Source organism: Ranitomeya imitator, chromosome 1 (genome assembly GCF_032444005.1).
Source record: "Ranitomeya imitator isolate aRanImi1 chromosome 1, aRanImi1.pri, whole genome shotgun sequence".
In the NCBI taxonomy this organism is placed as follows: Eukaryota; Metazoa; Chordata; class Amphibia; order Anura; family Dendrobatidae; genus Ranitomeya; species Ranitomeya imitator.
In genome coordinates, this window is record NC_091282.1 from 762,945,638 (window position 1) to 763,522,353 (window position 576,716).

Here is a 576,716-nt window from a genome sequence, read left to right on the forward strand (position 1 = left end):
AAAAAAACAACTTAACTGCTTGTGCAAAAGAATGAAATTTTACAGAGACAGGCTGACTGGAGCACAGTATATCCCTGCTAACTCTTCTAGAATATTTTCTAGGAAAAGGGAATATTTCCCAGACTCCAGAAAGTGTGGACAAATTTTTCAGCTGATTCCCCCTGATTGCGGGCAGGCTCTGATCACTACAAATGTATAATTAAACAGAACTGACATACAGTGGTTATGGCAGAATCCGAGGAAGCAGAGGATGACACTGAACCCAAAAAAACATCAAAAAGAGAATCATTGTGTCAGGCTCATCCATCTCCAGCCTTGGACCAGGTATACTCTAGTGTTGTTTCTAGATTCTCTGGAGATTTACCAAATCTTCCCAATGGGAAGGAGACCACATTTTATGAGTGTTTTGGAGAATTGCTAACTCTTCCTGAAGTCCGCGAATATATTCTAGGTATTCTGGAGATTTCCAAGCCCTTTCTGGAGTGTGAGAGTATATCGTTTTTGGATGCACTCTTGTAAATTTGCTAACTCTTCCCAGAATCTATAAGCATATCCGTGTTTCGATATGCCTTAGAGATTTGTCAAATCTTCCTAGAATCTGGTAGTGTACCCCTTTTTCTGGGTGCTTTGTAGATTTGCCAACTGTTCCCGTAATCTCAGAGGATGCTCCTTTTTCTTGGTGCCCTTGAGATTTGCTAACTCTTCCGGAGTTTGGTAGTAAATACCCATTTCTGGGTGTTTTGAAGATTTACCAACTCTTCCCAGAACCACAATAGTAACACCTTCTGGGATAATGAAGAATTTTTAATAAAAATAATATATAATGTTATATTAAAGACACCTGGTGTACTAAAAAGCAAATTAGTAAGTAACTACTCAAAGTGAGGAGAGCTAACACCATGGAAGACCATAAAGCTCCAGCCTCCAGGCAAGAATAATAATAATTAAAATGCCTTAAAGGGAACCTGTCACCTCGAAAATCCCGGGTGAGGTAAGCCCACCGGCATCAGGGGCTTATCTGCAGCATTCTGTAATGCTGTAGATAAGCCCCCGATGTTACCTGAAAAGGGAGAAAAAGACGTTATATTATACTCACCCAGGGGCGGTCCCGCTGCTGGTCAGGTCGGATGGGCGTCTCCGGTCCGCTGCGGCGCCTCCTATCTTCTTTCCATGACGTCCTCTTCTGATCTTCAGCCACGGCTCCGGCGCAGGCGTACTTTGCTCTGCCCTGTTGAGGGCAGACAAAGTACTGCAGTGCGCAGGCGCCGAGCCTCTGACCTTTCCGGCGCCTGCGCACTGCAGTACTATCCTCTGCCCTCAAGAGGGCAGAGCAAAGTACGCCTGCGCCGGAGCCGTGGCTGAAGATCAGAAGAGGACGTCATGGAAAGAAGATAGGAGGCGCCGCAGCGGACCGGAGACGCCCATCCGACCTGACCAGCAGCGGGACCGCCCCTGGGTGAGTATAATATAACGTCTTTTTCTCCCTTTTCAGGTTACATCGGGGGCTTATCTACAGCATTACAGAATGCTGTAGATAAGCCCCTGATGCCGGTGAGCTTACCTCACCCGGGATTTTCGGGGTGACAGGTTCCCTTTAAAAATCAAAAAGTATGCTAAGACCAAAGATGACTCACTAGACCCTAATATAATACCTCCTGCTAGGCCAAATTATATTTATAATTTTTAAATAAATAAAAAAACAAAATTGTGCCAAAGGTTCAAAAAGTGCAACATTAAAAGAGGAGTGCAACCATATAACTGATGATCTCCATATAGGAGTAAAGTGCAAAGTGGCAACAGTAAAAAGCAATAAATAATAAAAGGCCTATGCCTTTAAGACCCATATATGTTAATGATCTTCAAGGAGAAATAGAGCACAGAGTGCCAATGGTAAATATAAATATAACAGAAATAGTGAGGTAATAGGAGGGCTATACCTTTAAGGTCAGTCTGGTCACTGTAGTGTGCGCATCACAACGCGCGTTTCGGAAGTGTTTTCCTTCGTCAGGGGATCACTCTGTACTTGAGTCATCTTTCGCCTTATTATACTTTTTGATTTTTAAGTCTCGTATAACCATATTATGCTCACTTTGTTGTGTGCACACTTTTAATGTATTTCTATTTGCTATTTGTATTAATAAAGGCATTTTAATTATTATTATTCTTGCCTGGAGTTTTATGGTCTTCCATGGTGTTGGCTCTCCCAACTCTTCCCTTGGATGCCTTGTAGAGTCGTACTCTACTTAGTGTCAGAGAAGATTCCCTTGTCTCTGTGTGTCCTTTTAGAAGTTTGCTAAATGTTCACAGTCTGGTAGGCTACCCCTATTTCTGGGAACCTTTTGGAGAATTACAAAGAATGAGTTTAAAACTTCTAATATTGTATAATAAAACAATACTAGTATACAATACAATGCCAATGAAAGGCAGAATACCACTTTAAGACATAATTATACTCTAACAATATGCCACATAATTCCCTATATACAGTGGGGCAAAAAAGTATTTAGTCAGTCAGCAATAGTGCAAGTTCCACCACTTAAAAAGATGAGAGGCGTCTGTAATTTACATCATAGGTAGACCTCAACTATGGGAGACAAACTGAGAAAAAAAAATCCAGAAAATCACATTGTCTGTTTTTTTTAACATTTTATTTGCATATTATGGTGGAAAATAAGTATTTGGTCAGAAACAAAATTTCATCTCAATACTTTGTAATATATCCTTTGTTGGCAATGACAGAGGTCAAACGTTTTCTGTAAGTCTTCACAAGGTTGCCACACACTGTTGTTGGTATGTTGGCCCATTCCTCCATGCAGATCTCCTCTAGAGCAGTGATGTTTTTGGCTTTTCGCTTGGCAACACGGACTTTCAACTCCCTCCAAAGGTTTTCTATAGGGTTGAGATCTGGAGACTGGCTAGGCCACTCCAGGACCTTGAAATGCTTCTTACGAAGCCACTCCTTCGTTGCCCTGGCGGTGTGCTTTGGATCATTGTCATGTTGAAAGACCCAGCCACGTTTCATCTTCAATGCCCTTGCTGATGGATGGAGGTTTTCACTCAAAATCTCACGATACATGGCCCCATTCATTCTTTCATGTACCCGGATCAGTCGTCCTGGCCCCTTTGCAGAGAAACAGCCCCAAAGCATGATGTTTCCACCACCATGCTTTACAGTAGGTATGGTGTTTGATGGATGCAACTCAGTATTCTTTTTCCTCCAAACACGACAAGTTGTGTTTCTACCAAACAGTTCCAGTTTGGTTTCATCAGACCATAGGACATTCTCCCAAAACTCCTCTGGATCATCCAAATGCTCTCTAGCAAACTTCAGACGGGCCCGGACATGTACTGGCTTAAGCAGTGGGACACGTCTGGCACTGCAGGATCTGAGTCCATGGTGGCGTAGTGTGTTACTTATGGTAGGCCTTGTTACATTGGTCCCAGCTCTCTGCAGTATATTCACTAGGTCCCCCCGCGTGGTTCTGGGATTTTTGCTCACCGTTCTTGTGATCATTCTGACCCCACGGGGTGGGATTTTGTGTGGAGCCCCAGATCGAGGGAGATTATCAGTGGTCTTGTATGTCTTCTATTTTCTAATTATTGCTCCCACTGTTGATTTCTTCACTCCAAGCTGGTTGGCTATTGCAGATTCAGTCTTCCCAGCCTGGTGCAGGGCTACAATTTTGTTTCTGGTGTCCTTTGACAGCTCTTTGGTCTTCACCATAGTGGAGTTTGGAGTCAGACTGTTTGAGGGTGTGCACAGGTGTCTTTTTATACTGATAACAAGTTTAAACAGGTGCTATTACTACAGGTAATGAGTGGAGGAAAGAGGAGACTCTTAAAGAAGAAGTTACAGGTCTGTGAGAGCCAGAAATCTTGATTGTTTGTTTCTGACCAAATACTTATTTTCCACCATAATATGCAAATAAAATGTTAAAAAACAGACAATGTGATTTTCTGGATTTTTTTTTCTCAGTTTGGCTCCCATAGTTGAGGTCTACCTATGATGTAAATTACAGACGCCTCTCATCTTTTTAAGTGGTGGAACTTGCACTATTGCTGACTGACTAAATACTTTTTTGCCCCACTGTATCTAAAAGTAAACGTCTCATTGTAATGAAAGTCAAGTTCACTCCTAATTACTCATGCTACCGTTGCTATTTTTTCAGGACGCTGCCCCAAACCAGCAGACGCTTTTCAATGCCCCCAACATCTCATTGTACACTTGTCTGTTCTCGCTTACACAGATCTGTATCCACGACACCCTAAGGCAACTTTCACTGTCTCCATTAAAGCCATTTCTCCTGTCAATAAAGCCACCCCACCTTACACCTGTCAGTGCTCTTCACTCTAAGCCTTTTCTTCATTGTATTTGGTAATTATTAGAAGCATCTTCTTGTCAGTTCGAACAAAGCAAACATGGGAAATATCTGAATGTGTCTGGTTCCTGGCTGGACATTTAATTGTATATAGTGCAAAAGGCTTAAGTGCTTTATCCGGACTTGAAATCAACACTCCCTTCTTTGAGACCAGTTTAATAATATTTCACTATGTGAAAAACATAAAGGTTTCACTTTTGCAGGAGGACAATGGAGGTCTACAAGATTTTAGAACTCCCACAATGGTCAGAGCTATTTTCCAAAAAATCCAACCATTGGTAGTCAAAAATGGATCTGTTATGAAGCCAATAACTGTAAGGGTCTCAGATCTGTTTTATGTCATGTCTTCTCTTGGTGGAGTATCCATGTCTTTGCTTACCACTGATAATTGTGAAATATCAGTGTCCACTAGAGTTGAGCAAAATGATTCTCAGGACCCTGGTCCAGCCGGCATGTCTATATTCAGTGAAACCTGGACCAGACCACGGTAAACTTCCTTCTACCTGTTGGCATCATGGGTGCCTCTTCTGATTAGTAGGTCCCTCAAAGAACATCATGACATCACAGCAACCTACTAATCAAAAGAAATTAGAGACTCAGGAGACAAGTGGATATAGTGCTTATTTTCTCCATGTTTTTGCCATAATATGTATAGGTGATGTAGATCCTTAAAATCCAAAGTCTGATTGGCACCACATGTGACATGGTTGTTGGTGCAGCAGGCAGATGAAACACGCAGGAAACAGCTAGCAGAAGTACTGGAAAATACAGATACACAGGAGATGTCCTGGAGACCATAAACAGGTAGCAGATGTACTGAAAACCGCAAATGGGTAGTAGAGGTCCTGGAAGCCGCAGGCAGACCAGAGACATCCAGGATACCACAGACACGTAGCAGAAGTACTGAAAGAAGTACTGGAGGGAGACCGCAGACAGGTAGCAGAGGTACTTGAAGCAGCAGGCAGACCGGACACGTCTGGGTGATCCCAGACAGGTACCACAGATACTGGAAGCTGCAGGCAAACAGGAAACATTATGAAGACCGCAGACAGGTAGCAGAAGTAATGGAATCAGCAGGTAGACAGGAGACATTCTGGAGACCACAGACAGGGATCAGAGGTACTGGAAACTGTAGACATGTAGCAGAGGTTCTGGTAGCCACAAGTGGACAGGACACATCCTGAAAATTGCAAGTGGACATGTAGCAGAGGTCCTGGAAGCCACAAGAGGACAGGAGATGTCCTAGAAGCTACAGGTGTACATGTAGCAGAAACAAACTAAAAGTCTTATATATGCTCAGGTAGATAATCACATGCAAGCACACTAGGCTACTTGTAAAGTCTGACATGGAGCACAAGAAAGTTTAGGGGATCGGGTGAACGGAGCAGAGTCCAGTCCTGAGACAGGTGTGTAACAACAATATTTTAAGGTTTGTGGAGAAGGGATCATTACACAGGGTCTTACGAACCAATAAAATACTGGATTTGTTCAACCTGGAGAGACCTCTCTCCCCATGAAGCCACAACATGGCAACAAGGCATATTGGTAAGCTTGACCCTAAAGTACTTTACCTCATGATTTATCTGCCCCCTTTTTATGATCATGGGAGGTGGCTTGTGTAGGAGGCTGGCTGACTCCTTCTTTTAATTGCTAAACCTGCCCCCTTCTTGGTCTAGAAAATTGGCTGTGACATAAAAGGGGGCTAGCTTAGATATTGAAAAGACTAGCCAGATGTCCCCTCTAGTTTTATGGAAAATATTTTGTATTGAGCATATTACTGGAAGCCAAGTCCCCAGGAGCTGGGATGGAGGGCTACTGGAATATTTACAACTGATTAATGAATATTTTTCCCCAGGAAACTCTTTCAATAATTAAGTAGGTAAGATACCTTTGTCTACATAAAGGCACCGAGGAGATACAAATAAAGCATCATCTGACCACCCATCTTCTGGGGAAGATGCCGCTGATCATCCACTGTTTGCATTACAGCAGGAAGGTCGTTGTTTATAAAGATATTATATATAAAATGCCATATTTTGTCTGTAAATTGATGATGCTTCAGGCTATTTAGTCTGCAGTCGTTTTGATGACTGATTGGCTGCAGCGAGTTGTAACAGGCCATAAGTGATCAGGAATGTTGCGGTATACAGAGGTTACATCAGTGCTCCGCACATAACATCTCTATTAACAGCAGTGGGAAAACTCCTGTCCTCCATTTATTACAGCTTTATACTTGTGCAAAGGAAAAACTTCCCTTTTAGCAAATATTTGTACCATTCTATGCAATATGTAAAGATGTTTACTTCTTTTGTACAAGACTTGAAAAATATGACATTTTCTAGTCTTCATTTCCCGCACAGTAGTTCAATTTCTATGAGCTTTGGTTTTGTTTACAGTTGCCTTGTAAGATGAGAGACCCTACACTACTTAGCAACACTCTCCAAGATGATAATGATGATGGCCACTGTGACAACCAAGCAGCCAAAGAGAAGGAGAGATGAACACGTTGAGGATGGCTGCCATGGAGGTGTTCACTGTGAGAAGCTACCAGGCTGGTTCTCCGAGTCCTCCCCATGGTATACAGATGCTGCTGTGATCACCTTTCCACTTAGATGAAGATGAACAATATAAAAGAGGCACACACAGAACCATTAGTGAATTTGGGCAATTGCATCACTCTAAAGGGGAGTAAAGATGCCAGAGGTATCAGCCAATAAATGCTATGATATAATAGAGACCAGTAGATCTAGAAGAGACTGCAGTGACTGCCCAGAGTCAAGTGACAGCTAAAGAACCGTAGCATACTTGTCACTTGTCCAAGATCTGCCTCGACTGTCCTGAATTTTCAAACAAAAAAGTCCCTGAAAATTTGGGACATCCTGGGCTGTATGGGGCAAGATAATGTAAATCCCACCCATGGAGGTTGGGGACATTACTTGCAAGGCTTTGTGGTGGACTTAAATGTTCCTTTTCCTCAACATAAGTGCTGGTAAGTCTGGGCTCGTCGTGCTATGTGGCATCACCAAGATAGACACTGCTTTATCAGCTAAGAAGTTACACTATGTTTTTGCCATTGTGATGTATTTAAATAGTTAGAGAACTTGGAGTTATGTTCCTACCAGTTGCAACTTGGCTGAAGCCAGTCTGTGTGGCAAGACCGCCATACTGGTGACGGGAATGATTACAGGCCTATGCCTTTTCTGCTTGTCTTCTCAAAGAGTGCAGCATGTCCTTGATGAGATGAATGTGAAATAATCTCCATGATAGGAGTGCCAGAAAGGAAGTGAAGACCACCTGCAAGTTGCTCATCATAAGGCTAGTAGGTGGGAGAGTAAGTCTACCCATTTAATGCTAATGACGAGGCTTGGAGAACGTCAGAGAAATACTGAAATTGTTTCCAGTGAACTAGAGTCCTGCGAAAGGAAGTCGCCGCCACAGAGACCATTGTTACACCAGATATTAGAACTCGTCCTGTTCCTGATAAGAAACAGTTCAAGAGCAATGTTTGAAAAATCCCTCCTGTAGGCATCGTAGTGGCCTCCACATCACCACTAGCTAAGGCCATAGATTGATATATAGATGGATAGATAAAATAATATAATGATAAATATATAGATCTGTGATAAATAGATAAGAGATAGTGTTATGGGCTCACCTAGGTAAATGGTTTTTCTAGTTCACAGGTCAGAATAAATAACATGCACTGATGGCAATGGTATGGTAGGTAAGACTTGCTGGATGGCACATGAAACATGCAGACAAGCAGAGTAGGAAACGACAGAAGACACAGAGCTAGGTGCGACACACATAGAAAATGAAGAAGTGTGAGTTGCAGCAAGAGTTGCAGCAGCGTTTGCACTGTGAACAAGTCCAGAGAAGAGTTTGTAATTCTTATAGCTGACAAAGGGTTAATCAGCAAACAAATAGGTAGATGCTGGCAGCAGAGATGAACAGGACATCTTGTTTGTAGAGAAGAAGCATTGTGATACAGCAGCATTTGTAGCGTGAAAGCCCAAACTCCCCAAAGCCAGTGGGGAGTTTGTAATGCTTACAGCAGAAGAAGGGTAAATTGCAGATCTGAGCCAGAACGTAAATGCAGTTTGTTTTTTTTAAATATGAGTTTGCTGAGATGATTGCCCGATGACAAACTGTAAGGCAGAAGGTAACTGAACATAAAGTGAAGTTTGATGGAGCAATTTGTGAAATTTTCTTGGAAGATACATATAAGATAAATGGGTAGCAGAAAGATTGATTGATTGGCTGTGGGCCCCAATTCATCAAGCAGTTTTTGCCGTTTTCGCTACATTTTTGTGCAACTCTTAGTTGTACATAAAAATTTGCCGCTTGTTTTTTTTTTTTGCCTTTCTAGACCAGCTCTTCCTACTTTTTAAAAAGTGGCCTGAGCTTTGTCAGGAGGGGGACTGGCCAATAGAGTCTGACAAATGTAATGTAATTTAAGCAAAAAAATGGGCAAAAATGTACTACAGCCCTAACGGGGGTACTATTTTTGTGGTGGTGCACTGCAGCTGAAAGATGTGCCAAATTCATTCACGCATCTTAAGGGGCATTTACACTGCAAGATGATTGTGCACTAGCATTGGTTAAAATGTTTGTTCACGATTATCGATGAAAGAGCAAAATGCTCTCTCATAAGGTAATATGATCTTTTATGCAGCATAAGATCATCATTCTCTGATTTGCATCGTCCTGCATAAAAAGGAATTGCGCTGCCGACAACTATGGCAGCCTATATGTACTGATTGATATAGTTTAGATCGCTTAATGCACACATTTGCCATTGTCCACATCAGACATTCAAATGATCGCTGATCGGTAAAAGTTGGCCAGTCAGTAAAAGTTTACAAATCGGCTGTCGTATCGTGCCACCGTTTGGTCCGTCTACTCTAAATGGACCCTTAATAAATTTGGCACATCCTACTCTAGTTCTCCCTGTATCAAAACTGGCGTGTCAATCATCAGGCCATATTTTGGTTTCTCAAGGTTAATTGCTTGAGAAGACTGGAATTTAAGACAATGGTGTCTGGTCAGCTCTGAACAGGTTTATCCAGATTGGGTGGAGCGAGCGGGTAGCGCAAGGTGCTAGTGAGAATTAATAAACAAAGCTTTGTTGTTGTGAATGTTCCTTTCCAGTAGGTTGTTTAGACATGTCAAGTACAGTGTCCTTGTATGAAATGCCTGTAATAAATCACAACGTTCAGTCAACATCGTGTCACATCAGTTTTTGTTCATGAGGTTTTGAGAAAAATTACAAGCAATATATTTGTCCAGAGAAGAACTCACTTGAAAAAAATCTAGAAATGGTATGTCGGGAATATAACCCTAATGCAGTTCATATAAGTTCAGGCTTTTGAGATATTTGTAATATGCCATTGACAAGTATGATAGGAATCTTACATGGTGGCTGTCTAACTGTATCTCATAGTTTACCCATGTGATATAACTTGGCCCTTTTAAATCAGGCCATCTTGTTGAAACCACCAAATCACCCCTTCTTAACGTAGAGCTCTGGGTACGGCGTATCACACATGCTTATCAATAAAGTGGAGATGTAATACCTCAGGAAAAGAGGAGCCATGTCTTTTTAATACTAGACAATCCCAATAGTTGATCTGTTACTAATATTACTACTGACGTGTTAGTGTTACCAGGAAAACACTGAGCTCCTTAGGCTCTTCCTGGCTTTCTTGACAGACATCATGATAGACCCATTAATACTCCTTTAATACAGTTGTATAAAACATTTTTTATGTGTTTAAAAGAATTCACATGATTTTTCTATTTGGCCAAACCCCCGAGGAGCCAACTGATTACATAGTCTTTACCATAACATCTACTAAGTGCCAACCAAATGGTCACAATAGGTAAAAAAGGCGGGGGACATTTAGGGGAGCTCAAGAAGTGCTAACATTTTTAACAGTTAAGAATAGAGGCATATATACAGTATAATATATTGCACGTGTCTTTTATAATTAAGATTATAGTATCCCTTTTCTATGCTCCCAAGGAATCACATATATGAAAATCTTATACATTCTAATACATTTTTAAACACCTACTAGTGTTGAGAAAAAAACCTCACACTGTCTTATTCCAGCATCCAATCCAGTACAACCCAGGTGGACTCGGACAGTCTTCACTTCTTCAGCTGGAATACTTGGCCCAGCATCTTTAGAACCTTGAACATTTGCTATACTCTGTGATATTGCAACAAGTTGTGGTAGTCCAGGCTGAGTTCACCCACAAAACACAGTCCACAGACACCCCGGCCCCTTGCACATGCAATGCATGGCTGTCACAGCCTTCTCCCCAGGAGTTACCTTCTCTTCTCTGGTCACCGTAGTCCAGGCAAATAAGGGACCAGAAGGCAGCTGTACTCCAACAAGTTAAATAATGAACATGGATGAAAGGTGGACAAAAAGACAACTTTAACACTGGCTTCCTGCTCTCTCCATAACTCTGGCAGCGGCCATAACCACAACGGCCACAGCAGCTGAAGTTTGCAGTAGTCCAATTGCTGGAATCTGAGCAACGGAGACCCCTTCAGCGAAGGCCCTGTCCCAAGTCCTGGGGGCCTGTGTTGTAATCCTTAGTCCTGTTTAGTCTTGTGGACCCCTCGAGTCCAGGGAGTCCTTTCCAGCTTCTCTGATTCCTTGGAGTCCGGGGCAACAATCCTCTCCTGTCTGGGGGTCTGGCAGTGCCCCGTCTGTACAGAACATCTGCCCTGGCCATCGTATCCAGGCAGTTCTGAAGAAGCAACAGCTTCCTCTCTCCTCGTGGCTGCAAGTCCAGCTTCTCTACTGCTGCTGGACCAGCCCCTATTTTAGCTATTTCTGTCCCTGGCTCTATACAATATCATTAAAGGGGAACTTACACAATACAAAGTATAACAATTACAGCACATCCATTACATTACATTTCATATAAAACATAGGGGCATATTAAACATGTACATAAAGTGCTCGGGGGGTCACAAGAAAGGAGGAGAGGGCACTACTGAGGGGAACGGACCACCAGAGTTCGAACTTCTGGCCAACCTCCACCGGGCCTTTTAGCGTCTCCAATCCTGGCGGCAGCCACCACCACGGAAAGACATACTGTTCCTCTCCGTGTCAGCCAGCAATGGCATTTCCTTCACAGACACACTGTCGGGTTCCTTCGGGTGCCACCCATTTGTGGGTGGGGTCACCTTCTGCTGCTTCACTGTTTCTCCTGGTTAGATTGGGAGGTCGGCAGCTCCTTTTTCGTCCGTGCCCATTTTGGGGGGTCATTTATCACAACGGGGTGTGATCTTCTTCCTTCTGGCACCAAATCCCCTGCATGACGCCCACAAAAGACAACTCCATCTTCAATTTTTTGCGCCAACTGCCGCCATCCTTTCAGCCACGGTCAGAGCCATTTGCAAATCAACAACATCCGCCATCTTTACTTCTTTTACGGCGGACACTTCAAAATCACAAGTCCCAAATTCAAACTCACAGTTCTCAGGGTCACTGTCAGCCAACAGCTCCATCTCCTCTAATTCTGGCATCAAATCATACATCTCAGGCTCAGATTCATAAACTTCCATCATCACTTCCATAGTTACCGATGCACATGATCTCAAAAGTCCTTTATCCTGTGGTCTTGCAATTTCAAGGCTGCGGAAGTTCCTCCTGCCGACTACGCCAAGTGTAACAAGGGCAACCGGGGTGGTAGTCCTGGCTGAGTTCACCCACAAAACACAGTTCACAGACACCCCGGCCACTTGCACATGCAATACAGGGCTGTCACAGCCTTCTCCCCAGGAGTTACCTTCTATTCTCTGGTCACCAAAGTCCAGGCAAATAAGGGTCAAGAAGGCAGCTGTACTCCAACAGGGAAAATAACTTTTATTGAACATGAATGAAACGTGGACAAAAAGACAACTTTAACACTGGCTTCCTTCCAGGATAGAAACAGCATAATGATGCCAACAACACCCATTTATCATACATATTGCAAATAACTCTAAGTATTGAGATCATATTAACCCCTTTCTTCACCCTCTCAAAAGAATCCACCTTAGCACAATCCAGGTGACTCCCAAATATTTTAAGTGAGGTATAACAGCAAAAAGACACTTTACAGAGTCCAAGAGATACTAAAATTGGTAACAGTGTAAAGTAAGAGACATAAGCAGCATGGTTAAGACATCAACACCCCTTTGAAAAAGTTTGACAACATATATGTTTGCAATAATTGGACAAAACAGAATTCATCATCTTTCCCCCATCTCACGCGACCCCCCCAACGAACCTATCCATTACAGTAAATGGCTGCCCACTCTCCCCAGTCCCACAAGCTCGCTGCCTCGGGGTAATCCTTGACGCTGATCTCTCCTTCAAACCACATATCCAAGCCCTTTCCACTTCCTGCCAACTTCAACACAAAAATATTTCACGAATCCGTTCATTCCTCTACCATGAATCTGCAAAAACCCTAGTCCATGCCCTCATCATCTCTCGCCTTGACTACTGCAACCTCCTGCTCTGTGGCCTCCCCTCTAACACTCTCGCACCCCTCCAATCTATTCTAAACGCTGCTGCCCGACTAATCCACCTGTCCCCCCGCTATTCCCCGGCCTCTCCCCTCTGTCAATCCCTTCACTGGCTCCCCATTGCCCAGAGACTCCACTACAAAACCCTAACCATGACGTACAAAGCCATCCACAACCTGTCTCCTCCATACATCTGTGACCTCGTCTCCCGGTACTTACCTACACGCAACCTCCGATCCTCACAAGATCTCCTACTCTACTCCCCTCTTATCTCCTCTTCCCACAATCGTATACAAAATTTCTCTCGCGTATCACCCCTACTCTGGAACCCTCTACCACAACACATCAGACTCTCGCCTACCATCGAAACCTTCAAAAAGAACCTGAAGACTCACCTCTTCCGAAAAGACTACAACCTGCAGTAACCACCGACCGACCAAACCGCTGCATGACCAGCTCTATCCTCGCCTACTGTATCCTCACCCATCCCTTGTAGATTGTGAGCCTTCGCGGGCAGGGTCCCCACTCCTCCTGTACCAGTTATGACTTGTATTGTTTAAGATTATTGTACTTGTTTTTATTATGTATACTCCTCCTCACATGTAAAGCGCCATGGAATAAATGGCACTATAACAATAAATAATAATAATAATAATAAATAATAATAATAATAATAATTGAGAACATATCCCATTTCTATGTCGCTGAGCAGCCAATATATTGGAAAATCTCTTCTTTTGCCATTTAAGGTGCCTTACAAATGTTCCCAATAGGGTAAAAGAGGAGGAAGACACCTTAGGGGTAATTAGAGGTCCTAAAATGTCATGTATTTGTAATAATTGAGATCATATTATCTCCTTTCCATGTCCCTGAGGAGTCAACATAATACAAAATATACACCATATAACACAGTGCTGTGTAGGTGTAACAAGGTCGACCGGGGTGGTAGTCCAGGCCGAGTTCACCCACAAAACACAGTCCACAGACACCCCAGCCCCTTGCACATGCAACACAGGGATGTCACAGCCTTTTCCCCAGGAGTTACCTTCTCTTCTTCTGGTCACTGTAGTCCAGGCAAATAAGGATCCGAAAGGCAGCTGTACTCCAACAGAGAAGATAACTTTTATTGAACATGGATGAAAGGTGGTCAAAAAGACAACTTTAAGGGTACCGTCACACTATACGATTTACCTACGATCACGACCAGCGATATGACCTGGCCGTGATCGTAGGTAAATCGTAGTGTGGTCGCTGGGGAGCTGTCACACAGACAGCTCTCCAGCGACCAACGATGCCGAGGTCCCTGGGTAACCAGGGTAAACATCGGGTAACTAAGCGCAGGACCGCGCTTAGTAACCCGATGTTTACCCTGGTTACAAGCGTAAAACTAAAAAAACCAAACAGCACATACTTACATTCTGGTGTCCGTCAGGTCCCTTGCCGTCTGCTTCCCGCACTCACTGACTGCCGGCCGTAAAGTGAAAGTGAAAGCACAGCCGCTGTGCTCTGCTTTCACTTTACGGCCGGCAGTCACAGTGCGGGAAGCAGACGGCAAGGGACCTGACGGACACCAGAATGTAAGTATGTGCTGTTTGTTTTTTTTTTGTTTTACGCTTGTAACCAGGGTAAACATCATGTTTACCCTGGTTACAAGCGAACGCATCGCTGGATCGCATCGCTAGATCGATAGATCGGTGTCACACACACCGATCTAGCGATGACAGCGGGAGATCCAGCGATGAAAGAAAGTTCTAAACGATCTGCTACGACGTACGATTCTCAGCAGGATCCCTGATCGCTGCTGCGTGTCAGACACAGCGATATCGTAACAATATCGCTGGAACGTCACGAATCGTACCGTCGTAGCGATCGAAATGTTATAGTGTGACGGTACCCTAACACTGGCTTCCTGCTCTCTCTCTGATTCTGGCAGCTGCCGTACCCACAACGACGACAGCAGCCGAAGTTCGGAGTAGTCCAATCGCTGGATTCTGTGCATCGGAGACCTCTTCACCGAAGGCCCGTCCCAAGACCTGAGGGCTTGTGTTGTAAATCTTCAGTCCATGTGAATCTTTGATCCAGGGCAACAGAACCCTCCCATCCGGGAGTCTGGCAGTGCCCCTTCAGTAATAAACGTCTGCCCTGGCCAACTTACCCGGGCTCACTGACTGAACAGCAGCTTCCTCCTCCCTAGAAGCTGCTGACCCAGCCCACAAAATTAATTAGTTCCTTTCCGTAAGCTAGCATACATTTAGCAAACATTGTGAAACATTATCAACATTACAAACACAGCAGATGCACTCCATTACTGATACACACATTGCACAGTACAGAAACAACAAGATATTAATAAACAGGCACATAATATATGTACGCAGTGCCCCAGGGTCCTGGTCGTTGCAGTAATGTCATTCTTCCACCAGGGGGAGTGATGTTACGTCTGATAGCAATAAAGGAGATCACCTTACCAGGTATCACAAACCACACAACACACTTCACACTCCAGGCCGACAGGGGGAACCATGCTTCTATCTATTAGGGCACTCCTCACAATTAGGTAAAACTGGTAGTCTGGATAGGAAGTTAGACAGAGGCTGGCTGGAGTGAGAGGGAGCCAGATGCAGACTGACGTCAGCAGAGAACAAGGGTTCACGGAGCTGCGCCTGCCCCACGTGCGGCAGCATCCAAAGAAAGAGACATCAGAAGGGAATTGTCTTGTAGTGAGTGAGAAACAAAGTCATAGCAAAGGAGAGGAATATCAGAGGGAGACCAGCCAGGAGCAGGCTGCTTCCTTCTGAAGTGCAGAAGCCAGTAGCCAGAACACCGAGGGAGTAAGGATCTCTATGCTTTACTTCAGAGACTGGCAGGACAGTTAATTATACGTTGGCTGCCCGACCTTATACCCAGGAGGCACGGTGGGAACTTGTGGGGGCTGGGGCGTCATAGGGTCCCTGTAAAAACGGGTTTGTCCTATCCATCAGGTGGACAGAGAGAAAGAGACATTACATCTACGATAGTTGTGAGGATCTCACCGAGAAGCTCAGCAGGGAGGTACTACAACACTCAGGCGCTAGAGGAAGGCTACTGATTTCCACCTGGATAAGGGGACTCTGGAGTTGCCTTCAGACCGGCCGGACTCTGCCTGCCTTGTGATCCGGTGCTCTGGACTGTGGACACTGAAGCCTTCAGTAAAGGTAAAGAGACTGCAACCTTGTGTCCTCGTTCTTCACTGCGCCTCACACCATCCACCAACTATACTCTGGGAAGCCCTGGGGACATACTTCACCTGTATACCATCTAGCTGCCATATCATCACCCCAGTGGACCCCTAAGCAGCGTCGGTCACCCTGACCGAATACCACAGGTGGCGTCACGAACATTATCCCTTTAAAGACCTTTCCCCCATTTACAACGGACGTCCCTTAGGGCCACGGACCGGGTCAGCCACCGTGACATCCCCGACGAGAACCGAAGGGCCCGGCTCTGAGTACCCCATTGCCCTACATGGGGGGGGGGGCGATCCATTTACATAAGAGTGCACGGGGATATCACACCGAAAGAGGAGAGAGCGCAACTGATCGGAACTGCCACCCCCTTACAGACGCACAAATATTTTTGATGTAGTGCTGCAGTAAATATATATTTAGGGAGGAGAAGTGTGAAAAGTTTAGGGTTAAAGATAGCAGCACCATGGCCAAGTCATTAACATATCTTTAGTAGAATCCCACAAAATATATTGAATGGTTTATAAAAAAAAATGAGATACTATCCCTTTTCCACGCCCCCAAAGAGTCAACATGTTACAAAATATCAACATGTATAACAGTGTTGGGGCTTCATAAATATTTTCAATGATTAGGGTTAGGGAAAAAAGAAGCATGGCCATGTCATTAATAGACCTTTAATAGAATCCCTCAAAATATGAAGAACGGTTTATAAAAATTGAGATATTATCCTCTTTTCTTGCCCCTGAAGAGCCAAGCTATTATAAAACATCTTTTGTTACACCTGTCAGGTGCTAAAAGAAATGTTTACAATGTGATGCCAGAGGGGGGAGACATTTCAGAGCGATCAAGATAACTTAAAATCCATTCTTCGTCACATAATTTTTATTCCGCTATTTTCATTTTCTCCTCCAATAGCGTTCACGTCATATTCTGCTGCTTCCATTGGCTGCCTGTGACCTCTCACCCTGTAAGAGGCAACGCCTGTTGTCACTTACATAGTTATTGTGTGGACTGTTCACTACCTTCTATAAGATCAATACTCTACTCTTTGCTAAAATACTCTGCACAGTTGGTGGCCTCGTTACTTTGACTATTATTTTTTCCTTCATACCATAATCATTGTAATCTGAAGTGATAGTACTGGCATTTTTATATTAGAATATCATTTGTCTTGCTACCCTAAATGCTCTGCGTTGATGTAATCACTCCCTCAAACTCATTGGTTATAGAATAGATATTGATTGAACTCATAAGGTCATCAGGCGCTCATGAAATACACTTTATAGTATATAATAGAGACGTTTAATAACATGTTAATGAAAGAGTATGATATTATGGGGGAGACAGATTTGGCAGCAGAATCCCTTCTTATAATGGAACAGTTGAGTTTCTAACAGTACATTTAGGAAACAGTTGATCGATTCCAATATTCTTCTTTTGAAGTTTGCCAGACCAGGCCGACTTCCAACTCCATCTTGCTGAGGTCATTAGAAAATTAAGACTATAGTGAGTGAATAGGACAGAGTTGCAATACCAGGCAGAGCCGCTACTAAATGGTACCACTCATCCATCTTCAAACAGCTGAATTGCAGTGGGGACTAACGAGGGGTACCCCTATCAATCTTATGCTGATGGCCTACCCTAAAATTACTTTTTCTTGTGGGGCTGAAAGGAGCCATAATTTTATAATGTAACTTTTTGGTTGTCATACTGAGCAATATCTGGATTGCTAAAATCAGAAAGTTTTAAATACCACACCGAGGATCACCCTGGGAATGACATGTTCAGTCAGGAACACCTAGTTTTGGGAAAGGTTTTCATAACGCCCTGCCCCTCTTTGTGTGGGTCATGCCCATATTTGCTGAGATTGTTTCAGAAAATTTGGGATGTTCACTTCGAATTTGGGACTATTAGCCACTACGGACTATGTGAAGCAGTGGTTTATGAGCAGTAAAAAGAGATGGGGATAGAAGGTCCAAAAAAGCAGAGAGGTCATACAGTACATTATTGTTATTATTAAAGTCTGAAAATTGAGAAAGCACCAGCTGCTAACTGCTCAAGATAGTCCACTTACAGCATAAGTCTGAAGCTGTTGCGTACATCAACACATGCCAGAGCTCTTTAAATTTTTAAAATTTTTTCAACGCTTCTATTGAAGAGTGGGGGCCCCATTTTGAGGGAAGAACAAAAAAATTGGTAAGCAGTTTACCTTCCAGTGAGGACAATCCAGTGGGAAAATCATTGAAATTCACATAGGGACCCTGGTAGTCCTTTTTGGTCATGGTGTGGTGCCGGGCATGTAGGAACACACCAGGCTGGTATCCAGGTCTGAAAAGGGAAGAAGGGTCCATTAGGACTGGGCTACAACACCAATGAGAAAATGTTAAAGCGTAACTTTTACTGTACAATTAAGCAAATTGTCTCTTCAGAGAGGAAGAGGACTAGAACTCTAGTGCCACCTATTGGAAGTAGAAATCCTAACAGTCAATGTTGACCCTTTAACAAGCCTTGCCACATGACTTAGGACAAAAACCAAACCAGTATCTGTTAGGTGTCGAGTTCCCGCTTCTGCACAGGGGGAATCTCAGACCATCTCCGCTGTGGTCTCCCATTCTTCTCCAGCCGCAGTGGAGTCTGCTCAGCGGAAACATCGGTCCCAGCGTCTTGCTCAGGCTCACTGTTAATAGAGTTACTGCTGCATTTCCTGCTTCTGCCATTGTAGTCAGTGCTGGGCAGCGGCGAGCAGACGCTTTTGGGACTAAGTCCTGCTTTTCGCGTTCTGAGCATGCCCAGAGTGGAGATCGAGGGTCACATGATCAGATACTGCAGCTAGCTCATTGGTCCTTCTTGGAAGGTCCTTGTGGGTGCTAGGACTAAGTCCTGTTTTGCACTCTGAGCATGCCCAGGGCAAGATCTCTCAGCGGACATCTGGGGTCACATGCTCAGGTACTGCAGCAACTCCATTGGTCCTTCTCTGAAGGTCCTAAATGTGCTGCAACTATTTAAGGCTCGCATGGCCGGTCTTGATAATGTATGTGTGCTGATGGATGGATGTCAATGGATGAAAGTCGTTCTTTAAAATCCCCTCCCTATTGTATGACTGCTCGCGGAAGGTGGATGATTGCTACCTAGCGCCCGACTTAACCATCAGAACGTTACACACATTACAGCCTCTAATTGCTGTGACCACCAGTGCGGCGCCATGCGCTTTCACAGCGCTTTCCTGACCCAAACCTGGGTGGTTAGTGCCGTTCGCCAGTGCGGCACCGCATGCACTCTTGTGCTTCTTTATTATAATTATTTCAGTCACTCTGACACCTCAGTAGCGGTGTCGAGCGTGTGAGGTCTTTATGAACTCTATTCCTGTGTCTTGGGATTGAGTTCTGAGACTCCTTGCTTGCGCTTTTGGTGCGGTACCGCGGTCCTGTGACGCAACAGGGTTCGCTTCCTTCACTCAGGGTGATGTTAACCCGTGTGTGTATTCATATTGTACCGCCATATAGTCCGTCATTACTTGGCAGCAGGTTCCATCTCTGTACGGTGGACCCCGGGCTGCGAACGCACCTTACTCCATCTGTCTTATTATTTGGTGCGTTCCGCTAGCCCTAACAGTATCTCTATTTGCAGACACTGTGTTTCAGGGTACAGCCCCACGTCAGTGCAAAGCATCTCTCACTCTGCCAAACCAGGTCTCTACTTTGCACTGACGAGGGGCAGTACCCCGAAACACAGTGTCTGGAAATTGAGATTCTGGTTTGGTTTTTGTCCTAAGTCATGTGACAAGGCTCGTTGAAGGTCGACATTGACTGTTAGGATTGCTACCTTCCAATAGGTGGCACTAGAGTCCTAGTCCTCTTCCTCTCTGAAGAGAATTTGCATATTTCCCAGAGCAGCATTCCGGCTTTAAGTCTCCTCATCTCGACATGCTTAGCATGTCACTCTCCACGAGGAGAAACGATACTTCTTGGACTACGATACCATTAAAAAACATGATGAACACCCCCCCCCCAAAATAAATAAATAAATAAATAAATAAATAAATAATTAAGGATCCATAAGCTTATGCGTTTTGGTTTAGCAACCCTTATTCATAGTTGTTGCTAATCTGACATGCAGAAGCTTATGGATCCTTAATCTTCTCCATCTTTTTACCTTTTTTTCCAACATGTTTATAATTGTTCAGTAAAAGTTATGTTTTAACATTTTTTTCATTGAACTGGATACCAATCTAGTGTGTTCCTACACTCTCTGCACCACACCTTGACCAAACAAGGTCTACCAGTGTTCCACTGAATTGTCTTCACTGGAAGGTGAGCTGATTACCATTTTTTCTCCTTACCCAGAATAAAAGGGCCCTGACTTTTCAAAGGAAGCATGTATTCATCCAGTCACCATGGCTTGAGATCGAGCTGAAGGCCGTTAATAGCAATACATTTGGAGAATTTAAAGAACTGTGGCATGTGTTGGAGTACACAACAGCTACAGACTTATGCCGTAGAGGGACTGTCTTAAGCAGACAGCAGCTGACGCTGTCTTAATTGTTAAGGCTATGTGCCCACATTGCAGAAATGCTGCGGAAATGTCCGCAGAATTTCCGCAACTCCCTGCCTCGGGTAAAACGCATGTGGAATTCACATGCATTTTTCTGCAAAACACAAGCGTTTTTAGCTTGCAGAATGCTTGCGCTTTTACAAGCGATTTGAAGCATCGCTTGGAAAAGTGATTGACAGGTTGGTCACACTTGTCAAGCATAGTGCTTGACAAATGTGACCAACTTTTTACCATTGATGGTGCCTATGCAACATCAATAGTAAAAGATAGAATGTTAAAAGTAATTAAAAAAAATAAAAAAAATATGGTTATTCTCACCTTCTGACGACCCCCGATCTCCTCAGCGGCGCTCATGTTATGTGTGACTGCTATGTCATCTCAGGTGATTTGCGCAATGCATCCCTGGGAACGGAAGCCGCCGCGTGCACCTCTGAGAGGCGGGAGGACTCTGGTGCCGTCGGAAGGTAAGAATATCCCTATTTTTTATGTTAACTCTTTTTTTTTTTTTACAAGAATATGGTACCCAGGGCATGGAGGAGAGTCTCCTCTCCTCCAGACCCTGGGTACCATCTGCACATGAAGTGCTCACTTTACGCATGGCGGGCATAGCCACATGTGTAAAGTGAGCATTTCAATGCAATCCTATGGCGGCGGAATCACTGCGATTCCACAGAAATAATGAACATGCTGCGGATTTTGCCACTATGCGATTCCACAGCGGGAAAATCCACAGCATGGGCACAGCAACTGCGGAATCCCATAGGATTGCATGGGAATGCAGTTTTTAAGCATTTTTAATAGTTTCCGCTGCGGCAAAATGTGGTGGAAACGCATAATAAACACAACTTGGGAACACAGCCTGAGAGTGTACTGCATGACATCTGATTTTTTTTGTTTGTCTCTCCTGTAACTCTCTTTGTTGAAGATGATGCAGATATTGGTTGCTTTATGTTCCAAGTAAAACTATTATTTCTCGTACAATGATTGCTGAATCATTCTGCTGAAAGCTGAAATTTGCTACTGCATATATATCTTGTATGTAAAAAAAACACGTAGGAAAGATCATGTCCCTGAGGGTGTCCATAAATGGATGATAAGACATCCAGTACTAAGTAATCTGGAGTACAAGTTTTCTCAAAAAATCTCTCCCAATTTTACCACATTTTTAATTCTTCTGATCAATGGAAATAAATACAGCGCATGAAATAATTATTGAAAATGTCACCAGTTTACTAAGTAAATCTATTTCTAAAGATCCTACTGACATGAAATTCTTAATAGTTGTCGGATACAACCTGTCCAATCCACACAGGCAAAGAAGCCAAACAATAGATTTCAAAAAATTGTTATGTGTAATAATGAGTAATTACACAGGAAAAAAGTATTGAACACATGAAGAAAGAGAGGTCCAAAAAGCCATGGAAAGTCATGAGACCCGCTGAAATCTATCAGTAATTAGAAAGCAATCCTGCCCCTTAGTGACAAATAATGTCAGCTAGTTCAACTGGTGCACCATAAAAATGTGTCTCATCACCAAGATATCACACAAGAAACATCTCATGATGGCTAAAAGCAATGAGCTGTCTCAAGACCTTTGCAGCCTTATTGTTGCAAAACATACTGATAGCAGTCACACCGCGGTGTACGGGTGCCACGTGAAAAGACACCAGTATTTTCTACATGGACTTGCCAACTTTCTTGGAACACTGGGTCAGTTCTTGAAAAAAAGAGGAGACCTCCTAGATTCCTGAAAGAGGTAGCAAATGTTTCAGACATCCTCTTAACTTTCTTGAAACCTCCTGCATTCAAAGGGATAAGAAGGCGTGGAGAAAAGGTATGAGGCTACGCATAGGAAGAACCTTTTAAGGGTCTTGGTGCTCTAGTGATCCAAATTGGTATATTTTTTTTGCCCAATGCAAGGAGCCCCACCAATTATGGGCCAGTGATTCTTAATGGTGTCTTCTTATGTGGCAAAATGATCTTTTTGCCCCCTTAGGTACTTGGTCCCTTTAAAGGGGGATATTATTGTCCCATATTTAACAATCTTGCTGCATACAAGAGCTCTCTAAAATCCTTCACCAGACAGTGGAAGAATCCCGTTCAGATAGATGTGGTGCCTTCACTTTGCGTGCTCCCTCCCAGCTTCGGACCGTCTGCTGAACCTTCTCATCCATCCCGCCCTCTTTCCATTTATTAGAGTCATGCAAATGAAAATAATAAATGAAAATAAGAATTTCTATTGACTTAAGCGTCCTTCATTTATGTAAAAAATGATGGCGTGTAGTCAGTGCAACGTGCAGGCCACGCTCCCAGACGTTGGTGTGTGTTACATTGTGTTGCGAGACTTTCCTATTATTATTATTTTTAGCCCCGAGCACAGTTAATGAACCAAAATTGTTTCTTTTCAAGTGTTGCAGAAGTTCTGCTAACCACGATCATTAGATGTCATGTTGGTTTAAAGATGTCAGGGAAGAAAAATCTGTTCCGATTGAACTAGCGAATAATAAAACCATTTACATTTCTTTTCATTATGAATATGGTGAATTGAAATAGTGGGTGCATTTCATTCATTACTGGGAGTCTATTTGAGCTTAATGAACCAAGAAATGGATTCAGTTGCCTATTGAACACTGTAGATTTTTTTTTATGGGGGGCGTTTTAAAGACACAAATTGGGGTTCACCTTAAAATATAGGAATGTGCTTGATATCTATTAAATGCCACTGCTAATAACGCAGTCATTAGACGGAATCTGTCAGGGCAAAAATTACGTTGGTAACTGAGCACATCTCCAGTTATGAGCGGCATGCCATGAAAAGTTTCACAGCTGTGCTTCCAAAATCTGTAGGGTAATTTTTGACAAGAATCATCTTTTCAGTAATATGCAAATTAGGGGCTCAGGGCAATGTGGGTTGTTCCTGACCACAGATAGATCCGTCTACATGGCTAAAATTCCTTTATTAGTTGGGGATTTATTATGATGGAATATAGGCTGAACTGGATGGACAAATGTCTTTTTTCGGCCTTACTATGTTACTATGTTACTAGTTCATATTAAAAATTCCACAAAACATCCGTTACAGTCCAAAAATGAAACACTACCAACGTGTTTCTGGTGCATGTAGCACCCTTACTTATGGTTCCAAACACCTTCGCTCAGTCAATCTGGTGTCCCAGCCACCCCTGACTTCACTTGGGAATTGGCTGTGTCAGTGGGATGGTGGACAGTAGGATGGTGGACAGTGGAATGGTGGACAGTGGAATAGTAGACAACAACCATTCGTGCATGCATCAATATTGGCACAATCCACGCATGCCAATAATCTATTGTTTAATTTGGGCCACTGCTCTTCCAATTGGAATCTGACGCATGCGGAGACTGCCTTGATTAAAACTAATGCACAGAACAGACTTTCTCACTCTTCTGCACATTCACTGATTCTCTGGAAATCTGCGCATGTGTGAGATTTCTGGCTTAACTGGACCAGCCAACTTAAATCCCTTGCATGCACAGATTGCCCCAGTACTATGCATGCACAGTACAGCCAACTGCAGGACAAAGGCTGTGCATGCACTGATACTGGGGCAATCTGCAAGTCATTTCCTTTGCATGCCCAGATTGCCCCAGTACTATACATGCACAGTACAGCCAACTGCAGGACAAAGGCTGTGTATGCACTGATACTGGGGCAATCTGCAAAACATTTCCATTGCATGCAGATTGCCCCAGTAATTAAACAAGCACCATACAGCCAACTGCAGGACAAAGGCTGTGCATGCACTGATACTGGGGAAATCTCCAAGACATTTCCTTTGCATACACAAATTGCTCCAGTATTTACACATGCACAGTACAGTCACTTGCAAGACAAAGGCTGTGCATGCAGGGACACTGAGGCAATCTGCAAGACATTTCCATTGAATGCAGATTGCCCCAGTAATTACACATGCACAGTACAGCCAACTGCAAGACAAAGGCTGTGCATGCAGGGACACTGAGGCAATCTGCAAGACATTTCCATTGAATGCAGATTGCCCCAGTAATTACACATGCACAGTACAGCCAACTGCAAGACAAAGGCTGTGCATGCAGGGATACTGAGGCAATCTGCAAGACACTTCCATTGAATGCAGATTGCCCCAGTAATTACACATGCACAGTACAGCCAACTGCAAGACAAAGGCTGTGCATGCACTGATACTGGGGCATTCTACAAGAAATGTTCTTTGCATGCACAGATTGACCCAGTAATTATGTGAGCGGCAGCCAGGGCCGTAGTCATTGCTCACACAGATGACTGCTTTAGCGCGCCCTGGCCACCCGCACCACATACACACAGTCCCACTGTCTCACTTGCCTGGTTCTCAGGGTCCTCTCTGAGTCGCAGAGAAACTTCTTCCTTCACTTTAGTGTATAAAGATACAGAGTGCAGTTCAAACCTTAAATGAACAACTTTGATTCCATACGCAGCACATCCAGATCAGTTACAGCATTGACGTGGGATTCCACACAGTACACATCCTTCACTCTCGCTGTGCTCCTCCTCACATCTCCGGGGCTTTAAAGCCCATCCAGACTGTTTGGGCTCCCTGGCCCTACTACTTACAATTAGGAAATGTTCCTAGCTTACCCACAGTGGCCCCTCCTATCTTAAATATGTATCCTAAGGTACCCCATATAGTGTCCTAATTGAGGTACTGCATTTTCCCTAAGTAACAGTATACATTCAACAGCACATGAATAAAAACAGTATATATAAAGACAGAGTAACACATTCAGAACCAGGATGAGTAATAATAACGTCCCTGTAACCCCCTTACAATTACACATGCACAGTACAGCCAAATGCATGACAAAGGCTGTGCATTCACTGATACTGGGGCAATCTGCCAGATATTTCCTTTGCATGCACAGATTGCCATAGTACTACACAAGCACAGTGCAGCCAACTGCAGGACAAAGGCTGTGCATGCACTGATACTGGGGAAATCTGCAAGCAATTTCTTTTGCATGCAGATTGCCCCAGTACTACATATGCACAGTATAGCCAACTACAAGACAAAGGCTGTGCATGCACTGATACTGGTGCAATCGGCAAGGAATTTTCTTTGCATGTACAGATTGTCCCAGTAATAATACAAGCACAGCACAGACAACTGCAGGACAAAGGCTGTGCATGCACTGATACTGGGGCAATCTGGGCATGTGCAGGATACCAGCTGAGATTATGCTAGCCCAAGAGAAGCCAGTGCTGTCAATCAATTAAGCTGGGAAGGAGCTGGCTGGCAAGGTTGACTAAGCGGTTCTCCATGCTATGTGTCGTGCATCGACCATCTAATGTCTACAGAATGTTTTCTTGAGAAATAGAACACATATTTTACAGGTAGAGAGTTGCTTACTTATGTACTTTTATTTTGATAAGCTCCTTATTAAACTTAATGGCTAACTTTTTTTTCTTCTTCCAAAAAGCAACACCATTGTCATCAGGTTGTGTGTGGTATTGCAGCTGAATCCCATTCACTTTAATGGAGCTGAGCAGCAATACCAGATGCAACCTGTGGACAATGATAGAGCCATTTCTGATTTTCTAGGATAACTTTTTTGAGAAAAAAAACTGCTTACGATGTGTTTGACCAGAGTTTTGACCACTGTGTATTCTACATAAGTGAGTTTGGAAGAAAAAATGAAGTCGAAGTCAAGTATTTGGCACATGCCGAGCTGACCCCTGCCAATTTTTCGTATAGGCTGACTGACCGTACTCCGCCATGTGAAGCCTGCCGTCCATTTTACTGAACACTGTAGCAGCCTATGAATAATATCTTGGAGAACAGAAGGAAAAATACTGTGGTTTAGAACGGGATTAGAGCTGGCTGCTTTTCTCTGGAAATTCAGACCATGTCCTTGGTTGTGGAGACATCTTTGATCCGTAATACGATCTTATTCAGTCTGAGGAGGCTTGAAATTAAAAAAAAAAAAGCCAAAAATTGAAGTTTGGAAAACTTATCCTCATCTGTTTATTTGTTTATCATGGGCAGAGCAGACTTGACATTTTTCTTAAAATCAATTAATAATGTTTGAGAATTTAAATTTTTTTACACCTCAACTTTTTTGCATGTTTAGTCTCAGATCCCCAATAAACCAGAATTATCCTATAGTCTTCAAGCCACATATAAACATGCAAGGTCTGACATTTTTTTTTACGAGGATGGAATGAAGAAATAAAATTGGTCTGACCCTCACTACGTGATGTGGAGTGGATTCCTCGATTGCTGTTTTGGTTGGAATTTTTGAAGAATTCGATATCGTGAAACATTTTAATTGTAGCCGGGCCAAGTGTAAAACCCTGACAAATTCCTCAATCTGCGTCTGAATTCCAGGATATAATTCCTCTTTGGGGCTTCAAGTTTTTCTGGGTTGAAATTTGACATCGGGGCTAATTAATGTTTCCAAATGGGTATTGGTTTCATTCTTTCAAGAAAAATTGAAGAAAAAAAGGAAAAGGGATATTAAAGTAAATTTGAACCTTCTTGCTGGCTAGCTAAATACCCTTCTGGTACTGAGTAGGATACATATTTCCTCCAAAGAAAGGAGTGTATAGGCATGCTCTTAGAAAAAAATGGCTTTAGAAATTAGGAAAAGCAGAGGCGATCAGACCAATCACACATTAGGCCACTGGGTACATTTCAAGACAAAGTCCTTAGTCCCTTAGTCTAAGGACTTAGAAAACTTGAATGTTCTTCAAATTCAATATGTCAACCCAAACCCAAGTGTGTCATGGCTCCAGTGCCTGCTAAATGGCATGTGTCCATCATTCTACAGGTTCCCAGAACAATACTTGTCCACCACCGATGGGTTTGATCTCTCTGTAGAGCCCAGTGGTGGTCCAAGACCAAAGACTTGTATCTATCTATGACATAAGTGACGATCCTTACCCTTTAATGGGATTGTCCCATCACCAACATATATGACCTAGCCACTGGATAGGTGATGAATGTATGATCACTGGATTGTGGGGGAGTGGGATAATCTCTAAAACCCCCACTGATCACAAGAATAGGGATACCATATAGTCTTCTGTGTGACTCGGACGGTAATGGGCATGTGCAACCACTGCTCTATTTACATGGGGATTATGGGACCCCTGTTTGCGAGACCAGTTGGAGACTCAGCAAATCATATATCAGATAGGTGATGTATGTTTGCTTGGGGGCTACTTGCTAAGACCTCCACCAATCATGAGCACAGTGGTTCTCAAGTTCCAAGTGTGAATAGGACGGTTGTGAGCATGTGTGAGTGCAACCACTGCTCTGTTCATATAGGGGACTTTGGGAATCCTGTTTGCGAGATCATTCGTGGTCTTAGCATATAAAGAAAAGGTGATTAATCACAAAGTAGGTTACCAATAAATGGAAACAATGGTCACCCAAGGTACTTCTTAATAAAATGTACCGTCATTTTTTATTGATATAACAACATTAAAAGTCAGAAATAAGAAAAAGGTGCTTGGTCATAAGAAAGAGGGACAATCATGCCATTGGGTGCCCTAGTGCAACAAGCTATAAATATAGCCAAGCCCAATATAGTGAATGTACAATCCAAGTCCTGAAGCAATTACCAGACAATAAGGTGCATATGAACATGAGACAAAGCAAAGTCTATATATTGACTGCAAGTCGCATAGACGATACCACTATAAATCATATATCTAACAAAGCATAAGTGGCAAAAATAAAACGTAACTTTTATTATGACTAAAGTCACAAACAAAAAATAGTTGCATATAGACAGTGCCACTGATGGATATAAATAATGTAAAAAAGGAACAATCTCACCGGTTCCAAGGTGGGGGCCCAGGAGCGCCGGATAATTTCTGGTCAGAAGAAAATCCGGAAAAGTAATGGAGACGACAGTCCCTATGTCAGTCCCTATGGGGCTATCGTTAGACTATCCCCAAAGCTCCTGCCCTTACAAGGGCAGTCCACAGCTACCCCTGTATGCAACTATTGATGGGTTTTTATTGTTCGTTCATATAACTAGCCTGACGTTGTGTGCTGTTTGATGTTATTTTACTCCAGCCCTATATGTCAAATTCTAGTTTTGTTGATATCTCCAATATGTTGTGGAGGATATCATTCGGTCCTTTCTGGGGATAATCAGTCTCTGTGGTCACCATACCAATTGTCTGAGACTTTGCCCCAGTATTTTTATTCACTTGGGTGTTTGGTTTAAGTTTTTTTGTGTGTGACTTTAGTCATAATAAAAGTTACGTTTTATTTTTGCCACTTATGCTTTGTTAGGCATATGAACATGAAGCAGAAATACACAAGTTGATGGTGCCAGAAAGGAGCAAACTGGAAGGATGAAACAGTAATCCCAAAATACACTATAGCTGCATTAGTATAGACTGCAATGAAATGCATATCACATCTTAGTCCAGAGGAAGTTAAGTGTCATGGATATTAATAAACTCACTGTTGCTGCTATGTAATAGATATGAGCTGCACTAATGGCCATTCAGGTACATAGACAATGAAAAAGGCTAGGCATACTTTACCAGGTAGTGTGCACGTGGGAAATCCCCGGGCGTCCCTGTGCCCTAACGCACGTTTCGCACTGCTTCTTCGAAGAAGTATGGTTTAATTAAGAATATTAAAGGAGTCTGTGTCTTTATTTCAATTAAAGGATTTTTTACTGGGTGTCTGATTTCTTAACAATTTGACTATGGGATTAGTAATGGGGTGTCTTATTGATGCCTCTCTATTACTAACCTTGGGGCTTGATATCACAAAGGTGACATTAACCCCCACAGCTATTACCCCACTTGCCACCACTACAGGGCAAGTGGGAAGAGCGAGGCTAAGTGCCAAAATTGCGCCTTTTCTGGGGTGGCTTAGTGCTGATGTTTTTAGCCAGTGGGGCCAATATCCATGGCCCTTTCCTAGGCTATTAATATCAGCCTGCAGCTGTCTGCATAGCCTTTGCTGGTCATTAATTCTAGTGGGACCCCACGTAAATTTTTTTGGGGGCTCCCCCTATTTTAATAGCAAAGGCTAAGTATACAGCTGTGAGCTGATATTAATAGCCTGGGAAGCTCAATGGCATTACCCCCTTCCCAGGCTATAAACATCTGCCCCCAGTCACTGGCTTTCCCTCTGCTGGTTGCAAAAATTGCGAGGGAGCCCAAGCCATTTTTCCCCCCAAATAATCTTTTATTAATTAAATGCATGTTTAGTAATTTGCACACACACTGCACTAATTATATTTGTCACTGACATCTATATATCTACCTATTCTATATGTATTTACTGTATGTAATCCATCTCTTCTATCCTTTCGGCTCCTGCAGAGATTTTACAGAAGCAAGTAGATGTATTACCGGCTTTTCTTCTATCTCGCTTTTTGTGCAATATAAATACACATATACCGTATATACTAGAATTTATACCAAGAATTTCTGCCCATTTTTTTAGGCTGAAATTGCCCCTCTCGGCTTATACTCGAGTCATACCTAGGAGTCAGCAGGGGAGGGGGAGCGGAAGCTGTGTAATAATACTCACCTGCTCGCGTGACCGTGACATCTACGAAGGTCCTACGCTCAATGCATCCTTAGGAACGGAGGCCGCCGCTTGCACCACTGAGAGCCTCGGGCCGTTGGAGGGTAAGTATATCCAATATTTTTTATTTTTATTCTTTTTTTTATATGAATATGGATCCCAGGGCCTGCACACGCCGTACCAGGCGTATAAGACGACCCCCGACTTTTGAGATGATTTTCAGGGGTTAAAAAGTCGTCTTATACGCCAGAAAATACGGTATATATACAGTACAGACCAAAAGTTTGGACACACCTTCTCATTTAAAGATTTATCTGTATTTTCATGACTATGAAAATTGTACATTCACACTGAAGGCATCAAAACTATGAATTAACACATGTGGAATTATATACTTAACAAAAGAGTGTGAAACAACTGAAATTATGTCTTATATTCTAGGTTCTTCAAAGTAGCCACCTTTTGCTTTGATGACTGCTTTGCACATTCTTGGCATTCTCTTGATGACCTTCAAGAGGTAGTCACCGGGAATGGTTTTCAATTCACAAGTGTGCCCTGTCAGGTTTAATAAGTGCGATTTCTTGCCTTATAAATGGGGTTGGGACCATTAGTTGTGTTGTGCAGAACTCTGGTGGATACACAGCTGATAGTCCTACTGAATAGACAGTTAGAATTTGTATTATGGCAAGAAAAAAGCAGCTAAGTACAGAAAAAACGAGTGGCCATCATTACTTTAAGAAGTGAAGGTCAGTCAGTCCGAAAAATTGGGAAACCTTTGAAAGTGTCCCCAAGTGCAGTGGCAAAAACCATCAAGCGCTACAAAGAAACTGGCTCACATGAGGACCGCCCCAGGAAAGGAAGACCAAGAGTCACCTCTGCTTCTGAGGATAAGTTTATCCGAGTCACCAGCCTCAGAAATCGCAGGTTAACAGCAGCTCAGATTAGAGACCAGGTCAATGCCACACAGAGTTCTAGCAGCAGACACATCTCTACAGCAACTGTTAAGAGGAGACTTTGTGTAGCAGGCCTTCATGGTAAAATAACTGCTAGGAAACCACTGCTAAGAACTGGAAACAAGCAGAAGAGACTTGTTTGGGCTAAAGAACACAAGGAATGGACATAAGACCAGTGGAAATCTGTGCTTTGGTCTGATGAGTCCAAATTTGATATCTCTGCTTCCAACCACCGTGTCTTTGTGCGACGCAGAAAAGGTGATCGGATGGACTCTACATGCCTGGTTCCCACCGTGAAGCATGGAGGAGGAGGTGCGATAGTGTGGGGGTGCTTTGCTGGTTACACTGTTGGGGATTTATTCAAAATTGAAGGCATACTGAACCAGCATGGCTACCCCAGCATCTTGCAGCGGCATGCTATTCCATCCAGTTTGCATTTAGTTCGACCATCATTTATTTTTCAACAGGACAATGACCCCAAACACACCTCCAGGCTGTGTAAGGGCTATTTGACCAAGAAGGAGAGTGATGGGGTGCTACGCCAGATGACCTGGCCTCCACAGTCACCAGACCTGAACCCAATTGAGATGGTTTGGGGTGAGCTGGACCGCGGAGTGAAGGCAAAAGGGCCAACAAGTGATAGGCATCTCTGGGAACTCCTTCAAGATTGTTGGAAGACCATTCCCGGTAACTACCTCTTGAAGGTCATCAAGAGAATGCCAAGAGTGTACAAAGCAGTCATCAAAGCAAAAGGTGGCTACTTTGAAGAACCTAGTATAGTAGACATAATTACAGTTGTTTCACACTTTTTTGTTAAGCATATAATTCCACATGTGTTAACTCATAGTTTTGATGCCTTCAGTGTGAATGTACAATTTTCATAGTCATGATGAAAATACAGAAAAACTTTAAAGGAGAAGTTGTGTCCAAACTTTTGGTCTGTACTGTATATATATGTGTTACTGACATGTAACATAGTAACATAGTTATTAAGGTTGAAGGAAGACTTTAAGTCCATCTAGTTCAACCCATAGCCTCAGCTAACATGCCCTAACATGTTGATCCAGAGGAAGGCAAAAAAAACCCATGTGGCAAAGAGTAAGCTCCACATTGGGGAAAAAAATTCCTTCCCGACTCCACATCAATCAGACTGGTTCCCTGGATCAACGCCCTATCAAGGAATCTAGTATATATAACCTGTAACATTATACTTTTCAAGAAATGTATCCAGTCCCCACTTAAATTTTAGTAATGAATCACTAATTACAACATCACACTGCAGAGAGTTCCATAGTCTCACTGCAATGTAAATATATATGTATTCTATGTGTATATTTCTATTCTATCTATTCTATTCTAACCTGTCAGTGTGATTTTAATGTTTGCAGCACATGAATTACCGGCTATTCAAAGGACATCGGTGCGTAAAAAACGAACAGCACTCGCATGGTGGGAGTGCTGTACGTTTTTTTCTCGCACCCATAGTTGCATTGGCAAGACTCGGCCGATATACACGTAAAATCGTAGCATGCTGCGATTTCTCTCGTACGTAGAATGTGCCCGAGAAAAAAAATACGGTGATGTGAGTTCCCCATAGATTAACACTGGTCCGAGTGCTATATGATGTTTTCTCACATAGCACTCGTCCGTATTCTACGCTAGTGTGACTTCGGACAAAGGGAAGAGATGGGACTGTGCACTCTTTCAGCTCAACTTCTCAGTTCTCCCCTGGTTTAGAAATATTTAGCAGCACTCGTGTTGCAGTCTCCGTTTGTACTTGTATTCTTTGCCGAAACGATCATATGCTGAACAGTTTTCAAAAACTTTGCAAGATCATTTACACCTTCCCCACTGATGTTGTTTGGATGTCTTTTTCAGTGCAATACAAAAAAAGAGAAAAAAAGGACAAAAAGACACCACAAAGCCACTCACTTGTCACTTCATTGAAAATTTCAAAGGCTTCCTCTATATTCCTGACTAAGTAGATGCACATTTAGAAAAGGAATCTTCAGACGCATCGGGTGACAAGTAAATGCTATGGTTTGCAGTCTAGCTGTGCTCCATTGTCAATAACTGAATATTTTATACTGTTTTGTATAATAGCAAAATTACAGGTATTTTTCAGTCCTCTCATCAAAGCTAAAAAAAGTAAAAAAAAAAAAAAAGTAAAAAAAAGAACAAAAAAATAAATAAATCAGATTTTGATAATAAAAAAAAAGCAAAAGATCACACGGTAATGACGGGTGCCACCATTGTTATTTCAAAGGGGCTTTGCTCATACCCGGTGTTAACTGTTTTTGAATTAAATGTCTTCGAAAATCCAAACACATCAAAAAATAGAAAATTGTAACAAGATGGCTTAAAAATTCTTTATGAAGAAAGTTTCAGTCATATTGGGAGGGGGGCACTGACTATCGACCCTTCATAATGTTTTTCAAATGCCATCGTTGAGACGGTACGGGAAAGGGAAAATTGAAAACTGCACATTTATCACACTGGGAAGCCACGCGTTTCAGGCTCAGCCATGGAATGGGAACATCTGGTTTTGGGTCGGCATAGATGACTTGGCCTGAGAATACAGCACCGCAGTGGCCTGATGTATAATGAGGATTAAATTTAATAAACGGGCTTGGATATTCTATACAAGCATGGGGAGAGGGCGTAGGGGGAGTTTAGGATTCAGTGTCGTTTGCGGAGAACATAAGTCGAGAAATGAACACAAAGAGTAAAAGGCAGAGGACAAATGTGCTGCAAGCCGAGCGGGAGTAACGAGTGGGTACAAATAATAATCAATCCTTGTTGGCTAGAGAAAAAAATAAAAAAAATAATAAAAAATGGTCACATGACCTGCTGGGAGCCCTCGTTAAACGGATTTACTGACCAAACGCTAATGTACCGTCATCGTCGTCTCCAGGCAATTTCTTTGAGCGCATATGTCCTCTTGTCAGACCATTTCATGTGTCAATGCAATGTCATGGTCTTCAGAGCAAGGCATCCACATCGTTCCAATTGAAGACGTGCACAAATGAGACAAATAAAAATTAGGAAAAAAAAAAAAAAGAAGTTTGAAGATGAGCGACGACGTTGGCCTGTGTGATCTCTTCGGGAGATTTTAAGTTAATGGATATATATTTTCTACTTTTGTAGAAATCGGGGAAGTTATAAAGTTAGGACTTGGCTCATGGGCTGTCCTTAAACATTTTAGACACCGCAAAGGTTCCCGGTTCTGTAAATGTTTCGGTTTGAGAAGACATTGTTTTCTCACCAGGGTCCAAAAACTTTCAGACTTTTGTCTTTGGTACTATTATAATTTATATATATATATATATATATATATATATATATATATATATATATATATATATATATATATATATATAAAGTTATGACATCATAAGAGTTTCAAAGAGAAACTTTTATGTTATTTAAAGGGGTTGTCCTTTTAGCAATATTTACCACTGGTATTCATTTGATAGACTGCAAATGTATGATCATTGGGGGTCCAGCTGTAAAAAACTCACCGATCCTGAGAATGGGGGTCCCAAAGTCTCCTATGTGTATGGAACAGAAGTGAGCATGTGCGAACACTACTCCCAGTGACTGCACATGCTCACTATTGCTCCATTCACAGGATGGATTATCACATTACCACTTTTGATGTTTTTAACTTACAAAACTGGATCATTACAGCCAACTGTGACTCTGGAAAGGGCCATTAAATTAGCTCAAATTCACCTGCAGATGTCCTTAAAAAGACCCTATGTTTTAAAGGAATTTTTTCCTTAAATGCATGTATTTTCAGCTATCATTTTTGTAATTGCCTTTTACTAAAAATGTTTGCCCTCCATAGCTTCTATGTTCAACTGTCTATTAATGGTTGAAGGAGTCAACTGAGAATTCATGAGAGAGCTTGTTCTGACAGGGAAGTTTATAACTAGTGATCAGTGAACGTGCTCGCCATTACTCGTTACTCGCCCGAGAATCAGTGTACTCTGTGTACTCGGCGAGTACCGAGCATTTCCAGGATTATTCGGCAGTAACTGGTACCTCCACCCAGCATTTTTGGTGGACTTTAGAGACCCAAACACGCTGCAGGGATTGTCTGCCAGGCCATGAAACGCCGCAGCTATCTTTGTTGTGGTCGTGCAGTTCTACGCCCGAAACAACATCTTCAATTTCTCCTGCCATTACCTCTAGGGGGAGCCTATTGGGATTACACTCTGTCCCTAGGTTGGCGACCCCTATGGCAGGTATCTCAAAATCTCCGGGTTCTATGCCCGGCACAACCTTTACCGTGAGAGGGTTAACCCTGGTCCCCCACAGGGACCAGAATAGGGGCAAGTCTCTTCCCAACACAGTCCCATATGGGGGGTTTTAAATTCACCAAAAAGCCCCCAAAATTTTAATACAGTCTGTTATGTCAGGCTGAGGCCTGGTGTTTGTGTTTGAAGAATCGTAGATTTGCAGGCATACTGATCAGACATATTTCGCTCCTAATAAATATATTTGTGTTGAGCTTTTGAAACAGTGCAGTAGTCCTTTAAAATGGGCAAGGCAAGGGGTAAGGGACGGGGAAGTGGACGTGATGCTGATGGTGCATGCAGAGGACGAGGCCATGGCCAAGGTGAAAATGGGCCACAACAAGGACCCACATCTTCTCACTCGACCTTCCTGTCCCAGTTTCTAGGGGACCGCAGCACATCACTATTGAAGCCAGAGCAGTGTGAAATAGTTGTTGGTTGGATAGCGGATAATGCTTCCAGTCACTTAGCCACCACCACCATGTCTTCCACACGGTCAAGTCTGAGTGTGGCCCGGATATTCCTCACCCTGATCCTCCTTCCTCCCACTATGCCGAGTGCCCTGAGACAACTGATCCCACACTTGGACACTCTGAAGAGCAGTTCAGTTTTCCATTTCAAGATTCGGGACTCTCGGCCAGTCAACTTGAAGTTGGGACAGATGAGATCGCATGTAGAGCTACCCAAAGCTTTGACCAGCCCCGGTCACACAAAGGCGATGGTGGGAAAGTGTCAGAAGAGGTGGACGATGATGAGACACAATTGCCAGAAAGTCAGGAGGAGGAACAGGGTGCGGATGTGGAAGACGAGGTGGTGGATGACATAGTGACTGACCCAATCTGGCAGGAAGACATGCATATCAAGGACAGCAGCACACATTGGGAAGGAGGCATATCCCCCAACAGGCAGGAAGAAGCAGTGTGGTGGCCACAGACAGAAGTCGTATATCCGTTCCCCGTAACATCAACATAAGTGAAGTTGCCATTCCAACTGTTAAATCTTCCCAAGTCTGGTTCTTTTTTAAAGACTGCCGATAACCCCAAACAGGCTATCTGCAGCACCTGCCATGCCTGCATCAGCAGGGGTAGCAAAACAACCAGCCTGACCACCACCAGCATGATCAGGCATATGTCAGCAAAGCACCCAACTTTGTTGCCTGAACCCCAGGCTCCAGGAACACTGTCTGCAGGTGACACCACTGCTTCTTCCACTGTTTTGCATATAAGACAATCCCCAGTCCACCGTGCATGTCAAGATACCTCTAGCCCTGCACCTGTTGTTGCCCACAGTCAAGCAACACCATCATCAAGCCCGTCCACGTCCTTGTCCCAGCACAGCCTTCAGTTGTCTATACCCCAGTCTTTGGAACGCAAGCGAAAATACCCAGCCAGTGCCCCACATGCCACAGTCCTAAATTGCAACATTTCTCTTCTGCGTGCGCTCAAAATGTTGCCTTTTAGGCCTGTTAAGATGGAAACCTTTCGCATCCTGATGGCGGCGGCCATCCCAAGGTACTCGGTCCCCAGTCGCCACTATTTCTCCCAGTGTGCCGTACCAGCATTACACCAGCATGTGACCCACAACATTACCCGTGCCCTCAGCAATGCTGTTACAGGGAAAGTCCACCTAACCACAGACACATGGACAAGTGCTTGTGGGCAGGGACGGTACATCTCACTGACGGCACACTGGGTTAACATAGTGGAAGCCGGGACCCAGTCGGACCTTGGGATGGAATACATCCTCCCCACGCTGAGGATTGCTGGCCCTACGTCAATCAGAGTTGCCCCCACAGTTTACAGCTCCTGCACCTCCTCCTCCCCCTCTTCATCCTCCATCTCTAAAATCAACACATCAGTCAGAGGCTGGAAGCACTGCAGCACTGCCTCAGCCAAGCGGCAACAGGCTGTGCTGAAGCTAATCTGTATAGGTGACAAACCGCACAATGCAGAAGAGCTGTAGACAGCGCTGAAAGAGCAGTCAGATATTTGGATGACACAGCTGAACCTACAGCCAGGCATGGTCATGTGTGACAATGGCCGTAACCTGGTGGCGGCTCTGAGGCAAGGTGAGCTCACACACGTACCTTGCTTGGCCCATGTGCTTAACTTCCTGGTTCAACGTTTTCTGAAAAGCTACCCGGAGCTGCCGGATCTGCTAGTGAAAGTACGCCATCTGTCTGCCCGTTTTAGAAAGTCAGCTACAGCTTCAGCTGCCCTCGCCGTGCTTCAGCAGCATTTGCAGCTTCCAGCTCATCGACTGGTGTGTGATGTCCCAACGCGCTGGAACTCTACGCTGCATATGTTGGAAAGGATTTGTGAGCAGAAGAGGGCAGTTCTTGACTACCAACATCAACAAGGCCGTCGATATTCAGTTCAGACTCCACACATAAGACCTCAGGAGTGGACATGGATGTCAGACATATGTACCATCCTCCAAAACTTTGAGGACTGGACCAAGATGGTGAGCGGCAATGACGCCATAATTAGCATCACCATCCCGCTTTTCAGCATTCTGAAAACCTCTCTGCTCACAAATTCTTCTTCTTATTATTTATTTATATAGCACCATTGATTCCATGGTGCTGTACATGAGAATGGGTTACATACAAGTTACAGATATCACTTACAGTAAACAAACTAACAATTACAGACTGATACAGAGGGGCGAGGACCCTGCCCTTGCGGGCTTACATTCTACAGGGTAGCGAGGAAGGAGACAGAACGTTGAGGGTTGCAGGAGCTCTGGTGTTGGTGAGGCGGTAGCTTCGGTAGTGGTGAGGAGGCAGCGGGGTCAGTGCAGGCTGTAGGCTTTCCTGAAGAGATGGGTTTTCAGGTTCCGTCTGAAGGATCCAAATGTGGTTGATAGTCAGACGTGTTGGGGCAGAGAATTCCAGAGGATGGGGGATATTCGGGAGAAGTCTTGGAGGCGATTGGATGAGGAGCGAATAAGTGTGGAGGAGAGAAGGAGGTCTTGGGAGGACCGGAGATTACGTGTGGGAAGATATCGGGAGATTAGTTCAGAGATATATAGAGGAGACAGGTTATGGATGGCTTTGTAGGTCAGTATTAGTAATTTGAACTGAAGGAATGGGATGCATTGCAGGCAGAGCATGAGGACATGGGGTAAGGAACCATACAGGGTGATTATACTCAGCCCAGCCTCATGTCTTCTCAACGTGGACTGGTAGGCAATGAGGAGGAGGAAGAAGAACAGGAGCTACTTTCATGCACTATAGATGGTACTACAAGCACAGCTGTCATACCGTCTGTTCAGCGGGGATGGCCTGAGGACAGGGAGGAGGAGGATGAGGATGAGGAGAAGGAGGACAGCATGGTCAGCCATCCTGTTGGTGAGGACACAGAAGTCTTGCCTGTTAGCAGTCTGGCACGCATGGCTGACTTTATGTTGCGCTGTGTTTCACTTGACCCTCGCATTATACAAATTTTGGGTGACACTCATTACTGGTTGGTGACACTTCTAGACCCATGCTACAAGGAGAACTTTCAATCTCTTCTGCCAGAGGCAGAGAGGTGTACTAAAATGTTTCAGTACCATAGGGCCCAGAACTGTACACAGTATTCTAAGTGTGGTCGAACTAGTGACTTGTATAGAGGTAAAATTATGTTCTCCTCATGAGCATCTATGCCTCTTTTAATGCATCCCATTATTTTATTTGCCTTTGTAAGCAGCTGCCTGACACTGGCCACTAAATGTGAGTTTGTCATCCACCCATACACCCAGGTCTTTTTCATTGATGGTTTTGCCCAGAGTTTTAGAATTAAGCACATAATTATACATCTTATTATTTCTACCCAAGTGCATGACCTTACATTTATCCCCATGAAAGCTCATTTGCCATTTGTCAGCCCATGCTTCTAGTTTACATAAATCATCCTGTAATATAAAATTGTCCTCCTCTGTATTGATTACCCGGCAGAGTTTAGTGTCATCTGCAAATATTGAAATTCTGCTCTGTATGCCCCCTACAAGGTCATTAATAAATATGTTAAAAAGAAGAGGGCCCAATACTGAACCCTGTGGTACCCCACTGCTAACCGCGACCCAGTCCGAGTGTTCTCCATTAATAACCACCCTTTGTTTCCTATCCCTGAGCCAGCTCTTAACCCACTTACACATATTTTCCCCTTTTCCCAATTATTCTGATTTTATGTATCAACCTTTTGTGTGGCACCGTATCAAAAGCTTTTGAAAAGTCCATATACACTATGTCCACTGTGTTCCTTTGGTCCAGTCCGAAACTTACCTCTTCATAGAAATTGATCAGATTAGTCTGACAGGAACGGTCCCTAGTAAACCCGTGCTGATACTGGGTCATGAGGTTATTCCTCTTCAGATACTCCAGTGTTATGTTTGCTAATGACAGGTGTTATGAAGGCAATCCAGAAACACAGTGTGCTTAGCGATCAGAGCGCACACAGTGATCTGACAAATACCCAAAAATACAAGAACGAGCTCTGAGACGTGGAAACTCTGTAGACTGCACACCTGATCCTATCCTAAACACAACTAAAAGCGGCTGTGGATTGTGCCTAACAACTACCTAGGCAACTCGGCACAGCCTAAGAAACTAGCTAGCCTGAAGATAGAAAAATAGGCCTGACTTGCCCCAGAGAAATTCCCCAAAGGAAAAGGCAGCCCCCCACATATAATGACTGTGAGTAAGATGAAAAGACAAAACGTAGGGATGAAATAGATTCAGCAAAGTGGGGCCCGATATTCTAGGACAGAGCGAGGACAGTAAAGCGAACTTTGCAGTCTACAAAAAACCCTAAAGCAAAACCACGCAAAGGGGGCAAAAAAAACCCACCGTGCCGAACTAACGGCACGGCGGTACACCCTTTGGGTCTCAGAGCTTCCAGCAAAACAAAAGACAAGCTGGACAGAAAAAAAGCAACAAAAAAGCAAAAAGCACTTAGCTATACAGAGCAGCAGGTCACAGGAACAATCAGGAGAAGCTCAGATCCAACACTGAAACATTGACAAGGAGCAAGGATAACAGCATCAGGCGGAGTTAAGTAATGAAGCAGCCAACGAGCTCACCAGAACACCTGAGGGAGGAAGCTCAGAAGCTGCAGTACCACTTGTGACCACAGGAGTGAATTCAGCCACAGAATTCACAACAGTACCCCCCCTTGAGGAGGGGTCACCGAACCCTCACCAGAGCCCCCAGGCCGACCAGGATGAGCCGCATGAAAGGCACGAACAAGATCGGAAGCATGAACATCAGAGGCAAAAACCCAGGAATTATCTTCCTGAGCATAACCCTTCCATTTAACCAGATACTGGAGTTTCCGTCTAGAAACACGAGAATCCAAAATCTTCTCCACAATATACTCCAATTCCCCCTCCACCAAAACCGGGGCAGGAGGCTCAACAGATGGAACCATAGGTGCCACGTATCTCCGCAACAACGACCTATGGAATACATTATGTATGGAAAAGGAGTCTGGGAGGGTCAAACGAAAAGACACAGGATTGAGAACCTCAGAAATCCTATACGGACCAATAAAACGAGGTTTAAATTTAGGAGAGGAAACCTTCATAGGAATATGACGAGAAGATAACCAAACCAGATCCCCAACACGAAGTCGGGGACCCACACGGCGTCTGCGATTAGCGAAAAGTTGAGCTTTCTCCTGGGACAAGATCAAATTGTCCACTACCTGAGTCCAGATCTGCTGCAACCTATCCACCACAGAATCCACACCAGGACAGTCCGAAGACTCAACCTGTCCTGAAGAGAAACGAGGATGGAACCCAGAATTGCAAAAAAATGGAGAAACCAAGGTAGCCGAGCTGGCCCGATTATTAAGGGCGAACTCAGCCAACGGCAAAAAGGACACCCAATCATCCTGGTCTGCAGAAACAAAACATCTCAGATATGTTTCCAAGGTCTGATTGGTTCGTTCGGTCTGGCCATTAGTCTGAGGATGGAAAGCTGAGGAAAAGGATAGGTCAATGCCCATCCTACCACAAAAGGCTCGCCAAAACCTTGAAACAAACTGGGAACCTCTGTCAGAAACAATATTCTCAGGAATGCCATGCAACCGAACCACATGCTGAAAGAACAAAGGTACCAAATCAGAGGAGGAAGGCAATTTAGCCAAGGGCACCAGATGGACCATTTTAGAAAAGCGATCACAGACCACCCAAATGACTGACATCTTTTGAGAAACGGGAAGGTCAGAAATGAAATCCATCGAAATATGTGTCCAAGGCCTCTTTGGGACCGGCAAGGGCAAAAGCAACCCACTGGCACGAGAACAGCAGGGCTTAGCCCTAGCACAAATCCCACAGGACTGCACAAAAGTACGTACATCCCGTGACAGAGATGGCCACCAGAAGGATCTAGCCACTAACTCTCTGGTACCAAAGATTCCAGGATGACCAGCCAACACCGAACAATGAAGTTCAGAGATAAGTTTATTAGTCCACCTATCAGGGACGAACAGTTTCTCTGCTGGACAACGATCAGGTTTATTCGCCTGAAATTTTTGCAGCACCCGCCGCAAATCAGGGGAGATGGCAGACACAATGACTCCTTCCTTGAGGATACCCGCTGGCTCAGATAAACCCGGAGAGTCGGGCACAAAACTCCTAGACAGAGCATCCGCCTTCACATTTTTAGAGCCCGGGAGGTACGAAATCACAAAGTCGAAGCGGGCAAAAAATAACGACCAACGGGCCTGTCTAGGATTCAAGCGCTTGGCAGACTCGAGATAAGTCAAGTTCTTATGATCAGTCAATACCACCACGCGATGCTTAGCTCCTTCAAGCCAATGACGCCACTCCTCGAATGCCCACTTCATGGCCAGCAAATCTCGATTGCCCACATCATAATTACGCTCAGCGGGCGAAAACTTCCTGGAAAAGAAAGCACATGGTTTCATCACTGAGCAATCAGAACCTCTCTGTGACAAAACCGCCCCTGCTCCAATCTCAGAAGCATCAACCTCGACCTGGAACGGAAGAGAAACATCTGGCTGACACAACACAGGGGCAGAACAAAAACGACGCTTCAACTCCTGAAAAGCTTCCACAGCAGCAGAAGACCAATTAACCAAATCAGCACCCTTCTTGGTCAAATCGGTCAATGGTTTGGCAATGCTAGAAAAATTACAGATGAAGCGACGATAAAAATTAGCAAAGCCCAGGAACTTTTGCAGACTTTTCAGAGATGTCGGCTGAATCCAATCCTGGATGGCTTGGACCTTAACTGGATCCATCTCGATAGTAGAAGGGGTAAAGATGAACCCCAAAAATGAAACTTTCTGCACACCGGAGAGACACTTTGATCCCTTCACAAACAAAGAGTTAGCACGCAGGACCTGAAAAACCATTCTGACCTGCTTCACATGAGACTCCCAATCATCTGAGAAGATCAAAATGTCATCCAAGTAAACAATCAGGAATTTATCCAGATACTCACGGAAGATGTCATGCATAAAAGACTGAAACACAGATGGAGCATTGGCAAGTCCGAACGGCATCACTAGATACTCAAAATGACCCTCGGGCGTATTGAATGCAGTTTTCCATTCATCTCCTTGCCTGATTCTCACCAGATTATACGCACCACGAAGATCTATCTTAGTGAACCAACTAGCCCCCTTAATCCGAGCAAACAAGTCAGATAACAATGGCAAGGGATACTGAAATTTAACAGTGATCTTATTAAGAAGGCGGTAATCAATACACGGTCTCAGCGAACCATCCTTCTTGGCTACAAAGAAGAACCCTGCTCCCAGTGGTGATGACGATGGGCGAATATGTCCCTTCTCCAGGGATTCCTTCACATAACTGCGCATAGCGGCGTGTTCGGGCACGGATAAATTATATAATCGACCTTTAGGGAATTTACTACCAGGAATCAAATTGATAGCACAATCACAATCCCTATGCGGAGGTAGAGCATCGGACTTGGGCTCTTCAAATACATCCTGATAATCAGACAAGAACTCTGGGACCTCAGAAGGGGTGGATGACGAAATCGACAAAAATGGAACATCACCATGTACCCCCTGACAACCCCAGCTGGATACCGACATGGAATTCCAATCCAATACTGGATTATGGGTTTGTAGCCATGGCAACCCCAACACGACCACATCATGCAGATTATGCAACACCAGAAAGCGAATAACTTCCTGATGTGCAGGAGCCATGCACATGGTCAGCTGGGCCCAGTATTGAGGTTTATTCTTGGCCAAAGGTGTAGCATCAATTCCTCTCAATGGAATAGGACACCGCAAAGGCTCCAAGAAAAACCCACAACGTTTAGCATAATCCAAATCCATCAGATTCAGGGCAGCGCCCGAATCCACAAACGCCATGACAGAAAACGACGACAAAGAGCATATCAAGGTAATGGACAGAAGGAATTTGGACTGTACAGTACCAATGACGGCAGACCTAGCGGACCGATTAGTGCGCTTAGGACAATCAGAAATAGCATGAGTGGAATCACCACAGTAGAAACACAGACCATTCAGACGTCTGTATTCCTGCCGTTCAACTCTAGTCATAGTCCTATCGCACTGCATAGGCTCAGGTTTAAACTCAGGCAGTACCGCCAAATGGTGCACAGATTTACGCTCGCGCAAGCGACGACCGATCTGAATGGCCAAAGACAAAGACTCATTCAAACCAGCAGGCATAGGAAATCCCACCATGACATCCTTAAGAGCCTCAGAGAGACCCTTTCTGAACAAAGCTGCCAGCGCAGATTCATTCCACTGAGTGAGTACTGACCATTTCCTAAATTTCTGACAATATACTTCTGTATCATCCTGACCCTGGCACAAAGCCAGCAAATTTTTCTCAGCCTGATCCACTGAATTAGGCTCATCGTACAGCAATCCGAGCGCCAGGAAAAACGCATCGACACTACTCAATGCAGGGTCTCCTGGCGCAAGAGAAAATGCCCAGTCTTGAGGGTCGCCGCGCAAAAAAGAAATAATAATCAAAACCTGTTGAATAGGATTACCAGAAGAATGAGGTTTCAAGGCCAGAAATAGCTTACAATTATTTTTGAAACTTAGAAACTTAGTTCTATCTCCAAAAAACAAATCAGGAATAGGAATTCTTGGTTCTAACATAGATTTCTGATCAATAGTATCTTGAATTTTTTGTACATTTATAACGAGATTATCCATTGAAGAGCACAGACCCTGAATATCCATGTCCACACCTGTGTCCAGAATCACCCAAATGTCTAGGGGAAAAAAAAAAAAGTGAACACAGAGCAGAAAAAAAAAAAAAAATGATGTCAGAACTTTTTCTTTCCCTCTATTGAGAATCATTAGTTTGGCTCCTTGTACTGTTATGTTTGCTAATGACAAGTGTTATGAAGGCAATCCAGAAACACAGTGTGCTTAGCGATCAGAGCGCACACAGTGATCTGACAAATACCCAAAAATACAAGAACGAGCTCTGAGACGTGGAAACTCTGTAGACTGCACACCTGATCCTATCCTAAACACAACTAAAAGCGGCTGTGGATTGCGCCTAACAACTACCTAGGCAACTCGGCACAGCCTAAGAAACTAGCTAGCCTGAAGATAGAAAAATAGGCCTGACTTGCTCCAGAGAAATTCCCCAAAGGAAAAGGCAGCCCCCCACATATAATGACTGTGAGTAAGATGAAAAGACAAAACGTAGGGATGAAATAGATTCAGCAAAGTGGGGCCCGATATTCTAGGACAGAGCGAGGACAGTAAAGCGAACTTTGCAGTCTACAAAAAACCCTAAAGCAAAACCACGCAAAGGGGGCAAAAAAAACCCACCGTGCCGAACTAACGGCACGGCGGTACACCCTTTGCGTCTCAGAGCTTCCAGCAAAACAAAAGACAAGCTGGACAGAAAAAAAGCAACAAAAAAGCAAAAAGCACTTAGCTATACAGAGCAGCAGGTCACAGGAACAATCAGGAGAAGCTCAGATCCAACACTGAAACATTGACAAGGAGCAAGGATAGCAGCATCAGGCGGAGTTAAGTAATGAAGCAGCCAACGAGCTCACCAGAACACCTGAGGGAGGAAGCTCAGAAGCTGCAGTACCACTTGTGACCACAGGAGTGAATTCAGCCACAGAATTCACAACACTCCAGCATAGCATCCCTTAGAATGCCCTCCAGGATTTTACCCACAGTAGAGGTTAAGCTTACTGGCCTATAATTTTCAAGTTCAGTTTTTGTCCCCTTTTTGAATATTGGCACCACATTTGCTATACGCCAGTCCTGTGGTACAGACCCTGTTATTATGGAGTCTTTAAAGATTAAAAATAATTGTCTATCAATGACTGTACTTAATTCCTGCAGTACTCGGGGGTGGATCCCATCCGGGCCTGGAGATTTGTCAATTTTAGTGATTTTTAGACTCCGCTGTACTTCCTGCTGGGTTAAGCAGGTGACATTTAATGGGGAATTTTTGATATCACTGATCATATTGTCTGCCATGGGATTTTCTTGTGTAAATACTGATGAAAAAAAGTCATTTAGCATATTGGCTTTTTCCTTATCCTCATCCACCATTTCACCCAGACTATTTTTAAGGGGGCCAACACTATCATTTATCATTTTTTAGTTTCATACTATTTACGTAGTTAAATAATATTTTGGGATTATTTTTACTCTCTCTGGCAATAAGTCTGTCTGTCTCAATTTTTGCTGCCTTGATTTGCTTTTTACAGAATTTATTTAATTTTCTGTATATATTTAATGCCTCATCACTACCTACTTCCTTTAATTCTCTAAATGCTTTCTTTTTGTCCCTTATTGCGCCGCTTACAGCTCTATTTAGCCATATTGGTTTCCTCCTATTTCTGGTATGTTTATTCCCATATGGTATATACTGTGCACAGGTCCTATCCAGAATGCTAATAAACATATCCCATTTTCTTTGTGTATTTTTATGTCTCAGGATATCATCCAAGTTACTTGCCCCAAGATCATCTCTCATCCGTTAGAAATTTGCCCTCCTGAAGTTTAGTGTCCTTGTAACCCCTCTACTTCACATCTTATTGAAGGATACATGAAAACTTATTATTTTGTTATCACTATTCCCCAAGTGACCCCCAACCCTTATATTTGATATTCGGTCTGGCTTGTTGGTTAATATTAGGTCTAGCAGTGCCCCCCTTCTTGTTGGGTCCTGAACCAGTTGTGAAAGGTAATTGTCTCTCATAGTTGTCAAAAACCGATTACCTTTGCTGGAACTGCAGATTTCCGTTCCCCAATCTATTTCAGGGTAGTTGAAGTCCCCCATAATAATGACTTCTCCTTGAGTCGCAGCTTCATCTATTTGCTTTAAGAGGATATTCTCCATTGCTTCCATTACCTTGCAGATGGTACAAACGTCCTCTGTGATTCCTCTGTGCGTTTTAATTATTGGGTATCCAAGCTGGACTCGTGCAATAAACTGGCTCTCTACGCCTTGGAGGTCCTGGCCTGCCCTGCTGCTAGCGTTCTGTCAGAGCGGGTTTTTAGTGCTGCTGGTGGAATTATAACAGATAAGCGCATCTGCCTGTCAACTGAAAACGCTGACGGGCTGACTCTTATAAAAATGAACAGGGGCTGGATTGAGAAAGACTCCTGTACACCACCAAGTGAAAACAGCAAAACATAACCTCAAATACATTCTCTGTTTTGGGGAGGTTTATTCTCATGCACCTCTTCACAACCACACATGGGTATACGCTTCCAGATTTGGTCTGTTTGTTCTTATCCTCCTCCTTATCCTCATCCTCATCATCCAGAACCACTAGAGGACCAGGGTGAACGTGATCTGTACTGTTATAGGCCGGTGAATTTTGGGCAAGGGGCTGTGATGGCACTATTTTATTTATTAAAAAAAGGACCCCCCATTGGGGAATGGTTTGTCAGCTCATGCCCTCCATTACAAGTCTCAGAGACCCACAGCCCTACATTGGGCCTACTACTTAACTCTGTCTCCTGCAATGTCTCTTCTTTAACTGCCACTAGATGACCAGGGTGAACGTGCTCTGTACTGTTGTAGGCCGGTGAATTTTGGGCAAGAGGGCTGTGATGGCACTATTTTATTTATTTAAAAAGGTACCCCCATTGGGGAATTGTTTGTCAGCTCATGTACTCCATTACAAGTCTCGGAGACCCACACCCCTACATTGGGCCTACTTCTTCACTCGGTTTCCTGCAATGTCTCTTCCTGATCTCCGACTACATGACCTGGGTGAATGTGTTCTGTACTGATATAGGCCGGTGAATGTTGGGCAAGAGGGGCTGTGATGGCAATATTATATTTTTAAAAATGGTACCCCCATTGGGGAATTGTTTGTCAGCTTATGCACTCCATTACAAGTCTCAGAGACCCACACCTCTACTTTGGGCCTACTTCTTAACTCGGTTTCCTCCAATATCTCTTCCTTATCTCCGATGACATGACCTGGGTGAGCGTGTTCTGTACTGTTCTAGGCCACAGAATTTTTAGCAAGGGGGGGCTGTGATGGCAATAGCATATTTTTTAAAAAGGTACCCCCCATTGGTGAAACCAAATCCCTGTTGGCAAAGACTTCATAACATTTGTGTACCTTAAAGAGGTCACTTGAAAAGCTCCTTTTTGTGTTGCCTGGTTGCTCACATTGGACACAATACACTTCATATAAATTTGATAAAGCAATGCTGTTAGTTTGGCTAAGTAGTTCATTACAAATATTTCTTTGTCCACTAAATTAATTTCTCTCCTTGAGAGCCATAACTTTGGCTGCATCAAATGTCCAAATGGCGAATATACAAATGGCGATTTGGAATCCAGATTAAAATACTGTACACCGAATGCATTCAGACAATTACATAGCTGCATTTCTTGTAAAACATTTACAGATGTGACAGACAATGCTCATAGTGACACAATTTTGAGAAATGTGTGTTTATTCACTTCACAAACAGTTCTAAGCCTCTATATGTTTGCTGTTTTTCATTGTAAAACATTAAGGTTTACTGAAACTCTGCCTGTGGTGGTTTGATCTAAATCCTTTTGGCTTTTATTTTCTAGGGGTTTATGGCCCCTCGTCTGATGACTCCATGATATCTCAGTTTCATACAACTTTGAAAGCTGGCCACTTGAAGGGCTGGGTGAAACTAGAATTACTACATAGTGTAAATCTATATATATAATTGTCTAAGGGTTTTTCCGTCTGTCTGTCTGTCTTGGAAATCCCGGCTCTCTGATTGGTCGAGGCCGCCAGGCCTCGACCAATCAGCGACGAGCACAGCGACGATGATGTCATAATGGTTACCATGGCGACGATGATGTCATAAAGGTTGCCTCGATCAATCAGCGACGGGCACAGTCTGCCGCGAATTCTGGAATCATCATTGTCCATAGACTACGGGGACATGCATATTCTAGAATACCCGATGCGTTAGAATCGGGCCACAGCATCGACGTAGAAATCCCGCGTCTCTGATTGGTCGAGGCCGCAAGGCCTCGACCAATCAGCAACGGGCACAGCGACGATGATGTCATAAAGGACGTAGAAATCCCGCGTCTCTGATTGGTCGAGGCCACCAGGCCTCGACCAATCAGCAACGGGCACAGCGACGATGAGGTCATAATGGTTGCCATGGCGACGATGATGTCATAAAGGTTGCCTCAACCAATCAGCAACGGGCACAGCGACCATGATGTCATAATGGTTGCCATGGCGACGATGATGTCATAAAGGTTGCCTCGACCAATCAGCAACGGGCACAGCGACGATGTCATAGTGGTTGCCATGGCGATGATGATGTCATAAAGGTTGCCTCGACCAATCAGCGACGGGCACAGTCTGCCGCGAATTCTGGAATCATCATTGTCCATATACTACGGGGACATGCATATTCTAGAATACCCGATGCGTTCGAATCGGGCCACAATCTAGTCACTATATAAGACCAGAGAAACATGACTAAGAGCGATGCCAAAACTGGGGTACCTGTACATATACAGTATGCTCATACCTGCATAATTGGGGACGCCCATGCAGTGTAGGTAATCTCCCTGGGGTTCTCTGTCTTGGTGTTGCTTCTCTGGTATTCCAGACGGATTATGTTTATAAGGCTCTTGTTGATGATGTAAGTATACTGTATGTAGTTAATCTTTATATATACGTAATCATTATATGTATCTAATCCTTATATGTACTTATTAATCTTTGAATGTTAAGTACATATACAAAAGTACGCATTCATACTATTCAATCATACTATTCTTTGAATTTTGTACTTTGCAATAAAATTGTGTTATTTTGCAAGTATTAGCCTTCTTTAGAGCAATATCTGAACCTTAGTGTTAAAAACATGGCAAATAAAATTGCCAAATTCTCCTGTAAATAATTCTGCAAAGAGGGAACCATCATACCATTAAAAAATACAAGTGGATTTTCATGGGCTCATCCAGTATGTGGGTTCCAAGGCGTAATGGGGTGCATATGACTATGCAGCAGGGCTGGCTCTGCTGCCAATGTGTAAAACAAAGGAGTACGGAGTACAAAATGCATATTGTGAAGTGTGCATACGAATTGGTAGCAGGGCAGGCCTTGCATTCAATGCCACATTTTTTCAGGAGTCCCCCCTGGACATCTTATGACAGGGGTATTATGGTGTGTCGTAATTCTTGGCAGCGCATCCACTCACAGCATAGGAAATAACAGCTTAGGAGACCCACTGTTTAATAATGGCCCTTTAAGAAGATTAATGCCGCCTGATGCACCAGTAAAAATAGGCTCTGTGACTTTAAGAGTCCCTCCTTCATAAATGAAACAAGGTGTGTCTGCTTATGTGTCACACACCACATGGCCAGCTAGTGTTGTTAAATGTTACAATGACATTTCCCAGTGAATGCATTTGTAGTGGTTGAAAGCAATGTTAAAGTTGAAAAACACTTAACGCTGTGTCTGAACTAAGCCCAAGTGGGGGAGGAAATTTTCGGTCTGGTGTTAAATATTTGGCCTTACAGGCAAGTCATTAACCTGCAAAGTATGCACCTTGACATATTTTCCAGCAAAACCCATTTTGGTTTCGTTTTCATGTGTTTTTTGTGGCACCGGGAAAAATGGCATGAATCTTGGAAAAAATTGATTAAAGCTGTGAACTAGGAGTCAGGAATGCTTCCAGGGGCGATCCCCATGAGGTCCCTGTGTTATTTGAGCAGTGTTTCCATCATTTTCAGACGTTTTTAGACCTTAAAAAGACCCCCGGGGTGGGGGGGGGGTACGTGGTAAAAATACTTGGGTCTCTCATAGACTAACATTGGGCTCATTGTTCCGGCCGAGTACCTGAGTATTCCAATCTGCTCGACCCAAGCAAGGAGCACCCGAGCATTTTAGTGCTCGCTCATCACTATTTATAACCTTAAAGGGAACCTGTCACCTGAATTTGGCGGGACCGGTTTTCGGTTATATGGGCAGAGTTTTCGGGTGTTTGCTTCACCCTTTCCTTACCCGCTGGCTGCATGCTGGCCACAATATTGGATTGAAGTTCATTCTCTGTCCTCCGTAGTACACGCCTGTGCAATTGCCTCGCGCAGGCATGTACTACGGAGGACATAGAATGAACTTCAATCCAATATTGCGGCCAGCGGGTAAGGAAAGGATGAATCAAACACCCGAAAACTCTGCCCATATAACCGAAAACCGGTCCCGCCAAATTCAGGTGACAGGTTCCCTTTAATTTTCCTGATTCTAAGCTCCTATCAGCTGATTTATGATTTATGAAAGTTGAGCTGAATTTTGTGGTCATAAATAAGAAGAGAGGAGCTCAGAAGAAGGGAAGATAGGAGTCAGGCAAGAGTCAGAGGACAAGGATTGCAGTGCAATGCTTGGACTGGCTGTCGGCTCTCCCGACCTGAGTATGACAACTGCATAGAAACACATGCTCAGGTCGGGATAGTAGACGGTCAGTCCCAGCATTGCATTGCGACCCTCATCTGAGTTATACAGCCTTCTGACTCTTCCCTTATATGTACTGCCAAGCTCAGAATGAGCTCACTTATGCAACTTCAGTTAACTCATTTTACAGCCAGAAATAGACTGTAAAACAGAGGATATAGAAGGCAAGGAGTGCAACATTTTTAATGAAACTTTATTGAAAAATGTTTTTTAGTCCAAAATACATGCATTAAAGTAAAATAAAATGTCCCAAAGGTGTTCATATCCTTTAAAGGCTAATATCACATATGGTGGAATTTTGCATGTTCTACAAGTTTACACATATATAATCTTTACCTGTCTGAGCGGTTATTTATGACATCAGTTTTGCACCAAACTGTCCCCTATCCCAAGGTCATAAACGTGTCGGCAGGTTCCAATACCAACCATATGCAATTTCTTAACCGCATGATTAAAACTGCAGTGTGACTTTAAGAAACAAAACTTTGCAAACTTGCAAAAAGTGAAGTCTCTGTGTTCATTGCTGCAGGAGAGTTCACACCTTGTATAAAGCCACAAAGAGTTTCTTTTATGGCAGACAGTTAAGCTAATGGCTGAAGTATGCGCTATTATAAGGAGGTAAACACATAAGAACGGCGAAATGTGTGTCACACCTGGAGATCATAAACTCTGCTCCCTTATCTCTCCGCATGCAAGCGACTGCTGCCCTCACATTACTGTACAAACCCTATAAAGCGGCTGTAAGGCAGCAGATGCTTGGTGGTGGGAGACAAGCTCACACATGAAAGATGTATATATCCTGTATACAGCATTAACCTCTCACATCCTGGAGAGTGTGCACATTAGGATAATTACGGGTTATTACGCCACGTTTAGTCCCTACTGCTATAAAACCAGTTTCCTATGTCATGGCCTGTGTATGTGCAAAGAGGACGGGGCGTCGTAAAGTAACACATCGGTTGTCCGAGCAGCAAGCATGCCACTGTGCCGCCATGTCATAGTGACCAATAACAGTGACATACCATGCTCAAAAAACAGGGCATAAGGTGACCAGTAACAGTGCCATACCATGCTCAAATAAGTGTCATAGAGTGACCAATAACCGTGCCATACGGTGCTCAAATAACAGTGTCATACAGTGACCAATAGCAGTGCCATACTGTGCTCAAAAAACAGAGCATAAGGTGACCAATAACAGTGCCAGCCCATGCTCAAAAAAGTGTCATAGAGTGACCAATAACAGTGCCATACTGTGCTCAAATAACATTGTCATACAGTGACCAATAGCAGTGCCATACCATGCTCAAATAAGTGTCATACAGTTACCAATAACAGTGCCATACCTAGCTCATATAACAGTATCATATAAGGACCAATAACCGTGCCATACTGTGCTCAAATAACAGTGTCATATAGTGCCCAATAACAGTGCCATACAGTGCTCGAATATCATTGCATAATGTGACCAATAACAGTGCCATCCCGTGCTCAAATAACAGTGTCATACAGTGACCAATAACAGTGCCATACTGTGCTCGTATAACAGTGTCATGTAGTGACCAATAACAGTGCCATATAGTCCTCGAATATCATTGCATAATGTGACCAATAACAGTGCCATCCCGTGCTCAAATAAAAGTGTCATACAGTGACCAATAACAGTGCCATACTGCGCTCATATAACAGTGTCATATAGTGACCAATAACAGTGCCATATAGTCCTCGAATAACATTGCATAATTTGACCAATAACAGTGCCATATAGTGCTCGAATATCATTGCATAATTTGACCAATAACAGTGCCATCCCATGCTCAAATAAGTGTCATAGAGTGACCAATAACAGTGCCATACCGTGCTCGTGTAACAGTATCATACAGTGACCAATAACAGTGCCATACCGTGCTAGTATAAGTGTCATATAGTGACCAATAACCGTGCCATACCGTGCTCAAAAAACAGAGCATAAGGTGACCAATAACAGTGCCAGCCCATGCTCAAATTAGTGTCATAAAGTGACCAATAACATTGCCATACCGTACTCAAAAAACGGTACATAAGGTGACCAATAACCGTGCCATACCATGCTCAAGTAACAGTTTCGTAGAGTGACTGATAACAGTGCTATACCATGCTTGAATGACATTGTCATGCAATGCTAGTTTAACATCTGTTTAAGGCTTCTTTCACACTTCCGACTTCCAAATCTGCACAGGATACGTCAAGACGTTGAAATGAAGGATCCTGTGCAGATTGTAGAAAACGTGTGCACTGAGCCTGTCTTTCTGACGGACCCGTCAAGCCTATGTGCACCTGCAGTGCCCCAGGGTCCTGGTCGTTGCAGTAATAACATTCTCCTTTAGGGGGAGTGATGTTACGTTTGGAGGCAAAGAAGGACAACTGAATCCAGGTATCACAAACATACAAAACATTTCGCACTCCAGGCCACCAGGAGGAGCTCTGCTCCTATTTATTAGGGCACTCCTCACACTTAGGAAAAACTGGTTGCCTGGAGAGGAAGTCAGTTAGTTGCTGGCTGAGCTTCACTCAGTTAGTTGGTCCCTGACAGGGGTGAGATCCTGTCAGAGGCCGAGACAGAAGGACACGGAGCTGTGTCTGCCCTAAGTGCTGCAGCTTCTAGAAAGAGACACCGAAGGAGGACTGCATTGTAGAGAGGGTGAAGAAGTCGTAGCAAAGGAGTGGATATCAGAGGAGTTCTGCCCTACACAGGCTGCCTCCTTCTGAGGCACAGGATCCCGATAGCCGGAACACCGAGGGAGCAACGATCCTTTATGCCTTGCTCCAGAGACCGGCGGACAGCTAATTTCACGTTACCTGTCCGCCCCTACACCCAGGTGGCAAGGTGGCACCCCTTAGAGACTGGGGCATGATAAAGTCCCTGTAAAACGACTCAAGCCACCGGACATGGTTTGTCTTATCCATCTGGGGGACAGAGAGAGACGTAACATCTACAACAGTTGTGAGGAACTTATGAGATGCTTAGCAGTAAGGTACTACAACACCATGGCGTTAGAGGAAGGCTACTGATTTCTACCTAGACAAGGGGACTCTAGATTTGCCTCCAAACCGGCCGGACTCTGCCTGCCCTGTGGTCTGGTACCCTGGACTGTGGATGCTGAAGCCTTCAGTAAAAGGTAAAGAGACTGCAATCTTGTGTCCTCATTCTTCACTGCGCCGCTCACCATCCACCATCTACACACTGGGAAGCCCTGGGGACATACTTCACCTGTGGGAAGGTATACCATCTAGCTACCATAACATCACCCAACGGACCCCTTAAAGCAACGTCGGTCACCCTGACCGAATACCATAGGTGGCGTCACGAACATTTCCCCTTTAAAGACCTTTCCCTTTTACACGGACGTCCCAAGGGCCACGGACTGGGTCAGCCACCGTGACATCCCCCTGTGAACCGAAGGACCCGGTACCGAGTACCCCACTGCCCTTGGAGGCGCTCCACACCTGTTGTATATGCGTCTTTGCAGCGAAAACGCATACACAACACAAACCAGGTTAAAAAAAAAAATAAAAAATCGCAGTATTCTCACCTATCAGCATTCCTGCGCAGCGATGCTCCCGGCAGCTAGCGTTCCTAGTAATACATTGTGAAATCTCGCAAGAAGTCACGGTCTCCCGAGACCGCGACTTCTCGCGAGATTTCGTGATGTATTACTAGGATGTAACGCTAGCTGCCGGGAGTATTGGTAACGCTGCGCGGGACGCCGGTAGGTGAGAATATTGCGATTTTTTATTTTTTTTTAATTATTTTTAACATTATATCTTGTTATCATTGAAGCTGCATAGGCAGCATCAATAGTAAAAAGAGAAAGAAGAGCGAGTGAGAGAGAATTTACCTGACGGAAAATTCTTCCTCGCATGCTCTCTTTGAAAAGGCGGGACCCGTCGCTGGATTCCTGCTGTTTACAGGCAGCGACGCATCCTGCGCCCATAGGCTACTATTGTAGCCAGTGACGTGCAGAGCAGGATTTTCCGACGTGCAGAAAAAAACGTTCCTCTGAACGTTTCTCTGACCGACGGACCGTTTTTTTATGCAGGATCCAGTGAAAGACGGATGAAACGGATGGCCATCCATCACAATCCGTCGCTAATATAAGTCTATGAGAAAATGCAGGATCCTGCAAATTTTTTTGCAGGATCCTGCATTCTCAAAAAACGACGGATTGTGACGGGAGCTGAAAGATGGAAGTGTGGAAGAGGCTCCTGTCACAATCCATCGTTTTTGAGAATGCAGGATCCTGCAAAAAAATTAGTGTTTGCCTCCTTTGTTTCATTTTCTGTTGCTGTGCGGCACCGCACCATTGTTGCAGGTGGCATGGAGCAATAACTAGGTGTTTTTTTCCATCTCCTAGGACTTGTGGTGCCGTACAGGGAGCTTAAACCTCTAGTTTTGCCTCTGGTTTGTATTTACTCCTGTTAACCCAAGGCAGGGCTGTTGCTATTTAACTTCCTGTGTCCCTGTAACACACTGCCAGTTATTAAGCTCATCTTACCTGGTGTACATCTCTACTCTCCTCCTGTGGTGCTATAATATATAATATTATTATACAGAGGCCAAATTATGTCATGCATGGACTAAATGACAGTGCCATACAATGACTAAATAATAATGTCATACAATACCCACATAACGGTGTCTGCCAATGCCACATAACAGTGTTGAACAGTGACCTTTGGTTGAACAGCTGATTTTTTGAACCCCATGTTCTATTTCTCATAGAGCTACACTTAAAAATTAGGCAGTAGCCTTTCTTAAGGATCCAGATATTTCTAAAAATGCTACAAACCAATCAAGCTAATCACAGGTTTGCTGCTGGGATTCTTGAGACGTTTTCTAGCTTGGAGTAACACTAGTAAATAATCCTAAAAGACCATTATAAAAGCAGAAAATGTCCTATCCTGCAGTGTGCGCATCGTGTGCACCTGTGTCAGATAAACATAGCGGCGCTTCCTGCGGGGACTGTGCAGGTAAAAATAGTCCAATCTGAAGAGGTGCAATCTTTTTATGAGAGGCGATGAACAGAAACTGCTAGTATTGTTCTGGGGAAACTTTGAGATTGTCTGTGAACTCGAAAGGAAAAAGAACAAACACAGCTCTCAACATGGCCTTCTAATACTTTATTACCAGGGCATAGATGAGCTGCAGGAACAGAACCATGGACTCATCACATGCGTAATATGTAAATCCCAGCATCCCTGTACAAAGGTACAAGGCGACTGATATGTGTCCAGGTGCAGAAACACTTTCCCTTGTCACATAAGCTCCATTTCCTGGTAATGACCAGTCCTCGTAATCGCAGACCGCACAGCCGCCCAGATAATGTTATCTGTGCAGGAGTCATAAAACTATAAAGCCATAACCTATAAAGCTGAACAGTGATGGTGTATATTACTGCCGGGTCTGATCAATGCGAAAGGTGCCAAACAACAGTGACTTCTAATAATACAGTGTATCTGCAGATCTATCTACCTATGCCCTCATAGTTCTCCCACAAATTATGATGCCCCCACAGTCCCACCTCAAATAATGATGCCCCACACACTATAATACCCTCACCATTCTCCTAAAACCACAAAATGAAGCCCTCACAGCCCCATCCCCCCAAAAAAAATTATAATGCCTCCACAGCCCCCCAGTAGTATGATGCCCCACAATCCCTCAATCACTATAATATCTAACATTCCTCCCAACACAATATGAAGCCCTAACAGTCTCACTCCCCCAAATAGTATGATGCCCCCACAGCCCCCAATAGTATGATGTCTCTACAGTCCCCCAAACAATATAATGCTCTTGCATTCCTGCTGAAACAGTATGAAGCCCCCACAGTCCCACCTCCCCAAAACTGTATGATTCTCCTACAGTCACCCAAACGCTATAATACCCTCACATTCCTTCTGAGGCTGTTGAGCGGAGCAGCAGCTGCATTTTAAGTGCATGGCTACAGATAAGTGCATAGTATGATGCCCCCACAGCCCCCCAATAGTATGATGCACTAAAGTCCCCCAAACACAATACTGTTTTCCTGACAGAGCATGAAGCCCCACAGGCCTACCGCCCCCAAATAGTAAGATGTCCCCACACCCCCCAATAGTATGATACCCGTACAGTCCCCCAAACACTATAATGGCCTCACATTCCTCCTGAGGCTGCATTTAAAGTGAGTGAAGTGGGGCTGCATTTTAAGTGCGAGGCTGCAGGTAAGTGCAAAGTTAAACACAATATCATAGTTTAACACAAGAACATTTTTTGGTGTTTTCCTTACTAGTTTTCCACTGGTTTTCTGCTTTTCTCTGTACTGTTTATCCCCATTTAGTATGTGCTCCATGGACAATGCTACAAGGTGTGCATCTTGTAAGATGTATGCATGCCTTGAACAGCCATTTGAGGGTGAATATATCTGTGCTCGATTTCAGCGAGATGCATGTCTGGAAGCCCAAATAATGGATTTAAATGTGCAGCTTGCAGCAGTCAGGAGCATTGCAAACTTGGAGAGAAGTTTAGAGCTCACTGAGCTTGGGCTGGCTGGGGCCAGTGATATGGAGGAGGGTGGAGGTGGGGAAGATCAGGACAGAAAAGTACATAGCTGGGTAAGTGTTACAAGAAGTAGTAGGGGGGAAAAGTGCCAGGGAGCTCAGTCCTGATCTGGCACAACCTAGTAAATATGCCTGTTTGGGCGATATTAGGAATGCAGGCCGTTGCTCCTAGCCACCAGGAAAACGACTACTGTTGGAAGAAGGGACATAAGAGTGCAGCAAAAGCCAGACAGGTGTTGATGGTAGGGGACTCTATATTTAGGGGGATAGACAGGGTCATCTGCCGCCGAGACCATGAATACCGAACAGTGTGTTGTCAGCTGGGTGCTTGGGCTCGGCATATTGCGGTTCAGATAGACAGATTGCTGTGTGGGACTGGGAAAAACACAGCGGTCATGGTACACATCGGTACCAATGACAAAGTTAGAGTGAGGAGTAAGGTCCTTAAAAATAATAAAAGGGAACTAGGAAAGAAGGTGAAGGCCAGGACCTCCAAGGTGGTGTTTTCAGAAATGATGCCAGTGCCACGAGCGTCACTAGAAAGACAGCGGGAGCTTAGGGAGATAAATATAAGTGGCTTAGAAATTGGTGCAGGAAGGAAAGGTTGGGTTCATAGATAACTGGGCTGACCTCTATGTCGGCTACAGACTTTATAGAATGGACGGGCTGCACTTCAATGGGGAGGGTGTAGCTGTGCTGGGGAAAAAATGATCAGATGGAGTTGCATTAAATCTAGGATCTGGGGGAAGTGAGGGTATATGTGCTAAAAAGGGATAGATAAGGAGTAAACAAAGAGAGTGAGACAGTACAGGTCAATGGGGATTTAGGGGGCGGGGATATGCAAGGAAATTAAGGAGCTGAGTAGGAGTAACAAATGAGCTAATAGTATTAAATGTCTACTGGCAAATGCAAGAAGTCTTGGAAATAAAATGAATGAACTGGAGCCCTTATGTCAGCCACAGAATACGATGTGGCTGGCTGGACGAAAGCCATGACTGGGTGACAAATGTAGAGGGTTACACTACATTTAGAAAGGACAGGAAAGATAGAAAAGCTGGAGGGGTGTGTATTTTTACTGAATCCAATTTAAAACCAGTGCTGAATGGCGACATTGGGGGTAGATACGAGAATGTAGAGTCAATAAGGGTAAATGTACATGGGGAAGAGATCTACAGCAAGACTGCTAGCGCCGGACACCTTCGCGCTAAATTTTTCTCTAGGCTGCAGTGGGAAGAAGAAGGAATTTCTCAGTAGCAAGAAGTGTTAGCGGAAGTGCAGAGAAAGAAGGCTGATGGATTTAGTGGCATGGGCTCTAAAGACCAGATACTCCGGGAGCAATTCATTCTTGGACTGCACAGCACATTCTTGAGGCGAGCACTGTCAGAACAGGTCCGGGCAGATCCGGCTCTTACGTTTGTCAAATCCTGGTGGAAACGGTGGCCCGAAGTAAAGAAGAGAGCTACGTGTCTGGGGTGATGCTTGTCCAGGGTGCCAATACCAGAGGGGACCCAAACCATCAGGAAGTGCTGGTCCAGGTGGTGCAAGACTTGCAGCGGTCCCTTGTCAACGTTCAAGAGAAACTGGCCCAGATGGAATGAAGAGTGGGGGAACTACAACAGTCTGACTCACCGTACTCATGCAACCATTCTTCAGCCCGACTGATGAGGGATCAGTGGGAGCAAGCCCCCTCCTGTTAGGCATCGGAGGCATGAGGACAGGCTCGAGGTGCCCCTCGGTGAGGAGGAGACATCCAATGCTGGGAATGTGGAGGATGGGGGCACCTTGCTAGAGACTGTCGGAACTATTCTCAAGGCCAGTGGAAGCCACCGTTAAACTACCAACCCCCCGCAGTAGTGCGGCACTCTGCGGGGGAGACGAGGAGAGAGGCCACTCCATATCATAACAAACACTTGATTGCTGGGTGTCCCGTCCTACATGCTGAATTCGAGGGAGTTCTAGTGGATTGCCTGACAATGCCAGAAACGTAATTCAGGCAGCATTTCCAGAAAAAGAGACATTGATCCGGTTGTTTGCTGCCAACCAACACCCGGTCCCGGTCCCAGGGGTCATGTGGATGAATATTCGAATCTGTGGGCAAGAAGTGGGGAGAAAAGGGATCCTGCTAGTCCCTGAGCCTATCAAAGAGGATGTGCCTATCAGACCGTAGGGGTCATCAGGGCTCCTGGTAAAGAACCTGCAGTCCTGCCTCCCAAGCAAGAAACTATAGTTTACCTTACAGTGGGGACGCATCGCAACCTTGATGGGTTGGAAGTGATTGTTCAGCCTGTGGTAGGCGGAGGATTGAAAGTCATGATAGCTCGTACGATAGCTGTGGTCCAGCGAGGACACATCCCCATAAGAGCTTTGAATGTGGGCCCAAGGGAGGTCACCTTGCCACGAGGGACAGATTTGGCCCTGGTATACCTACATAAAGGTGAAGTGGTGAGTCAGAAGGAGATGTCTTTATTGCCGAAAGAAGGTGTGGGGTGGACCCTAGCAGATGCTGTGGGGGCCGAAGAGACGCCATCCCTGGAGTGGAGTGGACGGGTCATCCTTGATCAAATGGAAGTGGATGTGAAGGCTCTGGGCCTGAGCGTGTGCAAGCAGTAGAAGCTATGCTGTGGGAAAATCAGGCCGCATTCGCCCATCACGCCAAAGATTTCGGCTGTACTGAAGACATCACACATGAGATACCGACCGGAGAAGCTCGTCCAATTCGAGAATGATACCGGCAGATCCCGCCCAAGATGTATCAAGAGGTGAAAACATTACTGAGGCAGATGCTGGATTCAGGAGTGGTGCAGAGTAGTCAGAGCCCTTGGGCAACCCCGGTGGTGCTTGTCAAGAAAAAGGATGGGACCATCCGATTCTGTGTAGATTACAGGAAACTCAATGCCTGCACTGTTCGAGACTCGTATCCGTTGCCCCGCATCGAGGAATCCTTGACAGTGTTGGGAAAGCCAAGTACTTCTCCACCCTGGACCTAGCAAGCGGATACTGGCAAGTAGCCGTGGCAGAGAAAGACAACGAAAAAAACGCCTTCATCCTCCCTATATGGCTGTTCAAGTTTAACCGGGTGCCCTTCGGGCTCTTCAATGCTCCGGGCACATTTCAACGGCTGATGGAAAAGTGTTTGGGAGACTTACATTTTGAGGCTACCCTGATCTATCTGGATGACATCATTGTGTTTTCGGCCTCATTCGAAGAACACATTGCCCGCCAGGCTTGGACAGGTACTCAGAAGACTGCGGGCTCATAACCTGAAGGTGAAGCCAAAGAAGTGCCACCTTTTCAAGAGAGAGATCGAGTATCTGGGTCACATAGTGTCACAAGTTGGAGTTCTACCCTCACCAGTAAAAGTGGCTGCTATTCAGAAGTGGTCAGTCCCTCGAACAGTGAGAGAACTGCAGACCTTTCTGGGGCTCGCCGGGTACTACCGCCGGTTTGTTAAAGACTTCGCGAAGGTGGCAGGTCCTCTCAATGAGCTGCTGAGGGGGACCGCTGGAGTACCGAAGACCCAGTACATCACTTGGGCCCAGAGACAAGATGAGGCCTTCCAGGCTATAAAGAATGCCCTTACCTCAACCCCGATTTTGGCCTATGCAGACTTTGATCAACCGTTCCTGTTGTACACCCATGGTAGCCTTCATGCACTCGGTGCAGTAGTTTCTCAGATACAGGATGGACATGGGAGAGTCTTTAGATATGCCAGCAGGTCCCTGCGAGACAGCAAAAGAAACCCTCACAATTACAGCTCTTTCCGGTTAGAGCTCCTTTGCCCTGGTGTTGGCCATGACAGAGAAGTTTGCGGGCTTCCTGACAGGGACCAAGATTCAAGTTCAAACAGATAATAATCCCCTGGCCTACCTTGAGAATGCTAAACTGGGGGCCTTAGAACAATGATGGGTGGCTCACCTGGCCAAGTTTGACTTTACCATTCGTTATTGCTCTGCTACCAAAAATGCAAATGCTGATGGGCTGTGAAGAGTGACTGTGGAGACTCCAATGGGGGATCTCGATGAGCAACTCGAAGAGGAGGATACCCCAGGCTTTCATAAGTTTAAGCCCCCAGTGGTTGCGGCCCAGTCAAGAAGGGAGGCCTGCGCATTGCCCCGGTCTCTGGGGAGAACCAATGAGGAATGGGGACATGTTCAGGATGAAGACGAAGGGCTGAGACAGATGTAATGGTGGGTAACTCGGAAGCGGAAGCCTGGCAAACAAGAGAGAGATGATCTGGACTCTAAAATGAAGAGTGTGTTACACCAGTGGGATAGACTGGAAGTGCGAGAGTCAGTGCTATATCGTAAGAGACGACAGCCAAAAGAAAAGGAAGTAAGGTGGCAGGTGGTTATCCCAGGAAGAATGGCTCAAGAAGTAGCTAAAGAAGCACACGAATTTGGAGCTCACATCAGGCCCACAAAGACCTCCCAATGGTTACATTGTGTATTGTGTATTGCCCCCGGTTGGAGTCTGTGGTGGAAGAGATTTGCCGGCAATGTCGAGTATATGACCTCATTAAGAGTACCGAACAGAGGGCACCCACCCAGACCATACAAACTATATAAGTCTTAATTATCGACTATCTCCTCATGGGACACTCGGCTCGGGGGCTACAGTAGTGTTTGGTAATGACCGATCATTCCTCTAAGTTCACAGTAGTCACCCCAACTAGAGATCAGACTGCGGGATCAGCAGCACGAGCCATCTGTCAAGACTTCATCCGGGTGTATGGGTGCCCAAAGCACATCCACTCCGACCAAGGCGCATGTTTCCAAGGCAAGGTGATGGAAGAACTGTATTGTATGTATGGCATCGAGCGGTCCCGGACCACCCCTTACCATCCTCAGGGCAACGGAGCATGTGAACGCTTACACTGAACCTTACTTCAAATGCTGAGAATGTTGGAGGAGGATAAGAAGGCGTGTTGGTCAGACTACCTGCCAGAGTTGGTCTGGACCTACAACAATCGGGTCCACTCCACCACGGGTTATACCCCCTATCTACTGCTGTTTGGAAGAGCTGAACGAGAGATCATTGACCTGAATTTGGAACAGCCGGAGGAGCTGATGGAGTGAACTGTCACCTCATGGGTGAAAGAGCACCGGCAATGATTACAAACGATACAGCAGTTGGCGGGTCAGCAGCTGCAAGAAAAAGAACATACGGACCGTAAACCGACTCAAGAGTTAACGCTCCAACACGGAGACCGAGTATTAGTCAGAGAGAAATGCCCCAAAGGAAAACTATATGAGAGATGGGAAGTACAGCCTTACAGAGTAATCGAGCGAGTATATGCTAATGGCCCTGTCTACAAGGTGCAGATTGAGAGTGGGGCATCCGCCCCTAGAGTACTTCACAGAAATATGCTGTGGCCCTGCCGGTCTGAGATCTGTTCTACGCCATTGCCGCCTGAAGGCGTTACTCCGCTTCCTGAATCTGTCATGCCTGATGGTGAAATCGATGACGAGTGGTGGACCGTCCCTGACACAGTAGGGGGTCCTCAGCCGCACAGAGACGGTAATCCCATGGATGACTCCTGCAGCAAGTGTTCCTCTGGAAGATAGTCAAGCCTTGCCTGACAGCCAAGCGCTCCGGAGATCCCAGAGGTCTAATGCAGGGGTTCCACCAGTCCGATATGTAGAACAGTGTGCTCTGTCTGTTTTTCCAACTTTGTTGCCTCCTCTATAGGTGCTGTTTCCGCATTGGACGTTCCATCATTATACTTTGAACTTGATGCTGTGATGGCCAAGGATGACCATCATTAAGAAGGGAGGCATGTAAGAGGGTGGTGCTGTTATGGACAGTAAGGAACACGCTGTCACTTTAAGAGACTGCACCCCCTTGTCTGGTGTGATGGAATGTTCTGCTTCTACCCTGCAATAGACTGTGAATTAGCTGGACTGTGCAGAGGGTGGAGGTGGAACCTGAACAGCGGGTGTGTGAGCTGAATCTGCTGCAGAGAGAACTTTGTGCTGTTTTCTGCAAGAGAGGACCCACAGCCTGTAACAGAGTGGACTTGTGAGATTTGACAGACTTTTCTGGGTGCAGCAAGAGTGGCTGTCCCGTGTGAGTTTGAGAAGCCAAGAAGATACCGAGAAAGGGATTTACAGTTTCCTGGAGCACCTCCAGGACCTAGAAGCAAGGAGAAGACCACATTTCACGGAGCTGGCAGAAAGCCGTGCGCACCACCGTTCTAGACTTTTGGGGGCCCCTGGGACTGGATCTGAGTCCCCAACATCACCGTCAGTTTGTTCCTGTTTTGTGCACATGTTAGGGCCTAGTGTAGGCGTCAATAGTCCGTACACACTATTGGCGTGTGGCGTACTTAGTAAAGGCCAGGGAGGTTATACGTAGAGTAGCATCATTATTTGTTTATTGTTTGCATTTACTTGTATGACGTATGTTGATTCTGTAATAGTTGGAGCACCGTGCTATTTTACGGACAAGCTAAAGAATATAACTTGTAAATTATGTTTTGCCATTGCATACCCCTGTTTGCATCTTCCTAATCCACTTCATTTCTTGCCTTCCAATAAATCTACTCTATGTTGTTTGCACCTCATCTTGTGTACGGTAGTCTTCCTGCACCGTGGTGGTCCCCCAACCATCGCTTCACCTGCGTCTGACATTATTAAATATTGACAAATCCCCCAGCTCAGATGGCAGTCATCCATGGATACTGAGGGAACTGAGATCAGTAATTTAAAGACCACAGCATGTCATATTCTTAGACTCTTTTGTAACAGGGGTGGTGCCACCGATTGGAGAATGGCTCACATAGTACCGATATTTAAGAAAGGTAAGAAGGTGGATCCAGGTAACTACCGTCCGGTAAGCCTGACATCAGTAGTGTGTAAAATACTGTACATGAATGCATTATAAGAGATGATCTGCAGAAATATATTGCAGAGAATAATATAATAACTGACAACCAGCATAGATTCATAAAGGATAAGTCATGTCTAACTAACATGTTGCATTTCTATGAGGATGCAAGTGCAAATTTGGATGTTAGTAATGCAGCTGATTCTGTGATGTGATTTATCTGGACTTTGCAAAGGCATTTGATACTGTACCACATAACAGCCTTATACTGAAGCATAACTCAATCGTCCCAGATCCAGCCGGACAGTCCCGATTTTAAGACTCTGTCCCGGCCGGGATCCTCCTTTTCCCACATAGTAGCAGACCAAATGTACCACCGCTACTTTAAACTGCTAGCACAATCGCTAGCTGTGTCGGATCGGAGCAGATATTGCTCCTCGCTCTGACACTGAGTGGCACAGGAGACACGGAGAGGCGTCTTTATCAGTGGCATACCGGAGCTGCAGCGACATGAGCAGTCAGTGGCACGGCTGGATGACATCATTCAGCGTCGTGGGAGAGGAAGCTGCCGGCTGCTGCGAGGGAGCACGGTGCACGGTGAGAAGTGTGTGTGTGTGTGTGTGCCTGTAGATGTGTGTGTGTGTGTAGGTGTGTGTGTCTGTATGTGTGCTTCTGTAGATGTGCGTATGTGTTTAGGTGATGGAGAAGGCAATAATGGGGTGGGAGAGAAGGCAATGATGGGGGTGTGAGGGCAATGATGGGTGTGGGGTAACTATGTGTGGCCATTATACTATATGCAGCATCATGTGGGGCCATTATACTGTACCCAGCATCATGTGGGGCCATTATACTGTACGCAGCAACATATGGGGCCATTATACAGTACCCAGCATCATGTGGGGCCATTACACAGTACGCAGCATCATGTAGGGCCATTATACTGTACCCAGTATCATGTGGGGCCATTATACAGTATGCAGCATCATGCAGGGCCATTATAATGTGCCCAGCATCATGTGGGGCCATAATATTGTACGCAGCATCATGCAGGGCCATTATACTGTACCCAGCATCATGTGGGCCCATTATACTGTAAGCAGCATCATGTGGGGCCATTACACTGTACCCATCATCATGTGGGGCCATTATATAGTACGCAGCATGATGTGAGGCCATTACACTGTGTTCCAAATTATTATGCACAAAGAGTTTAGGAGTGATAAGGTTAGAATTTTTTTGTTTGCCATTTAAACTCATTGATGGTGATGTGTGTCAGGGCTCTTTATATCACTGAAAGCAATTGCAGATACCTGTGCAAATTAGTTTGGCAGGTATGTCCAAATAAAGGCAAAACTACTTAAGCAGCCTACATTTTTGGCCAAAATGGGAAAGAAAAAGATGTGTCGGCTGCTGAGAAGCAACAAATTGTGGAGTATTTAGCTCAAGGCATGACTACAATCAACATTGCCAAGACACTTCATCGTGATCATCGCACAATCAAGAAGTATGTAGCTGATTCCCAGCACACACGTGTGCGTGCTGATAAGGAAAAATTGAGGACTCTTTCCAACAGGCAATTGCGTAAGGTTAAAAGAGCAGCTGCAAAAATACCTTGTCATAGCAGCAGACAAGTTTTTGAAGCTGCTGGTGCCCCCATCGTCCCCAGAACAACAAGATGCAGGGTCCTTCAGAGGTTTGCAGCTGTGCGTAAGCCATCCTGTCGACCACCTCTATCCACTGCACACAAGCAGAAACGGCTCCAGTGGGCCAAACGATACATGAAGACTGACTTCCAAACTGTTTTGTTCACCGATGAGTGCCATGCAACGCTCGATGGTCCAGATGGATGGAGTGGAGGATGGCTGGTTGATGGACAACCCATGAAAACATGGCTAAGGCACCAACAAGGAGGAGGTGGAGTAATGTTTTGTGCTGGAATCATGGGGAGAGAGATTGTCAGCCCCTTTATGATCCCTGAAGGGGTAAAGATGAAACCCATAATCTATGTGGAGTTTCTAAAACAACACTTCCTGCCATGGTTCAAGAGGAAGAACCGTGCTTTCCGCAGCAAGATCATTTTCATGCATGATAATGCACCATCTCATGCTGCAAAAAACACATCTGCATCTCTGGCTCCTATGGGCATAAAAGAGGACAAAGTTATGGTGTGGCCACCATCTTCCCCTGACCTCAACCCCATTGAGAACCACTGGAGCATCATCAAAAGGAGTGTCTATGATGGCGGGAGGCAGTTCACATCTAAGTAACAGCTCTGGGAGGGTATTCTGTCCACATGCAAAACAATTGAAGCAGAAACCATAAAAAACTGACAAATTCAATGGACGAGAGAGTTCAGAAGCTTTCGAACAAGGGGTCCTATATGCAAATGTAACATCACCTAGAATAAAGTTTTCACTTGAAAACTGTTTGATTTCATTTTGTAATAAGCTGATAATGCTTAAAACTTCACAATTGACCATTTTTTTGTTCAAAATTAAATAAAAAAAGTTGAAAACTCTGCTGTGCATAATAATTTGGAACATTCATTTTGAGTGTTTATTTTTTTTAAAAGATACTGTTTTCATAGGCAGTTTGTTCCAAAACATTGCAATTATACTAGAATAGTAGATGACTGGAAAATAACAATGACGGCAATTCAGATAAGTAATTTAGAGAAAATATGAGGAAATATTATTTGCATAATAATTTGGAACACAGTGTATACTGTTCCCAGCATCATATGGGGTCATTATACAGTATGGAGCATCATGTGTGGCCATTATACTGTATGCAGCATGATGTGTGGCCATTATACAGTATTGAGCATCATGTGTGGCCATTATACAGTACTAGATGGTGGCCCGATTCTAACGCATCGGGTATTCTAGAATATGTATGTCCACCTAGTATATTGCCCAACCACGTAGTATATTGCCCAGCTACGTAGTATATTGCCCAGCCACATAGTATATTGCCCAGCCACATAGTATATTGCCCAGCCACGTAGTATATTGCCCAGCCACGTAGTTCACGTAGTATATTGCCCAGTCACATAGTATATTGCCCAGCTATGTAGTATATTGCCCAGCTTGCCCAGTCACATGATATATTGGCCAGCCACATAGTATATTGCCCAGCCACAGTGTATACAGCACAGAGCCACGTAGTATACAGCACAGAGCCACGTAGTATACAGCACAGAGCCATGTAGTATACAGCACAGGGCCATGTAGTATACAGCACAGAGCCATGTAGTATACTGCCGAGTCATGTAGTATACAGCACAGTCACGTAGTATATTGGCCAGCCACATAGTATATTGCCCAGCCACGTAGTATACAGCACAGAGTCACGTAGTATACAGCACAGAGCCACATAGTATACAGCACAGAGCCACGTAGTATACAACACAGAGCCACGTAGTATACAGCACAGAGCCACATAGTATACAGCAGAGTCACATAGTATACAGCACAGTCACGTAGTATATTGGCCAGTCACGTAGTATATTGCCCAGTGACATAGTATACAGCACAGAGCCACGTAGTATATTGCCCAGTCACGTAGTATATTGCCCAGCCACATAGTATGCACCATATCCCTGTTAAAAAAAAAATTAAAATAAAAAATAGTTACAAACTCACCTCCTGGAGCCTCCGGATCGAAGCGGCCGGTTCCCGATGCTTGTCGCGCACTCCGGTTTGAAGATTGCATTGCGGTCTCGCGACATGATGACGTAGCGGTCTCGTGAGACCGTATGTCATCATCTCGCGAGACCGCAATGCATGCAGCGGTCACCGGGGCATCGCGCGGAGCGGGAAAGGCCGGTTCCTGATCCGGGGGGGCCACCGGAGGGTGAGTATGTAACTATTTTTTATTTTTTTAATTATTTTTAACATCAGATATTTTTACTATTCATGCTGCATAGGCAGCATGAATAGTAAAAAGTTGGTCACACAGGGTTAATAGCAGCGTTAACCGAGTGCATTACACCGCGGTCAACGCTGCCATTAACCCTGTGTGAGCGCTGACCGGAGGGGAGTGTGCGGACGCCAGGCACTGACTGCGGGGAGGAAGGAGCGGCCATTTTCTTCCGGACTGTGGCCGTCGCTGATTGGTCGCGGCAGCCATGACAGGCAGCTGCCGAGACCAATCAGCGAATGAATAACCGTGACAGAAAGAAAGAAAGAAAGAAAGAAAGAAAGAAGGACAGATGGAAGTGACCCGTAGACAATTATATAGTAGATGGAGCACTGTGTGGCAATATTGTTTATAATTATTGTTTATGAAACAGTGTGATCACACTGATCAGCAGTGCTATATGGGTGTCGTTGGGGCGTGGATATGGGTGTGACTAGTTGTGAAATGGGTGTTGTCAGGGGCGTGGCCTAAAATTTGCCACGGCGCACTGCGCGCGACAACCTTTGTCCCTCTTTGCCTTCTTCAAAAGTTGGGAGGTATGCTGAAGCTCCATAAGCAAGAGGGACTGCAGGGATCTGTACTGGAAATAGTGGGGACCACAGGGATCTGTACTGGGAGCAGTGGGGATCACAAAGATCTGTACTGGGAGCTGTGGGGACCTCAGGGATCTGTAATGGGAGCAGTGATGACCGCAGGGATCTGTATTGGGAGCAGTGGGAAGTGCAGGAATCTGTACTGGGAGCAGTGAGGACCACAGGTATCTGTTCTAGGAGCAGTGGGGACCGCAGGGATCTGTACTGGGAGCAGTGGGGACCGCAGGGATCTGTGCTAGGACCAATTCTTTTTAACCTTTAAATTAATGACATTTTGGATGGGATTGAGAGTAAGGGTATGTGCACACGTTGCGGATTTTGCTGTGGATCCGCAGCGGTTTTGATGCTGCAGATCTGCAGCTGTTTTCCATGAGTTTACAGTACCATGTAAACCTATGGAAAACAAAATCCGCAGTGCACATGCTGCGGAAAAAAATGTGCGGAAACGCTGCATTGTTTATTCTGCAGCATTTCAATTCTTTGTGCGGATTCCGCTGCGGTTTACACCTGCTTCATAATAGGAATCCGCAGGTATAAAACCACAAGTGGAATCCGCACAAAAACCACGGTAATTCTGCAGTAAATCCAATCGCAGGTGCGGAAAAATCCGCACACACCCCACCTACATGTGCACATACCCTAACGTGTCAATCTTTGCTGACGACACCAAACTATGTAGGATATTAAAATCTGACCTTGACATTAAAATATTGCAAAATGATCTGAATAAGATGTCTGAATGGGCAAACACTTGTTAGCTGAGGTTTAATGTAGATAAATGTAGCGTAATGCACCTGGAACGGAGTAATCCTATTGCTGCATATACATTAGATGGGAGTATACTCGGCACTACAGAACAGAAGGATGGAGTATTCTTGTTACAAGTATGCTGAGCAGCAGTACTCAATGTCAGGCAGTAGCCACAAAAGAAAAACAGGATTTTAGGGTGTATAAAAAGAGAGAAAAAATCCTGCGATCCCAACGTATTATTACCACTTTAGAAATCACTGGTGAGGCCACATCTAGAATATGGGACCTAGTTTTGGGCTCCACAATCTAAAAAGGATATTCAGAGCTAAGAGTCAGTTTAAAGCCGGCAACTAAATTATTACAAGGGATGGAAGGCCTCTCATATGATGACAGGTTGGAAAGGTTGGGCTTGTTTGGCTTAGAAAGAAAGATACCTCAGATGAGATCTCATTTATATATGTAAATATATGTGTGGTCAGGACAAAGGGCGGCACATGACTTATTCCTTCCAAGGACCATACTAAACACCAGGGGCACCCATTACGGATGGAATAAAGGCAGCTAAATAGGAAAAGGTTCTTTACAGTTAGAGCAGTCAGGTTGTGAAATGCCAGCCATAAGAGGTAGTAATGGCAGACACTATAATAGCTTTTATACAAGGACTGGATGATTTCCTCAATACACAGAACATTGTGGGTTATAGTTAAATTAGTGACAACATGTATAATTAGTGGAGAAAGGTTAAACATGATGGACCTAGGTCTTTTTTCAAACTATGTAATTATGTAACTTTTGAAGAAAAGAAAAAATCGTTCCAGCTCCAAATATATTATTATTTGATAAAGATCCGTGTAGGATCGAAACGCGTCGCTCGTGTCCTGATATGCACATGTAGAGCATATTTCCACCGTTGTTTTGATATTGGCTTAATAAAGTTGGAATTTGGATTTTACTATTTGGAGCTGGAACGATTTTTTCTTTTCTTCATGAGATGACCGCGTGGATCAGCGTTGGGTTCCGTGCTCCTGCGGTGGCTACTTGGTGAGCTGGCTTTTTTTCTTCTTTGCAATTATGTAACTTTGTATGAAGCTCTCACAGTCTCACCCCCCAAAAAATATGATCACTCCACAGCCCCCAATAGTATGATGCCCCCACAGTCCCCCAAACACTATAGTACTCTCACAGTCCTCCTGGCACAGTATGAAACCCCCACAACCCTTATTTCCAGATAATATAATGCCTCTACAGCCCCCCAATGTGGTATAATGTCTGGTCATATCCCTGCTCCTCTGCAGCTCAGATGGTCCCAGCTGCTCACTCATGTCACCTGAGGATGCAGTATGACCTGAAGATTCTTGCAGGTCCTTCAGTCTCTACCCAGACACAATGGTGGAGCAGAGATCTAGTTTCCCTGATCCACCATTGCCTTCAACTATAACTGTCTCACTGCAATTCCCCCATTCCTGGATACAAACTTCGCCACTGCATTGTTAAGTTTTATCCTGGCCCTATTAATGCCTCAAGGATCGGGCCAACCTCCATTGCTTCCTAGGTACAATATCAGACCACACCGTCATAACAACCGGATAAGAGACCCACAATCTCAAAAAATCAAAACGGATGTCCCTAATCAATTCCCTAACCGGTTTTGTACCTAGATCATTTCTCCCCATGTGCACCAGTAAAATATCCGGAGCTCTATCCAAACGCGCGGCCCAGGAAAATTCTGGCAACACCCTGTTCCATAACATACCTCGAAAACCCAACCATCGAATCACTACAGTATCTCGGCTAAAACCCAACTGCCTGCCGTCCGGCCTGTTGTCCACCCGCAACGCACCCCAATACACGAACGAATGTCCGAAAATCCAGATCAAAAACGGGGGCCGACCTAAAAGAACAGAACATCAATTACATACCAGCATAACTCAATACACGCCGAAAAAACACCTAACGACGTACGTAAGTCAAGTATCGATTAGAATTCCATCTCCCAATCCGTTTAATCACTTTGGCTCTGAGACCCAAACCATCTGCCTCTGTAGCGGCCCCAATTCTAAAAGAGTGAGACCCGTATGACCCCGAATCAAGTCCCAACTTCGACAAAACCTTTTTCAAAACCGCCGAAAACTGAAAACGTGACAAAAAGGTCCCATCCTGGTGACTAAGCAGCGAGCCCGATCTACCAGTCCACAGACTCCAGTACTCCTCCAAACAACGCTGCGGGCACATCAAACATCCATCGACCCTCCCTAAGACCACCCGCTTACCTTTTCCATACCTGTCAGTTTTCGACTGCCAAATGAAAAAAGAAATGCCTCCTGCCCAAAAATCAACATCCTCTGCCAACAAACCTCCTGCCCTAAATCTGCTAGGGGACACCAGCTCCCCCAATCTCAATGCCCCAAAGAACGCCCAAGAATAAGCCAACCTGAACAGGGAAGCTTCAAAATGAGAACCACAAATTCTCCCAACTACTTCTCCCAACCTAGCTAACAAACTGAACGAAATGGGTCTGCGCTTATCAACACTAACGTTCCCGCTACGAAAACCCTTCAGAGCCTGAGTTATCAGAAAGTTTTTAGTAATATCGACCGATCCCTGCAGCTTAAAGCCGAAAGCCAATCCCGCCATAAATGTATTCACTTTTGATACGGACCAGCCCCTCTCCGTCGCTTTTCCCACTAAAAACAATACCGCCAGCATCCTGTCACTATCGGAGTCCACCCTTCCCCATTGCCCCGACCAGCTTTCCCACATTACCCAAGCCGATTTGTAAGCTAGCCACGTTGACCTTGAAACTGAGGACTGAAATCAACCGACCTCCTCGTCCACAACAATTTTCCACAAACGTGAAGGGCATACCACTCCTGAGGCGTCCGTGTCTGGAGCCAACTCCCGGGACCGTTCCAACTGTGAACGAGACAAAGCATCTGCTATAGAATTTTGCACACCCGGTACGTGTACTGCAGAAACGTATACATTGAAATCCAAACATCGCAACACCAGCTCCCTAACCAATCTAATCACTGGTGGAGAGGAAGAAGTTAGACTATTGATAATAGAGACCATGCTGAGATTATCACAATGAAACCTGACCTTCCGATTTTGAAAAATGTCACCCCAAATCACCACTGCCACCACAATTGGGAACAATTCTTCCAGTGCAAGATTCTTGTTTAAACCCTGTTTTCGCCAACCTTCCGGCCACGACCCGGCACTCCACGGCCTCCACAATACGCATCGTATTCAACCGAACCGGCTGCGTCCGTGTAAATCTCGCAATCAAAATCATTTACTTTTTCCAGCTGAATCAATGATCTACCATTGTAATTTGCTAAAAAACGCTGCCAAACAACCAAATCATCTCTAAGCTCCTTAGTCAAACGAACGAAATGATGAGCCACCCTGATTCCGGCCATCGCCAGAGACAACCTGCGGCAAAAAATCCTACCAATGGGCATAATCCGGCACGCAAAGTTCAAACGCCCCTAAAGGGACTGCAACTCCTTCAAAGTCACCTTACGCAATCGACCAATCCTGTGTACCTCCTGTAGTAGCAACAAAAGCTTGTCCTCGGGCAACCTACACTCCATTTTCTCTGAATCAATAAGGATGCCCAAAAAACTCAAACCTTGCCTGGTCCCTCCGTCTTCTCTTTGGCCAACGGCACTCCAAAAAGGCCAGCCATCCATTCCATGGTAGCCAACAAATTCCTGAGTACAGCAGAGTCCGGGGGACCAATCAACAAAAAGTCATCCAAATAATGAATGGTGGACGTAACTCCGGTAACGTCCCTAATCACCCATTCAAGAAAAGTGCTAAACGTCTCAAACAGTGAACAAGAAATTGAACAGCCCATAGGCAAACACCTATCTAAATAAAAACCACCATTCCAAAAACAACCCAGTAAAGGAATGCTATCCGGGTGAACCGGGAGCAGCCGAAAAGCCAACTCGATATCTGTCTTAGCCAGTAAAGCCCCTTTTCCATACCGCCATAACCATTGAACTGCAGCGTCAAATGAAGTGTACACCACTGAGCATAGCTCCTCATTTATGCCATCATTAACTGACCTACCCCGCGGATACAACAAATGCTGGATCAAACGAAACTTGTTCGGCTCCTTCTTGGGCACCACCCCCAATGGTGACACAATCACACCTTCCATCGGCAAAGAACTAAATGGCCCAGCCATCCTACCCAGGTCCACCTCCTTCGCCAACTTGCTGCTGACCACTGCAGCATGTAGGTCCACCGACCTAAAATTCTTGGTAGTAAAAGGAACCGCATGATTAGGAGCTGGAATTCGAAAACCCTCCGAAAAACCGTGTAAAAGAATTCCCGCCTTTTCTCGATCCGGGTACCTATTTAGATAAAGGGCCATCTTTTGAAGCCTCACTGGTGTCTCCCCTTGACTACCACCCACTCTTGGTTTACCCCTTGCTTTTTTGAAACACTTCGACGCTCCGTGAGAGCTTCCTTTGCAATGGGAACAAACATGTTTAAATTTGCAGGAGTTCCCATACTTACATTGGCTGTCATTAAACTGCCAACATGTTCCTGACTTCTCTTTCCCACCCTGGGCCCCCTGACTTCTGCTGCCATATCCGGACTGTTGGTTGCCGGCACCCCTGCTCCCATTAAAGGACTGCCCATACCGCCCCGGGCCATGACTTTCAACCAGAGCCCAAGGTCCTTTTGATCCCATTTGATTTCAGGCCTAACCGCCATTCTCTGACGGAACTGCTTGTCATAGCGCAGCCACGCCTGACCCCCATAGGTACAGTGTGCCTCCCCGATCGAGTCGAAATAACAAAAAAGACCCAAACAGTTGTCCGGAAATTTCTCGCCTATAACACTAGCCAGTATCGCAAAAGCCTGCTGCCAATTACCGAAAGTTTGCGGAATCAACCGCCACCTTCTCTTCTCCTCCTCCTCCTTTTTGCTATCCTCCTTCTTAACCTTATCCAGATTAAACTTCTCTAAAGGAAGGAAGGAGAAAATCTCCACGTACTCATCCGTCCAAATCTTCTCCTTCACCTCTTTCTTTAAATGTGCCCCAAGCGGACCCTCAAAACATACATACACCTCCCCTTTTGCTCTGTCGTCCAACTTTACCGTATCCCCTTTATCCTTCTCGGTCTGCACCGACACCGATACCCCTGTGGACGACTCCTGCGCCGACCCCCTGGCCTTGCAGTGTCGCTCGCTACCCGCGATCCAATACCCAGACCATGTAACCAGGCTCCGAAAGGCGACCCCCCAGCACCTTCCGCAACACCCCTTCTAGACTTTTCAAGAAATGTGACACGCCCGCCAGAATATCGCTAATCCCCGACACCCCGGTGCCCCCTATTCCTGCTAGCACACTACTTCCAGCTGCCACATTCTGACCTCCCCCAACCTCACCTAACCGAGCCCCCGACGGTGACAAACGAGACATGGACATATACTCACGAGGCTGCGCGGGTGCTGTGTCCCCGCCAGCCGGACATCCAGACTCCTTCTGCTCTCCATCCACCAGCTGTTCGCTCCCCGACTCGCTCCCATCTTCACCTCCCTGTTGCTCCAGGCCTGCACCCCTGGCCTCCACGTCACCAGGGGGGACCGGAGCGGGGGATACTTGACGCCCTCTCGACCACCTGCTAGACCTGGATCTGTAAGCGGTAGCCGTCTCCCGTAGCCTGCCACCCGTCGGTGCGCTGCCATCATTTCCGGATAAGGAGCCCGGCAAAACATCTGGGGTCTGCCTGGCCTGCTCCCTGCCACTCTGCCTGTCTGGTGCCCATCCTCCAGTTGCTCCCCGGGTACCCGCAGCCGCAGACACCGCTGGAATTCTTCTTGCAGCTGAAGCAGCTGCCTGCCTCTCCCTCACCGCCGCTGGCCAGGCCACGTCCGGTGTTGCGCTGCTGCTGCTGCGACCTCTCCTGGCCTGCACCGGCCCCCAGAGCGCAGGCGCCGACCGGGCTTCCGGTGCGACCTGCATTTCTAGCGAAGCCTAGCTGGCCGTATTCCTCATCGTCTCAGTGCTGCGCCGTTGGCCCGCGCCGCCAGGGCGGGTGCCTGGATTCCTGCTGGAGGTGGCGCCGGGTGGGTTGGCCGCACCGCTGCACCTGGCCTCCGCAGGGTCCCAGAAGGGGCTCCGCGGCCTCCACCTGCCACGCACTGCAATCTCCAGCGATAACCGCTTGGGAGGCCTGGTTCTCCGTGTCCTGCTGCCCCGCTGAACTGAGTCGCCAAGCAATGAAGCCAGCTGCTCCTGCAGCCAGCCGTCCCGTCGCAACCTCGCCACGTCCCGCAGCCTGTCCACCAAGCTCTCGATAGACTCCATGGTAAGTCTGTCAAACAGAGGAGGCGGGATGTTTAAGGCCTTGTACGCTCGTTGTCTCCTGGGATTCCTCTTCACCCTCCTTTTCCCGCTGTGTTCCTTCATGCGAGTGGCATTTTCCCGCACTTTTTCCACCCCTTATCGCCCATCCCCAACCCCCAAACTCCTCCCCCATTCCCTTACAGCCAATCCCCACTCAAAGCCTCTTTTAAAACAATATGGGGAAAATCCTCCCATGGCAACGCAGTCATGGGGGCCTCCATCAAGCTGCGCCCATTCCAGCCCCCATCTGGATTGCATAGGTGATGTATAAATAAAATAATATGAGACTTTTTTGACTCTGCGACAGGGTCACTGACACGATATATGAGAGGAGATATGTGTCACGAAGATTGCTTTCATCTGTGATCCAGAAACCCATACCTTTCTCTTCAGCATGTTAAGGTTCTGAAGGAGTTAATCAGCCATGGTATGGGTTTAGAGGCAGTAGGTAATAGATGGGCGGGATGCCTACTCACCATATCTCCATCTCAAGGGTGTGGCTGGAATGTTAAAGTACAGCCACTTTTTTTTCTCTGTATTGTGGTTTGGAGAGGAGAGACCCTAGACATCGCTCCAGCTGAAGCTGAAGACACATGGTGGCCTGGGCGAGCGGGCGAACTGCTCATGTAAATGGACTTTGCTATACGTTTTTTTTTTGTTTTGTCATTATGCCAGAAAGGCCACATTTACTTTGCTGAACTCTTCATGAACCAGCAGGTGATTTACCACAGGAAGCATTCCTGTGTCTACCTTTGGAAGCAGCTGAGTGAGTCAACCCCTCACACGTGGTATTTTGCATGTAGGCTGAGTTCCAGGAACATGCATAGAGGCTGTTGACATCTGCATGTCCTAGGGAAAATCCGCCATACAGAGCACCCCGCAGCATGGAGGAGCTTGCAAATCATCTGGTCCAGGTCCAAGAGCAGCACCAGATCACCAGTCAACAGCAGCAAATGGCGTAATAGGAGATGAATAAACTGTTGGTGCAGCAGCAGCGACAGCAGCAGGAGACTCTAAAGCGGCAAATGGAATTCCTCGCAGAGGTGGTTTGTGGGTGGCCGGAAGTCTCCTCCCCAACTCCAGCTGATGACTCGTATGTCCAGAAAACGGTAAAACAAACCATGCAAAAAATTATTCTGGGGGATGATGTGGAAGATTTTCTGACTGTTTTTGAGAGGATGGCTGAACGGGGGAAACTTCCACCAGAGCAAAGGGCGGAGGTGCTGATGCCATATTTGTTGAGAGAAGCACAAAAGGCTTATTATGACTTGGCCCTCAAGGATGCCAAAGAGTACACCAAATTAAAGACTGAAATCTTGGCACGCCTGGGAGTAAAGATGTCCGTTAGAGCTCAGCGAGTCTACCACTGGCCATATGCTGGCGGCAACCCCCCTCGATTGCAAATGTTTGATTTGTTGCACCTAGTCCAAAATTGGTTGCAGCCAAAGACTTCCACTCCAGCCCAAATAGTTGAGCGTGTGGTGATGGACCGGTTCATCCACTGCGGATGACTTGGTTAGCCTGATGAAGAGATACCAGGTTGTTGAGAAATTCTTGAGGAAACCAGACATTGCCACATCACTGTACCGGGATACACAAAAGGGGGCATGCTCACAACAGAGGGTGGCTAGACCCACAAATGAGGGCATCCCAATCCTGCTGAGGGGTGCTCTAAGGCTGCTATTAAGTACGTGGTCTGTTGGTGATGTCACTATCCTGGACATGTAGCCGCCAGGTGTTATATGTTCCCTGAACCAATAGACTGCAGCCTAAACAGGCGTTGCACCTATCATGCCTATCCGACCTGCAGTGTGGACTGTCAACCCAGCAAGGGCCCGCATGCATGTACCGTGTCCGTCAATGGGGTACTGGTTCTTGGACTTTTGGAGTTTGGAAATCTAGTGACCCTAATCAGTGCTACACTGCCTCAAAAGTTGTTCCCTAATAAGTTTGGGGCTACCCTGCAGCCAGGGTAACCGTGGGAATAAAATGCGGTACTATGTCCCATGAGGATAGGGTAGTAAATGACTTAATACATCCTGTCATACTGGGGCAGGATTTTTCACTATTTTGGAACTTGTGTCAAAAGGTGGTTGCACAAAGTGTCTCAGACAAAAGACATGTCCCTCTGGAAGAGGCTCCATCAAAAGAAAAGATGGAGGAGTTTCCCCTATGTGTCATCTCTGGAGAGGAGGAAGAGACGGTGACAGAGGAGCCCATCTTCCCTGAGTTAGAAGTGCCTGAAGAGAACTTTGAGACTGCTCCACTTAGAGATCTTACAATAAAGGGGGCATTTGATAATGTTACTGTAAGTAACGGGGTGGCTCAAGAGCCGGGGGCTGACACCAGATTCCCACATTCCCAGATTAATGGTGATTTGTTGTGTAGGGCGACCAAACGGAGGGGAAGTGAGATAGTGGAGCAGCTGTTAGTTCCGGGATCCTACCGGTGGAGGGTTTTATATATGGCCCGTTCGAATGTTTTGAGGGGACATCTGGGGGTATAGAAAACTTATGAGAGAGTAATGAGGAGGTTCTATTGTCCAGGATGTTACCGGGAGATCCTAAATTATTGTAGGTCCTGCCCCACCTGAGGGATAACCGCTCCTACGTCTCACTTCCAAAGTCCCTTAGTCCCATTGCCTGTGATAGAGGTCCCCTTTGAGAGGATTGCCATGGACCTAGTATGTCCCCTAGTTAAATCTGCACGGGGCCATCAGTATATCCTAGTGGTCATGGACTATGCAACACGGTACCCTGAAGCAGTGCCACTAAGGAACTCCTTGGCTAAGAGTATCTCCAAGGAGCTTGTCCATATCTTCGCTAGGATGGGCCTACCAAAGGAGATTTTGACAGACCAGGAAACTCCCTTTAACAGCAAAGTGATGAGGGAGCTGTGTAGAGTCCTCCAGGTTGCCCAGCTGCGAACTTCAGTTTACCATCTGCAGACCAATGGCCTGGTGGAGCACTTCAATAAGATCTTGAAGGTCAGGCTGAAAGTCATTGAGAAGGACAGTCGAGACTGGGACTATTTGCTTCCATTTCTGCTCTTTTCCATTAGAGATGTCCCTCAAGCCTCCACTGGCTTATCGACGTTCGAGCTTATGTACGGTCAATATCCGTGAGGACTCCTGGACATTGCCAAGGAAACACAGAAAGCCGAGGTCACACCACACCGGAGCATCATTGAGCATGTCATCCAGTTTCCGGAGAGGATGGCGCGTGTGATGCCTATCATGAAGGAACATCTTCTCCAGGCACAGGAGACACAGGCAAGTGTATATAACTGATCAGCAAGGCTGAGGCAGTTCCAGCCTGGGGGCCGCATTCTAGTGCTTATTCCCACGGTGGAGAGCAAGTTCCTAGCCAAGTGGCAAGGCCCATACGAGGTGCTGAAAAAACTGGGTGAGGTGAATTAGAAGGTACACCAGCCCGGTCACACGAAGCCACACCAGGTGTACCATGTGAACTTGCTCAAACTATGGCGAGATCGGTAATCGCTGGAAGCTCCTTGCCTTTGGGCCCATCCTGAAGCCAAAGTGGAGGAGGTAACCATTGCTGTGACTCTAATTCTGACCCAGAAGCAACAATGTTGAGAACTGCTGCAGCGGAACCCTGACTTATTCTCGGAGTTGCCAGGGCGTACACAGGTAGTGGAACACAATATGTTAACAGAGCCGCATGTGAGGGTGAACCTCAAGCCATATAGAATCCCAAAAGCATGCCAGGAGAAAATTTCAAAGGAGGTTAAGAGAATGCTATACCTTGATATGACAGAGGAGTCAAAAAGTGGATGGTCAAGTCCCATCATCTTATTGCTGAATCCCGACGGCGAGTGGCGGTTTTGTAACGACTACCGCAGGCTGAACGAGGTCTCCAGTTTTGATGTGTATCCAATGACCTGTGTGGATGAACTCATTGAGTGACATGGGCCCTTGAGGTACTTCGCAACCCTCTACCTGCTACCTTCCAGATGGTGATGGATCGGATCTTGTCTCCACATAAGAAGTATGCCACAGCCTACCATGATGACATTGTCGTCTTCAGCCCTGACTGGAGGAGTAATCTACCAAAAGTAGAGGCGATCCTGGATGTGTTAAGAAAAGCTGGGTTCACCGTAAATCCAAAAAAGTGTACCATGCAGAAGGAAGAGGCCAAGAACTTAGGCAACGTCATTCGGAGAGCCACAGTTAAATAAGAGCGAGGCAATTCAGAAGTGGCCGCAACTGCTTTCCAAGAAGCAAGAGAGGGCATTTCTTGGAATTGTGAGGTATGACCAGCAGTTTGTCCTGAGTTTCACCATGATTGCCGCACAATTGACAGATCTCCTCAAGGGCACCAAGTCAACGATGGTGAAATGGACTAATGACACACAGGTGGCATTTCAAGAGGTCAAGCAGGCTCTGTGCAAACATCTGGTTCTGTTCGTACCAGACTTTAGCAATGAATTTGTGGTCCAGATGGATGCTTCAGAAGTCAGGTTGGAGCAGTGCTATCTAAGGAAATAAATGGAGAAGAGCATCTCCTCCTGTATCTGAGCCGAAACTCTCTTCCTGCTAGAAAATCTAGGTAGAAGCTAGTGTCTAACTATGCCTCTCTGAGACGGTTAAGAGAAAAGAAGGGTAAGAATGCCCGGGTGACTAGGTGGTTCTTAGCCCTTTAAGATTTCAGTTTCCACATAGAGCATAGGTCAGGGAAGTTGCATGGTAAGGGCTCATACTCACTTGCGTGAAATACGACCGAGTCTCGCATGTTAAAACCCGGCTCTGCCGCCGGCACTCCAGAGCAGAGCGTGCGGCCACACGGCAATACATGGAGCTGCACGATCCGCTCCCAAGTGCCGGCGGCAGCGCCGGGTGTTACCATGCGAGACTCGGCCATATTTCACGCAAGTATGAGCCCTAATGCGGATGCTGTCTTTAGAATCCCCTGTTTGGTGTCAGAAGGTGCCAAAACCCCCGGCTTCGGGCAGAGGGGGAGAATATGTGACAGGGTCACCGGCACGGTATATCAGGGGAGATATGTGTCACGAAAATTGCTTTCTTCCGTGGTCTAGAAACCCATGCTAGGTGTTGAAGGAGTAAATCAGCCATGGTATGGGACGAGTTTGTAGGTGAGTAGGTAAGAGATGGGTGGGACACCTGCTCACCACATCTCCACCTCAAGGGTGTGGCTGGGATGTTAAGGCACAGCCACGGTCTTGTTTTTCTCTGTGTTGTGGTTTGGAGAGGAGAGACTCCAGACATCGCTCCAGCTGGAGCTGAAGACGCATTGTGGTCTGGGCAGGCACAACCCTCAGACATATGGAGGTTGCTTAAAGTTATCTTTTTGTTATGCCAGGAAAGCCACATTTACTTTGCTAAAGCCTGCAATGGTTTATGCTGTTCCATAATAAACCAGCAGGTGATTTACCACAAGAAGCATTCCTGTGTCTACCTTTGGAAGCAGCTGAATGAATCAACCCGCCCAGGTCTCCAGACAAATGCACTCATCACTACCCTTTTTTTTGCTGTATTAATTCTTGAATTTTTGGAGGATTTTTAGTCCTCTTTTTGTGGCTTTGCTGTTCAGTTTAGTGTTAGGACTAGCAAGCGTGACGACCCTTGGCGCGGGTTTTGAGCTTGCATATCTTGGCCAAAATATCGAACAGCATCTCACATATTTATTTGTATTTTCTGCACTTTATTTTTCAGGGTGCAGCCAGACCCATTATTTTTGGTCTTGTAAACTGGGGTTTCTGTTCACATGGGATGCATTTAGATAGCGCTGGGCAGCGTGATTGATCTAATAGTATGGGCGTCACTAACAGCCTGTAAGCCAGATGCTGTGCATTACCTGTGTGTGAACAGCACCCTATATGAGCCGCTTTTTGTGCAATCATATACTGAGCATTCACCTCCTCCATGAATTGGTAGGCTGTGAGTGGTTATCTCATCAGTATTTTGCACCTGTGTTGCTGCCATCTTAACTACATGGGTCCATTGCATCCTGATTTGCATTTGTCTGGAGATCTGGGCAGGTAAACATCGCTGCCCTTTTTTTTTGCTGTATTAATTCTTGAATATTTGGAGGATTTTTAGTCCTCTTTTTTTGTGGCTTAGCTGTTCAGTTGAGTGAGTCAACCTCTAACAACTCATTAACGCTATGTTCACACGTTGAGTTTTCGTTGTGGTTTTTTTCCAACAAAACCTGCTCTCTTGACAATAAAGAAGCTGATTAAAAACAGTTTTGCTGCATTATTTTTGCTACGTTTTTCAGGCCGGTTTCACACGTCAGTGGCTCCGATACGTGAGGTGACAGTTTCCTCACGTACCAGAGACACTGACTCACGTAGACACATTGAAATCAATGTGTCTCTGCACATGTCAGCGTGTTTTCATGGACCGTGTGTCCGTGTGCAAAACACGGAGACATGTCAGTGTTCGTGGGAGCGCACGGATTACACGGACCCATTAAAGTCAATGGGTCCGTGTAAAACACGTACCGCACACGGACGCTGTCCGTGTGCCGTGCAGGAGACAGCGCTACAGTACGCGCTGTCCCCCCAGCATGGTGCTGAAGCCGCCATTCATATCTTCTTTCCAGCAGCGTTCGCTGGAGAGAAGATATGGAAAATCCTTTTTTTTTTTTTATTTTCGTGTTTAAAATAAATATCTCTGTCCCCTCCCCCCTCCCACCCCCTGTGCGCCAGCCCGCTGTTAATAAAATACTCACCCGGCTCCCTCACAGCGTCCTCTCAGCGCCAGCTTCTGCTGTATGAGCGGTCACATGGTGCCGCCGATTACAGTCATGAATATGCGGCTCCACCTCCCATAGGGGTGGAGCCGCATATTCATGACTATAATGAAAGACACCACGTGACCACTCATACAGGAGAAGGTGCGGCGCGGAGAGGACGCTTCGAGGGAGCCGAGTGAGTATTTTAGTAACAGCGGCCGAGTGCACAGGGGGTGGGAGGGGGGTGGGGACAGGGATCTTTATTTTAAACACAAAAAAAAAAGGATTTTTCATATCTTCTCTCTAGCGAACGCTGCTGGAAAGAAGATATGAATGGCGGCTTCACCACCAGATGCAGAGGACAGCGCTTACTTGTAGCGCAGTGTTTCCTGCACGGTCCGTGTGGTACCCAGTTGGCACATGGGCGGCACACAGCTGCCGCCCGTGTGCCACACTGATGTTCACGGTAAGCACACGGACATGGATAATTCCGGTACCGATTTTTCCGGTACCGGAATTATCTGGACGTGTGAGACTGGCCTCACACTGATCCAGGTTAGTGACTGTTGTTCCTCAGTTTTCTGCACCCAAAATGCAGCAAAACCTGATACCTGCTGCATGCTTGCATTTACTCATTGCTCTCTATGGGTGAAAAACTTTGCAAAAATGCTGATGTGAATATTTTTCTGCCCAATGATGATAGAAGTATTCAAGGAGTGATACCTTTATTGGCTAACCAGAAAATAATATGTTTGCAAGCTTTCAGAGCACAGTGGCTCCTTCTTCAGGCATAATTTTTTTGTTAATCTTGCCTGAAGAAGGAGCCACTGTGCTCTGAAAGCTTGCAAACATGTTATTTTCTGGTTAGCCAATAAAGGTATCACTCCTAGAATACTTCTGTCATCATTGGGCAGAAAAATATTCACATCGATTTTTCTGGCTAACACGGTACCACAATACAATTTGTTATTGTACATCATGATAATGCAAAAATGCTGAAAGAAGTGACATGCTGCAGTTTTAAAAAACACAGCAATTTTCCCATTCAGTCAGGAAAAAACCCAATGTGTGTGCATGAGATTTAAATTCTCATAGCTTTTGCTGGTTCTGTAAAACACAGCTTTTAATTTGCATAAAAAAGCAGCAAAAACGAAGTGTGAACATAGCCTACTTGTTATAGTCTAGTGTCCGAAAATCACAATAAGATCTCCATGACAGGGGCCTATGACTGGTGAGAACACCCTGGCAGCCACTCAACTTTTTTTTTTTTTTTTTTGCTGCCAAGGAATGAATAATCTTGCATTCTTATCATGTTATTATAAGAGTAATGTGAACAAATAAAACACTTATCTCACCAAATAATCATAAAAATCTACTGTAACAGCGATGTCACTGCACCACATGACAACGTCGGATGACTCAGTGTAAATGGCACTGTTATTGCAGCTGGGATTTAATTTATCAATGTAACTGTCCCATACTTACCAGCAGTCCTAACTATGCCGAGACTCTGCTGTGAAGAGTCCGTACAGGGGTGGGGCTTAAAAGCAACAAATTAACATTTTTGGCAGCAGCCGTGGTAATTTTTGGACTAAGCCATAAGGAGCTTTTATTTGCTAAAAGGTTCTATTCTCATTTCAACCCATGCCTAGAGTCCAGGACTTGTTCTCAGGGAAGTAAAGTCAAAAAGTAAAAAAAAAAAAAAACTTTGTGAAAAGAATCAAAACAACTGAAAAGTAGGATGTAGTCAGTTTTGGACATAAATAGACAATCCCATTAGGATCAGACTTTGAAGCAATTACTTTTTCGGTAAGAATATTTATTTTAGACCTTAATGATGAGATGTCCTAGATGGGCTCACCTGGTGAGGTGGATTTTCCAAGTCATAGGACAGGATGAGAAACAGACTTGGGCTGGGATCACACACAGCGAGATACGGCCGAGTTTCGCCGGTTAAAACCAAGCTCTGGCACCGGCACTCCAGAGCAGAGCAATACATGGAGCCGCACGCTCCACTCCGGAGTGCCGGTGCCAGTGCTTGGTTTTAACCTGCGAGACTCGGCCGTATCTCACTGTAGTGTGACTCCGGCCTTAAGGTAATGACACAGTGGGCAGGACTTGCTGAATTCCACGTGGATCAGTGAGGGCCAGGACAGCAGGGTATGCAGAAAGACAAGTAAAGCAGAAAACACCAGAAGACACAGAGCCCTCCTGGAACTGTAGATATATATCCTTGGAATGCAGCAGACAAAAGGTTAATGGCAGAGTTATATGCTATCAGCAGACAGATAGTCAATGGCAGCGACTTAGGCACTCCGCAAACAAATAAGTAACAGCAGGCAGCAGTGATGTAAGGGAAACTGAATACTTCATTGTAGAGAACATATACCTCACTGTTGCAGCAGAGTTGTAGCATGAACAACACCAATATTAGCAGAGAAGAGTTATGCCTGCAGCAGACAAATGGTTAACTTCAAGTCTGTGCTAGGAGGTAAATGCAGACAGCTGATAAACAAGCAGGGGTTCAATGAAGAGGTGATTAGCCAGCTGAATAAAATGGATGGTGAGGCAAATTCAAGAAGTAGAAGTAATTATAACTGAATACAAAGCTTACTGACTCAGTAAGAGTCAGCAACCTTGTTTGACATAATCACTCAAGGCCTTTTAAGGCCAACTCTGAGCTGTCTGAGCATTTAGTAATACTGAATGCTATGTGCTGTCTGAGTGTAATGATGGTGGAAGCTCATGGATTGCTTCCAGATCCTCAAGAGTTAAATGTTTATATACTTGTATGTGGTACAGGTAGAATATCACCCATGGGCTCCAGTTAGCTAGGAAAGGGTCAACTGCAGTGACCAACCCAGATGGGAGGGGGGAAAGTTGAGTGTTAGAGGCAGAGGCAGGAAGTGATAGTTCAGTTAATGGGAAGGCAGGAGTACACATGCAGTAGGGATAGTAGGCTGCTAAGGGAAAACATGAGTTCAATATTCAGGACAGCAGATTGCCGTAAATACCTTTTGTGTGATTCCGTCTAATGGCCAAAGGCAACCTCGAGATGTACTTCGGGGGCCAGGGGCACACTCAGCTTGCAAAGCTAGATAGGGAGATGGACTCAGACTATATGTGGTAGAAGGTATTGCAATCCAGAAATACTGCTAGAGGAGAGGAAGATCCCCAAGGGCTAGGAAAGGCAGAAACGGGGATATGCCACCTATCCCATGAACCAGGGCTAAAGTTGTATTTGGTACCTGTGGGAAAGATGACAACCCATTGGATCTTATACTTTAAACTTGTTTGTAAATATTGTACATACTGCCATTCCCTTAGTAAAAGTTTGTTTTTATGAACCACATATCTCCTTGACTCCCCTGGTTCCAGAAGAGGGTTTCCTGGACTCAGAACAGGCCTGATGGCCACAAGTAAGAGGAGAGTACCACATACACAGCAGCACACCCGGACTGAGACACCCCTTGTCTGTAGGATGCCAGAGCAAGTGGGGACCAGAGCTCGCACACGACTACCTCGCTTGGGCATCTTACATGAGCATTCAGTAATACTGAATGCTAAATGCTCTCTGAGCATTTAGTACTACTGAATGCTATATGCTGTCTGAGCATTTAGTAATACTGAATCCTATGTGCTGTCTGAGCATTCAGTAATACTGGATGCTTTGTGCTGTCTGAGCATTCAGTAATACAGGATGCTATGTGCTGTCTGAGCATTCAGTAATACAGGATGCTATGTGCTGTCTGAGCATTTAGTAATACTGAATGCTGTGTCCTGTCTGAGCATTTAGTAATACTGAATGTTATGTGCTAGCTGAGCTTTGAGTAATACTGAATCCTATGTGCTGTCTGAGCATTCAGTAGTACTGAATGTTATGTGCTGTCTGAGCATTCAGTAATACTGAACGCTATGTGCTGTCTGAGCATTCAATAATACTGAATGCTACATGCTGTCTGAGCATTCAGTAATACTGAATGCTATGTGATGTCTGATCATTCAGTAATACTGAATGCTATGCTTTCTGAGCATTCAATAATACTGAATGTTATGTGCTGTCTGAGCTTTCAGTAATACTGAATACTATGTGCTGTGCTGTCTGATCATGCAATAATTCTGAATGTTATGTGCTGTCTGAGTATTCAGTAATACTGAATGCTATGTGCTGTCTGAGCATTCATTATTACATTTAGTAATACTTTATAAGTGGAGCTGACATGTTCCATGCCGATGGAGGGTGAACCTCAGACAAAAATTTGTGAACTGCCTCTACTTGCAACCTATTCCTCTCGACAGGTGAATTAATCAGCAAGCTACTTGCTGATGGCTTCCTCCATAGAACCTGAAAATGTACCTGCATCTAGAAGGATGAATAATCTGAAAAAACAAACAAACAAAATTCACATTATTTCTGTATCACAAATCTGTTATAAAATAATACACAATGGAGTAAAAGTGAAGTTTCCCTTTAATTACCCAGAGCGAGTCTCGCTGGGCATAATAAGGTTGGCCATTGTTCTTGCCGGGCTGAACATAATATTATAAGGAGAGAACAGCGCCGGCATCCTCTGGCACACAATACCTGCAATATATTCTGGTTTAATCATGCATATATTTTGTATTCCACTGGCCAGAATGAAGCTGTAGGAGATAATGTATTCTGAGGCAGACCAACTGCCGTTCATGAAGGGGGAAGAAAGAGAAGAGAGAGATTTGCTTGAGTAACTGTAATAATTGGAAAATTATTTTGATAGCCTGAAACAATCTAATATATTACAGAATTTTATTAAAATAATATCAAATCAAATTAACTGCAATTCCATAATGAATTAGGTAACAAGGTAGGCAGATATTAATCGGTCTTGGCTTGCAGGCAGGGGAGTCAGGAATGTATTAGCTGATGTGGCGTGCGAGAGCAAGACAACAGAATCAGTATCACTGGCTGCAGCGAAACCCTGGAGAGAAAAAAAAACATCTTTAACCGTTGCGATTTTTTTTGTGTTACTTTTACTATATAATCTGTCTTGAAACATTTGTATTTCTTTTATGTCTGATCTTAGCGTTCTCTTTTTTTTTCTCAGAATTTTAATTGCTTTGTGATTTAGCACTTAGTGTTCCGAGGTTCACAAATTAGTAACTGATACAGAATTATTTTTTTTTCTGTTGTGTTGGCTGGAAACAAGCAGATTTTTTTTTGTGATAGTAAATAAGCTTGGAGGTGAGAAAAGTCGTGGGGACATGATTCAATGGCATCCTGTGGGTTGGAAATGCTGTAATGGAATCTGGTAGAAAGGATCCTTGTTGGTTGACACCCAAAGGGATTGATAGGTCCAACCATTCCTTTCCGAGAATTCTTTTTAAAGGCATTGTCAGGTCCAAATCAAAAAGTCTGCAGTCATTCTGCGTGTGACTGCGGACTTATTAATTCCCCGGTACACACACTGTCCACTGTGGTGATTCGCCGGTGTCAAACCCAGGACTGGATGATATGTGTGCATTATACATACTCCCGGACAGTGGACATGGCCTTGCTACATGCACTTGTACATGTATCTACTGTTGCGGCCTGCCAGTGGGTGTGGACCAGTGTATGGAGTGAGGCCAAGAGAATGCATAACTCATGTATGTCATCCAGTTCCGTTCTGAAACCAGCAAATCCACACAGTGACTGCAGAGTTATCGATTTGAAACACACAACCTCTTTAAGGACTCCAATTTCTCATGACAAGAGATGAATGAATCTCCTAAAATTCATTTTGGGAATACTTGGTTTGAAAAAATTTTTCACAATGTCCAGATCAAAACGGACATTTATTGTGCTCTAAGGTCTCTCCAGACCCCAAGCATAAAACTGAGAAGTCTACTCCACTGTCTGAAGCCCACCCCTCACCTGCTCTGCTACTGGAGCTCTTCTAATTGGTCTACAAATTAGTCTTCAGTCCAGATTTTCTGGCACTGATGAGGTCTCAAACGATTACATGGGGTGCAATTCATTTTCCGGCATTGACGAAGTCGCAAATGGTCACATGGGGTGCAATTCAAGTCAATGTTCTTAATCTTTTGACCTTAGAAGATCTGGACCAAAGACTATTCTGAATTGGTCTGAAACAAGCACGGGGCCGGCAGGGAGCTACGGCAGCAGCACAAGTAAGGAGCGGGGCTAAGACAATTGAGTTTTCATTTTGAAACCCCCTTCCCGGATCCCAAAAGAATCCAGCAGAATGGCATCCTGCCACTAATGAGTGGTCACATATGCACCATACGCTTCAACTTTCGCGGAACATCCTAATTCTGAAAGTTTTCCAGAGACTCAGTAGAGTCAACAAATCTTCTGGACAATCCTAAAAATTAATGATTCCAAAAAGTATTCTTATACCTCAGCGTTTTGGGCAGAGAAATGGTTGGAGAATGGGCATGGAGAGGCTATGGCCTCTGAAAGGGTCATAGCTAAATCCAAAAATTTCTGGCACTGTACGAAGCTGACAGCTTCTCAGATGCCCATGGGCTTTAAGTACAACTGGCACCTCTGCACTCCAATTCTCAGCTAATGTACCCCATAAATTCTAAGCACATTAACTCTACAATTGCCAATCATGGTAATCATAATGTAAAACCACAAGGTCCTTAAAATCTCCAAAAAGTGCCAGTGGCTGCCCAGGCTTCCCCTTAGTGCCTTGCAGCTATCATACCCCATTATATAGCACAGAAAATCAGGAGGAACTTTCATAGCTTGTATAAAAGCAGAGGCAGAGAACGCAGTAGCCAATGATATCAAAGCTCACAGCTTAGAAATAGGAAGAGAAAGCACTGAATAAACTTTACATAGAGTGTGTGACAGCACAGCAGTGATAAACAGCTACCATCCGTTTGCCCATAGCCAAATATATTGAGGTTATTTTGACATTACCAAGGTTATTTCTGTATTAAAAAGCTTGAGGTGGGTTCGAAACATTGCTCAGAGAATTACATATGTCTTTTCCGGATAGCTAGAGGTTTGCAATTTGCAGCTAATCTATTCACTAAGAATTTGAAAATTTTAGGAAATTCAATGATACTGGGGAATATAATTTTTTTGGAAGATGTTTTCCTCTCTACTATATACAGTTTGTATGGAAAGTATTCAGACCCCTTTAAATTTTTCACTCTTTGTTTCATTGCAGCCATTTGGAAAATTCAAAAAAGTCCTTTTTCTCATTAATGTATACTCTGCACCCCATCTTGACTGAAAAAAAAACCAGAACATTTTGCAAATTTATTAAAAAAGAAAAACCGAAATATCACATGGTCATAAGTATTCAGACCCTTTGCTCAGTATTGAGTAGTAGCACCCTTTTGAGCTAGTACAGCCATGAGTTTTCTTGGGAATAATGCAATACATTTTTCCACACCTGGATTTGGGGTTCCCCTGCCATTCTTCCTTGCAGATCCTCTCCAGTTCCGTCAGGTTGGATGGTGAATGTTGATGGACAGCCATTTTCAGGTCTCTGCAAAGATGCTCAATTGGGTTTAGGTTAGGGCTCTGGCTAGGCCAGTCAAGAATGGTCACAGAGTTGTTCTGAAGCCACTCCTTGATTATTTTTGCTGTATGCTTAGGGCCATTGTCTTGTTGGAAGGTGAACTTTTGGCCAAGTCTGAGGTCCAGAGCACTTTGGAAGATGTTTTCATCCAGGATATCTCTGTACTTGGCCGCATTCATGTTTCCTTCAATGACAACCAGTCATCCTTTTCCAGCAGTTGAAAAACAACCCCATAGCATGATGCTGCCACCACGTTTCACTGTTGGGATTGTATTGGGCAGCTGATGAGCAATGCCTGGTTTTCTCCATACATACCACTTAGAATTATCACCAAAAAGGTCTATCTTTGTCTCATCAGACCAGAGAATCTTATTTCTCTTAGTCTGGGAGTCCTTCATGTGTTTTTTAGCAAACTCTATGAGGGCTTTAATATGTCTTGCACTGAGGAAAGGCTTCCGCCGGGCGACTCTACCATAAAGACCTGACTGGTGGAGGGCTGCAGTGATAGCTGACTTTGTGGAACTTTCTCCCATCGCAGCCACAGTGATCTTTGGGTTCTTCTTTACCTCTCTTACCAAGGCTCTTCTCTCACGATCGCTCAGTTTGGCTGGACGGCCAGGTCTAGGAAGACTTCTGGTGGTCCCAAACGTCTTCCATTTAAGGATGGAGGCCACTGTGCTTTTAGGAACCTTAGGTAGTGCAGAAATTCTTTTGTAGCCTTGGCCAGATCTGTGCCTTGCCACAAATCTGTCTCTGAGCTTCTTGGCCAGTTCCGTTGACGTTATGATTCTCATTTGGTCTGACATGCACTGTGAGCTGTGAGGTCTTATATAGACAGGTGTGTACCTTTCCAAATCAAGTCCTATCAGTTTAAATTAAACACAGCTGGACTCCACTGAAGGAGTAGAACCATCTCAAGGAGGATCAAAAGGAAATAGGCAGCATGTGACTTAAATATGAGTGTCTGAGTAAAGGGTCTGAATACTTATGACCATGTGATTTTTCTGTTTGTTTTTTTTTAATAAATGTGCAAAAATTTCTACATTTTTGGATTTTTTTCGGTCAAGATGCGGTGCAGAGTATACATTAATGAGAAAAAAAGCTGTCTAATAATACTCACCTGCTCCTGGCGCGGTCCCTGGTCATCCCTGGTTCTCCGGGTGCCGGCAGCTTCTTCCTGTAGTGAGCGGTCACATGGTACTGCTCACTACAGTAATGAATATGGACTCCCTTAGGGGTGGAGCCGCATATTCAATACTGTAATGAGCGGTACCATGTGACCGCTGAATACAGGAAGAAGCTGCCAGCGCCGGAGAACCAGGGACTGCACAGCGCCAGGAGCAGGTGAGTATAACGCAGTGCGCGATATTCACTTGTTCCCCGTTCCACCGACAGCTACCGCTGCATCTTCCCCATCCTCTGCATTGACACTCAGGTCAGAGGGCGCGGTGATGCGATTAGTGTGCGCGCGGCCCTCTGCCTCAGTGCAGAGGACGCAGAAGACACAGCGGCGGCCGTCGGTGGAACACGGACCGGTGAATATAGCAAGTGCCCGGGGCTTGAGAGGTGAGTATGTCACTTTTTTTTTTAATCGCAGCAACAGCATATGGGGCAAATGTTTGTATGGAGCATCTTATGGGGCCATGCGCAGCATTATATGGGACAAATATCTGTATGGGGCCATGTGCAGCATTATATGGGGCAAATATCTGTATGGAGCATCTTATGGGGCCATAATCAGCATCTGTAGAGCCTTATACAAGGCAAATATGTCTATGGAGCATCTTATGGGGCCATTATTAACCTTTGTGCAGCATTATATGGGGCATATTTTAATATGGAGCATCTTATTGGTTCCATCATGAACTGTATGGAGCATTATATGGGGCTTCCGATTCAATATGGATATTCAAAAACACTTAACCTACTGATGTGTCAATTAATTTTACTTTTATTGGTATCTATTTTTATTTTTGACATTTACCGGTAGCTGCTGCATTTTCCACCCTAGGCTTATACTCGAGTCATTAAGTTTTCCCAGTTTTTTCTTTCAAAATTAGGGGGGGTCGGGTTATACTTGGGTCGGCTTATACTCGAATTTATATGGTATATATATATATATATATATATATATATATATATATATTTTGCAGGTACAGAATATAGTAATATTGAATACCTCTATAAGTCTTTGTCTGAAGGATTATTAAATATTAAAGAGCAGCTTTTGCTCTTTCTGTGGGGTTTTATTATCCGATTCTTTAAACCTTAATGCGCTCCAAACTCCTGTTTCCACTCGAGGGGCTTTTGTCTCTCATATTGGCAGTGGGTTTAGCCAAATAACCACAGAGAAATCATTTGTACAAGACTTTTTATGGAGACAAAAATAAACTTTCTGCTCGTCCCTGGTGGTATAATTAGCACTATGAACAATAATTATAACGCTAAACAATCCGAACTAGTAGACCATTATGTTCTGGTTTATTGTCTTTGTCACATTGTGTTGTTATTAAATCATAAATTAAATTACATTGGTAAAAGAGAAAAAATGTGCAATTTTATATAAATCGTGAACAAGGGGCTGGTCACAGGGATTCATCTTCTAAATAGCGATTGTCGGGTTTTTCTGTTGGATTCTATTGAAATTACAAATATTGTAAAGAGCTGAAAATACATAGAGAGAATATGAATACGAGAACCTGCAAATTCACACCTCGCAAATTGTGGTCACAAGGAAAATCTATAATAATACTGCCCATATGTACAAGAATATAACTACTATAATACTGCCCCTATGTGCAAGAATATAACTACTATAATACTGCCCCGTATGTACAAGAATATAACCACTATAATAGTGCCCCCTATGTACAAGAATATAATTACTATAATACTGCCTCCTAAGTACAGGAATAAAACTACTATGATACTGCCTCCTATGTACAAGAATATAACTACTATAATACTGCCTACTATGTACAAGAATATAACTACTATAATACTGCCCCTATGTACAAGAATATAACTACTATAATACTCCCCCCTATGTACAAGAATATAACCACTATAATAGTGCCCCCTATGTACAAGAATATAATTACTATAATACTGCCTCCTAAGTACAGGAATATAACTACTATAATACTGCCTACTATGTACAAGAATATAACTACTATAATACTGCCCCTATGTACAAGAATATAACTACTATAATACTGCCCCTATGTACAAGAATATAAGTACTATAATACTGCTCCTATGTGGAAAAATATAACTACTATAACACTGCCCCCTATGTACAAGAATATAACTACTGTAATACTGCTCCTATATATAGGAATATAACTACTATACTACTATAATACTGCCTTTCTGTACAAGAATATAACTACTTTAATACTGCCCCCTATGTACAAGAATATAACTACTATAATACTGCTATGTATAAGAATATAACTACTATAATACTGCTACTATGTACAAGAATATAACTACTACTGGATGGTGGCCCGATTCTAACGCATCGGGTATTCTAGAATATGCATGTCCACGTAGTATATTGCCCAGCCACGTAGTATATAGCCAAGGCTACGGAGTATATAGCCCAGGCCACAGAGTATATAGCCCAGCCACGTAGTATATTGCCCAGCCACATAGTATATTGCCCAGCCACGTAGTATATTGCCCAGCGACGTAGTATATTGCCCAGTGACGTAGTATATTGCCCAGTCACGTAGTATATTGCCCAGTGACGTAGTATATTGCCCAGCCATGTAGTATATTGCCCAGTCACGTATTGCCCAGCCACATAGTATATAGCACAGCCCACGTAGTACGGTATATTGCCCAGTGACGTAGTATATTGCCCAGCCACATAGTATATAGCAGAGCCACGTAGTATATTGCCCAGTCACGTAGTATATTGGCCAGCACAGAGCCACGTAGTATAGAGACTTAAAAAAAAAAGAAACATATACTCACCTATAGCCCGTTGAAGTCCTGCTATACTTACCATCCGCCGCCTTTCCCGCTCCTCGCCACGCTCCCGGGACCGCTCCATTGCAAGCGCCAGCTTGCGGTCCCAGGGCTGGTGTGAGCACAGGACCTATGACGACGTCACGGTCACATGACCATGACATCATGGCAGGTCCTTGCCGCACACCAGCCCTGGGACGGGACCGGAAGCTGCCGCTTGCAATGGAGCGGTCCGGGGAGCGTGGCGAGGAGCGAGAAAGGCGGCGTAGGGTGAGTATGGCAGGTTTTTTTTTTTTTTTATTATTTTTAACATGACCTATTTCTACTATTGATGCTGCATAGGCAGCATCAACAGTAAATAGTTGGGGACACACAGGGTTAATAGCAGCGGTAACGGAGCGCGTTACACCGCGGGCCGTTACTGCTGCCATTAACCCTGTGTGAGCGATGGGGATTACGGAGCGAGCGCTGGGCAGTGAGTGCAGGGGAGTAGGGGAGGGACTAATCGGACTGTGGCCGTCGCTGATTGGTCGCGGCAGCCATGACAGGCAGCTGCCGAGACCAATCAGCGAACGAATAACCGTGACAGAAGGACAGACAGACAGATGGAAGTGACCCTTAGACAATTATGTATATAGATAATACTGCCCCTATGTACAAGAATATAACTACTATAATACTGCTCTATGTACAAAACTATAACTACTATACTACTGCCCCTATACATGAATATAACTACTATAATACTACCCCCTAGGTGCAAGAATATACAGTTGTGCTCAAAAGTTTGCATAATTTGGCAGAATTTTTGCTTTCTTGGCCTTTTTTTAAGAGAATATGAATGATAATACCAAAACTTTTTCTCCACTCATGGTTAGTGGTTGGGTGAAGCCATTTATTGTCAAACCACTGTGTTTTCTCTTTTTAAATCACAATGACAACCCAAAACGTCGAAAGGAACCTGATCAAAAGTTTACATACCCTGGTAGGGTTGAGCGAAACGGATCGGTTATTTTCATAAATCGGCGACTTTTAGGCAAAGTCGAGTTTCATGAAACCCGAACCGATCCTACAGTGGGATCGGCCATGCGGTACACGATCAGAGCGCCAAAGGCGCGTTTCATATGACGCTGTCACCGTAGTTTTTCATCCAATGAAGGAGGACGCAGAGTGTGGGCAGCGTGATGACATTGGTCTCGGCCCCCACCATCTTTGAGAAGGGCATGGCAGTGATTGGCTTGCTGTCTGTGGCGTCACAGGGGGTATAAAGGGGCGTGCACGCCGACCGCCATCTTCTGCCGATCTGAGCATAGGGAGAGGTGTTGCTGCAGTTAGTCAGAAGCAGGGACAGAGTTAGGGAGGAAATATAAACCCCCAAACCGCTTGTGCTGGAGCGATTTTCACTGTCCCACACCACCTTTTTGTGCAGGGACAGTGGAGGTCGTATTTTAGTGCAGCAGCTGCATAGCTGTGTGCACGGTGCTGTGCAAACCAACTGCTTTTTTTAAAGCAAAATTCCTGTTGCTCCTTTCTGCACAGTTACCTATCTTGTTTATTTGTCCACATTTTTGTGTTAAGCAGTCCTTTTTATTGCTGCCATACTTGTCCTGAGCTCATTGTAGGGAGCTTGTTATTTTTTTTTTTTTTTTAAATAATAATTCCAGCCACTTTCTGGCACGTTCATAGTGTTGTGTTATACCACTGGGCCAGAGTTGTGGTTCTGTGTCTCCCCCCCACCCCCAAAAAAGGGAGATTAAAATTCGCACACAGAGTATATTCTGCTGTACTGCTAGTGTGTCATATACTGTATATCAGGCAGCCACTTTCTCGCACGTTCATAGTTTACTGTTATACCACTGGGCCAGAGTTGTGCTTCTGTGTCTCCACCCCCCAAAAAAAGGGAGATTAAAATTCGCACACAGTGTATATTCTGCTGTACTGCTAGTGTGTCGTATATATCAGGCAGCCACTTTCTGCCACGTTCATAGTTTACTGTTATACCACTGGGCCAGAGTTGTGCTTCTGTGTCTCCCCCCCCCCAAAAAAAAGGGAGATTAAAATTCGCACACAGTGTATATTCTGCTGTACTGCTAGTGTGCCGTATATATCAGGCAGCCACTTTCTGCCACGTTCATAGTTTACTTTTATACCACTGGGCCAGAGTCGTGCTTCTGGGTCTCCCCCCCCAAAAAAGGGAGATTAAAATTCGCACACAGTGTATATTCTGCTGTACTGCTAGTGTATCATACATATCAGGCAGCCACTTTCTGCCACGTTCATAGTTTACTGTTATACCACTGGGCCAGAGTCGTGCTTCTGGGTCTCCCCCCCAAAAAAAGGGAGATTAAAATTCGCACACAGTGTATATTCTGCTGTACTGCTAGTGTGTCATATATATCAGGCAGCCACTTTCTGGCACGTTCATAGTTTACTGTTATACCACTGGGCCAGAGTTGTGGTTCTGTGTCTCTCCCCCAAAAAAAGGGAGATTAAAATTCGCACACAGTGTATATTCTGCTGTACTGCTAGTGTGTCATATATATCAGGCAGCCACTTTCTGCCACGTTCATAGTTTACTGTTATACCACTGGGCCAGAGTTGTGGTTCTGTGTCTCTCCCCCAAAAAAAGGGAGATTAAAATTCGCACACAGTGTATATTCTGCTGTACTGCTAGTGTATCATACATATCAGGCAGCCACTTTCTGCCACGTTCATAGTTTACTGTTATACCACTGGGCCAGAGTCGTGCTTCTGGGTCTCCCCCCCAAAAAAAGGGAGATTAAAATTCGCACACAGTGTATATTCTGCTGTACTGCTAGTGTGTCGTATATATCAGGCAGCCACTTTCTGGCACGTTCATAGTTTACTGTTATACCACTGGGCCAGAGTTGTGCTTCTGTGTCTCTCCCCCAAAAAAAGGGAGATTAAAATTTGCACACAGTGTATATTCTGCTGTACTGCTAGTGTATCATACATATCAGGCAGCCACTTTCTGCCACGTTCATAGTTTACTGTTATACCACTGGGCCAGAGTCGTGCTTCTGGGTCTCCCCCCCAAAAAAAGGGAGATTAAAATTCGCACACAGTGTATATTCTGCTGTACTGCTAGTGTGTCATATATATCAGGCAGCCACTTTCTGGCACGTTCATAGTTTACTGTTATACCACTGGGCCAGAGTTGTGGTTCTGTGTCTCCCCCCAAAAAAAAGGGAGATTAAAATTCGCACACAGTGTATATTCTGCTGTACTGCTAGTGTGTCGTATATATCAGGCAGCCACTTTCTGCCACGTTCATAGTTTACTGTTATACCACTGGGCCAGAGTTGTGCTTCTGTGTCTCCCCCCAAAAAAAGGGAGATTAAAATTCGCACACAGTGTATATTCTGCTGTACTGCTAGTGTGTCGTATATATCAGGCAGCCACTTTCTGGCACGTTCATAGTTTACTGTTATACCACTGGGCCAGAGTTGTGCTTCTGTGTCTCCCCCCCCCAAAAAAGGGAGATTAAAATTCGCACACAGTGTATATTCTGCTGTACTGCTAGTGTGTCATATATATCAGGCAGCCACTTTCTGCCACGTTCATAGTTTACTGTTATACCACTGGGCCAGAGTTGTGCTTCTGTGTCTCCTCCCCCAAAATAAAGGGAGATTAATATTCGCACACAGTGTATATTCTGCTGTACTGCTAGTGTGTCGTATATATCAGGCAGCCACTTTCTGCCACGTTCATAGTTTACTGTTATACCACTGGGCCAGAGTTGTGCTTCTGTGTCTCCACCCCCCAAAAAAAGGGAGATTAAAATTCGCACACAGTGTATATTCTGCTGTACTGCTAGTGTGTCGTATATATCAGGCAGACACTTTCTGCCACGTTCATAGTTTACTGTTACACCACTGGGCCAGAGTTGTGCTTCTGTGTCTCCACCCCCCAAAAAAAGGGAGATTAAAATTCGCACACAGTGTATATTCTGCTGTACTGCTAGTGTGTCGTATATATCAGGCAGCCACTTTCTGCCACGTTCATAGTTTACTGTTATACAACTGGGCCAGAGTTGTGCTTCTGTGTCTCCCCCCCAAAAAAAGGGAGATTAAAATTCGCACACAGTGTATATTCTGCTGTACTGCTAGTGTGTCGTATATATCAGGCAGCCACTTTCTGCCACGTTCATAGTTTACTGTTATACCACTGGGCCAGAGTTGTGCTTCTGTGTCTCCCCCCCAAAAAAAGGGAGATTAAAATTCGCACACAGTGTATATTCTGCTGTACTGCTAGTGCGTCGTATATATCAGGCAGCCACTTTCTGGCACGTTCATAGTTTACTGTTATACCACTGGGCCAGAGTTGTGGCTCTGTGTCTCCCCCCCAAAAAAAGGGAGATTAAAATTCGCACACAGTGTATATTCTGCTGTACTGCTAGTGTGTCATATATATCAGGCAGCCACTTTCTGGCACGTTCATAGTTTACTGTTATACCACTGGGCCAGAGTTGTGCTTCTGTGTCTCCCCCCCAAAAAAAGGGAGATTAAAATTCGCACACAGTGTATATTCTGCTGTACTGCTAGTGTGTCATATATATCAGACAGCCACTTTCTGCCACGTTCATAGTTTACTGGTATACCACTGGGCCAGAGTTGTGCTTCTGTGTCTCCCACCCAAAAAAAGGGAGATTAAAATTCGCACACAGTGTATATTCTGCTGTACTGCTAGTGTGTCATATATATCAGGCAGCCACTTTCTGCCACGTTCATAGTTTACTGCTATACCACTGGGCCAGAGTTGTGCTTCTGTGTCTCCACCCCCCAAAAAAAGGGAGATTAAAATTCGCACACAGTGTATATTCTGCTGTACTGCTAGTGTGTCATATATATCAGACAGCCACTTTCTGCCACGTTCATAGTTTACTGGTATACCACTGGGCCAGAGTTGTGCTTCTGTGTCTCCCACCCAAAAAAAGGGAGATTAAAATTCGCACACAGTGTATATTCTGCTGTACTGCTAGTGTGTCATATATATCAGGCAGCCACTTTCTGCCACGTTCATAGTTTACTGCTATACCACTGGGCCAGAGTTGTGCTTCTGTGTCTCCACCCCCCAAAAAAAGGGAGATTAAAATTCGCACACAGTGTATATTCTGCTGTACTGCTAGTGTGTCGTATATATCAGGCAGCCACTTTCTGCCACGTTCATAGTTTACTGCTATACCACTGGGCCAGAGTTGTGCTTCTGTGTCTCCACCCCCCAAAAAAAGGGAGATTAAAATTCGCACACAGTGTATATTCTGCTGTACTGCTAGTGTGTCGTATATATCAGGCAGCCAATTTCTGCCACGTTCATAGTTTACTGCTATACCACTGGGCCAGAGTTGTGCTTCTGTGTCTCCACCCCCCAAAAAAAGGGAGATTAAAATTCGCACACAGTGTATATTCTGCTGTACTGCTAGTGTGTCGTATATATCAGGCAGCCACTTTCTGCCACGTTCATAGTTTACTGTTATACCACTGGGCCAGAGTTGTGCTTCTGTGTCTCCACCCCCCAAAAAAAGGGAGATTAAAATTCGCACACAGTGTATATTCTGCTGTGCTGCTAGTGTGTCGTATATATCAGGCAGCCACTTTCTGGCACGTTCATAGTTTACTGTTACACCACTGGGCCAGAGTTGTGGTTCTGTGTCTCCCCCCCAAAAAAAAGGGAGATTAAAATTCGCACACAGTGTATATTCTGCTGTACTGCTAGTGTGTCGTATATATCAGGCAGCCACTTTCTGGCACGTTCATAGTTTACTGTTACACCACTGGGCCAGAGTTGTGGTTCTGTGTCTCCCCCCCAAAAAAAAGGGAGATTAAAATTCTCACACAGTGTATATTCAGCTGTACTGCTAGTGTGTCGTATATATCAGGCAGCCACTTTCTGCCACGTTCATAGTGTTGTGTTATACCACTGGGCCAGAGTTGTGGTTCTGTGTCTCCCCCCCCAAAAAAAGGGAGATTAAAATTCGCACACAGTGTATATTCTGCTGTACTGCTAGTGTGTCATATATATCAGGCAGCCACTTTCTGGCACGTTCATAGTTTACTGTTATACCACTGGGCCAGAGTTGTGCTTCTGTGTCTCCCCCCCCAAAAAAAAAAGGGAGATTAAAATTCTCACACAGTGTATATTCAGCTGTACTGCTAGTGCGTCGTATATCAGGCAGACACTTTCTTCCACGTTCATAGTGTTGTGTTATACCACAGGGCCAGAGTTGGGGTTCTGTGTCTCCCCCCAAAAGCAAGTCATCTTTCAGGCAAGCTATGTGTCAGCAGGAGAAGGTGGGGCAAAAGAATGTGAAATTCATGATTGGTTAATTTAAATGAAGGTTAGATCATCAACATTTTGGGTAGCCAGACGTGTCCTTTTTTCGGTCAGTGTTGAACCAGCAGCACTGAACACTCTTTCTGAAAGCACACTGACAGCAGGGCAATCGAGGTTCTGTAATCCATATTCTGGCAATTCAGGCCAGGTGTCTAGTTTAGATGCCCAGTAATCAATGGGGAATGACTTGAGAGGGAGAACATCGATAAGGGCGGAAAAGTAGTTTGTAACCATACTGCACAAATGCTGTCTCCTGTCACTTTGAATCGATGCAGCTGTCCCTGTCATGTCAGCGGTCATTGCGAAATCATTCCACAACCTTGTCGTAAAACCCCTCTGTCCAACGCCACTTCGGATTTCTGCACCTCTAGCACCTCTGCCATGTTGCCCCCTGCAGCTTGTGTGAGAACCATCACCGGCGCTGTGTGCTGGGAATGCCTGAACCAAACGGTCTACAAGAGTTGCTTGTTTGGTAGCCAATATTTGACCTAGGTTCTCATGTGGCATGATATTTTGCAGTTTTCCTTTATATCTTGTATCCAGGAGGCAGGCCAACCGGTTGTCGTCATCAGTCATCATTTTAAAAATGCGGGGGTCCCTTTTTAGGATACGCAAGGCATACTCAGACATGTGGGCCAATGTTCCAGGTGTGAATTAACTGTTTCTGCTGGGTTGAGGCTCACTTTCTTGCAAATCAACATCACAAGTGTCCCGCAATAAACCTGTACCAGACCTTGCAATGCCACCAGTTTCTATTGCCACCTGAGAATCATCCTCCTCCCATACATATTCATCCCCATCATCCTCCTCCTCATCCTCTTCGTCCGCCAATTCGTCCTTTACAGTTCCATGAGCAGACAATGGCTGACTGTCATCAAGGCTTCCCTCCTCCTCGGCTGCAGACGCCTGCTCCTTAATGTGCGTCAAACTTTGCATCAGCAGACGCATAAGTGGGATGTTAATGCTTATGATGACGTCGACCACTGCACACCAGACAACTCCATGTCTGCCATCCAAGTGCCTGCCCGTGTATCCTCCCACAAATTTATAACAGCACGCCTCTGTTCGCACAGCCTCTGAATCATGTGCAGTGTGGAGTTCCACCTTGTTGCAACGTCGATTATTAGGCGGTGCTGGGGAAGATTCAGCGATCGCTGATGGTTCAGCATACGGCTGGAGTATATGGGCACCCGGCGGATGTGTGAGCAAAGTCTTCGCACCTTCAGGAGCAGGGCTGGTAACTCCGGATAATTTTTGAGGAAGCACTGCACCACCAGGTTTAAGGTGTGAGCCAGGCAAGGTATGTGTTTAAGTTCTGAAAGGACTATGGTAGCCATAAAATTCCTTCCATTATCACTGACTTGCCTGCCTCAAGATGTACACTGCCCAGCCATGACTGAGTTTGTTGCTGCAAGTACTCCACCAGTACTTCCGCGGTGTGTCTGTTGTCGCCCAAACACTTCATTTGCAACACAGCCTGCTGACGCTTACCACTAGCTGTTCGATAATGGGACACCCCGTGTGCAACACTGGCAGCTGCGGATGGAGTGGTAGGGCGACTGCGCTCTGTGCACGAGCTTTTGCTTCTGGAGGAGGAGGAGGAGTTGCGAACGCCCTATGCCAACTTTTTCCTGAGACTGTGGGATAGGCTGAACTGTCGCACTATGGCTGCCCCCTGTGGACCCTGCATCCTACACATTAACCCAGTGCACCGTGATGGACACGTAACGTCCCCGGCCATGCCTACTGGTCCATGCATTTGTTGTGAGGTGCACCTTTCCACTGACTGATTGCCTCAAGGCATGGACAATGCGGTCTTTGACATGCTGGTGGAGGGCTTGGATGGCTTTTCCCGCAAAGAAATGTCGACTGGGTAGGTCATAGCGTGGTACTGCGTGGGCCATCAGGTCTTTGAAAGCTTCGCTTTCAACCAAACGGTAGGGCATCATCTGTAATGAGATTAGTATAGCAATGTGGGCATTCAAATCCTGTGTACGCGGATGTGAGGACGAGTACTTTCTTTTCCTAACGAGAGTCTCTTGTAGGGTGAGCTGGACTGGAGAGCTGCATATGGAGGAACTAACGGTGGTGGTGGTGGTGGACATGGCGGATTGAGAGAGAGTTTGTTATGGTATTCTTGTTGTTGCCCAACATAGAGTCTTTCCTACCAATAATAATAATAATCTTTATTTTTATATAGCGCTAACATATTCCGCAGCGCTTTACATTTTTGCACACATTATCATCACTGTCCCCGACTGGCTCACAATCTACATTCCCTATCAGTATGTCTTTGGAATGTGGGAGGAATCCTCTTTGCAGATGTTGTCCTTGGTGGGGTTTGAACCCGGGACTCCAGCGCTGCAAGGCTGCAGTGCTAACCACTGAGCCACCGTGCTGCCAATAACCTTGTGATTCCCTGACTGCTTTGGCCTTACGACGATACCTCCACATTTGCTGCTGGTGGTGTCCTAACCGGTGGGCTTACAGTGAGGGAAGCAATGTAGTATTGCTGATTACCTTCACTCCGAGCAGGTGAACCAACGGTACGGGACGTTTCATAGTTAGTCCAGGCTTGCAAGTGCATGGTGGTTAAATGTCTAAGCATGCACGTTGTATTTAAATTTTGAAGATTCTTCTCTCTGCTAAAGGTCTTGAAGCATTTCTTACAGATAACTTTTGACTGATCATTCTGATCTTGGTGAAAAAATTGCTACGCTACACTCTTCCTACTATTGAAAACCTTTTCAGGCATTGTGCGCTGTGCTACTTTCACCGAATGACCACGCTCTCCTAACACTGTTTTTGTTTTTCGCAAACATTTTTTGCCTGATACGGGCCTGCCAGATGACAGCTGTTGCAATGTAGATGGCTGATGCGGATCATCCTCCTCCGCTTCTGAGCTAGTGGCAGCGGCACCCTCTTCCCCCAATGGCTACCAATCTGGGTCAACAACTGGGTCATCTATCACCTCCTCCTCAATGTCATGTGCACCTTCCTCAGTGTCACCGTGTAAGGTGCTATAGCGTTCGGGACAGGGCACCATAGTCTCATCAGGGTCACATTCTGGCTCAGTAAACTGCGAGGGCAATGTAGTGATCACAGTCAATGGAACAGCATCACAATCTAGCTGTGGCTGTGCATCAGTGCACTCCATGTCCTATTCTTCTTGTAATTGGCAGTGTACAATTTCCCTTTCGAACCCAGGCACGGTATGTGTAAAGAGCTTCATGGAGTAACCTGTAGTGTCGCCTGCTGCATTCTTCACTTTTGGTTTGGGAGAAGGACACAAGGAAACGTCTTTTTCCTGACCGGGAGCATCCACTGACGACTGGCTGCTCTTACATTTAGAACTTTGGGAAGAGGAGGCGAAAGAGCTAGAGGGTGAGTCAGCAAGGAAAGACAACACTTTTTTCTGCTTCTCCGGCTTTAAAAGCTGTTTTCCTACTCCCAGGTAAGGGAGCCTTCGAGGCCTTGTGTAGCCAGACGATGACGCAGGCTGAACACCTCCAGCCTTAGGTGCTACTGTGCTTTTGCCACTACCATGAGATGCAACACCACCAGCACCATCAGTACCAGCTGGCAACCCCCGCCCACGGCCTCTTCCACCAGACTTCCTCATTTTTTGGGGGGAGACACTGAACCACAACTCATATTACACCGTTGTAATATGAGGGGCCCTGTGCCAGTACCGCCGCCCACGAGAGAGTGTTCCCCCCCCCAGATTGAACTGTGCTCTACCACTTGCAATACTACCTCTCCTAGCTCCACCACTGTGTAGTCTGTGCGGGTAAAACCTGAAATGGCACTGCCAATACGAATTATTTGAAATGATAGATGATAGTTAAAATATACAGGGGCCCTGGACTCCATTTAATACTTTGCGCCCACTACCACTGTCTTTATTATTTGGGCGTAATAACGGTGTCTGCCGCTGCATCTTTTTTTTCCTTCACTGAACAAAGCTGAACTTCAACTGTTGTCCCGTTTCAAATATTAAACTGCATTTGCCCTACTTGTTGGGTTGGGGCCTACTAACGGTGTCTGCCGCTCCTTGGTGTTCTCCTGGTTTATTTTTCTTGCGCTTCAATCTTCAGGCTTTCGTTTAAATATTTTTTATATTAAACTGCATTTGGCCTACTTGTTGGGTTGGGCCTAGTAACATTGTCTGCTGCCGCCTCTTGTTTTCCTCTACTAAACAAAGCTGAGCTTGAAGCTTCAGGCTTTCGGCCTGTAACAACAATATGAAACTACATTTGGCCTAGTTCTTGGTTTGGGCCTAGTAACATTGTCTGCTGCTGCCTCTTGTTTTCTTCTACTACACAAAGCTGAGCTTCAATCTTCAGGCTTTCGGCCTATATTTAGAATATGAAACTGCATTTGGCCTACTTGTTTGGTTGGGCCTACTAACGGTGTCTGCCGCTGATTGTTGTTCTCCTCCACTGAACAAACCAATGCCGCCTATTTACTCCTGTTACCAATTTTTAACAGCTTTTAGCCTACTTTTTTATTTTGGGCCTATATCTGTGTTTCCTCCTCATTCCTGCCCATTGCCCAGCCACTGCTAGATGAGTCTGCTGGTACATTGACACAGACCACTGCACTCTACACAGCCTGAATCTGACCCTGCTGAAACTCAGGTTCCCCTTCCCGCATACTATACCACCTTACATGGGGACAAAGAGGAAGGTGCAGATGAAAGTGCAGGTTCCTTCAACAGGTGGGGGGCGCATACTCGTTGGCGACGTCACTGGCACAGGGCCCCTCATAGTACGCAAAAGTGTCTCTGCCGGTGGGAGGCGCCCCCGCCGTCAATCACAACGCCGTACTTTGAGGGGCCCTGTGCCAGTGGCAATGCGAACGAGTGTGCCCCCCCTGCTTGCTCAGGATCACAGCACTTGCAAAGTTGAAATACTTACCTCTCCCTGCTCCACCGCCGTGACGTATTCCACATTTCCTGGGCCCAAGAAAAAATTGAGCCAGCCCTTCCCCCCCACAACTTTAACCAAATGACCCCCAATTTTCAATACCTAACTATTATTATAAGGTTAATTAAGATTGACAAGCTTAAGTAACAAGAATTGATGTTTTTGACATTAAAATGGGCTCTGTAGGTGTTTTTCTGTCCTCCACTCACTGCCAACTTTTATTCCCCATTGACTTGCATTGGGTTTCGTGTTTCAGTCGACCCCTCCCGACTTTTCGCAATGATCAGCCAATTTCACCCGACCCGACTTTTTACAAAGTCGGGTTTCGCGAAACCCGACTCGATCCTGAAAAAGTAAAAGTCACTCAACCCTATACCCTGGTGATTTTGGCCTGATAACATGCACAAAAGTTGACACAAATGGGGTTGAATGGCTATTGAAGGTAACATCCTCACCTGTGACCTGGGACAGAATAGGTCATTTTGACACGAGGATAAAGGAGGTGCGATGCCTATTGCAATCCTTCCCGGTGTCTATGTATTGTATTATTGCTGACATACCCTCTCCGTGTTTGCATTATATTTGTGTCACAATGTATATAGTAGGTTTAATATTTATTTATTCCTTGCCTGTAATATTTAAGCATTAGTCTATTGCTCTTTCATACATAGGTGGGTTTCTGGGTAACCTGGCATGGGGGCACTTTTATGTACATTTCGCTTCTACACTGTATACATGTGTTCACCGGGTCCGGATTCATGCTGGTGTACTGGCGTCAATATGTGGGCTTGGTTGGTATCAGGCAACGAAGCCGAGCTGAGAGCTAAACATATGGGCTGGGTTTACCCTTATGCTGGCGCGCCTGCGTCAGTACATGTGTATGTTGGTTGCCCAGTAACTAAGCCAAGTCAATACGCATGCGCTGTTCGCCCGACTTTGATATTGCCTTGGCAACTATAAGCAAATGACGCACTTCCTGTGTATGTATGCCGCTGCATGCACACTTCCTTGATGTTGCGGTCTGAGACATGACGCTGAGCTTTTTGTGTATTCTATGCGGCCGCTGGTAAGCAGCACAGCTGTATTCAATATTATAATTAAGTAATGGTATATATGGTAGTAGGCATGTATTGCGGTCAGTACCCCTGACGAAGCCACTGGTTAGTGGTGACACGCGTTGGGCATCCGCTCTAACTGTGCCTGACCCTGATAGGACTAGGGTATTACACCTGGCCGTCCTAGGGTATGCTATTGGGTCGGTCATGCATAGTGGGATTTATAATGGGCACAAGTTCAGTCTTAGTAACTGACATGTGCTAATACCGTGGTATTTTCTCTGTTATCCGCAAGCCTATTTGGGTTTGATAGTAATTGTGGATTAAGAATTTTTGATGTATCTCTTGGAAGTTATTTTGCCCTGTTCATCTGACGACTAAACTCTGCCTTGTATTGCCAATGTATTTATTATATTATTATTGGTTATCTTATTATATTGTGTTGTGATTACTGGCTAATACGGTCAGAGAGCCATTGAGCGTTCTGGGAATCACATGTAGATCTGAATTCAGTTCAGGGGGTTTACTATTACACACATCTGATCACATGTCTATGAGTTACATATACAGAGTACGGTATCACAATTACACCATAGCTATGCTGTCTATATAGGTACCTTATTTTAGGTCATATGGTGATTTGTCTTATGGGTCATGCACAGGTTATAGCCATATTTTTGGCGTTGTTCATGTATTGTTCATAGGGCATAAGTATGTCCCTTTTTTAAATGCTTTTAAATGTTAGTGTCTTGTAAGTTTACGTTAATAAAGCTGTGTTCATTTTTTGGTCACATCCTCGCTTGTGGTGATCCCCGTTTGTATGACCTATTCTGTCTCTTGTTCTTTAATGTATTAGCTATTTCATAGGTCTAGGTTGGATCCCACTATTTAGACCGTGGTGCCCCCTCAATCTGTATATGTACTCACCTGTGACCTGTTTACTTGTAATCAGTGTGTGTGCATAAAAGTTGAGTGAGTTTTTGAGATCTAGACAGACTCTTGCATATTTCATCCAGCCACTAACGTTTCTGGATTGTAAGTCATGGGGAAAGCAAAAAAATTGTCAACAGATCTACCGGAAAAGGTAGTTGAACTGTATAAAACAGGAAAGGGATACAAAAAGATATCCAAGGAATTGATAATGCCAGTCTCCAGCTTTCAAACTGTGAAAATCAGGTGCTCTGTAAAAACAAAACCACAGTCAGGTAGACAAACAAAAATTTTGTTCACAACGGCCAGGTAAATTGTTCGGGATGCAAAGAAAAGCCCACAAATAACATCAGCTGAAATACTGGACTCCCTGAAAACTAGTGGTGTGGCTGTTTCAAGATACACAATAAGGAGGCACTTGAAGGAAAATGGGCTGCATGGTCGGGTTGCCAGAAGAAAGCCATTACTGCGCAAATGTCACAAAGTATCTCACCTACAATACGCAAAACAGACAAGCCTCAAAACGTCTGGAAAAAGAGAGAGGTCAACAAGGCATATGATGAAAGAAACACCATTCCTACTGTAAAGCACGGCGGTGGATCGCTGATGTTTTTGGGATGTGTGAGCTACAAAGGCATAGGAAACTTGGTCAAAGTTGAAGGAAAGATGAATGCAGCACATTATCAGCAAATACTGGAAGCAAATTTGCAATCATCAGCCCAGAAGTTATGCATGAGACGTACCTGGATGTTCCAACATGACAACCATCCAAAACACAAGGCCAAGTCGACCTGTCATTGGCTACAGCAGAACAAAGTGATGGTTTTTGAGTGGCCATCTCAGTCTCCTGACCTCAATATCATTGATTTCTGGGGAGATCTCAGGCGTACAGTTCATGCTAGAGCCCAGGAATTTACAGGAACTGGAGGCTTTTTGCCAAGAAGAGTGAGCAGCTTTACCATCTGGGAAAATAAAGTATCTCATCCACAACTACCACAAAAGACTTCAAGCTGTCATTGATTTTAGAGCGGGCAATACACGGTATTAAGAAATGGGGTATGTAAACTTTTAATCAGGATCATTTGGATGCTTTGGGTTGTCATGATTTAAAAAAAGAAAACACAGTAGTTTGACAAAACATGGCTTCACCCAAACACTAACCATGAGTGGAGAAAAAGTTTTGGTGTTATCATTCATATTCTCTGAAAAATGTCTAAGAAAGCAAAAATTCTGCCGGGGTATGTAAACATTTGAGCACAACTGTAACTACTATAATACTGCCTGTATGTACAAAAATATAACTACTATAATACTGATACTATGTATAACAATATAACTACTATAATACTGCCCCTATGTGCAAGAATAAGTCTACTTAATACTGCCTCTTATGTATAAGAATATGACTAGTATAATACTGCCCTTTATGTACAAGAATTTAACTACTATAATACTGACCCTATATACAAGAATACAACCACTATAATACTGCCCCTATGTACAAGAATATAACTGCTATAATACTACCCCTGTATACAAGAATACAACTACTACAATACTTCCCCTATGTACAACAGTATAACTACTATAATACTGCTCCTATGTACAAGAATATAACTACTATAATACTGCTCCTATGTACAAGAATATAACTCCTATAATACTGCCCCTATGTGCAAGAATAAGTCTACTTAATACTGCCTCTTATGTATAAGAATATGACTAGTATAATACTGCCCTTTATGTACAAGTATTTAATTACTATAATACTGACCCTATATACAAGAATACAAGCACTATAATACTGCCCCTATGTACAAGAATATAACTGCTATAATACTACCCCTGTATACATGAATACAACTACTACAATACTGCCCCTATGTACAACAGTATAACTACTATAATACTGCTCCTATGTACAAGAATATAACTAGGTTAACACTGCTCCTATGTACAAGAATATAACTACTATAATACTGCCCCTGTGTACAAGAATATAACTCCTATAATACTGCTCCTATGTACAAGAATATAACGGCTATAATACTGCTCCTATGTACAAGAGTTTAACTACTATAATACTGCCCATAAGCACAAGAATATAACTACTCTAATACTGCCCCTATGTACAAGAATAAAACTACTATAATACTGCTCCCTATGTACAAGAATATAACTACTATAATACTGCCCCTATATACAAGAATATAACTACTATAATACTGCCCCTATGTACAAGAATATAACTACTATAATACTGTTCTCTATGTGCAAGAATATAACTACTATAATACTGTCTCTATGTACAAGAATAAAACTACTATAATACTGCCCCCTATGTACAAGAATATAACTGCTTTAATACTGCCTCTATATACAAGAATACAACTACTATAATAATGCCCCTATGTACAAGAATATAACTACTATAATACTGCTTCTATGTACAGGAATATACAGTGCCTTGCGAAAGTATTCGACCCCCTGGGACTTTTCAACCTTTTCCCACATATCATGCTTCAAACATAAAGATACCAAATGTAAATATGTGGTGAAGAATTAACAACAAGTGGAAAACAATTGTGAAGTTGAACAAAATTTATTGGTTATTTTAAATTTTTGTGGAAATTCAAAAACTGAAAAGTGGGGCGTGTAATATTATTCGGCCCCTTTACTTTCAGTGCAACAAACTCACTCCAGAAGTTCATTGCGGATCTCTGAATGATCCAATATTGTCCTAAATGCCTAATGATGATAAATATAATCCACCGGTGTGTAATCAAGTCTCCGTATAAATGCACCTGCTCTGTGATAGTCTCACGGTTCTGTTTGAAGCACAGAGAGCATCATGGAGACCAAGGAACACAACAGGCAGGTCCGTGATACTGTTGTGGAGAAGTTTAAAGCCGGATTTGGATACAAAATGATTTCCAAAACTTTAAACATCCCAAGAAGCGCTGCGCAAGCGATCATATTGAAATGGAAGGAGTATCATACCACTGCAAATCTACCAAGACCCGGCCGTCCCTCTAAACTTTCATCTCAAACAAGTAGAAAACTGATCAGAGATGCAGCCAAGAGGCCCATGATCACTCTGGATGAACTGCAGAGATCTACAGCTGAGGTGGGACAGCCTGTCCATAGGACAACAATCAGTCGTACACTGCACAAATCTGGCCTTTGTGGAAGAATGGCAAGAAGAAAGCCATTTCTCAAAGATATCCATAAAAAGTGTCATTTAAAGTTTGCAACAAGCCAACTGAAAGACACACCAAACATATGAAAGAAGGTGCTCTGGTCAGATGAAACCAAAACTTTTTGGCAACAATGCCAAACGATATGTTTGGCGTAAAGGCAACACAGCTCATCACCCTGAACACACCATCCCCACTGTCAGACATGGTGGTGGCAGCATCATGGTTTGGGCCTGCTTTTCTTCAGCAGGGACGATGGTTAAAATTGATGGGAAGATAGATGGAGCCAAATACAGGACCTTTCTTGAAGAAAACCTGTTGGAGTCTGCAAAAGACCTGAGACTGGGATGTAGATTTGTCTTCCCACAAGACAATGATCCCAAACATAAAGCAAAATCTACAATGGAATGGTTCACAAATAAACGTATCCAGGTGTTAGACAAAGTCTAGACCTCAATCCAATCGAGAATCTGTGGAAAGAGCTGAAAACTGCTGTTCACAAACGATCTCCATCAAACCTCACTGAGCTCGAGCTGTTTGCCAAGGAAGAATGGGCAAGAATTTCAGTCTCTCGATGTACAAAACTGATATAGACATACCCCAAGCGACTTGCAGCTGTAATCGCAGTAAAAGGTGGCGCAAGAAAGTATTAAGTTAAAGGGGACGAATAATATTGCACGCTCCACTTTTCAGTTTTTGAATTTCCACAAAAATTTACAATAACCAATAAATTTCGTTCAACTTCACAATTGTGTTCCACCTGTTGTTGATTCCTCACCAAAAAATTACATTTGGTATCTTTATGTTTGAAGCATGATATGTGGGAAAAGGTTGAAAAGTTCCAGGGGGCCGAATACTTTCGCAAGGCACTGTAACTACTATAATACTGCCCCTATGTACAAGAATATAACTGCTATAATACTGCTATTATGTACAAGAATATAACTGCTATAATACTGTCCCTATATACAAGAATAAAACTGCTATAATACTGCTATTATATACAAGAATATAACTACTATAATACTGCTCCTGTGTACAAGAATATAAATACTATAATACTGCCCCATGTACATGAATATATCTACTATAATACTGCCCCTATGTACAAGAATATAACTACTATAATACTGCCCCTATGTACATGAATATGACTGCTATAATACTGCTATTATATACAAGAATATAACTACTATAATACTGCCCCCTATGTACAAGAATATAACTACTATAATACTGCCCCTATGTACAAGAATATAACTACTGTAATACTGCCCCTATGTACAAGAATATAACTACTATAATACTGCTCCTATATACAAGAATATAACTACTATAATACTGCCCCCTATGTACAAGAATATAACTACTATAATACTGCCCCTATGTACAAGAATATAACTACTATAATACTGCTCCTATGTACAAGAATATAACTACTATAATACTGCCCCCTATGTACATGAATATGACTGCTATAATACTGATATTATATACAAGAATATAACTACCGTACTATAATACTGCCCCCTATGTACAAGAATATAACTACTATAATACTGCCCCTATGTACAAGAATACAACTACTATAATACTGCCCCTATGTACAAGAATACAACTACTATGCCTCACAATTTATTTAATGCTTCCCCTCCATTACAGCTGCTGCTGGTGTCACTCATATGTAATGGAGAAATACTACAAGGTGATGTCAGTGATATTTATAGCCCAGATTAGCCTTTCCTTCGATGAATCACATACCTTTTAATACATGTTAATATTTTCCTGGCTTTTGCAGCTGCTGATTGACGTTGCTTGCTGATGCACAGTCTGTGGTCCACCCTGTATTCCAAATCCTCCTCCATCAAGGCTTTACCCAACATAATCTCATTTAGTGTGTAAATTACATGAATATTCTTATGTACCCGATGCATAACATTACATTTATCTGTCTTCAACCTCGACTGTTAATTTTCAGCTAAAGCTTTCTATCTGACACAGTCCATTGCTGTAAGTTTATCTGCACCGCAGTCCTCAGCAATCACTGAAATCCTAAAATCCCTTCCTCCTGGTGAAGTCTTTTGATTTTTCATAGCAGATTTTTAGAAAGCCCCACTCTGGAGGGGTCTTGGCTAAAACTTAATTGAATTGCACAGTGAGCAATTCCCATATATGTTATTTATAGCTGATAATTTCCATCAGCAGAACATAGACTGCTGTTTTATGACAGTCTGTAATCTGCATCCTGTAGATAATCTGTAGCCTGTTGGACCTAACTTTGCTTGCAGTTAACTACCTGTATTCAAGTCAATCATATGTGAGCCAAGCTACCTGGAATATAGACTTTTACTGATACATTGTAATAAACTATCAGATGGGGAGAGCTTTGTGCTTTATCTAGACCAGGAGTGAGCATTTAATTTTCCCAAGGGTCCACATGAGAGACCGTAACTTTACTGGAGGCCGAACCAAGACATTGAAATTCTTCTTCTTCATCTTCTTCCTCTTCTTCTTCTTCTTTATAAAATAGTAATTCATACTGATCCTGTTATTCAGCCTTTGTCCTTTGACCAACATTTCACCCACACACAATAAGTTGGTTATACAGCATACTGGACTCCACAGCCCCCTATGCATAGTATGAGGCCCCACGTCCCCCTATAGGCAGTATGATGAGTTTAAACTCCTCCACATCGTATAAATCACCACATACCCCAAAACAGTATAATGGCCCCCACGAAGTATGACTTCCCACACAGTCCCCCATACAGTAAGATCCCCCACCACAGTATGCTCCCCAACAGACCCCCGACATGATGGCTTCCACAGTTTCCCATAAAGAATTATGGTCTGTACCACCCTCTCTATATTGTAGGATGGTTCCTATGGTCCCCCACGCAATATGATCCCCACAGCTCTCCAATACAATTTGATGGCCCTCACAGCACCCACAACACAGTAAGTTCCCCAACAGATCCCAAACACAGAATGATGTCCCCAAAGAGATAATGATGACCCCCCAGCACCAGCACAGTATGATCACCATCACACAGTATGGTGGCACCCATGGCCCCCTAACTCACTATGTTGGCCCCCATGGTCCCATCACACTGTATGACTTCCTAAAACCTGCTAGCACAGAATGATGACCCCCACAGATTGATCCCCCAACATAGACTAATGAGCTACACACAGTATAATTCCACATCCCCAGAGCACATCATGATTAGAGATGAGCAAATATTTCAATGTTCGGTTTGGATTATGCTCACCGAATTTGCAATATTCACCGATTAATTTGTCGAATATTCGCCGAACATAACTGAACGCCATTCATGTCAATGGGAGGCAAAAACAAACATATGGACACATCAAATTAGGCACAGACACCAGGAAAGCGGCCACAATTCATCCACAGTGCTAATTGTAGCATGGCACTGCAGCAATCAGCCAGACATGAGGTATCAGGGTCTGGGACAGCAGTTACAGCTTTCAATTGAACGTCACAGTAATATGAGGTGGGTGAGGGATCTGTGTAGGCCACCTTTGTTGGGATCCCTGATACCACATGCAACACCTCTACCTGCTTTCATGCTGAGCTACACTCAGGAGGCACAAATATCAGTTTTGTAGGCTACCATTGTCAGAAAAATTTAAGAATAGTAATATGGGTAGTTGGGTCCAAGGAAGTGGAGGCCCGACGGTCTCAGAGGCCTACTGATACAGGCAACATGCATGAAGGAGACCCAGCCAGGAGTGTTCACATTTCCAAAAATTATTGGCAGACACCACCAAAGTGCCATCAATTTCACCACAGTAGAAATAGTATAATAGGGACCGACAGGTCTTCCACTGCACCGAATCCAGCAGATGGACACCCAACAAGGAGTGTTCACATTTAAAAAAATTAGGGCCTTACACTACCAAAGTGCCATCAATTTCACCACAGTGGAAATAGTATAACAGGGACAGACAGTTCTTCCACTACACCCAATCCAGCAGATGGACACCCAACAAGGAGTGTTCACATTTCCAAAAATTATTGGCAGACACCACCAAAGTGCAATCAATTTCACCATAGTAGGAATAGTATAATAGGGACCGACAGGTCTTCCACTACACCCAATGCAGCGATGGATACCCAACAAGGAGTGTTCACATTTAAAGAAATGAGGGCCTTACAGCACAGAAGTGGCATCAATTTCACCACAGTAGAAATAGTATAATTGGGACCGATAGGTCTTTCACTACACCCAGTCCAGCAGATGGACAACCAACCAGGAGTGTTCACATTTCCAAAAATTATTGGCAGACCCCACCAAATTGGCATGAATTTCACCACAGTAGAAATAGTATAATAGGGACCAACAGGTCTTTCACTAGACCCAATCCAGCAGATGGTCACCCAAGCAAGTGTGTTCACCAGGGCCTGACACCACCGACGTGGAATAACTTTCACGAGAATAGAAATAGTATAATTGGGACCGAGACGTCTTCCAGAACAGCTACCCCAGCACATGTAGATCAACCATGACTAGAGTTGAGTGACTTTTACTTTTTTAGGATCGAGTCGGGTTTCGCGAAACCCGACTTTTTCAAAAGTCGGGTCGGGTGAAATCTGCCGATTATTTCGAAAAGTCGGGGGCCGACCGAAACATGAAACCCAATGCAAGTCAATGGGGAATCAAAGGCGGCAGTGAGTGGAGGACAGGAAAACACCTACAGTGCCCATTTTAATGCCAAAAACATCAATTCTTATTTCTTAACCCCTTTACCCCCAAGGGTGGTTTGCACGTTAATGACCGGGCCAATTTTTACAATTCTGACCACTGTCCCTTTATGAGGTTATAACTCTGGAACGCTTCAATGGATCCTGGTGATTCTGACACTGTTTTCTCGTGACATATTGTACTTCATGACAATGGTAAAAATTATTTGATAGTACCTGCGTTTATATGTGAAAAAAACGGAAATTTGGCGAAAATTATGAAAATTTCGCAATTTTCCAACTTTGAATTTTTATGCAATTAAATCACAGAGATATGTCACACAAAATACTTAATAAGTAACATTTCCCACATGTCTACTTTACATCAGCACAATTTTGGAACCAAAATTTTTTTTTGTTCGGGAGTTATAAGGGTTAAAATTTGACCAGCAATTTCTCATTTCTACAACACCATTTTATTTTAGGGACCACATCTCATTTGAAGTCATTTTGAGGGGTCTATATGATAGAAAATACCCAAGTGTGACACCATTCTAAAAACTACACCCCTCAAGGTGCTCAAAACCATATTCAAGAAGTTTATTAACCCTTCTGGTGCTTCACAGGAATTTTTTGAATGTTAATAAATAACATTTAACTTTTTTTCACAAAAAATTTAATTCAGCTCCAATTTGTTTTATTTTACCAAGGGTAACAGGAGAAAATGGACCCCAAACATTGTTGTACAATTTGTCCTGAGTATGCCAATACCCCACATGTGGGGGTAAACAACTGTTTGGGCGCATGGCAGAGCTCGGAAGCGAAGGAGTGCCATTTGACTTTTCAATGCAAAATTGACTGGAATTGAGATGGGACGCCATGTTTCGTTTGGAGAGCCCCTGATGTGGCTAAACATTGAAACCCCCCACAAGTGACACCATTTTGGAAAGTAGACCCCCTAAGGAACTTATCTAGAGGTGTGGTGAGCACTTTGACCCACCAAGTGCTTCACAGAAGTTTATAATGTAGAACCGTAAAAATAAAAAATCCTGAGGGTAACAGGAGAAATTGGACCCCAAAATTTGTTGCCCAATTTGTCCTGAGTGCGATGATACACCATATGTGGGGGGAACCACTGTTTGGGCACATGGGAGGGCTCAGAAGGGAAGGAGTGCCATTTGAATGCAGACTTAGATGGAATGGTCTGCAGGTGTCACATTGCGTTTGCAGAGCCCCTAATGTACCTAAACAGTAGAAACCCCCCACAAGTGACACCATTTTGGAAAGCAGACCCCCTTAGGAACTTATCTAGATGTGTGCTGAGCGCTTTGACCCACCAAGGGCTTCACAGAAGTTTATAATGGAGAGCCGTAAAAATAAAACAAAAATTTTTTCCCACAAAAATTATTTTTTAGCCCCCAGTTTTGTATTTTCCCGAGGGTAACAGGAGAAATTCGACCCCACAATTTGTTGTCCAATTTGTCCTGAGTTCGCTGATACCCCATATGTAGGGGGGAACCACTGTTTGGGCGCATGGGAGGGCTCGGAAGGGAAGGAGCTCCATTTGGAATGAGGACTTAGATGGAATGGTCTGCAGGTGTCACATTGCATTTGCAGAGCCCCTAATGTACCTAAACAGTAGAAACCTCCCACAAGTGACACCATTTTGGAAACTAGACCCCCTAAGGAACTCATCTAGATGTGTTGTGATAGCTTTGAACCCCCAAGTGTTTCACTACAGTTTGTAACGCAGAGCCGTGAAAATTAAAAAAAAAATCTTTCCCCCAAAATTATTTTTTAGCCCCCAGTTTTGTATTTTCCCGAGGGTAAGAGGAGAAATTCGACCCCAAAAGTTGTTGTCCAATTTGTCCTGAGTACGGTGATACCCCGTATGTTGGGGGAAACCACCGTTTGAGCGCATGGCAGAGCTCGGAAGGGAAGGAGCGCCATTTGGAATGCAGACTTAGATGGAATGGTCTGCAGACGTCACATTGCGTTTGCAGAACCCCTAATGTACCTAAACAGTAGAAACCCCCCACAAGTGACCCCATATTGGAAACTAGACCCCCCAGGGAACTAATCTAGATGTGTTGTGAGAACTTTGAACCCCCAAGTGTTTCACTACAGTTTATAACGCAGAGCCGTGAAAATAAAAAATCTTTTTTTTTCCCACAAAAAATATGTTTTAGCCCCGAGTTTTGTATTTTCCCAAGGGTAGCAGGAGAAATTGGACCCCAAAAGTTGTTGTCCTATTTGTCCTGAGTACGCTGATACCCCATATGTTGGGGTAAACTCCTGTTTGGGCACACGGGAGAGCTCGGAAGGGAAGAAGCACTGTTTTACTTTTTCAACGCAGAATTGGCTGGAATTGAGATCGGACGCCATGTCGCGTTTGGAGAGCCCCTGATGTGCCTAAACAGTGGAAACCCCCCAATTATAACTGAAACCCTAATCCAAACACATCCCTAACCCTAATCCCAACAGTAACCCTAACCACACCTCTAACCCTGACACATCCCTAACCCTAATCCCAACCCTATTCCCAACCGTAAATGTAATCTAAACCCTAACTGTAACTTTAGCCCCAACCCAAACTGTAGCCCTAGCCCTAACCCTAATCCTAACCCTAGCCCTAACCCTAGCCCTAACCCTAGCCCTAACCCTAGCCCTAACCCTAACCCTAGCCCTAACCCTAGCCCTAACCCTAACCCTAGCCCTAACCCTAGCCCTAACCCTAGCCCTAACCCTAGCCCTAGCCCTAACCCTAGCCCTAACCCTAACTCTAACCCTAGCCCTAATGGGAAAATGGAAATAAATACATTTTTTTAATTTTTCCCTAACTAAGGGGGTGATGAAGGGGGGTTTGATTTACTTTTATAGCGGGTTTTTTAGCGGATTTTTATGATTGGCAGCCGTCACACACTGAAAGACGCTTTTTATTGCAAAAAATATTTTTTGCGTTACCACATTTTGAGAGCTATAATTTTTCTATATTTTGGTCCACAGAGTCATGTGAGGTCTTGTTTTTTGCGGGACGAGTTGATGTTTTTATTGGTAACATTTTCGGGCACGTGACATTTTTTGATCGCTTTTTATTCCGATTTTTGTGAGGCAGAATGACCAAAAACCAGCTATTCATGAATTTCTTTTGGGGGAGGCATTTATACCGTTCCGCGTTTGGTAAAATTGATGAAGCAGTTTTATTCTTCGGGTCAGTACGATTACAGCGACACCTCATTTATATCATTTTTTTTATGTTTTTATACGATAAAAACTATTTTATAGAAAAAATACGGTACCGTATATACTCGAGTATAAGCCGACCCGAGTATAAGCCGACCCCCCTAATTTTGCCACAAAAAACTGGGAAAACTTATTGACTCGAGTATAAGCCTAGGGTAGAAAATGCAGCATTTACAGGTGAATTTCAAAAATAAAAATAAATGCTCCATACCGTTCATTATTGCCCCATAGATGCTCCATATACAACTGTGCTATATAGAATGCTCTGCACCGTTGATTATGGCCCCATAGGTGCTCCTTATAATGCTGTGCCATATATGCTCTGCACCTTTGATTATGGCCCCATAGGTGCTCCTTATAATGCTGTGCCCCATATATGCTCTGCACCTTTATGGCCCCATAGGTGCTCCTTATAATGCTGTGCCCCATTTATGCTCTGCACCTTTATGGCCCCATAGGTGCTCCTTATAATGCTGTGCCCCATATATGCTCTGCACCTTTATGGCCCCATAGGTGCTCCTTATAATGCTGTGCCCCATATATGCTCTGCACCTTTATGGCCCCATAGGTGCTCCTTATAATGCTGTGCCCCATATATGCTCTGCACCTTTATGGCCCCATAGGTGCTCCTTATAATGCTGTGCCTCATATATGCTCTGCACCTTTATGGCCCCATGGGTGCTCCTTATAATGCTGTGCCCCATATATGCTCTGCACCTTTATGGCCCCATAGGTGCTCCTTATAATGCTGTGCCCCATATATGCTCTGCACCTTTATGGCCCCATAGGTGCTCCTTATAATGCTGTGCCCCATATATGCTCTGCACCTTTATGGCCCATAGGTGCTCCTTATAATGCTGTGCCCCATTTATGCTCTGCACCTTTATGGCCCCATAGGTGCTCCTTATAATGCTGTGCCCCATATATGCTCTGCACCTTTATGGCCCCATAGGTGCTCCTTATAATGCTGTGCCCCATATATGCTCTGCACCTTTATGGCCCATAGGTGCTCCTTATAATGCTGTGCCCCATATATGCTCTGCACCTTTATGGCCCCATAGGTGCTCCTTATAATGCTGTGCCCCATATATGCTCTGCACCTTTATGGCCCATAGGTGCTCCTTATAATGCTGTGCCCCATTTATGCTCTGCACCTTTATGGCCCCATAGGTGCTCCTTATAATGCTGTGCCCCTTATATGCTCTGCACCTTTATGGCCCCATAGGTGCTCCTTATAATGCTGTGCCCCTTATATGCTCTGCACCTTTATGGCCCCATGGGTGCTCCTTATAATGCTGTGCCCCATATATGCTCTGCACCTTTATGGCCCCATAGGTGCTCCTTATAATGCTGTGCCCCATATATGCTCTGCACCTTTATGGCCCCATAGGTGCTCCTTATAATGCTGTGCCCCATATATGCTCTGCACCTTTATGGCCCATAGGTGCTCCTTATAATGCTGTGCCCCATTTATGCTCTGCACCTTTATGGCCCCATAGGTGCTCCTTATAATGCTGTGCCCCATATATGCTCTGCACCTTTATGGCCCCATAGGTGCTCCTTATAATGCTGTGCCCCATATATGCTCTGCACCTTTATGGCCCCATAGGTGCTCCTTATAATGCTGTGCCCCATATATGCTCTGCACCTTTATGGCCCCATAGGTGCTCCTTATAATGCTGTGCCCCTTATATGCTCTGCACCTTTATGGCCCCATAGATGCTCCTTATAATGCTGTGCCCCATTTATGCTCTGCACCTTTATGGCCCCATAGGTGCTCCTTATAATGCTGTGCCATATATGCTCTGCACCTTTATGGCCCCATAGGTGCTCCTTATAATGCTGTGCCCCATATATGCTCTGCACCTTTATGGCCCCATAGGTGCTCCTTATAATGCTGTGCCCCATATATGCTCTGCACCTTTATGGCCCCATAGGTGTTCCTTAGAATGCTGTGCCCCTTATATGCTCTGCACCTTTATGGCCCCATAGGTGCTCCTTATAATGCTGTGCCCCATATATGCTCTGCACCTTTATGGCCCCATAGGTGCTCCTTATAATGCTGTGCCCCTTATATGCTCTGCACCTTTATGGCCCCATAGGTGCTCCTTATAATGCTGTGCCCCATATATGCTCTGCACCTTTATGGCCCCATAGGTGCTCCTTATAATGCTGTGCCCCTTATATGCTCTGCACCTTTATGGCCCCATAGGTGCTCCTTATAATGCTGTGCCCCATATATGCTCTGCACCTTTATGGCCCCATAGGTGCTCCTTATAATGCTGTGCCCCTTATATGCTCTGCACCTTTATGGCCCCATAGGTGCTCCTTATAATGCTGTGCCCCATATATGCTCTGCACCTTTATGGCCCCATAGGTGCTCCTTATAATGCTGTGCCCCTTATATGCTCTGCACCTTTATGGCCCCATAGGTGCTCCTTATAATGCTGTGCCCCATATATGCTCTGCACCTTTATGGCCCCATAGGTGCTCCTTAGAATGCTGTGCCCCTTATATGCTCTGCACCTTTATGGCCCCATAGGTGCTCCTTAGAATGCTGCTGGTGCTGCCATAAAAAAAAAAAAAAATCACATACTCACCTCTCTTCTCAGGACGCCGGCGCTTTCAATAATTACCTGCTCCTCTGCGGCTCCGTCTCCAGCACTGACGCTCAGCAGAGGGCGCGCACTGACTACGTCACAGCGCCCTCTAACCTGAGCGTCATTGCTAGAGGACGCTGCAGACGGAGCCGCACCGGAGCGAGGAGCAGGTAATTATAGCGCTGCGCTCCCCTTACCTGCTGCGGCGCGGTCCCTGCAGTCCCTGGCTTCTCCGGCGCTGCAGCTTCTTCCTGTAATTGAGCGGTCACATGGCACCGATCATTTACAGCAATGAATATGCGGCTCCTCCCCTATGGGGGTGGAGCTGCCTATTCATTTCTGTAATGAGCGGTGCCATGTGACCGCTCAGTGCAGGAAGAATCTGCAGCGCCGGAGAAGCCAGGGACTGCAGGGACAGCGCTGGGAGCAGGTAAGTATGATTACACAGCCCCCGCTCCCCCTCCCCTGCTGACACCCGGGTATATGACTCGAGTATAAGCCGAGAGGGGGACTTTCAGCCCAAAAAAATGGGCTGAAAATCTCGGCTTATACTCGAGTATATACGGTAATTATTTTTGCATCGCTTTATTCTCAGGACTATAACTTTTTTATTTTTTTGCTGATGATGCTGTATGGCGGCTCGTTTTTTGCGGGACAAGATGACGTTTTCAGCGGTACCATGGTTAGTTATATCTGTCTTTTTGATCGCGTGTTATTCCACTTTTTGTTCGGCGGTACGATAATAAAGCGTTGTTTTTTGCCTCGTTTTTTTTTTTTTTTTTTTTTTTTTTTTACGGTGTTTACTGAAGGGGTTAACTAGTGGGCCAGTTTTATAGGTCGGGCCGTTATGGACGCGGCGATACTAAATATGTGTACTTTTATTGTTTTTTTTTTTTTATTTAGATAAAGAAATGTATTTATGGGAATAATATTTTTTTTTTTTTTTCATTATTTTGGAATATTTTTTTTTATTTTTTTTTACACATTTGAAAATTTTTTTTTAACTTTTTTACTTTGTCCCAGGGGGGGACATCACAGATCAGTGATCTGACAGTTTGCACAGCACTCTGTCAGATCACTGATCTGACATGCAGCGCTGCAGCCTTCACAGTGCCTGCTCTGAGCAGGCTCTGTGAAGCCACCTCCCTCCCTGCAGGACCCGGATCCGTGGCCATCTTGGATCCGGGGCTGGAGGGAGCAGGGAGGGAGGTGAGACCCTCGCAGCAACGCGATCACATCGCGTTGCTGCGGGGGGCTCAGGGAAGCCCGCAGGGAGCCCCCTCCCTGCGCGGTGCTTCCCTGTACCACCGGCACATCGCGATTATCTTTGATCGCGGTGTGCCGGGGGTTAATGTGCCGGGGGCGGTCCGTGACCGCTCCTGGCACATAGTGCCGGATGTCAGCTGCGATAAACAGCTGACACCCGGCCGCGATCGGCGGCGCTCCCCCCGTGAGCGCTGCCGATCGCATATGACGTACTATTGCGTCCTTGGGAAGTAAAGCCCACCCCACATGGACGCAATAGTACGTCTAATGGCAGAAAGGGGTTAAGCTTGTCAATCTTAATTTACTTAATAATAATAGTTAGGCATTGAAAGCAGGGGGTCATTTGGCTAAAGTTGTGGGGGGGTAGGGCTGGCTCAAGATTTCCGTGGACCTAGGAAACGCGGAATACGTCACGGAGGTGGAGCAGGGAGAGGTAAGTATTTCAACTTTGCAAGTGCTGTGATCCTGAGCAAGCAGGGGGGCCCACTTGTTGGCACTTGGCACTGGCACAGGGCCCCTCATATTACGGTGGTGTGTTTGACGGCGGGTGGCGCCTCCCACTGCCAGAGACACTTTTGCGCACTATGAGGGGCCCTGTGCCAGTGACGTCGCCAACGAGTATGCCCCCCACCTGATGAAGGAACGTGCACTTTCATCTGCACCTTCCTCTTTGTCCCGGTGTAAGGTGGTATAGTATTCGGGAAGGGGAACCTGACTTTCAGCAGGGTCCTATTCTGGCTGTGTAGAGTGCAAGGGGAATGTAGTGGTCTGGGTCAATGTACCAGCAGACTCATCTAGCTGTGGCTGGGCAATGGGCAGGATGAGGAGGAAACACAGATATAGGCCCAAATAAAGTAGGCTAAATGCAGTTCAAAATTGGTAACAGGACTAAACAGGCGGAATATCTTTGTTCAGTGGAGGACAACTGTAATGAGTGGCGCAGACACAGTTAGTAGGCCTAAAATACAAAAGTAGGCTAAAAGCAGTTCTAAATTGGTAACAGGACTAAACAGGCGGCATAGCTAGGTACTGAGGCGGGCTCCTCTGCTGAGTAACAGACAGTGGTAGTAGGCGCAAAGTATAACTGGTCTAAATGGAGGCCAGGGCCCCTGTATATTTTAACTATCATCTATCATTTCAACAAATTTGTATTGGCAGTGCCATTGAAAGATTTAACAGCCCAGACTACACAGTGGTGGAGCAGGGAGAGGTAAGTATTGCAAGTGGTAGAGCACTGATCGAGCTGGGGGGAAACACTCTCTCGTGGGCGGCGGTATTGGCACAGGGCCCCTCATATTACGACAGTGTGTCTGAAATTGGTTGTGCACCACCACCGTCAGAGACACTTCATTGTACTATGATGGACCCTGTGCCAGTGCCGTCGCCCAACAGTGGGCGCACCCACCTGTCCAGGCAAACGGCACTCGCACGGGTGCTTGCGCCAGGTGGTGACCACGGCCCTGTGGGGGAAGTTAGCCCATATAGAGAGGTATAAAAATGGCCTATGGTGGACATTCAGCAGCTGCAAATGGAGAAGTAAATATGAGGAGGCCAAAAGCAAGACATTTTTCAGGCAAGCTACGTGTCAGCAGGAGAAGGTGGGGCAAAATAATTTGAAATCCATGATTGGTTCATTTTAATGAAGGTTAGATCATCAGCATTCTGGGTAGCCAGACGTATCCTTTTTGCAGTCAGTATTGAACCAGCAGCACTGAAGACTCTTTCTGATAGCACACTAGAAGCAGGGCAAGCGAGTTCCTGTAATGCATATTCTGCCAATTCAGGCCAGGTGTCTATTAGATTCCCAGTAATCAAAGGGGAATGACCTGTGAGGGAGAACATCGATAAGGGAGGAAAAGTAGTTCGTAACCATACTGGAAAAATGCTGTCTCCTGTCACTTTGAATCGATGCAGAAGTACCTGTCGTGTCAGTGGTCATTGCAAAATCACTCCACAACCTGGTCATAAAAACCCCTCTGTCCAACGCCACTTCGGATTTGTGCACCTCTAACACCTCTACCATGTTGCCCCCTACGGCTCGTGTGAGAACCATCACCGCCGCTGTGTGCTGGAAATGCCTGAACCAAACGGTCTACAAGAGTTGCTTGTTTGGTAGCCAATATTTGCTCAAGATTCTCATGTGGCATGATATTTTGTAATTTTACTTTATATCGTGGATCCAGGAGGCAGGCCAACCAGTAATCGTCATCGGTCATCATTTTGATAATGGGTGGGTCCCCAAGGCATACTCAGCCATGTGGGTCAAAGTTCCAGGTGTCAATTCACTGCTTGTGCTGGTTTGAGGAGCACTTTCTTGCAAATCAACATCAGTTGTGTCCCGCAAAAACCCTGTACCTGACCTTGCAATGCCACCAGTTTCTATTGCCCCCTGAGAAGCATCCTCCTCCCATAAACATTCATCCCCATCATCCTCCTCCTCCTCTTCGTCCGCCACCTTGTCCAGGAGAGTTCCCTGAGCAGACAATGGCTGACTTTCATCAAGGCTTCCCTCCTCCTCGGCTGCAGACGCCAGCTCCTTAATGTGTGTCAAACTTTGCATCAGCAGATGCATTAGTGGGATGCTCATGCTTATGATGGAGTTGTCTGCACTTACCAGCCGTGTGCATTCCTCAAAACACTGAAGGACTTGACAGAGGTCTTGGAGCTTCGACCACTGCACACCAGACTACTCCATGTCTGCCATCCAACTGTATGCCTGTGTATTTGTATCTTCCCAGAAATTAATCACAGCATGCCTCTGTTGGCACAGCCTCTGAACTATGTGCAGTGTGGAGTTCCACCTTGTTGCAACGTCGATTATTAGGCGGTGCTGGGGAAGCTTCAGCAATCGCTGATGGTTCAGCATACGGCTGGAGTGTACGGGCGAACGGCGGATGTGCGAGCAAAGTCTTCGCACCTTCAGGAGCAGGGCTGGTAACTCCGGATAATTTTTGAGGAAGCACTGCACCACCAGGTTTAAGGTGTGAGCCAGGCAAGGTATGTGTTTAAGTTCTGAAAGGACTATGGTAGCCATAAAATTCCTTCCATTATCACTGACTTGCCTGCCTCAAGATGTACACTGCCCAGCCATGACTGAGTTTGTTGCTGCAAGTACTCGGCCAGTACTTCCGCGGTGTGTCTGTTGTCGCCCAAACACTTAATTTCTAACACAGCCTGCTGACGCTTACCACTAGCTGTTCAATAATTGGACACCTCGTGTGCAACACTGGCAGCTGCGGATGGAGTGGTCGTGCGATTGCGCTCTGCGGACAAGCTTTCGCTTCTGGAGTAGGAGGAGGAGGAGGAAGAGGAGGGGTGGCGAACGCCTACAGCCAATTGTTTCCTAGACCGTGGGCTAGGCAGAACTGTCCCACTTTGGCTGTCCTCTGTGGACCCTGCATCCACCACATTAACCCAGTGTGCCGTGATGGGCACGTAACGTCCCTGGCCATGCCTACTGGTCCATGCATCTGTTGTGAGATGCACCTTTCTACTGACTGATTGCCTCAGTGCATGGAGAATGCGGTCTTTGACATGCTGGTGGAGGGCTGGGATGGCTTTTCTCGAAAAGAAGTGTCGACTGGGTAGGTCATAGTGTGGTACTGCGTAGGCCATCAGGGCTTTGAAAGCTTCGCTTTCAACCAACCGGTAGGGCATCATGTCTAACGAGATTAGTCTAGCAATGTGGGCGTTCAAACCCTGTGTACGCAGATGAGAGGATGAGTACTTTTTTTTCCTAACGAGAGTCTCTTGTAGGGTGAGCTGGACTGGAGAGGTGCATATGGTGGAACTAGCGGTGGTGGTGGTGGACATGGTAGATTGAGAGAGGGTTGGTGATGGTATTCTCGATGTTGGCCTACATACAGTGTTTCCTACCAATAACCTTGTGATTCCTGACTGCTTTGGCCTTGCGACGACACCTCCACATTTGCTGTTGGTGGTGTCCTAACCGGTGGGCTTACAGTGAGGGAAGCAATGTAGCGTTGCTGACTACCTTCATTCTGAGCAGGTGCACCAACGGTACGGGACGTTTGGTAGTTAGTCCAGGCTTGCAAGTGCATGCTGGTTAAATGTCTAAGCATGCACGTTGTATTTAAATTTTGAAGATTCTTCCCTCTGCTAAAGGTCTTTGAGTATTTCTTACAGATAACTTTTGACTGATCATTTGGATCTTGGTTAAAAAATTGCCACACTGCATTCTTCCTACTATGGAATACCTTTTCAGGCATTGCACGCTGTGCTACTTTCACCGGATGGCCACGCTGTCCTAAAACTGTTTTTGTTTTTGACAAACGCTTTTGGCCTGATACGGGCCTGCCAGATGACAGCTGTTGCGATGTAGATGGCTGCTGCGGATCATCCTCCTCCGCTTCAGAGCTACTGGCAGCGGCATCCTCTTCCCCCAATGGCTGCCAATCTGGGTCAACAACTGGGTCATCTATCACCTCCTCCTCCTCAATGTCATGTGTACCTTCCTCTGTGTCACCGTGTAAGGTGCTATAGCGTTTGGGACGGGGCACCATAGTCTCATCAGGGTCAGATTCTGGCTCAGTACACTGCGAGGGCAATGTAGTGATCTGAGTCAATGGAAAAGCATTATAATCTAGCTGTGCATCAGTGCACTCCTTGTCCGATTCATCTTGTAATGGGCAGTTAACAATTTCCCGTTCTAACCCACGCACGGTATGTGTAAAGAGCTCCATGGAGTAACCTGTAGTGTCGCCTGACGCATCCTTCACTTTTGGTTTGGGTGAAGGACACAAGGAAACGTCTTGTTCCTTACCGGGAGCATCCACTGACGACTCGCTGCTTTTATATTTGGAACTTTCTGAAGAGGAGGCGAAAGAGCTAGAGGCTGAGTTAGCAATGAAAGCCAAAACTTTTTCCTGCTGCTCCGGCTTTAAAAGCCATTTTCCTTCTCCCAGAAATTTGAATTTGAATCTCCCCTTTTTTGGGGGGAGACTGACCCAAAACTCAGGCCCATTGTATAAAACAACGCAATCTAAGTGGCAGAAAGTGGCTGGAAGATATATGAAAAAATACAAGGACTGTAGTACAATTTCAATCTCCTTACAATGATCTCAGGAAAAGTATGGCAGCAATAAAAAGGACTGCTGCACACAAAAGTGTGGACAAATAAACAAGATAACTGTGCAGAAAGGAGCAACAGGATTTTTGCTTTTAAAAAAGCAGTTGGTTTGCACAGCGGCGTGCACACAGCAATGTAGCTATCAGGTAGCCTTATAAGGCAGCCTAATAAGCTACAGAGCTGATGCACAAAAATATAAACTCCACTGTCCCTGCAAACAAATGGTGGTGTTGGACAATAGAAATTGCTACAGCACAAGCAGTTCTGGGTTAATCTTCCCTCCCTAACTATATCCCGTCTTCTGATGAAGCTGCAGCAACCTCTCCCTATGCTAAGATTGGCAGAAGTAAGATGGCGGCCTGCGTGCACGCCCCTTTATAGCCCCTGTGACGCCGCAGAAAGCAAGCCAATCACTATCATGCACTTAGATGGTGGGCACCGAGACCTATGTCATCACACTGTCCACACTCTGCATCCTCCTTCATTGGCTGAAAAATGGTGCTGAACGCGTCATACGAAACGCGACTTTGGCGCGAAGATCGCCGACCTCATGGCCGATCCCACACTAGGATTGGGTCGGGTTTCATGAAACCCGACTTTGCAGAAAGTCGGCGAGATTCTTCCCTCTGCTAAAGGTCTTTGAGTATTTCTTACAGATAACTTTTGACTGATCATTTGGATCTTGGTTAAAAAATTGCCACACTGCATTCTTCCTACTATGGAATACCTTTTCAGGCATTGCACGCTGTGCTACTTTCACCGGATGGCCACGCTGTCCTAAAACTGTTTTTGTTTTTGACAAACGCTTTTGGCCTGATACGGGCCTGCCAGATGACAGCTGTTGCGATGTAGATGGCTGCTGCGGATCATCCTCCTCCGCTTCAGAGCTACTGGCAGCGGCATCCTCTTCCCCCAATGGCTGCCAATCTGGGTCAACAACTGGGTCATCTATCACCTCCTCCTCCTCAATGTCATGTGTACCTTCCTCTGTGTCACCGTGTAAGGTGCTATAGCGTTTGGGACGGGGCACCATAGTCTCATCAGGGTCAGATTCTGGCTCAGTACACTGCGAGGGCAATGTAGTGATCTGAGTCAATGGAAAAGCATTATAATCTAGCTGTGCATCAGTGCACTCCTTGTCCGATTCATCTTGTAATGGGCAGTTAACAATTTCCCGTTCTAACCCACGCACGGTATGTGTAAAGAGCTCCATGGAGTAACCTGTAGTGTCGCCTGACGCATCCTTCACTTTTGGTTTGGGTGAAGGACACAAGGAAACGTCTTGTTCCTTACCGGGAGCATCCACTGACGACTCGCTGCTTTTATATTTGGAACTTTCTGAAGAGGAGGCGAAAGAGCTAGAGGCTGAGTTAGCAATGAAAGCCAAAACTTTTTCCTGCTGCTCCGGCTTTAAAAGCCATTTTCCTTCTCCCAGAAAAGGGAGCCTTCGAGGCCTTGTGTAGCCAGACGATGACGCTGGCTCAACACCTCCAGCCTTAGGTGCTATTGTGCTTTTGCCACTAACACCAGATGCACCACCACCACCACCACCATCAGTACCAGCTGGCAACCACCGCCCACGGCCTCTTCCACGAGACTTCCTAATTTTTTGGATAATCTAACCAAAATAACCGTTATATGGTACTGTAAAACAAGGTAGAAGGTGTATATAAACTTGTTGAGAATTTGAATCTCCCTTTTTTTTGGGAGACTGACCCAAAACTCAGGCCCAGTGTATAAAACAACGCAATATAAGTGCCAGAAAGTGGCTGGCTGATATACGACAAACTAACAGGACTGCAGTAGATCCACTTTGTGAGAATTTGAAACTCCCTTTTTTGGGGGAGACTGACCCAAAACTCAGGCACAGTGTATAAAACAATGCAATCTAAGTGGCAGAAAGTGGCTGGCTGACATACACCAAACTAACAGGACTGCAGTAGATCCACTTTGTGAGAATTTGAAACTCCCTTTTTTGGGGGGAGACTGACCCAAAACTCAGGCACAGTGTATAAAACAACGCAATATAAGTGCCAGAAAGTGGCTGGCTGACATACACCAAACTAACAGGACTGCAGTAGATCCACTTTGTGAGAATTTAAAACTCCCTTTTTTCTGGGGAGACTGAACCAAAACTCAGGCACAGTGTATAAAACAACGCAATATAAGTGGCAGAAAGTGGCTGGCTGACATACAGCAAACTAACAGGACTGCAGTAGATCCACTTTGTGAAAATTTGAAACTCCCTTTTTTGGGGGGAGACTGACCCAAAACTCAGGCACAGTGTATAAAACAACACAATCTAAGTGGCAGAAAGTGGCTGGCTGACATACACCAAACTAACAGGACTGCAAGAGATCCACTTTGTGAGAATTTGAAACTCCCTTTTTTGGGGGAGACTGACCCAAAACTCAGGCACAGTGTATAAAACAATGCAATCTAAGTGGCAGAAAGTGGCTGGCTGACATACACCAAACTAACAGGACTGCAGTAGATCCACTTTGTGAGAATTTAAAACTCCCTTTTTTCTGGGGAGACTGAACCAAAACTCAGGCACAGTGTATAAAACAACGCAATATAAGTGGCAGAAAGTGGCTGGCTGACATACAGCAAACTAACAGGACTGCAGTAGATCCACTTTGTGAAAATTTGAAACTCCCTTTTTTGGGGGGAGACTGACCCAAAACTCAGGCACAGTGTATAAAACAACACAATCTAAGTGGCAGAAAGTGGCTGGCTGACATACACCAAACTAACAGGACTGCAGTAGATCCATTTTGTGAGAATTTGAAACTCCCTTTTTTGGGGGGAGACTGACCCAAAACTCAGGCACAGTGTATAAAACAACGCAATCTAAGTGCCAGAAAGTGGCTGGCTGGCATACACAAACTAACAGGACTGCAGTAGATCCACTTTGTGAGAATTTGAATCTCCCCTTTTTTGGGGGGAGACTGACCCAAAACTCAGGCCCATTGTATAAAACAACGCAATCTAAGTGGCAGAAAGTGGCTGGAAGATATATGAAAAAATACAAGGACTGTAGTACAATTTCAATCTCCTTACAATGATCTCAGGAAAAGTATGGCAGCAATAAAAAGGACTGCTGCACACAAAAGTGTGGACAAATAAACAAGATAACTGTGCAGAAAGGAGCAACAGGATTTTTGCTTTTAAAAAAGCAGTTGGTTTGCACAGCGGCGTGCACACAGCAATGTAGCTATCAGGTAGCCTTATAAGGCAGCCTAATAAGCTACAGAGCTGATGCACAAAAATATAAACTCCACTGTCCCTGCAAACAAATGGTGGTGTTGGACAATAGAAATTGCTACAGCACAAGCAGTTCTGGGTTAATCTTCCCTCCCTAACTATATCCCGTCTTCTGATGAAGCTGCAGCAACCTCTCCCTATGCTAAGATTGGCAGAAGTAAGATGGCGGCCTGCGTGCACGCCCCTTTATAGCCCCTGTGACGCCGCAGAAAGCAAGCCAATCACTATCATGCACTTAGATGGTGGGCACCGAGACCTATGTCATCACACTGTCCACACTCTGCATCCTCCTTCATTGGCTGAAAAATGGTGCTGAACGCGTCATACGAAACGCGACTTTGGCGCGAAGATCGCCGACCTCATGGCCGATCCCACACTAGGATTGGGTCGGGTTTCATGAAACCCGACTTTGCAGAAAGTCGGCGATTTTTGAATTTGTCCAATCCGTTTCGCTCAACCCTAACCATGACTATTCACATTTCCACTAATTTGTGTTAGCATCATCAGCAGCAGCCACAGCAGGCACAGAAGCCACACTAAAGATATGACAGAGTGCAGTTACGTGACATTAATGCCTAACACTAAAAAAATACAATATCAACTAGTCTGTATAATCTGCTATTAGGGTGCAAAAGTCCTTGGAGAACCATGACTTGTTAATCTTAATTAAAGTTAGATGGTCTACACTTTCAGGGAACAGCCGGCTGCACTTATCCGTCTGACAGAACGCTGGCTGCCGGGCATGATAAAACCTCCAAAGCGTGTGAGGCGAGCTCAGGTCACTCATCAATTTTGGAAGACCAAAATGTGAAAAGTTCCAAACCCTCCCTGATGGCATTGAATTGATATTTAGTTCTAGATACCCCTTCACCATCCTCTCCAATCGTTCACCACGTGTAAGACTTGGACTCTGTTGTGCTGGTGTGCGAGGTGGTCTAAAAAAAAGTGTCAAAGGACTCATAGAAATTGCTTTTTCCATTTCAACCACTGCTGCTGCTGCTGCTGCTGCTAATGTTTTGGCATTGATGAACTGACGTGCCAGAGGTTGGAAGTCTACAGCTGCAAGGCGGACTGAGTGCTTCACTGCTGTCTTGTGGAAAAGCTCTCTTAAGGTTGTGTAAAAGCATGTTTCGATACTCCAGCATTCGCGGGTCCCTTTCTAGGGCGGGAATCATCTGGCAAAATTTGGTTTTATAACGTAGATCTAATAAAGTGGCAACCCAATAGTAACATAGTAACATAGTTAGTAAGGCCGAAAAAAGACATTTGTCCATCCAGTTCAGCCTATATTCCATCATAATAAATACCCAGATCTACGTCCTTCTACAGAACCTAATAATTGTATGATACAATATTGTTCTGCTCCAGGAAGACATCCAGGCCTCTCTTGAACCCCTCGACTGAGTTCGCCATCACCACCTCCTCAGGCAAGCAATTCCAGATTCTCACTGCCCTAACAGTAAAGAATCCTCTTCTATGTTGGTGGAAAAACCTTCTCTCCTCCAGACGCAAAGAATGCCCCCTTGTGCCCGTCACCTTCCTTGGTATAAACAGATCCTCAGCGAGATATTTGTATTGTCCCCTTATATACTTATACATGGTTATTAGATCGCCCCTCAGTCGTCTTTTTTCTAGACTAAATAATCCTAATTTCGCTAATCTATCTGGGTATTGTAGTTCTCCCATCCCCTTTATTAATTTTGTTGCCCTCCTTTGTACTCTCTCTAGTTCCATTATATCCTTCCTGAGCACCGGTGCCCAAAACTGGACACAGTACTCCATGTGCGGTCTAACTAGGGATTTGTACAGAGGCAGTATAATGCTCTCATCATGTGTATCCAGACCTCTTTTAATGCACCCCATGATCCTGTTTGCCTTGGCAGCTGCTGCCTGGCACTGGCTGCTCCAGGTAAGTTTATCATTAACTAGGATCCCCAAGTCCTTCTCCCTGTCAGATTTACCCAGTGGTTTCCCGTTCAGTGTGTAATGGTGATATTGGTTCCCTCTTCCCATGTGTATAACCTTACATTTATCATTGTTAAACCTCATCTGCCACCTTTCAGCCCAAGTTTCCAACTTATCCAGATCCATCTGTAGCAGAATACTATCTTCTCTTGTATTAACTGCTTTACATAGTTTTGTATCATCTGCAAATATCGATATTTTACTGTGTAAACCTTCTACCAGATCATTAATGAATATGTTGAAGAGAACAGGTCCCAATACTGACCCCTGCGGTACCCCACTGGTCACAGCGACCCAGTTAGAGACTATACCATTTATAACCACCCTCTGCTTTCTATCACTAAGCCAGTTACTAACCCATTTACACACATTTTCCCCCAGACCAAGCATTCTCATTTTGTGTACCAACCTCTTGTGCGGCACGGTATCAAACGCTTTGGAAAAATCGAGATATACCACGTCCAATGACTCACCGTGGTCCAGTCTATAGCTTACCTCTTCATAAAAACTGATTAGATTGGTTTGACAGGAGCGATTTCTCATAAACCCATGCTGATATGGAGTTAAACAGTTATTCTCATTGAGATAATCCAGAATAACATCCCTCAGAAACCCTTCAAATATTTTACCAACAATAGAGGTTAGACTTACTGGCCTATAATTTCCAGGTTCACTTTTAGAGCCCTTTTTGAATATTGGCACCACATTTGCTATGCGCCAGTCCTGCGGAACAGACCCTGTCGCTATAGAGTCACTAAAAATAAGAAATAATGGTTTATCTATTACATTACTTAGTTCTCTTAGTACTCGTGGGTGTATGCCATCCGGACCCGGAGATTTATCTATTTTAATAGTCAGCATTATTTCTAATCATAACTATGTATACGGGGATCATGTTGCAGGTAGTGCAGCAAGAAGGCACTTATCTGTCAGGTTCTACCATGGGGTCCAAGCCCATGCTGTGTTGGTGGCTGGGTAACAATGAGGCTCATTTCCTTCATCCGCTCCCACCAACCATGAACAACAGAAAGGGGAGGATTATCCTCTTAACCTGACAGTTGCTCGCCAATCACCTCTTCCTCCTCCATTTGTTCCTCGGATCTTGCACTTTTGATAAGTTTGTCTGTTATCTCCAGCCAGGGCCGGCGTCAGCACCCGGCACAGCGGGCAAATGCCGGGGCCCTGGGGAGAGGGGGGGGGCCCACTCATGCTGTCATAGATATAGCTGGGAGAGCAGAGCAGGAGATAACATGCTCTCTCCCCCCACAAAGTCACGCTGGCTGCGTTCTCTTAACCCCTATGTGCCAGCTCTGACACAAGCATCTTCTCACTCAGTCAGTGCAGCCAGGCAGGCACACATAGGGGTTAACAGAAGGCAGCCAGTGTGACATTGTGGGCGGAGAGAGCACTTCTCTGCTCTCCCCCCTTGGTGGCTGCAGACAGTGCTGAAGTTTATCAGGCAGATTCCGGAGGAGCTCCGTCCTACTAGTGCCTGAGTGACTGCAAAGGTATCCAGCAGTGGTTGCAATTGTGGCTCAGTCTGCTGCTGTCTGTCTCCACTGCCTAAAAATGTGGGTGATGTCTGGAGGAGCAGCTGGTGGGGTGCAGCCTGCAACCTGCAGCCACCCAGCTCTCCCAGAATATATGCATGCCGCACCAAACCTGCACCAGTGGGGTAGGAAGAAGCTTAACCCCTTCCCATCTGTATGAAGGTTATTGCTAAACCTTAAAGATAACAATCCGACCTGCATAAATGGGGTTAACCAGATGCCAGGAGGAAGGGGAGCTGCTGCCATGGATAACACTGAGCTGTGGGCTGTACGTTGGGGCCCCGTGGCCCCAGGCTGGTGACTGGAGGGACTCTGCCCAGTGCTGGCATGTGGGTGATTTCTGCTCCGGAGTCTCAGCTTCTCTCCTCCACATCACACTGTGCAGTCACAGCAACATTGATTGTCTCTGTCCAGGTCCCAGCAGCTGCCACTGCTCCAACCAAGGACATGGCATCACTTAACCCTTCCCCTGCAGCCACCGGCAACAAATCCACATTATTCCTTGATTAAATCAGGTTCCAACCCAATAGAGGAGCAGACATTTCCTGCTGCCATTAGGGTCCGGGAGGGGGTGACATTGGCTGCCCTGCTACTCTGTAGTGGGGGGTGACAAGTGTAACATGGGGTAACGATGACAGAGAAATGCACAGGATAATAGTGAGCGCGACAGAGGGCAGTGTATGGTATGGAGCAGTCAGGGGGTGGGCTGTAGGATCCCCCCATACTGTACATGACTGCCCGGGACAGGGAGGCGTTTAATGAGCTTCTAATGATGGGGCACTAATTGGGTCATTAGGGTTTGTGGAAAGGATTCAGCATCAGGTCCCTCATTAATGCCCGAGCCGCCTGTTACTTTGTAGCACAGATCTGTTGGGGCCGCAAAACCAAACAACGTTGTTTATGTAGAAAAGTCTTTGTTTCATAGAAAAACTCAAAATAGAAAAGCACCTATCCTGTATATATACACTGCACAGCACCTTTCCTCCTGTATATATACACTGCGGAATCTACAATAGCTGTCACTCATGTAAGAAGTGAAATCTGGCATTGTACTATACATTTCTCTGCCGTATCTGTGCATCATAAATCGGGGTATGTTTTAAAGGGGGGGGCCCACTGAAACTCTTTCGCCCGGGGCCCTCGAAAACCTGGAGCCAGCCCTGTCTCCAGCCACCCTCAATCGCAGTAATCCACCCTCCCTTGGCTCTCGCCTGTGTGACAACAGTCTTGAACTTAAAGACAATGTTATCCCTTCCACATCCTCCTCTGCTTCCTCCTCTTCTTCTGGAACCACCATATCCTCCCGCAGGCTATTCAAAGTCTGCTCCAGCATATAGATGACCAGAACAATAATGCTGATGATGGTGTCATCAGCGCTAACCATCTTAGCATCCATTTTGAAACTGTGCAGAAGGGTGCAGAGGTCCTTAATCTGTGCCACTCTGTAAATCTCATAATCGCCACGTCTGAACTGCTTTGGCCCAGTGTATACGACATGGCATACTGCGTCAGGGCTCATTGCTGCTGCCACAGTCGCTGCAATATGTGCAGAGTGGAATTCTCCATGTCGGCACATTGCATATCAACCTGTTAACTGACATGGACAAAGACCTCTGTATCAATGCAAGTCGATGAGCAGAGGGGAGCGAACAACGGAAATGAGCACACAGCTTACATGCTTTTTGGAGCAGCTCACCCAAACCTGGATAGTGGCTGAGAAAAAGCTGTACCACCAGGTTGAGGATGTGAGCCATGCAAGGCATGTGTGTGAGCTTGCCTTGCCGTAGGCCCGCCACCAGGTTCATACTGTTATCAGACACGGTCTTCCCTGGATGCAGGTTCAGCGGAGACAGCCATTGATCAAATTCAGCTGTCCACAACTGTTCAGCTGTATGACTGCGATATCTAAGGCATATCAATTTTAAGACTGCATGATTGCAGTGAGCTCTGGCTGTGCAGTAAGGAGGTGGTGGGTGATCGCTCTGCACTGTTCAAACACGTGTCTCGTTAAAGCAGAGGTTGAGGGTGCATGCCCTAGAGGAGATAGAGGCAGAAGCAGTGGAGGAAGTGTTAAATATAGAGGTTTGTCCTGCAATCCTTGGGGATTCCAAGACTTGTGGAGCAGCGCCTGTCCCCACAGCCACCAAAGTCACCCAGTGCCCAGTCAGCGAGATGTAGCGCCCTTGGCCATGATTACTTGTCCAAGTGTCTGTGATGTTTTGTCAAGGAACGGATGATGTTGTCTGCGACATGCTGGTGTAGCGCAGGTACAGCTTTCTTAGAAAAGTATTGGCGACTGGGTAATTGGTATGGGGGGACTGCGATGGCCATCACGGCCATCAGCTTTCGGAAACCATCTGTATCTACCATTCAGAAAGGCAGCATTTCCGTGACCAACAAATTGGAGATGGTAGATTACAACCTCTTCACCTTTTCATCTTGACAATCTTTTACGTGATCACAACTACAGAACCGTGGGCTGGCTGCAGTGCTGTGAGAGGGCTTAGTATGGTGAACCGGACAAACTGCTGGACCGTGAGAGCGGTGCAGGCGGAGATGTTACTGTGGATTGAGACACTTATTGTGTGATTGTAAAAATCGCAGGAACGTGAGATGTCGTCACGGACAGGAGGCAGATCAAGAGTTAACAGGTTTATTAACAACACGTATACTGCACGCAGGGAGTGGCAGGACACTGGAGGTGTGTTAGGGAGAAGGGCAGAACTGGGAGCTAGGACAGGGTAAGGCAGGAACGAACGATAGTTCGATAGGAAGAAACAAAGGCAATAAAACTTAACAGTCTGTAGTCTTCTTGATTGCAGTGTCTCGATTCACCAACGGTAGCACCGACAACAGCGGCACGTGACGTCTCGGAGGTGTCTGTAGAGGATGGGACTCCAAACACTGTGCTCAGTCCAGTATGAAGAACAGCTGGTACAAGGCTTTGCACCGCGGTGTATACAGTTACTTGGCTAAGAGTATCTGGCCTAATCACCATAATGCATAACACAGTGGGGGGCGGGGATTCAGTAACAGGGTGGCCGCACTGCCCGCACAGGCGCAGAACGGAACCCGGCACCAGCGCTAGGACGGCAAATGCTCTATGCGCCTGCGCAAGGCAGAAGAGCAGAGCGCAGGCGCCAGAATTAACACAATAACAGCGCTGAGGGGGCGGCGAAAATCTACACAAGAGATGACTGACGGCAGTTGGGCGCTTCTAAGAGGAGGCTTCAGACCCGCCTCCATGGACAGAGACAGGTATTTCAGCAGAATTATAAATACATTTATTGGGGCAATAACAGAAACAAAAACTAAAAGAGCCACCTTGTTAGAATGCAGCATTACTGCTGCACAAGGTGGCTCTTTTAGTTTATAACGGCTGGAGGGGGGTGACAGTGGCCCTTTAAGTGTGGATGAGGCCTGCATGACAAAGAAGTTATGCTACAAACAATTTTAAAGTCAGGTCCCTTACTGTATGACGTTAATAACAGAAGACTTTTTTGTGACCTATGGATCAGGCCTCTATAGCACACTAGATGCTACAAACTATTTTAAAGTCAGGTCCCTTACTATTTGACAGAAGACTTTTTTGTGGCCTATGGAAAAAGCCCATACACCTTAATTTCAATCCAACCAAATGACAAAGTGTGATACGGCAGGTTGTCTAACTTTTTCCAACTGAAAATTTAGATTTTTTTTTTAATGTACCTTAGGTCTGCAGACAGGTTCATATCACCACAGTACTAAATGACAAGGTGGGATACAGCAGGCTGTTTAATATTTTTTCATTAGCCACACTACCTGTGAATTAGAATGCTATACTCACGCATGGATCACCTGTGACCTGCTGGCTCTCTTTGTGGACCTCAGTAATGTCCAAAATAGAAACAAAAATGTTGGAAGGTAAATTTAACAGCCACACTGGACAGTAGCTAGCTGCACTATCTGACTGATATACAACTGCCTAGCTCACTAGCTAAAATGTGGGATACAGCAGCTTTTTACATTTACCTACTGAAAAAATATTATTTAGAATGCTATACTTGTACATGCAGCACTGTAGATGCAGTACAACACACTTTTAGGACATGTGCCCTGCTAGCTTGTCTGTGGACCTCAGTAATGGGCCCCCCCCAAAAAAAAAAAAAATTCTGGAAGGTAAATTTTAAAGCCACTCCGGACACTATCTAGCTACACAGTCTGACTGATACCTAACTAACTAACTAGCTGAAATCTTGCTGCTAACAGTTACAGCTTCAGGAGCGGCCTCTGCCTCTGACTAAAACAAGATGTCCGCTATTTATATGGAAAGGGACATGTGATTTCAGCAGCCAATGACACAAGCCGTTGTGTCGGGACATTGTGGGTGTTTCCTGCGCCCTGTTTGGCTAGCCGCAATGTGCACAGATAAAGTTAGAAAAAAAAAACTAAAATTGACTGTTTACAAGAACGCCGTCCCTCTGAGCTCTGCAAACCCTCTCCCCTCATCAAACACGTGCCAAACACTCATGATACACCACCATTATCGTTGGTAAAGTGCTGAAAATACTTTAGTGGTAACGCAAATATTTTCCTGCACTTTTACCGAATTTTACCAATTTTATAAAATGTTACTCGGGTTTCCAATCATGAATTCAAATGTGCCATATGCGTGCCGAATTTATGTTTGGTGATCGTTTTCCGAACAAATTCGCTCATCACTAATTATGATGTCCCCCACATAATATGATTCCCCAATGCCCCAACATAGAATGATGACCCCCACAACCTGCCAACATAAATTGATGGCTCCCACAATATGATCCCCCACAGACCCCACTCTACCGTATGATGTCCCTCACACAGTATGATCCCCATAGCCACAACATAGGTAGATGATCCCCACAGTATTATCCTCCACAGTCCTCCCCACACCTTATGATGTCCCTCACATAGTATTATCCTCCATAGACCCCAACATAGAATCATGGCCCCCACAGTATGATCCCCTACAGCCCTCCAACACTTAATGTCCCTCACACAGTATTTTCCTCACAGCCCCCAAACTCGTAATAATGGCCCTGCGTGTAACCCCTACAAGTGAATGACAAAAAACCAAACATGACTCCCCTCGCCTCCAACACGCCGTTCATTGCTCCGCGCACTGAGGCGCCACAGGAGGCGCAATCTAATGATGCCATTGTGCCTGCTGACACTCAGTCGCACAGGTTGAATAGTGGAAGACGGAGCTGATGATGACCCCCTCTACTAATATTGTATTCACCAGTATCTGCATCCCGAGGATGAGCGAGACGTCAGATGGAGGCCCACGGCTACCGTTTCCAGCCCTTTTGGAGCCGTAGTTTGCTGAGGTCTTATCTAGACGGTCTAATAGAAGTTATTCTGTCTCCACAGGTTCTGTGGATTTAAACAAGAATGTTCCAATTTACTGACAGCAAGCAGAGATTTTGTGAACAGAACTGAAACACAAAGTATGTCTAAAAGTTGCAGAACCTTTTTCTTAAAATGTGATTAAAGCAATTGTCCCACAGAGGACATTCAAGGCCAATCCATTACTGGGACCCCAATTGATCCCTGGAATAGGTGTCCCAAGCTTCCTCCCCAGATCCTTATTACTGTATGATTGATGTGACCAATGGTCGCGCATGAGACCTGTCTATCCATTTAATATTAGTCTGTGGATACATTGTAACAAACTATAAGGGCAATATAAAATTGTATCCTGTTCACAATGGATCAATACAATTGTAGCAAACCAACAGTGGTGAGAAGAATGAGTTCTGTATAGCTTCTCAATCTCTGAATGTATAGTAAACACTATGGTAATACAGAGTTCCAAATCCCCTGCATGGAGATATAATTAATGTTAAAATGCTGGTTGCCAGCAGTCACCACTAGGGGGAGCTTCCTGTATACAGTTTTATTGTTTATTTCAGGTCATGAACAGTGCAAAGCAGCTCCCCCTAGTGGTGGCAGCAGGCAACCAGAATTTTATCATTTGCCTCTATAGAGGGAGGGGATTTAGAGCTATGTCCAAATAAAAAGATATTCCAGATTATAATGAAATCGGGTTACAGGTGCACATTTCCTTTAAGTGGCACAGTTTCGAGGTTCGGCAGCCGCGGGGGGGTGTTTTGAGGTTATGGGCTGTGTAATTTACTTTTGTTCTTTAAAAGAATACACTCTGTTGTTCTCTGTTTTCTGCCATTTTAGACTGGGCAGAATATTCTTGAAATATAGCTTTTAACAGATATTCCAGTAAAATTCCCTGCCCCCTCCCTGTGATCACCACAGGCTGCAGTAGTTTTTAAAGTTTCCTATTTTGCGTGTAGTTTTCCTTTAAGAAGAGAATCGGTCATTGTGAGTCAACGTGGAAATTTGTGATTTGGACTGATATAAGAAGCTGCGGAAAATCAAAGAGGATTATGAGAAATTGACCACATTTCTTCAGCGTGATTGAGCTGTAAATACTGGGAATTACGGGTTAATTTTCCTTGGTTTCCATCCAATGACCATAAGGTCGGAATCTCTGGGTGATGAGCCCGGCAGCCTGATCAAAGCCTGGCACAGCTCACAAGTAGCCGCGGCACTAATAGTTTGCAGAAATTCCTGTATTCATTCAGACACATGAGGCTGCAACCAGAAGGATGGCACCTACTGCGGTCAGAGGGTCTGCTCCACATTTACTCCAGGCACATAGGAGGAAATGTCTTAAAGGGGAAGACGTGAGAAACACACAAAGCCTCTGTAGGACGAGAAAGGAACATATCACATCTGTGAGCGCTTATTGTTCTAATCTGTCTATCTATCTGTTATCTGTCTATTATCTATCATCTATTTATTATCTATCTATTATCTATCTAATATCTATCTATCTATTATCTATCTATCTATCTATCTATCTGTTATCTGTCTATTATCTATCATCTATTTATTATCTAATATCTATCTATTATCTATCTATCTAATATATATTATCTATCTATCTATCTATCTATTATCTGTCTATCTAATATCTGTCTATTGTCTGTCTGTTATCTATCAATCATCTATTATCTAACTATTGTCTATTTATCTATCTAATATCTATCTATCTTTCTATCATTTATCTATCATTTACTCATATCATCTTTCTTTTTCTTTCTCTCTTTCTTTCTCTCTTTCCATTTTTTCCTGCTTTTCTTTCTTTCTCTCTTGTCTTTCTGTCATTCTCTCTTGTTTTGTTCCTCCTTTCTTCTTGCCATCTCTCTCCTCTTCTTCCTCTCTCCTCTTCTTCCCTTCTTTCTCTTGCCTCTTCTCCCCCTCTCCCCTCTCTCTTTCTCTCGCTCCTCTTCCTTCCCAACTGAGCCAACTCTGTCTGTATTTCTCTCTCATCTTCTTCCTTTCTCTCTCTCTTCTTCTTCTCTTTTTCTTTCTTCCTTTTTCTCTGTCTCTCCTGCTTGATCTCTCTCCCCTCTTCTACTCTCTTTCTTTCTCCCTCTCCCCTTCTTCCTCTTTCTCCGTCTCTCCTGCTCGATTTATCTTCCCTTTTCTTCCTCTCTCTTCTCTTCTTCCCCACATCTCTCTTCCTCTTTCACTCCTCTTTTTCCTTTCTTTCGCTCTCCTCTTCTTCCTTTCTCTTTCTTCCACTCTGTCTCCTTTTCCTCCTCCTCTCTCTCTCCCCCACTCTTCTCTTCTTCCTCTCTTCCACTTTCTCTCCTCTTCTTCCTCTCTCTCTTCCACTCTGCCTCCTCTTCTCTCTCTTCCACTCTCTCCTGTTCTTCCTATCTCTCTTCCACACTCTTAATTCCTCTCTTTCTTCCACTTTCTCTCCTCTTCTTCCTCTCTCTCTTTCTTCCACTGTGCCTCATTTTTTTCTCTCTCTCTCTTCCACTCTGTCTCCTCTTCTTCCTCTCTTCCACTCTCTCTCTTCCACTTTGTCTACTTTTCCTCCTTTCTCTCTCCCACTCTCTCCTCTTCTTCCTCTCTTTATTCCACTCTCTCTTCTCTTATTCCTCTCTCTCTCTTCTACTCTCCTCTTCTCTCTTCTCCTTCCTATCCTCCTCTTCCTCTCCCTCTTCCTCTCCCTCTCTCCTGCTTGATCTTTCACCTCTTCTTCCTCTCTCTATCTCTCCTTCTCTGTTAACAAAAGAATACAGCCGCCTCCATCAGGAAGATGTGTAAACATTGAATATATGAAATTTGCCGTTCATTAATGCTTTGCATATACAGAATACAATCTATATATAATTGTCTATGGGGTAATTTGATCTTTATTTTTCTTTTTTTCTATTCTGTATAATCTCTGTATTACATTAGATAAACTTGCTCTGAGGAAGGGCCACAAAGGACCGAAAACGTTTAGGAAGAAACGAGCTACCGCTGATCTGTTTGTCCAGATGTAAAATAAATGACTTTATTTTCTACAAGCAATTTTGAGTGCCAAGCTTTTTGATACATTTCTTCTTGCTATGGGGTACTTCCGTCTGTCTGCCCCAGAAATCCTGGCTGCCGTGACCAATCAGGGACGGGCACAGTCCAGCCGAGAATTAGTCCCTCCCTACTCCCGTCCAGTCAGTGCCTGGCGCCTGCTCCATAATCCACTCCAGTCAGCGCTCACAAAGGGTTAATGGCAGCGCTAACGGACCGCGTTATGCCGCAGTGTAACGCACTCCGTTAACGCTGCTATTAACCCTGTGTGACCAACTTTTTACTATTGATGCTGCCTATGTGGCATCAATAGTAAAAAGATCTAATGTTAAAAATAATAAAAAAACAAAAAACCTGCTATTCTCACCATCCGTCGTCCGCCGAGCTGCGCGCGGCTGCCGCCAGCTTCCGTTCCCAGAGATGCATTGTGAAATTACCCAGATGACTTAGCGGTCTTGCGAGACCGCTAAGTTATCTGGCTAATTTTGCAATGCATCCTGGGAACGGAAGCTGGCGGCAGCCGCGCACGCATCAACAGAGCTTCGCTGGACAACGGTGAATGAGTGTATAACTATATTTTATTTTCATTATTTTTTTAACAGGGATATGGTGCCCACACTGCTAAATACTACGTGGGCTGTGTTATATACTACGTGGGCAGTGTTATATGCTGCGTGGCCTGCATTATATACTACATGGCTGCTATATACTACGTGGGCAGTGTTATATACTGCGTGGGCTGCGTTATATATAACATGGCTGCTATATACTACTGTACGTGGGAAGTGTTATATACTACGTGGACAATGTTATATAGAGTTTGGGCTGTGTTATATACTGCATGGCCACTGTTACTGTATATACTGCGTGGCCTGTATTAAGCATCAGGTATTCTAGAATATGTCGTGGCCTGTGCTATATACTATGTGGCTGCTGTATACATACATACATATTCTAGAACACCCGATGCGTTAAAATCGGGGGACCATCTAGTATAGTTATAAAAATGAAGGTACTCAGCCCACAAATTGACCAATTCATGAGAGCCCACCAGCTCTAACAAGGTGACCTTTTATTGATGGGAATCTACACCTAATATCATGCCTCTTCCGGGCTATAAGCCTAATAATCTATTTACCAGGTGATATGGGTGACTTCGACCTTAGCACCCTCTACACCAAATGCTTTGCATTGGTTGGCTGGCTGATTCTTATACCTAGCACGCAGTCCAAATGAGCAGAGCTGCAGAGCAAATCATGGTGGAGAGACAAATGCAGCAACCTTAATTACGCTAATAACATGCTCCCCTACTTTAGCGGCCGCGCTGCAGCGCTTACATTACATTACTGTGTATGTATAATGGTATTCCATGAGAAAAGACAGTAATTATCATGGTGAGAACATGACTACATTGACCCCAAGTCCAAAAGTCACATTTGCATTAACTTCAAACAGCTCGCACAGTGCCCCGGCAGCCGAGAGCGGATATTTTACCCCAAATTCTATAGATAAAAATGAAAAATGATGAAGCCCCTCTGCCTTTCTGTTTGCAGTTCTGAGAATTGAGGAATCTCTTGTGCCAGTGTAATCCCCGTAAGCCGTGTCAGGAAGCAAGCAGGATCCTATCTTAGTCACTGTCAGGGGATTTATTTGGAAGAGATATAATGAACACGTCACCTATCTATGCATGTCCGTCCCCAGAATCCTTTGCAGGCGCGTACTGTGTCACACCGTGGGATGCTGAAACTAATTCTGGAATGGGCTTAAAATAAGCCGTTACATTGGAATATAAATTAGGACTGGAGACTTTATTCTGCTCTGTCCTACATATTCAAATAGACCATAAGATCTACCGCAGCATTAAACAATCAGTCACGGAACACATCAGTACGCCGCGCACTGGTAGTGGTGGCCATTTAATTGGGTCCAGATGATTACAACTGTATTATTTTTAGGTCGTACCGCTCCTTTAAATACCTCTTTTCGGATTTCCAACATTTTTTTCTTAAAGTAACAGCTCACCCTCCGAAAATATTGCTTGGTCAATAGGTTGTCTAGTTAACTAAACTCATTTTCCTCCTTCCTATTGGGGAATTCTGGGCTAATATCAGAACATCTATTGTTATTGGGGCTCACATGGTGGTGAGGGGGTTCATCAAACCATAAGTCTGGAGGCCTTATTGCAGCAAGATGGACTTGTAGAAGTAATGGAGGTTGTTAAAGCTGGACAACAGATGAGAAACGGAGACTGTAATGGACCACAGGGAAGCCGGAGAGTAAGTGAAGTAGCAAGGTGTGAGTCAGGAAGACATCAAAGCTGGGCATGTCAGGAGACTCACTTAGAGCCCAGCTGAACAGCAGAGATGGATATGTCAGGGGGCTAATTTATAGAGAAGTAGCAGAGCCCAGTTGAACAGCAGAGCTGGGTATGTCAAAGGACTCACTTATAGTGTTGTAGCAGAGCCAAGCTGAACAGCTGAACTGGGTATGTCAGGGGACTCACTTATAGCGATTTAGCACAGCCCAGCTGAACAACAGAGCAGGATATGTCAGATGACTTACTTAAAGTGATGTAGCAGAGCCCAGTTGAAAAGGAAAACTGGGTATGTCACAGAATTCTGTGGTGCCCCAGAGTCCTGGTCGTCACAGTAACATTGCTTTCCTCACGGGGAGAGTGATGTTACGTTTGGAAGCGATGAAGGATATCTTTTATCAGGTAACCACCATACACACAACATGTTCACTCTCCAGGCCACAAGCGGGAGCTTTTGATCCTATTCCTAGGTGACTCCCCTATGTATATTGTGGTTTGGAGGGAAAGAAAAGTCAGTTCCTGTCAGACAGACAGAGGAGAGGGCAGACCGACATAGAGTGTCAGAAGGTCTGAAGGGGCCGTGTAGTCTGAAGCACTACAGCTCCTGGAAAGAGACATACAGAAAGCCGAACATTGTTCAGTGAGCGTGAAGGAGAGCGAAGCACAGGAGAGTAATATCAGGGGAGTCCAGCTAAGAGCAGGCTGCCTCCCTCTGAGGCGCAGATAACCGGTAGCCGGACCACCGAGGTTGTTAGGGACTCTAAGACTTACATCAAAAACCGGCAGGACAGCTGAACTGCAAGTTACCTGTCCGCCACACACACCTGAGACACAGTAACACATACAGTCCGGGGCATGATAGAGTCCCTGTAAAAAGGCTCGAGTTACCTGTCATACAGGCATTGCCTTATCCTATGTGGGGGGCAGAGAGGAGAACTGTGAGGACCTTATCTGAAGCCATAGGCAGTAAGGGACTACAACACCACCACGTTAGAGGAAGGCTTTTAACTTCACCTGGTAAAGGGGACTTTGGATTCGCTTCCAAGCCGGCTGGACCCTGCCTGTATCTGTGATCTGGTATCCTGGACTGTGGCTGCCTGAAGTCTTCAGTAAATCAGGTAAAGAGACTGCAAACCTGTGTTCTCCTTCCTTACTGCGCCATTCACCATCTTCCATCTACACACCAGGAGCCCTGGGGATATACTTCACCTGTGGGAAGTTACACCATCGACCTGCCATAACATCACCCCAGCGGACCCCTTAAAGCAGCGTCGGTCCCCACTGACCGAATACCACAGGTGGTGTCACGAACATAAACTTTATTCAAAATACCCCTTTTACATGGGCGCCCTGGGCCATGGAGCGGGTCACCACTGTGACATCCCCCTGTGGACACCGGACCCGGTACCGGGTACCCCACGGCCCTGGCGGGCGACTCAATTCACTTGCAATGATGTAGCAAAGCCCAGCTGAACAGAAGAACTGGGTATGTTAGGGGACTCACTTGCAATGATGTACCAGAGCCCAGTTGAAAATCAGAGCTAAGTATGTTAGAGGATTCACTTGCAGTGATATGGCAGAACCCAGGGAAATTTGATATGTCAGGGGACACACTTATAGTGATGTAGCAGAGCCCAGCTCAACAGTAGAGTTAGGTATGTCAGGCCACTCACATTGAAGTTGTAGTAGAGTCCAGCAATGTAGCACACCTGGGTATGCCAAGAGACTCACAACTGAGGATGCAGTAGACTCCTATGGAACAGCAGAGACTGACAAGGCTGTTTGAGCCAAGCGGAACAGCAATGCTGGATGCATCAGGGGACTCACTTGTAGTGATGTAGCAGAACCCAGCTGAACAACAGAGTTGGGTATTTCTGGAGACTAACAAGTGAGGATGCAGCAGAGCTCCAAAGAACAGCAAAGCTGGGTATGCTTGGGTACTCACAAGTGAAGATGCTGCAGAGCCCAGAGCCCAACAGCACACCTGAGTTGGGAATTTCAGAAAACTCACAAATTAAGATACTGTGGAACCACTCAAAGTCCCAAGATATGACAGTAGTAGCATGAGTAGCATGAGGAGGAAAAAAGGTTTAAGCATAATAACAGACGCGGATTCTTTACTGTAAGAGCAGTGAGACTATGGAACTCTCTGCCGTATGATGTTGTAATGAGTGATTCATTACTTAAATTTAAGAGGGGACTGGATACCTTTCTTGAAAAGTATAATGTTACAGGGTATATTCACTAGATTCTTTGATAGGGCGTTGATCCAGGGAACTAGTCTGATTGCCGTATGTGGAGTCGGGAAGGAATTTTTTTCCCCAATGTGGAGCTTACTCTTTGCCTTATGGTTTTTTTTGCCTTCCTCTGGATCAACATAGTTAGTAAGGCCGAAAAAAAGACATTTGTCCATCCAGTTCAGCCTATATTCCATCATAATGAATCCCCAGATCTACGTCCTTCTACAGAACCTAATAATTGTATGATACAATATTGTTCTGCTCCAAGAAGACATCCAGGCCTCTCTTGAACCCCTCGACTGAGTTCGCCATCACCACCTCCTCAGGCAAGCAATTCCAGATTCTCACTGCCCTAACAGTAAAGAATCCTCTTCTATGTTGGTGGAAAAACCTTCTATCCTCCAGATGCAAAGAATGCCCCCTTGTGCCCGTCACCTTCCTTGGTATAAACAGATCCTCAGCGAGATATTTGTATTGTCCCCTTATATACTTATACATGGTTATTATATCGCCCCTCAGTCATCTTTTTTCTAGACTAAATAATCCTAATTTCGCTAATCTATCTGGGTATTGTAGTTTTCCCATCCCCTTTATTAATTTTGTTGCCCTCCTTTGTACTCTCTATAGTTCCATTATATCCTTCCTGAGCACCGGTGCCCAAAACTGGACACAGTACTCCATGTGCGGTCTAACTAGGGATTTGTACAGAGGCAGTATAATGCTCTCATCATGTGTATCCAGACCTCTTTTAATGCACCCCATGATCCTGTTTGCCTTGGCAGCTGCTGCCTGGCACTGGCTGCTCCAGGTAAGTTTATCATTAACTAGGATCCCCAAGTCCTTCTCCCTGTCAGATTTACCCAGTGGTTTCCCGTTCAGTGTGTAATGGTGATATTGATTCCTTCTTCCCATGTGTATAACCTTACATTTATCATTGTTAAACCTCATTTGCCACCTTTCAACCCAAGTTTCCAACTTATCCAGATCCATCTGTAGTAGAATACTATCTTCTCTTGTATTAACTGCTTTACATAGTTTTGTATCATCTGCAAATATCGATATTTTACTGTGTAAACCTTCTACCAGATCATTAATGAATATGTTGAAGAGAACAGGTCCCAATACCGACCCCTGTGGTACCCCACTGGTCACAGCGACCCAGTTAGAGACTATACCATTTATAACCACCCTCTGCTTTCTATCACTAAGCCAGTTACTAACCCATTTACACATTTTCCCCCAGACCAAGCATTCTCATTTTGTGTACCAACCTCTTGTGTGGCACGGTATCAAACGCTTTGGAAAAATCGAGATATACCACGTCCAATGACTCGCCGTGGTCCAGCCTATAGCTTACCTCTTCATAAAAACTGATTAGATTGGTTTGACAGGAGCGATTTCTCATAAACCCATGCTGATATGGAGTTAAACAATTATTCTCATTGAGATAATCCAGAATTACATCCCTCAGAAACCCTTCAAATATTTTACCAACAATAGAGGTTAGACTTACTGGCCTATAATTTCCAGGTTCACTTTTAGAACCCTTTTTGAATATTAGCACCACATTTGCTATGCGCCATGTTGTGAATTCTGTGGCTGAGTTCACTTCTGTGGTCACAAGTGGTATTGCAGTCTCTGGGCTTCCTCCCTCAGGTGTTTTGGTGAGCTCGTTGGCTGCCTTGCTATTTAGCTCCACCTGAGTCTGTCTTCCTTGCTCCTTGTCAATGTTCCAGTGTTGGATCTGAGCTACTGCATCTTTCCTTGGGCCTGCTGCTCTGCTAGATAAGTGCTTCTAGTTTGTTTTCTGTTTTTTTCTGTCCAGCTTGCTATTGTCTTTTGCTGGAAGCTCTGAGAAGCAGAGGGGTGCACCGCCGTGCTGTTAGTTCGGCACGGTGGGTCTTTTTGCCCCTTTGCGTGGTTTTCGTTTTAGGGTTTTTTGTAGACTGCATAGTTCTCTTGCTATCCTCGCTCTGTCTAGAATATCGGGCCTCACTTTGCTGAATCTATTTCATTCCTACGTTTGTCTTTTCATCTTGCTAACAGTCATTATATGTGGGGGGCTGCCTATTCCTTTGGGGTATTTCTCTGAGGTAAGTCAGGCTTGTATTTCTATCTTCAGGCTAGTCAGCTCCTCAGGCAGTGCCGAGTTGCATAGGTAGTTGTTAGGCGCAATCCACTGCTGCTTATAGTTGTGTGAGGATAGATCAGGTTCTGCAGTCTACAGAGATTCCACGTCTCAGAGCTCGTCCTATTGTTTTTGGTTATTGCCAGATCTCTGTATGTGCGCTGATTACTGCACGCTGTGTTGCCTGATTGCCAGCCATAACAGTACAAGGAGCCACACCAATGATTCCCAATAGAGGGAAAAAAGAAATCCTGACATCATTTTTTTTTCTTAGCTCTGTCTTCAGTCTTTTTTTTCCCCTAGACATTAGAGTGCTTCAGGACACAGCTGTGGACATGGATATTCAGGCTCTGTGCTCCTCAATGGATAATCTCGTTGTAAATGTACAAAAGATTCAAGATACTATTGATCAGAAATCGATGCTAGAACCAAGAATTCCGATTCCTGATTTGTTTTTTGGTGACAGAACTAAGTTCCTGAGCTTCAGAAATAATTGTAAGCTATTTTTGGCCTTGAAACCTCATTCTTCTGGTAATCCTATTCAACAGGTTTTGATTATTATTTCTTTTTTGCGCGGCGACCCACAGGACTGGGCGTTTTCTCTTGCACCAGGAGATTCTGCATTGAGTAATGTTGATGCATTTTTCCTGGCGCTCGGATTGCTTTACGATGAGCCTAATTCAGTGGATCAGGCTGAGAAAAATCTGCTGGCTTTATGCCAGGGTCAGGATGATGTAGAAGTATATTGTCAGAAATTTAGGAAATGGTCAGTACTCACTCTGTGGAATGAATCTGCACTAGCGGCTTTGTTCAGAAAGGGTCTCTCTGAAGCTCTTAAGGATGTAATGGTGGGATTTCCTATGCCTGCTGGTTTGAATGAGTCTATGTCCTTGGCCATTCAGATCGGTCGTCGCTTGCGCGAGCGTAAATCTGTGCACCATCTGGCGGTACTGCCTGAGAGTAAACCTGAGCCTATGCAGTGCGACAGGACTATGACTAAAGTAGAACGGCAAGAACACAGACGTCTGAACAGACTGTGTTTCTATTGTGGTGATTCTACTCATGCTATTTCTAATTGTCCTAAACGCACTAGGCGGTTCGATAGCTCTGCCGTTATTGGTACTGTACAGTCCAAATTCCTTTTGTCCATTACCTTAATGTGCTCTTTGTCATCGTATTCTGTCATGGCGTTTGTGGATTCAGGCGCTGCCCTGAATCTGATGGATTTGGATTATGCTAAACGTTGTGGATTTTTCTTGGAGCCTTTGCGGTGTCCTATTCCGTTGAGAGGAATTGATGCTACACCTTTGGCCAAGAATAAGCCTCAGTACTGGGCCCAGCTGACCATGTGCATGGCTCCTGCACATCAGGAAGTTATTCGCTTTCTGGTACTGCATAATTTGCATGATGTGGTCGTGTTGGGGTTGCCATGGCTACAAACCCATAATCCAGTATTGGATTGGAACTCTATGTCGGTAACCAGCTGGGGTTGTCAGGGAGTACATGGTGATGTTCCATTTTTGTCTATTTCGTCATCCATTCCTTCTGACATCCCAGAGTTCTTGTCGGACTTTCAGGATGTATTTGAAGAGTCCAAGTCTGATGCCCTACCTCCGCATAGGAATTGTGATTGTGCTATCGATTTGATTCCTGGTAGTAAATTCCCTAAGGGTCGTTTATTTAATTTGTCCGTACCTGAACACACCGCTATGCGCAGTTATGTGAAGGAGTCCCTGGAGAAGGGACATATTCGCCCATCGTCGTCACCATTGGGAGCAGGGTTCTTTTTTGTAGCCAAGAAGGATGGTTCGCTAAGACCGTGTATTGATTACCGCCTTCTTAATAAGATCACTGTTAAGTTTCAGTATCCCTTGCCATTGATTTCTGACTTGTTTGCTCGGATTAAGGGGGCTAGTTGGTTTACTAAGATTGATCTTCGTGGTGCGTATAATCTGGTGAGAATCAGGCAGGGAGATGAATGGAAAACGGCATTTAATACGCCCGAGGGTCATTTTGAGTATCTGGTGATGCCGTTCGGACTTGCCAATGCTCCATCTGTTTTTCAGTCTTTTATGCATGACATTTTCCGTGAGTATCTGGATAAATTCTTGATTGTTTACTTGGATGACATTTTGATCTTCTCAGATGATTGGGAGTCTCATGTGAAGCAAGTCTGAATGGTTTTCCAGGTACTGCGTGCTAATTCCTTGTTCGTGAAGGGATCAAAGTGTCTCTTCGGTGTGCAGAAAGTTTCATTTTTGGGGTTCATCTTTTCCCCTTCTACTATCGAGATGGATCCGGTTAAGGTTCAGGCCATCCAGGATTGGACTCAGCCGACATCTCTAAAAAGTCTGCAGAAATTCCTGGGCTTTGCTAATTTTTATCGTCGCTTCATCTGTAATTTTTCTAGCATTGCCAGACCATTGACCGATTTGACCAAGAAGGGTGCTGATTTGGTTAATTGGTCTTCTGCTGCCGTGGAAGCTTTTCAGGAGTTGAAGCGTCGTTTTTGCTGTGCCCCTGTGTTGTGTCAACCTGATGTTTCTCTTCCGTTCCAGGTCGAGGTTGATGCTTCTGAGATTGGTGCAGGGGCGGTTTTGTCACAGAGAGGTTCTGGTTGCTCAGTGTTCAAACCATGTGCTTTCTTTTCCAGGAAATTTTCTGCTGCTGAGCGTAATTATGATGTGGGCAACCGAGAGTTGCTGGCCATGAAGTGGGCATTCGAGGAGTGGCGTCATTGGCTTGAGGGTGCTAAGCATCGCGTGGTGGTATTGACTGATCATAAGAACTTGACTTATCTCGAGTCTGCCAAGCGCTTGAATCCTAGACAGGCCCGTTGGTCGTTATTTTTTGCTCGTTTTGATTTTGTGATTTCATACCTTCCGGGCTCTAAAAATGTGAAGGCGGATGCTCTGTCTAGGAGTTTTGTGCCCGACTCTCCGGGGTTATCTGAGCCGGCGAGTATCCTCAAGGAAGGAGTCATTGTGTCTGCCATCTCCCCTGATTTGCGGAGAGTGTTGCAGAAATTTCAGGCTAATAAACCTGATCGTTGTCCGGCCGAGAAACTGTTCGTCCCTGATAGGTGGACTAGTAAAGTTATCTCTGAACTTCATTGTTCGGTGCTGGCCGGTCATCCAGGAATCTTTGGTACCAGGGAGTTGGTTGCTAGATCCTTCTGGTGGCCATCTCTGTCACGGGATGTGCGTGCTTTTGTGCAGTCCTGTGGAATTTGTGCTAGGGCTAAGCCCTGCTGTTCACGTGCCAGTGGGTTGCTTTTGCCCTTGCCGGTCCCGAAGAGGCCTTGGACACATATTTCGATGGATTTCATTTCTGACCTTCCCGTTTCTCAAAAAATGTCGGTCATTTGGGTGGTCTGTGATCGCTTTTCTAAAATGGTCCATCTCGTGCCCTTGGTTAAATTGCCTTCCTCCTCTGATTTGGTGCCTTTGTTCTTCCAGCATGTGGTTCGTTTACATGGCATTCCTGAGAATATTGTTTCTGACAGAGGTTCCCAGTTTGTCTCGAGGTTCTGGCGAGCCTTTTGTGGTAGGATGGGCATTGACCTATCTTTCTCCTCGGCCTTCCATCCTCAGACTAATGGCCAGACCGAACGAACCAATCAGACCTTGGAAACATATCTGAGATGTTTTGTTTCCGCTGACCAGGATGATTGGGTGTCATTTTTGCCGTTGGCTGAGTTCGCCCTTAATAATCGGGCCAGCTCGGCTACCTTGGTCTCTCCATTTTTCTGCAATTCTGGGTTCCATCCTCGTTTCTCTTCAGGACAGGTTGAGTCTTCGGACTGTCCTGGTGTGGATTCTGTGGTGGACAGGTTGCAGCAGATCTGGACTCAGGTAGTGGACAATTTGACCTTGTCCCAGGAGAAGGCTCAGCTTTTCGCTAATCGCAGACGCCGTGTGGGACCCCGACTTCGTGTTGGGGATTTGGTTTGGTTATCTTCTCGTCATATTCCTATGAAGGTTTCCTCTCCTAAATTTAAACCTCGTTTTATTGGTCCGTATAGGATTTCTGAGATTCTCAATCCGGTGTCTTTTCGTCTGACCCTCCCAGACTCCTTTTCCATACATAATGTATTCCATAGGTCGTTGTTGAGGAGATACGTGGCACCTATGGTTCCATCTGTGGAACCTCCTGCCCCTGTTTTGGTGGAGGGGGAATTGGAGTATATTGTGGAGAAGATTTTGGATTCTCGTGTCTCTAGACGGAAACTCCAGTATCTGGTCAAATGGAAGGGTTATGCTCAGGAAGATAATTCCTGGGTTTTTGCCTCTGATGTCCATGCCCCAGATCTTGTTCGTGCCTTTCATGTGGCTCATCCTGGTCGGCCTGGGGGTTCTGGTGAGGGTTCGGTGACCCCTCCTCAAGGGGGGGGTACTGTTGTGAATTAGTAACATAGTAACATAGTAACATAGTTAGTAAGGCCGAAAAAAGACATTTGTCCATCCAGTTCAGCCTATATTCCATCATAATAAATACCCAGATCTACGTCCTTCTACAGAACCTAATAATTGTATGATACAATATTGTTGTGCTCCAGGAAGACATCCAGGCCTCTCTTGAACCCCTCGACTGAGTTCGCCATCACCACCTCCTCAGGCAAGCAATTCCAGATTCTCACTGCCCTAACAGTAAAGAATCCTCTTCTATGTTGGTGGAAAAACCTTCTCTCCTCCAGACGCAAAGAATGCCCCCTTGTGCCCGTCACCTTCCTTGGTATAAACAGATCCTCAGCGAGATATTTGTATTGTCCCCTTATATACTTATACATGGTTATTAGATCGCCCCTCATTCGTCTTTTTTCTAGACTAAATAATCCTAATTTCGCTAATCTATCTGGGTATTGTAGTTCTCCCATCCCCTTTATTAATTTTGTTGCCCTCCTTTGTACTCTCTCTAGTTCCATTATATCCTTCCTGAGCACCGGTGCCCAAAACTGGACACAGTACTCCATGTGCGGTCTAACTAGGGATTTGTACAGAGGCAGTATAATGCTCTCATCATGTGTATCCAGACCTCTTTTAATGCACCCCATGATCCTGTTTGCCTTGGCAGCTGCTGCCTGGCACTGGCTGCTCCAGGTAAGTTTATCATTAACTAGGATCCCCAAGTCCTTCTCCCTGTCAGATTTACCCAGTGGTTTCCCGTTCAGTGTGTAATGGTGATATTGATTCCCTCTTCCCATGTGTATAACCTTACATTTATCATTGTTAAACCTCATCTGCCACCTTTCAGCCCAAGTTTCCAACTTATCCAAATCCATCTGTAGCAGAATACTATCTTCTCTTGTATTAACTGCTTTACATAGTTTTGTATCATCTGCAAATATCGATATTTTACTGTGTAAACCTTCTACCAGATCATTAATGAATATGTTGAAGAGAACAGGTCCCAATACTGACCCCTGCGGTACCCCACTGGTCACAGCGACCCAGTTAGAGACTATACCATTTATAACCACCCTCTGCTTTCTATCACTAAGCCAGTTACTAACCCATTTACACACATTTTCCCCCAGACCAAGCATTCTCATTTTGTGTACCAACCTCTTGTGCGGCACGGTATCAAACGCTTTGGAAAAATCGAGATATACCACGTCCAATGACTCACCGTGGTCCAGCCTATAGCTTACCTCTTCATAAAAACTGATTAGATTGGTTTGACAGGAGCGATTTCTCATAAACCCATGCTGATATGGAGTTAAACAGTTATTCTCATTGAGATAATCCAGAATAACATCCCTCAGAAACCCTTCAAATATTTTACCAACAATAGAGGTTAGACTTACTGGCCTATAATTTCCAGGTTCACTTTTAGAGCCCTTTTTGAATATTGGCACCACATTTGCTATGCGCCAGTCCTGCGGAACAGACCCTGTCGATATAGAGTCCCTAAAAATAAGAAATAATGGTTTATCTATTACATTACTTAGTTCTCTTAGTACTCGTGGGTGTATGCCATCCGGACCCGGAGATTTATCTATTTTAATCTTATTTAGCCGGTTTCGCACCTCTTCTTGGGTTAGATTGGTGACCCTTAATATAGGGTTTTCATTGTTTCTTGGGATTTCACCTAGCATTTCATTTTCCACCGTGAATACCGTGGAGAAGAAGGTGTTTAATATGTTAGCTTTTTCCTCGTCATCTACAACCATTCTTTCCTCACTATTTTTTAAGGGGCCTACATTTTCAGTTTTTATTCTTTTACTATTGATATAGTTGAAGAACCGTTTGGGATTAGTTTTACTCTCCTTAGCAATGTGCTTCTCTGTTTCCTTTTTGGCAGCTTTAATTAGTTTTTTAGATAAAGTATTTTTCTCCCTATAGTTTTTTAGAGCTTCAATGGTGCCATCCTGCTTTAGTAGTGCAAATGCTTTCTTTTTACTGTTAATTGTTAATTGCCTGTCTTACTTCTTTGTTTAGCCACATTGGGTTTTTCCTATTTCTAGTCCTTTTATTCCCACAAGGTATAAACCGCTTACATTGCCTATTTAGGATGTTCTTAAACATTTCCCATTTATTATCTGTATTCTTATTTCTGAGGATATTGTCCCAGTCTACCAGATTAAGGGCATCTCTAAGCTGTTCAAACTTTGCCTTCCTAAAGTTCAATGTTTTTGTGACTCCCTGACAAGTCCCCCTAGTGAAAGACACGTGAAACTGTACAATATTGTGGTCGCTATTTCCTAGATGCCCGACCACCTGCAGATTTGTTATTCTGTCAGGTCTATTAGATAGTATTAGGTCTAAAAGTGCTGCTCCTCTGGTTGGATTCTGCACCAATTGTGAAAGATAATTTTTCTTGGTTATTAGCAGAAACCTGTTGCCTTTATGGGTTTCACAGGTTTCTGTTTCCCAGTTAATATCCGGGTAGTTAAAGTCCCCCATAACCAGGACCTCATTATGGGTTGCAGCTTCATCTATCTGCTTTAGAAGTAGACTTTCCATGCTTTCTGTTATATTTGGGGGTTTGTAACAGACCCCAATGAGAATTTTGTTACCATTTTTCCCTCCATGAATTTCAACCCATATGGACTCGACATCCTCATTCCCTTCGCTAATATCCTCCCTTAAAGTGGACTTTAGACAAGACTTTACATAGAGACAAACCCCTCCTCCTCTCCGATTTTTACGATCCTTTCTAAACAGACTGTAACCCTGTAAGTTAACTGCCCAGTCATAGCTTTCATCTAACCATGTCTCGGTTATTCCCACTATGTCAAAGTTACCTGTAGATATTTCTGCTTCTAGTTCTTCCATCTTGTTTGTCAGGCTTCTGGCGTTTGCGAGCATGCAGTTTAGAGGATTTTGTTTTGTTCCAATCTCCTCACTGTGGATTGTTTTAGAAATGTTCTTACCTCCCTTCAGAGTATGTTTTCCTGGGTCGTCTTTGTTCGAGTCTAATGTTTTTCTTCCCGTCCCCTCTTCTTCTAGTTTAACGCCCTCCTGATGAGTGTAGCGAGTCTTCTGGCGAATGTGTGTTTCCCAGGTTTGTTGAGGTGTAGTCCGTCTCTGGCGAGGAGTCCATCATACCAATAATTCACACCGTGGTCCAGGAATCCAAATCCTTGTTGTCTGCACCATCGTCTTAGCCAGTTGTTTGCATCAAGGATCCTGTTCCATCTCCTGGTGCCATGCCCGTCTACTGGAAGGATAGAAGAAAAAACTACCTGTGCATCCAGTTCCTTTACTTTCTTCCCCAACTCTTCAAAGTCTTTGCAGATTGTCGGTAGGTCCTTCCTTGCCGTGTCATTGGTGCCAACATGTATCAGAAGAAATGGGTGGACGTCCTTGGAGCTGAAGAGCTTTGGTATCCTATCGGTCACATCCTTGATCATCGCACCTGGAAGGCAGCATACTTCTCTTGCAGTTATGTCCGGTCTGCAGATGGCTGCTTCTGTGCCTCTCAGTAGTGAGTCTCCCACCACCACCACTCTTCGTTGCTTCTTGGCTGTACTTTTTGCTGTCACTTGTTGCTGTGTGCCCTTTTCTTTTTTGCTTGCTGGTATTGCTTCATTCTTAGGTGTGCCATCTTCATCCTCTACAAAGATTTGATATCGGTTCTTCAGTTGTGTGGTTGGTGATTTCTCCATGGTCTTCTTGCTTCTTTTGGTCACATGCTTCCACTCATCTGCTTTTGGAGGTTCTCTGACACTTTTTTCACCTTCTGTGACCAGTAGAGATGCTTCTGTTCTGTCTAGAAAGTCTTCATTCTCTTTGATGAGTTTCAAAGTTGCTATTCTTTCTTCCAGACCCCGCACCTTTTCTTCTAAAAGGGCCACTAGTCTACACTTCTGACAGGTGAAATTGGATTCTTCTTCTGATCGATCTGTGAACATGTAGCACATGCTGCAGCTCACCATGTAGGTTGTCACATCTGCCATGTTGCTCCTAGATCCTGCTGACTTGCTGTGTGTTTTCCTTCTTGTGTAATCTACTCAGCCAAGCTCTCTTGCAATAATGTCCTACAGGCATCAAGGTTCTGTGGCTGAGTTCACTTCTGTGGTCACAAGTGGTATTGCAGTCTCTGGGCTTCCTCCCTCAGGTGTTTTGGTGAGCTCGTTGGCTGCCTTGCTATTTAGCTCCACCTGAGTCTGTCTTCCTTGCTCCTTGTCAATGTTCCAGTGTTGGATCTGAGCTACTGCATCTTTCCTTGGGCCTGCTGCTCTGCTAGATAAGTGCTTCTAGTTTGTTTTCTGTTTTTTTCTGTCCAGCTTGCTATTGTCTTTTGCTGGAAGCTCTGAGAAGCAGAGGGGTGCACCGCCGTGCTGTTAGTTCGGCACGGTGGGTCTTTTTGCCCCTTTGCGTGGTTTTCGTTTTAGGGTTTTTTGTAGACTGCATAGTTCTCTTGCTATCCTCGCTCTGTCTAGAATATCGGGCCTCACTTTGCTGAATCTATTTCATTCCTACGTTTGTCTTTTCATCTTGCTAACAGTCATTATATGTGGGGGGCTGCCTATTCCTTTGGGGTATTTCTCTGAGGTAAGTCAGGCTTGTATTTCTATCTTCAGGCTAGTCAGCTCCTCAGGCAGTGCCGAGTTGCATAGGTAGTTGTTAGGCGCAATCCACTGCTGCTTATAGTTGTGTGAGGATAGATCAGGTTCTGCAGTCTACAGAGATTCCACGTCTCAGAGCTCGTCCTATTGTTTTTGGTTATTGCCAGATCTCTGTATGTGCGCTGATTACTGCACGCTGTGTTGCCTGATTGCCAGCCATAACAGCGCCAGTCCTGCGGAACAGACCCCGTCGCTATAGAGTCCCTAAAAATAAGAAATAATGGTTTATCTATTACATTACTTAGTTCTCTTAGTACTCGTGGGTGTATGCCATCCGGACCCGGAAATTTATCTATTTTAATCTTATTTAGCCTGTTTCGCACCTCTTCTTGGGTTAGATTGGTGACCCTTAATATAGGGTTTTCATTGTTTCTTGGGATTTCACCTAGCATTTCATTTTCCACCGTGAATACCGTGGAGAAGAAGGTGTTTAATATGTTAGCTTTTTCCTCGTCATCTACAACCATACTTTCCTCACAATTTTTTAAGGGGCCTACATTTTCAGTTTTTATTCTTTTACTATTGATATAGTTGAAGAACAGTTTGGGATTAGTTTTACTCTCCTTAGCAATGTGCTTCTCTGTTTCCTTTTTGGCAGCTTTAATTAGTTTTTTAGATAAAGTATTTTTCTCCCTATAGTTTTTTAGAGCTTCAATGGTGCCATCCTGCTTTAGTAGTGCAAATGCTTTCTTTTTACTGTTAATTGCCTGTCTTACTTCTTTGTTTAGCCACATTGGGTTTTTCCTATTTCTAGTCCTTTTATTCGCACAAGGTATAAACCGCTTACAGTGCCTATTTAGGATGTTCTTAAACATTTTCCATTTATTATCTGTATTCTTATTTCAGAGGACATTGTCCCAGTCTACCAGATTAAGGGCATCTCTAAGCTGGTCAAACTTTGCCTTCCTAAAGTTCAGTGTTTTTGTGACTCCCTGACAAGTCCCCCTAGTGAAAGACAGGTGAAACTGTACAATATTGTGGTCGCTATTTCCTAGATGCCCGACCACCTGCAGATTTGTTATTCTGTCAGGTCTATTAGATAGTATTAAGTCTAAAAGTGCTGCTCCTCTGGTTGGATTCTGCACCAATTGTGAAAGATAATTTTTCTTGGTTATTAGCAGAAACCTGTTGCCTTTATGGGTTTCACAGGTTTCTGTTTCCCAGTTAATATCCGGGTAGTTAAAGTCCCCCATAACCAGGACCTCATTATGGGTTGCAGCTTCATCTATCTGCTTTAGAAGTAGACTTTCCATGATTTCTGTTATATTTGGGGGTTTGTAACAGACCCCAATGAGAATTTTGTTACCATTTTTCCCTCCATGAATTTCGACCCATATGGACTCGACATCCTCATTCCCTTCGCTAATATCCTCCCTTAACGTGGACTTTAGACAAGACTTTACATAGAGACAAACCCCTCCTCCTCTCCGATTTTTACGATCCTTTCTAAACAGACTGTAACCCTGTAAGTTAACTGCCCAGTCATAGCTTTCATCTAACCATGTCTCGGTTATTCCCACTATGTCAAAGTTACCTGTAGATATTTCTGCTTCTAGTTCTTCCATCTTGTTTGTCAGGCTTCTGGCGTTTGCGAACATGCAGTTTAGAGGATTTTGTTTTGTTCCAAACTCCTCGCTGTGGATTGTTTTAGAAATGTTCTTACCTCCCTTCTGAGTATGTTTTCCTGGGTCTTCTTTGTTCGAGTCTAATGTTTTTCTTCCCGACCCCTCTTCTTCTAGTTTAACGCCCTCCTGATGAGTGTAGCGAGTCTTCTGGCGAATGTGTGTTTCCCAGGTTTGTTGAGGTGTAGTCCGTCTCTGGCGAGGAGTCCATCGTACAAGTAATTCACACCGTGGTCCAGGAATCCAAATCCTTGTCCACGGTGTGAATTACTTGTACGATGGACTCCTCGCCAGAGACGGACTACACCTCAACAAACCTGGGAAACACACATTCGCCAGAAGACATGTTAGGGCATATTAGGTTAGGCTATGGGTTGAACTAGATGGACTTATAGTCTTCCTTCAACCTCAATAACTATGTAACTAAGTCCCAAAACCTGAATATGTAGGTGATGTAACTTTCCTCTAAGGCCTTAGATTGTGACCTTAGAGGGCTTTACCATATTAAACTTATGCACAAAGAAGCAGGGAGGGACGGCTGGTACAGAGGGAGAATGGAGTGCTGGAGCTGGATGAGGTGAGTAACTATTGTCTTTTATGTGCAGAGGTACATTTCTGGACCATCTTCAATTGAGGTCCTGGTGCCAAACCTTCTATTTTTTGAGAGGGAAGAAAGCTGCACTATATTAACCCTGAAACAGCTGCACAATGACCTCTCAAACATTTCTCTGTACTGCACAAATAATACAACCATGTACTGCCAAATACATATTACCGCAATACAATGCACTTCAAAATGCCTAAAAGAATTGACCCTATAGTGCACTAAATACACCCACTGCTAAAAGCTGACATGTCTCCAGATTTCCTACTACAAATTGCATACATTATTACATTCTGTAGATCTCTTGTGCCTGATGAGCCTGATGCACTTACCTTGAAAAGCCATGTCAGAATAGCTGTGTGATCCTTGATGGAATAACTAACTAATCCTACCTGGGCTCATAAAATGCCCATCTTTTAGTTTTAGCTCGATAAATATGTCAACAGTTTCATAGTAAGTACACCGGCCTCATCAAATCTAAGAGATCTAATTTAATAATTAACACAGTGTTCACTGTGAAATCTGTTTTAAAAATCTGCCTTAATCAACAGTATTATCTCCCTACACTTACTGTAGAAGATTGGATATCCACCTTATTACGGAAGCGCTCCAGAGCATTGTTTGGCGGGGGTTAATTACCGCTCCTCATTTCTCTCATGAACGTGTGATTAGTTTGAGAAGTAACATCAGATGGCTTTATTCGTCCTGCCAGCCCCGCACAGAGGTGGTTTGAGAAGTCGTCCCCGGGGAAAAGGAAAAGGATTTGATAGAGACAGGAGCAGGACAGCTAACTTTTGAAGGTAAAAGTGCTTCTCTGGAAAAGGTGACAGCTGAATCCTCTTTACTGGGGGATTTAAAATGAATTGTGTCTACCGATGCAGCAATGATGTGACTCCCTGACACAAATATCTCTGTTTTTCTTACATGCACTCTAACACATTCAGCTAATTAAAGTTAAATTAATGATATAAAAACCAGCAGCCGATCCCTGTTACTAATTTAAACGCGCTGTAAATCGCCGGAATTATTCACACACGAATAAAGCCAAATACCATATGGGAATTAGCTGTAAGTTATGGAAAGGTGAAGGTCAATGTGTAATACGGGTATCCATTTCAGCATCTTAAGTGGGTAGTTAGATCTTCACTTTAAGACGATTTTTTTTCCCGCGAACAGGAAGTAATGAGGGAAGACCTTGGGAAAAGCGAGGGTTAATGGGTTATAAAATAGAGGAGGGCACTATATACATGGATAGGAGGAAGGGGCGGTTTCATTTATGGAGATGAATGTAAGAATTTAGCCTTTAAGGGCAAGATATATATCTTGATACCGTGTTAGCCAGTAGATAGAAAATTATTTAGAATTGAGAGTCCTCAGTGGTTGATACCTTTTAATGGCTAACTGAAAAGATGGTAACAAATTGCAAGCTTTCGAGACTACACAGGTCTCTTCATCAGGCATCCATGCCTGATGAAGAGACCTGAGTAGTCTCGAAAGCTTGCAATTTGTTACCATCTTTTCAGTTAGCCATTAAAAGGTATCAACCACTGAGGACTCTCAATTCTAAATGCCTTTAAGGGCAGAACTTGCAAGAAAATGTTCTTTCCTTTGGAGAAAGCTAGCTTCCATACTTTAATTTCCCGTGGAGCATTATCACTATGAAATAGGAACACAATTCTATTTTCACTAGGAAATAGGAAATAATTCTTATGCTTAGCAGGTCTCCATAAAAATGATCTCGAAATAGAAAAAAAAATATTAATATTCCTTAATAGCTTTAATTTGTAAGTCACACTTGTTTTGTCTAGGGAGGGAGACATTCACTATAGCACAAGAACATGGCTACCGTCTTGTCTTAATGGCAGAAACCTGTCCTATGATGGCGGGACAGGTAAGGTGCCTGATAGCATGTGCTGTAAGTAGCTCTGCTGTGACCTGGAAGTAGTTTGACAGTATGTGGTATAACGTCACGCAACAGTGTGAGCAGCCTCTTCTTACCTCAGCACTCTTGATATCTCCAGTATTAGATCAATTAGACAGGTTGGACAGCCATGTGAGCAGCCTCTTCTGACCTCAGCACCCCTGATATCTCCAGTATTGTATCAGTTAGACAGAATGGAGAGCAGTGTGGACAACCTCTTTTTACCTCAGTACCCTGGTATCTCCAGAATTAGCTCTGATATACAGAGGGGAAAGCAGTGTGAGCAGCCTCTTCTTAACTAGCACCCCTGATATCTCCAGTATTAGACCAGCTAGGCAGGATGGACAGCAGTGTGAGCAGCCTCTTTTTACCTCAGTACCCCTGGCATCTCCAGTATTAGATGTGATAGATAGGGTAGACAGCAGTGTGAACAGCCTCTTCTTACCTCAGCACCCTGGTATCTCCAGTTTTACATCAGGTAGACATGATGGACAGCACAGTGAGCAGCATCTTCTTCCCTTAGTACCCTTGGTATCTACAGTAATAGCACAGATAGACAAGGTGGACAGCAGTGTGAGCTAACCCTTCTTATCTCAGCACCCCTGGCATCTCCAGTATTAGCTCAGGCAGACACTGTAGACAGCAGTGTGAGCAGCCTCTTCTTATCACAGCACCTCTGATATCTCCAGTATTAGGTGAGATAGACAGGGCAGACAGCAGTATGAGAAGTCTCTTCTTACAACAGCATCATTAATATCTCTATTATTTGATTAGATAGATATGACTGACAGCAGTGTGACCAACCTCCTCTTACTTCAGCATCCCTAGTATCTACAATATTAGATCAGAAAGACAGGGTGGACAGCAGTGTAAACAGCCTCTTCATACCTCAGCACCCTGGTATTTCCAGTATTAGCTCAGATAGACAGGGTAGACAGCAGTGTGAGCAGCCTTTTCTTACCTCAGCACCCCTGATTTTTTCAGTTTTAGATGAGATAGACATGGCGGACAGCAGTGTGAGTTGCCTCTTCTTACCTCAGCATCCCTGGTATCTCCAGTAATAGATCAGATCATATAGACAAGGTGGACATCAGTGTGAGCTAACCCTTCTTATATCTCTTATATCAGCACCCCTGGCATCTCCAGTATTAACTCAGACAGACACGGTAGACAGCAGTGTGAGCAGCCTCTTCTTATCACAGCACCTCTGATATCTCCAGTATTAGATGAGATAGACAGGGTGTACAGCAGTGTGAGAAGTCTCTTCTTACATCAGCATCATTAATATCTCTAGTATTTAATCAGATAGATATGATTAACCGCAGTGTGACCAGCCTCCTCTTACCTCAGCATCCCTGGTATATAAAATATTAGATCAGATAGACAGGGTAGACAGCAGTGTGAGCAGCCTCTTCTTAGCTCTGCATCCCTGATATCTCCAGTTTTAGATGAGATAGACAGGGTGGACAGCAGTGTGAGCAGCCTCTTCTTACCTCAGCACCCCTGATATCTCTGGTAATATATCAGATACATAGGGTGGACAGCAGTGTGAGCAGCCTCTTCTTACCTCAGCATCCCTGGAATCTCCAGTAATAGATCAGATTGACAGGATGGACAGCAATGTGAGCAACCTCTTCTTACCTCAGTACCCCTGATATCTCCAGTTTTAGATGAGATAGGGTGGACAGCAATGTGAGAAGCCTCTTGTGATCTCAACATCCTCAGTATTATATCAAATAGACAGGATGGAAACGAATTTATGAACTTAGTAATTTTTTGAATTTTGTCATTTTCTTTCTTTTTTTATATTCCTCAAGAATCCCTTTATGTAAATTTAAGTCTTCTCCCAAAGCCTTTATTTCGTATTGGCCTTACTTGTTGGAATGGTCCTTAGGGTAGGTGCGCATGGTCAGTAAATGCTGCTGGTTTGACTCTGCGTACTTGCAGCGTCCCACCCACAGTGTCTAGATGTTACAGCATAGTGCATAGGAGTTCAAGAAATCCCATGCCCACTATGCATCCAGAGAAGCCTGAGGCTCACTCATGGAGACAGACATGCAGTGCGTCTTTCCAGACCACAGCATGTCTCACCCGCACAATGTATTGGACGCGGTGAATCTGCACGGTTCAGTGAATGCAGAGGATTCACCAGCGTTCAATAGCCGGCAGCGCTTTGGACGCATCGAAAGCACTGCCAATTACTGAAAGTCTGCACATACCCTAAGATATCTTGTGGTACAGATCTGTCTCCCCTAAATTAAGGGAGATTTGTCCTGTTTTGTCTGGGTATGTCCCAACATGTAGATTTCTATAAACTCCTTTTTGTCCTCTATGACTGTTGGCAAAAGTATATCCCAACACACAAATGCCAATGGTCAAAGGGGTGGAGTTTTGTGAGTATATATTGTAGGTGAGGCTACCCTATAAGTCCGCTCACAACCTGATACCACTTAGGAGGAATGCTGCTTAAAGTTGATTCTAGGAGGCCATTTTGGAGTTTGGGAGGTCTCTCTTTTTATTGGTTTAGAAAACCTGTTTTGCCTTTTAGTAGTTTTTTTTAATTTATAGAGTGCAGAGCGGCTACAAAGAGTGTTGTGTCTCTATCTCTCTGGAGGACCCGTCCTGTCCTGCATTACAAGCCATTGATTTGAATGGGTACACTGTAATACTTTGCAGGAAATCTGAACACTTCCTTCTAGACCTCCACCGATCACAGATGATTACTGGGGACCTTCTATCCAATATGGAAGGCCTACAGTATATTCTCACTACTAGTTGTGCCCCACCTGAACAATAAATAATGTCTTAGTTTCATTCCTGTGGCTTTGACTATGTCAGAAATGCGCGACAATACATCTGCAATGAGGTGCATCCCCACAGCTGCCAACACAGGCAGGCTTCAGGTTTTCCTTTGTTCCGGCGGATCATCCATCTCCATCTCTTTGTTTTGAGGTTCCAATTTGGAGACTTCAATGGGTGCGAAGTAACAATTTCCACCTCAGAGGACAATGGCGCGATAAGAAAAACACTCCAGGCGTGTCCGTTTAACCCCTTACTACCCCACGGTTACATAAACGGAGGTGATGGGTGAACGCCACACACACACACACGTCCTGTTGAGACGTTTCCCAAAAGCAGCTGCCAAGAGGATTGTATGGCAGAACAGAGGCCGCCGGCCTGATTTACCTGGTCTCCCACGACAACAGACTTCACGGCAGCCAAAGAGATCCAGAGGCAGCCGAGCGTGACACCGACATCAAAGCAGGAATGCCACGCCTCATCCAGGCCGCTGTCTACCTGCTCGGGCAAAGGTATTAGTGTGACCACCCTGGAATTCAAAGGAGCGAGGGGGAAAAAAGCATAAAAATAGGAGTCTAGACGATCCTGCTTCTGAAAAGCTCTGAACTGACCTCATCACACGGCGGCTCCTCCTCAAGTTGTGTCCCTTCAAAGGAAAATCCGAGGAGATGGCAACGAACTATGTATAGCAATGTTTGTGTTTTATAGAAGTTCTAAAGAATCATTTATCATCTATCTATCTATCTATCTATCTATCTGTCTATCTATATATCATCTATTATCTATCTATCATCTATCTATCTATCTGTCTATCTATATATCATCTATTATCTATCTATCATCTATCTATCTATTATCTATCTATCATCTATTATCTATCTATCTATCTATCTATCTATCTATCTATCTATCTATCTATCTATCTATCTATCTAACTATCATCTATTATCTATCTATCTATCATCTATCTATTATCTATCTATCTATCATCCATCTATCATCATCTATTATCTATCTATCATCTATCTATCTATCTATATATCTATCTATCTATCTATCTATCTATCTATCTATCTATCTATCCAAAAAAAACCTGACCAGCACCTCTCAAGTGTGAATAGGTGCAAGCTGTATTGACTGCAAAATATGTATAAAAAAGCACAGCAGCATATGCCAAGACATATAGTGTCAATGGAAATAACAACTTCCAACCACATTGTCCCTCAGCAAGATGTACTTACAAAAAAAGCGAAGGTTCTTAGCGCATAAATTGGACAATTCATGTGAGCCCATCAACCACGGCAAGGTGACACTTCTCTGATTGGTCTGTTCATAACCCTTTCCTACCCTACTGTACATGCCACTTTCGGGCTAAAAAGTCTCCAATAATGGACAAACATGTCTCTCCTGGCCTGCAGGCCTACAATTTGAATGGGCAAGTAGAATTGGTTGAGAATTCCTGCAATGAGAGGAGTGCACTCCTAGGTGGGATGCTGCTGTTCCTAGCAATTATCCTTTGTGGGGACCACGGGATGCCGAACCTGCTGGGGCATTCAGACGGTGGGAGGCGGGGCACCGCTGCTCCTAGCAATTATGCTTTGTGGGGATGCCAGGTCCCCTGGTGTTAGCTGCTGCCAGTGGGTGTGGGATGCCTTACCTGCTGGGGCAGTCAGATGGTGGGAGGTTCCCTTCAGTCTTCTCTCCCCTCCTCTGGTGTCTCTGTGGTCTGTGGGTGCAGATTGGGCGTTACTCCAGCGTGGTCAGGTGACTTCTGGGATGCAGATGTAAACCTGTCATTTCCTCCATTGTTGCTGATTATTCCAGTTGTGGTGGGTGGTTAATGTCAGTGTTTCTGTGCTTCTGAGGAGGTTCATGCTTTGGTGCCTGTGCTTGGTTTATTAATGTTCACCTTAGTTTATGTAGTTGCACTGTGGTTTCTTGGTTCTGGTGCGTTTTCCTTGTCTGCTGTTTGTGTGTCCAGTCACCAGCCGCCGTACTGCTTGCCACCTGGGAAAGACTCTGCTAAGTTTCCCCCTGCCAGGACCGGCAGGCGGGTGAACAGAATACCTGGCCCTCAAGGGTGCATGGCAGTGCGATGGCTAGCGCCAAGTGTGACCTACACACTGCTCTTGTTGGCTAGCAGGAGGTAATTTCACCATCACCCAGCATATCATAATAATCAGCCCAGATTGAATGGATCCAGCCAGTCAGCTGGTGGGGAAGATGCAGAATCTACTTAAGGCTACGTTCACACTAGCGTTGTGCGCCGCTGCGTCAGCGACGCGACGCACAATGCACCGAAAAACGCTGCGTTTTTCGACGCGTGCGTCGTTTTTTGACGAAAATCGGACGCAAGAAAAATGCAACTTGTTGCGTTTTCTTGGTCCGACGCTAGCGTAAAAAAAGACGCACGTGTCGGAAAACGCAACAAGCAAAAACGCATGCGTCCCCCATGTTAAACATAGGGGCGCATGACGCGTGCGTCGCCGCTGCGTCGCCCGACGCTAGCGCGACGCACACTAGCCGAACGCTAGTGTGAACGTAGCCTAACATGTTTCAGGATTTGGATGCTAATATGCGGCTTCAAACTCCAGTCCTGGCCTGGTTATGTACTGAAGCACCCTCTCTTTGGGGTAGCTTCTATACCCAATGTAATATCCCGTGAGTCTAAAGTTCCATTGCCAGATTTTTTTGTCGGGAGATTGTAAATAATTTCTTAATTTTTGGGAACAATTGAAAGTTATATTTTTCAGGAGACAAGAAGTTTCAGGTGGGGCTGGTTATCTCCTTACTTAGGGGGGATCCCCAAACATGGGCCTTTATTCTGGCAGATGATTCCTGGGCCCGTAACTCCGCTGAGGAAATTTTTAGGGCACTGGGACTTATTTACGATGAACCAGATAGAGCCGCCAGTGCTGAATCTAACCTAAGAGCACTCGTTCAGGGTAGCCTCCAGGCGGAGGAATTTTGTTCTATATGGTCAAGGTGGGGTGGAATGATGCAGCCTTATGGAGCATGTTACTGAATGGACAGATGGATTCTGTAAAGCACATGTTGGAGCACCACTCACCACCTCAAAGTCTGGAGGCCACTATGACTCTGGCCGTGTGTATTGACAGAAGAAGACGAGATTGATTATGTAGATTGTGAGCCTTCGCGGGCAGAGTCCTCTCTCCTCCAGTACCAGTTATGACTTGTATTGTTTAAGATTATTGTACTTGTTTTTATTATGTATACCCCTCCTTACATGTAAAGCGCCATGGAATAAATGGCACTATAACAATGAATAATAATAATAATAATGAGACAAAGCCTCTGGTAGGAGAGTAGTGTCGTCTCCTGAAGTACCTTCATCTCCCGGGGATCGAACTCGGGAAGGTGGTCTTTCCACATGATCCATGACACTGCCTCTGGGAATGGAGATTATACCGCCTCTACAGGTCAGCTAAACATCTGATCTGAGACTGCCCTCATCTGGAACATCTGGGAAACGACCGGGCAAAGTTGGATCAGGGGCCACCCAACTAGCTGCACAAGTACCACTGTTTGAAAAAGTGTTTTTTCCCATTATATTGGCTTATTGGGGGTGGGAGGCTAGATGTCATGCTTTTGTCAATTATGTGTCCATTTTTTTATGTCTCCATGGCTACGGATTTGGAGATTCCCCTCAGGGCTTTGGAACCAGTCATTAAACTTACCAACCCCATATCAAACCCTTCCAGCTCCCATTGCACTGAGTCTGCCTTGGCTCAGAAAACATAATCCCCATATTGACTGGTTACTGGGGATGTCATTGGGTGGGGGGAGGAGTGTAGGGTCAAATGTTTTCCTCACTTTGAATGCTCTACAACTTAAATTCCTTGGTATTTGGAAGAGTTTCCAGAGGTATTCTCTGAAAAGGGGAGTTCGGTTTTGCCTTGCCATCGGCCCCATGATTGAGAGATACAGCTGATGGCCAATGCCCCACTTCCTAAGGGTGGAATCTTTAATATGTTTGAACTTGAGAGGGTATCTCTGAGGAACTATGCCAGAGAGAACGTATCTAAAGGGTTCAACCGCACTTCTAAATCCCCTGTGGGAGCTGGGATCTTTTGGGGGCTAAAAAAGACAAAGGTTTAAGACAATGCATTGACTACCGGGAGCTTAATCAGATTACTGTTAAAAAATGGTATTCCTCTTCCTCTTATTCCTGACTTGCTTCACCAACTCATTGGGGCCAAGCTCTTTACTGAACTGGATCTTAAGGGGGCCTATAATTTTGTTCGCATCAGGTCAGGAGATAAGTGCAAGATGGCTTTTAATACTCCCGAGCGGCATTATGATTATTTGGTAATGAATATCATTCGGTCTCTGTACTGCATCTGCAGTATTTCAGGCTTTGGTCAACAAGATCTTTAGAGATATTTTGGGGAGTTTCATTGTTGTCTATATTGATGATATTATTTTTTCTAAAGATATGTCATTCCATAGGGATTATTTGAGGCTGATAGGGCATTTTTTAGCTTCAAGGAGGCATTTACCTCTGCCCCGGTTCTGGTCCAGCCAGACATCAATAAACCCTTTGTGGTGAGGTGGATGCATCTGAAGTTGGCGTGGGAGCGGTGTTGTCCCAGGGATCTGCTCCTCTCACTCACCTTTGGCCTTGTGCTTTTTTTTTTCTAAGAAATTATCTCCCACTGAGTTAAATTATGATGTGGGCAACCGGGAGTTGTTAGCCATGAAATGGGCTCTTGAGGAATGAAGACTCTTTTTGGAGGGAAATATACATCCATTCATAGTGCTCACTGACCATAAAAATGTAATCTATTTGGAAAGTGCCAAGAGGCTGAATCTCAGACAGGTCAGATGGGCCTCGTTATTTTCACGATTAAATTTTTCTATTACCGGCATTCTTTGGTCTAAAAACACCCATGTGGATGTGCTCTCCCGGAGTTTATGCAGTGTTCAGCAGTAGGAGTTTTCACCCCCCCCCCTATGTTTTTGTTTTCCCCTGGTATGGTGGTTGCCACTACCAATGTAGAACGGGAGATTATGTCACAGCATTTGGCTCCTACTGATATCCAGCAGGATAAATTGTTTGTGCCTGTTAACCTTAGGCCCCGCATTATCCAGGACTGTTACGATTCTGTGAAACGAGGGTATTGGTGGCCCTCCTTGGGTCAGGATGTGGAGGCAATCATTCAGTTCTGTGAAATGTGCATCGGGAGTTAGGTACCGCGGTCCACTCAGGCTGGTAAACTACTACCACTTCCCATTCTGGACCGACCCTGGTCACACATCTCAATGGATTTTATCATGGATTTATCTGCCTCTGATGGGATGACTGTCATCTGGGTTATTTTTGACCATTTCACCCATCAGTGCAACCTCATCCCTCTGACATGTTTGCCTTCCTCTCACTAGATGGTAAATACGTTTATTGATAACGTGGTCAGGTTGCATGGTGTCCCTGCTAATATTATGTCTGATCGGAGTTCACAGTTTATCTCGAGTTTCTGGAATTCTTTCTGTGGTAGGATTGTCTGTCGTTTTCCTCTGCATACAACCCTCAGTCTAATGGGCTTTCGGAAGGGACTAACCAGTCACTGGAAATGTACCTTAGGTGCTTTTGTTTTCATAACTAACCAGCTTGAGTATGGGGCCTATTTACCTTTTGGAAGTGTTTGCCCTTAATAATAGACATCATGAGTCATTGTGTTTGTCCCCTTTCTTTTGTAACTTCGGTTTCCATCCCAGGTCTCCTGCTTTCCTTAGGGCAGGGGTGAGGAACATCAGGCCCCAGGGCCATTTACGGTCCTCAATGACCTTTTATCATGCTCTCAAGCAGATTTTCAGGGACTGCATTCTTAGACAGGGAGGTGTATTTTGATTACAACCAACTAATTAATGGCTCTGTTAGCACACACATGCAGTGTTCACTACTGAACACTGAAGGGCATGCAATGAAAGATTACGTCCTGACACCAGTGCCAGAGTCAGGATGTACTTTGTTGGCAGAGTTTGTACGGCCCCCAAAGGATGGTATAAATAACAAAATGGCCCTTGGCAGTAAAAAGATTTCCCACCCCTGCCTTAGGGGGTGGGAAAAGATTCCTGGGGTCTCTGAGACTACTAATAGGCTGAGGGCGGTTTGGGAGGGGATTCGCTGGCATCTTCCTAGGGCGTCCACTGGGCAGAAGTTTGCGACTGATAAACATCGGTCTCAAGGGGAGCAGTTGGCGATTAGGGATCTGGTGTGGGTGTCCATTAAAATCCTTAAACTCAAGTTACCCTGCTCTTCCCTGCTCTAAGCTAGGCCTTCGGTTTATTGGACCGTTTCCCATTCTGGAGGTGGTTAATCCGGTTACTTTTAGGGTTAAGCTACCTGCTGTTGTTAGGGTCTCAAACGTCTTTCATCGGTCCCTTCTAAAGAAAGCTCAAATATCAATGGTTCCTCATTCATCCCCAGGCCCTAACTTGGTGGATAGTAAGGAGGAATATGAGGTTGATCAGATTGTTGATTCCAGAAAAGTGCGAAATTCCATTCAATATTTAATTCATTGGAAAGAGTATGGACCGGAAGGGGTGCATTCATGCTAATGAGTCGATTGTCAAATTCCATGCCAAGTATCCCATCAAACCAGGTGCTGAAAGTCCAGAGGCCTGTTCTCAAGAGGGGGATACTATCAGGAATGGTAGCTTCATACCTGAGCGGGCCCCTCACACTTCTGGGTGTATCCGTCTTGCCCCATTTGTCTCCATCCCGCCCCATGTGTTTCCATGCTACCCCAAATAATCTCCCATCCTGCCCCATGTGTCTCTATCCTGCCCCATATGATCTCCCATCCTGCCCCATGTGTCTCCACCGTGCCCCATATGATCTCCATCCTGTCTCAATATTGCTGCTAATAATACAAAAAAAGTCTTTCCTTACGTCCTCTTCCCAATCCAATTGAGGTGTGGACTCGCCTGCGCATGGCAGTGACGTCAGTTATTGAAAAAAACACTATCCTGTCAGTGGTGCCCGGTGAGCGGAAGCAAAAATAGGGGGACTCGGTCCAGTCCCCCCTCCATGCTTCTGCACACTGGGCCCCATACAACTGTAAGAGCAGTAATGCCCTGATCGTAGTCCTGGTAATATAGAATAGAAAATGATTGTTGTGTTCAAAAGATCTATATAGTATAGAAAATTGATATCAAACATTTGCTTTTGCTTATCAATTTTTCATCTCATTATTATCTTAGGCTATCCAGCTCTTACTCTATATTCTTTCTTTCTTTCTTGCTATGGAAGTCTATGGCATATCATAATCTAATCTATCTTTCTACCTATTATCTATATTTCTCTCTATTATCTATCTGTCATCTATCTACCTAATATCTATCTATCTTTCTATTATATCTATCTTTGTATTATCTATCTAATTATTTATCTATCTATCTATTATCTATCTATCATCTGTCATCTATCTGTCTATTATTTATCATCTATCAATCAATCTATCCATCTATTATCTATCTATCTATCTATCTATCATCTATCTATAATCTCTCTATCATCTATTATCTACCGTATATACTCGAGTATAAGCCGAGATTTTCAGCCCAAATTTTAGGGCTGAAAGTGCCCCCCTCGGCTTATACTCGAGTCACGGTAGCGGTGGGGTCGGCAGGTGAGGGGCTGAGGGCGCTGGGGTATACTTACCTAGTCCCGGCGATCCTGGCGCTCCCCCTGCAGTCCCACGGGCTTCGGCGCTGCAGCTTCTTCCTCTCTTCAGCGGTCACGTGGGACCGCTCATTACAGAAATGAATAAGCGGCTCCACCTCCCATAGGGGTGGAGCCGCTTATTCATTTCTCTAATCAGCGGTGCCGGTGACCGCTGATAGAGAAAGAAGCTGCAGCGCCGAAGACAGGAGGGGACAGCGCGAGGATCGCCAGGACTAGGTGAGTATGTTATATTCACCTGTCTGTTATGGCTGGCAATCAGGCAACACAGCGTGCAGTAATCAGCGCACATACAGAGATCTGGCAATAACCAAAAACAATAGGACGAGCTCTGAGACGTGGAATCTCTGTAGACTGCAGTACCTGATCTATCCTCACACAACTATAAGCAGCAGTGGATTGCGCCTATAACTACCTATGCAACTCGGCACTGCCTGAGGAGCTGACTAGCCTGAAGATAGAAATACAAGCCTGACTTACCTCAGAGAAATACCCCAAAGGAATAGGCAGCCCCCCACATATAATGACTGTTAGCAAGATGAAAAGACAAACGTAGGAATGAAATAGATTCAGCAAAGTGAGGCCCGATATTCTAGACAGAGCGAGGATAGCAAAGAGAACTATGCAGTCTACAAAAAACCCTAAAACGAAAACCACGCAAAGGGGCAAAAAGACCCACCGTGCCGAACTAACAGCACGGCGGTGCACCCCTTTGCTTCTCAGAGCTTCCAGCAAAAGTTAATAGCAAGCTGGACAGAAAAAACAGAAAACAAACTAGAAGCACTTATCTAGCAGAGCAGCAGGCCCAAGGAAAGATGCAGTAGCTCAGATCCAACACTGGAACATTGACAAGGAGCAAGGAAGACAGACTCAGGTGGAGCTAAATAGCAAGGCAGCCAACGAGCTCACCAAAACACCTGAGGGAGGAAGCCCAGAGACTGCAATACCACTTGTGACTACAGAAGTGAACTCAGCCACAGAATTCACAACAGTACCCCCCCCTTGAGGAGGGGTCACCGAACCCTCACCAGAACCCCCAGGCCGACCAGGATGAGCCACATGAAAGGCACGAACAAGATCTGGGGCATGGACATCAGAGGCAAAAACCCAGGAATTATCTTCCTGAGCATAACCCTTCCATTTGACCAGATACTGGAGTTTCCGTCTAGAGACACAAGAATCCAAAATCTTCTCCACAATATACTCCAATTCCCCCTCCACCAAAACAGGGGCAGGAGGCTCCACAGATGGAACCATAGGTGCCACGTATCTCCTCAACAACGACCTATGGAATACATTATGTATGGAAAAGGAGTCTGGGAGGGTCAGACGAAAAGACACCGGATTGAGAATCTCAGAAATCCTATACGGACCAATAAAACGAGGTTTAAATTTAGGAGAGGAAACCTTCATAGGAATATGACGAGAAGATAACCAAACCAGATCCCCAACACGAAGTCGGGGTCCCACACGGCGTCTGCGATTAGCGAAAAGCTGAGCCTTCTCCTGGGACAAGGTCAAATTGTCCACCACCTGAGTCCAGATCTGCTGCAACCTGTCCACCACAGAATCCACACCAGGACAGTCCGAAGACTCAACCTGTCCTGAAGAGAAACGAGGATGGAACCCAGAATTGCAGAAAAATGGAGAGACCAAGGTAGCCGAGCTGGCCCGATTATTAAGGGCGAACTCAGCCAACGGCAAAAATGACACCCAATCATCCTGGTCAGCGGAAACAAAACATCTCAGATATGTTTCCAAGGTCTGATTGGTTCGTTCGGTCTGGCCATTAGTCTGAGGATGGAAGGCCGAGGAGAAAGATAGGTCAATGCCCATCCTACCACAAAAGGCTCGCCAGAACCTCGAGACAAACTGGGAACCTCTGTCAGAAACAATATTCTCAGGAATGCCATGTAAACGAACCACATGCTGGAAGAACAAAGGCACCAAATCAGAGGAGGAAGGCAATTTAACCAAGGGCACCAGATGGACCATTTTAGAAAAGCGATCACAGACCACCCAAATGACCGACATTTTTTGAGAAACGGGAAGGTCAGAAATGAAATCCATCGAAATATGTGTCCAAGGCCTCTTCGGGACCGGCAAGGGCAAAAGCAACCCACTGGCACGTGAACAGCAGGGCTTAGCCCTAGCACAAATTCCACAGGACTGCACAAAAGCACGCACATCCCGTGACAGAGATGGCCACCAGAAGGATCTAGCAACCAACTCCCTGGTACCAAAGATTCCTGGATGACCGGCCAGCACCGAACAATGAAGTTCAGAGATAACTTTACTAGTCCACCTATCAGGGACGAACAGTTTCTCGGCCGGACAACGATCAGGTTTATTAGCCTGAAATTTCTGCAACACTCTCCGCAAATCAGGGGAGATGGCAGACACAATGACTCCTTCCTTGAGGATACTCGCCGGCTCAGATAACCCCGGAGAGTCGGGCACAAAACTCCTAGACAGAGCATCCGCCTTCACATTTTTAGAGCCCGGAAGGTATGAAATCACAAAATCAAAACGAGCAAAAAATAACGACCAACGGGCCTGTCTAGGATTCAAGCGCTTGGCAGACTCAAGATAAGTAAGGTTCTTATGATCAGTCAAAACCACCACGCGATGCTTAGCACCCTCAAGCCAATGACGCCACTCCTCGAATGCCCACTTCATGGCCAGCAACTCTCGGTTGCCCACATCATAATTACGCTCAGCAGCAGAAAATTTCCTGGAAAAGAAAGCACATGGTTTGAACACTGAGCAACCAGAACCTCTCTGTGACAAAACCGCCCCTGCACCAATCTCAGAAGCATCAACCTCGACCTGGAACGGAAGAGAAACATCAGGTTGACACAACACAGGGGCACAGCAAAAACGACGCTTCAACTCCTGAAAAGCTTCCACGGCAGCAGAAGACCAATTAACCAAATCAGCACCCTTCTTGGTCAAATCGGTCAATGGTCTGGCAATGCTAGAAAAATTACAGATGAAGCGACGATAAAAATTAGCAAAGCCCAGGAATTTCTGCAGACTTTTTAGAGATGTCGGCTGAGTCCAATCCTGGATGGCCTGAACCTTAACCGGATCCATCTCGATAGTAGAAGGGGAAAAGATGAACCCCAAAAATGAAACTTTCTGCACACCGAAGAGACACTTTGATCCCTTCACGAACAAGGAATTAGCACGCAGTACCTGGAAAACCATTCTGACTTGCTTCACATGAGACTCCCAATCATCTGAGAAGATCAAAATGTCATCCAAGTAAACAATCAAGAATTTATCCAGATACTCACGGAAAATGTCATGCATAAAAGACTGAAAAACAGATGGAGCATTGGCAAGTCCGAACGGCATCACCAGATACTCAAAATGACCCTCGGGCGTATTAAATGCCGTTTTCCATTCATCTCCCTGCCTGATTCTCACCAGATTATACGCACCACGAAGATCTATCTTGGTGAACCAACTAGCCCCCTTAATCCGAGCAAACAAGTCAGAAATCAATGGCAAGGGATACTGAAACTTAACAGTGATCTTATTAAGAAGGCGGTAATCAATACACGGTCTTAGCGAACCATCCTTCTTGGCTACAAAAAAGAACCCTGCTCCCAATGGTGACGACGATGGGCGAATATGTCCCTTCTCCAGGGACTCCTTCACATAACTGCGCATAGCGGTGTGTTCAGGTACGGACAAATTAAATAAGCGACCCTTAGGGAATTTACTACCAGGAATCAAATCGATAGCACAATCACAATTCCTATGCGGAGGTAGGGCATCAGACTTGGACTCTTCAAATACATCCTGAAAGTCCGACAAGAACTCTGGGATGTCAGAAGGAATGGATGACGAAATAGACAAAAATGGAACATCACCATGTACTCCCTGACAACCCCAGCTGGTTACCGACATAGAGTTCCAATCCAATACTGGATTATGGGTTTGTAGCCATGGCAACCCCAACACGACCACATCATGCAAATTATGCAGTACCAGAAAGCGAATAACTTCCTGATGTGCAGGAGCCATGCACATGGTCAGCTGGGCCCAGTACTGAGGCTTATTCTTGGCCAAAGGTGTAGCATCAATTCCTCTCAACGGAATAGGACACCGCAAAGGCTCCAAGAAAAATCCACAACGTTTAGCATAATCCAAATCCATCAGATTCAGGGCAGCGCCTGAATCCACAAATGCCATGACAGAATACGATGACAAAGAGCACATTAAGGTAATGGACAAAAGGAATTTGGACTGTACAGTACCAATAACGGCAGAGCTATCGAACCGCCTAGTGCGTTTAGGACAATTAGAAATAGCATGAGTAGAATCACCACAATAGAAACACAGTCTGTTCAGACGTCTGTGTTCTTGCCGTTCTACTTTAGTCATAGTCCTGTCGCACTGCATAGGCTCAGGTTTACTCTCAGACAATACCGCCAGATGGTGCACAGATTTACGCTCGCGCAAGCGACGACCGATCTGAATGGCCAAGGACATAGACTCATTCAAACCAGCAGGCATAGGAAATCCCACCATTACATCCTTAAGAGCTTCAGAGAGACCCTTTCTGAACAAAGCCGCTAGTGCAGATTCATTCCACAGAGTGAGTACTGACCACTTTCTAAATTTCTGACAATATACTTCTACATCATCCTGACCCTGGCATAAAGCCAGCAGATTTTTCTCAGCCTGATCCACTGAATTAGGCTCATCGTAAAGCAATCCCAGCGCCTGGAAAAATGCATCAACATTACTCAATGCAGAATCTCCTGGTGCAAGAGAAAACGCCCAGTCCTGTGGGTCGCCGCGCAAAAAAGAAATAATAATCAAAACCTGTTGAATAGGATTACCAGAAGAATGAGGTTTCAAGGCCAAAAATAGCTTACAATTATTTCTGAAGCTCAGGAACTTAGTTCTGTCACCAAAAAACAAATCAGGAATCGGAATTCTTGGTTCTAGCATCGATTTCTGATCAATAGTATCTTGAATCTTTTGTACATTTACAACGAGATTATCCATTGAGGAGCACAGAGCCTGAATATCCATGTCCACAGCTGTGTCCTGAAGCACTCTAATGTCTAGGGGAAAAAAAAGACTGAAGACAGAGCTAAGAAAAAAAAATGATGTCAGGATTTCTTTTTTCCCTCTATTGGGAATCATTGGTGTGGCTCCTAGTACTGTTATGGCTGGCAATCAGGCAACACAGCGTGCAGTAATCAGCGCACATACAGAGATCTGGCAATAACCAAAAACAATAGGACGAGCTCTGAGACGTGGAATCTCTGTAGACTGCAGTACCTGATCTATCCTCACACAACTATAAGCAGCAGTGGATTGCGCCTATAACTACCTATGCAACTCGGCACTGCCTGAGGAGCTGACTAGCCTGAAGATAGAAATACAAGCCTGACTTACCTCAGAGAAATACCCCAAAGGAATAGGCAGCCCCCCACATATAATGACTGTTAGCAAGATGAAAAGACAAACGTAGGAATGAAATAGATTCAGCAAAGTGAGGCCCGATATTCTAGACAGAGCGAGGATAGCAAAGAGAACTATGCAGTCTACAAAAAACCCTAAAACGAAAACCACGCAAAGGGGCAAAAAGACCCACCGTGCCGAACTAACAGCACGGCGGTGCACCCCTTTGCTTCTCAGAGCTTCCAGCAAAAGTTAATAGCAAGCTGGACAGAAAAAACAGAAAACAAACTAGAAGCACTTATCTAGCAGAGCAGCAGGCCCAAGGAAAGATGCAGTAGCTCAGATCCAACACTGGAACATTGACAAGGAGCAAGGAAGACAGACTCAGGTGGAGCTAAATAGCAAGGCAGCCAACGAGCTCACCAAAACACCTGAGGGAGGAAGCCCAGAGACTGCAATACCACTTGTGACTACAGAAGTGAACTCAGCCACAGAATTCACAACACCTGTCCTCGTTCCAGCCGCCGGGCGCCGATCCATCTTCCCGGCCGGCGCCTCCATCTTCCCGGCGTCTGCGCTCTCTGACTGATCAGGCAGAGGGCGCGATGACGCATATAGTGTGCGCGGCGCCCTCTGCCTGATCAGTCAGAGCAGAGACGCCGGGAAGATGGAGGCGCCGGAACGAGACGCCGGGAGCTGCAATCAAGGGAGGTGAGTATGTGTTTTTTTTTTTTTATTGCAGCAGTAGCAGCGGCAGCACAGATTAATGTGGAGCATCTATGGGGCACAGTGAACGGTGCAGAGCACCGTATAAGGCACAGCTAGGGGGCACAATGAACGGTGCAGAGCACCGTATAAGGCACAGCTAGGGGGCACAATGAACGGTGCAGAGCACCGTATATGGCACAGCTATGGGGCACAGTGAACGGTGCAGAGCACCGTATATGGCACAGCTAGGGGGCACAATGAACGGTGCAGAGCACTATATGGCACAGCTAGGGGGCACAGTGAACGGTGCAGAGCACCGTATAAGGCACAGCTAGGGGGCACAATGAACGGTGCAGAGCACTGTATAAGGCACAGCTAGGGGGCACAATGAACGGTGCAGAGCACCGTATAAGGCACAGCTAGGGGGCACAGTGAACGGTGCAGAGCACCGTATATGGCACAGCTAGGGGGCACAGTGAACGGTGCAGAGCACCGTATAAGGCACAGCTAGGGGGCACAGTGAACGGTGCAGAGCACCGTATAAGGCACAGCTAGGGGGCACAATGAACGGTGCAGAGCACCGTATAAGGCACAGCTAGGGGGCACAATGAATGGTGCAGAGCACTATATGGCACAGCTAGGGGGCACAGTGAACGGTGCGGAGCACCGTATAAGGCACAGCTAGGGGGCACAGTGAACGGTGCAGAGCACCGTATAAGGCACAGCTAGGGGGCACAATGAACGGTGCGGAGCACCGTATAAGGCACAGCTAGGGGGCACAGTGAACGGTGCAGAGCACCGTATATGGCACAGCTAGGGGGCACAATGAACGGTGCAGAGCACCGTATATGGCACAGCTATGGGGCACAGTGAACGGTGCAGAGCACTGTATATGGCACAGCTATGGGGCACAGTGAACGGTGCAGAGCACTGTATATGGCACAGCTAGGGGGCACAGTGAACGGTGCAGAGCACTATATGGGGCACAGCTATGGGGAAATATGAATGGTGTAGAGCACTATATGGCACAGCTATGGGGAAATAATGATCTATTTTTATTTTTGAAATTCACCGGTAAATGCTGCATTTCCACCCTAGGCTTATACTCGAGTCAATAAGTTTTCCCAGTTTTTTGTGGCAAAATTAGGGGGGTCGGCTTATACTCGGGTCGGCTTATACTCGAGTATATACGGTATCTATATATCTTTCTATTATCTATCTATTGTATATCATCTAGCTAGCTATCTATCATCCTTACCCTAAACAATATATCCAATACTCTATAATTTCACCCCTATGACAAGCTGAGATTTGATATTCCCAGATAATTACTAATGGGGACATTTTGCCTTAAATTAGTTTGCGGTGACCATTATAAGGTGATTAAAGCCGTCCTTGGTTAGCTGTGGTTAGAGATCCCATGAAGACCTGGCCTTTCTTGTGGCTGCTTCTCAGCAATTACGGCTGCCGTCCTTCCAGACTGGGAGACACGGGGGATTTTACAATTGAAAATGTTTTTTTGCCCTTCAGGCAATGTTAAACTTAGGGATAATGTGATTAATTATGAAAGGCAGGTAGGTATTATAGGTAGTGCATGGCGCTGGAGAGCTCCACGCGCACTAGGTGCACTCCTAGTTTTGGGGACCGTCAATGTCAGCGCTCATCAGGGTCGGACAGTAATGACTAAACGTATCTGTGTCTGACAATGACAACTTCATCTTTCTTCCTAACCTCTATGCAGAGGCCTTGTTTAAAAAGATATTACTTATTTAACAAATAATAAAAAAGTTTAGAATGTTACAATATATGTTCTGTATCAATTACTCATGATTTTCAATATCTCTGCTTGTTGTCTTTCAATGGGAAACTTCACTGTGGATAAAAACACACAGGATAAAAGTCTATCTATCTATCTATCTATCTATCTATCTATCTATCTTTATCTACTATCTATTGATCTATCTATTATCTATCTATCTATTATCTATCTGTCTATCTATCTATCTACTTATATCTATCTATCTATCCAATATCTATCTATCTATCTATCTATTATCGATCCATCTATCTATTATCTATCTATCGATCCATCTATCTATTATCTATCATCTATCCATTATCTATCATCTATCTATTATCTATTGAGAGGCAGCGATTGATGTTAGTTGTGAGGGTTGCTATGTGTTCCCCAGGATGCGCTCAGAAGCGTATTAGATCCGCTGGAGTGCCTTGTGGTCACAGCAGGACGCCTGTGAGTGATAAGGCAGAACAAAAATAAGCATGAACCTGGTTGGGTTATGAGGCCAAAAAATTGTACAGGAAAACCCGGTATGGGCTTTTATTTTTTAAACGGACTGCAGGAAATTAGTGGGGCCGGTCCGTTTCCTCTAGCCCGGATCTTATAAGTGGCCCATGGCCACAGATTCCAGAGGAGAGAAAAAAAACCTTGCAGGAAGGGTTTGGGTGTGTCAGTGTTGGTCTTGGAATCAGACCGAGCAGGAGGTTTTGCAGAGCCCTTCCTGTGTGAGCCAACATAGGGCCAAGCGGAGCCAAAAGCTTGGCACCCCAGCATGCACAGTGGTGCAGTCGCCCACGGCAACCGGTCACGGACTGTCTTTGTTTTCCCAGCTGCAATCCGGAGGATCCATTTTACTTTCTGTTTTGCGAGTTCGCTGTGCATTAAATTATACTTTATTCTTAACTTGTGCTGGGTCATTGCTTTCTTACTGCAAAGTGAGGACACCGCTGCACTACACTATCTATTATCTATCTATTCACTGTGTTACCAAGATTTTGTCCCTCGGACAATTTTGAGTGTTCCTGATAGATTTTTTCATGCTGATTTCAGAAATGACTTAAGATTTTTCGTATCACGTAAGGTTTTGAGAAATTATACGAAACATTATAATATTCTGTTACAATTCTAAAAACTCATATATGAACTTTTTCTGAAACAGTATATTATGGACTTTCCACTGAAATAACATAAACCACTAATCTACACACATGCAAGCACTTATGCGAATTCAGCGCAGGGGCAGTGAATCATTCTGCTGACCGTGTACAGAGCATACCACAGCTCCTGGGCAGGGGAGGAATCAAAAGACAATACTGACATTACAGCAGGGGATCACAGAGGATTAATTTTGTCAGGTAAAATATTTAACTGAAAATGTATCCTCTGCGAGCTCCTGCTGTAATGTCAGTATTGTCTTTTGCTTCCTCCCCTGCCCAGGAGCTGTGAGCACATGAGGGGGAGAGATTCTCAATGCTGCAAAGCCTGCCCCCATTGTGACATTACCGCCCTCACGATGTGATAGCATCAGGCCTCCATCTAGTTACTATCATATATGCGATTCGCCTGAATACTTTTCATTGTAAAAACTGAAGATTTATTTTGAAATGTCGCATCGGTGTCTCAACAGCAGTGATAATTTCTGCTACATACAACCACTGGCAAATATTATGGAATCGCCGGCCTTGGAGGATGTTCATTTAGTTGTTTAATTTTGTAGAAAAAAAGCAGATCACAGACATGGCACAAAACTAAAGTCATTTCAAATGGCAACTTTCTGGCTTTAAGAAACACTAAAAGAAATCAAGAACCAAAAATGTGGTAGTCAGTAATGGTTACTTTTTTAACCAAGCATAGGGGAAAAATTATGGAATCACTCAATTCTGAGGAAAAAATTATGGACTCATGAAAAACAAAAAAACACTCCAAAACATCACTAGTATTTTGTTGCACCACCTCTGGCTTTTATAACAGCTTGCAGTCTCTGAGGCATGGACTTAATGAGTGTCGAACAGTACTCTTCATCAATCTGGCTCCAACTTTCTCTGATTGCTGTTGCCAGATCAGCTTTGCAGGTTGGAGCCTTGTCATGGACCATTTTCTTCAACTTCCACCAAAGATTTTCAGTTGGATTGAGATCCGGACTATTTGCAGGCCATGACATTGACCTTATGTGTCTTTTTTCAAGTAATGTTTTCACAGTTTTTGCTCTATGGCAGGATGCAATATGATCTTGAAAAATGGTTTCGTCATCCCCAAACATCCTTTCAATTGATGGGATAAGAAAAGTGTCCAAAATATCAACATAAACTTGTGCATTTATTGAAGATATAATAACAGCCATCTCCCTAGTGCCTTTACCTGACTTACAGTCCATATAATCAATGACTGTGGAAAAGTGTTTGTTCTCTTGAGGCAGTCATCTTTATAAATCTCATTGGAACAGCACCAAACAAAAGTTCCAGCATCATCACCTTGCCCAATGCAAATTCGCGATTCATCCCTGAATATGACTTTCATCCAGTCATCCACAGTCCACGACTGCTTTTCCTTAGCCCATTGTAACCTTGTTTTTTTCTGTTTAGGTGTTATTATTGGCTTTCGTTTAGCTTTTCTGTTTATAAATTCCATTTCCTTTAGGCAGTTTCTTACAGTTCGGTCACAGACGTTGACTCCAGTTTCCACCCATTCATTCCTCATTTGTTTTGTTGTGCATTTCCTGTTTTGGAGACATATTGCGTTAAGTTTTTGGTCTTTACGCTTTGATGTCTTCCTTGGTCTACCAGTATGTTTGCCTTTAACAACCTTCCCATGTTGTTTGTATTTGGTCCAGATTTTAGACACAGCTGACTGTGAACAACCAACATCATTTGCACCAACTCTTTTAAGAGTTTGATAATCCTCTCCTTTGTTTCAATTGACATGTCTCCTCTTAGAGCCACGATTCATGTCAGTCCACTTGGTGCAACAGCTCTCCAAGGTGTGATCACTCCTTTTTAGATGCAGACTAACGAGCAGATCTAATTTGATGCAGGTGTTATTTTTGGGTATGTAAATCTACAGGGTGACTCTATAATTTTTTCCTCAGAATTCAGTGATTCCATCATTTTTCCCCTATGCTTGGTTAAAAAAAGTAACCATTACTGACTACGACATTGTTTGCTTTTGATTTCTTTTAGTGTTTCTTAAAGCCAGAAAGTTGCCATTTGAAATGACTTTAGTTTTGTGCCATGTCTGTGATCTGCTTTTTTTTCTACAAAATTAAACAACTGAATGAACATCCTCCAAGGCCGGTGATTCCATATTTTTTGCCAGGGGTTGTATGCGGAGAATATACAATGAAAGCACAAAAGAAGGAAATAACTCCACTTGTTAAGAAAGCATATGAACTATACTTTAAATGTTCAATTGGAGATCAGGACAAACAGTGGGCACCTCACATATGCTGTGCATCTTGTTCTAGAAGCCTTAGAACATGGCTGAATGGATCACGATCTATAATGCTGTTCGCTGTCCCAATGATATGGAGAAAGCAGAAAGATCATGTAACAGATTGCTACTTCTGCCTTACAAATGTAACAGGAAATTCAGCAAACAACAAGAAATCAATAGAATATCTTAGTCTTCCTTCAGCCATAAGACCAGTGCCACACGATGAAAGTCTTCGTGTTCCAAAACCGCCAAAAGTATGGACAATGGAGGACGACGAAGATGAACTAACAATATCAGTGGAAAATTAAACTGCTGCAGACCCATACTTTGATCCTTCTACATCTAATCCACATCTGTTCAGTCAAGCTGATCTGAGTGACTTGGTCAGAGATTTGAAATTGTCAAAGAGGCAGGCAGAATTATTGGGATCAAGGCTACAAGAACGGAATCTCTTATTAACAGGAACAAGAGTTTCTGTTTTTCGCAGTCATCAAGAAGACCTTAATCAATTTTTCAACCATGTCGACAGTTTAACCCTTTGCAATGACACCTTGGGGTTGTTTGGTGCTCTTGGATGCGAACATGACCCGAAAGAATGGCGACTGTTCATTGACTCGTCAGTTTTAAGTCTGAAGGCTGTTTTACTACACTACGGAAATCTCTATCCTTCTATACCTATTGGACATGCTGTACACATGAAAGAAATGTATGAGAATATGGTGTTACTGTTGACCTACATTAATTATAGAAATTATAACTGGAACATATATGGTGATCTAAAAGTTGTTGCACTTCTTCTTGGACTGCAGCTTGGATATACCAAGTATTGTTTTATTTGTGAGTGGGACAGTCGTACACGAGAAATCCATTTCAGAATAGACTGGCCACTCCTTGAAAACCTGGTTTCTGGACAGAAGAATGTTAAACATAATTCTCTCATTAATCCAGCACAGATATTTCTCCCTCCTTTGCATATTAAACTTGGGCTTATGAAGAATTTTGGCAAAGCAATGAACAAAGAATCGGAAGCCTTTTCTTAGACAGAAATTTCCAAGAATAAGGCTACTTTCACACTAGCGTTAACTGCAATCCGTCACAATGCGTTGTTTTGCAGAAAAAACGCATCCTGCAAAAGTGTTTGCAGGATGCGTTTTTTCTCCATTGACTAACATTACGCGACGCATTGCGACGGATTGCCACACGTCGCAACCGTCGCGCGACGGTTGCGCCGTGTTTCGGCCGACCGTCGGCCGCAAAAAAACGTTCCATGTAACATTTTTTGCAGCCCACGGACCGTCTTTTCCGACCGCGCATGCGCGGCCGGAACTCCTCCCCCACCTCCCCGCACCTCACAATGGGGCAGCGGATGCGCTGAAAAGCAGCATCCGCTGCACCCGTTGTGCGGCGGAGGCAACGCTAGCGTCGGTAACCTCGGCCCGACGCACTGCGACGGGCCGGGCCCGACGCTAGTGTGAAAGAAGCCTTAGTGATGCAAAGATTAAAGAAGGTATTTTTATTTGCCCACAGATCAGGGATATAATGAATGACAGTAGCTTTGATGGTCTTTTGCAAGGTGCTGAACAAGTGGCATGGAGAGCCTTTAAAGATGTGACCTTCAACTTCCTTGGAAACAGCAGGGCACCGAACTTTGAACAACTCGTGGACAACATGCTCACAGCATATTATTTGATGAAGTGCAATATGTCACTAAAAATGCATTTTCTACATTCTTACTTGGACTTTTTTCCAGCCAATCTTGGTGTCGTTAGCGATGAACATGGTGAAAGATTTCATCAAGACATTGCGCTGATGGAGAAAAGGTACCAGGGAAAGTGGAGTACGTCAATGCTGGCTGATAATAGGTATCTATTATCTATATATTATCTATCTATTATCTATTATTTATCTATCTGTCATCTAATTGAACAAAACCTGGTAGACCATGAAAGATGACGCTTCATGACATCAGTCCATTCATCTCTATTTTCAGCTATAGCAGGGAAGATTTCCAAAGAATTATGATGCCTTAATTAAGGAATAATCTAGTGACAGTTTCAGGACATTGAGATGATGAGCCAACAAAATATGGCATGAATACTATATACCTATGCATAATATATTTATGTCATAGATATCTGTGCTGTAGATAAGGACTAATGACTAAAGGTAATTAATGATATGAAAGACATTTTTACTACGATTTTGTGGTATCTTTATTTAGCAGAAGCACCTCTTGAATGACACCAGAAGGACATTCTCCAAATTTGACATTCTTGTCAACCTTGCTGATGTTATCTAGGTGACTATAGATCTCTAGATTAGAGACATGGGGTTACATCCCACATTATATCCAAGAGCTGCACTCACTATTCTGCTGGTGGAGTCACTGTGTACATACATTACATTACTGATCCTGTACTGATCCTGAGTTACATCCTGTATTATACTCCAGAGCTGCACTGACTATTCTGCTGCTGCAGTCACTGTGTACATACATTACATTACTGATCCTGAGTTCCATCCTGTATTTTACCCCAGAGCTGCACTCACTATTCTGCTGGTGCAGTCACTGTGTACACACTTTACATTACTGATCCTGAGTTACATCCTGCATTATACTCCAGAACTGCACTCACTATTCTGCTGGTGCCGTCACTGTGTACATACATTACATTACTGATCCTAAGTTACATCCTGTATTATTCTCCAGAGCTGCACTCATTATTCTGCTGGTGCAGTCACTGTGTACATACATTACTGATCCTGAGTGACATCCTGTATTATACTCCAGTGCTGCACTCACTATTCTGCTGGTGCAGTCACTGTGTACATACATTACATTACTGATCCTGAGTTACATCCTGTATTATTCTCCAGAGCTGCACTCACTATTCTGCTGGTGCAGTCACTGTGTACATACATTACATTACTGATCCTGTACTTATCCTGAGTTACATCCTGTATTGTACTCCAGAGCTGCACTCACTATTCTGCTGATGTAGTCACTGTGTACATACGTTACATTACTGATCCGGAGTTACACACTTTATTATACTCCAGAGCTGCACTCACTATTCTGCTGGTGAAGTCACAGTGTACATACATTACTGATCCTGTACTGATCCTGAGTTACATCATATATTATACCCCAGAGCTTCACTCACTATTCAGCTGGTGCAGTCACTGTGTACATACATTACATTACTTATCCTGTACTGATCCTGAGTTATATCTTATGTTATACTCCAGAGCTGCACTCACTATTCTGCTGGTGCAGTCACTGTGTATATACATTTCATTACTGCTCCTGTACTGATCCTGAGTTACCTTCTGTACTAAACTTCATAGCTGCACTCACTATTCTGCTGGTGCAGTCACTGTGTACATACATTAATTTACTGAACCTGTACTGATCCTGAGTTACATCCTGTATTATACCCCAGAGCTGCACTCACTGCTGGTGGAGTCACAGTGTACATACATTACATTACTGATCCTGAGTTACATCCTGTATTTTACTCCAGAGCTGCTCTCACTATTCTGCTGGTGCAGTCACTCTGTGCATACATTACATTGCTGATCCTATACTGATCCTGAGTTACATCCTGTATTATACCTCAGAGCTGCACTCACTGTTCTGCTGGTGCAGTCACTGTGTACATACAATACGTTACTGATCCTGAGTTACATCCTGTATTATACTCCAGAGCTGCACTCACTGCTGGTGGAGTCACCGTGTACATACATTACTGATCCTATACTGATTCTGAGTTACATCCTGCATTACACTCCAGAGCTGCACTCACCATTCTGCTGGTGCAGTCACTGTGTACATACATTACACTACTGAACCTGTACTGATCCTGAGTTACATCTAGCATTATACTACAGAACTGCACTCACTATTCTGCTAGTGCAGTCACTGTGTACATACATTACATTACTGATCCTGAGTTACATGCTGTATTATACTCCAGAGCTGCACTCACTATTCTGCTGGTGCAGTCACCGTGTACATACATTACTGATCCTGAGTTACATCCTGTATTATATTCCAGATCTGCACTCACTATTCTGCTGGTGCAGTCACGGTTTACACACTTCATACTGCTGATCCTGTACTGATCCTGAGTTACATCCTGTATTATACTCCAAAGCTGCACTCACTATTCTGCCGGAGCAGTCTCTGTTTACATACATTATATTACTGCTCCTGTACTGATCCTGAGTTACATCCTGTATTATACTCCAGAGCTGCACTCACTATTCTGCTGGTGCAGTCAGTGTGTACATACATTACATTACTGATCCTGAGTTACATCCTGTATTATACTGCAGAGCTGCACTCACTATTATGCTGGTGCAGTCACTGTGTACATACATTACATTACTGATCCTGTACTGATCCTGAGTTACATCCTGTATTATACTCCAGAGCTGCACTCACTATTCTGCTGGTGCAGTCAGTGTGTACATACATTACATTACTGATCCCGAGTTACATCCTGTATTATACTGCAGAGCTGCACTCACTATTCTGCTGGTGCAGTCACTGTGTACATACATTACATTACTGATCCTGAGTTACATCCGGTATTATACTGCAGAGCTGCACTCACTATTCTGCTGTTGCAGTCACTGTGTACATACATTACATTACTGATCCTGTACTGATCCTGAGTTACATCCTGTATTATACTCCAGAGCTGCACTCACTATTCTGCTGGTGCTGTCACTGTGTACATATATTACATTACTGATACAGAGTTACATCCTGTATTATACTGCAGAGTTGCACTCACTATTCTGCTGGTGCAGTCACTGTGTACATACATTACATTACTGATCCTGAGTTGCATCCTATACTATACTCCAGAGCTGCACTCACTATTCTGCTGGTGCAGTCACTGTGTACATAGATTACATTACTGATCCTGAGTTACATACTGTATTATACCCCAGAGCTGCACTCACTATTCTGCTGGTGCAGTCACTGTGTACATACATTACATTACTGATCCTGAGTTACATACTGTATTATACCCCAGAGCTGCACTCACTATTCTGCTGGTGCAGTCACTGTGTACATACATTACATTACTGATCCTGAGTTACATACTGTATTATACCCCAGAGCTGCACTCACTATTCTGCGGGTGCAGTCACTGTGTACATACATTACATTACTGATCCTGAGTTACATCCTGTATTATACCCCAGAGCTGCAGTCACTATTCTGCTGGTGCAGTCACTGTGTACATACATTACATTACTGATCCTCAGTTGCATCCTATACTATACTCCAGAGCTGCACTCACTACTGTGCTGGTGCAGTCATTGTGACCACCTTCCTTGCTTTGTCACCCAGCTCTCCTAGATATAATAAGGATATAATCATTTGTCTTGTATTCTTTTCAATTACTAGTTATTACATGCACATTATAGCGGTGTAAATCCAGTCAAAGGATGTTTGTATTAATAAAACGAATGCTGCAGTAAAAAATAATGTCTGATTTCTTCTAAGGTTTATAATAAAGAACTTATAATTAACGAGAGGACATTTTTTGTTTTTTAATCCTGCCAAATGACTGGCGGCTCGGAGGCAGGAACATTTGCAGGAACATCGCCTGCATTTGAACTGCACCCGAGTTAAATGATCTCCCTTCATTAGGCGGCTGAGCAGTAGTCAACTTTTCAAAGTGAATTGTTAAAAGGTAATTCTTGTGAACTATCTCAGACTCTTACAAGCAGTCCCTGCCAAAAAACAGCTTTTTAATCTAAACTGACAGTTAAATATTTCCAATTTATTCACTGTCATAACTTGAATTCCTGCCAGTTTAGCATTTTTTCCTAGTAATATTGCTCCTCAGAACATCATAGTTAGCAGAGGAAATAATGCAGGTTAACGATTCCTATCCACAGAAGTCTGTAACCATACATGCCATGGGGGTCCAAGGGACTTGCCCCCGATTTCTAAACTTACCTGGTATACAGGAGCGCTATTAACATGTCTAGTATTCTCTTTTATTCGTTTTCCATGTACTCTTGCTTCTTCATCATCAAATTTCTGAGGTGGAGGGTCCACTTCATTTGTTTTCAAAACAAAGTAATAATGAGTTCTAGAAATGTAGCTGTACTATGACATGACTGTGTGCACTAGATAGGACCAGGTTCAGGAAGAAGTAGCACAACGTTTCAGGTATAGCACCCGTCATCATTCAGAAAGAAAGGATCAATGGTCCAATGTCAAGGGGGATCCGGCATTCAGGGTGGGCTTCCCAAAGAAGCAAATTAGACACACCTGTATATCACACATGTCACTGTGGTTATTATCTCTGTACTGTGACATCACTGTGTTTATTATCTGTGTACTGTGACATCACTGTGTGTATAATTTATGCACTGTGACATCACAGTGTGTATTATCCCTGTACTGTGACATCACTGTGTGTATTATCCTGTACTGTGACATCACCATGTGTATTATCCTTATACTGTGACACTACTGTGTGTATTATCCCTGTACTGTGACATCACTGTGTGCATTATCCCTGTTCTGTGACATCACTGTGTGTATTATCCCTGTACTGTGACACTACTGTGTGTATTATCCTGTACTGTGACATCACTGTGTGTATTATCCCTGTACTGTGACACTACAGTCATGGCCAAAATTTTTGAGAATGACACCAAAATTATATTTTCACATGATCTGCTGCCCTCTGATTTTTATTAGTGTTTGTCTGATGTTTATATCACATACAGAAATATAATTGCAATCATATTATGAGTACCAATAGGTTATAGTGACAGTTAGAATGAGTTAATGCAGCAAGTCAATATTTGCAGTGTTGACCCTTCTTCTTCAAGACCTCTGCAATTCTCCCTGGCATGCTCTCAATCAACTTCTGGACCAAATCCTGACTGATAGCAGTCCATTCTTGCATAATCAATGCTTGCATTTTGCCAGAATTTGTTGGTTTTTGTTTGTCCACCCGTCTCTTGATGATTGACCACAAGTTCTCAATAGGATTAAGATCTGGGGAGTTTCCAGGCCATCGACCCAAAATCTCTATGTTTTGTTCCATGAGCCATTTAGTTATCACCTTTGCTTTATGGCAAGGTGCTCCATCATGCTGGAAAAGGCATTGTTGGGCACCAAACTGCTCTTGGACGGTTGGGAGAAGTTGCTCTTGGAGGACATTCTGGTACCATTCTTTATTCATGGCTGTGTTTTTAGGCAAGACTGTGAGTGAGCCGATTCCCTTGGCTGAGAAGCAACCCCACACATGAATGGTTTCAGGATGCTTTACAGTTGGCATGAGACAAGACTGGTGGTAGCGCTCACCTCTTCTTCTCCGAATAAGCTGTTTTCCAGATGTCCCAAACAATCGAAAAGGGGATTCATCAGAGAAAATGACTTTGCCCCAGTCCTCAGCAGTCCACTCCCTGTACCTTTTGCAGAATATCAGTCGGTCCCTGATGTTTTTTCTGGAGAGAAGTGGCTTCTTTGCTGCCCTCCTTGAAACCAGGCCTTGCTCAAAGAGTCTCCGCCTCACAGTGCGTGCAGAAGCACTCACACCAGCCTGCTGCCATTCCTGAGCAAGCTTGGCACTGCTGGAAGTCCGATCCCGCAGCTGAAACAGTTTAAAGATTCAGTCCTGGCGCTTGCTGGTCTTTCTTGGACGCCCTGGAGCCTTTTTGACAACAATGGAAGCTCTCTCCTTGAAGTTCTTGATGATGCGATAGATTGTTGACTGCGGTGCAATCTTTGTAGCTGCGATACTCTTCCCTGTTAGGCCATTTTTGTGCAGTGCAATGATGGCTGCACGTGTTTCTTTAGAGATAACCATGGTTAACTGAAGAGAAACAATGATACCAAGCACCAGCCTCCTTTTAAAGTGTCCAGTGATGTCATTCTTACTTAATCATGACTGATTGATCGCCAGCCCTGTCCTCATCAACACCCAGACCTGTGTTAATGGATCAATCACTAAAACGATGTTAGCTGCTCCTTTTAAGGCAGGACTACAATGATGTTGAAATGTGTTTTGGGGGTTAAAGTTCATTTTCTGGGCAAATATTGACTTTGCAAGTACAGTAATTGATGTTAAGCTGATCACTCTGACATTCAGGAGCATATGCAAATTGCCAATAGAAAAAATTAAGCAGTAGACTTTGGAAAAATTAATATTTGTCTCATTCTCAAAATTTTTGTCCATGACTGTACTGTGTGTATTACCCTGTACTGTGACATCACCGTGTGTATTATCCCTGTAAAGTGACATCACTGTGTGTATTATCCCTGTAAAGTGACATCACTGTGTGCATTATCCCTGTACTGTGACATCACCGTGTGTATTTGTGGCACCCCAGGAGTCTGGTTGCCACAGTGGCATTGCCTCCCACACAAGGGGTGATGTCATGCCTGGAAGCAAGGAGGGGTCCCCTTTTCAGGTAATACCAGCATCCAACACCTTTCTGACTCCAGACCAGAAGGGGGAGCTCTAACACCTGGTTTCAGGGGAGCTTCCCTATAAGTTTTGGCCTGGAAGCGGGGTTATTCAGTCAGGAGCCTGAGAGCGAGAGGAGAGGAGGGAAGTCGAGGAGAACCTGGGGAGTGAAGCTGTAGTCTCACCCCAGAGTTGAGCGCTGACAAAATAGGACACCAGAGTCAATGGCTGTGTGGGTGCTGTACTCCCCGCCAGCCGAATCTGGAGGGTAGGGAACTGCAAGCTCCCTGGCCACACTGAATACCCAGAGACACCACAGCAGACCAAGAACCGAGGCTGCCAGTGAAAAGGCAGTGCTTGTGATAGCCTAACAGGCTATAGGCTGCCTGGACCCGCATGATCTTCTTACCCGTGCCCCAGACTGCACCTGCAACTAACTAGTAAAAGTAAAGGAAACTGCAATCCTTGTGTCCTCCAGTCATTTCCTGCACCCTCAGTCCTGTACCCCATCATCTATGATCCCTTTCAACTGTACCGGTAGCCCTGGGGCCCCACTCCACCTGTGGGGAGCATAACCATCCCAGCTGCGTCACTATCGGCCCCAGTGGTCCCGTTAAGCAGCGTCGGCCATCCATTGCTGAACATCACAGGTGGCATCACAAACTAACTCCCTATAGACTCTATTTCCCCTTCATTTCATTAATTTTATTGGATGCCCAGGGCCACGGACCGGGTCACTGCTGCCGTGACAACCCCCTGAAGAACTGTCAGACCTGGCCGGAGTAACCCACGGCCCTAGCGGGTGCTCCATTTTGGCGTCACGAACAGGATTTCTTAACCCGGTGCCACCGGGTCCTGTGTGCCATAGACTTTATTGAACTGTGTGGTATCCGCCATTATCACGCCGTGTGGCGTGCGAGAAACGGAAGCGGTGCGTTGTCGTGGGCAGACCCCAAGAAAGGGCGCAAAGAGAGGCCCTGCAGCGTGCTTGGACGTGAGCCGGCGGGAAGCATGAGGTCCCGACTTGGAAACCCTCAGGAGCTCATTCGATCCCGCCTGTGGAACAGCCGCTTACTACGGTAACGATACTCAGAGCCTGCCTGAGGTTCACTAGGTGGGAGGAAAATGTCCAACTCCTATGGAGATCCAGCGGCAGCCGCAGCCCCCATAATGCCACTATCAATGCCGTACATACCGGGAGCGGCCTGTTTACCACAATACTCAGGGGAGTCACACACCCTGAGCGATTTCAAGGAGATACTATGTAGTTTGTTTGAAGTGTACCCCCTGTGTGAGAGTCAAAAAGTTAGCATCCTTACTGGCCAGTTAACTGGTGCGGCCCAGAGGGAGCTAAAGTCCTGGCAGAACACTGATAAAAGAACTGTCAAGCAAATCTTGGCCAGGCTGATAGACACAATTGACTCCCGCACTGCAGCAGAGATAAAAATTAGATTATTTGGGTGTAAACAAAGGGTGAATGATAGTATACGGGACTATGCCCTTAATATTCAGGAGGTGCTGTGGGCCATTAAGCAGGTTGACCCCGACAGCGTGCAAGATAAGGATAGATTGCTAAAGGAGCAGTTTATTGAGGGACTCCTGTCCAACACTCAAATGTACAGCTGCACATTATGGCTCTACAAAACCCTGACCTGGACTTTGCGCACTTTAAAGATAGGGCCATCTGGGGCCTCGTGAACCAAATTACAGTGGCATCGCGCCACCGAGGCGCCCAGCAATTACATACCACCAGGACCCTCGTTGAGGCCGAAGCGCAGAAACTATATTATTATTATACATTTAAATAGCGCCATTTATTCCATGGTGCTTTACATGTGAAAAGGGGCAAATATAGACAAGCACAATAAACATGAGCAATACAAGGCACACACAAGTACAGAAGGAGAGAGGACCCTACCCGCGAGGGCTCACAGTCTACAGGGGATGGGTGAGGATACACTAGGAGAGGGTAGAGCGGGTCGTGCGGTGGTTCAGCAGACTAAGGCTCACTGCAGATTGTAGGCTTGTCGGAAGAGGTGGGTCTTCATGTTCTTTTTGACCCCTCTGCAGAACTAGGTCTCCAGGTCCAGGAATTGATCAAAAGTGTGGCTGAACTAACCAGAACCATGCAGTCCATGCAAGTGTCCATAAAGGAAAAGATCCAGCTGGCCTCCAGTCCAGATGATGTCCGTGGCGACGGCAGAAGAGAATCCCATCGACCAGAGGGAGAGACAACGATCGCAATGACAAGGACGGACAGCCCATCTGTCGCCGCTGCAAGAAGGCGGGGCACATCGCAAGATTCTGCAATTTAAACGAGCAACCCCTGGGGCAGAGGACCAACCCCCAGGAGTGGGTTGACCAGGCCCACAAAGCTGGCGAGACAAGTACGTTGGAGGATGACCTGTCCTTCCCATCGTGATTGATGGCATCCTGATGAACGCTTTACTGGACTCCTGTTCCCAGGTGACGACTAGGCCATATATTCTTTACAAACGTTACTGGGCTGACTCTGATATTTCCCGCGGCCCAGATAATGATCTGACAATAGTCACCCGCAATGGTCAGCCTTTGCCACAAGTGGGGTTTAAGGAGGTGACCATTAAGGTGGGGTAAGTAGAGTTGAAAGCCCACGGTCTGATAATTGTAGATATTCATCAGCAAGAATGTAACCCAATGATGACCCTAGGTACCAATGTGATAGAAAATTGTCTTGGCAGGTAGCCGAAACTGCCAGTTTTGGTGAGCATCGAGTCCTGCCAAAAGAGATCAAAGCCCTGATGCAGAGACAACAGGTAGAGAAGTCAGCAGTGTCAGAGTGAGTGATCCAATCTCCATTGCAATGCCCCCTAGGAGTGACATGTTAATCTGGTGTCGAGCAGCAATAGGCCTCAGGGGTCAAGACTACCAGGCCCTGGTAGAACCTGTGTACTCTGATAGTAGGCCCACCATCCTGACAGCCAGAGGGGTAGTCGATTTCCGTAAGCAGAGGGTACAGATACGTATCCCGAATTGTGGGGAAGAAGAGGTCAAACTACTCCGATACGCCACCCTTGCTAAGCTGTTCACTGTCTGTAACAACGCAAAACAGCAATACAGGCAGTAGAACCCTTGGTCCCGTCTGACCAGGTGGAGGACAATGGCTCTTTCAGAAAAGCTGTAGGATTGGTGTAAGAAGCTGCACATATGCATTGCCTCCACCCCTATGCACCAAAAGCATGGAGCTTACCGGGTGGTCTAAGAATATGAGTGGGTCTTTAGAAAACACCCTCCAGACTTTGGGCAGGTAAAAGGGGTCCGAAACCATATCCCCACTGAAGATCATCCACCCATTAAAGAGAGGTACTGGCCTGTATCTGCAGCTCACTATCAATGTGCCATGGGTATGTTACGGAAGATGAAGGAGGCTGGGGTGATCAGAGACAGTTGTAGCCCCTGGGCAGCTCCTTAGTCCTTGTTAGAAAGAAAGATGGTACAATGAGGATGTGTGTTGACTGCAGGCAGATTAAATGCATTACACATAAGGATGCCTACCCGTTACCCAGAATTGAGGAATCATGAGCTGCACTGAAATCCGCTAACTATTTCTCCACATTAGATCTCACCAGTGGGTATTGGCAGGTTCCCTTGGCAGAGGCGGATAGAGAGAAGACAGCGTTTACAACACCAATGGGCATCTGCGAGTTCAACTTTCCAGCGGTTAATGGAACGCTGCCTAGTACATAAAAACGTCAAAACCGTTCTGTTGTACCTGGATGACATCATCTTCTTCTCCAAAACCTATGGAGATCACTTGAAGCACCTGCCCGAGGTGCTCGAAGCCCTGTCCAACTTTGGTCTGAAAGTGAAGCCGTCCAAGTGCCACCTGTTGAAGCCCAAAGTGCAGTATCTAGGTCACGTGGTAAGCGCCGAAGGAGTGGTACCAGACCCTGACAAAGTCATTGTTATCCGTTACTGGCAAAGACCCAACACCATTCATGAAATACAGCAGTGCCTCGGGTTGGTAGGCTACTACCGGAGATTCATCAAGGGCTTCATCAAGACAGCTGCACCCCTGCAAGAACTTCTAGTGGACCAATCCAAGAAGGCCAAGAACAAGAATGCTCCGATCGAGTGGAACAGCAGGATATAAGAATCCTTCATCCGGTTGAAGTTGGCTCTCATGGGAGATGAAGTCCTGGCTTATCCTGACTATGACCAACCATTCATACTTTACGCTGATGCCAGCAATGTGGGATTTGGAGCAGTGCTGTCACAACTGCAGAAAGGCAGAGAGAGAGTGATTGCCTATGCCAGCAGGAAGCTTCGTCCCACTGAAAGGAACCCCGACAACTATAGTTCCTTCACATTGGAGTTTCTCACCATAGTCTGGGCTGTGACCGAGCGATTCAAACACTACCTGGCTTCAGTGAAACTTACTGTCTTCATGGACAATAATCGCCTGACTTTCTTGGAAACCGCAAGGCTAGGTGCATTGGAAATGCGATGGATGGCCAGGCTGTCCAACTATGAATTTACCATCAAGTACCGAGCGGGGCATAAGAATGCTAATGCTGATGCGCTGTCCAGGATGCCCAATTTACCAAATTATTATTATTATTATTTATTCATATAGCACCATTGATTCCATGGTGCTGTACATGAGAAGGGGTTACATACAAATTACAGATATCACTTACAGTAAGTACGAGGACCCTGCCCTTGCGGGCTTAGATTCTACAGGATGGTGGGAATGGAGATAATAGGTTGAGGGTTGTAGGAGCACCGGTGTTGGTGAGGCGGTAGCTTCAGTAGTGGTGAGGAGGCAGTGGGGTCAGTGCAGGCTGTAGGCTTTCCTGAAGAGGTGTGTTTTCAGGTTCCGTCTGAAGGATCCGAATGTTGTTGATAGTCGGATGTGTTGGGGCAAAGAATTCCAGAGGATGGGGGATATTCTGGAGAAGTGTTGGAGGCGGTTGGGTGAGGAGAGGATAAGTGTGGAGAATAAGGGCATGCACAAGCATTTTAGTAGATTGACGGTTGAGAAAAGGATGGACTCTGGAAATATTTTTGAGCTGGAGGCGACAGGAGGTGGAGAGAGCTTGGATGTGTGGTTTGAAGGACAGGGCAGAGTCAAGGGTTACTCCGAGGCAGCGGACTTCCGGTACGGGGAAAGCGTGATGTCATTAATTGTGATAGTTAGGTCAGGTATGGAAGATATATGAGATGGAGGAAAGATGATGAGTTCAGATTTGTCCACATTGAGTTTGAGAAAGCGAGAGGAGAAGAAGGAGGATATGGCTGATAGACACTACGGGACTCTGGACAGCAGAGAGGTGACATCTGGTCCAGAAAGGTGGATCTGAGTGTCATCAGCATAAAGGTGGTACTGGAATCCATGGGACTTTATGAGTTGTCCCAGGCCAAGTTTGTAGATTGAGAAGAGTAGCGGTCCTAGAACAGAGTCTTGGGGGACTCCAACAGAGAGAGGGTGGGATGAGGAGGTAGTGTGGGAGTGAGAGATGCTGAATGTGCGGTTGGAAAGGTATGAGGAGATCCAGGATAGGGCGAGGTCTTTGATGCCAAAGGAGGAGAAGATCTGTAGTAGGAGGCAGTGGTCAACTGTGTCAAAAGCAGAGGACAGGTCTAGAATGAGGAGTACAGAGTATTGTCCGTTAGCTTTGGCTGTAAGTAGGTCATTAGTGATTTTGGTCAGGGCTGTCTCAGTTGAGTAATGGGGGCAGAAACCAGATTGTCAAAGAGGGATAAGACCCGGAAGAGCTAGAAGAAATCGGGTTGCCAGCCTTCCACTGCCATGAGGTGGCCCAGTGCTCCCATTGCGTGAGGAACAAGCGCTATGTCATGCAAGAGGCCATGTTTAACCCGTCGCCCCACCATGGATGGGCAGAGACGCAGGATAGCAACCCGGCAGTCTGCCTAGTAAAGGAGTTGCTGACACAAGCTGACTCACAACCTGGCCCAGATGCTCCATAGGAAACGCAGCAGTTGTGGAAGGAGAAAAGCAAGCTGTTCATCTATGAAGGTAAGCGGTGTCGGAGGAACATCAACTCGCGCACACACGAACTGGTCTGGCAAGTGGTAGTCCCAAAGCGGGATGTGCCAATGGTCTTAGAGGCATACCACGGTGGAGCAGGACACTTCGGGTGGAAGAAGCTGGAGGTCCTACTTCGTGAGAGATTATACTGGATTGGTATGAGGAAAGCCATTTAGAGGTGGTGCCGAGAATGTGGCCCATGCAATCTGCGCAGGAAAGACCGTAACAGCCAGCGAACCCCATTACGGCTGATCATCACGAAGCAGCCGCTTGAACTGGTAGCTTTGGATCACGTGAAGTTAACCCCGAGTAGGACTAGCTACACCTATGCTCTGATCATAGTGGACCATTACTCAAGGTTCCTGGTAGTCCTGCCTGTCAAAGACCAAACCACGAAGACAGCAGCCAAAGCGTTTCAAGAACATTTTTGTCGACCGCATAGTTACCCTGAACAAGTGCTCACCGACCAAGGCCCAGCCTTTGAGGCAGAAGTGTTCCAGGAGATCAGTATACTGTATGGCTGCAAGAAAATCAGGACGCCGCTGTACCGCCTGCAGACAAATGGCATGTGCGAGAAAATGAACCAGGTGGTAATTGACCTGTTGAAGACCTTGCACCTGAAAGAGCAAAACCAGTGGCCAGAGAAGTCTCCGGACTATAGTATATCTATACAACCATATCCTGGTAAACTCTACCAATTGCACTCCGGCCTACCTGATGAGAGTGAGACCTGGCAAGTTACCCATTGACTTTGACATTGGGAGTTCTAACACCTGAAACAACATCACCAGATGCAGACTGGGATACAGAGCAGCAGCAGCAATACCGCAAAGTGCAAAAAGGTGTAGAGAAGAGTTTGTCCCATGCAAGACAGAGGCAGGAAAGAAATTATAATCAGCATGCCCCTGCAGTTACCTTGTCACCTGGAAAACAGGTACTCAAAAGGAAGAGAAGTGTTCACAAACTAGATGATTAGTGGGAGGTTGAACCATACACCATTTTACCTTTAGACTTTGATAACACCAAGGTATGCCTCATCAGTAAAGATGGAGGAGAAACCTCAGTGGCAGTGTCATGGGATCATCTAAAACCATGCCCTGACCAACTAAAGGAGAGGAGACCAAGACATTCCTCAGCCAATGGAAGAAGTGGAGGAAAAGATCAGCACAGTACTCGGCGAGTTCCCTCCAAAGTGGACAAGAGTGAACCAGGCCATAGTCGTGCCTGTTTTGATCTTTCCCCAGCTAGTAGTGCCAGAAAGAGATGATTTTTTCAACAGTGCTGAAAGTCAAAACACGTTGGCATTCGATGAAGGACCGCTTCAACAAGGAGGGAGGTGGCTTCACAGAGCCTGCTCAGAGCAGGCACTGTGAAGCCTGCAGTGCTCTGAGACAGATCGGTAATCTGACAAAGTGCTGTGCAAACTGTCAGATCATCGATCTGTGATGTCGTTCCCTGGGACAAAGTAAAAAAGTAAAAAAAAAAATTTCCAAATGTGTATAAAAAAAAAAAAAATCCTAAATAATGAAAAAAAAAATATATATATATTATTCCCATAAATACATTTCTTTATCTAAATAAAAAAAACAATAAAAGTACACATATTTAGTATCGCCGCGTCCGTAACGACCCGACCTATAAAACTGGCCCACTAGTTAACCCCTTCAGTAAACACCGTAAGAAAAAAAAAAAAAACGAGGCAAAAAACAACGCTTTATTATCATACCGCCGAACAAAAAGTGGAATAACACGCGATCAAAAAGACGGATACAAATAACCATGGTACCGCTGAAAACGTCATCTGGTCTCGCAAAAAAACGAGCCGCCATACAGCATCATCAGCAAAAAAATTAAAAAGTTATAATCCTGAGAATAAAGCGATGCAAAAATTATTTTTTCTATAAAATAGTTTTTATCGTATAAAAGCGCCAAAACATAAAAAAATGATATAAATGAGGTATTGCTGTAATTGTACTGACCCGAAGAATAAAACTCCTTTATCCATTTTACCAAACGCGGAACGGTATAAACGCCTCCCCCAAAAGAAATTCATGGATAGCTGGTTTTTGGTCATTCTGCCTCACAAAAATCGGAATAAAAAGCGATCAAAAAATGTCACGTGCCCGAAAATGCTACCAATAAAAACGTCAACTCGTCCCGCAAAAAACAAGACCTCACATGACTCTGTGGACCAAAATATGGAAAAATTATAGCTCTCAAAATGTGGTAACGCAAAAAATATTTTTTGCAATAAAAAGCATCTTTCAGTGTGTGACGGTTGCCAATCATAAAAATCCGCTAAAAAACCCGCTATAAAAGTAAATCAAACCCCCCTTCATCACCCCATTATTTAAGGAAAAATTAAAAAAAAATGTATTTCCATTTTCCCATTAGGGTTAGGATTAGGGCTAGGGTTAGGGCTAGGGTTAGGGCTAGGGTTAGGGTTAGGGCTAGGGTTAGGGTTAGGGCTAGGGTTAGGGCTAGGGTTAGGGCTAGGGTTAGGGCAAGGGTTAGGGTTACAGTTAGGGCTAGGGTTAGGGCTAGGGTTAGGGCTAGGGTTAGGGCTAGGGTTAGGGTTGGGGCTAGGGTTAAGGCTACAATTAGGGTTGGGGCTAAAGTTACGGTTAGGGTTTAGATTACATTTATGGTTGGGAATAGGGTTGGGATTAGGGTTAGGGGTGTGTCAGGGTTAGAGGTGTGGTTAGGGTTACTGTTGGGATTAGGGTTAGGGGTGTGTTTGGATTAGGGTTTCAGTTATAATTGGGGGGTTTCCACTGTTTAGGCACATCAGGCGCTCTCCAAACGCGACATGGCGTCCGATCTCAATTCCAGCCAATTCTGCGTTGAAAAAGTAAAACAGTGCTCCTTCCCTTCCGAGCTCTCCCGTGTGCCCAAACAGGGGTTTACCCCAACATATGGGGTATCAGCGTACTCAGGACAAATTGGACAACAAAGTTTGGGGTCCAATTTCTCCTGTTACCCTTGGGAAAATACAAAACTGGGGGCTAAAAAATAATTTTTGTGGGAAAAAAAAAGATTTTTTATTTTCACGGCTCTGCGTTATAAACTGTAGTGAAACACTTGGGGGCTCAAAGTTCTCACAACACATCTAGATAAGTTCCTTAGGGGGTCTAGTTTCCAATATGGGGTCACTTGTGGGGGGTTTCTACTGTTTAGGTACGTTAGGGGCTCTGCAAACGCAATGTGACGCCTGCAGACCATTCCATCTAAGTCTGCATTCCAAATGGCGCTCCTTCCCTTCCGAGCCCTTCCATGCGCCCAAACGGTGGTTCCCCCCACATATGGGGTATCAGCGCACTAAGGACAAATTGAGCAACAAATTTTGAGGTCCAATTTCTCCTGTTACCCTCGGGAAAATATAAAACTGGGGGCTAAAAAATAATTTTTGTGAGAAAAAATTTTAGTTTTATTTTTACGGCTCTGCATTATAAACTTCTGTGAAGCCCTTGGTGGGTCAAAGCGCTCACCACACATCTAGATAAGTTCTTTAGGGGGTTTACTTTCCAAAATGGTGTCACTTGTGGGGGGTTTCTACTGTTTAGGTACATTAGGGGCTCTGCAAACGCAATGTGACACCTGCAGACCATTCCATCTAAGTCTGCATTCCAAATGGCACTCCTTCCCTTCCGAGCCCTCCCATGCGCCCAAACAGTGGTCCCCCCCCCCCACATATCGGGTATCAGCGCACTCAGGACAAATTGGACAACAAATTTTGGGGTCCAATTTCTCCTGTTACCCCCGCGAAAATACAAAACTGGGGGCTAAAAAATAATTTTTGTGGGAAAAAATTTTTATTTTATTTTTACGGCTTTGCATTATAAACTTCTGTGAAGCTCTTGGTGGGTCAAAGCGCTCACCACACATCTAGATAAGTTCTTTAGGGGGTCTACTTTCCAAAATGGTGTCACTTGTGGGGGGTTTCAATGTTTAGGCACATCAGTGGCTCTCTAAACGCAACATGGCGTCCCATCTCAATTCCTGTCAATTTTGCATTGAAAAGTCAAACGGCGCTCCTTCCCTTCCGGGCTCTCCCATGCGCCCAAACAGTGGTTTACCCCCACATATGGGGTATCAGCGTACTCAAGACAAATTGTACAACAATTTTTGGGGTCCAATTTCTTCTCTTACTCTTGGGAAAATAAAAAATTGGGGGCAAAAAGATAATTTTTGTGAAAAAATATGATTTTTTATTTTTACGGTTCTGCATTGTAAACTTCTGTGAAGCACTTGGTGGATGAAAGTGCTCACCACATCTAGATAAGTTCCTTAGGGGGTCTACTTTCCAAAATGGTGTCACTTGTGGGGGGTTTCAATGTTTAGGCACATCAGTGGCTCTCCAAACGCAACATGGTGTCCCATGAGAGCGCAGTCTATCCTGTGGTCATCTACATGGACCATAAGAACCTGGTGCATCTCCAGTCCGCCCAGAGACTTAGCTTGAAGTGGTCTTTATTTTTCACCCGCTTTAACTTTCTTTCACATTTTACATTTCAGTTCCGGTGACAAGAACATCAGAGCAGATGCCCTCTCTCACTCTTTTCTGTCCAAGGATCAAGAGGAGGATCCACAATTTATCATTGAACGTCTAAGATGGTCACTGTCGCTTCAGTCAATCAGTCACAAATTCTTCCAGGGTGGACCCTCGTGGCTGAATCCAAGAAGGAGCAAGTTTGGTCTTCGGGCCACTCATCCAAGATGGCTGGTCATGTGGGACAAAGGAAGACTCTACAGTTGATTTCTTGCAACTACTGGTGGCCATCCATGAGGAGAGAGATATATGCTTATGTGGCTGCCTGTCCGATTTGTGCCCGCAATAAAGTCCCCAGACGACTTCCTGCTGGTTCTCTCCTGGCAGCACAGAGCTATGGACTTCATTACGGATTTGCCAGTATCCGAGGGTTGCACCGTCATCGGGGTAGTCGTGGATCGCTTCTCCAAAATGGCGCACTTTACCCCGTTGTCTGCTCTTCTGTCCGCTCCTGAACTGGCTAACAGCTTCTTTAAACATATTTTCTCCCTGCATGGATTTCCTCATCACATTGTGTCAGATCGAGGTTCGCAGTTCACTTTCAGATTCTGGCAAGCTCTCTGTAAACATTATTATTATTATTACTATTTATTTATATAGCACCATTGATTCCATGGTGCTGTACATGAGAAGGGGTTACATAAAAGTTACAAATATCACATACAGTAAACAAACTAACAATGACGGACTGATACAGAGGGGCGAGGACCCTGCCCTTGCGGGCTTACATTCTACAGGATTATGGGGAAGGAGACAGTAGGTTGAGGGTTGCAGGAGCTCCGGTGTTGGTGAGGCGGTAGCTCCGGTGTTGGTGAGGCGGTAGCTCCGGTGTTGGTGAGGCGGTAGCATCGATAGTGATGAGGCAACATCTGCATATCATCTTGGATTTCTCCTCAGTCTATCACCCTCAGTCCAATGGGCAAGTGGAGCATGTCCACTAGGTCCTGGGCAATTACCTGCGATACTTCATCAATGCCCACCATATTGATAAGGTGAAATTGCTTCCCTGGGCTGAGTTCTCGTACAACAATCACGTTGGTGAAGCCTCGGGAGAATCTCCATTCCATATTGTGTTCGATCAGCAACCCGAGGTTCCCCTCCCAGTGACGGTTCCTTCTGATGTCCCTGCGGCAGATGTCCTCTCCAAGGATTTTGTGAAGTTGTGGAAGGACACCAAAGCCACTTTGGAAGCATCCTCCGCCCGTATGAAGAGACATGCAGACAAGAGGCGCCTGGATCCTCCATGCTTCCGTCCTGGTGACAAGATATGGCTTTTGTCCAGGTACGTCCAGCTGAGGGTTCCTTCTTAGAAATTGGATCCTCGTTTTATCAGACCTTTCGAGGTGTTGAAGCGGATCAATGAGGTTTCCTGTAAAGTGAAGCTGCCTCCTTCTCTGTGAATTCCAAATTCCTTCCATGTATCTCTACTGAAGCCCGTCATCCTGAGTCCCTTCTTGAAGGATCCCAGTACCACGCCCATGCCAACAGCCTCGGTAATGTTTTTGAAGTGGAGAACATTTTGGCCATGAAGAAGGTGAGAGGCAAGACCTTCTTCCTCGTTGACTGGAGGGGATTTGGTCCCAAATAAAGATCCTGGGAGCTTAAGGAGAATATTCACGCTCCGATTCTTCTCCAGAACTTCCTAGATTGCTTGAAGAGAAGGGGGCATAAAGGGGGAGTACTCTTAGCACCACGCCGGATCCCTGCTCTGACAGGCAGGGTCTCCGGCGTGTCTCTTCACTCACCCATGCTGCATACAGTTCTTCCCTTCCTCATGGTCTGTATGCTTCCAGGCCAGCCAGTCCTCTAGCCATGTTCTGCCCTCTTAAAGGGCCAGTGCGTGCACTTGCTATTTCCTCCTCAGCCAATGACTGTGGGACATTATGTATATATTCCTTCCTGTTTTGCAGTCTAAGTTGTGTAAGGTTGCATACCAGTCAGCGCTGCACTCAACTGCAGACCCTTCTTGTTGCAGTCTAATGCAGTTCCTGCCTGCTGCACTCAACTGCAGATCCTGCCTCCTGCACTCTACTGTAGATCCTGTCAGATGCACGCTGATACAAACACTGCTTGCTGCACTCTAATGCTGGCCTTACCTGCTGCACTCAACTGCAGATCCTGCCTGCTTCACTCTACTGCAGATCCTGTCAACTAAACTCTGGTACAAACACTGCCTGCTGTACTCTGATTCGAACTCTGTCTGCTGCACTCTGATGTGAACTCTGTCTGCTGCACTCAGATGCGAACTGTCTGCTGCATTCTAATACAAACTCTGCCAGCTGCTCCCTCCAGTCTATCCTCTGGGTCCAGCTGCTGCGCGTCCGTGGGTCTGTCCTGGAGTGGCACCTGGCGTTCATCGGGAGCCAAGTCTAACCTCACCATCAGAGTCTCTAGTGAACAGTCAGGCATACCTCCCAACTTTTGAGGAAGGGAAAGAGGGATAAAGTTAGTGGCAGCGCGCCGCTGCAAATTTTAAGCCACACCTCTGACCACACCCATTTCACAACTAGTCACGCCCCAACCACACCCATTTAGCACTTCTGATCTCAATGTTTCGTAAACAATAATTATAAAGAAAAAGATATGGCCACACAGTGCTCCATACTGTATAACAGCCACACATGATGCTCCATACTGTATAATGGCCCCACATGATGCTCCATACTGTATAATAGCCCCAAATGATGCTGCTTACAGTGTACTGGCCCCACGTGATGCTCCATACTGTATAATGGCCACACATGACGCTCCATACTGTATAATGGCCCCAAATGATGCTGCATACAGTGTACTGGCCCCACGTGATACTCCATACTGTATAATGGCCACACATGACGCTCCATACTGTATAATGGCCCCAAATGATGCTGCGTACAGTGTACTGGCCCAACGTGATGCTCCATACAGTATAATGGGCCCACATGATGCTGAATACTGGATAATGGCCACACATGATGCTCCATACTGTATAATGGCCCCAAATGATGCTGCGTACAGTGTACTGGCCCCACGTGATGCTCCATACTGTATAATGGCCACACATGATGCTCCATACTGTATAATGGCCACACATGATGCTTCATACTGTATAATGGCTCCACATGATGCTCCATACTGTATAATGGCCACACAGTGCCCCATACTGTGTAATGGCCACACATAATGCTCCGTACTGTATAATGGCCACATTATGCTCCATACTGTGTAATGGCCCCACATGATGCTGCGTACAGTATACTTGCACCACGTGATGGTCCATACAGTATAATGGCCCCACATGATGCTTTGTACAGTATAATGGCCCCACACGATGCTGGGTACAGTATAATGGCCTCAAACAATGCTGGGTACAGTATAATGGCCACACATGTTTACCCCCACCCCCCATCATTGTGGAGCGCCCCCAGACCCAGGGCTACAGGTTCTCGGTACCGGTCCTCTCTGTCTCGGTGCTGGGGTTGTCACGGTGGCTGGACCTGGTCCCTGACCCTGCCAAGGGGCGTCCAATGAAAGGGGTGATGATAGTTTGTCAAGGGTTCGTGACGCCACCTGTGGTATTCGGTCAGGGTGACCGACGCTGCTTATGGGTCCGCTGGGGTGATGGAATGGCAGCTAGATGGTATACCTTCCCACAGGTGAAGTGTGTCCCCAGGGCTTCCCAGTAGTGTAGGTGGCGATGGTGTGAGGCGCAGTTAATAACGAGGACACAGGGTTGCAGTCCGAAGGCACATCCAGAGTTCCCTTTGCAGGTGGAAATCAGTGCCTACCACTAGCGCCTGTGTGTTGTAGTTCTTCCCTGCTGAGCATTCGGGATAGTCCTCACAACTCTCGTGTTCGTTCTTTCTCTCTCTCTCTCCGTCCCCCAAGTTTATCTGGATAGGACGCACCCGTTTGACGGGAAGGCTCGGAGCTATTCTGGGACCCTAGAGACGCCCCTCTCCACGCTTGCCCCCTATGTCTTCTTAGGTGATGTATGGTAGACAGCCAACCTATAATCAACTGTCCTGCGGTATTTGAAGTAAAGCTTGAAGTCAGTTACTCCCTCAGTGTTCCGGTCACCGGCTACGCGCCTCAGTAGGATGTTGCCGTTCTCGGGGCACGACTCCTACTGGCTCTCCTTTGTGCTTTGATCTCGTTTCTCACTTTTCCACAATATCCTTCTCTTTGTGTTCTGCCTTGGGATACCGCCGCAAGGTAGTGCAGGCGCGGTTCCGTCACTCTCTATCCTTTCTGCTAGGCCCCTGTCAGGAACCCACCCCTGACAGGTCCTCCCTGGAGCTCTCCCAGGCTGCGTTCTGTTCTAACTTCCTATCCTAATTGTTATGATCTGGTGGCCTAGGAGCAGCATGAGACGGACTCTGGAGAAGGTGGTCCCTGTACTGACCGCAAACCCTGAACCTAGCAGCGCAACTAGAAGTAGCCGTGGGGGGTACCTAACACTCCCTAGACCCCTTGGCACAGCCTAAGATCTAACTACCCCTAAAGACAGAAACAGGAAACCTATCTTGCCTCAGAGAAAATCCCCAAAGGATAGATAGCCCCCCACAAATATTGACTGTGAGAGGAGAGGGAAATAACATACACAGATATGAAATCAGATTTTAGCATAGGAGGCCATACTAGCTAAAAAGAAAGAATAGAACAGAGTACTATGCGGTCAGTACAAAAACACTAGAAAATATCCACCGCAGAAAATACGGATCACTACATCTGACTAAAGACATTGGGGGTATATCTGCATCTCCAGAGAAATAGCTAGGCTGCAAAAAATCCTTCACAGACTAAGCTGGACAAGACAAAAACATGAAAATGCACAGAACTTTAAGGTCCACAGCAGGTGGACAGCAAAAAACATAGCCAGGACTTATCTTTGTAGAAAAGCACAGCAAACTGGAGAGACCAGCAGGGAAGTGAATCTTTCCAGAACAATGGACAACTGGCACTGACCAAAGGATCCTGCAAAGCTATATACCCCAGTCAGTTTTGCAATTAGTAGATACACCTGTCCACTCCTGCAGTCCAGGCACAACTGCATTACCCTCTACAACCACCGGAGGGAGCCCAAAAGCTGAATTCACAACAGTACCCCCCCCCTTGAGGAGGGGTCACCGAACCCTCACCAGAGCCCCCAGGCCGATCAGGATGAGCCCGATGAAAGGCACGAACCAAATCAACGGCATGGACATCAGAGGCAGAAACCCAAGAATTATCCTCCTGGCCATAACCCTTCCACTTGACAAGGTACTGAAGCTTCCGCCTCGAAAAACGGGAATCCAAAATCTTCTCAACAACATATTCCAACTCCCCATCGACCAATACAGGGGCCGGAGGATCAACAGAGGGAACAACGGGCTCCACATATTTCCGCAACAAAGATCTATGGAAGACATTATGAATAGCAAAAGAGGCCGGAAGCGCCAGGCGAAAGGATACCGGATTAATAATCTCAGAAATCCTATAAGGACCAATAAATCGAGGCTTAAACTTAGGGGAAGAAACCTTCATAGGAACATGACGGGAAGATAACCAAACCAGATCACCAACCCGAAGCCGGGAACCAACACACCGACGACGGTTAGCAAAACGCTGAGCCTCCTCCTGAGACAGCACCAAATTGTCCACCACATAAGCCCAAATCTGCTGCAACCTGTCGACCACAGAATCCACACCAGGAAGGTCAGAAGGCTCAACCTGCCCAGAAGAAAAACGAGGATGAAAACCAAAATTACAAAAAAAAGGCGAAACCAAAGTAGCCGAACTAGCCCGATTATTAAGGGCAAACTCGGCCAATGGCAAAAAAGCCACTCAATCATCCTGATCAGCAGACACAAAGCATCTCAAATAGGTCTCCAAGGTCTGATTAGTTCGCTCAGTCTGGCCATTTGTCTGAGGATGAAATGCAGAGGAAAAAGACAAATCAATGCCCAGCTTCGCACAAAAGGCCCGCCAAAACCTGGAAACAAACTGGGAACCTCTGTCGGACACAATATTCTCCGGAATACCATGCAAACGCACCACATGCTGAAAAAACAACAGAACCAAATCAGAAGAAGAAGGCAATTTAGGCAAAGGCACCAAATGAACCATCTTAGAAAATCGGTCACAGACAACCCAGATAACCGACATTCTTTGGGAAACAGGAAGATCGGAAATAAAATCCATAGAAATATGCGTCCAAGGTCTCTCAGGGACCGGCAGTGGCAAAAGCAACCCACTAGCGCGGGAACAGCAAGGCTTAGCCCGCGCACAAATCCCACAGGACTGCACAAAAGAACGCACATCCCGTGACAAAGAAGGCCACCAAAAGGACCTAATAACCAAATCTCTGGTATCAAAAATCCCAGGATGGCCAGCCAACACAGAACAATGAACCTCAGAAATCACTTTACTAGTCCATCTATCAGGAACAAACAGTTTCCCCACAGGACAGCGGTCAGGCTTATCAGCCTCAAATTCCTGAAGAACCCGTCGCAAATCAGGGGAGATGGCAGGAAGAATCACCCCTTCCTTCAAAATGCCGACCGGCTCAAGAACCCCAGGGGAATCAGGAAAAAAACTGAGGGCATCCGCCTTGACATTCTTAGTACCAGGAATGTACGAGACCACAAAATCAAAACGGGAGAAAAACAGGGACCATCGAGCCTGTCTAGGATTCAGCCGTTTGGCAGACTCGAGGTAAATCAGATTCTTATGATCGGTCAGGACCACAATACGATGCTTGGCCCCCTCAAGCCAATGTCGCCACTCCTCAAATGCCCACTTCATAGCCAACAACTCCCGATTGCCGACATCATAATTGCGTTCTGCAGGCGAAAACTTCCGAGAAAAGAAGGCACACGGTTTCATCACGGAACCATCAGAATTCCTCTGAGACAAAATGGCCCCTGCCCCAATCTCAGACGCGTCAACCTCAACCTGAAATGGAAGAGAAACATCTGGCTGACGCAACACAGGGGCAGAAGTAAATTGGCGTTTAAGCTCCTGAAAGGCAGAAACAGCCACGGAGGACCAATTCGTCACATCAGCGCCTTTCTTGGTCAAATCGGTTAGAGGTTTAACCACTCTGGAGAAGTTGGCAATGAAACGACGAAAAAAATTAGCAAAGCCCAAGAATTTCTGAAGGCTCTTCACAGATGTGGGCTGAATCCAATCATGAATGGCCTGAACCTTAACCGGATCCATTTCTATAGATGAGGGAGAAAAAATGAAACCCAAAAAAGAAACCTTCTGCACTCCAAAGAGGCACTTTGACCCCTTCACAAATAAAGCATTATTACGGAGGATCTGAAATACCATCCTGACCTGTTTCACATGAGACTCCCAATCATTGGAAAAAAATCAAAATATCATCCAAATATACAACCATGAAGTTATCAAGATAACTCCGAAAGATATCATGCATGAAGGATTGGAACACAGATGGGGCATTAGAGAGTCTGAATGGCATCACAAGGTATTCAAAATGGCCTTCGGGCATATTAAATGCAGTTTTCCATTCGTCACCCTGCTTGATACGAATAAGATTATATGCCCCTCGAAGGTCAATCTTGGTAAACCAGCTAGACCCCTTAATCCTAGCAAACAAATCAGTAAGCAAAGGCAAGGGGTATTGAAATTTAACCGTGATCTTATTCAAGAGGCGATAATCAATACAGGGTCTCAAGGAGCCATCCTTCTTGGCAACAAAAAAGAACCTCGCTCCCAACGGTGAAGAAGGTGGCCGAATATGCCCTTTCTCCAAAGACTCCTTAATATAGCTCCGCATGGCGGTATGTTCAGGCACAGACAGGTTGAAAAGTCGGCCCTTAGCGAACTTACAACCTGGAATCAAGTCAATAGCACAATCACAGTCCCTATGCGGTGGAAGGGAACTGGATTTGGGCTCATCGAATACATCCTGGAAGTCAGACAAAAACTCAGGAACTTCAGAAGAGGGGGAAGAGGAAATTGACATCAAAGGAACCTGATCATGAACCCCCTGATAACCCCAACTAGTCACAGACATGGATTTCCAATCTAACACCGGATTATGTAGCTGCAACCATGGAAAACCCAGCACAATATCATCATGCAAATTATGCAACACCAGAAAACGACAATCTTCCTGATGGGCTGGCGCCATGCGCATGGTCAGCTGTGTCCAAAACTGAGGTTTATTTTTAGCCAACGGTGTAGCATCTATGCCCCTCAAAGGAATAGGGTTCTGCAAAGGCTGCAAGGGAAAACCACAACGTCTGGCAAATTCTAAGTCCATTAAGTTCAGAGCGGCGCCTGAATCCACAAATGCCATGACAGAAAATGATGATAATGAGCAGATCAAGGTCACGGATAACAGAAATTTAGGTTGTACAGTACTGATGGTAACAGAACTAGCGATTCTCTTTGTACGCTTAGGGCAATCAGAAATAACATGAGCAGAATCGCCGCAGTAAAAACACAACCTATTCTGACGCCTGAATGTTTGACGTTCAGCTCTAGACAAAATCCTATCACACTTCATAGGCTCAGGGCTCCGCTCAGAGGGCAACGCCACAGTGTGCACAACTCTGCGCTCGCGCAAGTGCCGGTCAATCTGAATGGCCAGAGACATAGAATCACTCAGACCAGCAGGCGTGGGGAACCCCACCATAACATCTTTAACGGATTCAGAAAGACCCTTTCTGAAAATTGCCGCCAAGGCATCCTCATTCCATTTAGTCAGTACAGACCATTTTCTAAATTTCTGGCAATACAATTCTGCCGCTTCTTGACTTTGACACAGGGCTAACAAGATTTTCTCAGCCTGATCCACTGAATTAGGCTCATCATACAACAACCCCAATGCCTGAAAGAACGAATCAACATTAAGCAAAGCAGGATTGCCAGATTCCAGGGCAAATGCCCAATCCTGTGGGTCACCACGCAGCAGAGATATGATGATTTTAACCTGCTGAATAGGATCACCAGAAGACCGGGGTCTTAATGCAAAAAACAGTTTACAGTTATTTTTGAAACTCAAAAATTTGGATCTGTCACCAAAGAATAAATCAGGAGTGGGAATCTTAGGTTCTAAGGCAGGAGTTTGAACAATAAAATCTGAAATACCCTGTACCCTAGCAGCAAGCTGATCCACCCGAGAAACTAACTCCTGAACATTCATGTTAATACTAGACTCCGTAGCCACCCAGAGGTAAAGAAGGAGGAAAATACCAAACAGGCTAAGGAAAAAAAAATGGCTCAAAAGCTTCCCGCCCTTCTTCTGAGATGCAATTAACTCATTGTAGGCCAGTTGTACTGTTATGATCTGGTGGCCTAGGAGCAGCATGAGACGGACTCTGGAGAAGGTGGTCCCTGTACTGACCGCAAACCCTGAACCTAGCAGCGCAACTAGAAGTAGCCGTGGGGGGTACCTAACACTCCCTAGACCCCTCGGCACAGCCTAAGATCTAGCTACCCCTAAAGACAGAAACAGGAAACCTATCTTGCCTCAGAGAAAATCCCCAAAGGATAGATAGCCCCCCACAAATATTGACTGTGAGAGGAGAGGGAAATAACATACGCAGATATGAAATCAGATTTTAGCATAGGAGGCCATACTAGCTAAAAAGAAAGAATAGAACAGAGTACTATGCGGTCAGTACAAAAACACTAGAAAATATCCACCGCAGAAAATACGGATCACCACATCTGACTAAAGACATGGGGAGTATATCTGCATCTCCAGAGAAATAGCTAGGCTGCAAAAAATCCTTCACAGACTAAGCTGGACAAGACAAACACATGAAAATGCACAGAACTATAAGGTCCACAGCAGGTGGACAGCAAAAACAAAAGCCAGGACTTATCTTTGTAGAAAAGTACAGCAAACTGGAGAGACCAGCAGGGAAGTGAATCCTTCCAGAACAATGGACAACTGCACTGACCAAAGGATCCTGCAAAGCTATATACCCCAGTCAGTTTTGCAATTAGTAGATACACCTGTCCACTCCTGCAGTCCAGGCACAACTGCATTACCCTCTACAACCACCGGAGGGAGCCAAAAAGCTGAATTCACAACACCTAATACATAGTGCCTTTTGCTCCCCCTGGTGGCCGGAGTGTGAAGTGTAATGTGTGACTGTGATACCTGGTCAGGTGAACTCTTTTAGTGCAATCAGACATAACATCACTCCCCTTAGTGGCAAAGCGACATTACTGCAACGACCAGGACTCTGGGGCGCTGCAATTGCCTTCTCCATCACTACACACACAGACACCTTTCACTGCGCACCCTCGCAGCAGCCGGCAGCTTACACTCCCACGGCGCTGAATGGTGTCATCCAGCTGCGCCGCTGACTGCTCACGTCGCTGCAGCTGTGATACGCCACTGATAAAGACCTCTTCGTGTCTCCTGTGCCAGTCAGTGTCAGAGCGAGGAGCAATATCTGCTCCGATCCGACTCAGCCAGCGTCTGCTCTGAACACCTCGTACACATGTGACTCTGCTCCATACACCTCGTACACACACGGCTCCGCTCGGTACACCTCATACACACACGGCTCCTCCCCATACACCTCATACACACACGGCACCACTCCGTACACCTCGTACCCACACTGCTCCGCTCCGTACACCTCGTACCCACACGGCTCCGCTCCGTACACCTCGAACACACATGGCTCCGCTCCATACACCTCGTACACACACGGCTCCACTCCGTACACCTCGTACACACACGGCTCCTCTCCGTACACCTCGTACACACATCTCCGTACACCTCGCATACACACGGCTCCACTCCGTACACCTCGTACACACACGGCTCCTCTCCGTACACCTCGTACACACACGGCTCCGCTCCGTACACCTCATACACACACGGCTCCGCTCCATACACCACGTACACACACGGCTCCGCTCCATACACCTCGTACACACACGGCTCCGCTCCATACACCTCATGCACACACTACTCCGCTCCATTCACCTTTCACATGCTGCTCCGATCCATACACCTCGTACACACACAGCTCTGCTACATCCACACTGTAAACACCTCCTGACCTCACACATACGCTTACCCTCGTCTTGCGCCTTGGCAATCAGCGAGGAGCAATATCTGCTCCGATCCGACTCAGCCAGCGTCTGCTCTGAACACCTCGTACACATGTGACTCTGCTCCATACACCTCGTACACACACGGCTCCGCTCGGTACACCTCATACACACACGGCTCCTCCCCATACACCTCATACACACACGGCTCCTCTCCGTACACCTCGTACACACATCTCCGTACACCTCGCATACACACGGCTCCACTCCGTACACCTCGTACACACACGGCTCCTCTCCGTACACCTCGTACACACACGGCTCCGCTCCGTACATCTCATACACACACGGCTCCGCTCCATACACCACGTACACACACGGCTCCGCTCCATACACCTCGTACACACACGGCTCCGCTCCATACACCTCATGCACACACTACTCCGCTCCATTCACCTTTCACATGCTGCTCCGATCCATACACCTCGTACACACACAGCTCTGCTACATCCATACTGTAAACACCTCCTGACCTCACACATACGCTTACCCTCGTCCTGCGCCTTGGCAATCAGCGAGGAGCAATATCTGCTCCGATCCGACTCAGCCAGCGTCTGCTCTGAACACCTCGTACACATGTGACGCTGCTCCATACACCTCGTACACACACGGCTCCGCTCGGTACACCTCATACACACACGGCTCCTCCCCATACACCTCATACACATACGGCACCACTCCGTACACCTCGTACCCACACTGCTCCGCTCCGTACACCTCGTACCCACACGGCTCCGCTCCGTACACCTCGAACACACATGGCTCCGCTCCATACACCTCGTACACACACGGCTCCGCTCCGTACACCTCATACACACACGGCTCCGCTCCATACACCACGTACACACACGGCTCCGCTCCATACACCTCGTACACACACGGCTCCGCTCCATACACCTCATGCACACACTACTCCGCTCCATTCACCTTTCACATGCTGCTCCGATCCATACACCTCGTACACACACAGCTCTGCTACATCCACACTGTAAACACCTCCTGACCTCACACATACGCTTACCCTCGTCTTGCGCCTTGGCAATCAGCGAGGAGCAATATCTGCTCCGATCCGACTCAGCCAGCGTCTGCTCTGAACACCTCGTACACATGTGACTCTGCTCCATACACCTCGTACACACACGGCTCCGCTCGGTACACCTCATACACACACGGCTCCTCCCCATACACCTCATACACACACGGCACCACTCCGTACACCTCGTACCCACACTGCTCCGCTCCGTACACCTCGTACACACACGGCTCCGCTCCATACACCTCGTACACACACGGCTCCGCTCCATACACCTCATGCACACACTACTCCGCTCCATTCACCTTTCACATGCTGCTCCGATCCATACACCTCGTACACACACAGCTCTGCTACATCCACACTGTAAACACCTCCTGACCTCACACATACGCTTACCCTCGTCCTGTGCCTTGGCAATCAGCAGAGTCCTGTACACGGAGGTCCTCCCGATCATGTGACCCCTGACTCCTCCCATCCTGTGACCTCATCACAGGTCCTGTGCACACAGTGCAGCCAATATGTGGTGTGCTGCTCTGCGGGTGCAGGGACTCAGGGAGCTAAGCGGTTGAAATTACATACCTCCCAACCAGTGTGGGACGACTAATGTCCCGCCCAGGATCACGGGGCTGACTGTCAAAATCAGGACAGTCCCGCTGGATCCGAGACGGTTGGGAGGTATGGTCACGTGTTCACTTAGTCATGCCCCTCCAGGCTTTCCATGGTCTGTGGCACAGTGGTTCCACAAACCACATCCATGACAGACATCAATGTGTATATTATCCCTGTACTGTGACATCACTGTGTGTATTATCCCTGTACTGTGACATCACTGTGTGTATTATTCCTGTACAGTGACGTCACTGTGTGTTTTATCTCAGTACTGTGACATCACTGTATGCATTATACTGTACTGTACTGTACTGTGACATCACTGTAATACACTTTGTGTATTATCCCTGTACTGTGACAGTATACCTATACTGTGACATCACTGTGAATTATTTGTACTATCACATCATTGCATTCTACACTGATGAGGCGCAAATACCCCTAAGCAGTCTGTAGATGAGTTTCTAGCATTTATCCCTCTTCATGTTGCAATGCTCATTAAAGACACATGCATAAACTTATAGGACAGCCGCCTTGCTTACGATGTGCTTGCAACATACATTGAGTTTGGAAAGTATTCGGACCCCTTAACATTTTTCACTCTTTGTTTCATTGCAGCCATTTGGTAAATTCAAAAAAGTTTTTTTCTCATTAATGTACACTCTGCATCCCATCTTGACTGAAAAAAACAGAAATGTAGTAATTTTAGTAGTTTTTGCAAATTTATTAAAAAAGGAAACTGAAATATCACATGGTCATAAGTATTCAGACCCTTTGCTCAGTATCGAGTAGCCTCACCCTTTTGAGCTAATACAGCCATGAGTCTACCTGGGAATGATGCAACAAGTTTTTCACACCTGGATTTGGGGATCCTCTGCCATTGTTCCTTGCAGGGCCTCTCTAATTCTGTCAGGTTGGATGGTGAACGTTGGTGGACAGCAATTTTCTCTCCTGAGATGCTCAATTGGGTTTAGGTCAGGGCTCTGGCTGGGCCAGTCAAGAATGGTCACAGAGTTGTTCTAAAGCCACTCCTTTGTTATTTCAGCTGTGTGATTAGGGTTATTGTCTTGTTGGAAGGTGAACCTTTAGGCAAGTCTGAGGTCCAGAGCACTCTGGAAGAGGTTTTCATCCAGGATATCTCTGAACTTGGCCCCATTAATGTTTCCTTCAATGGCAACCAGTCGTACTGTCCCTGCAAGTGAAAAACACCCCCATAGCATGATGCTGCCACCACCATGTTTCACTGTTAGGATTGTATTGGGCAGGCGATTAGCAGTGCCTGGTTTTCTCCACACATACCACTTAGAATTATCACCATAAAGGTCTATCTTTGTCTCATCGGACCAGAGAATCTTATTTCTCATAGTATGGGAGTCCTTCATGTGTTTTTTTTAGCAAACTCTGTGGGCTTTCATATGTCTTGCACTAAGGAGAGGCTTCCATCTGGCCACTTTGCCATAAAGGCCCGACTGGTGGAGGGCTGCAGTTATAGTTGACTTTGTGGAACTTTCTCCCATCTCCCTACTTCATCTCTGGAGCTCAGCCACAGTGATCTTGGGGTTCCTCTTTACCTCTCTCACCAAGGCTCTTCTCCCACGATTGCTCAGTTTGGCTTTACAGACAGGTCTAGGAAGACTACTGGTGGTCCCAAACTTCTTCCATTTAAGGATTATGGAGGCCATTGTACTCTTAGGAACATTGAGTACTGCAGAAATTCTTTTGTAACCTTGGCCAGATCTGTGCCTTGCCACAATTCTGTCTCTGAGCTCCTTGGCCAGTTCCTTTGATCTCATGATTCTCATTTGGTCTGACATGCACTGTGAGCTGTGAGGTCTTATATAGACAGGTGTGTGCCTTTCCAAATCAAGTCCTATCAGTTTAATTAAACACAGCTGGACTCCAATGAAGAAGTAGAACCATCTCAAGGAGGATCACAGGGAAATGGACAGCATGTGACTTAAATATGAGTGTCTGAGCAAAGGGTCTGAATACTTATGACCATGTGTTATTTCAGTTTTTCTTTTTTAATAAATATGCAAAAATTTTGACATTTCTGTTTTTTTTTCATTCAAGATGGGGTGCAGAGTGTACTTTAAAAGGAAAAAAAAATAACTTTTTTGAATTTACCAAATGGCTGCAATGAAACAAAGAGTGAAAAATTTAAAGGGGTCTGAATACTTTCCGTACCAACTGTAGTTTAATTTGTTCTGTATAAGACCAAATTTGCATACTTTATATGCCATGGAGCATTGCCAGTACTTACCTGGTCTCTATAAGGAGAACCAGTACTTCCCCCACATTAACATAACTATTTAAAGGGACATTCCAAGCCAAACTGATGCTCTGACTTTTAACCTATACAGGAATCCATAGACACCTGACATAATACACTGTATCAGTTTTACGCAGAGTGCTCCTTTAATTACATCCTAAGACACAAATGTGTTTCTGCACTTCCCTAATGAAGAAAGTAAAAAGCATTTCTGATCAGATTTAGTGCTGGATGTATAACGACAGCAGGGGATGTGCAATATTTTATTTTTTCATCATTCCAGCATAGTATGATTTCATCGCAGCTACTAAGCTCATTGTGCCGGTGCCGAGCGCCTTCTTTCCCACTTGTCATACTTAATAAGCAGAGTATCATATCACTGGATTCCCGTGTGCAAAGCCCAGATTCCTACCACTGAACATTTGGGAGCCATGACAAAATTCATATCAGTCAGACAGTCCTTTGACTTGAGCGACCTTGTCCTTTGAACCAGTCCGATGTGATTAAATCCTCGGAGGGTCGCGGCGCGCGCCGTGTACACCTGCTCTCACAAATGTGTCTGCTTAGCCTTGAGCTCTGAGAGGTTCTGAAGGACGAGGAAGGAAGGTCTAAACACGAGGATTCGTCTTCTGACCTTCCTGCCGGAAAGTAAATATTGCAACTTTTTTTTTTTTACAAATACTAAACCTTCTTCTGTACATTCTCCAATACTCAGGGTTGTAATTTGAAGCCTTGTGGCCCTAATGCAACATGTATTACTGGGACAACCAGCTATTACTTTATTTATGACAGGGTCGTCAAAGTTCTGGGGTGACTTCAACCTCTGCACCCTTTCTAGTTGTGTCACTCCCCAAAATATTTCATTTAAAGGGGTAAAATCTCATCAGAGAAAACTTTGTTCGGAATGCCTCCATTGTTATGGTCAGGCTCCGCAAAAGAGGCTTATTTTGCTTTGGAAAGCCTCTTTTGGCCAAAAATGTTGTTTAATGTGACATGTAAATTGTCGTCCATTGGTGTCCAGCTTAGCGGGAGAAAATCTGGTTCATAGAGAGGGTCACCATGTATAGAACACTATCTGCATAATCTTCTTATTTGAGCATGTGGACACGAGCGCTCCTCAAGGACACCCCTTTAAAGGTAAATTTCCTGAAAAATGAACAAAACAAATTACCAGTATATGTTACAAGGGGTATTTGCTTATCACCTAGTCCAGTGTTCCCCAACTCCAGTCTTCAAGAGCCACCAACAGGTCATGTTTTCAGGATTTCCTTGGTATTTCCCAGGTGATAATAGCATCGCCTGCACAGGCAGGAATTCCATCACCTGTGAAATACTAAGGAAATCCTGAAAACATGACCTGTTGGTGGTTCTTGGTGACTGGAGTTGGGGAACACTGATCTAGTCCAATCTAAGACAATCCATTTCAGGACGCAGCGGTTGCAGTGGTCAGGCTATTGGCTTCACTCCATTGTGGCTCCTAATTGGAGGTCTGAAGCAGCAGACGATCATAGTGTCCAGCTGAGGGTTTAGACAGGTGTTGTACTCCTAGTACAAGGCTTTAACCCCTTTTTCGTTTTTGCGTTTCTCTTTTTCACTCCCCTTCTTCCCAGAGCCATAACTTTTTTATTTTTTGGTCAATATGGCCATGTGAGGGCTTGTTTTTTTGCAGGATAAGTTGTACTTTTGAACAACACCTTTGATTTTACCATATCATGTACTGGAAAATGGGAAAAAATTTCCAAGTGTGGTGAAATTACAAAAAAAGTGCAATTCCACAACTGTTTTTTTGATTTTTTTTTTTTTACCATGTTCACCAAATGCTAAAACTGACCTGCCATTATGATTCTCCAGATCAGGGAGGCCTGGATGTCTTCCTGGAGCAGAACAATATTGTATCATACAATTATTAGGTTCTGTAGAAGGACGTAGATCTGGGTATTTATTATGATGGAATATAGGCTGAACTGGATGGACAAATGTCTTTTTTCGGCCTTACTAACTATGTTACTATGTTACTATTATGAGTTCCTAGACATCAAACATGTCTAAGTTTTTTATTATTTAAATAGTAAAAAAAATCCAAAGTTTGTTAAAAAAAATTGCGTTATTTTCCAAACGTATCCATTTTTTTGGTCTGGGGACTTAATTCTGGCGTTTTGACTTTTTCTTTCGCTACGCTGTTTACTGATCGGATTAATTCTTTTTATAGCTTTTCTTTTCTTTTCACATTCACCCCCATACTACTTTATTTCTTCCTATCTCCTGTAGTCCCTCCACCCAGTAAGGAACTAGTCATTTCTTCCTCCATCCTCCCCAGCCACCTCAGCTCCTCCACAGAACTATTCCTCCACATACAATCCTTTCTCTCCAGGCACACACGGCCACAGCATGACCTATCCAGCTCACACCTTCTAACGCTCAGTCTGCTGCTCCTCAAGCTGGCGACATATCCCCAAATCCTGGCCCTCCTCATCACATTCCCACACTCATTTCTAATCCCCTGCCACAATCCTCTACACGTCCTCGCAACTACAGTAACCTCATACCCATTCATCCAGCCCCCACTCCCCCAATTTCCCTATCTGGAGCACTATGGAACGCACGCTCTGTCTGCAATAAACTTTCATTTATCCATGACCTCTTTATCAATAACAAACTCTCCTTCCTCGGCATCACTGAAACCTGGCTCACCCCTTCTGACACAGCCTCCCCTGCGGCACTCTCTTACGGTGGCTTCCATCTTTCTCACACACCCCGCCCCAGCAGCAAGCATGGAGGAGGAGTTGGTTTTCTCCTGTCGGATAACTGCTCCTTCACCCCAATCCCACTGCCACCTTCTGTTACCCTCCCTTCCTTTGAGGTGCACTCTGTGCGCATCTACTCCCCCTCCAACCTCCAACTGGCTGTCATCTACCGTCCCCCAGGGCCAGCCACCACCTTCTTTGACCACTTCACCACCTGGCTACTCCATTTCCTCGCCGCTGACATCCCCACTATCATCATGGGCGACTTCAACATCCCCATTGACACTTCCCTCTCAGTTGCCACTAAACTTTTATCTCTCACTTCCTCCTTTGGCCTCACTCAATGGTCTTCTACAGCCACCCACAAAGATGGTCACACACTGGACCTCATTTTCACCCGCCTCTGCTCCCTATCTAACCTCTCAAACTCACCTCTTCCTCTTTCTGACCACAACCTACTTACATTCTCTTCCCTTTCCACTCCTTGTCTACAACCCCCACCCCACAAACTCTCACACCCTCGCAGAAATCTTAAACACCTTGATCTTCACTCACTCTCTGAACCCCTCCTCCCTCTCACAGACATAAGCTCCCTACACAATGTGGATGATGCTGCCGCTCTATATAACACCACAATAGCTGCAGCTTTGGAATCTCTTGCCCCTCTCACACATACCAAAGCTCACAAAATCAACAGACAACCCTGGCACACCAGCATGACCAAAGAACTGAGGCGAGCTTCCAGAGCTGCTGAGCGCAGATGGAAAAGATCCCACTCCAACGAGCACTTCATCGCATTCAAACAGTCCCTCACTACTTTCAAAACAACGCTCATCACAGCAAAACAAACCTACTTCTCATCTCTCATATCCTCCCTGTCTCACAACCCCAAACAGTTATTCAACACCTTCAACTCTCTCCTCCGTCCCCCAGCACCTCCTCCCTCCCCACTCATCTCAGCTGAAGACTTTGCCTCATTTTCAAGCAGAAAATTGAGAACATCAGAGACAGTTTTAGTAAACAACCCCCAGAACCCTTCCTCCCAACTACCCAGCCCTCCACCTCCAAAACCAACTTCTCCACCATTACCGAAGACGGACTCTCCACTCTACTCTCAAGATCGCATCTCACCACCTGTGCACTTGACCCACTCCCATCCCACTTCATCCCAAACCTCACCACAGTCTTCATCCCAACCCTAACCCATCTCTTCAACCTATCACTAACAACTGGCATTTTCCCCACAAGCTTTAAACATGCCTCAATCACACCTATCCTCAAAAAGCCCTCTCTTGACCCATCCTCTGTATCTAGCTATCGCCCTATATCACTTCTCCCCTTTGCCTCAAAACTACTGGAACAACACGTCCATCTTGAACTGTCCTCCCATCTATCTTCCTGCTCCTTCTTCGACCGCTTTCAATCAGGCTTCCGGTCACACCACTCCACTGAAACTGCCCTAACTAAGGTCACCAATGACCTATTAACCGCCAAGAGCAAGCGACACTACTCTATCCTCCTCCTCCTGGACCTGTCCTCTGCCTTTGACACAGTGGACCATTCCCTGCTGCTGCAGACCCTCTCATCCCTTGGAATCACAGAATTGGCCCTATCCTGGATCTCATCATACCTAACTGACCGTACATTCAGCGTCTCCCACTCACACACCACCTCCTCACCTCGCCCCCTATCTGTCGGAGTCCCGCAAGGTTCAGTTCTAGGACCCCTGCTCTTCTCCATTTACACCTTTGGCCTGGGACAGCTCATAGAATCTCACGGCTTTCAGTATCATCTCTAGGCTGATGACACACAGATCTACATCTCTGGACCAGATATCACCTCCCTACTAACCAGAATCCCTCAATGTCTGTCTACTATTTTCATCCTTCTTCTCCACTAGATTTCTAAAACTTAATATGGACAAAACAGAATTCATCATCTTTCCCCCATCTCACACGACCTCCCCAACGAACCTATCCATTACAGTAAACGGCTGCCCGCTCTCCCCAGTCCCACAAGCCCGCTGTCTTGGGGTAATCCTTGACACTGATCTCTCCTTTAAACCACATATCCAAACCCTTTCCACTTCCTGCCGCCTCCAACTCAAAAATATTTCACGGATCCGCACAATCCTAAACCAAGAATCTGCAAAGACCCTAGTCCATGCCCTCATCATCTCCCGCCTTGACTACTGTAACCTCCTGCTCTGTGGCCTCCCCTCTAACACTCTTGCACACCTCCAATCTATTCTAAACTCTGCTGCCCGACTAATCCACCTGTCCCCCCGCTATTCCCCGGCCTCTCCCCTCTGTCGATCCCTGCACTGGCTCCCCATCACCCAGAGACTCCAGTACAAAAGCCTAACCATGACATACAAAGCCATCCACAACCTGTCTCCTCCATACATCTGTGACCTCGTCTCCCGGTACTTTCCTGCACGCAACCTCCGATCCTCACAAGATCTCCTTCTCTACTCCCCTATTATCTCCTCTTCGCACAATCGCATACAAGATTTCCCTCGTGCATCCCCCCTACTCTGGAATTCTCTACCACAACATATCAGACTCTCGCCTACCATCGAAACCTTCAAAAAGAACCTGAAGACCCACCTCTTCCGACAAGCCTACAACCTGCAGTAACCATCGATTGACCAAACCGCTGCACGGCCAGCTCTACCCTCACCTACTGTATCCTCACCCATCCCTTGTAGATTGTGAGCCCTCGCGGGCAGGGTTCTCTCTCCTCCTGTACCAGTTGTGACTTATATTGTTCAAGATTATTGTACTTGTTTTATTATGTATACCCCTCCTCACATGTAAAGCGCCATGGAATAAATGGCGTATAATAATAAATAATAATAATAATAATAATAGCTTAATAGATCGAGCGATTCTGAATGTGGCGATACCAAATATGTGAATTTTTTTAGAATTGTTTTATTTTGAATGGGGCGAATAGGGGGTGAGTTGCACTTTTATATGTATATATTTTTTATATTTTTAAAAACTTTTTTTTACTTATCACTTGAAGCTGCAGTTGTTTGATCGCCTCTGCTACACACAGGCGATGATCAGATTGCCTGTGTGTAGCTGAAATAGTCACTTGCTATGAGTGCCGACCACTGGGCAGCGCTCATTGCAATCCGGCAATGAGAACCAAATGGGTCTCCTGTAGACCCCGGGTTGTCTTGTCAATCCATCGGTGACCCGCAGTCATGTGACACGGGCGCCAATGGGCAGGATTAGTGACGTACTTCCGGAGCGATCACTTTTAGGGCTTGTGCGCACGCTGCAGATTTTGCTGGCGGATCCGCAGCGGATTTGACGCTGCAGATCCGCAGCAGTTTTCCCTAAGTTTACAGTCCCATGTAAACCTATGGGGAAAAAAAACCGCTGTGCACATGCGCAGAAAACGCTGCAGATTATTTTCCGCAGCATGTCCATTCTTTGTGCGGATTCCGCAGCGGTTTTACAACTGCACCAATAGGAAACTGCAGTTGAAAATCCGCAGTTGAATCCGCAGAAGAAACCGCAATAAAATCTGCAGTGAAAACCGCAGTGGTTTTCACTGCGGATTTTCCAAATCCGCTGCGGAAAAATCCGCAGCAAAATCCACAGCGTGGACACATACCCTAAATCCTGTTGTCAGAGATTGACAGCGGCATTTAACGAGTTAACAGCCGTGGGTGCATCTTGATTCCACCCGAGGCTGTTAGGGGGACATGTCAGCTGTTCAAAAACAGCTGACATGTGCAGGGAAAGATGTGAATTCCGTACTGGAGCCCACGTCAAAAGCAAAGGGCTGAAGGAGGTAAAGACAGGTTAATCCCCTCCCCCCCAAAAAAAAGTAAATGATACAAAATTAATCAGGTATGTCAGAGCTGGGTATTTCAGAAAGCACACTTGTGGTAATGTAGCAGAGGCCAGCGATGTAGCAGGGCAGGGTTTGTCAGCTGGAATATTTGTTAAGAAAAATATTACGGACCTGATTGTGAGCCTGGAGGGGCGTAACTAGGTGAGCACCTGACTCTTCGCTAGAGTCTCTGATGATGTGGTTAGACTTGGCTCCAGGTGCATGCCAAGTACTACTCCAGGACGAACCCACAAAGCCGTGGCAGCTGACCCCACACAGGGGACAGGGAAGCAAGACCGTCCAGAAACTGGTTAGTGGGATAGTATGATACAAGCGGGAAGGGAACAAGAACACAAGACAGCCACAATATGGGTTGAAGGTCCAGGTTCGCAGGTAGAAGTTCAGACTGGGTAGGTAAGCGGCATGGGAAAAGGTCAGATGGATCGGGGCTAGGCACCGGCAGGACAGATTTTGGGATGGGAATAGCAGGGCTGACAGGGACAGGAACAGACAGGGCCCCTTCCCCTATTTCCTTCAGACCTTACATCCTTTGTGTTGTTCCCTAGTAAAGCAAAGTGGGAAACCATCTGATCCTTTTCTTTCTTTTTTTTTTTCCTTTCTTCCTCTTCCTACCCAGTTTGTATTTTTCAAATTTGAAAATGTAAATAAAGTTTGTTTGAAAAAAGGAACAGACAGGGCATATCGGATAAGGAGCACAGCGGGGACCTTACAACTGACTACTAGGAAACATTAGACTAATTTGCCCCAATAGGGGAGGGTGCCTTAAATACAAGACGTCTCCCAGCTATTGGCTGTGGACATCTTTAGCAGTGCATGCGCTGGCCTTTTAAGAGTCAAGGAGAGAGCACCCTAAGCCCACTCGCAGGAGACCTGCTTTCTGTGTGGAGGTCCTGGGAGCAGACAGATGCTGAGGGGGAGCGGACAGGTATGTGCACACTCCGGCATGCCTGCAGGGGTGGAGGGAGAGGACACGTGCAGAGTGCTGGCTGTATCCTAATGAAAAACAGAGATCAGTGGCATGGTACTGGGGAAGTACCTGAATACTCAGGTGGTGTGATCACTGCCTGAGCTGACCTTTAAGACTCTAGCATTTAACATTAAAGGTGCACTCTTGGCTAAAATGGTAACCTGATGGGAACACGAATAGAAGGAGTTGACCATCAAGAAAGAAGGATGCAGAGCCCAGTTTTGCATCAAGGACATATGAGTAATCTCTGCAATTATTCATTACATAGTAAATTGTACAAAAATAAGCAGATGGAAAGCATCACAGACAGATAATGGTGCAGAGGGGGGAGCTGTCTGGGGCAGCAGAAGCTGAAGTGGGCTACGGAGAAGCTGAAGAGTCAATGAAGTAGTGGAGTAGCAGAAATCCACAGCTAGTTATGGCTGGAGACTTATCTGGGGTGAAGTATCAGAGCTCAACAGTTCGATAGAGCTGAGCGTGTGAGGAGAGGCACACTTGTGGTAATGTAGCAGAGCCCAGTGATGCAGCAGAGCTGGGTTTGTCAGCAAACACATTTGTGGTGACGTAGCAGACTATAGAGACTTTATAGAGCTTAATTTGTCAGGTGGCAAAATGTATAAGATAAGCAGAGCCCTACAGTGTGGCAGTGAGGTAGATGCCAAATTACCTGAATACTCAGGTAGTGTATGACTACCTAAGCCAGCCTTTATATAACATCAGAGGTACTCTCTGGTTTAAAATATTAACCTGATGGGTATGTGAATTGAATGAGCTGGCCATTAGGGAAGGAGAAGGCAGAATCCGACGTCGCAGCAGAGACAGATGAGTAACATCCTCTATCACCTAACTTTCCTTAGGGTATGTGCACACGTCAGGATTTTTTCCTGACAAAATCCGGAGATTTCTGCCAGAAATCCGCGTGCTTTTTTTGCGGAATGCATTCTAAATGATAGGATGCATAATGTTTGCATTTTTTTAGCGATTTTATAGCGTTTTTATCGGGAAATTCCGCAAAAAAAACGCTAAAAATCCGGACGTGTGCACATACCCTAAATATCAAGTCAGAACAAGTAGTTAAAGGGAACCTGTCACCCCAAAAATCGTATCTGAGCTAAGCCCACCGGCATTGAGGGCAGAGCAAAGTACTGCAGTGCGCAGGCGCCGGGAATGGTCAGAGAGGCCTGGCGCCTGCGCACTGCAGTACTTTGCTCTGCCCTCAACAGTGCAGACAAAGTACGCCTGCGCCAGAGCCGCTGCAAGAAGACAAGAAGAGGACGTCATTGAATGAAGATAGGAGGCGCTGGACCCGGATCACGACGCCCATCGGACCGGACCGCCCCTGGGTGAGTATAATCTAACCTTTATTTCTCATCATTCAGGTTACATCGGGGGCTTATCTACAGCATTACAGAATGCTGTAGATAAGCCCCTGATGCCGGTGGGCTTAGCTCACCTTCGATTTTTGGGGTGACAGAGTCCCGTTAAGGGACTGCAATTCCAGAATTAGAAGGCATCACCACTGGCTATGACCACTTTGCTCTTGACACCATGGAGGTCTCACCATTCCCCCCAATCATACGTTAATACCCGATCTACAATGTTTCTCATAAGAATTCCTCTCTAATGCTCCCTCTGTGGGGACAGTTGTTGGACATGACAAGGTTGTGCACTGATTAACCCAAATTTTAATCCCATCTTTCCTTGCAATAACCTTATAATTTTCACATTTTGACATGTATTATTATTACCGTCGCCAATACTGTATTATTGTTTTTTTTTAATGATGATGATCAGTCCTATCTTCCATCCCAAGAAACACTGCTCTCATTAAGTCCTCCAGCTCCATGTCTATATCCCGTCAAGAATTAATATAAATCGGATTATTTCCTGATGTACGTGGCCATTTTTTCCCCCCCCCTGTTAACTTGTCAATCTCCTCCGCAACCCAACGATGAGACGTCATGAAGGGTTTGCCTAGTAAGTTTAATTGCGCAATAACCGGGCGATGGAGGTTCCTGCAATTCATTAGCTGATGGTTATTTCAAGCCGTTTTATAATCCCTGTGAATTGCTAATCGTGTTGAACCTCCTAAAGCTGGAGAACATTGCACACAAATAGCTCTAATCATACATAATAAACTAGGCTAATAAATTGCATCTAATACCGGCTCCGGTATTGCATGCATTCATTGTATTAAACTGGAAGTTTATTAAGGCTTGTAATGACCCCGTATTAATGTAAAGTGGGTTGTTTAATAATGTAAATGATTGCGTCTTCCGCGGCTATTATTGTCACCGCGTTATTGTTAAGACCGCGATTTACTCTCCACAATTCCTCCGTCGCACATGGGGTCCTTAATAGCCAAAATATTTTGTTGCAGGAGACGCAGCCATATTTTGGGCCGGCACGGATTCGCATGGAATTTATGGTTAATGGACTAAGAGGTCTGACAGACGGACGGATATTAGCATAGATTTAAGAATACATTGTCCCAGGTTGTCAGGGTACTTAGCAGCTGCGGTTCACCTCCGTCATGGTAGTGATGGATGGAGAGAGCTTTATAGAGTGGGTAAGGCTCCCACTTGTCATACCTGGAGGCATGGTGCCAAGATGTCGATTTATTTTCTGGTCAGGGTAAGATTTAAGTGTAAAAGTAGTCAGGTCATCAGATGTAGAATTTACAGGGACGACTGACAACTACTAATATCTCTATTATGTGGATTTACATAAGGACTTATATTCTGTGGTGGGGTCCCACCAATCTGAAGAATGGGGCTCAGAAATGCCGGGTTGGAGCAGAATGAAGGCAGTGCATGCAATCATCTCTGACAGTCCCATAGAAAATGAATGCTATGATGCACACACCAATGTAATGTATGGGCACAAGCAGAATAGTGAGTGTAGTTCTGGGGTATAATACAGGATGTAAGTCAGGATCAGTAATGTAATGTATGTACACAGTAACTGCACCAGCAGAATAGTGAGTGCAGCTCTGGAGTATAATACAGGATGTAAGTCAGGATCAGTAATGTAATGTATGTACACAGTAACTGCACCAGCAGAATAGTGAGTGCAGCTCTGGAGTATAATACAGGATGTAACTCAGGATCAGTAATGCAATGTATGTACACAGTGACTGCACCAGCAGAATAGGGAGTGTAACTCTGGAGTATAATACAGGATGTAACTCAGGATCAGTAATGCAATGTATGTACACTATGACTGCACCAGCAGCATAGTGAGTGCAGCTCTGGACTATAATACAGGAGGTAACTCAGGATCAGTATTACAATGTATGTACACTATGACTGCACCAGCAAAACTGTGAGTGCAGCTCTGGAGTATAGTACAGGATGTAAGTCAGGATCACTATTGCAATGTATGTACACAGTAACTGCACCAGCAGAATAGTGAGTGCAGCTCTGGAGTATAATACAGGATGTAACTCAGGATCAATAATGTATGTACACAGTGACTGCACCAGCAGAATAGTGAGTGCAGCTCTGGAGTATAATACAGGATGTAACTCAGGATCAGTACAGGATCAGTATTGTAGTGTATATACAGTGACTGCACCAGCAGAATAGTGAGTGCAGCTCTGGAATATAACACAGGATGTAACTCAGGATCAGTAATGTAATGTATGTACATAGTGACTGCACCAGCAGAATAGTGAGTGCAGCTCTGGAGTATAACACAGGATGTAACTCAGGATCAGTACAGGATCAGTAATGTAATGTATGTACACAGTGACTGCACCAGCAGAATAGAGAGTGTAGCTCTGGAGAATAATACAGGATGTAACTCAGGATCAGTAATGTGATGTATGTACACAGTGACTGCACCAGCAGAATAGTGAGTGCAGCTCTGGAGTATAATACATTATGTAACTCAGGATCAGTAATGTGATGTATGTACACAGTGACTGCACCAGCAGAATAGTGAGTGCAGCTCTGGAGTATAATACAGGATGTAACTCAGGATCAGTACAGGATCAGTAATGTAATGTATGTACACAGTGACTGCACCAGCAGAATAGTGAGCGCAGCTCTGGAGGATAATACAGGATGGAACTCAGGATCACTACAGGATCAGTAATGTAATGTATGTACACAGTGACTGCACCAGCAGAATAGTGAGCGCAGCTCTGAAGGATAATACAGGATGTAACTCAGGATCAGTAATGTAATGTATGTACACAGTGACTGCACCAGCAGAATAGTGAGTACAGCTCTGGAGTATAATACAGGATGTAACTCAGGATCAGTAATGTAATGTATGTACACAGTGACTGCACCATCAGAATAGTGAGTGCAGCTCAGGGGTATAATGCAGGATGTAACTCAGAATCAGTAATGTAATGTATGTACACAGTGACTGCACCAGCAGAATAGTGAGCGCAGCTCTGGAGGATAATACAGGATGGAACTCAGGATCAGTACAGGATCAGTAATGTAATGTATGTACACAGTGACTGCACCAGCAGAATAGTGAGCGCAGCTCTGGAGTATAATACAGGATGTAACTCAGGATCAGTAATGTAATGTATGTACACAGTGACTGCACCAGCAGAATAGTGAGTGTAGTTCTGGGGTATAATACAGGATGTAAGTCAGGATCAGTAATGTAATGTATGTACACAGTAACTGCACCAGCAGAATAGTGAGTGCAGCTCTGGAGTATAATACAGGATGTAACTCAGGATCAGTAATGTAATGTATGTACACAGTGACTGCACCAGCAGAATAGTGAGTGCAGCTCTGGAGTATAATACAGGATGTAACTCAGGATCAGTAATGCAATGTATGTACACTATGACTGCACCAGCAGAGTAGTGAGTGCAGCTCTGGAGTATAATACAGGATGTAACTCAGGATCAGTAATGTAATGTATGTACACAGTGACTGCACCAGCAGAATAGGGAGTGTAACTCTGGAGTATAATACAGGATGTAACTCAGGATCAGTAATGCAATGTATGTACACTATGACTGCACCAGCAGCATAGTGAGTGCAGCTCTGGACTATAATACAGGAGGTAACTCAGGATCAGTATTACAATGTATGTACACTATGACTGCACCAGCAAAACTGTGAGTGCAGCTCTGGAGTATAGTACAGGATGTAAGTCAGGATCACTATTGCAATGTATGTACACAGTAACTGCACCAGCAGAATAGTGAGTGCAGCTCTGGAGTATAATACAGGATGTAACTCAGGATCAATAATGTATGTACACAGTGACTGCACCAGCAGAATAGTGAGTGCAGCTCTGGAGTATAATACAGGATGTAACTCAGGATCAGTACAGGATCAGTATTGTAGTGTATATACAGTGACTGCACCAGCAGAATAGTGAGTGCAGCTCTGGAATATAACACAGGATGTAACTCAGGATCAGTAATGTAATGTATGTACATAGTGACTGCACCAGCAGAATAGTGAGTGCAGCTCTGGAGTATAACACAGGATGTAACTCAGGATCAGTACAGGATCAGTAATGTAATGTATGTACACAGTGACTGCACCAGCAGAATAGAGAGTGTAGCTCTGGAGAATAATACAGGATGTAACTCAGGATCAGTAATGTGATGTATGTACACAGTGACTGCACCAGCAGAATAGTGAGTGCAGCTCTGGAGTATAATACATTATGTAACTCAGGATCAGTAATGTGATGTATGTACACAGTGACTGCACCAGCAGAATAGTGAGTGCAGCTCTGGAGTATAATACAGGATGTAACTCAGGATCAGTACAGGATCAGTAATGTAATGTATGTACACAGTGACTGCACCAGCAGAATAGTGAGCGCAGCTCTGGAGGATAATACAGGATGGAACTCAGGATCACTACAGGATCAGTAATGTAATGTATGTACACAGTGACTGCACCAGCAGAATAGTGAGCGCAGCTCTGAAGGATAATACAGGATGTAACTCAGGATCAGTAATGTAATGTATGTACACAGTGACTGCACCAGCAGAATAGTGAGTACAGCTCTGGAGTATAATACAGGATGTAACTCAGGATCAGTAATGTAATGTATGTACACAGTGACTGCACCATCAGAATAGTGAGTGCAGCTCTGGGGTATAATGCAGGATGTAACTCAGAATCAGTAATGTAATGTATGTACACAGTGACTGCACCAGCAGAATAGTGAGCGCAGCTCTGGAGGATAATACAGGATGGAACTCAGGATCAGTACAGGATCAGTAATGTAATGTATGTACACAGTGACTGCACCAGCAGAATAGTGAGCGCAGCTCTGGAGTATAATACAGGATGTAACTCAGGATCAGTAATGTAATGTATGTACACAGTGACTGCACCAGCAGAATAGTGAGTGTAGTTCTGGGGTATAATACAGGATGTAAGTCAGGATCAGTAATGTAATGTATGTACACAGTAACTGCACCAGCAGAATAGTGAGTGCAGCTCTGGAGTATAATACAGGATGTAACTCAGGATCAGTAATGTAATGTATGTACACAGTGACTGCACCAGCAGAATAGTGAGTGCAGCTCTGGAGTATAATACAGGATGTAACTCAGGATCAGTAATGCAATGTATGTACACTATGACTGCACCAGCAGAGTAGTGAGTGCAGCTCTGGAGTATAATACAGGATGTAACTCAGGATCAGTAATGCAATGTATGTACACTATGACTGCACCAGCAGAATAGTGAGTGCAGCTCTGGACTATAATACAGGAGGTAACTCAGGATCAGTATTACAATGAATGTACACTATGACTGCACCAGCAAAATTGTGAGTGCAGCTCTGGAGTATAGTACAGGATGTAAGTCAGGATCACTATTGCAATGTATGTACACAGTAACTGCACCAGCAGAATAGTGAGTGCAGCTCTGGAGTATAATACAGGATGTAACTCAGGATCAATAATGTATGTACACAGTGACTGCACCAGCAGAATAGTGAGTGCAGCTCTGGAGTATAATACAGGATGTAACTCAGGATCAGTACAGGATCAGTATTGTAGTGTATATACAGTGACTGCACCAGCAGAATAGTGAGTGCAGCTCTGGAATATAACACAGGATGTAACTCAGGATCAGTAATGTAATGTATGTACATAGTGACTGCACCAGCAGAATAGTGAGTGCAGCTCTGGAGTATAACACAGGATGTAACTCAGGATCAGTACAGGATCAGAAATGTAATGTATGTACACAGTGACTGCACCAGCAGAATAGAGAGTGTAGCTCTGGAGTATAATACAGGATGTAACTCAGGATCAGTAATGTGATGTATGTACACAGTGACTGCACCAGCAGAATAGTGAGTGCAGCTCTGGAGTATAATACATTATGTAACTCAGGATCAGTAATGTGATGTATGTACACAGTGACAGCACCAGCAGAATAGTGAGTGCAGCTCTGGAGTATAATACAGGATGTAACTCAGGATCAGTACAGGATCAGTAATGTAATGTATGTACACAGTGACTGCACCAGCAGAATAGTGAGCGCAGCTCTGGAGGATAATACAGGATGGAACTCAGGATCAGTACAGGATCAGTAATGTAATGTATGTACACAGTGACTGCACCAGCAGAATAGTGAGCGCAGCTCTGGAGGATAATACAGGATGTAACTCAGGATCAGTAATGTAATGTATGTACACAGTGACTGCACCAGCAGAATAGTGAGTACAGCTCTGGAGTATAATACAGGATGTAACTCAGGATCAGTAATGTAATGTATGTACACAGTGACTGCACCATCAGAATAGTGAGTGCAGCTCTGGGGTATAATGCAGGATGTAACTCAGAATCAGTAATGTAATGTATGTACACAGTGACTGCACCAGCAGAATAGTGAGCGCAGCTCTGGAGGATAATACAGGATGGAACTCAGGATCAGTACAGGATCAGTAATGTAATGTATGTACACAGTGACTGCACCAGCAGAATAGTGAGCGCAGCTCTGGAGTATCATACAGGATGTAACTCAGGATCAGTAATGTAATGTATGTACACAGTGACTGCACCAGCAGAATAGTGAGTGCAGCTCTGGAGTATAATACAGGATGTAACTCAGGATCAGTAATGTAATGTATGTACACAGTGACTGCACTAGCAGAATAGTGAGTGCAGCTCTGGAGGATAACACAGGTTTGTCTTTCCTGTATATCAACTGATCCTCACATTTCAGGCCACTGTTACTCCTTGAATCACCCTGCGATTGTCTGATTATTTGAAAGTGGAAATGCTGTATTACTTTGGCGCTGATTCAAAGGAATGATCAGTTTTATGATACAAGGTGCCAAGTGCTCCTGATTGGGAGACACTTCTAGACTCTCTCAATTATAGTCCTCCAGGATCTCGGCACCAGCTGACCATAATACTTCTAGGGACGAGAAAAGACTCTATTCGCCCTTTCTTTTCTGCGGACACAGAAGTGGGTTGGTGTTTTTTTTGGGTGAACACAGAGATATGATTTGATTTGCAGGAGTCCATTAGTCGCAGCACCTCCATACAGAGCGATTGCTCATCTTGCTGAAGATGTTAGTACATTGTTGAATGGAGCTGAAGTCCGTGCAGGAATTAGTTTCTGCGGCTCGTAGTATTTCCATTGAATGGAGCTATTAGGAGTCATTGTGACCCCCAGCTCCTTTTGTGAAGAATAAAGTGGTTGGCTTCTGAACCGACGTCTCTTACTTTTATTGAGTGATTGACTATTTTAACACGCTGCGCTGGTTATGTATGGCGCAGTTCATGGGCGCCATGAAGCAATAATTTATCGCTGACCCATAAAATTAACCAGTGCCAATCATGTGTATCTGTAGGGATGACATTTTAATAGATTTTGTGGTGCAAAAAGATAGATGAATGAAAACACAATTTCACGATACCTTAATAGACGATAAGAGAAGATTTTAAAAGACCCCGGAAAATAAAACCACGTTGCTCCCTTCTTATTATCTAAGGATACAAATCAGACCTGGAGGGGGCTGTTTGCTTTTCCAACTGCTTTGATTCCAAGCACCCACAAAAGTAAGCATAATATTTTGCGTATGCAGCTCCTATGCACATCTATGTGATTCCATGGTGACAATCTCTAATCATGCAATCATTTTTAAAGAGCCCTCTACACATTATATCAAAATTGGCCAACGTCACCCCTCCACTTCCAATTGTGGCAGAATTGAATGCCCAACTAATGTGTTTGGGCTTCTCCCTATCTGTCCTCCTACAGATGATGTCAGAGCAGAAAACGATCTAGTAGTTTAATATCGCATGATCCTTTTTGACTTAGTCTCATATCGACTTAGTACATCCTCCTCAAAAAGAACACATGAACGCTCAACTGAGCCGAGCGTCCATGGCTATGGGGGGAAGAGGTCAGAAAAGTTAGCTGTTATCTAGATATGCTGGCACATTTTCTCCTTTCCATCTGAACCTTGTTGTTTTTTTTATTTTTTTTTACCATAGCAACACATGAGTCTGCATAGGAGCTGCATACACAATACGGTAGGCCTTTTTTTGGGCAAAATTTTCAAAATTGCTTTATTTTAAATGCACTGAAACAATTAGAAATGGGGACTCTGGCCATAGGGCTGCCAAAAGGAGAGTCATGGCTGAGCAACTGAAAGGTGTAGAATCGGGAGGCCATTTTATACTTGTGAGAACACTTACTGCCTATTTAAAGGGGAAGTCCACTTTCAGGAAAATGTACAAGAAAGGTACTTATTCTTTGAGGGGGGGGGGGGGGGGAAGGGGGTAAGGCTCCCCGCCGCTGCTCCAGTCCCAGTGTCTCAGCTCCAGCTTTGACATCACATTGAGCGTGTATGTTACCACTGCAGCCAATCACTGAGCTCAGCGGCTGCGTCTCGATTGACAGCTGAGCCATTTAGCTCAGTGATTAGCTACAGCGGTGATGGATGCTGTCAACGTGACGTCAAAGCTGCAGCCGAAACACTGAGACTGGACCAGCGGCGGGGACCCAACACTTTCAGGCCTATTGCGCCTGATGCAGTGGCTGTGTTCACACGTTCCGTTTTTTTCGCGTTTTTTTCGCGGTTTTTCCCTATAAAAACGCTATAAAACCGCAAAAAAAACCGCATACAAGAAGCATCCCATCATTTAGAATGAATTCCGCATGTTTTGTGCACATGATGCGTTTTTTTCCGCATAAAAAACGCATCAGGCACAAAATCCGGACATGCTCATTCTTTTTGCGGTTTTTATGCGGATTTCCCACTACAAAATGCATTGGGAAGTGTCCGTAAAAAACCGCGGAAAAAACGCGTCAAAAACGCGGCAAAAACGTGGCAAAACCGCGGCAAAAAACGCATGCGGATTTCTTCCGGATTTCATGCAGAAAATGTCCGGTTTTTCACAGGAATTTTCTGCATGAATTCCTGAACGTGTGCACTTAGCCTAAGGCTGCCGTCACACTATCAGTATTTGGTCAGTATTTTACATCAGTATTTGAAAGCCAAAACCAGGAGTGGGTGATAAATACAGAAGTGGTGCATATGTTTCTATTATACTTTTCCTCTAATTGTTCCACTCCTGGTTTTGGCTACAAATACTGATGTAAAATACTGACCAAATACTGATGGTGTGACGCCGGCCTAAGAGCGAAGAGTGATTGCCTACTGTGAGTGTTATTGTAGGTATTTTACAGAATTTGGGGTCCACTTTCCTCAATGTGAACACTCCCTTTAAATATAGATTCAATAATAGTCAGAAACACACCCAGAACAGCGCCCCCTATAGGTAAAATCTATTTCTTCTTATCTAGCAATGCACCTCAATGCAACTGCCATGTTTTGCATAACATACTAGAAAAATAAAGTAAGAAACTATATACATAAAATGTCTCCTAATGGCTAAAAATATATCAAATAAACTGAAAAATGGATAAAAATGAAGGGTTAATGTCTAATTTCCTCCTCCTCCTCCCACCGTCACCATTTGTCTACGGCATTTGTGGTCAGATGAATATCTGTCAATTTGTCAGCTCTTCCTGTGCAAAATAATTCTGCAAACTACAGTAAAGCCGGGTGTAGAAATTAGATAGGTGTTGAGCCAGGAGATACTCCGACTCCCCCATAGACATGAACACTCAGTTTGGGCTCAGTGTGTATGCTCGTATGTTCTGTATGGGGAAAGTAGAGTGAGCCTATTTCAGACACCTCCAGAGAGAGCTAAAGTTCTAATAAAAAGGATCAGGCATGTTGAAATCTAGCTGCCCCATCCTTATGGAAGAATCAGCAAGCTCCTATATACATAAGGTGTCAGCAAGTCCCCCAGAAATCAGTGAGACCCCCCCACTATTGCATCCTGCCAATGTTTGTTCTGGCATTGCCCATCCCTTTCTTTGTCCACGCAGTTTCCCATTTGGTGATCCTGGTGTAGTCTTCTAAACGCCATGGCCTTCATCTAGTCTTTGGCACTTTTGGTGCCCACTAGACCTTGTGATATCATGTCTTCTCCAAAGACTAAGTTGGACTATGCCGTGAAGAAAACCAGTAGTCCTCGAATGAAGACCGGATTGGAATGACCTAGTGTGGAGCTATGTGGACAAGATGAGAGCCATGGTCTGGTGAGAATTTAATTTTTTAACATTGTTTTAAACTTTTGCTGGCCCTTTTTAAATCCATATCCAGCCACGATATTGCTGGATTTGTGAAAATCGAATTGTAAAAAAAATGATTCAGTGAAAATGAAAGCGGATTCAAGCAATTCACTCATCTCTACCATAGTCCAGTTCCTCTAGGGAGGGTCATCCAGCTCAGGTTACCACCCAGGAGCAAAAGGGAATGCTTCAATTCAAGCTGTAAGTTTCTCTTTTTATATTCTATGTATGATCTTAAGTAGGGATCTGACCACAACACCCATCTGTCCATCAGATTGAAGGTATGGTGGACCTCCACTTTTTGCTTAACCAGAGGGAGCAAAGGTCAATGGTTAATGTTGTACGGTAGATGAGGAGCCAAAGGCTTCTCAGAGGCTCGTGTGGCTGGGCCGATCCTGCGATTTGCACTTTTTTACTTGATTCATTTCCCTCCGATGGCAAATTGCATGATGATTTCATTGCTGGACAGTCTCAGCTCTGCTCCATCTGGACAACAAATGCTGCAGAACATCTAAAGACCATTTCTAGCAATCCTTCTTGTAACGTGCTGCTGACGCCGTAGACTCTGTATACTATGTGTGTTATATCTCAGCGTAGCCTCATAAATTACCGGTGAGGGACGATCATTAGATAGACCTTTGCATTTGACAGGATGGAGTTATGAGGACAGGCTCAGCACGTTGCTGCGGACAGGTGTGGGGAGGTGGAACCTGACCTCGTAGTTCAGTTAATGCTTACTCAGGGCTTTTTCCTCCGTGTGCTGAGTCGGCAGCCCTTCTGTTGATTGCTCGCCCCGGTTTCCTGTGTCTGGATTGGTTTGAGGTTCAGATGAAGCTGACTTCCTGCGCTGTGCGGCTGATGGCTGGCCTAATTGAAAAGACATGGCGAGAGGAAGCCCAGCATAGTCCACGATGGCCAAATGGGTAATTGGTGGAAAATGCAAGATGAAAGAGAAGTCAAAAAGTCAAATATTCATATCTGGGGATAATGACGGCATCCGACTCTGTCTGGAGCTGAACACAGGGGTCATGTTTGTTCGAGGGCAGTGAAATAATATCCAGTACAATGCCTTAATTTCCAACAAGAGCCGCTATAAGGTCACCTATTTCCGTATCATATCCAGCATTACCTTTAAAGGGGACCTTTCACTGGATTTTTCAAATTTAAACAGAATGCCTCCTCTAATTGCCACTGATTCATTGATTTTTGTAAGTTTTTCTTTTTCCCCTCCAATCCAAAATTATGCCCCCCAGGAAATTAGGAAGCTAATTTTTCCCTTTAACTGACTGGGCATAGCCCATAGAACATCCGTGCGGGCGTGGCCACGTTTTGATTGGCCAGCGTCATAGGAGAAAAATCCCAATTGGCTGAAGCAAAAATGTGTATCTTTATTTTTCAGTAGGGGCATAACTGTGTAATGGAGGGACACAGAAAAGAAAGAAAAGCTGTTTCAGAATCAGTGGAGCAGCAGAATTTTTTTTTCTTTTTAAATGCATAGAAATGTCCTTTACCCTTTATTTATCACCTATACCAGTGCCCCATGTAGATATCCTGTATCCTCTATAATCTCTGCCATCCCCTATAATATCAATATCCCCTTAAATATTTTTATCTCTTATGAACTCTCCAATGATATCCTCTATTATGCCCCACATCCTCATATTATCCATTTAGACCGTGAACCCCATCGGGGACAATGACGATAATGTGTGCAAACTGTAAAGCGCTGTGGAATATGTTAGCGCTATATAAAAATAAAGATTATTATTATTAACTGCTATATTTCCTTTGTGTGGAAAAATGTTTCCTATTCCCCAGAATTGCCCCATTTCTATTCCCTCACCTTTAAAATTTTCACTATACTATCCATGTTACCTAACATTGGTTAAATATTGAATATCAGTACTGGATGGGAAATTATTTCATGCTCTATGACTCTATTATTATGGCACTGTATGGTGGCAATATCTGTACAATGAATGGCAGTGTTGGATATGAAGTTATTTGAATGCTGTATGGTGGCATTATTTATTAACACTATATAGCACACCTGGGCAAAGTGCGACCCGTGGTTTTTTTTTTATGTGTATATGGGAGCATCACGCTGCACATGGGGAGGCTATGTGGGACTCATGCTGGACATGGGGAGGCTATGGGGGACTCATGCTGGACATGGGGAGGCTATGGGGGACTCATGCTGGACATGGGGAGGCTATGGGGGACTCATGCTGGACATGGGAAGGCTATGGGGGCCTCATGCTCCACATGGGGAGGCTATGGGGGCCTCATGCTGGACATGGGGAGGCTATGGCGGCCTCATGCTGGACATGGGGAGGCTATGGGGGCCTCATGCTGGACATGGGGAGGCTATGGGAGCCTCATGCTGCACATGGGGAAGCTATGGGGGCCTCATGCGGCAAATTTTAGGCCACGCCTCTGACCACACCCATTCACTAGCCACACCCATATTCACGCCCAACCACACCCATTTAGCACTGCTAAAAAAATATGGCCACACAGTGCTCCATACTGTATAATGGCCACACATGATGCTCCATACTGTATAATAGCCGCACATGATGCTCCGTACTGTATAATGACTGCACATGATGCTCCATACTGTATAATGACCGCATATGATGCTCCGTATTGTATAATGACTGCACATGATGCTCCATACTGTATAATGACCGCACATGATGCTCCGTACTGTATAATGACTGCACATGATGCTCCATACTGTATAATGACCGCACATGATGCTCCATACTGTATAATGGCCACACATGATGCTCTATACTGTATAATGACCGCACATGATGCTCCATACTGTATAATGACCACACATGATGCTCCATAATGTATAATAGCCACACATGATGCGCCATACTGTATATTGGCCGCACATGATGCTCCATACTGTATAATGACCGCACATGATGCTCCATATTGTATAATATCCGCCAGGGCTGCCACTAGAAATTTCGGGGCCCCATACTGGCAAAATTTTCGGGGCCCCCTTGAGACTCCGCCCAGGCTCCACCCCAGTCCCGCCTCCAGGCTCCACCCCTCGAACTGTCCACAGTCCCACCGCTCTCTCTTGGAAAAACTCCACTTCTCACCAATCACACATTAACAGTTCCCATCACCAGATCACACATATAGCAGGCAGCTTTTGTTTTGGCCAAAAGATTTTTTAAGCCGCCACCATAACACGGTAGACACTTTTGGCCGGGCCCTACTCTGCTGTAACCTATTAAATATTTGTTAAAATATGCAATACAATTTAGGTATATTTTTATTTATTTTTCAATTTTTAAAATGCCCAATAATATCACATAGAAGGAACAAATACCACAACACCATGACCAGATGACATATTACCACCACAGTGATCGAATAATATCACATACAAGGAACAAATACCACAACACCATGTCCAGACCACATATTACCACCACATAGTGACTGAATACTACAATTCTGATCAGTAATTTTTAAAAAAGCACCATACTATCACCATAAGTGCCATTATACACAGGAGATCTGTACTTAGTATGCAGTGTCTGTGTACAGATAATATAGTGATCACTAGTGAAATTATACACAGGAGCTCTGTATACAGTGTATAGTGTCAGTGTATAGGTAACACACTGACTCACCAGTGACGTCTCTAGGTGAAGTCCTTCATCTTTCATCCAGCACAGACCGCCATCATTTCATCCAGCCAGGACTTCTCTCTGCAGGAAATAACACAGTTATCTCGAGCTCCGCTTGCAGAACACATTACTTAATTTTTCACAACTTCTACATTACACCACATGAAGAAGGCGACATAGTATCACTCTATACAGTCTCAGGACCGCCCCCATTTAAAACAGTATACTCAAAAAATAAAATAAATACATCACTGCAGTAATAATATCCCTAAATTAGCCCCTATGGTATTAATAATATCACCCAGCCTGGCCCCGTGTGTCTCATTCCTGGCGTCAGCCAGATATTCTCCCATCCTGCCCTCATGAGTATCCATTCTGCCCCATATGATCTCCTTATCCTGCCCCATATGATCGCCCCATGTGATCTCTCCATCCTGCCCCATCTGTCTCCATCATATCCATCCTGCCCCATGATCCTGCACGATCTGTCTCCAATTCTGCCCCCAGTGTCTCCAATCATGCCCCATGTCTCCATTCTGCCCCCTATGTCTCCAACCATGCCCCCATGTCTGCAATCCTGACACTTGTCTCCAATCATGCCCCCTGTGTCTCCAATCCTGCCCCATCTGTCTCCAGTCATGCCCCCATGTCTTTCATCCTGCCCCGTGTCTCCAATCATGCCCCGTATCTCCATTCTGCCCCTGGGTCTCACAGTCTGCCCCTGTTTCCAGCATTCTGCACCTGTCACTGTGTCCAGCATTCTGCCCCACTGTGTCCACCATTCTGCCCCACTGTGTCCGGCATTTCTGCCCCACTGTGTCCAGCATTTCTGCCCCACTGTGTCCAGCATTTCTGCCCCACTGTGTCCACCATTCTGCCCCACTGTGTCCACCATTCTGCCCCACTGTGTCCGGCATTTCTGCCCCACTGTGTCCAGCATTTCTGCCCCACTGTGTCCACCATTCTGCCCCACTGTGTCCACCATTCTGCCCCACTGTGTCCGGCATTTCTGCCCCACTGTGTCCAGCATTTCTGCCCCACTGTGTCCAGCATTTCTGCCCCACTGTGTCCACCATTCTGCCCCACTGTGTCCACCATTCTGCCCCACTGTGTCCAGCATTTCTGCCCCACTGTGTCCGGCATTTCTGCCCCTGTGTGTCCAGCATTCTGCCCCACTGTGTCCACCATTCTGCCCCTGTGTGTCCAGCATTTCTGCCCCTGTGTGTCCATCATCCTGCCCCCCTGGATCGCAGCAGCTCTCAAAGAAAAAAAAAAACACAACTTCTTACCTGGCCAAGCTCCAGCGCCGGGTGAAGCTCCCTCTCCAGGCTCCACACAGACGCACTCGCCGCCGGGCCCGGCGGCTGACAATGACGTCAGACGCCGGCGACGCCGGCGAGTGCGCACTGCGGCCCTATTCAGCCGCCAGCCTCAGACTGGCTGGCGGCTGTTAACTATTGACGTGCGGGCGCGGGCCCGCACGTCAATAGTGTGCCGCTGCCGCAGCGCCTGCAGGTGGGGCCCGGTGACCAGATGAGACGGGGCCCGATGCGGGCCCCCTCTGCTCACCGGGCCCCATACGCCAGTCACGGCTGTCATGCCCTGATGGCGGCCCTGATATCCGCACATGATGCTCAATACTGTATAATGGCCGTACATGATGCTCAATACTGTATAATGGTCGCACATGATGCTCCATACTGTATAATGAACGCTCATGATGCTCCATACTGAATAATGACTGCACATGATGCTCCATACTGTATATTGGCTGCACATGATGCTCCATACTGTATAATGACCCCACATGATGCTCCATACTGTACAATGACCGCATATGATGCTCCATACTGTATAATGGCCGCACATGATGCTCCATACTGTACAATAGCCGCACATAATGCTCCATACTGTATAATGACCGCACATGATGCTCCATACTGTATAATAGCCACACATGATGCTCCATACTGTATAATAGCCACACATGATGCTTCATACTGTATAATGACCGCACATGATGCTTCATACTGTATAATGACCGCACATGATGCTCCATAATGTATAATAGCCACACATGATGCTCCATACTGTATATTGGCCGCACATGATGCTCCATACTGTATAATGACTGCACATGATGCTCCATACTGTATAATGACCACACATGATGCTCCATACTGTATAATGGCTCCACATGATGCGTAATACTGTATAATGACCCCACATGATGCTCCATAATGTATAATAACCACACATGATGCTCCATAATGTATAATAGCCGCACATGATGCTCCATACTGTATAATGACCGCACATGATGCTCCATACTGTATAATGACCACACATGATGCTCCATACTGTATAATGGCTCCACATGATGCTTCATACTGTATAATGACCGCACATGATGCTCCATAATGTATAATAACCACACATGATGCTCCATAATGTATAATAGCCGCACATGGACGCTCCATACTGTATAATGACCGCACATGATGCTCCATACTGTATAATGACCACACGATGCTCCATACTGTATAATGACTGCACATGATGCTCCATAATATATAATAGCCACACATGATGCTCCATACTGTATAATGACAGCACATGATGCTCCATACTGTATAATGACCACACATGATGCTCCATACTGTATAATGACCGCACATGATGCTCCATAATATATAATAGCCACACATGATGCTCCATACTGTATAATGACCGCACATGATGCTCCTTACTGTATAATGACTGCACATGATGCTCCATACTGTATAATGACCGCACATGATGCTCCATACTGTATAATGACTGCACATGATGCTCCATATTGTATATTGGCAGCACATGATACTTCGTACCGTATAATGGCCATACATAGCTTCTCCTACACACGCGGCTGCGCTCTGTAAACTTTGCACACACGGCTCCGCTCCGTACACACGGTTCCACTCCATACATCTCATACACACACGGCTCCGCTCTGTACACCTCGTACACATTCAGCTCCGCTCCATACACCTCGTACACATTCGGCTCCGCTCCATACATCTCGTACACACACGGCTCCTCTCCATACATCTCGTACACACGGCACTACTCCGTACACCTCGTACACACACCGCTCCGCTCCATACACATTGCACACGCTGCTCCGCTCCGCATACCTTGCACACACGGCTCCGCTGCGTACACCTCATACACATACGGCTCCTCTCCATACATCTCGTACACACACGGCACTACTCCGTACACCTCGTACACACACGGCTCCGCTCTATACATATTGCACACGCTGCTCCGCTCCGTATACCTTGTACACGCATGGCTCTGCTCCGCACACGTGGCTCTGCTCTGTACACCTCGTACACACGTGGCTCTGCTCCATACACCTTTCACACTCTGCTCTGATCCGCACACCTCTTACACACACGACTCCGCTCCGTACACATGTCACATGCTGCTCCGCTCCATACACCTCGTACACATGCGGCTGTGCTCCGTACACCTCGTACACACGGCTCCGTACACCTTTCACATGCTGCTGTGCTCCGTAGACCTCGTACACACGCGGCTGTGCTCCGTACACCTTGTACACACGGCTCCGTACACCTCTTACACACGACTCCGCTCCGTACACCTTTCACATGCTGCTCCGCTCCGTACACCTCGTACACACGCGGCTGTGCTCCGTACACCTCGTACACACGGCTCCGCTCCGTACACCTCGTACACACGGCTCCATACACCTCTTACACACTACTCCGCTCCGTACACCTTTCACATGCTGCTCCGCTCCGTACACCTCGTACACACGCGGCTGTGCTCCGTACACCTCGTACACACGGCTCTGCTCCGCTCCGCTCCGTACACCTCGTACACACGCGGCTGTGCTCCGTACACCTCGTACACATGACTCCGCTCCGTACACCTTTCACATGCTGCTCCGCTCCATACACCTCGTACACACGCGGCTGTGCTCCGTACACCTCGTACACACGGCTCCGCTCCATACACCTCGTACACACGGCTCTGCTCCGTACACCTTTCACATGCTGCTCCGCTCCGTACACCTCGTACACACGCGGCTGTGCTCCGTACACCTCGTACACATGTGGCTGCGCTCCGTACACCTTGTACACACACGACTCTGCTCCATACACCTTTCACATGTTGCTCCGCTCCGTACACCTCGTACACACACGGCTGCGCTCCGTACACCTCGTACACACGCGGCTGTGCTCCGTACACCTCGTACACACGCAGCTGTGCTCCGTACACCTCGTACACATGTGGCTGCGCTCCGTACACCTTGTACACACGGCTCCGCTCCGTACACCTCGTACACACACGACTCTGCTCCATACACCTTTCACATGCTGCTCCGCTCCGTACACCTCGTACACACACGGCTGCGCTCCGTACACCTCGTACACACGCGGCTGTGCTCCGTACACCTCGTACACACGCAGCTGTGCTCCGTACACCTCGTACACACGACTCCGATCCATACACCTTTCACATGCTGCTCCGCACACCTTGTACACACGCGGCTGCGCTCCGTACACCTCATGCACACGGCTCTGTACACCTCTTACACACATGGCTCCGCTCCGTACACATCGTACACACGGCTCTGCTACATCCACACACTGTAAACACCTCCTGACCTCACACACATACACTTACCCTCCTCCGGCGCCCATGGCAACCAGCAGAGTCCTGTACAAGGATGTCTCCCGATCATGTGACCCCTGACTCCTCCCATCCTGTGACCTCATCACAGGTCCTGTGCACAGAGCAGCCATCATGTTGTTTGCTGCTGTGCAGGCCAGGTGCAGGGACTCAGGGAGCTCTCAGCTGACCGAGTAATATCACATACCTCCCAACCAGTGCGGGACAATTAATGTCCCACCCGGGATCGCGGGGCTGACTGTCAAAATCAGGACAGTCCCGCTGGATCCGGGACGGTTGGGAGGTATGGTATAGGGAGGCTGTGGGGGCCTCATGCAGTGTATATAGGGAGGCTGTGGGGCCTCATGCAGAATATATTTGGAGGCTGTGTGGGGCTCATGCTGTATATATGGAGGCTGTGTGGGGCTCATGTAGTATATAGGGAGGCTGTGTGGGGCTCATGCAGTATATAGGGAGGCTGTGTGGGGCTCATGCAGTATATAGGGAGGCTGTGTGGGGCTCATGCAGTATATAGGGAGGCTGTGTGGGGCTCATGCAGTATATAGGGAGGCTGTGTGGGGCTCATGCAGTATATGAGGAGGCTGTGTGGGGCTCATGCAGTATATGAGGAGGCTGTGGGGGCCTCATGCAGTGTATATAGGGAGGCTGTGGGGCTCATGCAGTGTATATAGGGAGGCTGTGGGGCTCATGCAGTGTATATAGGGAGGCTGTGGGGCTCATGCAGTGTATATAGGGAGGCTGTGGGGGCCTCATGCAGTGTATATAGGGAGGCTGTGGGGCTCATGCAGTGTATATATTGAGGCTGTGGGGCTCATGCAGTGTATATATTGAGGCTGTGGGGCTCATGCAGTGTATATAGGGAGGCTGTGGGGGCCTCATGCAGTGTATATAGGGAGGCTGTGGGGGCCTCATGCAGTGTATATAGGGAGGCTGTGGGGCTCATGCAGTGTATATAGGGAGGCTGTGTGGGCCTCATGCAGTGTATATAGGGAGGCTGTGGGGGCCTCATGCAGAATATATTTGGAGGCTGTGTGGGGCTCATGCTGTATATATGGAGGCTGTGTGGGGCTCATGCAGTATATGAGGAGGTTGTGTGGGGCTCATGTAGTATATGAGGAGGCTGTGGGGCTCATGCAGTATGTGAGGAGGCTGTGTGGGGCTCATGCAGTGTACATAGGGAGGCAGTGTAGCGCTCATGCAGTATATATGGAGGCTGTGTGGGGCTCATGTAGTATATATGGAGGCTGTGTGGGGCTCATGCAGTATATGAGGAGGTTGTGTGGGGCTCATGTAGTATATGAGGAGGCTGTGGGGCTCATGCAGTATGTGAGGAGGCAGTGTGGCGCTCATGCAGTATATATGGAGGCTGTGTGGGGCTCATGTAGTATATATGGAGGCTGTGTGGGGCTCATGCAGTGTACATAGGGAGGCAGTGTGGCGCTCATGCAGTATATATGGAGGCTGTGTGGGGCTCATGGAGTATATATGGAGGCTGTGTGGGGCTCATGCAGTGTATATTGGGAGGCTGTGGGGGGCCTCATGCACTGTATATATGGAGGCTGTGGGGGGCCTCATGCACTGTATATAGGGAGGCTGTGTGGGGCTCATGCAGTGTATATTGGGAGGCTGTGTGGGGCTCATGCTGTATATAGGGAGGCTGTGTGGGGCTCATGCACTGTATATATGGAGGCTGTGTGGGGCTCATGCAGTGTATAGTGGGGGGCCTCATGCACTGTATATATGGAGGCTGTGGGGGCCTCATGCACTGTATATAGGGAGGCTGTGTGGGGCTCATGCAGTGTATATTGGGAGGCTGTGTGGGGCTCATGCTGCACATAGGAGAGGAAGGTGTGGGGCTCATGCCACATATAGAGGAGAAAGGTGTGGAGCTCATGCCGAATATGGGGGAGGAAGGTGTGGGGCTCTTACAGTACATAAGGGGCTGTGGGGGGCCCATATGATATACAGAAAGGGCTGTACTCGTGTTCAATCGATATGTAGGGTAATGTCAGCATACTTAATTCTGCTCAATATTAAGTGATACAATTAATACTAATATAATTATCAATAATATATCGATATTAATATTGAGTAGAGTTAATTTTGTCCTATTAGTTCTGCCCTCCAGAACAGCCACGGTCCCGCATGTGGCCCCTTGGGAAAATTAATTGCCCACCTCTGCTATATAGCAATAGCTGTACAATGAGTTGCAGTATTGAATTATTGAATACAAAATTATTTGAATATTATATGGGCATATGTATAATGAATGCACTGTATGGTGGTAATTTTTTTTTTAAATGAGTGGCAGTATTATTTGATGCTCTATGGTGGTATTTTTAGGCTTTATATAGTGGCACAATGAGTGGCAGTATTAACATAGTAACATAGTAACATAGTTAGTAAGGCCGAAAAAAGACATTTGTCCATCCAGTTCAGCCTATATTCCATCATAATAAATACCCAGATCTACGTCCTTCTACAGAACCTAATAATTGTATGATACAATATTGTTCTGCTCCAGGAAGACATCCAGGCCTCTCTTGATGTTAATTCCCACTATTCTCTATTAATTCCCACTATGATATTTCTTATCCTCTATGATACCACTGATTTATAATGCTATGCTACCTCTATGCCCTAAAAAACCTCCAACTATAATGTACTCTTCAATAATATTCACAATCCTATAACACCCCATGTAAAATCCCTATAATATCCCAATCCCATACACTTTATTACATCCCCTGAAATCCCTATAATATCCATATCCCGTATAATACGTGTAGGTCAGCTACAGAGGTCGCTCTGTAGGACCTGACATGTCCCTAAATAACTTTGGCAGTCCATGGATTTTATTGGAAATTGTGTAATACTTCACTTCCCCTGCGGGGGAGCAGCAGGGAATGTACACGCTTGCTGTTAGGATCTCACAAATGTACTCAGCAATATATAACATACCCAGCTTGAATAAGTGAACAAGCATGGTATAGGGCCATGTGACTGGTATAAGTGCCGTTAGCTGAGGGTTTACATTGCTGATCTGCAGACCCTGCATACACCTGGCGCCTTACTGTCGCTTTTTTTCTTCCCCCTGTGTTCACATGAAATGTTTGCCTGCAGGCTACAAATAAAATCCTGAGCCTCGTATGGCTGGCAGTGTCCTGCACCACGAGAGGCCGAAGTCAACTACCGAGCACTTAGCTGCATGGCTGAGCACGAGAAGCAAATGTTTATTTCAATCGTGGCAAATGCCATTCATGGGTAATTCGCTTCATGTTGAAGGATACATGTCTACATGACATCCAGACACGAGGCAAACCCCGGCCTTCATACCGCTACATCTGCGCTGCCTGCAAATACATCGATTTTACCCCCTAAAAAAATCTACTGCATGTCCCCAAAATTATATTAGATTCCCAGCTATTGTTCCCTGTTATCAAGTTGTATTCACCACTCTTTCACTGTTTTCTAAAAGTTTATTGCTAGTATAAGATTATTACCCAGCTTTCCCAGCTAGCAATGCAATGGTGCATGCGTGGGGATATATTACTGCATGATTAGGCGGCTTTTTCCACTTATTAGTATGGAAAAAATGTCCCCCTTACCCCGACAAGTGGACTCCCGGGAGCAACTTAATAGTGGTGAATGTAAACTGTCCTGACTGCCACTAGTATGAAATTATATGGCGGTAATATTTGCACATTGAATGGCAGCATTATTTAGGCATGATAAGGCAGTAATAATTATACATACGATGGCAGCATTATTAAGGCATTATATGGCAGTAATATTTCTACACAAGATGGCAGCATTATTTAGGCATCATAAGGCAGTAATATTTATACTCAAGATGGCAACATAATTTTGGCATGATAAGTCAGTAATATTTATACACAGTATGGCAACATTATATACGTATGATGAGGCAGTAATATTTATACACAGTATGGCAACATTATTTATGTATGATGAGGCAGTAATACTTATACACCGGATGGCAACATTATTTAGGCATGATGAGACAGTAATATTTATACACAAAATGGTAGCATTATTTAGGTATTATATGGCAGTAATATTTCTATACAGGATGGCAGCATTATGTAGGCATGATAAGTCAGTAATATTTACACACAATATGACAGCATTATTTAAGCATTACATAGCAGTAATATTTGTACACAAAATGGCAGGATTATTTTGGCATCACATGGCAAAAATATATATTCACATAATAACAGTAACACACAGGATGGCAAAAAATTTTAGGCATTACATGGCAGTAATATGTATACACAGGATGGCAGCATGATTTAGGCATTATATAGTAGTAATATTTGTTAACAGACGGCAGTATTATTTCGTCATTATATGGCAGTAATATTTGTACACAGGATGTTTAGTGGCCATAACGGGGTACTACAGATCCATCCCTATTCAAATAAATAGATGTTGATGTTTAGTACCAGCCGCTGTCATTACACACTTGATGGAGCCGTGTAGTTCCCCTCCACAACTGAGCACATCCGGCCTCCACCACCACATAGATCAGCTGATCAGCGAGGTTGGCAGGTGTCACACCCCCACCGATCAGATATTGATGACATATCGTATGGATTGGTCTTTAATTTAAAGTACTGAGCTACTCCTTAAGCACTGTATGTGGGTATTATTTGCACCACGAATGGCAGTAACGTTTAAATATTGAATGGAGAAATTTGGTGGGAAAATATTTAAATAGCACATGCAGGTATTACTTAGGCACTGAAAGAAGGTACTGTATATTTGTACACTGAATAGCAGCATTTTTTGTATTCTAAGTGGCATCATTGGATGCAAAATTCTTTGTATACAGTAGGTGATATTTCTATATAATGGCAGTAAGATTTATAAACTGAATGGCAGCATTAAGTCGAAAAATATTAGCGTAATATATGAAGGTATTATCTAGGCACTGTATGGCGGTAATCTTTGCACACTTATTGCCATGCCACTATTATTTGTATATTGAATGGTAGTATTAATTAGTAAATTCTTTAAATAATGTGAAGCGGTATTATTAACGCACTGTATGGTGCAAGAATCTGAACAATGAATGGCACTATTTATTAAACATTAAATGTCAGGATTAGGGGGGAATAATTTAAATATTATAGGCACTATATAGCGGTAATAATAATTCACTTAATGTATGTGAAATTATTTCAATATTGTATGGCAGTATTTTGTAGTCATTGTATGCCAGTAATATCTGTACAATTAATAGAAAAATGACCTAAATATTTGATTAGAAATGTTGGGAGGGAAATTATGAGGGTGATGTATGTCAGCACCATGTGGCGTCACCCAGTATCTGTGCTTACCCAATACTCAATGCATTGTCAGTCTGAACTCTCTGACCCAGAGAAATCAGGTTTTCGCTCACCCAGGCTACAGTCCATTACATATGCTAATTAGTGCAAATTTAATGGTCAGTCTGTGCATATGATTAACAGTTACATGAATATGTAAATATGTTCTAGGAAAACAACTGGGCATCCAACCCACAAGAACTTCCGTCTTTCCACTGTCTGATATTTTAGGGACTTTTTGCTTTTACAATTAAAATTAATTTATTTCCAAATTTAGTATTAACGCAGGCGAGTGACTGCGACTAAGAGGCAGCAGCAAACATGGAAGCAACAGCTGTCGCCATATTACACCTTCCGGATACACGGACTTCATACGCTGCCTGCAAAATACTGCAATTAACCTCTACATTATAAATGCTGCATCCAGAATTGTGAAATTCACCACTATTTCCTCTAAGATGTATATATCCAAAGTAGTATATCAACAATGGTCAGACTTCTGACAGTCCAGAAACCATCTATGATAAAACTTCTAATAGTCCAGAGATAATCAATGATGAGACCTCTGATAATCTAGATATCACCAATGATGAGACTTCTTACAGTCCAGATATGACCAATGATGAGACTTCTCATACTCCAAATATGACCAATGATGAGACTCCTTTCAACAGTCCAGGTATTATCAATGATGAGACTTCTTCTAATAGTCCAGATATCCCCGTGATGAGACTTCTGCTACTCCACATATCTGCATTGATAAAGCTTCTGATAGTCCAGATATCACCAATGATGAGACCTCTTATAGTCCAGAGATCACCAATGATGAGACTTATGATACTCTAGATATGTCCAATGATGAGACTCCTATCAACAATCCAGGTATCTTCAATTATGAGACTCCTGATAGTCCAGATGTCCCCATGATGAAACTTCTGCTCTTCCAGATATCATGAGTGATGAAACATCTGATAGTCCAGAAATGGCCAATAATGAGACTTTTGGTGGTCCAGATATCTGCAAGGATAAAACTTCTGATAGTCCAGAGATCACTATTGATGAGACTTCTGATAGTCCAGAGATCACCAATGATGAAATTTCTTCTGCTAGTCCAGAGATCACCAATGATGAGACTTCTGATAGTCCAGAGAGTAGATGAGATGACTTATGAGCAGTCTGCCGTTAGCGTTGTCCCTGGCATTCAGGTCATCGTGTCTCTTACGTGTTCTGCTCATGGACCCATTGACTTGGTTCAACAACGACTCAAGCCTTTAATTACCTGACTTCTGCTTGTGGCGGCTTTTAGTGAGTCCTGCGCTCGGCTCCGGGTTCACTTGTATTCTTCGTCATTATCATGCCATTCTTTCTTTCTTTTCTCTCCAGGTTCCTCAGCTCGACCTTCTGTGTTCTCAGCCTGACCCTTTTTTTCAGAAACCATTAATGTAACTGAAAGACGCCGATCCATTATAAGGCTCTTGTAGACTTATATCTGAGTACTTACAAAAGCTTTTTATATCTTCTTTTCTTGTAAACTCCTATGAAAAACTGAAAATCATAGCTTCTGCTTTAAAGCCTCTAAAGAAGAAGGAGAAGTAGAAGAAGAAGAGGTGGAAAAAAGGAACTCCAACATTGAAGAGACCCGGTGACCTGGAGGATGAGAGGCAGAGATGTATTATCAGTCCTTCAGGAATAAAGTACTAAACTGACTCACAGAGGATGTGGAGCCGCCGGGGAGGCTCCTGGAGCTTTCTGTAGACTTGTAATAAAAGTTTCCACCTGCATCTTTGCTGAAGAAGTGACAATGGTGGAAGCTCTCAGCTCATTTATTACATGTGGATCACAAGATGAAGAGTCTCCAGGGATGACTCTGTTGACTTTATTTTCCCAGGCAAACAGAAGTTCTACTTTAGAAAAAGATCTATACAAAACATCTTCACAATGGACCATTAAAACCCAATCTATCTATTATCGATCTATCTATTATCTATCTATAATCTGTGTATTATCTATCTATCTATTTATCTATCTATTATCTATCTATAATCTGTGTATTATCTATTTATAATCTATTCTCTATCTATCATCTATCTATCTATCTATTATCTATTTTTCTATTATCTATCTATTATCTATCTCTATTATAGATCTATTATCTATCTATTATCTATCTATTATCTATCTATAATCTATCTATCTATCATCTATCTGTTATTTATCTATTATCTATCTACTATCTGTCTATCTATCTGTCTATCTATCTCTATTATACAGTATATCTATTATCTACTGTATCTATCTATTATCGATCTATTATCTATAATCTATCTATTATCTATCTATAATCTATCTATTATCTAGCTATCATCTATCTGCTATTTATCTATTATCTATCTACTATCTATATATCTATCTACCTATCATCTATCTATTATCTATATATTAGTTATTTATCTATTATCTATCTATCATCTTTCTATTATTTATCTATCTATAAAGTGAAAATGGGCAGCTCAGTAGCAAATCCCATGCAAAAATCTGAAAATCTGGTGTATTTATTTTCCCATGTGATCAGGTATCAGCATTTCGGCTCATGAGCAAGTGAGTCTTTGTAGCAAATATCAGAATGCAACAGAGTTTCCCCGAGACATCACATCAGCATAATCCAGCTGGTAATTCTACCATCAAGATATAAAGTGTATTTAGATACAAATACACTGCAACAATAAACCCAACAGTTAGTCAGTAATATGGAATAGATAGTGATTGGTGTGTACAAAAGATCAAAACAGTATATATGCAAAAAGTATCAATCTGTCAAAGAAAAGCATAAGCTAAAAATGTATCTCTATCTACCTATGTATCTACAAAAAAAGCCTGACCAGAGCCTCCTAACAGAACAGAAACAAGCACGTTTGAACAGTTGCAAGCTTCTGTTACTGCATTATATGCAAACCAATGGATACAGCCACCCCTGTAATAACTAAGAGGTGGATTCATAACTGGCTTAGTGATTGTACTCAAAGAGTGGTGATGAATAGAGTTGAGCGACCTTGACCTTTTTAGAGTCGAGCCGGGTTTCGCGAAACCCGACTATCTCAAAAGTCGGGTCGAGTGAAATCGGCCGATTATGACGTAAAGTCGGGATCGACCGAAACACGAAACCCAATGCAAGTCAATGGGGCAGCATAGTCGGCAGTGAGTGGGGGCCAGGAAAACACCTAGAGTGCCCATTTTAATGTCAAAACCATCCATTCTTCTTAATGAAGCTTGTCAAGCGTAATTTACCTTATAATAATTGGAAGGCATTTGAAATTGGGGTTCATTTGGCTAAAGTTGTGGTGGGTAGGGCTGGTTCAAGTAATTAGTGGGCCCAGGAAATCTGGACCACGTCACGGCAGTGGAGCAGGGAGAGGTAAGTATTTCAACTTTGCAAGTGCTGTGAACCTGAGCAAGCAGGGGGGGCCCACTCGTTGGCATTGGCACTGGCACAGGGCCCCTCAAAGTACAGCGGTGTGTTTGCACGGCGGGGGCGCCTCCCACCGGCAGCAACACTTTTGCGTACTATGAGAGGCCCTGTGCCAGTGACGTCGCCAACTAGTATTCCTCCCCCCACCTGATGAAGGAACCTGCACTTTCATCTGCACCTTCCTCTTTGTCCCCGTGTAAGGTGGTATGGTATGCGGGAAGAGCAACCTGACTTTCAGCAGGGTCACAATGTTGTTGTGTAGCGTGCACGGGGAATGTTGCGTTATGGGTCAATGTACCAGCAGACTCATCTATCACTGGCTGGGCAATGGGCAGGATGAGGAGGAAACACAGATATAGGCCCAAAGAATAAAGTTGGCTAAATGCAGTTCAAAATTGGTAACACAGGAATAACCAGGGGGCATTGCAGTGGAGGACAACTGGAATGAGAGGCTGACACAGAGAGTAGGCCCAAATCAGTAAGTAGTCGAAATGCAGTTCAAAATTGGCAACCGTAGTAAACAGGCGGCACAGCTTTGTTCAGTGGAGGAGAACAGCAAGGAGTGGCAGACACCGATAGTAGGCCCCAACCCAACTAGTAGGCCAAATGCAGTCTAACATTAACAACTACTTAACGAGCGCCTGAAAACGGAATTTCAGGACAGGAAACCAGGAGAACAGCAAGGAGTGGCAGACACCGATAGTAGGCCCCAAACCAACTAGTACGCCAAATGCAGTTGTTCCGTTTAACCACAATTTAATGAGAGCCTGAAGATAGAAGTTCAGGAAAGGCAACCTGGAGAACACCTTGGAGTGGAACACACCATCTCTCTACACCCCATACCCAATTTGTAGGCCTAATGCAGCGTAGTTTCCAACAACTACTAAACGAGAGCATGATGATCGAAGCATTGGCGAGGAAACCTGGGGAACACCTTGGAGTGGAACACACCATCTCTCTACACCCCATACCCAATTTGTAGGCCTAATGCAGCGTAGTTTCCAACAACTACTAAACGAGAGCCGGAAGATCGAAGCTCAGGAAAGGCAACCTGGAGAACACCTTGGAGTGGAACACACCATCTCTCTACACCCCATACCCAATTTGTAGGCCTAATGCAGCGTAGTTTCCAATAACTACTAAACGAGAGCATGATGATTGAAGCATTGGCGAGGAAACCTGGGGAACACCTTGGAGTGGAACACACCATCTCTCTACACCCCATACCCAATTTGTAGGCCTAATGCAGCGTAGTTTCCAACAACTACTAAACAAGAGCCGGAAGATCGAAGCTCAGGAAAGGCAACCTGGAGAACACCTTGGAGTGGAACACACCATCTCTCTACACCCCATACCCAATTTGTAGGCCTAATGCAGCGTAGTTTCCAACAACTACTAAACGAGAGCATGATGATCGAAGCATTGGCGAGGAAACCTGGGGAACACTTTGGAGTGGAACACACCATCTCTCTACACCCCATACCCAATTTGTAGGCCTAATGCAGCGTAGTTTCCAACAACTACTAAACGAGAGCCGGAAGATCGAAGCTCAGGAAAGGCAACCTGGGGAACACCTTGGAGTGGAACACACCATCTCTCTACACCCCATACCCAATTTGTAGGCCTAATGCAGTGTAGTTTCCAAGAACTACTAAACGAGAGCCGGAAGATTGAAGCTCAGGAAAGGCAATCTGGAGAACACCTTGGAGTGGAACACACCATCTCTCTACACCCCATACCCAATTTGTAGGCCTAATGCAGTGTAGTTTCCAAGAACTACTAAACGAGAGCCGGAAGATCGAAGCTCAGGAAAGGCAACCTGGAGAACACCTTGGAGTGGAACACACCATCTCTCTACACCCCATACCCAATTTGTAGGCCTAATGCAGCGTAGTTTCCAACAACTACTAAACGAGAGCCGAAAGATCGAAGCTCAGGAAAGGCAACCTGGAGAACACCTTGGAGTGGAGCACACCATCTCTCTACACCCCATACCCAATTTGTAGGCCTAATGCAGTGTAGTTTCCAACAACTACTAAACGAGAGCCGGAAGATCGAAGCTCAGGAAAGGCAACCTGGGGAACACCTTGGAGTGTAACACACCATCTCTCTCCACCCGATACCCATTTTGTAGGCCTAATTAAGTGAAGTTTTCTACAACTAATAAACGAGAGTCGGAAGACCGAAGCAATGGCAAGGAAACCTGGGGAACACCTTGGAGTGTAACACACCATCTCTCTCCACCCCATACCCAATTTGTAGGCCTAATGCAGCCTACTTTCCGACAACTACTAAACGAGAGCATGAAGATCGAAGCTCAGGAAAGGCAACCTGGGGAACACCTTGGAGTGTAACAAACCCTCTCTCTACACCACGGAAGGGCTGATTCTTAGGAAGGAAGGCTGTCGGAAAGAAGCAGGGCGCGTTAGAGGGTGATTATATTCTTATTTGGTATATACTCACCCTCGGACGCGCCCTGCTTCTTTATTTGTAATGAATGTTTATTTGCAATGTGGTTTTGACTTACTCTATTTTTTTGGTAAATAATGATTTTATTATTTTCATTGTTTTGCATCTTCTTGGCAATAATATAAAGAAGACGCGACAGGACAACACTCGGTGGATGCCATATCTGTGTTTAAAATTGAAAAAACCTTTCAGTTAACTACTTGCAGGAGAAAGTTATTGTAGCTGGTGGCCATTTTTAGTACTGTACCAGATTTTTGTTGTATGTGTTTGTTTTTAATGTTAAAATGTCTGCATTTGATATCTCTCCAGTATTTTCTTTTTTATAAGCAAAATACTTATTTTTATATTTTCTGATGTTGGTTCCAGGGGTACACGGGCAGCAGTGGTGTGGTCAGTGGAGGCCTAGTGGAAGGAGTGACCGCAGACAGGCATCGAAGGCCTAAAATAATAACACATGGCTGTAGGCAATTTTAAATTGGTTCCAGGGGTACACGGGCAGCAGTGGTGTGGTCAGTGGAGGCCTAGTGGAAGGAGTGACCGCAGACAGGCATCGAAGGCCTAAAGTAAAAAAATTGGGCTGGCTGTAGGCAATTTTAAATTGGTTCCAGGGGTACACGGGCAGCAGTGGTGTGGTCAGTGGAGGCCTAGTGGAAGGAGTGACCGCAGACAGGCATCGAAGGCCTAAAATAATAACACATGGCTGTAGGCAATTTTAAATTGGTTCCAGGGGTACACGGGCAGCAGTGGTGTGGTCAGTGGAGGTCTAGTGGAAGGAGTGACCACAGACAGGCATTGAAGGCCTAAATTAATAACACATGGCTGTAGGCAATTTTAAATTGGTTCCAGGGGTACACGGGCAGCAGTGGTGTGGTCAGTGGAGGCCTAGTGGAAGGAGTGACCGCAGACAGGCATCGAAGGCCTAAAATAATAACACATGGCTGTAGGCAATTTTAAATTGGTTCCAGGGGTACACGGGCAGCAGTGGTGTGGTCAGTGGAGGCCTAGTGGAAGGAGTGACCACAGACAGGCATCGAAGGCCTAAAATAATAACACATGGCTGTAGGCAATTTTAAATTGGTTCCAGGGGTACACGGGCAGCAGTGGTGTAGTCAGTGGAGGCATATTGTAAGGAGTGACCGCAGACAGGCATCGAAGGCCTAAAATAATAACACATGGCTGTAGGCAATTTTAAATTGGTTCCAGGGGTACACGGGCAGCAGTGGCCTGGTCAGTGTAGTAGTAGTAGAAAGAATGGACCGCAGACAGGCATCGAAGGCCTAAAATAAAAAAATTGGGCTGGCTGTAGGCAATTTTAAATTGGTTCCAGGGGTACACGGGCAGCAGTGGTGTGGTCAGTGGAGGCCTAGTGGAAGGAGTGACCGCAGACAGGCATCAAAGGCCTAAAATAATAACACATGGCTGTAGGCAATTTTAAATTGGTTCCAGGGGTACACGGGCAGCAGTGGTGTGGTCAGTGGAGGTCTAGTGGAAGGAGTGACCACAGACAGGCATCGAAGGCCTAAATTAATAACACATGGCTGTAGGCAATTTTAAATTGGTTCCAGGGGTACACGGGCAGCAGTGGTGTGGTCAGTGGAGGCCTAGTGGAAGGAGTGACCGCAGACAGGCATCGAAGGCCTAAAGTAAAAAAATTGGGCTGGCTGTAGGCAATTTTAAATTGGTTCCAGGGGTACACGGGCAGCAGTGGTGTGGTCAGTGGAGGCCTAGTGGAAGGAGTGACCGCAGACAGGCATCGAAGGCCTAAAATAATAACACATGGCTGTAGGCAATTTTAAATTGGTTCCAGGGGTACACGGGCAGCAGTGGTGTGGTCAGTGGAGGCCTAGTGGAAGGAGTGACCATAGACAGGCATCGAAGGCCTAAAATAATAACACATGGCTGTAGGCAATTTTAAATTGGTTCCAGGGGTACACGGGCAGCAGTGGTGTGGTCAGTGGAGGCATATTGTAAGGAGTGACCGCAGACAGGCATCGAAGGCCTAAAATAATAACACATGGCTGTAGGCAATTTTAAATTGGTTCCAGGTGTACACGGGCAGCAGTGGCCTGGTCAGTGTAGTAGTATTAGAAAGAATGGACCGCAGACAGGCATCGAAGGCCTAAAATAAAAAAATTGGGCTGGCTGTAGGCAATTTTAAATTGGTTCCAGGGGTACACGGGCAGCAGTGGTGTGGTCAGTGGAGGCCTAGTGGAAGGAGTGACCGCAGACAGGCTTCGAAGGCCTAACATAACAAAAATGTCAATACAATGGTATTGTCAGTGGCGGGCATTGAAGGATGTCAGCGCATAGACTAAACATTGGTGGAGCTGTGAGATAATTTTGCAAGTGGTAGAGCACTGTTTGAGCTGGGGGGGTGGGGGGAACTGTCTTGTGGCCGGCGGTACAGGCCCAGGGCCCCTCATATTACAACGGTGTGTCTGACGTTGGGTGCGCACCACCACCGCCAGAGACACTTTATTGTACTAGGAGGGACCCAGTGGCAGTGCCGTCGACCAAAAGCGGGCACACCCACCTCTTCAGACAAACAGCGCTCTCACGGGTGCTGTCGCCAAGTGTCGATACCACGGCCCCGTGTGGGGAGTTTGGCCATTTAGTGAGGTGTAAACATGTCGTATGCTGGACAATCAGGTGCAGAAAATTACGAGATTGGAAAAGGCATTCAGAATAGTCCACAGGCAAGACCTTTTCATAGGAAAGCTAGGTGTCAGCCGGGCAAGGTGGGGCAAAAGATTTCGAAATCCAGTTGTAGTTCATTTTAATGAAGGTTAGATCATCTACATTTTGGGTAGCCAGACGAGTCCTTTTTTCTGTTAGTATTGAACCTGCAGCACTGAATACTCTTTCTGATAGGACACTAGCTGCCGGGCAAGCAAGCTCCTGCAATGCATATTCTGCCAATTCTGGCCAGGTGTCTAATTTTGATGCCCAGTAATCAAATGGGAATGACGGTTGAGGGAGAACATCGATAAGGGATGAAAAATAGTTTGTAACCATACTGGACAAATGTTGTCTCCTGTCACTTTGAATTGATGCTGCAGTACCTGTCCTGTCTGCGGTCATAGCAAAATCACTCCACAACCTGGTCAGAAAACCCCTCTGGCCAACGCCACTTCTGATTTCTGCCCCTCTAACTCCTCTGGTCTGCTGGCCCCTGCAGCTCGTGTGAGAACGATCACGGGCGCTGTGTGCAGGGAATGCCAGAAGCAAACGGTCAACAAGAGTTGATTGTTTGGTTGCTAATATTAGTTCCAAGTTCTCATGTGGCATTATATTTTGCAATTTGCCTTTATAGCGAGGATCAAGGAGGCAGGCCAACCAGTAATCGTCATCGTTCATCATTTTAGTTATGCGTGTGTCCCTTTTGAGGATACGTAAGGCATAATCCGCCATGTGGGCCAAAGTTCCAGTTCTCAAATCTGCGGTTGTGCTTGGTTGAGGGGCAGTTTCAGGCAAATCCACGTCACTTGTGTCCCTCCAAAAACCAGAACCCGGCCTTGCCGCGCCACCAATTTCCAGTGGCCCCGGAAAAGCTTCCTCATTAAAAATATAATCATCCCCATCATCCTCCTCGTCCTCCTCCTCCTCTTCGCCCGCTAACTCGTCCTGTACACTGCCCTGGCCAGACAATGGCTGACTGTCATCAAGGCTTTCCTCTTCCTCAGCTGCAGACGCCTGATCCTTTATGTGCGTCAAACTTTGCATCAGCAGACGCATTAGGGGGATGCTCATGCTTATTATGGCGTTGTCTGCACTAACCAGCCGTGTGCATTCCTCAAAACACTGAAGGACTTGACACGTCTTGAATCTTCGACCACTGCACACCTGACAACTCCATGTCTGCCATCCTACTGCCTGCCCGTGTATGTGTATCCTCCCACAAAAACATAACAGCCCGCCTCTGTTCGCACAGTCTCTGAAGCATGTGCAGTGTTGAGTTCCACCTTGTTGCAACGTCTATGATTAGGCGATGCTGGGGAAGGTTCAAAGAACGCTGATAGGTCTGCATACGGCTGGAGTGTACGGGCGAACGGCGGATATGTGAGCAAAGTCCACGCACTTTGAGGAGCAGGTCGGATAACCCCGGATAACTTTTCAGGAAGCACTGCACCACCAGGTTTAAGGTGTGAGCCAGGCAAGGAATGTGTTTCAGTTGGGAAAGGGAGATGGCAGCCATGAAATTCCTTCCGTTATCACTCACTACCTTGCCTGCCTCAAGATCTACAGTGCCCAGCCACGACTGCGTTTCTTTCTGCAAGAACTCGGACAGAACTTCCGCGGTGTGTCTGTTGTCGCCCAAACACTTCATAGCCAATACAGCCTGCTGACGTTTGCCAGTAGCTGCCCCATAATGGGAGACCTGGTGTGCAACAGTGGCAGCTGCGGATGGAGTGGTTGTGCGACTGCGGTCTGTGGACGAGCTCTCGCTTCTGCAGGAGGACGAAGAGGAGGAGGAGGGGGTGCGAACGGCTACAGCCAACTGTTTCCTAGACCGTGGGCTAGGCAGAACTGTCCCAAACTTGCTGTCCCCTGTGGACCCTGCATCCACCACATTTACCCAGTGTGCCGTGATGGACACGTAACGTCCCTGGCCATGCCTACTGGTCCATGCATCTGTTGTCAGGTGCACCTTTGTGCTCACAGATTGCCTGAGTGCATGGACGATGCGCTCTTTAACATGCTGGTGGAGGGCTGGGATGGCTTTTCTGGAAAAAAAGTGTCGACTGGGTAGCTCGTAGCGTGGTACAGCGTAGTCCATCAGGGCTTTGAAAGCTTCACTTTCAACTAACCGGTAGGGCATCATCTCTAACGAGATTAGTCTAGCTATGTGGGCGTTCAAAAACTGTGTACGCGGATGCGAGGCTAAGTACTTCCTTTTTCTAACCATAGTCTCATGTAGGGTGAGCTGGACTGGAGAGCTGGAGATCGTGGAACTAGTGGGAGTGCCGGTGGACATGGCAGACTGAGAGACGGTGGGAGATGGTATTGTTGCAGCCGGTGCCCTAGATGCAGTGTTTCCTACTACGAAACTGGTGATTCCCTGACCCTGACTGCTTTGGCCTGGCAAAGAAACCTGCACAGATACTGCAGGTGGTGCGGAAAATGGTGGCCCTACACTGCCGGAAGGGATGTTGCGTTGCTGACTAGCTTCATTGGCCGAGGGTGCTACAACCTTAAGGGACGTTTGGTAGTTAGTCCAGGCTTGCAAATGCATGGTGGTTAAATGTCTATGCATGCAACTTGTATTGAGACTTTTCAGATTCTGTCCTCTGCTTAAGGTAGTTGAACATTTTTGACAGATGACTTTGCGCTGATCAATTGGATGTTGTTTAAAAAAATGCCAGACTGCACTCTTTCTAGCATCGGATACCTTTTCAGGCATTGCAGACTGAGCTTTAACCGGATGGCCACGCTGTCCTCCAACAGGTTTTGGCTTTGCCACGCGTTTTGGGCAAGATACGGGCCCGGCAGATGGAACCTGTTGCGATGTTGATGCCTGCTGCGGCCCCTCCTCCACCACTTCAGTACTGCTGCCGCCTGCACCCTGTTCCCCCAGTGGCTGCCAATCGGGGTCAAGAACTGGGTCATCTATTACCTCTTCTTGTAGCTCGTGTGCAACTTCGTCTGTGTCACCGTGTCGGTCGGTGGTATAGCGTTCGTGATGGGGCAACATAGTCTCATCAGGGTCTGATTCTTGATCATTACCCTGCGAGGGCAATGTTGTGGTCTGAGTCAAAGGACCAGCATAGTAGTCTGGCTGTGGCTGTGCATCAGTGCACTCCATGTCAGATTCAACTTGTAATGGGCATGGACTGTTAACTGCTTCACTTTCTAAGCCAGGAACGGTATGTGTAAAGAGCTCCATGGAGTAACCCGTTGTGTCGCCTGCTGCATTCTTCTCTGTTGTTGTTTTTGCTGAAGAGGACAAGGAAGCGACTTGTCCCTGACCGTGAACATCCACTAACGACGCGCTGCTTTGACATTTACCAGTTTCACGAGAGGAGGCAAAAGAGCTAGAGGCTGAGTCAGCAAGATAAGCCAAAACTTGCTCTTGCTGCTCCGGCTTTAAAAGCGGTTTTCCTACTCCCAGAAAAGGGAGCGTTCGAGGCCTTGTGTAGCCAGACGACGAACCTGGCTCCACAGCTCCAGACTTAGGTGCAATATTTTTTTTCCCACGACCAGCTGATGCTCCACCACTACCACTACCCTCATTACCAGCTGACAATGAACGCCCCCGGCCACGACCTCTTCCACCATACTTCCTCATTGTTTTAAAAACGTAAACAAACTAACGGTATTTGTTGCTGTCACACAAATTACACGGTGAGCTATAACTTCAGTATGATTTAGCTACCCCTTTACAGGTGAGTGAGACCACAACGAAAATCAGGCACAATGTTACACACTCTGTTGTTGGTGGCAACAAATGAGAGAGATGCCACACACGCAGGACTGTCACTGAAGCACAAATGTAAATATTAATCTCCCACTGATTTGATTTTTTTTTTTTTTTTCAGGGAGACTTTAGGAAAAAAAATAATAGAATACAATGATTTTTTCAGGAAGAATTTAGAAACCAAATAAAATAAAATGATTTTTTCAGGGAGAATTTAGAAAACAAATAAAACAAAAAAAGGCTTTCTATGGCCCACTGAGTGAGAGATGACGCACACAGGAGTCAGGAGTGGCACACAAGCCCAGAGGCCAATATTTATCTCCCACTGATTGATGTAGTGGTTTTTTCAGGTAGATTTTGGAACCCAAATCAAGCTAAAAAAAATAATAGGCTTTCTATGGCCCACAATTGGAGAGAGAGAGAGAGAGATGGCACACCCAGGAGTCAAGACTGGCACACAAGCAGAAAGGGCAATATTAATCTCCCACTGATTTGTTTTTTTTTTTTTTTTTTCAGGGAGACTTTAGGAAAAAAAAATAATAGAATACAATGATTTTTTCAGGAAGAATTTAGAAACCAAATAAAATAAAATGATTTTTTCAGGGAGAATTTAGAAAACAAATAAAACAAAAAAGGCTTTCTATGGCCCACTGAGTGAGAGATGACGCACACAGGAGTCAGGAGTGGCACACAAGCCCAGAGGCCAATATTTATCTCCCACTTTTTTTTTTTGTTCCAGGGAAAATTTATAAACCCAATAAAAAAATAATAAATAGGCTTTCTATGGCCCACTATCTGAGAGAGAGAGAGAGATGGCACGCTTAGGACTTGCACACAAGCCCAAAGGCCAATATTAATCTCCCTTTTTTTTTTAAGGGAGAATTTATAAAACCAAAAAAAAAAAAAAATAAATAGGCTTTCTATGGCCCACTATTTGTGAGAGAGATGGCACGCTTAGGACTGGCACACAAGCCCAGAGGCCAATATTAATCTCCCACTTTTTTTTTTTTTTCCAGGGAAAATTTATAAACCCAATAAAAAAAATAATAAATAGGCTTTCTATGGCCCACTATCTGAGAGAGAGAGATGGCACGCTTAGGACTGGCACACAAGCCCAAAGGCCAATATTAATCTCCCACTGATTGATTTATTGATTTTTTCAGGTAGAATTTAGAACCCAAATAAAGCAAAAAAAAAAAAAAAGGGCTTTCTATGGCCCACTGAGTGAGTGATGATGCACACAGGAGTCAGGAGTGGCACACAAGCCCTGAGGCCAATATTTTTCTCCCACTGATTGATGTAGTGATTTTTTCAGGTAGATTTTAGAACCCAAATCAAGCAAAAAAATAAATAGGCTTTCTATGGCCCACTATTTGTGAGAGAGATGGCACGCTCAGGACTGGCACACAAGCCCAGAGGCCAATATTAATCTCCCACTTTTTTTTTTTTGGTTCCAGGGAAAATTTATAAACCCAATAAAAAAAATAATAAATAGGCTTTCTATGGCCCACTATCTGAGAGAGAGAGATGGCACGCCTAGGACTGGCACACAAGCCCAAAGGCCAATATTAATCTCCCACTGATTGATTTATTGATTTTTTCAGGTAGAATTTAGAACCCAAATAAAGCAAAAAAAAAAAATAGGCTTTCTATGGCCCACTGACTGAGAGATGGCACACACAGGAGTCAAGAGTGGCACACAAGCCCTGAGGCCAATATTTTTCTCCCACTGATTGATGTAGTGATTTTTTCAGGTAGATTTTATAACCCAAATCAAGCAAAAAAATAAATAGGCTTTCTATGGCCCACTGAGTGAGAGATGGCACACACAGGGATGGCACTCTAGCAGAAATGTCAATCTTAATCTCCCACAAAAAAAAACAAAACAGGGAGTGTCCTTCAATTACTATCTCCCTGCAGTAATCTCAGCCAGGTATGGCAGGCAGCAATAAGGAGTGGACTGATGCACAAATTAAATAAAAAGTGTGTACAAACAAAAAAGATAGCTGTGCAGAAAGGAAGGAACAAGAGGATTTGTGCTTTGAAAAAAGCAGTTGGTTTGCACAGCGGCGTACACACAGCAATGCAGCTATCAGGGAGCCTTCTAGGGCAGCCCAATGAGCTACAGCGCTGAGGGGAAAAAAAAAAAATGTAGCTTCCACTGTCCCTGCACACCGAAGGTGGTGTTGGGCAGTGGAAATCGCTACAGCACAAGCGGTTTGGTGGTTAATGGACCCTGCCTAACGCTATCCCTGCTTCTGACGAAGCGGCAGCAACCTCTCCCTAAGCTCAGATCAGCAGCAGTAACATGGCGGTCGGCGGGAACTCCCCTTTATAGCCCCTGTGACGCCGCAGACAGCAAGCCAATCACTGCAATGCCCTTCTCTAAGATGGTGGGGACCAGGACCTATGTCATCACGCTGCCCACACTCTGCGTTTACCTTCATTGGCTGAGAAATGGCGCTTTTCGCGTCATTGAAACGCGACTTTGGCGCGAAAGTCGCGTACCGCATGGCCGACCCCGCACAGGGGTCGGATCGGGTTTCATGAAACCCGACTTTTGAAAATGAACGACCCGTTTCGCTCAACCCTAGTGATGAATAGTTGCACACCAAATTGGAATAGGGTTTCAAGTGGGGACCACAAGGCTCTGTCCTTGCCCCAGTGTTTTTCAACATTTTGATAAATGATCTAGATAAGGGAACTGAAGTTAAACTAAGGAAATTTGCAGATGATGCAAAGCTAGGAGGGATAGCTAACATTAGAGAAGACAGATAAAGGATTTAGAAGGATCTAGATAAGCTTGAACAATTAGCAACAACTAATAGAATGGTATTTAATGGAGAAATGCAAGATTCTACATCTGGGCAAGAACGAAAATTACATCTATAGAATGGGAGAAAGAGAACTAAGCAACAGCACATGTGAAAAAGACTATAAGGTATATAAGGTATATTAATAGATCACAGACTGCACATGAGTCAACGCGTGGTGCAGCAGCAAAAAGGGCAAACAGTGCTAAGATGTATTAAGAAAAGCATAGAGTTTAGATCACATGAAGAAATCATCCCCCTTGGTCAGCCCTAATCTAGAATACTATGTCCAGTTCTGGGCACTACATTTTAACCCCTTTACCCCCAAGGGTGGTTTGCATGTTAATGACCAGGCCAATTTTTACAATTCTGACCACTGTCCCTTTATGAGATTATAACTCTGGAATGCTTCAACGGATCCTAATGATTCTGACATTGTTTTCTCGTGACATATTGTACTTCATGATAGTGGTAAAATTTCTTTGATATTACCTGCATTTATTTGTGAAAAAAATGGAAATTTGGCAAAAAATTTGAAAATTGCACTATTTTCCAAATTTGAATTTTTATGCCCTTAAATCACATAGATATATCACACAAAATACTTAACAAGTAACATTTCCCACATGTTTACTTTACATCAGCACAATTTTGGAACCAAAATTGTTTTTGTTAGGGAGTTATAAGGGTTAAAAGTTGACCACCAATTTTTCATTTTTACAGGGACCACATCACATTTGAGTCACTTTGAGAGCTCTATATGATAGAAAATACCCAAGTGTGACACCATTCTAAAAACTGCACCCCTCAAGATGCTCAAAACCACATTCAAGAAGTTTATTAACCCTTCAGGTGTTTCACAGGAACTTTTGGAATGTTTAACAAAAAAATGAACATTTAACTTTTCTTCAAAAAAATTCAATTCAGCTCCAATTTGTTTTATTTTTCCAAGGGTAACAGGAGAAATTGGACACCAATGGTTGTTGTGCAATTTGTCCTGAGTACGCTGATACCCCATATGTGGGGGTAAACCACTGTTTGAGTGCATGGCAGAGCTCGGAAGGGAAGGAGTGCCATTTGACTTTTCAATGCAAAATTGACTGGAATTGAGATTGGACACCATGTCGCATTTGGAGAGCCCCTGATGTGCCTAAACATTGAAACCCCCCACAAGTGACACCATTTTGGAAATCAGACCCCCTAAGGAACTTATCTAGATGTGTGGTGAGCACTTTGACCCACCAAGTGATTCAGAGAAGTTTATAATGTAGAACCGTAAAAATAAAAAATCATATTTTTTCACAAAAATGATCTTTTCGCCCCCAATTTTTAATTTTCCTAAGAATAACAGAAGAAATTGGACCCCAAAAGTTGTGCAATTTGTCCTGCGTATGCTGATACCCCATATGTGGGGGTAAACCACTGTTTGGGCGCGTGGCAGAGCTCGGAAGGGACGGAGAGCTGTTTGACTTTTCAATGCAAAATTGACTGGAATTGAGATTGGATGCCATGTCGCGTTTGGAGAGCCCCTGATGTGCCTAAACTGTGGAAACCCCCCAATTGTAACTGAAACCCTAACCCAAACACACCCCTAACCCTAATCCCAATCCTAACCATAGCCTTAACCACACCCCTAACCCGAACACGCCCCTAACCCTAATCCCAACCATACCCCTAACCCCAACACACGCCTAACCATAATCCCAACCCTAACCACACCCCTAACTCCAACACACCCCTAATCCAAACCATAACCCTAACCACACCCCTAACCCTGACACCCCCCTAATCCCAATCGTAAATGTAATCCAAACCCTATCCCTAACTTTAGCCCCATCCCTAACTTTAGCCCCAACCCTAACCCTAACTTTAGCCCTAACCCTAACTTTAGCCCCAATCCTAACCCCAACTCTAACTTTAGCCCCAACCCTAACCCTAACCCTAATGGGAAAATGGAAATAAATCCTTTTTTTATTTTATTATTTTTCCATAACTAAGGGGGTGATGAATGGGGGTTTGAATTACTATTTATAGTGGGTTTTTGTAGTGGATTTTTATGATTGGCAGCTGTCACACACTAAAAGACGCTTTTTATTGCAAAAAATTGTTTTTGCATCTCCACAGTTTGAGAGCTATAATTTTTCCATATTTTCGTCCACAGAGTCATAACAGGTCTTGCTTTTAGCGGGACAAGTTGACGTTTTTATTGGTACCATTTTCGGGCATGTGACATTTTTTAATCACTTTTTATTCCGATTTTTGTGTGGCAGAATGTCCAAAAACCAGCAATTCATGAATTTCTTTTTGGGGGGTGTTAATACCTTTCTACGTTTGGTAAAATTGATAAAGCAGTTTTATTTTTCAGGTCAGTACGATTACAGCGATGCCTCGTTTATATCTTTTTTTATGTTTTGGCGCTTTTATACAATGATAACTATTTTATATAAAAAATGACTATTTTTGCATCGCTTTATTCTGAGGACTATAAATTTTTAATTTTTTCGCTGATGATGCTGAATGCTGGCTCGTTTTTTGCGGGACAAGATGACGTTATCAGCGGTACCATGTTTATTTATATCCGTCTTTTTAATTGCGTGTTATTCCACATTTTGGTTCGGCGGTATGATAATAAAGCGTTGTTTTTTGCCTCGTTTTTTTTTTACGGTGTTCACTGAAGGGGTTAACTAGTGGGACAGTTTTATAGCTCGGGTCGTTACGGACGCGGCGATACTAAATATGTGCAAAGCGATCACATCGTGTTGCTCCAAGGGTCTCAGGGAAGCACGCAGGGAGCCCCCTCCCTGCGCGATGCTTCCCTATTCCGTTGGAATGCTGCGATCATGTTTGATCGAAGTGTTCTGGGGGTTAATGTGCCTGGAGCGGTCCGTGACAGCTCCTGGCACATAGTGCCGAATGTCAGCTGCGATAGTCAGCTAACACCCGGCCCCAATTGGCCGCTCTCCCCCCGTGAGCACGGCTGATCGGTGATGACGTACTATGCCAACGGTGGTCATATGGGTCCATACCACCTCGACGGGATAGTACGTCAGATGTCAGAAAGGGGTTAAAAAAGACATTGAAAAAACTGGAGCAAGTTCAGAGAAGAACTACCAGGATGGTGAGCGTACTGCAAAATATATCCTACGAGGAACAATTAAAGGATTTGGAAATATTTAGCTTGCAAAAAAGAAGGTTAAGAAGAGACTTAATAGCTGTCTACAAATATGTTGACACTGGCAGTGTCGAGTCCATGGGGCATACCGGGGGCCCCCTACCCCAACCCACACCTTGTAACCTCCCACCCACCCAATTATTGCCCAATACCCATATTCCCATTCACACAAAGAACACATGGCAATAATTTATTTGGAATAACTTGGCCACAGCAGCCTTTATTTTAACATACCAAATAAATAATTACACACAATATATTAAATCTTATACTAGGAGGAGTCCTTGAAGCTACAAAGAATCTGGTGAATACTCAAAACATAATCGTGAACATAACAGTAACATCGAATTACTCCCAGCCGTTACCACCTTGGCTCGGGAGCACCACGAAACTCAAAGGTTTGACTGTTCACGATAAACTTCTCATGGATTCAACCACCCCCGCCGAAAATCCCCTCCACAATTCACCAGATCCGAAACCTGTTGAACTCCGAAAAACAAGGGACCCATATGCCAATGAATCCCCCAAACCAATTTCCACCAACTCCAAGGACTCCCCCAGCCGCCTCGGCCGCAATGACCCGGCAAAAACGCTAAAATAAAACAACAATAACGCACCTAACTTCAACCTATATCTTGGCAAAAAAGGGGGCGGGAGGGCGGGACGATTCCAGGGGTTCGGATAGTGGGAACTAGCAGGCCCACCCCCCAACCTGACCTTTAATACCACCCCCCACAGTGACCCTCCCCTTAATTACCCTATATCCCCCAACCTCCAAACCACTGTCATGCTGGCCTCCGCCCAGGCCATGGGGGAGGGGGGGCGGCCCTGCTCCGGCCATTTCTTGACACTGGCATTGTCGAGTCCTTGGGGCATACCGGGGGCCCCCTACCCCAATCCACACCTTGTAACCTCCCCCCACCCAATAATTGCCCAATACCCATATTCCCATTCACACAAAGAACACATGGCAATAATTTTTTTTGGAATAACTTGGCCACAGCAGCCTTTATTTTAACATACCAAATAAATAATTACACACAATATATTAAATCTTATACCAGGAGGAGTCCTTGAAGCTAGAATCTGGTGAATACCCAAAACATAATCGTGAACATAACAGTAACACTGATTTACTCCCAGACATTACCACCCTGGCTCGGGAGCACCAAGAAACTCAAAGGTTTAACTGTTCACGATAAACTTCTTGGGGATTCGACCACCCCAGCCGAAAAACCCCTCCACAATTCACCAGATCCGAAACCTGTTGAACTCCGAAAAATAGGGGACCCATATGCCAATGGATCCCACAAACCAATTTCCACCAACTCCAAGGACTCCCCCCAGCCGCCACAACGAGGGCCATTGAACCTCTCAAAGGCCCGAGACCACACCATACCGAAAAGCTATGGCCCTTTCAATCCCATCCTCTAGACCCAGAGCCCAAAAATCACTGCCAACCGCATTCAAATGAACGCCGTCAGCCAACCAATACCCATCTTCCCCTTTCTCCAATTCAAAATGCCGAACAGCTACACCCCCATTCTGTGACACGAAAGACGACACAGCCCTGTTCACCTTTATCCTGGCCTTGTTGATCTTGACACAAGACCGCATGTTCCACCAACGTGTCCATGGCACAATTTCCGACCAAACGACAGTTAGGCCTGGATACAAATCCCACAAACGCAACAAATCCTGCTTTATATCTCTAACCAATTCCCGAAAAGACCGCGCCCCCAAATCGTTCCCCTCAGGGTGCAAAACCAAAATATCCAGAGCCCTATCCAAACTCACTCTGTTGTGCACCTCCCACAATACCCTGCTCCATAGCATACCCCTAAAACTGAGCCAATGTACCACCGCCATTGTTTGTTCAAAACCAAGCTGTCTACCCTCCTTCCGCATGTCCGCACGCAGAGCTCCCCAATGGACGAATGAATGACCGAAGATCCAAACCAGTAACGGCTGAGACCCTAAAACAACAGAAACACAACAACTCAGAAAAAACCTAAAACAAGACATGATAGCACCAAAAGATCACGAAGAATTAATGTTCCGTGATCACTCGTTGTGACCTAACGTAACTGCGATACCAATTGGAACGCCACCGACCAATCCGCTGAATAACATCCACCCCCAAACCGCCCAATGCGGCCTCCGTAGCTGCCCCAATCCTAAAAGAGTGAGGCGCAAAGCACGAATTATCCAGGCCCAGCAATTGAACCGCCTTCTTGAAGACCACCGTAAATTGTTACCTGGACAAAAATGTACCGTCGGCGTGACACAACAAAGCCCCATCCCGATTTAGACCACAGCAGCCAAAAATTCACCACGCAACTCACCGGACACATAGTCGAACCGGCAAACTTACCCAGCATGACCTTCTTACCTCGACCTTCCTGATCGGTTTTAGACCTACGCAACCAAAACTCAACACAATCGGAAGATAACAGCACATCCTTCGCTAAAATACCCCCCATCACGCTCTTGCTGGGAGACACCAGCTCACCCAGCCTCAGCGCCCCAAAAAAGGCGAACGAAAAAGCCAACCTGAACAAACAGCATTCAAAATCCGATGATCATACAGATGGCAAGACCCCTCCCAACTTTTCTAACAAGTCAAAAGATACAGGCCGCCTAGCATCCCCGTGACTACATCTCCTACGAAATCCTTTAACAGCCTGCTTTACCAAAAAGACCTTAGACAAATCTTGCTGCCCTCGTAATTTGAAACCAAAGGCCAGGGCTGCCATAATCCGTGACACCTTTGCCACTGACCACCCTTCAGAGGCCCCATACTCAACCAGGATAGCAACACACCCACCTGGTCCTGCACGCTCAGCCCATACGGCCCTTTCGCCAATGTGCCCTCCCAAGATAACCAAACCGCCTTATAAGCCTCCCAAGTCCTAGGAGCCAGTGACGACCTTATCAATCCCTCAGCATCTTGAATACCACCTGCCAGAGCTCCACAGGGCATTTCAAGCAGACGACCTCTGCTTCTGGGGCCAACGACCGAAAACAGTCGAACTGTGAACGAGAAAGAGAGTCAGCAATGGAATTCCGTAAACCAGGCTCATGGGATGCCGTTACGTGTGCATTCAACGCCAAACATGCCAAAACCAACTGTCTCAGCACATGTACTACTGGAGGTGACAATGTCATCAGCCCATTGATTGCGCACACCACTCCCATATTGTCACAATTAAAACGCACACGCCTGTTACGAAACTCCTTTTTCCACAAACGGACCACCACCAGAATGGGAAAAATTTCTAACAACGCGATATTCCTAACCAAACCTGCAGCGACCCAAGCCTCGGCCATTTTTCAGCACACCACTGGCCCTGAAAATACGCTCCAAAACCAATCCCACCGGTGGCGTCCGTAAACAACTCCAACGTGTCACTGTCAATCACATCCTCCATCATCAAGGAGCGTCCATTATGAATTGACAATATCGTATTCAAGACTGCCAAATCCTCCCACAGCTCATCCGACAATCTAATGAAATGATGAGGAGCCCAAACTCCAGCCGTAGCACTGGCCAACCTTCTCGAGAAAACTCTACCCATAGGCATAACACGACACGCAAAATTAAGCTACCCCAACAACGACTAGCTCCCGCAACGACAATTTCTTCAAGCGACAAGCCCTAGCCACTTCAGCCCGAAGACCATCCACCTTTTCATCCGGCAACCTAAACTCCCACCATACCGTGTCAATAACAATGCCCAGAAAACAAAGACATGTATTAGGGCCTTCTGTCTTAACAGGAGCCAAAGGAACTCCGAAAAGATTAGCCACCCACTGGACAACTTTCAACAACCTGTGACAACTGTCAGACCCTGCTGGGCCAACGCACAAGAAATCATCCAAGTAATGAATGACGGAGTCACAACCAGACACATCCCGAACAACCCATTCCAAAAATGAACTAAAAGCCTCAAATAGAGCGCACGATAGCGAACAACCCATCGGCAAACACCTATCAACAAAGAACCCCCATTCCAAAAACAACCCAAAAGTTTAACACTGGTTGGGTGGACCGGCAACAAACGAAACGCTGACTCAATATCCGTCTTAGCCAAAAGCGCCCCTCTTCTGGACGTACGAACTCAAGACACAGCTTCATCAAATGACACGTACATCATTGAACAAAGCTCTGGGGCAATACCGTCATTAACGGACAACCCCCGAGGATAGGACAAATGAGGAATCAAACAAAATTTTCCCGATTCTTTCTTGGGCACTACCCCTAATGGCGAAACCACTAAGTCAGCAAACGGTGGCACCGCGAATGGGCCCGCCATGCGACCCAACGCTACTTCTTTGCCTAATTTTTCTGTAACCACCGCACTGTGCAACACAGCCGAATGCAAATTTTTAACCACTTGCGGCACAGCAAAATTAGGTGCCAGTATAACAAAACCGTCTTGAAAACCAGAAAACAGCAATTCTGCCATTTCCCTATCGGGGTATCTACTTAGATAAGGGGCCATCTTTTCCAACTTCACCGGTGTCACCCCCATGGGTATTACCGGCCCCTGTCTTAGACTTGCCTTTTTTGAAGCATTTTGCAGCCCCATGAGAGGAGCCACTTGCATTGACCCTCATTAAACTGCCAGCATAAACCTGGTTTATGCCCTCCTGAATTTCCTGATTGACCCGAGGAACCTGACCCACTGGGTTGATTAGCCTGACTGGAAGTTCCGGATCCCCCATGAAAGGAATGACCGAACTTATACTGCGCCATAACCCTCAACCATAGCCCACTGTCTTTTTGGTGCCATCTGATAGCAAGCTGAATCACTTTTCGCTGTCTAAATTGTTCATCATACCAAAGCCACGCCTGCCCCCCATAAACCCGGTGGGCCTCGCCGATGGAGTCCATGTAACAAAATAACCCAGCGCAGTTCTCCGGCGCTTCTTCTCCAATCACACTGGCTCAAATAGCAAACGCCTGAAGCCAATTGGTAAACGTCTGCGGGATCAAACGCCACCTCCGCTTCTCTTCATCCTCTTTTTTGCTATCCTCCTTTTTGCCCTTGTCCAAATGAAATTTCTCCAAAGGAAGCAATGAAAATATCTCAACATATTCATCTTTGAAAATCTTCTCTTTGACCTCCTTTTTAAAGGGACACTGTCACCTGAATTTGGAGGGAACAATCTTCAGCCATGGAGGCAGGGTTTTCAGATGTTTGATTCACCCTATCCTTACCCGCTGGCTGCATGCTGGCTGCAATATTAGATTGAAGTTCATTCTCTGTCCTCTATAGTACACGCCTGCGCAAGGCAAGATTGCCTTGTGCAGGCACGTACTAAGGAGGACAGAGAATGAACTTCAATCCAATATTGCAGCCAGCATGCATCCAGCGGGTAAGGAAAGGGTGAATCGAAAACACAAAAACCCCGCCTCCATGGCTGAAGATTGTTCCCTCCAAATTCAGGTGACAGTGTCCCTTTAAGATGGGCCCCCAGAGGACCTTCAAAACAAACAGACCTCCCCATGCACCCTATCATCCAGATGCACCCTGCATTTCTTCTCTTTTTCTGTCTGTACCGAAAGGAAACCGGAGCCGATGGCAGTGCCGCTACCGCTAAAACACCAACCAGGGGCCCATAAGGGCCTACCCACGCAGCTACATGCCTCTGCTCAGTCAAACCTCTATCCATCCGAGATGAAGAGGCAGGCCGCGCGACAGGAACATCGCCACTGCGACCTCCCGACCTGCTGGGCTCTGTACGCTGCCAGACGCGCACCGGCTCCGCCCCCTATCTAACACGCGGCGGAAACCTAGCCGCCGCCAATGGGCCCCGCCTGGCTGTAGGATTCCTCCCTGGCCGGGGCCTGCTGGCACTGGAACTCACCGGTGCTCGGCCTGGAGGGTCCCTAGAGGGGCTCCTGCGCCTGCGGGGGGTCCGGGAGCCACGTCTGGAGACAACTGCTCAGGGGGCCTGGTCTGACGGGATCACCACTCTGGCGGTGAAGCAAGCGCCGCTGTCCCCGTGCTTCCTCCCATAATCCTGGACAACTGCGCTTTCAGCCAGCCATCATGATGCAGAGCAGCCGCAGCCCTAAGGCCCTCCAGAACCCTGTCCACAGCAGCCATGGTAAGTACGACGATTCCAGGGGTTCGGAGAGCGGGAACTAGCAGGCCCCACCCCACAACCTGACCTTTAATACCACCCCGCACAGTGACCCTCCCCTTAATTACCCTATATCCCCAACCTCCAAACCACTGTCATGCTGGCCTCCGCCCAGGCCATGGGGGAGGGGGGACAGCCCTGCTCCGGCCACTTCGGAAGGGTTGTTACAGTATAGAGGGATCATCCTTATTCTCATTTGCACATGTAAACATTAAAAACAATGGAATGAAACTGAAAGGGAGAAGATACAGATTAGATATTAGGAAAAACTTTTTGACAGTGAGGGTGATCAATGAGTCGAACAGGCTGCCACAAGAGGTGTTGAGTTCTCCTTCAATGGAAGTTTTCCACCAGAGGCTGGACAGACATCTGTTTGAGATGGTTTAGTGAATCCTGCATTGAGCAGGGGGTTGGACACAAGGACCCTGGAAATCCCTTCCAACCTAACATTGAAGGGTTATATGTGCAAACATTGAATATAGCAGTGATGCATCCACATGTCACATAAAGAAAATACTTATACAATGACGGGACTTGGTCTCTCATGAATTGGCCTATTTGTCCACTACCAGCCATGACAAGGCGTATCACATAGATGGGACCCTGTTGTGAATTCTGTGGCTGAATTCACTCCTGTGGTCACAAGTGGTACTGCAGCTTCTGAGCTTCCTCCCTCAGGTGTTCTGGTGAGCTCCTTGGCTGCTTTGTTATTTAACTCCACCTGATTCTGTCTTCCTTGCTCCTTGTCAATGTTCCAGTGTTGGACCTGAGCTTCTGGATCTTTCCTGTGGCCTGCTGCTCTGCTTAGATAAGTGTTTCTTTGCTTTTGTTGCTACTTTTTCTGTCCAGCTTGTCTATTCGTTTTTGCTGGAAGCTCTGAGACGCAAAGGGTGCACCGCCGTGCCGTTAGTTCGGCACGGTGGGTCTTTTTGCCCCCTTTGCGTGGTTTTTTGCTTTAGGGTTTTTTGTAGACTGCAAAGTTCTCTTTGCTATCCTCGCTCTATCTAGAATATCGGGCCTCACTTTGCTGAATCTATTTCATCCCTACGTTTGTCTTTTCATCTTGCTAACAGTCATTATATGTGGGGGGCTGCCTTTTCCTTTGGGGTATTTCTCTGAGGCAAGTCAGGCTTGTTTTTCTATCTTCAGGCTAGTCAGCTCCTCAGGCTGTGCCGAGTTGCATAGGTAGTGACAGGCGCAATCCACAGCTGCCTTTAGTTGTGTTTAGGATAGGTTCAGGTATTGCGGTCTACAGAGATTCCACGTCTCAGAGCTCGTTCTATTGTTTTTGGGTTATTATCAAATCACTGTATGTGCTCTGATTGCTGGCACACTGTGTCACTGGATTGCCTACATAACAGTTCAAGGAGCCAACCTAATGATTCTCAATAGAGGGAAAAAAGAAGTTCTGACATCATTTTTTTTTCTCAGCTCTGTGTTCAGTCTTTTTTTTCCCCTAGACATTTGGGTGTTTCAGGACACAGGTGTGGACATGGATATTCAGGGTCTGTGCTCTTCAATGGATAATCTCGTTACAAATGTACAGAGGATTCAAGATACTATTGATCAGAAATCTATGTTAGAGCCAAGAATTCCTATTCCTGATTTGTTTTTTGGTGATAGAACTAAGTTTCTTAATTTCAAAAATAATTGTAAGCTATTTCTGGCCTTGAAACCTCATTCTTCTGGTAATCCTATTCAACAGGTTTTGATTATTATTTCTTTTTTGCGCGGTCACCCTCAGGACTGGGCATTTTCTCTTGCGCCAGGAGACCCTGCATTGAGTAATGTTAATGCGTTTTTCCTGGCGCTCGGATTGCTTTACGATGAGCCTAATTCAGTGCATCAGGCTGAGAAAAATTTGCTGGCTTTGTGCCAGGGTCAGGATGATATAGATGTATATTGTCAGAAATTTAGGAAGTGGTCTGTACTCACTCTGTGGAATGAATCTGCGCTGGCAGCTTTGTTCAGAAAGGGTCTCTCTGAGGCTCTTAAGGATGTCATGGTGGGTTTTCCTATGCCTGCTGGTTTGAATGAGTCTATGTCTTTGGCCATTCAGATCGGTCGACGCTTGCGCGAGCGTAAATCTGTGCACCATTTGGCGGTATTGTCTAAGATTAAACCTGAGCCTATGCAGTGCGATAGGACTATGACCAGAGTTGAACGGCAAGAACACAGACGTCTGAATGGTCTGTGTTTCTACTGTGGTGATTCCACTCATGCTATTTCTGATTGTCCTAAGCGCACTTAGCGGTTTGATAGGTCTGCCGTCATTGGTACTGTACAATCCAAATTCCTTCTGTCCATTACCTTGATATGCTCTTTGTCATCGTATTCTGTCATGGCGTTTGTTGATTCAGGCGCTGCCCTGAATCTGATGGATTTGGATTATGCTAAACGTTGTGGGTTTTTCTTGGAGCCTTTGCGGTGTCCTATTCTGTTGAGAGGAATTGATGCTACACCTTTGGCCAAGAATAAACCTCAGTACTGGACCCAGCTGACCATGTGCATGGCTCCTGCACATAAGGAAGTTATTCGCTTTCTGGTGCTACATAATCTGCATGATGTGGTCGTGTTGGGGTTGCCATGGCTGCAAACCCATAATCCAGTATTGGATTGGAGCTCTATGTCGGTATCCAGCTGGGGTTGTCAGGGGGTACATGGTGATGTTCCATTTTTGTCTATTTCGTCATCCACTCCTTCTGAGGTCCCAGAGTTCTTGTCTGATTATCAGGATGTATTTGAAGAGCCCAAGTCCGATGCCCTACCTCCGCATAGGGATTGTGATTGTGCTATCAATTTGATTCCTGGTAGTAAATTCCCTAAAGGTCGATTATTTAATTTATCTGTGCCTGAACACTCCGCTATGCGCAGTTATGTGAAGGAATCCCTGGAGAAGGGACATATTCGCCCATCGTCATCACCACTGGGAGCAGGGTTCTTTTTTGTAGCCAAGAAGAATGGTTCGCTGAGACCATGTATTGATTACCGCCTTCTTAATAAGATCACTGTTAAATTTCAGTATCCCTTGCCATTGTTATCTGACTTGTTTGCTCGGATTAAGGGGGCTAGTTGGTTCACTAAGATAGATCTTCGTGGTGCGTATAATCTGGTGAGAATCAGGCAAGGAGATGAATGGAAAACTGCATTTAATACGCCCGAGGGTCATTTTGAGTATCTAGTGATGCCGTTCGGACTTGCCAATGCTCCATCTGTGTTTCAGTCTTTTATGCATGACATCTTCCGTGAGTATCTGGATAAATTCCTGATTGTTTACTTGGATGACATTTTTATCTTCTCAGATGATTGGGACTCTCATGTGAAGCAGGTCAGAATGGTTTTCCAGGTCCTGCGTGCTAATTCTTTGTTTGTGAAGGGATCAAAGTGTCTCTTCGGTGTGCAGAAAGTTTCATTTTTGGGGTTCATCTTTTCCCCTTCTACTATCGAGATGGATCCGGTTAAGGTCCAAGCCATCCAGGATTGGACTCAGCTGACATCTCTGAAAAGTCTGCAAAAATTCCTGGGCTTTGCTAATTATTATCGTCGCTTCATCTGTAATTTTTCTAGCATTGCCAAACCATTGACCGATTTTACCAAGAAGGGTGCTGATTTGGTTAATTGGTCTTCTGCTGCTGTGGAAGCTTTTCAGGAGTTGAAGCATCGTTTTTGTTCTGCCCCTGTGTTGTGTCAACCAGATGTTTCTCTTCCGTTCCAGGTCGAGGTTGATGCTTCTGAGATTGGAGCAGGGGCGGTTTTGTCACAGAGAGGTTCTGGTTGCTCAGTGTTGAAACCATGTGCTTTCTTTTCCAGGAAGTTTTCGGCTGCTGAGCGTAATTATGATGTGGGCAACCGAGAGTTGCTGGCCATGAAGTGGGCATTCGAGGAATGGCGTCATTGGCTTGAAGGAGCTAAGCATCGCGTGGTGGTATTGACTGATCATAAGAACATTTACTTATCTCGAGTCTGCCAAGTGCTTGAATCCTAGACAGGCCCGTTGGTCGTTATTTTTTGCCCGCTTCGATTTTGTGATTTCGTACCTTCCGGGCTCTAAAAATGTGAAGGCGGATGCTCTGTCTAGGAGTTTTGTGCCCGACTCTCCGGGTTCATCTGAGCCGGCGAGTATCCTCAAGGAAGGAGTCATTGTGTCTGCCATCTCCCCTGATTTGCGACGAGTGTTGCAAAAATTTCAGGCGAATAAACCTGATCGTTGTCCAGCAGAGAAACTGTTCGTCCCTGATAGGTGGACTACTAAAGTTATCTCTGAACTTCATTGTTCGGTGTTGGCTGGTCATCCTGGAATATTTGGTACCAGAGAGTTAGTGGCTAGATCCTTCTGGTGGCCATCTCTGTCACGGGATGTACGTACTTTTGTGCAGTCCTGTGGGATTTGTGCTAGGGCTAAGCCCTGCTGTTCACGTGCCAGTGGGTTGCTTTTGCCCTTGCCGGTCCCAAAGAGGCCTTGGACACACATTTCGATGGATTTCATTTCTGACCTTCCCGTTTCTCAAAAGATGTCAGTCATTTGGGTGGTCTGTGATCGCTTTTCTAAAATGGTCCATCTGGTGCCCTTGGTTAAATTGCCTTCCTCCTCTGATTTGGTGCCTTTGTTCTTCCAGCATGTGGTTCGTTTGCATGGCATTCCTGAGAATATTGTTTCTGACAGAGGTTCCCAGTTTGTTTCGAGGTTTTGGCGAGCCTTTTGTGGCAGGATTGGCATTGACCTGTCTTTTTCCTCGGCTTTCCACTCTCAGACTAATGGCCAGACCGAACGAACCAATCAGACCTTGGAGACATATCTGAGATGTTTTGTTTCTGCAGACCAGGATGATTAGGTGTCCTTTTTGCCGTTGGCTAAGTTCGCCCTTAATAATCGGGCCAGCTCGGCTACCTTGGTCTCTCCATTTTTCTGCAATTCTGGGTTCCATCCTCGTTTCTCTTCAGGACAGGTTGAGTCTTCGGACTATCCTGGTGTGGATTCTGTGGTGGACAGGTTGCAGCAGATCTGGACTCAGGTAGTGGACAATTTGAAAGAGAAAGAGATCCAGCTCAACGAAATAGTGAAAAATCCATAGTTTATTTCACTTAAAATATAGTGAAAGGACAAAACATCAGCATACAAAAAAATATTTTAAAACCAAGGTCAACGCGTTTCCGGTGACTAAGTACCCTTAATCATGATTAAGGGTGCTTAGTCACCGGAAACGCGTTGACCTTGGTTTTAAAATATTTTTTTGTATGCTGATGTTTTGTCCTTTCACTATATTTTAAGTGAAATAAACTATGGATTTTTCACTATTTCGTTGAGCTGGATCTCTTTCTCTTTCCTGTTCGTCTACGCCCTGACACAGCGGTTCCGTGCTCCGAGCTCTTGGGAATGTCGGTATGGTGAGCTGGATTTTGTTTTTTCCAGTGGACAATTTGGCCTTGTCCCAGGAGAAGGCTCAACGTTTCGCTAATCGCAGACGCCGTGTGGGTCCCCGACTTCGTGTTGGGGATCTGGTTTGGTTATCTTCTCGTCATATTCCTATGAAGGTTTCCTCTCCTAAATTTAAACCTCGTTTTATTGGTCCATATAGGATTTCTGAGATTCTCAATCCTGTGTCTTTTCGTCTGACCCTCCCAGACTCCTTTTCCATACATAATGTATTCCATAGGTCTTTGTTGCGGAGATACGTGGCACCTATGGTTCCATCTGTTGAACCTCCTGCCCCGGTTTTGGTGGAGGGGGAATTGGAGTATATTGTGGAGAAAATTTTGGATTCTCGTGTTTCTAGACGGAAACTCCAGTATCTGGTTAAATGGAAGGGTTATGCTCAGGAAGATAATTCCTGGGTTTTTGCCTCTGATGTCCATGCTCCAGATCTTGTTCGTGCCTTTCATGTGGCTCATCCTGGTCGGCCTGGGGGCTCTGGTGAGGGTTCGGTGACCCCTCCTCAAGGGGGGGTACTGTTGTGAATTCTGTGGCTGAATTCACTCCTGTGGTCACAAGTGGTACTGCAGCTTCTGAGCTTCCTCCCTCAGGTGTTCTGGTGAGCTCCTTGGCTGCTTTGTTATTTAACTCCACCTGATTCTGTCTTCCTTGCTCCTTGTCAATGTTCCAGTGTTGGACCTGAGCTTCTGGATCTTTCCTGTGGCCTGCTGCTCTGCTTAGATAAGTGTTTCTTTGCTTTTGTTGCTACTTTTTCTGTCCAGCTTGTCTATTCGTTTTTGCTGGAAGCTCTGAGACGCAAAGGGTGCACCGCCGTGCCGTTAGTTCGGCACGGTGGGTCTTTTTGCCCCCTTTGCGTGGTTTTTTGCTTTAGGGTTTTTTGTAGACTGCAAAGTTCTCTTTGCTATCCTCGCTCTATCTAGAATATCGGGCCTCACTTTTCTGAATCTATTTCATCCCTACGTTTGTCTTTTCATCTTGCTAACAGTCATTATATGTGGGGGGCTGCCTTTTCCTTTGGGGTATTTCTCTGAGGCAAGTCAGGCTTGTTTTTCTATCTTCAGGCTAGTCAGCTCCTCAGGCTGTGCCGAGTTGCATAGGTAGTGACAGGCGCAATCCACAGCTGCCTTTAGTTGTGTTTAGGATAGGTTCAGGTATTGCGATCTACAGAGATTCCACGTCTCAGAGCTCGTTCTATTGTTTTTGGGTTATTATCAAATCACTGTATGTGCTCTGATTGCTGGCACACTGTGTCACTGGATTGCCTACATAACAGGACCCTAAACCAAATATTTATCAATTATTCTTCTCGCAAGCTAAAAGCTACAAATATAATGAATCATATCAAAGAAAGATCGCCTTGTCATGGCTGGTGGTCGTGGGCTCTTGTGAGTTGGCCAATTTATGCACTAAGTTTCTTCATTTAATAACTATATTCTATATAGCCGTGATGCATCCACGCATCATATATTCAATCTTTGCATATATCTTAGCACTTTATGTTCTTTGGTTTACAAGTACCGTATGTATTTATTTATATTTGCAAAGAACCTACAGTATATAACAGCATTACAGATAAATCTGGCACCATCTTCACACCTGTAATGGAAGGTTCCATTAGTAATTCTCTGCCTAATGACATCTGTGCAAGAAAGAAGATTTACTTTCCTTTTCTCTTTTTTTGGCTCATCTAAGAGTTTCTGTAGAAATTGCTTCTTAAACAAACGGCTCTATTTTGTATAAGTGAGCGGCGGCATTAATACATGCACAGAAAGCCTATTTGTTTTGGGTAAAAATTTATTGCAGCAGTAATAACTGTCAGGCGGAAAGTGTCCTTAATGTGCTACAGACAGACGCACCAGCGAGGGGATTCATCACTCTATCGACTACCTGACATGGCCACAGTCAACTCTTGTCATGAACTTAAGCACTCAAAGTGGAAACTGTGATCAATGGAGCAAGATCTGGTGGCCTGGGGTTTCCACATGTGTTACACGTGGTGGCCCCAGGAAAAAAAGGAAATAATGGAAGCAATGTATGATCATTATCTATCTATCTATCTATCTATCTATCTATCTATCTATCTATCTATCTATCTATCTACAGTATCTATCTGTCTATTATCTATCTATTATTTATCTATCTATCTATTACATATCTATTATCTATATGTTATCTATATATCTATCAATCTATCATCTATTATCTAGCTATCTATCATCTATCTATTATCTATCTATCATCTATATATTATCTATACATCTATCAATCTATCATCTATCTATTATCTATCTATTATATATCTATCTATTGTAGTGCAGTGTTTACTATATGTGTTGGGGGACACTCGGTTGGCACGCAGGAACTTTTTCTTGCTTAAACAGTCCATGCGGTTTCTAAAGACTCAGCATAAACCACTGTAGGCCATGTTACACATCACAGACCTACCACATAGTCCATAGCACTACATAGTGCATGGCTTTAAATCGCAGTCCCTAAACACACCAGACTTCTCTTTGTCCAGTTATCGCGTGCGACGGCACACCGTGCCAATGTCTCTCACAACTTTACTTCATGTCGACACAACATTAAATTGCAGTCTTCAAACACGCTGGAACTCACTTAGTCCAGTTACCGTGGGTGACCGCACAGTTCATTCTCTGACCCTCTTCAGTGCACACAGTCCCCCATACTCTGGGTTACCTTCCAGGAGCTCCTCTCCACACGATGATGGAGAGCCCCCAAGGGCTGTGGGGTACTCGGATCCGGACCCCTTCAGTTCTCAGTGGGGATGTCACGGTGGCGGACCCGGTCCGTGGACCTAGGGAGGTCCGTTAATGTTGTGGGAAAGGTCTTTAAAGGGATAATGTTCTTGACACCACCTGTGGTATTCGGTCAGGGTGACCGACGCTGCTTAGGAGTCCGCTGGGGTGATGTTATGGCAACTAGATGGTATACCTTCCCACAGGTGAAGTGTATCCCCAGGGCTTCCCGGGGTGTAGTTGGTGGTATGGTGAGAGGCGCAGTGAAGAACGAGGACACAAGGTTGCAGTCTCTTTACCTTTACTGAAGGCTTCAGCATCCACAGTCCAGGGCAGGGACCACAGGGTAGGCAGAGTCCGGCCGGTCTGAAGGCAAATCCAGAGTCCCCTTATCCAGGTGGAATTCAATACCCTTCCTCTAGCGCCTGGGTGTTGTAGTCCCTCCCTGCTGAGCAACTCGGTAAGGTCCTCACAACTATTATAGATGTTAAGTCTCTTCTCTCTGTCCCCCTGACGGATAGTACAAACCCGTATGACTGGTGGCCTGAGGCTTTTTATAGGGATCCTAGAGATGCCCCAGCCCCCACAAGTTGCCACCCTGCCTCCTGGGTATATGGTCATGCAGCCAACGTGGAATTAACTGTCCTGCCAGTCTCTGAAGTAACGGCATAGAGATCCTTACTCCCTCGGTGTTCTGGCTACCGGTAGTGCGCTTCAGAAGGAGGCAGCCTACGTCTAGCTGGTCTCCCACTGATGTTCCTCTCCTGTTGCTATGACTTCGTTGCTCACTCACTGCAACACAATTCCTTTCAAAGTCTCCTTCTTGGGATGCTGCCGCATGGGATGCAGGCGCAGCTCCGTGTACCCTCGTCTTCCGCAGGCCGCAGTCTGGAGCTGGCTGGAACCCACTCCAACCAGCCTCTGCCAAACTTGGTCGGGACTCACTGACTATCTCCTACTCCCTCCAGTTAGCTTCTGTCTAACTTCCTAACCAACCCACCAGTTTTACCTAAGTGTGAGGAGTGCCTTAATAGATAGAAGCATGGCTCCCCCTGGCGGACTGGAGTGTGAAGTGTCTTTTGTGGTTGTGATACCTGGACAGAAGATCTCCTTCATTGCCTTCAGACATAACATCACTCCCCCTGGTGGAAGAATAACATTACTGCAACGACCAGGACTCTAGGGCGCTGCACTGACTCCTTGTCAGACCTATGTTCCCAGGGAAGTTGCCTAACTGGGATCACTGTCCCGGATGATGACTTGCTCCACATGCCACCGGACAGTTCCAGACCCTCAGAAGGTTGGTAGCTTCCCCAATGCAGTTAGCCGTCATAGACTGTGCAGGTACATTGCCTCACCATGTGCTCTTCAGGAATCCGGTCCACTCACAGGGCCTTCAAACACACAGAGACCTGTCCTCTTTTAGGACCTTTCAACACAGATCATGTGACCAAATCACGGTCACATTATGTAGCTGAAACCACCCTCATAGGTGGGAGGTGTGTATGGTTAGCCACTCCCACCCATATCTCCGACCAACCCTGTCAGCCCCCCTTTATAAACAAAAACAAGGCTCGTGAAACTAAAAGTCCCAGAGCAACATTTCAGGCTTACAGTGCAGAGGATCTCCTCCTCTGCGGCACATACGGGCCATTTACAACAATGCTGGTCACTGTCTCACACTATCTCTCTGTCTATCATCTATCTATTATCTATCTACAATCTATTATCTATCTATCTATCTATCTATCATCTATTATCTCTCTATCTAGCAATCTATCTATTGTCTATCTATTATCTATCATCTCATTATCAGTCTATCTTTCCATCTTAATTTTTGTTTGTTTCTTTCTTTTTTTCCTTTTTTCCTCCATCCACCCATCCATCCATCCATCCATCCATATCCTCTATCTATCTATCTATCTATCTATCTATCTATCTATCTATCTATCTATCTATCTTTCCTTCCTTCTTTCTTCCTTTCTTTCTTCCTTCCATTCTCTTTCTTTCTTTCCTCCTTCCATACATCTACCATCCATATATTCTTTTTCCTTTATCTCTTTCTTTCCTCCATCCATCCATATCTTCTTTCTTTCTTTCTTTCTCTTTCTTTCTTTTTCTCTTTCTTCCATCCATCCATCCATCCATCCATCTCTTCTTTCTTTCTCTCTAATAAACTATCTACCGTATTTATTTATTTTTCTGTGTTTTCAATTGTCACATGTTTTATTACTAGCTATAAATATTCATAATATACTGTATGTAATATTTAGCTTAAGATACAAAAATGAAATTTAAAAAATATCAACAAGGATAATGAAATCTAAACATTTTACAATCAATAAATAATGCAAATTAAATGTTCCATACATTGAATAGTTTTGGTATTTTGTTACTTTCTGACTTTTTTGGCCTAAACTTACAATTTGTTTTATTTCAATGGGGCTAAAAAGAAAAGTGTGGAGGTTTCCTTTTGAAAGAGAGACCTTCAGAAAAGTTTTTAGTGCATGAAATAGTTGCCGATGTTGAAAGGAAAGACAATTGATAGTTGTAATTGTAATGTTTAATATTTTAGTTATTACAAGATTTGATTAATTGAATAGAAAAGGTGAGAATAGAAACTGAAACAAGACAAAAAAAGAAATGCTGAAAGATAGTCTTGAAAAGTAAAAGTCCCACAGTCACATTAATCTTTAGGTTTTTAATGATTATTCCCATAACAGGAAGTCGCTGATCAGAGAACGTTTCCAGCTTCTGATGTGACAAAAGTGCTTCCCATTAGAATTGTTTTAATGTAAGCTGAAACTCAAGAGGAAGCAGAAAGGCGGCATTAAAGGATCGACTGACCCCTAATCCCCAGACGGCCAGACATTGCAGAAAAGTGACTGGACTGAGTGTATATAATAGTAGCCGGGTCTCTATATAATTTACTGTATAAGGCTGGAAAAAAATATTGTTGTTGCTCCAGGAAACCAGAGAGTATTAGTGCAACAGTAGGATATATCGTAGGACTAAACAAAAGCGATAAAATCTAAAACTAGGAAACAACTTTGATATGTTTCCATAATAGTCACACTAAGACCTGGAGAGGTTGGAACTCTATGGGACCTGGGATTGAGGAGGCTGGGAATCCATGAGATCTGCGATTGAGGAGGCTGGGACTCCGTGGGACCTGGGATTGAGGAAGCTTGGATTCAAAGGGATCTGAGATTATGGAGGCTTGGATTCTATGGGACCTGAGATTGTGGAGGTTGGGACTCTAAGGCACCTGGGATTGTGAAGACTGGGCCATTAGGAGGCTTTAGGCCTCTGGAGCCCTCAAAGGCCTGGGACATGAAGAGGCTGAGACTCTATGTGGCCAGGAATTGTGGAGGCTTAATCATTATGGTGCTTAAGGCAGCTATGGCATTATAAGACCTGGGATATGAGGAGGCTAGGACACTATGGGACTTGGGGCTTTAGGCAGCTGGGGCACTTTGTCACCCGGTACTTGAGGAGGCTAAGACTCTATGGCACCTGGGATTCTAGGATTAGGGACATTGTGGTACCTGGGGCTGTAGACAGCTGAGACACTAGGGAACCTGGGACTGGAGGAGAATGGGACACTATGGAACCTGGGACCTGAGAAAGCTGGGACAGTATGGAGTCTTGGCTTGAAGAGAATGTGATATTATGTAAACTTGGATCTTTTGAGTTTGGGACACAATGGCATCTGGGACCTGAGGAGGCTGGGACATTGTGGGATCTTTGGCTTTAGGCAGCTGGGGCACTTAGGGTATAGGGACTTGAAGAGGCTGGGACACAAAGGGACCTGAGATTGAGGAGACTGAGACACTATAGAGCCTGGGGCTTTGAGCACCAAGGACACTATAAAGCATGAGATTCGAGAAGGCTGGGACAAGTCAAGGACTTCAGAGACTGGGATATTATGGAATCCAAAAATGAGGTGGCATGGGCACTATGGAGCCTTGGGGTTAAAGAGGTTTTAAGAAGTTGTGACACTATGAGATTTAAGGAGGTTTGTACACTGTGTCTTTGGACTTGAGGAATCTGGAGAACATGGAACCTGGAGCATGAAGAGGCTGAGGCTGGACCCTGGTACTTGAAGAGGCGCAGACACTAAGAGACCTGGAACTTGAGGAAAATGGGGTATTATGGGACTTAAGGCTTAAGGATCCTGAAACACTATAGGGCATAGTACTTGAGCCTGGAACAATGAGAACTAGAGCTTGAAAAGTAAGGTTAATTATGGAGAATTAAACTTGATGAGTCTGGGACACTATAGGATCTAAGCCTTTTTGTGGCTGGGAATATTTATGGAGCATATGATGTACGATACGATATGATACGATACGATACACTTTATTGATCCTGTGGGAAATTATGGTATCACAGCAGCACAACTTAAATCATAAAAATCATAAAGGAATTACATAGTTGACATGACAGTGGAGTTGACAGAAGAACATTATACATTATACATTAGAATAGGACATACACAACGAGTGAACTGAAATGTAGAGAAATAAGTAGACATTCACCTTGGTGGTTTAACCCTAATGTTATTATTGTACATTCCCATGGCAGTTGGCACAAACGATTTCCTATATTTTTCCTTCTTACACCTCAGAAGGTGGGGATATCCTCATGTGGGGATATATGAGCATTATTTGGGTCTGTGACTATTTAAAACAGTTATTTTGGCGGATCTTAGACTTGATAAGGTTGGAAATCTATGGGACTTGAGGGGGCTGTGACACTATTAGGCCTTAGAATTAAAGAGACTGGTAATTTGAGGCCTTCAACTTGAGGTGACTGGGATTCTATGAGGACTTGAACTTTTAGAAAGCCAAATTAAATGAGGCAGTTATACTACAGGATTGGGAGTGAGATAAGATGTGTACACTATGGTCTGTTGGATATGAGGAGGTAAGTGGTGGGACAATATTGGTCATGAGACTCATGGAAGTAGGAGTACTATGGGACTTGAAGAGTTCTGGACACTAAGAGGCTGGCAGGCTGAAAACGACAGTACCTAGGACTTAACAAATAGACTTGCTCATGCAGGGAGATTAGTTGTAAGGTCGGGGTCACACTTGCGAGTGCAATGCGAGAAACTCGCACGAGTCTCTCACATCAATACCTGGCACTGCCGCCGGCTCTCGGGACAGGAGCATTCGGCTGCATAGAAATACATGCAGCTGCATGCACGCTCTGGTCCTGAGTGCCGGCGGCAGTAGCGGGTATTGATAGGAGAGACTTGTGCGAGTTTCTCGCATTGCACTCGCAGGTGTGACCCTGGCATAAGACTCGAAAAGGTAGGAACACTACAGGACTTGAGTTTTAAAATGTTAGGAGCTATGGTCCTTACCAAGCTCAAGATTCCATATTTAGTCCTTAGGCACTTTTCCGAAGCCATCTAAGTATGTACAGTTAGGTGGAGATATAGACCATGTTGATGAAAGTCCCACACTAGAAGAAGGTCCCAATTTTTAATTTTATCTTGGGATCGTGACACATTGACAATCGAAAAGTTGCAGCATATGACCTGAGTGTTGGTATAATCCGCTGTGTGACTCAGCCTCGGTACGTCTTGAACAGTCTAGTTTTTGGTGGAATTATACATCAACCACTGGAAACATAGAAGTCGTAGAACTTTGATCTACTAAACAGTCTAATGATGCTATAATTGATAGAGACAATTTTCCTTCTCCAATGTGAAACTGTGATAAGTGCGCTAAAAATAAAGGAGCAAATGTGCAAAGCGGTAGCAATCCATTAATGGTAATGCATAATCAATATTTCTATCACAACTGACCAGAGCCTACTGAGCCGTGCAGGTCTAATGTCAATCAATGATGATTGCTGCTGCCCAACCTGGTAACATGAAACCCCATGGGTCACATTTCCTCCGACTAGACCTGACTGTGACTCTGACAGCTGCAAGTTAGCAAGGGGTCAAGTTTATGCCCTAGAGGACTTCAAACCTTTGACTTGAACAATTACTGCAGTTTTATAGGATGGGGGGGTCCATTGCTTGTCAAGGAACATGGTGGGCAGACGGCCATTCCTTCATTCTCTTGTAGATATACAGTGGGGCAAAAAAGTATTTAGTCAGTCAGCAATAGTGCAAGTTCCACCACTTAAAAAGATGAGAGGCGTCTGTAATTTACATCATAGGTAGACCTCAACTATGGGAGACAAACTGAGAAAAAAAAATCCAGAAAATCACATTGTCTGTTTTTTTAACATTTTATTTGCATATTATGGTGGAAAATAAGTATTTGGTCAGAAACAAAATTTCATCTCAATACTTTGTAATATATCCTTTGTTGGCAATGACAGAGGTCAAACGTTTTCTGTAAGTCTTCACAAGGTTGCCACACACTGTTGTTGGTATGTTGGCCCATTCCTCCATGCAGATCTCCTCTAGAGCAGTGATGTTTTTGGCTTTTCGCTTGGCAACACGGACTTTCAACTCCCTCCAAAGGTTTTCTATAGGGTTGAGATCTGGAGACTGGCTAGGCCACTCCAGGACCTTGAAATGCTTCTTACGAAGCCACTCCTTCGTTGCCCTGGCGGTGTGCTTTGGATCATTGTCATGTTGAAAGACCCAGCCACGTTTCATCTTCAATGCCCTTGCTGATGGAAGCAGGTTTGTACTCAAAATCTCACGATACATGGCCCCATTCATTCTTTCATGTACCCGGATCAGTCATCCTGGCCCCTTTGCAGAGAAACAGCCCCAAAGCATGATGTTTCCACCACCATGCTTTACAGTAGGTATGGTGTTTGATGAATGCAACTCAGTATTCTTTTTCCTCCAAACACGACAAGTTGTGTTTCTACCAAACAGCTCCAGTTTGGTTTCATCAGACCATAGGACATTCTCCCAAAACTCCTCTGGATCATCCAAATGCTCTCTAGCAAACTTCAGACGGGCCCAGACATGTACTGGCTTAAGCAGTGGGACACGTCTGGCACTGCAGGATCTGAGTCCATGGTGGCGTAGTGTGTTACTTATGGTAGGCCTTGTTACATTGGTCCCAGCTCTCTGCAGTTCATTCACTAGGTCCCCCCGTGTGGTTCTGGGATTTTTGCTCACCATTCTTGTGATCATTCTGACCCCACGGGGTGGGATTTTGCGTGGAGCCCCAGATCGAGGGAGATTATCAGTGGTCTTGTATGTATTCCATTTTCTAATTATTGCTCCCACTGTTGATTTCTTCACTCCAAGCTGGTTGGCTATTGCAGATTCAGTCTTCCCAGCCTGGTGCAGGGCTACAATTTTGTTTCTGGTGTCCTTTGACAGCTCTTTGGTCTTCACCATAGTGGAGTTTGGAGTCAGACTGTTTGAGGGTGTGCACAGGTGTCTTTTTATACTGATAACAAGTTTAAACAGGTGCCATTACTACAGGTAATGAGTGGAGGAAAGAGGAGACTCTTAAAGAAGAAGTTACAGGTCTGTGAGAGCCAGAAATCTTGATTGTTTGTTTCTGACCAAATACTTATTTTCCACCATAATATGCTAAAAAAATGATAAAAAAACAGACAATGTGATTTTCTGGATTTTTTTTTCTCAGTTTGTCTCCCATAGTTGAGGTCTACCTATGATGTAAATTACAGACGCCTCTCATCTTTTTAAGTGTTGGAACTTGCACTATTGCTGACTGACTAAATACTTTTTTGCCCCACTGTATATCAAGTTGGAAAGACATTTACTGCCCTAAATACAGATAATTAAAATTTGACAAATCAGAAGTATGAAGTAATATAGTCACGCTAAGGATAAAGCCTACTGCAATTCAGATCAATTCTCTTGATCTGCAATACCAGATGCAGCCTATGTACAAGAGTGACACTGTATCTGGAAAAAGAGTAGATTTATTTTCCAAATTCTTGCAATAAATGATCTTATAATAGATGTACTACTGCAGTGTGACTGTAAGTACGGCCCTTGCCCCTATTTTAGATCCATATGTCATATTGACCATGTGAATAAGGATTGCTTAATGAGACAATTCATTGAGCTCATACTGTACCTATGTGTGCCTCCTATATACTTGCCTATAAGAACTACAAAAAAGGAGTTGAATATGAATGTAAAATTTGAATTTTTGACTTGACCCAATAATATCCTTTACAGCATATGTGTCCTTTCACGTAACCTGTATGAAAGCATGCTCTTGCTGTCCATATCCCTCACAACAAGTTACAAGTTAAAACTACACCCACAAAGTCTAATATGTATATAAACTGTCCTGCTTATCATCCTCTATAATTTTTATCTGTACTTTTTATTACCAAGTAGTTCCTTTTCATCAGCGCTCTGCCAGAACTATTGGTCCAGGAATTATCTTGTCTTACTTCCTTACCAGAAAAAGACCCACCCCGCTTTCTATAAATAAAAAGATCAGCATGTATTTCTATGCAGCTGAACGCTCCGGTCCCGAGTGCCGGCGTCATTTGAGGCTTAACAGCATTTGCAATTCATCACAAATCAAATTTTTCGTATTTTTTTTTCATTGTCGAAGGTGGTGACTGGTGAGTTTGAATTTCAAAAGATTTGTTCATCTCAACATATTATCTATCACATAAGATCAAGTTATCGAAAGTACAGTGACCATTTAAAATCAGCTTTCCCAATACCCCTCCACCCATTCCCCTCTCCTAGATACCCTCCAAACCTTTGCAAGCCTTCTTACAAGCCTTCATGTAGCATCTTTATTCATGGCTAGCCTAAATTGATAGCAGACTGTTTGATCAGAGGCAAGTCAGGCAGGTTACCGAGCGGCTGAAGCTAATTTCTGAAAATGCAAACGCTGTTTCAGGTCACCAGAAAATTAAGTTTCATTCCAAGAGGTCCTGGAGCTCGTCTTCCCCTTTGACCCTGACTCTTGGCACTACACGCTAGTCTCCTTTTGAAGTGCTCTATTCTGAATAGTAAAGATTCATTTAGCTGAATGCCTTTTATCTCCGGATGTGAAGAAATGGAATATCGCACAATAAAAAAAAATCCACCATAATATCCATAATGAACAATATTTATACAAGAATGTCTGCAAACGCCTCTCGAGAAATCACCGGCAGAGCAGCAGTGGCTTTAATTAATAATTTTGATGACCTCTGGCATGACCTGGTCATCTGGTTGGCCACCTAATGATGTCACATGTAGCAGTCCCGCTAAGACGGCGGCTCCGGTTTTGATAGGATATATTTATATTTCGCTATGGTAATTCTTACAACTACAATTCAATTACAGAGACAGAGCTGGAAAATCCTTGGCCTATTTTTTTGACCTCCCTGGTCTTCATTTGTAACTAACATCATCAAGTTCCTGTGCGATATTTTTTTTTACAATCTAGCTGAATTTTTAGCATTTAATATTTTATTATTTTTTTACTGTTCATTTTCACTTTTTTTTGTCTCCTACCGTAGATGGTGTAGAAATCAGTTTTATGCCTTCAATATTTGCCGGGTAGAGTTGTCTAAACATGGATACACTGGAAAACGTGGTCTTGCTTCCAAGTGTTATACCTTCCTTCCTGCCCTCCTTCCTTCCTTCCTTCCTTCCTTCCTTTCTTTCTATCTTTCTTTCTTTCTTTCTTTCTTTCTCAAAACCAGGAGTGAAACTTACAGAGTAAAGCTAAAATTGATAGATTGACTTCTGTTCTGTGTTTAGAAGTCACTCCTGGTTTTGGCAGACAAATACTGATCCAAAATACTAACGTGTGCATAAAGCCTCTTCCTTCCTTCCTTCCTCTTCTATCTTTCCTCCATCTTTCTCTTTTTTTTTTAAATTTCTTTATCCTATCTATTTCATTTTTTTTCTATCTTCCTGTTTTACCTTAAATTTTAGTTATTGGTTCAAACGTCTGTTCTCTTTACCATCTTCTTTCCCTTCCTTCCTTTCCCCCCTTAAGTTTTATACTTCAGCTATGGCATCTGTTCTTCTATGCCCTCTACCCTTCCTTCTTTCTTCCTTACCTCTATTCCTTCCTTCCTCCCTTCCTTCCTTCCTTCCTTCCCTCCATTCCTTCATCCTTCTTTCCTTTCTTTCCTTCCCTCCTTCCCTCCATTCTTTCTTTCCTTCCATTCATTCCTTCCTTTTTTCCTTCCTTCCTTCCATTCTTTTCTCCCTTCCTTCCTTGCTACCTTCCCCCCATTCCTTCCTCCCATTCCTTCCTCCCTTCCTTCCTTTCTTTCTTCCTTACCTCCATTCCTTCATCCTTCCTTCCTTTCTTCCTTCCCTCTATTCGTTCCTTTCTTCCTTCCTTACCTCCATTCCTTCTTCCCTTATTTCCTTCCTTCCTTCCTCCTTTCCCTTCATTTATTCATTCATTCATTCTTTTCTTCCTTCCATTCTTCCTTTTTTCTTCCTTCCATTCTTCTTTTTCTTTCTATCTTTCTTTCTTTCTTTCCCTCCATTACTTCATCCTTCTTTCCTTTTTCTTTTTTCCTTCCCTCCATTCTTTCCTTCCATTCATTCCTTCCTGTTTTTCCTTCCTTCCTTCCATTCCTTTCTCCCTTCCTTCCTTGCTACCTTCCCTCCATTCCTTCCTCCCTTCCTTCCTTTTTACCTTCCTTTCTTCCTTACTTCTATTCCTTCCTCCCTTTCTTCCTTTCTTCCTTCCCTCTATTCGTTCCTTTCTTCCTTCCTTCTCTCCATTCCTTCCTCCCTTCCTTCCTTTATCCCTTCCTTTCTTTCTTCCTTACCTTTGTTCCTTTCTCCTTTCCTTCCTTTCTTCCTTTCCTCTATTCATTCCTTTCTTCCTTCCTTACCTCCACTCCTTCTTCCCTTCCTTCCTTCCTTCCTTTCCTTCTTTCCCTTAATTTATTCATTCATCCATTCATTCTTTACTTCCTTCTATTCTTCGTTTTTTCTTTCTTTCTTTCTTTTTCATTTTCTTTCTTTCTTTCTTTCTTTTTTTCTTTCTTTCTTCCTTTCTTTCTTTTTTTCTTTCTTTCTCTTTCTCTTTCTTTCTTTCTTTCTTTCTTTCTTTCTTTCTTTCCTTCCTTCCTTTCCTCCCTTCCATCCTTCCTTCCTTCCTTCCTTCCTTCCTTCCTTCCTTCCTTCCCTCCATTCCTTCATCCTTCTTTCCTTTCTTTCTTCTTTCCTTCCCTCCTCTCCATTCATTCATTCCTTCCATCCATTCCTTCCTTCCTTTTTTCCTTCCTTCCTTCTATTCCTTTCTCCCTTCCTTCCTTGCTACCTTCCCTCCATTCCTTCCTCCCTTCCTTCCTTTATTCCTTCCTTTCTTTCTTCCTTACCTCCATTCCTTCCTTACTTCCTTCCTTTCTTCCCTCTATTCAATCCTCTCTTACTTCCTTACCTCCATTCCTTCTTCCCTTCCTTCCTTCCTTCTTTCCCTTCATTCATTTATTCATTCATCCATTCATTCATTTCTTCCTTCTATTCTTCTTTCTTTCTTTCTTTCTTTCTTTCTTTCCATTTCCTTCCTTTCCTTCCTTCCCTCCTCCATTCTTTCCTTCCTTTATTTCTTACTTCCCTTTTCCCCTTCATTCTTGTCCATATCTTCTACTAGAACCCACAACTTATCTCCTTACCTCAGACACTCACAGTCCAATTTCTTAGGAATCCATTGAATGCTGTAAGCTTGTTGTAAGGAACCAAAAATACCCAAAGTTTTTAAAAGTACCAAAGTTCTGGGTTCTAATATACCAATAGTGAATACAATTTCAGCGGCTATGTCATTCTTCCGTGTTGATATTTTAACACTCGTTCTTCGAGAATAAGCGACATAACTGGAAACAAAACATGAATTAGTTATGCCCTAGGTCACTACTAGTTGGAATATGGGCAAGACCTAAAAACTCTTTGTCTTTCCATGACTAACAGAAACGTAGCATCCACATTTTTTCAGACTCAGCTTTACTGCCTGTTACCGTCATATTTTCTATATTGATTAAAAACCGCCCCGTCTCCAAGACCGATAAAACCTCAGATTTTTCCTAAAGATCTATAACTCAAACAAAGGGTTTTCTGCTTCTGACAATTTACACAAGTGGACAGTGAATTAGAGGAATGATATATTTTTCTTTCTGTAATGTTGGTGGGATCAATATGTTGATATTGATTTGAAACACGGGCGCTTGTGCCGCCTTTGGGCTGAGAGAGTTCCGAACACACCGTGATGTATTTAGCCATATTTTCTGATTTATATGATATAGCTGTGTATGCCACGTTTTCCAGGAATAATTATAGGCTTATAGGTTAATTACCTATAGATGCATAATTAGGTCATTGTCTGTGGTTATTTAGAAAGGCGTGAGAATGAATTGGCTATTTTCAACTCACTGGGATCAGATATTTCACCTCATGGGGGAAAATCACAAAAACTCGTGATTCCTGTTTTGACTGTTGTGACATTTTTGTCAATCATACTTTATACTCCTAGAAGTCATTTCTAACCATTTACGTCTTCAGGAGTGAGTATCCTGATGGAGGTTGTTAATGAGTAAATTGGAAATATGACCGAAAGTGAGATTGACTTAATACAGAACTTCTTTTCTTGGTTTCTGTCCAGCCAGGAACACAATAGAAAACTTTTCTGTAGTTAGACTTGAGTCTCGGTTGGTTATTGGATTGGGTTCTTCTAGTTGTTGGTAAATTCTTACTGAAGATCTAGGTGGGGAAGCACAAATCTACCGTTCCCATCAGCCTTCATCCAAGGGTATAAATATAGATGTAGTCCATATGGCTGCTGTACCGTAGATACCATGGAGTGAAGGCGCTCTGTATTTGTTGGTCCCATCTACTTTGCTATGGGATGGTAAGAACCTGTGCAATATTAGCAATTCAAGTGATGGTATATTGGCAAGAGGATCATGAAATGTCTGGGAGGAGGGACAAACTTATGTTACAGTTACCTAAAAGTTTGGCATTTAAAACCTGCTCCTAGGACATCCTATGACAACCCCCAATTGTCCAGAAATACCTCCAAAATAGCCATATTAGAACATGTCTTACCAAAACATGTCCATTATTGTTGCCTAGTTCACAGGAATATCTCAGCAAACTCTGGACTTTTGGAAAGTATGCACGAGAACATTTTTTCTTGGAGGCAAATCTCAGAACCACGAGTCCATGGACAACCCAATTTGATATCTGATCTTTCTTCTATTCTTCCACATGTCTGATTTTGGAAGACCACAATCTTGTTCAGTGGTCTACCAAAAAGGACCACCAATCCTTGTCCACTGTAGACCACTGAAGTCCAGACCATCACCATCAATGCAAATGTTAAGGACTGTATTGGACTTCTTTAGGATACTCAAATAAATAATGCTAGGTATCTTTTATTTGGAAAAGGTGAGACCCATGATGGATCTCACGGAAATCTCATTATGAGTTTAATAAGGGACATGGAATTTGGTTGGGCGTCTCACCACCCACGCAGTTTACATTGACTTATGAGAACCTTACAGCTGCCCAATACACTTTTGAGATCCTCTGGAAACTCTTTACAATGCCGGTCCTTAGTAAGAGTCTCCGATATTTCCTATCCACTAGCTGAACGCAACTCCTACCCATTGGGTTTTGGTTTATCAGATTAATAGGGCCACTGGGACTTAAATGACTTGGCTATATTTTATTTATGGAATGCATGAGGCCACAGAGATCTTTGAAATCATTACTAATTGGATCCTCAGAGGGGATAGAAAATGGTGTCCAGAAGGATTATTTTATGCCCTCAAGGTTATTTAAAAATTTCAGACTTTAGACCTGGCCAGAAATATCAGGAGTCTACACAATTTAGTTAAATCCCTTTAAAGTATTCACTAATTTGCTCCCTGACTTTCGAAAAATTCAGGTACTTATGATGCTGCCAAGGCTTTAGAAAGCCACATGCATTTGATATACCGTATATCATAATTCATTTCCAATATGTTGTAGATGTTGAGGTAGAAAGATCCTGAGCCAGCGATCTCTGTGATGTTGATTGGCAGGACATGTGAAGCCATCACTTAGGCGTACAATTTGCAGGCCTAGTTAAAAGTGACTTACATGGACTTTCATCAGTCACAGCATTAAGAAGCAGCAATATCCATATTGACAAGTATTCACAGCGAACCTGCCCGACTTCCCTTTGTAATGTAGCTCCTAGAGACTGAACGCATCCTTCCAAGGTAAAGATTATCTCATTTGACATCAGAACTAAATTCATGGATCTCGCAAGTGTAAAAAATATATATTTCAGAAGTGTTACAATTTGTTTCATGTTTGGATGGGCTCACTTACCTTGCACAACACCTAATAAAAGAGACATCCTATGGGTGAGTCTAAAAAGTCACAATACCCATGATATAGAGGGAAAGGAATTTGTAAATATTTGTTCACTCATTTTTCCCATAACTTTGTCCATAGGGGGCAGTATAACAGAAGCTGGTTTAGTAAGGCCATTCTGGAAGAATGTCGAATGGGCTTGAAAAGTTCACGATCACTTTCTGTGCACTTTATGTACTGCACTTAAAAAGGACCTATCACTTGATATGAATAGTATTTTTTACCTGGTGTGATTGCCTTTATTCTCCTGAATCCGGAGATGTTTTTCTTTAGTTCCTGCGCCTCTCTGTTCCTGAGATATGTCCCTCTCATCCCTATACATAAATCTAGTCTTTTTTAGCCAACTGGGTGTGGTTCTCAACAAGACAACCAAAGAGAAGTGTTGCGGACCACTCCACTTAGCTAAACAACCTTTATATACAGGGAAGATAGGGCCATATCTCAGGAAAGGAGAAGCGCAAGAACAAAAGAAGAGCATTGTCGGATTCAAGAGAACCACGGCATTTACAAGTAAAAAAATAAACATTTATCTAGGGCAAGTGACATGTCATCTTTAAAAGTTGATATTAAACAGGTGGAAGCACCAAAACAATAACTGAGGCCCCAATGCTTTGCAGCTGTAGCACATACCATTGACATCTCCATGAAGGTCCTTGCTGTAAGACGTCTGGCTCCTTAGTAGCTGTTGGTCTTGCCAGTGACTAATGCTTTCACTTTATCCTCAACATATAGAACTGATCTGCAACATGAGTTGGTATTTCCACAACAATGGAGATATTCTTAAAGGTTCTGTTTCACAACTTCCTTTTTATTTTGGCAAATTCAGGTGCATCTTTGGCTTTTGGCTCAATAGTGGAATGTGACCAGCTTAAAAAAAAGAAAAAAATATATTTATGATATTCTGTTGGGATTAGCTTCTGCTATATGTCTATACTGTATGGGGCGACCCAAAGATTGTAATGTACATTGCAGGCTGTTGCAAATTTTTCTAGCTTGTCTTGACATTGTAGACCTCAACCAAATTTGAGAATAGGTAAGGGTAAACTTGTCATACGGCATCTACTGCATGACACATACCACATGTGTGCACTGTGGGGATTCAAAAGTCTGCAGTCACACAGAATGACTGCAGACTTTTCATTTTAGACCAGACGGTTTCGTTCTCCATACATTATTATGGGCACCACATAGTCCTCCATACAGTATTATGGGCACCACATAGTCCTCCATAAGTATTATGGGCACCACGTAGTCCTCCATACAGTATTATGGGCACCACATAGTCCTCCATACAGTATTATGGGAATCACATAGTCCTCCATACAGCATTATGGGCATCACATAGTCCTCCATGCAGTATTAAGGGCATCACATAATCCTGCATAGAGCATTATGGGCACCACATAGTCCATACAGTATTGTGGGCACCACATAGCCCTCCATACAGTATTGTAGGTATCACATAGTCCTTTATAAGTATTTTGGGCACCACATAGTCCTCCATACAGTATTATGAGCACCCCATAGTCCTCCATATAGTATTATGGCCAACAAATAGTACTCCATACAGTATTATGAGCACCACGTAGTCCTTCATATAGTATTATGGTCACCATATATTGCTCCTTACACTATTATGGGTCTCATATATTGCTCCATACAATATAATGGCCCCATATATTGCTCATTACAATATAATGTGCCCCATTTAATGCTCTACAGAATAATGACCCCATGTAGTGCTCCATACAGAATAAGAGGCCCATATATTGTTCCATGCAATATAATCGTCCCATATATTGCTCAATACAGTATAATGTGACCCATATAATGCTTCACAAAGAATGGGCCCATATAGTGTTTTATACAGTACTAGATTGTGGCCCGATTCTAACGCATCGGGTATTCTAGAATATGCATGTCCCCGTAGTATATGGACAATGATGATTCCAGAATTCGCGGCAGACTGTGCCCGTCGCTGATTGGTCGAGGCAACCTTTATGACATCATCGTCGCCATGGCAACCATTATGACATTATCGTCGCTGTGCCCGTCTCTGATTGGTCGAGGCCTGGCGGCCTCGACCAATCAGAGACGCGGGATGTCTACGTCCTTTATGACATAATCGTCGCTGTGTCCGTCGCTGATTGGTCGAGGCCTGGCGGCCTCGACCAATCAGAGACGTGGGATTTCCAGGACAGACAGACAGAAAGACAGACAGACAGAAAGACAGACAGACGGAAAAACCCTTAGACAATTATATATATAGATAATAGCCCCATACAGAATAATGACCCCATATAATGCTCTATACAGAATAAGGGGCCCATATATTGCTCCATACAATATAATGGCACCATATAGTGCTCCATATCGTATATAATGGCCCCATATAATGCTCCTAACAGAAGAATGCACCCCATAAATTGCTCCCTACAGTTTAATGGGCCCCATATATTGCTCCCTACAGTATAATGGTCCCATATAATGATCCATATAATATAATCAGCCCCATATACTGCTATATACCGAATGATGGGTCCCATATATTGCTCCATACAGTTTAATTGACCCCATATAATGTTCGATACAGTATGATGTTCCCCATATATTGCTCCATACAGAATAATAAGCCCCATATATTTCTCCATACGGTATGATGGGCCCATATAATGTTCCATTCAATATAATGGCCCCATATAATGTTCCATACAGTACAATGAGCACTATATATTGCTCCATACAGAAGAATGCACCCCATAAATTGCTCCCTACAGTTTAATGGGCCCCATATATTGCTCCCTACAGTATAATGGTCCCATATAATGATCCATATAATATAATCAGTCCCATATACTGCTATATACCGAATGATGGGCCCCATATATTGCTACATACCGTATTATGGGCCCCATATATTGCTCCATACAGTTTAATTGACCCCATATAATGTTCGATACAGTATGATGTTCCCCATATATTGCTCCATACAGAATAATAAGCCCCATATATTTCTCCATACGGTATGATGGGTCCATATAATGTTCCATACAATATGATGGCCCCATATAATGCTCTATACATAAAAAATAAATAATCAAATACTCACCTCTCCCCACTGCTCCAGTCTCCTCAGCGTCTTCTGATTCTCTGCCCTGCTCAGCACAGAGTGACGTCATCACTCCCTCTGCCCTGAGACATCACAGAGAGTCAGAAGACACTGAAGAGACCGGAGCAGAGTGGAACGGGTAGAGGTGAGTATTTGAGGAGGGAACCCGAGCTTCCCTGACTCACGGGTCCCATAACGTGCTGGTGTCCCCGAAGGTGAGTGGGCCCCCCATATATCCAGGGTCCCAGCACCTAGTGAGCCCCTTCTTGTAACATTGTGATTTCGCCTTTGTCCATAAATCAGCCTAAATTAATGAATACAGATATATGATTTTCAGCCCTGTTTGACGCCTGCTATGGCGCCTTAATTTATCCTTATTTTTTTATACTACCAGCCTTTGGTACTAAAATGCATTTTCCTTCTGCTTCCATCCACACCTGACCCCAGAGGTTCCTAGCCAACATTTAAATAGGAGCTTGAAACGCGTGCCCACCTCCCCCTAACAAACCTAGAAAACGATGCAAAACCGGTTCATTCTTTACTCGCTTTTATGGTATTTTAATGATGTTTATTTACTAAAGGCTTTGAAAAACTTTACTTTTTTTTTTATTATTATTATTTACATGCTAAGTTCCCATCTGAGGGTCTTTCGCCAGCATTATGTGTGAGCTGAAATATGCAAGGTCGCCTCCATTAAAGGCTCGCTATTAAGAGAAATGTTTTGCATCTGATGTTTTCTGGATATCACAGATGAAAATCGCCCTCCCTCCATTAAGTTTTAGCGCAGGTCGGAAATCTGAATATGTTAAAGTTCATTTGCAAACTTTCCTGAATTGCGCTCGGTTCTGGTAGAGCTTCGAGTTGTGTCTCTTTGATGGGGGGATTATACGTCTCGGTGCAGGCACAGGCTCTGATTGATGCCGTGCGGCTGCTCACTTACAGATACCAGGCAGAAGTTTTGTCACTATTTAAATCTTTTTTGCCGAAATGGTTTTGACTTTAATATTTTCTGCGGACGTTTAGGAAGACATGCCGCTCTTTGCCACGGCGGAGGCTGATCCTGTCGTGCTCTGTCCGCATGTTATGAGCCGGGAGTGAGGGTCTTTAGACAAACTAATGCTTTCTTCATGTGCATCGAGGATAAAAAGCTTCTTTTTTTCAAACTTCCTTCACTCATAGTCATGAATTTTAATATCTGCAAGCCAAATGCAAGGACTCTGTGTTTGAGGAAAAATATTGATGCCCCTGGAGGGGATTTTATTTTTGCACTATTTTTGGAGATGCATGACTATGATATTAATGACTTATCCTTAGGGTAGGTCATTAAAGTCAGATCGGCATTGGTTCAATACCCGACACTGCTGGAGCCAATGAAAGTTCACTAAGGAGATGAACAGCACAGCTCCATACACTGTGTAGTGGCCGCTCTAGGGTACTGCAGCTCTGAACTAATTCACTTTAACCCCTTCCCGACCTGTGACACAGCGTATGCGTCATGAAAGTCGGTGCCAATCCGACCTGTGACGCATATGCTGTGTCACAGAAAGATCGCGTCCCTGCAGGCTGGGTGAAAGGGTTAACTCCAATTTCACCCGGCCTGCAGGGACAGGGGGAGTGGTAGTTTAGCCCAGGGGGGGTGGCTTCACCCCCCCATGGCTACGATCGCTCTGATTGGCTGTTGAAAGTGAAACTGCCAATCAGAGCGATTTGTAATATTTCACCTAAAAAACTGGTGAAATATTACAATCCAGCCATGGCCGATGCTGCAATATCATCGGCCATGGCTGGAAACGCTTATGTGCACCCACCCCACCCCACTGATTGCCCCCCCAGCCCTCCGATTTGTGGTCCGCTCCCCTCCGTCCTGTGCTCCGCTCCCCCGTCCTCCTGTCCGCTCCCCCCGTGCTCCAATCACACCCCCCGTGCTCCAATCAAACCCCCCCGCACTCCGATCACCCCCCGCACAGCGATCCCCCCCATGCTCCGATTCACCCCCCTGCACAGCGATCCCCCACCCCGTGCTCCAATCCACCCCCCCGTGTTCCGATCCACCCCCTCCATGCTCCGATCCACCCCCCCGTGCTCCGACGCCCCCCCGTGCCCTGATTTCCCCCCCCCCCCTTATATTTACCTAGCCTCCCGGGATCCGTCCGTCTTCTTTCCTGGGCGCCGCCATCTTCCAAAATGGCGGGCGCATGTGCAGTGCGCCCGCCGAATCTGGTAGGGTAGGTAGGGTTAGGGGTAGGGTTAGGGGTAGGGTTAGGGTTAGAGGTAGGGTTAGGGGTAGGGTTAGGGGTAGGGTTACGGTTAGGGGTAGGGTTAGGGGTAGGGTTAGGGTTTCGGTATGTGCACACGTATTCTGTTCCTCTGCGGATTTTTCCGCTGCGGATTTGATAAATCTGCAGTGCTAAACCGCTGTGGATTTATCGCGGATTTACCGCGGTTTTTCTGCGCATTTCACTGCGGTTTTACAACTGCGATTTTCTATTGGAGCAGTTGTAAAACCGCTGCGGAATCCGCAGAAAGAAGTGACATGCTGCGGAATGTAAACCGCTGAGTTTCCGTGCAGTTTTTCCGCAGCATGTGTACAGCGATTTTTGTTTCCCATAGGTTTACATTGAACTGTAAACTCATGGGAAACTGCTGCGGATCCGCAGCGTTTTCCGCAGCATGTGCACATACCTTTAGAATTAGGCTATGTGCACACGGTGCGGATTTGGCTGCGGATCCGCAGCGGATTGGCCGCTGCGGATTCGCAGCAGTGTTCCATCAGGTTTACAGTTCCATGTAAACATATGGAAAACCAAATCCGCTGTGCCCATGGTGCGGAAAATACCACGTGGAAACGCTGCGTTGTATTTTCTGCAGCATGTCAATTCTTTGTGCGGATTCCGCAGCGTTTTACACCTGTTCCTCAATAGGAATCCGCAGGTGAAATCCGCACAAAAAACACTGGAAATCCGTGGTAAATCCACAGGTAAAACGCAGTGCCCTTTACCCGCGGATTTTTCAAAAATGATGCTGAAAAATCTCACACGAATCCGCAACGTGGGCACATAGCCTTAGGGTTAGGGTTGGAATTAGGGTTGTGGTTAGGGGTGTGTTGGGGTTATGGGTGTGATTAGGGTTATGGCTACAGTTGGGATTAGGGTTAGGGGTGTGTTGGGGTTAGTGTTGGAGGTAGAATTGAGGGGTTACCACTGTTTAGGCACATCAGGGGTCTCCAAAAGCAACATGGCGCCACCATTGATTCCAGCCAATCTTGTATTCATAAAGTCAAATGGTGCTCCCTCACTTCCGAGCCCCGACGTGTGCCCAAACAGTGGTTTACCCCCACATATGGGGTACCAGCATACTCAGGACAAACTGCGCAACAATTACTGGGGTCCAATTTCTCCTGTTACCCTTGTGAATCAAAAAAAATGCTTGCTAAAACATAATTTTTGAGGAAAGAAAAATGATTTTTTATTTTCACGGCTCTGCGTTGTAAACGTCTGTGAAGCACTTGGGGGTTCAAAGTGCTCACCACATATCTAGATAAGTTCCTTGGGGGGTCTAATTTCTAAAATGGGGTCACTTGTGGGGGTTTCTACTGTTTAGGCACACCAGGGGCTCTGCAAACGCAACGTGACACCCGCAGACCATTCCATCAAAGTCTGCATTTCAAAAGTCACTACTTCCCTTCTGAGCCCCGACGTGTGCCCAAACAGTGGTTTACCCCCACACATGGGGTATCAGCGTACTCAGGAGAAACTGGACAACAACTTTTGTGGTCCAATTTCTCCTGTAACCCTTGGAAAAATAAAAAATTCTGGGCTTAATAATTATTTTTGAGGAAAGAAAACGTATTTATTATTTTCACTGCTCTGTGTTATGAACTTCTGTGAAGCACTTGGGGGTTCAAAGTGCTCACCTCACATCTAGATAAGTTCCTTTCGGGGTCTAGTTTCCAAAATGGGGTCACTTGTGGGGGGTTTCTACTGTTTAGCCACATCAGGGGCTCTGCAAACGCAACGTGACGCCTGCAGAGCATTCCATCAAAGTCTGCATTTTGAAACGTCACTACTTCACTTCCGAGCCCCAGCATGTGCCTAAACAGTGGTTTACCCCCACATATGGGGTATCACCGTACTCAGGAGAAACTGGACAACAACTTTTGGGGTCAAATTTCTCCTGTTACCCTTGGGAAAATAAAAAATTGTGGGCTAAAAAATCATTTTTGAGAAAAGAATGTTTTTTTTTAATTTTCATGGCTCTGCGTTATAAACTTCTGTGAAGCACTTGAGGGTTCAAAGTCCTCACCACACATCTAGATTAGTTCCTTTGGGGGTCTAGTTTCCAAAATGGGGTCATTTGTGGGGGATCTCCAATGTTTAGGCACACAGGGGCTCTCCAAACGCAACATGGTGTCCACTAATGATTGGAGCTAATTTTCCATTTAAAAAGCCAAATGGCGTGCCTTCCCTTCTGAGCCCTGCCGTGCGCCCAAACAGTGGTTTACCCCCACATATGGGGTATCTGCGTACTCAGGACAAACTGGACAACAACATTTGTGGTCCAATTTCTCCTATTACCATTGGCAAAATAGAAAATTCCAGGCTAAAAAATCATTTTTGAGAAAAGAAAAATTATTTTTTATTTTCATGGCTCTGCATTATAAACTTCTGTGAAGCACCTGGGGGTTTAAAGTGCTCAGTATGCATCTAGATAAGTTCCTTGGGGGGTCTAGTTTCCAAAATGGGGTCACTTGTGGGGGAGCTCCAATGCATAGGCACACAGGGGCTCTCCAAACGCGACATGGTGTCCGCTAACAATTGGAGCTAATTTTCCATTTAAAAAGTCAAAAGGCGCGCCTTCCCTTCCGAGCCCTGCCGTGTGCCCAAACAGTGGTTTACCCCCACATATGAGGTATCGGCGTACTCGGGAGAAATTGCTCAACAAATTTTAGGATCCATTTTATCCTATTGCCCATGTGAAAATGAAAAAATTGAGGCGAAAAGAAATTTTTTGTGAAAAAAAAGTACTTTTTCATTTTTACGGATCAATTTGTGAAGCACCTGAGGGTTTAAAGTGCTCACTAGGCATCTAGATAAGTTCCTTGGGGGGTCCAGTTTCCAAAATGGGGTCACTTGTGGGGGAGCTCCAATGCATAGGCACACAGGGTCTCTCCAAACGCGACATGGTGTCCGCTAACGATGGAGATAATTTTTCATTCAAAAAGTCAAATGGCGCTCCTTCTTTTCCGAGCCTTACCATGTACCCAAACAGTGGTTTACCTCCACATGTGAGGTATCAGTGTACTCAGGAGAAATTGCCCAACAAATTTTAGGATCCATTTTATCCTGTTGTCCATGTGAAAATGAAAAAATTGAGGCTAAAAGAATTTTGTGAAAAAAAGTACTTTTTCATTTTTACGGATCAGTTTGTGAAGCACCTGGGGGTTTAAAGGGCTCACTATGCATGTAGATAAGTTCCTTGGGGCGTCTAGATTCCACAATGGGGTCACTTGTGGGGGAGCTCCAATTTTTAGGCACACGGGGGCTCTCCAAACGTGACATGGTGTCCGCTAAAGAGTGCAGCCAATTTTTCATTCAAAAAGTCAAATGGCGCTCCTTCCCTTCCAAGCCCTGCCGTGCGCCCAAACAGTGGTTTACCCCCACATATGAGTTATCAGCGTACTCAGGACAAATTGGACAACAACTTTCGTGGTTCAGTTTCTCCTTTTACCATTGGGAAAATAAAAAAATTGTTGCTGAAAAATCATTTTTGTGACTAAAAAGTTAAATGTTCATTTTTTCCTTCCATGTTGCTTCTGCTGCTGTGAAGCACCTGAAGGGTTAATAAACTTCTTGAATGTGGTTTTGTGCACCTTGAGGGGTGCAGTTTTTAGAACGGTGTCACTTTCGGGTATTTTCAGCCATATAGACCCCTCAAACTGACTTCAAATGTGAGGTGGTCCCTAAAAAAAATGGTTTTGTAAATTTAGTTGTAAAAATGAGAAATCGCTTGTCAAATTTTAACCCTTATAACTTCCTAGCAAAAAAAAATTTTGTTTCCAAAATTGTGCTGATGTAAAGTAGACGTGTGGGAAATGTTATTTATTAACTATTTTGTGTCACATAACTCTCTGGTTTAACAGAATAAAAATTCAAAATGTGAAAATTGCGAAATTTTCAAAATTTTGCCAAATTTCCGTTTTTATCACAAATAAACACAGAATTTATTGACCTAAATTTACCACTAACATGAAGCCCAATATATCACGAAAAAACAATCTCAGAACCGCTAGGATCCATTGAAGCGTTCCTGAGTTATTACCTCATAAAGGGACACTGGTCAGAATTGCAAAAAACGGCAAGGTCTTTAAGGTCAAAATAGGCTGGGTCATGAAGGGGTTAATAGGGGCTAGGATGCAGTACCAAAAATGACCACTACACAGCCTAGGGCACTGTGCTGCTCTATTTTCAGGTACCACAGGACCTGGTAATGGCTGATGGGTGGGTGTGATCGTCAGGGACATAACTATAGTAGGTGCAGGGGTTGCAAACACACTTGGTCCCTGCAGCCATAGGGGCCATAAGGTCCCCTTCACTATTAAAGACTTGCTATAATTTGGGGCCCTATTGTAGCTCTTGCTTTGGGGCCCACAAGCTTCAAGTTGCACTACTGGTGATAGGTATTGGACCCTGTGTAGTAAGAGTTATTTTTAATGGCTTCAACACCCCAATTAATTAATACTAATATTATTGATATGGTTTCAATCAGTTATATATATATATATCCTTACTTTCATGGAGTTCATAGAAGGTCATTGAAGTTTAAATGTCCAACCAGATGACCCTCCTAACAAAGGTCATTTGTTGTTTAGTAAATGACCATGGTTTTTGTTATTAGTAAATGTATTTTTTATTAGTAAATGACCATATTATTAGTTGGCAGTAACTGAGTAAATTCAATTTACTTTACTTAATTCTCATGTGAACATTTCTTATTCATCAAAATCATTGAATCCGTTACAAAACAGACCCCCGGTAACTCCTCCTAGAATGACTTTTCACTCTTAATTCAGTAAAGACGCATTGACACAATATATCGCATTCATGCTTCATCTTTGTGTGTGATCATACTGTTGGACCTTCGGCAGCGCAGAATCTGAACCACCGTATTCTTCATTCATTATCTTATATCTGTTACATATAAATCTTATATACACAGTGGGTACGGAAAGTATTCAGACCCATTTAAATTTTTCACTTTTTGTTTAATTGCAGCCATTTGGTAAATTCAAAAAAGTTCATTTTTTTTCTCATTAATGTACATTCTGCACCCCATCTTGACTGAAAAAACAAACAAAAATCTGGTAATTTTTTCAAATTTATTAAAAAAGAAAAACTGAAATATCACATGGTCATAAGTATTCAGACCCTTTGCTCAGTATCTACTATATAATTGTTAAAGAGTCACTTCCGTCTGTATGTCCTTCTGTCTGTCCTTCTGTCTGTCACGGATATTCATTGCTCGCAGCCTCTGTCTGTCATGGAAATCCAAGTCCCTGATTGGTCGTGGCAAAACAGCCACGACCAATCAACGACGGGCACAGTCCAGAAGAAAATGGCCGCTCCTTACTCCCCGCAGTCAGTGCCCTGCATCCGCATACTCCCCTCCGGTCAGCGCTCACACAGGCAGCGTTGACCGCGGTGTAACGCATTCGGTTAACGCTGCTATTAACCCTGTGTGACCAACTTTTTACTACTCATGCTGCCTATGCAGCATGAATAGTAAAAATATCTAATGTTAAAAATAATTTAAAAAAATTAAAAATAGTTACATACTCACCATCCGGAGCCCCCTGGATCGAAGCGGCAAGTTACCGATGCTCCTCGCGACTCCCCGGTGACTGCTCCATGCATTGCGGTCTCGCGAGATGATGACGTGCGGTCTTGCGAGACCGCTACGTCATCATCTTGCGACACCGCAATGCACTCTTCAGACCGGAGCGCGCGAGGAGCGTCGGTAACTGGCTGCTTCGATCTGGAGGCTCCGGATGGTGAGTATGTAACTATTTTTTATTTTAATTCTTTTTTTTAACAGGGATATGGTGCATACTACGTAACTGGCCAATATACTACGTGACTGGGCAGTATACTACGTGTCTGTGCTGTATACTATGTGGCTTTGTGCTGTATACTATGTGGCTGGGCAATATACTATGTGGCTGGGCAATATACTACGTAGCTGGGCAATATACTACGTATCTGTGCTGTATACTACGTGACTGGGCAATATACTATGTGGCTGGGCAATATACTACGTAACTGGGCAATATACTACGCAACTGGGCAATATACTACGTGGCTGGGCAATATACTACGTGGCTGGGCAATATACTACGTGGCTGGGCAATATACTACGTGGTTGGGCAATATACTACGTGGACATGCATATTCTAGAATCCCCGGTGCATTAGAATCGGGCCACCATCTTGTTGAGTAGAAGCACCCTTTTGAGCTAGTACAGCCATGAGTCTTCTTGGGAATGATGCAAATCATTTTTCACATCTGGATTTGGGGATCCTCTGCCATTCTTCCTTGTAGATCCTCTCCAGTTCCAGATTGGATGCTGAATGTTGGTGGACAGCCATTTTAAGGTCTCTCCAGAGATGCTAAATTGGGCTGAGGTCAGGGCTGTGGCTGGGCCAGTCAAGAATGGTCTCATAGTTGTTCTGAAGCCTCTCCTTTGTAATTTTAGCTGTGTGCTTAGGGTCATTGTCTTGTTGGAAGGTAAACCTTTGGCCACGTCTGAGGTTCAGAGCACTCTTTAAGAGGTTTTCATCCAGGATATCTCTGTACTTGGCCGCATTCATGTTTCCTTCAATGGCAACCAGTCGTCCTGTCCCTGCAGCGGAAAAACACCCCCATAACATGATGCTGCCACCACAGTGTTTCACTGTTGGGATTGTATTGGGCAGGTGATGAGCAGTGCCTGGTTTTCTCCACACATACTGCATAGAATTATCACCATAAAGGTCTATCTTCATCTCATCAGACCAGAAAATCGCATTTCTCATAGTCTGGGAGTCCTTCATATGTTTTTTTTAGCAAACTCTATGCAGGCTTTCATATGTCTTGCACTAAGGAAAGGCTTCCGTTGGACCACTCTGACATAAAGACCCTACTGGTGGAGGGCCGCAGTGATAGTTGACTTTGTGGAATTTTCTCCCATCTCCCTACTGCATCTCTGGAGCTCAGCCACAGCGATCTTGGGGTTCTTCTTTACCTCTCTCACCAAGGCTCTTCTCCTACTATTATTCAGTTTGGCTGGATGGCCAAGTCTAGGAAGACTTTTGGTGGTCCCAAACTTCTTCCATTTAAGGATTATGGAGGCCACTGTGCTCCTAGGAACCTTGAGTACTGCAGACATTATGTTGTAACCTTGGCCAGATCTGTGCCTTGCCACAATTCTGTCTCTGAGCTCCTTGGCCAGTTCCTTTGACCTCATGATTCTCATATGGTCTGACATGCACTGTGAGGTCTTATATAGACAGGTGTGTGCCTTTCCAAATCAAGTCCTATCAGTTTAATTAAAAACAGCTGTACTCCAATGAAGGAGTAGAACCATCTCAAAGAGGATCACAAGGAAATGGGCAGCATGTGACTTAAATATGAGTGTCTGAGCAAAGGGTGTGAACACTTATGACCATGTGATATTTCAGTTCTTCTTTTTTATTAAATTTGAAAAAATTTCTACATTTCTGTTTTTTTCAGTCAGGATGGGATGCAGAGTGTACATTAATGTGAAAAAAATGAACTTTTTTGAATTTACCAAATTGCTGCAATGAAACAAAGAGTGAAAAATTTAAAGGTGTCTGAATACTTTGGATACCCACTGTATATATTATAAATCTTTTATACTATCTTGTTAATGAGGTTATAGAAGGAGCTCCCTTGTTAAGGATTGTCATCTTAGCCAAAGAGAGGAGCGCTTATAAAGAGTTTCTCCACCTCAGGAGGACCTGTCCTGAATTACAAAACCTATTGATAATAAATAGGCGTTGAGTAATTCCTTTTTCCACTTGTGGTGGCACTGCAGGAAAAGTAGCCACTTACTGTTACCAGAATACAGCTGCTCGCTGAGGATTCCACCAGGAAAACTCTTTGTGATGAGTTTCTAACAAGGGGATGGTCTAAAACTGAGAATCTTTTGAAGGTTTTAGCTAATGATGCTATCCTAGCTATTGAACCAGAGAAGGACAAGTCAAGGCTTTAATGGCTCTACTATTGCTTGACCTAACAGAAATAAGGCCAATAGAAAAGAGCATAAATAGAGGATGGAGGCTTTATAGCAAATGCAAAACTTGGTCCCTTTTCAGGTGCTGCTTGACAACAATGCCCGGTAGCATATTTAATTTCCCAGAGGAGCATTGCACGGTGAATAAGCCTCCTTACCTTGACAAGTCAGCTGGTATGTCACTCTCCATAAGGAGAAACGTTACCCCTTAGACCCCAGTCCAGAGCCTCTCACCTAGCCAAATTAGTTCTCATGCTTCACACTGACCAGGGTCAACAGCCCGAAACACCGTGTCTGCGAATTGAGATACTGATTTGGCTTTAATCCTAAGTCATATTGCACGACTCGTTAGAGGGTTGATTGTGACTTGTAGGATCGCTACTTCCAACAGGTGGCGCTATAGAGTTAAGTCCTCTTTTTCTCAGAAGAGGCAATTTGCATACGGTATTCCCAGTTTAATTTTCGCACTTGCTTGTTAATATTGCTACATCTCAGTATCCCATGAAAAATACCCTTTGCAATGGTGTCCGAAGCTATTTCCACTTATGGATGCTCTAAAATAGCAATAAAATAAAAAACAGATACAAAAAAAATAATAAAATGCAAAGGATTCAAACGAAGAACAAACAAAATGTGCCTTGTTAGTCACGTAAAGTACTGTCTGCGCTGGAGAACAGCGCTCAGACCATTTGTGTACTGTTGGTGAGTTTTTCTTGCTCTGTTAATTATAGTGTTTTGAAAAACGAGCTTTCAATTAATTTTGGGAAAGGAAGAGAGGTAACATACTATTTTTAAATCTACAGTCACCTATTATTCGGGACACATAATCAGCTGTTTAACGAAGCCAAAAAAACGCATTTGCTTGAATTATATCTGAAAGCGCGCAAGTACGTAAATAGACAGTGAAAGAGGAATATAAGGCTTAATCGTAGGCTGAGGATAATGAAATGTTGCACATTCTTGGGGAATTCAAAGAATGTGACGACTTTATTTGCAGAGAGCATGCCAGCAAAGATTGGGAAAATAGTGTTTTGCTTTGCAAAGTCATCTTTAAAATAGCTCTCCCTCAATTCCTTGTTCTAATCTTGCCTGTTATTATGGTGTCTCAAGGAAAACGAAGTGTGTGTTGTGGAGAGTTCCTCTTTTCTTGAAAGACTTTGTGGAAATTTAGAGGGCAACTATATATTTAAATTGTAACTCTAACTGAATTAGCAGTAATGGCTACAAAAAGTATCTTTGGTTGTGAAGGAGCCATCACAAGCAAAAATATTATGAACATCCCATTGTAATACTTCAGTTGAACTGTGGTGGTGCTGTAGGAAGAATGAAGACTTGTTGGAGACTTTGACAGTTGATCACTAAAGATACCATCAGCCAGAAAGAAGTCATGTTATCAGTATGAGGCTCTTATTTAAAAAAAAGAAATTGTTCCGGGGTGTAGTTAAAGGGGTCAAAGTCTGAAAAACTAGTACCAAGAAGTAATTTTGGAGTCCCCAATATGTTTGGGCTGCTTAGGTTTTCAAGACTTATTACTGATATCAGTAGGTGCAACGGCATGTAATCTTCTTTATTTGGGAATCAAAACTGAGGAGGGTGCACTCTTCAGGCTTAGAATGAGCACTTTTTGCTCTAGATGAGCCTACACATCTATACATTACATAGCCAGCCCAGTGATTTTAATAAGAGTTGTGTAATACCTCATTTGCCCTGCGGACGCACTGTAGGGAATATGAACTACAAGGATTCTCTCTAGACTAGACTTTAGCATTTGGCCTCGTGAGTTTTGAACGATGGGATTATTCATTGTCAAGTAGGTCAGGTAGGTCCTAGAGGTTGAAAATTGATATGGTCTTACCAAGGGACCAACATACAAACATAGTGGTGATTGGGCATTTGGATGTGTGTAGCAAGGTTGTCGATAATCCATGAGATATGTGTTAGCTAAACCCAAGCACCTAGGTTGTTTTGGCAGCAGAAGGCAATGCTATTTGGAGTTGACTTTGGGGTCAATCACTTACCAAAATGGTCAATGTCTTATGACATGTTCACAATTAACCAATTAGATCTTATGTCCTTTAGATGCACATGATCTGTATGGCTGGAGGATAGCCCCCAAGAATAATTTAAACTAGTGTGCCCCAAGAAGCTCATCCTGTCACTTCATATAGAACGCACACTATTCGGCAGAATTCCGTGGTTCTTAACGATGCGTTGGGCTTTATCCACTCACACTCTTCACGCTACACGTTCTTTGGTGATTTTAGCCTCTCTAACCTTCCAACAATCTGACATCATCATTTCCTCATATATCATAACTTCAGGAGAGCATCGCTGTGAACTACATCTGGTTTTCTTTCTCTTCAATTGAAGGTGTCTAATCCTCAAGTGGCTCGTCAATAAACGCAGCTAAATACATCATCTTTATTGGGTTTTATCATGTGGCTGCATCAACTCTGAAGACTAATTGTATCCTTTGATCCTCAATGTCTTCTTCTCAATCTGTTGGTTAATCTTCAAGGGCACCAGTAGACAGGGCTGTCTATCTCTGATCTGTCGCTGGAGATTATCTGCATGCCATCACAGGTGATGGTGAGGAACATCTTCTTCATCCCTCGGGTTCAGATTATGATTAAGAAGGACATATGGAAAGGAGCAAAACCATACTGAAAGTGTGGTGGACGCATGCAATAGTTATGTTTTTTGATGACATCTCAGTATAATAAGCTTTATTAAAGGTCGAATTATCTGGGTCTGTGGCCAGATGAAGATCCAACCTGAACATCAACAGGCAACAGCTAATTTCACCCCCTTGAACCCAGGTAAACCAGGCCAGACCCCAAAATTAATAGAGGACCCAGAATTCTAAAGTCATTGAGACTTCAGATCAAAGCACTAAAATAATTGAGATGTCAGCTCAGACCCTGACAATTAAATCAGACCCCAGACCAGCCTCATAAAAGTAATTCAGACCCCTGACTAGATGCTAAAATAATAATAATAATCTCTTTATTTATTTAGAGCCAACATATTTTGCAGCGCTTTAAGGTTTTGCACACATTATCATCAATTGATACTCTAGACCCCTAAAATTAATTCAGACCCTAAATCAGACCCAGTAAAATTATTTTAGACCCCTAAAATTGACTCAGACCCTAGTACAGATCCTTAAAATTAATTCAGATTTCAGGCCTTTAAAACAAATGCAGACCTCACACCAGACTCCTGAAATGTATTATGACATCAGAAAAATATTCAAACCCCAACCTCCAAAAATTGATCAGACTCCAGACTTCTGAAATAAATTTAGGCTTTTGCTGAAACCTTTAAAATTATTTTCCACCCTTATCCAAGGCTGTTAAGGCTGCTAAATTGCATTCAGATCATTAAAATTAACTTAGCAATAGGCCAAAAAGAATGCAGAGGTGACCCCTAGCCTGGATGTGACTGTTACTTCTGCACCCAATTAATTACCCACCTACTGCTAAAGTCTCAATGTGCCCTTTTTTTCTTCTTAAAGATTGATTGAATAAGAACATTTTCAAACACCCTATTAAGGAATTCTGACTGAATTCCATGGGTCCCCTGTCCAGGAACCCCATTTCTTAGTTGAATAGTGATTACAAAGAGTATATCTCACTCTGGAGGATCCAATCAAAGATGACCGCAAAGAGTCCATTGCTTTAGGGAAAATGAACCCTTGCTTGGTTGATACACCTAGAGTGGATCAATAGGTGTATATTAGCAATACAAAGCTAAGTGATCAGATTTTGGTGAGAAGTCCTTCTAACAAAAATGTATTTTTTCAAAGTAAAGGGAAGTAGGGTAGAGATGAGCGAATATGTAAAAATGTAATTTCCTTGAATTGTTGGTTAAAGCCAGACCCAGAAACTAATAAACACAGGGGTTAAAAAATAAAAAAAATATTCTCACATTGCAACTCACCTGTCCTGGTGCCACAGCTTCCTGTTAGATCCTACGTTCCATCTTCAGTCTTCTTGACTCTTCGGCACCTACTTTGTTGACATGTTGACTTGGCCTCAAATCAATGTGAGGTGTCCCACAAGATCGTGACATCAACCTGCGTGGACCCACAAGATCATGAAGTCTGTGTGCCTCACCCAACAAGACCATGATGTCAACGTACATGGCCCCACAAGACCATGATGTCAATGCACATATCCTCACAAGATCATGACATCATTGTACTGTACTCCACAGATCATGATATCAACATACATGGTCCCACAAGAGCATGCTGTCAACGTGCATGGCCCCACAAGTGCATGATGTCAACATGCATGGCCCCACAAGATCATGAATTTAAAGTGTGTGTCCCACAAGATCATGATGTTAACGTGCAAGGCTCCACAAGATCATGGAGTCAATGTGCGCACCTTACAGCACCAGAGGTGCCGAAGAGTGACGGTGGAAGAAAAGACCAGAGCAAAAGGGAGGAAGTGAGCCAGCAGAGGACTGAGTGGGCACCATTACAGGTGAACAGCGAGATTAATATCATGTTTATTTTTGTAACCACTTTTCCAGACATAAAAATAATCAGTGAAATAGGAAAAAAAAATCAGGTTCTGGAGAATCTGATTTTTTTTTTAAATTCAGCTCACCTTTCATTGTTTTGCTTATTTTTACTCTAGGCTGTTCGGGAGATCTTGTGTTTAGTATCCTCATTTGCTAAAAATTTACAAGAAAGAGTACTCTAAAGGACCTGGTGTTAGGGGTCAAGTTCCCGCCTCTGCCCAGGGGGAATCTCGAACCATCTCCACTGCGGTCTCCTATTCTTCTCCAGCCACAGTGGAGCCTGCTCAGTGGAGACGTCGGACTCAGTGTGTGGCTCAGCCTGATACTGTGCGGATGGTTTTTGCTGCTTTCCCAGGCTCAGCCATTGTAGCCAGTACTGGTCAGCGGCGAGCAGATGTCACTGGGACTAAGTCCTGCTTTTTCCCTTCTGACCATGCCCAAGGTAAGACCTCTCATTGGAGGTCAGGAGCCACATGCTCAGGTACTGCTGCATCTCCCATTGGTCCTCTAGGAAGGTCCTGAAGTTGCTCTGGTATTGTAGCAGCTTTCATTGTTCCTCTAGGAAGGTCCTGAAGCTGCTGCAGCTATAAAATGTTTGCATGGCCGCATGGCCATGCGCTAGTATCACTTCATGTTATGAGCTTGTATGTATGTATTCAGGGCTGGCTAATAGCCACTAGAATTCCAGTTCCACCGGAGAGGAGTGTTTGTGTGCTTATCTGTGTGTGTGTGACCACTGACTGCCATCAGCTCAGCAGTTAGCTGTGTTCCTCTGTGACACTAACAGGGCACAGCGTGCTCTTTTCAGTGCGACTCAGTGAAATAACTGAGTTCACTTATACAGCCATATAGTGCCGTCCTCTTCTAGCAGCAGGTTCTCTCCTGCACGGTGGACCCGGGCTGCGAACACACCAATTATAACATCTATATTAACGCGGGGCATTCCGCTAGTCCTTACATAATACTTGTGCCAGGATCTGGCTAGAAAATGGCGGATGATCAGCGTCTACAGCAGTACATCCAGCAGCTGGAGGGTAGGTTGGCGGCTCTTGAGCGCACAACCTCAACTGTGGATGTTATAACAGTCGCTGTTCAGGCTGTTTGTCCTCTGCCACCCCTGCTCAGACTTTATCCCATCTCCCGCTACTAGACAAGTTTGCTGGTGACAGTAAGCTATGTCGGGGATTCATGAGCCAGTGCACCATACATCTAGAGCTTCTGGCTGCACGTTTTCCTATGGAACGGGCTAAGGTGGGATTTATCATATCCCTTTTATCGGGCAGGGTGTTGGAGTGGGCAATGCTGCTGTGGAAGCGTGATGATTGTGTGGTACAGAATGCTCCTCGCTTCCTGGACACTTTGAAACAGATCTTTTTAGGACCTCGTGTCACCCACGATATGGCGCTCCAACTGTTGGCAATTACACAGGGTCCGTCCATGGTCAGCCAGTTCGCTGTCCAATTCCAGACTCTGGCATCAGAGCTGGAGTGGCCAGATAAAGTCCTTATTCCGGTGTTCAGGAAAGGACTGGCAGACCATGTGAAGGATGCCTTGGCCACCAGAGAGATTCCTGCCACACTGGAGGAGTTCATTACAATCTCTACCCGCATCAACCTCCATTTTAAAGAGCGGAGGTTAGAGCGGACCCAGTGTAGGCAGAGGTTCCAGTTGGCTCCTACCTTTGCCTGCCCTCTGGAATCTCCAGGTCAGGCGTCCGACACCCATGAGGCCATGGAGGTTTTTCGGGTGGGACCTCAGTCCTGGGCCGCTCGAGTACCCGTGGTTTGTAATATTTGCCAACAGTTAGGACATTATGCCAATAAATGTCCTCAGCGGTCGGGAAACGATCGTGTCTAGTAACCATTGGAGAAGGTTCACTAGACATAGTGGCATTTTCCTCCAAATTGTCCTTTAAAGGGACAATCTCTTTAGGCTCGTCCACTCTAACAGTTGAGCTTTGTGTGGGCTCTGGAGCAGAGGGGAATTTCATGTCCTCTGCCTTCGCTCAGCGCCATGCAATACCCCTGGTGATGTTCGCCAAACCGGTGACTGTTCGAGTGGTGAATGGATCGACACTGCCCTTACAAATCACACATCAGACCATCCCTTTCTCATTATCTATGTCCCCTTCCCATCAGGAGATTATCTCCCTTTTTGTCATTCCCAAGGGAATAGATGAGATTCTGCTAGGAATACCTTGGCTCCGTTTCCACTCCCCACATATTGAGTGGACCACAGGAAGGATACTGGGATGGAGTGAATCTTGTAAGGGCAGATGTGTGAGGGAGTCCCTTCAGGTTTTTACTACAGAGATACCCGCAGATCTTACTTCCCTTCCCAAGTGCTCTTAGTCCTATGCAGACGTGTTCTCCAAGAAGGCTGCGGAGACCCTTCTGCCTCACCACCCATATGACTGTCCTATTGACCTCATGCCTGGAGCTGAACCTCCTCGGGGACAGGTCTATCCCCTCTCTCTCCCGGAGACGGAGGCTATGTCCCAATACATCCAGGAGAATTTGGCAAGAGGGTTCATTAGGAAGTCAGTGTCACCTGCAGGGGCAGGGTTCTTCTTCGTGCAGAAGAAGAATGGAGAGCTTTGTCCATGCATAGATTACAGGGGTCCTAACGCCATCACTGTTAAGAATAAGTACCCGTTGCCCCTGATATCTGAGCTCTTCGATAGGCTACGGGCAGCAAGGGTATTTGCCAAATTACATCTGTGGGGTGCTTATAACCTGATTCGCATCTGTGAGGGGGACGAATGGAAGACGGCTTTTAATACCAGGGATGGGCATGATGAATATCTGGTGATGCCCTTCCGGCTATGTAATGCCCCAGCCGTTTTCCAAGACTTTGTGAATGACATCTTCCGGGATATGCTCTCCACCTCGGTCGTAGTCTATCTGGATGATATGCTCATCTACTCTCCAGATATTGACTCCCACCGGAGAGAGGTTCGCAAGGTCTTCGACCTCTTACGGGCAAATTCTCTTTATGCCAAGTTGGAGAAATATGTGTTTGAGCAGGAGTCCTTGCATTTCCTTGGTTATATCATCTCCGCCCAGGGATTGGCTATGGATCTTGCCAAACTACAGGCTGTGATGGACTGGCAGGAACCTCATGCTCTCAAAGCGGTGCAGCATTTTATGGGGTTCATTAACTATTACTGTCAGTTCATTCCGCATTTCTCGAGTTTGGTAGCTCCCTTGGTACCCCTCACCAAGAAGGGAGCAAATCCCAAATTGTGGTCGGAGGAAGTCTCCAAGGCCTTCCTCTCTATAAAATCTCATTTTGCTAGCGCTCCCATCCTACATTGCCCCGATGTAGATAAGCCGTTCATAATGGAGGTGGATGCCTCATCAGTTGGTGCTGGTGAAGTCCTCTTCCAAAAGGATGCTCAAGGTCGGAAGCATCCCTGCTTCTTCTTTTCCAAGACCTTCACACCAGCAGAGAGGAATTATTCCATCGGGGACAGGGAGTTGCTAGCTATGAAGTTGGCTTTCTCTGAGTGGAGACACCTCCTGGAAGGTGCTCACTTTCCCTTCCAAGTTTTCACCGACCACAAAAATTTGGTGTACTTACAAACAGCTTAGCAGCAAGAAGCCAGGCCAGATGGTCCTTATTCTGCTCCATTTCACCCTCCATTATCTCTCTGGGGAGAAAAATATTCATGCTGATGCTCTCTCTTGCTCCGTTGTGTCTTCTGAGGAGGAGAAAGAGGAGCCTCGGCTTATTGTTCCTTCTGAGAGCCTGAGAACCGTGGCTCCAGTTTTGCTAGAGTCTGTGCCCCCGGGCAAGGCTTTTGTACCTACTAATTTGTGACCGGAGGTTCTCTCTTGGGCTCATTCATCCAGGGTGGGTGGACATTTTTGGACCAAGAGGACATCTGAGCTGTTGGCGAGGACGTACTGGTGGCCGCATATGGCCCATGACATCGGAGACTATGTTCGGGCGTGTGTCTCCTGCGCCAAGAATAACGGTCGGCAGGGTTACTTTATCCTCTGCCGGTAGCAGACAGGCCCTGGGAGATGGTCGGGATGGACTCTGTGGTGGGCTTACCTTCTGCACGGGCCTTGGCAGCGTCATTTATAAGACACATTTTCCGCCTACACGGTATGCCAAAGTGTCAGCGACCGGGGTCCCCAGTTTGCATCTTGGTTCTAGAGAGAGCTTTGTCATTTACTCAGCTTTGAGTTAAATCTCTCTTCAGCATATCATCCCGAGACAAATGGATTGGTAGAGAGGAACAAACAGACCTTGGTCACATATTTGCGACATTTCGTTTCTGCCAGGCAGGATGACTGGGCATCTTTGCAGCCATGGGCGGAGTTTGCGCTTAACAACGCAGTAGCTGACTCCACTGGTCAGACTCCATTCCTCCTTAATTATTGTCAGCATCCGCGGGTTCCTGTGCCTATGCCCGTGTCTTCCGCTGACTCCAGGATGGCAGACTGCGCTGTGGAGGCACGCAACATTTGGGACCGCAGTCAGGATGCCATCCGGGCCTCCAAGGAGAGAATGAGGTCCTCTGCCGATGCACATCGGTGCCCCGCTCCGACCTTTGCTCCTGGCAACTTAGTGTGGCTCTCCGCCCGTAACATCAGGCTGCGAGTTGAGTCCACTAAGTTTGCTCCTTGCTACTTGGGACCTTTCAAGGTCCTCGAGCAGGTTAACCCTGTGGTCTACCATCTGGCCCTTCCTCCACGCCTAGGTATCACCGACGCCTTTCATGTGTCCCTGTTAAAGCCCGTACACATGTCCCGGTTTTCCAAGTCATCTGCCCGGACATCAGGTTCGTCTTCGGATGATTACGAGGTGAACGCTATTTTGGGGTGCAAGGTGGTACCTGGGAAAAAGTTTTATTTGGTGGACTGGAGGGGTTATGGCCCAGAGGACAGGTCCTGGGAGCCTGTTGAGAATATTCGAGCTCCGCTGCTCATTGCTGCCTTTGAGCGTAGCGAGGCCCAAGGAGGGGGGTAATGTTAGGGGTCAAGTTCCCACCTCTGCACAGGGGGAATCTCAAACCATCTCCACTGCGGTCTCCCATTCTTCTCCAGCTGCAGTGGAGCCTGCTCAGCAGAGACGTCGGTCTCAGTGTCTGGCTCAGCTTGATACTGTGCAGATGGTTTTTGCTGCTTTCCCAGGCTCAGCCATTGTAGCCAGTACTGGACAGCGGCAAGCAGATGTCTCTGGAACTAAGTCCTACTTTTTCCCTTCTGAGCATGCCCAAGGTAAGACCTCTCATTGGAGGTCGGGGCCACATGCTCAGGTACTGCTGCAGCTCCCATTGGTCCTCTAGGAAGGTCCTGAAGTTGTTCTGGTATTGTAGCAGCTTTCATTGGTCCTCTAGGAAGGTCCTGAAGCTGCTGTAGCTATAAAAGGTTTGCATGGCCGCATGGCCAAGCGCTAGTATCACTTCATGTTATGAGCTTGCTATTTGTGGTCGCGCCTGTATGTGGATAGGGTTTGGCTGAAATAAGCCCCTAGAATACCGGCACCTCCGGTGAGGAGTTTGTATGTAAGTATTCAGGGCTAGCTAATAGCCACTTGAATTCCGGTTCCACCGGTGGAGTTTTTGTATGCTTCTCTGTGTGCGTGACCACTGAATGCCATCAGCTCAGCAGTTAGCTGTGTTCCTTTGTGACGCTAACAGGGCACAGCGTGTTCTTTTCAGTGCGACTCAGTTAAGTAACTAAGTTCACTTATACCGCCATATAGAGCCGTCATCTTCTAGCAGCAGGTTGTCTCCTGCACGGTGGACCCCGGGCTGCGAACGCACCAATTATAACATCTATATTAACTCGGTGCATTCCGCCAGTCCTTACACCTGGCATGTGCAAAAATAACACAAATAGCCCATTGTTTGTTTTATTTTTTAAGAGAGATAAGAATGCAATGCTTCATATCACCATGGTGGCACTGTAGGAAAAATGAACACTTGTGGTTGGATGCTCCCACAGGCAATCATTAATGATTCAAGCAGCAGGAAGCTTGGTGATCGATTTCAGGAGCTGTTCCATTTTGGATTATCCAAAGTTATAGAGCGACATTGTAGGCGGTGTAGTGGCAGTAGCTGGACCCAGTCTGGGACATAGATGGGGTCGGCTCTGTATTTTCAGGGAGAAGGGGAACATTTCACGTCTCTATAAATATTCCAAGGCAATACTGTACAAAATGAATCTCTTTGGTGGAAGAGGGCTTCTTTTTAAGGACATAACTCAGTAGGTATAAGCTAATTCATAGAACGGAGTATTTGCGTCCCCCTGACTGTGGCATGGTAACATCAACACAGGCTGCGCTGATGAATGGTAATGTCCTTTTCCAGTTAGTGTTTCGAGTTCTCTGCTCAGGATCAGGTTCTGACCTGTCACATTTTACATTCCCCACTGACCTTTTTGTATAATACGGCGGGATATTTACACCAGGCGTCTGCATCTGCTCTGTCTGTTTTACTTTCTATAAAATAAGGTTGAGTAACCCTATAAAGAGTGTGGACTTTTTTTTGCAGGAGTTTCAATATTTTTAATATTTCAGTGAGAGATCCTGGATCCCTATTGAATTGAGGAACTTAAATGTACAATGGCATTTTATTTCTACAAAGAAGCATAGGCTATAGCTCTACTTGCTGATTAAAAGGATAGGTCAACTATTTCTTACCAATGATTTTTTCCAAATTTATTGGGTTTGTTAGAAGCATATTTTCTTGCAGGTGTCTGTATTGAAGTGGGACTGATACCACATACTTGTTAAGAAGGGGAACTGCAATTGACAAATAAAAATTCAATGGCTAAATAATATTTGGAGGATTCCAGGAAAAATGTATCCTTCTTAACCTCTCCTCTTGGCTATACATATACAGAAATGGTCAGCTTTGGGAAAAAAACAAAGTTTGGCGATACTCTGTCGGGAGATGTTTGTGTGGCCACCCTGTGGTTGTGTAGTGAATGACAGCCTGTGGAAGGTTCTATCAGAGTCCTCTTGTCAACCTTACTGTAACTTGTTCATAAAAGTAGCAATCCATAAGTAACAGAGGGATCTAGATACACTCCCTGACAGAAGTTATGTCGCTTATCCATGTTATGTAAATAAAAGCTTATAACCTGACGTTAAATTCATCCATTGGTTGTATAAATTATTCTTTTGAAAGCTGAAACCCTCCAAACTGTGGTTTAGGTTAAGAAAATAAATTGGCATCAATGCAGAAATATTGATCAGTTAATGGACACAGAATGGTCAGATTTTGGCAAGACAAAAGTTTTGTCGCCCACAGAAAGTAATGTGATATTCAAACAAGTAATTAACATAAAACACAAATATATGTTGCATAACATTGGTGAATAAAGTTGTGGTGCTATTAGTCATATTTCATATTTTGTGTGACTGCCATGAGCTTGAAGGACTGCATCCATACGGTTCAACAATGATTCATACAATTTATTAATGAAGTCATCAGGAATAGCAAAGAATCAGTCTTACATGCCTCCCAAAGTTCATCTAGATTCTTTGGTTTTGTCTTCCAAGCTTCCCCTTTCATCCTACCCCAAACATGCTCAATGATATTCATGTCTGGTGACCAGCTGGCCAGTCCTTGAGCACCTTGATCTTTTTTGCCTGGAGGAACTTTGTTGTAGAGCTGGATGTATGAGATGGAGCACCATCCTGCTGCAGAATTTGACCCCTTTTATGATTTGGAATATAAGAGGTAGCTAAAACTTCTTGATATTTTAGGCTATTGATATTGTCTTCCACCTTGCAAATGTTTCGCACACCCCGATGCTGAATGTAACCCCAGACCATGATCTTTCCACCACCAAATGTGTTTTCTGGGTGTATTTTGGATCCATACGGTCTCCTGCAGTATTTGCAGCGGCTGTGGTGTAATTCTACTGACGATTCATCAGAGAAATCCACCTTCTGCCACTTTTCCAGCATCCAACTGTTTAGCAGACTGTGGGACTTTGCAAATGCCACACGGTTTTTTATTTGCCTTTTGTTTAGTGCTGGCTTCTTGGCACTGATTCGACCATGGAGGCCATTTCAAGACAGAATCCTACAAGCTGTTCTAGTTGACGCAGGGTCTTGAAGTGACCAGGCCTGTTGGAGCTCTGCTGCAGTGGAAGAGAAGCTTGCTTTGGATTTTCTAACCAACAAACGTTCCTCCTGAGCAGTTGTCTTGTGGGGTCTGCCAGACCTGGGCTTGTCAAACACATCTCCAGTCTCTTCAAATATTTTTTAATTCTTTTTACTTGATGCTAAGACACATTAAAGGTGCCAGCCACCTCTGCTGTGGATCTGGTTTTCAGCCTCTTGATAATCCAGGCTCTGGTCGCAGGGTGGATTTTTGGCATGTTGTCAGAGCTCAAGTTGCAGTGCAAGTGAAGAACTGGAGTAAAGGGTTTCTTTTTATACACACATACACTAAGAAGCCAATCATTTACTGAGCACAGGTGAGGATGTAAACTAGGATTGGGTGCATTATATGACAAGGCGACAAAACTTTTGTCTTGCCAAAATCTGATCATTCTGTGTCCATTAACTGATCAATATTTCTGCATTGATGCCAATTTATTTTATTTACCTAAACCATATTTCGGAGGGTTTCAGCTTTCAAAATAATAATTTATACAACCAATGAATGAATTTAATGTCAGGTTATAAGCTTTTACATAACATGGATAAGCGACATACCTTCTGTCAGAGAGTGTATAACAGAAAACATGAAACCCACATCATTCCTTAAAAAAATTACATCCATCTGATGTGATACTGCTCCATCATCCAAAGTGATGTCTTGTGAGGGTCCAATTTTTCAGACCCTATCAATAAAGCATTCATCACCCACCCAGTGAATCAAATATTAATTAGTAGATTACCTTTCATTTTAAGAAACTTTGTATAAACAAATAGTACAAGAAAATCTAAGAAAATCTGTAATACAGTGGTGCCAGGACAGAGCCTTGTGGTGTCCCACTTGAAACACTCTTCCAGTTGGATGTGCATCCATTTATTACCATTCTTTGAGTATGATCACTGATCCACTTATGAATCTACCTAACCGTGGCCTTGTCAATCCCATGCTTGGTCATTTTTTTCAATAAGGAGAGTATGGCTACGTTCACATTAGCGTTACGCTAATGTGCGTCGCTGTTGCGTCGGCGACGCAGCGGCGACGCGCCCCTATGTTTAACATAGGGGACGCGTGCGTTTTTTTGTTAGCGTTTTTCGACATGTGCGTCGTTTTCTACGCTAGCGTCGGACGCACGAAAATGCAACAAGTTGCATTTTTCATGCGTCCGATTTTCGTCAAAAAACGACGCACGCGTCGCAAAACGCAGCGTTTTTGCGCGCGTTTTTGGTGCGTCGCGCGTTGCGTCGCCGTTGCGTCGCCGACGCACCGGCGCGCAACGCTAATGTGAACGTAGCCTATGAGATACTTTATCAAATGCTTTGCTAAAGTCAAATATACTATTTCCACCTCAATTCCCTGATCCACCCAGTCAGTCCATTACAGCAGGACATTAGATTAGTCTGGCATGAATTGTATGCTACAAACCAACGCTGGCTCTGGTTAATTACTGTATTCTTATCCGAGTACTTGTATACTGTCATGCTGTGATGGTCTTAGGTAGGGGAGGCCTCAAACTGTCCCTGGAACTGTGAATCTAATTATCCCTGTCCCAGGGGTAGTCTTTAAAGTAGAGAGGCCTGAGTCTCTGACATCACTATGTTCCTATTATTCCCTGGACTGTCCCCTCCGCCACCCCATGGAGGCTGGGACAGAAGTGTAATGTGAACAAGCCACACAAGACAAAACAGGGATAACAGAAGTCCTCTATCATACAAAAGTACCCACCAACAATATGAAGAAGGATAGGGACAGGGAGTAATAAACTAAACGGGAACAGGAACCAGGAGATAAACAAATATGTACAACAGAACACCTCTACAACAACTTCTCTCCAAAACATTAAAGCACACAGCACAGAAAGACAAATCTCCAATAGCTTCATCAAACTCCTATACAGCACAGCGTCTCCTAAGAGCAAAGCAGAGATTTCAGTGGCAAGGCAGAGAGGGTCTGGCCAGGTGTTACAGAAAGAGTTAACGGCCAGATTAGAAGCAGCTGAAATGGAGTTGCATGTTTCTGACCAGCATCGAATGGGTTGTTAAACGCTTCAGCACCAAAGGAAAACAAATTCATTTAAAATGGGATCCAAACACACAGGATAAATGGAAGATCTGCGATTCACAATATGCAGTGATCTTCTACCCTCAGATCTCCCAGGTTGGCATGCCACATGCATGCTGTTTAATAACTTGTTCAAAGATATTTCCTGGTATACAAGTAAGGCTCACTGGCCTGTAATTTCCTGGCTCCATCTTATTTTCCATTTTTGAAGATAGGGACAATATTTGCCCTTCTCCAATCTTCTGGGACTCCTAATATGTTTTACAGGATTTCACAAAGAGATCTGACTGGTGGTTCTGCTATTTCCTCTCCTAACTCTTTTGTACCATAGCATGTAATTAATCTGGACCAGGAGATTTAAATTCCTTTAAATTAGCTAAGTGTTCCCTCACCATCTCTCTGTTTCTGGATCTTTCATTCCTTCGATGGCACAAAGAAGATCAATTGATGTTACATTTGCTTTCTTAGAGAGCACAGATGCAAAATAGGAATTTTAAAAGTTCGGCCTTCTCAACATCATTTTTGACCACTTCACCCTTTTCACCCCGTGAAAATCCTATAGCATCTTTGACTTTTCTTTTCCTTTAGCATACCCCCAAATCCTTTTTTTACTGCTTTTGGTTTCCCTTGCAAGCTTCACTTCATTACTGGCTTTAGCTCTTCTAACTCTTGCCTTGATTTCCCTGCAGACAGCATTATATTCAGCAGACATGCCCCCTCTTTCCATTTAATATACCGTATATACTCGAGTATAAGCCGAGATTTTCAGCCCAAATTTTTGGGCTGAAAGTGCCCCCCTCGGCTTATACTCGAGTCACGGTAGCGGTGGGGTCGGCAGGTGAGGGGGTGAGGGCGCTGGGGTATACTTACCTAGTCCCAGCGATCCTCGCGCTGTCCCTGCCGTCCCACGGGCTTCGGCGCTGCAGCTTCTTCCTCTCTTCAGCGGTCACGTGGGACCGCTCATTACAGAAATGAATAAGCGGCTCCACCTCCCATAGGGGCGGAGCCGCTTATTCATTTCTCTAATCAGCGGTGCCGGTGACCGCTGATAGAGAAAGAAGCTGCGGCACCGAAGACAGGAGGGGACAGCGCGAGGATCGCCAGGACTAGGTGAGTATAGCATATTCACCTGTCCTCGTTCCAGCCGCCGGGCGCCGATCCATCTTCCCGGCCGGCGCCTCCATCTTCCCGGCGTCTCTGCTCTCTGACTGTTCAGGCAGAGGGCGCGATGACGCATACAGTGTGCGCGGCGCCCTCTGCCTGATCAGTCAGAGCAGAGACGCCGGGAAGATGGAGGCGCCGGAACGAGACGCCGGGAGCTGCAATCAAGGGAGGTGAGTATGTGTTTTTTTTTCTTTATTGCGGCAGCGGCGGCACAAATTTATGTGGAACATCTATGGGGCACAGTGAACGGTGCAGAGCACCGTATATGGCACAGCACAGCTATGGGGCACAGTGAACGGTGCAGAGCACCGTATATGGCACAGCACAGCTATGGGGCACAGTGAACGGTGCAGAGCACCGTATATGGCACAGCACAGCTATGTATGGGGCACAGTGAACGGTGCAGAGCACCGTATATGGCACAGCACAGCTATGGGGCACAGTGAACGGTGCAGAGCACCGTATATGGCACAGCACAGCTATGTATGGGGCACAGTGAACGGTGCAGAGCACCGTATATGGCACAGCACAGCTATGGGGCACAGTGAACGGTGCAGAGCACCGTATATGGCACAGCACAGCTATGGGGCACAGTGAACGGTGCAGAGCACCGTATATGGCACAGCACAGCTATGGCACAGCACAGCTAACGGTGCAGAGCACCGTATATGGCACAGCACAGCTATGGGGCACAGTGAACGGTGCAGATCACCGTATATGGCACAGCACAGCTATGGGGCACAGTGAACGGTGCAGATCACCGTATATGGCACAGCACAGCTATGGGGCACAGTGAACGGTGCAGAGCACCGTATATGGCACAGCACAGCTATGGGGCACAGTGAACGGTGCAGAGCACCGTATATGGCACAGCACAGCTATGTATGGGGCACAGTGAACGGTGCAGAGCACCGTATATGGCACAGCTATGGGGCACAGTGAACGGTGCAGAGCACCGTATATGGCACAGCTAGGGGGCACAATGAACGGTGCAGAGCACTATATGGTTCACACCTATGGGGAAATATGAACGGTGCAGAGCACTATATGGCACAGCTATGGGGAAATAATGATCTATTTTTATTTTTGAAATTCACCGGTAAATGCTGCATTTCCACCCTAGGCTTATACTCGAGTCAATAAGTTTTCCCAGTTTTTTGTGGCAAAATTAGGGGGGTCGGCTTATACTCGGGTCGGCTTATACTCGAGTATATACGGTACATTTCTTTTTTCATTTTTAACAAGTGATTAAGTTCTGTGTTTATCCACCCTGGTCTCTTTAAATGCTTCCAGTTCTTCCTTCTTTTTGGGATTGTTACTGATTGTGCAGTGAGAATTTGATTTAGCAAAATTTCCCATCCTTCTTGGACATTTCTGTCCTTTAGAACATCCAGCCATTGGACCTTTCCTACTCTCTTTCCGAGTTCATTAAAATCTGCCTTTCTGAAGTTCAGCCTTAAAGTCTGAGTCCTCACTGGTCTTCCTCCTCTTGTAATCCAAAATTCGATGATAGCATGATCACTGCCTCATAAATTCCCATCCAACTTTCTTCCTCAACCATTTCCTTCCTGTTGGTAAGAATTAGGTCCAAGACTGCAGATCCTCTTGTTCTTTCTTATACCTTTTGTAAGATAAAATTGTCAGCAAGAGAAGTGAAGAATTGTCTGGACCCATTACTTTTGCCGGAGAGAGATTCCCAACAAATATCTGGATAGTTAAAATCTCCCATGATCACTATGTAATACTTTTTTGAGAACAGGGACATCTGTAGTAAAAAGAGTTCATCCATATCTTCAGTCTGACCAGATGGCCTATAGTAAACACCTACAATAGTGTTCGTTTGGTTGCCAGACACAGCATTTACCTTGGTGGCCAAAAAGAAGTAAAATTTTGGTCTCATCTCACTATGGCACCTTCCTCCATACATTTGGGGAGTCTTCCACATGTCAAAATTCAAAATGAGCCTTACTATTTTTGTGTGCAAGTAAAGGCTTTTTTCTGCCCACTCTTCCATAAAGGCCTCCTCTCTTGAGTGTACGGATTATTGTGGTCATTTGGACAGATACTCTGGCCTCTGCTAGCAGCTCCTTCAGGATAACCTGTGGTCTCAGTGTCACCTCTCTAAATAATGCCCTCCTTGCCTGGGCTGAGAGTTTTGGTGGGCGGCCCTCTCTTGGCAGGTTTGTGGTGGTAACATGTTCTTTCCATTTGATGATAATGGATTTGATGGTGCTCCCCAGGGTCATCAGAGATTGGGATTTTTTTTTATAACCCAACCCTGACTTGTACTTCTCAACAACTTTATCCCTGACTTATTTGGAAATCTCCTTGGTCTTCATGGTGTTTGGCTAGTGGTGCCTCTTGCTTAATGGTGCAGCAGCCTTTGTGGCCTTTCAGGAAAGGTAAAGTGTATATACTGACAGACATGTGACACTTAGATTGCACACAGGGGGACGTGGTTTCATTAAGCATGTAAATTATGCAGGTAATTGCTTGCACCAGAATTTTTTAGAGGCTTCGTTGCAAAAGTGATGAATACTGATAAATACATATGCGCATGACAATCTCACTTCTCTTCACCAACTTAGACTTTTCAGTGCTGATGCATCACACACAAATCAGATTACATATTTAAACACAGGTTTTAATGTAACAAAATAGGTAAAAGGCCAATGGGGTGAATACTTTTGCAAGCCACCGTATATCTTATAATAAGAACCTGCTTCTTTCTCCACTTACGAGCAACTTTTTCTCTTCTTTCCACTTTGTGAACTTATCATTCCCTATGAAGAATGGCTAAAATTTGACTTGGTCACAAGATGGGCTTCCAGCTCAGTAAGTGATCAGATTACAGCTGACCCATGAAGTCTATGAAGAGCAGCTGATGTAGGAGGAGAGAGGAGTAGAATGGGAAGGAAGCAGTGAATGTAAGAAAGAGGCACAGACACACACAGACCCCTGCCTCTGCATTCTAGTAAGTGTTTTGTTTCATTTCACCAAAAGCTGGATTCAAAGCTACACTGGTCAGTACTGCTATATAATGGCCTCCATGCTGCTTTTCCTTTCTATAAAGTGCTTTTTCTCACCCAAGATGAATGAAGCTACATTGGAGAGTTCTGCTGTATTATGTCCTACATGCTGATGAATACTAGCAAGTGTATTATCTCACTGATGGCTAAATGAATTGAAATAGATACTGGTCAGTACTCCATGTGCTACATGTTCCTGCTTTCTAGTGTTATATCTCACCCAGAGCTAGATTTAATACCATACTGGTCAATACTGATATGTATAATGCCCCTCTTGCTGCTGCTTTGTATCTCACTCAGGCTGGATTCCAAGCTGAACAGGTCCGAACTGCGTATTAATGTCCACCATGCTGCTGCTTGCTAGCGCTTTATCTTATACAGAGTTTGACTGAGAACTATACTAGCTATTATTGCTGTATAAAGTCCCCCATGCTGCTGTTTTCTAGTACTTGTCCACGCTGGATTCAAAGCTACACTGGCAAGTACTGTGGTGTAATAATCTCCATACTACTGCTGCTTTCTAGTAAGTGTTTTATCTCACCCAGGCTGGATTCAAAACTACACTGGTCAATGCTGCTATATAATAGCCTCCATGTTGTTGCTTTATGGTAAGTGTTTTTTCCACCCCAGAGCTAGATTCACAGCTGCATTGATTCATACTTCTGTATAATGTTACCCATGCTGCTGCTTACTAGACAATGTTTTATTTCAACCAGAGATGGATTCAGATCTGTACTTGTTAATATTGCCATATGAAGTCTGCATGCCAGTGCACTCTATTAAGTGTTTTATTTCACCCAGGCTGAATTAAAATCTACATTGGTCAGTACTTCTGCATAATGTCCCCCCATGCAGCTGCTTGCTAGCAAGTGTTTTATCTCACCCACCGCTGGATTGGCTCAAAACTATACCAGTCAATGCTGCTGTATAATGTCCCCCATGCTTCTGCCGTCATTTTAACTCTCCAAGTCTGGATGCAAATTTAAACAGGTCATTCCTGCAGTATAATGGCCTTCATGCTGGATCTTCTGTTTTCTATGAAGTTTTTTATGCTGAATTCAATGCTATACTGGTCACTATTGTGGTATAATGTCCTTGAAGTTCATGTTTTCTAGTAGGTGTTTTATCTCACACGAGTGCTGGATTCAAAGCTATCCTGGTTAGTACTGCCAAAAAATTATCTACATGGTGCTTCCATGCTAAAAACTTCAGAATACAAGCCTTATTTTTCGTGTACACACAACAGCTCATTCTGAAAAGTTGTCTGACTTGACAGGTATGCTTTAGCCTGAGTTGGGGGCGCTGTTGCATTGATGATTATGGAAAACTGTTTTTCTGCTTTCAGTGGTGAAAAGCGGTACTGCAACAACTGTGCTGTAAACACTTTTTTTTTCAGTTTTCTATATTTCTATTAATTAAAGTTTATATTCTGTGTTACATATAGCGCTGGCATCTACATTTGTGACTACATTCGATCATAGCGCCTTTTTTTATCTTTATAAAATTCTCCTAATCTCATCCCAAATGTATATTGCGGCCGCCCGAGTCATCTGTACGTAAAGCTCATATCTGCATCCAAAATATGATTTAAAAAGATATTCCCTGGCGAGTGTCTGGCAAGATATCAAACCATTCAGCACAAATTGTCTTTGGTCAATAAATACGAGAACAGGGGTGTCCTACATCGGAAGATTTATGGAGAGGGTGATCTAAACAGGATCATAAATCAGGACCTAGGCACTTTCAGGTAGCACAGTTTGCAGTTATGCAAATTTTTGCGCAGACAGGAATAAATGGAGGGTTTTGCCGGTGCCTGACATCTGAATATTCAAGATTAAAGCCTTAGAATTATATGGTAAGAGTTAACCGCTTACACCCTATGGAAAAGATTAGCATCTTCAGGTCAAGGAGAAGTTCATCCATAGAGGCTCATGGTAAATGCCTTTAGCAGATTTCGTCCATCTGTTAAGAAAACCTATGATTACAAGGAATAAAACTTTCTTTCTTGAAACAAAGCCGTAAGTAGCGTTCTGTTCTCGCAGGGCGCCAGTCTATGTTTTTGCTTCTAAGTCCTCAGAACCCGGTTCTCCATCTTGCGGCTTTTATTATCCACACAAACCCCTTTAATTATTCTTTCTGATGTGTCACCAGGAAAATAGTAGGAGGAGACATTGGTCGTAATTAGCTCCTGCGCTGGAGATAATTGCGAGAAAAGTATAATAGCATCCCCAGCAGATCTGTACGGGCCATCGTGAGACAGCTCGAACTGGAGGATCAAGAGAAAATGTATCACCTTTAAGGATTTGTAAAATTTGTTATATTTTTTATATTATATTTGAAATATAAATTTTTAAGGATTTATTTAATTTTATTTTGCAGGAAAAGAAAAGAAAAAAATATGAATTGAGAAAATGCAGGAAAATTATATTAACATGAAAAGTGCAATAGGCTTTACTAAATGTATCGCCCCCTAGTGTGTAATTCATGGGAAGTGATAGCTGCCTTGATATGACAGGTGGCTGAGATTAATGAATTACACACTAAAGCCAACTGTACCCATGATTGGAGTTAGAAAATATTATAATGGGCTCAAGGGTGGACTGGACATGCAGGTGCACGGGGCCCAGAGGTGGAGAGGGGCCCGCTGATCCAAGCACCTATTTCAGCAGGATGTGTATCCGAGGATGCCAGGTGAAATGTATCACAGCGCAGAGACCTGCTGGCTCCCTGCACTGCCATACATGACGCTGGGTAATCAGAGGCCGGCAACTGAGGTCGACATGCCCATTACAGCCGGCACATGTCAGTGATGTCATATGCCATGGCGGGAAAGCCGAAGTCAGCTATAGAAGAGGTGAGAGTGGAGGAAGGTGGGAAGAAATATAACCTCACATAAGCAATAATGTAAGGTGAGCATTAATGTCAGCTATAACATAGCCAGAGTTTGGTGGTAAGAGGAGGAGAGGTAGAGGTCAGGGCAGGCCGCAGACAAGTGGATGAATTTAACAATGCAAAGTAGGCTGTAACTATATGGAGCAGGAACAAAGACCCTGTAAAAAAAACTCAGGAGACAAATAGACTTTTATTAGTCAAGTCCAGAGTCAAGTGGGAAGGATCCTCATGAGCCCGGGGGATAATGGGCACTGGTTCTTTAAAAGAACGGAGCTGGTACACGCAAGTTGAGTGATCCAATGCAAAACGATATGTTTGGGCAGAGATGAGATGGCCAGTAGTGACATCTGCTTTGGTTAATAAAGAGGGGCAAGGGTAGATATACCATAATTTTGTCCTAACTACATGGGGCCCTTGATACAAGAGACCCCCCCACACACCTTAAGGCAGTTAATAGTGAGATATGGTCTATTAGATGTGTCTGAGTGACTGAGTTAGTGAATTTAACGTTGTAGATCACATTTACTCCTAGATAAAGGGGTACTTTATGAGGCCAAGGGGCCCATATATGCTTCCACATGGGGGCCTTCTGCCGTGTCTGTGTTTCCCCTATATGATGATCCCAATCATAAGACAACCCACAGTGCTTAATTCATGCTTTATTGAGCCATATTGGAAGTAAAGTAGTCCAAAGTGGACTATCCCTTTAAGATACGAAACATACAGGAACCAGAGAAGTGACATGCGCTGAGTCTTTCTGCTACTAAGAGAGTAAGATAAGGTCAAAGTAATTATCTAGGCAAAACTGATACATTGTGATATGTCCAATGCTGGGGGCATGCTCCGCCCCCTCAGACTTGATACAATGTATCAGTCCTGCATGGAATGTTCAGTTTCTAATACTCCAATTCATCACATGCTCGTCTTAGTTTGTAGATAGTCTCTTATTGTATTGTCGATGATGTATTGTGAAGTGTTCTGTTTATCTAACCTTCCTGCGAACGCTCATCACGTTTTATCCGGCTATATTTTATGTGAAGACACAAGCCCCAGTCGTGTTCAGAAAATAAACACAAAAAATATGTTGAAATGCCTATTTTGTGCAATTAAAATCCCCGCTGAGTGAATCTTCCGCACCCCCGGCCGCAGTTACCGGATATTCTTCTGGAGACAATAGATGAAATAAGGCGAGTCAGAACAACAGAATGGAAACAGGTAAATACAGCGCGCTCACCCCGGCTCAATGATACTTATTCCACAGAATATTATTGCAATTTTCTATAAAACAGCGGGTCTTGTTGAGGAAAGAGAGGGGCTTGTAATTCTCTTTACATTTTCACGCAAAGCCAACATGATGCTTGCTGCAGTTCGATGTGGATTATATAGATTACGTCCAACAGAAGTTCCAGTTTTGGGCATCCTTTGTTCAAAGGAGGGAGGGGGAGAGCATTTTTTAGCATGTATTAAAGCAATGCTCAGTCGTTCCCCAAACTGCAAATCTCAGCATTCCCCAAAAGACATTCGGGGGCTAAGGGGGGGGGGAGGGGTGGAGATGGGTGGGGGTGTAGTTTTGCAATGGCTGGAGAATCATGAGTTAAAGTTGAGTTAAAAGAAGCACTCCCATTTCTCCCTTAACATTGGGTGTTTCCCACGCTGTCATCTGCATGACAGTGGTGAGAAACACCGGAAGCTCTGATCGACAGTAAGATTATTACCACCGGTCAGAGCACAGCTGTTCCAGCAGCTGTGACTGGCGGTAAAACATTTACCTCCGGTCACAGGCGCTGATAATAGTGAGAGAAGGTGCCGGCTGACGGGAGTATTCATCAGCCTGTGTGCTATAATAAAAAAAATTACTTGTGTTCACCTCTTGCACCTCTGCAAAACTTACAGTTGTAGGCTGTAACTATTAGCTGTTAGATTTGCAAGGCTGGTTATCAAGAATAGAGATGTCCTCACGTAATGTTTGTAAAAATTATTTAAATAAATAATTAAAAAACGGAACGGACATTGTCACCGTAAGACTTTTCTGATGGTGCTAGCGGTGATCTCACTGATGTCACCACAGTTCATCAGCCTGGCTCACAGTGAAGTGAGCTGGGAACACAGCCTCAGTGACCTGCGATAACCTCAATGACGTCATTGCTAGACCCTGATGCTGCAGCTCAATCTCTCATGGTTTTCTGCCTGGATGGTCACATCATGACATTGTCCAGGTTGAAAACCACTTATCACAGACATGGGTTACGGCATGGGACAGTATGTTGCACAGGTGAGAGATATGATTGATTTTTATTTTCATTTTTTACAGGAGACCAGGGTTTCAATAGAATGCGCGTTATGTGAGTATAACTGTTTTTTTAACTTTTAAATAAAAAAGTAAAACAGTGTATGTTTTTTATTTTTTAATAAATGACTTAATTCTGGCTGATTATTTACAATCTGACTATGGAATTGTCTTATAGATACCTCTCCATTACTATCCTGTGAGTTTGATGTCACCTGACAATGTAAAGGTGACATCAACCCCACAAATATTAGCCCCACCCACTTGCCACCACCACAGGGCAAATGGGAAGAGTCGGGCAAAGTGTCAAAATTGGAGTATCTAATCGATACATCTTTTCTGGGTTCCTGTAGGCTGCTATTTTTAGGCTGTGGGGGCAATATCCATGGCATGTTACCAGCCTGAGAATACCAGCCCACTGCTGTCTGCTTTAGCTTGGCTGGTTGTCAAAAAAGGGGGACCCCAAGCCGTATTTTATAATTAGTTATTCAAATAATTTTAATAAACTGGGGACTCTTGTATTCTTAATAACCAGCCATGATAAAGCTGACAGCTTAGGATTGCAGTCTGCAGCTATCAGTTTTGCAATGCTGGTTATCAAAAATAAAGGGGAAACCCATACCATTAAAAAAAAAAAATATATATATATATATATATATATATATATATATATATTGAATTATAGCACTGGCACCAGCTGATGAATTCTATCAGCTGCTTTCTCTCGCTGTTATTAGTGACAGCAGGCATAGGCTGATGGGAGTAGTACTCCCATCTGCCAACGCCTGTTTCCCTCCGGTCACAGCTGCTGGCTGACGCAGGTATCTCACTAGCGGTAATAATCTTACCGTTGATCAGAGCCAGTGTTTGCCACACTGTTATGTAGATAACAGCGTAGCAAACAATGGGTGTTCAGAGCCCCCACTCATCTGAATGGGGTCCGGGTTCGAGTACTGTTCTTGTACCCAAACCAAACTTTTTTAACTGTCCGGTTGAATGCACCAAACCCGAACATCCTGGGGTTCGCCCATCACTACTCTTAATATATTGCAGTCATCATATTATATAGCACTGTGTACTTACAATTGATCATTTTGCCTATTTACCCAGTTAATTTTTCTCTTTTCCATTAGGTCTGTAATATCACCTGATTAAAAACAGATGAGCTGAAACCTTCTAAGCTCTGTGTAGAAACAGGAGGTCAATTTCCCTGTATGAGTCTTGAGTCACTGCAAAAGTCCCTGACAAGGGGAGAGAGGGAGAAGCTTGGTCAGGAGGTAAAGAAGGAAAAGATCCATGCAGGGAAAAGAGACTCATTCTACATAGAGCAGAGAAAAGAGAATAATTAACTGGGTAGAAAGGAAAAAGTATCAATTGTAAGTGCACAGCACTCCATAACAAGGTGACTGATATATTTAGAGGATAAAAACTTTTATGATAGTGCTTCTTTAAGAAGTGTGAGGGTGGATGAAGCTGTAGTGTAAAGCATGAGGGAGACATAGGACAAATATTTCAGACTAACTTAGACTTCCAATAGACGATGCTAAAACTGAGCTTAAGCCAGTCATTATAGCTGGGCTCTTAAGATGAAGTTCTTCTTCATCAGCATTTTACCAGTACTATAAGTGTTGGAACTTCCTTTCTTGTTACTTCCCAGCAGGTATTTTTCTAGACATTGTCTAATGGCTTTCCTACCTTGAACTGAAAATGTATTTTATACCTGTATGCAATTTACAAAGAACCACCCCCACTTACTGTAGAAAGTCAAAGACCCACCCTTGTTTAGTGTAGCGTGATAAAAACCCGCCCCCACTTACTACTGTAGAAAGACAAAGACCTGCCCTAAATTCATATGTTGTCTCGATCTCTCTTCTACTAGAAACAGGCAAGGAGCAGTAAACAGAAAGCTACACAGACGGAGGACACCTAGTGATCTGCAATCTGAGTGGTTTTTGAGGATTTAAAAGATGCAATTTTTAAAAAAATTACTTTTGCAAATTTTCTATTCATAACATTATCAAGCGCACACACAGTGCATTTTTAATAGCGCCATACATTGAACGTGTAACACTGCCATAATCACATTTCCAAGCAGAGTTCAAACCAAGCTGCTAAAATAATAATACAAAATGTAAAAAAAATGTGAAAATATATATATTTCTTTCAATTTTTAACCAATGAGTAGTGTGAGCTGTATAATCAGAACATGACATATAGTACTGCCATATAGTGCATGCCAGATAGGGGTATACAATAAACATTTAAAGTTCGGAGCTCGAACGTAGCTACTGTCATAATTAAAAAATGTGTAAAAAAAAGCACACAAAAAAATCATTTTGATTGCTACATTATTACGTTTGCCAAGAGCTGATGCCCAACGCTCCATATACAGTGTATAATCACACGGAGACAGTATACTCCTTTGTAACCCAGTCAACAGATTGCCAGCCAGTACTGTAACTAAGCAATTAAGAGATTTCAATGTCTGGTCTGTTCTGCAGCCAATTGATAACCTCTGTCCTTAATATCACACAGAGAAGAAAGTGTTGGAATTGTGTGAGGTTATTGATCAAATTAGATGTTAATTTGCAGCCCTGGCATAAATCTCTGTCATGGAACTCAAGTCCTTGTAAACACTCCTGGAATAAGACGGCCAACACAAACCTTAACCCAGATCGGCTTCCTCCAAGGAACACAGCGGCGGCGTCAAGGAGTAAATGAGCAAGGTTCTACCTACAGCCCCGCACTGAGATGTGTCCCTTTTAATGAGGCGACGTTCCGAAACGCGTCTTGTGCAGAAAGTGGTAAATGGTATTTGCTTTAGATTAATGCACAGAGATGAATTTCAATTCAGCAGATAAATTAATATGGGAGGGAGGAGGGGGAAAAAAGCTCTGAAATTTACATATTTTTAATATTCTGCTTGACATATTTTCAAAACATTCAGATAAGTAGGAAAAAAAAATGTTTCATTGTGCCAATCGGATCAATTATGTTTTACCGACGTAAGTGTTCGTTTAAAGGATTCGATTGGAAAATATTCAGGGATCTAGATTACAAAAAATGTGAAAAATATAAAATATATATATAAAAAAATTTACTGGATACTCAGAGGGTCCAAAAACATGGCTACTAAGGCCGGTTTCACACGTCAGTGGCTCCGGTACGTGAGGTGACAGTTTACTCACGTACCAGAGCCACTGACACACGTAGACACATTAAAATCAATGCATCTGTGCAGATTTCATTGATTTTTTGCGGACCGTGTCTATGTGTGCCAAACACGGAGACATGTCAGTGTTCGTGGGAGCGCACGGATTACACGGACCCATTAAAGTCAATGGGTCCGTGTAAAACACGTACCGCACACGGATGTTGTCCGCGTGCAGTCCGTGTGCCGTGCAGGAGACGGCGCTACAGTAAGCGCTGTCCCCCCCACTGGTGCTGAAGCCCCATTCATATCTTCCCTGCAGCAGCGTTTGCTGTGGAGAAGATATGAATATTCCTTTTTTTTTTGTTTCTCGTGTTTAAAATAAAGATCCATGACCCAATGTGCGCCCGCCCGCTGTTATTAAAATACTCACCTGGCTCCCTCGCTGGCTGGCGCTGCTTCCTGTCCTGGCCGCACCTTCTACTGTATGAGCGGTCACGTGGGGCCGCCGATTACAGTCATGAATATGTGGCTCCACCTCCCATAGGGGTGGAGCCGCATAGTCATTACTGTAAAAGAGCTGCCCCACGTGACCGCTCATACAGTAGAAGGTGCGGCCAGGACAGGAAGCAGCGCCAGCCAGCGACGGAGCCGGGTGAGTATTTTAAGAACAGCGGGCGGGCGCACAGGGGTGGGAGGGGGGTGGGGACATGGAGCTTTATTTTAAACACGAGAAACAAAAAAAAAAGGAATATTCATATCTTCTCTACAGCAAATGCTACTGCAGGGAAGATATGAATGGCGGCTTCAGCACCAGATGCAGGGGACAGCGCTAAACTTTAGCGCTGTCTCCTGCACAGTGCATGTGGTACCCAGTGGGCACACGGGCGGCACACGTGTGCCGCACGTGTGCCACACTGATGTGCCACAGAAACGCACGGGCACACGGACACGGATAATTCCGGTACCGATTTTTCCGGTACCGGAATTATCTGGACGTGTGGGACTGCCCTAAGGAGGAATGGCAACAGAGATCTTGAATCAAACTGGATTTATAGCCAAAAGTGTAGCATAAAGTTCTCAGACCCACCTACTACTATGTAAAAAAAAAAGCTCTAATGCCACCCTTTAATTTAATGCGTGGCCCTTTAAGAAGCCTTTTACTAGCCAACCTAAAATCCATCGGTAGACAGGAGTTTTGGGTACTTGCCCTTCTTCAGTTGGCTGGATGAGATGCATTGGACCTAACTCTGAGGATACAGGTTTTAATTAGGGAGACACTGGTGAAGTTAATTACAGGCAATGCTCTATGAAAATATGCAAATTACTTCTGCTCATAGAGCATTGACTTAAAGGAGTTTCATCATCTTCTTAAATTAGTAAAATTGTAAAGTGCTTGTAAAAAATGAGCAGACAGAAGAGAGAAAATAATTATATTATTGTTTATTGCTACTAGGTCACTGGCCACCTCTACAGTCCATCACCAGTGGCAGGTCTTCTAGACAGCAATGCCTTGCTTGCAAGTTATTTTCTATAGAGATTGTATGTGCAGGGGGTCAGTCCTTGCTAAGAACTGAATTACACTGTAACTTTAACCTCTTAATGGCTGCCAATACGCCATTTAACGCCAGTCATTATGGGTACTTATTCCTCAGTGCTTCGTTTAATGGCACTGAGGAATAAGAGGATAGTGCCGCCGATTCCCGCCAGTGTTTTCACACATCTATGTTATAAACTTCTGTGAAGCACCAGGGGGGTTCAAGGTGCTCACCACACATCTAGGTAAGTTCCTAAAGGGGCTTAATTTCCAAAATATGGTCACTTGTGGGGGATTTCCACTGTTTAGGCACATCAGGCACTCTCCAAATGGGACATAGCGACCGATCTCGATTCCAGCCATTTTAGTTTTTAAAAAGTCAAACAGTGCTTTCCTTCCGAGCACTGCTGTGCGCCCAAACTGTGGATTTCCCCCACATATGGGGGTATTGGCGTACTCAGAAGAAATTGCACAACACATTTTAAGTCTATTTTCTCCCATTACCCTTGTGAGAATAACAAATTTGGAGCTAAAGTACATTTTTTGTGAAAAAAGTTAAATGTTCATTTTTTCCCTCAACATTGCATTAATTCCTGTGAAACAACGGAAGAGTTAATAAATTTCATGAATGTGGTTTTGAGCACTTCAAGGGGTGCAGTTTTTAGAGTGGTGTCATTTTGGAGTATTTTCTGTCATATAGGCCCCAAAGTCACTTCAAATGTGATGTGGTGCCTTCAAAAATGGATTTGCAAATTTTGTTTGAAAAATTAGAAATTGCTAATCAACTTTAAACTCTTTTAACTGCCTAACAAAAAATATATGTTTAAAAAATCATGCAGATGTAAAGGTGACATGTGTGAAATGTTATTTATTAACTATTTTGTGTAACATAACTTTCTGATTTAAGGGCATAAGAATTCAAAGTTTGAAAATTGTGAAAGATTCGCCAAATTTCCGATATTTTCACAAAGCGATATCAAATAAATGTTACCCCTATTATGAAGCACAATATGTCATGAAAAAATAAACTTAGAAACAGTGGGGTCCATAAAAGCATTCCAGAGTTATTACCACATAAAGTAACACTGGTCAAATTTAAAAAAATTGGCCTGGTCATTAAGGTCAAAATTGGTTCGTTTACTAAGGGGTTAAGAGACAATGTTCCCCTCTGATTTTTGTGCACTTAGACTAGTCTTTTCTTCCCTGCAGCTTGCCCTGTTATGGTTTTGAACAATAAACAGGAAGTGTAGGTTCAGGAAGTGAAGAAGGAGCCTACTTCCTGTGAGAGACAGGCAGGACAATAACTGTGTCCTAACGACGAGAGACAGGTAAATGAACTAATGACTTCAAGGGAGAAGATAGTGCCCAGTTACTGCAGGATCGATCACCAGGACCGTGTCATGGAAAGAGCCGCATTGTACAGCCAGGCTAGTTCTCCCCGAGCACCTGTTACCTCAGAGAGAAAACAATGCTATGGTACCAGTAATCTCTCAACATTGAAAGTGGGAACAAGACTTTCCCAGATTTGGAAGAAAATGGATCAATTAACCTGAGGTAGTAGCTCAACACAACAAACTCAGGTCTACTACATCAGGACCAAGCAGCAGATACCCGACCTTATAAGCGTTACAGAACTGTGAGTGAGACACCGGTGTTCAACTGTGTTGGGGGTATAGAGCAGGTTTCTTTAGCTAGGATGCTATAGCAGCGCGGCCCAATTATCGGAAGCCAGGTAGGAAGTTAGAAGAGAGTAGTATGTAGAAACTGTTAATATTGAACTTTACATTGCCATAGCTGGAGAGCAGCTTGTGTGACACCCTCCAACTATCTCTCTTTGTCTGTAATATTGCTATTATCATTTCAATAACTGTTAGTCTTATTTTTTGGCATATAATTCTCTGACTTTGAATCAAACCAGTGTTTTGTTTCTGCCTCCTCGTCTACAATTTCGTATTTGAGTCCTGCCCACTGTTCTATTTGCACTGCACTGAAACTGCAGAGGCAATGCTGCCTCTGTTTGCAACATCAGAGAGCGCACAGATTTGGTCAGCAACACAACCATGCCACTAGTCCAAACTTTAAATCATCAGGAGCACACTGCCGCGAAAAAGCAGGAAGCCTGGAGGCACGGGAGGGACTCCATACTTCGATGAGTTATGCTTAAGGAGTTTCTTTGTCATTAAAGACCATGTCTGCATTTATCCAAAAATAGCACCACCCCCGTCTACAGGATGTGGCTGGTATTGCAGCTCTGCACCATTCACTTCTATTGAGCTGAGCTGCAATTTCAGACATAACCAATGGACATAGATAGCACTGTTTCTTTAAAGAGCAGCGTTTTTTTTATAATCCTAGACAACACTATTATTGTGAACCAATATACCCCCCTCAGAGGTGTGTCAAAGGTATCTAATCCATAATCAGTGCTCCAGAGATATGCCATTTTAAAATAAATGTCACACAAATATATTTGGACACATTTAGGCACCAGTGGGAGTGTTACCTCTGCACCCCTAAGAGCTATCTATGCCCCTTTCTATGACAGCTTTCTTGTAAAGTAGTTTGGAGCTGTTCATGTGATATTACCTGGCCAATCAGCTGCAGGAATCCTCAGTGATGGGCTTACGTCATTAGATCCAGGGGCTCGGACATAATACATGATTCTACTGAATCCCCTTTTTCTACAGTGGCTTTCATTTGCCTAATATAGGGAAAACCCCTTATTATGTCTACATCCGCTAATATGGCACATGGACTTTTGTGGCAAATCCCATGAGTTCTTGTAGACCCCTGGTGACCCTGTAGCCATAATTTTACTCCAATAGTGGCTAAATAATACCTACATTCAGCGCTAAATTATATTGTTATATAGTGACACATAATACAGCCATATAGTGCACATATAATAGTACCGTACAATCCGCATATTTGTCAGAATAAATGCAATGCTTAACCCCTTTACCCCCAAGGGTGGTTTGCACGTCAATGACCAGGCCACTTTTTACAATTCTGACCACTGTCCCTTTATGAGGTTATAACTCTGGAACGCTTCAACAGATCCTGGTGATTCTGACATTGTTTTCTCGTGACATATTGTACTTCATGACAGTGGTAAAAATTCTTTGATAGTACCTGCGTTTATTTGTTAAAAAAAACGGAAATTTGGCGAAAATTTTGAAAATTTCGCAATATTCAAACTTTGAATTTTTATGCAATTAAATCACAGAGATATGTCACACAAAATACTTAATAAGTAACATTTCCCACATGTCTACTTTACATCAGCACAATTTTGGAACCAAAATTTTTTTTTGTTAGGGAGTTATAAGGGTTAAAAGTTGACCAGCAATTTCTCATTTTTACAACACCATTTTTTTTTAGGGACCACATCTCATTTGAAGTCATTTTGAGGGGTCTATATGATAGAAAATACCCAAGTGTGACACCATTCTAAAAACTGCACCCCTCAAGGTGCTCAAAACCACATTCAAGAAGTTTATTAACCCTTTAGGTGTTTAATAGGAATTTTTGGAATGTTTAAATAAAAATGAACATTTAACTTTTTTTCACAAAAAATTTACTTCAGCTCCAATTTGTTTTATTTTACCAAGGGTAACAGGAGAAAATGGACCCCAAAAGTTGTTGTACAATTTGTCCTGAGTACGCCGATACCCCATATGTGGGGGTAAACCACTGTTTGGGCGCATGACAGAGCTTGGAAGCGAAGGAGGGCAATTTGACTTTTCAATGCAAAATTGACAGGAATTGAGATGGGACGCCATGTTGCGTTTGGAGAGCCACTGATGTGCCTAAACATTGAAACCCCCCACAAGTGACACCATTTTGGAAAGTAGACCCCCTAAGGAACTTATCTAGAGGTGTGGTGAGCACTTTGACCCACCAAGTGCTTCACAGAAGTTTATAATGCAGAACCGTAAAAATAAAAAATCATATTTTTTTACAAAAATTATCTTTTCGCCCCCAATTTTTTATTTTCCGAAGGGTAAGAGAAGAAATTGGACCCCATAAGTTGTTGTCCAATTTGTCCTGAGTACGCTGATACCCCATATGTGGCGGTAAACCACTGTTTGGGCACATGGGAGAGCTCGGAAGGGAAGGAGCGCCGTTTGACTTTTCAATGCAAAATTGACAGGAATTGAGATGGGACGCCATGTTGCGTTTGGAGAGCCACTGATGTGCCTAAACATTGAAACCCCCCACAAGTGACACCATTTTGGAAAGTAGACCCCCTAAGGAACTTATCTAGAGGTGTGGTGAGCACTTTGACCCACCAAGTGCTTCACAGAAGTTTATAATGCAGAACCGTAAAAATAAAAAAATCATATTTTTTCACAAAAATTATCTTTTCGCCCCCAATTTTTTTTTTTCCGAAGGGTAAGAGAAGAAATTGGACCCCATAAGTTGTTGTCCAATTTGTTCTGAGTACGCTGATACCCCATATGTGGCGGTAAACCACTGTTTGGGCGCATGGGAGAGCTCGGAAGGGAAGGAGCGCCGTTTGACTTTTCAATGCAAAATTGACAGGAATTGAGATGGGACGCCATGTTGCGTTTGGAGAGCCACTGATGTGCCTAAACATTGAAACCCCCCACAAGTGACACCATTTTGGAAAGTAGACCCCCTAAGGAACTCATCTAGATGTGTTGTGAGAGCTTTGAACCCCCAAGTATTTCACTACAGTTTATAACGCAGAGCCGTGCAAATATAAAATATTTTTTTTTCACAAAAATTATATTTTAGCCCCCAGTTTTGTATTTTTCCAAGGGTAGCAGGAGAAATTGGACCCTAAATGTTGTTGTCCAATTTGTCCTGAGTACACTGATACCCCATATGTGGGGGGGAACCACTGTTTGGGCGCAAGGGAGGGGTCGGAAGGGAAGGAGCATCATTTGGAATGCAGACTTAGATGGATTGGTCTACAGGCATCACATTGCGTTTGCAGAGCCCCTAATGCACCTAAACAGTAGAAACCCCCCACAAGTGACCCCATATTGGAAACTAGACCGCTCAATGAACTTATCTAGATGTGTTGTGAGAACTTTGAACCCCCAAGTGTTTCACTACAGTTTATAACGCAGAGCCGTGAAAATAAAAAATCTTTTTGTTTTCCCACAAAAATTATTTTTTAGCCCCCAGTTTTGTATTTTCCCAAGGGTAACAGGAGAAATTGGACCCCAAAAGTTGTTGTCCTATTTGTCCTGAGTACGCTGATACCCCATATGTTGGGGTAAACCCCTGTTTGGGCACACGGGAGAGCTCGGAAGGGAAGGAGCACTGTTTTACTTTTTCAACGCAGAATTGGCTGGAATTGAGATCGGACGCCATGTCGTGTTTGGAGAGCCCCTGATGTGCCTAAACAGTGGAAACCCCCCAATTATAACTGAAACCCTAATCCAAACACACCCCTAACCCTAATTCCAACGGTAACCCTAACCACACCTCTAACCCTGACACACCCCTAACCCTAATCCCAACCCTATTCCCAACTGTAAATGTAATCTAAACTAGGGTTGAGCGAAACGGGTCGTTCATTTTCAAAAGTCGCCGACTTTTGGCAAAGTCGGGTTTCATGAAACCCGATCCGACCCCTGTGCGGGGTCGGCCATGCGGTACGCGATTTTCGCGCCAAAGTCGCGTTTCAATGACGCGAAAAGCGCCATTTCTCAGCCAATGAAGGTAAACGCAGAGTGTGGGCAGCGTGATGACATAGGTCCTGGTCCCCACCATCTTAGAGAAGGGCATTGCAGTGATTGGCTTGCTGTCTGCGGCGTCACAGGGGCTATAAAGGGGCGTTCCCGCCGACCGCCATGTTACTGCTGCTGATCTGAGCTTAGGGAGAGGTTGCTGCCGCTTCGTCAGAAGCAGGGATAGCGTTAGGCAGGGTCCATTAACCACCAAACCGCTTGTGCTGTAGCGACTTCCACAGCCCAACACCACCTTCGGTGTGCAGGGACAGTGGAAGCTACATTTTTTTTTTTTCCTCAGCGCTGTAGCTCATTGGGCTGCCCTAGAAGGCTCCCTGATAGCTGCATTGCTGTGTGTACGCCGCTGTGCAAACCAACTGCTTTTTTCAAAGCACAAATCCTCTTGTTCCTTCCTTTCTGCACAGCTATCTTGTTTGTTTGTCCTCACTTTTTATTTAATTTGTGCATCAGTCCACTCCTTATTGCTGCCTGCCATACCTGGCTGAGATTACTGCAGGGAGATAGTAATTGAAGGACAGTTCCTTTTTTTTTTTTTTTTTTTTTGTGGGAGATTAAGATTGGCATTTCTGCTAGAGTGCCATCCCTGTCTGTGTCATCTCTCACTCAGTGGGCCATAGAAAGCCTATTTATTTTTTTGCTTGATTTGGGTTCCAAAATCTACCTGAAAAAATCACAACATCAATCAGTGGGAGAAAAATATTGGCCTCAGGGCTTGTGTGCCAGTCCTAAGCGTGCCATCTCTCTCTCTCAGATAGTGGGCCATAGAAAGCCTATTTATAATTTTTTTTATTGGGTTTATAAATTTTCCCTGGAAAAAAAAAAAAAGTGGGAGATTAATATTGGCCTCTGGGCTTGTGTGCCAGTCCTGAGCGTGCCATCTCTCTCACAAATAGTGGGCCATAGAAAGCCTATTTATTTTTTTGGTTGATTTGGGTTCTAAATTCTACCTGAAAAAATCAATAAATCAATCAGTGGGAGATTAATATTGGCCTTTGGGCTTGTGTGCCAGTCCTAAGCGTGCCATCTCTCTCTCTCAGATAGTGGGCCATAGAAAGCCTATTTATTATTTTTTTTATTGGGTTTATAAATTTTCCCTGGAAAAAAAAAAAAAAAGTGGGAGATTAATATTGGCCTCTGGGCTTGTGTGCCAGTCCTGAGCGTGCCATCTCTCTCACAAATAGTGGGCCATAGAAAGCCTATTTATTTTTTGGGTTGATTTGGGTTCTAAATTCTACCTGAAAAAATCAATAAATCAATCAGTGGGAGATAAATATTGGCCTCTGGGCTTGTGTGCCACTCCTGACTCCTGTGTGCGTCATCTCTCACTCAGTGGGCCCTATAAAGCCTATTTTTTGTTTTATTTGTTTTCTAAATTCTCCCTGAAAAAATCATTTTATTTTATTTGGTTTCTAAATTATTCCTGAAAAAATAATTTTTTTTGTATTTTTTTTTTCTAAAGTCTCCCTGAAAAAAAAAAAAAAATCAAATCAGTGGGAGATTAATATTGCCCTTTCTGCTTGTGTGCCAGTCTTGACTCCTGGGTGTGCCATCTCTCTCTCTCTCTCCAATTGTGGGCCATAGAAAGCCTATTAATTTTTTTGCTTGATTTGGGTTCCAAAATCTACCTGAAAAAATCACTAAATCAATCAGTGGGAGATAAATATTGGCCTCTGGGCTTGTGTGCCACTCCTGACTCCTGTGTGCGTCCTCTCTCACTCAGTGGGCCCTACAAAGCCTATTTTTTTTTTATTTGTTTTCTAAATTCTCCCTGAAACAATCATTTTATTTTATTTTGTTTCTAAATTCTTCCTGAAAAATTCATTTTTTTGTATTTTTTTTTTCTAAAGTCTCCCTGAAAAAAAAAAAAAATCAAATCAGTGGGAGATTAATATTGCCCTTTCTGCTTGTGTGCCAGTCTTGACTCCTGGGTGTGCCATCTCTCTCTCTCTCCAATTGTGGGCCATAGAAAGCCTATTAATTTTTTTGCTTGATTTGGGTTCCAAAATCTACCTGAAAAAATCACTAAATCAATCAGTGGGAGATAAATATTGGCCTCTGGGCTTGTGTGCCACTCCTGACTCCTGTGTGCATCCTCTCTCACTCAGTGGGCCCTACAAAGCCTATTTTTTTTTTATTTGTTTTCTAAATTCTCCTTGAAACAATCATTTTACTTTATTTTGTTTCTAAATTCTTCCTGAAAAATTCATTTTTTTGTATTTTTTTTTCTAAAGTCTCCCTGAAAAAAAAAAAAAAATCAAATCAGTGGGAGATTAATATTGCCCTTTCTGCTTGTGTGCCAGTCTTGACTCCTGGGTGTGCCATCTCTCTCTCTCTCTCCAATTGTGGGCCATAGAAAGCCTATTAATTTTTTTGCTTGATTTGGGTTCCAAAATCTACCTGAAAAAATCACTAAATCAATCAGTGGGAGATAAATATTGGCCTCTGGGCTTGTGTGCCACTCCTGACTCCTGTGTGCGTCCTCTCTCACTCAGTGGGCCATAGAAAGCCTATTTTTTTTTTATTTGTTTTCTAAATTCTCCCTGAAACAATCATTTTATTTTATTTTGTTTCTAAATTCTTCCTGAAAAATTCATTTTTTTGTATTTTTTTTTCTAAAGTCTCCCTGAAAAAAAAAAAAAAAATCAAATCAGTGGGAGATTAATATTGCCCTTTCTGCTTGTGTGCCAGTCTTGACTCCTGGGTGTGCCATCTCTCTCTCTCTCCAATTGTGGGCCATAGAAAGCCTATTAATTTTTTTGCTTGATTTGGGTTCCAAAATCTACCTGAAAAAATCACTAAATCAATCAGTGGGAGATAAATATTGGCCTCTGGGCTTGTGTGCCACTCCTGACTCCTGTGTGCGTCCTATCTCACTCAGTGGGCCCTACAAAGCCTATTTTTTTTTTATTTGTTTTCTAAATTCTCCCTGAAACAATCATTTTATTTTATTTTGTTTCTAAATTCTTCCTGAAAAATTCATTTTTTTGTATTTTTTTTTCTAAAGTCTCACTGAAAAAAAAAAAAAAATCAAATCAGTGGGAGATTAATATTGCCCTTTCTGCTTGTGTGCCAGTCTTGACTCCTGGGTGTGCCATCTCTCTCTCTCCAATTGTGGGCCATAGAAAGCCTATTAATTTTTTTGCTTGATTTGGGTTCCAAAATCTAGCTGAAAAAATCACTAAATCAATCTGTGGGAGATAAATATTGGTCTCTGGGCTTGTGTGCCACTCCTGACTCCTGTGTGCGTCCTCTCTCACTCAGTGGGCCCTACAAAGCCTATTTTTTTTTAATTTGTTTTCTAAATTCTCCCTGAAACAATCATTTTATTTTATTTTGTTTCTAAATTCTTCCTGAAAAATTCATTTTTTTGTATTTTTTTTTCTAAAGTGTCCCTGAAAAAAAAAAAAAAATCAAATCAGTGGGAGATTAATATTGCCCTTTCTGCTTGTGTGCCATTCTTGACTCCTGGGTGTGCCATCTCTCTCGCTCTCCAATTGTGGGCCATAGAAAGCCTATTAATTTTTTTGCTTGATTTGGGTTCCAAAATCTACCTGAAAAAATCACTAAATCAATCAGTGGGAGATAAATATTGGCCTCTGGGCTTGTGTGCCACTCCTGACTCCTGTGTGCGTCCTCTCTCACTCAGTGGGCCCTAAAAAGCCTATTTTTTTTTAATTTGTTTTCTAAATTCTCCCGGAAACAATCATTTTATTTTATTTTGTTTCTAAATTCTTCCTGAAAAATTCATTTTTTTGTATTTTTTTTTTCTAAAGTCTCCCTGAAAAAAAAAAAATAAATCAAATCAGTGGGAGATTAATATTGCCCTTTCTGCTTGTGTGCCAGTCTTGACTCCTGGGTGTGCCATCTCTCTCTCTCCAATTGTGGGCCATAGAAAGCCTATTAATTTTTTTGCTTGATTTGAGTTCCAAAATCTACCTGAAAAAATCACTAAATCAATCAGTGGGAGATAAATATTGGCCTCTGGGCTTGTGTGCCACTCCTGACTCCTGTGTGCGTCCTCTCTCACTCAGTGGGCCATAGAAAGCCTATTTTTTTTTAATTTGTTTTCTAAATTCTCCCTGAAACAATCATTTCATTTTATTTGGTTTATAAATTCTTCCTTAACCCCTTCCCGACCCATGACGCCACGTAGGCGTCATGAAAGTCGGTGCCATTCCGACCCATGACGCCTATGCGGCGTCATGGAAAGATCGCGTCCCTGCAGATCGGGTGAAAGGGTTAACTCCCATTTCACCCGATCTGCAGGGACAGGGGGAGTGGTAGTTTAGCCCAGGGGGGGTGGCTTCACCCCCTCGTGGCTACGATCGCTCTGATTGGCTGTTGAAAGTGAAACTGCCAATCAGAGCGATTTGTAATATTTCACCTATTATAACGGGTGAAATATTACAATCCAGCCATGGCCGATGCTGAAATATCATCGGCCATGGCTGGAAATACTAGTGTGCCCCCACCCCACCCCACCGATCGCCCCCCCCAGCCCTCCGATCTGGCCGGTACACTGCTCCGGCTCCCCTCCGTCCAGTGCTCCGCTCCCCCCCGTGCTCTTGTCCGCTCCCCCCGTCCTCCAATCACCCCCCCGTGCTCCAATCACCCCCCCTGCACTCCGATCCACCCCCCCCGGTGCTCCGTTCCACCCCCCGTGCTCCATTCCAGCCCCCCCGTGCTCCGTTCCACGCCCCCCGTGCTCCGTTCCACCCCTCCCGCACTCCGATTCCCCCCCTTGCTCCGATCCCCCCCCCGTGGTACCCCCCCACCCCATCATACTTACCGATCCAGCCGGGGTCCCGTCCGTCTTCTCCCTGGGCGCCGCCATCTTCCAAAATGGCGGGCGCATGCGCAGTGCGCCCGCCGAATCTGCCGGCGGGCAGATTCGTTCCAAAGTGCATTTTGATCACTGAGATAGATTATATCTCAGTGATCAAAATAAAAAAAATAATAAATTGTTAGGGGTCGAGTTCCCGCTTCTGCACTGGGGGAATCTCGAGCCACTTCCGCTGCGGTCTCCCATTCTTGTCCAGCCGCAGTGGAGCCTGCTCAGCAAGGACGTCGGTCCCAGCGTCTTGCTCATTCTCACTCTGTTCAGAGAGTTAGTGCTGCTTCTCCAGTCTCTGCCATTAAAGTCAGTACTGGTCAGCAGCGAGCGGACTTCTCTGGGACTAAGTCCTTGTCTGCATGTACTGAGCATGCCCAGCTTAAGGTCTCCCGTTGGAGATCGAGGGTCATGTGCTCAGGCTCTGCAGCACATTCCATTGGTCCTCTTGGCAGGTCCTAGAAGGGCAAAAGTGCTGTGGCCACTTCCTGTGCTGCTCCTATATAAACTGCGCATGACCGCACGGCCATGCGCTAGTATTGTCTTGTTATTATGTGTGTGTGTAGATGGATGTATGTCGAAGGATGAAAGCTCCTAAATATCCCTCCCTAGTGTTGTTGACTGTTCGCGGATGATGGTAGCTATCTAGCGCCCGACTTGCCATCTACACGATACACACATCTCAGCGTCCTATAGCTGTGCCTGCCAGTACGGCGCCGTGCGCTTGCCTTGCGCTTTCCATACCCGAGTCTGGGTGGTTAGTGGCGTCCGTTAGTGCGGCATCGCTCGCACTCTTGTGCACATATTTGTCCTAAGGTTCTCTACACACCCAGTTGCGGTGTTACGCCAGCAAGGGTCTAATCGGGCTTCAATCCCTTCTGGGGTTAAGTCCGCTGACCACTTGCTCGCGCTCTAGTGCGGTACTGCGGTCCTGTGAGTTAACAGGATCGCTTTCTTCACGCTGGGTGAGGTTTAACCCACGCGTGTATACTTTAGTGTACCGCCATATTGTCTGCCAATTACTAGCAGCAGGTCTCCACCTGCACGGTGGACCCCGGACTGCGAACGCACCTTTATCATCTGTCTTGGTGCGTTCCGCCAGTCCTAACAGAATACTAGCGCCAGGGTCTGGCTAGTAAAATGGCGGACGACCAGCGTTTACAGCGGTACATCCAGCAGCTGGAGGGAAGGTTGGCGGCTCTTGAGCGTACAACCTCAGCTGTGGATGTCACTGCTGTAGCTGTGCAGGCTGCAAGTGTAGCCGCAGCCAGTTTGTCCACTGCCACCCCTGCTCCGACTTTATCCCGTCTCCCACTACCTGACAAGTTTGCTGGAGAGAGCAAACATTGTCGTGGATTCGTGAGCCAGTGCTCTATCCATCTCGAGCTCCTGGCTGCACGTTTTCCTACAGAGCGGGCTAAGGTGGGATTTATTGTCTCGCTGTTGTCGGGCAGGGCGTTGGAGTGGGCTACGCCGCTGTGGGAGCGTGATGATCATGTGGTGCAGAGTGCTCCGTTGTTTCTGGGCACGCTGAAAAAGGTCTTTCTAGGACCTCAACTCACCCATGATACAGCGCTCCAACTACTGGCATTAACTCAGGGTGAGTCCTTGGTCAGCCATTTTTCCGTCCGATTCCGTACTTTAGCTTCCGAGCTGGAGTGGTCGGATAAAGCCCTTATCCCCATATTCTGGAGGGGCCTGGCTGACCATGTTAAGGACGCTCTGGCCACTAGGGAGATTCCTGCCACACTGGAGGAGTTAATATCTATTTCTACTCGTATAGACCTCCGTTTTAACGAGCGGAGGTTGGAACGAGCCCAGTGTAGGCAGAGGTTTCAGCTGGCTCCTACCTTCGCCAAACCTTTGAAATCTCCAGTCCAGGCATCTGAGTCACATGAGACCTTGGAGGTGACACGAGCGGGATCCAAGTCTCAGTCCGCTCGTGCACATAAGGTTCGTCATGTTTGCCAGCAGTCAGGACGTCTTGCCTCCAAGAGTCCTCAGCGGTCGGGGAAACGTCAGCGTCTAGTGGCAGTTGGAGGAGGTACACTAGACACGGCGACGTTTGCCTCAAAGTTGTCCTTCAAGGGGACAATTACCATAGGCCCATCCACTCTCACGGTCGAGCTATGCTTGGACTCTGGGGCAGAGGGTAACTTTATGTCCTCCGCCTTTGCCCAGCGTCACGCAATACCCTTGGTGATGCTTGCCCAGCCAGTGACCGTTCGAGTGGTAAATGGGTCAACACTACCTTCACAGATTACCCACCAAACCATTCCTTTCACCCTATCTGTGTCTCCATCACATCAGGAGATAATCTCCCTATTAGTCATTCCTGAGGGAATTGATGAGGTCCTGTTGGGGATGCCATGGCTTCGCTACCATTCTCCTCATATTGAGTGGTCCTCTGGGAGAATTTTGGGATGGAGTAAATCCTGTGAGGGTAGATGTCAGAGGGAGTGCGTTCAGGTTGCTACTACACAGGTACCCGCAGATCTTTCCTCTCTCCCCAAGCACTATTGGTCCCATGCAGACGTGTTCTCCAAAAGAGCTGCGGAGACCCTTCCGCCTCACCGCCCCTATGACTGTCCTATTGACCTCTTGCCTGGTGCTGAGCCTCCCCGGGGTCGAGTCTACCCGTTATCTCTCCCGGAGATGGAGGCAATGTCCCAGTATATTCAGGAGAATCTGGCAAGAGGATTCATTAGGAAGTCAGTGTCACCGGCAGGGGCTGGGTTCTTCTTCGTACAGAAGAAGACTGGAGACTTACGTCCATGCATCGACTACAGGGGTCTTAACGCCATTACCGTTAAGAACAAGTACCCATTACCCCTGATATCTGAGCTCTTTGATAGGCTACGGGGAGCAAAGGTATTTACAAAGTTAGATCTGCGGGGTGCTTACAACCTGATTCGCATCCGTGAGGGGGATGAATGGAAGACGGCTTTTAACACCAGGGATGGGCACTATGAATATCTAGTGATGCCCTTTGGGCTCTGTAATGCCCCAGCCGTTTTCCAAGACTTTGTGAACGACATCTTTCGGGATATGCTCACCACCTCGGTCGTAGTCTATCTGGATGACATTCTCATCTACTCTCCAGATATAGACTCCCATCGGAGAGATGTTCGCAAAGTCTTCGACCTCTTACGGGCAAACTCCCTCTACGCTAAGTTGGAGAAGTGTGTGTTTGAGCAGGAGTCCTTGCCTTTCCTTGGATATATCATTTCTGCCCAGGGTTTGGCTATTGATCCTGCCAAGCTACAGGCTGTAATGGACTGGCAGGAACCCCATTCTCTTAAAGCGGTGCAGCGCTTTATGGGGTTCATTAATTATTATCGCCAGTTCATTCCACACTTCTCAACTTTGGTAGCTCCCTTGGTCGCCCTCACCAAGAAGGGAGCAAATCCCAAGTTGTGGTCAGAGGAGGTCTCCAAGGCCTTTCTCTCGATTAAGTCACACTTCGCTAGCGCTCCCATCCTACATCGCCCCGATGTAGATAAACCATTCATCTTGGAGGTGGATGCCTCATCCGTTGGTGCTGGAGCAGTCCTTTTCCAAAAGGATGCTCAAGGTCGGAAGCATCCTTGCTTCTTCTTCTCCAAGACCTTCACACCAGCGGAGAGGAATTATTCCATCGGGGACAGGGAGTTGCTAGCCATGAAGTTGGCTTTTTCAGAGTGGAGACACCTCTTGGAGGGAGCTCGCTTTCCCTTCCAAGTCTTCACTGACCACAAGAACTTGGTGTATATACAGACGGCCCAGCGGCTGAATTCTCGCCAGGCTAGATGGTCCCTGTTCTTCTCCCGGTTCCATTTTACTCTCCATTTTCTCTCCGGGGAGAAGAACGTTCGTGCCGACGCTCTCTCCCGCTCCGTAGTGTCATCTGAGGAGGAGGAGGAGGAGCCTCGGCTTATTGTCCCTTCTGAGAGCCTGAGAACTGTAGCTCCGGTTTCGCTAGAGTCTGTGCCCCCGGGCAAGACTTTCGTGCCAGCTAACTTGCGACCGGAGGTTCTCTCTTGGGCTCACTCCTCCAGAGTGGGGGGGCATTTTGGGATCAAGAGGACATCAGAGCTTTTGGCGAGAACATACTGGTGGCCGCATATGGCCCGAGATGTCAGGGACTACATTCAGGCGTGCGTTTCTTGCGCCCAGAATCGGTCTCCTCGGCAACGGCCTGCTGGGTTGCTTTACCCTCTACCGGTGGCAGACAGGCCCTGGGAGATGGTCGGAATGGACTTTGTGGTGGGTCTACCCAAGTCGCGTGGCTGCTCCATTATTTGGGTTGTCACTGACCATTTCTCTAAGATGGTGCATTTGGTGCCGCTTCCTCGGTTACCCTCAGCACGGGCCTTGGCGGTGTTGTTCGTTAAACACGTTTTCCGTTTGCATGGTATGCCTGATAAAATTGTCAGCGATCGGGGTCCCCAGTTCGCATCTCGGTTTTGGAGAGAGCTCTGCCGTTTACTCAGCATAGAGTTAAACCTCTTCTCTGCTTACCATCCCGAGACGAATGGGTTGGTGGAGAGAACCAACCAGACTCTGGTGACATATTTGCGACATTTCGTCTCTGCTAGGCAGGATGACTGGGCATCTTTGCTACCTTGGGCGGAATTTGCCCTGAACAACGCCGTAGCCGATTCCACTGGTCAAACTCCTTTTCTCCTTAATTACGGCCAGCATCCGCGTGTCCCTGTGCCCATGCCCGTGTCCTCCACCGATTCTAGGGTGGCAGACTGGGCGGTGGAGGCACGTGACATCTGGGACCGCACACAGGATGCTATCCGGGCCTCCAAGGAGAGAATGAGGGTTTCGGCTGATACACACCGGCGCCCCGCTCCGGTCTTTGCTCCCGGCGACTTAGTGTGGCTCTCCGCCCGTAACATCAGGCTGCGAGTTGAGTCCACTAAGTTTGCTCCTCGCTACATTGGCCCGTTTAAAGTTCTGGAACAGGTCAACCCTGTGGTTTACCGTTTGGCCATTCCTCCACGCCTTGGTATCACCGATACCTTTCACGTTTCCCTCTTAAAGCCCGTTCGCTTGTCTCGGTTTTCTGAGTCATCTGCTGGGACATCGGGTTCATCCACGGATGAATTTGAGGTGAATGCTATTGTGGGAAGCAAGGTGGTACGTGGCAAAAAATTTTATTTGGTGGATTGGAAGGGTCATGGTCCAGAGGATAGAACCTGGGAGCCTGTGGAGCACATTCGGGCTCCGCAGCTCATTGCTGCCTTTGAACGTAGCGAGGCCCAAGGAGGGGGGGGCCCTAGGAGGGGGGGTAATGTTAGGGGTCGAGTTCCCGCTTCTGCACTGGGGGAATCTCGAGCCACTTCCGCTGCGGTCTCCCATTCTTGTCCAGCCGCAGTGGAGCCTGCTCAGCAAGGACGTCGGTCCCAGCGTCTTGCTCATTCTCACTCTGTTCAGAGAGTTAGTGCTGCTTCTCCAGTCTCTGCCATTAAAGTCAGTACTGGTCAGCAGCGAGCGGACTTCTCTGGGACTAAGTCCTTGTCTGCATGTACTGAGCATGCCCAGCTTAAGGTCTCCCGTTGGAGATCGAGGGTCATGTGCTCAGGCTCTGCAGCACATTCCATTGGTCCTCTTGGCAGGTCCTAGAAGGGCAAAAGTGCTGTGGCCACTTCCTGTGCTGCTCCTATATAAACTGCGCATGACCGCACGGCCATGCGCTAGTATTGTCTTGTTATTATGTGTGTGTGTAGATGGATGTATGTCGAAGGATGAAAGCTCCTAAATATCCCTCCCTAGTGTTGTTGACTGTTCGCGGATGATGGTAGCTATCTAGCGCCCGACTTGCCATCTACACGATACACACATCTCAGCGTCCTATAGCTGTGCCTGCCAGTACGGCGCCGTGCGCTTGCCTTGCGCTTTCCATACCCGAGTCTGGGTGGTTAGTGGCGTCCGTTAGTGCGGCATCGCTCGCACTCTTGTGCACATATTTGTCCTAAGGTTCTCTACATACCCAGTTGCGGTGTTACGCCAGCAAGGGTCTAATCGGGCTTCAATCCCTTCTGGGGTTAAGTCCGCTGACCACTTGCTCGCGCTCTAGTGCGGTACTGCGGTCCTGTGAGTTAACAGGATCGCTTTCTTCACGCTGGGTGAGGTTTAACCCACGCGTGTATACTTTAGTGTACCGCCATATTGTCTGCCAATTACTAGCAGCAGGTCTCCACCTGCACGGTGGACCCCGGACTGCGAACGCACCTTTATCATCTGTCTTGGTGCGTTCCGCCAGTCCTAACATAAATGACCCCCCCCCTTTGTCACCCCCATAGGTAGGGACAATAAAAAAATAAAGAAATTTTTTTTTTTCCACTAATGTTAGAATATCGTTAGGGGTAGGGTTAGGGTTAGGGTTAGGGCTAGGGGTAGGGTTAGGGGTAGGGTTAGGGGTAGGGTTAGGGGTAGGGGTAGGGGTAGGGTTAGGGTTAGGGTTAGGGCTAGGGGTAGGGTTAGGGCTAGGGTTAGGGTTTCGGTATGTGCACACGTATTCTGGTCCTCTGCGGATTTTTCCGCTGCGGATTTGATAAATCCGCAGTGCTAAACCGCTGCGGATTTATGGCGGATTTACCGCGGTTTTTCTGCGCATTTCACTGCGGTTTTACAACTGCGATTTTCTATTTGAGCAGTTGTAAAACCGCTGCGGAATCCGCACAAAGAAGTGACATGCTGCGGAATGTAAACCGCTGCGTTTCCGTGCAGTTTTTCCGCAGCATGGGCACAGCGATTTTTGTTTCCCGTAGGTTTACATTGAACTGTAAACTCATGGGAAACTGCTGCGGATCCGCAGCGTTTTCCGCAGCGTGTGCACATACCTTTAGAATTAGGCTATGTGCACACGGTGCGGATTTGGCTGCGGATTCGCAGCAGTGTTCAATCAGGTTTACAGTACCATGTAAACATATGAAAAACCAAATCCGCTGTGCCCATGGTGCGGAAAATACTGCGCGGAAACGCTGCGTTGTATTTTCCGCAGCATGTCAATTCTTTGTGCGGATTCCGCAGCGTTTTACACCTGTTCCTCAATAGGAATCCGCAGGTGAAATCCGCACAAAAAACACTGGAAATCCGCGGAAAATCCGCAGGTAAAACGCAGTGCCTTTTACCCGCGGATTTTTCAAAAATGGTGCGAAAATATCTCACACGAATCCGCAACGTGGGCACATAGCCTTAGGGTTAGGGTTGGAATTAGGGTTGTGGTTATGGTTAGGGGTGTGTTGGGGTTAGGGTTGTGGTTAGGGGTGTGTTGCGGTTAGGGTTGTGTTTAGGGTTATGGCTACAGTTGGGATTAGGGTTAGGGGTGTGTTGGGGTTAGTGTTGGAGGTAGAATTGAGGGGTTACCACTGTTTAGGCACATCAGGGGTCTCCAAACGCAACATGGCGCCACCATTGATTCCAGCCAATCTCGTATTCAAAAAGTCAAATGGTGCTCCCTCACTTCCGAGCCCTGACGTGTGCCCAAACAGTGGTTTACCCCCACATATGGGGTACCAGCATACTCAGGACAAACTGCGCAACAATTACTGGGGTCCAATTTCTCCTGTTACCCTTGTGAATCAAAAAAAATGCTTGCTAAAACATAATTTTTGAGGAAAGAAAAATTATTTTTTATTTTCACGGCTCTGCGTTGTAAACGTCTGTGAAGCACTTGGGGGTTCAAAGTGCTCACCACATATCTAGATAAGTTCCTTGGGGGGTCTAATTTCTAAAATGGGATCACTTGTGGGGGTTTCTACTGTTTAGGCACACCAGGGGCTCTGCAAACGCAACGTGACACCCGCAGACCATTCCATCAAAGTCTGCATTTCAAAAGTCACTACTTCCCTTCTGAGCCCCGACGTGTGCCCAAACAGTGGTTTACCCCCACTCATGGGGTATCAGCGTACTCAGGAGAAACTGGACAACAACTTTTGGGGTCCAATTTCTCCTGTAACCCTTGGGAAAATAAAAAATTCTGGGCTAAATAATTTTTTTTGAGGAAAGAAAACGTATTTATTATTTTCACGGCTCTGCATTATAAACTTCTATGAAGCACTTGGGGGTTCAAAGTGCTCACCACACATCTAGATAAGTTCCTTTCGGGGTCTAGTTTCCAAAATGGGGTCACTTGTGGGGGGTTTCTACTGTTTAGGCACATCAGGGGCTCTGCAAACGCAACGTGACGCCCGCAGAGCATTCCATCAAAGTCTGCATTTCAAAACGTCACTACTTCAATTCCAAGCCCCGGCATGTGCCCAAACAGTAGTTTACCCCCACATATGGGGTATCACCGTACTCAGGAGAAACTGGACAACAAATATTGGGGTCAAATTTCTCCTGTTACCCTTGGGAAAATTAAAAAATTCTGGGCTAAATAATTATTTTTGAGGAAAGAAAACGTATTTATTATTTTCACGGCTCTGCATTATAAACTTCTATGAAGCACTTGGGGGTTCAAAGTGCTCACCACACATCTAGATAAGTTCCTTTGGGGGTCTAGTTTCCAAAATGGGGTCACTTGTGGGGGGTTTCTACTGTTAAGCCACATCAGGGGCTCTGCAAACGCAACGTGACGCCCACAGAGCATTCCATCAAAGTCTGCATTTCAAAACGTCACTACTTCACTTCCGAGCCCCGGCATGTGCCCAAACAGTGATTTACCCCCACATATGGGGTATCATCGTACTCAGGAGAAACTGGACAACAACTTTTGGGGTCAAATTTCTCCTGTTACCCTTGGGAAAATAAAAAATTGCAGGCTAAAAGATCATTTTTGAGAAAATAATTTTTTTTTTTTTCATGGCTCTGCGTTATAAACTTCTGTGAAGCACTTGGGGGTTCAAAGTCCTCACCACACATCTAGATTAGTTCCTTTGGGGGTCTAGTTTCCAAAATGGTGTCATTTCTGGGGGATCTCCAATGTTTAGGCACACAGGGGCTCTCCAAACGTGACATGGTGTCCGCTAATGATTGGAGCTAATTTTTCATTTAAAAAGCCAAATGGCGTGCCATCCCTTCCGAGCCCTGCCGTGCGCCCAAACAGTGGTTTACCCCCACATATTGGGTATCTGCGTACTCAGGACAAACAGGACAACAATATTTGGGGTCCAATTTCTCCTATTATCCTTGGCAAAATAGGAAATTCCAGGCTAAAAAATCATTTTTGAGGAAAGAAAAATTATTTTTTATTTTCATGGCTCTGCGTTATAAACTTCTGTGAAGCACCTGGGGGTTTAAAGTGCTCAATATGCATCTAGATAAGTTCCTTGGGGGGTCTAGTTTCCAAAATGGGGTCACTTGTGGGGGAGCTCCAATGTTTAGGCACACAGGGGCTCTCCAAACGCGACATGGTGTCCGCTAACAATTGGAGCTAATTTTCCATTCAAAAAGTCAAATGGCGCGCCTTCCCTTCCGAGCCCTGCCGAGTGCCCAAACAGTGGTTTACCCCCACATATGAAGTATCGACGTACTCGGGAGAAATTGCCCAACAAATTTTATGATCCATTTTACCCTACTGCCCATGTGAAAATGAAAAAATTGAGGCGAAAAGAATTTTTTTGTGAAAAAAAAGTACTTTTTCATTTTTACAGATCAATTTGTGAAGCACCTGAGGGTTTAAAGTGCTCACTAGGCATCTAAATAAGTTCCTTGGGGGGTCTAGTTTCCAAAATGGGGTCACTTGTGGGGGAGCGCCAATGTTTAGGCACACAGGAGCTCTCCAAACGCGACATGGTGTCCGCTAACGATGGAAATAATTTTTCATTCAAAAAGTCAAATGGCGCTCCTTCCCTTCCGAGCCTTACCATGTGCCCAAACAGTGGTTTACCCCCACATGTGAGGTATTGGTGTACTCAGGAGAGATTGCCCAACACATTTTAGGATCCATTTTATCCTGTTGCCCATGTGAAAATGAAAAAATTGAGGCTAAAAGAATTTTTTTGTGAAAAAAAGTACTTTTTCATTTTTATGGATTAATTTGTGAAGCACCTGGGGGTTCAAAGTGCTCACTATGCATCTAGATAAGTTCATTGGGGCGTCTAGTTTCCAAAATGGGGTCACTTGTGGGGGAGCTCCAATTTTTAGGCACACGGGGGCTCTCCAAATGTGACATGGTGTCCGCTAAAGAGTGGAGCCAATTTTTGATTCAAAAAGTCAAATGGCGCTCCTTCCCTTCCAAGCCCTGCCGTGCGCCCAAACAGTGGTTTACCCCCACATATGAGGTATCAGCGTACTCAGGACAAATTGGACAACAACTTTCGTGGTTCAGTTTCTCCTTTTACCATTGGGAAAATAAAAAAATTGTTGCTAAAAGATAATTTTTGTGACTAAAAAGTTAAATGTTCATTTTTTCCTTCCATGTTGCTTCTGCTGCTGTGAAGCACCTGAAGGGTTAATAAACTTCTTGAATGTGGTTTTGAGTACCTTGAGGGGTGCAGTTTTTAGAATGGTGTCACTTTTGGGTATTTTCAGCCATATAGACCCCTCAAACTGACTTCAAATGTGAGGTGGTCCCTAAAAAAAATGGTTTTGTAAATTTCGTTGTAAAAATGACAAATCGCTGGTCAAATTTTAACCCTTATAACTTCCTAACAAAAAAAAATTTTGTTTCCAAAATTGTGCTGATGTAAAGTAAACATGTGGGAAATGTTATTTATTAACTATTTTGTGTCACATATCTCTCTGGTTTAACAGAATAAAAATTCAAAATGTGAAAATTGCTAAATTTTCAAAATTTTCGCCAAATTTCCGTTTTTATCACAAATAAATGCAGAATTTATTGACCTAAATTTACCACTAACATGAAGCCCAATATGTCACGAAAAAACAATCTCAGAACCGCTAGGATCCGTTGAAGCGTTCCTGAGTTATTACCTCATAAAGGGACACTGGTCAGAATTGCAAAAAACGGCAAGGTCTTTAAGGTCAAAATAGGCTGGGTCATGAAGGGGTTAAAAAATCATTTTTTTTTATTATTTTTTTTTTTCTAAAGTCTCCCTTTTAAAAAAAAACAAACAAATCAGTGGGAGATTAATATTTACATTTGCGCTTCAGTGACAGTCCTGCGTGTGTGGCATCTTTCTCATTTGCTGCCACCAACAACAGAGTGTGTAACATTGTGCCTGATTTTCGTTGTGGTCTCACCCACCTGTAAAGGGGTAGCTAAATCATACTGAAGTTATAGGTCACCGTGTAAGTTGTGTGACAGCAACAAATACCGTTAGTTTGTTTACGTTTTTAAAACAATGAGGAAGTCTGGTGGAAGAGGTCGTGGCCAGGGGCGTTCATTGTCAGCTGGTAATGAGGGTAGTGGTAGTGGTGGAGCATCAGGTGGTCGTGGGAAAAAAAATATTGCACCTAAGTCTGGAGCTGTGGAGCCAGGTTCGTCGTCTGGCTACACAAGGCCTCGAACGCTCCCTTTTCTGGGAGTAGGAAAACCGCTTTTAAAGCCGGAGCAGCAAGAGCAAGTTTTGGCTTATCTTGCTGACTCAGCCTCTAGCTCTTTTGCCTCCTCTCGTGAAACTGGTAAAAGTAAAAGCAGCGCGTCGTTAGTGGATGTTCACGGTCAGGGACAAGTCGCTTCCTTGTCCTCTTCAGCAAAAAGAACAACAGAGAAGAATGCAGCAGGCGACACAATGGGTTACTCCATGGAGCTCTTTACACATACCGTCCCTGGCTTAGAAAGTGAAGCAGTTAACAGTCCATGCCCATTACAAGTTGAATCTGACATGGAGTGCACTGATGCACAGCCACAGCCAGACTACTATGCTGGTCCTTTGACTCAGACCACAACATTGCCCTCGCAGGGTGCTGATCAAGAATCAGACCCTGATGAGACTATGTTGCCCCATCACGAACGCTATACCACCGACCGACACGGTGACACAGACGAAGTTGCACACGAGCTACAAGAAGAGGTAATAGATGACCCAGTTCTTGACCCCGATTGGCAGCCATTGGGGGAACAGGATGCAGGCGGCAGCAGTTCTGAAGCGGAGGAGGAGGGGCCGCAGCAGGCATCAACATCGCAACAGGTTCCATCTGCCGGGCCCGTATCTTACCCAAAACGCGTGGCAAAGTCAAAACCTGTTGGAGGACAGCGTGGCCATCCGGTTAAAGCTCAGTCTGCAATGCCTGAAAAGGTATCCGATGCTAGAAAGAGTGCAGTCTGGCATTTTTTTAAACAACATCCAATTGATCAGCGCAAAGTCATCTGTCAAAAATGTTCAACTACCTTAAGCAGAGGGCAGAATCTGAAAAGTCTCAATACAAGTTGCATGCATAGACATTTAACCACCATGCATTTGCAAGCTTGGACTAACTACCAAACGTCCCTTAAGGTTGTAGCACCCTCGGCCAATGAAGCTAGTCATCAACTCAACATCCCTTCCGGCAGTGTAGGGCCACCATTTTCTGCACCACCTGCAGTATCTGTGCAGGTTTCTTTGCCAGGCCAAAGCAGTCAGGGTCAGGGAATCACCAGTTTCGTAGTAGGAAACACTGCATCTAGGGCACCGGCGGCAACAATACCATCTCCCACCGTCTCTCAGTCTGCCATGTCCACCGGCACCCCCGCTAGTTCCACGATCTCCAGCTCTCCAGTCCAGCTCACCCTACATGAGACTATGGTTAGAAAAAGGAAGTACTTAGCCTCGCATCCGCGTACACAGGGTTTGAACGCCCACATAGCTAGACTAATCTCGTTAGAGATGATGCCCTACCGGTTAGTTGAAAGCGAAGCTTTCAAAGCCCTGATGGACTACGCTGTACCACGCTACGAGCTACCCAGTCGACACTTTTTTTCCAGAAAAGCCATCCCAGCCCTCCACCAGCATGTTAAAGAGCGCATCGTCCATGCACTCAGGCAATCTGTGAGCACAAAGGTGCACCTGACAACAGATGCATGGACCAGTAGGCATGGCCAGGGACGTTACGTGTCCATCACGGCACACTGGGTAAATGTGGTGGATGCAGGGTCCACAGGGGACAGCAAGTTTGGGACAGTTCTGCCTAGCCCACGGTCTAGGAAACAGTTGGCTGTAGCCGTTCGCACCCCCTCCTCCTCCTCCTCGTCCTCCTGCAGAAGTGAGACCTCGTCCACAGACCGCAGTCGTACAACCACTCCATCCGCAGCTGCCACTGTTGCACACCAGGTCTCCCATTATGGGGCAGCTACTGGCAAACGTCAGCAGGCTGTATTGGCTATGAAGTGTTTGGGCGACAACAGACACACCGCTGAAGTTCTGTCCGAGTTCTTGCAGAAAGAAACGCAGTCGTGGCTGGGCATTGTAGATCTTGAGGCAGGCAAGGTAGTGAGTGATAACGGAAGGAATTTCATGGCTGCCATCTCCCTTTCCCAACTGAAACACATTCCTTGCCTGGCTCACACCTTAAACCTGGTGGTGCAGTGCTTCCTGAAAAGTTATCCGGGGTTATCCGACCTGCTCCTCAAAGTGCGTGGACTTTGCTCACATATCCGCCGTTCGCCCGTACACTCCAGCCGTATGCAGACCTATCAGCGTTCTTTGAACCTTCCCCGGCATCGCCTAATCATAGACGTTGCAACAAGGTGGAACTCAACACTGCACATGCTTCAGAGACTGTGTGAACAGAGGCGGGCTGTTATGTTTTTGTGGGAGGATACACATACACGGGCAGGCAGTAGGATGGCAAACATGGAGTTGTCAGGTGTGCAGTGGTCGAAGATTCAAGACATGTGTCAAGTCCTTCAGTGTTTTGAGGAATGCACACGGCTGGTTAGTGCAGACAACGCCATAATAAGCATGAGCATCCCCCTAATGCGTCTGCTGATGCAAAGTTTGACGCACATAAAGGATCAGGCGTCTGCAGCTGAGGAAGAGGAAAGCCTTGATGACAGTCAGCCATTGTCTGGCCAGGGCAGTGTACAGGACGAGTTAGCGGGCGAACAGGAGGAGGAGGACGAGGAGGATGATGGGGATGATTATATTTTTAATGAGGAAGCTTTTCCGGGGCCAGTGGAAATTGTTGGCGCGGCAAGGCCGGGTTCTGGTTTTTGGAGGGACACAAGTGACGTGGATTTGCCTGAAACTGCCCCTCAACCAAGCACAACCACAGATTTGAGAACTGGAACTTTGGGCCACATGGCGGATTATGCCTTACGTATCCTCAAAAGGGACACACGCATAACAAAAATGATGAACGATGACGATTACTGGTTGGCCTGCCTCCTTGATCCTCGCTATAAAGGCAAATTGCAAAATATAATGCCACATGAGAACTTGGAACTAATATTAGCAACCAAACAATCAACTCTTATTGACCGTTTGCTTCTGGCATTCCCTGCACACAGCGCCCGTGATCGTTCTAACACGAGCTGCAGGGGCCAGCAGACCAGAGGTGTTAGAGGGGCAGAAATCAGAAGTGGCGTTGGCCAGAGGGGTTTTCTGACCAGGTTGTGGAGTGATTTTGCTATGACCGCAGACAGGACAGGTACTGCAGCATCAATTCAAAGTGACAGGAGAAAACATTTGTCCAGTATGGTTACTAACTATTTTTCATCCCTTATCGACGTTCTCCCTCAACCGTCATTCCCATTTGATTACTGGGCATCCAAATTAGACACCTGGCCAGAATTGGCAGAATATGCATTGCAGGAGCTTGCTTGCCCGGCAGCTAGTGTCCTATCAGAAAGAGTATTCAGTGCTGCAGGTTCAATACTAACAGAAAAAAGGACTCGTCTGGCTACCCAAAATGTAGATGATCTAACCTTCATTAAAATGAACCACAACTGGATTTCGAAATCTTTTGCCCCACCTTGCCCGGCTGACACCTAGCTTTCCTATGTAAAGGTCTTGCCTGTGGACTATTCTGAACGACTTTTCCAATCTCGTAATTTGCAGCACCTGATTGTCCAGCATCCGACATGTTAACACCTCCCTAAATGGCCAAAGTCCCCACACGGGGCCGTGGTATCGCCACTTGGCGCCAGCACCCGTGAGAGTACTGTTTGTCTGAAGAGGTGGGTGTGCTCGCTTTTTGTCGACGGCACTGCCACTAGGTCCCTCATAGTACAATAAAGTGTCTGGCGGTGGTGGTGCGCACCCAACGTCAGACACACCGTTGTAATATGAGGGGCCCTGGGCCTGTACCGCCGGCCACAAGACAGTCCCCCCCCAGGTCAAACAGTGCTCTACGACTTGCAAAATTTTCTCTCACAGCTCCACCAATGTTTAGTCTATGCGCTGACATCCTTCAATGCCTGGCACTGTCAATACCATTGTATTGACATTTTTCTTATGTTAGGCCTTCGAAGCCTGTCTGCGGTCACTCCTTCCACTAGGCCTCCACTGACCTGTCTACTGCTGCCCGTGTTCCCCTGGAACCAATTTTAAATTGCCTACAGCCAGCCCAATTTATTATGTTAGGGCTTCGAAGCCTGTCTGCGGTCCCTCCTTCCACTAGGCCTCCACTGACCTGTCTACTGCCGCCCGTGTTCCCCTGGAACCAATTTTAAATTGCCTACAGCCAGCCCAATTTATTATGTTAGGGCTTCGAAGCCTGTCTGCGGTCCCTCCTTCCACTAGGCCTCCACTGACCTGTCTACTGCTGCCCGTGTTCCCCTGGAACCAATTTTAAATTGCCTACAGCCAGCCCAATTTATTATGTTAGGGCTTCGAAGCCTGTCTGCGGTCCCTCCTTCCACTAGGCCTCCACTGACCTGTCTACTGCTGCCCGTGTACCCCTTGAACCAACATCAGAAAATATAAAAATAAGTATTTTGCTTATAAAAAAGAAAATACTGGAGAGATATCAAATGCAGACATTTTAACATTAAAAACAAATACATACATCAAAAATCTGGTACAGTACTAAAAATGGCCACCAGCTACAATAACTTTCTCCTGCAAGTAGTTAACTGAAAGTTTTTTTCAATTTAAAACACAGATATGGCATCCACCGAGTGTTGTCCTGTCGCGTCTTCTTTATATTATTGCCAAGAAGATGCAAAACAATGAAAATAATAAAATCATTATTTACCAAAAAAATAGAGTAAGTCAAAACCACATTGCAAATAAACATTCATTACAAATAAAGAAGCAGGGCGCGTCCGAGGGTGAGTATATACCTAATAAGAATATAATCACCCTCGGACGCGCCCTGCTTCTTTCCGACAGCCTTCCTTCCTAAGAATCAGCCCTTCCGTGGTGTAGAGAGAGGGTTTGTTACACTCCAAGGTGTTCCCCAGGTTGCCTTTCCTGAGCTTCGATCTTCATGCTCTCGTTTAGTAGTTGTCGGAAAGTAGGCTGCATTAGGCCTACAAATTGGGTATGGGGTGGAGAGAGATGGTGTGTTACACTCCAAGGTGTTCCCCAGGTTTCCTTGCCATTGCTTCGGTCTTCCGACTCTCGTTTAGTAGTTGTAGAAAACTACACTGCATTAGGCCTACAAAATGGGTATCGGGTGGAGAGAGATGGTGTGTTACACTCCAAGGTGTTCCCCAGGTTTCCTTGCCATTGCTTCGGTCTTCCGACTCTCGTTTAGTAGTTGTAGAAAACTACACTGCATTAGGCCTACAAAATGGGTATGGGGTGGAGAGAGATGGTGTGTTCCACTCCAAGGTGTTCTCCAGGTTGCCTTTTCTTGGCTTCTATCTTCAGGCTCTCGTTAAATTGTGGTTAAATGGAACAACTGCATTTGGCGTACTAGTTGGTTTGGGGCCTACTAACAGTGTCTGCCGCTCCTTGCTGTTCTCCTGGTTTCCTGTCCTGAAATTCCGTTTTCAGGCGCTCGTTAAGTAGTTGTTAATGTTAGACTGCATTTGGCCTACTAGTTGGGTTGGGGCCTACTATCGGTGTCTGCCACTCCTTGCTGTTCTCCTCCACTGAACAAAGCTGTGCCGCCTGTTTACTACGGTTGCCAATTTTGAACTGCATTTCGACTACTTACTGATTTGGGCCTACTCTCTGTGTCAGCCTCTCATTCCAGTTGTCCTCCACTGCAATACCCCCTGGTTATTCCTGTGTTACCAATTTTGAACTGCATTTAGCTAACTTTATTCTTTGGGCCTATATCTGTGTTTCCTCCTCATCCTGCCCATTGCCCAGCCAGTGATAGATGAGTCTGCTGGTACATTGACCCATAACGCAACATTCCCCGTGCACGCTACACAACAACATTGTGACCCTGCTGAAAGTCAGGTTGCTCTTCCCGCATACCATACCACCTTACACGGGGACAAAGAGGAAGGTGCAGATGAAAGTGCAGGTTCCTTCATCAGGTGGGGGGAGGAATACTAGTTGGCGACGTCACTGGCACAGGGCCTCTCATAGTACGCAAAAGTGTTGCTGCCGGTGGGAGGCGCCCCCGCCGTGCAAACACACCGCTGTACTTTGAGGGGCCCTGTGCCAGTGCCAATGTCAACGAGTGGGCCCCCCCTGCTTGCTCAGGTTCACAGCACTTGCAAAGTTGAAATACTTACCTCTCCCTGCTCCACTGCCGTGACGTGGTCCAGATTTCCTGGGCCCACTAATTACTTGAACCAGCCCTACCCACCACAACTTTAGCCAAATGACCCCCAATTTCAAATGCCTTCCAATTATTATAAGGTAAATTACGCTTGACAAGCTTCATTAAGAAGAATGGATGGTTTTGACATTAAAATGGGCACTCTAGGTGTTTTCCTGGCCCCCACTCACTGCCGACTATGCTGCCCCATTGACTTGCATTGGGTTTCGTGTTTCGGTCGATCCCGACTTTACGTCATAATCGGCCGATTTCACTCGACCCGACTTTTGAGATAGTCGGGTTTCGCGAAACCCGGCTCGACTCTAAAAAGGTCAAGGTCGCTCAACTCTAATCTAAACCCTAACCCTAACTTTAGCCCCAACCCTAACCCTAGCCCTAACCCTAGCCCTAACCCTAACCCTAGCCCTAACCCTAGCCCTAACCCTAGCCCTAACTCTATACCTAACCCTAGCCCTAACCCTAGCCCTAATCCTAACCCTAACCCTAGCCCTAACCCTAGCCCTATCCCTAGCCCTAATCCTAGCCCTAACTCTAGCCCTAACCCTAGCCCTAACCCTAATCCTAACCCTAGCCCTAACCCTAGCCCTAACCCTAGCCCTAATGGGAAAATGGAAATAAATACATTTTTTCAATTTTTCTCTAACTAAGGGGGTGATGAAGGGGGGTTTGATTTACTTTTATAGCGAGTTTTTTAGCGGATTTTTATGATTGGCAGCCGTCACACACTGAAAGACGCTTTTTATTGCAAAAAATATTTTTTGCGTTACCAAATTTTGAGAGCTATAAGTTTTCCATATTTTGGTCCACAGAGTCATGTCAGGTCTTGTTTTTTGCGGGACGAGTTGACGTTTTTATTGGTAACATTTTCGGGCACGTGACATTTTTTGATCGCTTTTTATTCTGATTTTTGTGAGGAAGAATGACCAAAAACCAGCTATTCATGAATTTCTTTTGGGGGAGGCGTTTATACCGTTCCGCGTTTGGTAAAATTGATGAAGCAGTTTTATTCTTCGGGTCAGTACGATTACAGCGACACCTCATTTATATCATTTTTTTATGTTTTGGCGCTTTTATACGATAAAAACTATTTTACAGAAAAAATAATTATTTTTGCATCGCTTTATTCTCAGGACTATAACTTTTAATTTTTTTGCTGATGATGCTGTATGGTGGCTCGTTTTTTGCGGGACAAGATGACGTTTTCAGCGGTACCATGGTTATTTATATCTGTCTTTTTGATCGCGTGTTATTCCACTTTTTGTTCGGCGGTATGATAATAAAGCGTTGTTTTTTGCCTCGTTTTTTTTTTTTTTTCTTACGGTGTTTACTGAAGGGGTTAACTAGTAGGCCAGTTTTATAGGTCGGGTCGTTACGGACGCGGCGATACTAAATATGTCTACTTTTATTGTTTTGTTTTTTTTATTTAGATGAAGAAATGTATTTATGGGAATAATATATATATTTTTTTTTCATTATTTATGAATATTTTTTTTTATTTTTTTTTTACACATTTGGAATTTTTTTTTTAAACTTTTTTACTTTGTCCCAGGGGAGGAAATCACAGATCGGTGATCTGACAGTGTGCACATCACTCTGTCAGATCACTGATCTGACATGCAGCACTGCAGGCTTCACAGTGCCTGCTCTGAGCAGGCTCTGTGAAGCCACCTCCCTCCCTGCAGGACCCGGATCCGCGGCCATCTTGGATCCGGGGCTGGAGCAGGGAGGGAGGGAGGTAAGACCCTCGCAGCAACGCGATCACATCGCGTTGCTGCGGGGGGCTCAGGGAAGCCCGCAGGGAGCCCCCTCCCTGCGCGATGCTTCCCTGCACCGCCGGCACATCGCGATCATCTTTGATCACGGTGTGCCGGGGGTTAATGTGCCGGGGGCAGTCCGTGACCGCTCCTGGCACACAGTGCTGGATGTCAGCTGCGATAAGCAGCTGACACCCGGCCGCGATCGGCCGCGCTCCCCCCGTGAGCGCTGCCGATCGCTATGACGTACTATCCCGTCCAGGGTCAGATAGGCCCAGGGCACCTGGACGGGATAGTACGTCTAAGGTCACAGATGGGTTAAAGGGGAGCTAATCTCTTGTTATAAATATTTGACTTTTTTCTACCTGGTGTAAAGCTGCTGTTTTCCTGAATCTGGCGCTGTTTTTCTTTTGTTCCTACGCCTCTCCATTTCTGAGATATGGCCTCATCTTCCCTGTATAAAAAGCTATCCTTTTTAGCCAATGGAGCGTGTCCTTCAAAAGACACACCCAGAAAAGAGTTGTTGTCACACCCACTTGGAAAGTAAGACAAGAATTACATACAGGGAAGAGGAGGCCATAACTCAGGAACGGAGAGACGCAGGAATAAAAGAAAAATATTGCCGGATTCAGGAGAACAGCGGCGTTTATTCTGCGTAAAAAAAAAAAAGAAAATATGCTTATGATACATGACAGTTATTGTAAATAGAAGTACTCCTAAATTATATCAGGGCTAGTGGATGAGGAGGCATGGGGAAGACAGTCCATAGTCCTGGAAGGATGTGTTGAAAAATCCTTTATAAAATCCCCTTTTTGGGCTTGTAGGTTATGATGGTGTCCAATGTGGATCTGGACCTAGAAAATAGAGAACATATGTGATATGTAATCGTGGATTTGGCTGCTTGCCTTAGGGATTGTTAGTGCCAAACCCTGGACCCACATGGAGAAGAAATAAATACATATCCCCCTATAAACTGCCTGGCAGGTCCGGGGGCTATTAACCCCTTTCCAACCTAACTGAATATTTCGATAATGACATGCTATAAACTTGCGCCCCTCGCTAATGTGTAACTCTCAGGTCTGGATTCAGTGTTTAACTATTTCTCAGCAGCAAACGACAATAGCCCGCGACCTATAAAACGGCACATTCTTGAATTAGCTCAATGAAAAGTGCATTTTATAGTCAAGTAGGCAGAAATTGGACACTGCGACTACGAGTGGTCCTCGTGGTGGTTGGAGCTGATCCAAAAGTACCTTCTGTCTGTCTGTAGAGCGAGCAGACAATAGGAGTATTATTTACTGAGCCTGCCCTGTGTAATTCAACAGGCCAGCTGCGGGAACAAAGCAAAACTAGCATTTTATTCTGCCCTATTCCCAAATGTGCGCCCATCGATGGCTCGGAAGCATTTTCTGCAGAGACGGAGCCTGAGACGCCTGCCACTGGAAATCTTAATTAACAATTTATTCTACTTCCTAATGCTTTCTCATTTCAATATTTAATTGTGCAACACTATTTATACAGCAACCCGGTCACCTCCATCCCCCCATGTTCAGCCTCTACAGGAAGACCCCTGTGTATATCCAGCACTACCATCGTCATTCATTACATACAGATGTCAATCAAATGGACTCATATCATGCCCATAGATTTCTTTAGGGGGCACAGTTGCATTCACATACCTGGAAACCATGGGTACAGAATGAAATGGCCCCCCGACCTTAACTTCTAGGTCAGTGGAGGTCTGACCTAAAGCAGAACAGGGAACTTTGATCCACATCAATACGGAACAGCAGTACCCAAGCCGGACAGCCGCTCCATTCATTCTTTGTACGGCTATCGGAAAAATCTGAGCATAGCGCTAGAAAGCTACCAATCCGTAAGCAATCACCTTTAAGGTAATGTTGAATGGCATAGATGGCACACAGAGGGGTGCTACCACTTATGCACATTCCTAATTAGCACTTTAGGTGGGCATTTAATAGGAGCAATGATGTATGTTGGAAGCTTTCATTAGATAATGATCTATCTTACCTATGTAAGGAGCTGTCAAAAGGCCGGTTCATGGGAATGACCATCAAAGAGTGTTTCGCGTATTAAAATGTCGCTTTCTCTCCTTGGAAGAGGTAATTCTTCCAACCTTGTATAAACATATTTACATATCCACTTGGCCTGAGAATAACATGTGATAGTGGTTGGTTCTGTGAGTGTCCTTACCTAAAAATATGCTCTATGTAGATTTTGTTTTACTATCTGTGATGTTGTGATTGACTTATAGCTGCCATTCATTTGCTTGTCTTTTCTACACATTGTTTATAAACTATTGCTCTATTTGCAATTTACTAATTAACAATTGTTACCTAAACTTGTTATACCTTGCATTCTCCTGTCTTTACATGTTTGTTTGCAGTGGGTATTTCTTGGCTGTGGTTCATTGCACCAATCATTGGTGTAGTGCTCCATACGTAATATGCAACTGCAATGTTTGTCTCCTCTATATACAGGAGATAACACGGGATCCACCATTCACAATAGATGTCACAGCTCACCTCCTCCTCCTCCTGTACAATCACTGATAACACCTCTATATACAGGAGATAACACGGGATCCACCATTCACAATAGATGTCACAGCTCACCTCCTCCTCCTCCTGTACAATCACTGATAACACCTCTATATTCAGGAGATAACACGGGATCCACCATTCACAATAGATGTCACAGCTCATCTCCTCCTCCTCCTGTACAATGACTGATAACACCTCTATATACAGTAGGTAACACAGGATCCACCATTCACAATAGATGTCACAGCTCACCTCCTCCTGTACAATGTCTGATAACACCTCCATATACAGTAGATAACAGGATCCACCATCCACAATAGGTGATGTCACAGCTCACCTACTCCTTCTGTACAATGACTGATAGCACCTCTCTATACAGTAGATAACACAGGATCCACCATTCAGAAAAGGTGATGTCACAGCTCACCTCCTCCTCCTGTACAATGACTGATCAGTGATAACTCCTCTATATAAAGTAGATAACACAGGATTCACCATTCACAAAAGGGGATGTCACAGCACACCTCCTCCTGTACAATGACTGATAACACCTCTATATAGAGTAGATAACACAGGATCCACCATTCACAATAAGTGATGTCACAGCTCAACTCCTCCCCCTCCTGTACAATGACTGATAACACCTCTCTATACAGTAGATAACACAGGATCCACCATTCAGAATAGGTGATGTCACAGCTCACCTCCTCCTCCTGTACAATGACTGATATTTCCTCTATATACAGTAGATAGCACAGGATCGACCATTCACGATAGGTGATGTCACAGCTCACCTCCTCCTCCTGTACAATGACTGATAGCACCTCTATATACAGTAGAGAACACAGGATTCACCATTCACAATGGGGGATGTTTCAGCTCACCTCCTCCTCCTGTACAATGACTGATAACACCTCTATATATAGTGGATAACACAGAATTCACCATCCACAATAGGTGATGTCACAGCTCATCTCCTCCTCCTGTACAATGAGTGATAACACCTATATACACCGTAGATAACACAGGATCCACCATTCACAATAGGTGATGTCACAGCTCAACTCCTCCCCCTCCTGTACAATGACTGATAACACCTCTATATACAGTAGATAACACAGGATCCACCATTCACAATAGGTGATGTCACAGCTCACCTCCTCCTCCTGTACAATGACTGATAACACCTCTATATATAGTGGATAACACAGGATTCACCATTCACAATAGGTGATGTCACAGCTCACCTCCTCCTCCTGTACAATGACTGATAACACCTCTATATACAGTAGATAACACAGGATCCACCATTCACGATAGGTGATGTCACAGCTCACCTCCTCCTGTACAATGACTGATAGCACCTCTATATACAGTAGATAACAGGATCCACCAGTCACAATAGGGGATGTCACAGCTCACCTCCCCCTCCTGTACAATGAGTGATAACACCTCTATACACCGTAGATAACACAGGATCCACCATTCACAATAGGTGATGTCACAGCTCAACTCCTCCCCCTCCTGTACAATGACTGATAACACCTCTACATACGGTAGATAAAACAGGATCCACCATTCACAATAGATGTCACAGCTCACCTCCTCCTGTACAATGACTGATAACACCTCTATATACAGTAGATAACACAGGATCCACCATTCACTATAGGTGATGTCACAGCTCACCTCCTCCTCCTGTACAATGACTGATAGCACCTCTATATACAGTAGATAACACAGGATACACCATTCACAATAGGTGATGTCACAGCTCACCTCCTCCTCCTGTACAATGACTGATAGCACCTCTATACACCGTAGATAACACAGGATCCACCATTCACAATAGGTGATGTCACAGCTCAACTCCTCCCCCTCCTGTACAATGACTGATAACACCTCTATATACGGTAGATAACACAGGATCCACTATTTACAATAGGTGATATCACAGCTCACCTCCTCCTGTACAATGACTGGTAACACCTCTACATACAGCAGATAACACAGGATTCACCAATCACAATAGGTGATATCACAGCTCACCTCCCCCTCCTGTACAATGACTGATAACACCTCTATATGCAGTAGATAAAACAGGATCCACCATTCACAATAGATGTCACAGCTCACCTCCTCCTGTACAATGACTGATAACACCTCTATATACAGTAGATAACACAGGATACACCATTCACAATAGGTGATGTCACAGCTCACCTCCTCCTCCTCCTATACAATATAAACCAATAGAGAACAACAGAAGGTTCACATATGTTACCAATATAAAAATTTATTAAATACCCATATTTCAAATACATATACAACAATGAGAAAAGCTATAACATTCAAACATATTGACATGACAATACCCTATACGTAGGGGGGGAAATAGGATCGGCTATGTGCTATAGGAAAACCGTTGGGGCCACATAACCACCCTATACAAAACACCAAGACTGTGGGTAGAGCAAATTAGCAGAGAAATACAATTATACCTCCCAGGGACTACATAATGTTATCAATAAGTGTTATGGCACATCAAATATATTAGCTAGAACCCACACACTATGTAGTGCATCAAAGAATAACAGTGTCCACAAGAGACAGGTGTGGGTAAACCTAGCTATCAGTCCTATACCATCTACTTTGGATAATACCAAAAAGTACAAAAACAGTCCCTATAGGAGAAGCTCGCCCTAAGATATAGTCAGCGCTACTACCTAATAGTAGAGTAATAATGGTACCTCCAAATAATGATATAAAATAGCAATAGAGGATGCCATAGAGAGCTCAGCATATACCTGCAGCCATGGTGAAGTCTGGGTGGTGGTCCCGTAGCGCACCTGGACGCGCGTTTCACTGCCCCCGCAGTTTCGTCAGGAGCTGCCCCCTGACGAAACTGCGGGGGCAGTGAAACGCTCGTCGAGGTGCGCTACGGGACCACCACCCAGACTTCACCATGGCTCCAGGTATATGCTGAGCTCTCTATGACATCCTCTATTGCTATTTTATATCATTATTTGGAGGCACCATTATTACTCTACTATTAGGTAGTAGCTCTGACTATATCTTATTATAGCTTTTCTGATTGTTGTATATGTATTTGAAATATGGGTATTGAATAAATTTATATATTGGTAACATATGTGTACCTTCTGTTCTCTATTGGTTTATATAGCTATAGTTGAAGGGATCACTCAGTGATCATATGTTGGGCTTTTCGCTAGGAGACGTCTTCCTATACAATGACTGATAACACCTCTATATCCAGTAGATAACACAGGATCCACCATTCACAATAGGTGATGTCACAGCTCACCTCCTCCTAGTGTAGAATGATAGATAGCACCTCTATATACAGTAGATAACAGAGAATCCACCATTTACAATAGGCGATGTCACAGCTCACCTACTCCTCCTATACAATGACTGATAACACCCCTATATACAATAGATAACACAGGATTCACCATTCACAATAGATGATGTCACAGCGCACTTCTCCCTCCTGTACAGTGAGTGATAACACCTCTATATACAGTAGATAAAACAGGATCCACCATTCACAATAGGTGATGTCACAGCTCACCTCCTCCTCCTGTACAATGACTGATAACACCTCTATATACAGTAGATAACATAGGATTCACCATCCACAATAGGTGATGTCACAGCTCACCTCCTCCTCCTGTACAATGACTGATAACACCTCTATATACAGTAGATAACACAGGATCCACCATTCACGATAGGTGATGTCACAGCTCACCTCCTCCTGTACAATGACTGATAGCACCTCTATATACAGTAGAGAACACAGGATTCACCATTCACAATGGGGGATGTTACAGCTCACCTCCTCCTCCTGTACAATGACTGATAACACCTCTATATATAGTGGATAACACAGGATTCACCATCCACAATAGGTGATGTCACAGCTCATCTCCTCCTCCTCTACAATGAGTGATAACACCTATATACACCGTAGATAACATAGGATCCACCATTCACAATAGGTGATGTCACAGCTCAACTCCTCCCCCTCCTGTACAATGACTGATAACACCTCTATATACAGTAGATAACACAGGATCCACCATTCACAATAGGTGATGTCACAGCTCACCTCCTCCTCCTGTACAATGACTAATAACACCTCTATATACAGTAGATAACACAGGATCCACCATTCACGATAGGTGATGTCACAGCTCACCTCCTCCTGTAGAATGACTGATAGCACCTCTATATACAGTAGATAACAGGATCCACCAGTCACAATAGGGGATGTCACAGCTCACCTCCCCCTCCTGTACAATGAGTGATAACACCTCTATACACCGTAGATAACACAGGATCCACCATTCACAATAGGTGATGTCACAGCTCAACCCCTCCCCCTCCTATACAATGACTGATAACACCTCTATATACGGTATATAACACAGGATCCACTATTTACAATAGGTGATATCACAGCTCACCTCCTCCTGTACAATGACTGGTAACACCTCTATATACAGCAGATAACACAGGATTCACCAATCACAATAGGTGATATCACAGCTCACCTCCCCCTCCTGTACAATGACTGATAACACCTCTATATGCAGTAGATAAAACAGGATCCACGATTCACAATAGATGTCACAGCTCACCTCCTCCTGTACAATGACTGATAACACCTCTATATACAGTAGATAACACAGGATCCACCATTCACTATAGGTGATGTCACAGCTCACCTCCTCCTGTACAATGACTGATAGCACCTCTATATACAGTAGATAACACAGGATACACCATTCACAATAGGTGATGTCACAGCTCACCTCCTCCTCCTCCTATACAATATAAACCAATAGAGAACAACAGAAGGTTCACATATGTTACCAATATATAAATTTATTAAATACCCATATTTCAAATACATATACAACAATGAGAAAAGCTATAACATTCAAACATATTGACATGACAATACCCTATACGTATGGGAGGAAATAGGATCGGCTATGTGCTATAGGAAAACCGTTGGGGCCACATAACCACCCAATACAAAACACCAAGACTGTGGGTAGAGCAAATTAGCAGAGAAATACAATTATACCTCCCAGGGACTACATAATGTTATCAATAAGTGTTATGGCACATCAAATATATTAGCTAGAACCCACACACTATGTAGTGCATCAAAGAATAACAGTGTCCACAAGAGACAGGTGTGGGTAAACCTAGCTATCAGTCCTATACCATCTACTTTGGATAATACCAAAAAGTACAAAAACAGTCCCTATAGGAGAAGCTCGCCCTAAGATATAGTCAGCGCTACTACCTAATAGTAGAGTAATAATGGTGCCTCCAAATAATGATATAAAATAGCAATAGAGGATGCCATAGAGAGCTCAGCATATACCGTACCTGCAGCCATGGTGAAGTCTGGGTGGTGGTCCCGTAGCGCACCTGGACGCGCGTTTCACTGCCCCCGCAGTTTCGTCAGGAGCTGCCCCCTGACGAAACTGCGGGGGCAGTGAAACGCTCGTCGAGGTGCGCTACGGGACCACCACCCAGACTTCACCATGGCTCCAGGTATATGCTGAGCTCTCTATGACATCCTCTATTGCTATTTTATATCATTATTTGGAGGCACCATTATTACTCTACTATTAGGTAGTAGCTCTGACTATATCTTATTATAGCTTTTCTGATTGTTGTATATGTATTTGAAATATGGGTATTTAATAAATTTATATATTGGTAACATATGTGTACCTTCTGTTCTCTATTGGTTTATATACAGTAGCTATAGTTAAAGGGATCACTCAGTGATCATATGTTGGGCTTTTCGCTAGGAGACGTCTTCCTATACAATTACTGATAGCACCTCTATATACAATAGATAACACAGGATTCACCATTCACAATAGGTGATATCACAGCTCACCTCCTCCTCCTGTACAATGACTGATAGCACCTCTATATACAATAGATAACACAGGATTCACCATTCACAATAGATGATGTCACAGCTCACCTCCCCCTCCTGTACAATGAGTGATAACACCTCTATATACCGTAGATAACACAGGATCCACCATTCACAATAGGTGATGTCACAGCTCACCTCCTCCTCCTGTACAATGACTGATAACACCTCTATATACAGAAGATAACACAAGATCCACAATACACAATAGATGTCAAAGCTCACCTCCCCCTCCTGAACAATGACTGATAACACCTCTATATACAGTAGATAACACAGGATCCACCATTCACAGTAGGTGATGCCACAGCTCACCTACCCCTTCTGAACAATGACTGATAACACCTTTATATACAGTAGATTACACAGTATCCACCATTCACAGTAGGTGATGTCACAGCTCACCTCCCCCTTCTGAACAATGACTGATAATACCTCTATATACAGTAAATAACACAGGATCCATCACTCACAATAGGTGATGTTACAGCTAACCTCCTCCTCCTGTATAATGACTGATAACACCTCTATATACAGTAGATAACACAGGATCTACAATTCACAATAGGGGATGTCACAGCTCATCTCCTCCTCCTGTACAATGACTGATAGCACTTCCAAAAGCAGTAGATAACACAGGATCCACCATTCACAGTAGGTGACATCACAGCTCACCTCCCCGTCCTGTATAGCCACTGATAACACCTCTATATACAGTAGATAACACAGAATCCATCATTCACAATAGGTGATGCCACAGCTCACCTCCTCCTCCTGTACAATGACTGAATCCAACTCTATATACAGTAGATAACACAGGATCCACCATTCAAAATAGATGTCACTGATCACCTCCTCCTCCTGTACAATGACTGATAATACCACTATATACAATAGATAACTCAGTATTCACCATACACAATAGGTGATGTCACAGCTCACTTCCTGCTCCTGTACAATGACTGTAGTGATAACACCTCTATATACAGTAAATAACACAGGATCCATCACTCACAATAGGTGATGTCACAGCTCACCTGCTCCCCCTCCTATACAATGATTGATAACACCTCTATATACAGTAAATAACACAGGATCCACCATTCACAATAGGTGATGTCACACCTCACCTCCTCCTCCTGTACAATGATTGATAACACTTCCAAAAGCAGTAGATAACACAGGATCCACCATTCACAGTAGGTGATGTTGCAGCTTAGCTCCTCCCTTTCAATGATCTTAACCCCTTATTCCCATATGACGTACTATCCCGTCGAGGTGACCTGGAACTTAATTCCCAGTGACAGGATAGTACATCATATGCGATCGGCAGCGATCACGGGGGGAGCGCGGCCGATTGCAGCCGGGTGTCAGCTGACTATCGCAGCTGACATCCGGCACTATGTGCCAGGAGTGATCACGGACCGCCCCTGACACATTAACCCCCAGAACACTGCGATCAAACATGATCACAGTGTTCCGGCGGTATAGGGAAGCATCGCGCAGGGAGGGGGCTCCCTGCGTGCTTCCCTGAGACCCTCAGAGCAACGCGATGTGATCGCATTGCTCCGAGGGTCTCCTACCTCCTCCCTGCAGGCCTCGAATCCAAAATGGTCACGGGACTGCATCCAGGTCCTGCAGGGAGGTGACTTACCAGCGCCTGCTCAGAGCAAGTGCTGGTAAGCCTGCAGCCCTGCATGTCAGATCGCTGATCTGTCGCAGTGCTCTGCAAAGTGTCAGATCAGCGATCTGACCCTATAACATGATGCCACCCCTGGGGCAATGTTGTAAAGTAAAAAAAATAAAATAAAAATAAAATAATTCCTAAATAAAGAAAAAATATATATTGTTCCCATAAATACATTTCTTTATCTAAATAATAATAAAAACAATAAAAGTACACATATTTAGTATCACCGCGTCCGTAACGACCCCACCTATAAAACTGTCCCACTAGTTAACCCCTTCAGTGAACATGGTAATAAAAAAAAGACAACGCAAAAAACAACGCTTTATTATCATACCACCGAACAAAAAGTGGAATAACACGCGATCAAAAAGACAGATATAAATAAACATGGTACCACTGAAAATCATCTTGTCCCGCAAAAAATGATCTGCCATACAGCATCATCAGCGAAAAAAATAAAAAATTATAGCCCTCAGAATAAAGTGATTCAAAAATAATTATTTTTTCTATAAAAAAGTTTTTATCGTATAAAAGCTCCAAAACATAAAAAAATATAAATGAGGTATCGCTGTAATTGTACTGACCCGAAGAATAAAACTGCTTTATCCATTTTACCAAACGTGGAACGGTATAAGCGCCCCCCCAAAAAGAAATTCATGAATAGCTGTTTTTGGTCATTCTGCCTCACAAAGATCGGAATAAAAAGCGATCAAAAAATGTCACATGCCCGAAAATGTTACCAATAAAAACGTCAACTCGTCCCACAAAAAACAAGACCTCACATGACTCTGTGGACCAAAATATGGAAAAAGTATAGTTCTCAAAATGTGGAGATGCAAAAACTATTTTTGCAATAAAAAGCATCTTTTAGTCTGTGACAGCTGTCAATCATAAAAATCCGCTAAAAAAACTCGCTATAAAAGTAAATGAAACCCCCCTTCATCACCCCCTTAGTTAGGAAAAATAATAAAATAAAAAAAAATGTATTTATTTCCATTTTCCCATTAGGGTTAGGGTTAGGGTTAGGGCTAGGGTTAGGGTTAGGGTTAGGGCTATGGCTAGGGCTTGGGCTAGGGTTAGGTTTAAGAGTAGGTTAAGGCTAGGGTTAGGGCTAGGGTTAGGGATAGGGTTAGGGATAGGGTTAGAGTTAGGGTTGGGGCTAGGGTTAGGGTTGGGGCTAGGATTTCAGTTAGAATTGGGGGTTTCCACTGTTTAGGCACATCAGGGGCTCTCCAGATGCGACATGGTGTCCGATCTCAATTCCAGCCAATTCTGCATTGAAAAAGTAAAACAGTACTCCTTCCCTTCTGAGCTCTCCCATGCGCCCAAACAGGGGTTTACCCCAATATATGGGGTATCAGCATACTCAGGACAAATTGGGGGGTTGGGGTCCAATTTCTCTTGTTACCCTTGGGGAAAATAAAAATTTGGGGGGCTAAAAAAAACATTTTTGTAGGAAAAAAGTGATTTTTTATTTTCACGGCTTTGCGTTATAAACTGTAGTGAAACACTTGGGGTTTCAAAGTTCTCACAGCACATCTAGAAAAGTTCCTTGGGGGTCTAGTTTCCAATATGGGGTCACTTGTGGGGGGTTTCTACTGTTTAGGTACATTAGGAGCTCTGCAAACGCAATGTGACGCCTGCAGACCATTCTATCAAAGTCTGCATTCCAAATGGCGCTCCTTCCCTTCCGAGCTCTGCCATGCGCCCAAACCGTGGTTTACCCCCACATATTGGGTATCTGCATACTCAGGACAAATTGCACGACAACATTTGGGGTCCAATTTCTTCTCTTACCCTTGGGAAAATAAAAAATTGGGGGTGAAAAGATCATTTTTGTGAAAAAATATGATTTTTTATTTTTACGGCGCTGCATTATAAACTTCTGTGAAGCACTTGGTGGGTCAAAGTGCTCACCTCACATCTAGATAAGTTCCTTAGGGGGTCTACTTTCCAAAATGGTGTCCCTTGTGGGGGGTTTCAATGTTTAGGCACATCAGTGGCGTACTCAGGACAAATTGTACAACAAGGTTTGGGGTCCATTTTCTCCTGTTACCCTTGGTAAAATAAATCAAATTGGAGCTGAAGTAAATTTTGTGTGAAAAAAAGTTAAATGTTCATTTTTATTTTAACATTTCAAAAATTCCTGTGAAACACCTGAAGGGTTAATAAACTCCTTGAATGTGGTTTTGAGTACCTTGAGGGGTGCAGTTTTTAGAATGGTGTCACACTTGGGTATTTTCTATTATATAGACCCCTCAAAGTGACTTCAAATGAGATGTGGTCCCTAAAAAAAATGGTGTTGTAAAAATGAGAAATTGCTGGTCAAATTTTAACCCTTATAACTCCCTAACAAAAAAAATTTTGGTTCCAAAGTTGTGCTGCTGTAAAGTAGACATGTGGGAATGCTTATTAAGTATTTTGTGTGACATATCTCTGTGATTTAAGGGCATAAATAATCAAAGTTGGAAAATTGCAAAATTTTTGCCACATTTCCATTTTTTTCACAAATAAACGCAAGTCTTATCGAAGAAATTTTACCACTATCATGAAGTACAATATGTCGCAAGAAAACTATGTCAGAATCACCAGGATCTGTTGAAGCGTTCCATAGTTATAACCTCATAAAGGGACAGTGGTCAGAATTGTAAAAATTGGCCCGGTCATTAGGCCACGTTCACACTGCGTTTTAGTGGTCCTTTAGACGGACTATGTTACACCGCAGCATAACGCGGTGTAACATAGTCTGTTAACGCCACCATTGAGCCCTATGGCAGACGCATCACTAGCGCACGCCCACAATGGGCGTGCGCTAGTGATGTGCCGTCATTGAGTGACGGACCCTGGGACGTGGGCTGCAGCGTTTCCGGGTCCATCACTGCTAGTTCAGATAGAGCATCTGCTAGCTCTATCTGCGCTAGCGGTATGACAAGTCGGCACTTTCATTAGCAGCAGCCTGTTAACGCATGTGTTGAATGGGCTGCTGTTAACGCAATGTGAACCTAGCCTTAACATGCAAACCACCCTTGGGGCTAAAGGGGTTAAAAATAAATTGTACAAGCAAATATAAGAAACAACATTGTAATATATCTTATCAGAGAAATAAGTTTCTTTCTCCATTTATAAGTCATTTCTACTACCTTAACCTCCTGAAGTTATCATTCTGTATACAAATATGCTAAAATCAACCTTCCTCAAGACACTACTGTCTGCCAGGGCACTGAGGAATCCGAATACAGCTTCCTAAAGAAATATTAGAGAAAGGAGGTGCAGAGTTAAAGAGACAGGAAGATAAACAGTGCTGCTGTTTTTAGTTAGTCTGTTATCTTACTCTGTGCTGGATTCACAGTTGCACTGCTCAGTACTGCTGTATAATGTTCTCCGTGCTTTTGCAGCTTTTAAGCATTTTATCTTACCCCATTGCGGGATTCACGTCCTCACTGCTCAGCGCTGCTGAATAATGTCCTCTGCACTGCTGCTGCTATCTTTTAAGTGTTTTATCTCACAACATTGTGGGATTCATAGCCTCACTTCTCAGTATTGCTGTATAATGTCCTCCATGCTCCTGCTGCTCTCCCCCTGTGTTTTATCTCACCCATTGATGGATTCACAGCTACACACTTCATTACTGCTGTATAATGTTTTCCATGCTTTTGCTGATTTCTGTCTCACCCTATGGCTGGATTCACAGCCTCACTTCTGAGTACAGCTGTTTAATGTCCTCCATGAACATGGACAATACAGAGACAGGAAAGGAGGAATCCCTCATGCCTGTATGTACTGTGGGTGGGAGACATTATAGCAGCTAGTTTCCACCCACTAGCTCAGAGACAACTGAAAATTAGAGCTACAGTCTACAGAGAGAAAACTGGTGATAAATGCAGGACAATACTTGCTTGGTGATGACATCATCACCATCATCATCATTCACTAATATAAAAGGACTAGATCATGCATAGATTTACACAATAAAGGTCATCTAATGAGAATTTGATGAATATTTTGGGAGATATTCCCTTTAGATACAAGAGTGACAACGGTTTAATTCATTCATTAAAAACGATGGTCATTGATTTTAATAGAAGTCTGTAATAATATATATTTCCTGCAGGGGCGCTAGAGGGAAAATGAGCATGTAAAGAGTAGAGGAGTTTGCAGAGGACTCACAATTATGATGGGTGTGCCCACAATTTACTATTTGTTTTTGAATTGTACATTATTTCCCTTGAAAAATGCTTACAAATAATGCAAAATATACAAAATAAAAACTACTTTATGTACTTCAGATATTGCAATATTGCACTGAATATACTGCAAAGCTACAAATAAAGATTGAGTAACGTGTGTGTGTTGGACTCTGAATCGGCCCACTGACCACAAAACCACAATGATAAGGCTTGAGTGAAACATACATTAGACTCCTTTCTCATTGTGGCCACAAATGATGGGATTGGTATGGTCTGCTGGCCACAGGATAATAGACTTAACCACGGCCAGGCTTCCTCTTAATGCAGCTCTGTGTGAAGGCAGCTTTCTGACATATCACAGCTCTGTTCCGGCCTGAGAAAAAAAAAGTGAAATCTAATATAATCAGTATTTTCTAGAATAACATCACAAATTTTCCAGGTGCAATTATTTTTCAGTTTAACTTTTTAGCAAATTTTTAGAAAATATTGTGATTTTTTTATTAAGTGGTTGTTTTTCTGGGCAGTCCCCTTGTGATCAGCAGGACTACCCCTGTCAATATATAGTATTTTATTGGTGACTTGTCCTATGAGGAATCCAATCCTTCCCTATATACCCGGTCATAGAAGACTCACTCATAAGTGGCCCCCTCTAGGAGCCTGGTAAGAGGGCTAAAGCAAAAAGGAGCTTTCACTCTAGTGGCCTGGGACCAGCCAATATTTTTGATAACTTCTGATAAAGAGGTCTGTTTGACTGTGATGTAATTTAAGTTTGTATTTTTCAGACATTCCCTTTAAATGAACATGAGAATATGTTCTTTTTCCCCAAAAATTGACATAATGAAAGCCATTTAGGACAGCTTATAAGACATTTATGTGCTATAAAAGGATGTGTTAAAGGGAAACAATCCTGATGTTGTATTTTAATAGTGGCTGCTCCTCGTGGGCGGTCCCATTTTTCAGATCACTTCAGTGAGCATGTGCTAATTAAGTACCAGTAATAATGGTAGATTTAGCAAATGTTACTAGGTGCTTAGATCAAAAGTATCCAACAGGTCAAAATGAGCAAATTCTACCAAGGCAGTTCAGAGTATTTCCAATGCATATTTCAGAATGATACAATGGCCCATGTACAGTTATAATGGTAGACCACCTTCGGAATAGAGAATCCTACAGGGGTTTCCTCTATCGTCAGGAATGCACCCATCCTCTGCCTTCCAGATTCCTGCTTGCAAAGGGGTGATGTGCCCTCCTGATGATTGACAGTTCACACCAGCGACATGATAAGGCTACGTTCACACTAGCGTTGTGCGCCGCTGCGTCGGCGACGCGACGCACAACGCACCAAAAAACGCGTGCAAACGCACGCAAAAACGCTGCGTTTTTCGACGCGTGCGTCGTTTTTTGACGAAAATCGGACGCAAGAAAAATGCAACTTGTTGCGTTTTCTTGGTCCGACGCTAGCATCAAAAAAGACGCACGTGTCGGAAAACGCAACAAGCAAAAACGCATGCGTCCCCCATGTTAAACATAGGGGCGCATGACGCGTGCGTCGCCGCTGCGTCGCCCGACGCTAGTGCGACGCACACTAGCCGAACGCTAGTGTGAACGTAGCCTTAAAGCGTTGGTCTGATCTGTGAACTCTCCTATGCTGCAAACAGAGGAAGCTTTGTCTCTGCATCATCGGAGAAGAGCACGGAGAGTGAAGTTGCCCAAATCCGGCAATGAATCATTTCATGCCTTTGAGAACGACCACCTCTGACTGCAGCAAGCAAGCAATTTTAATTTTACTCATTTATGAAGATTAGACAACCACTTAGAAAATATTGTCTTTTAAGGGGTTATTCAGGATGATTTTTTTATCATGTGGGTCTAAAAACTAACAACCTACCTGTTCTGCGCAGCACAGATCTCTGCCAGCACAGAACGGTCACTGACTACTCCTGCGGCTTCCGTTGATGTCACATCTTCTCTTCTACTCTTTTGAAGGGGTGTGACTGCAAATGTCATGCTGATTGACAGCCGGCTTCCTGCTGCCTATCTGCGGGGAGCCAGCAGTCAATCAGCATGATGTCAGCAGTGACTTCCCTTTTACAGAGCAGCCTGAAAGAAGAAGAAGAGCTGCTATATTGCAATGGAGCAGAAGAAGTGGTCAGTGACTGCTCTGCTGATGCCGGATAGAATGGGCAGGTAGTTGTACAGACCCAACTAATCTTTCAAAATCACTGATTTCCGAGAAGTTTCTGGTGTCAGAGATTTGCAAACGCTTCCAGGAGTTCCCGGAGAATTTCCAAGTATTTTGTAATGACAGACCACAAACAAACCCTCTATAGATTAAGAAGAGGTAGCAAGAGGATTTTTTGTCACTTTACTGCATGATCAGACTACACAGAGACTCTTTTTGTAGTCTGTAACTATGGAAACACATGAGTCTGCAGTAAAGCTGTATGCACAAAGTGGCAAGACTTTTTTTTTTTTACAATTAAAACTTAATTAAGTTTGTGAGATAACAGGAGGAGCGTTATGTTACGGATGGAAAATGTTTCTATGTTAGATCTTCTCTTTTTTTTGTTATTCGCTGTTTGATGTCACTCCGAAAATCCTTTAACAATTCTGTTGAAGATTTTAAGCTTTATCTCCATGGAAATAAAGGAGACAGGCCTATTGATACATGACCCCTGATTAATATTTCAGTGCTTTATGGGTTTACGTGGGGTTTGAGTATCTGGTTTTCCAGAGTTTTAAATTTTATTGGTTTTTTTTTGCTCCTAATCCGCTATCATTTTATTTTTTTGCGAAGACGTTGGTGAATTAATTTAGTAATCACATTGAAGAAGGATTTTGTTGTGTTTTGCTACGTTACATGTTTATTTATTCCTTTCAAATCTTGCGGAACAACAAGGCGATGTCTCTGTTCGCTGGGCGAGCCGGGATGTACTGCAATAAATCAGAGGCGGCTAAAACGTTCCGTGTGATTTATTTCGCTTTGGCTTTGTAGCTACAGTCCGTTCACAGTGGTACATCAGATTTTTCTCAAAGCGGAGGCTGGGTTCTCGATAACAGCATCTTCTGGCGCAAGCGTGTCGTACTTACAGGTCAATCTCACACAAGCGAAGGAAATCTTGAGTTCTTCCAGTGTCATTTGTAGACTAGTCATTACCAGGTTTCCCGTGTCACTCCCATAGTGTTCAACCCTGGGGGGGAGAAGTGTCTTCCAGCCTCGATACCTTACATTCTCTCTAATTAGTGTCATCACAAGAGAAAGGTTTGCAGGATCACTGGCCTCAAGTAAATGTAGGGATGATACGCTCCCACAGTATGCCCCACAGTGACAGCAGAGTCCTTTAGTTCACACACAAGACTCTGTAGCACTTACATTTGATATCTATAGGGTCAACGTTCCTGTCTATCTCACGCATCGATTGCTAATCACTGAATTCCAAAGAAACCTCAAATCATACTTTGAATATAGATCAAGCATCAGCCCACCCTTGTCTGTGGCTGTGTCTGGTAACTGGTATTGCAGTTCAGTGCCACTCTGGTTAATTCTGCAAGTATTGTCGAACTGGTTTCCAAGTAGCAAACTCACCTACCAGGAAGGCCAATTAAGTGTAAAAAACACTAGTATTCACACAGGAACCCTGGTAGACCTTGTTTGGTCACAGTGCGGCCCAGGCTGGTTTCCAGGTCAGAAATGGGAAAATGTTAGAACATAACTTTTACAATGCAATTAAAAACATGGTGAGAGCAAGCAAAAAATATGAAAAAAGTTACGCATTTCGGTTTAGCAATCCTTATTCACAGCTAACCCGAAATGCGTAAGCTTGCGGATCCTTAATCTTTATTATTTTTTAATCCTTTTTACTTTTTCTCACCATGTTTTTAATTGCCTTGTACCCTTAGTTGGACTCTTCACCCTGGTTCTTGCATTGCCGGGTGTTGAGGCATGCACCTTAAATCTTCTCTGATATGGGAGGCTTGGGCTATGCAATTGTGACACCCCAGGTAACCGGTTGTTACAGTGGCATTGCTTTCCTCTCGGGGTGGGTGTTGCCATGCTTGGAAGCAAGGAGGAATCCCTTTAACAGGTAACCAGTACATGCAACACTGTTCTGACTCCAGGCCAGAAGGGGGAGCTCGAGACCCGGATTCAGGGGAACTTCCCTATATATTCTGGCTGGAGGAGGAGTTGGTGGGTCAGTCTGTCACAGGGACAGAGGAGAAAGGAAGCAGACAGAGAGAGTCTGAGAGAGGAAAGCTGGGGCTGTACAGACAAGTGGTGCTGCAGCTCCTGGAAGGAAGAAAGAGAAACAGAGCAGTCTGTAGGAGACTGATAGGGGAAGAGAAGCACAGGAGAAGTAAAGAGCTGGAGAGCAGCTGTGACTGAGCTCCCTCCATGCCGAAGCACAAGAAACCGGTAGCCAGAAGACCGAGGTTGTGGGGGTAACTGTATGCCCCACAGCAGAAACCGGCGAACAGGAGATTGCAGGTCGCCTGCCCACCATAACACCCGAAGGTACAGCAGCACATAGAGCCTGGAGTCATCCTGAGAGACCCCTGTAAAAAGGCTCGCGCTGCCTGCCATGCGAGTAGTGTCCTACTTAAAGGGACAGAGAGAAAGTGAGGACCTTGTGTGAGGCCTAAGGCAGCAAGGGACTACAACAGTGCAGAGAGGAAGGCTTCCAACCCCACCTGGCTAGGGGGATTTCTGAATCACTTCCAAGCTGACCTTACCATCACCTGTGATACGTATCCTGGACTGTGGCTGCCTTACACCAGTAAATGGTAAAGAGACTGCAATTTTGTGTCCTCTGATTCTTTCTACACCATCTACCACCTGTCCCTACTACACCAGGAGCCCTGGGGATTCAGCTTCACCTGTGGGAAGCCATACCATCCCTGCTGCAGTACCATTATTCCCAGTGGACCCCTTTAAGCAGCGTCGGTCGTCCCTGACCGAATACTACAGGTAGCATCACGAACACTCTTTATTTAACAATTCCATTTAAAGTTCTTCCCTTTACCTTGGATGCCCAGGGCCATAAACCGGGTCGCTCCACCGTGACCACCCCTTTAAGAAGAGAACTGGCCCGATACCGAGTACCCCACGGTCCTAGTGGCCGCTCCACAATGCACATCAACTTTAAGATCAATATGGTGACCTTGGAGGTCCTGGGCTGACTATGCAAAGGTGCACCAGCTCAGGTTAGAAGTGGAACTGGCAATATATATTGCATAAGCTCACATTATGGTCATCACGTTGGCTATTACCATGTTTTCCACAAATTACAGGAGTTTAATGAAAGATTGCTTCTACAGTAAGTGTAGTGACATGAGGACCATGGTTCAAACAAGGGGCGTACAATATAAATCATGGTGCCCCATAGCCAAAGTTCTAGTTGGCCCCACCCCCATCAAAACAAAAAAATATCAATATTCAGCTGGTTCAGAAAAGTGCATATCTCACAACTTTGCAACCTTTGCAAAGTAATTTTCCTCCTACTGAAGCCCCTAGATTCCCCTTTCACTGCACCCATAAAGTATGATGCCCACTAAAGTGCCACACAAGCACTGTATGATGCCCCCACAGTGAATTCCTCTACAGTGCCCCCCACACGCACAGTATGATGACCTTACTGTGCCCCACATCAACTCTCCAGGCAAAGTATAGTGAGTGACCCCAGTATGATCCCCCAGCTGTGACCCCCACACAGCCCTCCATGCAGTATAATAGCCCCACACCTTAGCACACTGTATAATGGCCCTTCAAACAGGATAATGGCCCCTACACAGCCATCCACATAGTATGACGTACCCTACCCAAACCTTCACACAGTATAATTGTTTGCAAGCAGTATAATGGCCCCTTCAAATATTATAATGGGCCCCAAATAGCCGTCCATATAGTATAATGTGCCTCATAGTCCTCCATATAGCATACAGCACTCCCCATAGTCTTGCAGACATTACAACAAATACACATTTGACTTCTCACATTTCCTGCACCATCCCCATCTATCCCCAACCTGCACAATCTCCCCTTCCTGCTGATACCCCAATACTGAGTTGCCGCTGCCTTATGTGTCTCTGTTACTGCACCTGCTCTGTGGTATAATAACAGTGCCCCTCTGAGTGCCCCACATAGTAAAGCCCCTTACATAGTAATAGTGGCTCATTTTTTCACTATAGATGGTAAAATTGCTTCCTAGAAAATATTATTGACCTGTGCAAATGCCCTAGAAAACAGTGTCCACATTTTTCCCCTTTGACGGCAACAATACAAGTGTCCCTATAACAATAATGCTTCTTAAAGGGAACCTGTCAGCAGGATTGTGCACAGTAACCTACAGACAGTGTCAGGTCGGCACCGTTATACTGATTACAATGATACCTGGTGACAATATGAAGGGGTTAGAACATGTGTGCTGCATTTTCGTCCCCCCCGAAACAGTGCAACTCTTGTTCACAAGTTGTGTGTGATATTACAGCTGAGCACCATTGACTTTATAAGGATGAAGCTCCTGTAATTTTTGGAAAACATGAAATTAATAATTTTTCTAATCTCATATAATCCTTTTAATTGCCTAAGAGTGCATGAGGGCATTGGTCAGGAATACAAGACAATCCAAACTCTAGGAAAATTTGAACCCATGACCCAACGCCACCAAACTTACCATACAGCCATTATATCATGCCGTATGATCAATGCTGTGCAGAGCGGTACTGAGTGGTGCAGGGAGGAGCGGTGTTGTGCAGTGTGGTGCGGTGAGGAGCGGTGCAGTGAGAAGCGGTGTTGTGCAGTGTGGTGCGGTGAGGAGCGGTGCTGTGCAGTGTGGTGTGGTGAGGGGCGGTGCAGTGAGGAGCAGTGTTGTGTGGTGAGGAGCGGTGCGGTGAGGAGCGGTGCTGTGCAGTATTGTGCGGTGAGGAGTGGTGCTCTGAAGTGTGGTGCGGTGAGGAGCGGTGCTGTGCAGTCTTGTGCGGTGAGGAGCGGTGCAATGAAGTGTGGTGCGATGAGGAGATGTGCAGTGAGGAGTGGAGCTGTGCAATGTTGTGTGGTGAGGAGCAGTGCTGTGAAATGTGGTGCGGTGAGGAGTGGTGCAGTGAGCAGTGCTTTGAAGTGTGGTGCGGTGAGTAGCGGTGCTGTGCAGTGTGATGCAGTGAGGAGTGGTGTGGCGTGGAGCTGTGCTGTGCGGTTTTGTGTGGTGAGGAGCGGTGCTGTGCAGTGTTGTGGGGTGAGGAGCGGTGCTGTGAAGTGTTGTGCGGTGAGGAGCGGTGCTGTGCAGTGTGATGCGGTGAGGAGCGGTGTGGCGAGGAGCGGTGCTGTACGGTGTTGTGGTGTGCAATGTGGCGCAGTGTAACCATTGGTATCTTCTATGATATTTTAGTAGTTAACATCAGATAGTGTTTGGCACGCAGCAGTTTGTTGACTCCGTAGCTCGCTGACATTTGCAGTAATCTGGAAATCTTCCCCTTGGGCTAACTATGATACAGAAAAAGGCACAACATCAAAACAGCGATCTGTGGTCTGAATGAGCAATGAAGGGAGAGAGATGTAGCCTGCAACAATGGGGGGAAGTCCGGGTCCAAATCTGAGCGATAATCAATATGGGATAATAAATACAAGATGATTAGAGTTTGCACTGCAGATATACAGATAATTTGGGAACTTGTAAGACAATAGAGGACAAGTCTGCTGAGGACCCTCATCAATCAACCAGTGCAAAGAGTTCCTCTATCCCTGGAGGACCTAGCATGTACATGTTTAAGACAGAAAGAATTGGACACCATGCAATGCCTTATTTCACCTGTGGAGGTGCTGTTGGCGAAAAGAACGCTTACTGTTGAGCGCCTGTACATCTGAAGGTTCAAACACATGATTGGCTGATCAAACTGGAATGGAAATGCGTGAATCGATTCGCAGGACCCAGGTCAGTAATTGTGGCCATCGTCTCCCTAACACTTTATCATTTTTGTGATGTTGTAGGGGGGTGACTTATGGCATCTATGGCGTGCAACATGTGGGGGGAGGAAGCAACCGATGTGTCCATCCATGTTTCTTCTGATTCTGCTTCGGTAGCGCCTCCATTGGGCGATGGTGCAGCAGTTCTGTGACTAGCGGTACCTGCCAGACTGGGACCTTGGGGTTAATTCCTCAATTTTTTACCTAGTTGGCTCCTTCTGTGAGCACAGGCAGGGCTCATGCTATTTAATCCTCTGATATTCACCCCTAGTTCCCAGTTACAAGCCCTGCACATAGGTTCATAGTGTGATGGCCTCTAAGCTGTTCCTCTGATTCCTGTTTCTGGACCTCAGCCCGTATTTTGACTCCTCTTCTCCTTAATGATTCTGCACCTGTTCATGACCTCCTGGAACTGACGTGGCCTCACAACAATCCTAGCCATCCATTAGCCCATCTATTGGAGACATGCACAGCTAACACGCAGTATAACTGATCTTTAACAATGGAGAGAAACCAACTGTGGTTGATCAGCTGCACCACTGAACAAACAGATTCAGGACCTTACAGTGCAGATCCAACATCAGGAATCATCGTCTGCAGCACTGCTGACTATTACTGATCCTGAAGTGAAATTACCAGATCAATTTTCTGGCAGATACAACATTTTTTTGCTTTTAGATATAGTTGTTACCTGTAATTCAGACTCCATCTACAATCGTCTCGTTCTGAGAGCCAACATGCGGGACTGATATCTTTACTGCAGGGTTCTCAAAGGTCCAGGGTGCTTCCCTACCAATTCTCCCCCATCAATTCGCTATTTTTGGCCCTAGAACTCCTGTATGAGGAACCTGACCGTAGCATTTGTAGAAAGTAAATGACTAAGTCATCTGCAGGGGCAACGTATCACCGAGGAGCACTGCACTGAGTTTTGGTGCTGGGCCACTGACGCACAGAAGAATGACCAGGCCCTTTGTAATCAGTTTTAGATTTTCTGACCATGTAAAGTGCATGTTAGTTCAGTGCCCATCTACTGACTATTGATTCTCCCATTTCTTGGCAATCTATCTTAATAGGCAGATGCATGTGTAGGCAGGTGACCGGATGCAACGCACAGATGAGCACGAGAAACAGACAACAAACCATTTATTGCTTCCAGTATGGTGGGAACTTGGAAAGCAGTTTAACAATAGAAAACTGCACAAAACAAGTGGGTTATACAATGCAGAACATACAATAAGTCTTAAAGTTCAATCTGAATAATCAGAGAAGTCTCTTAAAGGATTATACATGTGCCTCCCTGAAAAGGGTGATACTTCTGTTTCTGGGAGAGCTGCTACACTCGCTCCTCTTAACACAATGGCCCTAGTGGGGGTCACCAGGTTTTCCCGTTAGGCCGCAAGTCCTCCTAACAAAGTCTATTAAGGAAGGCTGAGCCTCCTCTACCCCAGCCGACCCCCACCACACCTGTTGTCCTAGCCCAGGCCAACCTCTGAATCATATGTTGGCATAGAAAGCAACAGCCCAGCTCACTCATGTCTCCCTATCACCGCAGGCATCCTCCCTCAGTTGAAGTCTCCTCTTGGATTGTAAAGCGGGGATTCGGACCTTAACAAGCACAGTCTGGGGTCTCAGTTTTGGCCGTCGTAGATCTGGTCCTCAGGTCTACACCGGGATAATTGGGTCTTCGGAGCTCACCGTTCAACATCAGGGTTTTGTCTAACAGCAGCCAGCTGTTGGTGCACACTTCCCATTGGAGCCTGTCGCTCCGGCATCGGCGTCATCCCTGGTCCATATCCACACCTCTCCCTGTCTTGGCACCAAATCACTCCACGGTTTGACCATGCAGGGCATTTATGTCCGGGAACTTCATCATCAATGGCACCTGACCAGATCTTTCATTTGAACTCGTCCCACCTGCAACTCTTCCTGTGCCGATTGTTTCTGCATGGTCCAATCTGGTCAGTAGGTGGCATCCTTCCCGCAATAATGACACATCACACAGGGGCTCATCAGGAGTATCACTGCCTCCTCTTACACCTGAACCCAGATAGGAAGACACTGCTGAATCTCCAGCTTCACCCAAGACTAATGCACCTAGTTTTTTTTTTACTGAGGAGCCATTGGGGTGTCTCAACCCCATCAACATCAAGGAGCAAAGTGAGAAAAACTGGATCATAGCAGCTACAAAGGAGAGTCTGGACTTAAATGCATGCCTGCCTAAGACAATTGCCACCCGATACACATCAGTGTCTAGGTGGGACCACGGATGCCCACCTGGGCTCACAGGTATTTCCATAAAAATTTACAAAATTATTGCTCCCTATTTTTGTGTTATACAGAGAGATCTGTATAGTTTGATACCTTATTGATTGCGGTTTTGGAGCAAATTTTGTTTATGCCAATGTAGCAAAAAATCTTGGTTTACTTACTTATAAAAATGTAGTTTTACTAGGAAGTCACCACTATTGATGATGTGCCTCTCACCAAGGATACAGTGAAGTTATCACTAAGGAGGTGTCCCTGCTTGTTGGTGCTCTACATTATGAATCCATTTTGCGTTATGTCCTTGATCTCCTGTCTGCGGTCGTAGTCTTGGTCTTGCTTAACCGGTTATTGGCTGGTACCTTGGTGATATTGTATGCTTGAGACCTGATTGTCAGGATAGATGTATGCCCTGACTTGTGAATCTGTGTAAAGCAACACCCAGTCGTTTACCAGAAGTATTCAGAAATTTTGCTGATCTCTTTTCTGTGTCTGAATCTGAAAAATTCTCCTCATTCAGAGATTATGATTTTCCCATTGAACTGGTACCAAACTTATGTTTCCCCAAGGGTAAAGTATATAATCTTTTTGGTCCAGAACATCTGGCCATGAAAGATTATATAGCAGACAGTCTGCAAAAAGGGTTTATCAGACCGTCCATATCACCATTGGGGTCAGGGTCTTGTGATGACTTTTAAGCCAAGTAATGCACCAGCAAATTTGGTTAATCACATCTTCAGAGACATAAGTGGTCAATGTCTGGTTTCGTATCCGGTTGACCTCTTGGTTTATTCCCCTGATTAAGAGGGGGGGCTGGAGGAACGGAGTTACGGAAAGCTCCCTATGACTGCGTTGCCAAGGGAACGCAGGGGAGCAATTTTTAAATACTATGGCTGGGAAAAGGGATTGGTTCAGGGGATGGGGAGGAGTAGAGGGGTGACCCGGTGGGGGTGGGTCATGGAAAGTGCGGGAAAGGGGCTATTACTGTTAGAGCATCTGACCTGAGAAGACGTGACATCTGCCGGAGAAGAAGTGCAGGATGGCCTCAGTAGATGTGATCCTGGGGCAGCTGCGGGAGATGGCGAGATCGCGGTGGGGAGGCTGGCTGGAGGACCAGCTGGCATCGTTGCTGGGCAGCCCGGGAGCCCAGGGGCCAGATCCAGGAGGACCCGTCCCCCAGAGCGACTGTCGCCGGAGATCGGAGGGCGCGGCAACCGCCGGCCACGGAGCCCCTCTCGGGACCCTGCGGAGCGTGCGGGCCGGCGGTCACCTACTCCCCCCGGCCCGTCCTCCGGCAGGAATCCACCGGCCGGCGTTGCGGGCGCTGGACGGCAGCCGGGAGCAGCGGCAGCGCAGGCCCAGGGAGGAGAGCAGGCCGCACCGGAAGTGCCCGAAGGACTTCCAGTTCGCGGCACCAATATGGCGGCGCCCAGCAGGAGCGGTACCCGGCGAGCAGCGGCGGTGTCTGCGGCGCCGGCAACGTCACCGGCGATGAGGAGCAGGACGCAGGGAGCGGTGGGACAAGCGAGCAGCAGCGGAGTGGCGGCGGGTACCTCGGGGTTTGGATCACCCCGGGTGCCTGGCAGAGGCGGCGCGGCAAGAGGCAGAGCGACGGGCAGGCGCACATCAACCCCGCAGCCTGGCCCAGCACGGCGTGGAAGAATGTCGGCAGCTGCCGGGGCTCGTGGCAGAGCCCGGCAAGAAGACAGGTCCGGAGTCGGGCTGGCGGCGGCCAGGTCCAGGTCACCCAGAAGGTCCAGGGAAAGTTCCAGCTCACCTGCTCCGGTCCCCCCTGGTGACGTGGAGGCCAGGGGCGCGGGCCTGGAGCATCACAGCGGCGCGGAGGATTCCGGTTCCAGGAGCGACCCGCGGGAGTTCGGTGATCGCACGGCTGGCGGGGACACAGCACCCGTGCAGCTTGGTGAGTATGAAAATGAATCTGTTGCGGGGTGGGATAGTGATGCTCGGGTGGGGGATAGTTGGTATGGTGGGGTCAATTTGGCTGGGAGTGGGGGGCCCAGCACCGCGAGGGTCCCGGGGGTCAGAGAGCTTTTGGCGGGTATGTCCCAGATTTTGAGGAGATTGGATGGGGAGAGCCGGGATAGTGTGCGGTCGTCTCCGTTAGGGGCTTGGTTGCCGGTTTCTGGTACGGGTTCGGGAGTCGGATCCGATAGGGCGAGTGGTGTGGAACAGGCGTCATCGGCGGGGGTGTCGGTGTCGGTACAGACGGATAAGGAAAAAGGGGATAGAATCAAGTTGGATGATAGAGCTAAGGGGGAGGTTTACGTGTGTTTTGAGGGGCCGTTGGGGGCTCATTTAAAGAAAGAGGTTAAGGAAAAAATATGGAAGGACGATTATGTAGAGATTTGTTCCCTGTTGCCCCTGGAGAAGTTTAATCTGGATAAGGGTAAGAAAGAGGATAGCAAGAAGGAGGAGGAGGAGAAGAGGCGTTGGCGGTTGATACCGCAGACGTTTGTGAATTGGCAACAGGCGTTTTTTATTTTGGCGGGAGTTATAGGCGAAAAGTTTCCGGAGAACTGTACAGGTTTGTTCTGCTATGTCGATGCGATAGGGGAAGCATACAGGGCCTATGGGGGCCAGGCGTGGTTACGCTACGACGAGCAGTTTTGGCAAAGGAAGGCGATTAGACCCGAGATAAAGTGGGAACAAAAAGACATAGGTTTGTGGCTGAAGGTAATGGCCCCGACGAGGTTTGGGCAGTCCTTTCATGGGGGTGGAGGGAGTAGCGGTCAGCAGTCGGGACAAGGAAGTGGAGGACAGGGGTCACAAGGGGTTAAGGACAAAACAGGGACGTGTTGGCAGTTCAATGATGGCCAATGCAAATATGGCAGCACATGCAAGTTCAAGCATGTCTGTTCCCACTGCGGAGGGGCCTCACATGGAGCGGCCAAGTGTTTTAAGAAAGCGAGGGGTAAACCAGGAGTGGGAGGCGGTCATGGGGGTGACACCGGTGAAGGTTCTAAGGATGGCCCCTTATCTAAGTAGGTATCCGGATAGGGAAGAGGCTAGGTTGCTGTATGATGGGTTTTCTGAGGGGTATAGAATTCCTCATCCGGCTCATGCTGTCCCCTTTTCTAAAAAGAACCTGAGGTCGGCTAACTTGCAGCCGGATGTGGTTACGGCAAAATTGGCAAAGGAGGTTGAGCTGGGGCGCATGGCGGGGCCGTTTAATGATTTACCCGTAGAGGGGGTGGTTGTTTCGCCGCTTGGGGTGGTCCCTAAAAAAGAGCCCAACAAGTTTCGGCTTATTCAACATCTGTCTTATCCGAAGGGCCAGTCAGTTAATGACGGGATAGCGGATGATCTCTGCTCTGTGGTTTATACCTCTTTTAATACTGCCGTGCAATGGGTGCGGAGGTATGGCACAGGCGCGTTAATGGCTAAGACAGATGTTGAGTCGGCTTTTCATCTGCTTCCGGTTCACCCCGATAGTATCCCGCTGTTGGGATGTTTTTGGAATGGGGGGTTCTACTTGGATAGGTGTTTGCCGATGGGTTGTTCAATTTCTTGCTCGCTGTTTGAAGCCTTTAGTACTTTTCTGGAGTGGGTCGTTCGGGGTGTTTCTCAGGTTCCGTCATTTATTCATTACTTAGACGATTTTTTGTTTGTTGGCCCCCCGGATTCTTTGTTGTGTGGCAATTTGTTGGCTACAATGGAGTGGGTAGCAGGTCAGTTTGGGGTGCCCTTAGCGCGTGATAAAACGGAGGGACCCATTACGGTGTTGAGTTTTTTAGGAATTCTCATAGATTCAGAGAAGATGGAGTGTCGCTTGCCTGAGGAGAAGTTGTTGGCCTTAAGGCAAGAGGTAATGAGATGCGAGAAGCTGCGCAAGGTTACGTTGAAAGAGCTTCAGTCATTGTTGGGGCGGTTAAACTTTGCGTGCCGGATTATGCCGATGGGCAGGATATTTTGTAGGAGATTGTGGAGAGCTACGGCCGGAGTGCGGTCTGCGCATCATTTTGTACGCTTGAAAAAAGAGCACAGGGAGGATTTGGTGGTTTGGAGGCGTTTTTTGGACAACTATAATGGCAGGGCCCTGATCCAACAGGAGGATTTGAACGATTTTGATTGTGAAATTTTTACGGACGCGGCTGGTAGTGTTGGATACGGGGCTTATTGTGCTGGAAAGTGGAGCGTTGGGGGATGGCCGGATTGGTGGCGTGAAGCGGGGTTTACGAAAAATTTGGCGTTGTTGGAGCTGTTTCCAATTGTGGTTTCGGTGTTCATTTGGGGCAGTACGTTTCAGGATAGGCGGATACGTTTTCATTGCGACAATTTGAGTGTGGTGTCGGTGATCAATAATCTGTCTTCTTCATCCCCTCCGGTAATCAAATTGGTTCGGGAGTTAGTTTTGCGGTGCTTGGAGTTGAATACATGAATTTCAGCTGTACATGTTCCCGGCGTGCAAAACTCTATAGCCGATGCTCTGTCTCGTTTGCAGTGGGAGCATTTTCGGGAGTTGGCTCCAGAAGCGGAAGATGCAGGAACGACATGCCCTTTTCATTTGTGGCAGATTGTTGCGGACGAGGAGGTCGGCTGATACAGTCGTCAGTGTCGGGAAGGACGTGGTCAGGTTATGAGGCGTCATGGCATTTGTGGGAAGGGTGGTTGGAACAGTTGGGTTCAGTCGAAACGGATGGTGATAGGGTGATGGCATTGTTGCTTTTAATTGGTTCGGCGGAGGATGTTACTAAGGATTTTCTGATTCGGCAGGCATTAAAAGGTTTTAGAAGGGGTTTTTCAACGTGTGATACTCGGCGGCCCATATCTTTCGGGATGTTGGAGCGTTTGGGGGTAGCTTTGGGGGAGGTTTGTAGTTCTGATTACGAGGCTGTTCTGTTTCGACTGGCTTTTTCGCTAGCCTTTTTCGGGGCTTTGAGAATAGGGGAGCTTGTTTCCCCTAGCAGGTTCACAGCTGGGGGTTTGTTGGCGGAGGATACTGAATTTTGGTCAGGTGGGGTTGCTTTTTGGATTCGGCGGTCGAAGACTGATCAGTCGGGGAAAGGAAGGCGTGTGATTTTAGGAAAGGTGTTTGGGGGGGCGATGTGCCCCCATAAGTGTTTGGAAGATTATTGGGGTTTGGATTCGGACAGGTCGGGCCCACTTTTGCGGCACCGTCAGGGCGAATTTTTATCGCGGTTTCAGTTTACGGCAGTTCTGAGACAAGCGTTGACAAGTTTGGGCCTGGATCCGTTGTTATTTGGGACGCATTCCTTTCGAATTGGTGCAGCATCTGAGGCTGCTGGTTTGGGGCTGGGTCCGGAGGTTAATCGGCGTATTGGTAGGTGGTCGTCGAATCGTTATTTATCTTATGTGCGTAATTGATTTGTTATTTGTTTAGTGGGGGTATTAATCATTATTGTTTTTTGCAGGACGGACCCCACTTCTGGTGTGGATTTTCGGACATTCTTTCGTGCATTGGGGGGCGATTCGTGCCGATGTTAGACACGATGGTAGGCAATTGGGATTTCAGAGGGAGGCGGTGGTGGTTCGGTGGTTGGGTTTTCGGGGCATGTTGTGGCGCGGGTTTTTTACCGAATTTTCCCGATCGGTTAGTTTGGATCGTTCTCCGGATATTGTTGTTGTACATTTGGGTGGTAATGATTTGGGGTCTAAGCCGGTGAGAGAATTAATTCGAGATATACGGTATGATCTTTTGCGATTGTGGGTATCCTTTCCAGGGATGGTTACGGTGTGGTCCGACATTGTGCCCAGAAAAACGTGGAGGGCAGCACGCTCTATGAGGGGTATCAATAGGGCCCGGGTGAAGCTAAATAGGGCTGTGGCGAGTTTTGTTTCTCGTAACAGGGGGATGGCGGTTCGCCATTTTGAGTTGGAAGATGGTGTGGGAAATTACTGGAGGAGTGATGGTGTTCATTTGAACGATATCGGTTTGGATTTGTGGATGTTGGCAATACAAGAAGGGGTGGAGAGGGCCATGGCGGTGGTGGGGCACTCGCGAGCCTGAGGTGTTCAGTGCTGCTCGTGGTTGGCGGGGGGCGGGGTTCTTGGAGTTGGTTTCATGGGGCTGATCTGGCTGGTTTACTGGCTCTGGACGGGGATTTGACCTCGGGAGCTTTGGGGTTGGTTTGCCCGGTAAACGGGTTACATGGTGCCCTCGAACTGGTGGTTACGGCTGAGGGTAAAGAAGGGGTTTTTCCATGTTGGTTTTGGGCTTTGCCTATTAGGTGCCAGATTTATTAGCTCCAAGAACCCTCCCCTCAAGTTTTTTATACAAATGTATAAATGGTTGTTATGTTGGTTATTTAATAAAATGGCCGCTGTGGCCAAAATTATCCAAAAGAAATTAATTGTTGTGTGTTATTTAGGGGGGGCATTAATTAGTCCTGGAGGGGGGTAATGGATCAACGTGGTAAGAGAGGCCTGGTAGCTCGGAGGTCCCATTTTGGAATACGCAGTCAAGAGGGGGGGCTGGAGGAACGGAGTTAAGGAAAGTCCCCCATGACTGTGTTGCCAAGGGAACGCAGGGGAGCAATTTTTAAATACTATGGCTGGGAAAAGGGATTGGTTCAGGGGATGGGGAGGAGTAGAGGGGTGGCCCAGTGGGGGTGGGGGCGGGTCATGGAAAGTGCGGGAAAGGGGCCATTACTGTTAGAGCATCTGACCTGAGAAGCCCACCCTCCCTCCCTTGTATTTTGGTGTAATGAGGGAATAGTTAGGGATTTTAGGTGCTAAATTTGTTTTGTAAAGGTCGTTATTGCATTATTGTCACAGTGGCTGGTTGGCGGGGGGCGGGGTTCTTGGAGTTGGTTTCAAGGGGCTGATCTGGCTGGTTTACTGGCTCTGGACGGGGATTTGACCTCGGGAGCTTTGGGGTTGGTTTGCCCGGTAAACGGGTTACATGGTGCCCTCGAGCTGGTGGTTACGGCTGAGGGTAAAGAAGGGGTTTTTCCATGTTGGTTTTGGGCTTTGCCTATTAGGTGCCAGATTTATTAGCTCCAAGAACCCTCCCCTCAAGTTTTTTATACAAATGTATAAATGGTTATTATGTTGGTTATTTAATAAAATGGCCGCTGTGGCCAAAATTATCCAAAATAAATTAATTGTTGTGTGTTATTTAGGGAGGGGCATTAATTAGTCCTGGAGGGGGGTAAAGGATCAACGTGGTAAGAGAGGCCTGGTAGCTCGGAGGTCCCATTTTGGAATACGCAGTCATGAGTCACACATCTGACATTTACACACTGTCCTTCAAAAACTCAGCAAACAATTCTCTGCTTGTTAAACTTGAAAAATGTGTTTTTTTCTGGTTGTTGATGTAAATTTCCTAAAGTATATCTTGTTTACCAAAGGTTTCCGAATGGACTCTTCCAACATCCAAGCTATTAAGGAGTAGATTCATCCAAAGTCTCTGAAGGTTTCACAGCATTTCCTTAGGTTTGCTAATCTTTGCAATTTTATTGAACATTTTTGCTAAGATTAATAAACCATTGACCAGTTCAGATAAGAAGGCGGCTTATGTGGTCATCTATAAGCCTGACGTAATGGAGGAGAGAAGGTTTTTCCACCAACATAGAAGAGGATTCTTTACTGTTAGGGCAGTGAGAATCTGGAATTGCTTGCCTGAGGAGGTGGTGATGGCGAACTCAGTCGAGGGGTTCAAGAGAGGCCTGGATGTCTTCCTGGAGCAGAACAATATTGTATCATACAATTATTAGGTTCTGTAGAAGGACGTAGATCTGGGGATTTATTATGATGGAATATAGGCTGAACTGGATGGACAAATGTCTTTTTTCGGCCTTACTAACTATGTTACTATGTTACTATGTTACTATGACACCATGCCTTCTCTGAGTTAAAGAAGCTTCTCATCAGACTCTGTATTAGTTCAGCATGATCTGGAGCGTCCTTTTATATAGGAGGTCGATGCCTCCAGGGTTGGTGTAGGAGCCCCACATACCACATCTGTTAGCCAACTCCGTCTGAAAGCCTTCAGGAAAGTTTTCATCTGCTGAAAAAAAATGACAACAGTAATTGTGAATTGTTGGCAAATGAGTTGGCCATTGAGGAATGGTGCCACTTCATCATAGTTGTCAAACATAAAGTCACTGATCTCACAGACCATGAAAACTTCACATATGTCGAATCAGTGTACACACGTCCCCAAGTGATGTAATGAGGCCAGACGATATATTGTAAATTCTATTGAAAGATTTGTTTTAGCACTCAAATGAAGCAATCCGGTGATGTGTAAATGCTATCTGAAGAGGGCTAGTCATCCACAGTGAAATATAAAGTGCATAGTGCAGGTGTTTCAATGTGGATTAATGAATTGCCATTGTGAACATCACAGGAGTTTGCAGAGTCAAATGCTCAGAAAGTGACTGGTGCATTAAAAAAGCGATCAGTGCAAATCCTCACAAAAGATGTTGTTCAAACTAAACATGAGAATCATGAAGTTTGATCAAAGTTTAGAGATGGTACTTACAAAGTGTAAGTGTCATGTGCATAACTCCCTGCTACTCCGTGCTCCTACCCCGACAGCACCGTTTTGCTAAAGAGCTTCTTCCAAGGTATTGTAAGGAATATACAATTGCATGTAACGTTTGCACCATAGTCAAATTAATCAGAACCCATCCTGCCAGAACTCTCCAGATTTACCTACCTCTAAAGGTCCTTGGACCCATCTCTCAAAGGACTTCATTGCTGACCTGCCATCCTACTAAGCGAAGACTATTATCTGGACTGTCTAACCCTCAAACAAATTGGGCAATGACATGGGATAACAGAAAATATTTTACTACTCAGGTTGTTTCGATGACCTGGAGAACATTCTGAGATAAGGTCAATGTAGAATTCTCCTTTCCATCTGCTGACCAAATGGTCAGACCGAACTCTTGAGAAGATCCTTTGATGTAATGTCTCATCGGGTCTGATCACTGGAAAGCCCACTGACCCCGGGAACAGTGCTTCATTCTTTGTCAATTGAACTTCTGTAAGTAGATGAGTGATGTGTTCAACTATCTCTGGCCATCCTAAGGACAATGAATAGAGCAGTGGCAAAAAAGTACACCCTCCTCTCCATCTTGATGATGATTTCAAAATCCCATTTTGAGGAATGGTTGTGGTCCAAGTGGTTGGACACTCTGCAATCTGCAGGTCATCAATTATCCATGGATAAGTGATAACTTGCCACATTGGGATAGCCTTTAATTAAAGGTTAATGATTTCCAGAAAAAATAGTCTGCTCCCATTTCCTATAGCAGTGGCAGTCTTGTACTTAGGCTGTAGCTGGTGCTGAAGCTTTGTAATAGCTCTTGTGATGATCATGATTGGATCAGCATTTTACTTTACTCTATTAAGCCCAAATGTCCATATTTTTCCAATATTATGAGACATTAGCCCATGTGCATGTCCCCAGAGCCTTATTATGTCCTTGTGTCCCATGTGATCCTCTCTTTCAACGTTTATACCGGATGCTTGGTTTCAGCACCATGGACAGCAGTGCCACTTCTGGGCCAGAGACTTGTGTCATCATTGCTTGTCCTTCCTAATAAAATGTAGATTAATGTGTGACACACCACATAAGTGGCAATAGATGGCATTAAGGTTTCATAAGGAGACACCGCAAAGACTGAATTAGGAATTCTGCTAGCGATAGATTCATTACCACAGCCGTTCTTTACAGTTATTCCTCTGCCACCATCATTCATCCTTTTATAGATGGCATGCGCTCAGTGCTTTCCCCAATATCGGTGGGTATGAGCCCACTTTTCATGACATCCTTCATTATATAAGGTTTAAAATAACTTTATAGGGGGTGTCACATGACTGCTGCAACCAATCGACGGGTATTGATTAGCTGCAGTGGTGACATTCCATCAGAGCCGGAAGAAACTGTCTCCGGCTGCAACAGTAACATTCTGTTTATGCCAGGAGGGAGAGATAAGAGAATGTTACTTCCAGCTCTAACGAACTGTCACCGCTGCAGCTAATCAATGCCTGCTGATTGGCTGCAGCGTTCATGTGACATCTCCTGCGGAAAGAGTAAATAATAAGGCGGGGGGAGGTAAGGAGGTTTGAAAGGTAAGTATGTGTGTGTTAAGACCACCTCTGAAAGGGGTTGCCCAACTTGGAGGCAATATTTTTATTTTTTACATATATGCATGTATTTTTGGCTCAATATTATTGCCATTGGATTTCATTTAAAAAAAAAAAATTGCGCCATTCAACTTGTACAGCTTCTGCGTTACAGTGTGTATTGCTGGATGTAGAATGAGTTAACTGAGAATCTGCTAGTGAGCTAATTCTTATGGTCCAATAGTGGCATTTGTATCTCTTTTATCTGTTATTTTTTAGCTCCTCTCAGGTGATTTGTGACTACAGATCACATCAAAGTAGAACGTGAAGGAAATCAAACAGTGCAAAATGTTTAATGAAACCCAATTGCAGAAATAGCTGCATTTAATCTTTTTTAAAAAAGTGTTCCCAGATATGGACAACCCCTTTAAGCTGTTTGTGCTAGTTTTCTGACATAAAGAAAAGCCAAATTTTTGGGCACATGCCTGTTTCAAGCAACAACAAAAAAGGAGACTTCCAATAGATTTTATGCCATTTTTGGCATATAGTGTGCACCTTATTCCAGTAGGTTTCTATTTAAGACCGGCTTATAAAACACAAGGGTTAGTAAATTTCTTCTATAGGTTTAAAATCTGTTTGCCTCCACCACCACTAGGGGGAGCATAGGAGTTTACCATTTACTGGTTTGTTATTACATTTATTTAAACTCTTAAGCTCCCTCTAGTGGTGGCTAAAGATTGTTAAAATGTTATGATTTAATTCTATGGCTATGCTGAGGATTTGGAGCTCTGTAACAGAAAAACTCAGAGCTCAGACTGTTAAAAAGATATGTAGCAAATTGTAAGCAAATTTTGAACCTATTCTTACTTCATTCACAAAAGTTGACCCAAAAAGTTACATAGGGAGGTGAACAGAGATTGATGACTTCCAGACGCGGAAGTGAACAATGTTGAAATAACCTTTTCAAGTATTTCAATATTTGCTGATTTGCATGCATAGAGAATAAAGTTGGGGTAAGCAGGGAAGTATTAGGCTATGTGCACACATTGCAAATTTTGATGTGTTTCCGCAGCGTTTTTGGAGAAGCGGAATTGCACCAAATCCGCAGTGTAGTGCACAAGCAATGTCAGTCAATGGGAAATTGACAATTGGTGTGCACATGCTGCGGAAAAAAAATGTGGATTTGCAGCGTTTCATTTTCCGTAGCAAGTCAATTCTTTTTGCGATCTGCAGCGTTTCTGCACCCATTCACTTCCATTGTGTCAGACAAATCTGCAGCAAAACCACAGGTTTAAAAAAGATCTGCGGTTTTGCTGCGGAGTTGGGTGCGAGAAACGCTGCAGATAGGGGGGAGGAAGAGTGTGTGGGCGGAGACTATGTGTGTGCGGTGAAGATGTGCGTGTCTGTGTGCGGGTGTCTGTGTGTATCTGTGTGTGTCTGTGTGTGTGTGCGGGGGGGTCTGCGGGTGTGTGCAGGGCCGTGTGTGTGTGTGCGGGTCTGTATGTAGGCAGGCATCGTCCGATGGGACTACCAGTCCCATCCAGCCATGCCTGCTACATTGACAGCTAGCCAATAAAGGGACAGTAGTAGTCCCATCATCCGGCTACTGTGTAAAAAAAAAAAAAAACCACACACACATATACAGTATATACTCACCATAAAGCTAATAGCTGATGTGGCAGCTCTATAGGGGAGATCGTGTGGGACACTCGTTATTAAATGGACTATATCGGACCAGGGAGTATTTGTGTTGGTTTATTTATTTATTTTTACAGGTGATTGAGGGCGTCGCATGGATTGGCAGAACAATAAATATGGGAAAAATGTGTGGTGTTTTATTTAGTTAAAATACTTCATTCTGGCTGTGTCTTTATTTAGCTCTTTCACAACTATAGGATTAGTAATGGATAGGTGTCTTATTGACACCGCTCCATTACTAACCAGGCTAACCTAACCTTACAATACAAAGGTCACATTAACCCCCTATTACACCATATGCCACCACTACAGGGCAGTGGGAAGAGAGACGCTAAGTGCCGGAATTGGCGCATCTTGCAGATGCGCCATTTCTGGGGCAGCTGAGAGCTGGTATTTGTAGCCGGGGGGGGGGGGGCAATATCCACGGTCCCTTCCTAGGCAATGAATTTCAGCCCGCAGCTGTCTGCATTGCCTTTCTGGCTATTAATTATAAGGGGACCTCACGTCATTTTTTTTCTCCCTATTTTAATAGCCAGTAAAGGCTAAATGTATAGCTGCGTGCTGATATTCATAGCCTGGGAAAATCAATGGGTATTACCCCCTTCCCAGGCTATAAACATCTGCCTCAAGACTCTGGCTTTCCCTGTGTGGGAGCGAGTTGTTTTAATTTTTTTAAAAATTAAACAGATATTGCATTTAAGGCCGGGGTCACACCTGCAAGAAACTCGCACTAGTCTCGCACCTCAATACCCGACACTGCCACGGGCACTCGGGACCAGAGCGTGCGGCTGCATGTATTTCTATGTAGCTGAACGCTCTGGTCCCAAGTGCCGGCGGCAGTGCTGGGTATGGAGGTGCGAGACTCGTGCGAGTTTCTCGCAAGTGTGACCCCGGCCTAATGCAGATTTTGTATGTCTTTATGTAACTGTTTATGTTACCATTTTATTATGTTTATTACTAAACATCAGGCTTGGTATTATCTATCTATCTATCTATCTATCTATCTATCTATCTATCTATCTATCTATTATCTATCTATCTATAGATCTGTCTATCTATCTACTGTATCTATCTATCTATCTATCTATCTATCTATCTATCTATCTATCTATCTATCTGAGAGTATAGTCTCTAACTGGGTCGCTGTGACTAGTGGGGTACCGCAGGGGTCGGTATTGGGACCTGTTCTCTTCAACATATTCATTAATGATCTGGTAGAAGGTTTACACAGTAAAATATCGATATTTGCAGATGATACAAAACTATGTAAAGCAGTTAATACAAGAGAAGATAGTATTCTGCTACAGATGGATCTGGATAAGTTGGAAACTTGGGCTGAAAGGTGGCAGATGAGGTTTAACAATGATAAATATAAGGTTATACACATGGGAAGAAGGAATCAATATCACCATTACACACTGAACGGGAAACCAATGGGTAAATCTGACAGGGAGAAGGACTTGGGGATCCTAGGTAATGACAAACTTACCTGGAGCAGCCAGTGCCAGGCAGCAGCTGCCAAGGCAAACAGGATCATGGGGTGCATTAAAAGAGGTCTGGATACACATGATGAGAGCATTATACTGCCTCTGTACAAATCCCTAGTTAGACCGCACATGGAGTACTGTGTCCAGTTTTGGGCACCGGTGCTCAGAAAGGATATAATGGAACTAGAGAGAGTACAAAGGAGGGCAACAAAATTAATAAAGGGGATGGGAGAACTACAATACCCAGATAGATTAGCGAAATTAGGATTATTTAGTCTAGAAAAAAGACGACTGAGGGGCGATCTAATAACCATGTATAAGTATATAACGGGACAATACAAATATCTCGCTGAGGATCTGTTTATACCAAGGAAGGTGACGGGCACAAGGGGGCATTCTTTGCGTCTGGAGGAGAGAAGGTTTTTCCACCAACATAGAAGAGGATTCTTTACTGTTAGGGCAGTGAGAATCTGGAATTGCTTGCCTGAGGAGGTGGTGATGGCGAACTCAGTCGAGGGGTTCAAGAGAGGCCTGGATGTCTTCCTGGAGCAGAACAATATTGTATCATACAATTATTAGGTTCTGTAGAAGGACGTAGATCTGGGAATTTATTATGATGGAGTATAGGCTGAACTGGATGGACAAATGTCTTTTTTCAGCCTTACTAACTATGTTACTATGTTACTATGTTACTATGTCTGTCTGTCTATCTATCTACTGTATCTATCTATCTGTCTATCTATGTATCTATCTATCTATCTATCTATCTGTGTGTAAACATTATTCTTCAATGGAGTATGTAAATGAAGAGGTTGGATAAGAAATGACATCACAATTCTTTTTTTTTTGTTAAATAATAGATCTTTATTTAGCCTACAAAAACGCATACAAATCCGCATGAAGAAAACACATGAAAATTCGCATAAAAAACGCATGAAACCTGCATGGATTTTTACCTGCGTTTTCTGCCAAGAGATGCAGATTCTGCGCAGAAAATTCCACAGGCAAATCTGCAACGTGTGCACACAGCCTTAAACTTCAATGTGAGAATGAAAAGATGAAATAATTTTTAGACTCGTGATAATCTTTGGTAGAGCCACTTTGTCTACCCATAGCCAGACTGGAAGTGAAAATGAGGTTAATTATTAACACCTTTTCAGTAATGACACTTTCTAAATGTGAACACGAGCGACCTTTTTTAATTTTTTTTTATTCACTGGTGATGATTGAATATTGTAGAATTTGGGATTTTTTGGAATGTTTTTAGAATGTGACAGCAGATTTAGTACCGCGTAGTATACATAGTAAATTATGGCATGAAATGCTGCTCAGGCTGTTGGATGAATAAGGATCAGTGTCTTTGATGGCTCCTATCAATACTTCAATAAAGTCCTCAAATGCGAGGCTTCATACAGTTGACTGGGAGCGGATAATTCTTAGGTAAATTAGTCCGGCAGGGATCCCATACACTTCATTTTTCACGAGAACGGTCCTCTTTGTTTCATATGTATGAAAGCCATCCAGGCCGACGCATCCTTTGATCTCTGACAGTTTGCTGATCTGGTCTTCTAGGCTACAGACAAGGCTTCTCTCTATCCTTAGTGTCCTTAGGCTAAAAATTATTGTTAGGGAACGAATTAGTCTGTTTTCTTCTGGAAGCTCCATCTTTGTCTTCCCATAGTCTGGATTCTCCAATACCAGTCCAATATAATAATATTACACCATATGGTGCGACTAGTAGCGCACTTTTATGGCTTGTATGTCCATAATATTATGCTACACTGTGTTATGTAGGGATTCTATGCAGTGCTGTATCATGGCACTATATGGCGGGAAACAGGGGGGAACTAAATGACTACATTACCTAAACTGAATCCTCCAACATATAGAAAGGAGCTCCCCATTCTCCATACTCACCTTGTTTCATGTTCTATCACATGCTGTATTATATAAGTATTCACTATATGGCGGCACACAAAAGACTTATGATTCTCTAATAAGGAACTGCAGTACTTCTTCCACCAGGTGATATGATTTAGGTGCCTGCATATCTGCTATATAATTGTCTAAGGGTCACTTCCTCTGTCCTTCTGTCTTTCTGTCTGTCACGGATATTCATTGGTCGTGGCCTCTGTCTGTCATGGAAATCCAAGTCACTGATTGGTCTCGCCAGCTGCCTGTCATGGCTGCCGCGATCAATCAGCGACAGCCACAGTCTGATTAGTCCCTCCCTACTCCCCTGCAGTCAGTGCCCGGCGCCCGCTTCATACTCCCCGCAGTCAGTGCCCGCTCCATACTCCCCTCCAGTCACCGCTCACACAGGGGTATTGCCAGCGGTAACGGACCGCGTTATGCCGTGAGTAACTCACTCCGTTACCGCCGCTATTAACCCTGTGTGACCAAGTTTTTACTATTGATGATGCGTATGCAGCATCAATAGTAAAAAGATCTAATGTTACAAATAATAATAATAAAAAAAAGCGTTATTCTCACCCTCCGACGTGCGCGGTGTCCTCGGCAGTGCAAGCTGCAGGTTCCGGTGCCAAGGATGCTATGCGAGAAGGACCTGCCATGACGTCACGGTCATGTGACCACGACGTCATCACAGGTCCTGGGCTCATACCAACCTTGGGACCGGAAGCTGCCGCGTGCACCGCACACAGGCGCCAGGACTACAAGGGGTCCCTCGGAAGGTGAGTATATGTATATTTTTTATTTTAAGTCTTTTTTAACCTGTTACATACATTTCTGGGCTGTATACTACGTTGCTGTGCAATATACTATGTGGCTGAGCAATATACTATGTGGCTGGGCAATATACTACGTGACTGGGCAATATACTATGTGATTGGGCAATATACTACGTGACTGGGCGATATACTATGGCTGGGCAATATACTATGTGGCTGGGCAATATACTACGTGACTGGGCAATATACTACGTCACTGGACAATATACTACGTCACTGGGCAATATACTACGTCACTGGGCAATATACTACGTAGCTGGGCAATATACTATGTCACTGGGCAATATAGTACGTGACTGGGCAATATACTACGTGACTAGGCAATATACTACGTCACTGGGCAATTAGTACGTGACTGGGCAATATACTATGTGGCTGGGCAATATACTACGTGACTGGGCAATATACTACGTGGCTGGGCAATATAGTACGTGACTGGGCAATATACTAAGTGGCTGGGCAATATAATACTAGGCTGGGCAATATACTACGTGGTTTGGCAATATACTACGTGGCTGGGCAATATACTACGTGTGCTGTGCAATATACTACGTGGGCTGTGCAATATACTACTGTATGTGGACATGCATATTCTAGAAATCCCGATGCATTAGAATCGGGCCACCATCTAGTCTATATATATAATTGTCTAAGGGGTACTTCCGCCTTTCTGACTGCAACTTCCGTAACGGAAATACCGCGTCGCTGATTGGTCTCGCCAGCTGCCTGTCATGGCTGCCGCGACCAATCAGTGAAGGGCACAGTCCGATTAGTCCCTCCCTACTCCCCTGCAGTCAGTGCCTGGCGCCCGCATACTCCCCTCCACTCACCGCTCACACAGGGTTAATGCCAGCGGTAACGGGCCGTGGATACCGCACTCCGTTACCGCTGCTATTAACCCTGTGTGTCCCCAACTTTTTACTATTGATGCTGCCTATGCAGCATCAATAGTAAAAAGATGTAATGCTAAAAATAATAAAAAAACAAAAAACCTGCTATGCTCACCTTCCGCAGTCCGAAAATGCGCTCGCGGCTGCCGCCATCTTCCGTTCCCAGAGATGCTTTGCAAAATTACCCAGAAGACTTAGCGGTCTTGCGAGACCGCTAAGTAATCTGGGTAATTTCGCAATGCATCCTGGGAACGGAAGATGGCGGCAGCCGCGCGCATAGGGACAATTTCGCTGGATCCCGGCGGGTGAGTATATAACTATTTTTTATTTTAATTATCTTTTTTTAACACGGATATGCGCCCACACTGCTAAATACTACTTGGAGATGAAGAAGTGCGTTCGACTTCGAAACGCGTCGGTTATTTTTGACCCTTCTGCTACTCCGTTGTCTTGTGACATCACATCGTAGTCGTGCGACTGCGCAACAGCAGCCACCTTTTTATATCTCCGCGTGTATCCAGGGACGCCGCCGGCCGGGGCGCCCCTGGCTCTACTCACTTCGCTTTTTCCCCTCCACCCATTGCTCCGCCTACAAGCTACACCGGGTATGTGCATACCTGCCTCGGCTCTGCTGACACCCACAAGTACGGGCTGCAGAAGCAATGCATGCTGGAGCATTTCCACACAGTATCAGATTCCACACGCTACCAAGGTATGTGAAACACACATGTATGCTAGTCTGGCAACGCATGATTAACATAGGGATGATTGAATATGAGTACATACCATAAGATGTCATAATTGTGACCGAACAGCTAGTGATCAACTCTGTCGAGCGCAGCAGTGCCTCCTGCTTATTCATTTCCAGACAATTGAACCCTTAACTCCCATGGGATTTTCTTCGTAGCGCGGTATTTTAGTGTTTCTTGTTTTTGACTACTTGGGCAGTGTTATATAACGCGTGGGCTGTGTTATATACAGTGTGGCTGCTATATACTACGTGGCCAGTGTTATATACTACGTGGGCTGTGTTATATACCATGTGGGCTGCGTTATATACCGCGTGGGCTGTGTTATATACCGCGTGGCTGCTATATACTACGTGGGCAGTGCTATATACTCCGTGGGCTGCGTTATATACAGCGTGGCTGCTATATACTACGTGGCCAGTGTTATATACTACATGGGCTGTGTTATATACCATGTGGGCTGCGTTATATACCGTGTGGGCTGCGTTATATACCACATGGCTGCTATATACTACGTGGCCAGTGTTATATACCACGTGGGCAGTGTTATATACCGCGTGGGGTGCGTTATATACCGCATGGCTGCTATATACTACATGGCCAGTGTTAGATACTATATGGGCACTGTTATATACTGTGTGGGCAGTGTTATATATCGCGTGGGCTGTATTATATACCGCGTGGCTGCTATATACTATGTGGCCAGTGTTAGATACTATGTGGGCTGTGTTGTGTACTGCGTGGCCTGTGCTATATATTACGTGGCCACTGTTATATACTGCATGGCCTGTGTTACATACTACGTCGCCTGTGTTATATACTGCGTGGCTGCTATATACTATGTGGGCTGTGTTATATACTATTTGGGCTGTGTTATGTACTGCGTGGCCACTGTTATATATTGCGTGGCCTGTATTAATGCATCAGGTATTCTACAATATGTATGTATGTATGTATATAGCAGCCACATAGCATATAGCACAGGCCACGTAGTATTTGCTATATACTACATGGCTCCTATATACTACGTGGTCTGTGCTATATACTATGTGGCTGCTATATACTATGTGGCTGCTATATACATACATAAATACATATTCTAGAATACCCGATGTGTTAGAATCGGGCCACCATCTAGTCTTTTATATCTATGGGCCAGTACAAAAAAATAAATGAATGCAAAAAAACTAGTGATTTGTAATATGGCACCTATAGAATGTTACGGTCCATACTGTGTCTCTGTTTATCCCTGATTTTGTATGGGAACCCAAAGAGGAGCTGGTTATGACTTCTAAATCAATACTGACATGCTCCATCACATGCTGTGTTATGTAGGTATTCTGGACGGTGCTGTATTGTGGCACTATATGGCGTCACAGAAAATGCTTATGACTCCATAATGGAGAATTGCCATTGTACACACACAGGATATTAAATGACCTCATTAGCTACACCGAACTCTCAGATGTATAGGAAGTAGCTCCCCTTTTTTCACATTCACCCTAACTGCTGTATGGTGGCACTATATGACGGCACACAAAATTCTTATGGTTCTATAATAATGAACTGAACTCTACATATCACACATGGGATATCAAATAGCATCAAGTTCTCATCCGAATCTTCTGATGTACAGAAAGTAGCCCCTCCATTCTCCCTAATTGTTGTGTGGTGGCACTATATGGCGGCACACAAAACTTTTATCTATATATATAATTGTCTAAGGGGTACTTCCGTCTGTCTGTCTGTAACGAAAATCCCGTGTCGCTGATTGGTACAGTCCGGCCGATAATTAGTCCCTCCCTACTTCCGTCCAGTCAGTGCCCGGCGCCCGCTCCATACGCCCTTCCAGTCAGTGCTGACACAGGGTTAATGGCAGCGTTAACGGACCACGTTATGCCGCGGTGTAACACACTCCATTAACGCTGCTATTAACCCTGTCTGACCAATTTTTTACTATTGATGCTGCCTATGCAGCATCAATAGTAAAAAGATCTAATGTTTAAAATAATAAAAAAACAAAAAACCTGCTATTCTCACCTTTCGTCGTCCGCCGATGCGCGCGCGGCTGCCACCAGCTTCCGTTCCCAGAGATGCATTGTGAAATTACCCAGAAGACTTGGCGGTCTCACGAGACCGCTAAGTCATCTGTTATGTTTGCTAATGACAGGTGTTATGAAGGCAATCCAGAAACACAGTGTGCTTAGCGATCAGAGCGCACACAGTGATCTGACAAATACCCAAAAATACAAGAACGAGCTCTGAGACGTGGAAACTCTGTAGACTGCACACCTGATCCTATCCTAAACACAACTAAAAGCGGCTGTGGATTGCGCCTAACAACTACCTAGGCAACTCGGCACAGCCTAAGAAACTAGCTAGCCTGAAGATAGAAAAATAGGCCTGACTTGCCCCAGAGAAATTCCCCAAAGGAAAAGGCAGCCCCCCACATATAATGACTGTGAGTAAGATGAAAAGACAAAACGTAGGGATGAAATAGATTCAGCAAAGTGGGGCCCAATATTCTAGGACAGAGCGAGGACAGTAAAGCGAACTTTGCAGTCTACAAAAAACCCTAAAGCAAAACCACGCAAAGGGGGCAAAAAAAACCCACCGTGCCGAACTAACGGCACGGCGGTACACCCTTTGCGTCTCAGAGCTTCCAGCAAAACAAAAGACAAGCTGGACAGAAAAAAAGCAACAAAAAAGCAAAAAGCACTTAGCTATACAGAGCAGCAGGTCACAGGAACAATCAGGAGAAGCTCAGATCCAACACTGAAACATTGACAAGGAGCAAGGATAGCAGCATCAGGCGGAGTTAAGTAATGAAGCAGTTAACAAGCTCACCAGAACACCTGAGGGAGGAAGCTCAGAAGCTGCAGTACCACTTGTGACCACAGGAGTGAATTCAGCCACAGAATTCACAACAGTACCCCCCCCCCTTGAGGAGGGGTCACCGAACCCTCACCAGAGCCCCCAGGCCGACCAGGATGAGCCGCATGAAAGGCACGAACAAGATCGGAAGCATGAACATCAGAGGCAAAAACCCAGGAATTACAGTGGGGCAAAAAAGTATTTAGTCAGTCAGCAATAGTGCAAGTTCCACCACTTAAAAAAATGAGAGGCGTCTGTAATTTACATCATAGGTAGACCTCAACTATGGGAGACAAACTGAGAAAAAAAAATCCAGAAAATCACATTGTCTGTTTTTTTAACATTTTATTTGCATATTATGGTGGAAAATAAGTATTTGGTCAGAAACAAAATTTCATCTCAATACTTTGTAATATATCCTTTGTTGGCAATGACAGAGGTCAAACGTTTTCTGTAAGTCTTCACAAGGTTGCCACACACTGTTGTTGGTATGTTGGCCCATTCCTCCATGCAGATCTCCTCTAGAGCAGTGATGTTTTTGGCTTTTCGCTTGGCAACACGGACTTTCAACTCCCTCCAAAGGTTTTCTATAGGGTTGAGATCTGGAGACTGGCTAGGCCACTCCAGGACCTTGAAATGCTTCTTACGAAGCCACTCCTTCGTTGCCCTGGCGGTGTGCTTTGGATCATTGTCATGTTGAAAGACCCAGCCACGTTTCATCTTCAATGCCCTTGCTGATGGAAGGAGGTTTGCACTCAAAATCTCACGATACATGGCCCCATTCATTCTTTCATGTACCCGGATCAGTCGTCCTGGCTCCTTTGCAGAGAAACAGCCCCAAAGCATGATGTTTCCACCACCATGCTTTACAGTAGGTATGGTGTTTGATGGATGCAACTCAGTATTCTTTTTCCTCCAAACACGACAAGTTGTGTTTCTACCAAACAGTTCCAGTTTGGTTTCATCAGACCATAGGACACTCTCCCAAAACTCCTCTGGATCATCCAAATGCTCTCTAGCAAACTTCAGACAGGCCCGGACATGTACTGGCTTAAGCAGTGGGACACGTCTGGCACTGCAGGATCTGAGTCCATGGTGACGTAGTGTGTTACTTATGGTAGGCCTTGTTACATTGGTCCCAGCTCTCTGCAGTTCATTCACTAGGTCCCCCCGCGTGGTTCTGGGATTTTTTCTCACCGTTCTTGTGATCATTCTGACCCCACGGGGTGGGATTTTGCGTGGAGCCCCAGATCGAGGGAGATTATCAGTGGTCTTGTATGTCTTCCATTTTCTAATTATTGCTCCCACTGTTGATTTCTTCACTCCAAGCTGGTTGGCTATTGCAGATTCAGTCTTCCCAGCCTGGTGCAGGGCTACAATTTTGTTTCTGGTGTCCTTTGACAGCTCTTTGGTCTTCACCATAGTGGAGTTTGGAGTCAGACTGTTTGAGGGTGTGCACAGGTGTCTTTTTATACCGATAACAAGTTTAAACAGGTGCCATTACTACAGGTAATGAGTGGAGGAAAGAGGAGACTCTTAAAGAAGAAGTTACAGGTCTGTGAGAGCCAGAAATCTTGATTGTTTGTTTCTGACCAAATACTTATTTTCCACCATAATATGCAAAAAAAATGTTAAAAAAACAGACAATGTGATTTTCTGGATTATTTTTCTCAGTTTGTCTCCCATAGTTGAGGTCTACCTATGATGTAAATTACAGACGCCTCTCATCTTTTTAAGTGGTGGAACTTGCACTATTGCTGACTGACTAAATACTTTTTTGCCCCACTGTATCTTCCTGAGCATAACCCTTCCATTTAACCAGATACTGGAGTTTCCGTCTAGAAACACGAGAATCCAAAATCTTCTCCACAATATACTCCAATTCCCCCTCCACCAAAACCGGGGCAGGAGGCTCAACAGATGGAACCATAGGTGCCACGTATCTCCGCAACAACGACCTATGGAATACATTATGTATGGAAAAGGAGTCTGGGAGGGTCAAACGAAAAGACACAGGATTGAGAACCTCAGAAATCCTATACGGACCAATAAAACGAGGTTTAAATTTAGGAGAGGAAACCTTCATAGGAATATGACGAGAAGATAACCAAACCAGATCCCCAACACGAAGTCGGGGACCCACACGGCGTCTGCGATTAGCGAAAAGTTGAGCTTTCTCCTGGGACAAGATCAAATTGTCCACTACCTGAGTCCAGATCTGCTGCAACCTATCCACCACAGAATCCACACCAGGACAGTCCGAAGACTCAACCTGTCCTGAAGAGAAACGAGGATGGAACCCAGAATTGCAAAAAAATGGAGAAACCAAGGTAGCCGAGCTGGCCCGATTATTAAGGGCGAACTCAGCCAACGGCAAAAAGGACACCCAATCATCCTGGTCTGCAGAAACAAAACATCTCAGATATGTTTCCAAGGTCTGATTGGTTCGTTCGGTCTGGCCATTAGTCTGAGGATGGAAAGCCGAGGAAAAGGATAGGTCAATGCCCATCCTACCACAAAAAGCTCGCCAAAACCTTGAAACAAACTGGGAACCTCTGTCAGAAACAATATTCTCAGGAATGCCATGCAACCGAACCACATGCTGAAAGAACAAAGGTACCAAATCAGAGGAGGAAGGCAATTTAGCCAAGGGCACCAGATGGACCATTTTAGAAAAGCGATCACAGACCACCCAAATGACTGACATCTTTTGAGAAACGGGAAGGTCAGAAATGAAATCCATCGAAATCTGTGTCCAAGGCCTCTTTGGGACCGGCAAGGGCAAAAGCAACCCACTGGCACGAGAACAGCAGGGCTTAGCCCTAGCACAAATCCCACAGGACTGCACAAAAGTACGTACATCCCGTGACAGAGATGGCCACCAGAAGGATCTAGCCACTAACTCTCTGGTACCAAAGATTCCAGGATGACCAGCCAACACCGAACAATGAAGTTCAGAGATAAGTTTATTAGTCCACCTATCAGGGACGAACAGTTTCTCTGCTGGACAATAGTGTTGAGCGATACCGTCCGATACTTGAAAGTATCGGTATCGGATAGTATCGGCCGATACCCGAAAAATATCGGATATAGCCGATACCGATATCCGATACCAATACAAGTCAATGGGACATCAAGTATCGGAAGGTATTCTCATGGTTCCCAGGGTCTGAAGGAGAGGAAACTCTCCTTCAGGCCCTGGGATCCATAGGGAGGTGTAAAATAAAGAATAAAAATAAAAAATATTGATATATTTACCTCTCCGGCGGCCCCTGGACTCAACGCGGGTAACCGGCAGGCTTCGTTGTTCAAAATCAGCGCTTTTAGGACCTGAGAATCACGTCCCGGCTTCTGATTGGTCGCGGGCCGCCCATGTGACCGCCACGCGACCAATCACAAGCCGCGACGTCACCGCAAGCTATTGACGCGCTCATTTTTAAAAATGAGCGCGTCAATAGCTTGCGGTGACGTCGCGGCTTGTGATTGGTCGCGGCCACGCGACCAATCACAAGCCGCTATGTCTTTCAAAGCCATTAACGCGCTCATTTTTAAAAATGAGCGCGTCAATAGCTTGCGGTGACGTCGCGGCTTGTGATTGGTCGCGGCCACGCGACCAATCACAAGCCGCTATGTCTTTCAAAGCCATTAACGCGCTCATTTTTAAAAATGAGCGCGTCAATAGCTTGCGGTGACGTCGCGGCTTGTGATTGGTCACGGCCACCCGACCAATCACAAGCCGCTATGTCTTTCAAAGCCATTAACGCGCTCATTTTTAAAAATGAGCGCGTCAATAGCTTGCGGTGACGTCGCGGCTTGTGATTGGTCGCGTGGCGGTCACATGGGCGGCCCGCGACCAATCAGAAGCCGGGACGTGATTCTCAGGTCCTAAAAGCGCTGATTTTGAACAACGAAGCCTGCCGGTTACCCGCGCTGAGTCCAGGGACCGCCGGAGAGGTAAATATATCAATATTTTTTATTTTTATTCTTTATTTTACAGATCCCTATGTATCCGATACCGATACCCGATACCACAAAAGTATCGGATCTCGGTATCGGAATTCCGATACCGCAAGTATCGGCCGATACCCGATACTTGCGGTATCGGAATGCTCAACACTACTGGACAACGATCAGGTTTATTCGCCTGAAATTTTTGCAGCACCCGCCGCAAATCAGGGGAGATGGCAGACACAATGACTCCTTCTTTGAGGATACCCGCTGGCTCAGATAAACCCGGAGAGTCGGGCACAAAACTCCTAGACAGAGCATCCGCCTTCACATTTTTAGAGCCCGGAAGGTACGAAATCACAAAGTCGAAGCGGGCAAAAAATAACGACCAACGGGCCTGTCTAGGATTCAAGCGCTTGGCAGACTCGACATAAGTCAAGTTCTTATGATCAGTCAATACCACCACGCGATGCTTAGCTCCTTCAAGCCAATGACGCCACTCCTCGAATGCCCACTTCATGGCCAGCAACTCTCGATTGCCCACATCATAATTACGCTCAGCGGGCGAAAACTTCCTGGAAAAGAAAGCACATGGTTTCATCACTGAGCAATCAGAACCTCTCTGTGACAAAACCGCCCCTGCTCCAATCTCAGAAGCATCAACCTCGACCTGGAACGGAAGAGAAACATCTGGCTGACACAACACAGGGGCAGAACAAAAACGACGCTTCAACTCCTGAAAAGCTTCCACAGCAGCAGAAGACCAATTAACCAAATCAGCACCCTTCTTGGTCAAATCGGTCAATGGTTTGGCAATGCTAGAAAAATTACAGATGAAGCGACGATAAAAATTAGCAAAGCCCAGGAACTTTTGCAGACTTTTCAGAGATGTCGGCTGAATCCAATCCTGGATGGCTTGGACCTTAACTGGATCCATCTCGATAGTAGAAGGGGTAAAGATGAACCCCAAAAATGAAACTTTCTGCACACCGAAGAGACACTTTGATCCCTTCACAAACAAAGAGTTAGCACGCAGGACCTGAAAAACCATTCTGACCTGCTTCACATAAGACTCCCAATCATCTGAGAAGATCAAAATGTCATCCAAGTAAACAATCAGGAATTTATCCAGATACTCACGGAAGATGTCATGCATAAAAGACTGAAACACAGATGGAGCATTGGCAAGTCCGAACGGCATCACTAGATACTCAAAATGACCCTCGGGCGTATTAAATGCAGTTTTCCATTCATCTCCTTGCCTGATTCTCACCAGATTATACGCACCACGAAGATCTATCTTAGTGAACCAACTAGCCCCCTTAATCCGAGCAAACAAGTCAGATAACAATGGCAAGGGATACTGAAATTTAACAGTGATCTTATTAAGAAGGCGGTAATCAATACACGGTCTCAGCGAACCATCCTTCTTGGCTACAAAGAAGAACCCTGCTCCCAGTGGTGATGACGATGGGCGAATATGTCCCTTCTCCAGGGATTCCTTCACATAACTGCGCATAGCGGCGTGTTCGGGCACGGATAAATTAAATAATCGACCTTTAGGGAATTTACTACCAGGAATCAAATTGATAGCACAATCACAATCCCTATGCGGAGGTAGAGCATCGGACTTGGGCTCTTCAAATACATCCTGATAATCAGACAAGTACTCTGGGACCTCAGAAGGGGTGGATGACGAAATCGACAAAAATGGAACATCACCATGTACCCCCTGACAACCCCAGCTGGATACCGACATGGAATTCCAATCCAATACTGGATTATGGGTTTGTAGCCATGGCAACCCCAACACGACCACATCATGCAGATTATGCAACACCAGAAAGCGAATAACTTCCTGATGTGCAGGAGCCATGCACATGGTCAGCTGGGCCCAGTATTGAGGTTTATTCTTGGCCAAAGGTGTAGCATCAATTCCTCTCAATGGAATAGGACACCGCAAAGGCTCCAAGAAAAACCCACAACGTTTAGCATAATCCAAATCCATCAGATTCAGGGCAGCGCCCGAATCCACAAACGCCATGACAGAAAACGACGACAAAGAGCATATCAAGGTAATGGACAGAAGGAATTTGGACTGTACAGTACCAATGACGGCAGACCTAGCGGACCGCTTAGTGCGCTTAGGACAATCAGAAATAGCATGAGTGGAATCACCACAGTAGAAACACAGACCATTCAGACGTCTGTATTCCTGCCGTTCAACTCTAGTCATAGTCCTATCGCACTGCATAGGCTCAGGTTTAACCTCAGGCAGTACCGCCAAATGGTGCACAGATTTACGCTCGCGCAAGCGTCGACCGATCTGAATGGCCAAAGACAAAGACTCATTCAAACCAGCAGGCATAGGAAATCCCACCATGACATCCTTAAGAGCCTCAGAGAGACCCTTTCTGAACAAAGCTGCCAGCGCAGATTCATTCCACTGAGTGAGTACTGACCATTTCCTAAATTTCTGACAATATACTTCTATATCATCCTGACCCTGGCACAAAGCCAGCAAATTTTTCTCAGCCTGATCCACTGAATTAGGCTCATCGTACAGCAATCCGAGCGCCAGGAAAAACGCATTGACACTACTCAATGCAGGGTCTCCTGGTGCAAGAGAAAATGCCCAGTCTTGAGGGTCGCCGCGCAAAAAAGAAATAATAATCAAAACCTGTTGAATAGGATTACCAGAAGAATGAGGTTTCAAGGCCAGAAATAGCTTACAATTATTTTTGAAACTTAGAAACTTAGTTCTATCTCAAAAAAACAAATCAGGAATAGGAATTCTTGGTTCTAACATAGATTTCTGATCAATAGTATCTTGAATTTTTTGTACATTTATAACGAGATTATCCATTGAAGAGCACAGACCCTGAATATCCATGTCCACACCTGTGTCCAGAATCACCCAAATGTCTAGGGGAAAAAAAAAAGTGAACACAGAGCAGAGAAAAAAAAAAAAATGATGTCAGAACTTTTTCTTTCCCTCTATTGAGAATCATTAGTTTGGCTCCTTGTACTGTTATGTTTGCTAATGACAGGTGTTATGAAGGCAATCCAGAAACACAGTGTGCTTAGCGATCAGAGCGCACACAGTGATCTGACAAATACCCAAAAATACAAGAACGAGCTCTGAGACGTGGAAACTCTGTAGACTGCACACCTGATCCTATCCTAAACACAACTAAAAGCGGCTGTGGATTGCGCCTAACAACTACCTAGGCAACTCGGCACAGCCTAAGAAACTAGCTAGCCTGAAGATAGAAAAATAGGCCTGACTTGCCCCAGAGAAATTCCCCAAAGGAAAAGGCAGCCCCCCACATATAATGACTGTGAGTAAGATGAAAAGACAAAACGTAGGGATGAAATAGATTCAGCAAAGTGGGGCCCGATATTCTAGGACAGAGCGAGGACAGTAAAGCGAACTTTGCAGTCTACAAAAAACCCTAAAGCAAAACCACGCAAAGGGGGCAAAAAAAACACACCGTGCCGAACTAACGGCACGGCGGTACACCCTTTGCGTCTCAGAGCTTCCAGCAAAACAAAAGACAAGCTGGACAGAAAAAAAGCAACAAAAAAGCAAAAAGCACTTAGCTATACAGAGCAGCAGGTCACAGGAACAATCAGGAGAAGCTCAGATCCAACACTGAAACATTGACAAGGAGCAAGGATAGCAGCATCAGGCGGAGTTAAGTAATGAAGCAGTTAACGAGCTCACCAGAACACCTGAGGGAGGAAGCTCAGAAGCTGCAGTACCACTTGTGACCACAGGAGTGAATTCAGCCACAGAATTCACAACAGTCATCTGGGTAATTTAGCAATGCATCGCTGGAAACAGAAGCTGGCGGCAGCAGCGCGCGCATCGGGACAGCTTTGCTGGACGCCGGTGGGTGTGTATATGACTATTTTTTATTTTAATTATTTTTTTTAACAGGAATATGGTGCCCACACTGCTATATACTATGTGGGCTGTGTTATATACTGCGTGGCTGCTATATACTACATGGCCAGTGTTATATACTGCGTGGGCTGTGTTATATACTGCATGGGCTGTGTTATATACTGCGTGGGCTGTGTTATATACTACGTGGGCTGTGTTATATACTAAGTGGGCAGTGTTATATAATGCGTGGCTGCTATATACTACGTGGGCAGTGTTATATACTACGTGGGCAGTGTTATATACTGCGTGGCCTGTATTATATACTGTGGCCTGTGTTCTATACTGCGTGGGCTGTGTTATATACTGCATGGGCTGTGTCATATACTGCGTGGGCTGTGCTATATATTACGTGGGCTGTGTTATATACTACGTGGCTGTGTTATATACTGCGTGTCTGCTATATACTACATGGCTCCTATATACTACGTGGCCTGTGTTAAATATACTATGTGGCTGCTATATACATACATACATATTCTAGAATACCCGGTTCTATAATAATGAACTGAACTGTACACATCATACATAGAATACCAAATAACTACTATCTCGTCCAAGCTTTCTGATCTACAGAAAGTAGCCCTCCATTGTTCATGTTCTACTTTAATATTGTACTTATACCTGGTGGTACGTATAACATCGATGAGCCGCTAAAAATAATTCAAAACGTCCCAGACACCCATCATTTCATCATCCTAAAAGTAGTTGCAATTGAAACGACTGAAAGGAACCAGAGACGACAGATAAGAACCGGACACAATGAGGCCGGAACGATTGGAGTGATGGCGGCATTAACACCGTAGGCAGCCCATAATATATGCAATTGACACGCAATGTATAGAGAATTATTCCGAATCCAGGGATCTAGTTCATATTTAAATTCCGGCTTTGCCCCAAAGGTTTTTTTTTTCTTTTTTTTTCTTCTTTCTCCTTCCTTCCTGGAATGGCTTCAATTCACCAAATCGTTCTTGCTGGAGAAATAAGAAGAGGAGAAAAATAAAGCTATTCAGACATAAATAGTGTAATTACACAGCTTCCTGCTTCCAAACATTTCTTGCAGGTGTTATTGTCTGATACAGTAATAGAAGGAATTCATGTCGGAGAATGTAAATGTGATGCATGTCGTCTTTTGTGAGGATGAGCCGTCGCTCCTCAGGAGGTTTACGATGAAGTATGTTCAGGTGACAATGGGCTGCGATTCTGCGGCTCCTCGTGCCGCGGAAACATGGAGGATGCTCCATACGTGACATGAGAGTCTGCGGCGCCCTCCTCCACTCGGGCCGTGAATTGTAAGGAGAAACGTCTTGTAAGGAATCAGAGGTTCTTGTTAGACTTAATGAAGAGACAGTGAGGAAAAGCCGGAGGATTTATGGAAATCATGTGTGGATTACGCAGAGACGAGCGACGCTTCTTCTAGAGGCGGGGGGTGCAGGCTGTTGTTTCAGGAAGTTTCTTCTGCTTTGTCAACTACCAATATGTGGTACTGCACACCTCAGCTGCTGCAAAACCTCACAATACACCTCAGCTGCTGCAGAACCTCATCATAAACACCTCAGCTGCTGCAGAACCTCATCATACACACCTCAGCTGTTGCAGAACCTCATCATACACACCTCAGCTGCTACAGAACCTCATCATACACAACTCAGCTGCTGCAGAACCTCATGATGCACTTCAGCTGCTGCTGAACCTCATAATACACCTCAGCTGCTGCAGAACCTCATCATACACACCTCAGCTACTTCAGAACCTCATCTTACACAACTCAGCTGCTGCAGAACCTCATGATGCACTTCAGCTGCTGCAGAACCTCATAATACACCTCAGCTGCTGCAGAACCTCATCATACACACCTCAGCTGCTGCAGAACCTCATCATACACACCTCAGCTGCTTCAGAACCTCATCATACACACCTCAGCTGCTACAGAAACTCATCATACACAACTCAGCTGCTGCAGAACCTCATAATACTCCTCAGCTGCTCCAGAACCTCATAATACACCTCAGCTGCTGCAGAACCTCATAATACACCTCAGCTGCTGCAGAACCTCATAATATACCTCAGCTGTTGCAGAACCTCAGTACTACACACCTCAGCTGCTGCAGAACCTCAGGATACACATCTGCTGATGCAAAACCTCATAATACACCTCAGCTGCTGCAGAACCTCATGATACACCTCAGCTGCTGCAGAACCTCAGGATACACATCTGCTGATGCAGAACCTCATAATACACCTTAGCTGCTGCAGAACCTCATACTACACATCAGCTTCTGCAGAACCTCACAATACACCTCAGCTGCTGCAGAACCTCATAATACACCTCAGCTGCGGCAGGACCTCATAATGCACCTCAGCTGTAAAACCTCATGATACACCTCAGCTGCTGCAGAACCTCATCATACACACTTCAGCTGCTCCAGAACCTCATAATACACCTCAGCTGTGGCAGAACCTTATAATACACACCTCAGCTGCTTCAGAACCTCGTAATACACCTCAGTGGATGCAGAACCTCACAATAAACCTCAGCTGCTGCAGAACCTCATAATACACATCAGCTGCTGCAGAACCTCATAATGCACCTCAGCTGCTGCAAAACCTCATGATACACCTCAGCTGCTGCAGAATCTCATGATGCACTTCAGCTGCTGAAGAACCTCATAATACACCTCAGCTGCTGCAGAACCTCATCATACACACCTTAGCTGCTTCTGAACCTCATCATACACACCTCAGCTGCTACAGAGCCTCATCATACACAACTCAGCTGCTGCAGAACCTCATAATACTCCTCAGCTGCTGCAGAACCTCATAATACACCTCAGCTGCTGCAGAACCTCATAATACACCTCAGCTGCTGCAGAACCTCATAATATACCTCAGCTGTTGCAGAACCTCATGATACACCTCAGCTGCTGCAGAACCTCAGGATACACATCTGCTGATGCAGAACCTCATAATACACCTTAGCTGCTGCAGAACCTCATACTACACATCAGCTTCTGCAGAACCTCACAATACACCTCAGCTGATGCAGAACCTCATAATACACCTCAGCTGCGGCAGAACCTCATAATGCACCTCAGCTGCAAAACCTCATGATACACCTCAGCTGCTGCAGAACCTCATAACACACCTCAGCTGTTGCATAACCTCATCATACACACCTCAGCTGCTCCAGAACCTCATGATACATCTCAGCTGTTGCTGAACCTTATAATACACCTCAGCTGCTTCAGAACCTCATAATGCACCTCAGCTGTTGCTGAACCTTATAATACACACCTCAGCTGCTTCAGAACCTCATAATACACCTCAGTGGATGCAGAACCTCACAATAAACCTCAGCTGCTGCAGAACCTCATACTACACATAAGCGTCTCCAGAACCTCATCATACACACCTCAGCTGCTGCAGAACCTCATAATACACTTCAGTTGCTGCAGAACCTCATAATGCACCTCAGCTGCTGCAAAACCTCATGATACACCTCAGCTGCTGCAGAACCTCATAATACACCTCAGCTGCTGCAGAACCTTATAATACACACCTCAGCTGCTTCAGAACCTCATACTACACCTCAGTGGATGCAGAACCTCACAATAAACCTCAGCTGCTGCAGAACCCCAGCTAAAATCTGACACTTTCTAACGTAACAAACCACAATTTGTAAACTTGAACTGTAACTTTCTATTTGTGTCTGATTTCTCCCGACCTTTGTCTTCTGCGGGGTCCAATCTCGCGATGGTGACGCCTCCCTCCCTGTCTGCCCCGGCTTTATCACCTTCCTCTGTGACTTCCATGACACTTGCTCTTGCACCTTACACAGAATTATTCTCTCCTTCTCCATGCTGAAATATTGAAAGCAGAATCCTGGGAAGCGGCGGCGCGTCCCTTCTTCTCCGCCGTCCCCCAGTTTGGAGCCTGTGTACCGTGCGCCCTACATTTCTGACCTCTTTCCCTAATGATGCAGATTGGAAAGCTTGTAACTCCTCTGCCGAGGCTTCATGTTCACTTCTATTACTTTGCTGGGAAAACTTCAATGGACGCAGTGTCAGTCACCGGATAGGGGTGAGATGGAAACCTGTCCTTTAAGGGTTATTTCAATCTCGTCCTTATTTGATAGAATAACATTTACGTTAGCGAATGGAGCCAGGATCCGGCTTCAAGGAGGACAATCCTTTACGCTGTCACCACAGCACAACATTCATCATCAGAACACAGGGCCTTTTTTTAGGATTTGACTGCACAGGATCATCCCCTCTGACATTAATGAGGCATTACTATTCTGCGCACCTCCAGCTCAGGAGCTCGGGGAACTGCCAGTTAATTACAGATTTGTGGCACTTTATATGATGCATTTCAGGTTCCCGAGACCCAGGACTCTGCATGTATGACCTTCCGAGCGGCTCGTACACCGAGACACATTGTGTCATTCCAGTCACCCACTTTGCTATGTTTTATTTAATGAACAGATGTTCTCATGTCCAGGACCAAAGACAGCGGCGAGAACCCAGATAAGATGCGGTATGCTTCCTTCTCTCTGCAATGTAAATGTGAGAATATTATGTGAGAATCTTATGCATTATCTACATCTATCTACATTAGTGAATGAACAATAGAGAAACATTTAGTGACTGCGCTCTGTCTCCATCAGTTCTTCTAGATACAGTTTTTGAAGGACCTTGGCAGGACGTTGTTCCCAACATCTTGGAGAACTAACTGCAGATCTTCTGTGTATGAGGCTTGTGCAGATCCTTCTGTCTCTTCATGGATGATGTGAGGTCAGGGCTTTGTGGTGTCAGATCATCTCTAGGACTCCTCGTTCTTAATAGCATTGGCTGAAGGTTTAGAGCCATTTTCCTGATGCCGAATAAATTTGGAGCAATGCATGATGAATGTAACTTCAACAGAAATTCCACGATGCTTCACTGTAGACCACTTCTGGCCAGACTTCTCTAAACAGTAGATGGGTGTAGCTGGGTCACTAGTTTCTACTCATTCTTAGCTGATGGCACTGCTAGACACATTCCAATTTCAAAACAAAGTAACCATGATGTGTCTTTCATCTGCTGCACCATCTCCTTTGCGTCTACAGTGCTCAACGTTGCCTATTTCTTGGTGCTTCTTCAGAAGGATGTGGACAGCCAATCCAGAAACCCCAGTCTACTTTGAAATCATTACCTGTGAGAGACCTTGCTGATGCAGTATAACTACCTTGTGTCTTGTTGCTGTGCCTAGAGGATGACTGGTGTCATGAAACTGTCTTCTACAACCTCACCTACACAACAGATTTTTTCTGTTCCTCACCCAGTTTTAAAACTCCTGATCAGCTGTTTCTGTTTCAGCTAATGACTGTGTTTCAACCTATACATGAAAATGATGATCAATGTCATCTAATTGGTATAATTGGTTATTCACTTACAAAATCCATGACTTTGTGTAAGTGTTTCTAGAGAAGAATTAATGCTGTTTTAAAGGTGAGGGGCTGTCACAGTATAATTTAGATTTCGCTTATGTTCATTCACTTTGCATTTTAATTGATAAAAATAAAGTTTCTATTTCGAACAGAACTATTTATCCTTCTTTTTCTATCTATGTATGTAATGTTTCTTACTTCTTTTTTTCTTTGTTTCTTCTTTCTTTCTTTTGTTCTTTCTTTCTTTGTTTCTTTTTTCTCTTTTTTTCTTTCTTTCTTTCACTTTTTGTTCTTTCTTTCCTTTTTTCCTCCTTTCTTTCATGTTTTCCTTCTTTCTTTTGATTTATTTTCTTTCTTTCTTTCTTTCTTTCACTTTCTTTCTTTCTTTCTTTCTTTCTTTTTCTCTCTCTTCCTTTTATTCTCTTACTTTCTTTCTTATTTATTTATCTTTCTTTCCATCTTTTTTACACTTAATCATACATATTAAAGCAGCGGACTAACACGTACAGGTCCTAATGGGTTAAGTGCCCAGAAATAATGAAAAGTTGGCATTTTATGAGTCTGAATAACAAGACAGGAAATGGCGCTTCCCATATCACATACTCAGAAACTGATTGTCATCCAATTAGAGGCTGGAGGAATATTTGATTAATCCACAGCAAGCTAGAGGGCCCGGCTTCAGTCACCAATCTGGGATCTTGAAAGTAGCCCCTGGGTCCCTGGAGATTTTTCAGTGTCTCCATTAGTGTGATCATGTGTCTCTACATAGTCAGATTCCAGGACAACTGGCGGCTTTGAATTATTACAGTTAATTGTGAATGGAGCGGGGATGCGGTAGGATGAGAAAACTCCGTGGCTTACATTAACATGGGCTGCAGCTCCTAATGCAATCTATTCCCAGCCTCACACTTTCTGATTAGCAGGACATTAACTTCTGCCACATGGTAATTGTCCAAGGCATATCAGGGTGGGCACAAAGGGCATTGTAGATGCCAACATAATCATTTTAGACTCTACTTCATAGTTTCCCCTTCACATTTAAATTTTGACTATTGCACTTTTTGCTATGGTCTATGTGCAACTTTTAGTTCTTTTTACTATAGACTTCAATAAGAACTTTTATTTAATGCAATGTCTTTTTAAAAAAAAGTTTAAAAAAATTGACTGAATAGAAGGAGTCCACCATATAGTATAATACACTCCTTAGTCCTCCATATAGTATTTATACACTCCCCATAGTCCTCCATATAATATAGTCCTCATAGTCCTCCATATAGTATTATATACTCATCATAACCCTCTATATAGTATTGTACACTCCTCAGTCCTCCTTCTATATATATAATTGCCTAAGGGTTTTTCCGTCTGTCTGTCTGTCCAGGAAAACCCGCGTCTCTGATTGGTCGAGGCCGCCAGGCCTCGACCAATCAGCGACAGGCACAGAGACGATGATGTCATAAAGGACGTAGACATCCCGCGTCTCTGATTGGTCGAGGCCACCAGGCCTCGACCAATCAGCAACGGGCACAGCGATGATGATGTCATAAAGGACATAGAAATCCCACGTTTCTGATTCAGCGACGGGCACAGTATCGACGTAGATGTCATAATGGTTGCCATGGCGACGATGATGTCATAAAGGTTGCCTCGACCAATCAGCGACGGGCACAGTCTGCCGCGAATTCTGGAATCATCATTGTCCATATACTACGAGGACATGCATATTCTAGAATACCCGATGCGTTAGAATCGGGCCACAATCTAGTATATTATAATACACTCCTTCATATAGTATAATACACTTCTCATAGTCCTCCATCTATTAAATACACTCCTCAGTCTTCCATATAGTATAATACACGGATCATAGTACTCCATATAGTATAATGCAACCCTATAGTCCTCCGTGTAGTAAAATTCACTTCCTATAGTATAATACACCCAATAGTTCTTCATATAGTATATGCCCCCACATAGTATAATGCAGCTACCCCATAGAGTATAATGCAGCCACTCCACAGAGTATAAAGCAGCCCCCCTCAGAGAATAATGCAGCCACCCCACAGAATATAATGTAGTCCCCTATTGAATATATTGCAGACCCCCTCATATTGTATAATGAAACCTCTCCATAGAATGCAATGTAGCCCCCTTATATAGTATAATGTAGCCCCTCCATAGAATATAATTCAGCCCCCCTCATATAGTATAATGCAGCCCCCCATAGAAAATACTGTAGCCCCCTCATAGAGTATAATGCAGCCCCCTATAATATACAGTGTAACCCCCTCATAGAGTGTCATGCAACCCCCCTCATAGAATATAATACAGCCCCACCATAGAATATAATGTAGCCTTCATAGAATATAATACAGCCCACCTCTCCATAAAATATAATGTGGCCCCCTTATAGAGTATGATGCAATCTTGCCTTGCGCAGGCGTGTACTATGGAGGACAGAGAAGGAGCTTCAATCCAATATTGCAGCCAGCATGCAGCCAGCGGGTAATGAAAGGGTGAATCAAACACCCGAAAACCCCGCCCCTATGGCTGAAAATTGTTCCCTCCAAATTCAGGTGACAGAGTCCCTTTAATAATGTGTAACATCATTTTTAACTTAGTAGTTTTCCTTTAATTAGAATCACCTGGAAAACTAATTATCACATGTGTTTAAGATTGATTTCAGTAATCCATTGAGCCCTGAGACACCATACCATCCATGAGTTTATTTGAAAAACAAAACAATTAAATCTTTATGACACTTAAATACAATTTGCATAATAATTTGGAACACGGTGAAGTAAAATGCACCCTCATAGTCAATGTAATATAATCCACTCTCCATAGGACTCTATATAGTATAATGCACTCCACATAGGCCTCTATTTAGTATAATGCATTCCCCATAGGCATCTATTTAGTATAATGCACTCCCCATAGGCCTCTATTTAGTATAATGCACTCCCCATAGAACTCCATATTGTAAAATGCACCCTCATAATCCTCAATATAATATGATGGACTCCCCATAGGACTCTATATAGTATATTGCACTCCCCATAGGCCTCTATATAGCATAATGCATTCCCTATAGGACTCCAGATAGTATAATACACTCTCCATAGGCCTCCATATAGTATAGTGCACTCCCATAGTCCTCCATATAGAAAAATGCACCCTCATAGTCCTCAATATAATATGATGCACTCCCCATAGGCCTCTATTTAGTATAATGCACTCCCCATAGGCCTCTATATAGTATAATGGACTCCCCGTAGGCCTCCAAAATTATACTCACCTCTCCTCCTCGTTCCCTTGCTGCTCCAGTCTCTGTAGCGAGTGCTTTGAACGCTCGCACATCTCAGTGCAGTGGGCGCCATGGAGTGATGTCATCGCACCCGCTGTGCTAAGACATCAGACACAGATGGGGAATTATGGTAGAGGGAGCATCTCACTGTCTCATCATTGCTTTCTACTGTATCTGGATGGCAATACATTTGAACTTGCAATTACAAGCAGGAAGCCTAGTGCTGGCACTGGACCTCCTCGCTCATTCGTCCCATAGCGGCCACGTATCAGTGCAAGTAGATCGTATCTCCATTCTCTAACAGAGAGTTTGACTGTATCAATGAGCTTCGAGCGCCGATACAGTTAAAAGTAGTGTAGCTCCAGGTGGGCACCTCAGAGCGCGTTGCCAGGGTGACCGCACCCTCTGCCCCCCGGTAGCAACCCTACTAGTAAATTGTATAATTTTGCATTTTACAAGTTCTTTAAGAGGAAGAAATCAGATGTGTGGTCTGTTTTATGGGCGTTATTGCATGATGCTGGGAGGAGCCTCTATACATTTGCATAAAAGGGACATCCCTAGTTCATTTTAGAGGCATTTTTTTTCGTTGGTGCAGGGCTGAAGCAAAATGTTCTATACGATGAGTTCAGAAGTTACAGCAGAAATCTAATTCCCTATACTAACTTCTGATCTCAGCTTGGGGAACTTTTTTTTAGCCCTGTCCTACTCATAAAATGTTCCCAAAATGAATTATGGATGTCCCTTTTAGGCAAATTTACAGAGGCTCCTCCCAGTCTCTCCAATAAAGCCCATAAAACAGACCACAGCTCTGATTTTTTTTAGTAATACTAACTTCTAATCCCAACTCATTAAATGTTTGTATAATTTTACCCTCCACACAAAAATAACCAAGGCTGTCCCTTATATGCCCATTTCCAATAGCTCCTCGCAGTCTTACCATTACTGTCACCAAAATAGACCAGAAATTTAATTTCTTAGTAACACTAACTTCTGAACCAATTCATAGAACTTTTTAAAATACTTCCCTACTAAAAAAAAGCCCTGAAAAAAGCAGGGATGTCCCTTTTATGCAAATTTACATAAGCTCATCCAAGCTATACCCAGTAGACCCCCCAAAATAGACCAGAAATCTAGTTTCCTAATCATCTTTTTTATTTAGAACATTTTTGAGCAGGGATGTTCATAAAAAGTTCCATGAGTTAACTTCAGAAGATGGAGGTACTAGGAACTGGTCTATTTTGGGGACATTATTGGGAAAACTAGGAGGAGCTTTAAGAAATTGGTATATTTGGGGGCATTTCTTGAGTAGGGAAGGAATAAAAAAGGAAAAATCCTGACATTGGGTTCCGAATTTACGTCTATTAGGTAGTTAGATTTTCAGTCTGTTTTCGGGTGTTATTGGGTGAGGTTAGGAGGAACAGGTGTACATTTCAGAAAAGAGACATCCCTGGCTTTATTTAGGACTTTTTTTTGGGGGGGAGGGGGGAATTTTTAATCGAATGTAAAAATGTTCCATACACTTGGTCCAGTAGTATGGTGCAAGGAAATTAGATGTGTTCCATTTTGGAGGCATCATTGGGTGGAGCTGGGAGGGGCTTACATAACTTTACATAAAAGGGACATCGCTCAACTTATTTAAGGGACTGGGAGCAGCTTCTGTTAATTTGCATAAAAGGGACATCCCTAGTTTATTCAAGGGACTGGGAGAAGCTTATATAACTTTGCATAAAACGGACATCCCTGTTTTTTTTTTTTAAGTGATGTGAGGAACTTATGCAAATTTGCATAAAAGGGACATCTATTGTTTATTTAGGGAGTTGGGAGGAGCTTATGTATATTTGCATACAATGGACATCTCTGGTTTATTTGTGAGGTTGGGAGGAGCTAATGTAAATTTGCATAAAAGGTACATCTCTGGTTTATTGGGGGGAGCTTATGTAAATTAGCATATAAGAGACATCCCTTGATTATTTGGGTGGCTTTTTGGAGTGAGGCAGTGCTTAAGTTGTTCCAAAAATTGGTATCAAATGTCCCTAATGCAAGGAAATTGGATCAGCCCCAATGAGAACGGCAGTCAATGCCAGTGCATTATGTGTGCTCCGTTGCGGAATATGTTTGCCACATATAAATTCTGAAAAATAACTAAAAGGGGCTTTTTGCATAACAACACAGGAGTCATTTGCGCACATTTATGTTGCCGACTCTCAAATGACCCTGCCAAAGATGAAATCAGAATCACATTAAATCGTACTGACGCTGACGGATCTTGTGATTATATCAGGGCCGGTCTAAATGTTGAATCAACGCTGCACCTGAGCGTCACCTTTAAGAAACATCTTAGTATTACACTGACAAGAAGCAAATCAGAAATTATAAGGGAAGCGACTGACTTTGATTGATGCCCGAGTCCTTTTCCTGATTTGCTGATTAAACTCATCAATCTACATGCAGAACAGACGTCCGATGCAAATTGGAGCAGCGAGCCTTAACAAAGTGCTATTGTCAGAGTACTGAGGGAAGCGGAGGAGCGTCTTAATGGCATCACACAAGAAAAATGTCTGTTATTGTAGTGAAACAATATTTACTTGTGCGATATACCGTACGTTCGGATTCCTCGCCGTACGCCGCCGTTTAATAAGTAGAAACTGTTCGGAAGATGAGACACTTATTGTTTAATAGAATACATGGGAATAATGGATGATGAGCAGATATGTTCTCAAGATGGAATCTGTAAATAAGAAGATTATTTTGAGGGAATATATTATCGGCAGATTCTTCCCTGCAGACGATGCGGCGCCAAATTATTAGAATCACTCCAACTTTACCACCATGATACCCCCAATGTCACTCGGAACAGAAAGACCCTCTCATCCTGTGAATGTGCCCAAAAAATATATTGTAGAAGCTGGTTCTACTAATGGGGTACGGAGCCCTGGTGCACCCCACGGTCATTGAAGAAGTGGTCGTAATTGTCATTCATTTCTATGGCACATCTGACCCCCTCTCCAACGACTGGCAGCAGATGGGGGTTGTATGTGAATAAGAATGGAATACCCTTTTCTACTTAATTTACTAGAGCACTGTAGATGTATCATCTCCTTTTTGCCAGTTGAGTTGCATGTGTATGTGAACAACATGGAGCATTGTGATAATGGAGGCATTGGATCACCCTCGGAAACACACAATGGCTCTGTTAGTCCATTTTTGGATAAAGAAAAGCAGTATACATAGCCGATAAAAAAATGACACCCATTGTTGTTGCATCCAGGAGAGGAATAACAGAAGCTCCAGGAAGTAGATGCAAAAAATGATCGCAACAGGCGGACATCAGCGGACCAAACTGTCACTGTGTACTGAAAGAAACAGAAAAGTGTAGCTGATTGTATTTGGACACTGGATATAACGGAAGACAGTAAAATTAGCGTAAATCAATTCGCAGAACCTGGTCCATTGATTCGTCAGCAATAAATGGCCATTGGACAAGAGTCCTAAGAACTGACTTTTAGCTGAGGCATCCCCAGATCTTCTATTGATTAGCCATCCTGTTGGACAAGAGTCCTGAGAACCGACTTTTAGCAGAGGTATCCCCAGCTCTTCTATTGATTAGCCATCCTGATGGACAAGAGTCCTGAGAACCGACTTTTAGCTGAGGTATCCCCAGATCTTCTATTGATTAGCCATCCTGTTGGACAAGAGTCCTGAGAACCGACTTTTAGCTGAGGTATCCCCAGATCTTCTATTGATTAGCCATCCTGATGGACAAGAGTCCTGAGAACCGACTTTTAGCTGAGGCATCCCCAGATCTTCTATTGATTAGCCATCCAGTTGGACAAGAGTCCTGAGAACTGACTTTTATCTGAGGCATCCCCAGCTCTTCTAATGATTAGCCATCCTGTTCAATTCTAATTTAAAAAGGAGCAAACTGGAAATAAAACTGCCATATTAATTTCAAATTAATAGGGCCATACTGTACTACCATAAAATTTCATATAGTAATGCCATACAATACCCTGACATAGGGTAGGTCAATGAAATGACTGATTGAGGAGATCACAACAAAAAGGAAATAGCTTGTTTGGATCTTCCCATGTAATACAATAGTCGGGTCAATGCACGTAATAAAAGAATAGTAGAAGCTTTAAAGAGAATCTGTCACTTGCTATGCATATGTTTTTTTACCCTGTGTAAATGCTGCTGTTCTCCTGAATTTGGGATCGTTTTCCTTTTGTTCCTGTGACTCACCATTCCTGAGACATGGCCCATTTTTCCTCATGTATAAGTTTAGTTTTATTATCCAACCAGGCGTGATTGTTAAGGAAACTCCACCTGATAAGAAAACCACACCTACTTGACTGACAAGATTGAATTTCCATACAAGGAAAAAAAAAGGCTTATTTCAGGAATGGAGAGGTGCAGAAACAAAAGGAAAACATCGCCGGATTCAGGAGAACAGTGGCCATTACATCAGGTAAAAAATTACATACTTTTAGCAAGTGACAGGTTCTCTTTAAATCGTGCAGACCCCAAATAAATTGTCCCTTTTACCTTCCCCCCCAACATTTGTACAATAAAATAACCCAGAAATGTTTAGTTCTCGCTGTTGTGAACCGTTAGTATTTTATCTGTTGTACGTTACATTATTTATCAGTCTATCTCCGGCTAAAATAGCTGAGTATTAGCACAGGCTTCAAATATTATAATTGGCAGTAATTATTCCAATGGTTAGCCTGCGAGGGAGTGAAGCTTGTAAACTAACAGCCTCCTGATATCATCTGTTTGAAGTGTCTTCTCTAAATCCATGACTGCAACCTTTGAAAGACGTGATAATCCGCATCGTGTCGGCCCCGCTCCTGCCGCTCAGAGTTTTTGTTGTTAACCTCTAAATAGACAAAGGTGATTATTGGCCCCTTCATCACCGGAGATGGATAATACCTCAATGACCACGGCATGTCCTTATACTACATTAGCTCAGAAACATGGGCTAATTTCTTTTCAATTTAATTTGGCAGCCATTCTTTAGTTTCATCTGTTTGTACCACAGTTGGGTGACAACTAATAAGGCCGTCATAGAGATGCCACATGTAAAAGAGATGTCCGAACATTCTCGATTGAAGTCTATGAGTGTCATAGACTGCTGAAATAATGAGTTCTTTGGGCCACTTGCATGGCCACATCTTCCATTCTAGTTAGAGCTACGGAAAAATTATAGATAATGGGACCATTTAGGTCCCCATGGCAGTGCCCACATATGATCCAACTCCTGTGAGCTGTTTTAGCTATGTGCATAAAATATATGGTAATGCACATATACTAATCAACAGTTACATCTCAGTTCACCAACCATTTAAGTCCCACCCCCGCTTTGCAAGGAATCACCCCCTCTTAAGTCAAATAAGCATAATTCCACCTCTTTTCCAATCTGTTTCTCAGAAACTTTCATAAATAACTAGAAACTAAATGGCAAGTTTACTTGTGGTACTGTATTTTAGGTACCATATACTTTTTGGTTGCTATTCTTTATCATTGATTTGTTTGCATGGAAGTTGAGTGACAACCGATATGGCCGTAATTCAGATCCAAAAGGGGTTGTCCCACATAAATGAAAGATGACTGTCTATCCTTATGTCTCTTTTATTTTAAAGTCTATAAGGGTAAGACAGCCAAACCTATGAGTTCCTTGAGCCGATTATATGGTTATATCTTCTAGTCTAGATAGGACTGTCATCAAGAATGATGGGTAAATGGGGCCCTTTTGTTTTCCATACTAGTGCCCACCTATATTCCAGTCCTGTGAACTATTTAGCAATGTGCACATCAGCATAGAAAATATGAAATACACATTCTAACAAGCAATTGAATCTCAAAGTAATTTTTACATCCCTCCCTTGCTTTGCATGGAAACACCCCGTCTAAAGCCAAGTAAGTATAACTCCACCCATTTTACATTTTGATTCTCAGAATTCCACTAAGAATCATAAACCATATGGCAAGTTTACTTGTGGTACTATATTTTGGTATTTTGGACACCATGTACAGTTTTGAGTGGCTGTTCTTTATTATTGATGTGTTTGTATGGAAGTTGGGTGACAATCGCAATGGCCGTCATACTGATCCCAAAGGGACTGTCCCACATAGATGAAAGATGCCTGTCTATCATGTTTTAAGTTTACGAGCATCAGACAGACCTTAAAGCTATGAGTTCCTTGGGCTACTAACATGGTTACACCTTCTAATCTATATAGGAAGATATTTAAGCATGATGGGTAAATAGGATTCTTTTGGTCTCAATACTAGTGCCCACCTATATTCCAGCTCTGTGAACTATTTAACAATGTGCACATTGGCATAAAAAATGAAAAATACACATACTAACAAGCAAATGAATCTCCATTCACTTAGCACTGTAAATCCCTCCCCTGCTTTTCATAGGCACACCCCTGATTAAGCCAAGCAAACATATCCACAACCGCTTTTACAATTCTATTACCAGGAAAGTCATCTGAAGATCAGATTTGGCACTCATGTACTTTAGTAAATGTGTCCAACCTGCAGCCCTAATGTTCATTATTGGTCCTTTATTTTCTATTGTCTGTACAACAATTTGAAAAACCTTTTTTCAGCAGTTTTTTTCCATTGATTTGGGAGCAAAAAAATCGTTCTAATTTTGAGCATCTGATGGATCCTTATACCTTTATCTGATTTTTCTGTCTACATTGATTTTGACAAAAATACATATATGCCGTTATACGCCATCTGATGACATCACGCCGGAGTTATCAGACGGTGTATACGATAATAATAGCATCACAGTACAGAGCTATATTATGTAGAATTATTACTGAACTATAAAAGGATTATGTTTATCAGCTCTATAGTCAGTGGTGTAATTTCACGCTCATTCACCCCAATACGAGGTTTCCAACAGGGCCCCCAAACTAGCATGGGTCTTTATAAAAGCAAAAGAAATGAGTGGGAGCATAAGATGGTGTATGTGCCTAGTGTAGGAGCATGTTCACACTGGACATTTAACAGACATAGCCTAAGATAAAAAAAATAAAATGAGCATATACTCAGCATATAGTAAGGAAGCTAATAGTAATATCACATATAAATAACTTAGGGTACTTAGTTAGCACTATTTTAAATCGTAAAAGTCATCCCGCCGTGATAAGGCGTACCCAATTGGGATGGTCCCACCGCTACAAGATGTACTAAATCGGGATGGTCCCACTGCAACAAGGTGTACCCAATCAGGATAATCCCACTGCGACAAGTTGTATCTAATTGGGATGGTCCTTACCTCTAATATTAAAACCTCATCTCGTGTCAGCTAACCTCAATATAGATGAGGCAGAGCATGACTGGGGTCTGACTGCTCAAACACCTGCCCACGAGAAGCTATATAGATGAGATGTCTAGCTCCAAAAAGGGGAGCCACACCTCTGTTTGTACAAAGTACAAGAAACTACAACAAAACCAAAAACATAAGCTGGAGCATAGCTTAGTATACATGCAAAGTCTAGGAGCACGTTCACACTGTGACCATTTAACAGAACCCAAGAAAAACAAAATGAGCAAACACCCTGCAGTAAGTAAGTTAATTGGCTACACCTTGTCGCGGTGGAATGGCTTTTACGCTTTTTTAATCAAAATAGTATTAACAAAGTCCCCTATGTTACTTACATGTACTATTACATTAACACACTTACTTGTTACAGGGTATATGCTCATTTTCTTTTTATCTTGGGTTTTGTGGTTCTTTGTTATTATTGGTCTTCTCTAGTCTCCAGGACCAGGGTGTGACTACAATTCCTGCAGCCAGTTATGTCCCTGTCTATAGTCCCTTTTCAGTCCAGCTCAAATTCAATTTTTCTAAAAGTTTTCTTTCCAACTCAAATTTTTCATCAATGTAAAATCTACATAAGCTAGTGTCGAGGAGAAGGAGGTCTCAGTCACCTTATATGGCCCAAATGCTTCCTTTTGGGCTATCTAAGCTCCATGGTCATCTCAGGGTCTACTTCATCTCCTGCACTCACTATGGTTAGGCAACTGACTATGATCCCTTTTTAGTCCAGCCCAATTTTTGATTTTTACTTTTCAAATTTTTCAAAAAATCCAGTGATCTACGTATAGGTGACACTTCATGTGCTCGTTCTCTACAGTAATATATATTAATTGATTACACGGAAGTCTGTTATCCGCTCGTGAAGTCCACCACTCGCTTTCAAGTCCTGTTTACCACCATTACACACGGCATTTGTTTGCCTAAAGTCAATTTTGATTTAAATCAATTTAATTAACTAACAAAGCCGGTTGTTATGGTAACAATGGAACTAATTTGTCATGACAAATAGTCTGTGAAAACGTCCAGTTGCTTAGCAACAGCCAATGGGCCGAACACTGACGATGACAAGTATGATCTTCCACAGATGTCGCGATCTGGTCTTGAATAAAGGGGGCTCTTCTCAGGAGACCACCAGGACAATCAATCCTGTAAATTACAGAATTTCTCTTTGTGCTGAGGATTTTGTATTCATGATTGTACAGTACCCGGGCAACAATATTGTTTGTGTCATTGGTGTACAAACAGCAGCTTTCGATAACCCTTCCAAGTCTTGACCCTACAGTTGTCTTTGCATCCTGCATGTCAGCAGACCGTCTACAAGGGATTTAGATCTTTATAATATATCTTTGTCTCTCTGATGAAGCTTTCACAATGCAATCTGTCCACATTATTAAAAATATATATTTTAGACCTGTTAAGGCTGGTGTACTTACTTTGAAACGCCACGTCCACCTAGCTGCATATTCCTTTTGCAAAGTTTTCCTGCTTAATGTTTGTATTTTATTCTCATTTAATGTAAACTTTCATGACGGGTCACACAGCCATTCTGATATGAATTTTCACAGTAAGAACACCAGCCCCATCAGCTGAAAGAAATCTGTATCATAATGTATGAAGTTTGTACAGTGAAATCTGGTGGCAGATCCACTTGATATAATACACAAGCATAAAAATAAATAAAGAGCCTTAATAGGGTCCGTCAACAGCAACTACACACAAAGGTTTTAACAGTGTTTAATTTACTCCAGAGCTGCATTCACAACTCTCCTAGTCAGCAATGGAAACAGTCATCAATAAGCTAGTTAATTAAATTAGTTTTTAAGAAATGTATGTACACAGTGACTGCACCAGCTGAATAGTGAGTGCAGCTCTGGAGTATAATACAGGATGTAACTCAGGATCAGTACAGGATCAGTAATGTAATGTATGTACACAGTGACTGCACCAGCAGAATAATGAGCGCAGCTCTGGAGTATAATACAGGATGTAACTCAGGATGAGTACAGGATCAGTAATGTAATGTATGTGCACAGTGACTGCACCAGCAGAATAGTGAGCGCAGCTCTGGAGTACAATACAGGATGTAATTAAGGATCAGTAATGTAATGTATGTACACAGTGACTGCACCAGCAGAATAGTGAGTGCAGCTCTGGGGTATATTACAGGATGTAACTCAGGATCAGAAATGACAGAAAAACGACTGGCACATCCAAACTAGTGTGAATAGGTGCATACCAGGAGCAGCTACCTCCATATACAATATACAAAAAAAGGTTGCACTCTATCGTGCCAAAGTATGTCGAACATGAAATACATGAAATATGAATAGCAAAATGGCTTTTTGAACATTAGGAAAAATATTTGAGACGCTTTGCACAGAATTTGGCCAAATAGTGTGAGCCCATCAACCATCGTCAAGGTGGTCTCATTAATCTGATGGGTCCCTGGCCTCCCTGTCCAAATGTGAGCACTTACCAAAGGCTAATGTCTGAATGCATGGGTGAATGTGGACACCTCTCTCAGTAAAGCCTACATATAAGCTCTGGAGAATAATACGAAATGTAACTCAGGATCAGTATTGTAATATATGTACACAGTGACTGCACCAGCAGAATAGCGAGTGCAGCTCTGCAGTATGTGAGACATTGACCGGCGTTGTGAATGGCCGGTATGTGTCAGAGAGGAGGAGGTCCTCTGCGCTGTTAGCCTGGAATGTTTCTCTGGGACTTGTAGTTCCATTAGCCTTGCTTATTGTATAAGCATAACTCCCAACTTTTGAAAATGGGAAAGAGGGACAAAGCGGCAAATTTTAGGCCACGCCTCTGACCACACCCATTCATAACTAGTCACACGCATATCCACGTCCCAACCACACCCATTTAGCACTGCTGATCACAATGTTTCATAAAGAATAATTATAAACAAAAAAATATGGCCACACAGTGCTCCATACTGTATAATGGCTGCACATGATGCTCCATACTGTATAATGACTGCACATGATGCTCCATACTGTATAATGACTGCACATGATGCTCCATACTGTATAATGACTGCACATGATGCTCCATACTGTATAATCGCCACACTTGATACTCCATACTGTATAATGGCCACACATGATGCTCAATACTGTATAATGGCCACACATGATGCTCAATACTGTATAATGGCCACCCATGATGCTCCATACTGTATAATGACTGCACATGATGCTCCATACTGTATAATGGCCACACATGATGCTCCACACTGTATAATGGCCACACATGATGCTCAATACAGTATAATGGCCACCCATGATGCTCAATACTGTATAATGGCCACACATGATGGTCAATATTGTATAATGTCCACACATGATGCTCAATACTGTATAATGGCCACACATGATGCTCCATACTGTATAATGACTGCACATGATGCTCCATACTATATAATGGCCACACATGATGCTCCATACTGTATAATGGCCACACATGATGCTCCATACTGTATAATGGCCACACATGATGCTCAATACTGTATAATGGCTACACATGATGCTCAATACTGTATAATGGCACACATGATGCTCCATACTGTATAATGACTACACATGATGCTCAATACTGTATAATGACTGCCCATGATGCTCCATACTGTATATTGGCTGCACATGATGCTCCATACTGTATAATGGCCACACATGATGCGCAATACTGTATAATGACTGCACATGATGCTCCATACTGTATAAAGGCTGCACATGATGCTCCATACTGTATAACGACCGCACATGATGCTCCATACTGTATAATGGCCACACATGATGCTCCATACTGTATAATGGCCACACATGATGCTCCATACTGTATAATGACTGCACTTGATGCTCCATACTGTATAATGGCTGCAAATAATGCTCCATACTGTATAATTACCGCACGTGATGCTCCATACTGTATAATGGCCACACATGATGCTCTATACTGTATAATGACTGCACATAATGCTCCATACTGTGTAATGGCCACATATGATGCTCCATACTGTATAATGGCCACACATGATATAATGGTCCATACTGTATAATGGCAACACATGATGCTCCATACTGTATAATGGCCACACATGATGCTCCATACTGTATAATGACTGCACATGATGCTCCATACTGTATAATGGCTGCAGATGATGCTCTATACTGTATAATGACCGCACATGATGCTCCATACTGTATAATGACCACACATGATGCTCCGTACTGCATAATGGCCACACATGATGCTCCATACTGTATAATGACTGCACATGATGCTCCATACTGTATAATGGCCACACATGATGCTCCATACTGTATAATGGCCACACATGATGCTCCATACTGTATAATGGTCACACATGATGCTCCATACTGTATAATGACTGCACATGATGCTCCATACTGTATAATGGCCACACATGATGCTCCATACTGGTAAATGGCCACACATGATGCTCCAAACTGTATAATGGCCACACATGATGCTCCATACTGTATAATGGCCACACATGATGCTCCATACTGTATAATGGCCACACATGATGCTCCATACTGTATAATGGTCACACATGATGCTCCATACTGTATAATGGCCACACATGATGCTCCATACTGTATAATGACCGCACATGATGCTCCATACTGTATAAAGGCCACACATGATGCTCCATAATGTATAATGGCCACACATGATGCTCAATACTGTATAATGGCCACACATGATGCTCAATACTGTATAATGACCACACATGATGCTCAATACTGTATAATGGCAACACATGATGCTCAATACTGTGTAATGGCCACACATGATGCTCCATAATGTATAATGACTGCACATGATGCTCCATACTGTATAAGGCCACACATGATGCACCATACTGTATAATGGCCACACATGATGCTCGAAACTGTATAATGGCCACACATGATGCTCCATACTGTATAATGACCGCACATGATGCTCCATACTGTATAATGGCCGCACATGATGCTCAATACTGTATAATGGCCACACATGATGCTCAATACTGTATAATGGCCAAACATGATGCTCAATACTGTATTATGGCCACACATGATGCTCCACACTGTATTATGGCCACACATGATGCTCAATACTGTATAATGGCCACACATGATGCTCAACACTGTATAATGACCACACATGATGCTCAATACTGTATAATGGCCATACATGATGCTCAATACTGTATAATGGCCACACATGATGCTCCATACTGTATAATGACTGCACATGATGCTCCATACTGTATAATTGCCACACATGATGCTCCATACTGTATAAAGGCCACACATGATGCTCCATACTGTTTAAAGGCCACACATGATGCTCCATACTGTATAATGACTGCACATGATGCTCCATACTGTATAATGGCAACACATGATGCTCCATACTGTATAAAGGCCACACATGATGCTCCCTACTGTATAACGACCGCTCATGATGCTCCATACTGTATAATGGCCACACATGATGTTCAATACTGTATAACGACCGCACATGATGGTCCATACTGTATAATGGCCACACATGATGCTCCATACTGTATAATGGCCACACATGATGCTCAATACTGTATAATGGCCAAACATGATGCTCAATACTGTATAATGGCCACACATGATGCCCCACACTGTATAATGGCCACACATGATGCTCAATACTGTATAATGGCCACACATGATGCTCCATACTGTACAATGACCCCACATGATGCTCACTACTGTATACTGGCCACACATAATGCTCCATACTATATAATGGCCGCACATGATGCTCAATACTGTATAATGACTGCACATGATGCTCCATACTGTATAATGGCTGCACATAATGCTCAATACTGTATAATGGCCACACATGATGCTCCATACTGTATAATGGCCACACATGATATGATGGTCCATACTGTATAATGGCAACACATGATGCTCCATACTGTATAATGGCCACACATGATGCTCCATACTGTATAATGACTGCATATGATGCTCCATACTGTATAATGGCTGCACATGATGCTCCATACTGTATAATGGCTGCACATGATGCTCCATACTGTATAATGACCGCACATGATGCTCCATACTGTATAATGACCACACATGATGCTTCATACTGTATAATGGCCACACATGATGCACAATACTGTATAATGACTGCACATGATGCTCCATACTGTATAAAGGCCACACATGATGCTCCATACTGTATAATGACCGCACATGATGCTCCATACTGTATAATGGCCACACATGATGCTCCATACTCTATAATGGCCACACATGATGCTCCATACTGTATAATGGCAACACATGATGCTCCATACTGTATAAAGGCCACACATGATGCTCCCTACTGTATAACGACCGCTCATGATGCTCCATCCTGTATAATGGCCACACATGATGCTCAATACTGTATAACGACCGCACATGATGGTCCATACTGTATAATGGCCACACATGATGCTCCATACTGTATAACGGCCACACATGATGCTCAATACTGTATAATGGCCAAACATGATGCTCAATACTGTATAATGGCCACACATGATGCCCCCCACACTGTATAATGGCCACACATGATGCTGAATACTGTATAATGGCCACACATGATGCTCCATACTGTACAATGACCCCACATGATGCTCACTACTGTATACTGGCCACACATAATGCTCCATACTATATATAGGCCACACATGATGCTCAATACTGTATAATGACTGCACATGATGCTCCATACTGTATAATGGCTTCACATAATGCTCCATACTGTATAATGGCCACACATGATGCTCCATACTGTATAATGGCCACACATGATATGATGGTCAATACTGTATAATGGCAACACATGATGCTCCATACTGTATAATGACTGCACATGATGCTCCATACTGTATAATGGCTGCACATGATGCTCCATACTGTATAATGGCTGCACATGATGCTCCATACTGTATAATGACCGCTCATGATGCTCCATACTGTATAATGACCACACATGATGCTTCATACTGTATAATGGCCACACATGATGCACAATACTGTATAATGACTGCACATGATGCTCCATACTGTATAAAGGCCACACATGATGCTCCATACTGTATAATGACCGCACATGATGCTCCACACTGTATAATGGCCACACATGATACTCCATACTGTATAATGGCCACACATGATGCTCCATACTGTATAATGGCCACACATGATGCTCAATACTGTATAATGGCCACACATGATGCTCCATACTGTACAATGGCGACACATGATGCTCCATACTGTATAATGGCCACACATGATGCTCAATACTGTATAATGGCCACACATGATACTCAGTACTGTATAATGGCGACACATGATGCTCAATACTGTATAATGACTGCACATGATGCTCCATACTGTATAATGGCCACACATGATGCTCCATACTGTATAATGGCCACACATGATGCTCAAAACTGTATAATGGCCACACATGATGCTCAATACTGTATAATGGCCACATATGATGCTCAATGCTGTATAATGGCCACACATGATGCTCAATACTGTATAATGGCCAAACATGATGCTCAATACTGTATAATGGCCACACATGATGCTCCATACTGTATAATGGCTACACATGATGCTCAATACTGTATAATGGCCACACATGATGCTCAACACTGTATAATGACCACACATAATGCTCCATACTGTATAATGGCCACACATGATGCTCCATACTGTATAATGACTGCACATGATGCTCCATACTGTATAAAGGCCACACATGATGCTCCATACTGTATAACGACCGCACATGATGCTCCATACTGTATAATGGCCACACATGATGCTCTATACTGTATAATGGCCACACATGATGCTCCATACTGTATAATGGCCACACATGATGCTCCTTACTGTATAATGGCCACACATGATGCTCCATACTGTATATTGGCCACACATGATACTTCGTACCGTATAGTGGCCAAACATAGCTACTCCTACACACGCGGCTGCGCTCCTTACACTTTGCACACATGGCTCTGCTCCGTACACACGCGTTCCGCTCCATACACCACGTACACATGCGGCTCCGCTCTGTACACCTCGCACACATTCAGCTCCGCTCCATACACCTAATACACACACGGCTCCGCTCCGTACACCTCATACACACACGGCTCTGCTCTGTACACCTCGTACACACTTAGCTCCGCTCCATACACCTCATACACACATGGCTCCGCTCCGTACACCTCATACACATTCAGCTCCGCTCCATACACCTCGTACACATTTAGCTACGCCCCATACACCTCATACACACACAGCGTCGCTCCATACACCTCGTACACATTCAGCTCTGCTCCATACACCTCGTACACATTTAGCTCTGCTTCATACACCTCGTACACATTCAGCTCCACTCCATACACCTCGTACACATTCAGCGCCGCTCCGTACACCTCGTACACATTTAGCTCTGCTCCATACACCTCATACACACATGGCTTCGCTCCGTACACCTCGTACACATTCAGCTCCACTCCATACACCTAGTACACATTCAGCTCCGCTCCATACACCTCATACACATGGCTCCGCTCCGTACACCTGTTACACATTCAGCTCTGCTCCATACACCTCATACACATTCAGCTCCTCTCCATACACCTCATACACATTCAGCTTCGCTCCATACACCTCATACACATTCAGCTCCGCTCCATACACCTCGTACACATTCAGCTCCACTCCATACACCTCATACACACATGGCTCCGCTCTGTAAACCTCGTACACATTTAGCTCAGCTCCGTACACCTCATACACACAAGGCTTCGCTCCGTACACCTCGTACACATTCAGCTCTGCTCCATACACCTCGTACACGTTCAGCTCTGCTCCATACACCTCATACACATTCAGCTCCGCTCCATACACCTCATACACATTCAGCTCCACTTCATACACCTCATACACACACGGCTCCGCTCCATACAACTGACCTCGTACACACATAGCTCTGCTACATCCTGTAAACACCTCCTGACCCCACACAAGGCAGCTTACTTACCTCATCCAGCAGCACCATGGCAAGTTGGCAACCAGACAGCCGAGTCCTGCAATCTACGGAGGTCCCGATCATGTGACCCCTGCTCCTCCCCTCCTGTGACATCATCACAGGTCCTGTACACACGGAGCAGCCAATATGTGGTGTGCTGTGCTCAGGCTGCCCTGCGGGTGCAGGGATGAGGCTGACCGGCTGATATTGCAGCACACCTCCCAACCACTGCGGGACAACTAATGTCCCACCCGGGATCGCGACGCTGACTGTCAAAATCGGGACAGTCCCGCTGGATCCGGGACGGTTGGGAGGTATGTATAAGGGCCTGGGCTTGTAGGGTTAGTCAGAGAGCTGGGCTGGTCTGGCTAACCACACACCTCCCATCAATGGGTATGTCTCATACGTTATAATGAGACTGTGGTTTGGTCACATGGTCTCTGTGTTGGAAGGTCCTGCAAGTGTACAGGTTTCCTGGAAGGCACATAGAGGAGGCATGTGCCTGCAGAGTCCTGTGTTTGGGTAAGTTACTGTCCTTCTGATGGTCTGGAACTGATGGATGTGAGCTTGTCGAGCAAGTCATAGTATGGGTCAGAGATCCCAGTAAGGCTACATTCACATTTGCGTTGTGCGCCGCTGCGTCGGCGACGCAATGCACAACGCAAATAAAAACACACCAAAACGCACGCTAAGACGCTGCGTTTTGCGATGCATGCGTCCTTTTTTGCCGAAATTTGGACGCAAAAAAAATGCAACTTGTTGCGTTTTCTGCGCCCGACGCTTGCGGCAAAAAACCCGCATGCGTCGCACAACGCAGCACAACGCATGTCCATGCGCCCCCATGTTAAATATAGGGGCGCATGACGCATGCGTCGCCGGTGCGGCACCCGACGCAATCACGCAAAACGCTAATGTGAACGTAGCCTAAGGGAGCTTCCCTGGAATCAGGACCCATGTGATGCCAGCCTGTGAAGCCTGCAATGCTGGTAGGCAGGTAACTCAGAGCATGGAGGACTGTTTGCACTGAGGAGGGTCAGTTAATGAACTGTGCGGACATAACCACAGTTGATAGTGGACTGTATGCTAGGTCTGTGATGTATAACATGGCCTACAGTGGTTTATGAGTGCATAATAAACCGCAGGGACTGGTTTAAGTGGAAAATCGTTCCTGTGTGCCTTAATCCCACGTCCAAGTGAGTGTCCCCCAACACATTCATTGAGCGCTGCACTACAAATATAATACAGGATGTAACTCACAATGTATCAGAATGTAATGTACAGTAACGACCAAAAGTTTGGACACACCTTCTCATTTAAAGATTTTTCTGTATTTTCATGACTATGAAAATTGCACATTCACACTGAATGCATCATTACAATGAATTAACACATGTGGAATTATATACTTAACAAAAAAGTGTGAAACAACTGAAAATATGTGTTATACTCTAAGTTCTTCAAAGTAGCGATCTTTTGCTTTGATGACTGCTTTGCACACTCTTGGCATTATCTTGATGAGCTTCAAGAGGTAGTCACCAGGAATGGTCTTCCAACAATTTTGAAGGAGTTCCCAGAGATGCTTAGCACTTGTTGGCCCTTTTGCCTTCACTCTGTGGTCCAGCTCACCCCAAACCATCTCGATTGGGTTCAGGTCTGGTGACTGTGGAGGCCAGGTCATCTGGCGTAGCACCCCATCACTCTCCTTCTTAGTCAAATAGCCCTTACACAACCTGGAAGTGTGTTTGGGGTCATTGTCATGTTGAAAGATAAATGATGGTCCAACTAAACGCAAATCGGATAGAATAGCACGCCGCTGCAAGACGCTGTGGTAGCCATGCTGGTTCAGTATGCATTCAATTTTGAATAAATCCCCAACAGTGTCACCAGCAAAGCACCCCCACACCATTACACCTCCTCCTCCATGCTTCACGGTGGGAACCAGGCATGTAGAGTCCATCTGTTCACCTTTTCTGCGTTGCACAAAGACACAGTGGTTGGAGCCAAAGATCTCAAATTTGGACTCATCAGACCAAAGCACAGTTTTCCACTGGTCTACTGTCCATTCCTTGTGTTCTTTAGCCCAAACAAGTCTCTTCTGCTTGTTGCCTGTCCTTAGCAGTGGTTTCCTAGCAGCTATTTTACCATGAAGGCCTGCTGCACAAAGTCTCCTCCTAACAGTTGTTGTAGAGATGTGTCTGCTGCTCGAACTCTGTGTGGCATTGACCTGGTCTCTAATCTGATCTGCTGTTAACTTGTGATTTCTGAGGCTGGTGACTCGGATAAACTTATCCTCAGAAGCAGAGGTGACTCTTGGTCTTCCTTTCCTGGGGTGGTCCTCATGTGAGCTAGTTTCTTTGTAGTGCTTGATGGTTTTTGCCACTGCACTTGGGGACACTTTCAAAGTTTTCCCAATTTTTCAGACTGACTGACCTTCATTTCTTAAAGTAATGATGGCCACTTGTTTTTCTTTACTTAACTGCTTTTTTCTTGCCATAATACAAATTCTAACAGTCTATTCAGTAGGGCTATCAGCTGTGTATCCACCAGACTTCTGCACAACACAACTAATGGTCCCAATCCCATTTATAAGGCAAGACATCCCACTTATTAAACCTGACAGGGCACATCTGTGAAGTGAAAACCCTTCCCGGTGACTACCTCTTGAAGCTCATCAAGAGAATGCCAAGAGTGTGCAAAGCAGTTATCAAAGCAAAAGGTGGCTACTTTGAAGAACCTAGAATATAGGACATAATTTCAGTTGTTTCACACTTTTTTGTTAAGTATATAATTCCACATGTGTTAATTCATAGTTTTGATGACTTCAGTGTGAATGTACAATTTTCATAGTCATGAAAATACAGAAAAATCTTTAAATGAGAAAGTGTGTCCAAACTTTTGGTCTGTACTGTATGTACACAGCGACTGAGGAGTGCCCAAACCAGGGCAGCGGGGTGCTCGGTACTGGTTTCGGTCACTCTTAAAGGGGATGTCACGGTGGCTGCGACCCGGTCCGTGGCCCTCGGCATCCAAGCAAAGGGAAAGGTCCCTAAGGGGATCTGTAATGTCTATGCTCGTGACGCCACCTGTGGTGTTCGGTCAGTTGGGACCGATGCTGCTTAAAGGGGTCCTCTGGGGTGATGGTATGGAGCAAGATGGTGACGCTACCCACAGGTGAGGCGGGGTCACCACGACTTCCAAAGTGTATGGCAAGATGGTTTAAGCCGATGAATGCACAAAGAACGAGGACACAAGTTTGCTAAGTCTTTAACTGGTTTACTGATGGTAGCAGTCCTCAGTCCAGGGTACCAGGTGAAGGGTAGCTGTAGTCCGGCCGGCTTGGAGGCAATAGGAGATCCCTCTCCCAGGTGAGGTCCGTAAGCCTTTCCTGCTTGCGCCAGATGGCGAGGTCCCTACGGCTTAAAGCTTGCTGACGGGGTCCCCTCTCTCCTGTCCTAAGACAGATGTCTGCATGATAGGCAGTTTGAGCCTGTTTATAAGATCTTAGATGACCCAGCTCTTAAGGTCACTGCTTCACCTCAGACTTATTACAGGCAATTGACATATAGTACTATGCCCTCCAGTTCTGTCGTGCGTCCTGGAGAACAACACAACCTCGGGCTCCCGGTACCTGGTTCTGCGCTCAGGCTCCCAGGGTGTTCTTCCGCTGTTCCCTTGTTGAGCCTCTTCCTCCTCTGTGCTTCTTCCCTCTAAGCTCCTCCACAATTCAATTCTCCTTCTGCTTCTCAGGGGTAGCAGCTCCCTCGTGGTTGCTCGGCCCCCACGTCTGCTTCAGATGTCCTTCTGCTCTCCTGGAGACCAACTGTCTCCCTCTACTGTCTCCCTCAGACAAGCTATCTCCTCCTCCAGACCAGGATACATAAAGTGTAATGAAGCTCCCCTGAATCCGGGTCCTGAGCTCCCCCTCCTGGCCTAGATTCAGATGTGTTGAATGTAAGTGCCTTACCTGATAGAAAGAATCTCCTTTGTCTCCAAGCATGATATCACCCTCGCCGAAACGAAGGCAACATCACTGCAACAACCAGCTACCTGGGGTGTTGCAACTGCACCAGCAGAATAGTGAGTACAGCTCTAAAGTAGTAGTGAATGTACAGACTGGTCAGATTTCTACCACATAGACCAATAGTACACCAATGTACATTAACATTATTATTTTTTTTTTACATTTAGGCTCTTGCTATTGTGCTAGAATCTATATACACACACGTTGTACCTGCGATCGAGCGATTGTGACACCCAAAACAGAAATCTCCCACCCTAAACTTCATACTTTTCATTAAGTAGGAGCTCAGTCCATGAAGGAAAAGAAAAGTTTATAACGAGGAAACGGAACAGATGTACAATGGTTGTTAATGGTGCCGTACACATGTCAGTCAATGGCGTCAGTTTTCCGTAATGACTTTAATCGCGAGATTCCCACTTTGAACCTCGTCTCCTTTTGTTCTCGTAGTTAGGCAGCAGCTTTGCTCTTTCACAGATAGTGAGATTATTTAATAGAGCCATATGCCGGTACGTCTAAAAACAAGGGCATTGATTTCAGCTAAACAGTCTCCTCCCTTCACTTTATTACTCCACTCCTGGGAGAAAGACATTTAGGACTGGAAACAGCCATTGTTAGAGTGATGGTAATTGTAATGGATTCCCCTGTAATTGGTGAGTACCAGGCTTCCCCATGTGATGGCAGGAATACAATAATTGGAAGGACTCATAGCTCGGGTGATGATCACCCCATTATGTCTCGGCGTTATGGCTACTACGACATATGAAGCCACCAAGCCAAGGAGAATGAAAATAACAATTAACAAAATGCATGAATTGGCCATTCAGTAGATTTGATTCCATCTTTAAACTTTGCCCCAAGAAACCAAAGCAGAACGTGAAAAGTTCGAGGTCGGAATTGTTTTTCTGTCTTTAGTAATTGCCCCGAACCTACAAAATAAATCGATGGTTGATGATTGAGAATAGAGAGAGGCACTAAAGGGAAAGCTGTCAGGACTCCTATCTGTAGGATAGATGGTATAGGTCAGAATAATATACAGTAACAGTAAAGATGATACCTGCGGTGTACTAATCTGATGTGCCAGAGCGGAGAAATCAAGCTATGGAGTCACATGCAAATTAGTTATCTGATGTGCCAGAGCTGAGAAATCAAGTTATGGAGTCACATGAAAATTAGTCTAGGTTCACACTACGTTTCCCCAGTCCGTTAAACGGACTGCGTTACACCGCGGCATAGCGCGGTGTAACGCAGTCCGTTAACGCCGTCATTAAGCCCTATGTCGGACGCATCGCTAGTGCACGCCCAAAATGGGCGTTAGCTAGCGATGTACCATCATTGAGTGACGGACCCTGGGACACGGGCTGCAGCGTTTCCGGGTCCGTCACCACTAGCGCAGATAGAGCATCTGCTAGCTCTATCTGCGCTAGCATGAAGTCGCATGCAAATTAGTAACCTGATGTGCCACAGCTGAGAAATCAAGCTATGGAGTCACATGCAAAATAGTAATCTGATGTGCCAGAGCTGAGAAATCAAGCTATGGAGTCACATGCAAAATAGTAATCTGATGTGCCAGAGCTGAGAAATCAAGCTATGGAGTCACATGTAAATTAGTAATCTGATGTGCCAGAGCTGAGAAATCAAGCTATGGAGTCACATGCAAACTAGCCATCTGATGTGCCAGAGCTGAGCAATCAAGCTATGGAGTCACATGCAAACTAGCCATCTGATGTGCCAGAGCTGAGCAATCAAGCTATGGAGTCACATGCAAATTAGTAACCTGATGTGCCAATTGCTGAGAAATCAACTTATTTACATGTGAATCCTTAGCTTGATTTCTCAGCACAGGCATATCAGATTACTAATTTGCATGTGAATTCAGAGCTTGATTTCTCAGCACTGGCACATCACATACAGTAGCTAATTTGTATGTGACCTCCCTGCATAATTTCTCAACTCTGGCACATCAGATTACAAATTTGAAGTCACATGCAAATTAGTAATCTGATGTGCCAGAGCTGAGAAATCAAGCTATGGAGTCACATGCAAATTAATAATCCGATGTGCCAGAGCTGAGAAATCAAGCTATATAGTCACATGCAAATTAGTCTGGAAGAGTGCATCGACTTGGCCCAAGCCACCAATCACAACCAATGAACCCCAGTGCCCATTGCACCCAGTTGACGTTTTTGACATTGCATGTTTGGAGCTAGCACTGATAGCAGCACTTTAACCCCTTAGATGCCACTGCATCTGCATCTAAGGGGTAAGTTTTTAAAAGATTTGACAAAGTTTGGTCTCGTAGTCTCTCCTGATGCACATCACCCTCCCTCCCAACATGATTGTAGGGTGAAGGTATCATTGTCATGACACCCACGGGTCTATTGAAGACCTCTGCATCTGCTATGCTTTTATATCTGTGATGCGCAATGTTCCTGTGGCTGGCCTTCATAGATATCTGATAATTTTAAAATAAACTGAACTATTACATTATTTTAGTGTATTGTTCAATTCCCCAAGGTGGGAGCAATAAAAAATATAAAGAAAAGCAATGTAAGATATATAACAATAAATTCAAATCATCCCTCTTTTCCCAAAGTGAAAATAGAATAAAATAAGAATATTTATCACATATGGGCAACGCAAAAACAGAAAAAAAAATTAAAATCAAAATTGCTGTTTTTTGTTCAATAAAACTGCATAGTCATGGACACGCCCACAATGCACTTTCATACTAATTTGAATGTGGCTTCAAACCTTGATTTCTCAGTGCTGGCACATCGGATTACTACAATAATATTGTGCTATATATTACTCTATAGGTACTCTATAAAGAATATTTTTTTTAAAACAACCCTCTGTTCAAACCATATGGACCTTAGGGGAAAGTAAGATCTAGGAACAGCGCCACTCCTGTGCAAAGGCTGTGTGCGGTATTACTGCTGAAACTCATTAAATTTCGTGACATTGAGTTGCATTACCAGACACAACCCATAGACTGGTGTGGCACTATTTCTAGAAGAAAACATCCACAGTTTTCTTATATTGCACATACTGTAGATATGTCACACTGGGGCATTAAAACATAATTTTTTTTAGGATGAGCAGGAGGCTTCAAGTTAGACAACCACTTCTAAACTCCATATTTGTTGTCATTTACTTTTCTGCATCCTTCTTTGCAGCACATAAGAAGTGCATTATCCAGCAGGGGGCGCCAGTGAGCACGGGAGAATGCTCCTCCCAAGAGTAAAGAGGCATGATGGGAGTAATGGAAGTACTAATTTTTCCCATTTTTTTGCTCACTGCCTAATATATACAATTAGCACTGGCATTACGATATATGTTTAGTTCATAAACTTTCGAAAACGTACTGCGCTATTTATTCAAATACGTCATTTTTTTTCCAGGGCCGATCTGAAGAGTAGGATTCCTATTTTTATGAAAGTTATCCATCAAACGTCAAGGGTAATAATCAATTATCTGTCAAAATGAACCGATAAAAGCTTTCAGTAATAATTTCACAGGGAAGAAAAAAAATTGTGTTGAATCCGGTAATACGCAGCCCTAATATCAAACAAATTCATAAAGGCTCGAGAGCACCGTACACCTCGGAGGCATAACACAACACAATTTCTCATCCTGAAAATACAAGATAATTCCTTTATATGTGGGGAAAAAAAAGATAAAGAGGAAAGGCAGAGGAAGGAGGAAAAGAAAAAAAGTAAAAAAAAAAACATAAAGAAGATAAAAAATAAACATAAAACTGTTAGCAAAAAATAAACAAAGATTTCAAAATTAAAATAAAAAACTGGAAAAAAAAATGTTGCACATGTACAGTTCTTCAGCAGGTGAGTCTTAACAATCATCACGACGAGCGGCATTACAAAACATTACAGTGATTTCTCTCGCATCATGCAAATCGCTGCATAATGCCGTCTCCTTGCGGAATGTTAAATTGAATCAGCATTCTAATGGTACATGCCTGTGATGAGCTGGAAAATAAATATGCAGAAAAGCTCTAAAAAAAAAATCCAGCAATCAAGAGGACCCGGCGTCGTCGCACGGCCTATAAATCTTTGTCTGTTTCAATCGTGGAGCTTGGTGAATCAGTGTAAAATTCGAGCGGGGATGTCATCAATTTTGGTTAACCTCTCTATTCTTCTTCGTGTTGGTAGTTGAGTGATGGATTGGTTTTGTCACTTGTGTTCGGGTTCACAGTATGTTAACATGGAAGGTTGCAGGCAGGTTATGAGAAGGGGTTATTACCATCCTAGGGATGACCCAGTACCAGAGTTACTATCTCGCTCATATCATAATACCTTGCTGCCTGCAGACTACAAAGGATCCTGCAGCAGGCGAACGACACGCAACTGCTGGTATCAGGTAACGAGCAGAAATCCCAACTCCTAACTGGTAACGTGGGAGATTCTTCTTTCCCAGTGCACCAATATTACCAGTACTGTAAATATATTTATATATATATATATATACATAGTTGTGCTCAAAAGTTTATATACCCCAGCAACATTTTTGCTTTCTTGGCCTTTTTTCAGAGACTATGATTGATAACGCCAAAACCTTTTTCTCCACTCATGGTTAGTGGTCGGGTGCAGACATTTATTGTCAAACTACTGTGTTTTCTCTTTTTAAATCATAATGACAATCCAAAATATCCAAATGGCCCTGATCAAAAGTTCACATATGCTGGTGATTTTTCCCTGATAACATGAACAGAAGTTGAGAAGTTATGGCAGCAGAGTCTCCTCCCACTTAGCCTGATTAAAAGCCCCTCAATGTTCCTCCTCCCTGCCGCTGCTGACTCTCTGCTTCCATAGCCGTATTGACAGCTCCTTAGTATCTCTCCTCCCTGTCGCTGATGAGTCTCTGCCCGCAAAGCCTGATTGACAGTACCTTAATGTACTTTCTCCCTTTGCTGCTGAGTCTTCTGCCACCAGGCCTGATTGAGAAATCCTCAGTGTCCCTCCTCCCTGCTGCTGCTGAATATCTGCACGCGTAGCCTGATTGATAGCTCCTTAATGTCCCTTCTCTCTATGGCTGCTGTGTCTGCACTCACCTTGCCTGACTGATTGCTCCTCAATGTCCCTCCTCCCTGCAAGCACTGACTCTCTGCTTCTATAGCCGGATTGACAGCTCCTTAGTGTCTCCTCCCTGTTGCTGTTGAATCTCTGCCCACAAAGCCTGATTGTCAGTACCTTAATGTCCTTCCTCCCTGTGGCAGCAGAGTCTCATCCCACCTAACCTGATTGAGGGCTCCTCAATGTCCCTTCTCCCTGCCACTGCAGACTCTCTGCTTCCATAGCCTGATTGATAACTCCTCAGTGTCCCTCTCTTCTCCCTACTGCTTCTGAATCTCTGCCTGGTTGACAACTCCTTAGTGTCCCTTCTCTCTACGGCTGCTGTGTCTGCACTCACCTTGCCTGACTGAACGCTCCTTAGTGTCCTTCCCTGCTGAGTTCTCATACTGCTCAGTGCAAGTTGCAGCTGGTTGGAGTCTGAATACACAAGGACTGGTGAGCTCTCTTGCCTCTCACCATAAAATGGTCATCAGAATTATACATCCATTCTGAGATATGTAACTTAAATGTATGTACACCGGCCTCATCAGGTCTAAACTAGACCTATTCATTAGTGAGTGCAGTTTGTTTTATGAGATCTGGTGACAAATCTGTTTTAAAGGAGGAAACACCATATGAAGAAGCATAAATGGGCCATACGCAGGAATACATCTTATTAAGATAAGAATGGGTGGGGAAACATCAACACGATATTGGTCAAACCAGGCTATGCAATTTACATTTCTTACCTAGTATTCCTCCTGCTGCTATGAAAAGGTGGAATCAATTTCGTCATGGGAAATGTTTTATGGTTCAATCGTCAAGTCAACTCTAAGAAGAAATAGATCGTGCTTAACAGGGTTGTCCTTGGAAGAAGGAGGTCAACCAGACCCCTAAAACCTGAGACAGTAGACTTGGTGCCTTTTTCCTCCCATATTCTTTCCATACTCTGCACGTTGACAATGTATAAGATCAATGTATGGTGGGTTCCCTCTATGTATTGACCGATAGCAGATGCATGGACTTCATCTTTGGGGCATTTCGTGGCATCACATGTGCGTGACTCAGCAACGATGACTTCACGACATGCCGGTTAATCCAAAAAAAGAGCTACAGATACAGTCGGGTAGGAGGCGAATCTCAGGGCTTGCAGCCACAGATTACTGATGTGGCCGATGGACTGGGTCCAGCAAATCAATTGGCCCCCATTTTAGTTCAGAGTGTAGGTGTCTACCCCTTTGGGCACTATAATCAGTACTGTGGAGCTATTATCACCCCTTTGGCCCAAAAAGCTGAGGACAATCAAAATAAAATATTTGAAGACACTCCCAAATTTTTTTCTTCAATTTTTTTTTTTTTTTTGGGGGGGAGGGGGGAATCAAACTACCAAACAGTATTATTTAGGGGTAAATCTGTAAAGAATAATAATTAAAGAGTTTTATATTTATATTGTAACATTTCTTATTACTGAAGTAGTCACTTATTTCACTGCAAAAGGGGGCACAGCGTAATTCAATTTATTCCCTTTCTAGTCAACTAGCGAGCGTGAGCGAGGCCTCAGTATGCGTGAGACACCCAGCCACCGCTAAAAATTTTTACATTTTTTTTTTAATTTACATGTTCACAAAGCGACTCTAATAGAATTGGCAATGCCCTTGTATTATTTTCCAAAGCTGCCATAAATATGGATCTCATTGTGAGAATCCATTAATAATCTGTTTTTAACAATTTCCTCTCAGAAGAGACAGCTGCGTGACACCGGCGAAACCCATCAGTAAATGGCGTTTTGAAAAATTGGTTAAAGTGGCTGCACAATCTCTCGCTGTATTAAGTGGGTACGTGCCTTACAGGTCAGAATCCAGGCAGAAACTGCTCACACCACTCAGAAAGTGTTGGGGTAAAGAATGGAAATAGTGTGAATAACTAATTAATATGGTCGACGGCAGAAAATTGGATCTGGCCACATGGGAATATACATTTGGGGCCTTGTTATCAGAGGGTTTAGTGGAGTCATTGCAAATGTTGTTGACAGGTTTACAAACAAAGCGACTGAGATGGAGATAGATCTTCATGGTCTGCTGTATGACAATGGGTTTAATTATCATTTATGGATTTGTGTATTAATAAAGTTGACTTTGTGGCGGTCTCTGTTTTAAACCAACACCCAATAGTTTATAAATTCATGACTGAGAACACTGAAAGGCAGCATAATTTGAGAGTTATTTTCAATTTTATGACAATCTGAGCCCCAAATTACTAATCTTTCAATAGAGATCAGAAAATCTTTTAAAATGTGAAATTCACCATCTTTGCCTAATTTTTTGTCAAGAAAATTTGATTTGTAGCCAAGGTTTTCATTTGCCCTGAGAAGACGTGGATGACACACTGACTCTCTGATCTATTTCGCTCACTACTAAATCTTTATTATTCTCATTTCCTCACACACTAATCTTCATCAATGCTGTGCTGTCATACACTATCAGTACAGTTTCTTCTGTGTTTTAGGACTCCCTCTCCTTAAATGGTTAAGCTGTGAGATGTGATGTCCTCTCATTATCCAGATTTGCCACAAAACAGCTGCTGAATTCCCTGCCATGGCTTTTACTCAGTCTATGACAGTCCCTTCTAATGGGCTGCTCTATGCCAAGTGATGTCATTATGGGAAAGCCCACCAAGCTGAGATTATCTTCTGCAATGTGTAAACTTGCATTTCACACAAAGCGAATACCATGTTGTTTGCATTCACCTCCCAATTCGGGAAATTTCTGAAAAATCAACATAAATTGGATTTCGTTATCACTATTCTCTCATTTTCAGACCTCAATATGTGCCATATACTTCATTTCAACATAGGAGGGTGATAGTTTCTGTTAGAATACCCACAGTTGGGTGGGAAACTGAAAACCAAGCACGGACCTTGCACAATAGGCTTGAGAATTCGGTCAAATGTCTTGAATTCTTTTTATACTCTTTAAGTACTTTACATACTTTTGCACACTTTCTTTAATTTCTCCTTCAGGTATCTACCATCATTCACCAAGACTTTTTTGCCCCCCTCATCTCCATTACTCCTGGGTTGATGGACCCCATATATTTCTTATCCTACCAGTCACATGTTTTGTATCTTCCCCCAGCCAGATGGGGTCAATAATGAAGGGCCGGTTGTCCCAAAAATGGATCAGCTCTTTTTGTAGTCTGAAGTGAAATCTGAATGCAACAAAGACAAAATGCCATTGGAATTCACATAGTTTAACTTCATGTGCAAGTGAAACACAGTTTTAGTTTGCAAGTATAGTTCTTATAGAGAAGAAGAAACCCTCTTTTATGTTGCAGCCGACAATGAATCCAATGTCATATGAGATACGCACAGCTAAACTAAATCTAAGTTCTTAAAGTCTAAGTTTGATAACTGATTGGATGACCACAATGATGTATTTGCCACTAGGCATTAGAAGTCCAGTGCCTAGGGCAGCAAATTGCAGGGAGTCGGCACCTGAAAACATGAAAAAATATATTATTTATTCTAAAAACTTCCCTGTTTCCCACCAGACTTTCTAATAAATGCTGCACAATTTTAGGAAGGAATGAGGGAGCCTGCCAGTCACTAGGGTGCTATGAGCAGGCAGTGGCCATGAATATGGTGGGATTAGACCTACAATGTTACATCCTAGGTCCAATGTAAAATATAAAGTCAGCCTTTAGCCCCTTCTCAACAGATCATGGCTGGATCACCTGGTCCATGGTTCTATTGGACCAAACTTAGATGACCGTAGGGTTCTATGGTGACCTACATTTGGTTTAGTAGATGCTGTTGTATCTCATTAATGTACAGATTTATGAGACCCACCTTCATACGCTGTGATACAGAATTCACTTTGTAATGCCTGGATTTGCATTTTACAAGGGTCAGCACAAGTGTTAAAATGTGTGATCTGTGCTAATTAGCCAAAATCTCCTTCCATCCTGATGTTTAAGATTGCTCGCTCTCCACATCTGGGCCTTAAACGAGAAGTCAATATTAGGAGAGAAAAGATCTAAGAAAAAAACAATTGTATAACCCTGTGGGGCTGACAATAACATAGAAGATGGATAAAAGATCTCATTAAGGCATTCTCCAGAGATGTCTCATTGCATTGTACATAGGTGTAGCTTCTATTACCCCTAATAACCGAATCTCAAATATTTTAGGAAGAATTTGCCTCGGAGATAAATTTTATACTAAGTAATGCGAACAAATGAAATGCAATTTCCAAATAAATCTGTCTTGATTGTCCCACAAGGCTATAATCGGTATTATTATCCCGCTGGTATTTGGTTTGTATTAGCTGTTTTAAAATAGCTACTTGCCTGTTCATTAAATGCCAACCGAAATGATAAAAATAATAATAATAACAACATATACTGCTCAATTTCCTCAAGTGGGCTCAAAATGCTTCCCTTCTGCAATGTAAATGTAAGCGGTAAAAATGAATAAGAAACTACAGTAGGTGCGGAGGTGGAAGTTTCACCAAGGCCATGGTGCCACGTAAGCAGACAACAGTACTAAACATGGGATATTGTGCCATTAAGCCCGAGAGCTTTATGATAGCCCATTGGGTGGAGGGGAAGAGAAGATGGCGAGCTGATAAAAAAGTATAACTGGAGCAGAATGCAGGGACGAATTAGGGAATAATATCAGTAGGGAGAACTGACATATAAAGAGAATAGAGGAGACTGAATAAGTAGGTATCATTTGAAATTGGATACACTTTTTAGGGATCAAGTACTACATGGAGAGTGTTGAAAGGAAGAATCAGTTGTTTTGTGGTAGTTGATATTTTTGCTCTTTAAATATGTTGTAGGATGTAGTGACTCTTAATGGTAGAGTAGTTCCATTCCGTAATAGTTGAAAGAATCCAAAAGTACACAGGAGACAGTGCATGTAAGACTGAAACCATCAAGCTCATTACCTCCCTGTGATTAAAGTTTTGAAGTGTCAAGTTTGATGATTGCAAAATCTTACATGAGACAAAGGACTTTGTAACAATCAAACTCAATGTCTCATGTAAGATTTTGTAACCATGAAGCTCAATCCCTCACAATAGACTTTGTAACCATCAAGCTCAATGTCTCATGTACAATTTTGCAACCATCAAGCTCAATACCTCATAATAGACTTTGCAGCAATCAAGCTCAATGTCTCTTGTAAAATGTTGTAACCATCAAGCTTGTTTCCTCAATATATACTTTGTAAACAACAAGCTTAATCAGGAGGCATTGACCTTGATGGTTACAAAATCTTACATGAACCAATGAGCTTGACAGTTACAAGTCTTACATCAGCTATTAAACTTCTTGATGTAAAATCTTACATAAGACACCGAGCTTGATGGTTACAAAATGTTACATGAGGCAACAAACTGTCTTGAACAGAGGTAACCAATTAATAGTTTGAACAGTTGGCTAACTCTTGCATCTTTTTACTGACACTTGCAATTGCAACACTTTGCTGACACTTGCTTTTATTCACTGATATTTATGACAGTGTGCTGGCAAACTCTTCAGCAGCTCCTCCTTCAGTTTGTTACAGTCTCTGTGTCAGTCTCAATCCAGTTCAACCCACACTCAAAGTGCTTATTGCAACCCATCTCATGGACAATCCTCATAGCAGCAATGTCGGGTAGAGGTATGTGTAGCAATTTTCATGCTCTTGCAGCAAGTCCCTCATACAGACGCTCCAGTCTTGTCATCTGTGACATGTCAGGTCAGCTCAAAATGGCAACTTGTCTTCAAAATGTAACAGATATGAGTTTGTTCAATCATGTGTTGGATATGCTAGAAAAATAAGTTACACCTAGAAGACCACATCGAGCAATGCGTAAGATGTAGAGGATCTGCTGGAAACATGGCGTCAGGTACCAAAGGACACATTCAGAGGTTTTTGCAGTCTATGATATGATGGACCAAAGCTATTTTGGGGATACACAGAATTAGACAGGTGGTTTTAATGGCCCATCAGTGTAAATATTAATGGGTCACCAGTCCCAGCACAAAAATAGTCATCCTGCGCCTATAATTCAATCGCTTTTCCCTTTACTATCAGGAAGTGGTGGAATTTAAAACCTTCCAAATGAGCTGAAGAGCAATAATTCTCCACGGCTCGTACAATCTGTATTTACATGTTGCTAACATGATGCATGACAAGTATGATCATAAATATACAGTAAATATTCCTTCAAAGACAATCCCCTCTTTTGAGAGCTAATTAAACAATATGTGAGTTATCACAGCAGCTAAGGGAGAATGACGAAGAGTTCAAGCCGGAATCACAGAAGGGACTATGAATCACGCAGGTAGAGTGGTGTTTTGTAATAATTGATCCCTGCTCTATCCTCTCGGGGTTTTGACTGTTAAGTACATCTCCCATAGCTGCTTATGTTAAAGGAATAGGAGGAAGGAGATCCCAAAATATGAATGTATTAGACAATCCACAGTAATGCAAAGTGTAAACCGGCAGATAATAGAGCAATAATTTGCAGAATGTGAAACTATTTTTTACAGAATTAACAGAACACTGTGGGTACATTTGATACATTATTTCTAGGGCAATATGTAAAGAGTTGGAGTATTTCATTAATCCCTGTGTCATGCTTCTCCGTGTTCCTTCTTACTGTGCAGTATCTGGAGAAAAACTGCAGCAGAAGCCTCCCCCCTCTGACCTCACTGCAACAGGACAGAAAGACGACCAAGAAACACCCTTTTGCAAAGCCATGTTCCCTGAAATAGATCAGCTGGACATTAACTGTGATCTCTGCAGGATTTCTGCAAGACGGTTGTTTATGGAACATGCAGAAAATCCTGCAAACTTTCAAAAGGTGTAAACAATATTATTTCCTGTTTATTGTTATCAATACGTGATATTACGTATTACGTGATACTAAGGATGTTTCTACTTGTTCTATGTTGTAGACATCTACAGTCTTTGGCTATGTGGTCTATGGATTTTTTTTAATGTTTTTACTCCAGATCCAGATGGTTTTGGTTTATCGTCAGGGGTATTTCTCCTATGCTGTCCTGTGTCCGCTTAAAAAAACAATTTCAGCTATCTTTAACCAGAACATCAGAGGTATCTGTCCTATGTAACCTATTTTCATTTATTTTGTATGTTCTAGTAGAAGGCTATGTACAGTTGAGGCAAAAGTTTTTAGATTGACACAAATTTTGGGTTTCATATTTTGCTACTTCAGTGTTCTTAGATCCTTTCGTCAGTTGTTTCTATGGTTACCGAAGTTCAATTTTCAGCATTTCATAAGTTTTTAAACTTTCGACAAATGCATCAAGTTCAATATTTAAATTGTTGAACCTAATTTTTAAAAACTTCTTCACTTCGCCCTCGAGGCTGATGGTTGGCTTCAGTCAAATCTTGACTGATGATCGCCCATTTTTGTCAATTGAATGCTCTGGGTTTATCCAAATTTCTGTTCTTGTTTGTCCACCTGCTTTTTGAAGATTGACTACAGATTCCCAATGGAGTTAACTGGCCATGAACACAATGTTTCAATGTTTTTTTCTCCGAACAACTTTTGCCTTGTGACATGGTCTCTGTTGTGCTGTTAAAAACATTGTTCATCATCACATTGCTCTTGGATGATAGGAGAAGTTTCTCTTGGAGAGTGTTTACATTCAATTCATTACTAATGGCAGTGTTCTTAGGAAATGTTGGGAGTGAGCTCCCTCTGAGTCTCCACACACTCATGGTCTCAGGATGCTTTACTGTTGGCATGACGTAGGATTCTTTACTTCTTTTCTTCTCCGGACAATCATTCTTTCAAGTGTCCCAACCAGCCTGAAGGGGCTTCATCAAAGAAAATAACTTTACCCCAGTCCTCTGCTGTCTGATCCTTGTACTTCCTGCAGAATGTCAGTCCGTCCTCGATGTTTATTCTTGGATACAAGTGTGTTCTTTGCTGCCCTTTTTGTTTCCAAAAACATTCACCTCACTGTGTATGTAGATTCATTTGACACCTGCCTGCTGCCATTCCTGACCAAGCTCTGCACTAATTGTGAACCAATCCCGTTGTTGAATCCTCTTTAGGAGTTGGTCCTGAAACTTGCTGGACTTTCTTAGTCACCCTGGAGCTTTCTTTACAGCAATTGAACCCCTTTTCTTTGGACATCTTTGTGATTTGATAAATAGATTTATAAGCAATCTTACAATCTGCAATGTCCTTGCCTGTAAATCTCTTTTGATGCAAAACAATGATGAGTGCAGGTATTTTCTTTAATGTAGCCATGGTTAACAGAAGTCAAAAATGATTTCAATCACCCACCCCCTTTTAAAGCAACCAGTCTGCTCTTTTAATCCAATCAGCATGACAGAGTGATATCAGCTGCCTTGTACTTGTTAACACTTTCTCCTTAACTAATGAGAAAATTGCTAAAATTATGTAAGCATATAATTTTGTGGCAGGGCTGGAGTTTACTGGAAATGGGACTAATGTGAATAATTTAATTTTCATGGTAAGGAATGACTGCAATTTCTTTTCAATTTATCTCATCGCTCTTGAAAAAAAATCTGGAAACAATCTATGCAATTTCTTACTATAAAAACTGAAAAACCAGCGTCAAAACATTTTCAGAATATTTTATTTTATTGTTCATTTGCTTCCTAATTGCATAGTGACTTTCCAAACTGTCTTTATTAAAATGTTGTATATTACACCAATCAGTCAGAGCATCTTTTTGCTTCTTATGGTAGCATACTCTGATTCTTTCTCATCTTTTAGTGTTAGAAATAGCAGCAGGAATGGGGAGACAGTTGATAAGTGCAGTGGACAGGGGAGAAAGTAACAGGGATAAGGAGAGATGGATGATAGGTAGAGTGCCAGAGAAGAAAGTAGCAGGGATGAGGAGAGGGCTAATGGGTAGAGCGGAGAGGGGAGAAAGTAGCAGGGCTGTGTAGAGGGTTGATAGGTTGAGCGGAGAGCGGAGAAAGTAGAAGGATTGATAAGGTAAATCGGAAAGGGGGGAAGGTAGTAGGGATGAGGAAAGGGTTGATGGGTAAAGCAGACAGGAGAGAAAGTAGCAGGGATAGGGAGAGGGTTGAGGGGTAGAGTGGACAGGGGAGAAAGTAGCAGAGATGGAGAGAGTGTTGGTAGGTGGAGCGGACAGGGGAGAAAGTAGTAGTGTTGAGAGGGTTGTTTGCTTGAGTGTACAGGGGAGAAAGTAAAAGGGTTGGAAGAGTGTTGATAGGTAGAATGGACAGGGGGAAAGAAGTAGTGTTGAGTAGAGGGTTGAATGGTTGAGTGGTCAGGGGAGAAAGTAACATGGATGCGGAGAGGGTTGATAGGTAGAGAGGACAGGGGAGAAAGTAGCAGGGATGGAGAGAGGATTGATCAGTTAAAGTGGAAAGGGCAGAAAGTAATAGGGATAAGGATAGGGTTGATGGGTAGAGCAGGCAGGAGAGAAAGTTGCATTGATGGGGAGAGGGTGAGGCAACTTTCACACTTGTGTCGGTACGGGGCCGTCGCAAACCGTCGGCCCGACGTACCGACGGACAGTGTGTTAAATGTAGCACAACGTGGGCAGCAGATGCAGTTTTACCATGCATCCGCTGCCCATTGTGATGAGCGGTGAGGGGGGGGCGGAGTTTCGGCCGTGCATGCGCGGTCGAAAATGGCGGACACAATGCACAAAAAAGTTACACTGAACTTTTTTTGTGCGTCGCGTCCGCCAAAAACACAATGCATCCATTGCACCACGGATGCGACGTGTAGCCATATGTCGCAATGCGTCGGTAATACAAGTCTATGGAAAAAAAACGCATCCTCCGGACACATTTGCAGGATGCGTTTTTTCACCAAAACGACGCATTACGACGTACGCCAAACGATGCAAGTGTGAAAGTAGCCTGAATTGCTAGAGTGGACAGGAGACAAAGTAACAGGGATAGGGAGAGGGTTTATAGGTAGAACGGACAGGAGACAAAGTAGCAGGGTTGGGGAGGGGGGTTGATTGCCTGAGTGGACTGGGAAGAAAGTAGCAGGGTTGGGGAGATGGTTAATAGGTAGAGCAGACAGGAGAGAAAATAGTGGGCTTGGGAAGAGGGCTGATTGCTTGAGTGGACAGGGGAGAAAGTAACAGGGATGGGGAGAGGGTTGATTGATAGAGTGGACAGGGAAGAAAGTAGCAGGGATGGATAGAGGGTTGGTAGGCCGAGAGGACAGGAGAGAAAGTAGCAAGGATGGGGAGATGATGGACAAGTAGAGCGGAAAGGGGATAAAGAAGCAGGGTTGGGGAGAGGGTTAATTGCTAGAGTGGACAGGGGAGAAAGTAACAGGGATTGGAAGAATGTTGATAGGTAGAGCAGACAGGGGAGAAAGTAACAGGGATGGGGAAAAGATTGATAGGTAGAGCAGACAGGAGAGAAAGCTGCAGGGTTGGGGAGAGGGTTGATTGCTTGAGTTGGCAGGGGAGAAAGTAACAAGGATTGGGAGAGGGTTGATAGGTAGAGCAGACAGGAGAGAAAGCTGCAGGGTTGGGGAGAGGGTTGATTGCTTGAGTTGGCAGGGGAGAAAGTAACAGGGATGGGGAGAGGGTTGATGGATAGAGAGGACAGAACAGAAAATAATGTCTTATAGAGATTAGAGAAAACAGTAAACAACAGATAATGAGGAAATAAGTGCAGTATAGAAGCTGTACTGATACAAGAAAGCAAATAAAGACCGCAGCACCCTGTATACACAAAGACCTTACATTCAGCCTATATTACTGGGAGGTATAATCCTACAAGAGACAAATCTGAAATTTGGATCAGGCTGCAAACTGCTTATCAACAGTCTGAAGATGAAAGAATAAAGAGTGTATCAGAAATATAATATCATTACTAAAGAACAGCTAAAATATGTTAAAATATGCCCATTGCCTTTAAAGGGACTCTGTCACCTGAATTTGGCGGGATTGGTTTTGGGTCATAGGGGCGGGGTTTTTGGGTGTTTGATTCACCCTTTCCTTACCCGCTGGCTGCATGCTGGCCGCAATATTGGATTGAAGTTCATTCTCTGTCCTCCATAGTACACACCTGCGCAAAGCAATCTTGCCTTGTGCAGGCATGTACTACGGAGGACAGAGAATGAACTTAAATCCAATATTGCAGCCAGCCTGCAGCCAGCGGGTAAGGAAAGGGTGAATCAAACACCCGAAAACTCCGCCCATATGACCCAAAACCAGTCCCGCCAAATTCAGGTGACAGGTTCCCTTTAAAGATCTGGGATACAAATATATGTAGCAGAATTTCAGGGGAATCGCTCCTATTTATTGTAGTTCTGTATCATGCATCTTATGTTCTAGTAAAAGATCAGGGTTTTTTTTTGTGTTTTTTGTAAAATATCAGGAGCACTTTTTCTATATAACTAATTATCATGCTATGCTTTGATTTTTTTTTTAAAAACAAGGGTGTTAAATATTTTTTAGCAGAGCTGTTTCTCCTCTGTAGCTCATTGTCATGGGCCGTGTATGTTCCTGTAGGGTGACCATATGATGCAGAAGATTATTTTTCAAGGATATTTATGTGTGCCGGCCAGAACTTTGTGTATAGTACAGGAATGTCACGGACATTGTTTTTTTTCCTTGTAGTATAAACTTATTTCTTGTAGATTCCTTTTCTGAAGGACCAGGGTCAGGAAGAATCCACCCCAAGGGTAGTTGGAGGGAAGGAAAATAACAAGACACGCTCGTGCCTGGGGACCTCGGCATTGTTCACATCCTCCATAATCACCAGAGCAGCTCTCGGCTGGCTGCTAATTTGCATAATACTATCCTGACACGTTTACGCGAGCTATCCATCACTACAGGGACAGTGTTTTCTATCTTCCAGATTCTTTCTTCCTCTCCCTCTCTCTCCGTCTCTGTCTCTTTCATTCTTATTGTGTCTTATGTTTATCTGCCCATGCAAAAAAGATTGATTTTTTTTTGTGCACGCTGTCACTGCCCTTCCAGCTCGACAAATAGATATTTGGCAAGTTATGAAGCATCGCAGTAGCTAAAAACCAAATTACAAACAGATACACACATAGGGATTTTTTTTCTATACCGAGATTTTAAACACTTTTTTTTTATCAAGTATCTGGACGGGTTTTTACGAATATTTCCTCATAAACGTTGGGCGTCCGCGGCTTCAACTCTCACGTTCCCGTCTGTGAAGGTAAATATTGAATTGGAGATGCGAGTTTCAATAAACAATTGAAATAATTTAATTTTTCGGAATTTGATATCAAAGGGAAAAAAATAATGCGACTCTCGGAGGCGCGTGTTCATTCCGTTACATCAAATACTTAATTAAATTGAATTAAACTCGTCTGAAATAAGGAGTTGAAATGAAGCGGATTTGTGTATAAAGTTGCGTCGCTTTGGTGCGAAACAATGGGGATATCTGGCTGCCGGGAATAATGCTTATTTACGATGTAATTGGAAGTTAAGCACTGACAGATAACTTTACAAGATAGAGTGGCTAACAAAGACAAGACAGTTTTTACGCATTGTTAAGCAGCGTACGGTTATAAAGTATAATTAACCCTGTGGGTCCCACAGATGCCTAAAATAGATATATGGTGCTAATATAGGGGCTGCATCCAGGGCTCCTATGAGGCCAAACAAGACTTGAATCAAACCAGAATGACAGTATATTGTATGGCTGCAGGTCAAGCAAGGCTAGACATCGCTCCTCAGGGGCGGGGCAGACACAGACAGACGAAAGCCCCTATATTAAAAATTCCTATTAAAAAGCACCATTTTTGTTGCTCATACAACCTAAAAAAGCATTGTATAAGGTAAACAGAGGGTCCTTAGTTCTTGAGAATTTGCACATATGACATGTGCATCCATGTTCAGTGTTATAACTAGACATTTGTTTAACCAGGCACAAAGATTCACCATGCTTTCTAGCCTTACCTTGGCCTTTGGCATGAGCCCTACCCCTCACCAGGTATAGCACAATGCATTAGCATATCTTGAAGTTCATGGACCCCAATATAATATTCCCAACAGGACCTCCAACTATTACAGGTGTTCTATAAGGCTAAAGGGATCTTTAAGACCCCAATACAACTGCCATCTCTGCAAGCACCATAGAAATGCCCCTCCCGCTGTGAGGAAAGTGTACCCCTACCATAGACAGAAGAGGGTCCTTGTGCAGAAACCATATATGGGCCCTTTGCAAGTCCAATAGCTCATTATAATGCACAATTCTACCAGCTTTGGAGGTGGCTATGGGCCTCTTTGTCTCCTGTGTGGCTGTGCAGATTGCACCAATGGTATGTTTGCAAACAGTCCTACCTGCAGGAAAGTTTTTTTACTTATTTTAAAAAAAAGTACCTTCCCCTCTCAAAATGTCTGGGATCTTATATCTTTCCCATATAATGGGAGCTCAGTTGTATCAGTCATGAAAAATTGGGACTGGGTGACAATGGGTCACTCCTTATTTGAAACCTTATCAATATATCCCCAAGTTTGCAGGTTGCATCCTGTTTCCACCCATGAGTATTTTTTTTGTACGGCCATACTTCTGTTCACATCCTGTCCCCTGTTTGTGAGTCTTGACACTAGAGCTTCCTCCTCAATCCTTGCACCCCTCACAGAAAATATTCAGGGCGTTCTGCTTTCTTCAGGATTTGACCAACTCTTCTGGGAGACTTGAAGGTCCGCCCTTTTTTGCTAGGAGCATCCCAGAATTTCCAGGGAGGTTGGCAGCAATAATTTATTTTCCACCCTACTTAAGCAGTTATGATTTTTTAGAATATAAAAGTACATTAATCTTTGTGTTAGTGGACAGATGCTTTCTGAGATATAGATGTGGACCTGAGGGATCTGAAATGCCCCACTGCCACTCAATAAGAAACCACTATTATGGTAGAGACGGGCAATGGCGTTGCATGGGTTGCGAGCAACCAGGGCAAAACAAGTATTGTATCTAGTGATGAGCAAATGTACTCGTTGCTCGGGTTTTCCCAAACACGCTCGGGTGGTCTCGGAGTATAACTGCTTGGAGATTTAGATTTTGTTGACGCAGCTGCATGATTTACGACTTCTAGCCAGTCTGAGTACATGTGGGGGTTGCCTGGTTGCTAGGGAATCCACACATGTATTCAAGCTCTCTATCAGCTGTAAATCATGCAGCTGAGGCAACGAAAACTAAATCTCTGATCAGTTACAAACACTCGGAGACCACCCGAGCAACGAGTATACTCGCTCATCACTAATTGTTTCCCCTAAACCAGTAATAATGACCCCTGTGTTTTCCATGCAAAAAGAAGGTGCCCTCCTCAGAAAGTACAAATGCCTCCTTAGACCCTCCTCCAAAAGTAATGCCACCCTTGTGCCACCCCCGGAATAAAATAAAGTTTATACTCACATAATCCGAGCAACAGAGTCCTCTTTTGCTCTGCACATAGAATGAGCCAGCACCAATGGCCCAATGCAGTGACCCAGAGCAGCTTGTACATGACAGGATCTAATAACGGTGCCCAAACAGAAGTCCAAGGCATGTGCGCTACACCAGCTCTTCTGCACTGGTGGGTGCAAAATTAAAAAAATTAAAAAATAAAAATATTTTCACCCGGTAGACGTCTCACCGCTGAGTTGGTTGATTGGTTGCCACTGTAAGTGTAGGGAACCTGTTAAAATTTTTTCTCTGGAGCTCAAGATATTTTTCTGGATTGAAATAAAGTATATATATGTATATGTACACTGCTAAAAAAAAATGGGAAAACCAAAATCCCACATCCTAGATATCACTGAATGAAATATTCCAGTTGTAAATCTTTATTCATTACATAGTGGAATGTGTTGAGAACAATAAAACATAAAAATGATCAACGTAAATCACAACTAATATCCCACAGAGGTGTGGAGTTGGAATGATGCTCAAAATTAAAGTGGAAAATAAAGTTACAGGCTGATCCAACTTCAGTGGAAATGCCTCAAGAAAAGGAAATGATAATCAGTAGTGTGTGTGGCCTCCACGTGCCTATCTGATCTCCCTACTATGCCTAGGCATGCTCCTGATGAGGCGGCGGATGGTCTCCTGAGGGATTTCCTCCCAGACCTGGACTAAAGCATCCGCCAACTCCTGGACAGTCTGTGCTGCAACTTGACGTTGGTGGATGGTGCGAGACATGATGTCCCAGATGTGTTCAATCGGATTCAGGTCTGGGGAACGGGCGGGCCAGTCCATAGCTTCAATGCCTTCATATTGCAGGAACTGCTGACACACTCCAACCCCATGAGGTTTGGCATTGTCCTGCATTAGGAGGAACCCAGGGCCAACCGCACGAGCATATGGTCTCACAAGGGGTCTGAGGATCTCATCTCGGTACCTCTCGTGAGCACATGGAGGGCTGTTCGGCCCTCCAAAGAAATGGCACCCCACACCATTACTGACCCACTGCCAAACTGGTCATGCTGAAAGATGTTGCAGGCAGCAGATCGCTCTCCACAGAGTCTCCAGACTCTGTCACATGTGCTCAGAGTGAACCTGCTTTCATCTGTGAACAGCACAGGGCACCAGTGGCAAATTTGACAATCCTGGTATTCTGTGGAAAATGCCAAGCGTCCTGCATGGTGTTGGGCTGTGAGCACAACACCCATCCGTTGACATCGGTCACTCAGACCATCCTCATGGAGTCGGTTTCTAACCGTTTGTGCAGACACATGCACATTTGTGACCTGCTGGAGGTCAATCTGCAGGGCTCTGGCAGTGCTCCTCCTGTTCCCCCTAGCACAAAGGCTGAGGTAGCGGTCCTGCTGCTGGGTTGTTGCCCTCCTAAGGCCCCCTCCACGTCTCCTGGTGTACTGGCCTGTCTCCTCATAGCATTTCCAGCCTCTGGACACTACACTAACAGACACAGCAAACCTTCTTGCCACAGCTCGCATTGATGTGCCATCCTGGATGAGCTGCACTACCTAAGCCACTTGTGTGGGTTGTAGAGTCCGTCTCATGCTACCACGAGTGTGAAAGCACAAACAACATTCAAAATTGACCAAAACATCAGCCAGAGAGTATTGGTACTGAGATGTGGTCTGTGGTTCCCACCTGCAGAACCACTCCTTTATTGAGTGTGTCTTGATAATTGCCAATAATTTCCATCTGTTGCCTATTCCATTTGCAGAACAGCCTGTGAAATTGATTGTCAAACAGTATTGCTTCCTAAGTTGTCAGTTTGATTTCACAGAAGTTTGACTTACTTGGAGTTATATTCTGTTGTTTAAGTGTTCCCTTTATTTTTTTTTGAGCAGTGAATATATACAGTACAGACCAAAAGTTTCGACACACCTTCTCATTTAAAGATTTTTCTGTATTTTCATGACAATGAAAATTGTACATTCACACTGAAGGCATCAAAACTATGAATTAACACATGTGGAATTATATACTTAACAAAAAAGTGTGAAACAGCTGAAATTATGTCTTATATTCTAGGTTCTTCAAAGTAGCCACCTTTCACTTTGATAACTGCTTTCCACACTCTTGGCATTCTCTTGATGAGCTTCAAGAGGTAGTCACCGGGAAGGATTTTCACTTCACTTCTTGCCTCATAAATGGGGTTGGGACCATCAGTTGTGTTGTGCAGAAGTCTGGTGGATACACAGCTAATAGCCCTACTGAATAGACTGTTAGAATTTGTATTATGGCAAGAAAAAAGCAGCTAAGTAAAGAAAAATGAGTGGCCATCATTACTTTAAGAAATGAAGGTCAGTCCGTCCGAAAAATTGGGAAAACTTTGAAAGTGTCCCCAAGTGCAGTGGCAAAAACCATCAAGCGCTACAAAGAAACTGGCTCACATGAGGACCGCCCCGGGAAAGGAAGACCAAGAGTCACCTCTGCTTCTGAGGATAAGTTTATCCGAGTCACCAGCCTCAGAAATCTCAGGTTAACAGCAACTCAGATTAGAGACCAAGTCAAAGCCACACAGAGCTCTAGCAGCAGACACATCTCTACAATAACTGTTAAGAGGAGACTTTGTGCAGCAGGCCTTCATGGTAAAATAGCTGCTAGGAAACCACTGCTAAGGACAGGCAACAAGCAGAAGAGACTTGTTTGGGCTAAAGAACACAAGGAATGGACATTAGACCAGTGGAAAACTGTGCTTTGGTCTGATGAGTCCAAATTTGAGATCTTTGGTTCCAACCACCGTGTCTTTGTGCGACGCAGAAAAGGTGAATGGATGGACTCTACATGCCTGGTTCACACCGTGAAGCATGGAGGAGAAGGTGTAATGATGTGAGGGTGCTTTGCTGGTGACACTGTTGGGGATTTAGTCAAAATTGAAGGCATACTGAACCAGCATGGCTACCACAGCATCTTGCAGCGGCATGCTATTCCATCCGATTTGCGTTCAGTTGGACCATCATTTATTTTTCAACAGGACAATGACTCCAAACACAACTCCAGGCTGTGTAAGGGCTATTTGATCAAGAAGTAGAGTGATGGGGTGCTACGCCAGATGACCTGGCCTCCACAGTCACCAGACCTGAACCCAATCGAGATGTTTTGGGGTGAGCTGGACCGCAGAGTAAAGGCAAAAGGACCAACAAGTGCTAATCATCTCTGGGAACTCCTTCAAGACTGTTAAAAGACCTTTCCCGATGAGTACCTCTTGAAGCCCATCAAGAGAATGCCAAGAGTGTGCAAAGCAGTCATCAAAGCAAAAGGTGGCTACTTTGAAGAACCTAGAATATAAGACAATTTCAGTTGTTTCACACCTTTTTGTTAAGTACTGTATATAATTCCACATGTCTTAATTCACAGTTTTGATGCCTTCAGTGTGAATGTACAACTTTCGTAGTCATGAAAATACAGAAAAATCTTTAAATGAGAAGGTGTGTCCAAACTTTTGGTCTGTACTATATATATATATATATATATATATATATATATATATATATAAATGATGCATAATATGATCATTTTCTAATTCCAGAGAGAGCAGAAATGGTTAATACTGCTTGCGCCGTTCCGCGCAAGGTGATCTCCGCATGAGGGATGCAGATCTGAACACTGCACCTGTCACCTCAATAATATACTCAGTCTCTCCTGCCTGGTGATTGCAATCAGACTTTACTGTCTCCGTCTACATAATTTCATATCTCGTATGAAGATGTTAGCCGGGTATTTAAAAGGAATGCAAATGCCGGAACTATGCGTCCAGCAGGAGATCAGCGGAAAAAAAATTCTAGCACACTCATATATATAAGTATGTATCACTCAGAATTACTGTACACCCTCCTGAGATCACACTCCCTCTCTGATAATATTGAACATGTCACATTAATAATCAATACAATTCCCAGTATTGCTGCCTATACCTATAATTGTCACATATTACGTACGGTGGGAGACATATTAATGAGGTTTTCCTGGTAGGGGATGGAAGGATCTCACATATCATTTGATTACATTGTGCTCCAATATCTAGTTAAGATTATATGTTTGAGATCACGCCGCTTCATAAAAATGATTACATATTAGTAATGGCAAGGACGTTAGCAGAATAGAAATGTGGCTTTATCAGAAGCACTACAATAATGGTCCAATTTTGGATCACTGCAAAGTATGGATTACAAAAACTTGGCTTTCTTCTAAAAACAGCGCCACATCTGTCTACAGGTTGTGTGCGGTATTGCAGCTTATTCTCATTATTTTTAAAGACTTGAGCTGCAATACCAGAGACAACCTGCAGATAGGGGTGGCGCTGTTTTAGAATGAAAGCACAATTTTTTTTCTAATATTGTAGTAATTATTACCAATAACATGCTTTCTCCAAAAGCCTAGTGAACTAAATTGGCAAACACGAACTCACTAAAGGGACAGCTTTAGTCAGATATCTCAGATATCTTATTAGGGAATGTCCTATTTATAATCCTCAGAAAGTGTGACAGACCCAGTATGCCCATACATTTTCCAGTGGGTAATATGTAATACTCTATTGATCCTGTGGTGGCACTGTTGAGGAACTGATCACTTGTAGTTGAGTGCTGACCACTGGGGATGATTAGATGATTTGGATTTATTATTTGAGGGATCATCCAACAACAAAAAAGGATTGTCCTACCTGGATAAACCCTGTAAGAACATTTACAGTATGGCTTTAGATCCATCAGCGCATATCAGGTCCTATGATCTCTTGATTCAATAGTGAATAGATGGAAGATACAGATAGGGATTAGAGTTGAGCGAATATGTTTGGAATCGGTATCTGAGTCTGAATTTGTCATATTCGTGCCACATTGGTACCCTTTTTGTGCTGAATTTATGCTTGATGTTCAGTTCCAAACATATTAGTTCATTTCTGCGCCCATTGACTCCAATGACGTTCGGCTGTGTTCAACGAATATTGCGAAAACAATATTCGCCGCCAATCATAATCGGAACTGAATTTTGAAAAATTTGCTCAACTCTAATAGGGATCACATTCAATTTGAAGGAAGATGGTTTATGAAGAAAGGGAGTTGGAGCAAACTGGGAGCACAAATGGCAAGGGTGACAGAATCTACAAACGTATGACATGACATCTGCTCAAAAGTTATGGCTACTGGCGATGCCTCCTCAACTACTTGCTTCCAGTGGACACTCAACTGAGTGCTAAACAGTTAATTCTAGAAAATCAAGTTATCACCTATCCATCTGATAAGGTAAATCTTGAAGCACTTGGGAGGTGCGAAACGGCCTTCGTTCAGCCCCCACATGTCCTTGTAACCACACCCCCCCGTGCCGTGAAGATTCTTCTCACTAATAAATAACCTGCAAGAAGACCGGTGAGTGCTGCCGCTTTCTTTTTGTTTATACTCCACATGGCATGTTTTCAGGCTATTAGCACCCGAGGTCTGCGATCCAGCGAAGGTGTTCTGACCAGGAAGTGACCACAGTGGGTGGTCGGTAGTGCGGGTTGCTGTTTTCTTTTACGATTTAGTATGATGGCTCAGTAATCCTCCGATTTCTATGCTGATTACTCAATAAATAAATATTCTGACAAATGGATAAGGACCGACCTTTGCAAATCCTGTCTTGGTTGACTTCTGATGTGCAGCAGTAGACAACTTGGTTTGGCTTGGTTACTGCCATAAAGACCAAGGACATAAATGGAGAGAACATGTTCCTGTTATGGGCACTGTGGTGCATTCTCCACAATCTGGAACAATGAGGGTTATATGGAAACTGACAAAGAGGCCACCATAGCATAGATACATTGTGTTACGCATTCTACATAATAAAGGACTCAATGGATACTAATGTGAGAATGTTTGTGTCGTGCTCCACCCCTGCGGGTCCTGAACTAGACATAGCCCAATCAATGTTATCAATAATGTTTCTTTCCTACATTTTCAATTTCTCTCATTTCTGTAGTGAGGGTATATTCTACATATTGAAACTTAAAAGGGACGTCTTCTTTAGTCAACTTTTTCTCCATTTGTATATTGGCAGCTATTGCATTCCTCTATCCCTTATTGAGACGAGTATTATATACAATCAGTCTGCACACCCTATTAATAAATCTTACATAGGTTGGACTTGAATTGCCAAGTTGCCCACTTTCTCATCACACTGATATGTGTTGTTGAACTGACATTGGGCTATTCAACCCAAACGCTATATTAGTCAAAGTATGTAATAAAGCTAGTTGTAACAATTTCAAATAAAAATCTTTCCAATAGAAAATCTTGACACTTGCATATATCTTTAAAGAGAATCTATCAGTAATATTTTACCAGTCAAACAAATTATATGGCTGTGTAGGTCCGACTACAATAATAAAGATGACACCTGTCTTGTAGTAATCCATTGTACCAGCGCTGAGAAATTAAGCTTCAAAGCCACATGCAAATTACGATGGGTTGGGGGCGTGGTGATACACTCGTGAGTACATTGACACGCCTCCGAGGTATTTCAAGGCTAATCTTCAAAGTTTGATTTGTCAATGCTGGCATATCGGATTGCGAAAATACAGGTATCATTATTATTGTTCTAGAATCTATACAGCAATACCATTAGTTTCATTAGTAAACTTGTCATGATAGATGCCCTTTAAGTATATTAAAGGATTTAAGATTCTTATACAGGGCCGGGTTATCTTTACTAAAGCAGAAAATGTCTATTGTTCATTTGACTTTTATCAGTTTTAATCTGCACATGTAAAATTCAAGACATCGTGCCCACGCGTTTCGCTCCCCTTCTTTCCATACACATAAACAGAGATTGTATATACTTAAACGTAATATCAGAGAGTTACTTTATTAAGGCCGGAGTCTATGGTATAAATTGAATTATGTCTCAAATTTATACAGTTCATTTTGTCTCTCTCAGGAGCTTCTCTCCAACTTTCTCTTGTGATAAAGAAAACCATTAGCTTCTGTCAGAACCAGAAGGAGGGAGATCATTTTTATTGAAATAAGAAGGGAACGATAGTGTCAGGCACTGAGTCCAAGAGATAAAATATTACATCTAATAAACATGGTACGTATGGGATTAGACAAGGGTGCTCGGAATAACTGAACAGCCGCTGTAGTTAAAAAAACATTAGCATCGTATTGGGAAAACAATACATTAGTGTTTAAAATAAAGCCATTTACAGAGTCGGGCGACGGAAAGGAGAAAAAAAAAAAGACAGAAGAGGGCCACAAAGGGTTAATGATTAAAATGCAATGTTATTGTTCAGGATTTTATACGATCGGACAATAAGAATACAAAGAAAGAGGATTTTAGGCTTCGTGACAACAAGACTAATTTTTCGGTAAGGAGAGAAAAATTATTTGAGACCAAATTTAAAAAAAAAAGTTTTAAATCAGAAAAAAAGCAATTGGATTTATTTCCAAAAAAAAGCAGTAAAAAAAAAGGAGGGGAGTGAGGGGTTCTGGTTCCATCTTAAAACATCTGATCCCAGGCATCAGTAGTCATAATGTAGAAAAAGTTCCCAAAAATACACGCTAAGATAAAAAAAAACCTGTTTTTAATATTTTTTTAATCAGATTGTTTCTAGTAAATCAATGTTTTTAAAACTAAAATGAATGAAAAAAAAACACAATTGCTCTTCTTAGGAGTATTAAAAAGTTATTAACCATAATCAATAATGATAATAAAACTTTAAAAAAAATAATTAAAAACAGATTGGTTTCACTAATGTATTTGCTTTATAGATATTATTCTTTAAAGTAATTAATAAAATATATAACATTACCTGATAATATGGATAATAAATACAAAACAATTAAATAATGTTATTATTACTAATATACTAATTAGTAAAATGGTTTACTAATTTATTCATGTTAGCGTTAATATTCTTTATCTTTATTACGTAAAAATCTATAACATTATCTGATGTTAATAATTATAAAATAAAACATATATAAAAATTGAAAATGAAAAATAATGATGCTGATAATAATAATAATGACATTAATAATAATAATAATAATAATAATAATTTACTAATTTTCTAATTATAATAATGATAATGTATTGATATATTAATGTATTTTCATTTTCAATAGTTACATGAGTTAACCATAGAGGTCATTAAAGTTTTCATTGCTTTCCCCTATTTAACTTTTTCATTAGTGACAGTATCAAAACCCATTATTATCTCATTGTTGCACCGAGGTTTCCTACAATTTGAAGTGACCCTGAATGTGCTATGTGGAAATATCGCATAGTTTCACCATGTACTAAGACAACCAATCTTCAAACGCAATTAGCTTTTTATGAAAGAGTTTCTTGAAACATTCACAAATATTTATACCGACGTTTCAAGAACTTGTCAATTCTAAAGGTGTTTTAAGATCAGGTTGTGATTTGTCATAAAGCATTTTCTCTGTATATTTGACTTTCTGTATGTAAGCCTATTGAAGAACACAGCAGGTTGCCACTCAGAATCTCTTGTGCAGGAAGATTATAGCGAACAATACAGTACCTAGCACTTGCCTGGTGTACGGAGTGTGTAATTATATGGGTTGTAGCAATTATGGCTCTGACCAGGTCTATAGCTCCAGGTGTCCTAAGCCCAAACTACATCTCTGTTTAATATACCGAACTGGCGTCCAAATTGAAGGTTCTGGTTGCCTACAGGTTTGATGTAAGATCAAGTCAATGAACTGTAAAGCGTCTTAAGGGCTTGAAGAATTATAATGAGCAGAGATTAGTTACTCAATCTTAGTTAATCAACTTGTAATGACATACATTGAAATCCATTATTCCGATAATTGGTTATCTTCAACAATTTCAACAACTATTTTAGTCAATTCTTTCACCTTTATATGGGGTAATTTCGATTACGGTGGTAGATCTCGTGGGGCAATAAAGACAAAGTCAACAATTTTTGATGGCTACCTACATCAATATCTGACTAAAATATCTTATTTCTCCTTTTGGTCATACATTTCCAAAAAATTAATTCAAATATTTGGATCCTGTACATTTTACAAGAGCTTGGCGGCAGGGTTCATGGTACAATTTTGAGACTCAACCTATACAAGACTACAAACTGTAAGGAACTTCACAAATTGTTGTAAAATGTCTAGTGTTCCTGTAATTTTGATTTGTAGATTGTGTGAGAGTCTTCATGGGCTCAGATAAAGTGAGTATCAAGGGATTCAAAAAGTTGAAGATGTTCAGTAGTATGTGATTAGAATTCAGAATGTTACCATGCATAAAATGATCTAACGGTTAGGCTCACCAGGTGGTTTGGATCCTCTAAGCTTCATGTTCAGGCGGGGGGGGGGGGGGAAGATGGACCCTAGGCATTGATGCAGGAAGAAAGGAGGCATGTGGGCAGCAAGGACTAGGCACGCTCAGGAATCTCAGGAGCAGCAGGTCAAATGAAGTGGGACCCAGCAGGGAAAGAAGCAAGTAAAAACACAAACAATAACAAATACACATGTTGGAGCACACCAAATAAAGGAAGTCCCAGTTTCAAGACACAGCTGTGTGTCTAATTGGACCTTAAACAGGCCTAAGGAGAAAATGTCATTGATTCACACCACGCAATTTGACCTGATGTGAAGCACAATAGAGGGCAGCAGACTCAAGGGAAGAAAGTGGAGCCTGGGATACCTGAGACAGGTGTCTAACACTAACTTACCAAATTATATTACACTAGATGGTGGCCCGATTCTAACGTACCGGGTATTCTAGAATATGTAGGTAGTATATAGCACAGGCTACGTACTATATTGCACAGTGACGTAGTATATAACACAACCGACGTAGTATATAACATAGCTATGTAGTATATAACAGAGCTACGTAGTATGCAACACAGCGTACGTAGTATATAGCAGAGCTACGTAGTGTATTGTACAGGTATGTAGTATGTTGGTCAGCCACAAAGTATATAGCAGAGCCACGAAGTATATAGCAGAGCCACGTAGTATATAACAAAGCCACGTAGTATACTGTAGAGCCACGTAGTATACTGTAGAGCCACGTAGTATATTGCACAGCCACGTAGTATATAACACAGTCACTTAGTGTATTGCACAGCTACGTAGTGTATTGCACAGCTATGTAGTATATTGGTCAGCGATGTAGTATATAGCAGAGCCACGTAGTATATAACATAGCCACGTAGTATAGTGTAGAGGCACGTAGTATATTGCATAGCTACGTAGTATATTGCACAGCCACGTAGTATATTGGACAGTCACGTTGTATATTGCACAGTCACGTTGTATATTGCCCAACTACATAGTATATAGCACAGAGATGTAGTATATAACAGAGCCCACGCAGTATGTAACACAGCCCACGTAGTATATAGCAATGTGGGCATTATATGCGTGGTTAAAAAAGACTTAAAATAAAAAATAAACATATACTCACCTTCCGAAGGCCCCTTGAAGTCCTGGCGCCTGTGTGCGGTGCACACGGCAGCTTCCAGTCCCAGGGTTGGTATGAGCATAGGACCTGTGATGTCGTCGCGGTCACATGACCGAGACGTCACGGCAGGTCCTTCTCGCATAGCATCCTTGGCACCGGAACCTGCCGCTTGCACTGCCGAGGACAGCGCGCGACGTCGGAGGGTGAGAATAACCTTTTTGTTTATTATTATTATTTGTAACATTAGATCTTTTTACTAATGATGCTGCATACGCAGCATCAATAGTAAAAAGTTGGTCTCACAGGGTTATTAGCTGCGTTAACGGAGTGCGTTACCCGCGGCATAACGTGGTCCGTTACCGCTGGCATTAACCCTGTGTGAGCGGTGACTGGAGGGGAGTATGCGGGAGCTGGGCACTGACTGCAGGGGAGTAGGGAGGGACTAATCGGACTGTGGCCATCGCTGATTGGTCGCGGCCGCCATGACAGGCAGCTGGTGAGACCAATCAGCGATGCGGGATTTCCGTTACGGAAGTTGCAGACAGACAGACAGACAGACCGACAGAAGTACCCCTTAGACAATTATATATATAGACTAGATGGTGGCCCTATTCTAACACATCAGGTATTCTAGAATATGTATGTAGTTTATTTATGAAGATTTAAGAATAATGCAATGAATACACAGGATTTTCCAGGTAAAATATATACATTATCATTAAATTTTATTGCTCAAGGAACATAATACAACTGAACTAAATTATTAAACAGATCATCAAAATATATAAAACATTACATGAATATCTAACTGTATTTAAATAAATCATCGGACGAATGAAGTACATCGACACTATAATATTTTGGATACCACATTGACTGACTGAACGTGTTCAGTAAACGTGAGTGAACTATGTCGCACTCTGAGTGACAAAACTTGTTCAGTAAACGTGACTGAACTACGTGGCACTGTGACTGACAGAACGTGTTCAGTAAACGTGACTAAACTACGTCACACTGTGACTGACAGAACTTATTCAGTAAATGTGAGTGAACTATGTCGCACTGTGACTGACAGAACTTGTTCAGTAAACGTGACTGAACTACATGGCACTGTGACTGACAGAACTTGTTCAGTAAACGTGACTGAACTACATGGCACTGTGACTGACAGAACTTGTTCAGTAAACATGAGTGAACTATGTGGCGACCAATCAGTGACGCTGGATTTCCGTTACAGACAGACAGAATTAGACGATTATATAGTAGATTTCTTTACAAAATTTCTTGAGTACTCTTCCCTATTCTTCTCTATTGGCATGAGTCCCCTAGAGGTTTGATAACCTAGAATAAATTTTAATCTTTAAGGGTTCTTTGCTTTACTTTGAAGAACTAAAAAGGGCATGATCAGCTGTCTTATCATTGTGTAAGCGTAGATGCAAATCTTTCAGAGTTAATAAAAAAATGACATGGCATTGACACTTTTCATGGCGTATAGACTTTGAACATTTATATCTCCTGTTAGGACAAGAGAAAATGATTGTCCGGCCAATCTAAGTCCAGCTTTCATAGTTCAGTGCTGTCTAGACAATGAGAGATGAAAGAAGGCCGGAGACAGTTTTACTGTCATGAAACACTCGATGTATTTTATTGTGTTCAGGTTTGGATTATTCTTTACCATAAGATTTCTCCTGATATCTTGGGAGATGCATTTTGAGGTGACGTGATTTGTAACTGTGCAGCGATACTTATTATTGTAGTGGAATACAATATTCACCCTGAGAAAAATGGAAGGGAAAATTTATAAAAGCATCTGACGTCTAGAAAAGAATGGATAAGGTTAGAAGAAGGCGAATGAAGAACTCCAATCATGGCAGAGGTGGCATTTTTACGACCATTGTAAAAGTTTTGAAACTTTTTCTTCTCCATCCACAAATAAGGCATATAAGGAAGCATATGTCACTCTTGCTGAACACAATACATTTTTTATTTTCTCAGGGTTGTGCACCAGTTACAAATTGCTGATATTATTCTTATTTTTCCTTCATGTCTTTGGACAGATCGATCCTGAATGTAATCTTCCTATGATATTTCACTTGGACTTAAAGGAATAGAAAGGTTGGAAATCCAAAGTAGGTCTATGTATGTACAGATTTAAGCCTGCCACACATAGTAGATGCTGTAGACGGAACGATCTTTCGGCAGATCTTTTGGCCAACAATCATCTTTTCCATCTCTCACATACACAGGAGAACTCATTAGTCCGAGCACTCCTGTACAGGTTCTCTATGGGAGTGCCAAGGACAGACATTCCTGCTACCGCTTAGCTCCTGGAGAACAAAGCATTCCTCAGTCTAAAATAGGACATCTCAGATTGACACCTTCCCAAATCAGTTGACTGTGCCTCTATACACATTGGAGTGTTGGCCAAACCGATCGATATCAGTTGATGCTGCCGACCTTAGTCTAATGTGTATGGGGGTCTCTTTTCCTGGAGGACTTGTCTTGTTCTTCCATGACTTCAACAGCCCCTTGTTTTTAAATTACATTATGCAATGCTTAATATTCCCTGTGGTGGCATTGTGGGGAAATTCAATACTTGATGATGAAGTTCCCTCACTGAATACACCAGATCTCTGTGAATCTCTGCTATAGGACACTATGTGGCAAATTTATTATCAGAGAAGGAACCTGTCTGATGTAATTGGGTTGTCCGAAGAGGACATCCTTTAAAAGGGTACATCTTCTATTCTCACATAGGTCAAGGGTACTACTGGGCACCTGGAAGTCCAGAATCGGTGGACTGCAACATGTGCAACGGTTAGCAGAGATGTTAGTGGTCTGGAAGCTGTTACGAGGAAAGTTTTGTGAAAACAACTACCTGAATTTTTAGGGTCCCTGAGAATCAAGGTAGTAAAGCGGCGGAAGTCCAAGTTGTCATAATCAACGAGGATATTAATAACATTGGGGTAACATTGGCTGAGAGTACCTAAAGTTTTGGAATCTCTATGAAAGTTTGGACACTGAGTGTTAAGTGGTTTAGGAGCTAAAGAGTCAGTAGAGCTTAAAGGGACTTTCAACTCTGTGGAATATACATTCTAGGAGATCTGTGTGGGTTGTGAGAGATGTTAGACCTATTGGAGCAAAAATGAGTTCCCAAGACTTCAACTTTAGACAAGGCTAAAGCTGCGTCTGTTGGGATTAGGCAAGACTCTAGCCTTAAAGGAGCTTGTGACCCACTTATAGTGGGTAGTTGGCTGCTTGGGGTTTTTTAATATGACCAGTAAAGTTCAGTGTCATAACACCAGTGAGCTGAAGAAGATAGTAATAGGGAATGCCTTTGGGGTTAAGGCCTATTGTGACCCTTTTTTCCAAGCACTATTTGTGAGAACCTTGTTTTTTGGGACCTATTTTGTTCCTTGAAGGTCTCTGGGCTAGAGTAACTTTTTAGTTTCCCACTTGGCACCAAACATCCTTCGGGTATACCCCCCAACCCTCCGCGGCCCATTACTCTTTTAGTAAAAAGGATCTTTTGGATTAACCACGCCTAATTAATTACGTGAAAATATTCCACATTTGTGATGAGTTTCAGTTCCAGGTGGAGTTGTCATCATGTTGATTCTTATGGAGACAAAACCTTTATACTGTCTTTCGTTATTTTAGCACATGAAGTTAGCAGAATGTCTTTTCTTTAAAGTTTTATGGCTGTAAAATTTGATCCATGCAAATCCTTTCTGCCTTTGGAAATAAAAGGGCTTTGTTGCGGCACGCAGAGGCATTACATTTGTTTTCCTGTCTTCAATACCAATAGCTGATAATTATATAATTACAATAAATTCAGATGCCCCACTATAGACATTTTACTGTCAGAGGAAACAATGATTTTTTTTTCTCGTGCCTGAGATCTTCTCCTCCTGTTTTATTAGAAGCTGGTTAATATGATCCATGATTTTAGATTATGAATCTTGTTGATGTTAAAATGCTAGCCCTTGCTGCTGTAAGCTCCTGACCACATGTGAGGAGGGGGTCCAGGGTAACACTATGGTTTTAAAGTAAAATAGACAGCAAGTTATCAGAGATAAAAAAAAATGGTTGTGTTGTCCATAGCCAACTCACAATAAATTTTTGGTCACCCAGGAAAGTAAAGTTGAATTTTGCTGGTTCCTATGACCAACAGGACCAACAGGACTACTTTTATCTCTGGTCTTTATAAGAACCAAAATGTAGAGGAATGGCACAAAAGCCTTGTGTTTTTGTGAAATTTCAGACCCATTTTTAGGGGTACAGCTTGTACAATTGCATTAAATATGCACCATAGAGCCCATGCCATGTGGGTAATACAGGGCATTTGGAGAAAAGGGGCCAGCCTTGATTGGTTGGTGAGACCTAAAAAGATTCACTTTTGAATGGCATTGCTTTATTTTGTGTAGCATGATCTCAAGGTCACCTTGCGTCATAGGGTCTACAGTCTGTGGGAGTGCCTTATGTCACAGCGTCTACAGTCTGTGGGGGTGGCTTATGTCATAGGATCTACAGTCTGTGGGGTTGCTTTACGTCATAGGATCTACAGTCTGTGGGGATGCCTTATGTCATAGGGTCTACAGTCTGTGGGGGGTGGCTTAAGTCATAGGGTCTACAGTCTGTGGGGGTGGCTTACGTCATAGGGTCTACAGTCTGTGGGGTGCCTTACATCATAGGGTCTACAGTCTATGGGAGAGCCTTACATCATAGGGTCTACAGTCAATGGGGGAGCCTAATGTCATAGGATCTACAGTCTGCGGGGGTGCCTTATGTCATAGGGTCTACAGTTTGTAGGGTGCCTTACATCATAGGGTCTACAGTCTGTGGGGTGCCTTATGTCATAGGGTCTACAGTCTGTGGGGTGCTTTACATCATAGGGTCTACAATCTGTAGGGTGCTTTACGTCATAGGGTCTACAGTCTGTCGGGGTGCCTTATATCATAGAGTCTACAGTCAGTGTGGGTACCTTATGGCATAGGGTCTATAGTCTGTGGAGGTGCCTTACATCATAGGGTCTACAATCTGTAGGGTGCCTTACGTCATAGGGTCTACAGTCTGTCGGGGTGCCTTATGTCATAAGGTCTACAGTCTGTGTCGGTACCTTATGGCATAGGGTCTACAGTCTGTGCGGGTACCTTATGGCATAGGGTCTACAGTCTGTGGGGGTGCAGCACTTATCAACTGTAAATCTCAAAAGGGAGGCTTCTCTGGCTTGGTCATCCTAAGCCTGCACCTCTGATGACTTCATTTTTCCCTGTTCTATAGAAAAGAAGCTGCACTGGATTTAGATACTACTCTAGCTCTATTATTTGGGCACCTTATAGCAATGTTGCATTTACTCTGTAAGGTTGTCTTTCATGGGCACATTGCACCATGGGGTGTAAGCAATGGAGTAAATTTTAGAGCCGGGGGCTCCAGTGCAGGTCTCGCTTCCAACAGAGTTTCCAACATCATAGCTGTATTTTCAGGCTTGAGGAAGGCCAGATGTGGCCGAAACTTTGCATAGTCTTCTTATTGTGGTGATTTTTTTAATACTATGGAATAAAGATTTAACTTTTTAAGGATCATCCTCTGATGTCCCAAGATTCTTGGATATAGGGCCGCGAACTGTCACTAATCTTTAATAGTACTGATCTTCTCATATGGGCCAAATGGACCTTTTGGCAAATCCTAAGCTGAGACTCTAACCCCTGCACCCATTGTGGTTACGACCTTGCGTGTAAGGTCTTTGAAGGAGGTAATGGGACCATAATATTGATGGCTTATATTCCTTAGCTAGCCAATATAAGATTAATGGCTGTCTGATTGGCAATCATGTCAAAACAGCCAGAAAACAAGTATCTTCCACAAGGGCAATGTCTACTACATTCTGGTGTTTTTTCCAAGTCAATGCAGTTGAGCTGCAATACCAGACACAGCCACTATCACAGTGTGGCGCTGTTAAAAATGAAGTGGACATGTTTCTCAACAAAGCACCAAGAGGTCTTCCGGTAACTATCAGGCGATATTTAAAAATGGGTTTATAATATTGCTGGTTTGTCCTAAGACATGTAGAAATGGGTATTACATGGTTAAAACTGGCCATCATTAAAAGGAAGAATGCAGCTCTCCTCGCTACATATAGATCTATCACTTAAAGCTCTTAACTCTGTATTTGTGCCTGTCGTTTTACTGTGAAATACTAAGAACCGGTAGGATACCTGCTGCTTTTGAGCACAGATAACAAGGTAATATATGGGAAGATTTCAAAGGAGACATGCAGACATGATGCTTCGTACCTCTTCTCCAGCTCATTATTTAAACTCAGGGAAGAGAGTGATGTACCAAAAGAAAGCAGCTCGCAGCTCCCTGGGGGAGCCGAGGACATCAGCTTCTGAATATTTCACAAGTTTATCTCTGTCCTATAACATTGCCGAGCACTAACCTGGAGTTCAAAGGTAAACACACCGGGAGAGGCGATTTATTACCATGCACGAGGTGCGACAGCCGCATCCTCTTAATATTAAGAAGAGATTTGATTTATTCAGCTGCATAATTCAAAGAAAAATGTCTCTCAATTGTTCTGGAAGCGTAACATTCAATTGTCTGCAAGGAACACAGTGTAGACCTTGAGGGAGGCGAAGACCGCGCCGTTGGAGTTTGCAGACTTCTTGTGCAAAACTTAGTAGCTGGAGTGGGGAGTACTGACTTATGGATTGTAGGACTATATGTTAGAGGTGTGGGCAGGCAATGATAGCCAAGGGCTCCTGAACTAAACCTTGTGATGGAAGCCCCCTCCATCAAAATGCATGAACATACAGTACACATACATGTTCACACATGTTACTCACCTCACCTGGGTCCTCTCCGTCCTCCCATCCTCCCGGCTTGCCATAGCGGCCCAGTGTACTCCTGTGACATCACTCGCCAAGGCCATTTAGCTGTGAGAATCCAGGTTGTTGGCATCCGCCACTACTTCCAACTGTAATGCTCCACACTGCTACCTGATATATTCAGCTCTGCTACATTGCCACTCCGAGCCTCCTCTCATACCCAGATCTATGTCACTGGGGTCTGCTACATATTCAGTCACTCACTCAGCTCTGCTATATAGGCACAGAGTGCCTCCTGACATATTTACCTCTGCTACGCTGCTGGGCTCTGCTACATTGCTGTAGGATGCTTTTGGATATACCCAGCACTATTCATTGCTGGACCCTGCTTCATTCTCAAAGTGTGCATCCTGTTATATTCAATCTGCTGCATCACTGGGCTCTGCTGCAATGTAACTTTAGACCTTGTTAATTTTGCTACATCATTGGGTTCTGCTACATCACTTCAGCCAGCCTCCTGATCTATTCTGCTCAGCCACAACTGCTCTCCTTCTCCAGTGGCAATCCAATATCTACAGCCTCTGTAGTTCCAACCAGCCCACCTGTACCAATGTCATCATTACAACTTCTCTCGCAGACTGAGGGCTTCTAGGATCCACCTCACCAGCTGAAACTTAATAATATAAAATGTGCAGAAAGTCGAGGATGGGAGAACCCCCCTCCACCCCTACACTGTCAGTGGAGACAGATGAGAGTGTGAGTATTGTCCGGTGTCAGAAACTACTTAGCACACATGGACTGTGATCACTTTGGTGTTAAGAGCCTGGACTGAGCCAGTTGTCTGTGATATGTCTGCCCCGGTGAGACTTTATTTTAGGTTCCTGGGTCCTAATGGATAATCTGTAATAAATCCGCCAATCTACCTATGTGTTTTTTATTATACTTTTAGCCCCCCCAGTGCACCAGGACCTGGATGCCATCTCTGCCTTTACACACTATGTAGCTTCTCTCCTTATAGAATTTGGTCTTTTTGACAGGTATTTCGCTAGATCGTAAATAGCTTTAAAAAGTTAGAAGAGTTTCTCTGATTATAAGATGCAAAGAACCTTTTGCATTGATCACCAGCGATCATCTGTAATCTGCAAGAGAACACAACAGCAGGTGTTTAGTTTCCCCACAGTGCCACCACAGGGGAACAGGAGAATTGCATTGCAATTAAATAAACTGGTAATGCAGTGGTGAGACGTGATTTTTATAGCCACTTTCCTCCTGACTAACAAGAGAATCCTGTTAAATTTGATGATTAATTAGGATAGTCAGGTTTACAATCCTCCAGATGGAGGAAACTGATATCTCTAGTGTGATGTATAGGTAGCAGGGATACTAACCTGTTAGTTATATAGTTATTCCAAAAAAATTAAGTTGTCGTCAGGATAGGATTGTCTGTGAAGATCTAAGCCAAGGAGAAGACTGTCCCTTGTTTCTAGAAAAGCTAAGACTTGATTGAAAGCCAACAAATGTCCAGTCCAAGATGGTTTATTGCTCTTCCCTTTCTGATGGCTGGGGGTCTATTTACAGCAATTCCAAGCAAGGGCCTAACCTTGACAATGGGGATCTGAATGGAAAGGAGGTCCATTCATTGTTTATAGGACTATCATAAATAGTTGAACTTGGCACTCAGCAGACCATGCATGTAAATCTCTGCTCCATTGAGGAAAGGCTGCAGAGTGGGAGTTATCGGGTTCAGGAAGCACAATCTCCACATTGTTGATGGTTCCATGGATTGGACCCCAGCAATAAGTATGTTGTCCCCTAACCTGTAAACCCATAAAATGCTCCTGAGACATGAACAAGGATATCCGCCAAACTAGAGACACCTATCAGTTGTTACAGGGTTTTTGTCCCTCATGAGTACAGAGCAGGGTACTGGTAGAACAGAGTACTGGCTTGGAAGGTGAGACTCATTTGATGCCTCTTTGCAAAGTACTGGTCCTTAGTCAGGATATCCAGCTCGTGTAGGGAGTCTTACAGACAATGCTCCTTGACAAGAAAGGGCTAAAATGTAGTTGTCATCCAGAAGGAAGAAAATGGTCTGTCCGGCACCACCAATACGTAGCTACCCTGAGAATCTAGTCTTATTTCATGGCTGTTTGAAGTGTCAAACATTGAATAACAGGGTAGCCAAGTTTAGTTGACACTAGAGAGACAGATTAATTTCTTCTAGAGGTGAGTTCATTTGCATGTTTTCGTCCAATGGGACCTAAATCATCTCCTCAAGGAGATTCGTTATCTTCCAGTCTAGTTCACACAATTAGGTCAAAGTCCAGGTGCTTATGCCCTCACATTGAATTCCTGGGTAAAAGAAAATTGATGCAAAACTCATTGCCTCATTCTGCAATTGTATTGATCATTTTTCTTAAAATTCACATGAAAATGTCCCAAAAGTGTCCCAAATTTAACTTTAACTCCTACGAGTCCATGAGTAATTGACCTAAATGTTGACCCCTTGGGTCTATCTTGTCTTCTGTATCTGATCCACTTTAGTGAATCATGGATACTAGATGGGGCAGGTGATTGTTAGTTGTTATGCAATTGTGATATTTTACACCTTCCATGGGAACAGCTGACTGAGGAAGACTCAAGTAGACATCGATCGTCCGTGTAGATCTAAGTCGAGGATAGGACTGTAATGGTTTTGCTGTCCCTTGTTCCTAGAAAAGCTGTAGACTTGATTGAAAGCCACAAAATGCCCAGTCCGAGATGATTTATTGCGCTTCCCTTGTGCAGTGACAGACCAATGCATGGCGGTCACTCGAAGCATCTCAAGGTAAGCAGCCAATCAGAACGCTACATTGTTATTCATTGTAAACCAAATCAAGGGTGAATTATTAAAACCAAAGGGAGGCAATGATGCTTTTGTGACAAGCAGAAACCTACATAGGGTCTGTTACCAGGAGCAGCTCATTTCAACTGCAGGATTAAGAACCTTTTATATTATGTATGTCGGTGGCGAGTCACCGCAGCAAGCACAGCTGCTTTACATACTGCAGGTTCTATTAACATCTTATTATAGAGGAAGGGAAGTGTGGTCGGATCATCTTGTAAAAGGGCATGTAATAATTTTCAGCATTATGCATTATGTAATAAAAATTGCATTTATGTATATTGTATATATCCTGCTGAATGCGTGGGATAATTTTCTCCCAAAACCAGGCACCTACCTCCAGGGTTTTAGACCTTCGTGGGGCCAAAAGGTCCATTTGGCCTAAATTAGAAGACTAATGCTAACAAAATTCATTATAGTTTTATAGTTGGGCACTATAGTTTTATAGTTGGGCACTATGTCCCCGAAGTATTTCACTGTGTTGCGGGACATAGTGTGTGGGCGCATGCGCAGTAATGCTTTTTGGCTTTGCCCGCAGTTGGGCAAAGCATTCTGCACGTGCACGACTGAAGATTGCATTGCGCACACGCCAACTATGGAGCACACGTACTCTAATTCACTAACATATTGCGGACAACAGGGACGGACGGGGTGGAGAAATGAAGATGAAACGCCGCCCCTCGGACCGGTAAAAACTCATTTAAAAATCCCGCCAATTTGAGGTGACAGGTTCCCTTTAAATTACCTGGCCTAAATTAAAGGGGTCCATCCCTATGATAAAACTCTTTAAAGTACAAATAAATTCTAAAACCATTATTCAGCAATTGAAATGGTTAAACTTGGCCCCGAGCCGTCTGTCATAATCGTGTATCTTGATATCATTCATCTGGACTCTAAAAGCAGCACTCAGGGGAAGAACTCATTATTTTAGTATCCGCCATCGTTCGATGCACTTAGAAAGTTAAGAATGGATGTTATAAATACACCACCGTTCATAAAAATCCTGATTTCACTTTGAACTCTCAGGTAGGAAGAGAAATGCTTTACTCCGTCCGTTATAATATTCATCCACATTAGGGCTTTGTTGTGTCCCGTGCGTGGAATCTATCCCGATATATGAAAATATATTATATGAAGGAAGACAATCAGGAAAATGTAATTTAATGGACTGGAGGGAGATGCATCGGATTTGTATGTTTCCATGATATGTGGAACTGGTTGCAACGAGGCACGGAGTTACTGATATGCTGTATATCAACAGATCAGCGTCCAGCACTAGAAGTGAAGCCCTAACCTAAGGATGTATCTATCATGGCCATCCTTCATAAAGATGACCACTTTTTAACCAAACCTGGCCAAGTCTACTCCCTTTCATCCCTATGCGCAATGAACTTGTCCTCTTTTTATGCTTTGGTGGATGGACAGTGGGCTGGAAGAGACTCAGGAACACCAGGAGGACTCTAAACTCATCCTCGCGACTATTATGGACACTTCAGAAATCAAAGAGCCTTGAAATGAAATGGTACCATGGGACGGATGTGTTGTTTCAGATTTTGGTCTCCCTTTATATGGAATACAAAAAGACAAAGAAATCGGCTGCATCAAAATAGAACCTTTATTAGATAGGGTAATAAGCTTTTCTTACCATCTCCTTCTGCCGACCAGGGCTCATTTTCCCATCTGTAACCATTTAGCTGTGAGATAGAGCTGTGAAAAAGGCAGTATCCCCCCCCCTCCAAAAAAAAGGCTACTTTTCTTATTTGGTGTTTTTGAAAAATGCAAACCAGATATAATTAAAAGGCAATTGTGGGGATATACAAGAACCACAAAGTTTCCAGGACCGAATCTCCCGCTGTTTGTTCCCCTGTTTACACCCTTTCCGTGACTCATGAACCAATGCCCCATAATCTTAGAGGTTCTCCAATACCACCAAATAAAGGCTCCAATGGCCTCACATAAGCTACAATACATGATATTTATGCCCTTGAATAAAAGATTGCTGTACAAAAACACAATAGGAGTCATTATAAGGATTTTCTCATATTGGCAAGTTATCACCTGTGCATAGGATAGGTGATAATTTGCCGATCACATAGGGTCCAATCATCGGGCCCCCCATTAATCCCGAGACTGGGGCTTTAACATGCCCTATTGGAATAGAGGGGTGGCTGCACACAGTGTCGGACAAGGGTGCCAAGGACCCACCAGTAACCAACTCCAGGGCCCCACTTTTCATCTACATGCAAATGTGACATTATCCTTAATTACAAATTAATATAACAATGAACTGGGTAGATTGATAAATGAATAAGATGCTGCCTTTGCCTGTGTATGGTGATTCAGGCATATTGTGCGGAGTACTGCTCATATAAGGGGGTGGTGGCCACTTCTGCACAGAGGCCTTCCGGAAGATTCTCCTGTTCTCTTGTGGGCCAGTCCAAGCTTGGCCGCACATACAGTCATGGCCAAAAGTATTGACACCCCTGCAATTCTGTCAGATAATACTCATTTTCTTCCTGAAAATGATTGCAAACACAAATTCTTTGTTATTATTATCTTCATTTAATTTGTCTTAAATGAAAAAACACAAAAAGAATTGTCCTAAAGCCAAATTGGATAGAATTCCACACCAAACATAAAAAAGGGGGTGGACAAAAGTATTGGCACCTGTAACTTACCTGTGGCACCTAACAGGTGTTGGCAATAACTAAATCACACTTGCAGCCAGTTGACATGGATTAAAGTTGACTCAATCTCTGTCCTGTGTCCTTGTGTGTACCACATTGAGCATGGAGAAAAGAAAGAAGATCAAAGAACTGTGTGAGGACTTGAGAAACCAAATTGTGAGGAAGCATGAGCAATCTCAAGGCTACAAGTCCATCTCCAAAAATCTGAATGTTCCTGTGTCTACCGTGCGCAGTGTCATCAAGAAGTTTAAAGCCCATGGCACTGTGGCTAACCTCCCTAGATGTGGACTGAAAAGAAAAATTGACAAGAGATTTCTACGCAAGATTGTGAGGATATTGGATAAAGAACCTCGACTAACATCCAAACAAGTTCAAGCTGCCCTGCAGTCCGAGGGTACAACAGTGTCAACCCGTACTATCCGTCGGCGTCTGAATGAAAAGGGACTGTATGGTAGGAGACCCAGGAAAACCCCACTTCTTACCCCGAGACATAAAAAAGCCAGGCTGGAGTTTGCCAAAACTTACCTGAAAAAGCCTAAAACGTTTTGGAAGAATGTTCTCTGGTCAGATGAGACAAAAGTAGAGCTTCTTGGGCAAAGGCATCAACATAGAGTTTACAGGAGAAAAAAAGAGGCATTCAAAGAAAAGAACACGGTTCCTACAGTCAAACATGGCGGAGGTTCCCTGATGTTTTGGGGTTGCTTTGCTGCCTCTGGCACTGGACTGCTTGACCGTGTGCATGGCATTATGAAGTCTGAAGACTACCGACAAATTTTGCAGCATAATGTAGGGCCCAGTGTGAGAAAGCTGGGTCTCCCTCAGAGGTCATGGGTCTTCCAGCAGGACAATGACCCAAAACACTTCAAAAAGCACTAGAAAATTGTTTGAGAGAAAGCACTGGAGACTTCTAAGGTGGCCAGCAATGAGTCCAGACCTGAATCCCATAGAACACCAGTGGAGAGATCTAAAAATGGCAGTTTGGAGAAGGCACCCTTCAAATATCAGGGACCTGGAGCAGTTTGCCAAAGAAGAATGGTCTAAAATTCCAGCAGAGCATTGTAAGAAACTCATTGATGGTTACCAGAAGCGGTTGGTCGCAGTTATTTTGGCTAAAGGTTGTGCAACCAACTTTTAGGCTGAGGGTGCCAATACTTTTGTCTGGCCCATTTTTGGAGTTTTGTGTGAAATGATCAATGTTTTGCTTTTTGCTTCATTCTCTTTTGTGTTTTTTCATTTAAGACAAATTAAATGAAGATAATAATACCAAATAATTTGTGTTAGCAATCATTGTCAGGAAGAAAATGAGTATTATCTGACAGAATTGCAGGGGTGTCAATACTTTTGGCCATTACTGTATGCTGCACAAACCATTCATTGTCTATGGGGCTGCTGAGTACAGTGCTTGCCTATCTCTGGCAGTCCCACAGACAATGAATAGAGCAGTTTTGCTAGTTTCCAGAGGAATATCCTTGAGTTGGGATGGCCCCTTTAAATGCGCCATTCCATTCCAGCATTAAAATAAAATGATGGCAGCAATCATAAGAAGACGTTCACTACTCTGTAAACATTTTTTCATTTTTTACCATTTTTATCACCAGTTTTATCTCAGTTGACCCCTGCAGCCAGAAAAGGGTTAAGCACTTAAACAGAGCGACGAAACACATTCAACTTTAAAGAGTAAAGGAAATTAATCTTTAACATAGTTTTATTTAAAAAAAAAAGTAGGCAAATGGTTTGTAAAATCTCAGGGGATCAAGCATCCATTTGTCCAACACTGAGCACGAGTTACGTGTGGGAGCAGCGGCGGTGGGATGACAGCTTGCGGCCCTCCAGCTATGTGACATTCATGTACGTTTCGGAGCAAAGGTCACGTGACAAAGCTTTTTTTGATGGAGCGAAACGTGCTCAGGTGCTTCCATTGATCCCATGTTTTATTTTTTATTTTTTTTTAAAGAAGAAGATCATTGGTCTTTTATTATAAACTGTAAATTCATACCAGGGCAAGTTCACCTCGTCCTGGAGGAAAGCTGATTGATTTTTATCCAGCGCCTCTGCCTGGCTGATCGTACAGCTGTCATGCCTGAATCAGATCAATGAAAGAACTTTTAAATGCTGCGCGTCGAAAACACTGGGGCATCGTCTAATAGCTTTACTACACAGGGAGGAAAATTGTCTTCACCTTAGAAGCCTCCATAGGAAAAAACTTCATGTCTTTAATTTGAAGACAATTTTACGACTTTTTTTTCTTTATTTCTCAAAAATCTAGAATTCCTTTCTTTTCCATTTAACAATGTATCTACATGAGAAAAATACTTTATGCATCACTTTACTTTGAAGAACTTTAAGTGGTGGACAGCTGATTGATTTCTCTGGGAGCAGTGCAAGGATTTGTTTTAACCTGCGGGGGCACTGCAGGTATATTAGAAACTTTTTGCAGGTTCCCTCGTTGATTACAGCTGATAGTTGAGGGTCCCTGCAGTAGGACAATCTGTGTTCAACTTGTTGGTGTACTGTACTAGGAGCAGAAAATATGTTAAAAGATTTAAGATGAAGACTTTGGTCTGGCTGAGAAATCCATTGATACCAGATCATGCCATGGGCCTCAATGCAGAATTAGTCACATGGCACCGACCCTACTGGTTCACTGATATCAGATCATGCGCTCGGCCCTAATGCAAAGGACAGAAACAGAGAGCATCCACCCCACTGTTACCTTAACACAAGATCATTTCTGGGCCCTTATTTAAATCGGTAACAGAGTTCCATACCTGATGGTTCCTTGATGCCAGAACATGTCCTGGGTCCTAATGCAAAATCGGTAACAGGGCACCTGCCCTACCAATCCCTTGATACCACATCATGATCTGTGCCTTAATGGCAAATTAATCACAGGCCACTGACCCTACCGGTCCCTTAATACAAGATATTTTCCTTGGTCCTGATGCAAAAGAGGTAACAGGGTTCCCTACCTATTGGTTCTTCGATACTAGATCATGTCCTGGGCCAATGCAGATATTATAAGAGATCACTTACCATACTGATCCCTCTATACCAGTTTAAGCCCTGTGTCCTAATGCACAGTCAGTAACAGGGCACCCATCCTACCGATCCCGTAACACAAAATCACGCCCTGGGCCCAAATGCAAAGTCAGTAAAAGGGCATACACCCTACCAGTTCCTTAACACATAATCATGCCCTGGGCCCTAATGTAAAATCGGTAAAAGGGCATCCGACCAACCGCTTCCTTGATTTCAAATCATGTTCTAATGCAAGAATGGTAGTCAGGCACCCAATTTACACAATGCCATTTATAACATTGTTGGAAGATAACTCGGGCCTATAGACATTACTGCTACTTTTCTATATTCTAGTGCTATTGGTTTAGTCTAGCAAGTCTACAGAAGGTGAAGGGCCTATCGGTTCTTCGATACAAGATCATGTCCTGGGCCATAATGCAGAACTGGTAAGAGAGCACTCACCGTACTGATCCCTCGATACCAGATCATGCCCTGGTCCCTAATGCAATGTTAATAATAGGGCACCCATCCTACCTGCTCCTTAACACAAGATCATACCATTGGCTCTAATGTAAAATTGGTAAAAGGGCATCCGACCAACCGGTTCCTTAATATCAAATCATGTCCTAATGCAAGAATGGTAGTCAGGCACCCAATTTACATGATGCCATTTATAACACTGTTAGAAGATAATTCGGGCCTATAGACATTACTGCTACTTTTCTATATTCTAGAGCTATTGGTTTAGTCTAGCAAGTCTACAGAAGGTGAAGGGCCAAAGGGTTCTCATTTTGTGACCAGTAGAGCGAAAACAAGAGAAAAATCAGTATGGACAACTAAAAATCATATAAAAAAGTCTATGGGAATTATTATACTCCGTGCATCACACCAGGACACACGGGATACTTACATGGGTATTCTCATCTCCAAGATCCTATCCTAATATATGTAATAGGTGTAATAATAATAATATTAGTAAATACCTCCAATTAGAAATTTAGTATAGTTTTTCTCATTTACTATGTCCCTTTTCTCATGTGCAGGCATTGCATGACCTTAGGTATCCATGGTTGCGACCACTGATATAGTGACAGTTAGTTGCTAGTGGTCGTAACCATGGATACCAAAGGTCATGCCATAGAATCCTACAAAGACAATTTAGCAAATTGCCCTGAAAATGGGGTGAGATGATACACAGTAATATCAGTGAGTGACATATAAAGATTTTTATTATTAAGTGCTCACTCACATACAAGATAAGGGTGTAACTAACCTATAAAAACAATGCAAGATCGGTGTACTAAGGGAAGAGACCTAGCAACACGTATCATCAAAAAATCTCATATCAAAAAATAGCAGCACAGAGCATACTGTATCTTATATTCTAGGTTCTTCAAAGTAGCCACCTTTTGCTTTGATGACTGCTTTGCACACTCTTGGCATTCTCTTGATGAGCTTCAAGAGGTAGTCACCGGGAACGGTTTTCAATTCACAGGTATGCCCTGTCAGGTTTAATAAGTGGGATTTCTTGCCTTATAAATAGGGTTGGGACCATCAGTTGTGTTGTGCAGAAGTCTGGTGGATACACAGCTGATAGTCCTACTGAATAGACTTTTAGAATTTGTATTAGGGCAAGAAAAAAGCAGCTAAGTAAAGAAAAACGAGTGGCCATCATTACTTTAAGAAATGAAGGTCAGTCAGTCCGAAAAATTGGGAAAACTTTGAAAGTGTCCCCAAGTGCAGTGGCAAAAACCATCAAGCGTTACAAAGAAACTGGCTCACATGAGGACCGCCCCAGGAAAGGAAGACCAAGAGTCACCTCTGCTTCTGGGGATAAGTTTATCCAAGTCACCAGCCTCAGAAATCTCAGGTTAACAGCAGCTCAGATTAGAGACCAGGTCAATGCCACACAGAGTTCTAGCAGCAGTCACATTTCTACAACAACGGTTAAGAGGAGACTTTATACAGCAGGCCTTCATGTTAAAATAGCTGCTAGGAAACCACTGCTAAGGACAGGCAACAAGCAGAAGAGAAGAGGCTAAAGAACACAAGGAATGGACATTAGACCAGTGGAAATCTGTGCTTTGGTCTGCTGAGTCCAAATTTGAAATCTTTGGTTCCAACCACCGTGTCTTAGTGCGATGCAGAAAAGGTGAACGGATGGACTCTACATGCCTGGTTCCCACCATGAAGCATGGAGGAGGAGGTGTGATGGTGTGGAGGTGCTTTGCTGGTGACACTGTTGGGAATTTATTCAAAATTGAAGGCATACTGAACCAGCATGGCTACCACAGCATCTTGCAGCGGCATGCTATTCCATCTGGTTTGCGTTTAGTTGGACCATCATTTATTTTTCAACAGGACAATGACCCCAAACACACCTCCAGGCTGTGTAAGGGCTATCTGACCAAGGAGGAGAGTGATGGGGTGCTACACCAGATGACCTGGCCTCCACAGATGATTTGGTGTGAGCTGGACCGCAGAGTGAGGGCAAAAGGACCAACAAGTGCTAAGCATTTCTGGGAACTCCTTCAAGATTGTTGGAAGACCATTCACGGTGACTACCTCTTGAAGCTCATCAAGAGAATGCCAAGAGTGTGCAAAGCAGTCATCAAAGCAAAAGGTGGCTACTTTGAAGAACCTAGAATATAAGACATAATGTCAGTTGTTTCACACTTTTTTGTTAAGTATATAATTCCACATGTGTTGATTCATAGTTTTGATACCTTCAGTGTGAATGTACAATTTTCATAGTCATGAAAATACAGAAAAATCTTTAAATGAGAAGGTGTGTCCAAACTTTTGGTCTGTACTGTATTTGGATAGGATCTTGGAGCTAAGAATAACCCTTTAAGCACAAAGTACGGGTTATCCGCACAGACAGTTCTCCAAAGAGGGCTACCTCTTTATAGAGCAGATAATTCTGGAAAATATCCCCTTATTACTGACTCATCCGTTTGACAGTAACCGTTATCATTACGGCGGGGACTGACTTACGCACCATTTTACAGCGCACTGTCTTTGCATCCAAGTCTGTAACTACGGGGAGAAAAAAAATGAGTCATCTGAAGTAACGCGTCGGAGTTTAGAGCTTTTATATTTACCATATATTACTCTTGCAGCCGTATCTGGGGTTGTTGCTGTTGTCACTGTACTGAGACACTCATTAGGGAAATAATGTAGAGTTTTTCCAGTACAGAAGAAATGTTAGCGGCGATAACACAAGCTAATAACCTCTCTCCGCTATTTCCACACTAACGGTATACGGAGGGAGAGCTCGTGCGTCTACTGGAGTAGCTCCAATCAATGTTGCTATTATTATGTGGCTTTTGTACGGCTTCTTATGGGCTAATTAAGGTATATTGTGTTTGCTGCTGGAATACAAGAGGATGCTGTTAGCGTGTTTTTAATAGTTGTACTACAAACCTGCGAAAACCAAGGGCAGTGCCTTGTCATCACACTATGTTTTTGCTCGGCACTAGACTACAATTAGGTTTAATTCTTACCTGATGCTACGCTTATTAGCATGAGATGTTTTAAAACGGGTATTAGGAACTGCTTGCTAAACAACTTAAAAAGAAAGAAAAACTCTAGCCATGCCTGTAATTACTACTTCTATATAAGGAGCTGGGATAAAATGCAGAAAAAAAAACAAAAAAAATCCCAGACACAAAACTTTCACTTCACCGTTTCATTAGCATTAGATTTTTTTGTTACGGACATGTCAGTATGTTCGGGACAAAACATGCTGAAATGTCCATTTTTTAACAGCAGCACGGGTTGCAATACATCCAACACACAGGTAATGTACGTGTGTCATCAGTGTGACAAGTACTGGCGCCTGGAAAGCAGCCGTAGTGTTCGCTTTGTTCCCTGGCACCAGGTGCTGAAGGCTGCTCTCATTATTCTCCCCTGCAATCATCACCAGCAGGGGAGAATGCTGAGAGTTGTATTCAACTGATAACAGCAAGAGCAGGCGAAGGCTGATGAGAGTATTCATCAGCCACCACCTGCGCTATAAATAAATTTTAAAAAAATGACGTGGAGTTTCCCTATGTTTTTGATAACCAGCCAGGCAAAGCTGACAGCTGGGGGCTGCAACCAGAGGGGTCACCATGCCATACTTTTAATTATTTAAATAAATTATTTAAAAAAAAGACATAGGGTCCCCCTCATTTTTGACAACCAGCCTTGCTAAAGCAGACAGTTGTGGGCTGGTATTCTCAAGCTTTTAAGGAGCCATGGATATTGACCTCCCCAGCCTAAAAATAGCAGCTTGCAGCCACCCAGAAAAGGCGCATCTATTAGATGCACCAATTCTGGCGCTATGACCAACTCTTCTCACTTGCCCTAGTGATGGCAAGTGAGATAATATCTGTGGGGTTGGTGTCACCTTTGTATTGTCTGATGACATCAATCCCATGGCTTAGTAATGGAGAGGCATCTGTAAGACACCTCTCTATTACTAATCCTATAGTTATATAGTAAATAAACACACAGCAAGAATGAAGTCTTTTATTTGAAATAAAATAAAACACATTTTTACTTTTTTATTTAAAAATAGCAAGCACAGTTATACTCACCTGACGCCCATTCCACTGAAGCCCACGTCTCCTATAATAAAACAAAAATAAAAAACAACAATATCTCTTCTCTGTCCATCGTTCTGTCCCACTCCATAATCCATGTCTGGGGATAAACAGTTTTCAACCTGGACGGTGCCAAGATGCGACCGTCCAGGCTGAGGACCACTGGAGAATGAGCTGCTGTGAGTGCAGCCTCAGTGACCAGCGGTGACGTAATCGTGGTTACGGTCGGTCACTGAGGCTGCTTTCTCAGCCAATCTCCTGCACTGCGGTGACCTTAGCACCATGAGAAAAAGTCATGAAAAGAGGGCTTCAATGAAATGGATGTTAGGTAACATAGTAACATAGTAACATAGTTAGTAAGGCCGAAAAAAGACATTTGTCCATCCAGTTCAGCCTATATTCCATCATAATAAATCCCCAGATCTATGTCCTTCTACAGAACCTAATTGTATATAGTAACATAGTTAGTAAGGCCGAAAAAAGACAGGTGAGTATAACTTTGTTTGTTATTTTAAATAAAAAAGGAAAAGTGTGTTTATTTAGAATACAACCATTGGATTAGTAATAAATAGGTGTCTTACAGACGCAACCCCACAAATATGAACCCCACTTGCCACCGCTACTGGGCAAGTGGGAAGAGATGGGCAAAGCGCCAGAATTGTCGCATCTAATAGATGTACCTTTTCTGGGAGGCTGCTGGCTGCTATTTTTAGGCTGGGGGGGGGGGGTCAATATCCATGGCCCATTACCAGCCTGAGAATGCCAGCCCCCCGATGTCTGCTTTAACAAGGCTGGTTGGCAAAACTGACCCGAGTAGTTGACCCCACGATGTTTTTTTAAATAATTTATTTAAATGAAAATATGGCATGGGGACCCCTCTATTCTTGATAACCAGCCTTGTTGAAGCTAAAAGCTGAGGGTTGCAGTCCACAGCTGTGAGTTTTGCCTGGCTGGTTATCAAAAATACAGGGAAACCCCACATCATTTTTTTTTTCATTTAATTTATAGCGCAAGCGGTGGCTGATGAATACTTTCATCAGCCGCAGTCTACTCTCACTGTTATCAGCTGAATACAACTCTCAACATTGTCCCCTCCTATTGCTGATCGCAGCGCAAGCAGGGGAGAATGATGAGAGCTGTCTTCAGCATCTGGCACCAGGAAACCGCGTGTACTGTACCACTGATTCTTAAGCGACGGTTCGTGTCACACTGATGCGGCACATGGTTTCCACACGTATGCCACAAGTATGACACACATGTACCAACGGACACTGATATCACCAGTACTGGTTTTTACGGTACCGGAAATATCAGGATGTGTGAAAAAGCCCATAAACTGTAACTGCCACGCTGTGTACCATAAATTATAACCGCCATGCTTTGTCTTAACTTTAACTATCATGCTGTACTATCAACTGTAACTGCCACGCTTAGCCAACAACTATAACCGCCATGCTGTGCCATAAACTGTAACTACCACACTGAGTGTTATACACTTTAGCCAATTTGCTGTGCCATAAACTGTAACCGCCTTGCTTTACCTAAACTATAAGCACTATGCTGTGTCATAAACTGTAATCACCACACTTAGCCATACGATATAACCACCATGCAGTGCTATAAACTATAACCACCTCGTTGTTCCATAAACTGTAACCACCTTGCTATGCAATAAATTATAACTGCCATGCCTTGCCAAAACTATAACTGAAACTCTGTGTCATAAACTGTAAGTGCAACATTGTTTCATAAACTGTAAACAACACGCTGTTTCATAAACTGTAACTACCACATTCTGTCATAAACTATAACCACCACAACGTGTCATAAACTATAACCGCAATGCTGTGACGTAAACTATAACCGCCAAGCTGTGTCACAAACTGTAACCACCACGCTGTGAAATAAATTATAACCACCACGCTGTGCCATAAAGTATAACCTCCATGCAGTGTCATAAACTGTAACCACCACACTGTGCCATAAACTGCAACCGCCATGCTGTGTCACAAACTGTAACCACCACGTTGTTCCATAATCTCTAACCACCACACTGTGCCATAAACTGTAAGAACCGCACTGTGTCATAAACTGTAACCACTGCGCTGTGCCATAAACTGTAACCACCACTTTGTGCCATAAACTAACCACCACGCTGTGCCATAAACTGTAACCACTCTGATGTGCCATAAACTATAACCACCACGATATGCCATAAATTATAACCACTACGCCATGTCATAAACTGTAGCCACCATGCTGTGCCATAAACTGGAACCACCATGCTGTGCCATAAACTGTAACCACCATGCTTTGCTATAAACTATAACCACTACACTGTGCCATAAACTGTAACCACCATGCTGTGCCATAAACTCTAACCACCACGCCGTGTCATAAACTGTAACCACCACACTGTGCCATAAACTGTAACCACCATGCTATGCCATAAACTATAACCACCACACTGTGCCATAAACTGTAACCACCACGCTGTGCCATAAGCTCTAACCACCACACTGTGACATAAACTGTAACAACCGCGCTGTGTCATAAACTGTAACCACTGCGCTGTGCCATAAACTGTAACCACCACGTTGTGCCATAAACTGTAACCACCATGCTGTGCCATAAACTGTAACCACCATGCCGTGTCATAAACTGTAACCACCATGCTGTGCCATAAACTGTAACCACCATGCTGTGCCATAAACTATAACCACCATGTCGTGTCATTAACTGTAACCACCATGCTGTGCTATATACTGTAACCACTACTGCGCTGTGCCATAAACTGTAACCACCACGTTGTGCCATAAACTATAACCACCACGTTGTTCCATAATCTCTAACCACCACACTGTGCAATAAACTGTAACCACTGTGCTGTGCCATAAACTGTAACCACCACGTTGTGCCATAAACTGTAACCACCATGTTGTGCCATAAACTGTAAGCACCATGCTGTGCCATAAACTGTAACCACCATGCTGTGCCATAAACTATAACCACCATGTTGTGTCATAAACTGTAACCACCATGCTGTGCTATATACTGTAACCATCACACTGTGCCTTAAATTATAACCACCACACTGTGCCATAAACAGTAACCACTATGCTGTGCCATAAACTATAACCACCACGCCGTGTCATAAACTGTAGCCACCATGCTGTGCCATAAACTGGAACCACCATGCTGTGCCATAAACTGTAACCACCATGCTGTGCCATAAACTGTAACCACCACGCTGTGCCAAAAAACTGTAACCACCATGCTGTGCCATAAACTATAACCACCACACTGTGCCATAAACTGTAACCACCATTCTGTGCCATAAACTCTAACCTCCACACCGTGTCATAAACTGTAACCACCACACTGTGCCATAAACTGTAACCACCATGCTGTGCCATAAACTGTAACCACCACGCTGTGCCATAAACTGTAACCACCATGCTGTGCCATAAACTATAACCACCACACTGTGCCATAAACTGTAACCATCACACTGTGCCTTAAACTATAACCGCCATGCAGTGCCATAAACTGTAAAGACCATGCTGTTTGCTCTAAATTTTAATCTCCAAGCTCAATGCCCCTGACAGCATCTGCTACGCTTTGCGTCCAGTTCACATAAAAGTGCAAGTTAATTTGCATCAGAACAGAGTCTTCCTCTGTCACTTCACCGTCTCCTTACAAGGGTACCATGATAGACCCCCACAGCCCTTACGGAGTTGTACAAGCAAAATAAAACTTTGCTTAGGGGATGAAAAATGTAAAAAAAAAAGAGGAAACTTTTAAAAAATAAGAAACTCAGTTATACATACTCGCCAAGCTGCACCCACCTGGATCCAGGGCTGGCATCTTTGTGGTCTGTATATACCCAGGATGCGGTGATGTCGGCCTGTGGTGGTCAGGGCATCTTCGGATGTATAATGATGAAAGTCACCTTTGGCGGATGGTGGAATGTGACATCACCTCCTCCTGTGTCTGCGCAGACAATGGATCAACGAGGATGCCGGTAGGTGGGTATGTATTTTTTTAATATCCTGTCCTATCTGCTAAGTTTTAAGTTTTATTGTACCCTGACAACTCCCTTAACCCTTGAGCCTCTTCCATAATCCTCAGGGGGTTGCGAACAAGGCACCTCACTTTTTGAAGAAAATTTATATATGGTGCAATGCTAAGGGGAAAATTCCTGACAAATATACAGAAAACTCAGCCAAATTTCTGTTGCAGATTTGTTGTGGATTTTCACGCTGATTTTCTAATCGATCTTTTCCATGGATGACTTCTGAGATTTGCAGGATCGGTGCCTCTGTTTGCTGCTCTAGATCTAATCCGCTGTAGTTACCACAGCCAGTAGAAATATTTTTAATATTTGCTGGTGGCACAACACCCTCTTGGAGCAAGATCTGAACTCCCAACACTTTTTTTTCATTTTAATATGAAACATTCCCATGTAATAAGATACTATAAAATATTCCAATATCCAATAACCCAAACATGGCGCACGCTGCTCCTTCTTAGCGCAATTACAGTCTGAATTAAATTGTCCTGATGGCAAACATATTGTAATAGTTATTAAGCCGAGCAAGAAAAAAAAAGAGCAGATTCTGAAAGCAAAAGACAAAGTGTCACTTGAAAAGATGTATGGCATGTAATAATAACCTCCCCTCCTCTCCCTGAACAAAAAAAAAATAATACGGTCTTCAAAAGACGGACGCGTAATGAAAATCTAATGACTGTGGCTTTATGTGTTAATATTATCAGACTCGCAAATGAATCACATGATTTATGTGGATGTGCAGGCCGGTGGCTTATTTTCTTTTTCTATTTTTTTTTCTTGATTCTTCCCATTGAAGATGGAGATGTAGAAGACGAAGATTATTGAAATGTGTCACGACTCACGACCGCATGATTCTCATTAAGTTTCATCTTGACTTGTGCTACGGCCAAATGCTATCTGGTGGTGGCTCTCTCTGGTGGTGGCGCCAGATATGTGGGTCCTTTACTGTGGGTTCTCAGATTCCAGAGATGTTCTCAACACAAATTATATTAATCTGTTGAGCTATTCTACGTTTCACTGTCAGCAGTGCACACTATGGTAATCATATTCGTCTTGTTGATAGATGATTAAGGGAAGAAAAGCTCATGAGCCCCATGACCCTCTCTCTGTGTTCTGCACAAAGTCATAAGTGGGTGCAGAACTTCCAAACTTTGGTTGCTGGTTTGCAAGGTTGTCAAGAGGGTGTAACATCCCCCTGGAAGACCTGAAGTTAGGTTATCACGTAGGGTAATGAATCGCAGGACGTCTTTAGAGATGGTGTGATTTCTGTCCCATATTAAATGGGTTTAGTCTCTTTTGGTGCTGAAGAGGTTAACAGCCCTTTCTGGTCTGGTCAAAAACATGCAGCTCCATTTCAGCAGCTTCTCATCGGGTGATTATCCTCTTCCTATATGAACTGGTCTGACCATCTTGTCCCTGCTGGTGAAAGATTCATCTTCCTGTGCTGTGTGCTAAAGCTGAGTGATTGGAGTGAAGTTGCTGTAGTAGTGATCTGTGGTTTGCTGTAGTATGTGTGTGTTTATCTCTTGGTCCCTGTTCCCATTTAGTTTATTCTTCCCTGACCCAATCCTTTTCCCGATTGTTGGTTAGTGCTTTTGTATTATCCTTGTTTTGCTTTTTTACCTTGTTTACATTACATTTCTGTCTGACTCCTCATGGTGCGGGGTAGGGGACAGATCAGGGTTTAACAGGAGCATAGTAAGCTCAGAGACTGAGGCCTATCTACCTTCAAAAGTACCACCGGGACAGGAATAGTTAGGGTCCCAGCTCCAGGGCCATTTTGAGGCCCCCCTTCCTTACTGAAGACCTTAAAAGCGGGACAAATTGGTTCTCTTAAGAAAGTTTCATCATAAAAAATTCTGAAACTTTCTAGTTTACTTTCGGTGTAAATTCCTAAAGTTTTTCAAGATCTCCACTTGCTGATCTGTGATGAAAACTTGAACAGACCTGCTACTTCTCACAGTGGATGATTGGTAAAAGTTAGACTTTGCTGACCAATTGATACAAAATTCTGAAACAAAGTTTCAATTGAGTTTTGGCCCCTTTAAGTGTACTTTCCCTTATCAAAATATCCGTCATGGGGGTGATACATTTCACCTGCACTGATACATTGCCCCTTATTTCACCATATTAAGATATCAGTCTGAAAATTCTGTCTCTTTTTGATCCTAGTAGAACTTTAAAAAGAACCTGTCAATTGGCGTATACATTTTTAATCTTGTGTAAATGCCGCTGTTCTCCTGAATACCCCATTGTTTCTCTTTTCTTCCTATGCCTCTCCCTTCCTGAGATATGACCCCCTCTTCCTTGTCAGCAATTCCAATTTTTTTGCCAAGTGGGCGTGGTTTTCAACACTTCTCATTAGGACAAAACCTAAAGCAGAAACAAAATGACCACATACCCTGCTGTAAGTAAATAAGTAAAAGCAACAGTGCATATAAATAAAGTAGGGGGATTCGTAAACACTGTTTTTGATTAAAAAAACAAGAACATAAAAGCCATCCTAATAGTGCTGAGTCTGCGCTGCTGCGCCCGCTACTCTGCATCCAATCACTTTTGAGCTTAACGGCTCTGCCCAAGATGAGGTCATAAACCGTTCGGAGCCGCTGAGCTCACTGATTGGCTGCTGTGTGCTCAGTAAGGGTTTTTAGCAATCATTAGACAACAAAAAATAACCACTTTAAAGACTTTGAACACCAAGAAAACTTTTCTAAACACCATCCCCTTAAAAAAAAGGATTTGAGGGGGAAATGCCCTTTATGTTTTACCCTGATTATTTCTTCCAGTGCTGTATTCAGAATGGACGTGAACACATTACAATAGCTGGGAAACATGAAGATATCAGACGATCGCTCAGAACCTATTTCAGGATCCTGAAGAAACGAGTCTTTTACCAATTCCACATTCTCCCTGGAAATGAATGTTGTTGTGCAGTTAATATTGTTTAATGTATCAAAACAGCGCGGGCTCCATTGTGAGGGAGATGTACGAAGCCGTCTGTCTGGGAAGTGTTAGTCGTAGTCAGGACGTGATCAAAGTTTTAATGGTAAAAAAACAAGCGAATTACAATTTTTATTCAAAACGCCTATCTTTATTGTATTCTGTTTCATTACATTACAAGATGGATTGTGAAACTCTGTGCGGCTGCCCTTACCCAACATTCATCTCCAGCTGATAAAAGCGAATGTAGTTGTGTTGGTGACGTCCGTGTATCGAATCCCTCGGTCTGCAACTAGTCACACTATTTTTTTTCTTCCTAAATGTAAAAAATGTGTGTGTGTATGAATATATTTATATATAAATGTGTATGTGTGTATATACAGGTGCTTCTCACAAGATTAGAAAATCATGATCAAGTTAATTTATTTCATTTCTTCAGTTCAAAAAGTGAATCTGATATATTATATATATTACAAACAGAGTGATCTATTTCAAGTATTTATTTCTGTTAATGTTGATGATGATGGCTTACAGCCAATGAAAACCCAAAAGTCATTATCTCAGTAAATTAGAATAATTAACAAAATTATTAGTCTGTTTCAGTAGGCTCCACAATCATGGGGAAGACTGCTGACTTGACAGATATCCAGAAGGCAGTTATTGACACACTCCACAAGGGGGGTACGTCACAAAAGGTCACTGCTAAAAAAGCTGGCTATTCACAGAGTGCTGTATCCAAGAATATTAATGGAAAGATGAGTGGAAGGAAAATGTATGGTAGAAAAAGGTGCACAAGCAACCGGGATAACCAAAGCCTTGAAAGAGATTAAGAGAAGGCCATTAAAAAATTTGGGGGGATTCACAAGGAGTGGACTGCTGCTGTAGTCATTGCTTCAAGAGCCACCACACACATATGTATCCAGGACATGGGCTACAAGTGTCGCATTCCTTGTGTCAATCCACTCATGACCAATAGACAACGCCAGAAGCCTTTTACCTGAGACAAGGAGAAAAAGAACTGGACTGTTGCTCAATGGTCCAAGGTGTTGTTTTCAGATGAAAGTAAATCTTGCATTTTGTTTGGAAATCAAGGTCCCAGACTTTGGAGAAAGAGTGGAGAAACCACAGTCCAAGCTGCTTGAGGTCTAGTGTGTAGTTTCCACAATCAGTGATGGTTTGGAGACACATGACATTTGCTGGTGTAGGTCCACTGTGTTTTATCAAGACCAAAGTCAGTGCAGCTGTCACCAGGAAATTTTAGAGCACTTCATGCTTCCCTCTGCTGACAAGCTTTTAGGAGATGGAAATTTCATTCTCCAGCAGGACTTGGCACCTGACCACACTGCCAAAAGTACCAATACCTGGTTTACAAACAACAGTATCACTGTGCTTGATTGGCCAGCAAACTTGCCTGACCTTAATCCCATAGAGAATCTATGGGGTATTGTCAAGAGGAAGATGAGAGACACCAGACCCAACAATGCAGACGAGCTGAAGGATGCTATCAAAGCAACCTGGGCTTCCATAACACCTCAACAGTGCCACAGGCTGATCGCCTCCATGCCACGCCTCATTGATGCAGTAACTGATGCAAAAAGAGCCTCGACCAAGCATTGAGTGCATTAACTGAACATATATTTCAGTAGGCCAACATTTCAGCAACATCAGAAAAAAGGAATATGAGAAGCTGGAGAAATACCAGGGCCTCAAAGGAGAACAGGAGAAGATGTGGAAGGTGAAGGCAACAGTGATTTCAGCAGTAATAGGAGCACTTGGAGCAGTGCAACCCCTAAGTTGGAAAAATGGATACAACAGATGCCAGGAACAAAATTTGAACTCCCTGTCCAGAAAAGCGCAATGCTAAGATCCTGCGTAGAACCCTCAAACTCCCAGGCCTTTATATATATATATATTTGTGTGTGAATCTACATATATACAGTATATACAACACAAAACTAATCAGAGAAAAAAGGTAAATTGGACACAAAACCTCAAAGATGGTCAGGACAAAATTGTTGACATTTTCCAAAATTGTGGGTAAACAATTTTGCTTCAAGCATATTATGCTAATTCAAACCCACCTGTGGCAAGTAACAGGTGTGAGCAATCTGAAAATCATCCCTAAAACCAGATGAAAAGAGGAGAAATTGACTCAATCTTTGCATTGTGTGTGTCCATGATCTGTATGCACGATCACATGCAACTTCCATGGCCTGCATGCACGTTCACCACGCAACTTCCATAGCCTTTATGCACACTCATCACGCAAGACTCCATTGCTAAGCAAAAACCATGTTTAAGCGCATTTAACCCCTTAAGCCCCAAGGGTGGTTTGCACATTAATGACCGGGCCAATTTTTACAATTCTGACCACTGTCCCTTTATGAGGTTATAACTCTGGAATGCTTCAACGGATCTTGGCGATTCTGACAATGTTTTCTCGTGACATATTGTACTTCATGATAGTCATAAAATTTCTTAGATATAACGTGCGTTTATTTGTGAAAGAAATGGAAACTTGGAGAAAATTTTGGAAATTTAGCAATTTTCCAACTTTGAATTTTTATGCCCTTAAATCAGAGATTTGTCACACAAAATAATTAATAAGTAACATTTCCCACATGTCTACTTTACATCAGCACAATTTTGGAAACAATTTTTTTTTTTTGTTAGGGAGTTATACATTTTTTTTGGTTAGGGAGTTATAAGGGTTAAAAGTTGACCAGCAATTTCTCATTTTTACAACACCAATATTTTTTAGGGACCACATCACATTTGAAGTCATTTTGAGGGGTCTATATGATAGAAAATAACCAAGTGTGACACCATTCTAAAAACTGCACCCCTCATGGTGCTCAAAACCACATTCAAGAAGTTTATTAGCCCTTCAGGTATTTTACAGGAATTTTTAGAATGTTTAAAAAAAAATGAACATTTAACTTTTTTTCACAAACAATTTATTCAGCTCCAATTTGTTTTATTTTACCAAGGGTAACAAGAGAAAATGGACCCCAAAAGTTGTTGTACAATTTGTTCTGAGTACGCAGATACCCCATATGTGGGGGTAAACCACTGTTTGGGTGCATGACAGAGCTCGGAAGGGAAGGAGCGCCGTTTGACTTTTCAATGCAAAATTGACTGGAATTGAGATGGGACGCCAGGTTGCGTTTGGAGAGCCCCTGATGTGCCTAAACATTGAAACCCTCCACAAGTGACACCATTTTGGAAAGTAGACCCCCTAAGAAACTTATCTAGATGTGTGGTGAGCACTTTAACCCACCAAGTGCTTCACAGAAGTTTATAATGCAAAGCCGTCAAAATAAAAAATCATATTTTTTCACAAATATAATGTTTTCGCCCCCAATTTTTTATTTTCCCAAAGGTAAGAGAAGAAATTGGACCCCAAAAGTTGTTGTGCCATTTGATCTGAGTATGCCGATATGCCATATGTGGGGGTAAACCACTGTTTGGGCGCTTGGCAGAGCTCGGAAGGGAAGCAGCGCCGTTTGACTTTTCAATGCAAAATTGACTGGAATTGAGATGGGACGCCATGTTGCGTTTGGAGAGACCCTGATGTGCCTAAACATTGAAATTCCCCACAATTGACACCATTTTGGAAAGAAGACCCCCTAAGGAACTTATCTAGATGTGTGGTGAGCACTTTGACCCACCAAGTGCTTCACAGAAGTTTATAATGCAGAGCCGTCAAAATAAAAAATCATATTTTTTCACAAATATGATTTTTCGCCCCCAATTTTTTATTTTTCCAAGGGTAAGAGAAGAAATTGGACCCGAAAAGTTGTTGTACAATTTGTTCTGAGTACGCCGATATCCCATATGTGAGGGTAAACCACTGTTTGGGCACATGGCAGAGCTTGGAAGGGAAGGGGCGCCATTTGTCTTTTCAATGTAAAATTGACTGGAATTGAGATGGGACACCATGTCACGTTTGGAGAGCCCCTGATGTGCCTAAACATTGAAACCCCCACAAGTGACACCATTTTGGAAAGTAGACCCCCTAAGGAACTTATCTAGATTTGTTTTGACAGATTTGAACCCCCAAGTGTTTCACTACAGTTTATAACACAGAGCCGTGAAAATAAAAATTCTTTTTTTTTTTCCACAAAAATTATTTTTAGCCCCCAGTTTTGTATTTTCCAAAGGGTAACAGGAGAAATTGGACCCCAAAAGTTGTCCAATTTGTCCTGAGTATGCTGATACCCCATATGTTGGGGGGAACCACCGTTTGCGTGCATGGCAGAGCTCTGAAGGGAAGGAGCGCCATTTGGAATGCAGACTTAGATGGATTGGTCTGCAGGTGTCACATTGCATTTGCAGAGCCCCTGATGCACCTAAACAGTAGAAATCTCCAACATGTGACCCCATATTGGAAACTAGACCCCCCAAGGAACTTAACTAGATGTGTTGTGAAAACTTTGAACCCCCAAGTGTTTCACCACAGTTTATAACGCAGAGTCGTGAAAATAAAAATTATTTTTTTTCCCACAAAAATGTTTTTTAGCCCCCCAAATTTTTATTTTCCCAAGGGTAACAAGAGAAATTGGACTCCACCCGTGAGCGCGGCCGATTGCATATGACGTACTATCCCGTCCCTGGGAATTAAGTCCCAGGTCACCTTGACGGGATAGTACGTCATATGGGATTAAGGGGTTAAAGTTTGCCCAGCAACATTTATACAAGCCTGTGAAATGTTGGGAGAATATAGTCTGGTCAGATGAGACCAAAATTGATATCTTTGGATGTCATAATATACACGATATTTCGAGGTAAAAAACCCTACATATCACTCCAAAAACACCATACCAACAGTGAAGTTTGAAGGCTTTTGCATGAAGTATTATTTAAGTTTTAGCAAGCGTGTCCAATGCTTTTCTCATTATTACGCATAACTAAATTTATGGACATCTATGGATGATTTCTTTGCCTGTATGGATTGGATGGTTTGTTACCGACATCTTTTGAGAATTTCATGTCAATAGCACCTTTAGAAATATATTCACTTGGAAAATTGGTGATGTGTTCAATACTAATGTCACCCGCTGTATATATAGGAAACATTTAACAAGGCAGTGTGTACATTTATAAATTAACCCCTTAATGCCATTTGACGTACTATCGCATCAAGTTGACCAGGGACGAGATAGTATGTCATAGCGATCTTCTGCGTTCACAGGGGGAGCGCAGCCGATCGCGGCCGGGTGTCAGCTGACTATCGCAGCTGACGTCCGGCACTATGTGCCAGGAGCGGTCACAGGCCGCCCCGACACATTAACCCCCGGCACACTGCAATCAAACATGATCGCAGTGTTTCGGCGGTATAGAGAAGCATTGCGCAGGGAGGGGGCTCCCTGCGTGCTTCTCTGAGACCCTCGGAGCAACGCGATCACATTGCGTTGCTCCGAGGGGCTCCTACCTTCTTCTCCCTGCAGGCCCCGGATCCAAAATGGCTGCGGGGCTGCATCCGGGTCCTGCAGGGAGGTGGCTTACCAAGAGCCTGCTCAGAGCAGGCGCTGGTAAGCCAGGAGCAGTGCACGTCAGATCGCCAATCTGACACAGTGCTCTGCAAAGTGTCAGATCAGCGATCTGACCTTATAACATGATGTCCTTCCCCCCGGGGCAATGTTATAATGTAAAAAATATATGTTTAGTTGTGTAAAAAAAAAAATTCCTATATAAAGAAAAATATATATATATATATTATTCCCATAAATACATTTCTTTATCTAAATAAAAAAAACAATAAAAGTACACATATTTAGTATCGCCGCGTACGTAACGACCCAACCTATAAAACTTTCCCACTAGTTAACCACTTCAGTGAACACCGTAAAAAAAACGAGGCAAAAAACAATGCTTTATTATCATACTGCCGAACAAAAAGTGGAATAGCACGCGATCAAAAAGACAGATATAAATAACCATGGCATCGCTGAAAACATCATCTTGTCCCGCAAAAAACGAGCTGCCATACAGCCTCATCAGCGAAAAAATAAAAAAAGTTATAGTCCTCAGAATAAAGCTATGCAAAAATAATAGAATTGGTAGCACTGTTTAGGCACATAAGGGCTTTCCAAATGCGACATGGCGTCCGATCTCAATTCCAGCTAATTCTGCGTTGAAATAGAAAAACAGTGCTCCTTCCCTTCCAAGCTCTCCCATGCGCCAAAACAGGGGTTTACCCCAACATATGGGGTATTAGCATACTCAGGACAAATTGGACAACAACTATTGGGGTCCAATTTCTCTTGTTACCCTTGGGAAAATAAAAATTTGGGGGGCTAAAAAACATTTTTGTGGGAAAAAAAATTAATTTTTATTTTCACGACTCTGCGTTATAAACTGTAGTGAAACACTTGGGGGTTCAAAGTTCTCACAACAGATCTAGATAAGTTCCTTGGGGGGTCCAGTTTCCAATATGGGGTCACTTGTGTGGGGTTTCTACTGTTTAGGTACATTAGGGGCTCTGCAAACTCAATGTGACACCTGCAGACCATTCCATCTAAGTCTGCATTCCAAATGGCGCTCCTTCCCTTCCGAGCTCTGCCATGTGCCCAAACGGTGGTGACCCCCCACATATGGGGTATCAGCGTACTCAGGACAAATTGGACAACAAGTTTTGGGGAGCAATTTCTCCTGTTATCCTTGGAAAAATACAAAACTGGGTGTTAAAGGTAATTTTTGTGGAAAAAATATGATTTTTTTATTTTCACAGCTCTGCGTTATTAACTGTAGTGAAACACTTGGGGTATCAGCGTACTCAGGACAAATTGCACAACAACTTTTGCGGTTCAATTTCTCCTGTTACCCTTGAGAAAATACAAAACTGGGGGCTAAAAAAATAATTTTGGGGGAGAAAAAAAGAATTTTTAATTTCACAGCTCTGCGTCATAAACTGTAGTGAAACACTTGGGGGTTCAAAGCTCTCACAACACATCTAGATAAGATCCTTAGTGGGTCTTCTTCTGGTACCCTTTGGAAAATAAAAAATTGGGGCGAAAAGTTCATTTTTGTGAAAAAAACATTATATTTTATTTTTAAGGCTCTACATTATAAACTTCTGTGAAGCACTTGGTGGTTCAAAGTGCTCACCACACATCTAGATAAGTTCCTTAGGGGGTCTACTTTCCAAAATGATGTCACTTGTGGGGGGTTTCAATGTTTAGGCACATCAGGGGCTCTCCAACGCAACATGGCATCCCATCTCAATTCCAGCCAATTTTGCATTGAAAAGTCAAATGGCGCTCCTTCCCATCCGAACTCTGCCATGCGCCCAAACAGTGGTTTACCCCCACATATGGGTTATCGGGGAAATAAAACAAATTGGAGCTGAAGTAAATTTTATGTGAAACAAAATTAAATGTTCATTTTTTTTAAACATTCTAAAAATTCCTGTGAAGCACCAGAAGGGTTAATAAACTTCTTGAATGTGGTTTTGAGCACCTTGAGGGGTGCAGTTTTTAGGATGGTGTCACACTTGGGTATTTTCTATCATATAGACCCCTCAAAATGACTTCAAATGTGATGTGGTCCCTAAAAAAATGGTGTTGTAAAAATGAGAAATTGCTGGTCAACTTTTAACCCTTATAACTCCCTAGCAAAAAAAATTTGTTTTCAAAATTGTGCTGCTGTAAAGTAGACATGTGGGGAATGTTTCTTATTAAGTATTTTGTGTGACATTTCTCTGTGATTTAAGGGCATAAAAATTCAAAGTTGGAAAATTGCTAAATTTTCAGAATTTTTGCCAAATTTCGTTTTTTTTCACAAATAAACGCAGGTAATATCAAATAAGTTTTACCACTATCATGAAGTACAATATGTCTCGAGAAAACAATGTCAGAGTCACCGGGATCCGTTGAAGCGTTTCAGAGTTATAACCTCATAAAGGGACAGTGGTCAGAATTGTAAAAATTGGCCCGGTCAATAACGTGTAAACCACCCTCAGGGCTTAAGGGGTTAAAAGGATGTGTATAAAATAGGAAAATATGTATGTTTATATGAAAAGAAATGAAATAAATAAAAAATAATAATTTGGTGAGGAATTTTTAAATGGAAAGAAAAGAAATTTCTGAGGCAATATAAACATTCCTGAGCTAATTTTGTTTTACGTGATGTATGAAGCTGATATAAAAGGAGGATGAAAAAAAAATTGCATCGGGTGTAATAAAACACTCAATGCATTGTTTGAGATAATCAGATAAAACAATTTCATTATAATAAAACATTCCGCCGGTGATTTGTATACCTTTCCATCAGTACGCTGTGTAATTATCAATGATATTTCTTTCTTTGAGGAATGTTTTTATGCTATCAGCGTGTTTCCAGAGGCAAAAAAAAATATATATATATATCTTTCACAAATTGGATCTATTAATTCTCACTTTAACCATATTCTGCTCTGAGATAAATTTCCAAGGCATCTTATCGGTCAGTGACTACTGTATAAGTTCTTTATTGGGAAGGGTCATCCTTGGAAATACAGATTAAAGAGGTCATTTTTCTAGAAACAGTGCCCCTCTTATCCATAGGTTGTGTCTGGTATTGCAGTTGAACTCAAGTTTAGTCAATAGAAGAAAGGTAGATATAATCTATGCACATAACTGGTGCTGTTTCTGGAGGAAAATAGTTTTTTGTAATCTCTTACAATCCCTTTAAGGGGACTTTTTTTTTTTAAAAGAAAATAACTATCTATGGTCCAACCCTTTAAAATAACATGTTGTAATCCAGATAGTTTGGTACTATTAGGACTCACCTGTTATTACAAAATTAAGTGGCTGCAAAAGGTAGTGTCCTTTTCCTTAAAGGAGTAGGCTTTATTTATAAAGGGGTAGTCCTTATTCTTAAAGCGGTATTGTTTATCCTTTAAGAGGCAGTCCTTATCCTTAAAGGGGTAGTCCTTGTTCTTAAAAGGGTAATCCTTATCCTTGATTTGGCAATCCATATCCTTAAAGTGGCAGTCCTTGTTCTTAAAGAGTTTGTCCTTATCCTTAAAGGGTCTGTCCTTATCCTTAAAGAGGTGGTTCTAATCCCTAAAGGGGTAGTCCTTATCCCTAAAGGAGTAGTCCACTATAGACATTTATGGCATACCATGTGGATATGCAAAAAATGTCATAAACCTATAAGCAATCAGACAAAAACATAAGTTTTAGGTCCACAACTTGTAAAATGGAGTGAAAAGTGCCAAAAATAGTCCCAATAATTATCACAGCGAAAGAGCCTGATGCTTTTCATATACCGACATACACAGAACCTAGAAGGGGTTAAAATATGAATAAATTGACTTATTTGAAAAAAACAGCGCTACACCTATCTACAGGTTGTGTGTGGTATTGCATCTCTGCCCCTTTTTCTACAATGAAACTGAACTATAATACCAGACTCAACCCTTAGACATGGGCAGCACTTTTTTTTTACTATACTTACTTCTTTTTTTAAAGTAGGCAGCCATATTTTTTACATCTTGGAGGATCCCTTTAAAATATTTTGTTGGTCTCTTTTTATAATGCTATGGTGCCTTTAATATATTTTATCTTTGTGCTTTGCTAAATATTATCTCTACTTACAAATTTTACTGTACCATTGCTTATGAGTCTGGGAAACCCCGCAATAAATGTCCTAAGTCTTTAACTGTACAAAATGCACCACCATGCTTTATACTGCAGCTCATCTTTTCTGCAAATATTCATAGCAAAGAAACCTGATTTCTAGTAGTGTAAAGATTGAATATTATTAAGCTACAAACAATTAGACATATTTGTCTAATATTGCCTATATTTGTTTTTTTTTTAGCCTGAGAAAAGCGCAGGATGGATTCCGAAACATGCTAGCCCAATAAATATCCATTTTGGAGCACACAAGGTGTCTCATTTACTGCAGCGCAGCATATTCAATGTAACATCATCCTCCTCTACTAAATAATTAGACAAAGCAGATTACCAGGTCACTCCATAAGGGGGATCCTGGAGTCCCACTTTGATCGCCAGTTATTGTTTCTTGCATAAAATAAAGAAGAAAATAAATAAATAAAACAAAAATTTAGAGCCGTGATAAGTCTCACTTGAGCATTTTCATATATTTTGTGCTTAGCACAATGCAATAATCGCTGCTCCTACTGTGTTGTCAGCCAGAACTGGGCGACTTTCTCCCATATAATATAAAATGTTCTTTGAAGAAAGCAGATAAAACAACCGTACTAAATATAATACGGGACCCTGCAATTAATTTACAGGAAAAAGAAAATATTTTCAGATTGTTTGGGTCTTTGGGGACACAATGCCGCATCTCTGCTTTGCCCACTAATGGCAATTATTGTTGCTTCCGGGTATAATAAAAAAAATAACGGGAAAAGATATAAGGATCTCGGTCGAAATTGAGCTGAATCTCCCACTGTGGAAATAATCAGGAAATTAAAAGCTTAGCAATCTATAAAACTGCATTACAACGTAATATTGTTAGAGCAAAACATTATCGGTTTATAAGGCAGAAACAAGTAAATCTTTGTCGCGATGCGGTCGGGGCCGGGAGTTATCGCCATTTCATTCGCTGGGAGGATAATGTATTGATATTTGCAAAGCAAAGCTGAGCATGAGTGCGCAGGAGATGTGCTGAGATATTGTTTAGTCAGCGACCAAAGAAGCTAAAGTGTGGAAATCATATAGGGGAGCAATAGTTTTATGATATGGAGGTCCCCTTCTTTGAAGCTGCAGTAGCCTCATGTATGGGTATTATAGAGACCTCGGGGAAGGGCAGCAGCCCGTGTGCCTATTATGTGGCCTGTAAAATTAAAGGCCCACCCTTGACTGGTCCCAACCCTGTTACTGTTGAGTCGCAGATAGTTGTGCATGACTGTGTATCCACTTATATGTCATACTTACCATGAAGGCATCTTATGCACCTGTTATGGTGCCCTGGAAGAGAATAGACCAGTTTTGGTTGCCCCATTCCCATCACTATTGGACAAGTACTGTACAAAAGTCCTCTCCACAAGTGGTAAGAATTGTCACAAGGATCATGGAAAGGGCAAAAAAAGCAGAAATAAACACTAGGTTCTTCTGTTCTGTAGTAGAAAGCAGTCATATATAGGTAGGGCCAGTTTAATATTTTTATACTCTTTCTCCCTCTTTTTTTTATCTCCAATTGTTCAGGGAAAAATTCTCTAATCACATTTTGCAAAGCTATCTCATAATCTTAATGAGACTGAAGAAAGCACTTTCTACTTTGGCTCCTCCCTTAAGCTTGTGGTCTGCCCCTGAGCAATCACCAGCTACCTATCAGCAAATTCCTATAAACCACTTTTACTTAGTGGGTGGTTACTGGTTTATAAGTATTCAGATAAAACCCAGCTAGATCTTTGTTGTTGGCCCCTCACTTATATGGCTCCCAAGTTGTAAGTGTTTAACACTCTTCAGAGCTGTCTCACTATATAAACAATACTGAATAAAGCAGCATATACTTTAGCTCCTCCTTTAGCCCATGGCCCACCCCTGAGCAACCAAAAGTTATCTAAAATAATTATTTGGGCTATCAGCAGATTCTTATAAGCCACTTTCACTTAGTGGGTGATAGTTAGCTTATAAATATTCAGATAAAACCCAGTTTCATCTTTGTTGTAGGCCCCCTGCCTCAACTTCTATGGCTCCCATTGATCAAGGTTTAAGTATTTAATACTCTTCAGAGCTGTCTCACTCTATAAACAAGATAAAATATAGAAGCACATACTTTGGATCCTCCATTATCCCATGGACTGCCCCTGAGCAACCACAAGTTATCTAAAACAATCCTTTTGGCTATCAGAAGATTCTTGTAAGATACTTTTACATTGTGGGTGGGAGTTGGCTAATACATATTTAAATAAAATCACCTAAACTTGCCCTGTGGGAATGCTGTAGAGAAACTGAACACATTCTATCCACATGAATAACACTTCATACGCTGATTATAGACACTTCAATGATTGTTAGGACTCCCATCTAACTAAAAGGGAGTGTCCAAATTTGTAAAGAGTTTGAGAACCAATATGGACATTTTAGCTCATGCCCTTTTAAGAAATTGTAAAAAAAAGACAAACTTAGTTCTGCTACATCTGTAGATACTTTCATCCATCTTCAATGAGTGATCCACATGAAGAAATCAATTGCCTCTTGTTCCAGCCAGCGCGAAAGGTCAGTCCCAAAACTAATAAAAAACACACAACTATCATTCTTTGTGCGTAGCCCTCATTAGGAAAATATAAATCTTGGAATCTCATAAAAAGGGTCATAGTTTTATTGTTGAAGCTAGGAGAAAATAATAAAATAGCTGTGCTAAAACAAAACACTTGCAAGTCATTTACTTTCCGAAATAGAAGATGAGAAGTGGTAGGGGCGCACACTATGCCCAGCGCACTTATCCTAATATGGCAAAACGGACCCCCAGATGCTCTCAGCTCTTGCTGTGTTGGTCGGATGGCGGTTTATAAAGTTGTGGAGACAATGTAAAGCATTTGGGTAATCCGAAGCCTTTCCACTAACATTTGCTCTGACCGCGAGCCAGTGACAACATCTGATTTTTATTTAGTGCGCTGCTCAATATTGTTTTATTTCTTTGTGATTTGTGGACGCTGTTTGTAAAAAAAAATGCGCTATTTCTAAATATACCACATACATAGCTGGACACAAAAATAAAATCATCTGCTAAAGACTATAAAATAAAGTTGCTACCTCCCTTACTGTTTAATATACAGATGTAGCAGGGCTGGATTGGTCATTTAACCCATTGAGGATGCACAGTTTATATTTTGTTTGCTCTCCACCCAAATAATAAAATATTTATGAACTTGTGAATTTTCTTATTAATTTAGAGGGGTATCCCAACCTCTACCACCATGGTTGAGAAAGGAATATCTGGTTCAGCAAAGCAAAGGCATTTGGGGTCCAATCACAATACATCTATCTCAACCAGAACACTGTACTCCTCTTTCTGTTTCCGCTCATGCTGATTGAAGACCCCCGGTACTTGTCTGTGTTTATTAGATGACCTCATTGTCATAGTTTAATTATTTGCTTTTTTTGAAGAGTGATCTTTCCTCAGATTCAAACTCACAGGCTGCATTGCTAAGGAGAGGAGAATATTCTCTGCCTAGAGATCCAAATAGTATTAGTCTTCTGTATAGACATATTTTACTGGTCCATAGAGGTACATCTTTACATACCACATGGGACCTGATGGAGGTGGAGGACCCAGACACAACCTCTCCACCGCCTAAGTGAATGGTCATTACAATATACCACAGGGAGTTACATTGTTTTTCCAACTCTGAAGTGACGCCAAAAATATAACTCGCTTTGCTAGACTATTTCTACAACTTCCACTAATTTATACAAGGGTTAAAAAAAACAATGTAGCGCAGCTGTTTTTATAACCCCACCTCTAAAACTGATTTCTATCTCGACTTCCACTATTGAAAGATTGCTGCATGTGTACGGCTTTCTTCATATACTTATATGGGAGTCCTCAAAAATTTGCAGAAATGTTCCATTCAAGTGAATGAGAAGAGCTGAGCATGGGTGATCACCTTTCCTATCTCCAAAGTGCATGACTGTCCCCCATTAAGTTAGTAACTAGAGATTTAGTGAATTCCATAGCACAGTGGCCCTAAAGTGTGCAAAGATTTTAGTTTTAGAGCCCCTTTACATGAGGCTTGTGAGCCATCAGGGACGACAGTGCAGAGGCATCAAGGTCGTGCAGCAGCGCATTTTCACTTGTAGCGAAGGGTGCAGCCTTGCTTGATTTCATCTCTATTACTAATGAATGACTATAAAAAGTCTCTTTCACAGTGGAGGACCTAGTACATGCAATGCTTCATTTGTCCTGCGGAGGTGCTACACATAAATTAAACACTTGCTACCTGTGCTTTACACATCCTAAGGATATGCAATAAATATCTAAAAGATGAGGACCCCAACATGGAATGGTGCACATATCCTGCACTCTTCATGGAAGTTATGAAAATCAATGAAAAAGGGTGCTCACACTCAGCAATGTGGGGAATACTTAAGAATGTGAATAATGAGTCGTGTGTGTAGTCACCTTTCCATTTCCAGCAGCATACCATAGGATTCAATGGGACACCAAGGTACCATATCTGCAGGACAACCCTTTTATGGGCCTTTTACACAGGATGATCACTCCCCATATAATCATTAACTCTTAATCATTGTCCAATGTAAGTAGACTCTTTCATACTCCAGAGCTGATCTTCCTATTGCAATCACTGTCAACCATTTTGCACTTATTGCAATGACGTTTTCAGGCCACAAAGTCAACTTCCTAAATACATACACTCCTCCCTGTTCCCTTCAACTGGAAGTTATTCTGAAAGTGTGGCCTCTATCTATGGAAAACCAGCACCCTGTGTGGCGGTATCAATATAGTCTAATGGAGCCAAAATCACCTCCAAATAGGGTTGTCTACTACTGGACCTTTGGGGGTCATCAATATGTGGGATCCTGAGTACATAGAGGATACCCAACATGTATACTTTTATCTCCTATATGTTCCAGCTTCATTACCTTCCATCTATCCCAACTGTTTATTGGTAGACGAAGAAGAAAAGGTTAATCGCCATTGAGTCCACTCACAGAGGAGGCCATCTTACACAAAACCCGCTTCCAGTAACGCAATTTTATTCCCTCGAGCAGCTTGAAACTCACTTGATCAAGTCCATAATCGCCTTAAAATTCACATTATATTATTTTTTTCTCTTCCCCGGTTTCTTGTGGGTGTTGCATGTGCGTCGCTATTGAAAGCTAGGCTGAATGAATATGAAAGAGAACTGTCAAGGGTAGAATCTCATATGTAATTACCTTTTCTACTTCTCACTCCTTGCTTTTTAACTAGGCTTACTCGCTTTCTCTATGCCTTTGCATCCCAAAACCCATAATGATATATGTTGGCATTGCCGGAGCACTCATATCTATAGGATGCCGTGCATTGACCCTTAATACGATGAATGGCATACATCGTGAAGGCTCATGGATGGATTTCCATACTCAGGGTGCAGAATCCACCTCCATTTGTTGGGGAAAAATGCAAAGTCTTTATTTTTTTCTTAAAAAAATAAAATACTGTTTAACATAATAATTCTCAGAAGCCGTTTCCCCCACGGTACAATGATGAAAAGTAAGTGACGGCGAAAGCAAATGATGCTTCAGAAAAAAAGGGATTATTTTAGAATAGTCTGGTCGGAGGCAGAAATGCGCTGTTTATATTCCACAATCTGTTCCTACATTTCATATTCCTTAACCGGCGTTTGCTACATTCTGTTACCATTCTCTCTTTCTATGCTTGTGTATTTTCTGCATATAAAATCAGTATCATAAATAATCTATAGGTTTATATATTGTGAGGCAAAATTCCACCTTAAATATTTGTCACCACCTTAATGAAGTTGACTGACCCTATTTTCCAATAAATAAAAATAAGGTAACAGAAGGGGGCCCCATTTAGTTCCTCTATTGGCCAGGGGGGAAATTGGCATTCAAGAGTGTCCTTCACTGTAGAGGAACCATCATGTCCTTTCAGCGTGCAAAAAGTCTGTTAATTTAATTGGCAAATGTGTAACACCATGATTTCCTTGGGGTGGCGCTGTTGGGAGGTATAACAATGCTGCAAAGTTCTCCCATCAAATATGTGTATGTAATTAGCATTTATGCGCCATTATTTTATTGATGGTCAAACCTTCTCATAAAAAAGGTTTGTTCAAAGGGCAATCGATTTTAATTACTAAAAAATAAATAACACCACACCCTGAGATATGAAGTAGTTTTTCATCTTTTTTTCCAGTGGCAGTTTCCTTTTATCCAGCTTTTTTCCATCACTATAGGTTCTGGTACTTCCTTCACCCTCACTTCCTAGGATGTCATTGTCCTATGATTTGACTTGCCTGAACTGAAAGCCTACCTCTTTTGTACCGGTTTACAGTTTGACAGACAGGAGAAAAGGAGCAGACAAACAAGGACCTGCCCCCACTGCTTATAAAGAGACATAGACCTGACTCTACTTCCTGCAGAAAGACAAAGGCACAACATGTTTTTATAGAGAAACAAAGACCCACCCCTGCTTACAATAGAGAGATAAAGAACCACCCAAGCACTTTTTGGGGGAGCCCAAACACTAGGGAAGTGGAGACCCGTATGCAGCTCTAACATCACTCTGTCTGCCCTAAATGTCCCTATATAGGTTCTGCACCTATCGCTGAGCAGGATACCTAATCCCTGCCTGACCCTTAGCAATAAGACCTGGTTAGGGAGAAGGATGGGTAACACAAGATAGTCCCCACTACAACTATAGACAAAAAGGGTAGATGAACAAGGGGAACACTTATCTTGAGAAGACTCATAGAGGTAACCCCAGACGTCCTCCAACAGCACCAGAGAGGAGGCCAACTGCTATAGCTCCAAGCCTACACAAGGGAGAAATGTGAATATCACAAGAAACTCTCTGCCGCAGACTGGGAATTTATAAACACCCAGGAAGCTGTGTGTCAACTAGAGCCAGAGGGAGGTTGCCACTGTGTCCAAGAGTCAGAAGGATTAAGGAAGCATCTGTAAAGCCAAAAGCAGAGACCTTCTGCAGTCAGGTGCAGAGCGACTGTCTGCAGCATCTGACACACCCGTGACAGGCTTGCTCAGCTTTCTATAGAAAGACAAAGACCCACTCCTGCTTACAATAAAGAGACAAAGACCCACCCCTGCTTACAATAGGGAGATAAAGACCCACCTTTGCTGACAATAGAGAGACAAAGACACTGTCACTTCCTCTTGAGAGTAAATGACCTGCCCCTACTTCCTGTGGAATGAAAAAGGCATGCTCAACTTTCTATAGAAAGACAAAGTCCCACACCACTTATAATAGAGAGATAAAGACCCACCCCTACTTAAAAGAGAAAAAAATACACCCCCTAATTCCTTTGGAGAGCCAAAGACCTGTGTTATGACCTGGTGGTTAGGACTACAATGGACCTGGTGGTTAAGAGCACACAGAAAAAACCTGATAGTGACAAAAATACAGGACAAGCTCTGGGAAGTGGAAACTCTGCTGACCGCAATCCCTAATCCTATCGCACACACTAGAAATAGCTGTGGATTGCGCCTAACGCTCCCTATGCAACTCGGCACAGCCTAAGAACTAGCTAGCCTTTAAGGAGGAAAACAAAGCCTACCTTACCTCAGAGAAAATTCCCCAAAGGAAAAGGCAGCCCCCCACATATATTGACTGTGAAACAAGATGAAAATCACAAACACAGAGATGAAATAGATTTAGCAAAGAGAGGCCCGACTTAATGAACAGAGAGAGGATAGGAAAGGTAACTTTGCGGTCAACACAAAACCCTACAAAAAACCACGCCGAGGGTACAAGACCTCCGCACCGACTCACGGGGCGAAGGCGCCCCCTCGGCGTCCCAGAGCTTCCAGCAAGCAGGACAAAAATTAAATAGCAAGCTGGACAGGAAAATAGCAAACAGTAAAATTCAAGCAGGAACTTAGCTTCTGATAGAGTAGACAGGTCACCAGCAAGATCCTGGAGCGGACTAGACCAATACTGAAACATTGACAGGTGACATGGAGCAATGAACTAAGTGGAGTTAAAAAGAGCAGCCAGCCAACGAATTAGCCTCGTCACCTGTGAAAGGAAACTCAGAAGCAGCAGCACCACTCACCGCCACCAAAGGAAGTTCATGGACAGAACTAGCCGAAGTACCATTCATGACCACAGGAGGGAGCTTGACAACAGAGTTCACAGCAGACCTGCATTTCCTGTAGAAAGACAAAGGTGCATCCTGCTTCATACAGAAAAACAAAGACCCACCCACGCTTACAATAGAGAGACAAAGACACTCTCACTTCCTCTTGAGAGTAAATGACCTGGCCCTACTTCCTGTGGAATGACAAAGGCATGCTCAACTTTCCATAGAAAGACAAAGACCCATTCCTGCTTACACTAGAGAGAAAAAAACCCCACTCCTGCTTGCAATAGAGAGACAAATACACACAGCTCTTCCTTTTGAGAGACAAAGACCTGCCTCCACTTCCTGTAGAGAGAGAAAGGCACGCCCTTCATTCAATAGAAAGACAAAGACACCCCACCACTTATAATAGAGAGATAAAGACCCACCCCTACTTAAAAGAGAGAAAAATACACCCCCTAATTCCTTTGGAGAGTGTTGTGAATTCTGTGGCAGAGCTCCCTCCTGTGGTCACAAGTGGCACTTCGGCTGATTCTCTCTGTGAGCTTCCGTTGGTGGAGGAAAGTGGTACTGCGGCTTCTGAGTTTCCTTCCTCAGGTGATGTGGTGAAGTAGTTAGGTGCTGCTCTATTTAACTCCACCTAGTGCTTTGATCCTGGCCTCCAGTCAATGTTCTAGTATTGGACCTGTTTCCTCCTGTATCGTTCCTGTGGCCTGCTGCTCTGCATAGCTAAGTTCTGCTTTGCTATTTTGTTTGCTGTTTTTTTCTGTCCAGCTAGTCTATTTGTTTTTTCCTGCTTGCTGGAAGCTCTGGGACGCAGAGGGTGTACCTCCGTGCCGTTAGTTCGGTACGGAGGGTCTTTTTGCCCCCTTTGCGTGGTTTTTGTAGGGTTTTGTGTTGACCGCAAAGTTACCTTTCCTATCCTCGCTCTGTTCAGAAAGTCGGGCCTCACTTTGCTAAATCTATTTCATCTCTACGTTTGTCTTTTCATCTTAACTCACAGTCATTATATGTGGGGGCTGCCTTTTCCTTTGGGGTATTTCTCTGAGGCAAGGTAGGCTTATTTTCTATCTTCAGGCTAGCTAGTTTCTCAGGCTGTGCCGAGTTGCATAGGGAGCGTTAGGCGCAATCCACGGCTGCCTCTAGTGTGGTTGGAGAGGATTAGGGATTGCGGTCAGCAGAGTTCCCACGTCTCAGAGCTCGTTCAATGTTTTTGGGTTATTGTCAGGTCACTGTATGTGCTCTGACCTCTATGTCCATTGTGGTACTGAATTACCTTATCATAACAGGAGAGCCAAAGACCTGCATTTCCTGTAGAAAGACAAAGGTGCATCCTGCTTCATACAGAACAACAAAGACCCACACACGCTTACAATAGAGAGACAAAGATCCACCCCCACCTTCTTTCATCTATCTCTGCATCTGTGCAGCTAGAAACAGATTACACTTAACAACAGGCAGTGACAGATAAGTTTCACTGAAGGGAGAAATCTAATAGCTGCAATTTGGAGTACCATAAAAAATAGCAGGCATCTCAGACAGATGAGCTGCATACTGGGGCATTTGTTCCAATGATAGTCTATCTGCTTACTATGGGGGTGAGCAGTCTAACCCACGATGGTTCTGGTAAAAAAAACTACGTTTCCATACATGGGAGGCGAGAGTTTGCACAACAGTCAATGTAATGGGCCAGGAAGGCAAACAAGTATCAGGCCCTTCAGACCTCTTGGGGTTGTACAAGGAGCCCATATTTGATCTGTGTTACTAGGCCCACTTTCCTCTGTACCCTTCTGGTTACATACAATGAATTTAATGCTTATAATTTTGCAGTCTTTCCATAAATAAAAAGCCGCATTTAATGTTCTATATAAACACAATTTTGTAAGTTTACTAAAGGGTCGACCCAGCTCCTTTTACATAAATGCCGAGATTTTCTGTTAAATAACATGCTGACAAGATTGCTTCTTCCTGCCACAAAAGCGAAATTATAGAAAAGTTGCAGTACATATTAAGTCTATTGTTCATTCTCCCCAGACATGAAAAATACTGTACTGCAAACATTTCACAATACATTTACATAATAGAACACCATGAAATGAAAAATGATTTGACATCCAAAGAAAATACATTTACTGTAGCATGTTTATTGATTTTTATTATAATGCTCAACTTGTTATTTATATATATACATATTCTTCCGAGCTGAATTTTTAAGTGAGCGACGTGAGGGGAACCTGAAAAGAAGCTAAGATTTGCAGAGCCCATTAACCCTTTTTTTCTTTTACCTCCTTGTTTATACAGTCATGGCCGAAAGTGTTGGCACACTTGAAATTGCTCCAGAAAATGAAGTATTTCTCTCTAAAAGTTATTGCAATTACACATGTTGTATTATATACAGGTTTATTTACTTTGTGTGTATTGTAAAAACACAAAAAAAATGGGAAAAAAACAAACTGGACAAAATTTCAAGCAAAACCCTAAAAATGGAACAGACAAAATTGTTGATACTTTTCCAAAAATAGACAAAAACTTAAGTTAAAAACATAATAAGCAAATACCCTGTAGTAATAAATAAACAACAATAGTGCATGAAATAACATAGTGAGCTTAGTTAACATAAGTTTGACAGCAAAAAATGCAAATAGCCATCCCACCACGTCACGGTTACACTGTTCGGGACCATCCTAACCTCTAATATTAAAACCTTACCATTTGTCAAGTGACCTGTGTGTGGATAAGGGCATACTGTAGAAGGACTGAAACCCAGCTAGTGAACACACAGCCATGGGAAACTACATGAATATAAAGTCAAGCTAAAAAAAACCTTTCCAAAAATGTAGTATACAACTTTGTTTCAAGCATGTGATGCTCATTCAAACTCACCTGTGGCAAGTAACAGGTGTGGGCAATATGAGAATCACACTTGAACCCAGATAAAAAGAGAAGTTGGCTCAGCCTTTGCATCGTGAGTCTGTGTGTGCCACTAAGCATGGAGAACAGAAAGAGGAGAAGAGAACTGTCTGAGGACTTTAGAACCAAAATTGTTGAAAAATATCAACAATCTCAAGGTTACAAGTCCATCTCCAGAGATCTTGATGTTCCTTTTTCCACAGTGTGCAACATAATCAAGAAATTTACAATCTTATGCACTGCAACTAATCTCCCTGGACATCCATGGTAGAGAAAAATTGATGAAAAATTGCAATGCAGGATAGTCTGGATGGTGAATAATCCGCCCCAATCAAGTTCCAACGAAATTCAAGTTGTCCTGCAAGCTCAGGGTGCATTAGTGTCAGCGAGAACTATCCACCGACATTTGAGTGAAATGAAATGCTATGGTAGAAGCTCATGGAGGACCTCACTGCTGACACATAGACATAAAAAGCTAGACTGAATTTTGCCAAAATATACGTGAGCAAGTCAAAATCATTCTGGGAGAGCATGTTGTGGACAGATGTTTGTAAAGCACATCATTCTACTGTTTAGCAAAAACAGAATGAGGCCTACAAAGAAGAGAACATAGTACCTACAGTCAAACATGGTGGAGGTTCAAATATGTTTTGGGGTTGTTTTGCTGCCTTTGGCACTGGGTGCCTTGATTTTGTGCAAGGCATCATGAAATCTGAAGATTACCAATGGAATTTGGGTCATAATGTAGTGCAAAGTGTCAGAAAGCTGGGTTTGCATCGTAGGTCATGGATCCTCCAGCTGGACAATGACCCCAAACATACTACAAGAAGCACCTATAAATGGATTGAAACAAAGTGCTGAAGAGTTCTGAATAGACAGCAATGAATCCGGATCTAAATCCCATTGAACACCAGTGGAGAGATCTTAAAATAGCTGCTGGGAGAAGACACCTTGAAATATATGGGACTTTTTGCAAAAGAGCAGTGCTCCAAAATTCCATTTGAAAGGTGTCAGAAGCTTGTTGATGGTTATAAGAAGCGTTTGATTTCAGTTATTTATTCCAAAGGGTGTGCAACCAAATATTAAGTTGAGGGTGCAAACAATTTTGTCTGAAATTATGTCCAGTTTGCTTTTTATTCTTTTTTTTTTATTTTCAAATACATACAAAGAAAATAAATGTGTTTATAACAAAACATGTGTAATTGTAATAATTTTCTGAGAAAAATATTTTATCTTATGGAAAAATGTCAAGGGTGTTAATAGGGTTGAGCGAAACGGATCGGACAAATTCAAAAATCGCTGGCTTTCAGCAAAGTCGAGTTTCATGAAACCCGACCCAATCCTAGTGTGGGATCGGCCATGAGGTCGGCGATCTTCGCGCCAAAGTCGCGTTTCGTATGACGCCTTCAGCGCCATTTTTCAGCCAATGAAGGAGGACGCAGAGTGTTGGCAGCGTGATGACATAGGTCTCGGTCCCCACCATCTTAGTGAAGGGCATGACAGTGATTGGCTTGCTTTCTGCGGTGTCACAGGGGCTATAAAGGGGCGTGCACGCCAACCGCCATCTGTTATGATGAGGTAATTCAGTACCACAATGGACATAGAAGTCAGAGCACATACAGTGATCTGACAGTAACCCAAAAACATAGAACGAGCTCTGAGACGTGGGAACTCTGCTGACCGCAATCCCTAATCCTCTCCAACCACACTAGAGGCAGCCGTGGATTGCGCCTAACGCTCCCTATGCAACTCGGCACAGCCTGAGAAACTAGCTAGCCTGAAGATAGAAAATAAGCCTACCTTGCCCCAGAGAAATACCCCAAAGGAAAAGGCAGCCCCCACATATAATGACTGTGAGTTAAGATGAAAAGACAAACGTAGAGATGAAATAGATTTAGCAAAGTGAGGCCCGACTTACTAAACAGAGCGAGGATAGGAAAGGTAACTTTGCGGTCAACACAAAACCCTACAAACAACCACGCAAAGGGGGCAAAAAGACCCTCCGTACCGAACTAACGGCACGGAGGTACACCCTCTGCGTCCCAGAGCTTCCAGCAAGCAAGAAAAAAACAAATAGACAAGCTGGACAGAAAAAAACAGCAAACAAAATAGCAAAGCGGAACTTAGCTATGCAGAGCAGCAGGTCACAGGAACGATCCAGGAGGAAACAGGTCCAATACTAGAACATTGACTGGAGGCCAGGATCAAAGCACTAGGTGGAGTTAAATAGAGCAGCACCTAACGACTTCACCACATCACCTGAGGAAGGAAACTCAGAAGCCGCAGTACCACTCTCCTCCACCAACGGAAGCTCACAGAGAGAATCAGCCGAAGTACCACTTGTGACCACAGGAGGGAGCTCTGCCACAGAATTCACAACAGTACCCCCCCCTTGAGGAGGGGTCACCGAACCCTCACCAGAACCCCCAGGACGACCAGGATGAGCCATATGAAAGGCACGAACAAGATCGGGAGCATGGACATCAGAGGCAAAGACCTAGGAATTATCTTCCTGAGCATAACCCTTCCACTTAACCAGATACTGGAGTTTCCGTCTTGAAAGACGAGAATCCAAAATCTTCTCCACAATATACTCCAACTTCCCCTCCACCAAAACCGGGGCAGGAGGATCAACAGATGGAACCATAGGTGCCACGTATCTCCGCAACAATGACCTATGGAATACGTTATGTATGGAAAAAGAATCTGGAAGCGTCAGACGAAAAGACACAGGATTAAGAACCTCAGAAATCCTATACGGACCAATGAAACGAGGTTTAAACTTAGGAGAGGAAACCTTCATAGGAATATGACGAGAAGATAACCAAACCAAATCCCCAACACGAAGTCGGGGACCCACACAGCGTCTGCGATTAGTGAAACGTTGAGCCTTCTCCTGGGACAAGGTCAAATTGTCCACTACATGAGTCCAAATCTGCTGCAACCTGTCCACCACAGTATCCACACCAGGACAGTCCGAAGACTCAACCTGCCCTGAAGAGAAACGAGGATGGAACCCAGAGTTGCAGAAAAACGGCGAAACCAAGGTAGCCGAGCTGGCCCGATTATTAAGGGCGAACTCAGCCAAAGGCAAAAAGGACACCCAGTCATCCTGATCAGCAGAAACAAAGCATCTCAGATATGTTTCCAAGGTCTGATTGGTTCGTTCGGTCTGGCCATTAGTCTGAGGATGGAAAGCCGAGGAAAAAGACAAGTCAATGCCCATCCTACCACAAAAGGCTCGCCAAAACCTCGAAACAAACTGGGAACCTTTGTCAGAAACGATATTCTCTGGAATGCCATGTAAACGAACCACATGCTGGAAGAACAATGGCACCAAATCAGAGGAGGAAGGTAATTTAGACAAGGGTACCAAATGGACCATCTTAGAGAAGCGATCACAGACCACCCAAATGACTGACATCTTTTGAGAGACGGGAAGATCTGAAATAAAATCCATAGAGATATGTGTAAAAGGCCTCTTTGGGACCGGCAAGGGCAAAAGCAACCCACTGGCACGAGAACAGCAGGGCTTAGCCCGAGCACAAATTCCACATGACTGCACAAAAGAACGCACATCCCACGACAGAGATGGCCACCAAAAGGATCTAGCCACCAACTCTCTGGTACCAAAGATTCCAGGATGACCAGCCAACACCGAACAATGAACCTCAGAGATAACTTTATTCGTCCACCTATCAGGGACAAACAGTTTCTCCGCTGGGCAACGATCAGGTTTATTAGCCTGAAATTTTTGCAGCACCCGCCGCAAATCAGGGGAGATGGCAGACACAATTACTCCCTCTTTGAGGATACCCGCCGGCTCAGATAAACCCGGAGAGTCGGGCACAAAACTCCTAGACAGAGCATCCGCCTTCACATTTTTAGAGCCCGGAAGGTACGAAATCACAAAGTCAAAACGGGCAAAAAACAGCGACCAACGAGCCTGTCTAGGATTCAACCGCTTGGCAGACTCGAGATAAGTCAAGTTCTTATGATCAGTCAAGACCACCACGCGATGCTTAGCTCCTTCAAGCCAATGACGCCACTCCTCGAATGCCCACTTCATGGCCAGCAACTCTCGATTGCCCACGTCATAATTTCGCTCAGCAGGCGAAAACTTCCTGGAAAAGAAGGCGCATGGTTTCATCACCGAGCAATCAGAACTTCTCTGCGACAAAACAGCCCCTGCTCCAATCTCAGAAGCATCAACCTCGACCTGGAATGGAAGCGAAACATCTGGTTGACACAACACAGGGGCAGAAGAAAAACGACGCTTCAACTCTTGAAAAGCTTCCACAGCAGCAGAAGACCAATTGACCACATCAGCACCCTTCTTGGTCAAATAGGTCAATGGTTTAGCAATACTAGAAAAATTGCAGATGAAGCGACGATAAAAATTAGCAAAGCCCAGGAACTTTTGCAGACTTTTCAGAGATGTCGGCTGAGTCCAATCATGGATGGCTTGGACCTTAACAGGGTCCATCTCGATAGTAGAAGGGGAAAAGATGAACCCCAAAAATTAAACCTTCTGAACACCAAAGAGACACTTTGATCCCTTCACAAACAAAGAATTAGCACGCAGGACCTGAAACACCGTTCTGACCTGCTTCACATGAGACTCCCAATCATCCGAGAAGATCAAAATGTCATCCAAGTACACAATCAGGAATTTATCCAGGTACTCTCGGAAGATGTCATGCATAAAGGACTGAAACACTATTGGAGCATTGGCAAGTCCGAATGGCATAACTAGGTACCCAAAATGGCCCTCGGGCGTATTAAATGCAGTTTTCCATTCATCGCCTCGCTTAATACGCACAAGATTATACGCAACACGAAGATCTATCTTGGTGAACCAACTGGCCCCCTTAATCCGAGCAAACAAATCAGATAACAACGGCAAGGGGTACTGAAATTTAACCGTGATCTTATTTAGAAGGCGGTAATCTATACAAGGTCTCAGCGAACCATCCTTCTTGGCTACAAAAAAGAACCCTGCTCCTAATGGCGACGATGATGGGCGAATATGCCCCTTCTCCAAGGACTCCTTCACATAACTCCGCATAGCGGCGTGCTCAGGCACAGACAAATTAAACAGTCGACCTTTTGGGAATTTACTACCAGGAATCAAATCGATAGCACAATCACAATCCCTATGCGGAGGTAGGGTATCGGACTTGGGCTCATCAAATACATCCCGGTAATCAGACAAGAACTCTGGAACCTCAGAAGGGGTGGATGACGAAATAGTCAGAAATGGGACATCACCATGTACCCCCTTACAACCCCAGCTGGACACAGACATGGATTTCCAATCTAATACTGGATTATGGACTTGTAGCCATGGCAACCCCAACACGACCACATCATGCAGATTATGCAACACCAGAAAGCGAATAACCTCCTGATGTGCAGGAGCCATGCACATGGTCAGCTGGGTCCAGTACTGAGGCTTATTCTTGGCCAAAGGCGTAGCATCAATTCCTCTCAATGGAATAGGACACTGCAAGGGCTCCAAGAAAAACCCACAACGCCTAGCATACTCCAAGTCTATAAAATTCAGGGCAGCGCCTGAATCCACAAATGCCATGACAGAATACGATGACAAAGAGCAGATCAAGGTAACGGACAAAAGAAATTTTGACTGTACCATACCAATGGTGGCAGACCTAGCGAACCGCTTAGTGCGCTTAGGACAATCAGAGATAGCATGAGTGGAATCACCACAGTAGAAACACAGCCCATTCAGACGTCTGTGTTCTTGCCGTTCAACTCTGGTCAAAGTCCTATCGCACTGCATAGGCTCAGGTTTAAGCTCAGGTAATACCGCCAAATGGTGCACAGATTTACGCTCACGCAAGCGTCGACCGATCTGAATAGCCAAAGGCATAGACTCATTCAAACCAGCAGGCATAGGAAATCCCACCATGACGTCCTTAAGGGCTTCAGAGAGATCCTTTCTGAAAATAGCTGCGAGCGCACCTTCATTTCATTGAGTGAGTACGGACCACTTTCTAAATTTCTGACAATATACCTCTATATCATCCTGAGCCTGACACAGAGCCAGCAAATTCTTCTCTGCCTGATCCACTGAATTAGGTTCATCGTACAGCAATCCGAGCGCCAGGAAAAACGCATCGATATTACTTAATGCAGGATCTCCTGGCGCAAGAGAAAATGCCCAGTCCTGAGGGTCGCCACGTAAAAAAGAAATAACGATCCTAACTTGTTGAACTGGGTCACCAGAGGAGCGAGGTTTCAAGGCCAGAAATAGTTTACAATTATTTTTGAAACTCAGAAATTTAGTTCTATCTCCAAAAAACAAATCAGGAATAGGAATTCTTGGTTCTAACATAGATTTCTGATCAATAGTGTCTTGAATCTTTTTTACTCTTGCCGAGAGCTGATCCACACATGAAGACAGACCTTTAATGTCCATCGCTACACCTGTGTACTGAACCACCCAAATGTCTAGGGGAAAAAAAAGGCAAAACACAGTGCAGAGAAAAAAAAATGGTCTCAGAACTTCTTTTTTCCCTCTATTGAGAATCATTAGTACTTTTGGCCTCCAGTACTGTTATGATGAGGTAATTCAGTACCACAATGGACATAGAAGTCAGAGCACATACAGTGATCTGACAATAACCCAAAAACATAGAACGAGCTCTGAGACGTGGGAACTCTGCTGACCGCAATCCCTAATCCTCTCCAACCACACTAGAGGCAGCAGTGGATTGCGCCTAACGCTCCCTATGCAACTCGGCACAGCCTGAGAAACTAGCTAGCCTGAAGATAGAAAATAAGCCTACCTTGCCTCAGAGAAATACCCCAAAGGAAAAGGCAGCCCCCACATATAATGACTGTGAGTTAAGATGAAAAGACAAACGTAGAGATGAAATAGATTTAGCAAAGTGAGGCCCGACTTACTAAACAGAGTGAGGATAGGAAAGGTAACTTTGCGGTCAACACAAAACCCTACAAACAACCACGCAAAGGGGGCAAAAAGACCCTCCGTACCGAACTAACGGCACGGAGGTACACCCTCTGCGTCCCAGAGCTTCCAGCAAGCAAGAAAAAAACAAATAGACAAGCTGGACAGAAAAAAACAGCAAACAAAATAGCAAAGCGGAACTTAGCTATGCAGAGCAGCAGGCCACAGGAACGATCCAGGAGGAAACAGGTCCAATACTAGAACATTGACTGGAGGCCAGGATCAAAGCACTAGGTGGAGTTAAATAGAGCAGCCCCTAACGACTTCACCACATCACCTGAGGAAGGAAACTCAGAAGCCGCAGTACCACTCTCCTCCACCAACGGAAGCTCACAGAGAGAATCAGCCGAAGTACCACTTGTGACCACAGGAGGGAGCTTTGCCACAGAATTCATAACAGCCATCTTACTTCTGCTGATCTTAGCATAGGGAGAGGTTGCTGCAGCTTCATCAGAAGAAGGGATATAGTTAGGGAGGGAAGATTAACCCCCAAACTGCTTGTGCTGTAGCGATTTCCACTGTCCAACACCACCTTTTTTTTGTAGGGACAGTGGAGGCTATATTTTTGTGCATCAGCTCTGTAGCTTATTAGGCTGCCTTATAAGGCTCCCAGATAGCTGCATTGCTGTTTGTACGCCGCTGTGGAAACCAACTGCTTTTTTAAAAGCAAAAATCCTGTTGCTCCTTTCTGCACAGTTATCTTGTTTATTTGTCCACACTTTTTTGTGCAGCAGTCCTTTGTATTGCTGCCATACTTGTCCTGAGATCATTGTAGGGAGATTGAAATTGTACTACAGTCCTTGTATTTTTTCATGTATCTTCCAGCCACTTTCTGCCACTTACATTGTGTTGTTTTATGTACAGGGCCTGAGGTTTGGTTTAGTCTCCCCCCCAAAAAATGAGATTCAAATGATCACAAAGTGGATCTACTGCAGTCCTGTTAGTTTGTGGTATATCAGCCAGCCACTTTCTGCCACTTACATTGTGTTGTTTTATGCACAGGGCCTGAGGTTTGGTTTAGTCTCCTCCCCCCAAAAAGTGAGATTCAAATTATCACAAAGTGGATATATTTCAGTCCTGTTAGTTTGTGGTATATCAGCCAGCCACTTTCTGCCACTTACATTGTGTTGTTATATACACTGGGCCTAAGTTGTGGTTCAGTCTCCCCCAAAAAATAGTGAGATTCAAATTCTCACAAAGTGGATATACTTCTGTCCTGTTAGTTTGTCGTATATCTTTGGACCCTTTCTATAGACCTAAATTAAGGAGACAGGTGGCCATGGCTTGGGATGCATGCTCCCTCGACTGTGGCCATAGGACTAAAGTGAAGAGACAGAACTGTCCATTCTGCTGGATCATAATGGTGGCCACGCTCCCTGATGACAAGCAACTGGGCACAAAGCATTATTTAGAGGACAGGGCATGTCATTTAAATTAAAGGGGGTTTGAAAAAAATGGGAATATCTCTAAAAGACATCAATGTATGATCTTTGGGGTCTCAATCATTGTTCTCCTCCAGCTGAATTGATTAGCAGAATGAAGAAGTGGCTCCCTACAATTAACAGCACAAAGAAAGAGCTGAAGGCTTCAAGAGTTGGATCATACTTTACATGGATGGGCTATTTTAAAAATATAAAATCAATGTAAAATCTTTAAAAATCCATTAACTGGTGAAGATCTAACTGATGAGCTCTCATTTGAACACCAAAATAAAGTGTTAACTTTTGATTTAATTTCCATGCACACGTGAGAGCCCCGAGGAGTTGAATCTTGCGTTGGTCCGAACACTCAGACCCAGATTTTCCAAGAAGAAACCATTTTCAGGGTATCAGAGATTCTTTTAGATGAAACAAATGCATCCCTCTCTCAGCAGGTGGCAGCAGTGAGCACAGATGAGAGCTCCTCCCATGCTAAATATGATGAACTCTGTCAAGATGCAGAAACAGAGGAAAATAAAATATAAATAAAAGTAAAGGTTGCAGAACTTTTTGCTTCAAATCCTTTCAATATGTTACTTTGCGATGTCTGCCGTTTCATTAATGTTAATATGAACATCGACTGAAGTCACACTTTAAAATACAAAATATGTGAAAAAAACACTAAAAAAAAGAAATGTGCAGAAAAAAAAGTCTGTAGTGCGAGATTCAGACTATTTACAGCCACCGCGGTCACAGTCCCCCTCGTCACATTAAGTGCCTTGCTATTAAGAGGACAGACTCTACCATATGGGTATAATTTGTTCCTCACCAGAAGGAGATTCCCATACCAGTCATGAAGGGGAGAGCTGCAGTCTTCTGAGTCCCTCTAATTATTTCAATTATTTACTTTCAAAAGGCCCTTTACATCCCTTGCGTATGCAGATACGTCCTTTGAATGGTAGCAAGCTTGGGGCCAAGCATTAAGCTCTAATTTTAATTGCCGGTCTTGTTAAGTGCAGATGAGGCGGGATGAACTGATTAACACTAAAACAAAAATCCTTTTTTTTTCTCCCATCTCCCCCCATACCAAATGGTCTACCTACCCTTTTAGTATTTAGTGGCTGTACCGCGGGATTCCATGCAAGGAGGTTAAGTGCGAAGCTTTTTTATGTTAATAACTGGAAGGAATGGATGAAAATTAATGCAGTCCGTTCTGAGACTAAAAAGAATTGATCAGTTTATACAATTTTAGAACTAAAATTGTCTCCCAAAAAATGTATGTTCTTTAAAAAAGTACTTTCTTAAAGAGCAAATAAAGCATCAGTGCTGCTGTAAGATTTCCAATTTGTGACACAGTGTGTCATGCTCCACCCTCGGAATAACACAGCCAATTAACTTTGCCCAAAATATATTTCCTAGACACTTGAAATTAATGTATCTTTTGAAAATCGATTTAGCCAGCTTGGATGAATTTTCCCAGAAAATGTAATTCATGTTCATTCAGAAGTAATGTAAAGTCTCCAATCTTCCTGAAAAGGTCTCCTAGGACTGCGTCCATCACCTTTTAAGCTGCCTGTTCCGCACACACTAGTCCTCTTCACTGTTGTGCCGTCACCCATTATTTGTCATGTTTATTCAGTGTTGTAAGACTTGCTCTCTCTATCTCTATGGCTGTTCTGTAAAGTGTGCTGTCCTCTCACTATCCATATTCACCCAAAAATGGCTGCTGAATTCCCTGCCTATACTTTTATATAGGCTATAATAGGCTCTCCTGATTGGCTGTGTTACACAATGTGATGTGAGGTCATGGGAACCTTCTGTGGCTGTGGAATCTTCTGTAATTTGTCTAAGCAAATTCCAAACAATTTAACACTAATTAGGTTTCCATTTAACTAAGTCTATCATTTCTACTGAACACCCAATTTTTAATTTTAAAGGTGATATCCGGGACTTTAAAAAAGGCTTGTAGTAGCTAACAGAGGCAACTACCTACCTGTTGTACCCAGCGCCAGTCTTTGCATCTGCCAAAAACTCAGCTACTTCCTGTCAGCAGGGTAGAAGTTTCTCTTCCTGTTGACGGGGCAGGACTACTAGCATCATGCTGATTGACAACTGTCCCTCTGCTGCCTAATTGGGAGAAGCTGGCTGTCAATCAGCATGATACCAGCAGTCCCGACCTGTCAACAGGACGATAAACTGCTGCTCTGTTGACAGAAAGTAGCTGAATTTCTGGCAGGGGCAACTACATGCCTTTTTTTAATATCCCGGATATCCCCTTTAAGGTTTACTCCCAATAAGGTGGATCACAATTTTTTTTTTCTGGGTGGAGCTTCCTTCTGTGCTGACAGTCGCTCCCTAGTAAGTAATGCAATGCACTCTGCATGTGATCCCACAGGAAAAAGGGAAGCAACAATTAAGATCATTACATTTTTGCTTTAGAAAAGTAGTTGTCATTTTGCAAGTCCATTCGACCAATGTCCTGACAAGCTAAGATGGAATTTGTTACCAGCACTTGTTACCAAAAGTCGAGAAGTTTTTTTTTACCAAAGGGGAGTAACACACATGATTGGGTTGTTGTGCCTGTCTCACTTCTCATATAGCACTTATATAGATCCATCCTGCCTATGTCCTCCAGGGACATCCAGGAGGCATTTGGAATACAAGGAGACCTCTATGACTCTGATAAAGTTGGCAAGTCTAACATGGTCACCGCAACCTCCTACAAGGCTGTGTTCCCCCAACAGTTTCTTTGCAGCAACATTTCCCAGGCAAGCACTAGGATGGCGGGAACGAGGCATGATCTGATAAAGGGACATGGTTTGAGAACAAGAGGTTAGCAAAATTGACACCTTGATGGGTATAGCACAAATCAATTTTCCCCATAACAAATTGTAAATGTTTCCAAGTATAAATAGCTTATGATAGTATGGGGGCTTTAGTACAGAGACATAACTTGAAGACCCAGGGGTCAATGTTGAGACGGGGCACCTCAATTATCACGTTTCATATTTAACGGGCAGAGGGGTCTTTTTAGGCTCCCAGACATGGGTGCCATTACTATTTCTGAAAGCCCTATGCCTACACCCTTTGGTTCAAGGGTTTCAAGTACCCTGGGCTTGTTGGTTACTGGCATAGAAAAACAATTTGCAGGGAAGAAATGGCACTAATGCAAGGCTTAAGATACCCCAGTAGAGGGGTCTTCATTTTGGCTCACAATTTAGGACACTGCTATGTAGCAATTAACCAGTGGTAGAAGCTTCAAAAAATAACACATAAGTCTTTTTTGTGAACGAGGGTCTAAAAGCCCCTCTGCAAAAAAAATTAAATACCAGAATTATAAATGGCACTTAATATATGGTGTGCCCTGTAACAGATTTAGCATTGAGGTCTTCGATACACCTCAGCTTTCGGCTAACATCAGTTGATTATATCCTGTTTTTCCAGACTGAGATGCCAGGGTTTCTAAGTAGGAGTTTTGCTCAGTTTTAATGTACTGCAGCTCTCATCGTTATTAGGGCACTAACTCTTAGTTCCGTCAACATTTTAGTTAATGAAAAGTCATCAATATCCATAAAGATGCTAAAAATATTAATGCATTTCTCAATCGTTCTACTTCATATTGGGGAATTTTAAATGTGGCGAGTTATAATTTGGTAAACTTACCGATAGTCTATCATGTTACTAATTGCGTTTTGCCAATGGAATTTTTAATAATGCCTAAAGGGGTATCTTCGAATCTCCAAAGAAAGATTTAGAGCAGGACCCATCAAATATTGTCTGACTACAGTTCTCATATGTGTTGGAGGACCTGTTGAGTCCTTCGGGTACCAGGACTACTTGTAATGTCTCCAACCTCTACCCTTCCTATATGTGAGAAGTTGAATCCAATGATACCCCTGGTCAAGAAGAAGCCATAATTCCCATATCAGACATCAATTGTGTTGACTACAAGTTGCAATAAACAATATATCTGAGATGTCTTCCAATGTAGCTGGCCATATATAACCGCACTTAATGGCCCAATGTACTCCATTTCCAATATTAATTACATTGAAGTAATTTATGTTAAGAACTGTTACTTTGGATTGAGACTTTACAAAAATTTCAAGATGAGAAACACTTTGCTTTAAGTGTTATGATAGACATTTTTGTTACAGGATGCAAGAGTTGGAAGAGTTCACCTTCATCATCAATGCCATAAAGTCACAACTCCATTCATATTCAGCCTAATTAGACTTTGACCTTAACGGGGGTTTCTAAATCAGGATTACTGAAAACATATTCATAAATACCCTAGTTGGTGGGAGTTTGGTGCTCTCCATTCCCATCGATTGTTTGACGAATATTATACTGTAGGTATTACCAAATGGATCAAGTACATATGAAATGTCGACCAAATAAGTAAGCAGTTTGGTTTCTGTACGTTAAATGATGCAGCTTGAGGTACAAATTGGACAACCACTGACATTTTTATGCCCTATTTTTCTTTTTGGAGGGGAGTATTAGTGACCCTTTCAACCACATAGCTCCAGAAGAGCAGATCTAACTCTCAACCAGTACTTCCTTACTCTAGTTGTCTCTTTCTGGTTCCAAGGTGGGGACAACTAGCAAAATTATGGGCAGGGTCAATTTTGAGTTTACTCTTTCGGGGCATATGTGAGTGAAAAGGAAGGAAAAATAAAAGAATAAAGTACAGAATTATTGAGTCATGGGTCAGAAGTAACGAGTACCTGGCAAGAAACCATGGGATATTTTTCTAGATATCTACTCTACAACAACTTTTGAAATAATAAAAATATGAAAATATGCCAGGAGTTTGGCTCATAGGTTTGAGTTTACAGACAGATTTGTCAAATATTACTAGATGAAATATAAATAAATTAAATGATTATTAAATTATAACAATCCAATATTTTACGTATCTGAGAATTCAAAGATTTCCTATCATGCAAGAAAATTTGAATAAAACAAATCACTTGATTTTTTTTTGGCTTACCATATAAAAATGCAGATTACAAAGAAGCCACAGATTAGTTTAGTTATTTACAGAAGGGTTTGTGGACTCCCGCTAATATCTTCAGGGACCTGCTGGTTCTGGATGACACATTGTGGTACAGGATTCAATTGAAATAACTCACTATTAAAATAAGACTTTATTTAAGGATTTAAACTTGAACTGTAAGAAATAAAGTAAACTCTGTCCATGCTTGCTTGTTGATCCAAAAGAGAATATATTTTTTTTACAATTTTATTAATTTTTCACATTGTTTCCTTTTGATAGTGTTTTTTTGCTATTTTTATTCCAAGGGTTTATATTAATTAAAAAAAATAATTACAAACAAATAGAAAAAGAAAATTTACTCTAGACTTCAATACAAAGAAAATTATACATCTAGGAATCGCTGGAGAAACACATTATGGTCATACGAAAAGAGCAGTCACTGGAGAAGGACATCATGGTCATATGAAGAGAGCAATCACTGGAGAAGGTCATCATAGTCATTTGAAAAGAGCAATCACTGGAGAAGGAAATCGTGGTCATATAAAGAGACCAAACACTGGAGAAGGACATTATGGTTATACAAAAAGAGCAATCACTGGAGAAGGACATTATGGGCATACGAAGAGAGCAATCACTGGAGAAGGACATCCTAGTCATAGGAAGAGAGCAATCACTGGAGAAAGACATCATGGTCATGCGAAGAGCGCAAGCACTGGAGAAGTATAGCATGGTCATATGAAAAGAGCAATCACTGGAGAAAGACATTAAGGTCTTACAAAAAAAGCAATCACTGGAGGAGGACATCATGGTCATACTAAAATAGCAATCATTGGAGAAGGACATCATGGTCATATGAAGAGATTAATCACTGGAGAAGGACATCATAGTCATATGAAGAGAGCAATCACTGGAGAAGGACATCATGGTCGAAAGAATATGGCTTGATACTATCAAGATAACAGTGGAGAAGACCCTAGTGGAACCTATCTAGGCTGCACAAGATCGATCTCCCTACAGAGTGTCCATCTATTAAGTCGCTGTGGCTCAAGATCGAGCCAAAGGTCATTATTAATATTAATAATAATAATAATAATAAAATAATATATAACAAGCAAGTGTGAGATAGCAGGTACGGAGGATGCAGTAACAGACTCTACATAGACTAAGGGTGCTAGGGATTTATTAAACAACAGAAACTCCACTCAGGGAGAAAAAACGGAGGGACAATATTCCCTAATATAGTAAATGGCTAATTGGCTTAAATTAAAGAAACAAGGACAAACAAAACAGACAAATTCATTTAGTAATAACTTATCACTCAGACGCCAGTCACGGCCGTAATCCTATGTGTGACTGGGGCTGCCTAAATTGCATCACAGTGGGAGTTTGTCACAGTCCTGGGGAAGATAGGATAATATCTCCTGATGTTGGTGGTGTCCTCTTGTGGTCCTGACGATGGTGGCGACTCCTTGGGATCCTGATGCGGGTCTTGGGTCCAGTAGAGGAGGCGATGAAGGGGGAAACGTCCTTATCCTCAGCAGATAGTGTCCCAACACTACAGAGACCTGCAGCACTGCCCAAACACAATTTACAACGGGCAGCCTAGTTCGCTATGTTGTTTCATTGCGTTACTAAGTCCCGTTCACAAACTTTGTCTCTCACGGTCAGTGCTGTCAGCGGGGGCGGCTGTGGCAGAGGTCTGTTGTGAATTCTGTGGCTGAATTCACTCCTGTGGTCACAAGTGGTACTGCAGCTTCTGAGCTTCCTCCCTCAGGTGTTCTGGTGAGCTCGTTAACTGCTTCATTACTTAACTCCGCCTGATGCTGCTATCCTTGCTCCTTGTCAATGTTTCAGTGTTGGATCTGAGCTTCTCCTGATTGTTCCTGTGACCTGCTGCTCTGTATAGCTAAGTGCTTTTTGCTTTTTTGTTGCTTTTTTTCTGTCCAGCTTGTCTTTTGTTTTGCTGGAAGCTCTGAGACGCAAAGGGTGTACCGCCGTGCCGTTAGTTCGGCACGGTGGTTTTTTTTGCCCCCTTTGCGTGGTTTTGCTTTAGGGTTTTTTGTAGACTGCAAAGTTCGCTTTACTGTCCTCGCTCTGTCCTAGAATATCGGGCCCCACTTTGCTGAATCTATTTCATCCCTACGTTTTGTCTTTTCATCTTACTCACAGTCATTATATGTGGGGGGCTGCCTTTTCCTTTGGGGAATTTCTCTGGGGCAAGTCAGGCCTATTTTTCTATCTTCAGGCTAGCTAGTTTCTTAGGCTGTGCCGAGTTGCCTAGGTAGTTGTTAGGCGCAATCCACAGCCGCTTTTAGTTGTGTTTAGGATAGGATCAGGTGTGCAGTCTACAGAGTTTCCACGTCTCAGAGCTCGTTCTTGTATTTTTGGGTATTTGTCAGATCACTGTGTGCGCTCTGATCGCTAAGCACACTGTGTTTCTGGATTGCCTTCATAACACCTGTCATTAGCAAACATAACAGTACAAGGAGCCAAACTAATGATTCTCAATAGAGGGAAAGAAAAAGTTCTGACATCATTTTTTTTTTTTTCTGCTCTGTGTTCACTTTTTTTTTTCCCCTAGACATTTGGGTGATTCTGGACACAGGTGTGGACATGGATATTCAGGGTCTGTGCTCTTCAATGGATAATCTCGTTATAAATGTACAAAAAATTCAAGATACTATTGATCAGAAATCTATGTTAGAACCAAGAATTCCTATTCCTGATTTGTTTTTTGGAGATAGAACTAAGTTTCTAAGTTTCAAAAATAATTGTAAGCTATTTCTGGCCTTGAAACCTCATTCTTCTGGTAATCCTATTCAACAGGTTTTGATTATTATTTCTTTTTTGCGCGGCGACCCTCAAGACTGGGCATTTTCTCTTGCGCCAGGAGACCCTGCATTGAGTAGTGTCGATGCGTTTTTCCTGGCGCTCGGATTGCTGTACGATGAGCCTAATTCAGTGGATCAGGCTGAGAAAAATTTGCTGGCTTTGTGCCAGGGTCAGGATGATATAGAAGTATATTGTCAGAAATTTAGGAAATGGTCAGTACTCACTCAGTGGAATGAATCTGCGCTGGCAGCTTTGTTCAGAAAGGGTCTCTCTGAGGCTCTTAAGGATGTCATGGTGGGATTTCCTATGCCTGCTGGTTTGAATGAGTCTTTGTCTTTGGCCATTCAGATCGGTCGATGCTTGCGCGAGCGTAAATCTGTGCACCATTTGGCGGTACTGCCTGAGGTTAAACCTGAGCCTATGCAGTGCGATAGGACTATGACTAGAGTTGAACGGCAGGAATACAGACGTCTGAATGGTCTGTGTTTCTACTGTGGTGATTCCACTCATGCTATTTCTGATTGTCCTAAGCGCACTAAGCGGTCCGCTAGGTCTGCCGTCATTGGTACTGTACAGTCCAAATTCCTTCTGTCCATTACCTTGATATGCTCTTTGTCGTCGTTTTCTGTCATGGCGTTTGTGGATTCGGGCGCTGCCCTGAATCTGATGGATTTGGATTATGCTAAACGTTGTGGGTTTTTCTTGGAGCCTTTGCGGTGTCCTATTCCATTGAGAGGAATTGATGCTACACCTTTGGCCAAGAATAAACCTCAATACTGGGCCCAGCTGACCATGTGCATGGCTCCTGCACATCAGGAAGTTATTCGCTTTCTGGTGTTGCATAATCTGCATGATGTGGTCGTGTTGGGGTTGCCATGGCTACAAACCCATAATCCAGTATTGGATTGGAATTCCATGTTGGTATCCAGCTGGGGTTGTCAGGGGGTACATGGTGATGTTCCATTTTTGTCGATTTCGTCATCCACCCCTTCTGAGGTCCCAGAGTTCTTGTCTGATTATCAGGATGTATTTGAAGAGCCCAAGTCCGATGCTCTACCTCCGCATAGGATTGTGATTGTGCTATCAATTTGATTCCTGGTAGTAAATTCCCTAAAGGTCGATTATTTAATTTATCCGTGCCCGAACACGCCGCTATGCGCAGTTATGTGAAAGAATCCCTGGAGAAGGGACATATTCACCCATCGTCATCACCATTGGGAGCAGGGTTCTTCTTTGTAGCCAAGAAGGATGGTTCGCTGAGACCGTGTATTGATTACCGCCTTCTTAATAAGATCACTGTTAAATTTCAGTATCCCTTGCCATTGTTATCTGACTTGTTTGCTCGGATTAAGGGGGCTAGTTGGTTCACTCAGATAGATCTTCGTGGTGCGTATAATCAGTTGAGAATCAGGCAAGGATATGAATGGAAAACTGCATTCAATACGCCCGAGGGTGATTTTGAGTATCTAGTGATGCCGTTCGGACTTGCCAATGCTCCATCTGTGTTTCAGTCTTTTATGCATGACATCTTCCGTGAGTATCTGGATAAATTCCTGATTGTTTACTTGGATGACATTTTGATCTTCTCAGATGATTGGGAGTCTCATGTGAAGCAGGTCAGAATGGTTTTTCAGGTCCTGCATGCTAACTCTTTGTTTGTGAAGGGATCAAAGTGTCTCTTCGGTGTGCAGAAAGTTTCATTCTTGGGGTTCATCTTTTCCCCTTCTACTATCGAGATGGATCCAGTTAAGGTCCAAGCCATCCAGGATTGGATTCAGCCGACATCTCTGAAAAGTCTGCAAAAGTTCCTGGGCTTTGCTAATTTTTATCGTCGCTTCATCTGTAATTTTTCTAGCATTGCCAAACCATTGACCGATTTGACCAAGAAGGGTGCTGATTTGGTTAATTGGTCTTCTGCTGCTGTGGAAGCTTTTCAGGAGTTGAAGCGTCGTTTTTGTTCTGCCCCTGTGTTGTGTCAGCCAGATGTTTCTCTTCCGTTCCAGGTCGAGGTTGATGCTTCTGAGATTGGAGCAGGGGCGGTTTTGTCACAGAGAGGTTCTGATTGCTCAGTGATGAAACCATGTGCTTTCTTTTCCAGGAAGTTTTCGCCCGCTGAGCGTAATTATGATGTGGGCAATCGAGAGTTGCTGGCCATGAAGTGGGCATTCGAGGAGTGGCGTCATTGGCTTGAAGGAGCTAAGCATCGCGTGGTGGTATTGACTGATCATAAGAACTTGACTTATCTCGAGTCTGCCAAGCGCTTGAATCCTAGACAGGCCCGTTGGTCGTTATTTTTTGCCCGCTTCGACTTTGTGATTTCGTACCTTCCGGGCTCTAAAAATGTGAAGGCGGATGCTCTGTCTAGGAGTTTTGTGCCCGACTCTCCGGGTTTATCTGAGCCAGCGGGTATCCTCAAGGAAGGAGTCATTGTGTCTGCCATCTCCCCTGATTTGCGGCGGGTGCTGCAAAAATTTCAGGCGAATAAACCTGATCGTTGTCCAGCAGAGAAACTGTTCGTCCCTGATAGGTGGACTAATAAACTTATCTCTGAACTTCATTGTTCGGTGTTGGCTGGTCATCCTGGAATCTTTGGTACCAGAGAGTTAGTGGCTAGATCCTTCTGGTGGCCATCTCTGTCACGGGATGTACGTACTTTTGTGCAGTCCTGTGGGATTTGTGCTAGGGTTAAGCCCTGCTGTTCTCGTGCCAGTGGGTTGCTTTTGCCCTTGCCGGTCCCAAAGAGGCCTTGGACACATATTTCGATGGATTTCATTTCTGACCTTCCCGTTTCTCAAAAGATGTCAGTCATTTGGGTGGTCTGTGATCGCTTTTCTAAAATGGTCCATCTGGTGCCCTTGGCTAAATTGCCTTCCTCCTCTGATTTGGTACCTTTGTTCTTTCAGCATGTGGTTCGGTTGCATGGCATTCCTGAGAATATTGTTTCTGACAGAGGTTCCCAGTTTGTTTCAAGGTTCTGGTGAGCCTTTTGTGGTAGGATGGGCATTGACCTATCATTTTCCTCGGCTTTCCATCCTCAGACTAATGGCCAGACCGAACGAACCAATCAGACCTTGGAAACATATCTGAGATGTTTTGTTTCTGCAGACCAGGATGATTGGGTGTCCTTTTTGCCGTTGGCTGAGTTCGCCCTTAATAATCGGGCCAGCTCGGCTACCTTGGTTTCTCCATTTTTTTGCAATTCTGGGTTCCATCCTCGTTTCTTCAGGACAGGTTGAGTCTTCGGACTGTCCTGGTGTGGATTCTGTGGTGGATAGGTTGCAGCAGATCTGGACTCAGGTAGTGGACAATTTGATCTTGTCCCAGGAGAAAGCTCAACTTTTCGCTAATCGCAGACGCCGTGTGGGTGCCCGACTTCGTGTTGGGGATCTGGTTTGGTTATCTTCTCGTCATATTCCTATGAAGGTTTCCTCTCCTAAATTTAAACCTCATTTTATTGGTCCGTATAGGATTTCTGAGGTTCTCAATCCTGTGTCTTTTCGTTTGACCCTCCCAGACTCCTTTTCCATACATAATGTATTCCATAGGTCGTTGTTGCGGAGATACGTGGCACCTATGGTTCCATCTGTTGAGCCTCCTGCCCCGGTTTTGGTGGAGGGGGAATTGGAGTATATTGTGGAGAAGATTTTGGATTCTCGTGTTTCTAGACGGAAACTCCAGTATCTGGTTAAATGGAAGGGTTATGCTCAGGAAGATAATTCCTGGGTTTTTGCCTCTGATGTTCATGCTTCCGATCTTGTTCGTGCCTTTCATGCGGCTCATCCTGGTCGGCCTGGGGGCTCTGGTGAGGGTTCGGTGACCCCTCCTCAAGGGGGGGGTACTGTTGTGAATTCTGTGGCTGAATTCACTCCTGTGGTCACAAGTGGTACTGCAGCTTCTGAGCTTCCTCCCTCAGGTGTTCTGGTGAGCTCGTTAACTGCTTCATTACTTAACTCCGCCTGATGCTGCTATCCTTGCTCCTTGTCAATGTTTCAGTGTTGGATCTGAGCTTCTCCTGATTGTTCCTGTGACCTGCTGCTCTGTATAGCTAAGTGCTTTTTGCTTTTTTGTTGCTTTTTTTCTGTCCAGCTTGTCTTTTGTTTTGCTGGAAGCTCTGAGACGCAAAGGGTGTACCGCCGTGCCGTTAGTTCGGCACGGTGGTTTTTTTTGCCCCCTTTGCGTGGTTTTGCTTTAGGGTTTTTTGTAGACTGCAAAGTTCGCTTTACTGTCCTCGCTCTGTCCTAGAATATCGGGCCCCACTTTGCTGAATCTATTTCATCCCTACGTTTTGTCTTTTCATCTTACTCACAGTCATTATATGTGGGGGGCTGCCTTTTCCTTTGGGGAATTTCTCTGGGGCAAGTCAGGCCTATTTTTCTATCTTCAGGCTAGCTAGTTTCTTAGGCTGTGCCGAGTTGCCTAGGTAGTTGTTAGGCGCAATCCACAGCCGCTTTTAGTTGTGTTTAGGATAGGATCAGGTGTGCAGTCTACAGAGTTTCCACGTCTCAGAGCTCGTTCTTGTATTTTTGGGTATTTGTCAGATCACTGTGTGCGCTCTGATCGCTAAGCACACTGTGTTTCTGGATTGCCTTCATAACACCTGTCATTAGCAAACATAACAGAGGTCTCAGCGAGGGCAGCGATGTCATCGGGGACAACGGCATTTGAGCGGTACCCCATCGGTAGTCTCCTCTCCAAGCGCTTTTCCGTCCCAGGCTCTGCTCTACTCTGCCCTGTCGCCTCACAGCTGATTTTACCTTACAGGCATTTTGCGCGCTCAACATTCCTGCCCAAACTGTTTCAATCCTCGTGCGCGAACATTTTCTCAGCTTGACCATGCCCCCTTTTCTTGAGTACAGGGAGCGGTCCCGCACTTTAAGCTTTCCCCCCTATAATTTAGGTGACATCCCCAACGGTTCTGGACCCGTTACTGAGGAGACATGCCTAATTGGCTTCTTCCCCTTACACAAACAACCTTCCATTTGAGCTACTGTACATAAATGAGATGCAAATTTAGTCTTTTATATGTAAATGTTGTCAAAAGATTAAAAAAATTATATTAATAAAAAAAAATATCCCTAGCTGTGTTTGGTAGGCTTTTGGCGAGCTAGAAAATTGGACTTTTGCATTTAGGGGAAGGGGAGAAGAAGGGAAAGATGAAATATTATCTTAGTGAGGGGGATTATTTCTATGGAGCGTTATTTAAAGTTTGGAAACAAACAGTTTTTTCACTTATTTATTTATTACTATTCAGATGTATGCATTTAATGATCGCAAGCCGTCCTGTTCATTCAGCTCTCTATGGCACATCAAACGTCTGCAGTACAGCAGGGCCTGTTTACTAATCTCATTTCAATGTCTCCTTAGCATACCTTTGATGCATTCAGTGTTATTAGTGATTACTGCAATACTACACATATTGTGGAATGCACATAAAGCCAGTTTAGTCTCGCTGCCTCGTTTCTTCTGGAGTTATCTGCCCTACAAATCGCGCTTTGTGTAAATAATTGCCCATCTACAAACACCGTGTTTTATCATTCCAAACATTGGCTTTTATTTGTACGCTTCATCTACTGTAATAGCGCCAGTTTTACACCTGTAGAGCATGTCTGACCACGTAGCCTGTCTTTTAAAGAGATTAACAAAACTGTATGCTTTTTTAATATTAGGCAACCACCCCCTCTATGATGAGTAGGTTTGTGAGTGGTAGCTCCATCAGCATTTTGCATCCTTGCTTCATCATGGGGGTCTCCTGTATCCTGTTTAATGCATTGATAATTTGACCGGGACATGGTAAGGCTGTGTTTTTCCTGTGTTTTTCTTTAATTTATATCCTATGTGAAACCTTTTTTTAAGACCTTAATTTATTAGACAGAGAAGAGACAGCTGTCGCTGGAGTACCCAGTATGTCTGTGCATTACATAGAATGTCCATTGATCTAGTTAGAAACTGGGTGATACTTCATTTCTCCACTGGGAGTGCTGCAGAGAAATTGAATACTTTCTGACAAGTTCCTAATTGTTGGCGATCACAGCATTAGGACACCCTGTGAATATATTGTGTATCTTTTAACAATAAGATATTTTGTATGAGGGTTAACAGCAAAAAAAATGAAGCAATCTGGGAATGTGTTCCATTATTTAAAGAGAGATTTTTTTTAAAATACACTTTTCTAGTTAAAGAAGCACTCCTCCCATCAAAATATGTATGCTCTTAATGTATTGCAACCATCATTATATAGCACTGTGTTTTGTGATGCAGTGGTAGCACCATACGCAGTGAAACGGCAGTGACCCAAGCAAGTGCAAAACAAAATGTTCCTTAAATGTGTTACTTCACACAGTCCATTAGAATACATAGTACACGGCTTTACTTTGCAGTCCCTAAACAGGCCAGACTTCCCTTTGTCCAATTTCCCTGGGCGACTTCAAGCCGGGACCAAGTCTCTTTACTCAAGCAGTGCACAACACACTGTATCCTCTGGATCGTAGCCGAGTAAACAAAAGACAGCCCGAGATGCAGGGTGTCAGTCTCTTTGGTTACTCTTGCCCCTGTGTTGCCTCACACAGGGAGTGCTCTGCAGACAACTGCACACCTCCCCCTATACTACAGGGCATTTAATCAGTCACTGCTTCGCCATTCTAACCACAGCTACGCCTGTGACTGCAATACGCCCTCACTACGCTTCCGTATGCATTCTGGAGAGCACAAACAGCGCCACCTAGCTGTAACATGGGTTACTGCCTCACAGTACTTACAACTGCTTATTTTGCCTTTCTACCCAGCTAATTCTTCTCTTTTCCATTAGGTCTATAACATCAAGTGGTTCAAAACTGAGAATCTGAATCATTCTAAGCTCTATGTCGAAACAAGAGGTCGATTTTTTTCTGCACAAGTCATGAGTCACTGCAAAAGTCTATGGCAATGGGGAGGAGGATTCAGCTGGGTAAGAGTTGAAGATGATAAATGCAGGGACCAGAGACTTCTTGTTTGCAAATAGAAGAGTGAAAATAGAAGAATTATCTGGGTAGGAAGGCAAAATGAGCAATTGCAAGTTCACAGAACTATACAATATGATGATTTCTATAAATTAAGGGTATTCAAATTTTGATAGGAGGAGTGCTTCTTTAAAAGGGTAACCTGGATAAGGAGGTTGAATCCCAGGCACTGAAAGCTGGAAAAGCAAGGAGTAAGGTTAGGTAATAAAATGAAGTCTGATATAGTAGACTGGTCTGAGAGCCTGATGCTTGGTGAAGGTGGAACTAGTGTTTGCTTATTACACATGTATTTTTTAGCCCATTTATGTTGACACTGGTTCTTATTATACCTAAGAGGAAAGGTCCCTTTTGATACTTGGTCATGGTCCCCATCACTCCAAAGTTTTCCGCTGCTTGAAAATAAAATGTCCACCAACTGTCTCCAGCAAGGACCCATCTGCTGTTAGCTGATATCTCCACAAACTGGGCAGTAAGTGTTCATCTTCTACCTTCACTTACCATGTTGCCTACAAATTACTATCTTATCTTGGATCCTAAAGATGATAATTTGAATTATCATAAGCCTATTATATATTTCCATACCATTTATGCTATACACTATCTTATCTTCAATAATCAAGATGATCATTTGGATCAGGGAAAGCCTGTTATCTTACATACTAATATTACAATAGGGTTTGCCCTCTTCTTCCACCTGCATCAGGGCCGGACTGGCCATCGGGCAGTTCTGGCAAATGCCAGAAGGGCTGGTGCCAGTAGTGGGCCGCTGCGCGACGACTCACTCCCCACCAGCGCTGCTGCCGCTGCATTCAACTATACCGGCGTCTATGACGCCGGTACAGTTGAATGCAATGATGGAGGAGAGAGACGCTCCCTCTCCCATCATTCCCTGCTCTGCCTCTGACACTGCAGGTGCGCGCACACTCACTGTGTCCCAGGCAGTGTAGCGCCAGCCGCCGAGACAGGAGCAGGGAGCAACGCGGGCAGGAGGAGAGGTGAGGAGTGTGTTTTTTTACTGGACTGTGGGGCCATTCTTGGGGGGAGGAGAGATGCGGGCTCTGCTGTATACTACTATGTAGGTTGTGCTATATACTACTGTGTGGGCTCTGCTGTATACTACTATGTGGGCTGTGCTGTATACTACTATGTAGGCTGTGCTATATACTACTCTGTGGGCTGTGCTATATACTACTATGTGGGCTGTGCTGTATACTACTATGTGGGCTGTGCTATATACTACTGTGTGGGCTGTGCTGTATACTACTATGTGGGCTGTGCTATATACTACTGTGTGGGTTGTGCTATATACTACTGTGTGGGCTGTGATATATACTACTGTGTGGGCTGTGCTGTATACTACTATGTGGGCTGTGCTATATACTACTGTGTGGGCAGTGCTGTATACTACTATGTGGGCTGTGCTATATGCTACTATGTGGGCTGCGCTATATACTACTGTGTGGGCTGTGCTGTATACTACTATGTGGGCTGTGCTATATACTACTGTGTGGGCAGTGCTATATACTACTATGTGGGCTTTGCTATATACTACTATGTGGGCTGTGCTATAAACTACTATGTGGGCTGTGCTATATACTACTATGTGGGCTGTGCTGTATACTACTATGTGGGCTGTGCTGTATACTACTATGCAGGCTGTGCTATATACTACTATGTGGGCTGTGCTGTATACTACTACATGGGTTGTGTTATCTGCTATGCAGGTTGTGCTATATGCTATGCGGGTTGTGCTATATACTATGCGGGTTGTGCTATATACTATGCGGGTTGTGCTACATACTATGCAGGCTTTGCTATATACTACTCTGTGGGCTGTGCTATATACTACTATGTGGGTTATGCTATATACTACTATGTGGGCTGTGCTGTATACTACTATGTGGGCTGTGCTATATACTACTGTGTGGGCTGTGCTGTATACTACTATGTGGGCTGTGCTATATACTACTGTGTGGGCTGTGCTGTATACTACTATGTGGGCTGTGCTGTATACTACTATGTGGGCTGTGCTATATACTACTGTGTGGGCAGTGTTGTATACTACTATGTGGGCTGTGCTATGTGCTACTATGTGGGCTTTGCTATATACTACTGTGTGGGCTGTGCTGTATACTACTATGTGGGCTGTGCTATATACTACTCTGTGGGCAGTGCTATATACTACTATGTGGGCTTTGCTATATACTACTATGTGGGCTGTGCTATATACTACTATGTGGGCTGTGCTATATACTATGTGGGCTGTGCTGTATACTACTAGGTGGGCTGTGCTGTATACTACTATGTGGGTGGTGCTGTATACTACTTTGTGGGCTGTTCTATATACTACTATGTGGGCTGTGCTGTATACTGCTATGTGGGCTGTGTTATCTGCTATGCGGGTTGTGCTATATACTATGTGGGTTGTGCTATATACTATGCGGGTTGTGCTATATAGTATGCGGGCTTTGCTATATACTATGCAGGTTGTTCTATAAACTATGTAGGCTTTGCTATATACTATGGGGGGTATATTATATTCTATGGGGAGGCCGTCTTATATACCATGTGGCTGTGTTATATACTATTCTGGGGTATATTATATTCTATGGGGAAGGCTGTGTTATATACTATGGGGGGTATATTATATTCTATGGGGGAGGCTGTGTTATATACTATGGGAGGCTGAATTATATTCTATGGGGGCTACATTATATATTATGGGGAGGTGGGCTGTATTATATTCTATGGGGGGCTGTATTAGATTGTATGAGGGATGATTGCATCATACTCTTTGATGAGGCTGCATTGTATTCTGTGGGGAGGTAGGCTGTATTGTATTCTATTCGGGGCTACATTATATTCTATGGGGGCTGTATTATATTTATATTCTTTGAGGGGTGATTGCATCATACTCTATGACGGGCTGCATTAAACTATGAGGGGGGCTGCATTATATTCTATGAGGTGGCTGCATTATACTCTGGGGTGGCTGCATTATACTCTGGGGTGGCTGTATTATACTATATGTGGGCTGCATTATACTGTATTGAGGACTATGGGGAATACGTTATACTATATGAAGAACTATGGGGTGCATTATACTATGGGAAGTAAATCGTACTACATGGATGACTATGGCAGTGCATTATACTATATGGAGCACTATGAGGAGTGTATTATGCTATATGAAGGACTATGAGGATTGTAATATACTGTTTGGAGAACTGAGCAGTGTATTTTAATATATGGAGGACTATAGGGAGTGTATTATACTATATGTGGTGCACATTATAATATATGAAGAACTATGGGGTGTATTTTACAAAACAAGTAAAATGCTGCATATTCAGATTGTTTTTGCTGGAACAAAAATCATTGTTCTCAGCAGCACATTGCTGGTGTAAACTGTAGATGTGCTGCTGATAACATGATACTGTATTATGATCTGTTAGTGATCTATTAGTGATCGTTCTGTCCCATCATTATTCCTCAGCTGGTGGAAAGAGGCCGGGAAACAAGCGTTGAACAACTTCAATATTGTCGATCAAACTCATTTAGCGGCCTGAGATCAGCACATGTAAATACAACTGAAATGCTTTTGTGTGATGTGCAATATGTTAGCATTTGGTGCCCCATTTTAAACTTTGCCTAGGGTCCCACTTTGCCTAAAACCGGCCGTGCCTACAAGTGTACAAAAATGTTATACAGTCACCACGTGACAAGTGCGCCTGCGTAACTTCAAATGCCAGGGCTGAATTTTAGTCCCTGTTCGGCCCTGACCTGCATTGACCATTTTCCCCACAAATGATTATCTGATCTTGGATCATAAAGATGATAATTTGAATTATTGTAAGCCTATTATATGCTACCATAAGTATCCAGTTGTCCATCATCTCCCACCTTTGTTGACCATCCTTCCCTCAAATTACTATTTTATTTTGGATTCTTCGGGAGTGCATTTGTATCCTGGAAGCCCTATTATCCTTAATACCTAGTCTTATAAGTTTCAAATGCCCACAAATGACCATCTTTTCTGGACAGATCATGGTAGACCTCTTGCTATATCTTTCCTTAAATACCACCATGAAGATTCAATAAGCAATCATTATGTTCCATCTCCACTGACAATTTTGGTCACAAATAAATATCTTATTTACTAGTTCCTCAAGATGATAACTTGAATTATGGTAGTTCTGTAGTCCTCAATATCACCATAAAGACCATTTTGGCCATCACCTACCACCTTCCCTGACCTTCACTTCCACCCAAACTAATCATCCTACCCACCAAAAAATAATAATAATCTTTATTTTTATATAGCGCTAACATATTCCGCAGCGCTTTACAGTTTTTGCACACATTATCATCACTGTCCTCGATGGGGCTCACAATCTAGAATCCCTATCAGTATATCTTTTTGGAATGTGGGAGGAAACCGGAGTGCCCGGAGGAAACCCACGCAAACACGGAGAGAACATACAAACTCTTTGGAGATGTTGTCCTGGGTGGGATTAGAACCCAGGACCCCAGCGCTGCAAGGCTGCTACAATATAAAGATTTTATCTAGTATCTTTATGGTGATCATTTGTATCTTAGTAGTTTGGATAATTTAAATGCTTTCAGGAAGATCCCAGTGGCCATCATCTACTAATGTCACTGACCATCCTCACAAATATCTATCATATGTTCCATTTCCACAAATTAATATCTTGTTTTGGTTCCTCAAGATGATCGTTTGAATTTTGCCAGTTCTATAGTACTCTGTGTCACCATGAAGACTATTTTATCCATCACCTACCACCTTCACTGACCATCCTGCTCACAAATGTCTATCATATCTTGGATCCTCAACATGATCATTTCATAGCTCTATTATCTTCTATATCTCCATAAATATTTCATTGGCTATTATCTACCACTTTCAATTCAAATTTTGCTTGCAAATACTTATCTTCAAATTGTCTCTTCAGAGAGGAAGAGGACTAGAACTCTAGTGCCACCTATTGGAAGTATTAATCCTAAAGGTCAATGTGGACCTTTAACGAGCCTTGTGACATGACTTAGGATAAAAGCCAAACCAGAATCACAATTATCTTAGATCATTAGAAGATCATTTGAATGACAGTGACCCAAGCATCTTAGGGTACCGTCTCACAGTGGCACTTTTGTCGCTACGACGGTACAATCCGTGACGTTCCAGCTATATCTATACGATATCGCTGTGTCTGACACGCAGCAGCGATCAGGGACCCTGCTGAGAATCGTACGTCATAGCAGATCGTTTGGAACTTTCTTTCGTCGCTGGATCTCCCGCTGTCATCGCTGGATCGGTGTGTGTGACACCGATCCAGCGATGTGTTCGCTTGTAACCAGGGTAAACATCGGGGTACTAAGCGCAGGGCCGCGCTTAGTAACCCGATGTTTACCCTGGTTACCAGCGTAAAAAAAAACAAACACTACATACTTACATTCCGGTGTCCGTCAGGTCCCTTGCCGTCTGCTTCCCGCACTGACTGGCTGTGCTGGTGCTTTCACTTTACGGCCGGCAGTCAGTGAGTGCGGGAAGCAGACGGCAAGGGACCTGACGGACACCGGAATGTAAGTATGTAGTGTTTGTTTTTTTTTACGCTGGTAACCAGGGTAAACATCGGGTTACTAAGCGCGGCCCTGCGCTTAGTAACCCAATGTTTACCCTGGTTACCTGGGGACCTCGGCATCGTTGGTCACTGGAGAGCTGTCTGTGTGACAGCTCTCCAGCGACCACACAACGACTTACCAACGATCACGGCCAGGTCGTATCGCTGGTCGTGATCGTTGGTAAATCGTATAGTGTGACGGTACCCTTATATGCCACCAATAAAAGATCCTGTTAGCCATTATGTTCTACCTTCACTATTCATCCTGCCCACCAATTACTATCTTATCTGGCATCTTCAAGATAATAGTTTGGATCATGGTAATCTTATTACTTTCTATGGCTCCGTTGGTGATTTTCTTCGACTATCACTGACCATTTTGGCCACAAATGATTACCTTCTCTTGGATCCTCAAGATTATCAATAATATTATTATAGTCTTCTTGTCTTATTTTGGCACCATAAGTATCCTGTTGGCCATCATCTTCCACCTTTGTTGACCATCCTTCACTGCTGTAGTAATTTTTAACCCCGCTCCTTCTCATTATTCGTTATCAGCTCTGACTTTTTGCCTCTTTTATTTGTTTACCTTTATAGTAGGAGATATAGATTTTTTTTTTAATTATCTGACCCAGTTGTGGTGTTATTAGAAGGGTGTCCAGTAAAGAGAAGACAATAGACAGTCCCCTTCTATGGAATCTCCTCTCTGTGCAAATTCTTCGACTCTCAGCACCTGGCATCATGCTCCTATAGATGTTTAGCCTAATTGGGTTGCTTTCCCTCATCTATTTTTTATCTCATTGATTTTTATTGTATAAACATTTTTTAGTCATTAATGAGATCCGTTTAGACGTGACAGGAAGACAGGTTTGAAAACACCCACTGATTTCTCCCATTCATTTGAATAGCGGCCAAGGGACATATTTTAAAGTCATTTTTTATCTTCGTGCTTTTAGTGTGAATCTCATTAATAAAGAGATGATTTTACTCAAAAGAGCCTTTATGGTTCAGCTACATAACCTAGACTGGCGAGTCCTCGTCAAATTACGGCATTATAAACCGTAAATCGGCTGCCATTCACACACAGCCGTCCGCTGAGTTTCTCGGCAATACTCAAGGACCATTAGATTTGTGGGTATGAAAATCCAGAAATACACAGTAAATACAGCCTTTCAAATGATATCACAATAGAGGAGTTAATAGCGTCACTTGCAAAATCACAAAAACCTCTATGATTACTTAAAGTGAAGCTCGAGTCTGGAGCCACATTAACGATAATATTATAGGGAAAAGCATTGTAAAGTCGCACAGAACCAAATTAATATAGCCATATGGTGAGAAAATAACTTGGTAAAGCAGTTCAGCAATTATTATTATGCTTAATTATTTAGCTTATTCCGCAACGCTTTACAGACATCATCTCTGTCCCCACTGAGGCTCAAAATCTAGATTCCCTATCATTATGTCTTTGGAGTGTGGCAGGAAACTGGAAAATCTGGAGGAAATCCACGCAAACATGGGGAAAACATAGAATCTCCATACAGATGTCATCCTTGGTGGGATTTAAACATAGGACCCCAGCGCTGCAAGACTACAATGCTAACCACTGAGCCACCAAGCTGCCACCAGTGATTTAGTGATTAGCAATATTGCTGTGTAGCGTGGAGGTCCTGAATTCAAATCCCACCAAGGATGACATCTGCATAGAGCAGTAAACTCTCATGGAAACTTTTTTATCCTTTAGCTCATAGGTTGGTGAGATAACAACGCTATATATTACCCAACTACTATTAATATACTGTGTAATGCAATAATACAACACAGAGTCCGTCCTGCCTGCACAGTCTGAACTTGTCTCAGTGAACATCTTGCCCTGACTAGGAAGCTGGATTAAAGGCTTAGATCCTTGGAGTTAGCTTGTCACTATTCCTCCCCACAGTGAGTGACTGCTATGCTGTCCAATGGAAATTCTATCTTGCTCAAGTGTCAGTGTCAGTGTTTGACAACTTGGCTGACCAATCCTGTGATGGGCTTGTTGAGATGTTGGTGCTTTGATTGAAAGCTCAGTTGTCCAATCTGTGACTGAGACGTGCAGGACTTCCTCCAGGTGTTTGGTGTCTGGAGATTGCCCAAGCTATTTAACTGAGCAGTCTGCCTATGATTCCTGCCAGATGTAGTTTATGCTTCCTGGTGAATGTTAGCCTGATTCTGTTGTTCTGAGATCTGATTTTCAGTTACCTTTGGATCGTGTTCTGACTATCCCTTTATCTTATCCTTTGCCTTTGATCTGCCAACTTTTTTATTGACCCTGGACTGTGACCTGATTTACGCCCTTGTGTTTTACCTTATCCTGGGAAGGTGCAGGCTATAATTGATTGGGCTGAACCTCATGACCTTAAAGCACTACAGTGTTTTTAAGGATTCGCCTCTTATTGATCTCACATGTAAGAGGGTGGATCTTAAGACTGGTGCTTCATATCTGCTCCAGTTTTGATTCAACCTGATATTCAGAAACCATTTATCTTAGAGGTGGATGCCTCAGAGGTTGGGGTGTGGGTTGTTTTGTCTAAAGGTCCCAAAACCCTGATGAATTTTCGGCCATATGCATTTTTTCTGGTAAATTTTCGTCTGCTGAAAGAAATTATGATGTTGGAACTCACGAGCTGCTTGCTGCCAAGTTAGCTTTTGAGGAATGGAGGCATTTTTTGGAGGGAGCTACTCATCAGTTTACAGTTGTGACTGATCATAAAAATTTAGCTTATATTTAATATGCTAAACATTTAACCCCTTAGACAGGTCAGGTGGTCCTTATCTTTTTCTAGATTAATTGTTTACATCACGTTCAGGCCGGGGTCTAAGAATGTTAGGGCTGATGCTTTGTCACGCAGCCTTGATCCAGTTTCTCTTCCAGAAAAGCCTTCCTCCATTATTCATTAGGGTATAGCAATTTCTATGGTGTCCTCGGAGTTGGAGGCTCCTTCCGCTACTTCTGGATCTAAATTATTTGTACATGTGTCTGTTGCAAGAGTTTCATGAGTCTATCTTGAGTGGTCAGTGCCATGCAGAAAGCTATATGTAGACTTATTTGGTGGTCATCCATGCTTAATGACATTAAAGGTTTTATGTCTGCCTGTGAGGTTTGTGAATGCGCTAAAATTTGTCAGAATTGACCGGTCAAGGAATTGGCTCCATTGCCTATTCCAGAAAGACCATGGACTCATTTGTCTATGAATTTCATTATTTATTTGCCTTTGTCTAGTTTTAAAACTGTTATTTGGGTGGTGGTTGACCAATTTAGTAAGCAAGCTCACTTTGTTCCGTTATCAGGGTTACCTAATGCTGAGATGCTTTCCAGGTTATTCATCAATCATATGGTGAGATTGCATGGCATTCCTTTGAACATTGGATAGGGGGTGCAGTTTGTCTCTAAATTCTGGAGAGCGTTTTGTAAGAGCTTGGGAATTGACCTGTCATTTTCCTCAGGTTATCATCCTGAAATCAATGGTCAGACAGATGACAAATCAGTCGTTGGAGCAAATTCTAAGATGTTTCATTGGGGCACAGAAGCAGAATTGGTCCTCATTCTTACCTCTTTCTGAGTTTGCCTTTAACATCCAGTTTAACCAGTCTAATGGAACCTCACGGCTTTTTGTAATTATTGTTTTCATCCAAAATTTGGTGAATTATTGAGGATGAGTTCTGGTTGTCCGGGAGTAGAGGTTGCCATACAAAAACTGGGGGATATCTTAAGGGAGGTTCAGAGAATATTAGGGTGGTCCAGCATCCAGTCTAGAAATGAAAGGCCAATAGGAAACGTTCTGGGGTCCCAATATTGAAGGTTGGTGATAACGTCAGGGTTTCTTCCAAAAATATTAAATTGAAAGTGCCATCAGTGAAGTTGAGGCCTAAGTTTATTAGTCCTTATGACTAGTGTTGAGCATTCCGATACCGCAAGTATCGGGTATCGGCCGATATTTGCGGTATCGGAATTCCGATACTGAATTCCGATACTTCCCGCGTATCGGATACCGGAATCGGAAGTTCCCAGAATTCAAATTGAACGCAGCAGCCAATGAGGAATGAATGAAAGTGTGGGCACATCCTGTTTAGCATGGTGGGCATGTAAGTACTGGCAAGGCTTGGATTGGCTGCTGAAATGATGTCACTCTGCACTATAAAAAAGCGCTGCCGCCATTTTGCGCTCACTCTGCTGTGATTTCAGTTAGGGACAGGACGCTGTGTTCTAACTGAGGGCCAGTTGAGCTAGCTAATTGCTTTATTTTCCTTTCCAAAGGCTAATTTAGCAAAACGCTGTGTGTTCTTCACTGTTCACCTTGCTCTTGCCTTGCAGCGCTGTTTTAACAGCGTTCTGCAAGGTCTCTGTGTGTGTGTGTGTGCAGCTCACTCTGTAGTCTGTGTGCAGCCATATACCCGGTTGTATTCAGCTCAGGGGGGGTTCACACTGCCTCACACAGTTGTTCTTTTTTGCTCTTAGTGCAGCCTGCTGCACATTTTTTCTCAAATTTCCTATTAGTGTTTTTCCACCAGTCTCCAGCTCTATTGTGGAAAAACACTACATAGGATAACCTAGAGGGGGGTTTTTGGGCCTTGCAGCGCCGTTTACGGCTGTCTGCACGGTCTCCGTGTGAGCCCAGCTCGCCCTGTAGTCTGTGTGCAGCCATAGCCGGTTGGATTCAGCTCAGGGTTCGTTACTGGCTCATACCTTGAGAAAAATTTTCCTTTTTTTCAAATAGTGCAGCCTGTTTAAAATTTGAAAAAAAAAATTCCTATTAGTGTCTTTCCACTCGTATCCAGCTAAATAGTGGAAAAACACTATATAGGATAACCTAGAGGAGGGTTTTTTGGCCTTGCAGCGCCGTTTACGGCTGTCTGCACGGTCTCCGTGTGAGCCCAGCTCGCCCTGTAGTCTGTGTGCAGCCATAGCCGGTTGGATTCAGCTCAGGGTTCGTTACTGGCTCATACCTTGAGAAAAATTTTCCTTTTTTTCAAATAGTGCAGCCTGTTTAAAATTTGAAAAAAAAAATTCCTATTAGTGTCTTTCCACTCGTATCCAGCTAAATAGTGGAAAAACACTATATAGGATAACCTAGAGGAGGGTTTTTTGGCCTTGCAGCGCCGTTTACGGCTGTCTGCACGGTCTCCGTGTGAGCCCAGCTCGCCCTGTAGTCTGTGTGCAGCCATAGCCGGTTGGATTCAGCTCAGGGTTCGTTACTGGCTCATACCTTGAGAAAAATTTTCCTTTTTTTCAAATAGTGCAGCCTGTTTAAAATTTGAAAAAAAAAATTCCTATTAGTGTCTTTCCACTCGTATCCAGCTAAATAGTGGAAAAACACTATATAGGATAACCTAGAGGAGGGTTTTTTGGCCTTGCAGCGCCGTTTACGGCTGTCTGCACGGTCTCCGTGTGAGCCCAGCTCGCCCTGTAGTCTGTGTGCAGCCATAGCCGGTTGGATTCAGCTCAGGGTGCGTTACTGCCTCATACCTTGAAAAACAATTTCCTTTTTTTCAAATAGTGCAGCCAGTTTAAAATTTGAAAAAAAAAATTCTTATTAGTGTCTTTCCACTTGTATCCAGCTAAATAGTGGAAAAACACTATATAGGATAACCTAGAGGAGGGTTTCTTGGCCTTGCAGCGCCGTTTACGGCTGTCTGCACGGTCTCCGTGTGATTTAAACTAGCTCTGTAGCCCGATCTGCACCAAAAAAAAGGTTAAGTTCACCAAACACAACTTACACTTGTGTAGGCCACATTTGAAAAATAATAAAGTTTAGTCCACAATTTACAACATTAGTGTTTCTTACACCTGTTAGGAGGAGCATTACAGGAATAAGCACACTAAGGCCTTAGTACTTTTCTGCTTATCTTTATCTGTCAACCAAGATGAAGAGGGCAGGGAGTAAGGCACGTGGGCGTGGGCGCGGAGCAGGGAGAGGAGCAGGGAGAGGACGTGGTGATTCTGTGCCTGCTGCGGGCGCCGGTGACTCGTCGTCACTCAGTTTCAGCAGGGAACAGTCCTTCATGCGCAGCTTTGTCGGAGAGCGCCGTGCACCGCTGCTGCGTGAAGACCAAATTGAAGCCGTTGTCGGGTGGATGGCAGCTAACGCCTCGGCATCGACTTCAGTTAGTGCCACATCCTCTCAGGCACAGAGCACTGGAGAGCAGCCATCTGTCTCTTCACCACCTGCCAAATTGGCCAGGCAGTCAGAGAGCCCAGGACAGGAGCCGTCTCTACTTCTGTTCTCTGAATCTCTTGGCTTGGAAACAGGGGGCCAGCCAAGCAGCATTGGAGAAATGGAAGAAGAGGCAGTGTGCAGTGATGCCCAACACCTTTTTCTCTCTGACTCTGAAGAGGCAGGTGGGCCAGTGCCTCCGGTGACCACAGCGCAGTACGCATCTGATGATGAAACTCAGGTGCCGCTTTCTCGTGCGTACTGTGCTGCTGAGACTACCCAGGAGGAGCAGTTGGTGGCAGAGGGTAGTGGAGATGATGAGGTCCTTGACCCATCGTGGCGTGAGGAACAGGAAGGTGGTGGGAGCAGCTCAGAGGAAGAGCTTCCTCTTACGGGCCAAAGAGGGAGAGGGAGGGGGAAGACTGCGGAGCCTGTAGCCTCCACTTTGGCACCCGTTAGGAGCCTGTCTCTTTCCAAAGCCAAAAAGGGCGCTCCCAAGACTTGCAGTGCCTGGTCCTTTTTTGACACAGTTGCAGATGACATTTGTTTTGTCAAATGCAAGCTGTGTCATCATAAAGTAAAAAGAGGGAAAAATGTCAGCAACCTCAATACCACAAATATGTGGAAACATGTGCGGACCAGGCACGCGGTGGAGTTACAGAAACACACTGAAGATGTAGGCCAACCAACAGCGGCAGCTACCACCTCTTCAGCTCGTGTTGCCTCTTCCTCCAGCTCACGCACAGCTGGTTTGGCTTCCTCCCAGAGACCTTGTGTAATTCCACCCACAGCACCACCTTCCCAGTCATCCTCACACTCCCAGTCTACTCTACAGCCATCGGTAGTACAGGCATGGGAGAAAAGGCGGGCATTCTCGGCCAACCACCCCCGAGCACAGGCTCTGAATGCAGGCATTGCCAAACTGTTGTCCCTGGAAATGCTCTCGTTCAGGCTGGTGGAGACTGACAGCTTCCGTGACTTGATGGCATTGGCAGTCCCACAGTACAAGGTGCCCAGCCGCTTTTACTTCAGCAGGCAGGCTGTCCCTGCCCTGCACAGGCATGTTGAGGCAAACATAAAACATGCGCTACTGAACGCCGTCAGTAGCAAGGTCCACCTCACCACCGATGCGTGGACCAGTCAGCATGGACAGGGGCGATATGTTTCCCTCACTGCCCATTGGGTTAATGTTGTTGAGCCAGGTACAGATCGTGCGAGTGGCGCAGGACGTGTCCTGCCCACTCCAAGGATTGCAGGAATCCAGTCTGTACGCATCGACTCCTCCTCTTACACCAGTTCCTCTGATTCCTCTCTGCAGGATCCGTCACAGTCCACCTCCACATGGACCCGTGAACGTTTACCTATGACCGACATGAGCACAGCCGTGGCCAAACGTCAGCAGGCCGTCTTGAAACTAGTTTCATTGGGGCATCGAAGCCACACAGCGCAGGAGCTCTGGAATGCCATCAAGCAGGAGAGCGATGTGTGGTTACTGCCAGCGAATCTCCAGCCAGGCATGGTAGTGTGTGACAATGGCCGAAATCTGGTGGCAGCTTTGGCCCTTGGCAACCTCACTCACATCCCATGTCTGGCACATGTGCTCAATTTGGTTGTGCAGAGTTTTCTGAGGGACTATCCGGATCTTGATGCCCTGCTGCACAAGGTCCGCCTAGAGTGTGCTCACTTGCGGCGTTCCAGCTTGGCCAGATCCCGCATTGCTGCTCTGCTGCGCCGATTCCGCCTTCCGGAACACCGCATCATATGTGACCTACCTACCCGGTGGAATTCCACGTTACATATGTTGGAGCGGTTGTGTGAGCAGCAGCAAGCAGTTATGGAGTACCAGCTGCATCAGGCGCAAAGAAGTCGCAGTCAGCGCCGATCAGACTTCACAACCACAGAGTGGGCCACTATGAAGGACGTCTGCCAGGTTTTGCGTCCTTTTGATTATTCCACGCGGATGGCAAGTGCAGATGATGCACTAGTCAGCATGACTGTCCCCCTTATCTGCCTGCTTCAGCAAACTTTGCAAGGGTTAAGGGATGATGTGGTGGAAGAGGTGGAGGATGAGGAGTCACCTTTTCCATCAGCTTCTGGAGAGTCAGCGCCACGTGGTTCCTCACAAAGGGGTACGCAGGGGCCAATTTGTGAGGAGGATGAGGAGGAGTCAATGGAGGAGGAAGAGCTCCGTCCAGAGGAGGGAGCGACACAATTGTCCAGTGGTCAGTGTGTACAGCGAGGGTGGGGTGATGACGAGCGGGCAGAGATCATGTCTCAAGCAGGGGACAGCGTTTCTGGGCCGGTTGGCACTCTGCAGCACATGGTGGATTTCATGCTGCAGTGCCTGAGAAACGACCGCCGCATCGACCACATTCTCAACATGCCTGATTATTGGGTGTTCACCCTCCTCGATCCTCGCTACCGGGACAACGTCCAAAACCTCATCCCTGCGTTGACCCGGGAGCGTAAATTGCGGGAGTACCACGACACACTGGTGAATTCCATCATCTTCTCCTGTCCAACTGAGAGGAGTGCTGCTAGTGCTTTACAAAGCAGCTCAGTGCGTCGAGGCAGTGGGGGAGGCTCTGCCCAAAGAGGGAGCAGAAGCAGTGCCTCTGCCCAAGGCAAGCCCAGTATGGCACAACTCTGGCACACTTTTGTGTGCCCGCCCCAAATGTCTACACCATCACCGGCGGCTCCAGTCAGCAGGAGGCAACGGTTCCGTCAGATGGTGACAGACTACATGGCTTGCCCTCTTACTGTACTCCCAGACGGCTCTTCCCCGTTCAAGTTTTGGGTCTCTAAGCTGGATACATGGCCAGAGCTAAGCCAGTATGCATTGGAGGTGCTGGCTTGCCCTGCGGCTAGTGTCTTATCGGAACGTGTCTTTAGTGCCGCAGGTGGTGTACTAACAGACCGTCGCATGCGACTATCCTCCGATAACGTTGACCGGCTTACTTTCCTGAAAATGAACCAGGCCTGGATCTCGCAGGAATTTGCCACTCCTCTGCCTGATTAAGTAATTGGGTGTCATCCAGGTCTCCTGCTGTGTTCATCTTTCTACCACCTGAACTGCTATTCCTGGGCTCCAACACCGCCAGTTGCGGCTCAGAAGTGCAGGCTGCACAGTAAAAACATACGACCCAGTGTTATTGGGTTTCAGTAACGTCAGCTGATCCCCAGCTGTGTAGCCGGCAATGTGTCCTGCGACCGCCACGCTGGCACAACAACCTAAATGTAAGGGAACCTGTCCCCCCCCCCCCCCCCCGTCGTTTGTTACTGAAAGAGCCATCTTGTGCAGCAGTAATGCTGCACAAGGAAAAGGTAGCTCTTTTTTTTTAGCTCTTTGCACACGCAGAACTTAACACTTATAAAATGTGTTCACTGATACCGTTATACCGTCCCGGAGCTGGGACTTTCCTTCGTAATGTGACGCAGCACAGCCGTCATTCCTACCCCCTTGGTGCCATGCGCTGCCTCCTCAGCGTTGTTTTAAGCTGTCACGGAGCCTGCGCTGTTCTGTTATCCCTTGGGCATGCCCTATTTGCGCTGCCTGTCTTCTGACATAATTTGGTGTCAGGCTGGCTGCGCCTGTGCGGCCGCGGTGCCCGAGATCCCGCCTCGCAGTGTCTTCTGATTGAGTCACACTGCGGGCCTGGGATCCATGGGCATGCGCAGTGCATATCTTCCCCTCGGGCTCTCGCTCATTTCCCTCCGCCTTCTTTAGACTGTGCGCCGTCAGCTGATCCCTAGCATGCCACGGCCGTGACACCGCACAGTCTGAAGAAGAGGGAAGGAGGGGAGTGAGAGTCGAGGTTATGCACTGTGCATGCCCATGGTTCCAAGGCCCGCAGTGGGATTACGTTAGATGAGACTGCGAGGTGGGATCTGGAGCAGCGTGGACGCACAGGCACTGACAGCCTGACACCAAATTATGTCAGAAGACAGGCAGCGCTAATTGGGCATGGCCAAGGGCTAACAGAACAGCGCAGGCTCCGTGGCAGCTTAAAACAACGCTGAGGAGGCAGCGCACGGCATCAAGGGGATAGGAATGACAGCTGTGCTGTGTCCCATTACGAAGGAAATTCGCACCTCCGGAACGGTTTAACGGTATAAAGGGACACATTTTTAGTGTTTACTTCGGTGTTTGCAAGGAGCAAAATTAAAAGAGCAACCTTTTCCTTTTGCATCCTTAGTGCTGCACAACATGGCTCTTTCAGCTACAAACGTCTTGGGGGGGGGGGTTAAAGGTTTCCTTTCAACTTGCTCCAATCAGGCTTCGGCCTACACTCTGTTCCTCTGCTCCTCCTGCTGTCCCTGGGCTCTAACACCGCCAGTTGGTGCCTGGAAGTGCTGTGTGCACAGTCAACAGTCGCTCCTCTGTTATTGGGGTTCAGTAACGTCAGCTGATCCCCAGCTGTGTGTGCGGCAATACCTCCAATCTGCTCCTCCTGCTGTCCCTGGGCTCTAACACCGCCAGTTGGTGCCTGGAAGTGCTGTGTGCACAGTCAACAGTCGCTCCTCTGTTATTGGGGTTCAGTAACGTCAGCTGATCCCCAGCTGTGTGTGCGGCAATACCTCCAATCTGCTCCTCCTGCTGTCCCTGGGCTCTAACACCGCCAGTTGGTGCCTGGAAGTGCTGTGTGCACAGTCAACAGTCGCTCCTCTGTTATTGGGGTTCAGTAACGTCAGCTGATCCCCAGCTGTGTATCCGGCAACGTGTCATGCGACCGCCACGCTGGCACAACTAAAATGTAAGGGGACCTGTCCCCCCCCCCCCCTAGGCGTTTGTTACTGAAAGAGCCACCATGTGCAGCACTAATACTGCACAAGGGAAAGGTCGCTCTTGAAATTATGCTCCTTGCAAACGCTGAACTACACACTCATGTAATGTGTCCCCTCACACCGTCCAACCGTCCCGGAGGTGGGACTTTCCTTTGTAATGTGACACAGCACAGCCGTCATTGCTACCCCCTTGGCACCGTGCGCTGCCTCCTTAGCGTTGTTTGATTCCGTCATGGACCCTGCGCTGTTATGTTATCCCTTGGCCATGCACAGTTTGCGCTGCCCGTCCTCTGACATCATTTGTTGTCGTCCTGGCTGCGCCTGTGCGTCCACGCTGCCCGAAATCACACCTCGCAGTGTCGTCTAATGTGATCCCACAGTGGGCCTGGTATCCATGGCCATGCGCAGTGCATATACTAGCCTCTCACTCCCCTTCTTCACGCTTCTTCAGACTAGGCGGCGTCAGCTGATCCCTAATAGCATGCCACGGCCGTGACGCCGCACAGTCTGAAGAAGCAGGAAGGAGGTGAGTGAGAGGCGATGATATGCACTGCGCATGCCCATGGATCCCTGGCCCGCAGTGGGACTACATTAGATGACACTGCAAGGTTGGATCTCGGGCAGCTTGGACGCACAGGCACTGCCAGCCTGACACCTACATGATGTCAGAAGACGGGCACCGCTAACTGTGCATGGCCAAGGGATAACATTACAGTGCGGGCTCCGTGACAGAACCAAACAACGTTGAGGAGGTGGTGCCCGGCACCAAGGGGGTTGGAATGACGGCTGTGCTGTGTCACATTACAAAGGAAAGTCCCACTTCCGGGATGGTTTGACGGTGTGAGGGGACACATTATATGAGTGTGTACTTCAGCGTTTGCAAGGAGCATAATTTTCGGAGCCACCATTTTCCATGTGCAGTATTACTGCTGTACAAGATGGCTCTTTCAGCAACAAATGCCTGGGGGGGGGGGTTAAAGGTTCCCTTTCAACTTGCTCCACTGCAGGCTTCGGCCTACACTCTGCTCCTCTTTGATTCCCTGGGTTTCAACACTGTCAGTTGCCACCTGGAAGTGTTGTCTACACAGAAAAAAACACTAGGTGATGTGTCAGTGGGGTTCAGCACCGCCAGCTGTTCCCCTGCTGTGTAGTCGGCAACGTGTCCAGCACAAGCCACGCTGGCACAACAGAACAAAAGCTGCCACCAGTGCAGGCTTCGGCCTACACTCTGCTCCTCTCCTCCTCCTGCTGACCCTGGGCTCAAACACCGCTAGTTTTTGCCCGGAAGTGCTAGCTGCACAGAGAAAAACACCAGCCAATGTGTTAGTGGGGTTCAGCAACGCCAGCTGTTCCCCTGCTGTGTAGCCGGCAACGTGACCTGCAAACGCCATGCAGGCACAGGAACTGAAATTAAAAGGGAACCTGGCCCCACCCCCCCAGGTGTTTCTATGTATAACAGCCACCTAGTACAGCAGTACTGCTGCATTTGTACAAGGTGGCTGACTTTTTCTCCTTGCCCACGTGGAACTCAACACGTACAAAATGTGTCTCATTGAGACCATTCCACTGTCCCTGAGGTGTGACTTTCCTTTGTAATGATACGCAGCACCCCCCTTGGTAGCGTTTCCCGTCTTTTGTCATCATGGTTAGCTGGCTGCGCCTGTGCATCCGCCCTGCTAGAAACAACGCCCCTCGTTGTCATATTTATTTTGTCAGCGAGGGTGTGGTTTATGGGCACGAGCAGTGCATATGTTCGCCTGTCTTAACTCATCTCCTTCCGCCTTCTTCAGACTGTGCGGCCTCCTGGCCGTGGTAGGCGATAAGGGATCAGCTGAGGCCGCCCAGTCTGGAGCCGGTGTAAGGACATGTGTAAGCGGCAAACCTATTTACTGCACAAGGCCACGAATCCCAGCCACGTAGTGTGATTGTTTGAAAACACACTGTGGGTCTGGGATTCATGTCCATCGCTAACCGCAACGGCCGACATGAAATGAGGTCAGAAGACAGGAAGCGCTCACAGCGCATGGCCAAGGGATCACAATAGCGCAGACTCCTGTACAGCAAATAACAACGCTCAGGAATCTGCGCCCAGTACCTAGGTGCAAATTTTGACACCTGTGCTGCGTCTCGTTAAAAAGACAAGTCACGCCTCCACAACTGTTTGACAGTATAATGGGCTAAATAGTGTACGTGTTTTAGTCAGCGTGTGCAAGGAGCAAAACAAATAGAGCAACCTTTTACTTGTGCAGCATTAATGCTGCACAAGGTGTGGCTCTTGTACCTTGCAACACCTGAGGGGGGGGTTAAAGGTAACCTTTGAAATTGGTTCAACTAGGCTTCGGCCTACACTCTGCTCCTCTACTCCTCCTGCTGACCCTGGGCTCAAACACCGCTAGTTTTTGCCCGGAAATGCTAGCTGCACAGAGAAAAACACCAGCCAATGTGTTAGTGGGGTTCAGCACCGCCAGCTGTTCCCCTGCTGTGTAGTCGGCAACGTGTCCAGCACAAGCCACGCTGGCACAACCGACCAAAAGCTGCCACCAGTGCAGGCTTCGGCCTACACTTTGCTCCTCTCCTCCTCCTGCTGACCCTGGGCTCAAACAACGCCAGTTTCTGCCCGGACATGCAATCTGCACAGAGAAAAACACCAGTCAATGTGTCAGTGGGGTTCAGCAACGCCAGCTGTTCCCCTGCTGTGTAGCTTGCAACGTGACCTGCAAACGCCACGCAGGCACATGAACTGAAATTGAAGGGAGCCTGCCCCCCACCCACAGGTGTTTCTATGTATATCAGCCACCTTGTACAGCAGTACTGCTGCATTTGTACGAGGTGGCTGACTTTTTCTCCTTGCCCACGTGGAACTCAACACGTACAAAATGTGTCTCATTAGAGACCATTACAATGTCCCTGAGGTGTGACTTTCCTTTGTAATGACACGCAGCACCACCCTTGTTAGCGCTGCCCGTCTTTTGACATCATTGGTTAGCTGGCTGCGCCTGTGCATCTCCCCTGCTCGAAACAACGGCCCTCGGTGTCTTATTTTTTTGGACAGCGAGGGTGTGATTGATGGGCATGTGCAGTGCATATGTTTGCCTGTGTTCACTCATCTCCTTCCGCCTTCTTCAGACTGGGTGTCCTCATGGCCGCGGCAGGCGATAAGGGATCAGATGAGGCCGCCCAGTCTGAAGCAGGTGTAAGGACATGTGTGAGCGGCAAACATATTTAGTGCACCAGGGCACGAATCCCAGCACCGCAGTGTGATTTTTTAAAAACACACTGTGGGTCTGGGATTCATGTCCATCGCTAACCGCAACGGCCGACATGAAATGAGGTCAGAAGACAGGAAGCGCTCACAGCGCATGGCCAAGGGATCACAATAGCGCAGACTCCTGTACAGCAAATAACAACGCTCAGGAATCTGCGCCCAGTACCTAGGTGCAAATTTTGACACCTGTGCTGCGTCTCGTTAAAAAGACAAGTCACGCCTCCACAACTGTTTGACAGTATAATGGGCTAAATAGTGTACGTGTTTTAGTCAGCGTGTGCAAGGAGCAAAACAAATAGAGCAACCTTTTACTTGTGCAGCATTAATGCTGCACAAGGTGTGGCTCTTGTACCTTGCAACACCTGAGGGGGGGGTTAAAGGTAACCTTTGAAATTGGTTCAACTAGGCTTCGGCCTACACTCTGCTCCTCTACTCCTCCTGCTGACCCTGGGCTCAAACACCGCTAGTTTTTGCCCGGAAATGCTAGCTGCACAGAGAAAAACACCAGCCAATGTGTTAGTGGGGTTCAGCACCGCCAGCTGTTCCCCTGCTGTGTAGTCGGCAACGTGTCCAGCACAAGCCACGCTGGCACAACCGACCAAAAGCTGCCACCAGTGCAGGCTTCGGCCTACACTTTGCTCCTCTCCTCCTCCTGCTGACCCTGGGCTCAAACAACGCCAGTTTCTGCCCGGACATGCAATCTGCACAGAGAAAAACACCAGTCAATGTGTCAGTGGGGTTCAGCAACGCCAGCTGTTCCCCTGCTGTGTAGCTTGCAACGTGACCTGCAAACGCCACGCAGGCACATGAACTGAAATTGAAGGGAGCCTGCCCCCCACCCACAGGTGTTTCTATGTATATCAGCCACCTTGTACAGCAGTACTGCTGCATTTGTACGAGGTGGCTGACTTTTTCTCCTTGCCCACGTGGAACTCAACACGTACAAAATGTGTCTCATTAGAGACCATTACAATGTCCCTGAGGTGTGACTTTCCTTTGTAATGACACGCAGCACCACCCTTGTTAGCGCTGCCCGTCTTTTGACATCATTGGTTAGCTGGCTGCGCCTGTGCATCTCCCCTGCTCGAAACAACGGCCCTCGGTGTCTTATTTTTTTGGACAGCGAGGGTGTGATTGATGGGCATGTGCAGTGCATATGTTTGCCTGTGTTCACTCATCTCCTTCCGCCTTCTTCAGACTGGGTGTCCTCATGGCCGCGGCAGGCGATAAGGGATCAGATGAGGCCGCCCAGTCTGAAGCAGGTGTAAGGACATGTGTGAGCGGCAAACATATTTAGTGCACCAGGGCACGAATCCCAGCACCGCAGTGTGATTTTTTAAAAACACACTGTGGGTCTGGGATTCATGTCCATCGCTAACCGCAACGGCCGACATGAAATGAGGTCAGAAGACAGGAAGCGCTCACAGCGCATGGCCAAGGGATCACAATAGCGCAGACTCCTGTACAGCAAATAACAACGCTCAGGAATCTGCGCCCAGTACCTAGGTGCAAATTTTGACACCTGTGCTGCGTCTCGTTAAAAAGACAAGTCACGCCTCCACAACTGTTTGACAGTATAATGGGCTAAATAGTGTACGTGTTTTAGTCAGCGTGTGCAAGGAGCAAAACAAATAGAGCAACCTTTTACTTGTGCAGCATTAATGCTGCACAAGGTGTGGCTCTTGTACCTTGCAACACCTGAGGGGGGGGTTAAAGGTAACCTTTGAAATTGGTTCAACTAGGCTTCGGCCTACACTTTGCTCCTCTCCTCCTCCTGCTGACCCTGGGCTCAAACAACGCCAGTTTCTGCCCGGACATGCTAGCTGCACAGAGAAAAACACCAGCCAATGTGTTAGTGGGGTTCAGCACCGCCTGCTGTTCCCCCGCTGTGTAGCCGGCATCGTGTCCAGCACAAGCCACGCTGGCACAACCGACCAAAAGCTGCCACCAGTGCAGGCTTCGGCCTACACTTTGCTCCTCTCCTCCTCCTGCTGACCCTGGGCTCAAACAACGCCAGTTTCTGCCCGGACATGCTAGCTGCACAGAGAAAAACACCAGCCAATGTGTTAGTGGGGTTCAGCAACGCCAGCTGTTCCCCTGCTGTGTAGCTTGCAACGTGACCTGCAAACGCCACGCAGGCACATGAACTGAAATTGAAGGGAGCCTGCCCCCCACCCACAGGTGTTTCTATGTATATCAGCCACCTTGTACAGCAGTACTGCTGCATTTGTACGAGGTGGCTGACTTTTTCTCCTTGCCCACGTGGAACTCAACACGTACAAAATGTGTCTCATTAGAGACCATTACAATGTCCCTGAGGTGTGACTTTCCTTGGTAATGACACGCAGCACCCCCATTGTTAGCGCTGCCCGTCTCCTGACATCATTGGTTGGCTGGCTGTGCCTGTGCGTCCCCCCTGCCCGACACAACGCCCCCCGTTGTCTCATATATTTTGACTGCGAGGGTGTGATTGATGGGCACGAGCAGTGCATATGTTCCCCTGTTTTCACTCCCCTCCTTCCGCCTTCTTCTGACTGTGCGGCCTCATGGCCGCGGCATGCGATAAGGGATCAGCTGAGGCCGCCCAGTCTGAAGCAGGTGTAAGGACATGTGTGAGCGGCGAACATATTTACTGCACAAGGCCACGAATCCCAGCACCGCAGTGTGACTTTAGGAAAAGCCACTGTGGGTCTGGGATTTATGGCCATCGTTAACCGCACCGGCCAACATGAAATGAGGTCATGAGACGGCCTGCACTAACAGGGTATTGCCAAGGGATAACACAAGAGCGCAGACTCCT

At 44.3% G+C, this 576,716-nt stretch overlaps 1 long non-coding RNA gene across 1 annotated transcript; it reads right to left on the reverse strand.

Annotated features, from left to right (window-relative positions):
* Positions 1–88,003: 88,003 nt before the first annotated feature.
* LOC138658094 (uncharacterized) lies at positions 88,004–449,283 on the reverse strand. Its single transcript, XR_011317337.1, has 3 exons — positions 449,201–449,283; positions 299,560–299,796; positions 88,004–88,141 (listed from the first exon to the last, which is right to left on the reverse strand). It is a non-coding gene; the product is annotated as an uncharacterized lncRNA (long non-coding RNA).
* Between the last annotated feature and the right edge of the window lie 127,433 nt (positions 449,284–576,716).